This window comes from Thamnophis sirtalis, unplaced genomic scaffold, assembly GCF_051295495.1.
Source record: "Thamnophis sirtalis isolate CommonGarterSnake01/CBP01778 unplaced genomic scaffold, rThaSir2_p1.2 scaffold_5, whole genome shotgun sequence".
Lineage (NCBI taxonomy): Eukaryota > Metazoa > Chordata > Lepidosauria > Squamata > Natricidae > Thamnophis > Thamnophis sirtalis.
The window spans coordinates 133,344,807-133,921,522 of NW_028261385.1; the positions used below are offsets into that span (position 1 = coordinate 133,344,807).

At 39.3% G+C, this 576,716-nt stretch overlaps 1 protein-coding gene across 2 annotated transcripts; it reads right to left on the reverse strand.

Moving 5' to 3' along the window:
* Nucleotides 1-13,611: 13,611 nt before the first annotated feature.
* Nucleotides 13,612-458,899, reverse strand: KLHL29 (kelch like family member 29). 2 transcript variants are annotated; one of them, XM_087716962.1, is made up of 14 exons: nucleotides 458,479-458,899; nucleotides 377,019-377,121; nucleotides 299,816-300,129; nucleotides 179,986-180,127; nucleotides 178,684-179,226; nucleotides 119,257-119,395; nucleotides 100,911-101,110; nucleotides 95,963-96,222; nucleotides 72,186-72,384; nucleotides 65,142-65,324; nucleotides 63,324-63,504; nucleotides 48,715-48,908; nucleotides 32,430-32,574; nucleotides 13,612-15,172 (listed from the first exon to the last, which is right to left on the reverse strand). In XM_087716962.1, exons 3-14 carry the CDS (start codon nucleotides 300,077-300,079, stop codon nucleotides 14,989-14,991), a joined length of 2,634 nt encoding a protein of 877 aa, XP_087573088.1. In that variant the 5' UTR covers nucleotides 300,080-300,129; nucleotides 377,019-377,121; nucleotides 458,479-458,899; the 3' UTR covers nucleotides 13,612-14,988. The 2 variants fall into 2 exon arrangements, with proteins under 2 accessions (XP_087573088.1, XP_087573089.1); XM_087716963.1 differs by lacking the exon at nucleotides 377,019-377,121.
* Between the last annotated feature and the right edge of the window lie 117,817 nt (nucleotides 458,900-576,716).

Genomic DNA, 576,716 nt, shown 5'->3' on the forward strand with positions numbered 1-576,716 from the left:
AAGGAAGCTGGACACGGGAGGAGGGAAGGGGCACAGGTGGCATTGAATTTTAATTAGTCACCACGTCAAGTCTTGAGGCTCTTTCGAAACATCAGGAGGGTAGCAACCAATCTCACCTCAGGGCGTAAGAGGTTCCAGTAGGCAGGAACCATAAAAGAGAAGGTTCTGGATCCTGCCAGTCGAAATTCCTTGGCTGACAGGATCCAGAATTTGCCCCCTCTGCAGATGGGGCAGACCAGTCCCATCAGGATTAGATGGTTCCACAAGTAGACTAGACTTAAGCCATATAAATGATGACAAACACCTTGAATTGCACCGGGAAGTAGACCGGCACCCAGTACAGTTCATGAAGCAGTGATGTAACATGAGCCACTTCATGGGCCCTAAGAACTCCCTGCGCTGCTGCCTTCTGTGCTAGCTGTAGCTTCTGAATCCTCTTCACTTCTTACAGCAGTAGAAAGCATAGTCCCTTAGTGTGCAGGCAGCCCTGTTCTGTTAAATTTGGCTGTCTGCTCTACGGTGCTTCTGCCTCTTCCCTTCAGGGGGTATTCTGAACCACGGGGCTCTGGTGAACCTAACATTTGGAGTCAGAATATGCTGAAATAGCTGCTTGCAAGTAGAGGAGGACTCTCTTAGAAAGGTTTATGGAGTTCAGTTAAAGAGGATCTTGCTGTAGAAGCTGAAGAAGCTTCTTTAATGAGAAGCGAAACATCTTCAAAGAAAAACCAGAAAGTCCGGTTGCCTCTTGAAAAAAAGCACCTTTGGGACAATCATAACCTGGCTGACTCAGAATCTCCATAGACATCTTGTTACAGATTACTTAGTTATGCAAATGCGTAAACTTATTTTTTTTTTGTAGGAAGCCGAATCAGTAAGCTGTCAACTTGCAGGGCTAAATTCAGTCAGTACAGGAGCAACGACAGGATCAGCTTGTCCTTGCTCTACAGCAGGGCTGTCAAGCTGGCGGCCTGCGATCCAGATGTGTCACACGCTGGCCACGCGCACACCCAGTTTAGCAAAGGGAATAAACGTCCCGATATGTCACATGGCGCCACATGTTTTTTTTTGTAGTTAGACTTATATACCACTTCATAGGGCTTTCAGCCCTCTCTAAGCGGTTTACAGAGTCAGCATATCGCCCCCACAGTCTGGGTCCTCATTTCACCCACCTCGGAAGGATGGAAGGCTGAGTCAACCTTGAGCCGGTGAGATTAGAACCGCCGAACTGCAGATAGCAGTCAGCTGAAGTGGCCTGCAGTACTGCACTCTAACCACTGCGCCACCTTGGCTCCCTGCTTTGACACCCCTGCTCTAGGGCATGCACCCCTCCTCAAAGCAGTGGTAGTTCTTTTGCCCGATTTGCTCGGTTAAGAAAATAGGTAACTACAGGTTTTTGTGGCAAATCCTGCACTGCCTTCTATATTGAATGGCCCTTCTGTAGCTGCCAAAAACCAAGAAAGCAGTAATTTTTGCTTTGTGGGCTGCTATCAGCCACAGCTTTCCTTTTCTTTCACAAGAGGAATGACAACTCTAATATCTCTTCATCTTTTAAACTGGCTCAGAGTAACCTTATTTGTTGCTAATAGTGGGGAAAGGAGCTGTGAAAAGGTTTGGCCCAATGCACTGTTTCTCAACCTTGGCAACTTGAAGATGTCTGGACTTCAACTCCCAGAATTCCCCAGCCAGCGAATGCTGGCTGGGGAATTCTGGAAGTTGAAGTCCGGACATCTTCAAGTTGCCAAGGTTGAGAAACACTGGCCCAATGGTTTCATTCAAAGAAGAGCAAGGAGAAAGGAAGTTCCATATGCCTGAATAAAGTTCATTCCACCCAGAGACCCAAAGTAAAGAACACAATCACTTAGAATCATTATTTAACCTTTACTATTACATCTCTTGTAATAAAGGGGGCCATAGTTCCCCACTTCTGATACACAAATATACAAATTTCATATAACACATATGCTATATGTTTATGAATGTCTATTTTAAGCAGGGGGGAATAATCACTTGGTTCAACCCACCGATGACAATGACATCACATGGAGAAATTTTCTGACAGAACAGTTAACCAGTGGAACAATTTGCCACCAGAGTAGGTGCTCCATCACTGGAGGCTTTCAAGAAGAGACTGGACAGCCATCTGTCAGAAATGGTGCAAGGCTTCCTGCTTGAGCAGGGGGTTGGACTAGATGACCTACAAGGTCCCTTCCAACTCTATTATTCTATTCTGTTTCAAAGTACCGAATTCCATATCTGCCACAATCACGCTCCCTGATGACTGCCGGTATCGCAAGGCCGAACCAGCCAGATCGAAGGGCAACATGTGAGTGTAGGCGAATGTTAGGGAAATCACTGAGGCCAGAATGAGCTCAGAAAAGAAACGAGTGGAAAGGGGAAAGGAAAGCAAATATTCCTAACTTATATGGGCTATTCTGGGCTTGCTTCTTCGTCTTTCACCCCTTTTTTATTGACTTGGCCCACAAAACATGGCAGAATAGCACAGCCCTTCTTAAATCAACGGACAATGCCTTTTAATGCACACCTAAAATAACCCTGTTAAAGGTAGAAGAGAGCAATAGCAATAGCAGTTAGACTTATATACCGCTTCATAGGGCTTTCAGCCCTCTCTAAGTGGTTTACAGAGTCAGCATATTGCCCCCAACAACAATCCAGGTCCTCATTTTACTCACCTCGGAAGGATGGAAGGCTGAGTCAACCCTGGGGCGGTGAGATTTGAACAGCCGAACTGCAGAACTGCAGTCAGCTGAAATAGCCTGCAGTGCTGCATTTAACCAATGCGCCACCTCGGCAGAGGCAGCATTTTCTCCCTCAAAGCAATAGAGGACCCAGAAACAATTAGCTACTATCCCTCTTAGGTTTTGCATCCCCAAATTTAAGGAAAAGCAGACCTTGTACTCTGGAAAAGAGAGAATGATGGGAGATGGCTTTTAGGAAATATATAAACCAAACTAAAACCAAGAAATCCCATTGACAGTGGTGACAATAAGCTGTGAACTTAATTGCTTTGTAACATTTGACATTGTCATATCATATTTTTTGGTATCCCTGAACTGGTCTGGAAGTGAGTGAGAGAGAGGAAAGCTGCTGCTATGTCAAAGCTATAACGGCAGAAATTTGGGGGAAATGTTCTTTATTCTCATATCTCAATTATGGTTCTGTATGAATGGGAAAGTGCACAGAGTAACTTGTTTCATTAGTAATAATGTTGAATGTGATCCAACAGATATAAGTTAATAATGTCCAAAGTAGGATTAAAGTATACAAGTCACAATTAGTGGTTCCACCACAAAACCACGGAGGACAAAATCGCGCTCGACGAAAGCGCGCATTTGACGTCATCACAGCGCGACGAAAACATTGCGCTGTGATCAAAAAATGTAAAAAAAAGCGAAAACCTTACCCTAACCCCCCCAAACCTAACCCTAAACCTAACCCTTAACCTAACCCTAAATGTAACCCTAAACCTAACCGTTAACATAACGCTAAACCTAACGCTAACCCTTAACCTAACGCTAAACGTAACCCTAACCCTTAACCTAACCCTAACCCTAAACCTAACCCTTACCTTTATGTGAATCGGCTTGCTTTAATTTTAATTTTATTTCAATTTTTAATTTTTTTTGTCGCGCTGTGATGACGTCACATGCACGCTTTCGTCGAGCGCGATTTTGTCCTCCGTGGTTTTGATGGGTCACGCAATTAGTAGCAGGGGGGAAAGGGGGTTTGGGAAAAGGGAAAGTTGTTTCTAGAATGCTCTTTTTATTTTATCTTAAATTTCTTTTTTGTTTTGCTTTTTTAATTTTGTTAGGTTCTTTAGATATATCCATATAATTCTTTTTTTTTGCTTTGCTTGCATGCCTTAATAATAATAGATTTTTTAAAAAACCAACAGTCTGAATTTTTAAGATTACAGCCTTTTTCAATAACAAATGATGCTTTGAAATTATTTTTTTTGGTTATTGGAAATGCAAGTGAAATTAACACTTTATTTTTTTTATTTTTGACAAAGAAAATAGACGTAGAATCAAAAGACTTATTGTTCAGCACCAAAAATTCAAACATGACCCCCCAAAAAATTGATTACTATAGATCAGCTATGGATGTCTGCAACGAACTATAGCATCAATTTATTGTCTGTAAATGTACATCTTGTATGTTTATTTCTTCTTTTTTTACCTTTTTTAATTTTTTAATTTGTGTATTTTCCTTTGTTTTTTTGCATTCAGTTAATAATAATTTTTTAAAAAACAGTTCAGGCTATTACTCATCCAGCCTTCCCTAATTTGGTGTGGGATGGTCACAATGAATAGGTACCAGTATCACATTTGTCCCACAAACTAGCTAATAAACACAAGTTCTAGATTGTTGCATAAACCCACCCTCTGAAATTAAGATTCAGTGTGTTGTATGGATTAAATAATGACATCATCATCATAACTCAGCTTATCATAGGAATGCTTTCTGCTTAAATGTTCAATACACAGATGCACCCTGAACATAATAGATTTTCTGTCACTTATTCTGATCATCAAAAAGGCTCTACTGTGGACAGAAAAACAGGAAGAAAAGTGCACTATATCACAGTAATAATGGCCTTGCAACATATTGGAGTTTGTATATCAACAGCTCAGACAGAAAATAAAGGGCTGTTGCTGAATTCAGTTTGATTATTGTGTTTGTCTAGAAGGTTTTTCCCCACAAGAGTAAAAAGGCAAGTGTAGGAGCCCTACTGTAGTTTACAGAAATCTCTCCAATTCTCTCCTCTGCACCGTTTTTCCTTCTAAATTGTGCATATTTCTCCAGAGATCTCCCTGCTTTCTTCAGTGGCACTAATTTTTCTATGGCAATTTTTTTGTTAGCTAATTTTCTGATTCAGTGTTGAGTTTCCATTATTTTTACTACCAGTTCGCTGGTGCACATGCGCTCACTCGCGCGTGACACTTCTGTGCATGTGCAGAAGTGGCTGGATGGGTGGGCGGAGCGGCTCCGGAGCCTCCCACTATCCCCACTACCAGTTTGCCCAATCCAGGCTGAACCAGGAGCAACCCACCTCTGCTTTGATTCCACCAAACACATCAACAGCATTTTGTACTGACATTTGACCAATATTGAAAAATATTGAAATATTAAAGGAAAAGTAAATAAAATCTTTGAGTGGGCTGAGTGAAAGTTGCTCCCTGATGAGTTTTACTCTGTGTGCACATTGACTATTAGTAGCTTAGATCAGATATTGGCTTTCTTTAACTTTTTAGTATTAACCTTATTTAATTTACTTTTTTACTTAGATTACACATAATATTTATTTATTATATTTACTTCTTATATTTATCTATATTTACTATATTTAGCTTTATTTTTTCACTATTTATTTCTTTGCTTATTTCCTTATTTATCTTAATCTAATTGTTTACTTAGATTAGTTTACACACAATGTTTGTTTGTTTATTTATTTATTTATTTATTATGGTTATATATTATGTATATTTAATATAGTTAGTTTTATTTAATTTTCTTGCACATATTTGTTTATTTATTATATTTACTTATATTTATTTATTATATTTATATGCATTTAGTTTAGGATTACTTAACTTTAGCTTAGGGCGTTAGGGATGGAGACATTCCTATATTACATGGGAAAACTTCTCCTTGAGACAAGAGATCCTTTGTTTTGTTTATTTCTTTACTCGCCAACCTGAATGTGTAACTCTAGGATTAGTTTAGGGTTCAAAATTCTATCTGCTTCTTTAGCAATTTAGGGAAATCGATGAAAAAGTGGTAGGGCTCAAGACTTGGGCAGAAACAGCATCGGTTGCCCCTGGTGGGTGACCGGCTCTGGACCTGGTTGGGGAAGTGCACCTTCCTTGGGTCTTTTACATTTCTAGGGTCTTCAGTATTATTCACCAAAACGTCCTGGATGCTTACAAGGGTAGGAAGTTGGTACCAGTTATTGGAAATAAGGGAGGAGAGAAGTTATCCAGTGGCTGCTCACTTGAGTACATGAAGCTACTGAGGGGAAGTCATCCCTCAGTTTTGGATGTAGAATCATTGATATTCTGAGGCAAACTAAGTGCCCTGGGATGTGCCAGGGCTATGGTGAAAGTCTTGACCGAGGGTTTAGGGCTGTTAGACTCTAAATGAAGAAGCTGAGATTGAATCTTATGTTGTTTGTCAATCTAACTTCACTATACACAACAGTGGAACCAGAACAGTAGATGTAGCAATGTCTTTTCTGATAACTGCATTGGAGGAAAGATGGATAGAAGCTGGCTCAGGCTGACTGATTTAATAGAACTTTTATACTGCTGGCTCCATAGGAAGCCTTGACAATTTGCAAACAGCTGCATAACATCCATACAACTAATAGTCACAAGGCCCAGACTCATCTTACACTAAACTAGAGATGGGAGGATCCCAGCTTAGGACCATGTTGTCATCAACAATATCTTGGAGGCCCTGTCAATTGTTTGTACATCAAGGTTTATCTTGGAAAAAGAGTGCCATTAAAACATCACTTTAACAGCAGAGCAACTAAAGGCAGCTTCAGCTGTCCCCGCAGCTGGCTAGAGGTGAAACTTAACAACATTTAATAGTTTTAATTCTAAAAAGAAAAGTGATTTATTTCATCTTAAGTTTGACTGTAGAAGTTCTAGTTCTTTTGTTATTTTTTTGCCAGGAGATGCTGACAGAGATAAGTAAAGGGAATACGAGGTGCTAAAGGACAAATATGAAAGTACCAGAAAGCCATCAGCAGAGTGAAAACTGTAAGTGTCGTACACGATAGTAAGAAATTAGAATAAGCTCTTTAAGCGAGATTTTATAATGAATTAAAAGTTAAGTTTGATTGTACTTCATCAATTTCTTTTTACAGGAGGTCTCAAAAGAAGCTGAGAAAAAGAAAGAACTGGTAAGGGCTTGAGAGAAGGCAATTGTTGACATCTGCTCCCATCTCATATCTCTAACCCAGTGGTTCCCAAACTTGGCAACTTTAAGACTTGTGGACTTCAACTTCCAGAATTCTCCAGCAGAGCTGGCTGGAGAATTCTGGGAGTTGAAGTCCACAAGTCTTAAAGTTGCCAAGTTTGGGAACCATCTGGGAAAGACCAAGATAGTAAAATGTGTCCTTCCGTTTCTTGGAGAGAAATAGATGTTTCAATTGATGACTCTCTCCTTTGTTCTAAAATATTTGTTTAACATTTTTCAGTCCCTGCCAGAGAAGAATCTACAGAAACACCTGATTGCATACAAAAGGTAAATGATACAGGTTTTTAAGACATTACGTATTTTTTATTCTGTAGTAAAATTATCATGAAACATTCGATAGTAAAAATGAAATCAAATTTGCAACACAAAACTATTCTTTTACAGTATTAGGTGTCAAGTGCAACAAGGTCACTTTTTATTGCAATCAAAATGACAACTCCCAACCACGGATAGTAGTGGAGACGGAGTAAGTATTTGGATACATATCTTTGCATCATTCTGCATATGATCAATATTTCTGTGATTCTGAATGTTAAAGTAATGCTTAGACTTTTTAAGCTTAAATTAATCAAACAATGCAGAAAATAATACTATACCATTGCCCTTTTAAAATAAACTCATCAGGACTTGCAGTTATCTTGGCAGAAAGATTTTCATACTCCAAGTGTTTAATATTTGCTGCTGTTAAAACAAGGGGACTAAAGTATGAGTCCCAATATTTCTTTGCCATTTTAAAATAGTGATTGATTTCGGCATGCGTAGGCCTCAGCAGTCATGAGATTAGATTTGCACTACACACAAAGAGTTTTCTTTGCAGTTTGAGGGATGGGGGGTGGGGGAATCCATTCGACTGACAGCTATATTGTAAATGGACGGACCCCAAATTTCAGAAAGCTTTAAAAATTAAATCAAAGAGCACCACTGAAATTCATGTTTAAAGTCCAAGAGGAGATCTAGTGAATTAAACGGAAAAACTTCTAGAAATATTGCTAAATTAAGACCATATTGGAATGTTTCATGGTTAACTTACCTTTTTGTTACTAGCTGCATTCCTGCTACAACAGCGAAATCTTCCACGTTCGTGAAGAGAGAGAAAGACGAGAGCAATTAGAGTCTAAGAATATTCCCAGGATTTTTCAGGTATACCCATTCAAAAAATGTTTAACTAAATCAGAGGTGGGTTCCTACCAGTTCGCACCTATTCGGTAGAACCGGTTCGTCAAATCTACCGAACCGGTTAGAAGAGGTTCCACCAGTGGACCTGGAAAGCAGGCCACACCTACAGAAGAGGTTCCAAAATTTTTTGAAACCCACCACTCACACACACACACACACACAAAAACACACAGAGAGAGAGAAAGAGAAAGAAAGGAAGAAATAAATAAATAAATAAAGAAAAAAGAAAGAAAAAGTGAGAGAGAGATGAAAGAAAAAAAGGAAAAAGGGACAGATACAAAAGGAAGGAAAGAAAGAGAGATAGAGATAGAGATAGAGAGAGAGAGAGAGAGAGAGAGAGAAAACACATGGTCGACAAGCCACTCCCACCAGGTCACATGGCTGGCAAGCCACTCCCACAAAGGAGGTCACACCCACAGAGTAGGTTCGAATTTTTTTTTGAAACCCACCACTGAACTAAATACAACATAGACAAAGATGAAATGCCATGTTCATTTTGTCATGAAGACAAAATTTCCCTCTTAATTTTTCCATGAATTTTTCCAAGATATTCAAATTCTTCAGAATTCCATACCAGGGATACGGAGGAGCCGAGGATGGCCCATAATTAAGCTATAAAATTCAGCCACGAAATAAGAGATTTTAGATAGAATGCGCTCTCAGCAGAGAAGGTCAGCCAGGCGACTCATGAGGACAAAGTCTCACCCTTCTTGATGGGCTGCACTGGAAGCCTACTATTTAGCACAGCAGACAGATGGAGGCGATGCTGGGAACGTGTTTATTTCCTAGCTGCGTGTTTTCTGTTTGTGAGCCCTGCCTTGCTTTGGATTAACAGTGTCTTGACTTGGGTCATGCCCTGCTTTTCTTTCTCATGAACTCTTGTGTTGTGGATTTAATTTTAATTTCTAGTGACCAACTATATTAGGTCACTAGAATTAAAATTGCATAACTTTTCTCTGCAATTGGCCTGCAAAGAGCTGAATTCAAAATCTTCAGCTGTTGCTGACACTTGATAACCTGATTATTTTTTTATGTTATCTTTTAGAACACACACATACACACACACTATAATAAAAGCACATTATAGAACTGGATGATATGCTAACTATGATAAAAGTAAAAAGTAAAAGTAACTGTTAGGTGTTCTTTTATCAAAGTAAAAAGCTATATAAATTGCTTTGGAGCTAGATTTAAATTTAACAATCAGGGCTATGCACCACAGGGCTGAAGTATAAACTTTTATGCCTGATATCTCCCTGTACATCACCTTTTTATTCAATCCCTTGACATTATACCTGGTTTTAAAGCTAAGAGATATATATGTATATATTTCATCTGCATCAAATCTGTGAAAAGTTACATTAAACCAGAAAGTCAGCAGCTGTACATTGAATTGATATATATTCTCTCATTGTCCTTCTTCTCCCTCTCCTTCGCTGTGTACGTCTGTCTTCTGCTTCAAAATGAACACCAAGATAAATTTGCTTCCAAAACCGCAGGCCAGTTTATGCCCTCAGAAGATTTAGATATTGGCTTCTAGAACATCTGAGACTAAATGAGCCTTAACTCTGCTGGCCATTTGGAAAGAGCTGAAGACCTGTTTACCCTGGTATAAGGATCAAGAAGTTGGTGACATCCATATGGTATACCGTATATACTCGAGTATAGGCCGACCCGAATATAAGCCGAGGCACCTAATTTTACCACAAAAAACTGGAAAAGTTATTGACTCGAGTATAAGCCTAGGGTGGGAAATGCAGCAGCTACCGGTAAATTTCAAAAATAAAAATAGATACCAATAATGTTTTTGAATATTTATTTCAAAGAAAAACAGTAAACTAGCGGTGTATTCAATGAAATACTTCACTCACCTCATGATGCTGATGTCCCGCTGTGATGATGATGTCCCGTGCAGCCGCGGGAGCGATGTCCCGCCTCCTATGACACACGGCACAGTGATTCCTATCATTGGATCACTGTACCAGAGGAGGTGGGACATCGCTATGTGGCTGCTTGCCATAACAAGGAGGAGGTGGGACATCGTTGCAGAGCGGCAGGAGGGGGAGGAAGGGGAATCGTAAGACAGCCCTGCATTACATTAGAACGTGAGGAGGGGGGATGGTGCGGTGCGCGCTGCGCGGCAAACTGACACAGAGGGAGGGGAAACTCACAGGGGCACCGGGCCATTCACGAGTGTCACCCAGCGGCATGGCCCCGCCCCTTTTTCTCCTCCATTTCGGGCAAATTTTTCACTGACTCGAGTATAAGCCGAGGCGGCTTTTTTCAGCCCAAAAAGTGGGCTGAAAAACTAGGCTTATACTCGAGTATATACAGTAATTATTATAGATCAACTATGGATGTCTGCGATGAATTACGGCATCAATTTATTGAAATAGGCAGGCCTCTAAATATGCATCTTATGTTTTTGTTTCTTATCATTTTTTCTCCCTTTTATAATTTGTTGTTGTTGTTACATACTTTATTCATGAAACATGAAACTCAGTCAACTGAATATTTAAAAATGTGTGACAAACACCATTGACTGGTGCTAATGGTTGATACGGGTTGCTGCCAGTGTCCTAGGTACCAACCAAGTACCTTCTTAAAATATACGATGTTCCTAGAAGGAAGGAGAGGAGGAAGGAAGAAGCTAGAGAAGGGAAGTTAAGAAGATGGAAGGAGAAAGGTGTTGCAAAACAAGGTGGAGGCACGGGGTGGCAAGAAAGTGACTGTATTATATGTACGTGTGTAAAAATGAATATAAACACTATGATGAATAGACAAATGTTAAATAGCAATTATAAGATTGTATATCTAAGAATGAATTTAAAAGGGAAAAATAACTTTTTACAATGTGTAAAAAGTTATTTATTTATATATATGTTATATTTCTGCTGATAAATAAGTAAAGGGAGACTAGTATAGATCTATTTCAAGCTATTTAGCTCTCATCAGCTAGCCATACCCTTACTGGGAATCGAGCCTGTGCTGTATTGCCTGTGCTGTATTGGCTAGCTGATGAGAGCTAAATAGCTTGAAATAGATCTATACTAGTCTCCCTTTATTTATTTATCAGCACAAATATAACAAATGTAACAAAAGGCAACAGTAAAAAATATTGGGTTTCTGTCTGGATGGTCTCTTGTGACGAGCCGAAGGACAGAGAATGGAAGTAGTGATCTTCCTCCCATATTTGGGCATACCGGGGGTTGTAAAATCTATCTATCTATATCTATATCTATATCTATATCTAGTTATTCGGGTTTTCTCCCGTGTAAAATTGGAGATGTCTTGGCGATGTTTCGACGAAGTCTCATTCGTCATCTTCAGGCTCGGTGCTTCCAGGAGTGCTTGGAGTGCTCGGTGCTTCAGGCAAACAAGACATCTCCAATTTTACGCGGGAGAAAACCCGAATAACTAGAGACCTACATACTAACACCCGCGAAAACCTCAGAAAACACACACACACACACACACACACACATTCATTCTGAGGTTTTCGCGGGTGTTAGTATGTAGGTCTTTGTTTATTCGGGTTTTCTCCCGTGTAAAATTGGAAGTGTCTTGGCAATGTTTCGACGGAGTCTCATTCGTCATCTTCAGGCTTGTTTGCTCAGCTTTGTGCTTCCAGCTTGCTCCTGGAAGCACGAAGTACTTTGTGGATTGCTCAAGAACTGAGTTATAACAAAACTGATTTCCTTTGTCCAGACTGAGCTAATGTGGAGAAATAAAAATGTTTCATTGATTGCTGATTGAGATCTCAAAGCATGTCCAGACATCTGTTAAAATGGATAAATCAGAGTTAGTCTGTGAGAATCAATTGCTGGGATATAGTAAACTGACTAAAAACTAGCTAAGGCCAACTGAATGTGTTTTATTTCTAACTAGTGCTCTTGGTTCACTCTTGGTGTTCTTTCATTTGCGGGGGCCTTGTCTGAGATTAAAGTATTTTACTAAAAGTCACAAGTGGTTTCAAAGTGATTGCACAAATAAATATAATATGCTGACATGAAAGGATGGTTAAACGTATCTTACATATTTGATGAAATATCAATTATTCGGATTAATCTCCCCTAACTATCAACATTTGGCTTCCGCAGCTAAAAGCTAACTTGACTTAAAACATAATGCCACTTGACTTCAAAAAAATCCACTTAATGCTCAATCTAGATCTAGAAATAGATTTATTTTAACAAGAATTGAACAGTAAACATATATACAATATAATTACAGACAACCCTGTTTTTAGTATGCACGGAAATAGCCAGTTTTGCTCCAGTGTGAGGAAAAAAAAAAAAGGTAAATTCGGAGATGTTAAATGCTTAGCAAGGCTTACACGCTAGCACCTCCTTTGGAGGTAGAAAAGACACCAATATCATAAAACTCAGCCTGCCCCAGGCAGTGAGGAATTTTTGTGCCAATTTTTCAAATTTACACTTTCATCATGGTTGACAAAAAGGGAAAAAAAGCTTTGCGTGACTTCGTTCCTTTAAAGAATTAGTTACAACTGCATAATAAGTTCGAATGCTATCCTCTATGCCATGGGAGAGATGCCATTTTGCTGCCTATGTGAGCAATTACTTTGAAGATACGGCAAGGTACAAATTTAATAGTAATATCTGCTTTCTAAAAATTGATATTTACCAAAATAATTTTAGTGTGTGATTGGCCAGCCATCTGTAAATAGAGTTATCCAAAATGTCCCAATTTAAAAAGAAAACGCATTTGGTATCAAAATCATGAAGGCATTGGCTGCAATTCTCCGACTTCCTACTAGTCAGAGTAAGGCTGGTAAGGCCCACTTGGAAGAGGCAGACTGAAACCGGTGGAATTGGCTTCCAAGTGGATGTGCTCAGGTATAAAGGTGACAGCCCGTGTTACCCCTGCTCTAGGGATGCTTCTGGAAACCATTTATCACCCTAATAGTGTTTTGATGTCCCTGTCATGGTGACCAATTACCTGGAACAGGGAAATGTTTAAAAAAAGAAAGGAAGGAAGAAAGAGGAGTGTCACCATGGGAGCATCTGAAAAGTTGAAAAAATAGGCTGTTCATGGCCAGTTGCCCCCCCACCCCGAACCCGCTCCATTCGGTTTCTAGTGACTTAACAGATCACATCCCCCTTATGGATCAAATTGATGTCTGCTATGGGGGGAAAAAAGAGCTCGAGGTTTCCCTTTCACCCTATAGTATCTGGCATTCGGTACTTCACTTGGGGGGGAAAATGGTAATAATGGCCGTGAAGAAGTTCAGCAAAGAAACAGTGACCGTTGTTTCCTCCCCAGCTGCCGCAAAGAAAATCAACCATAATCTCCCTCGCACAGGATTAATCATATATATATATATATATATATATATATATATATATATATATATATATATATATATATATATATATATATATATATATATATATATATATATATATATATATATATATATATTTGTTGTTACGATTGCAACCCTGTTGTCCCAGCTGTCAGCCATCCGATCTGCTCCATTTACAATTTTATAAAGAATTTTTTTCACATCACAACGCTTCTCTGAATGTACAATATTTTAATATACATATAAAAATATAGCCCTGCTGTGTATATACTTACAACTCTACAGAGGAACCATTTTCCCCAGACCGCCTTGCTAAAAGAAGGATTTAATAAACTGCATTCTCAATTATTATTGTGAAACCCTTGCGAGAAGCTGCAAAAACCATTTCTTCTTCTTTCAAATGCAGCCGCTGAAGCCCCTTGAGCAGAGAGGACTTTTCTTAAGACTCTTTAACGTACATTTGGCAAAGGAAAGGGGCGGAGGAGAATTTGAAAAAATAGGACTTATCTTTGTTTTTTTTAAGATTCATTTGACAAAAATATAGACAGTGACCTATATGTTCTGGCTAGTGGATTAGCACTCAGTGACAATCACAACACCCACCCACCCCCCGGCCGCCCCAAAGGCCTTGCCTCAAATCACTGGCTCAAAATTGGAAACCCAACGGAGAACTCTTCGGTCTAATCTCTGAACAGAGAAATACAAGTTGAATAAAAAGCTCCTGGACGTCTCTTGTTTTACAGATAGGTAGCTGCGATTTTTGTTCATACAGTAGGAAAAAAAACCAAAACAGCCGTAGGGCAGAAGCAGGGCCCTCCCGTGACCAGACCTTTGACATTGGGGTACAGTTTCAGAAAACCTTTTCATTCAAAGGACGTGGAATGCTAGGAGACGGACAGGCACACCTCTATGCTTTGTTAGCTTTGCTCTCTGGGGCTGTAATAAACATTGGCTTTGATGGAAGACTGACCTCAGTCGGTGTGTTCGGCGAGGGATCTTGATCACTGTTTGAAAAGTGTACGTTGGTTTAAAAACAAAAAGGTAGCCATCAAAGTGATAAGGACACTTTGCCCTTCATTTCATGTAGTTCCCCCCAATGCGTAATATGTAGCAGCAAAGCCAAATCGGCACAGTAACTTCAACAACTGAATTTGCTCTCAGCATAGTAGAACGCACACGGTTCATTTCATTCCCCTCTTTGAAACAACAACGCTATTGCAGCTGGGTGGACCAAAAGCCCGTGTCTGTAGCCAACACCACGGTGACACCTAGTGGCGCACGTGTGTTAAATCTTGTTCTTGTCCACCGTATGCTGTCTCTGCTCATTGTTCATCAAAAAGTGAGGATGATTTTCTACATTCAGTGTAGAGATTAGTCATAACTTTAGACAAGATGTCCTTTTGTTGTATCTCCTGTTTTCTCTCTGCAGGATCGTTCGCTCGGCTTGCTTTCAGCAGGCAGAAGCCAAGTTTCCGATGGAGTCAACTGCTCTGAATGTACTTTTTAATGACTACGCAGCCGTGCCGGAACACCGGACATGGCATATTGGGAAGCAGCGTCCACGTGTTGGTGTTGGGGTCGTAAGCTTCCATATTTCCTAGAGCGGGGCCTTCGCTGCTGACAATTCCACCAGTGGCGTAAATTTTTCCATCAAGAACCACAGCGCTGTGGACAGAGAGGGTGGGGGGAGAGAGAGAAAGGAGAGGAATGCCGTTAGTAACAGTCCACTAAGCACTTGCTCTATTTAGTAATTGATCCTGCTGTTTGAAAGAACAGCTTCTGCATTAGCGTCGTAACTGCCACAAACCAATGACTATAATAACCAGCACATCCAGCCTTTGCCCATCTTAATTAATTTTCAGTTTTCTCCCGTGGGTGGAAAGGCAATCACAAATGTCAATGGACAGGAATTGGTCCTGATGACCCCGCAGCAAGGAGGGCACCATAGCCAATCTCTCCCTTGCTAGGATCATTTAGATCTCCATATACACGAATGGAAAGAGAAAATTCACGATAGCTTTCTACAGTCTATGTAAAGACAACCATAAAGACAGAATGGAGGAATGAAAGATAGCTTGTGTTTTGGTCCGCTTCCCTCTAGATCCAGAGGCTGCATAGAAAGCAGTGAGAATCTAATGGGGGGGGGGGTTTGCTTCTTGTGACAGGAGGTCCCCAAGCTGCTCAGAGGGGCCAATCAAATGAGCAGCAGCATTTCGGTCCCAAATTGGAGGAGGGATTGGAGTGGGGTCAAAAGGAAGAAGTGAAGAGATCTGCTCCATGCAATTGACCCGACATGGTTCCTTCCCCTTGACAATTATCATTAAGAGGGAACAAGCACATTCCCAACCAGAGGGGGAAAATATTATTTTATTTTATTTTTATCCCACCTCTATTAGTAACTGAAAGCAGCGAACTGTTCTGTGTTGTGTGGCTTCTAGAAGAGAAAGCATGAGACCTCCCCTCTTCCATCCTATGGGTTTAGGTGTTGCAACAGGGTTGGGGGTGTTTTTTTGCATTTTGCATGCCCGAAAGCAGCCTTCAAAACCAGAAGGCAGAACTGAAAACGTCTTGGTTTAGGAAAGTTATTATTTAATAGTACGTTCTTGAGGACAGAGCTTGGTACTTATGCCACTGGCAATGTAAATAGAAAACGCCATTTTGTTCCTTCTCCCCAAAGGGTATGTTGCGCGAGCATGAAAAAAGGTGGTTCTTTGCATTGGATTCTCTTTTTTTTAATTCACCATTTTAACATCCTTTACAACAGGGGTGTCAAACTCAAGGCCCAGAGGCGGTATCCGGCCTGTGGGGTACTTAGATCTGGCCTGCGAGGCCGTTCTGGAAACAGCGAAGGACTGGCCCACGGTGCTTCTGCCAGTGAAAATGGAGCTCGGGAGCAGGGGTGGGTTTCTCGCCCCGTTCCAACCGGTTCGGTTGGAACGGGGCCAGCGGTGTCCTCGTGCACGCGCGCGGTGCACGCATGCATACTAGTGTTTGCGCGACGCTCCAGCTGCTCCTGGATGATCGCGCAGGCGCTGTATGCATCCTGCGCATGCGTGGAAGCGCAGAACTCGTCAAAACCAGGTAAGGACCGCGGGCGGGCAGGTGCGCCCTTCGCCGTTCCCGGAAGTTACTTACTTCCGGGTTCGGCGACCAACCGGTTCGCAGGGACAGCCGTGAACCGGTTGAAACCCACCCCTGCTCGGGAGCCACCACAGGTGCCCCGACAGGAATTACTTGGAGCTGGCCACGCCCCCCCCCCCCATGATCAAACACATCCCTGATGCAGCCCACAACAAAATTGAGTTTGACACCCCTGCTTTACAACAATGCTGAATAATCATTCTGAATGTATGATGAGAATGGTATCAAAGGAATTTCTCAGTTAAAAGCATTTAACTGAAAACCACTAAAACTACGTATTGTGTTACCATGCCCTTTTTATTGGAGAAACGTTTGGCATATTGGGTGCTTTCATACTTCAAAACCACACTTCTTTTTACACTCAAGCGGTATGAAAGCTTTCTCTGTGCCGGTGCTGTTGGAATCTCAGCTCAACCTATGGACCTGGTTCCCCAATGAGGAAATTTCAGCATCTGGCCTGAACAATGGATAACTCAAATGGCAGTGGCAGAGGAAGCAAAATATGAGAATTTCATTAGGCAGGTAATAAATTACTAGATGACAGCTGTGCTTGGGCACTCAGTTTTTAGGGCGTTCTCTCCAGCTCTTCCATCATTGATCCCTGAAAGCGATTGTTTTCGGGCCAGACGTGATTAAGTGAGCATTTCTGACGGCAGAAGAATTCCTCATTAACATCTGGAGGTATTTTGCCTGATGCTGAATCATCAATATCAATTTCTTCCAGAGTTGTTGCTGAGAGTTTTTTTGTGATCCAAACCTGTTTACCCTCCATTCTTTTTATCCGGGGACTGTCAAGGAGAGGCATTTCACAATCTCGGTTTGACCGGCTTGTGAACATTAATCCCTGTCCAGAAATAACAGGGGAATGAAGAAATAACCTCTCTAGTAGCCCTTGAGGTTATAAAAGAACATTTAAATGACTGAATTAGCATGTTCACATGCGTCACAGTCTTTCTAATTCTTGCTGCCAATTTTAGTAACTGAAAAACGGGAACAGAGCCACACTTAATTTAGCTGGAACTGCTCCAAACAGACTTTTTTTTTTAAAAAAAATTCCCTTTTATGGTGTTTAGGAAATATTTTTTCTTTTTTCTTTAAAAAAAAAAAGCGCCAATCAAAAAAATATCATCCCAGTGAAATTTGGTTATATAGGAAGAAGCTATTCCAGCTTCAAATTCTTGAATTGTCTCCCCCTTTTCATTTTGGGAACAGAAACACCACTATTTTTTTTAAAACTGAAGATTAATATTCGGCAAACATCCCAAATGAAGATCCCAAAATAGCATTGCTATGAAAATACCAGTGTATCAAGCCTAGCCATCTTTAACACTTGAACACTACTTGAAAAAAACAAACACCAGAAGCTATTACTCAGCCTATGTCAGTGATGGGGATCCTTTTCGGCACCAAGTGCGCAAACTGGGAATATGCATTTGCGCATGTGCGCCAGAAATCCGAAGACCAGCTGGCCGGTGCATGCATGCCAGCTGGTTTTCAGGTTTCTGGCGCTATGGCCCATGCAAAGACCAGCTGGCTAGAAGATCAGCTGGTGACGGTGCGCGTGCCCACAGAGAGGGCTCTGTGTGCCACCTCTGCCATGCATGTTATAGGTTCGCCATCATGGGCCTATGTCATCCAATCACATTTAGTGGTAGTGAACCAATGGTGGGTTTCAAAAATTTTCTAGAACCTCTTCTGTAGGTGTGGCCTGCTTTGCGGGAGTGGCTTGCCGGCCATGTGACCAAGTGGGAGTGGCTTGCCAGCCATGTGACCGAGTGGGAATGGCTTGGCAGTCATGTGACTGGGTGGGCTTGGCCAACTTGTAAAATGTGGTGAAACTCACTTAACAACGCTCTTGCTTAGCAACCAAAATGTTGCCTCAGGAACTCTGGCATTGAAACACGCAAGTCTTAAAGCTGTCAAGTTACAAGACCCTTGCACCCCTAACCCTTTAGAAAAAAAAAACCCCAGGGGTGTTCCAACCTGACACCTTTAAGACTTGTGGACTTCAACTCCCAGAATTCCTCCTCTCTCTCTTCATCTTGATGATGTGCAGATGGGCAGGGGGAGGGAGCTGGACCCGGTTCTAAACGGCACTGTAGATTTGTGGAACCTCTTCTATAGAAAGGTGGGAACTGGCAGGAACCCACCCCTGTAGTGAACAGATGTGCTAAGGGGGAGGTTCTGTGGTAATACACTTGCCAATAAGGGGAGAAAGCAACAATAACTCGTTAAGCGACTGGCAAGTTTAGGCTGAGCCAGGTCTTCTCGTCCACAGTGGCACAGCCCATTTCCTTCCTACAGGCCAGGTATGGGTGCCAGGGTACATGAACCTCTGACTCCTGTGCGACTAAGGCATCTGAAAGGGGAACAAGGTTAGAGCAGGTGGGGATAAGAAAAAGGTGCAGGACAGCATCAGGAACAGAGGGAGGGTCAGGCTTGCTTCCTACTTTCACTTTGGAAAAAGATTTAAGAAGTTTTGTTTTCCAAAATGCTTTGATGCTTATTAGGATTTGCACTGTAATCTCATGCATCATATCTCAAAATAATGGAATCCATTCCATTTCAGTCAGTTTCTGACAATGCACCTTATGAAAATTGTCAGAGTAGGAAGACAGAATCGTGCCTCAGCATTTCTCTTTAAGAAACCAAGAAAGGGTAAATGCTTTGGTGCATATGCAGTTCTACAGTCATAAGGTACCCGCCTCTATCCTGTTTTATACTTTCAGCAAAATATTTAGCCTAACAAATGGGAAAATTCTATCCAGCAAACCAATAATGCTTGTTTACTTTGGACACAATTCAGTATCCGCCTTGATCACTCTGTTCCAGTGGGACACAAAATCAATGTCTAACTTTCATCCTTCTGATGGACAGGCAAGGGAAGACCTGGGATTCAGCAAAATCAGGGGATCCAAGCCAATGATCCACTCGGGCAAGCAAGTGTTCCATCTCTCAGCTACAGCTTCTCTGGTTCCTGGCGTTTCTCATGAGCTTTGGTGCTGCTTTCCCTTCTTCCAGATGCTCCAATCTGTTCAGTAACTGAAGCTCTTTTTTCTCTCACTCTACTGTGATCCTACTAAATCCGTATGCCTCTAGGCAGGTTCCTCTGCTCCTTCCTTATCCTCCTATACTCCATTCATCACCTGACCAAGCCACCTACCAAATCCAGTCCCTCACAAGGAAGACTAAGCACAATAAGGAGACTCTACTGACAGGACTGCCATCCTTCTTGGCATCTTGCAAGGTTCTGAGGAGGCACCACCAAGGTCATTTGGAGAAGTGACTTGGCCTCTGTTGAAGTAGTACAAATTCAGAAGACCTGGCTCATAGAATTGCCAAGAATTGGACACAAATGAATGGTAACATCGTCGTCAATCTGACTATTTGCGGGCTATGGCCTGGCCACACAACAGTTTTTGCTGGCTTTTTTAATTGTTACGGCAATGCCTTCACTTCACCAAAATCAAAAGTTTAGTTTAGTTTTATTGGTTTTGTATGCCGCCCACTCCCGAAGGACTCCGGGCGGCTTACAATAAAAGGGAAGGGGGATAAATAAGACAATACAAAATTTAAAATATAACAACATTCACAATTAAAGTGGGGCTGGATAATTCAAGAGCCCCAGGCCTGCCGGAACAGCCAGAACTTAGTAGCTTTACGGAAGGCCGGGAGGGTAGTAAGGGTCCGGATCTCAACGGGGAGGTCGTTCCAGAGGGCCGGAGCTGCAACAGAGAAGGCTCTCCCCCGGGGGGTCGCCAGCCGGCAATGGCTGGCAGATGGAATTCGGAGAAGGCCAAGTCTGTGCGATCGAATCGGTCTTTAGGAGGTAAGACAGAATCTTATAACGTGTAACAATGGCAAGTCAGCACATAACAATTGTTATCTCAACTTCCTGCCTGGTAGGATGGAGTCTAAGGACTTCAGTGAGGAAAATGAAATATTCTAGGGAAATATTAAAAAAGGCAGAATATTATATTTTCCCTAAAGGAGAAACACATTTCTAATGACAAACTCAGAGCCTCAGCTCCCTGCCCCCCACCCCCCAGCGGATATTTTGGTGCCAACTTATCTGTAAGACAAAGGCTGGGCCAGTTTATTTACCACACAAAAGACATGGCCCTATTGAAACGATGGGATTAGGTTTCTACCCATCTAGCAACAGAACTCACCACATGGCACCTGGGGAGATTACATCACCCAGCAAGATTCAACCAAGCTTGGGACTCAAGACACTACAAAGTTACCCCTGCATGGCTCCATAGGAGTCTGACAACCAATCAGAATATATTTCTTTCACAGGAACAGGAAGCTCCAAGAGAGGGTATAAATCTGTCTCTCCCATGTGCTTTTTTTTTGTGTCCAGGACTGTCCACCATTAACCCATCTTTCCAAGCAGCCTCCATGTTTCCAGTGTCTTTCTTCCCACTTGGAACTCAACCCAGATGGACATTTCTTCCAACCATAGAGTGTGCCCATACCAGTGTTTCTCAACCTTGATAACTTTAAATTTATGTAGACTTCAATTCCCAGATTCCCAAATGTTGGGAGTTGAAGTCTACCCATCTTAAGAGTTGGTAAAGTTGAGAAACATTGGTCCCTACCATCAGACATACCATGTCTGGGCATCAAAACCATGGATGACTAGTAGATACAGAAGGTCATAACTCTCAGCAACCATCTAGCGATTGTCCAGGTGTTTGTAGCTCTGATCTTGTTTGCCTAATATTATTCCACCCTCTTGGCCAAGCATAGTCCCACTGTTGGGTAGCCGTGGCCAAATGCTTATATTATGGCACAGAATCTCATGATCCATCCTGTTAAACTGATCATTAAAAACAATGGAAACCCTAATTAAATTGAAATTCAAGTGGATGAAACTCTAATACTAAATTCATATTATGGCGCTTTTACATTCCCGTTCCACCTCCGTTTGGATATGTCATTGTGTAATTTTGAGTGGTATTAACTGTTGAGTGATTTGAGCGTTTTGGAAAAGAGGAATTAAAATAGTAGAAAATAGGCCATATGCTGAAAATCAATCTTAAGTTGCTTTGGTTTTATATTGATCAGGAATACCAAGCCTCTCCTTTCTCTGATTACCTATTTAGGGCCAAAGAGAGACAAAGGAACATAGGTCTCATCTATGGACATCATTGTTATTTATAAAAAGGGTACTTCTAGTGCATGGAGCCACGGTAGATATGAGCCACAGTGGCGCAGTGGTTAGAGTGAAGTACTGCAGGCTACTTCTGATGACTGCCAGCTGCCTGCAATTTGGCAGTTCGTATCCCACCAGGCTCAAAGTTGACTCAGCCTTCCTTCCTTCCGAGGTGGGTAGAATGAGGACCCAGATTGTTGGGGGCAATAGGCTGACTCTGTAAATCGCTTAGAGAGGGCTGTAAAGCATTGTAAAGCAGTATATAAGTCTAAGTGCTATACGTATGGAAAAGATGGGCAAATCCTTACTCAGAAGCACAAAGCAAGGAGGAGTATACATTTCCTGCTTGCTGGGAGGCACAGAAAAAAGCAGAATCAATTGAAATGAGTTATTTGATCACGCACTATTAAAGGAGGAAGACAAGCATGAAATAAATGAAATCCAACTTAAAAAGTATGAATATTAGATTATGCAGTGTACTTTTCTTCTCACGATACACACATACTTAAAATCACAACGTGTTTTTCTTTCTGTTCACAGGTAGTCCTCTACTTACAACCAATCATTTACTTACTGTTCAAAGTTACAAAGGGGCTGAAAAAGGTCACTTACAAATGGTTCTCACTACTTACAACTATTGCAACAGCCCACACAACAGGCATGTATTCATGATGGTTGCGGTCTCCTGTCCCTGCACATCAGTGGCGGATTAAGGCTTACTGGCACCCTAAGCACTGACAAATCTTGGCGCCCCCTCCTTTGTACATACTGTACAAATCTTCACTGGTTTTTTTCTTTCTTTCTCAACTTGGTGGTGCCCCCTTTGGGCCTGGTGCTCAAAGCAGGTGCTTAGTCTGCTTAATGCAGACTATACACCACTGCTGCATGTGAACATTTACAACTTTCCCAGCCAGCTTCCAACAAGCAAAGTTAAGGGAGGGGTTGTGGCCCAGCAGGAGCCTCTTGTGGCCCAGCAGGAGCCGTTGGAGCTGCCACCAGACTCTGACAGCGAGGGGCCCAATGAGTCGGCTCTGGAGGATGTGGAGGACCCTGGACAGGGTTCCGACTCCGAGCAGGGTGCAGAGAGGCTGGTTGGCCACCAGGAGGCGCCTAAGCCTTGGATCAGTGGTGAGGAGACAAGGGAGAGTGAGCCGGAAGCCAGTAGTGAGTTGTTCCTGGATGCCCGGCACTGAAGAGCTAATAGGCGTAAGGAACAGGAGGTAACTGCACTCAGCTGGTGGTCACTAGGCTCCTCTCCAAACTATAAAAAGACTACTTGTACACATGCCCCTCTTGCAGAAGTCAACACAGGAATAAATGTCGGAGAACATTGTTATGAGCTTGGCAGGCTGGATTGCTGCCAAGCCTTATCTGTCTTTATTGCTGCCCAAGCTTGTCTGTGCCGGTTTGCTGCCTAGGACCTGTCTGTCTGGTAATTAAATGCCGTAATTTATCTTTGGCTCGGAGTGTGCTTTGGTGTTGGACGAGGGGGGTCAGTACAGGGAGCCAGATTTGCTTAACAACCAAGTGATTCACTTAATGACCACAGCAAAAAAAGGTGATAAAATTGGACATGATTAACTTCATAATCACCTCATTTAGGAACAGGCGTTCTGGTTCCATTCGAGGTTGTAAATTGAGGACTACCTGTTTTTCCTCTCCGTCCTTCTAAGGATGAAGATTACAGTTGTATAAAGACGGCTTTCAGGTTTGTAAGCTTTTGAGCAAGAAGCAGTCAAGAAATACCAGTGCTTCCTTTGTGCCATTCATCTAAAGAATCTTTTTCATCCCTAACGAGCCATTTCTTTTAATCTGTGAAAGCACCTCAAACTTCTCCTCACCTAGTAATAATGGATCGGTCACCACGCTTTGCTGCTTAAGAACAAAAGATGATTTTAAAAAAGGAAGCAAACCCCCAACCTTACTCTTGGTGTCGCTCAGTACAACCTGAATCTTGGCTCTGCTAAAGGTTTTCATGAGGACAACAAACCTTATTTGCCTAAAAGTCACAGGAAAAAGACCGATGATATTTCTACAGGCTGGTTCACTGAACATTCTGGGGAAAGTGAAGTTAAATGGGCCATAAAAATATTGCTTAAAAGAAAGCGGCGGGAGTGAATGAAATACAGCAGAATTATTTGAAATTGTACAAGATGAGGCAGTTAAGGTAACACATGTGGTTTGTCAGCAGGTACCAAAAACACAGCCGTGGCCATGGGCCTGGAACAGATCAATTTCATCCCACTATCCAAAAAGGAGGCACTAAAAATCTGAACGATACCACTTATTTCATGTGATAAGTAAGATAACGATCAAGATTTTGCACTCCGGACGTCTACAATACACAGTGCCAGTTGGATTCCACAGAGATAGTCCTGCAAACCTGAGATAACTTTGCTAATGTCGGATGGATAACAGAAAAGACAAGGGAATCCCCCCCCCAAAAAAAAATTACAGCTTGTTACTAGGCAGACTCTTACAAGTTGTGGATAGACTTTCAAAACCTTCTTAATAGCAGTAGCAGTTAGACTTATATACCGCTTCATAGGGCTTTCAGACCTCTCTAAGCGGTTTACAGAGTCAGCATATCGCCCCCACAGTCTGGGTCCTCATTTCACCCACCTCGGAAGGATGGAAGGCTGAGTCAACCTTGAGCCGGTGAGATTTGAACCGCTGAACTGCAGATAACAGTCAGTTGAAGTGGCCTGCAGTACTGCACCCTAACCACTGCGCCACCTCGGCTCTTATCTGTCTACTGAGGACTTTGTATGATCACCAGGTTCAGACCTGGGAAAGGAATGTAAAAAAGCTCTAGGTGGCTTCAGGCTATCAGTGATGACACAGCATGAGCTCAAAGAAGCAATTATTGGCAGATGGTCCTAGAGATATGATGTCCAGTGTTTCACCAAAAGTGACGAAGGACTGTACAACAAGCCTTGTCCTGGATCTTTAGAGTCCAGATTTGGTAGCCTTATCAGAGTAGAATACCAAAAGGCAGAATAGGGGGAAAATATCATTATGCATGTACAACAAAGCTAATATGAAGCCTATTTCAGAAAAAATTTCAGGAGTATCCAAATCGAAAAAGAGAAAATTGTGTTAAGGAGAAAGAAAGAAGGAATAAAGGAAAGAAAGAAAGAAAGAAGAAAAAGAAAAGACATCCCCATTATACCTGCAAACCCCATTATAATCTTTAGCAATTTAACATGAGGCAGTTTTTTTAGCTTATCAATGCCTTTAACTTTGCCTCAGCCGTAAATCACTGCAGTGTGTGATTCACCTGTAGCATAAAGCTTCCCTCTGTTCAGTTCCACTGATTTTCAGTAATTCACTATTTTTTTTTTAAAAAACAAGACCCATAAATAGGTATTTTAGAAGCATCAACGTATTCAATTTTGAAATTAAAATTTATTTTAATTTATAAAGTATTTCTTAAAACAGGTAAAACCTGAATACTGCTATGTAGAATTTTTTACTTCATCACTAGGAAGGATTCGTCTCCTCCATCTTGGATGCAAAAAAAAAAAGAATTATTCTGAACAGCAGAATGGCTTAACTGTTCTACTTTTGTGGGTTTTCAAAGGGATGTAAATGTAAAATTATCTCCTATCTTGGATAAACTCTCAAGTCTTCAGATTATTAGAGAAGTCCTACTCTGTCAAGAGATCTTGGTGAAAAGCATGACTGCATTAAAGTCATTCACATCCAAGTAATTTTAATATCACTGAAGAACATCCCTCATTTAAAAAAAGGCTTCACATAATTAATGGAATGCATTACCAAGGGAAGTTATGTCAGTTGTACCACACTGTTTGCTTCTGGTTTACAATCTTGAGAGAAAAAATATAATTAACTACTGCACGGACACAGTGGGGTTCTCCTACATTCAATTTCACTCTTGTTAACTCAGAGGAACAATGAAAATCTGTAATTAGCACAGAAGCAGCAGGAAGACAGTGGCTTTGGCTGGGATTTGGACGGTAATATTTTCTGCATATAATGTTAGCTTCAGGACAGCATTCTCTTTACAACCAAGAGAGGGCACTCTTTAAATAAAAACAGGGGAAACAGCCCAAAAATAGGAAAATGTGTTTCTGTTGTAAGGGATATGGTGCTTTCCTTTCTTCCAATCCCAATATTGAGAATGGAAACAACTATATGTCATTTTAAAAGCCAAAATCTAAATATAATCTATATATTTACTGGACTTTATTTAAGAGCAATTAGAACCAGTGCAAGCTAAATTGGAACAGAGACAACAACAACAAAAAGACACAAATAACAGGGAAAGCAAAAATTGCAATAAAAAAAGGAGAAAAAAAAAGAAAAAGACATAAAGAAGGATATATAAATACACAAAAGTACCGTGTTTTCCCAAAAATAAGACAGGGTCTTATTTTCTTTTGACCCCCGAAATAAGCGCTTGGCCTTATTTTTGGGAAGGTCTTATTATTTTTGAGGTGCAGGAGGCCCTCTAACCTCGATCCGCAGATCAGCTGATCCAGAGTGGGCCCGACGTTCTGTCCCTGTTTCTGGCACATTCTTGCCAGCCCTAATGTCACTCGGCCTGCCACTCTTTTTGCAGCCGCTACTAAGAGAAGGGGCGCAGTAGCTAGGATTTGCATGAGCGGCCTCCGTGAGGTTGTTCCGTGTGGATGGCAGGTGCATGTGGGGCACGTGGGGCATGTTCCCCCCATCCCCCCAGGAAATGGTGGGGACCAGCTGCACATGCTGTTTAATATTTTAGGAGAGGGCTTATTTTAGCGCATGAGCTCAAAAGCTCAATTGGGCTTATTATCCAGAAAGGTCTTATTTTCAGGGAAACAGGATAGCTTCCAATATTCTTCACAGCAGTTACAGTTAACACACTTTAATATCTCTCTAAAGTAGTATTGTGACTCTCTTCTTTCTACAATCTATCCTGTGTAATCATCAAAGCCATCATTCTTTTTATTTTTATGCAAAAAATCCATAATCCAGGTTTTCAGTCACCAATAAATGTAGCTATTGACCAAGCTCAAATCAAAGAAATCAGTTTGTCTGTACATACAAGACTTAGGAAAGGGTACTATAAAATAAAAAGCCAAACCTTTTAATAATAAGAATAGGCTACTGCAGGGGTGTTAAACTTGTGTCGTCACATGACGTATCACAACTTTTTCCCCCTACGCTAAAATGGGGGTAGGCATGGCCAGTGTGTGACGCATCTGGCCCGCAGCCTGTGAGTTTGACACCCCTGGGGTACTGGGATCCTCTGTACTAATAAACTATTATGGAAAATGATTATGCAGATGGTCCTCATTTAACAACCCTAATTTGGACTATTACTAATGAAGGAGTCACCAAGTGGAGAATTGCATAAGCAAAAATGTCCTTTCTTTCTGAAAGGATACCAGACTATTCAGTTTCACATCTTCTGCTTTCGCTTGTCTCCTAACCTCTTTCTCACCCTCTGGAATGCTTGAATGCCCACTTACTGTCTTCTGCACATCAAGAGCAATGCGGCGGCACCAGCAGACGGATCGGGAACTCCAGGTGTGCTTAGAGTACTTTCTTGACATCTCTTCTCTAATCTTTCTGCTCTCTGGGGAGAGAGGTTGGTGGGAGAACAAAAGTGATATCTGTAGGTACTCTCTCCTTTCTTTGGTCCTTTCCCGCTGCCAGTGCTGTTGCATTGCTTTCGATGAGCCAACGGCTTAGTCTCTTAAAATGCCTGTCCAGTCCCTCCACTCTGCATTGAAGGTTTGCAATTTTTTTTTATAGCAAAGGATGTCTGATTATGTTGGACCTATTTTCAGGCCTCATTGCAATACAACATTTATGTATTTGTATCTTGCCTTTATTATTTTTATAAATAACTCAAACATACCTACAAATAACTGGCAAACATACCTAATGACCCTTCTCCCCCCCCCCCAACAACCACCCTGTGATGTGAGTTGGGCTGAGAGTGAGTGACTTATGCCACAGCTCCATTTTCTGTACTCCACCATTCCTTCATTGGGCATTTGGGGAGGAACTTCTTGGAACAGTTTGAAAGCTGAGCAAGCTATTACACAAAAATTGTGTTTTACACAAGTCATAATTAATTAACAAGACTATCTATTTGATGGTATTGCTACCAGTGTTATCACAATTTGCAAGCTATACAAATATTAATTAACTTGTTATTATATATGCAATCCAAACTGGGAACTGCAGATTTACTGCAAAACAAACTTTTCAAGCCACCTCACAGAGTTGCTGTTATGGAGAAAACAGGACGAGGAAGGAGCATGAGGTACTTTTGCTGCCTTGAGTTATTTACAAAAATAACAAAGATAGGGAATGAATGAATGAATGAATGAATGAATAAATTGGTGTTCCTTGTCATTCAAAATTGGCAAAGAGAGATCAGCCGGAGATAGCAGCACATTTGACCAGTTACGTATAGAGAATGCCAGATTGGAGATGGGAGGCTAAATATTGTTTTGGCATCTGGCTTCAGAGATGTTTATTTTCTCTCTCTAATAATTGAGTCAATACTTGGGATTCAGTACACGTTTAGCTTTCGTTTACAATTCCACACCAAGGTTCAAAAAATTAACGCCATTAGTTTTGGACTATGATCTGTTTTAATAACCAATTAGCAATGAAGTTTAAACTGGTATGCACACACACACAAACGTTTGTGTCTTAGGTACAAAGATATATTTCAATCAGATAGATAAAGTGTTTACAGGTGAAGGTGAAAGGTAAAGACAGTGGAAATAGTGAAAACTCTGCTTCGGCCATACTCCAACCTGTACACATTTCATACCATGAAGCTCTTGTAATAACATTGCACGTGGGGCTTTAAGTCATACATTTAAGCATGGACAAAGCCTGGGTACCATTTTGTTCTTTCTTTTTGACATTGAAGATGACACTGCAATACTGTCATGAGATGTCAATTAAATCTCAATCAGTCCCCTCCCCCCAATCAAATACTTTTAAAATGGCCATTTCTTTTCTGGTCACAAACATTCAAGCTACATCACGAATTCTAAAGTGCAGTTAGTATGGCTTTGCTTATCCAATTTTAATATTTGTTTCTATTTTTAATCATGCGACCAAAACACATTGATTAAAAACTGCGTTGTTGATTTTGTTAAGTGGGACATTCATGATGCAGTGGATTTATTGCACCGGTTTGCATGTAGGAATATATTATAAATATAGAATAGAATAGAATTCTCCATTGGCCAAGTGTGATTGGACACACAAGGAATTTGTCCTTGGTGCATATGCTCTCAGTGTGCATAAAAAGTCCAGATAAATTCGTCAAGAATCATAAGGTACAGCACTTAATGATAGTCATAGGGTACAAATATAAATATAATATGAAAAGTCAACTGAATTAAAAAGCGGGATGAGGCTTTTGCATTGCCTTCATTCTGCTTCCCACAGGTCTCTCCCCTGGTTATTCGGGGCAAAATTCAGGAGTGTTAAGATATGCCATGAAACTTTCACTGATGGCTTACCTGTGACCACGACACTTCTCTGTTGCACATTCCCAATGCAGTGCTTTTCATGCTAAACATCTTCAGTACCGTGTTTTCCCGAAAATAAGACAGGGTCTTATTTTCTTTTGACCCTCCAAATAAGGGGTTGGCCTTATTTTCGGGGAGGTCTTATTATTTTTCAGGTGCAGGAAGCAGCAAGCCCACCAGCCCCTCCCTCTCCGTCTCACCACCTGCTTGCGCTCTTGCTTGGATCCCACAATGGCCCAAGTTCTCCTTGCATCCTGGCCTTCGACTGCCCTGTTTGCTGGCCGCGGAACAGCTGACTGTGCTGCTCTGGCCTCGCGGGGGGGGGGGCGCTCTTCCTGGCAGAACGAACGAAAACACACACACACACACACACACACACACACACACACACACACACACACACACACTCTCCAAGGCAGCCACATCCCTTCACTAACTTGCTTTCCAGCTCCATTCTCTGCTCCACGTGCAGGATAAGAAAAGTACACTATGTGCCTATGGTAAAAAAAATACCAGAAAATACCTTCCAAATTCTCGCAAAAAGAAAAGAAAAGAAAAAGATCTCGCGAAGTTGGAAGTAGTCCCACAAACTACTTTTCTTGCCCTGCACGTGGCAGTGGAGAATGGAGCAGGAAAGCAGGTTAGTGGAGGGATGTGCTGCCTTTGGGGCGGGGGGGGGGTAGGGATAACTCTCTCTCACACACACCCACACACCAGTGGTGGGTTTCAAAAATTTTTGGAACCTCTTCTGTAGGTGTGGCCTGCTTTCCGGGTCCACTGGTGGAACCTCTTCTAACCGATTCGGTAGATTTGACGAACCGGTTCTACCGAATAGGTGCGAACTGGTAGGAACCCACCTCTGCCACACACCATCCTTTCTTTGGGAACTCTGCACAGACACAGAGAAGGCTTTGCGTAGAGTATTTGGGGGATGTGCATCTGTGCTGAGATCCCAAGGAAAGAACGATTGCCAGGAAAAAAAGGGGGGCCTTCAGAACAGGATAAGAAAAAGTAAAATCTCCCCTCCACATTTTCAAGCCGTTCGCAAAAATGCCCCATTCTGATCCTTTAATGCTGCTATCCTGGAATATGCTGAAGGCTTGAAATGGGGCATTTTTGCGAACGGCTTGAAAATGTGGAGGGGGATATTCCTTCCTCCCCCCCTGTTCTGAAGGTCAGCACAGACTGAAAACAGGATAAGAGACAAAAATCCCCCCTTCCCATTTTCAAGCGGTTAGCAAAAATGCCCCATTCCATGCCTTCAATCCTGCAATCCTGGATAATATGAAGGATTGGAATGGGGCGTTTTTGCAAACCGCTTGAAAATGGGGAACGGGGTATTTTGTCTCTTATCCTGTTTTCGGTCTGTGCTGACCTTCAGAACAGGGGGAGAGGCAGGAATATCCCCCTCCACATTTTCAAGCCGTTCGCAAAAACGCCCCATTTCGAGCCTTCAATGTGAATATGCAGGTGAGAAGCGACCTCTTATAGGCATGAATATCCATACACTTGGGACATCGGAAGAAGCCCTGTGAGGAGACCCGGCTGCAGAAGTGCAGGAAATCTCCCCACCCACCCAACCTGCAGATCGTCCTTTCAAAGAGGAGTTTCACCAGGACGAAATGGTGGATGAAGGCGGCGTTTGTGTCACCTTCATCCGGTGAAACTCCTCTTTAAAAGGACGATCTGCAGGTCGGGAGGATTTCCTGCACATCAGCAGCGGCATCTTCTCACAGCGCTTCTTCCGATGTCCCAGGTGTATTGATTTCCATGCCTTCTTTTCCTGTTCCGTGGATGGAATTGCGAGCTGTGACTGTCACCATTATGTAAGGAGGGCATTTGGGTTGTGTTGCTTGGTCTCCGGCTTTTTTTGCAACCGCAATTGGCTGCAAAAGCAACCGGCGTTTGCTGGAGGCCTGAGTGGCACCCGCGAATCTGCTGTTTTGTGAATGGAGCGGCCCAGCTGATCCGATTAAGGGGCCAAGAAACCCTGAGGTGACCGGGGAAGGGAAGGACTGCCCCCTGTTCTGGCTAAACCCACCCCTTCACTAGGACTTATTTTCAGGGGAGGGTTTATATTTTTGCCCACCGCAAAAATCTGGCATGGCCTTAGTTTCAGGACATGTTGTATTTTCGGGGAAACACGGTAGCTTTTGGAAAAATTCATCCTACCTGAATTTTTATGAAATGAGTACACATTTAATTGAGATCAGGACAAAACTGAGGCATCCTCCATTTTAGTTCACTCAATCTACCCAAGAGAATAGCACTTAGACTTATATACCGCTTCATAGTGCTTTACAGCCCTCTCTAAGTGGTTTACAGAGTCAGCCTATTCCCCCCAACAAACTGGGTCCTCATTTTAGCCACCTCGGAAGGATGGAAGGCTGAGTCAACCTTGAGCCTGGTGAGATTTGAACTGCCAAAGTGCATAGCCTCAGTTTTCCTGGCTATGATCTCGAGAATGCCCCTTGTCCTTAAAAGAACGACCAAGAAGCAATCTGAATGCAACTTCATTCCAGCTGTGTTGCTCACTCGTAACTTATAAAGCCCTTCATGGTATTGGATCTGGGTACTTGAGAGACTGCTTGCTGCCAATTACCTCCCACAGACCCATTAGATCTCACAGGGTTGGCCTCCTCCGGGTGCCATCTACCAGCCAATGCCACCTGGCTACTACCCGGGGGAGGGCCTTCTCTGTGGCAGCTCCAGCCCTCTGGAATGAACTCCCCGCAGGGATTCGGACCCTCACCTCTCTCCAGGCCTTCCGAAAAGCCGTCAAAACCTGGCTTTGCCGGCAGGCCTGGGGGTGATGAGTTCCCTCCCCTCTCGACATGTATGGTTGTGCGACTGTTGTCTACTTTTATTGTTTGTATTTTGTCTTTTATGTTCCCCCTTTTTCCCCCCTTAAATTGTTCGCTGCCCTGAGTCCTCCCGGAGAAGGGCGGCATACAAATAATAAAATACAAAATACAAATACATACATACATACACCATCACTTTCTCCAGCAAGGAAATACACACACACACACACACAGACACAGACACACACACACGCACAAGCACACACCCGGTAGCAATTCAACCATCCTGTGGTTGTTTGGCTCACCTGCAAAACTGCCTGGAGTGGTTCATGTTGGGGCCTGCTTTAATATTGCCTTTTTCTGGGTCGTAGATGGTGGTTGCTCGTGCGTAAGCTCCTCCGAGGATGAAGATGAAACCATTGAGAGTGACCGCAGGAGCGTATTTGTTATCTGTCAGTGGGGAAAAAAAGCAACGTAGAGTTTGGTTACCAGGGTTGGTACTAGAACCAAGCTTCTCATTTATGCATCCCCCCCCCTCATTTATAGATCAGTCACGTTTCTTGAAATCTCCAAGGCCAGCAAAAGAAAAATGAGGAAATACTTTTGCTGCTGCTCTTATTGCCGATTGTCTTCTTCACCCCTAAACCTCTGAAAGGCACTTTTAAAAGTTCGTGGGTCTCCCCCCACTCTTAGTACACAGTGGCTGCAATCCAACAGCACTGTCACTTCCCATATCGGCACGCATCCTTGCGCCTGCAAAAAAAAACAACGGATGGCCCTGGTAAAACTGAAATGATCTGCCAAATTATTTCAGACATGGAATCGCAGCCCCTTTTTGAGACAATAAGATTAGTTTCTAAGCAGCATAATCAGATGGTGGCTCTGATGTTAGATATTCCATATTGAAGCTTTGAGGTGAATCGATATTCTAGCCTAACCTCTTTTGATCCCTCTCTCTTCTTTTTAGCCAAATATACACAGCAGGGAACCAGAAACTGCAGGGCAACTTTTCTGAACCTCCCTGACCAGCGTTTCTCAACCTTGGCAACTTGAAGATGTCCAGATTTCAACTCCCAGAATTCCCCAGCCAGCAAGTGCTGGCTGGGGAATTCTGGCAGTTGAAGTCCGGACAGCTTTAAGTCGCCAAGGTTGAGAAACAATGTCCCTGACCCTGGATATACAATGGGTTACAATTCTGATCATCTGCACTAGCCTCTTAATGGGATTTAAGGAAATATGGAAAATATTGCAATGGGGCAAATGAAAAAATAATAATGAAGATAGATTAAATAATGCCAAAGAGAGCGTTCCGCAACCCTTTGCCCTCTGGTAGTATCCGAGTACAGCTTCTGCTGTTCGTAGCGGACGTGCAGGGCTAGCTGCCCATTTTTAAGACCTAACCTGGTCCTCCATGATCGTTGGAGCCTTAACACAAGATTTCTGCAATCCAACAGATCCTGTACAATCTACTTGTTTTCACACTTAACCTGGCATGTTATGTTGCACAATGTACACTTTTTTTTTAGATCTCACTTCTAAGTGAGGTTCAGGTTAGCAAAATAGAGGCAGCTCTGTTTATTATGCAGGTTAGCATCCATTCTTTTCCATGTTGTTTGCGTACTTCCTCATGAGAATAATTGAAAAAGCTTAAGAAAGCATTCCCCCCTGATTGCTGTTCACCTTAGACTTTTGTTTGTTTGCTTGCTTGTATAAAGTATGAATAATGGAACTGACTTGGAACCAGCTAGGATTCAGCTGACCTCTTACAATCAGGTTACATGTTAGAATTTTGTATAAACGATATACGCCTGTGCTTTAATAATAGCCATATGCTTTGTGGAAGACAGATGTAAGCACATCACCTTTTCATATTTAGTTCCCAGTGCACAGTAGATTTATATGGGGGCATGAAAGGATTTGCCCTCCACCCATCCACAAAAATCTCTGCCTAAAATTCATTTTTTTTTAAAATCTCCTTCTCCTGCTCACCTATGTATCATTAACTTTAGGTGTTAATTCTCCCAAAGCAGAGAAAGAAAAAGTTAAAATGATAATACCCAAACTAGATCATGTACTCTGCATCAATAATGCCATTCTTTAATACAGTCTTTTGAAATCTGGTATTCTTTGACAATGTTTATCTTCTTCTCCTATCACTCCTATCACTTGAGAGACCGCCTCCTGCCAATTACCCCCCTACGACCAATTAGATCCCACAGATTAGGCCTCCTCCGGGTTCCATCAGCTAGCCAGTGTTGACTGTCGACCCCCTGGGGGAGGGCCTTCTCTGTGGCTGCTCCGGCCCTCTGGAACGATCTCCCCATGGAGATTCGGATCCTCACCACCCTTCAGGCTTTCCGCAAAGCCGTTAAGACCTGGCTGTCCCGGCAGGCCTGGGGCTGATGAGTTCCCAGCCCCACTCGAATTGTTGCGGCTGTTGAGGAGTTTTAAATTTGTTTTTTGTAATTGTTTTGTCTTGTTTGTTTTGTGTACTACCCCCTTTCCCTATGAGTTTGTTAGCCGCCCTGAGTCCCCTTGGGAATAGGGCAGCATACAAGTTTAATAAACCATAAACCAACCAACCACTCCTAGCCAGGACTGGAGTCTAACACCTCTGTAGAAGTACTAGGTCAGGGGTGTCAAACTCAAGGCCTGCGGGCCGGATTCGGTCCATGGGATGTTTAGATCTGGGCCGTGGGCCGTGCACAGAAATAGCAAAGGACCAGCCTGAGTTGCCTCTGCTAATAAAAACAGGGTGCAGCCCCCCCCCCCCCACGAGGGCTGCACCGTGCCCCATTTTCAGCCTGGAGGGCCTCCTGCAGCACCTTGCCAGTGAAAACATTTGGGCCGGTAGGGTGCTGCAGGAGATGTCCATCCTCTCTGCTGTCCGTCCTGTGTCCCACTGGCCTGCAGAGGACAATTACAATGCTGATCCGGCCCTTGAAGAAATCCAGTTTGACACCCCTGTACTAGGTGGAGAAATCCTACTTTTAACTACCCTTTTAGGTATGGGGAAGCCAATTGTCCAAACAGATAAAAAGCAAGTCATTTGTCCGCCTTTTCTTGAAGGCAACATTCCTTCGGGTAGATACCACCAAGTATTGTGACTTCTGTTACTTGGAAAATTAAAATGTGGTTATTGCTACTGACGCAACATATTATTTGGAAGTGTCCTTCCCATACACGCTGATCACATTTCCTTGGCTCCTTGCATGGGACTATTACTTTGCAAAATATGTATTAATCTAATAAAGAAACATTAACTCAAAAGCCCAGAGGTTGTATTAAGGCAGAAATATAAGCTCCCCAGGAGGCTAATGCCCTGCTGTGGATATCACCTTGTGGTATAAATGAATGTCCTACTTTGAGGTTTTAATAGCAGAGTTCTGCTTTTGTTTCTTCTGAAGAGTCAGCAGTTTCTCAGATCTCCTGCAGAAGAATCAGCATTATATTATTGTGTGCTTTCTTACCCCCACCCCTAGAGTATACGTTTATTGTATTTTTAATGACCCATCAAATATAGCTACAATTGCTTATTATTTTTTTGAACCAAGCTCTGTTTTGAAATTTCGGAAGGAGTGAGAAGGAATCAAGCCTCACTTACTGGTTTTAGGGAGAGGAAGATTGTGTAAGTGGTCACTGATCTAGGTTTTCAGATTGTCCTATTGAGCTGTGGGTGCCTGTCAACACTTCAGTGATCACTTTATCTTAAAAAGGGGAAGGGACCAGAGGTGGTATTCAGGAGGTTCTGACCAGTTCTGGAGAACCGGTAGCGGAAATTTTGAGTAGTTCGGAGAACCGGTAAATACCACCTCTGACTGGCCCCGCCCCTATCTATTCCCTGCCTCCTGAGTCCCAGCTGATCGGGAGGAAATGGGGATTTTTCAGTAACGTTCCCCTAGAGTGGGGTGGGAATGGAGATTTTACAGTATCCTTCCCCTGTCCACCCACCAAGCCATGCCCACAGAACTGGTAGTAAAAAATTTTGAATCCCACCACTGGAAGGGATGAACATTTTAAATCAGTAGATCACTCACCTGGCCCTCTCAATAATTTTATAATAAAATCAGAATCAGAACAGATCACATCTCCAAAGGTCAAGCCTTTGTCAACCAAGCGGTTGATGGATCAAGAGGCAGTGTTCGAGATTACACCATTAATAATAAAAACTAATATTTTAAAAATATTGAAAAAATAGTATGTGAAAAAGGGTAGTGACTATAAATTGAATTAGAAGATACGTCTCTGCATAAAGACAGAATGACATTGGATAATCAATACTGTCTTTCACAAGATACTACCTGTCAATCATGTTGCTGCAGTTCTTCAGGTTGACTATTTGTGAATCTGAACATATGGAGTCTGTCTTGCACAACAGTTTTGAAGTCCACTCTATTAAGTATATTGACTACATTGAATACGGAATAAAGCGAGCAGAGTTTTCATCATGTCCCTCAATTGCACCTACCTCCATACACCAAGTTACCTCTTTGCAGTACAAGTGGGAGGAAGGCTGGGTTGTATAAATTCACAGGTGACCATTTGGAGAACTATAATCACAGGCAAATGATTAGTTCTTCTTCTTTGGGGTATTCTTTGGGGTATTCTTTGGGGTTCAGGCATGTGGATCATGATAGGATAGAAGATAGTCCTGCCAAAAGCTGAGACCATCTTGGATCAAAGATCTAGATTAGACTGATCCCTGAAGGCCAGTCTTTGGGACCAAACCATAATTCAAGATAAGCAAAGAGAATATACTGTATTTCTCATTAAAAAGTTGCCACAGAAGTCGCTGCTGGTCAAAATTCAGGTCTGACACCGGAGGGTGTTTGCTAGAATTTGATAGTGAACTAACACTGAAGAATTCGGATATTCTGTACCTATATCTATATCTATATCTATATCTATATCTATATCTATATCTATATCTATATCTATATCTATATCTATAATCTATCTATCTATCTATCTATCTATCTATCTATCTATCTATCTATCTATCTATCTATCTATCTATCTATCTATCTATCCATCCATCCATCCATCCATCCATCCATCCATCCCTATCCCTATCCCTATCCCTATCCCTATCCCTATCCCTATCCCTATCCCTATCCCTATCCCTATCCCTATCCCTATCCCTATCCCTATACCCAGTGACGTGAGGTGAGGATTATGGCTGGTGAGGCAAAAAGAAAGAAAGCAGCTTTTGGCCACCCTGCTGCCCCAGTGCTATCTCCGACATAGAGGCTATATCTATATCTATATCTATATCTATATCTATATCCATCCATCCATCCATCCATCCGCAAATGCACACACATACTATAAACCCACGCAGAAATCTCCAGATTATTTCAAAGTATATGAAGAAGCATTGGCAAAACCAATTCTTGACAGAGGCACAAATTGGAAACGTCCCTTGGTAAAAAGAAAACATCCAAATGAGCACTTATCCTAATGAAAGAGAAGGTAAGGATAGTAGGGAGCAAAGATAATTGTTCAGTTACACTTGTCTAAGAAATTGACAAGAAAAGCTACCTTAGAGAAAACTACTCAAGGGACTCAAAGCGCATCATGGAAAGAACAACAGACTCCCCAAAGTGGAAAGAGGATGAAGCATTAAAAAAATATGAGTCTTTGAAATGGAAATGCAGGTCCATATTCCAAACAGAGAGTTTGTGCACCATTACGTTCTGATGGTTACCAGTGCCATGATATATGCTGAATAGAGTTAGTTGCTTTAGGAGCTGGATGCATTCTTCATGACCCCATCAGAGAATGGAACCAAAGTTAGTCCCCCTGTGGCTTTCAAGGTGCAACAAGAATGCAATTCAGACTGACTTGTGGAATCCTAGGATTGGAAGCTGCAGCAGGATTATCCTGCACTTCTGCAACTGAAAGGCATCATTAGAGAGTTGCAACTTATAAAGGGATAAGGAGCAAATGTAACAACTATTTGCTTAAACATTTACTACATACTTTGGGTGCCTTTATCAAGATGCCCCTAAACCAGGAGTGTCAAATTCGATTTCATTGAGGACCGCATCAGGGTTGTGTTTAACCTTTTGGTGCCTGGGGTGGCCGGGCGTAGACAGGTTGGGCATGGTCACCTTGACATCACTTGTTTTGGGGGTGCCTGTGGTGGCCCAAGTGCTATGCCAGCAAAAACAGGCTTCCGAGCTCTGTTTTTGGCTGGGATGACCTCCTGCAACCCTCTGCCAGTGAAAATGGAGTTTCGTTTTCGTTGGCAGAGGCATTGTGGGCTGATCCTTCGCTGTTTCTAGGGCGGCATCATGGGCCAGATGTAAGCATCCCACCGGCCGGATCTGGCCCGCAGGCCTTGAGTTTGACATCCCTTCCCTAAACTGATTACAGGGACAAGGAATCCAATGGTGGGCAGTCACCAGAGGTGGTATTCAGCCCGTTCTGACAGGTTCTGGAGAACCGGTAGCATAAATTTTGAGTAGTTTGGAGAACCGGCAAATAGGATGGCCCCACACCTGCTTTTTCCCCAGCTGATCTTTTGTTGCCCTTAATAGGAGAACGGAGCTAGAAAGCAGGGATGGGAAGGGACTGGGGATTTTGCAGTAACCTTCCCCCAGGAGTGGGGGGGGGAATGGGGATTTTGCATTATCCTTCCCCTGCCCTGCCCACAGAACCAGTAGTAAACATTTTTGAATCCCACCATTGGCAGTCACCCTATGAAAATAAGCTTCCATCAAACCTATGAAAGGAAATGTATGTTCCTAAGTAAGAAAGTTAAGGATTATAGTGAGGAAAAGCATACAAAATCTCAGTATCTGAAGGTAAGCAGTGATATTTCTTGGCATTACTTCCCACAACAGCACCCAGCTGGGAAAACTAGGGCGGGGGAGGGCTGCCTAAGAGATGAGGGTAAAATAACAGCAATAAAGCATTCCTGAGAGACAACAGAGAGATCACACAAAGAATCCCAGGCATGAAAGAAATAGGAAAGGCTTACAAATCTATAACAAAGAAGAATCTTATGACCGAGTATTCCTATCCCTGATAATCTGCACGGCAAAGTGAGACCTGAGCAGTGAATCAAATTATCAGTGGCTGTTTCTAGAGTTCAGACAATTGTCAAGAACTCCTGCTGTTCCTTGAAGCCGTTAGTCTACGATCCAGGCACACTGGGTGCCTACGGTGACTGAATTAGTGACATGTTCTAGCAAAGCTAACATGCACAATCCCCAAAACAATGCATGCAAGAGGTGAGGAAGAGGAGGGAAAAATTAATATCCAACAAAACCCCAAAGGAACAGGGCAGCCTGTGCAAACTAGCACTTGTATATTTCCTTTATTCTTCCCTATTCAACGGGAGAGAGACGACTACCCAATTTGCTATCCTACAATTTCAGGTAATAGGAAGTTACCCATATGTTTCTACTGCATGCTTTCCAATTTATTACCAATCCAACCTATGCTGTGTCGGTGTAAGTTTCATCACTTGGAATTTTGCTTTTGTTACTGTAAGTTCTACCAGGAATATTTTGATCACCGAACCGCACTATCTCCTCCTCCTCCCCCAATTTATATAGAAAACAGGCAAAAAAATAAAAATAAAAATAAAATAAAGAGCATTCACTAGAGAGCAACAAATAAAAATAAGCAGACTGTAGAAAAGAACATTTTGTAAAGAAATTGAATTTTTGGGAGTAGCAGTGTTTGTAATGAAAGTCAGGTACAATTCATGGAATCGTTTTTTAAAAAAAATACACAGCAACAATGATATTTTTCTGAAAACTCTGCTTGCTTAGATAAAGGATATTCTACTGCTAAGACAGATTCGGCAAATGCTTGCTGTATTTCTGTTTATCTGTATCCAGGGGTGGGTTCCGGCTGCTGCTACTGGCGGTTTGCTCAGGGCCGCGCTGTGCATGTGCAGCACTAAAAAAGATGCTTCTGCGCATTTTCAGAAGCAAAACACAAGATGGCGGCGCCTATTGCACCGCCGAGAGAACTGGTTCGGGGGCGTGGCAGGCCAAGTTACTACATATTTGGCCGAACCAGTAGGAACCCATCTCTGGATGTATCCCCTCTTCAACAGAAGTGCAAATAAAGCCTGACAGAATCTGGAATTCCCCACCTCTTTTTATTTTTTATTTTGAAGAAACAAGAAGAACATGCTTCTGTCTATAAAACATATCCAGCTTCTAACATATGTAAAGAACGCAGGCGGGAATTTTGTATTATTCAAAGTGCACATCTATTCAAAAAAGAGGAAGGATCTCTTTGTGTATTTTGTAGTAATGAATCTCGGGTTGGAAGCTTACCCCTGAGTCGGAAAGGCTAAATAGGTTACAGAAATAGTAATTATTGCTCATGGGGAATTCCAGTGAGATCAAACCTTCATAATGAAAAAAGTGCAAGATCTATTAGAAGAACAAATAGCTAAATTTAGAGTTTAATTCGGAACTCATCCTTGCCTATGAAGTATGGACGATCTCTCAAAGCTGAACTAAGGCAGTGTTATTATTTCAAAGCCTGGTAATCCCACATTAAAATATTAGATTTTTTTAAAATATAACTTTATTTTATAACTTTATTATAAGTTTTGTTATTAGTGCCCCCCCCCCCCACCAATGCTACAGAACAGAAGAATAAAGATTTAGGGTGTTCATAGATTGAAGTATAAAATAAAAAAGTATTAAGTGAAATTAAAGATAAAACACGAAGTGCAATAACTTTAATTTGCATTCCAATTGCAGATTAGGAAACTATCCAGGCAAAGTTGCTATACATTTTAATTTTTCTATGTCTGCATGTTGAGATAGTAACTCTTTGTATTAACATTTTAATTTTATTCACAATGTTAAAATACAAACTCCAAAAAAAGGGAAAAATGCAAAAACAAAGCAAAGCTAAATAAGACCTTTAAAAAGTGCATTAAAAACACATACAGATTGTTTCCCTTAGTTGAATATTGATAAATATATTTGAAGAATAATAGTTCCCCACCTCTTGAAACAGGACCACAAATTACGAACTTCTATAAATCTGTTTATGCAACCAATTTGATCTGGTATTTATCTAGTTTATTAAAAAATGTTAGTTAATTGGTAAAACCAACAATAAACTTAAACTTGTATTTAACCAAGTCCAAAACGGCTTCTGATCTACTATAAACCACCACAATGGTTATCTTTAGTCTCTCAATTATCCTTGATTGATTCTTAATGATAAAACTTTAACTTAACACCTAACGAGGATCTTCCCCAACAATTGCACCTCATCCTCCAAGATCATCAATCTCTGTTGTAAATATCTCTGCAGCGTTTGTTATTCAAAGAATTCTCCTACAAGTTGTAAAGCAGTGTCTCTTGACAATTGTTTTGTGATTAGATATAATATGCCCATTTCCCACTCCCCATCGATCTTCTTGAGAAAGTCCAGTCCAATTCTGTCATTTCTAAGTCTTTAAATTCCTTGCCCCTTTCAGCCTTCTCCGGCAAGCCTGCAGGTTTCAAAGCGGGCTTCTTTTCCTTCAAATCCGCCAGCAACAAACTAGACTCCAATTCATCTGGTTGCAAATGTGGTTTAACTGCTGATGCTTGTACCTGAGTGTCATCTTTGGGTTGATTTAAAACTGTAGTTATGTTATCAAACTTTTAATCTAAGTTTTCAATTTCGGTATGTTTTTCAAAGGCTTCCCAAAGGGCTTTATCATTAAGTTGATGCATTATTTACAATCTTAATACCACCCGAAACTTTCCTGTAGCTGAGCTTTCCCACCCAGACATAAATACCTAGTTCCCCTCAATGACAGGAGAAGTAAATATACCATAACAAAATAACCACAGAAAAAATTCAGCTAATATTTTCCACAATGAAAAGTAAATAGAAAAAAGGCAGATTCCCATCAAAGGTTAAAAGAAAGAAGACCAGAGCTTTTAAAAATTAATAGCATACAAAATCCTTATAGTGAAATTCTGATGTAAACGTAAATCAAATTCGATTGCTTTCACTCCCTAAAAAAGTCGCCATCAACTTGTGTATGGGGAAAGCAAAAGTAATTCACAACTCTGAAATAAAGCAATAAAAAATGCAAAGAAATCACATTAAAATTCAGCAAGGAGTTAAGAGTAAATCAGCATTCAACCAGTTGATTAACTGTTAAAAATGAGAATGAAACTGGAAAAAAAAAGAAACTACTTTTTGCAATTAAAACTTGAGGCAAACTTAAAAAGAATAAACAATTGAAAGGAAAAGATGGAGACCATATGATGCTACGGCTAATCCTACTGAAAATTGCACTCATTGAGATTCGTCTTCCCAGGTATGCCCACAATCATCTAAGGGTGTTCCTGAATCATTCATAGTTTCTCCTATTTGAATCTGGGTAGCGTGACATCAAAGACGTAGCTTTGGCAGCAAAATAAGCTATTTGGTGGCAGGAGGAAAAAAATCACTCTGCCGTACAGCATGCCACATTTAGACTTTCACCAAGATACTATCGCTTTTGTCCACCGTGCACAAGCATGTTAACGATGGCCCCAACGTTTCCAAAGACAACCACAACAATCATTTATTTATAAGGTGATTTAGGGATATAAATTAGACCTGGGAAATGCGCATGTTGATACATTAGGTCCTTTTTGTTATAGCCCAGCAACAGCCTGTGCTGCGTTCTAATTGGTCGGGCGAAGCACAGCCTGTGATTGGTGGTTGTAATGACAGTTAAATGACAGTTGGTACCTGAGAATATAAATACTGTGACAGTTGTAACACATTCTGAATCGCTTGTCACCTACTAATAAACATCTTACTCTCTGATCCATGGCTCTTGCTTCGATCCCTCACAACACACAATATACAAAACTTTTCTTAGTGCAATCGCGACTGTGCTTATGACCTTACTTCAGCTTCCCTTTTCTTTACAGATCAACAAAAGTGTAAATGTGAGAACTGTTGCAAAGTTAGTTTTCAGCACTGTTGTAACTGTGAATGGTTGCCTAAAGAGACAGCCATTAAGGACTATCTGTAGTAGGTTCATATTGCCTGGATGAACTGCACAACGTAAGCCTGCAGAATAAAGAGATATACAAGGTAAAGGTTCCCCTTGCACATGTGTACCAGTTGTTCCCGATGCTAAGGGGTGTGTGTGTGTGCTCATCTCTGTTTCAAAGCCAAAGAGCCAGCAAAATCCAAAGCTGTCTCCTTGGTTATGTGGCCAGCATGACTAAACGTCAAAGGCACATGGAACACTGTTCCCTTCCCACCAAAGGTGGTTCCCATTTTTCTACTTGCATTTTTACATGCTTTCAAACTGTTAGGTTGGCAGAAGCTGGGACAAGTAATGGGAGCTCACTCCATTATGCAGCGCTAAGGATTCAAACTGCCGAACTGCTGACCTTTCTGATCGACAAGCTCAGTGTCTTAGCCACTGAGTAACACTCCACCAATTCTGAAGGAAGGAAAGATGAAAACCTCAGGAAAGCTGGTGTCACAGTTTCCCTCTAGAAATCTGCATTGCTATTTACAAAGCACTTGTACATTTTCACATGCAACAATCTCCAACACGTGAATAAAAAATGCCACATGTATGCAACCATGCTTGGACTTGTTGCTTTTCTGCCCTTTTCAAGGCGGGAGTAAAATTCCAAACCCTCCATCCATCATAGGCTTCAGAAGCCTCAGAGGCCAGAAAGAATTGCAGTACAAAAATGCCATCTACCTGATAATGCTTCCTCAGGTATTGATAATGATTAAATGCATCGAGCAACAGGCTTGTGATATGTACATGATACTGCAGTGGGAATGGAGAACTGTGAATTCTGATTAATTTTAATTTCTATTCCCACCCCTTCTCCTCCATTCTTATTCTTATTTTGTCTTTTTTTCCACATCAGGTTTGAGATGTTAAAAAAGTGTGTGCATGAAAGTTTTCGTGACTTTTCCCTCACCTTCTCTAAATATGCAGGAACACAACTGTTAAAACATCTTCCCTTTAATAAATGTGCACTTTGGAAATTCTGAAGAGAACCAAATGTGTCCCTTTCTTTAGAAGACTCGTCATGGAATGGCTTTTGGCCCAATCAACCATCTTATTGAACTCTACTCTATTTTATGAACGTCTGCTTCAGACATTCAGGCTATTTAATATCTATGCGCAATGAAGAATGGTGCTTGGCCTTTTTTTGCACGTTGGACTGTGTATGGATAATTGGCACATTTCGTGACCCGTCAAAACCGCGCTCGACTAAGCTGCGCCCGATTAAACTGCGTCGCTGACGTCATCAACAGGGCGACAACAGCCAGCGTGGAGAAAGAAGGGCGCTTTAAATAGCGCTTTGAAAGCAAGCCGATTCAACTTAAGGTAAGGGTTAAGTTTAGGGTTAGCTTTAGGGTTAGGTTTAGGGTTAGGGTTAGGTTTAGGGTTAGGTTAAGGTTTAGGGTTAGGTTAAGGGTTAGGGTTAGGGTAAGGGTTAGGTTAAGGGTTAGGGTTAGGTTAAAGGTTAGGGTTAGGTTAAGGGTTAGGATTAGGTTTAGGGTTAGGTTAAGGGTTAGGTTAAGGGTTAGGTTTAGGATTAGGTTTAGGGTTAGGTTTAGGATTAGGTTTAGGGGGTTTGGGTTTAGGTTTAGGTTTAGGGGTTAATTTTAGGTTTAGGGTTTACAGCGTGCTTCTGTCTCCGCGCTGTTGTCGCCCTGTTGATGACGTCAGCGACGCAGTTTAGTCGTGCGCGGTTTAGTCGAGCGCGGTTTTGTGGTGGAACCGGCACATTTATAGCTTGCATGTCCAGTGATTAAATACTTAGGGGAATTATACCCACAATAATATACACTAAAACCACTTTCTACATCCTCCCCTTTTCCTTCATTATTTATTAGGGATGTCTTTTTTTAATTAAAAAAAAACAATCTTTAATTGTGCCCCAATCACCTGTAATTCATCTCTAGAATGAAGTCTTTTGCTATTCAGGCTCAATTTTGTCATGGCAGAAATAGCTGGGGAGAGTTTGGATTTATTAGAAAGACTAATCCCAAAAATTAGACATGTAAACTTTATTTACAAATGTTGGCAGACCATTAATTTTTTTTCTAAATGGTTGCTTTGAGGCTAGCTCAGCTGTCATTATGAAAATTAATATTTTAGAGAGGTTCACGTAAGCATGCCAATGTTTCCAAGTTAAGGCAAGACAGCTAGAGATTACCAGGTCAGGGAAAGTTGTCCATGAGAGAATATATTGCGTGAAATGGAACAGCTTAGTAGTCAGATCTATTTCAATCCTACGCTTTATCTGCTCTATTCTATATTTGTGCTTGCAACTACTAATAAAGTTTGCAGATTCAGCTATTTGTTTATTTACTCATGTTGCATTTTGCAATTCTAATTATTTGCATTTTGTCTTAAAGTGATATGTTTGTTTTATATGTATGGGACACTATAAACATATGCAAAAGTCAGATGAAATATTTTGAAATGCAAACGACTACTTAATATGGCTAATCTTTCTGCCGAAATAGGTTATGACCTTCATCATGCTAATACCTCACACTATTAATTCTTACACAGACCATGCTTATGGTCACTATAATTCATTCTAAGTAATAACTGAATCTGTATCTGTGATGTTTCATATATAGATGTTTAAGTCCTCTGCTGGTTTGATGGATCTGTGCTTCAGGAATTGCGTTAAAGAATCATAGAATTGGACGTGGTCTAAGAGGTCATCGGGTGCAATCCTACTTGGTGCAAGATTGTTCAAGCATTTCAAGTTTTGTTTAAAGAGTTCTCATGGGGAACATATCACTTCACGAGATAATCTATTCCACAGGAGATTGATTATTCATTAGACTGCTAAAGAGAATTAAGTACGCATTTTCTTCTAGCAACAACTGAGCCACAAGAGTGGCTTGCTACTGATCCATTTGCAGGCCTGTATGATATACACTAGTTCAATGCAGGAAATCCTTGTTCAGCGACCACAGTTAGGATCAGTAACTTGGTTGTTAAATGAAGCAGTTTGTCAAACCTGGCTGAAGCCATCTTGGAGCGTCAATGTTACCAAACTGGAGCGAAGTTTAGTTTAGTTTAGTTTTATTGCACTTGTATGCCGCCCTATTCCCCGAGGGGACTCAGGGTGGCTAACAAACTAAATAGGGGAAAGGGGAAATACAAAAAACGAAAAGACAGACAAATACAAACAGATTAAAAACTCCTCAACAGCCGCAACAATTCGAGTGGGGCTGGGAACTCATCAGCCCCAGGCCTGCCGGAACAGCCAGGTTTTAATGGCTTTGCGGAAAGCCTGAAGGGTGGCAAGGGTCCAGATCTCCACGGGGAGATCGTTCCAGAGGGCTGGAGCAGCCACAGAGAAGGCCCTCCCCCGGGGGGGTGTCGACAAACGACACTGGCTAGTTGATGGAGGATAGAGAGCGGGGTTTAGAGATAGCTGGGACTGTGTAGTCAAAATAAAATACTTTCCCCTGGGAACCAAGGACGTTCTCACTCCTGGCTAGAGTAAGGAGGAGTGATGTCACCAGACCTTCAGAGGCTGCCATGATTGGACCATGTGACTGATTGTTTGGGTAATAAATTTACTTTTTCACCATTGTTTAACCATGAACACTAAATGAGGCAGTTGCTAAACATGGACCACCTGCATAGTAAAAAAGCTTTCCTATCCCGTGCAATCAGTCTAGGTTAGTCCCAAAATTTCTCATCATTATTATACTACCATGAGTAGCAACCAGAAAAATGCACTTCAACTTTGCATTTGTGAAATATTTTAGCCCTTCCAAACAAAAGTAGTGTATACTAATCAATAATTATCTTAACTATGATTTTGCAAACCTATTATTTTCTTAAAATCTTTAAAAGACTTGATCAGCTCTTACAAAGAACAATTTGCAGGGTGTGTATGTGTGAAGGATTCCTATTGATATTCTATGGACTGTTATTGAGATAAGACTTAAACATTGCTTCCTTCTTGCCCCCAAATAAAAATCTAAAGCTTAATAGGACATAAGAACTACTTTGAATAATGAAGTTCTCACTTGTGTTTTAGCAACAATGACTGGCTGCATTGTCAAAAGGATTCTAAAAATAAACTAAGAAAGAGCACTCCAGTTGTCTTTTTACCAGATTGCCATTTAGTGAAGTCAACTTGGGCTGACCTCATATCACATCAGGACAATGATCCAGAAGAAATCTCAAGACCAAAACAGAGCAGACAACCAGGATTACTTTACTATCTTGTTTTGGCTGCAGAATAGGAATTCGCTGAAGCAAAAAGGGGAAACTGAACCTATTAACAATATAAACTCTTGAGGATGCAAAAAACAACAACAACACCCCACCTGTATGTATTTCAAACGACAATTGAATATAAAACACTTTTCATGCACAGTAACTTTAGGAAAAAGGCAGCAAGGCAGATGGATAATCTCTAAAGCACGTTTAAAAGCACTATGGAAAATTTGTGACTGAACCCCTCCTTTCAGAAGATTTTCCTTTTCCCTCAAATACTGTCATGGTTTTAGACTCAATTGTAAATGGTAACAAATGTTGAGTAAGGGAATTTGTCTTATCCATACAAGTATCTGCTCAATTATCTCTACAAGTATCTACTCCAATTTTTTTTTAACATCATAATGAAATCTATACTCTCCATTTCTTTAAAAACTGTCACTCAAACATTCTATTTTTAGACCAAATCAAAATAACAACAGCTTCAATTAATATTCCTCCTTGGTGATTATGTAGACATGTGTCAATTAGCTACTTTTATTTGAGGAAGCATAGAAGTCCTTTCCTAATATTTTTGATACTTTTCTGAGGGCACTATTTGCAAATGCACAGAGTACAAGTGTGTCCCCCCCCCCCCGAATGCATGGATTGGCACTGTAATAGATCTAGGTCAGGGGTGTCAAACTGGTGGCTCGTCGCCCAAATGCATCACATGCAGGCCACGCCTGCCCAAGCTCTGTGAACAGAAAAAAAAAGTCACTAAACGTCACATGACGGCAACATGAAGCCGCAAGATTGACACCTCTGGTCTCTAAGGTATTAATTACTTTTGTAGGGGGTGGAGTTTTCTTTGCATAATGTATTAAGTTTCGCCATTTTGTTAAGAGTACAGGAAAACCTCATAACATCGTTCAGCAGATTCTAGGAATAGAAAGAGTTAGGGAATGAGATGGCTTGCCCTGCTCTAATGCACCAACTTGATTACCAGTGGTTAATGTCTTCCTGCTGGGTATTTCATGGTACATCATATGCATGTCATGTCATGTTTTGTTGAACACTAACAGCAGCGAAGGAACAGCGGCAATGTTACACCCATAAATCAGTGCTACAAGCAAATCCTGAATTATTTCTTCTACAATGGCCAAGGGAAACATAACAATATGTTTATTGTTTAAGGTGGAGGGAGGGTTTTCAGCGTGCTAACCAGCTCCATTAGCCTAACTAATGAGAAGTTTCGTAAACGTAGAAAATGATACTTTCTTAATTATTTGCTATAAATACATTAAAATTTGAATTCATTGTCAATAAATCAACAGCATGCGCATCGCTCCTTCCCCATCTTCAAGTTAAAACTGGAAGCATGTTACTTTTACCTATCATTGGTGACTCTATAAAACTCCACGCATTCGTCTGTGGAATATATGACTGCAGGACTCCAGCAGCTCGACCAGCTTCATTCACGCCTCCAAAAACATAGATCTTTCCACCGCAAACAGTTGCAGCTGCAGAATGCACCGCCTTTGGCAAAGGAGCCACTGTCTCCCACTGATTGGTGATGGTGTCATACCTAGAACGAAGACAGATGAATAAACCTAGATGCTAGAGAGATGAATCTTCACCTGTCAAGAACACAACTTCATAAGTGTATTTTCTAGTCTCATTAATAATGCATCCAGTTGACAATTACTGTATTTTTCCAAAACAAAGCTGATTCTATCTATCAACAAAAAAGGGAAATGTGTGTGTGTGTGTGTGTGTGTGTGTGTGTGTGTGTGTATATATATATTTGTTATATTTATGCTGATAAATAAATAAAGGGAGACTAGTATAGATCTATTTCAAGCTATTTAGCTCTCATCAGCTAGCCATACCCAAGTTTTTGGGAATCGAACCTGTGCTCTATTGCCTCCCAGGCAGGGAGTTAACCATTTGAGCTACAGAGAATGACTCCATTATCACACATATACATACATATACACACACACACACACACACACACCCACACACACCCACACACACACACACTCACCCTGGCTGGCTGATAAGGAGTCAAGCTCTGTAGCTCAATGGTTAACACATCTGCCTAAGAGGCAATAGAGCACAGGTTCGATTCCCAACATGGGTATGGCTAGCTGATGAGAGCTAAATAGCTTGAAATAGATCTATACTAGTCTCCCTTTATTTATTTATCAGCATAAATATAACATACATACATACATACATACATACATACATACATACATACATACATATATATGAATGATAGATAGATTGATAGATAAAGAGATAGAGAGAGAGAGATAGAAAGATAGATAGATGTTAGATAGATAGATGATAGATAGATGATAGATAGATAGATGATAGAATTCTTGTTCATTGCCCAACTATCTGATTCTTCAACTTAACATTTTTAATGTCAGCTGAATCTAATTCTTGAGATTAGAGTCTTCCAATCCCAAAATAAATGTCTGCACTTGACACCAATAAATAAACATATAAAAGGATAAAACCACCCATAACTGAATTAAGAAGTACAAATTGCCTATAAAGTAACCATTTCGTAAAATTAACTATTCCCCATCACATATATCAATAATTTTCTTCCTGATGGACAATTCTCTCTCATATATAATAGCAAAATAAAAGCACACATTCCGTTCCCTCTTTCTAGCAGAAACTAAAAAATAAAATAAAATAAAATCCTGGAATCCTTTGCCATTGGGGAAAAAAAAAAGAAGTTAAGTAAAGAGAGATAAGCTCTGTTTAGGTCTATTAAAAAGAGTTAAATTCACTAGGCAGACACAAACAACAGACAATCATCCAATGGATCCCGGCTATGCGACAGGAAGGCCCATATTCATTTCCATCTCATATCAATTCCTTTCTTTTCAATAGCTTCTTCTGTTCTTATCAAGAAGCCCTTCTACCATTTTAAGGCAGGCAGTGATAGCAACAGCTAGCGAATGAGCAGAAGAGAAAACGAAAGTTATTCTCTCTATATGCCTCTCAAATCTAATTATATCTTTCGACTAAAATAATCCAGGACTCCTTTGTCAAGATGTCTCCTATTAATTAACTTCAGTTAATTAGAACAGAAGAGATAATCCTTGCAAATCAGTGCAGTGATATCTAACAGCAACTAGAGGAAAGCAAATGGCACACTTCAATTGTTTAGCTTGAAGATCATCTGCTTTTCAGACATAACATAGTATGATAACTCTTGGCCTCCGTTATTGAATGTTAAATTTATTAAATATTTTGGGGACATGGAAGTTGTCTCGGTTTAATGTTCACTGTGTAAACAAAGGTGCCCCATTTTATCGTAACACACTGAAAATCTAGGATGTTACCACTCCAGCCTTCTTCCCTTATCTCAAAGCAGATTAAGTATATGCATCAGAGTGCTAAATTAGTTCTAAGGTCATTGGTATAAATTTAATCAAGCTGCTGACCATAAAGATGTACAGTTAATACACCATAGATGAAGATTCATTTTGAACAGTATCACCAGTTCAGACACCTATTTTTAAAGCTAAAATGGTAGCAATCAAAATAAACTGGCAGATAAAAAAAAGAGTTATCGTGGTTATACACTGCCACGGAATGCAACCTAGCCAGTTCAGTATCAAATTTTTGACTCTAATAATGGGAGACACAAACTGTATCAGCATTATTATTTTTTTCCAGCTTTAACACACATATACACCTAATGCTATCTAGACCCCTTCCAGTCAGGCTTCAGACACCTATCTAGACCCCTTCCAGTCAGGCTTCAGACCCGGTTACAGCACAGAAACCGCTTTGGTTGCATTGATCGATGATCTCTGGAGAGCCAGAGATGGAGGACACTCCTCCATCCTGGTCCTCCTTGACCTCTCAGCGGCTTTCGATACCATCGACCATGGTATCCTTCTGCGACGACTGCGGGAGGTGGGAGTGGGAGGCACCGTGTTGCGGTGGTTCTCCTCCTACCTCTCGGACAGGTCGCAGTCGGTGTTAGTGGGGGGGGCAGAGATCGTCCCCTAGGCCCCTAACTTATGGGGTGCCTCAGGGCTCGGTCTTATCCCCCCTACTATTCAACATCTACATGAAACCACTGGGAGAGATCATTCGCAGGCACGGGATTAGATACCATCAATATGCGGACGATACTCAATTGTATCTGTCCGCCCCGTGCCAACTCAATGAAGCGGTAGACGTGATGAGCCGAGGCCTTGAAGCCGTTATGGACTGGATGAGGGTTAACAAGCTTGTGCTCAACCCAGAAAAGACCGAGTGGCTGTTGTGTTTCCCTCCCAAAGATTCGACCAATATTCCATCACTCAGGCTGGGGGGTCAAATTCTATACCCCTCAGAGAGGGTTCGCAACTTGGGAGTCCTCCTGGATCCACAGCTATCGTTTGACCACCACTTAATGGCTGTGACCAGGGGGGCATTCGCCCAGGTTCGCCTGGTGCGCCAGTTGCGACCCTACCTGAATCGGGAGGCTCTCACAACAGTCACCCGGGCCCTTGTGACCTCTAGGCTGGAATACTGCAATGTGCTCTACATGGGGCTGCCCTTGAAGAGCATCCGGCGACTTCAGCTAGTACAGAACGCGGCCGCGCGAGTGATTGTGGGTGCACCTCGGTTCACCCGCATAACACCTATCCTCCGCGAGCTGCGCTGGCTACCTGTCGATCTCCGGATGCGCTTCAAGGTGCTATTAGTCACCCATAAAGCCCTACATGGCAGTGGATCTGGATACTTGAGAGACCGCCTTCTGCCAATTACATCCCTGCGACCAATAAGATCACATAGATTAGGCCTCCTCCGTATTCCATCGGCCAGCCAGTGTCAGCTGGCAACTACAAGGAGGAGGGCCTTCTCAGTAGTAGCCCCGACCCTTTGGAACGAGCTCCCCGTGGAGATTCGCACCCTCTCCACCGTCCAGGCCTTCCGCATAGCCCTTAAGAACTGGCTCGCCCGTCAGGCCTGGGGACAAGGATAGTTACCCCTCCCGAATGATGAATGTATGTTGTTTACTATTTTATTATATGTCTCTATCTTAACGTCTGTATTCCCCCTCCCCGATTTTATGTGAGCCGCCCTGAGTCCCCTCAGGGAAAAGGGCGGCCTACAAATATTAATAAAATCTCAAAAAAAATATATCTCAAAATGCTACTGGCAACATTGCAGTTAATAAACATGTGCATTGTTGGAACTCGTGATTCTTCACTCATTTTCTTTCTTTTGTGAAATGTACATTCATATTGCTAATGACCTTTTAGTGATGTCTCCGAATATCCTAGTTAAAAACTGCAGGAGTAAGTTGAGGGACCAATAATATTTTATCAATAAAATACAAGAAAGGAACTGAAGAAAAATTAAAGACAAAGCAAACTTAACCTGTTGTGAAAACACACACATGATTTTAATTTCAAAAGCTGTGGGAAATACAAATGGCTATCATAGAAGCAGACCTTAAATAAAGGGAGAGATTCATCAGCAATGCAAAATATATTTTCAATATTCTAAGTACTTCGTAGGGAAAAAAAAGTTGAAGTAAAAAAGCAAAATGTTTAACTCGCATATTCCTAGGGTAGGTTTCATTTTTCAATGTTTATTTCCAAAAACATGGCTTTGGGAATTGCGTTTGGATATTTCAATCACATACATGCAATTTTATGCCTATACATAGGCCAGATTATACAAGATAAGAAGACGGCTAAAATGTTCTGAATGTTTGCTCTTTCTCCAAATATAAATCAGTGTTTCCTTTGGTGGAAGGAGAATTACATTTTGCCTGTCAGTCTCCTACCTTTATTCTGTCAGAGTGAAAGAGATTATTAAAAAAAAAAAACAACCACTATTGGATATAGCTCTGGAAGGTCTCGACATTCTAGCATTATATATTTGAGATAGCGAGCTTTGTATTTTTCAAATCAGAACAGAAACTATGTTATGGAACACAATATGTTTTCTATGTATCTGCTACTTCTGTTTCGCAAAAAAGTAAACAGATTAATTGTGCTTGCTCCTTTATATGTTCTGCTTGTTTCAGACATATATATATATATATATATATATATATATATATATATATATATATGTATGTATGTATGTATGTATGTATGTATGTATGTATGTATGTATGTATGTATGTTATATTTATGCTGATAAATAAATAAAGGGAGACTAGTATAGATTTATTTCAAGCTATTTAGATCTATACTAGTCTCCCTTTATTTATTTATCAGCATAAATATAACAAATGTAACAAAAAGACAACAGTAAAAAATATTGGGTTTCTGTCTGGATGGTCTCTTGTGACGAGCCGAAGACAGAGAGTGGAAGTGTGACCTTCCTCCCATATTTGGCCATACCAGGGGTTGTGACTTTAAATATATATGTATATATATGTATATATATGTGTATGTATGTATGTATGTATGTATGTATGTTATATATATATACACACACAAACACACACACATACACACACATATACACACACACACATATATATACACACACTGTCTAATACTTTTTCTGTTTACTCAGCAATTTCATTCAACTGCTGTGACAAAAGCAGGATTACTTGTACATCAAAGAGGATAGAACTTCCTTAAAAGTTTTGTTGAAGACCTCCTGCTATTCTACAGTGCAAGATGGGGGGAAAATCAATTGCTAAATGATGGTCTACTGTATAGCTCACAATCAGAAAGAGCTTCTTCAAAAGGTACGTCTAACTGGAACGAAATCTTCTAGATAAAGAAAGATGCACTTTTCTCCCTAAGTGATGCTTTCGGGAATAAGAAGAATTTTGTCTTAAATTTCTCACTGTAAATAATACTAGTAAGATGGCACACTGGTATAAAAGGTACAATTCACCTCCTTGTAACCATGTTGCGTCCATTTGCCATGCTTCAAACTACATTTTAATTTTTATGTCTGCTACTATTCTGATTCCATTACTTTGGAAGCCTTTCTGGAAGCAGATTCATATTACTTCTTTATTGATCCTTCTCCAAAGCAGAGGAATAAGTTTTAAATGGAGATTAAGCTGCCACAAATAATTCCTTTCTAGGCCAAAGTGTTTCTGACCTCTACTTTCTTTGTTCTGTCCAAGTGATTCTTTCAAAGTCTGGACACAAAAATAGCTGTTTCAGACCAAAAGGTTGCCTACTATTCCAGGAGAGAGGAAATGAATAACCTGAGCACTTTGGATCAAGTGCCAGAACTTAAATCTGATATTTTGGGGGGATGGAGAAACTTTCTTCCATGACTTCACATAATGATAAACCAGCTGGCAGCTGCTAATGTGAGAGGATTCACAGCTTCAACTCCAATGTAATCATGACAAGGAGCTATCATATGACTTCTATTATTGCTCTCATTGTTTGGACACTAGGTTTTAATGCTCTTAGGCAGAAAAACAAAATTATAGCTAGATGGAAGAAAAGGGTGAGGCAAGGGCTCTAATCTCAGCCTTCAAAATCACCCAGAATAAGAAACACTACAGGTAGTTCTTAACTTACAACAGATCATTTAGTTACCACTGTAACTGGGTAAAATTTACATTGTAAAAAGCGACATGACCATTTTTCAGTTACGACCTTTGCAGAATCCCCATGATCATGTGATCAAAATTTAGATGCTTGGCAACTGGTTCATATTTATGAACATTGCTGTGTCCCCAGGTCATGTGTGATCACCTTTTGTGACCTTCTGACAAAGAAAGTCAACGAGGAAGCCGGATTCATTTAACTAATTTATCCACTGCGGTGATTTACTTAACAATTGTGGCAGGAAAAGTCGTAAAATCGGGCAAAACTCACTTAACAAATGCCTCACTTAACAACATAAATTTTGGGTTCAATTGTGATCATAAGTTGAGGACAATCTGTACTGAGAGAACTGGTAAACACTATTCTGAGCTATCCCCCATTTAAAGCATATCTTGGTCTCAAGCCCAAACCCTTTACAGTATCTGTGTATGGAGATGAAATTCACTTATCACACATGGATGTTTGATAAAGGAGAGACATTTCTACTTGGGGTACTGGAAATGCGCTATATTGTCATCATGAAGTAATATTAATAATAAATGGAATGGGTAACAAAATACCACAGGCACAGATGCCTATGTTTGGTAACTCTTTCTGGATTTCAAATTGGATCTTTCCCTAATGTCAATAAACATTATTGGGATGTTTTGGGGATTCCTCATTCTTAAACTATTCTAATTTTGTTAAATTTCTCCAAAATTTGGTGCTCTGTTTACTATGAAGATCTCCCTTCATAACTGATGACATTTTGATTAGATAAAGAAGATTAAAAATAAAAGTATGAATAGATAGATGTGCTATGTGCTACAATATGGTATGATATATCCAAAATATTACCGTGAAACAACAATTATTATTTAAACTTACAAAGCACTGAAGTCTTTAAAACATGTAAAAAATAAAAATAAATAATAGTTATCATGACAAGTTGGACATCTTTCCCCAATTCCAGCTATGTCATGTTATTCTCATTCCATGTTTTCAGTTGTTACAGATTTTAATATTTGTTACTCTGTACTTATATTGAATGGAGAAAGCTCTTTGGATTATACTGTAAATTACTCTTTTTCTGAATTATGTTTGAATACACATATGCATTGTCCTCTTAATTCTTTTCTGTCTTGGTTAGCAACTTTATGAATGAATGCTTTAATTTATTTCTCTTATAAAGCTTCTGTACCATCATTACTTGAAATTTATGTACCATACCTTCACTATCTTATACATTATTCAGAGGATACTTTGCAGCAACATAGTTACAGAAAAATAACACTGTACTGTATTATGAAAGTCTGTTTTCTATGCCTCCCATAAATATGTCCTTCCTGTATAACTCCTTTTCTTCTTCCAGCTGAAATATGACTGGCCAAAGCTGCAGGCACAATTTTTTTTCTGTGGGCACATCAAGAATTCCAAACTGTTGTGCTACTTGAATCTTACAAGCATATGAACATCATGGATCTGTTTAAAATTCTTTTGTCTCATTGCATAGAGCAAAGGGAAAAAAATCCATTTGAAAAGGAATGTGATAGAATAGATGGCCTAGCTTCAATGCATATTCTTATTTCTCAAAAGGGAATTTATAGAAAAGCAATACAAAAAACTATTGCAGAGCATTAAAAAAAACTCCATTAGAATAATGTTCCTGCCTCTACAGTGGGGAAGCAGGGTTGGAGAAATTATATGATGAAATTTTGGAAAAACCTTATTTTCATGATGGATAAGCACATGCAGCTAATTTTCACTGAACTAATATCTACATATTGTTTGATACTGAAATATTTGTATATAAAATCAGGCATGAAATATCTTCATTAATGAAAGCTGATGATGTACCTTAGCAACTAAGAGAATAGCTATAAATTATAATTGCCAATATTATTTATTATATTTATATCCCATCCTTCTTTGAATAACTGAGTTAAACTTACCTAATGAAAATTTAACCCTAAACCTGCTGTTAGTCTGAAATCTAACTATTACAATTCCTTGTATAACATATCTAACTCAAATTGCAGTTTTGGCAATAAATTCAGTAGATTGTTGGCAACAAAATGAGGTCTTCTCGCTTCCTGGGGGAGGAGCCTGTCGCCGAGGAGGGCTCATCCGAGCTCCTCTCAGAGATCTGGTTTGTATATCTAAGTAAGATCATAGATATCACCCCTTTTTGGCTATAAAGGGGCAGGGAGCAGCTCTGTGTGCTAGGGTCTATTCGTAATTCACAGCCTTTCTCTTTTTTTTTGGCTGTGGACAGAGATTAGATCCAGCGTAAGCGGAGCCTTTATCTCCAGCCAGTTCTTCTCAGCTGCCTTTTTTTTGCAGCCCTAGACAGGCGACCCCCCCCCCCAGGACAAAGCAAAGTTGTTTGAAGCTAGGATTAATACGGGCGGGTCCCACCCCTGTGAGATTTATGCTTTTATTACTATCTTAAATACCAGCCTCTTCGTCCTAGAGGCTTCTTTGTTTAAACGGACTTCAAAATGGCGATTTCTCTCCGTTGGTGACTGATAGGGGATGTACTTAGCCCGCTTTACCTTCCTGCAGACCGCTCCTTAACAAAATAATCTTCTTTTTGGAAACAGAGGGGAGCGAAAGCGCTGTTTATTTGTTTATTTATAATGGCACCCAGGTCAAAATCGAAGCGTCTCTCTACGAATGTGCCTAAAGAATCTATGAATCAACTTAAAGAATCTACTAAGGAACCGCAGCCCTTGTCTCCTACGCCCTCTACTGGAGAATTCTTAACACAGGAATTTTTCTTTCAAATACTTAATGATTTTAAACAAGAAATTAAAGAATTTGTATTGGAGCTATATGGTAATTTAAAGTCTAAAATTGCCCAAATGAAGGCGAATACGTTTGTAGCCGTGTCTGCCCTGTCGGATTATACCGCTGAAATAGAGAATAAATTGGAAAGTTTGGAGGAGGCTAATTCTAATTTGACAACTAATATTCAAACTTTACAACAAAAAATTAGAGATACTCAAGAACAGCTCGTTATGATAGATTTTAACAAGAAGGCATTTGCAATAAGAGTCAGAGGATTCCGCAAAAAGGAGCGAGAGAATCTGAAACAGACCTTTGTTGAAGCCTTCAGCCATGCGGTGGGAAGCCCGGGACTTAATTTTGATTGGCAGATTCGGAAAATCTATCGCCAGAATTCGTTGGTAGCGGAACAGCGACAGCTCCCGAGGGACATAATTATATATTTCTCCACAAAAGAATCCAGAAACGCGATCATGCAAAAGTTTTACAATAATAGTTTGCGAGTTGATGGCCAGAATTTGATTGTCTTCAAAGAGGTGCCATTCCAGATGTTAAAGGCAAGAAGTGACTATACTTTTTTAACTAAAGAGCTTAGAAATCATCAGATTCAATATAAATGGGAGGCCCCAGCCGGCATTACGGTCACATTTGAGAATCAAAGACTTCGTCTCAATTCTGTTTCGGAGGCTCGAGATTTCTATTGCAAGACTTTGAAGGCGGGACTTCCTGACTCACTTGGAAAAGAGGAAAGACAAGCCGAAGGAGAAGGCAAGCAGCAGATCACATGGCTGCAAGATGGAGGGTGTAGCTCTCCCCCTTCCGGAGAAGCAGAAGAGCGGAGATCGAGGATTTAGCTATGTCTTCAAAATATTTGTCTGGTTTAACTTTGTCTAGATCCAACAATTTGCAAGGCACTCAGTCTTTAGACTACGATCTTTTCCTATTAGACATTCCATTGCAAGATGGAGGGGGTAGCTCTCCCTCCCTCGGAGAAGCAGAAAAGCGGAGATCGAGGACTTAGACATTCTAAAATATTCGTCAAAGTTGTGGATTGAATGGGGGTTTGCGACTTCTCTCCGGTAGAAAAAGCGGAATCGGATATTGGTGGTGTGATGCTGAATGTATATTTGTAAAATGTATGCAGAATGATTTACGCTGTTTAAACCCTGTTAGAAGGGAAAGTTTGATGAGATTATTTCAAAATAGAAGGTAAACTGATTCTTGTTGAAAGTATTATTTGAATATGTGGAATGATCCATGCTACTTAATTTTTATTAGAAGGGAAAGCTTGGTGAAATTATTTTGAGCTAGATTGTAAATTAATGTCTGCATAAATTTGATAGTGGTAAATATCAGAGAAGTAAGGGATGAGGGTAAAATGCATGCGGAATCTGGAGAGTCTACAGGAGGCTGGGGTAAATAACAAAGAAGCAAGAGACGAGAATAAAATACATATAGAATGATTTACACTATTTAAACATAAACAAAGATGATGCTGAATGTATATTTGTAAAATGTATGCAGAATGATTTACGCTGTTTAAACCCTGCTAGAAGAGAAAGTTTGTTGAGATTATTTTAAAATAGAAGGTAAACTGATTCTTGTTGAAAGTATTATTTGAATATGTGGAATGATTCATGTTACTTAATTTTTATTAGAAGGCAAAGCTTGGTGAAATTATTTTGAGCTAGATTGTAAACTACATTTGATAGTGGTAAATATCAGAGAAGCAAGGGATGAGGGTAAAATGCATGCGGAATCTGGAGAGTCTACAGGAGGTTGGGGTAAATAACAAAGAAGCAAGAGACGAGAATAAAATACATATAGAATGATTTACACTATTTAAACATAAATAAAGATGGGGGGCTGAGCTTAATACAAAGAGTTCTTTTTTTTTCTTTTTTTCTTTTCTTTTTCTTTTCCTTTCTTTTCCTTTATATAATTTGTATTTTCTTTTTATCTATTTTTTTTAAATATATTACTTTTATTTTTAATCCATACGATCATAAGATACTTTAGACAGAGGGCAGTGCCAGGTGTGGGCCCTGGGAAGTCGGGAGGATTAGGGATGGGGATTTAGGGTGGGTGGGTGGGTGGGTGTTAATATAGTCTCAATAAGAAAAAGAATGCACTTGTATACGGTTGTTCTTTTTTTTCTTTCTTTCTTTTCTTTTCTTTCTTTATATTTTTTTCCCCTTGGTTTATTTTATTTTTTATTATACTATATTAATAAACAACAGTTGAATAAAGGAATACACCAAGGGGGAGGTAGAGGGAAAGAAGAGGGAGGAGTAAGGAAGGAGTAAGGGGAATGTAAGGAGGGCGTGTTGGGAGTAAGGGGAGAAGGAAGGTTTGAGGGGAAAGGGAAGTAGGAGGGGAGTGTTAGAGGGAGGAAAGGAAAGTTGGAGGGGGAAGATGGGGTGTATGGAGGATGGAAGTGTCAGGTGGGGTTGTGAATGATGAGTTGTGTTTTCTTTTTTATCTTGTTCTATTTCTTTTCTTATAGCAAATATCCAGTATATAAGTGACTGTAAAATGGAATGTGAAAATGAATAAAATATATTTGAAAAAAAAAATGAAAAAAAATGAGGTCTTCTCTTGGATATTATAGTACATCTTAATTTTAAAGAATTCTGGCTTATTGGTCACCAAAAATGTCCTCCTCAGCTTCATATGGGGCTGTGAATCTACATTCATAAGCTATGATCTTCATACCAATGCTGCACAAGCCAGAGAATAAACTGTATGGGTTAGCAAGAAAACTTGGTAAGTAGCCATCATGCTGATTTACGAGTAGACTAGAAGTATCTAATGAAATTTTGGCTTACTGTGATTTCCAAATATCGCTGATGTATATCAACAGCTTTGAATAACTTACAGTAGCCTTCCCCAATATAAAGTGCCCAGTGTAAGTGAGGATTTGAATTGAAAACTCAGGGAGTTAAAAATCCACATGTTCTAATTGTAGAAGGCTGTTTTACAGGTCAGTACATCATCCATCCATCTATCTGTCTGTCTGTCTGTCTGTCTGTCTGTCTGTCTGTCTGTCTATCTATCTATCTATCTATCTATCTATCTATCTATCTATCTATCTATCTATCAATCATCTATCTATCTATCTATCTATCTATCTATCTATCTATCTATCTATCTATCTATCTATCTATCTATCATCTCTCTCTCTCTCTCTCTCTCTCTCTCATCTATCTATCTATCTATCTATCTCTCTATCTATCTATCTATCTATCTATCTATCATCTATCTATCACTAGTTATCACTCTGACTGAACTAATTTTGCTGGAGGAAATGTATATTTTCAGTAGATTTTATTGTAAAATTTATTTTGATGACATAGTGTACATACTTGATTCACATATACCTATGAATCACTGAGTGAATGTACACAGATCTTTGTGGGACTGAAGTATCTTCTTCTGTGAGATTTATGCACTGTGCAAAATAACAGTTTTGAAATGGAAATAGCTAAAACAATCATTCAAGTTAAAAATTGAAAACTTCTGTGAAGTCACTTTACAAAACAGCTGAATGGTTTAGTTATTTGCCTAGAATCTGAAATATAGTATTTGTAACACCCTTTACAGAAATAGTAAAAATAAAAAGAATCCAGAGATTGGAAAACATAGCTTGATCTAAAAGAAAAGGACTAACATGAGGTGCCAATGTATTGTTTGCTGTATGCCAGCAAAAAAATTCAAGTAGATGGCATAGCAAAAACCAGTAGATGGCATAGCAGAATCAAAAGGAATAGATTTGGTGAGGGGATGAAGAAAAGAATAAAGTGCCAATTATTATAAACATTAATCTCATAATAAGAGAAATACAAGTGACCATTTTAGTCTGGCTATAGGTAGCTACAAAAAATACTGTACTGTGGGCACAGTCCACTTTTACTCCTTTCAGCTTCTGATAATGGTTTTAGAATGAGACAAAATCAGCATGCCACTTTAGCAATCTCATGAACAATGCTGCACTTTGACGATACTGTAGATTGAGAAACTATTTGGACAATAAGTGCTTTCAGCATTGATAAGGATCCACAGAAACCTAAATAACTTAGGTTCCTGTTGTGGCCCGGCAGGAGCCGTTGGAGCTGCTGCCAGACTCCGACAGCGAGGGGTCTTATGAGTCGGCCCTGGAGGAGGTGGAGGACCCTGGACAGGGTGCCGACTCCAAGCAGGGCAAGGAGAGACTGGTTGGCCACCAGGTGGTGGTGGAGCCTTGGATCAGAGGGAGTGTTTAGGAAAACACTTGTGAGTTGTTTCGGGATGCACGCCGTCGAAGGGCTACTCGGCGGAAGGAAGAACTGCGTAATTGTAGGAGATGATTGTGCTTAGCTGATGCTGATTAAGATCCTCTCCTGATTATAAAAGAGACTGTTTGTGCCACGCCCTGTTTGCAGGAGTCAACGTTCACGATTCAGAGAAACCAACTTAGAGAATTGGTTTGCTGTGAGAGCTTGTTTGCATTGGCCTAGGTTTGTAGTACTTGCTGCCAGAGTGCTTATCTCTTTGTTTATTTTGGGCTTGCAGCCAACGAGAGTCTGGACTGATTAAAAAACATTCTCTTTTATGTTTGTTTTGGCTTTCGTTCCTGGATGGAGGAGGGGGGGTCAGAACAGGTTCCCCATTGTTTTGTATAAAAGATATGAGTGGTTGCTTTGGGTCTTAAGAGATTCAGTTGACGTTTAATGAAAAAAACTAAATTTCTTACTCCGTAATCCATACAAATCACTGTCCTCAACATTTACAACACAGACGTAGGATGGGTCTCTCCTGTAACTATTGGGAAAGCTGATAGACTTTTGCTAATTCTACAAATGAATTAGGGTTTTTTTTTTAGTATTAGTTTTTAATAGTTAAAAAACACACTGAAGAGGCATTTGGATAATACATCTCTCTCCAGGCAGTTTGAGAAACAATTGTGCCCTTGTACTCAAAGTTTAGGCACCAGAATAAAATACTATTGAGAAAGAACCACGAAAAATGGTCTTCGTGATCATTTTATTATGCTGTGCAGAAGCAATAGGATCATGCTCACATGATACAGACCCCAAACAATTAACCTCCACTAGGAATGGAGATATTTCAGAAATGCCTCAGATATGCTGAGTTGGCCAATTTCGAGACGCCCTTGTGTGTTGGTTGGTGGGCCACTGAGTTCTGAGGTGGGCCTGTTGGGGCGCAGATCTCTGGAAGCAGTTCCCTTTAATATAATCAGTCGCAGAAGGATGGTTCTCTAAATTTATAAAAGCTAAAGTCACAGGAATAAAAAAGTGCTAACCTCCCTGCTGGTTTTAGAGATATTATTCTTGCCCTGCATGTCTGTTAAACTGATTTGTTGGGTTTCCTCGAATAATAGTATACCAGGATAACTCCAATGGGAAAGTAAACAGAGATCTGGTACATCTTAGCTCCTCTTTAATGACTTTTGTGTTGCTTACCGAGACTCCTTATTCTCAGTCACACTTTTACAAAGACCTGGTTCAGAAGGAACTAAAATAACAAAAACAGAACAAAACTCAAACCCAACCTTATCTTATTAAAAAAAATATCCAATCTACTAAAGAATCTGAAAAAAAAAATGTTATTTTCACCAAATTTCTGAGTAGTTTCAGAACTATTTTCTGTACACAAAATAAATTTACCTCTCCACATGATCAACGTTGCCCGCTACACCAAGGCCTCCTATGGTATATATTTTGCCATCGTAAACCAAACTGTTGTGTCGACATCGTGGCACTGTCATTCGGGAAACGAGATTCCAGTTATCAAGGAGCGACATGTAGCACCAGACATCAGCCAGTGTGACTCCAGCTTCCATACCACCTGTCCTCAGTAAGGAGAAGGGGGAAAAAGACCACAGTGACTTGATATATATTGCAAGGCAAGTCAACTGCAATACAAGATCTTCAAAATGACGCATGACTAATTAAAATAAATCATCGTCGATTGCAAGCATCTGTTCCGATGATGCAGATTGCTGTCACTTATTTATGCATCCCAAAGGGTTTTTTTTTTTAAAGGCTGTCATGATGTCAGGCCAGGCAGGACATTTGCATATGTGAGCATAATTAGGCAGCATTCATAAATATCCTACAGGCTATTCAGTTGCATATGCAACTGTATGAAGCAACTAAGCAGCTTACTCAACATTTTCAGATTAGAAATTATCCATAACACATAGCCTAGGCAATGGATGCTACAATCAGGGTGGCTGTTCTCAGAATCCCTGTGCCATCCGTGGATGCAAAATGTAATACAGTAATACAGGATTTCGAAGAGTCACTACACATTATAGTCTATAGGTATCACTAAAATAGTAATAAGCCAAGGTGGCGCAGTGGTTAGAGTGCAGCACTGCAGGCTACTTCAGCTGACTGCAGTTCTGCAGTTCGGCTGTTCAAATCTCACCGGCTCAAGGTTGACTCAGCCTTCCATCCTTCCGAGGTGGGTAAAATGAGGACCTGGATTGTTGGGGGCAATATGCTGACTCTGTAAACCGCTTAGAGAGGGCTGAAAGCCCTATGAAGCGGTATATAAGTCTAACTGCTATTACTATTGCTATTGCTATAATGAAAAAAGTATTAAGATACTCCCATGTGGCAAACAGCTTTTGCAATTGATTCTTCTCTCACCTTTTATCTACCTGCAATCTTTCATACCTTGTACTTCCTTCCTTCCTCCCTTCCTAATTCCCATGCAGTCCCCAAGGTTGAATATGTAAGTTTTCTTCCACAAGTGAAATGTTGGTATAGTATGATTATAACAATAGCAATAGCAGTTAGACTTATATACTGCTTTCCAGTCCTTTCCAGCCTTCTCTAAGCGGTTTACAGAGTCAGCCTATTGCCCCCAACAATCTGGGTCCTCATTTTACCCACCTCAGAAGGATGGAAGGCTGAGTCAACCTTGAGCCTGGTGTGATTTGAATTGCCAAATTGCAGGCAGCCAGCAGTCAGCAGAAGAAGCCTGCAGTACCGCACTCTAACCACTGTGCCACCATGAATAATGAAGCTGTGGTGGCAGTTTAAAAATTGTGGTTCTCCAGTTGAACATGTGAGAGAAGAGCTTGTTCCCTTTCACTCAAAGTAGGAAGAGGTTTCAAGGACAGATTTTTTAAAAAAATGAGTAGGGATTACATGTCTTTTAAGTAAACATGGTCATACAGATCAACAACTTGAGCAAACTGGCTTCAGATACAGAAACATAATCATTTTGATTCAGATCCAGATGCTTCATACTGTGTCACAATTGCAAGGAAAAACTCTTCACAGTTTAACCAAGATCCATAATGCATCTTTTTGCACATTACACGGGGAAAATGTCCTAGGGAGAAAATCTGAGCTTAAATGAAATGGAAAATGCTCGAAGGAACTCTCTTCTTCCCAGCCAAATGATTATGCATCCATTCTGATTAGTTTGCCTTATACGTTTGCAAAGAATCCACTGTATTTGTTGCTCACCTGAGAGGTAAACATTGTCTCCAGCGCTCACCACACTAAAAAACTCCCGATCATAGAAGGGCAGGGTGGCTAGTGGGTACCACTTATTGTTCTGAGGATTGAAGCATGTGACTGCTGTCAAAGCCCGTTGATTCATTCCAATCATCTGACGTCCTCCAACTAGGACTATGACTTCTGCTACACCTAGAATGGTAATTGACCCAAACATAGATTACTTTTTATAGATACAAATACATATTATCAGATCATAATCTCTGAAGGATCATAATCTCCAATTTCCCTTACCTTGTTATTCTTTGCATAAGCCTAATTCTTTTCTGCTGTTTCATTACATTTGATTATATGCTTAGTGCACCCTGAACAGGATAAGCAGAGTAACATGTTTGTAAAATATTCCTCTTGCTGCTTAAGCAGCACACAGTGCATGGTTTTTTTCAAGATCTAATTTATGTAGACTAAATTTGGAGTATGTTTCTATCAAGTGGAAAGACATTTCCTTTTCAATATACCTTTCCTGCTAATATTTATACAATACAATACAATAGCAGAGTTGGAAGGGACCTTGGAGGTCTTCTAGTCCAACTCCCTGCAGAAAACCCTATACTGTTTCAGACAAATGGCTATCCAACATCTTCTTAAAGACTTCCAGTGTTGGGGCATTCACAACTTCTGGAGGCAAGCTGTTCCACTGATTAATTGTTCTAACTGTCAGGAAATTTTTCCTCAGTTCTAAGTTGCTTCTCTCCTTGATTAGTTTCCACCCATTGCTTCTTGTTTTACCCTCAGGTGCCTTGGAGAATAGTTTGACTCCCTCTTCTTTGTGGCAACCCCTGAGATATTGGAACACTGCTATAATCTCTCCCCTAGTCTTTCTTTTCATTAAACTAGACATGCCCAGTTCCTGCAACCGTTCTTTATATGTTTTAGTCTCCAGTCCCCTAATCATCTTTGTTGCTCTTCTCTGCACTCTGCACTCTTTCTAGAGTCTCCACATATGTTTATCTTTATTTTCAAAACAACATTAATATTCATCCAATGTCAAAGGGGTCACACTCTTTAACTCAAATGAATTAATATTAATCCAGGGGAAAACGTTACACTTCACCTGCTAATATGGATTTGAATACTCACTCCTTTAAAGATCTTTGTGTAAAGAACTTATTTGAAGAACTCAAAAATATTTTTCAAAAACTGGAGTTTTCTTTAAATGATGGATGTGTATTCTAAAATAATCTATTGAGCATTGCCAGCATGACATCAAATAAGGTGTTTATGTTTCTGTCCCTATGTTTTGGAAATTTTGACTGAAGCGTTTCTTTTCCCCTTGGAGAGAGGAAAATAAACACAACTACTGTACATTTTTATGTCTCATGATAACATAAAAAAGAATAGGAACATTTTCAAATGTTTAGCTACCATGAGAATCAGCTTGGTGTAAGGTACTGGCCCAGTGGTGGGCTGCAACCAGTTTAACCACCAGTTCAGTGATCATGTATTTCGTACGTGCCTAATGAGCTTGCGTGCAGCATTTAAATTACAGCAATTTGAAGCTCAGCTGCCTACCTTCTAAGGCAGCCCCGCTAAGTAGAACAGCGGAGGCCCAGAAATCAGCTGTGCTACGTGAATCAGCTGAGCCAGAAAGAAGGAAATATAGGATAGGATAGGGTGGGTGCGGGTAGGCAGGGCCAGCTGATTGTCGGAACTACTGGTTGGCCCGAATTGGACCGAACCGACATCAGTCCATCACTGAACTGGTCTAGAAACAAGGACATTGGAGAGTTCTAGTTTAGAAAGCTAGCTAGGTGAGAGTGGCCAGTCACTCTCTTTCAGTCCAGCAATCCTTGCTGTGGGGAAATATGAAATAGAAGTATTACATGTCTTGCCATCTTGAATTGACCCTCTCTGTCTCAAAAAAAAAAGGGGGTGGAGGGAGGGACAGAATAAAAATCTAATAATAATTCTCTGCTTTGGAATGAACTATTTATTGCTTTATAGATATACAGAGATAGTATCAACAAGTGACAGATTATAAAACTTGGGAGTAAATTCAGCTGGCACTAAGATGATTGTTTCCAGAACAATGGCAAGAAAACTCATCACCTGTTTAGAACTAATGTGATTATAATAAATAGTCTCATGAGGATATTGTAGATATTGTGATTTTTCACAAAGGATTGAAACACTCTTAATGAATAGTTAAACTAATTGGACTTTGACTTACAGAAATAATCACTCTTCTTATTCTTGGGAAATTACTTTTTCTTAATTAATAATTTTCTGAAAATAGTTTGCATTACCCCTACAATTTTTTTTGTAGACAGATACTTTGATAAACTGCTGGTCACCTCCAATTTGCATCTCTTCGGGAGGGGTGCTTCCCCACCGAGCTTAAGGCAGCGGTGGTGAGACCCCTTCTGAAGAAACCGTCTTTGGATCCAGCTGTTCTTAACAACTACCGTCCAGTCTCCAACCTTCCCTTTGTGGGGAAGGTTGTTGAGAAAGTGGTTGCCCTCCAGCTTCAGCGTACCTTGGAGGAAGCAAACTATCTTGACCCCTTCCAGTCCGGCTTCAGACCAGGTTACAGCACAGAAACCGCTTTGGTCGCATTGACCGATGATCTCTGGAGAGCTAGGGATGGAGGCTTTGCGTCCATCCTAGTTCTCCTCGACCTCTCAGCGGCTTTCGATACCATCGACCATGGTATCCTTCTGCGACGACTGCGGGAGGTGGGAGTGGGCGGCACTGTTCTGCAGTGGTTCTCCTCCTACCTCTCGGACAGGTCGCAGTCGGTGTTGGTGGGTGGGCAGAGATCGTCCCCGAGGCCCCTAACATATGGGGTGCCACAGGGGTCGGTCTTGTCCCCCCTCCTATTTAACATATACATGAAACCGCTGGGCGAGATCATTCGGAGGCACGGGATAAAGTATCACCAATATGCGGACGATACACAATTGTATCTGTCCGCCCCGTGCCAACTCAATGAAGCGGTGGACGTGATGAACCAGGGTCTGGAAGCTGTTAAAGACTGGATGAGAGCAAACAAACTGGTGCTCAACCCAGACAAGACCGAGTGGCTGTTGTGTTTTCCTCCCAATAATTTGACCACCGTACCATCAATCAGGCTGGGGGGACAAAACTTATACCCCTCAGATAGGGTCCGCAACTTGGGAGTCCTCCTGGATCCACAGCTGAGTTTTGATCACCATCTATCAGCTGTGACCAGGGGGGCATTTGCCCAGGTTCACCTGGTGCGCCAGTTGCGGCCCTACCTGAATCGGGAGGCTCTCACGACAGTCACTCGAGCCCTTGTGATCTCTAAGCTGGAATACTGCAATGTGCTCTACATGGGGCTGCCCTTGAAGAGCACCCGGAGACTTCAGCTAGTACAGAACGCGGCCGCGCGAGTGATTGTGGGCGCACCTCGGTTCGCCCACATAACACCTATCCTCCGCGAGCTGCGCTGGCTGCCTGTAGATCTCCGGGTGCAATTCAAGGTCTTACTTACTACCCATAAAGCGCTCCATGGTAGTGGATCTGACTATCTGAGAGACCGCCTTCTGCCAATAACCTCCCTGCGTCCCATCAGATCGCATAGAGCGGGCCTCCTCCGTATTCCATCCGCCAGTCAGTGCCGACTGGCGACCACCCGGAGGAGAGCCTTCTCAGTTGCTGCTCCGACGCTATGGAACAATCTCCCCGTGGAGATTCGTACCCTGACCACAGTCCAGGCCTTCCGTACAGCCCTCAAGATCTGGCTAGCCCGTCAGGCCTGGGGATAAATTTTCTTGCCCCTCCCGAATGCTGAGTGAATGTTGTGTTTTAGTACTTTTTAGTTATTTCACATTTTCTTTTGTATTTTGTCTTTCACTCCCCTTCCCTTACTATTGTAAGCCGCCCTGAGTCCCCTCAGGGAAAAGGGCGGCCTATAAATGCTAAATAAAATCAAATCAAATCAAAAATCAAAATCAAGAGTAAGAGAAGGGCTGTGCCTGAAAGTATTTCATCTTTCTGATAAATTATCTAATCAGATAACATTTCTGCAAAAAATGCAGGCTGACATGCAGTTTTATATAATAATAACGTCTTGGCTTTTTGAATTTTCCTGCTGTCTTGAAGCACCTTTGAAAGGCAATTAGTATGCCTTCCACATGTAAAATATGCCTAAATTTCACCTGAGATGTCATGCTATCTTTCAACAGAATGGGTATGTTCAAACGTTTTTAACATTACTATAATAAAAGCAGATCAGGATCTCTTTATGTTTCCTAGATAATAAATAAAATCTGGGAACTGAATCTGTTTACTGATTTAGTTACTCATTCACAGTATTGCTCATCTTTCTTTTCATATATGATGTATATACAAGGATATAAAAGGAGACCTATAAAAAACCATCCCATATTATGTTTTTTAAGGTATCATTTTAACCAAGAATGTCAAATAAAATATAAGACTTAGTTATTTCCCAAACAAAGGCACTTTAGTTATGACTTTCCACAGTCTGAAGAGGTCAATTTATGTAAACTATTATATTCAGGATAAAAAAGGATAGTGCTCAAAATTGAAGACGAAGTAATTATCTATAAAATGGCACCCCATTTTAAAAATCAGTGATGGCTAACCTTTTTGTCGTCGCATGCTGAAAGGGCTCGTGTGTGCGTGATAGTGTTCGTGCCTGCACCCATAATGCAATGAATGTGCGACACCCCCCCTTATCTTCTGCGATGTGTGTGCAACCCCCCCATTGGGCTTAGTAGGCCTCCCTGCAGCCTCCTGGAATTAAAAATGGGCCATGGGCGGGGCGTTCCGCTTCCCCCACCTCATGCATGTGCATGGCCCCCCGTGCTTGCGGCCCCCTCCCTGTGCATGCGCACACATTTCCCATATATGCCCCCCCCCATACATGCACAGCAGAGACCTGAAAATCAGCTGGCCGGTGGGAGGTGCTCACGCATGTGCGGTAGAGCTGAGCTGGGGCAATGGCTCATGTGCCTGCAGAGAGGGCTCTATGTGCTACTTGTGGCACGCGTGCCATAGGTTCACCATCATGGGTATAGATCCTCCAACTATACATCTATGCCAAACAATTTTCGCTGAAAGACTCTTACAAATACAGGAAGTCCTTATTTATAACCAACTGTTTAGTAACTTAGCAGTTAGAACGATACTGAAAAAAGTGACTTATGAAAGTTTTCACACTTAACACCATTGCAGCATCCCCATGGTCCTGTGATCAAAATTGAGGCATGTGGCAACTAGCATTTATGGCAGTTGCACTGTCCTGGAGTCATGTGATCACCACGTGTGACCTTCCAAGCCAACTTCTGACTAGTAAGGTCAATGTGGGAAGTCAGATTTGATTAATGATTGAATGATTCCCTTAACAACTGCAGTGATTCACTTAAAAACTATGACAAGAAAGGTCGTAAAATGGGGCAAAGCTAATTCAATAAGTGTCTTATTTAACAACAGAAATTTTGGTCTCAATTGTCATTGTAAGTCGAGGGCTACCTGTACTTCTTCCTGTCCCTTCAATGCAAATAGCAAAAAAGGAAGAAAATCATTAGGGATGGAAAGAAATTGAAAGAACAGGATTGCTGGACCGGAAAGGGAAGGGGTTGATGAAGTAAGGGGAAAAGATAAACGGGATTGGTCAGAAGAACTGTCAAGGCTATAGGTTTAAAAGAAGAACTCTCAAGGTTATAGGCAGAGGTGAGCTGCACTTACCTTAACAATTGGTTCGCTGGTTATGAGTACGCGACCTTCCACGCATGCGCTTTGCTCGTGCGCCTTGCATGCATGCGTGCGGCATAAAAAACAAGGCTAAATAGGACAGCATTGCGCCGGGGCGGGTGGGCGGGTTTCAACTACCGGTTCGCCTGAACCGGTCTGAACCGGCAGCAGCCCACCACTAGTTATAGGTTTACAATAGGACAGGATAGAGGCCACTGTGATCCCTTGAAGAGCCGAGGTGGCACAGTGGTTAAATGCAGCACTGCAGGCTACTTCAGCTGACTGCAGTTCTGCAGTTCGGCTGTTCAAATCTCACCGGCTCAGGGTTGACTCAGCCTTCCATCCTTCCGAGGTGGGTAAAATGAGAACCCGGATTGTTGTTGGGGGCAATATGTTGACTCTGTAACCCGCTTAGAGAGGGCTGAAAGCCCTATGAAGCGGTATATAAGTCTAACTGCTATTGCTATTCTGTCTCACAATGTGAAGACTATGGATGGAGGAGCACTCTCCATTCATGGACTCCAATGTGTATTTTTGGGAGTCTTCACTTTTGCCAAGGCAGAAATACCTTCTCCCCTGCAGGAGTCTGCCCCTTATTTTATGAAAACGAGTCTTCATTTCAAAGGAGCAACTGAGATCCTCTGTAGACTTATCTAGAAGTCACATTATGTTTAATGGCTTTTCTGCTTAATAAATCTGCTTGCAGCCAGCCAGGCATTTCATAAACGATACAAAAGGTGTGTATGGCTGTGATACCTCAGGGTCATGCAGAGATTTAGATATGTTATTGTAAAAACTTTAAAAAGAAACTATTATTGTCATCATTAAATGGCAAAAAAAGAGAGAGATTATTTTCTGGAAGGCAATCTAACATATTCAAGGATGTCTATAATTTTAAAGATGTTTGGGGAAAAAAGTCAAGTTGGATTAAAGAAATATAAATTACCTGCATGTCCAGAATTCTATCTCCAGACTGTGCTAGGCTGTTAAATAAATATGGCCAAACCATGACAGAAAACCATCTGCCAGGGAATTAGCACCTGGTCTGGGATGATGAATGCCCTCTTGCCGGTCCCCCCCGCTCTCAATAACTTTTGCCACAAGGAGAATCAGTGGGAAAAATCTGAAGGACTGCAGGATGCCCAATTGCCCAGTTCGCAATGCCCAATTGCCCAGTTTGATATCTGCCTGCATCTTGGACGCTTTACAGAAAAACTGAGGGGAAGCCTTTTAATCTTGGTTCCTTACTTGCAGCCTGCAAATACCATTAGCCATTTCAGAAATACGATCTTTTCAAGGCTCCACCATTACCTGCTGATAACCTGGGCCGGGTTCTTGGAGTTTGCATCTCTTGCCTGGCGTGTGGCAACATGTGATAACGTTTTGCTTCGTTCACCAGATCCCGGCAGGCCTCTGAAGATTTTATCAATTCCTCATTGTCAATGACGTTTAGCAGGTAACTGGGATGGATGAAGGGCAGACGGACCACTGCCAACAGCTCAGCAGAATACTGTAAAAAAAAAAAAAGACACTGTGACTTCTTAGTGCAACTGGTTTCTCAACAGCCTTGCCTTTCTTTCTTTCTTTTTTTTGGATCTATTTGGGACAGTGGAACATTTGTGTTTGGCCTATTTTCATGATAATAATTCTATCTAGGCTTTTCTAATCGTGGGTTTCCTCTTCTCAAAAAATACCATATTTTTGGGAATATAAGACGTACCTTAACCCCTTAAAAGAGCGTGGAAATGTTGGTGCGTCTAATACACCGAATACAGCCATTTTTGGTCTCCCGAAACTAAGCCCCCACATCCAATTTTTGCAAAAAATGGGCCCTTTTTTTTTGCAAAAATGGAGGGGTTTTTTGCCTTCCCTCAGCCCCCAACAGCACTCTGCAGGCTTCAGCAGGGCTGGGGAAAGGCAAAAATGCCCGTTTTTGCCTTGCCCCAGCCCTGCTGAAGCCTGCAGAGGGCTGCTGGAGGCTGAGAGAAGGCAAAACCTTTTTTTCTTACTTACCTCTTCGAAATCTTGGTGTGTCTTATACACCGGTGCGTCTTATAGTTCAAAAAATACAGTTGTTATGACCCTGATGAAGGTAAAACATTCTTCTGGGGAAAAAGGTAAGCCTTCTTACTCACAGAATGGAAGAAATAATGTCAAAAGATATCAGCTTTCATTTTATAGCATGTAAACCAACATTTCAAACTTAAAATTGATGGTGGAACCTATGCCAAATTTATATATCTTGAACAGAGGAGGTCTGCTGTGATTTTTGCAAGTTCTTCAGTTAACTTTGAAAGTTAAGGCTGGCTGCTTTATTTCAAACCAACAGTTATTCTGGCAGCATTTCAAATGTCAAAAAAGTTCTATGTTTATAGAACATCTAAAGTGAATGTAGTGAATAATAGCAGTAGTTGTGATAAAGCCATGGGCTTTTTTTTTCACTGACAAAACAAATACGTTCTTTCAGGTTCTGCTAGAAGTCAAACTCAAGGAGCCAATAATCAAATGCATGTGGCATATCTCCATCCTTCTGCATCAATAAAATAAACTTTGCGGTACAAAGGATATTTAAAATAGCTGAAAACATCTATCATCAGTCAAGGCTTAATCAAAACAAAAAGTCCAAGTGAGAGAAAAAGGTATATTATAAAACAGAGAATCCATTTGTTTCTTTGCAAGTGTTCATCTCTGCTAAATATCACAAACTGCCTCAGGCAATAAAAACACAACAGGTAGAAAACAGGCAAAAAGAGCAGATTTGTAAAAGTGGGAAAAGGTAATTAAGGACAGTCAAAGATATTGCTAGGGCAATGCTGTGAAACACTGGAAAGGAAGATGGAAACCTTTACGAACTTCAAAGCACCTGAGATCTTCAGGCAACCAGGATTACTCCGAATACTTTTCTTGGTTAACTTTTCAACCTTGGGGACACTGTGTGCCACGGAGAATGAAGACAGCCAGTTAAGAATAGAAGAAAATGAGGTTTTGGAAGGAGTGCAAATTATACTCTACTTAATGTTCTAAACACACCTAATTCTAACTTTCTAGAAAGTGGTTATCAATTCAGACCTATTAGAGACTAAAGTTTGGTAACTATGTTAGTTATGAGCAGGGCATCTCACCAGGACATCAATCACATTTATTGAAAACGTTTTATTTGAAACGTTTTTTAGGACACTAAACTCTCTAGATCTCCCACAATTTGATCAAAAGTGAAGTTAAAAAAAAGCTTCTTTTATAATGGACAGAGAGAAGATAGCTGTTGCTTTTATTTAAAAAGAAAAAAAAACTAGCAGAGATGAAATATTAGGGGACTCATAAGAGACCACTTTTCAATCTTTGGGAGAAAACTACCATCTGTCAGTTCTACATTATTAAAATGACATTTATTGAGGCTCTTATTTGCTTAACCAACAATGGAATTATAAGAACAAAAAGACAGAGAGAGCTGTAAGAAAAGCAAACTTGTATTTGCTGTTTTACCATATCAGCTGCAGTAACCATCTAAATGTAGAATTAATACAAATGTTCATCTCTTCAGAGCAGGAAATATCACAGCAAAAAGATCAAATTAATGTTCCGTATGTGTGCATTAGATTATCCTGAATAATCAATAAAGGCTGGGTTTGAATAATATCATATCTTTAGACAATACCTATCCTTCAAAGCTTTGACAATTGCAGTATTATTGCAAACATATCCAATTTATTTTGACTGGTTATCTAATTGAGAACATAGTACAAAATGATTGAAACATCAAACTTCTGCCTATGACAGCTTATGCCCTTGGCCCAGTTGTTAACGTTAATAACACTAAAGTATATAGTTAAAAAACACTACTGTTGTTACTGGCTTTATTTACATGCTGTCTTGATTTGTTTCATATTTGTGTTGAATAATATAAAGCTGGTATCAAAATGCTAATGCTAATGGACATTGTTGAAGAAATGCTCCTGAAGTGTGGTATGACTGGCACATCTCTGATTTCCAAGATGGCAATTACTTTAGAGGAGAAAAGTTGACGAAATATTAGCCAGGAAATTGTCAGTATCTTAAAAAGCAAAAAAGATAACACAAGCATTCAGACCAAACTCCAAAAGAGGAAGCTGGTAAGTTGAGAGCCAGCAATTCCTGGACTAGAGAGTTCTGTTATGACAACATAGTTTAGGTGCCTTCAAATTTATCAGAAGAACAGCCAAGTGTCTGTTGACAAGGGAGGGCAGGAGGAAAAAAACCTTAGAATCTATTCTCTGAAGCCCAAACCTATTTAAGGGTTTTGATTTCAACGGGCTGCGTAGAATAAATCTTCGGAGTGGATATTGCTTTATTCTCGGCTATAATAGAAAGTGAAATTAAACCAAATCATAGAAAAGCCTTCTGACAAGGATAGCTGTTCAGTGGTGGGATTCAATTTTTTTTTACTACTGGTTCTGTGGGCTTTCAGCCCTCTCTAAGCGGTTTACAGAGTCAGCATATTGCCCCCAACAACAATCCGGGTCCTCATTTTACCCACCTCGGAAGGATGGAAGGCTGAGTCAACCCCGAGCCGGTCAGATTTGAACAGCCGAACTGCAGAACTGCAGTCTGCAAGTAGCCTGCAGTGCTGCATTTAACCACTGCGCCACTTCGGCTCTCTATGGTTATGGTTTTGGAACAACACAATTTGTATGAATGTAACTTCCATTTATTATTCAACCCACACTATTGCCAATTTCAGAATGTTATTTAAAATAACAATCAAGATTTTTGGGAAAGAGAACAGTGGTATTTTTTTTTAAAGGCGGGGTACTGTTGGTAATTCATTCCAAAGCCTTTAGCACTTTCCCTCAATAATAGTTTTTTTTGTTTTAAAGATATTAAAAATCACAGGGAATAGAGCAGACATTTACAGGATTACTGAAGAGTGTTTCTTCAGAGAAGAAGGAAAAGTTCTCTATAAACTTTTTGGACTTATCCCTTGAGACGACAAACCTGCTACTAGATACCATAGTCCTTCAAATTAGAAGAAGATGAGAGATCAAAGAAAATCAATGGGGTCAAAACTCTATGCATCTTCTAGCAAAGGTAGGTTTAGTCACAAACTCTATCTTATAATAGACTAATATTGAACTAGACAATAGGTCAATCGAAAATGATTTGGGAAAGGTATTTTGGAACAGGCAAGAGTGCTGGCATAGCGCTGCTTTAAAACTGTGGGGTTTTTTCAGGTTACCACACAAGAAGATGTGACTGTTTTATCAGGTGACTCTTTAAAATAACTACATCTATAACACGATTCCTTTAATCAGCCACCTCTACTTTTTCATGCCACCGTTTTGGAGAAGGATTGTACTTCCTCTCCCACCCATCTGGAAGCACGTCTTATGAATTATTATTTTTGAAGCATTTTCAAATCTGTTTCCTCAAAGAGCACTGGTGCTACTCAATCAGTGGTGGGTTCCGGATCCCGTTCCAACTGGTACGGTTAGAACGGGCCCAGCATCGTTCACATGGATGTGCGCAGTGCAGCCGCACATGCGTCGTACCTGCCAGCGACGCCTCCGCAAGCCTCCGTGACGCTCCAGCTGCTCGGCGGAGCGGCACACAGGTGCTGTATGTGCCATGCATGTGCGCAGAAGCCCTGAAGGCTTTAAAGGACAGGTAAGGAGCTTGGGTGGGCGGGCCCTCCGGAGCACTATACCACAACGGTGTGAACCGACAAAAGCGCAAACGTCATAAGCGCGCCGACAACACCGCGGCGCTAAAACCGCGATGTCAAAAGTGCGCTGACAACAGCGCGATTTAATTTAAGGTAAGATTTACAGTTAGGTTTAGGGTTAGGTTTAGGGTTAGGTTTAGGGTTAGGTTTAGGGTTACGTTACAGCGCGCTTCTGTCGGCGCGCTTTTGTCGGCGCGCTTTAGGGCTAATTAGTTGCTCATTCGTCACGCGGTTTTGTCACCGCGCTTTAGACACCATGGTTTAGTCAGGCGCGCTTTTGTTGTGCGCGCATTTGTGGTGGAACCCCACAACGGTACCCGATGCTCCGGGCAGGCTCCGGTATGCTATACCGGGGCATACCGCCTGCAACCCACCACTGTACTCGACCATAGTTTACTTGACCATCTTAGCTATAAGAGATGAGATACACACTGTGTTTCCTTAAATTTCCTTGTTTTAGTAATGGGTTTTTTTTAGAAAAGCAATACCCTTCCTCCAACTTCTTCTAGACTAGATTGAACAGTACCATCACTAGTCAATCCATGCTGCATAAAGCTTACAAAGCAGGTCCTAAAACCTAATGCAGTAATGAAGTAAATGTTTAATTAAATCATATATTATTTTAAAAAACCATTGTCTTCTCATTTTAAGAACTCCTCACTGTGAAAAGAAATCAAAGCAGGTTGTCCTGTCTCAACAACAAAACACTGATATTCTTTTAACCATTCTCTCAGATGCCGTCTAATGCCAATTAATCATTACTAGCATTGAGTGATGTAGAGTCTCATTAACACTGCACCAAGATCTTTGAGAATATGGGTTTGTTTGCACACATACACATGAAAACAAGCACACAGAACTAATCTCCCTGTCCCTGGATAAATGAGAGGAACTTTGTTTGAAGCAATGTATGTATTATACTGCAACTCTTTTTTATATTTTTATATGAGTTCATTAATTTTTATACACATTCTAGTAATCAAGGCAATCCATAAGATCTTCAGTTGTGACATCTTTTTACTTTTGTCAACTGAGATTGTGATAATTACCTTATCCATTTTCTTTTTACGGATATAAGGAATACCTATTATTTAATGCAGTATTTAATACATATTATTTAATCCAGCATTCCTGCTATTTGCTATTATTCCTTCCTTCTCTTTTAAATTCCCCTATTACAATTTACTTTAACATGTATCCTATTTCTTTATTTTAAAACAACTCATCCAGTTTTGCAGAATTCCAGTAGCATAGAATTTCCAAAATGTCTCAGTATATATATCATGTGTGTATACCCCTCCAGAAGTCACAGCATATATTGCATTAGTTACCTATATGCAAGCAAAGATGGGAATTTTGGTGCATGCAAACTTTAATATTTGTGCTTCCTGTTCATCCTGAGTTTCAAAAGAACTAACTCTCAGCTCCTGAAAAAGTCTGCCTTAATTGTGCAGACCTAATCTTGTCTCAGAAAATTTAACTACTCACTTGAAAGAAATGAATATCATTTCAGAGGTTCTACAGATAAAGCTTTGACAAATCAATCAGCATTGCTCCATTTTAATCAATGTGGAATAATCCTTGGTTTTTTTTTTTACTTAGCCAAAAGCCTTTCTTTAAGAATGCAGTTCAGCCAATAGCAATAACTCTTCAGAACTTTTGACATCTTTCACAAGAAGCCTAATTAACCACTGCTCAATGCAGGATCCTCAATCCTGGAAGTAACTATATTATTCCTTAAAAATGGCAGCCCAACTCCTTCCTGCTCTAATCTAAAACAACATTATCATTATTAACACTCTTATTTAAAGTTCCACCAATGGTGCTAGTGCTCCTTTTCATTTTACATGACAATTCTTTAGATATTTGATGACCATTCTCATAGTGCAATACTCTCAAGATATGGGGAAATGTGACCTACTGTATAACGCGGGTTCTAAACTGAAGTGGAGTTCTTAGAGACAATTCAATTCAGATATGACACACAATACTATGGGTAAATGCACAGGGACAAGCACCTCCCACAATATAGACATCATGCTAATGTTATCACTTGTGCTGAGTGTATTAGCCTAATGCTCATCTCCATCACTCCTTTCTTAATTTCCTATCTTTTATTTATTTTTAACTAAACGCAGAACTGTACTTTTATCATTGTTGAATTTTACTTTATAGGTTTTAGTCAAAAATGCCAGTCTGTCAGGATATTTTTGAACTTGATTCTATTTTCATATCACATCTGCAGACTGGAGAAACATCCTCTGTAATTTCATTCAAGTCAGTTATAAAAAACATTTCTCACAACTGTCTAGAACGAAGCAAAGCCATTAACGAAGACTTGTTGGGGACAATTCTTTAATCAACAATGTGTTCATAAGATATTCCCATTTTTGTGAAGAAAAAAAAATGAGTAATTTTCTCAGGGTGCCTCTAGAGAACATGCCCGAGGAATGGGATGTGGATCTAGTTCTCCCAAACTGTATGCACTTTCCATTATATAGTTCTCATTTTCAAATCCTTAATGTGTATTCAAAACAAAAGGCATGCAGTTAATTCTACCATTGTTTTATTTTTCTTTAAACTGAGCTCATAAGCACCCACTTAACTGTACAATATGAGCGAAACCCCATTTGTAATAGGAAGACTACAACTCAATTTTTGGGGGTAAAAAGGTTGATGTTTAATAATGTCTTGCTAATTACTGTACTTTTTGGACTATAAGATACACCTAAATTTACAGGAGGAAAACAAGAAAAAAAGTTTTGGGTCTCTGTGCATTGCTTTTTCTCCCTCCCCGGCCCCCAGAAGTAATCTGTAGTGTTCCAGAAAGCCCATTTTAGCCAAAAACGGGCCCTTTTTAGCCAAAAACGGCTGAACCAGTGCGAACTGGCTGAATCCCACCACTGATTTTATCTCTTTTAATTAAAGCACTAGGTTGAGAATAATTTGAGAATAGAGCCAGTTTAGTATAGTGGTTAAGACACCGGGCTAAAAACCAGGAGAGGTGAGTTCTAGTCCTGTTTGAGGCACAAAGCCAGAGAGGATTTTGACCCAGTCAACCTCTCTGAGCCCTAGGGAGCAGGCAATCTCTTCCTAGGGATATTTATTGGGGATTTCTGAACATCGGAACCTATTGACTGGCAAAGAATTCCTATCTACAACAATACCAAGTCAAAGTCTTTATTAATATCAAATGCTAATAGAGTCACTCAAACTTTAGTATAATTGAAATGATGAATAAATTCAAAATTTTCTTACCCGAGACCAAATTTTAGGGTAGGAGGAATGAAATTAGCCTAAACTGGAGTAAGAAATCTAGAAAAAATATTTGAAGTTTTCTGACAAATAGTACTATGATTTCTAGAACTGTTTATAAAACTTACTCTGAAATCTATCCTGACCTTGTATTTTGCCATTCTTCAATTCTGCAGTAACTTTTGTAATTTGTCCCTGGAGTTCTTTTGTGATGATGTTTCTGACCATAATTTTGCTTTGGTATCAGAGGAAAGATGAATCATGGTGACTTATAATGCTCCAGGAAGATAAACCATACAACAACCTCTTCTCTTTAACCGTGCAACTATACCCTTTAAATTGTTGTGAATCCTTCTAGTTTGTCACATTTTGTCATCTTATTCTGATGAGCTGTCAGTGGAAGTAGCAATTTTATCTCTGCTTGACTTCCTTTGTCTACTATACTATTTTGATCTGCCGGGGGAATCCAATCTATCTTTTTGACGCAGTTGGCAATCCCTCAGAACTCCAAGTGAAGTTTCTTCAGGTGATGCTCCCATGTAATCTGAAGCGCAGAAGAGCCTGCCTTTCATATTAATTAGCAGTCTGAATGGAAAAACCTCATTAGTACATTTGTTTTGCATAATTAGTGAAAGCCCTCAACTTCTGAAGTAACCAAACTTAAATTTTGAAAGTGTTTGATTTGTTCCTTGAATTTAAAATGCGTATGGTTTGTGAGACCCTGTTAAAACGAATTCCTTAAATTGAAATTGTGAATGTGCACGAGATTATCTGAACAGACTCCCATTTGGAAGCTATTTTCCTGACACTTGGTATCCTCCTTGAGTATCGTTTTCTGAGGCAGTATTAGGCATTTCTGATACATAAGAACAAAGGTACAGCTGGCATCCTCTTATCTTTCTAGTTTTCAATCCTGATTTGGGACACTGCAAAAAAAAAAAAGCCTGATGTGTGATTTGCATTTGCCAAATTTATTATTTATTAAATTTATTTATTTATTAAATTTATAGGCCGCCCAATCTCGCAGGACATTTCTGCAACTTTTGAAGAAAGGTATATGATTCTTTCTCTATGGGTTGGTCTGGACCTTTGCTTAAGCTAAGGGTCTTAAGTCTTGGGCCAAGATGGTGGCTTGATTTCGCATTAGCATCTCACTTCTTCACTTTTTAGTACTTCTTTTTTTACCATCACATATATTTCTTTAAAGCACACAAGCTGAGGGTTTAGATTTGGGAATGGGTTGTGACATTCTTTCTCTGTTATTTTATCTGACTTCTTTATAGAGTTGTTATATATTTGGCTAATAAATATCTTACTGATATTTCAATAAAATTATTTCAAATGCCGAGGTGGCGCAGTGGTTAAAGGCAGCACTGCAGGCTACTTCAGCTGACTGCAGTTCTGCAGTTCGGCTGTTCAAATCTCACCGGCTCAAGGTTGACTCAGCCTTCCATCCTTCCGAGGTGGTTAAATGAGGACCTGGATTATTGGGGGCAATATGCTGGCTCTGTAAACCGCTTAGAGAGGGCTGAAAGCCCTATGAAGCGGTATATAAGTCTAACTACTATTGCTATTGCTAAATGCACCAATTTTCTTTGGCTGTTCATGCTTGTCATCGGCCCTCTCCTTTTCTGCGTTTTCTAACTGATATAAAGAAGAAGCAGCCATTGTGTAATTTTTCTCCTCCTCCTGGTTTATTGGACTGGGAATATTTTGGACTTCTTTCTAGTCTACTAATCCATTTTGAGCTCACGCTTTCTCTTCATCTTTTCCTTCTCTTCACTTTTAGATTTCAAAATTAAAATTTTCTAATCTTTAGCTATTTAGTTCTGTTCAAGCCCTCCTTCCCCCCCTCTCCCCCGATCCTCTATCAAGGTACATTTTGGTCCCAGTTTTATTTAAAAAGGAAATCTTTGCTTCATGAAATTACCTATGGGTTAAATATTACAAGGGAAAGTTATTACTTTTTTGACAATTCCAGCTGCAGTGCCTAGAAAGGTCAAACATTTCCCAGTCGTCTTAAATATCATCTCTTTTTCTATAGTTACCATTATTTCATATAAAATTACATTTGCATGGTATTGAAATAAGTAAATGTTATCCAAAAGGTAAAGATAGCCTCAAGTTCAGCTTGGCTCCAGGAGATTACATGAACACATCTAAGTACATTACTTTGCAATAATACAAAAGTGGCATTGCCTTCTTCAGGGATGTTTTTCAATTTCTCAGTCCAGCTGCAGTTGGGAATTCTCTGATGGTTTCTCTTTCAAGTATTAACCAAACTCACTCTTGCTCAGCTTCCATGTTTGGCCAAATATTGTCCCTGATAAATGTTAACTACCTTATGGAGAAAAGTAATATTATAAAAATGAATATTACTTCAAGGCTCATATATATTTACTTAGAGGCGCTCAATTCTATTACTTTGAAATTAGCATTAAAGGAGACTGATTAAGAATTGTTTCATGGAAAAGACAAACCCCTAGATTATCTTTATCTAAATGATGGTTATCATATGGTGAAAAGGGATTTAAAATTTCTGATTTTAAGTTTCTTGCTGGTCATATATTTTGATTTTAATTTCTCTGAGAACATAAATGAATGAAACGACTATGGGCTTCATTGCAAAAATGATTATTTGATCCCTCTAATATTGTGGCAGAAACTTAAATCTGTTTCTAGCAAGAAATTAAGTGTATTTTCTATATAAAAATTTGCAAAGCCTAGTCAGAAAATGTTGAAAGAGAAGCATTATTTCTATCTTTTCCTCATTATACTTTTAAAGATAATCCATGAAAATTTCAGGTATTTTTAAAAATTGTGCTGGAAATGTAAAATTGTTGATTGTAGCCTTGTTTTCTTGCCTATTATTTTAACTGCATGCACATAGGTATTGAGAGCCTATTTGGTATAGTGGTTAAGGCATTAGGCTGGAAACTGCGAGACTACGAATTTGAGTCCCACCTTAGGCACAAAGCCAGCGGAGTGACCAGTTGTCAGACATTTTCTGTCAGTCCTAGGAAGGAGGTAATAGCAAGCCACTTTTGAAAAACCTTGCCAGGAAAACTGTAAGGGCTTGCACAGGCAGGCTCCAGGAATTGGACATGAATGAATGGGGGGGACGGACACATAGATTTTGTGCTTGTCATGGACTCACTGCAGGCAATCCATAACAATGAATCTGGCCATGGAAAATACAAAGTTGGTCTAGGCCAGGGGTTTCAAACTCAATTTCATTGAGGGCATATCAGGGCTGTGGTTGACCTCTGGGGAGGGAGGTTGGCCGACTGGGTGGGTATGGCCAGCTTGACACCACTCCCCAAATTGCTGACATGTTTCCTCTTCTCACTGGGTAGACTCGGCCAAAGCCACGCTGGCCTGATATTTCCTCTTCGCATTGGGGAGACCGGGTTGAAGCTATGCTGGCCAGATGTTTCCTCTTCACATTGAGGAGACCAGGCTCAAGTGACGTGGGCCGGCCCCTCCAGGATGGTCCTGCGGGCCGGATCCGACCACATCACGGGCCACATTGGCTCACGGGCCTTGAGTTTGACATCCCTGGTCTAGGCTATTTTCCCTGATTTGAGAATTCTGAGATTTGTTGGAATTATGATCTCAGAGTTTCCAGCCAGTAGCAAACTGGCTTTAACTGCAGTTCCCCCAAATCTGCAGAACATCAGACCGAGGAAGGATGTTCGAAACACGGGTTGCTTCCTTGAGATCTTCTTTTCAATCATCTTGGGTCCACAGCTTAGAAGGATCTTGTTATGATTTTTAATCAGGTACTAAATATTGACTGGGGTCCTTATTTCACTGAATCCAATCATTGCTATATATTTATTAGGATATATCAAATTGAACACGTTTATACATATTTATAAATAGTCCTCATTTAGCAACTGCATTGCTGAGCAATTCTTCACATTTTGACAGCTATGAAAAAGTATCATCCTTGCATTTATGAGCCGTAGTGGCACAGTGGTTAGAATGCAGTATCGTAGGCTAATTCTGTTGACTACCAGCAGTTTGATTCTCACCAGCTCAAGGTTGACTCAGCCTTCCATTCTTCTGAGGTTGATAAAATGAGGATCCAGATTGTTGGGGACAAAAGGCTGACTCTGTAAACCACTTAGAGAGGGCTGTAAAGCACTGTGAAGTGGTATATAATATACTGTAAATCTATACCTTATGCTATAAGTGCTATGACCTTCCGATGTTTGTAAGGCAAAGGAAAGGTGAGGATAGTAAGCACAGTACAGTTTCACTTAGTGCCCACATTGTTTAATGACTAAGTTGCTGGTGCCAATTGTGATTGTTAAATGAGGACTACCTGTACTGGCCTCCAGAGAAACTTGTCAAAATACAGGAATTACGTCATATAAATAATAGTATGAAACCTTATAATATGATTTAAAGAGTTGGCATCAAGTTTATTAGTGTGCTATTTTAGGTATAGCTACCATATTTTGCTATAATGAAGTTAGTTTGACATCTTCAAAGTTACTCAGTTGATTCAAAGTGTTACTTATATAAGAATTACTCTACTGCAATTCAGTCCTCCAGATTCTGCTCCCCACATATTTCTGGAGGTAACCCAATGAGCAAAAAATTATATTCATATTGTGTTGTTATATAAAAATGAAGTGTTAAATTAACTGCACTGAGGTTTCTCAAGTTGAAAGAGCTTTTTTTTTAAAAAAAAGAACCTTGCTTTACCTTTCTTATGTACCTATCCTAAGATTAAGTTTTGCTCTGTTGCTGTGTTAAAAGGAGAGAACTGACACACGAGGCAAAACTACTTGTACAAGTTAGTCCTGAGTAATCGATCAATGTAATTGAAATAACTCAGCAACTTTATTTGCTTGCCTGCTAGAAGGCTATCATGTCACATTTTGTACAAGTGTGTGCACACACATGTAATATATACATACACACACATTTACAGTACATACCATATTTTTTGGACTATAAGACACACCGGACTATAAGACGAACCTAGATTTACAGGAGGAAAACAAGAAAAAAAGTTATTGGTCTCCATGCATTACATTTTTGCCCTCCCTGGCCTCCAGAAGCACTTTGCAATGCTCTGCATGTCCTCCCGCTTTTGCCAAAAACGCACCCGTTTTTGGCCTGGAGAGTACTTCTGGGAGCCCTGGACAGCAAAACATGATGTGCAGAGGGTTTGGGAACCCGAAAATGGGCCTGGTTTTGGCAAAAATGGGATATGTGAAGCACTGCAGAGTGCTTCTGGGGGCTGGGGAGAGCAAAAATGTGACACGCGGAGGCCGTGTTCAGGGGCCAAAAAATGAACCTGTTGTGAAAACGGCCCCGTTTTTGGTGAAAATGGGACGTCCGGAGCATTGCAGATTGCCTCTGGGGGCTGGGGAGGGCAGAAACATGACATATGAAGGTTTCAGGAGGCCAAAAACAGGCCCATATTCAGTCCATAAGACGCACTGAAATTTTTACCCACTTTTAGGGGGGAAAGTGTGTCTTATACACCAAAAAATACGGTATATAACTATATGTTATATGTATGTATGTATGTATGTATATACATGTATATATACACATGTATGTGTGTTTGTGTATAGAACTTTTATTAAGTTAAAACACATCTTTTTTACCTAGCGATTGACTGAAGAAAGCTAAAATGCTATGACATCAGAACATTACACAGGCAATATTCAAGGCCTGTTTAAAATTATTAAAACATATCTGCAACACTGTTTTTGCTTCATTTCTGTAGTACTTCTTTTCTTTCTAACACAATCAAGTTCAAATCCTTTTCATTTATGTGTTGTACTGCTAAGTCACAGTATGTTCAGCTCTTGGAATCCTTTTCAAATTAGCTCCTTTAATCAATTACTGTGCTATTCTGTAAATTCTTCCAATTTCTCTGCAAACCTTTGTCTCTCAGGTACCATTAAGTTACTGTTGAGATAGTATTTTCAGGGACGTAGGAAGTTTTACAGGTGGTTCATTAATTTTTTTTTAAAAAAAATAGGCATTCTGTTTTAAAACTGGGTTTTTGATCGTTTGCAGTATTTTTAAAAGGTCATCATGGGTGTGGTACAAATGAAACAGTCGAGAGAATTTTTTATATATATATACATTTTATATATATCTTATAACAATATATATATCTTACCAAGCAAGCAAAGCCTGAGAACAGATAATAGATAAAACAGGTTAAAAAAACAAGTACTTGAAAAGAATTCAAATCAAGAAGAAGTTATATTATTCCAGAGGAAATACAAAAAAAAAAGTACTTGCTACCTAAATCGGGGGTCCCCAACTCCTGAGTTGCAATCCAGTACTGGGCTGTGACCTGTTCCGAGTCGGGTCTTAGAAGCGGTGGGTGCACATGCATGCAGCTCCATTTGTGCAAGCAGAGTGCGTGCATGCTCACTACTTGTGCAAATGGAGCTGCGCCCGCTCACCTGCCACTCGCGCAGAACCATCCCCTCTTCCCCACCAGTCCGCAAAGCTGGAAAGGTTGGGGAACGCTGACCTCAATGACACAGGCAAGTGCCAGATGAGGCCATTCTATAACCAAACCTTTCTCCTGTAGCCTCCCATTGGTGGATTCAGCAATTGAAGATCTTAAAAGTCCAGATAAGCAGTCATCTCTTTCAACTGGGACTAAAAACAGACTATAAACCAAAGAGTCAAAGCTCAGCAACATCAGTCTGGAGGGGGTTGCTTGTCCTGTGATCTTGTAGCTGTATTCTGGTAAGTGATGATCTCGGGCCAGTTTCAGGTATGACCTGGGGTGGTTTCCGGCTGCTGCTACTACCGGTTTGCTCAGGAATGCACTTTGCAAGTTACACACCCATGCACAGTACTAAAAAAAAAAGGTTCACCGACAAATGCGTGCTCGACAAAAGCGCGCCGACAAAACCGCGGGGACAAAAGCGTGAGTTCAAAAGCGTGCTGAAGAATGAGGACAGAAGCGCGTTGACAACAGTGCGCCGACAGAAGCACGCTCTTAACCTAACCCTAAAGGTAACCCTAAAGGTAACCCTAACCCTAACCCTAACCTAACCCTAACCCTGAACCTAACCCTAACCCTGAACCTAACCCTGAACCTAACCCTAACCCTTACCTTAACCGTAATGGCGCTTCTGTCGGCGCTCTTTTGTCGGCGCGCCTTTGTGGGCGCGCTATCGATGTTGCAGTTTTATCGACACGGTTTTGTCGGTGCGCTGTTGTCGAGTCACAAAAAAACCCAAGATGGCGGTGGCTATGGAGCCGCTGAGAGATCCAGTTCAGGGGCATGGCAGGCTGAGTTACTACTTACTCGGCTGAACTGAACCGGTAGGAACCCACCTCTGGGTATGTCCAAAGAAGAGATCTAGTCACCTCCGAGGTCAAGCTATTTTTGAAAATCCACAGTGAAAGTGGATTTTGAGCAAGTTATTATCTATGCTGCCCCCCTCCCAGGAGACAAATTATGATGGATTCCCAAACCAGACTATGCAGCCATAGTTTTGGAGTACCGGGATAGTATAAGGCTGACTGAAAACAGCATTAATTCTTGCTTTAAGATTCCACAATGATTTTCCGTTTTCCTAGCTCAAGCTACCGAAGAGAAGAGAGCGGTGTGCGACAGATGGATTTTCTGAGCTCTTCTCACCTCCTCTTCTCTCACCTATACCACATTGCACATTGACTTAAGATGGTAACTCCTAACAACCACCCAGGGCATTCTATAGCCCGAGCAGAGTGTGGGTGTAGAGAGGAAGTGATTTTTGAGGGGGAGCCCTGAGAAGTCTTACACTTTCCTACTACAGCACTGACCTCTCTGCAAAGCTCCCTTCATGCAGGAATGAGGCTTTATAATAGGCTCCTCTGATCTCAGTGGAGGCTAATTTAAAGCCTCATTGCACACAGAGAGATGAGGTTGTTTTAAATGAGCTTTTTTATTATACTTTTAAAAAAAACTCAACTCCAGAAAATTCCAGTGTGGGCATACTACTTATGTATAGGATATAACCTACGGCCAAAATCTATTTCCATAGGAAATGGTATTTCAAGGAACAAGATTTTATTCCTGGGAAGAAATTTCTCACATAGCAGAAATGGAAAACTCAAGTGCTTAAGTCACAAATTGTAGATAAGAGCCAAGAAGGGATGTTCCTTACTTTGGGGCTTTCAATCCATCTGCTTTGTAATTTGAAAGTTCCACCTGATGAAAAGTATTTGGTGTCTTAGTTTTTCATTTTGTGATCTTAAAAATGTAGTATAACAGCTGAGGGATTTTTGGGGATACTTCATTCAGCTCCAGGCTTTCCATTGTCAAGTAATTAAAAGGCAAGTCTCTAGCCAACAATCTGTTCTCACTGCCACATGATACAGCCTAATTATTCAAGAAGAGAGCATCTAAGCTGGTTGCTTTCTCTAATTTTTTATTTTATTTTTAAACATAAAACCAGATGATTAGTGGCGCTCCAATAATTCCAGAAATGTTATTGCCTGCAGTTGGCATTCAATTCCAAAGCACTGGGATATAGTTATTTACAAAGCATTAGCTTAATAAATATTGAGTTCTTCTTTCTTCTTCTGCAAGAATATTGAATGACCTTTGGAAAAAAATAAGCATTTGCTCTTCCAACATGTCTCAGCTGCTTAGAGCTCTCTTAAAATAGTCCGATGCAATCCATGTAAACAGGATTCTTAAGACATTTTAAAGTAGAGATATGAAACGTACAAACTGTGGATCAGAACAGGTCATAAGGGAGCCCACGATGGCTGCAACATACATTCTGCCTGACATATGATAGTTACCTCGGTGTGGGAACCACTCATCTTCATGTCTCCCCTCTGCAAACACTTCCCACACTGATTTTCCTTTTGAGAATTTTCTGTAAATGTTTTGGGGAAAATTCTAGAACATGTACAGCTATAGCAGAACTGTTTAGCTTTGTTATTTCCCAAAGGCATCCAAAATGGCCTAAAACACTTGTTAGTGACTTCAGAGAAAGATGGCTAATGGCGGATAAATTGCCATTCCAGACAGCTTGCCACCTCATACTGATCTCATTGAACAATCCTCAGGCATCTCCCATTTGAACACAGAGCAGTCTCAAAGACATCGGTATAGGGCTGTTGGGAAATCTGACCTCACACTGAGGCAAATGTTCAAATAACTCAGCAGGAAGATTCTTCAGGCTTTGAGAATGATTCAGAAGAAGTCAGTCTGGCCTCACATGACCATAAAATCTCTCCCTGATTCTTTGAGCTTCTATGTGAAGGTTCTACAGCTTTAAGGCTTATGTACCTTTAACAAACAAATTTCTAATAGCAGCAGTCAGTTGGAAAATAATGACCCAAAGCATCCCTAAGAATTCCAGGATACCCCCACTGCTACTTAATACATACTTAACTGTTGGGAGAGAGTGACTAGTGTTTTGAAGAGCAGCATCACCAACTATAGTAATAGCACTTAAGACTTCCATATTGTTTCACAGTGCTTTACGGCCCTCTCTAAGTGGTTTACAGAGTCAGCCTATTGCTCCCAACAATCTGGGTCCTCATTTTACCCACCTCAGAAGGATGGAAGGCTGAGTCAACCTTGAGCCTGGTGAGATTTGAACTGCCAAATTGCTGGCAGCTGGTAGTCAGCAGAAGTAGCTTGCAGTACTGCATTCTAACCACTGCACCACCATGGCTCTTACGCTGATGAACCCTACTCTACCTCTCCTTCTCCATTTAAATCCAAATAAACGATTCAAGTTCTAAAGTCACCACTTTATGTTGTCAATAGGGTAATGAGGGTAAATAAATTAAAGCTTAATCCCAAACAAAACTCGGGTTCTTAAAGGCAAACTGAGACTAGAAATTAAAACCTCGGCTCGATAGAAAGACATCCTGTAAACTCTGTGGGTATTCCTTGGTCATCATGACCTTTGGTTGCATTTGGCACAATGTCAATGCTGAAATGAGTAAATGAATATTTGCACAGCTAAGGTTGATGGGCCAACTGTGTACAATTCTAGAGATGCCAGGTTTGATGTATGCATTAATTATAATTTGTTTGGACCATTTTAATGAGTTCTATATCAGGTTGCCTTTGAAAAATATTTAGAAACTTCAGCTGCTACAGAATGTTGCATCCAAAAATAAGCCAGGACCAGTTAAATGAGGCGTGTTACAAACCCAACTACCACAGAGATTTTGAACACAATGCAAAGTACTGCTTCAGACACACAAGTTCTTGTATGACTAAGAGACAGACAATTTTCTCATTTGAATCTGCTCAGGTTTTAGGATCTATGGGTGAGGTATCCTAGTCTGCAAGAGATCATTAGGAGTGATAGAAAATGACACTAAGGCAACATCTCCTCAGAGGTTGCTTGCAGCCTCTGAAACTCCCTGCAAAAGGAGATCAAATGAACATTGTTTCCATTGTTCTTTTATCAGCAGGAAAAAAATAAATAGTTGATCAGACAAACTTTGGGAATCTGAGGTGACTTTCTGTTGAAATCATTTGAACGTACAAATGCTAGTACTACTGATATAGTTGTGATTATTCTTACATGATGGCTTTTAATATTTTAATTAAAATGTGCTATTTGTAGCTTATTCTTAGCCATTTTCAGGATTAATTCTGATGTCAATCCCATCTGAAAGAGCTGTTCTGACCACAGAGCCTAATCCCTTGCTGAATGTCAAAATCCAAATTAATGGATTTTGACAGGTGGTTGTCTTAGCTTCTGCTTACACCTTTCTAGTGAAAATGGGCCATCACCTCCCTGGGAAATTGGTCCCACTGTCAACTGCTCCTACAGTTAGAAAGGTCATTTCTGCCCCAAAAAACACTGAATTGGAATCTGCCCTCCTATAACCTAATCTGTGTCCTGTACTCTGAGATAAACAAAGAAGTTTTAATCTTCTGTTTGACATCCTTCAGGTAATTCAAGAAGATTTCATATCATCATCCCACTATCCTTTAGCTTACCAAAACTAAATATAGCCAGCTCCATCCAGCTCTCTTTATACAACTTAATGTCTAGTCGGTGTAAAATCTTGCATTATATTTCCTGACCATGGGAAGTGCCATTTATATATCTACAGCTATTTTTAAACACACATTTTCAAGGCTATTGAGCTTGACTTTCTATACCGCCTCCAGTGTAATCTCTTCCTGAGTTCCAGAACCTGAAGATGCCATTATGAAATTTTAAAACAGGATTTTTATGAAAGCATCCTAAGAGAAAAAAAAAATCTTCTATGTGACTATCTTCAGATACAGGTAATACTTGACTTACAACCAAAATTGAGCTGAATTGGCGCAGTGGTTAGAATGCAGTACTCCAGGCTACTTCAGCTAACTGCTAGCTGCAATTCAAATCTCACCAGGCTCAAGGTTGACTCAGCCTTCCATCCTTCTGAGGTAGGTAAAATGGGGACCCTGGTTGTTGGGGGCAATTTGATGACTCTGTAAACCTCTTAGAGAGGGCTGTAAAAGCACTATGAAGCGGTATATAAGTGTAAGCGCTATTGCTAAAATTGGGACTGGAATTTTGGTTATAGAATGAAGCAGTTGAACAAATGACTGATTCGTTCAATGATTCAATCCCCTGTTGCAGTTGCTAAACAATCTCCGAGGTCGTTAAGTGAATGGAGTAAAAGAGCTGCATGCTGAAGTATTTTTGCTCCCCTCCATGCACAGAAGGGAACTCCTCCAACTCACTCCATGCTGTGTGGAGTTCTGGTTCTGAGGCCATTGGGAGGGTTCCACCACAAAATCGCGCTCGACTAAACTGCGCCCAACTAAACCGCATCGCTGATGTCATCAACAGGGCGACAACAGCGCGGAGACAGATGCATGCTGTAAACCCTAAACCTAAAATTAACCCCTAATCCTAAACCTAACCCTAAACCTAACCCTTAACCTAACCCTAACCCTAACCCTAACCCTTAACCTAACCCTAAACCTAAAGCTAACCCTAAAGCTAACCCTTACCTTAAGTTGAATCGGCTTGTTTTCAAAGCGCTATTTAAAGCGCCCTTCTTTCTCCACGCTGGCTGTTGTCGCCCTGTTGATGATGTCAGTGACGTGGTTTAATTGGGCGCGGTTTAGTCGAGCACGGTTTTGACGGGTCACGCTTGGGAGGAGTTCCCCTCCTCTCTCTGTATGGGAGGGAATTCCTCTAAAGGGCTGAACAAATGGATCAGACTTCTGGATCAGACCTTCTGGATTTGATCTCTGTTTCTGTGTGTGAAGGGATGGGAAACCCCTCCCAAGGGCTGCAGAAATGAAGCTCAGATCTTTGTGATCTGCAATCTGGAGAAGAGAATGCCTCCGCTAGGCTACAGAAATGGAGTTCGGATCTCCACAAACCAAGCTCCGTTTCCACAGCCTGGCAGAGACGTTCAGCACCATTTGGCAGGCCGCTCTTTCAGCCAGCCCCATTGACTTTCGGGCAGTGGTGGGATTCAAAGCCGCCCGGAGTCCTCCGGGATTGGGCGGCATAGAAATTCAATAAATGAATGAATGAAATAATTTAACAACCGGTTCTCTGCCCTAATGACCATCTGGGTAGGTGGGGCTCAGTGGTCATGTGACTGGATGGGCGTGGCCAACTCAAGGTCACTCAGGTCGATGGGCGCTTCGCCTTAGCTGTTACAATGTAATAAGGGTTAACCGGAGAGGCAGTTTCTGTAAGCAGGTCAATAAAGATTAGGCTAGAAAGAACACCTGAATGTTTCCTTCCTGCCTTCCTTACAGGATTAGCCCTGTAAAGTGGGAAAAAACAAAAGGCAATTTCTTCCAACAATCGGTTCTCTGAACTACTTAGAAAGTTACCAACTGGGTCTTCCGAATAGGTGCGAACTGGCTGAATCCCACCACTGCTTTCGGGGAAGCCAGCAGAGAAGATGGCAAATGGTAATCACATGGGGCTCCTGGTAACAAGTTGTTAAGTGCGAACAGATTGCCCAGCATCCAAAATGTAGCTATGTGATCACAAGGGGAGGGGGAGGCACAATGTTTCACAACAGTCAGAAGTGCTTTGTGAGCCCTAAATCACTCTTTCTAAGGCCATGGTAACTTTGAACAGCCATTAAGCGACCTGTCATAAGTCAAAGACTACCTGTAATATCGGATACTGAGGGAGAAAACAGGTTATGGCAATCATCTTGAAAACTGATTTATCCATACCATATGACAAGAACTAGTCATCAGTACCTGAGCAATAATTTAACTGCAAACATATTCACAGAAACATACATAAACATTTAAAATAAGAAATGAGAAACTCCCAGGCAAAAATAAAAATAAAAATAGAATAGCACCATAAACCAAAAAGGCACGTCGGAAGAGAAGTATGATGAGAAGAAAATGCCGGCCAGTGTTGAAAAATTGTCTGAACAGCAGGAATTGGAGAACAGGAAAAGCAACAGTAGCAATGGCAAAAGGGGGAAAAAATGAAACCACCTCTTACAACTTAAATGTGTGAATTTTAATTAGCAGGGAAGAAAAAGAAAGCAGCAGCACAAAACGAATAACATTTTCTGTGCAATATCTTTTGGCCTCAGTATATTTGCTATTCCAAGTATTTGGTTCAGAAGATGCTACTGATGCTGAATGGCCCATGGAGCAAAATAAATAAACTAATCAGAATTATAAACCATGATTTCTTGACGACAAGCAGTGGTCAGCTCCATCGCCAACGGAGCCCGAGAATGAACAAAAGCTTCATCCCTGGTTATGACCTTCTGCTTTCATTTTTCCAGAAACATACCTTTGATAGGATTTTCATTCAATTTACCATCACAGCATGTAAAGCAAGATTCATAGATTATAGCCAAGTCCTGCTTATTTTTTCTTTATCCAGGTCAGCTTCAAAATATGAAATGTTAATCTAGGTCAGTGATGGCTAATCTTTTTCTAAAGTGTGCCAAAATTGTGTGTGTGCACACTATTGCGTGCGTAGACATGCCCACCCACCTGCACACATAATCCCACCTGTGCATGTGCGTGCAAAATCCCCCGCACCCCCCCATGTATGGGGGAGTTTTCGCCCTCCCCAAGCTACAGAGACTTTCCTGAAGCCTGGGGAGGGCGAAAAACGGCCCAACGGAAAGTTCGGTAATGAACTTTTGGTTGGCCCATTGGGCCTCTTTTTTGCCCTCCTCAGGCTCCTGAGGCTTTCCTGAATCTTGGGGAAGGCGAAAATGGCCTCCCCCGGCCCTCAGGAAGGCCGAAAATCAGCTGGTCGACGCATGCATGAATGCGCGAGCTGAGGGATGCCGTGCCGGCAAATATGGTTCCACGTGTCACCTGTGGCACACGTGCCATAGGTTCACCATCATGGATCTAGGTTAATAAACCTGAGATTTAGTAATTAGTGGAAACAAAAGCAAGAACTGGTCTCCTTTAGGCCATTCAGAAACAGAGAATAATACACAAGATTGGAATTTGTTTCACATTATTACTAAGGCAGGAGAACACTACTAGTTGGGTAGCACAGTACTCTTTCTTTGAATATTGTTGACGCAAAATTAACCATATGCTGAAGTCTTGCCTCATGCAGGACACTCTTCATTTTAGGTCCATCCTCTTTCCATTTTTTATCCAGATTTCTGACCTGTTGCCCTTTGTATTGAGCGTAATTTAATGTCTTTCAGTATTCCTTTGGCAGTACAACAACTTCTGAAATGTATCGGACTATTTTAGATTGCCAGTAATTTCAAATGTACTTCCTGTATACTTTCCATTTTATACCAGTGCCCAGAACATTTTGAATAATGGGATGACCTTGTTAAGTCTTTTGGGTATTTTAATTAGCCTACATCTACATTTTGCTGATCTCCACTCTAAGAAAGTTTGGGAGGCTATAAAACCAGTTTTGGTTGCAATGGATATCGTAGTATTTATGGGGATTATTTGATTAAATCCTGGAGTAAAAAAAAGTTTAGGAGATATTGGACAAAACATATATGTTTGTTCAGCAAAAATAGATAATTACTTCCCACCCTGCCGAGAGTTAAATCTTATTTAAAAACACTGGCATAAATCCAAACATATAAATACCCTGCAATATCTTTGGAATAATTTCAGTTATTCCAGATTCTCCATTGTTTTGGACTCTATTAAATTATTGTACAAAATTAATCCTTTCCTTCTGACCTGAGAGTTTAATTTAACAATATTTGTATTGTTAAACTCCTGAAACCCATAAGCAGAAACTAAGCCCCATTGGGAGGGGTGACTTATTGCAAACTCTTTTTGTGCTTCTGATATTAAATCTTTGTCCATATTAAATAGACAACCAATTTTGAAACTGACTTATAAAATATATTTGTTTATGTGAGTGAAGTAAGAATGGTTGAGCACCGTAATTTATAGGGTGAAGCTATGGAATAAGGTATTTGCTTAGTTTGATTGTAATTCCAAAATACTATGATTCTACTTTATCATAGTGCTTCTAAGTGTTAAAATTTGCTAAATTCTAAAAAGTGTAATTTTGCCCTGATGAAATATTATGAGACAACAAGGAATACAAACCAGTTATGTATAAGGAACATGCCATAGAGACATCTTATAAATGTCAGACACAATAACAATATCACCTCGGCCACAACTTAATTGAGCTGAACTTATAGGAAAAGCAAATGAAGAGATTACTTGATCACTGAGTCAATTCTTATACCTTAGATAGATAATGTATGAAGTTAGTTCAGTATAAATCTTAATCAGTTAAGATAACTGGTAAATTTATGTGCTGCTCTTGTAATTCTTCTAGCCCAACGACCACATTTTATTATTAGGATTCTCAGAACCAGGGCAGAATTTATAACCTTTTATCTGAATTTTTATCTCAATTAAGATCAACTGCTAGCAAAGTAACTATCCCGAGAAAATTGCCCTAATAAATATTTACTGACATTTGCACATCTATTTTTTGTGTTGTTCTGGCAACAAATATGAGTCTTTAATTTTAATCAGATACAGCAATCAGATGATGAAACCGAATACTTGTTACACCCATTTGCATTTTTCTTTGCTCTCATCTAGCAACCTTTAGATTTGAAAAGGAAGCAAGTAACATTTGATGTAAAAGTACTTTATTGAAAAATAAAAGGAAGAGCAGGAATCTCATAAACTCTGCTATATCCTTACCTGTGCTCTGATGGAGGGATCTTTTTTAATCCACTTTATCATTGTTTCGTAAACCAGTTCTTCTGTTTTTGTGTTTAGGCTGTCATTTGACATATAGGAAATGACGTCATCCTTTGAGATATTAAGTATCTCCTCTTGATTTGCCACTTCTGGGAAAATCTGCAGGGCGTAGGCCTTCGCCATATTGTAGAGTTCACTGCACTGCATTGCTTCAGCCATGGCTAATATTCCTAAGCAATTGCTAGCAGTCAACTGTTTTTCTAAAAAGAACATAAGAAACAAAAGGTATAGGACAGGTCTTCCATTTTCTTGACCAATATTATTACATGCTACAGGTCACAAATGTATACCATGATGATGATTTTTATTCATTGTACATCAGAGGTGGGTTGCCAATTACTTTACTACTGATTCAGGTATGCAATGCTTCTGCGCATGCGCAGAAGCGTCCGGGGGGGGGGGCGGAGCCTCCCAACGCCGCTACTACCAATTTGGCCGATCTGGGCTGAACCGGCAGCAACCCACCTCTGTTATACATGTAGCCTGTCTGTCATTTCTTGTTCTGATTGTCATAAATAACAATAACACTTAGACTTATATACCGCTTCACAGCACTTTCTAAGCAGTTTACAGAGTCATCATATTGCCCCCAACAATCTGGGTCTTCATTTTACCAGCCTCAAAAGGATGGAAGGCTGAGTCAACCTTGAGCGGGTGAGGATTGAATTCCTGGCAGTGAGCTGAATTAGCCTGCAATACAGCATTCTAACCACTGCGCCACCATGGCTCATGCCATTTGAATGCCATCTGGAATCTCAAAGGGTGATTGGAGATGAAGGATAAATACCAGCCTCTAACAAATATGCAGAATAAGGGTAATAATATAAATTCAAAATGAGCCCAGCATATCTTAAATATTATGGTCCAAGAAATCAGAGAAGTTGGTGCAGTTAAGGATATTACTTCCTCCACCTACCCAGCTTGCACTGCAGTAGTGACTTTGCAGTTGTTTCCCAATTAAAACTCAAGATTTTGGGATTAAACAATTCTTGAAATTAATTGCATAAATAATTGTAAATCCTCAGAAAAAGATTAAAATAAGTAAATCCTCAAGAAAGAAACCTCAAAAAAGATTAAGATAAACTCTTAGTAAAAGATCCTCCGGGAGCCTTAAGAGTGTCACCCCAGAGGAAATTTTTTTTGAAAGTAAAGATATTTCAAAGGGAAGTCAAAATAATCTGAATCCTATATTGATCAGGGTAAAGATCTACTTTTATTTGGGGGGAAAAAAATCCTATTTGGTGATGGTATGTGTGGGGAATCTCTTATGAGAAAGGCATTTTTCAGTGGAAAGGCATTTTTCAGTGGAAAGGCATTTTTCAGTGGAAAGGCATTTTTCAGTGGAAAGGCATTTTTCAGTGGAAAGGCATTTTTCAGTGGAAAGGCATTTTTCAGTGGAAAGGCATTTTTCAGTGGAAAATCAAAAATATTTACTTTTACATCAAGGATTTATCTTTATTTATGTAGTTCCTTGGGTCAATTAGAAATCACCAAACATGCAGTTTCCTGTAATTTAAGGTAAAATGTGCCCTCAAAACTACTTGGTAGGAGACTAACCAAGTGTATCCAAGGTGAGGTGATTAAATGACTGACAGCTGCAGTTATGTTCTCCAGAAAGCTTGGTCCTTAACCAGTTGGGCAAAGTTGTCTAAGGATATCACAGCCACAAAATCTGAATAAATGAATAACTATGTTTTTGTACAATGTACATCAGTGGTAGTCAACCTGGTCCCTACCGCCCACTAGTGGGCATTCCAGCTTTCATGGTGGGTGGTAGGGGTTTGCTGGAACTCTGCTTTGTAAATTTTATAAAGTAGAGTTACTGCCCTACTTTATAAATCACCATTACTGTGGAACCGGTGGGCGGTTAGAAAATTTTACTACTAACAGAGATACAAAAGTGGGCAGTAGGTATAAAAAGGTTGACTACCCCTGATGTACATTGATGACTTTTGAACTAGTCTTGCTTGACACATGTACTACTAAAATTCTCCTGTTGGTTGTAACCTTCAACTAATCCAAATGGTGCATCATAGCGTTCCAACATTTCTGAATCAAGGTACCTCATATTTGCTAACTTAAAGAACATGTACATCTGTGACCCTTTACTCCTGTGTAAATGAAATTTAAAGGATCTTCACACCAGTTGCATTGCTAAATTTGTGGCTGCCGCAGCACTGCCACATTCCCATAGCCAGCCTGTGATTATAATTTTGGATCCTCCCTGCCAGCTTCTCACAGGCAAAATCAACAGAGAAGGAAGTCAGAAACCATTCCCACTGTTTGTTAGGGGTTTTTTTTTTTTGGCCTGGCTGTGATCATTCTGTTGATCTGTTGAGATAAGTAAATATATCTGAAGCCGTGACTCAACAGGTCATGGGGTTGTCTAGTTTGTCTCTAATACTTATGCTATCATATTAGCAAAATAAGTTTCATTTGGAGCTTTTTGTGCACACAGCACTGAGAAAGATTTTTGGGATGGTAATTCAGGCATAACATTTAGAAAGTAACTTAATAGTCTTCATGTTTGCTAATGATTTTTAAGGGTTAAAATTATTTTGAAATCTATATCAGTCTTATAATAACAGGACTCAGTTCTCTTGAATAATTCTTACTATCAAAGGATAAAGGGGACATATAATGCTTCCAATTTCTGAAGCATTGGCTTTAGAACAATATAAAAACTCACTCTTAAGTTTCTTTTGTTTTACTACTTCTTTAACCTGTCTGCTTACTAATGATTAAGCTTTATATCAGCATTGTTCATTCTGATTAATGATAGTCCAGGTATAGATTTTAAAAACATCCCATCACCCAGGATTTAAAATTAACAGGTTGTTTAAACTGAAATGTTTTAGTCTTTATGGCAGCCAATGCTAGTGCCAATATATATAATGCTTCATCATGTTCAGACAGGTGGAAGGAATACATATAGACAGGTTGAGACTTCATCACTCACTAACAATCTGCTAACCATGATTAAGGTATCTCAAAAACCACATCTTCACTAATCCAAAAATATGCAAATGAAAGGGCACATGGTGCCAAGTCAGGATTCGGGCATGGCTTAACATCATGAGCTAATCCAGCTCTAAAGATTTGTTAAGCATGGCTTATAACATATGGCACCCTGCAAATCCATCCAACTATGCTTTATTCAGAGCATTTTGATAAAAAATGTAGCGTAACATGATATGAAACTCAAGATTCTCCAATCTGAATGGCTGACAAGCAGAGGTATAATTGCAGCTGTGATAGTCCACAAGCAGCAATATAATTTCATCATTCTTCTTCCTTCTTCATCAATGAAGACAGTAGATAGAATTATAAATTCTGCTGCATTCATTGATTCCTATTCAGATCATGTTCTTTCTTACCCCTTCAAAACCTTGAGGTGCTGTATTCAGCTGTCCAATATTGCAAGTTTTCATGGGAAAGCACTGTATTTAGAAATCATATTACATTTCCCCCCCCTGTGTATCTGTTTATTTTATTTCCAAAATAATAATAATAAAAACACATTAAAAATCACCCACAAGACAGCAAGGAAAATAGAGAACTGCTCTAAATATTCTCTTCAATCTTTAGGTTACTTAAAGCCATCTAAAAGAAAATGGAAGAGGAGAGGAAGAGGAATACAAATTCAAATAGAAAATTAATCCCTAAGCCAATTTGCTTCTGTAACATAGTGAGGAGACCTAACTAGTTTTTCCATTAGTGTCTCTCAGAAGAACACTGGAAATAGTGCTTTAAAGTGATGCAATGCTTATAATAAAATGAAAAATGACTCCAGCTAAAATGCTTTTCTCTAAACTTTTCATAGAGCAAATATTCTACGACCTGTTTCTGCAACTCAATCCAGCAAGGGCTATAAATCAAAACAAGCAATTATATTTTATGAATTCTCCAAATGAGAATGCAAGCCTCTAAGTTCCTCATATATAATGAAACTTGCAGCCAAGTCTCCCAATTGCATAACTATAACACAGTTCACTGAATTCAAATATTAAGCATTGGAAAAGAAAAGTTTCACATTGATTTAGTGGAAATAAATATATTGTGTTATAATAGCTGAATCTTTAGAGATAATGTGTACAGATATATTTGTGGGCTATTATAAAATCTATAGAATCTATTAGAACATGCTGGAGCACAGTTATTAAATCTGCACTAGGGCGGCAAATACCATGAGATATCCATCTTTAAACTCTATGAATAAAATCTGGACCAAACAAATGCAATGAAATCAGAAAGCACAAATGCCTTAAGGTGGGCATTAGCAAACCGAAGTCTCACCTCATGAGACTTCCAGATCAGCCTTTTGGCAACTAGGGTGGCTGTAATGATGTAATGGGCTGTTGGGTCGTTTTTCGCCCTCCCCAGGCTTCAGGAAAGCCTCTGGAGTCTAGGTAGGGCGAAAGCTCCCCCCACGCGGGGTGGGGTGCAGGGGAGATTTCACATACGTAGGTGGAGCAGAACTGGGAAATGATTAAAGCCCCCAAAACGAAGAGCAAGCTTTCTTGCCTTTGCCATAACCTTGGCAAGTAAATTGGGAAAGGATGTGACAGGAGTGTTGGATTCCATTTTGTTTGTCCTTTTTTTTCTTTTTTCTTTTACTTTTTGCCCCCCCCCCCCCCCCCAAGTTCAAGTGGGTGGAGTGAGGAATCACAGTTTCAAAGCTCTTTTTAAATCCAGAGTTATTCTGAATTAAGATAAAAAGTTTGCCGGAATATATGAATGGTTTCCATTTGCCTTCCATTTGAAGGCATTTCTAAGGGCAATTCTAGAGCTCTATGCTTCTTGGATAGCCAGCTACAGAATGTAAAATGCTACAGTTCATATATATAAGCTGAAAGGCAAAACAGAAGGAAATAGCATCGATACTTACCTAGAAAAGAGACACAGACTTTGCAGAATGTATGAAACTGGAATTTGCTGGCAGCCTCGAGAAGAGTTTTGGCGTTGGCGGAATCTATTACTAAGGAACCTGTATAAACAAATTCCAGCAGCAGTTCCAGAACATCCGCTGTGAGATTTGATAATTCCAGCTCCAGCTTCTCGCTGCTTCGGCTACTGTCCCGGGGTGACCTAGCAACAGCAGACAACGAAATTCTTACAGGACATTAACTTTCCCCCAACGGTTGTCACTTACTGATGCCCAGAAAATCATATTATAAATTCACTGACATAGACTCTTCTTGTTTTTGTTTAAGAATAAAAAAAATACTGTATCTTAAAGAACAGATGAACTCAAAAGGGTTTTTATTACTGGATCTGAAAGAGAAAAAACTGCACACTCAAAAAAAAATCAGTTTATTGCTACTCTGCATATTCATGCAAAAAAATCGCAAACCAACGAAATGAACAAAAATTAAGAACAAAATCAGCCAACATTAATGAAAATATGGAATAGGATTAAATTTCAAAGGGAAGCAATACATTTTTATGTTTACAGTTCGCATCTCTCCATCATTGAATAACAAAACCAAGCAGGAGAAAAATAAACCCTGCTTTGTAAATGAACACCTTATCTCTTTTTTTTGTTCCCAGGAGCTGCATCCTTCATAAAATACATGGAATTATATCTCCAAATAGAAAGTAAATGGCAAAATGGAGCTTAAAAATTCTTCGTATTCTCAAGGCTGCAGGCAATTTGAAAATAATCTGCACATTTGGTATCGACACATTGGTTGACCCTAAAAATATATTGTTCCCTTTAAGGCGCTTAAAAAAAAATAGAGGAAGGAAGGAGACCCCTCATGGTATTGCTTTGAAAACTAAATACAAGACGAGATAGACAGACAAAATGGTTAGAGCAAAGGAGGGACGGGGGTAGAACAACGACCAGCTCTGCCACAGCCAGCCAGCAGCCATCCTCTCGAAGTCTCATGACTGTGGCCTACCGCTTTTTCCTGCGTAAAGTGCTGAACAATTGGGTGATCAAAATAGCGCCTGCATTTCAAGTGTGCATTAGTGCTTGTGAACTTATCAGACAAAAAATAGATACACGGGGAGGGTGTTGGGGTGTTGGGGGGGGGGGAAAGGGCCCAGTTCCTAACGGCTGGCACATGGATATAGCTGCTGCAAAATGCTAAAGTTGGGTTATACCTGAAAGACAAAACAAAATAAAAAGCATTTGGTAATATCGAGAAAAGGGGAGGAAAGTCTGTTAGCGTAGGAAAGCAAATGCCTTTTAAATGGTTAGCGCCATCAGCACCTTCTCACAGAAACCTTAATTGGTTTTAATGTGGGTTCAAGTCCGGGTACTCTGCCATTGAAACCTGTGTCGGAATTAACACCAACATTTGTATCAGCTTTCAGCAGCTGTCACATCTTCCAATGATTACAACGTTATTTATTTTATTATTTTTATAAATAATTCAAGACGGCGAACATACCTAATATTCCTTCCTCCTCCTATTTTCTCCCACAACAACAACCTTGTGAGGCGAATTCGTGTGTGAGAGAGAATGGCTGGGTCAGAGGTGGGTTGCAAATCCCGGCGCTACCGGTTAGCTCGTTCAGGCAGGTGGGCGGAGCCTTTCACTGCCGCCACTACCGGTTTGCCCGATCTGGGCCGAACCGGGAGCAACCCACCTCTTGGCTGGCCCAAATCACCTAGCTGGCTTCCATGCCTAAGGCAGGACTAGAACTTGTAATTGGTTGGTATTTAGCCTGGTGCCTTAACTAATAGATCTGAAGCACATTACTATGATTCCTATTTAAGACAACTCTGCTCTGATGCTACCAAATTTTTTAATACCTCAACTTGAGAATATAGTGTATGCCTCAGCAATTTTGGTATCTTTACAGTATGGTTGCATTTTACCTGGGTAAAAGTTTACAAATTTTCCTATGAAATATTGTAAGTTTTATACAGAAAACAAAAAAGAGAATGGTACACTTGGGCACTGCACGTAGCTCACAACTGCCTTAAATGCCTCAATTATTTTGTTGTTTCAGTTTGTACAAAAGACTCTTTCATCTCCCTATGTGCCTTTTTCTCACTAATACCACATTGTTATTGATGAGGATGTGCTTACTCATTCCATCATCCATTGCATCTATGCTGATGAAAACAGCAACAAGGACAATAGCTAGTAGTTAAATATGTTAAGGTAAGGCAGCATTTTTTCTACTTGCTTAACGGGAAAATCATGGATGGAAAAAAACCTCACTTTTTGCAAAAGCCAGAGAAAATGCAAGGTAGAATGTGAATCTGGGCGAGAGTATTTCTGTCCATGCTTTTGTCACAAGTTGCTAACGTTTATATGTTAATTGTATCAATAGTTCTGCAAGTGATTAATTATACTCAGTTCTCTCTGGTGACAAAGGAAGGTAAATGCATCCAGAAACCTGTGAATAGCTTTTACCACTATTAGATTTTTTTTTTTTAAAAAACAAACCCAATATTTGAGACAACTCCAAATTGTTATTTCTCTCTGGAATAATTTTGCGATGATGTCGTCTCTTCATAATATACCAAGCAATAAATGGCTGTTCCAATTGATTAAGCACCAAAACAAAGCTAAGGTGTTTAATCAATCACAAAAGCTGCTCATGGAGAGCATAATACCCAGCAGAGATTTATTGATCTAACATGACTTGCCAGAAATGGAAAAGAAAATTATATCATTTTCTTCTTCTGGTGACAGCTTAATATTGGCAAGACGAGGCAACAGAACTGCTGTGTGGCCCACAGATCAGGGTATATTGCATGACAAGAAAGTTCTTGACCCAATCAACAAAACAAATTACATTAAAACAAGCACATTCAAAAAAACGAGCAAACACACAGAGAACAAATATGGCTTCCATGAAGATGGACAGCCTTGGATAAAGTTAAGAGGATCACGGTTTCTATGAGAGAAGCAAAAGGATATGAACCCACCCAAAACAATGGACTGAGTAGATTAACTTCTATAAGTAGACAAACACCATCTCCCAATCCCACTAAAACGTATCAATAAAGGAAGGTATTTGTAGAAATGAGGCGTCCTTGGTACCCTCTGAGCGTGGCTGTTTTCTTGAAGATGTTTCAGTACCCAGACTTGGTAACACTATCAGTGCTCTCTCAACAACTTTAGCACTGATGACGCTACTTCATTTGAGTAATGAAACATCTGTGACAAGACAACCAAGCTCAGAAATCACCAAGGACCCCCCACTAAAACCTATCTGGTAAACTGCAACAAGCAAGGACTGATTAATTAGAATCAACGGCTGTTCCCTCTCTCATGCCAAGGCAAGAGATCTGTTCTTCCAAGGCTGCTCATATTATTTTGGGAACAAAGGCAAAAAAGCAAAAACAAAACCCTCGCAAGGGTTTCCCTTTTCCATCCACTGCACAAGAAGCTGTTTCATTCTGCTTAATGGAAGGATCTATCCTGAAAGTAAAAAAAAAAAAAATGAGGACAAAATAAACATTGGATACAATAGGGCAGTGTTTCTCAACCTTGGCAACTTGAAGATGTCCGGACTTCAACTCCCAGAATTCCCCAGCCAGCATTCGCTGGCTGGGGAATTCTGGGAATTGAAGTCCGGACATCTTCAAGTTGCCAAGGTTGAGAAACACTGCAATAGGGACATTGAAATGGCCTCCAACTTCCCTCAGATAGGTGTGAGATCTTGCTGGACGGCTCAGGAAGCTCAGCTTCCCTTCTTTGGGTGAATTGAGGCAAATATATAAATTTTCATGATCTGCATTGCATTTAATTGTTGTAGGATCTTCCAACAGTTCCCTAACCCACTTTAGTGCATATAATGGATAGCAATAGATGGAGTTTTCACTAAATAACACACTGGGTTCAAGGAGAATATATGTTTCCCCCACGTTGAAAACATCACTTTCTGGCCACAATTTTTGAATCAATTTAGCCAGCTTTTGCCTAAACACTTTCTCTCTCACATACATATACAACCCAACAGTCTTTGTTAGAAACAAACAAAGATGACATTTCTTATTGCTTAAAAGGGCTTCTGTCCCTATAAATCAGGGTTCTCCAAACTTGGCAACTTTAAGACTTGTGGACTTCAAGCCCGCAAGTCGTAAAGTTGCCAAGTTTGGAGATGCCTGCCATAAAACAAGAATGTGCAATGTATTTCAGACTGAAATCTGCACCCGAATAGCATACCAAGACCCATGTTGCTTACAGTAATGGTATTGGATCTGGGTACTTGAGAGACCGCCTGCTGCCAATTACCTCCCAAAGACCCATTAGATCTCAAAGGGTTGGCCTCCTCCGGGTGCCATCTACCAGCCAATGCCACCTGGCTATTACCCGGGGGAGGGCCTTCTCTGTGGCAGCTCCGGCCCTCTGGAATGAACTCCCCGCAGGGATTTGGACCCTCACCTCTCTCCAGGCCTTCCGAAAAGTTGTCAAAACCTGGCTTTGCTGGCAGGCCTGGGGGTGATGAGTTCCCTCCCCTCTCAACATGTATGGTTGTGCGACTGTTGTTTACTTTTACTATTTGTATTTTGTTTTTTTATGTTCCCCTTTTCCCCCCTTGAATTGTTCGCCGCCCTGAGTCTTCCCAGAGAAGGGCGGCATACAAATAATAAAATTCGATTAGATTCGACAGTAGCAACTGACCAAGGCAGGACACCTTTATGAAGCTAGGGAAGAAAATAAACATATAACATGGTTTCATTTTATTTGAGTTAAATAAAATAGAAGTTATGTAGGTCAGGGTGGAATTGTGGAGTCTCCAGTACCCTCAGAGAGCACCGCTGATCCCACAATTAAATGCAGTTAATATAATTGTTCCCCATGTCCTTTAATGATGCTCTCCTTCTGCCAAATTAAAACTACAGTTTGGCGACAAATTCTGGTGCAAAAGGGACTAGGTTAGGGTTATAGCTGTCTTTCCTTGACTCTCTGCGATTGCCTCTGAGACTGCAGCAGGAAAATACTGCTGAAACAACCAAAGGCTGCAGTTGCTGAGATTACAGGTAGTCCTCGACTTACAACAGTTCACTTAGTGACCATTTGAAGTTACATCACTGAAAAAAAGTGATTTATGGCCATTTTTCACACTTATGACCCCAGCCCCAGCCCCATGGTCCCGTGATCAAAATTCAGATGCTTGGCAACTGACTCATATTTATGACGGTTGCAGTGTCCCGGGGGGGTCATGTGATCAATCACATTTTGCGACCTTCTGACAAGCAAAGTCAATGGGGAAACGGGATTCACTTAACAACCGTGTCACCAACTTAACAGCTGCGGTGACAATGCCAGCTGACGACCCCCCCTGGGGAAGGGCCTTCTCTGTAGCTGCTCCAGCCCTGTGGAACGATCTACCCGCAGAGATCCGGACCCTTCCCACTCTCTCAGCCTTCCGAAAAGCCACTAAAACCTGGCTGTTCCGGCAGGCCTGGGGCTGTTGACCCCATGAACGAGGTCCAGCCCCACCTAGGTTGAGTGTATGGTGTGTTGCTTTTAAATCTGTTTCCTCTTTCCCTATATTTTAACTTTTTATTTTTACTCTTGTACTTTGTAAGCCGCCCGGAGTCCTACGGGATTGGGCGGCATATAAATTTATTAAATTACAATTACAATTCACTTAACAAATGTGGTCAAGAAAAGTCGTAAAATGGGGCAAAACTCACTTAGCAACAGAAATTTTGGGTTCAGTTGTGGTTGTAAGTTGAGGACTACCTGTAATCATATTTAAAGAGGGGAAAGTTGCCTTAGCAACTAAGTATTTCTATGGAAAGGAGTAAATTGGGTTGTGCACTTTGTGTATACAGTAAATTGGAAAACCCAAAAAAGAGAGAAGGGAATTAAAACTTTCTGGTGGTATATATGAGACTACACCTGAAATGCTTTGTGTAGGACAAAGTGTCAAAATGTGCACTTGTACAATTTTATGTATTACTGGAGGTTGGCTAGAATTCATTTTAGAAATCAGTAAATACTTAAAATTGTATGGTATATTAGTTTTTTCCCCCCTTCTCCCTGAAAGTTTAAATAGAATGATGTCATTTATTGGCCCGGTAATCACTGCTCACATTATAAAGGTCAAACATTTCACACTATGGCAGGAAATCAATAACTTCCCCCAACAATTCAAGGGGGGATTTTTTTTGTTGCTTTCAAAGAATAATGTCTAATAATTAATGATTTTTGTCCTTTTTTTTATCAGCCTGGCATTGGAGAATGGATGCACTGAAGAGTTGGTCAGGCCTTATAAAGATATTAGGGAGTCAATCAGAACTGCACTCGACGTATAGCAGGGGACAACCAATTTGCTCAAATTAGTATTAAAGGAGGAAGTGAGCTTTTTAACATCTAGCTTTTATGAGGTTTATCAGTGAATTATTCAAGAATTAAGACATATAGAGCTTATAAGGGCCAAACCAGCAAGAACCTGTCAGAACCTGCTGAATTTCACCCGTGGTCTATTTCTACACACAGTATGCACACGCGCACACCTCCTCATCAAAACATTTCACTGAAATTGTTTAGTTAAGGCATTATTTTATGGTATTAGGGCATAAGGTTCCTTCAAACTCAATGCTGCTTCTAGAAATTTTAGTTTATTGACAGGATTTGTACACAGCCTCCATCTACCCCCACAGGGCTAAGCTTCATAGATCTCATTACACCTGCTAACCATATTTATTTTGGCTGATTAACCATCTGATTGTATTTTGAAGGCTGGCAATATTCTTTTTTCAACTCACATTACATATGGAAAGCTATCTATACATATTATAGACAGCTGTCTGCTCTCTAGTTACTTTCCTGAGTTACATTAACAAGTCAAAACAAACTCAGGTTTGTTTGAAGCCATATGCCAGAAGAAGTGGTATGACTACAGTAATGAGAGATACAGTAATGAGAGATTCAGAACAATTGTTTCAGCTTTTTTCTATCTGAGGAATGTAACAGCACTCCCTCCAGAGGCTGTTTCAAACTTATTGTTAAAATTATTGTTTTGTTGCTAGCAAATTCTTTTGACTGAAAGTTCCATGAAGCTTTGTTTGTCTTGGAAATTATTAGCTGGAGTCTATTATCTATATCTGTTATCTATTAAAATCTGTTTACAGTGGGTGAGAACACTATTTTAAATATCCCAACCTGTTTTATTTCAAGTTGGTTAACAAGCCAGCTCTGACAAGAATTAAGCACTGAACCGAATCAATTTTAATAGGAGTGAAATAGTAAAAATTCTTCTGAGATTGGTTTGATTGGTCTGGCATTTACACCAGACAAGCTATATTTATAAAAAGCTGAGGATAATTACAAGAATTTGGGTTGGGTTATTTACTATTGCTTTTAAAGACAATAGTTCCAATTCTATGCCTCAGGAGTTGGCTTCAAACACTGCCAGAAGCCATTGTTCGTTTAACTTTAGTAAATGATTGTGGCTCACTGGAGACTTTAAAAAAAAGACTGGACAGCCACTTATCTGGAATGGTATAGGACTGTCATGGCGAACCTATTGCATGCGACCCCGAAGTCGCATGTGGAGCTATGTCACCTGGCAAGCGTGCATTGCCCGTTCCTCTTCTGGGTTTCTGCTGCGTATGCGCGTGTGACGATCAGCTGGACTTTGTGTATGAGACAATGGAAGAAACTGGAAGAACTGGTCTTCTATTTTCCAGTGTGAGCATGCACACCAGCCAGCTGATTGGTGTGTGCGCATGCATGGCAGTAACTGAAAGACTTTCTAGGCTGCGCAACGGAAACCAGCAGCTCATTTTCCAGCACGTACATGGCCCTTGGGAAGCTCCTTTTCCTGGCTGCGGCCCAGGCGCCGGCACGTTCACGAAATGCTCCCTTTTTGGCACTCAGTGCCAAAAAGGTTCGCCATCACTGGTATAGGATCTCCTGCTTGAGCAGAGGGTTGGAAAACAAGACCTCCAAGGTCCCTTCCAACTCTGTTATTCTGGGTAGGTTCGTATAACATATTAAGTCAGAATCAAGTAAGCAGATAATGGTTCAGTGTACTGTGGAAACTCAATCCATCTCAGTGGTGGGTTCCAGATTCCGTTCCAACTGGTATGGTTGGAACGGCCATGGAGTTACCCACATGTACGCGCTTACAGTCTAGCGTCAAATGACGCTTCCGCAAGCCTCCATGTTGCTCCAGCTGTTCTGCAAAGCGTTGCGCAGGAGCTGTATGGGCCATGCGCGTGCATGTAAGCACCAGCAGCATAAAGCACTGGTAAGTAGTGCAGGCGGGTGGGCCCTCTGGAGCACCGTACTGGAACGGTATCCGGCGCTCCAGGCAGGATCCGGTACGCCCCTACCGGGGCGTACCGCTGCAACCCACTATTGCAAAGGACTCTACATTGTTTACTGTTGTGGAAAAATCAAAGTCCCCTCATTAAAAAAAAAATCTTACACAAAAGTTAGTATCCACACTGCAATTCCCCTTAAGTTTTCTATTTTTGGGCTGCCAAAGAGTCCATTTTTCACAACTACCAAAAATGTCTCTGCTTAACTGAAATAAATCCCATAATTTAGGATTATAGCAAGTGAGCTAATCAGAAATGTTTTTGGATTTCTACCAGGTATTAAGACATTCTGATTTTAGCACAAAAATCACCCATCCAAGCTTTGATGGCATTTGCTATTACTTCCGAGTCAAAGGCCTCTGAATAAGACTCTTGCTAATTCCATTGCTTTTGCTGCAAGCGCCATTAACAGGCTCCATTTTGTTCCTGAAATATGCCCGAGGGTGGTTGTGATATACCTATTAAAATTTTCTATTTATTCAATTACATGTTATAGAAGTATAACGGTCCTTTCAGTATTTATGACTGTTTTATAATAGTTTCAGAAACTTATCTTGTAAACTTTACACATCTTTTTAGTTATTTTCAATTCTGCAGATGGATGCATTTACTGCCTCAGGATATGAGGATTTACCAGATCTATTTCAGCTTACTGGAAGGATGAATCTTTTGGCCTATGTTTACATTTGCTCGGTTTTGAGAAAATATCTTTCATTGGTGCAAATCCATGGATTCTGCGTCAGTAAATTACTCACCATAGTCACTGTCACTCTGTGGAGCCAAATCTGGCTTGATGAGAAATGCTGTGAGATAAACTTAAGCAAATTTAATGCTATAGTTGCTGAGCAAGTATGCTGAACTACAGATCTGCTATTCGGCTGTAACTTTTGGGTTGGGTGGAGGGGGGGGGGATACAATCTTAAAAGCACAGCTTAAAATAAGAGTGAGCCAGTTGTCCTTGGAACAAAATGTTCCTTAACAGGCTTGCCTTTCTTGGAAAACTTACTGATTAGGCTTCTTTAGAATCTGTTTCTAGAGGAACAAAGACAATGGACCGAAGAATAATTGTTGGCCCAAATACATCTGAAAGCATCACCAGAGCCAGCCTGTCTACTACACTACATAATAGCTCAGTTGGTTACTGAATTAAACAAAAAAATATACAACTAAAATGCTCCTGAAGCCTCAAGGACAGCCAAGGACAGAATATAAAACATAGTAGGAAAGAACAGAGTTTCCATTGTAGGCATAAAGCATTTTCTCTGACCCCTTTTAATCATATTTATTACGCAACACTAAAAGAAGGTAAGAAACACTGGTGTTTAACAATTTTCACTCAAAAGTATCGAAGTATTTCCCACTCTAAATTATGCAAAATTCCAGATACTGCAGTATAGTTAAACATTTGTTCAGTTCAGGCTGAATTTTATGAACATTTAATTGTTCTTATATGTTGAGTAAGTTCCATGTGAAATAAGAATTTATCAAGTGTCTAATTTAGTGAGATCAAACAACTCTAATATTTTTATCCAGTTGCTCCAATTAGACAGAACGGTTGAGCAAGCTAGGAAATCTGCATCTTGCTTAAGGATTTTGGATTTGTTCCATTAAAATTTTATGTGAGAGCTTAATTCATGTATTGTTGTTGTTAATTCATATACTGTTGTTGCTGCTCTTCATGATCTGATAGATATTATTTCACTTGTCAGAAACTGTGTTTATGGCTTCATTGAATTAGGTGACTCTGTTGCTTTTGCCATTATCTAATAGATGTTAGACCTTAAATGCCTCTGCCTCCTATGCATCTGTAGAACACATTAGCATTTTTTACAGAGTTCTGATTCCATGCATTGTTGAAATCAAGATTGCAAAATCTTGACCATTACCTTATTAACATATGAGTTAAGTGCAACTATTCAGTACTTTGAGTATTGTTCAGCACTGCCTTTTTAACATATCAATTGATCTTTTTCCCCATAATTACTTACAAACAGCATAATGTTTAGCTGCAACATCTTGCAATATTTTAAACTGTGGTATAAACCACTAATTAAACATAGCTGCCTAAAGATCCCATTATTGGAATGTAGAAAAGCCTGCTATGAATCATTAATGTCTCCAGGTGGGGCTAAACAGACCACAGGTGAGATTTAATGGATTCATAGATCTGACTGCATCTTAATATTTGTTTTTTCATCAGTGAAATAAGTAAATCCAGCTATTTTGCTGTAGTTTCTGACTTTGTATATAACTTTCTCTCCTTATGAGAGAGACCATATGAGACAACCATATCCTCCAGAGATGTTGAAAGAGTTGTTTTGAAGTCTTTCCCAAGCCATCTCCATATCATTACATCTTCTGCACTTAGGGATTGTTATAATTGATAAATAATCAGGGGGCTTTAGGAAACAATTCATTATATTCAGATTAGAATAACTCAAAACCAGTGGCACATCCAGTTGGTGATCCGTATCAGTTGTGTTTTAATACTCAATCTGGTGTTTTCTGACAGTAGCAGAGAAAAATTACAGTTGGAGTTTAGACTCTAAAAAACAACTATACAAATCTTGTTGGAATTCTATTACTATTTTAAGGGTACAAAACTTAAGGAGTTAAGTTCAGTGTTAAAAAAATATTAAAACACAATCTGGATTCTCATTTTGCCACAAAAGTCCAGTTTTGATTTTAAAAATTGTTGGGAATAGTATTAGGAAGTGAAAGACTGCCCTTAAGAGTTGATATTGAACTTTCAAAGGTGTAAATTGGGGGTATGACCCAAATTGAAAAATATGTAGAAATTGCTGACGACTTTTGCCTCAAAAAGCTTTAAATGAGCATAGCTTGAACAAAACTAAACTAAACTAAACTAAAAGCTTCAGTAAATACACTAACACTATGTTGAATGCTTTGGGCTATGAATTTCTGATGTTTTTTGCAGGACCCAGTAAAGTGGAAAATAACTTCGTTCTGTTCAGTCTTGACTATTAATGGTTCAACAATGTTTTAAAACTGTTTTTGCAAAATTCTCAATCTCAGATTGTTGCATCATCCACATAAAGTAACCCATTAGATGTCTGTCTGTTATTGTCTGCTCTTTCAGGTATATGAAACTCCTGGCAGTTAATTGACTATGTTGTTCAAAACTTGGGATGTAAATATTCCCTATAGAGATCATGATTTCCCTTTGACTTTTATCTAGGTCCCCAAACAACCAGGATCAGAAGGGCGTGAGACTCAAGTAAATATATGGTTATTGGTTAAGTAATGAAATCACCTTGTGCACCACTGTAACACTGCAGCATGCCTCACTGCCTATTTATCCACAGCAAAAGCAAGCATAGTGATTAATTTGACATTGCTTGGACAAGATTTGCAGTTATGTTTTGACTGAATAGAAAACCCTAGGAGTAAGCACTAAACTTTCAAAGGACGCTGAGTGATCCACAGCTTTAATATTAATGAAATAGGTGTCTAATTAAGTTGGGGTGAAAATAAATTTCAAGAATAGTTTTCTTGATTTTGAGATGCCAGATTCTGTTTATTCAACAGGTTAATAAGGTCCTCTCTGACTCTTCGGAGTAAATATATTGTATAAATCTTACAAATCTAGTAATTGTTGTCAGGAAGGTCAACCAACGAAAAAACTATATTTCATTAACTTTTTAAAGGGGATGAATGTTTAACAAATTTAAATGACACAATATCATCTCAGCGCAATGCACTGTTGCAAAGATACTATTAAGTTTTTAGGAGAGCAAGGCAATTTTGCTGCTGGTGGTAAAAGGAGCAAAACAACAATAAATAAACATTTGAATGCACTGTTTGATTCATGACATTTACATTCTGTGTGCAGGTTCCTAATCTCTAAAGGACCACAGCATATCTAATAAGTGAGAATTTCACAATTCATTAAAAAACCCAAACCCTAAAGGATACATGCATTGTAGCACATTCAACCTTTTAAACTGGAATCATGTTTTTTTAATTATTACTGGCTCCAGATAAATTTTGCGGATATTCAGTTCTGACTGCAGTTAGGTTTAAAGTCTTATCTCCAATTGATACTTTCAGTCCTGCAGGCTCAGTGCAAGACCAATCACCTTCCATGGAAGAACTGACATAGTTAGAACTCTCAATGAATTTCTATATAGAAACTCATGAATGTGCAGTCTGAATTTTCCAGAGGTTTGGCAGCTGTAAAGCATCAAACCTAAAAGCCACCTGAAATGTTAAGAATATGTTCCACTGCTTAACAAATAGGCCATAAAGCAGGCCTCTTATCCCAAACTATCTAAAAGGAGATTGCACTATTTTTCTATAATACTATTTAAATGAGCTAGGTTTAAAAAAATATATGACATTCCTAGCATTCTCTGGGTACCCACCCAGCAGTAAAAGGAAGAGTACACTTTGTTCTTTCCACCAAGCCATCTCTCAGATTTTATAACTGGATTAACAGAAGTTGCTGACGTTCCTTTGGCTTTAATTCATAACTCAATGCCATTTAACCTAATGGCTCTTTTCTTTTTAAATAAGGTAGTGCATTTTTAAATAAAGTAGTGCGAGCGATTGTGGGCGTACCTAGGTACACCCACGTTACACCTGTCCTCCGCGAGCTGCACTGGCTTCCTATTGGTCTCCGGACACATTTCAAGGTGCTAGTCGTTACTTTTAAAGCCCTTCATGGTTTAGGATCTGGCTACCTGAGAGACCGCCTCCTGCCATTTACCTCCCAGAGACCTATAAGATCGCACAGATTAGGCCTCCTCTGGATTCCATCTGCCGGCCAATGTTGCTGGCGACTCCCCGGGGGAGGGCCTTCTCTGAGGCTGCTCCGGCCCTATGGAACGATCTCCCCGTGGAGATCCGGACCCTTACTACTCTCCCAGCCTTCCGCAAAGCGATTAAGACCTGGCTCTTCCAGCAGGCCTGGGGCTGTTGATTCATCCAGCCCCATTTTATGTTATGAATGTTGTGCGATTTTAATGTCTGTACTTTTTAATTTTTATATGTTCCCCTTCCCTGCTTTATCTGTAAGCCGCCCTGAGTCTCTCGAGAGTGAGCGGCATACAAGTCCTAATAAACGTATAAACATATCCCTCTTTAATATTCTGTCTTCTGGAAGTGCTGGACTAATCTCCACACTGGCTGGGAAACCACAGGAGTATGTACCTAAGGCCAGGACAGTGGAAGTTAGAATAAGGCAAGCCATCTAAACTAGCAGACTTTTAGCATCATGAAAAGGAGTACAGTGTTAATTTGTCATTCATATACTTTTATTGCCAGGTAAGGGGAGAAGCGTTTGTGGGTTTTTCTGATTTGCTTCCAAAATGACTAGGATGGCTTTGGATAGTCTCCAAAGTTTTGACAGTATTTGTTACCCCTCGCCTCAGATGGCCGAGTGTCTTGGTTAATTGTGTTGTGCTCAATGGCTGTTAATTTCACTGCTAATTTTGTTGTGTACCAACAGGCATTTAGCAGATTTAGTATTTACTCAGTTTTAGATACTCTCACTAAAAGTGCAAATTGAAAACAGATGAAAACTAGGACTTGGCTAAACAAGTACATAATTATTTCTAGCTTTGTTTTCCCAAGTGCGCTGAATCTTAATAAAGGAGGCCTAAAGTATGGCTTCACGTGGTTTTATAAAGAAAATCATTACAGGATGCAGCAACCTTCTGCAGAAATTAATAGGACTTATATACGTTCAGTTTTGGAAGTCACCAGGAGTCAGGCGGCATATAAATGTAATACATAAAGAACCAATCTGTTTGAATACATGGAATAAGCTTAAACAAACATCTGGGATATAATTAAAGAATTATCATTAACAGGACAGACCAAACACAAACAAGTTGCTGCTTTTGTGTTGGAAGCACTGAGGCGCTTCTGAGTTGGAAGGATTAAATGGTGAGGATCTATAGAGATTCTCAGTCAACCAGATCATGGATGTCCCGAAGGATTTTTTTGTTTGAAGACGCTTTACTTCTCATCCAAGAAGCTAAAGAAGCTTCTTGGATGAGAAGTGAAATGTCTTCAAGGAAAAAATAATAAAGTCCAGTTGCCCCTTGAAAAAGCACCTCTGGTGATTAAATGATGATATCACTGTTGCCCAGGGGATGCCCATTTCATGTCCCCATTAAAACACACATGTTACTATTTAATTAGTTATTGATTCATTTCAGCAAATTCTCTTGACCCACTTCTACCATGCCTGAACCAATATTAGATTTTGCTAGTATTTTTTGGCTTGTGACCTAAAAAGTGTGAACACTTTCACAAGATGCTGACACCAATATAATAAGAAAGTTAGATTTGAAACTTCAATGCTGACACCAATATAATAAGAAAGTTAGATTTGAAACTTCAATAAACTTTCCATGTAGACGAGTAGGAAGTTCTTGTAAGTTTCAAAAGCAGCAAATAATTTAAAAAAAAAACCACACCATCAATATTTAGAACTTGAAATTAATTTCAAGTTATTTTCTACCAGTGTGTATAAAGGGAAATATTTCAATCTGAAGCTACAATTTATGGGGACTATAGCTGATAACTAAATACACAAAGACATACACATATGTGTTGTATCTGTGTGTGCAGAGTTGTCTTATTGACCTACCTACAGATGGATAATAGTTATTCATATCTCTTATGACATAAATACCTCTTATGATATAACCATAGTTAAAATGTAACCCACCCACAAACACCCCCCCCCCAACAATTGGAAGAACTGCAGTTCTGGCATCTCTGTTCATACACAATGCAATGCCCAAAGTAATTGAAGGAGAAATGGATACAGGAACATTCGAATTGTATATGCCTGGAAGGATGTAAAAACCTGCCTGAAAGGAAGTGGAATGAAATTCCAGCCAATTTCCAATTCTGTTCACATAAATTTACAATATACATCTGAGAATACTGCAGTGTTGAAAATTGGCTAAGAAATTTATTAAATATAGGGTGTACAGCAAACACAGGTTCCCAAAACTATACACATAGTTTCAAAGGAGTCTTTCCCAACATTCTTCTCCAGAATTGTATTTCCTACACAAACATGTTGGTATTCAGCTGACATTTATTTGGGACACTGTGTTTGCTGTACAGCACTGTAACATAGAGTTCTAGCTCAAAATCAATGGCTGAAACAGTGCTAATGGTTGATCTTCTCTTTCACCATAAGAATGGTTTCCACCCATAATGCTCCAACATATAATATTCCATATTTGGAAGCCTGTGATAAAGCCTTTGATAAAGACTGCAATTTTGAGCATATCTATGGGGATCTCTCCTCCAACCATTCGCTGCTTCTTCATTCTAAAACACATCTTTGTGTATTTCAGTGGTGGGTTCCGGATCCCAGTGCAACTGGTACGGTGCAACGGGGCCCAGCATCCACCACATGAACGCGTGCAACATGCGCGCACATACGTTCATGCGTCCTTATCTCCTGTGATGCTCTGTGACGCCTCTGCGACGCTCCAGCTGCTTGACGTAAGCGCCAAAGAGGTCAAATACTGGTAAGGAGTGTGGGTGGGCGGGTGAGCCCTCTGGAACATCATACCGGAATGGTACCTGGTGCTCCCAGCAGGCACCGGTACGCCCATACTGGGGCGTACCAGTCATAACCCACCAATGGTGTATTGCTCTACAAGTTTTTTAAAAAAACTATTTGGGTGTAATTACACCCATTATTTCTTCCTAACTAAAAGCCCCATTTTAACAGAGAACTCATGCTTATCCTTGTTAAGCCATTTTGGTTTTTCATCTTTAAGTTTTACTCTGTTTGCATCTCTTGCTGTTTGTATTTATATATTTATATATGAGAGAATGCAGGAGTCAGAAAAAGTCTTATGAAGGTTTGACTGTGGACGTTTTAGTTCTAACTAGAGTAATGGAAAATACGATCTCTAACCATATGTATCCAGTCTCACTTATATATACAAGTATATCTGTCAGGAGATGTTAATTTAGTGATAGTTCTTTTCCTTTAGCTACCAAGTCCCATTGTTCATCCATCTTTAGTTATGAAGAATTGTGAGTCTCTTCTCGTTAATTTTATCTTCACATTCATATTGATACATATGAAAATGTTATTGTCCTGGAAGGACAATTTCTGAAAGGTTAGTGTGAAACGAAGGGTGGGTTAGGTACAAAGTGGATGCACCTATGTTATATACAGGGACATGGTCAGGACTGTCCTAACATATTTGTGTTCAGGGCATCTGGGGTTTTCTTAATAGGCGAAATGTGATTGATAGCAAATAATGTTAACCAATAGAAAGTGGCAGGCACTACATTATCAGGTCCTGGCAAAAATAGGGAAGAATTTTGTAAGTTATAAAAAAAAGTCCCAGAAGTATCATCCAGATGCATTCATTGAATTGCTTAATTCAAGCATTTCATCTCATCTTTTGTTGAATTGTTTAAAGGAGGCTCACAAAAGTTGAAGATGCTAAAATTGCAAGAAAAACCATTAGGAGGTTATCAGTGATTTGTCTTAAAGTATTCTACAATTATTACTGAATTCAGACCTGATTTTCTCCAGAAACAGATGGTATCTGACAACCTGAGTAGCAAGGAAGAGCAATTAAATTAGTGATACTACAAGGCTAGTCAATTACATGATTTTTTTATCAATGGAGCCAAAGACTTTCCCTGCAGAATATATATCTCATCTTGGCAAGAGGCATATAATGTAACCTTCACTAGTAAGTGATAATGAGCAGGCAGGAATATAGAATCCAAGAGCAACTAAAGCTAGCTATAATTTGGTTTATGGAAGGGGAAAAGTATGATACTAGCTCAACTCTTTCTGAATAATTGATAAGGCAGTTAGTTCAGCTATACAACAATAGTATAGTGTCACCACAATTATTTAAAAACAAACAAAAAAACACGCTTTAATGAAAGGACATTTTTCTGTTTCTCAGAAAAAGAAGATACAGCAAAAATGCAACCCTGGAATAAAATATAGCCACTACTGTGTTAGTGACAATGTTTAAAAGCTCAATTTGAAAGCCAACTCAATGTTTTGCAATCCCCATTTTTTTCTCTTTTTGTACAATCCAGGTTCAGTATCTGTTCTGGAAAATACAGCGAGGTGGAAATCAGGATCCAGATTAATTTGCTGATGACTGTAGAAATATGAACATTATTGCATTCTTCTGGGTTCCCCCAATCTTGCTATGTTGATTTGCTAATACTGTAAAAATATCATGAATTTATGATGGAAACACATTCTAAAATAATCCATGTAATGGTAAATAAACTGTTATCATGCAATGTTACAATCAGATGGAGGGAGAAAATTGCAAAGATGGAAATTTAGACAAAGACACTATGGCAGGCCTGACACACTACTTGGTCAAGGAGGGGAACAATTACTCTATCAAGTAGAAAGAATTCAGGATTTTTTTTTTTAAAGTTAAAATTCTCTCTCTTTTTTCATAAAATCATGCTAAAAAGGTGTGACTTCAATATTTGATTCACCTTTTTCAATTCCACAAGCATCAGATGTCCCAAACGCCAACGTCCAAAGGTTTAAATGTCTATTATACAACACAATCTTTGTTAGTATGAATACTTGGCAATTTTAAAATAATATTGGTTATTGCAGCCTGGAGGAAGAGTTAGTAGTATCCCTTTTTTTAAGTATTAACCTAATAAGTTGTGTTTTGTGATCAACACTGTTTTTCAGTTGTTTGAGTTTGATTTTAAAATGCTCCATGACAGAGCATCTCTCTTCAGCCAAAATGTGCAAATAATGAGATCTGGAATTGTGCAGATCAGCTTATGTGTAAGAAATGAATCTGAGTCTTTTGTTTGAAAAAAATACATTCAGAGTAAGTGGAAAGAATGGCTACTGGCTCTGTGACAGGAGAGTCAAATCTTCATAAACCTGAAAGAGAGGGGAGGAAAAAAAAGCGACACAAATGCGTCCTACAAAAGAACAGACCAGATCACAGCTGGAAGGAAGGCAAACCTTTTAATCAGGTCCTTGAAATACAAGCTGCAGGAAGCTAGAACATTTTGGTGGACTTCAAACTCTTTGCCTTCAACAATAATTTTCAGGTCTGTAAACTCTTTCGCTCTGCGTTGCTGGTTCAACTCCTTCAACATTTCTGCAGAACAGAGAAGACAGACAGTGCCAGGTTTCCCATTAAGAGATTTTTTTTTTCAAAAGTGTATTATTTAAAAAGTAAAAATTAAAAACAAGAAGAGTAGAGAAATAGGAAATGTTTGATGGTTTTGTTGGCAAGACTGGTTCAACGTTGGATAGTCAAAGAAATCACAAACATCATACTATGTAAATAAATATATGCATATAAAAGTCAGAAACAATATGTTTAGGCAACAAATCCTACATTTCGAAGAGAAAAATAAGTTTTCCTGCATCAGTCAAAATTGGAAATGCAACAACCCATCATCATAGAACAGTTAACAATACATTTTGAAACAGAATGCAAGAAGAACTTGCTTGACTTCTAAATATACTGGAATTAATACTGAATAAACTGACATTTATGAAGCAATATGAAAAAGTGCAACATTTGCAAAAATCCTTAACTTAGTATGTTGTAAGTTCTTTTAAACCAGGAAGTTTTTGCTAACAGCAGGTTTATCAATGACAATTTGAAAATTATAAAAACAGCAGGAAAACTTTCTGACATATTTCATATTTAATTTAAAAAAAAAGAGAGAATTAAAGGCAGTCTTACTATTTCTTCCATTTCTTCCAACCTGAATTTTCATTGTATTCAGTTTTTAGAGGAGCTTTTACAATTGAGTTTCTGGTACCAATTAATTTCAACCCAAGGCAATACAGGATGACTTTGGAGAACATTTCCCTCCTGCAATAATTCACTTACCATGCATAAAGCGGGGAGAGAAAATCAGCAACATGCCTTAATCCACTTAAAGCAGATTGGGAAACAAGAGATTATTTTCTAAACTAAAGTACCAGAATGGCTATAAAGCAGATGGAACACACATATTTTGGTAAACAGGCAAAGTTTGAAATTACTAATTAAGCTGTGCTGATATTCCATCTGTGGCATTACATTTGCAATAGGTCAAGAACTTCATTTTCTTCAGCCTCACAGCTACAATACTGTACTTCTTGAAGCTTAAATCCATTTGCACTAATAGGAATAAAAGATGACCTTTAAGTGTGTCTGGCCCTCACATACTAAACATGCTTCCTAATAACGGTCACTCCCCCAACGTACCTTGCCAAACTAATTCATTGTGGGGAAAATAGCAGCAATTAGAAACAGCATCAACCGTAGTTTGCAAATACTGACATTATATATTGATAATGTGCAATTATACCCAGAACTAAGCAACAAAGATATAAAAACACCCTGCATACATTTTTTCTTTAAAAAAAAAAAAGAATCACAATGAAGTCTGAAAAGCTAATTAGTCTGCGCAGAAAAGGGTCAGAATTCTCAAGACAGCTAGGTAATCATTAGAGGGGCATAGAAGTCAACAGCAGGCTGCTTCAAATCTGCTGTAGAGGAAAGTGCATTACTGTCTGGGGTCCTTCAAGAAGTCACTTGAACAGAATCCAACTGAGCAAAAATGCAGTAGCATGATTCAGAAACATCCATGCTTCAAAGTGGGTCAGACAGGATCAAGGTTTGCAAACTACGAAAACCAAGGATGCCGTCCTTAACAAAATGTACAAGTTTCATCTACAACTTCCTAAAATAAGGCACATGAACTGGTGCATGCAAAGGATTAGAGTAGATCATCTTTAAGAAGTAGAGTTTACCGACACACCCAGCAAATGAGACTTTGCAAAACTGATAAGGGGAGTCAGAATATTTTTTTAGAGCACAAAAGCAAACCAAGGTTTTGAGTGTTTCAAAGGAATGTGTGTAGGTACGCAAGAGTGATTTGTAAGGGTGGGGCTCTGAAGAACATGGCTCACTCCAAAACAGAATAGAGTAATAAGACAGGATAAAGAAATACAGACATTTCTTCCTTCCTTCCCTCTCCCCCCACACATGATCATGTGATCAACATTCAGATGCTTGGCAACTGGTTCATATTTATGACCTTTGCTGTGTCCCAGGGTCATGTGATCACCTTTGCTCTGACGAGCAAAGTCAATGGGGAAGCCAGTTTCACTTAACAACCAAGTTACTAACTTATCAATAGCAGTGATTTACTTAACAACTATGGCAAGGAAAGTTGTAAAATGGGGCAAAATTCACTTAACAAATGTCTCGCTTAACAATTGAAAGTTTGGGATCTATTGTGGTTGTACGTCGAGGAGTACCTGCACTGACCAGAGAGAACACAGCACAAAAAGCAGAAAAAAAGAGAATTAATTAATACCTTCACCAACATTTCTCTTCCACAAACAGCTCTTTGACTCTTTTACGCGCACATTCTGAGTAATTATTTGTGGAAAGAAAGATTCAAGAAGCGAAACCCTAGTATGTTTTTATTTGTGTACATGTGCGTATACAAACACACATCAGGGGTGAGTTTCAACCGGTACGGCCATACTGGATGGTGAAATTTAGCATGCCTTCCCATACCCGTTGGTCAGAAGGCCCCGTACCGGAATGCTCCCTCTCCTCGTTCGCTCTTTCACTCACCCCGCCCATCCACACCATGCTGCCAAAAAGTTCTCAGAAGAAGAAACAGAAAAAGAAAGAACTGGTGAGTGGCTGAGGTGGGGTGGGGGAGGATGCTGGAGAAGAGGGAAGAGGCAGAGGGGCTGCTAGAAGAGTGTGTGCTGTGCACAGGCTGTGAGTTTTAAAGACATCTGAGTGAATCCAGGAAGAGGGAAGGGGCAGAGGGACTCGAAGTGTGTATGTAAGGTGGTCAATAATGTTGAAGACGGTCAAGGACAGCCATATTTCCTCTGTAAATAGCTGTTTTATGGTTTTGTGTATTTATTTTATTCTTATTTAAGTAGTAAGTGCACAAATTAATAAATTTCCTTTTTTTATATCTTCTTTTTGTAGGTTATTCTTTGGGGCAAAGAATTCAGTGACATTGACTTGGCCACTCCCACCCAGTCACATGACTGCCAAGCTACTCCCACGTGGTCACATGATCACCAAGCCACTCCCACAAAACAGGCCACACCTACAGAATATTTTCTAAAAAAATTTGAAACCCACCACTGAAACACATTCAGGTCTATGTATATATACATAATGTGAATGAGTGTTCAGACAGACAGACAGACAGACAGACACACACACACACACACACACACACGTATATAGCATTGCTGTATTGGGGATGAAAGTACTCAGGCAAAGTTCCCAATAGTTGGAAGCAATTATTGGAAATTTGACAAAACACCTCCCATTTCAAAGGTATTTGGGAGGAAAAAAAATGGTTGGCAAAACTGAAAGGTGTATGAAAACTCCATTTATAACTGTTGTTTACCAAAACCAGATGGCATTCACAGTATTGCAACCTCCCTGCCACTTCAATTGCTGGTTGTGTTTAAATGCAAAACTTCTCTCAAGCATGAGCTGAGAGAAGGGGAAAGCTGACATCATTACCTTTGGCCACAGATTATAATTGGAAAGTTCCAGAAAAACAAAAAGGTAGAACAAGTAACTTGAAGTCAGAAGAAAAATCTGATTAACCTGGTACTTGGGTAGACAAGACTATTTTAATCTTCATTTTCGGTGTGGTGTTGGCACTCATTGTTTTCTCTGCATACTTTCAGGATTTTGTATTTTCTGTCAGTTTGGCTTCTTCCTTATTGGTGGTAGATCACCGTAATTTTTTGGTCTGCTGGAGTTTTAAGGATATTGGAGCTTATTCTTGCATATGCGGGATCCCTGGTAATTTATGTCTTCTAGCACTGATTACCTGAATTCCAATATCTAAAGCTATAAAGGGTTTCTCTACAATTTTAACTTTTATTTTTAATGGTGCTGAGTTTTTTCTCCCCCCTCCCATACTTTGTGAAATTTATTATTTATTTAGAGGCTGACACCTCTTAGTCATAGGTTATGGTGCTACTTGACCAGGAGGTGATATAAAATAGCTATACAGATTGTTTCAAGGTTTTATATGTCACAAGCAAGCTCAATCCACAGCTCATTCCACAAACCTTTACTTGGTCTTCAAATAAATCAAGACACGGATTAAATATAAGGTTTAAGGTTTATTGCATTTATATGCCGCCCTATTCCCAGAAGGACTCAGGGCGGCTAACAAACCCAGAAGGGGGGGGGTAGAACAAACAAGGTAACACAACAAACAAGATACAGAGAGAATTTAAAAACAATCAACAGTCACACAATTCGAGGGGGGGAAGGGAACTCGTCAACCCCAGGCCTGCCGGCACAGCCAGGTTTTAAGGGCTTTACGGAAAGCCTGGAGGGAGGTGAGGGTCCGAATCTCCACGGGGAGTTCGTTCCAGAGGGCCGGAGCAGCCACAGAGAAGGCCCTCCTCCGGGTAGTAGCCAGGCGACATTGGCCAGTAGATGGAATCCGGGGGAGGCCTAATCTGTGGGATCTAATTGGTCTTTGGGAGGTAATTGGCTGCAGGCGGTCTCTCAAATATAACAATATAACAATTATTGTACTGTACTTCTTTTACTTAGAAGTTTTCAGAAATGATGCAGTGTTTTTTTGGGGGGGGGTATTTCTGTCCCACAATGGAGAGGAAAGAGGAAGAGTAGGTCTTCTTAGGTGATGACAATGACAACTACAATAGGGTAAGAGATGGAGCTAGGCTGCAAGTCCTAGTGGTTTTCAAGGAGAAGTGCATTGAACTTCTATTATTCCACACTATGGACTCTGTTGTGCCTCTATAGGGCCAAGGTGGCGCAGTGGTTAAAAGCAGCACTGCAGGCTACTGCTAGATCAGCAGGTCAGCGGTTCAAATCTCACCAGCTCAGGGTTGACTCAGCCTTCCATCCTTCCGAGGTGGGTAAAATGAGGACCCAGATTGTTGGGGGCAATATGCTGACTCTCTGTAAACCGCTTAGAGAGGCCTGAAAGGCCTATGAAGCGGTATATAAGTCTACTGCTATTGCTATTGCTATTGCTATTGCTATATTAAACCTTTTAAGTATAAAGACCAAAATTAGCTGTAGTAATAATAAGCAATAACACCAGTAATGGTTTCCTCTTATCTTCGCTACTGGTTCGGAACTGGGAACACATTGCTCACGCATGCTTCACTCATGTGTGGTGCTTCTGTGCATGGTTTCCGTGGTAACATCTGGGTGGGGCCTTTCGCTGCCACCGGTTCACCTGAATTGGCAGAATATCACCTCTGAATAACACTAAGCTTTAGATCTTAAGGATACTAATGATTTCAAAAATTAAATGTATGAATACTTATCAGAGTTGCCAAATGCCATACTGTGAAGTGCTGAGCAGATTGTATTCAGCAAGTGAACTAGAAATTAAATAGAATGTGTCGCTATCATTTCGACTAAGATAGAACCGCATACTGAGAAGCATATGTGGTATTCTCAACCTACAGCTACTATAAATGGAGAAAACTTTCTTCTCTTTCGCTAGTTTTCACCCATCAAATATGGACTTCAGAAAATAGAAGGAAGCAGATAGGTAGAAGAATAGCACTAATATGAAAATAATGTTGTGTCTACTACATTCTCATCAGACTGTGGAAGCTGGGAATTAATATTCACTGTTGAATGTGTCATTCTTCTAGTAGCCACAATGTTAATTCAGATGTCACTAATGCTCCAACTGAGATGACCTTTTGGCTGCCTTCAAAAAGACAAAGTAACGTCTAATGCAGCATATCCACAAATATTTGTATATCCTTTGGGATGGCAAGTATTTTGGTTATGTTTCTGGGCACCTCTGAAGCCCAAATTATTGGAAGAAGCAGATCTGAACATAGGACATCAGATATTATGTACTGTATATGCACATGCAAATCATTGTACATGACTACAACTGACTTCAATCTAAGCACGAATCATACTAATATAGAAAGCTACTACCTGGAAACATCACGTCTATCAGCCTGCTCACAATCTCTTTCCTCATTTGTAGGAATAGAAGTTAATGTTAACACTGAAAATAAATATTTGCTTAATAAAAATATTGCCAGATCTTATAACTACTGGTAATATATGCCAAAGAATCTTACTGTGTATAACTACAAGAAGCAGTTGTGTAAAATTATTGGAAAGATTCAAAAACTAATGCCAATATTACAAAAACTAAGCAGCAATTCAGGTCTAGGTCAAAGAAGCCATTCCAGAATCTATTAACTAGAACTTTCACACTAGAACCAGATGAAACATTTCTTGAAAGATGTCAAATGGCACATGGGGGAAAGAGAGGTGGAAGATTTCCCTCTTCTCTACGGAGAAGAATATCTCAGGGGCTTCACAGCTACTTTTTGAGGAAAGAGTGAATGTGCCTCCACAATTATATTAAGCACAAATTGTTCAAGGTTTTATGTTGCATGCCCAATCCACGCCCATTCTTCAAACCTTCACTTGGCCTTCAAACAGATCAAGACACAAATTAAATTTGGCTTAATACAATAAACCCAGTTCACTCTTTCATATTAAAAATGGCAAGGTTGTGGCAACTTAAACTATATTCAAACCACAGACTTTACAGAAAGTTATTCTGTCTGCCACATACCAGCAAGAGGTAATAAAATAAATATTAGGATAGTTTTCTGGGACAAACCCAGGTAGAACATATCATAGCAACATCGGAGAGAATGTTTGTTCAGATTTTTTTTTAACATTAATCTCCAAATCTTCACGGCTCATTTTATATATCTTCAGCCTAAGAGGCTGTGAACTATCACCAGGACCATAAGGAAAACCCGCTTAATGAAAGCAAGTAATTAGTTTGCCCAGCACTCAGCTCCCATTTTAGCCATTCAACTCTCACTGGGAACCTCACCAGCAGAACATATGTACAGATTAGGTCTCCAGTTCAATTTCAAATTTTTATAGATCTCAATATTGAAATTTATGCAGAGTCATCATGATTAGTACTCAACATTTGAAAGGTCAAGGAGCAGTATCATGGCTATTTTTCATAGCAATTTTTAATAAACATGGAATCAAGTATCTACTGTATTTTTCAGAGTATAAGACACACTGAGTATAAGATGCACCAAGGTTTTGAAGAGGTTATTTTTTTTTAAAAGTAGGTAGGTAGATAGAGAGGGATAGAGAGAGAGAGAAATACAGTAGGCAGGGAGGGAGAGAGAGAGAGAAGGTAGGTAGGTAGATGTTTCCAGGTGTATTTATCCATGTGCTGGAGAAGGAAATAGCTGACAATCTGCAGCACCTAAGGCTCTGTTTCTGCTGGCACAGCCCTTGATCAATGTAATTCTCATCAATCAGTTAAAGAGCTTAAAGGGAAAAAAAGTTTTTGCACTCTGCAAAACTCCCCAAAACAGCCCATTTTTCACGAAAATGGGCCCGTTTTTTTAAAAAAAGACATGAATAGCCTGGGGGGGGGGCTTGCAGAATGCTCCTGGGAGGGGTGGGGGCAAAAATGAACAAAAAACAGCCCGCTTTTCGTGAGAATGGGCCCATTTTTCATAAAAAAAATTGCTTGCATAGCCTTATGGAGGCTTATAGAGTGCTGTTGGGGGCTCGGGGGGGGGAAACGGGCCATTTTTTGGTAATTTCTGCCCTCCCCACCCCCCAGGATCTCCCCGAAAGCCTCCATAAGGGTATGCACGGCCATTTTGGTGAAGGGGCGGGGGCTTTGGGAGGCAAAAAATACTGTATTTGGTGTATAAGACACACCCAGATTTTCAGCCTCTTTTTTGAGGAAAAAAAGATGCGTCTTATACTCCGAAAAATACGGGTAATTCACTTCAATCAACCAAATGTTTTGATTCAGTCAGGCCTTCAAAGCTATATGAAAATATATTTTGCTTTACTATCAAATCAACTAATTTTGCTCATTAATTCATAAGGATGCTGCCCTTATGTCTTGAATTGTGAGAAAGTGCCACCCTCTCCACATTTAAATAAAATCTGGCAAAACACTTTAAAACTATAGTATGTTACAAGGCTGTAATTCACAGTGACTGAGGAAAATCGTAGGTGAGATACAATTTAAAAGCAGAAACAAAGGGCCACCGGGTGTGAAAAAATAATAAGCCTCAATGTCAGATGAACCTCTTTGTGAAAATTATTCCACCAAAGGGTGAGAAGGCTCTTTCCAAACCTGATACATACTCTTTTGCATTTCAATGGTAGAATAGAATTAATGGACATTTGATGAGGATCACTGGGAGACATCAGCCTTCCAGAAGTTTATGTAACGACTCATATACTTGAGTCGTGTACTTGAGAGACCGCCTGCTGCCAATTACCTCCAATAGACCGATCAGATAGCAATAGCAATAGCAGTTAGATTTATATACCGCTTCATAGGGCTTTCAGCCCTCTCTAAGCGGTTTACAGCGTCAGCATATTGCCCCCACAGTCTGGGTCCTCATTTTACCCACCTCGGAAGGATGGAAGGCTGAGTCAATTCCATCCGCCGGCCAATGCCGACTGGTGACTACCCGGAGGAGGGCCTTCTCTGTGGCTGCTCCGACCCTCTGGAACGAGCTCCCTGTGGAGATTCGAACCCTCACCACCCTCCAGGCCTTCCGCAAAGCCCTTAAAACCTGGCTGTTCCGACAGGTCTGGGGCTAAAGAGCTTTTGCCCCCCTTCTCGAATGGTATGGTTGTTGTGTGTTTTTAAATTTTGTATTGTTATATTCGTTTTTTATCCCCCTGTCTGTACCCCCTTCCCTGACTGAATTGTGAGCCGCCCTGAATCCCCTTCGGGGAAAAGGGCATATAAATGTAATAATAAATCCAATCCAATATAAAGCCTTATGGGTAGAAGGGTATTCTGAACTGAGTGTAGAAACAGAATACTAATGTAGTTAAACTGTGACCCGTCAAAACCGCATTCCACAAAGCGCAGAGAACGAAATCGCGTATGTGACGTCATCACAACGCGATGAAAAAGATCTAAAAATTGAAATAAAAATTAAATTACAGCAAGCCGATTCACATAAAGGTAAGGGTTAGGTTAAGGGTTAGGGTTAGGGTTAGGTTAAGGGTTAGGGTTACGTTTAGAGTGTTAGCGTTACGTTTAGCGTTAGGTTAAGGGTTAGTGTTAGGTTTTTCGTTAGGTTAAGGGTTAGGTTTAGGGTTAGGTTTAGGGTTAGGTTAAGGGTTAGGTTTAGGGTTAGGTTTGGGGGGGTTAGGGTAAGGTTTTCGCTTTATTTTTACATTTTTCGATCTTTTTTGTCGCGCTGTTATGACGTCACATACGCGCTTTCGTCGACCGCGATTTTGTCGTCCGCGGTTTTGTGGTGGAACCAGTTAAACAACCACAAAGAACTGGCATATAACTAATGAAATTAGTTCTAGTCAATAACCTATCCACCACAAATGGACAAGTTTGGTCATGCATAACGTATTATTTTATTATAAATAGGGTGGTGCCCTTTCATGGAAAACTAGGGATATTTGCTAAAGGAGGAGAATTAAGTGCAATAGAAGGAAATTCCTTCAATAAATGTCACATCCAAAATCAAGGCTAAATTCTAATCAAACAAATTTGAATCTTTTAAGGAGTGAAATTCTGTCTAAAACAGATTATTAAACTGACTTCAAGAGACAACCTTTTCATCAGCAACACTTCTATTTTATGTGAATAAAATGCCTTGGCTTTCGTTCAGTTTCTTAATGATATTCAGTGGTCATTTCACACTTTTAGGATCTAACCAGAATTTTAAAAAAATAAAATAAAACCACTTTGGGTTATTGACAACATATCAACACCATCTGTCCTCAGATCTTCACATGATCTCAAATGATCTGCGTAGATCTGCTGTATTGTAAATATACAAATTCAAAAAGAAAAAAGAAAAGCAGAACACCATCAAGGCATAGCTAAATAGGGCAATAAATGAATTGCCATCAGCTTGTTTATTTATATTTCCTTTCCTGCAGCAAGGAAAGTTGTTTTACAGACAACTAAACACGAGATGGCATAATTCCAACAGAAGCTGAAAAACAGAGGCCTGATTTTATTCAGTCTTAGGAGAAATTCATAAGCTTTAAAGCCATTAACAAGCCATGTAAATTTCAGAAGTAGAGACGCAAGAGAATCATTGTAATATTGCAAATATGCTACCTTTAGTACCTTTTTAAATCTATGCTTTACATAATTAAAACTAAGAAAACACTGGGACCCATACACATATTTTTGGAAATAATTTAGTTTAAATTAAATGAATGGAGGCCCGTCCCCAATCATAGCTGCTAGATTCAGAGTAAGAGGGAGCTCTCCCTAAAAAAACTATTTTAAAAGTTGGACGTGAAGCTCAAAAAAATTTCATATATTCTTGGAATGGAACAGGGAGGTAATCTATACATGCAGGGTCTCTAGGAAATAAGGTCTCTAACTGCCTTTCAAATATTCACAAAAATCCCTTCCATTCTTTTTATAGTAATTTTATTAAAAATTAGTTAAAAAGACTAAAATATGAACTGAAAAAGACAAAATAGAAAGTACAGAAAATAACAAATGAAAAAAAGAACATAGCAAGGAAAAAAATTTAAACAAATGACTTCCCCTTTTGTCACAAGTTTAAACAGTTTTACTAACATATCACCTTCTCCTTAAAAAATGCAGTAAAAGAATACTTCTTCCCATACCTCATCATATCTATAAATAAATCCTCAATACGTCATTGTTCAACAAAAGTGCATTAAGGGTTACCAAAGATGCCAATGTATCTATTTTAACCTTGATCAAATAAACCACCTTTGTATTACTTTTACTTTTAACAATCTTGATAATTTCTCCCTTCAGATAATATCGTAGAACTTGATTTCATTTTTTTCTTTGTCTCTTCTCACAAAATTCTTCAAAAGTCCAACAAGCCTCTTTTGTAAACCCAACACAGGAAAATTATCCAGGCCACTCTTCATCTGTTATTTATACATCTTTTAATTATCAAAGCATCAGCTATATATTCAGCATAGCATCTCAATCCATATCATTATTGCAGCCTGTCACTTTCAAATCTACTTTCAGGTTAGCCACAGTCCCATCCAGCAAAACTTGCTCCTCTTCCAGAACAAGTTTAGCAATAGCAATTAGCAGTTAGACTTATATACCGCTTCATAGGGCTTTCAGCCCTCTCTAAGCGGTTTACGGAGTCAGCATATCGCCCCCACAGTCTGGGTCCTCATTTCACCCACCTCGGAAGGATGGAAGGCTGAGTCAACCTTGAGCCGGTGAGATTAGAACCGCTGAACTGCAGATAACAGTCAGCTGAAGTGGCCTGCAGTACTGCACCCTAACCACTGCGCCACCTCGCTCTATTGTTTAAACACACTTTCTATCTACAGAGGCAGACACTCTTAAAATTAATATTCATTTGACTCCCAAACCTCTAAACCCACTTGAGACTGACAAGGAGCAACTGTCTGGATAGCAATCTCAAGTCCTCTCCTTCTCTGGAGAAAAATTATGAAGAAAAATAGCTACTTGCTGGCTATTCATTCCGCCATAGTAGTCAGCTCTGTTTTCAGTGGCACCATTTTGAGCTTGCTATGTCTTCCCTGCAAGTCCCTTGAAAAATCCTTTCCACTCTCTAACATATTTTCTTTGTAACTCTCTTCCTCTATGAAGGGTTGTTGAGGAGGAGGAGGAGGCAGAGGAAGAGAATGGGATGATAATCTCAGTCCATTGGAATGCGCCCCACAGAATGCAATGAAATAAAGAGATAATGGCACCTATGTACATTAAATGAAAGTAACTTTAGTCAGGCACACTAGTAAGGAAGAATTTTCTCCTCCTTAGCCAATGCCTTCACTGTTCTGTACAGATACATCTTAATTTCATTTTCCAAAGGGCTTCATCTTCCCAAAATATTCATGAAAACACCTCTTTAAGTATCACCTTGGGGAAAAAAAAATCTATGTATCCATAGAGTAAGACATGCCTTAAGAATCGACTACATTTAAAAAACTTCACTGCAGCATATGCTAATAATGTATTTATGTAAAAATGCACAAAACAGGGACTCATTATAATGAATAGTGATGAAATGAATGGCTCTATTTTATTTCGGATAGCATCCAGAATAATTTATTTCTTGGTTGCTTGAAAGTAGTACAAATGCTATAAGGACTCAAAGCAAATCCTATTCCCCCAACCTAATATAAAGAATGTCCCCACTGCCAAAAAAACCACAGTGCCTAGGGACCTTATTCTCAACTTTGAGCAGTCCCCAAAGAAGGAACCAATAGCCCTATTTTGTATAATTTACTGAACAAAGGGGGGGGAGATTACTTCACCAAATATTGTTGCAGAGACTGAAGTCTTGGGGACTGCCATACATACTGACTGTATGGTCGAAAAATGCTTGGAAACACGAGGAATTACTTCATTGCTAAAAGTGAAAATGAATGCAGAAAGCTGCTCTTTATTGATGGAATGATTTTTCAGGTAATGCTGTGTGAGAATAGATATGTGTTCAAATCAGTAGTATACATTCATTGTCTTCCAGGACATTTCACCAGTTTCATTCTAATAATGACAGAATCATCTATCTTATAAGTATAATCTTCATTGCACTTAAATACAACAAAATTGGTTGTATCATATTCCTCCCAATAAATTTTAAGAAGTGTAAATATATACAATATGCAGATGGCAACTTAGCTCCAAGAGCTAAGAGAGAGAACCAGTTGATGATCTGGATAGTGGACAGAAACTGTATAGATGTGGGTTCCTACCAGTTCGCACCAGTTCGGTAGAACCGGTTCGTCAAATCTACCAAACTGATTAGAAGAGGTTTCACCAGTGGACCTGGAAAGCAGGCCACACCTAAAGAGGTTCCAAAATTTTTTGAAACCCACCACTGGTATAGACTCTACTGAGTTCCAAGATGAAACAAAAATGGGATAGTAAAGCATTTCATAAAGAAAAATCCTATCTGGGCCACAGGGACATATCCATATTCTCTACCATAGGTATAAAAAGACCGCTAACAATATTTTATTTGAGCTTTGGCCTAGGAGATTCATAACACTTTGTTGATTAAAATGTGTTTGGTAGTAAGTAAAAATAAGATGGTTTTGTTAAATAAGATATTTCTGCTATGAGTTTAATAGGATTGTTCCATGCGTTCCAAGAGATAATTTATGGAGCGAAGAAGCTGAGATGAGGTTACCTTTGGAATGTGGGAAATGCAATGATTAATGTCTTTGTCATATAAGAAAAGAGGTGTTTAGAAACAATATTGAGAGGACTTCTTAAATGACAGATACATATAGGGATTTTTTTTTTAGTTCCTTTGGAATTTCCTCAAAGAGACTAGTTATTCCCATTAAAAACAACAGGAAGATCGCAGAATAGTAAATATGCAACCACGGCAGATGTTATTGTATGAATATTTATATATTGGGAGGCCTGGAGGACATTGTGGGCTACCCCACTAGGCATGTTAATATTTGAACAGATCAATCAAAGCTCTGGGTTCATGAAGCAATGACAGGCATACCTCCTCCCTTCCCTTCTATTCCAAGCAGACTGATTAGTTTTAATGTGCTTGTATCTCCTAGGTCTTCCAAGATGTATCATTGTGTGCATGGTAGATAAACACAGCATAGATTTTTGTTTAAAAAACAACCCCAATTCCCCTGCACACACCTACAAACATACACTCAATGTTATTGCCAATTTAAGTAAAATATTTTTATGTCTTTCTAGAAACAAGAAACATATTCATATAGTATACTATTCTTAATAATATTTAAATGGAGAATGAACAGACAACTATTGCCCATGTATTTTTTGCATTTTTTGTATTTGAAGTTTATTTATATGCCGCCCTTTTCCCTGGGGGGACTCAGGGCGGCTTACAACTCGAAAAAATGGGGGGGAACAAACATTTAACACATAGGACAATACGTCATTAAAACACACAACATTCGTACCATTTGGGTGGGTTACAGTCTTTAGCCCCAGGCCTGGCGGGATAGCCAGATTTTGAGGGCTGTGCGGAAGGTCTGGAGGGTGGTGAGGGTACGAATCTCCATGGGGAGATCGTTCCATAGAGTCGGAGCTGCCACCGAGAAGGCTCTCCTCCGCGTGGTTGCCAGTCGACATTGACCGGCAGATGGAACTCGGAGGAGGCCTAGTCTATGGGATCTAATAGGTCGAGTGGAGGTGATTGGCAGTAGGCGGTCTCTCATGTTACATGAGGAGAGGAAGAATATATCTCAGAAGACCCTTAATCTGGAAGTTCAGTAATAATTTGGAGAATATGAATACTGTAAGATGACAAGGCAAGTAAGCAGTGTTCACCATACATAGCTAAGACAAGCATCTTAAAATTTAGTTTATTAAAGATAAGATTTTAAACACACTTCTATTGGAATAACTATGCATCTTCTCATTAACTTCTTAAAAAGGACAGGGTAACACAGAGACTGCGCCCTGCATTGTATTACACAGAATAGTAGAAATTGGATCTAGCATCTTCATGATAAGAGAATTCTACACAATCTTTGTTGATCGTAGGTAGGTGTATCAGCTTTCCCATGCAAAGGAAGAGGAAGAATTTAAATGTGAAAAACAGCAGAGGACATTTTATCAAGCGTGATGGACTTGTGACAAAACTAAGAACTTTTTTTCTTTTCAAATAATTTTATTGTGAATGTTACACTATGCAAATAAACAATTAAAATAACAAATAATAAAGAAATAAATAAAAAATGCAGGAAAGAAAAAGCAAAGAAAAAAAGAATACAAAAGAAAAATACAAATGTATATACAAGAAAAAATAATGTATTTTGTTCCATTCTGTATTAACAAGTCAAACAGATGTTTTTCTCCTTTAACTGAAACCTTACTTTTTTTTTCTTTTTAGTTCCCTCTACTTCCAATCTTCAAAGTTCCCATTTTAGCCTGTTATGTTTTTCATAATTCAAAACACGTTTTCCTACCAGGAGGATTCATTCAATTAATTTTAAAATCCCATTTCAAGTCCATCTAGACCCTTAATCCATTTATAGCTTTAAGAAGAACCCACACTCTAATCACCCTTTTTTCTGTTTATTTCCCAAAATCCTTAAAGTTACACTTGAAATTTCTTTTGTTTAGGATTGAAGGAAACTCACCCAGGGAACGCCATCAAATGTGCTATTTGGAAGGTTTCTAACATTTACAAAAACAGTAAAGGTAAGTCCTTAAAGATCACAATTGAGCCTAAAATTTATGTTCCTAAGTGAGAAATTTGTTAAGTGGCTTTTATCCCATTTTACGACTTTTCTTGCCACATTTGTTAAATAAATCACTGCAGTTATTAAATTAGTAACACGATTGTTAAGTGAATCTGGTTTCCCCACTGACTTTGCTTGTCAGAAGGTCGCAAAAGGTGATCATATGAGCTTGGGACACTGCAACCCTCATAAACGTGAATCAGTAGTAGAACAACTCCAATGGTGATTAATAAATGAGACTCGGACGCTGGTTTTTGCAGTTTACTCATGAGTAGTACCTCACTAGAGTACACGAGAGTGGCCCCTGGCCACCGATTTCAACCATAATGTTGTCCCTGCTCCTTCAGGGATATCTAGCTCATCACCTTCATGTCTTCAATTAAAGACAGTAAAAGATGAGACATTTTGGACACAAATTAATACAATGGTGCAAAGGATTTTAAAGCTAAATATTGTGAAAAAGAACAGAATCTTTTAAATTGGGACTTATGTACAACGAACTAGAAAAGTCTTGAGTTTACTGAGAAATATATTGATTTTGTACATGGTAATTGCAATGATTTCGTTGTATTTATTTTGTATAATGACAATAAAGGCTATACTATAATAAGATTATTGAATGTTCGAGAAGGAAAAGTATTTGCATAACATCTAAGAGGGAGGATTATAAAATTGTGACTGTTTAAGGTTGGAAATCATTATATTTCACAACTTTAGTTTTCTTTGTTTCTTTTTTCCTTGTAAGTTTTCTTTTTTTCTTTTCTTTCTTTTTTCTTTTCTTTCTTTTTTTCTTTTCTTTCCTTTTCTTTAGATTTGTCTTATTTTATTCAAAATTCGTAATAAATATAAAATTTTGAAGGAGGATCTGATACTACACATAAGGGTTAATATTGAGTCTTCGCAATTTTAGTGTGTTTCTCTAATTTCTAGAAACTGTTAAAAGATTGGCATCTGTATAATTTTTACACTACTGTAGTAATTGCTTTAAAAAAAGCCCACACATTTATCTTTTATTGAGATGTAGTTTCAAAACAAGGTATTAAGGAGTATTTTAGATGTGAAATATGTTTTACAAAATTGGAATCCGCTGCTGAAACATTCTTATGAATAGTCTGGATGTATATAGGCTTTCATACCTTTTAGCTTTTATCATCTTACACATTAACAGGATGATTGGCATTCAGAGTTGTTAATTCAGGGAACTATCTGGTTATGTTTGACAGTTAATACCACTTTATAATGCCTTGGTAAGGCCACATTTGGAATACTGCATTCAGTTTTGGTCACCATGATGTAGAAAAGATGTGGAGACTCTAGAAAGAGTGCCGAGAAGAGCAACAAAGATGATTAGGGGACTGGAGACTAACGGTTGCAGGAACTGGGTATGTCTAGTTTAATGAAGGACTAGGGGAGACATGATAGCAGTGTTCCAATATCTCAAGGATTGCCGCAAAGAAGAGAGAGTCAAACTATTCTCCAAGGCACATGAGTGTAAAACAAGAAACAATGAGTGGAAACTAATCAAGGAGAGAAGCAACTTAGATCTGAGGAGAAATTTCCTGCCAGTCAGAACAATTAATCAGTGGAACGATTTGCCTCCAGAAGTTGTGAATGCCCCAGCACTGGAAGTCTTTAAGAAGATGTTGGATATTTGTCATTTGTCTGAAACGGTATAGGGTTTCCTGCCTAGGCAGGGGGTTGGACTAGAAGATCTCCAAGGTCCCTTTCAACTCTGCTATTGTATTGTATTGTATAATTAATGACAAAAATCTTAGTCCTAATATAAGCTCTTGGTATATAAATAATCAGGCCTGCCCTGTAGGCCTCATAACAGTATTGTCTTATGTATATTTAATATATAAACATATCTATTGATTCATTATGTTGATAACCTGCTTTTGTTCTGAGGAGAAAGCAATGTGCCTTTCCCATTCTATTTTAACTTTACAAGAACCCCATGAGGAAAAGGAGGTTGAGCAAAAATGTGCGCCTGAAGGTTATTTCCTAACTGACTTGTTTGTAAATGTTTGCCCAGCTAAAAGATCTGTAGGAAAAAGCCCCCCCCAACAAATATTCTTCTGTGATGTCTAATTAAGTCTTATTTAGTTTGCAACTGCTAATGTTTTTAAAGAATTGCATCCTGCCTTTAATATTTTTTTATAAATAACTCAAGGTGGCGAACATACCAAATCCTCTTTCTTCCTCCTTTTTTTTTACCCATAGCAACAACCTTATGAGATGAGTTGGGCTGAGTGAGAGGGACGGCCCAAAGTCACTTAGCCGGCTTTTATTTCTGCGGCAGGACAGTCTCCTGGTTTTTATCCTGGTGCCTTAATCCCTGGATTAGGTAGTGGAAATTGTTGGGCTAATTCTACATGCCAGTGACTGAGCTCTGTGTGTGTGTGTGTGTGTGTGTGTGTGTGTGTGTGTGTGTGTGTGTGTGTGTGTGTGTATGGAGGGGAGGGCAACATATTGTCTTGAAAATGATTGTTATACAATCAGGAATTAATTTTATCTCCTCATCCTCTTGCAGCAACAATGGTAATTTTAATTCACTAGCAGAAAGGCAATATAAAGCTGTTGTGTAAATGTATATCAGTAGTTGCTTTTCAAGATCCTAAAGTGACCAGGCTGGTGGTATCTGTTCATCAGGAAGAGTGTGACTGCCCATGGGAAAAACCTATAGCTTAAACTTTAGAGATAAGATACATAAAATCTCTGACTTCTTGGCATGGCAGTGAGCTATCAACTCTTGTGCTAAAGGCTGCTTGCCTACAATAAAGATTCTAATCTATGGGACTCTTCTGCTAATCCTAGCCAAGGGCTGAATTAAGAGTTGACTATGTGGAAATCAGTTATTTATCCCAGAATCTGGGTGTCAAAAAAAAAACCAAAAATACAGGCAGGAAGATTTCCTGTGGAAGGAATCTGCCAGGTGCTATGAAACATCTGGATCTCTATTTCACAGGGAACGATCAAGAAATATATAAAAACAATTATATTAAATTAGGAAATAAATTAAGAGAGATCTTGGAAGATGGAAAGATTTGTTGCTTAAGAATTATGATTATTAGGACGAATTGGCTTACTCCAAATACACTATTTATTTCAAATGATGCCAATTCCAATCCAAGAAAATGAATGGCAAAAAATAAAAATAAAAATCCTGCTCATAAATTTATATGGAGTGAGAAAAAGAAACCTAGAGTAAAATTTAACATTTTACAAGACTCAAAAGGCAGAAATAGTCTTGCTCTTCAAAACTTCCAAACCTATATTACAGAGCAAGCTGTCTGCCACAGCAAACATAATGAATAAAATCCCTAAATAGTAGTACATCAATATTGGAAGGAGTTGGCCTAGTTAGTGGGCTTCACAGATATTTCTATTACAGCAAAATGAAAGAGGATGAACATTTTAAAGGATGTATTATAAAACAAAGCTTGCTAAAAATATGGAACGCTATAAAGAAAAGCCCAACAATTCCACTGCCAGAACTTTTTATAAACACAGTTAGCCCTCGACTTACAACAGTGACTGTTCAAAGTTAAAACGGCACTGAAAAATGTGACTTAGGATCATTTTTCACAGTTACGACTTTTGTAGCATCCCAATGATCTTGTGATCAAAATTCAGATGCTTGGCAACTGGTTCATATTGATAAACATTGCTGTGGCCCAAGGTCATGTGATCACCTTTTGCAAACTTTTGACAAGCAAAGTCAATGGGGAAGCCAGATCCACTTAATAACTGGGTTACTAACTTATCAACTGCAGTGATTCACTGACCAACTGTGGCAAGAAAGGTCGTAAAATGGGGCAAAACTCGCTTAACAAATGTCTCACTTAACAACGGAAAATTTGGACTCAATTATGGCCACCTGTATTTTTTATGCTGGAGACAACTGCAGTAAGATACTGTAAGTACAATTGCAAACTTTGTTAGTTTCAGACTCCATTAATGGACTAAAGACACAGCAAGAATTACTTGGCAATCGCCATCAGTAATTACCAAGATAGACAAATTATTTAGTAATAAATGCTGCAAATGTCATGAGAAATAAGGAACATATGTGTTACTATACATGTTACTACATGAGTTAGAAATGTAAAAAAATCTCAAAAGCACCCAGAAAATACACAGCATTATCCAGATAATTTTACAAATCAAATTTGGAATGACACCATATATTTTTTTTGCTGTGGGTATCAGCAAAAGCAGCACAATTTATTAAGATAATCCTAAAGGCGAGTCCTAGCTCTGTCCTAAAGACAGTCAGTTGAACAGTAAAAAGCTTTGCAAGGACCCAGCTTCTGTCCAGTGTGCATGCGTTGTCCTCTGGTCTAAACTTTATGAACTGATTTTCTTCTGCAGTTTCTCAAGACAAAAAGCTGCAGAAAGATTTTCTTTGCTTGCTTCCTTTCCTCTGAATTTTGGATTAGATTTGACTTTTCTTCTGTGTGTCCCCACTGAAAGCGAAACTACCCACGCAAGCTTTGTTTCCCTGAGACCGTTTCGATTTACATATCTTTTCTTGTCTGCTGTTATCTACTCAGCTTGGAGTAAATTGCTATTTTCCCTTAGCAACTGAGTGTGTGTGAGTTTGAAATCCGAAACAGGACACCTATTGAAAAAAAAGGGACCTCTTCATAGTAATAATAAAGTTTTTTTAAGCAAATTGCCATTTTTATTTATTTTTAAAAAGCCCACATTTTTCTAATTATTGTATGGTTTGCCTTGCTACCTGTGCTGTGGAAGCAACACTGAAAAGGGGCTGGAACAGTATCGATAGCAGCAGTTGGAGAGTGGCAGTGTCGGTGGACCAGTGACACCAGACGTGACAGAAAAACAATACAGGTAGTTCTTGACTTAGAATCATGTGTTTAGTGAGTCTGTTTGAAGATACAATGGCATTGAAAAAGCGAACTCTGACTATTTTTCACACTTACAACAGTTGAAGGAACTCCATGATCATGTGATCAAAATTCAAATGCTTGGCAAATGACTCATATTTATGATGACTACAGTGTCCTGGGGCCACATGACCTTCTCACAAGAAGCAAAGTCAATGGGGAAACCAGATTCACCTAACAAGTGCCGCCAAGGAAGGTTGTACAATGGGGCAAAACTCACTTAACAACAGTCTCGCTTAGCAACAGAATTTTTGGGCTCAGTTGTGGTCATAAGTCGAGGATTACCTGCAGCAGGAAAGAACTTGGGAGATGTCTGCTGCATAGCAAGTCAGTCCAGAATTCTGGCAATGTCAGAACATAGGCAATAGGTCAGTGGTGGGATTCAGGCGGTTTGGGCCAGTTCATGCGGGCTCAGACAAACCAGTTGTTAAATTGCTGGCTGGCCCCACCCCTTCCTGCCCCATCCCTTCCAGGAGTCCCCCTCATGCTCTGTTTTGGCTCCCAGGTAAGTGCAGGGAAGCCTATTAGGCCCAAAATGGGGCACGGGGTGGTGTCCCCCCCGCAGCCTGTTTTTGCTCCCGGGGGGATGCAGGAAGCAGGATGGTAATTCCCAACATGGCCACGCCCACCCAGGCAGTCATTAGGGCAGATAACTGGTTGTTAAATTATTTAAATCCTGCCACTGTAATAGATCAAGTTCTGGGAACTGCACAGAGCAAGCATAGAGAATAGCCCTATCACTGGGGTCTTTAGCCTGGGAGGACTAGAGTGACACGCAGATACCTGCTACTGAAGATAATAACTGAAGAGTGGCTTGAAGATCCAGCACAAGAGATAAGATAGGAAATACAATGATCAGGAGAAAGCTTTGTTTTATAGGCATAAGTATAGACAGGAGCTAAATACCTGAACAAAATAGACTGGAATCTCAGTTTTGAGGTAAAAAGTTTCTTCTGATGAACCTTTTGTAATAAAAAGACCCCTGATTACAGGAATTGTCTCACTTCTGCCTTGGATTTATTGCCATCCCCAAATCAAACAGAATTACAGTCACGAAGGACACATTGAAAATATCCACATAATTTGTTCTCCACAACTAAATACATATGTGCCATTTTTGCACATATACTTATTGCAAACACATTTATTTTTTACTCCAAAAAAATGGGGGCAGTAGAGTCAGCTGTGTCAGCTTATTTAATATCGCAAAACGTGCATGTAGAAAAAACGCCGAGCTTTGTTTTGAGGCTAGGCTCTTCCGTATCACTTTTAGAATGCAGGATTGTGTTTCATGAAATGAGATTTAAACATATGAAGTTAAATATAGGATTATAGGCTAATCCAATTCAGCATTACAACCAGGTATTCCTTTTCTTTTTAAATTCATACGTAACATAATAAAAACCACTAATGTCTGACTATTAAAGGCTGGAACTGTCCATTTGTTCTTCAAAAAATGCTTTCCTTTTTCAAGCCAAGTAACGTTTATGGATTCTTTCTGAGAAAGCTACTGTATTTTTATACTATTGTATGTTACCCAAAACTTTGCTTTCTGGGTCCCATACCCTTTTATAGCAATAGCGCTTAGACTTATATACTGCTTCTTAGTGCTTTTACAGCCCTCTCTAAGCGGTTTACATAGTCAGCCTATTGCCCCCAACAATCTGGGTCCTCATTTTACCCACCTCAGAAGGATGAAAGGCTGAGTCAATCTTGTGCCGGTGAGATTTGAACTGCAGCTAACTGAAGTAGCCTGCAGTACTGCATTCTAACCACTGTGTCACCTTGGCTCTTTCTGCACATATATAGATATTAGACATCAATTTGTTTCAGGATTAAGTTTTTTGGACTAAGTGGAATGTTTTGAGATTCTGATTAGAAAATATACCTTGTAAAAAAAGATTTTTTTTAAAAAAAAATAGTGATGCTTCCTAACATCACAATTGGAAAGAGGGAGCTTGGAGAACCTTTATAGGAGTGTGTGGAAGTATTTGTTCAGTATTTGTATATTTGTTTGTAGTTGGATGCTGGTCTTGTTGCAGGTCTGGAGAAGATAACTGGGAAAGAATCTTGCCCGGTTATCTGGGAACGGTTGGTATCTGTTGGGGCTTAGGAAATAGATGGGCCCTTCAGACGGTGAACTCAGTCACCTGCTTTTAAATCCACGTCCCTCCTCCCTTTAGTAAAGCAACTCAGGGGTTGCTGTGTGAATGTATTCTAACAGTGGTTAATTATTTGAGTGGGAGGATTGTTTTTTTTTAACCTCTTAAGGACGTCCGAGTTCAGCCCCTATTCACGGAGCTATCGCTGGACTCCACTACAATGGGCAATCTATATCCATTTTTCTAACCTCCCCCTTTGAGTGAAGATGGTTGAGAAGATAGTTGTGCAACAGCTTCAGAGGACATTGGATGAAGTGGATTACCTGAATCTATTTCAGTCAGGATTCAGATCTAGGGATGGGATGTAAAAAACGAGATTAGTCATGCTTTTCAATGATCTCTGGTGAGGGTGGGATGGGGATCATTTGACCTCTTTGAGGCTTTCAATACCATCAACCATGATATCCCTTCAGATCAGATCAGAGTATTGGAGGTATGTGGCACCATATTGTGCTGTTTCACCTTTCTCCGGGGTCGATTCCAGTTGGTGATTGAAGAGGAAAGATATCTCCTTAGGCCCTACTTTGTGGGGTTCTGCAGGGTTTGGTGCTCTCTCTGCTCCTATTTAACATCTACATCTATGCCTGGTGAATTATGTGGAGGTAGAGGCTATGAGGGTCTAGATGGGGAACAAAAGACTTCAGTTGAACCCTGGAAAGATTGAATGGCTTTGGACTTTGGGGTCTGCCTGTTCTAGGACTATGCCTCTTTAGTGCTGAAAGGGTTTCACTGCCCCAAAAGGAAACCATGCGCAACCTGAGGGTCCTCCTGGATTCATGGCTCCTGCTTGAAGAGCAAGTGGCAGTCATGGCTAAGAGGCCTCTGCACAGCTTCAAACTGTGCTCTAGACACAAGGTTGGGGGGCTCTGCTCACTCTAGATGTCCTAGTCATTTCTAGATTGGACTACTGTAATATGCTCTACATTGGGCTCCCCTTGAATATCTGGAAATTTTAGCTGATGCAAAACACAGTGGCATTGTCAGTTATGTGCATTCCTAGAACGGCATGTTGCAACTCTGCTACATGAGTTGCATCTCTGCTTCAGGAGTTGCACTGATTGCCAATCTGCTTCTGGGTCCAAGTCAAAGCTCTCTCTGGTATGAGGCCAGGTTATTTGAGGGACTGCCTCTCCCAAGTTGTATCTGACCATCCCATCAGATCAGCAGAAGGGACTCAGGTCCTTTCTGCTAGGGAACTACACTAGGTGGGTTCCAGGAGGTGGACCTTCTCCCTCCCTGTTGGCTTTCCAGAGGTCCTTCAAAACCTGCTCATACCATCAGCCCTGGAGTCCTAGGGAACTGGTGAGGTACTGATGTGGCTCCATTTTTTTTTAACATTTGCTATCCTTGCTTATTTTTAAAAATAATAATTATTTTTTTAGATGTTAACTCTTTTATAGTCTTTCTGTATGCCATCCAGAGTCACGTTTTGGTGAGCCAGGCAGCTGTATAGATTTGATGGATCAACGAACGGAAAAGGCAGTCTATTCATTTATATAGATGCTCCTTTACTGATGTTATCATTTTCTTGGTTGCTTCTTAATAATCTATTCTAGAACACTCCTGCTTTCATAGGTAAATACAATATAGTGAAATTGTGCTCCAAGCTGGTCTTTCCTTGCCAAGTACCCTCCACATACAGATACCTGGCACTCTCATTCTAATAACACTGAAGTTGTTGCTGTATCTCAACAATTGCAAATGCTTTTTGAGTCATGTAAAAACAAGCAACTTCTTATGCTAGCAGGAGAACAATGCTTAAAAGTGCCACTTCATAATAACTAGAGTTTGGAAGACTGGAAGCACAAGGGAAAGGATGTGGATGACTCTCTGGCTTGAAGTATTATCCAGAGGGTGAGGAGAAGACTTCCAGAGACCGCAATTCTTTCTGTCTCTTTCAACTGTGTTTCTTGGCTACGAGCAGTACCAGGAGGAATGGTGACATTAAGTATGCCTTCCAAATCCATGGGCCCAACACACCTGTCATAACAAAGGGATTGCTTGTCATGCTCTTCTACTTATCATAATTGAAGTGGCATGAAAATTAGAAAAGTGGATGGAAGGAAGATAGCAGCAGGGTAAAGCAGATGGCAGACCCCTAGAATGTGAACCTAGCTGCTCTTTTCCACAGAGAAAAGACAGCTGGGCCTCTCTTTCCCCTCCATTCCAACTAAATGAAAGTTAGTTTTAGTTAAGTGAAAATTATCCTAGATACATCTCTGCATTGATGTCTCCTGTTCTCACAATTCTACACAAAGCGGAAATATGAGGAAAAAGAAAATGCTATTTGTTGCTTATATAAAGGAACGAAACCCCCATTTCTTTCTTCATCCTAAAAAGAAAGAAATACTGCACTTTTAATTTTTTTTAAAAAAAGGTATTTCCCGCCTTTATTATTTTTATAAATGTCAGGCAAAGGAAATCAAGAATGACACATGTAAATGCTCACAACAGTTTCTTTACAGTTTGCTGAACAGACAAAATCTTGCCAGACTAAAGCACATTCTGCAAAACTATCTGAAAAATGCTTTGAAGAATCAGGGAGGATCCTTTTTCCCTCACTTCCTGCATAGCAACCATTCAGGGCTGCTGTTTCACCTACTCCGCCCTCCAGTAACCCAGTGGCAGATTCCACCACAACAAAATAACTTGAGACAGCTAACATGCTGAATACTCCTTTCTCCTCCTATTTTCCCAACAACAACCCTGTGAGGCAGAGGTGGGTTGCAAATCCTGGTGCTACCGTTTCGCTTATGCTCATGCAAGGCTCCGGGCGGGTGGACGGAGCCTCCCACCACCACCACTATTGGTTTGCCCGATTTGGGCTGAATCGGGAACAACCCATTTCTGTTGTGAGGTTGGTTGGGGTGAGACAGAGTGACTGGCCTCAAGTCACCCAATCGGCTTTTATGCCTAAAGTGGAACTTGAACCCTGGTTTCTAGCTTGGTGCGGTTAATCGCTACAACAAATTGGTTTCTTCATACATTCTTAAAAGCAACAACAGCTATTATAAACCAATGATCAAACAAAAAATCAAATTAAAGGCAGCTTTATACATTTATTCCTTGGATCTGGAAATAGCCAGGAAAGATAGGCATGACAGTATGGATCCCACTGCTGAAGGATACTCAAGAGTGCAACCCATTTTTACTAATTTAAGAGCCATACTGGTGCTAAAAATCTGTGTATGCTAAATCTCCACCCATATGGGTGCTTGGGAGCAATGATGTGTCCCTTTGGTTTGGAGCAGGAAGGAGCTTGAGAGGAAAAGCGCAATAAAGCACACTCCCTCTTTCTCCATTAATGATTGTTTCATTCAATGGCCATGATTCCAATTCCAATTGTGGTCATAATTTGAGAACTAATAGATATTGCTACCACCTTTGATTAATATAAAATATTTCCTTTTCCAAAACCGACAGATCATCTATTTCCAACAACCATTCTTTAAGATCTGGAATAATATCACATTTCCAATTTCTCAATATGATTCCCCCCCCCTTGTACCTTGCTCAATACAATAACTGATAAACACTTGGATTCCAAAGCTTTGCTATATAGTTCAACCTCATGTTAGCATTTTAAAAGATTGTCCCATAAATCTATTCACATACATTAATACACTATTCCCAAAATATATCCAATGGCCAACTATATCATAGCATTCATAATACCCATTTACTTAAGATACATTCTAGAGCGCTGTCCCAATTTGATTTGCAACTCTTGAAATAGCTATATAGTATTTTATGCATTATACAAGAATTATTTTTTTTCTTTTATTTACAGTATTTACTAATCTTTTCACAACATCAACTGTAATTGAACCACCAGGAAGAAACTGTTACAGAGTTACAAATTAGTCATTCTTGATAATATTTTCATTTTGCATCCCCATAATATTCTATCCATAAATTCAAATATTTTAAAAATGCAAATAACATTTTATTCCTTTTTCCCTGCAAATCCTTTTTGTCTCTTTCTCTCTCTCTCCTGCTATAGTTTAGTATTCTCTGCTTTATTATTCTCACAAAGACAGCACAACTCAGGCTGGATATTTTCAGTATAATTTATTAACTATGGTATTAGATGATTTTCTCTAGTGCCATAAGTAGCAGCCAGGGACAGTGTCTTCTCTACAGAGAAGACCCTCTGCCTGCAAAATATTCAACCCAGAAGGACTCACCTGATGATCTCATTATTATTCTTTTAATACTGAGAAAAAACCTTGTGGGATTCCCAGGTTTTCAAAAGAAAAAAAAATCTTATTCCTCCTTTTTCTTTCTAAATTTCAATGTATCTTTCAGATTCTATCATTTAATTTTGTTAAATGATTGCATTGAAATCATGTAGTATTGCACTCCAAATACAATCCTCATTTAGCAACTGCTTTTTTTTGCAACTGTTTGCAGTTATCATAGTCATTAAAAAGTAACTTTGCAACCAGTCTTCACATTTATGACCTTCTCAAATTTTAAAGCAAAGGAGAGTTGAAGTAAGATCATTAGCACGGTTGCAGTTTCACTTAGTGAATGCCTTGCTTAATGACTGAGCTGCTGGAACCAATAGTGGCTGCACAAACACCTCTTCAATGGGTTTTGAAAAATAATTCAAATTTTCAATGCACATCTGAAATCAGTGTCAATATCTATCTTCAACTTGATTTTTTCACATTACTAATTTATTGGCTCTAGAGAATTGTTACAAGTTGGAATGTTCCTCACATGATGTATGGAAAAATGCAAATTAATCCAGGGATCAACAAGAAATTTTGATCTTCATGCTTGAGATAAATTTTGCCTTTTTTTTTTGTAGAGTAGAGAACTCGGTTAAAATATGTGCAATTTTATCCCATATTGCCTGGTTACTGTGGGAATGGCAATAAAGAAATAGCAGTCTTATAGAGAATACCTATTGCTACTAGTATACAAAGTATTGTAAAACAAGGTGTTATTACAGGTAGTCCTCAACTTACGACCACAATTGAGTCCAAAATTTATGTTGCCAAGTGAAACATTTGTTAATTGAGTTTTGCCTAATTTTGCGACCTTTGTTAAGTGAATCACTGCAGTTGTTAAGTTAGTAACATCGTTATTAAATGAGTACAGCTTTCCCATTGACCTTGCTTGTCAAAAGTTTGGAAAAGGTGATCACATGAACCAGGGACACTGCAACCATCATAAATATGAACTAGTTCCCAGGATCCAAATTTCGATCACATGATCATAGGGATGCTGCAACAGTCATAAGTGAGAAAAAGGGTCATAAGTCACTTTTTTTTCAGTGCCGTGGTAACTTGTTGTAATAAGCGAACTGTTGTAAATCGAGGACTACCTGACCACTATGAGATTTTTATTCCTCATCTAAGATGCAAGGAGCTTGTGTAGTATTTAGTCAAAGAACACAGTTGTAGGATTCAGTGCATACTGAAGCATCTATGTGAAATGCTATTAATGGGTTTTTGTGCATATATGCAGATTTTTACATCATTAGATGTATAAGCCACATAGCTGCGTCATTGGGGAGGATTTCTTTATGAAGTACAGTATATTCAAATAATATACCCCTTGATTGCAATTATTTATTTGGGTTTCTCACTTAGAATAATAAAGCACTTTAAGTGATCTACAATGCTATTTAATTTAAATGTCATGTTGAATTAATGATGAATAGCTCAAGAAATACAACTGTTAAATTTTTGGTCTAATTTAGCTGTTGTACAGTAAGTGCTTTATTACATGCATAATGATGCCTTATGTGCAATACTAAGTATATGTTGATGTTTCATTTCCTCTCTGATATATGCACTACATTCCCTGGCCACTGTGAGAAGAAAGCTATAGATCTTAATAATTTATAAGTTTTTAGCCAGAATTGTCAATGGCAGGCTTTGAGCTTTTTCTTTTAGTAATATATCATGGTAAAAATGCACAGACAAGCGATGTGTCAGTCTGATTTTTTCCACCTGATTCAGCAACCCAAAATTCAAACGCAGCAATTTAAGCCAAGTTGCACATTGAAGAATTTAAGTCTAAGCATTTAATCTGTTCTTTCCATAAATTTCTGCTACTTGTGCTATTGTAAGAATGGTTCCAGTAGATGTTTATTTATATATCATGGAATTCCAGCATCAGCACATTGGGGGGACAACACCCATCATTCAAACAATAGTTAAGAACAATGAAATAGTATAAATGACACTAAAAGGACCCATATTTAGACAAAGGGTAACTAAAATAAGCCCGTTAACCACAGAAGAAATATAGTTGCTGCACACCTACATAAAAGTTTTATGGTGTCAATTTAACAAGATATTTTAAGCAAATCACAGGTAAATAAAGCAAAACGTTAATTTTGATTATGATATGATAGGACATGAGCATTTTACAACCCTCAGACCATATCTGGCCCTTTGGCTGTCCCTGTCCATCGGGAGGGGGGGAGGCAAGTGGGGCAGAAGCAGGAGGGGAGCAGCAGGCAGTGGCCCTCCATAATAGCTGAGTTTCTCTTGTGGTCTCTGGTGAAAATTAATTGCTCAACCCTGTTGTAGATGATTCTTCTATTGCACAATGTCCTTGTCCTATTTATCAAATTATATATGGGCTTCAGATCTCGCCAATCCTTTGCCTCATGTTTCCCCATCATGTTTTTAATTTTAGTTCTTCCTGCATATACAAAATTGTTAGGGGACATAATACATTATATTGAAACCATTCACAATAACTCAACAGCAGCATTCATGTAGAACCTGCTTCCCTCACAAGAGAAATCAGTTGCAGTTTGCTAAATACCATATAAGTAAGCTGACATTATTAATTAATTAAGCAGTATAATTATTTAGGAATTCATATTTGGAAACTTTAAAATGGTTTACTCCCAAGCTGAGTGCTTCCTGGTTGTTTTTTTTTGAAGGGGGGACTGGGAAAAGTGTACCATGCCCTAAAGATGCATTTGAAACTGTTTAATGTTATACCAAAAGCATTGACTCTGAGGTGGCATCATTATTTTTAAGCTTAACGAATTAACGCGGCAGGTTTATTTATAATTTTGTTTGCAGCAAATGTTTACAGTTACAGAGTCTGTACTGCATTCATGATGGAAGAAGGCAGCCAAAGATAGCAACAAGAGCAAGAGGTAGCTTACCAAGTAAATAACTTTTAATGAATGTGCCTATTTCCAGTACTACCAGGATTAAATTATTTTGTGACTGCCATTTGTGAACATCTATTAAAAGAGCACCTGTTCTAGCCTGATGGATAGCATAGGCACTTCCATTATCTCCTAAAACCAGGAAATCTGCTTCCTTTGTTTAAAATATTATTTGGGGGAGCAAACTGATTCCCCCTTTTAGGGTCTCTAAAGGAATAATAAAAATACAAACATCCGTGAAAGATAAACATTTCTAAGCCTATTTATTTCCAAATGACCGCCAGTAAATGTTATTGGAATTAATGGAACTTGCAATGGCAATCTTTGTGCATTTACTTGGGAGTAAAGTGAGCAAATCAAGTTGTGACCAGTTACGTACTGGATTTTATAGAAGGGTTTATTTTTGGCTTCACAGCACCCAGAACGTTTGCCCAGCATTAAGCAAATAAGAGATTAGATGAGCTATGAAAATGAGTCCGCTTATACAAACTTGCTCGGAAGCTGAATTACCTTTCCAGAAAGTCCAGTGCTTGTTAACCAAATAGAAATATCCTGCGATAAACAAATTATAATGCTTTTAGCCAAAGCTGACATTTACATATATGTATTTGAATCATGCAACATTTCAGAACTAGATAAGCCCCAACTGGAGATGGGGATTGGGAGCAGAAAATCAGATTGCGGATTGCATACCTTTTTTTCACAACCATGAATTTATTTTTATTAATATATTAACCTAGCAGCACACGTACAACTAAACTCCCAATTTCACAGGGTGCCTATTCTACACAGATACTGTAATATGGTGATTCAAGGAAGTAGGTTCAGAGATGCTAGGCCCTGAGTATTTTATAATGCCCCTTTTAGAATAACCACAAGATGCAACAATAAATTATAACTGATTGAAGCATCCTTTCCATATCGCATTGTCTCACAGACTTTTCAAGATTTGATTGAATGATTCAATCTGTATACTCATAGCTTTGCCTCCTCTCGCTCCAAAAAACAAAAATATCCTTTGATGAACCTTTTCAATCGGAAAATCTGGTGCTTTCCTGTTTAGTTAGGAATACATTCATAGAATACTATCTTCACAATTGTATTGATGTTGCGGTCACATCATGTATAGTCCACATGATTCAGTGGGCTCGCTTCAACCAAATGCATCAGGTGCTGCAAGTAATTTAATTATCTCAGGCTGTGTAGTTTCATGCAAATGCATGTCAGACTCTTAAAATGGGTTTAATAGCATTTAGAGAGTACCTATTTAAATAAATAAAGTTCACAGGCAGAGCTAGACTTACAGAAGGCATTACTGCTCCAGTGGAACTTAAAGAAAGGAATATGGTATTGACTGGAAACACTGAAAAGTTATGGGAGAAAAAAAAAGGGGGGGGCAGTAATTTCCCGGCCACCTCTAAACAGTAGCTCAATCTGAAAGCAAATATATCATTTCAGGTGGAAAATCCTAAGGAGAGGTTCAAATGGAATACTGTAGGAAGGAAAATTGAAAACTCTGGACAGATAGTTAGCTGCTTATTATGCATTTTCCTCTGGCACTTTTCAATCAAGAATGCACAACTTACAAGTTAGAAGTAATATTACAAAATTTTGTTGGATTATATGATGCAAGTATTAATCTTGCATTGGGAATAAATTATTTAAAATGCAGACAGCTGTGCTGAAGGGTATACTGTAGTTGGATATTTCCATAGGAAGACACATGTCTAAAATGAAATGAGCAGCTAGCCCTCAGAGCAGCACTAGCTGAAGACAAAGCCTATCTAATAAACCAGCTGTAAATATTAAATAAGAATAGACAATATGCAGAGGCAGTATGAAATTAGCTTAATAAAACCAAATGAAGGCTGGGTGGGTGCCAGTTTGAAAATTGTCTTGGGAAGTGAGAAAAAAAAAGTTCAGTCTACATGTATTGTTGAATTATGGCTTTGTATTGATAGTAAAACTCAAAATAATAACAGAAAACTGCATTACATTTAATTTCAAGACCAGATATTGTACGATAAAACAGACAAATGCATAGAGTACTATGATAAGAAGGCTGCAAATATAATAAAATTACTAAAGCCAAAGATTGTATTTTATCTTAACCATATTAGCTGAAACAAGCCATGTTCATAAGCTATAGTTTAACGATAACAGAAGTTAATTGAAATAACTCTTTTTTTATGACAGATGACACAGCGGGCAGAAGTTTTTTTCAATGGATGCTTACGCTAATGCACTTTCATTTTTCAAAATACCACCATTTTAAATTAAGTGCAAAGCCTTTGTTCCGATCTAAAAATTGTCTGAAACTATTTAAACAGTAAGGACCGTACATCTACAGTTGCCATGTAATTCTGAAAAGAAATGTCACCACTTTAAAGAGATATAGATAGGTATTGTCTTTGTGCTCCTGAACGCTCTAAAGTGTCCTTATAAATATGATTCCAAAATGCTGTACAAGGAAGTCAAGTCAGAATTTGTTCAGGTGAGATAATAGGAAACATCTTTTCATGCAAGGAGTAGGTTTGATAAAATTGGTAAGAGCTCAATGGAAATGAAATATCGAATGCTACAAATCTCAACCTCTCCTCCCATTGCTAACCATTCCCAGTTTGTAGTTTAAGTCAGTGTTTTTCAACCTTTTTTGTGCAAAGGCACACTTTTTTCATGGAAAAAATCACGAGGCACACCACCATTAGAAAATGTTAAAAAAATTTAACTCTGTGCCTATATTGACTATATATAAAGTAATTCTCCCACGGCACACCTTACACTAGGTCACGGCACACTAGTGTGCCACGGCACAGTGGTTGAAAAACACTGGTTTAAGTGGTACAAGAAATGATTACTACCACCAAAAATTATATCCGAGTTGCAAAAATCAGACAGATAGGAGTACAGGCTTAGAGCTTTCTATTTGTGTGCTGTCAACTAGTGACCATCTGAATTTTGGACAGTGTTGTTCAGTCATTCAATTGTGCTGTTGCTGTTGTTCAATTGTTAAATAGCTTTTGACATTTTGTGACCTGATAGACAACATTAGTTCAGCAGGATTGTCTTTCAGTAGCTGCCTCTTCAAGTGTTTGTAAGATCATGTGCGTGTCATCAGTGAAAGAATCTAGTCATTTTGTCCATTGTCGGCTTTTTTTTTTTTGATTGCCTTCGATTTTTCCAAGCATCAGGGTCTTCTCCGATGACTCTTGTCCTCACAATATTTGTCCAAAATATCTAAGCTTTAGCTTCATTATTGACATTTCCAGTGAGCAGTCTATTTTTACTTCATACAGTATAGGATGATTGGTTCTTCTTGCAGTCAAAGATAGTTTCATCAATTTTTTTCCAGCAACCCAATTCAAAAGCCTCAATTCCTTTTCGTTCAGTCTGATGTGGCAGCCCTGCTAAAACTCTAAAAAAAACAAGTCATACGAAAAAGGAGAGAAAGCACAACTTATTTCCAGTCCTAAAACTGGAGATGGAATTAATGTCCGGATTTTGATACATTAACAAAGCAACATCAACTATTCTCAACTAGTTGCCGCTTCCAAGACCTAATTGCCACAGACTGGACCGGGAAATCAGCTCTCTTGGACAGCTAAAACTACTTTTTTTGTTTTGTTATAAAAACAAAATCAAGTCTGATTGTGCTGTACCTTCTCCCAATTTTTATATTTCAGTAAATTAGAGAGACATCTTCCTGATTTACAGTGCTACATATGAGTCTAGGACCAACACGCTACACCAACTCACGGCTGCAAGCTCACCATCGTCAAATCAACTCTGCCAACTCACAGCCAGCAAGTCACCACAGAACAAACTGCCATGGGGACAATCTGCCATGGGTGGCTGGAGGAAGAGCTGGGCAGATGAGCAAGCGAGCGAGTGGGTGGGCAGAATGCTTGAAGCTCCGTGTGGCGGTGTCAGCATTGGGTGTGAAAATGGGAAGCCCCTATCCTCCACCACTGATGCTGTCGCCTGCTCCGACGCTCTGCCCACCTGCTTGTTTGCCTTTCCAGCTCTCCCTCCAGCGGTGGGTTATCCTTGCATTGAGTTGGTTGTGTGGAGTTGTCCTGTGGCAACTTGGCAGTTGTGAGTTGGCAGAGGCGACTTGGTGGAAGTGAGCTGGCCGTGCTGAACTGTCCTTGGCGAGTTGTCCCATTTCACTTCCTATTGCTCATTGTTCTGAACTTTAAAAGTGCTCCATTCCGGTTTGCTTGGTAACAATTCATGAATATTTCCATCAAGGTTATATTCTTTATTCTATCCACTAATGAAATGCATTCTCCATACTCGAGACTTCTATATTCAGCTAGAATTTCTGAGTGCCTCATAATTCAACTCCCAGGTTAATAATAATAATAAAAAGAGACAGCTGTGATGATGAAAAGGAAATCCCTATGGAGCAAAAATACTATATGTAATGACTGTTGTGATTTACTTTGGGTTTTTTAAAATTAATTTTTATTGAAGAACTTTTTAACAAAATAAGAGAAACTGAAGGTAATAAAGAAAAAAAAAGAACATTTGAAAAAGAAGAAAATAAATTAAAAAATGTCTTCAAATTTTCTTGACAACAGTTATAGATTCTCTTATATTTTGTCCTTTCTCTCTAAAGTTACATCATAATTTTCTTATTTCTGTAAGTTACCCTTTCTAATCTCCAACCCATAAATCACAAGCTCATTTTTCTCTTTTTTCAGCAAAAAGTCCAAAAGGGCTTTCAGTCACTAATAAATGCAATTGATCTTTCTCTGACCAAAACAGCTAACTTTGTAATCTCTGCTTGTTCTGTCATTTTCAACAATCAACAGCCCATGTGGGTATTTCCATTTTTGTGCTTATGTCTTGCAGTAGTAATCATATATAAAAATAATCTTCCATGGCTCTTTTCTAATTTGACTTATTCATTAATTCCAGCAAAAAAAATTCTGGTTTTAGCTGAATGTTAATCTTTCAATTTCTTTGCGCCATTATATGTATCTAAACTCAAAAATTTCTGGTTTTTTTTTTACAAGGCATTGTAAAATGAACCATTGTGTGGTCCATATTTCCAATTTGAAGTATCTTCATACTTTCTAGACATTTTTTGTAGAGCCCTGCACCTATGATACATAATTTTACAAAAAAATATTTTAAGTTATAACATAATGTAACTTTTAATACTTTTAACCATAGTTTTCTACTGCTCCTTCAGCATGTTAGGCCACTTTATTATAGTCTTTCACTTATTCTTCCGTTTCAAATTTCAATAAAAGTTTATATATTTTAGCAATTACATGTTCATCATTTGTACATAGTTCAGTTTCTGACTTCCGCTGCTCAATTCCAAATGTCCTATTACCTACCTTAAATCTTCTCTTAACTGTGCACATGAAAACTACTGAAAACTAAATCTCTCTGTAGCCAGTAGCTCTCTTGATTTATATTTTATATTCCCCATGTTCCTGTTCTAACAATTCTCTATAAGTTTTTCTTTATTTTCTCTTTCTTTCTTTCCTGTAAAATGCTTCTTGTGCTGAGACCCATAAAGGCATTTTGGGCACAGTCTAGGTTTATATATAAACAGTATATTTCATTTTTTTTCCAAATGGCGCTTCTAATATAATGATTCTTAAAATCTACATTACTTTTAACTTTATCATACCATAAAAAACCATGCCATCTGAACCTCAGATCATGTCCTTGTATTTCGGTGGACTACTTTGTTTTACAATTGTTCTGTCGTGAGAAAATACTGGTTCTCTTTATATCTCTAAGGTAATATTAATGGACAACTAAACCAAATTTTATTTACTCTTATTTCAAAAGAAGATAGAAAATTAGACCGTGAGCAAGCATAAGACATAATATGCTTTAAACCTTGTAATGGAGAAGGCATTCCAAGAATGAAAATAAACCAAATGGTTTGCTGTAGCAATTACATTAAAAGATGAGCCTACATACAACATCGCTAACTCTATGTAAAAGGGTAAACCTATTGTGCCATAACACAGAGATCTTGTTACCAAAAACAGTACAGGATTTTCAGTCACAGCTAAAGCATTTGTAGTGAAGTTGGAAATGTATAAAGCAACTTTCTCTAAGGTTCATTGTGTATTGTTCACTGGCTGTTATACATCAACTTTCAAAATGAAAAGCATACACAAATGAGCAATATGCATGCTTATCGAGAAGAGCAACAGGTGTATTTGTGTAGGGTTGAGCCAAAGAAAGAAAGACATCCACATTACACCCACTAGCACTCTTCAATTTATAATTTTTTAACCTTTAATTCTCCCAAAAGACAGATGACATACCATTTTGGAATGTATTTGTCCTTCTAAAATAGGTGGTGTTGAACCAGTAAATCATGTACAGGTAGTTCTCGACTTAAGGTCACCATTGAGCCAAATTTCTGTTGCTAAGCGAGACATTTGTTAAGTGAGTTTTGTCCCATTTTACAATTTTTCTTGCCATAGTTGTTAAGTGAATCATTGCAGTTCTTAAGTTAGTTAACACGTGAATCTGGCTTCCCCATTGACTTTGCTTGTCAGAAGGTGACAAAAGGGGATCACATACCCCAGGGCACTGCAACCGTCATAAATATGAGTTGGTTGCCAAGCATCTGAATTTTGATCATGGCACCGCGGGGATGCTGCAACAATCGTGTGAAAAACAATCATAAGGCACTTATATCAGTGCCATTGTAACTTTGAACGGTCACTACATGAACTGTTGTAAGTCGAGGGCCACCTGTAGTTGTATATTATTCCTACTATCTCTAGTCTTCTTTAAGCAACTGCCTTGTTTAGTGACTGTTCACAGTTACAGTGGTGATGAAAAAAGAACTGTATGACCAGTCCTTGAAATTATGACCTTTGCAGGTCTGAAAAGCAGAAGGAAATGTTAAATGACATGTATTTCTTTCACTGAATCGGTACTCAATTATTTCTCAGGAAGTGAAAATGTTGTATGTAATTATCACTGCATGCAACAACTAATAAAAATTATTTATCTTTCTAAACAATGAGAACTGTATTTCTCATTGGTTCTTTCATTTCCACCTCTTCCTTAGTTCAATAGAAGTAGATAGTATGAGCATATACCACATTCACATTTGGATTTAAACATTTTAAATACCTAACACTTACATATGTGGATTTATAGTGTGCCTTGATTTGTGTACTTTGTGTAACAATTTGCTTTCTGATGAATTATCTTCCAGTTCAAACATTAGCTTTTAAAGGTTGCACCAATGATACAAATCGTTTCGGTACCTATACTTTATTTCAGTATAAAAATCATAACCAATCACTATGCTAAAACAGAAAAATGAATATAGTTGGCATATACATGGAATTTATACCTCAGTATGATTTTCTTTCTGAAAATAAATAATTGCTTATTCTAACAGTTTGCTTTCATGTATAACTCTGAAGAAAAGTGTTATAATTTGAGTATATAGACCAGGGGTGGGTTTCTCGCCCCGTTCCAACCGGTTCGGTTGGAACGGGGCCAGTGGCGTCCTCGTGCACACGCGTGGCGCACGCATGCGTACTAGCATCTGTGTGATGCTCCAGCTGCTCCTGGAGGATCGCGCTGGCGCTGTATGCATCCTGCGCATGCATGGAAGCGCAGAACTTGTCAAAACCGGGTAAGGAGTGCGGGCGGGCGGGCCAGTCGCCATTCCCAGAAGTTACTTACTTCCGGGTTCGCCGACCAACCGGTTCGCAGGGACCGCCGCGAACCGGTTGAAACCCACCCCTGATATAGACCTAGAAATAGTTAATAATACGTATCTCAAACACAAATAGACACAGAATGATTCTCTTCAGTGTAAAAAGCACTGTTTTTAAACAACAAAACACTCACCCAGATTACATTTTAATACATTTGAAGTCTTTCCTCCTAAATAGCAAAAGGAAAGTTCATCTCTTAAACATATTTTCCTCTAGAATTCATAACTGTGAAGTCAATCATCGATATCATTCAAGTTGGTCATATCCCAAACAAGAAGCATGAAATATTTTCAAAGATTCAGAGACCATTGTTGCACTCTGTTTTAAGTTTACCAAATTTTTAATCAGACTTGACAATGCCTATTGTATTTCTAGATAAAATTAGCCACTTTCTTTGTAGTCAATTGATGCGGTATTCAATCCAGTTTCATTCATCATCTATTGATTCTTGTCCCGATCTCTTATATTATCAGACTTCTTCAATATCCCACTCTTGCCGTACTCAACCTATGTAACAACGTATATACCAACTATACATTACTCACAAAAACGTAAAAACATTAATACATATTGTCAATCTTTGAGAGATAGCTTGACAAACAGGTTTTTCTACACTATATCTTTAAAAAAAAGAAGATACTTAAAAGTTCCAGCAGTGACAAATACTGACAAGAGCTTGACAGAAATCTCTATAAAAACACTAACAAGAACCTCAGACTGACCCATATATTATAACATTTCCCATAAACCCTTATTTTTCAGAATCTTTTCAGAGGATTCTGAAGAACACCATGACCTTAACACCTAAATTAGAGGAACTTGGTAACACTGTGGAAAATATATTGGAATTACTGTTTATTGAAAATATAGATATATTTTAGAGTAGAATATTTTAAGAGGAAGCACAAATAAAATCTAGCCTGACCTATCTTATTGTTTACAGAGAAAGGTGAGAAAGCAGAGTTCTCAATCCTTGCTGATTATAATTCTTATCTGGAACATTACATAAATCTGATCAATAAAAGGTAAAGCAACCAACTCATTGAAGACTAGACTTTCCCTTGGAACCAATGTTAAGAATCAACTATGTTGAGATTTAAAACCTTAATTAGGGATAGGGAGTAAACAAACTGCCAGTTTCCTTTATAAGAAGAGAAGCCAGGCCTGATGAAATGATGTCTACCTCTAAAATGCTTGGATCAACATATGTAATTGCTCTGATTTTGGAGACCTGGCCAGTTATGAGAAAACTGAAATTAAACAATTTGGTAAAGTCTGCAAATGAAAACATTCTGAAATCTACAACATGGCATTTGTGTACGTGATCATTTATAAAGCACATATAACTGGACCATGATTCTACCTGAAATAGAATTGAGGGAATGAGAGCAGAGCACAACAGCCGGACCTTTGCAGCTGAATTGGAAGTTAAAGCACAACTGTTCAGTTGTACATGAGTTATTGTAGTGTGCCACTCTCTGGGAGAGCACAATAGCAATAGCAATAGCAATAGCAGTAGACTTATATACCGCTTCATAGGCCTTTCAGGCCTCTCTAAGCGGTTTACAGAGAGTCAGCATATTGCCCCCAACAATCTGGGTCCTCATTTTACCCACCTCGGAAGGATGGAAGGCTGAGTCAACCCTGAGCCGGTGAGATTTGAACCGCTGACCTGCTGATCTAGCAGTAGCCTGCAGTGCTGCATTTAACCACTGCGCCACCTTGAATGAAGAATGCAAGCACTAAGACTGCTTCTCAGCTTTTCCTATTAGTGTTTATCTGATCATTTTTCTATTATGTCTCTGTACAACAATATTTCTATATTGTATCATTCAAGAGTATCAGGCCAGAGAATAATTATGGAAAGGCAAAAATAACGAAGGATAATATGTATAAAGCTTAAGCTAAGATGGATATATGAAGAATATATAGGATGTCTTCTTTGCTTAATGCTGTCAGATGTGTTGGGACCATAAGTTCCAGAATTCCTAGCTGTCTTACTCAAAGTGAAGGTTGGGTGTATCAGGGGAGACATAAAAGTAAGCTGAATACAGTGGGAATGGGTTAGACTTACTGTCAAAAATTGTGAAAGTAGATTGATTGTAAAACTGATCAATATGGAGGAAATATGCTGAGATGATTTGGTCATATGGAGCAAATGAACAAGGATCAAATAGCAAAACACGAATGTGAATGGATTGAGAGGAAGAGAAGGCGCAGGAAAAAACTGGGTAGAGTTAATGGAATTCTCAGGGGAAAAAACACGAAACTACAAGTTTAATAATAAAAAGAAAATGCATGAATTGATATACAGGTATGATGGAAACAAAGATGGTTTGTAAGAAGATAAAGGTATCAGGAGGTATAATAAATGGTGTTGTTTGAAACTAGATTTAGTTAGATTTCTTTTTGTTCTCTTATCTCCTGCTGTTAAAATTTCTTTTGCCTACTACTTCTTACTCTTCACTTTGTATTACAATGCTTACTCCAGAAAAAGAATAACCATGTAAGTATCTATATAATGAAAGTTTTCTAAGTTCTCAAATCTCTTTGTATATATAACCCACATGTGGCGTCTAAGGCAAGGAAGTAATTGTACAGTTTTTCACAGCTTTCCACAATTCAGGTTTCTTTTTTAGAAGACGACGAAGTTGCATTTCTCAGCTGTTTATGCGAGATGCACCTTCCACTGTGTCTCAGATTTCCTTTGATACTATTAAATGGTAATGTGAGAATGTATGATAAAGATGTCACTGAAATGCTATGCTGTTCTGCATCTGCCAAGGACAGTTTCAACCCATGAGTTATTGGACAACATAATGGCTTCATTAGTCTGCACTTCAGAGCCCTTAATACATCCATTAGTGACAAGTTCTGGAGTAGACACGGCATTATATGTCATTTCTTACTGAATAATGTTTAAACCAATGGCCTCCAAAATATACAAAGCTGTCAGTTAAAGCCCCTCATGACCCCATGATGGGATAAAATAAAACAATGGGGAGAACACAAAAATACTTCAGAAGTTCCTAACTCTAGAAATTTTAAGGCTGCCCTTCTCTGCTGCCTTATTATAGACATGGCAAGCTTTTAGTTAAACAAAATAATTACTACCCTTGACCTTCCCATCTATAGGAAATGCTCTCACATACCCTATTACCACGTCTAAATTCTACTGGGGTAGAGAAAAAGAGCCTGATATTATTTTCAAATTGGTTGTTTATTTACATATTTCCATACCATCCGTTCTTGTTCCTTTGTTACATATTTTCCAGCAGAACTCTCCAAACGAAGTATACTTGTCTTTAGTTAGAGATTTCTATTGTTCAGAATTCAGAAGGCTACATCTGTTCATTTATAGGAATTTCTTGTTGTTTCCTTCCCATCTTCTACTGCTGCCCTCTATGTGTCATGGTTCAGAGAGTTCCCCAATTAAGTGGCGAAGCTTGGGGAATGCACACTGGGGAGGAAAAGCTCATTCTGCCACTAGAAAACATCTTGTAAAGACACAATCACTACAATCCAGTAATACTTAAATACATGTTATTAATTGATAAGTGGCTATCAAGGTGATATTATCCTTAGAGACAGCATTACACGTGTTTCTGATGATTAGGAGGAATGTTGGTTTAAAAAAGTTACATTCTTTTCTAGTCCCCCCCCCCAATTCTATTTGAAAATATTACAATATTATTAAAGAGCCAAGGTGGCGCAGTGGTTAAATGCAGCACTGCAGGCTACTTCAGCTGACTGCAGTTCTGCAGTTCGGCTGTTCAAATCTCACCGGCTCAGGGTTGACTCAGCCTTCCATCCTTCCGAGGTGGGTAAAATGAGGACCCGGATTGTTGTTGGGGCCAATATGCTGACTCTGTAAACCGCTTAGAGAGGGCTGAAAGCCCTATGAAGCGGTATATAAGTCTAACTGCTATTGCTATTGCTATTACAACCCTACCTTGTAAATATATAGCAGTGGTGGGATATGACTGGTACGACCTGATACGGGTGTACCGGTGCCTGCTGGGAGCACCAGGTACCGTTCTGGTACGGTGCTGTGGAAGGCCCACTCACTCACCCGTCCTCCTTACCTGTACTTGAGCCGATTGGGGCTTTCACGCACACGCATGGAGCATACAGCGCCTGCGTGACACTCCACCGAGCAGCTGGAGCATCGTGGGCGGTAATACGCATGTGCGCACTGCGCGCTTGCTGTGCACGTGGATGAGGTGGATGCCGGTTGCAACAGGATCCGGAACCCACCACTGATATATAGGCCTTGGATCAACTCCACCCAATATTACTGAGATATTCAAGCAGACTTATCACTAAAGATGCAGCAAATGTGGAAGAAGTTGCCAAGGAGGGCTCATTTCTGCCAGAGAATTTCTTTCTATTTCTATGTCGGCCTGCATTGTCTTGCACCCCGTAGCTGCCAAAATCTCCAAAACTAACATTGATAGCCAGTTTGGATAGTGCCTACCCACTAAAAAAAAACCCTGACTTTAAAACAATGAACATGATCCTGTACAACATGTACATAAAGGTCTCCACCAGGCTTAGCTGAAGCTTCACGCCACCAGCCTGCAAACATTAAGATTGGGAATTTAATTTAGTTACATAAACTTACAGTCTTCATCTTTTCTGAAGTTGCTCAGAGTTGAAGGAGCTGAAAGCTGTGGCATAGCTAAGCAGCAAAATAATTTCCCCCTGGATTTGAGAAACTCAGATAGGACTGGTGCTATGAGATATTCATGAGTTTTCTACAGCTAAACATGTTTGCCAAAGCATGCAACATTTTTATTAATACATAAAAATAAACACCAGCAGTACTTTATAATATATAATTTATTTCCTCAATTATCCTAATTTTCTTGCAAGAAGAACTCCATTAGCTTTATTATATTTGTTAACTGTTAATGTATAAACATATCAAATTATTGTAGCAATTGAAAGAATGATGGCTGGTCTGAGCCTGTATAATAATCGTATTCCTCCAAAAAATTTATTTAGTCATTTACACTAAAGCAAGTGGCAACAACCTCAAATCTTGTATTTTGTTGAAGAAACAGCCAAGTAAAACTGGTTTTTTTTAAAATCAAAATGACTAGGTGCAAAAGAAAAGAAAATTATATGAGGAATAGCAGACTTGTAAAATCTCTCAGAAATACAGGGCCTTTTTTTAAACTGATGCATCAGTTTAGTTGCCCTCTCCAATTATTATTTTTTATTGAATATATCATCTCTGTTTAAAATTTAAGATGCACATCGTTTTTCTGTTCGTACTTTTATTGTATTTTAATAACTCTAAATGCATTTAATTGTTTTTATTAGATTTCTGGAGGTCTTTTTATATGGAAAAAAAGGCATATAAATCTCTGCAAAGAAGGCAGCAGTAGCTTCACGATGTCTCTCAGCTGCAGCAAAAGTCCCCCCCTCCCCCGGCACTTCTTAGTATTGATTGATTGATTGATTGAAGTTTATTTGTATGCCGCCCTTTTCCCTGGGGGACTCAGGGCGGCTCACAATCCAAAGGGGAGGGGGGAGACAAACTTTTAACATATAAGACAATACATAATTAAAAACACAACATTCATACCATTCGGGCGGCTTACAATCTTAGCCCCAGGCCTGACGGGATAGCCAGATTCTGAGGGCTGTGCGGAAGGTCTGGAGGGTGGTGAGGGTACGAATCCCCACGGGGAGATCGTTCCATAGGGTCGGAGCTACCACCGAGAAGGCTCTCCTCCGCGTAGTTTCCAGTCGGCATTGACCGGCAGATGGAACTCGGAGGAGGCCTAATCGATGAGATCTAATAGGTCGCGTGGAGGTAATTGGCAGTAGGCGGTCTCTCAAGTACCCATACTCTCAAGTATGTTTCCTTCCACATAACATCCGACATTCTAACCATAGATTCCAGAGTGGGCATTTGAAAACCTTTGCCTACCATGACAAACCATCTCTTGCAATATGCAGAGAGGGCACAAAACGACTTGAGTAGGTCAAGCCATGATCTGCTTAGCTGTGATTTATTGAATAACCAAGAACTGGCTGGATTCACGCAACATACTAGGTGTACCTCATATCATCCACACTGTAGCTTATTGAAAAGTATGAGTAATTACCCTGTTTCCCTGAAAATAAGCCCTCCCCAGATAATAACCCCAATCGGGCTTTTGAGTGCATGTGCTACAATAAGGCCTCCCCGAAAATATTGCAACACTGTAGCAGCCATGAGGTGACCACGCTCGTCACCTCCTGCACCTCAAAAACAATAAGACCTCCCCGAAAATAAGGCGAAGTGCTTATTTCAGAGGTCAAAAGAAAATAAGACCCTGTCTTATTTTTGGAGAAACACAGTATTGAAAGTTAGTCTGCAATTACTGGGCGAATGATAATGGGTTCCCAAACTTTATACCCCACAGATGTTTCTCAATATGCAGGTCAATATGAAGAAACAACGGAAGTTCTTAAGTGCTTAAGAAAACTACTGCTATAATGAAAAAAGAAAAAAAGAAGGAACACATTACTATTTTCAGACTTCGTCAATGTACTGAACACATTAAAATAAAACATAAAACCCTTGATGTTCTCGTGTCAATAGGAAGTTATTTCTGATATCATGTAGGCTGAAAGGTACACCTCACATATACAACACTTTCATTATTTCCAAATCAGAAATGATACTAATTATATCATCTGTCTTCATTATAAAATCCAAACAAAACTTCACAGAGAACTGCCATTTAGTCAATTAACAGGTAATGACCCATAATACAAAGAAGATTGAAATTTGGAATTACATTCCTGTTCGTCTGCTTCCCTGGCTCCCCTCAATTTTGTTCCTTCAGTGAGTGGGAAGAACAGTCTCGTCACTAATTCTTTTTCATTAATGGCTTCTCACAACCCTCGGGAGCTGATCCAAAAACCAGGAAAACTCAAATGAGAACAAAATTGACTTTTAAAACGATCATTCAGTCCAGTGATGTAAACAGCTTCCTAAATCAATCTGCCACACTGGCAGGAATTAACTTGGCAACAGAACAAAAATTGCACATGGAAAAGATTGGCATTTCGAGCCGCATACTGTATTTGATGCCCACGCGTACAGCACCATACTTATTTACATGCTTAGAGTCTGCATACTCAATTTAGGTTTATCCCCCTATGACAGTGAAACTAACAGCAAATATCTTGTACTGAAATCTGACTTTTGTGCAAGCTGTTTTCTCACTAATCCTGGAGCAATTAAAATAAATTACTTCAATGAACAGAACCAAAGCCAAGGACATATTTAAAGTAACTCCAAATCTCCATGGAAAAATTGTTAGACATCCTTCATTCCTGCTCTTTCTTCTGTCACAGACTCAAAAGAGAATTAATTCCTAGGGAGATAAGCACTTAGGCATGCACATGTGCTTTTAGGTGCTTGCACCTACACTAGTGGTGAAATTCCATTTTTTTTACTACCAGTGCTGTGGGCGTGGCTTGGTGGGCGTGGCTTGGTGGGTGTGGCATGGAAAGGATATTGCAAAATCTCCATTCCCACCCCACTCTGAGGCCAGCCAGAGGTGGTATTTGCCAGTTCTCTGAACTACTCTAAATTTCTGCTACCGGTTCTCCAGAACCTGCTTAATTTCACTCCTGATCTACACAATCTTTCAGTCAAGGTCAGGAGAAATTTGGAAAGCATTAATGGCAAACCTGGTATTGTTTTAAGTCAAAACAGCCTAATCTTGCACATAGTTCCCCCGGTCTTCATTAAATCAACATATTACTTCTTATCCTTTTATTTGAAAGTGCATTTAAAAGAAATCCTATGGATTTAAATGTGATTTCCTTCAAATGGTGTCTTGGCCCTGTTGTGATGTTAAACCCATTTCAATGCAATAGCTCCACTGACTCCTCATTAAAGATGACATATTTAAAACGAAGAGTAGCAGAGATGAAAGCTGCAGCCAGAATGTTTCTCCCAAGTACACAGCTAGACAGGCAGTCTAAATATGCTTACAGTTGCGGCTTTTGATATGTCTTTTTAAAAAAAAATATTTCCAAGATTCTGTGTGTCTGTTTTACTATGATTGTAATAGTAACTCAAACTCATAATATGAAAATAACTGTGTTGTGTTATTGACCTACTTTTTATTAATGTTTGAAGAATTATAATTTCATTAAAATAAGTAAGATCAAGAAAAAAATCAACCTCACTTGAGGCACAAAGAACCAGATTGAAATTATTCTACTTTGGACACATCATATGAAGAACTAATTCTCTTGAGAAGACTCTAATGCTGGGAAAGGTAGGAGGAAAGAGAAGAAGACAGCCAGCAACAAGGTGGATGGACTCAGAGTGAGAATTTTGATTTGATTTGATTTTTTAAAAAATATTTATATGCTGCCCTTTCCCCCCGAAGGGGACTCAGGGCGGCTCACAATTCAAATCAGGGAAGGGGGGTACAGACAAAAAATAAAAGACGAAACATAACAATACATAATTTAAAAACACACAACAGTCATACCATTCGAGACGGGGGCAACAGCTCTTTAGCCCCAGGCCTGTCGGAACAGCCAGGTTTTAACAGCTTTGCGGAAGGCCTGGAGGGTGGTGAGGGTTCGAATCTCCACGGGGAGGGTCGGAGGGTCGGAGCAGCCACAGAGAAGGCTCTCCTCCGGGTAGTCGCCAGTCGGCACTGGCCGGCGGATGGAATTCAGAGGAGGCCTAATCTGTGGGATCTAATCGGTCTAGTGGAGGTGATTGGCAGCAGGTGGTCTCTCAAGTACCCACGTCCAATAACATGAAGGGCTTTATAAGTGACGACTAGCGCCTTGAAGCGTATCCGAAGACCAATAGGCAGCCAGTGCAGCTCGCGGAGGATAGGTGTTACGTGGGTGAACTGAGGTGCACCCACGATCACTCGCGCGGCTGCATTCTGGACAAGCTGAAGTCTCCGAATGCTCTTCAAGGGCTGCCCTTGAATTAGTGCACTGCTGAAAGACCTGAAAAATCAAGTTTAAAAACAGGTTGTCGTGGAGAAAATCTATGTGGTCTCTATGAGTTGACACCAACTTGATGGCACATAATCAACCAATCATCAATCAAATAAATAAATACTTCCCCAAAACTATTAAGAACTGTCAGGTATAACAAAATTGAAGGTCAAGCAGAGCACACTTTGCTCAGATGGTCAGTTGCAGCCACATAGCTATTTTCTTTTTATTTTCACCAATAAATTATACTACTTGCTATGATCTTTATATTAGTGGCCCCAAGTTCCACAATTTAATACATCTTATCAGTAAAACGAAATATACTGATAATGCATGCTACCAATTTCATCTCCTTTCCACACACATTGAACAAAAGAATTCTGTTTCTGTTCTTTTCTTGAAGTTTTGTTTCAAGGCATAAAACAGATGCCTTTAGGAATAATTATTTTGTTTTGCAAGATATCCCTTTTATTGCAGATGCACCTGTGGAATATTAAAAGAGATTGTTTTTCTTAAATAATATAGCTAAAAGGCTTTTGTGTGTGTGTGTGTGTCTGTGTGTGTGTGTATAACGGATAACAGATAAGAACCTGTGGCCTAATGGCTAAGATGTCTGCCTAGTATGTAATATAGCCCAGGTTCAAATCCCAGTAAGGGTATGGCTAGCTGATGAGAGCTAAATAGCTTGAAATAGATCTATACTAGTCTCCCTTTATTTATTTATCAGCACAAATACAACAATATATACATACATACATACATACATACATACATACATACATGGATTTCTGTGCTTATTTCAAATGCTTGGGCTAAAGAAAAAAAGAGGTAAATGATTTTTTTTAGTTTTGATAAAACTTTTAAATGTCTTTATCTTTCAAAAAGCATTTTCTTTACCACTTCACCACTATAAAAGTGAATTAAAGAAACCCCTAATGGAGAAGGGCAAGAGTTCACTTCTTACTCTACACAGTATAATAAAAAAAGAAAATAATGATTTTGTACAGAGGACTAAAATGTTTTTCTGTTAAGAATCTCATGATTGCCTCTATATAATCATATATTGGTTGTTTGAGGGAAAATGCTATAAACCTCAGCAACACACAAATGCATAATGTTACTAGATCAATTGTAAGAACATATGTGAAATACATATCCATATGTTTTGTATCAGTGTGGCACTCTCAGAAGTGGCTGAACTACTGCTCCCAGCATTCTTCAGCATGTTGACTTTGGACTGCTGGGAATTGTAGTTCAGCAATATCTGAAAAACTAGAGGTTCCTAATCTCTCTTTTATATGAACTTCTCAACTTCAGCTTTTGAAATTCTTCCTGCTAACCTTTCCATCTCTTATTACGCTTTCCTCATAACTCCATTTTAAAAGACATGTAGTCAATTTAAATTGTTGCAAGTTCCAATGTACTTCTCAGTAAGTGTGATACCCTCAAATACGGTATCCTTCTGGGATGCCTGGCGGAAAAAGGGTTAGAATATTTTAAGATGCTTCCCCAATCCTTCCTTAGATTGGTTACAAAAGGCAAAGCTTGCAGAATCATGTTCAGCCCCATGATATTAGACTGTAGCATTTCTCAGTTTGTCCTCATCTTATTTAAAATTTACCTGAAAGATAATGTCTATCTTTTTCAGCTGCTATTATTAGGGAAGGCATGGATGGGCAGAAATGGGCCTGATGAGGCTTAAAATAAAATAATGCTTAAATCTGGACAAACTATGAATGTTTCTCAATAGTACACTAACTTTGAAAGTAATTCCCAACATTTGTCCATGGGGTGGAGGAGGGATAATGCCCTCAAAACAAGCTCGTAGTCTAAGGGTGCTTTGGAGGTTATATGGCAGCTGTAGCCAAGAAGTGCCTTTCACAGCTTAACCTTTATGCATTAATTCCAAATCAGACCTAGCTATGCTGATCCTTAGCTTTGTTGCCTTTTTTCTTGAATTAATGTCAGATGCTCTGCTTAGGGCCATCTTAGAAGGGACGCAGAAATTGTAGCAGTGAAAATGGTAATAGCAGTTTTTATGCATGACTGTATTCTGGTTGTTTTGAGCAAAACTCAAGAAGTATTAATCCGTTTTGCACCAACTGAAGTTTCTGAGTGTTTTTGCTTTCTGGGAGGCGACCTCATGTAGAGCCTCTTATCCAGTTGTGTAGTGGGAAGGGTTTATTTACCATGGTGAATTCCTTCTGCTCCTGGCAATATCCTAACTGTCACACTAGTCAAACCCAGGCAAAGGTTGCACTGTCCATGGCATCTACCTGCTTATCGAATATCAGCTGTGAGTCCAAGCCCTCAAGTCCCAGACTTGTTCCTTCTTCAAAGTGGTATCTCTTCATTCAGAGTTAATATTGGAATTGGCAGGAAACCTCAGCGAAGAAACAGTACGAATGCTACTTTAAAAAAACAAAACATTATAAATAGAAATTGTAAATTTGTTTCAGAGACAGAAAGGCAAAAGATTATATCTCTGTTGACACTAATATGGGTTATGTAAGTGCAGTATTTTTCTAACAAGATGCATCAGTGTACTTAAATCAAGGATCAAAAAATAGAGTTAGGTCTGGGATAGCATGATAGAATAAATTCCTTGATGATAGATGGAAGAAATTAGTTTCATGGCTACCATTCAGAGGTGGGTTCCTGCCAGTTCGTACCTATTCGGTAGAACCGGTTCGTCAAATCTACCAAACCGGTTAGAAGTGGTTCCACCAGTGGACCCAGAAAGCAGGCTACACCTACAGAAGAGGTTCCAAATTTTTTTGAAACGCACCACTGGCAAGGATCTTGTAACTTGACAGCTTTAAGACTTGCATGCTTCAATGCCAGAGTTTCTGAATAGCTACGTGGACCGACCTAAGTACTAATTCATAATTTCATATCCGGTCACATGGGCGGCAAGCCACTCCCATCCGGTCACATGGGTGGCAAGCCACTCCCACAAAGGAGGCCACACCCACAGAGTAGGTTTCAACAATTTTTGAAACCCACCACTGCTACCATTGCTCTCATATGTACTGTGTCTTTTATAATTACTTATTTAGCAAAGCAACAGCAGTTGGAGTGTATTACTTTTCCTTCCCAAAGAAGAATAAAAGGCTACCATTTAATTACTGAAGAGAAACAATACTGTTTTTCTTCCTTTTAAAAAATGTATCCTCCCAAGACTAATTATAAATCACAAGAGGATGATCTATGTAAACAACTATTTTTTAAAAAAAAAATCCTAATGTTGCCTTTGATGTATCAAATTATTTTTCTTTTTCTACATAAGGAAATTTCTGAGATATGACCTGAAATATAATTCCGCTTGCATGAGTGACTTATGATATGAAGCAAAGAACAAGCAAAAATACTAATCAACAGGCACCGTTGGACAATCAGAAAGACCAGATTGGGGCATCTTCTGGAGAAAATTTATCTCCTTGGTTGCTAAGAAGCAGCACTGACTTGATGGTGCATAATCAATCACTAAGCAATAGGAAACAAAGGATGTTGCAAGAGAAAATCATGGCAAAATCAGAATTTAAGAACAGGATTAAGTAGCTAAAAATGTGCAAGTAGCAATGCTCACAAAAATGCTTATGATGCAAAAAGCAACAAAAAGCATACACATGCATTTTGTTACCCTTCTCAGGATACTGAAGAATTACAGAAAGAAGACCTTGGCATGTGATCTTTTACGCTAATCTTTTATTTTATTTATTTTTATTTATTTAGTTTGTTGAACATGTTCAAGATAACAGGTATAAGTATCAACATGGACATGAACAAGGAAATGAGTACAAATAAATGGGGACAGTAGGGCAGAGATGGTGGGCACACTGGTGCGCTTATGCACGCCCCCTTTATGGACCTCTTAGGAATGGGGATGAGGTCCACGGTAGACAGTTTAAGGTTGAAGCTGTGAGGGTTTGAGGATGTAACAACAGAGCCAGATAGAGCATGTCAAGTGTTGACCACTCTGTTGCTGAATGTCATATTTTCTGCAATTGAGTTTGGAGTGGTTTACTTTGAGTTTGTATCTATTGTTTGCCAGTGTATTATTGGGGTTGAAGCTGAAGTAGTTGTTGACACATAGGACGTTGTAGCAGATAATTTTGTGTACTATGCTTAGGTCAGACCGTAAGCAGCATAGTTCCAGGTTGTCCAAGCCCAAAATTTCGAACCTGGTGGCACAAGGGGTTCTATTGTGGGCAGAGGAATAGAGTACTCTTCTTGTGAAATACTTCTGGATCCGCTCAATTGTATTAATGTCTGATATACAGTGTGGATTCCAGGCAGACGAGCTGTATTCGAGAATTGGTCTGGCAAAGGTTTTTTTATGCCCAAATTTGCAGTACAATGTTACAGAAGAATCTTCACAAGATTAGGTTGACAACTCTTAATGCTTTTTTGGCAATGCTGTCATTTAAATATAAACCAATTACTCCACAGCCTATACTTATTATGTGCCATCAAGTTGTTTTTGACTACTAGCCACCACATAGATATTATCTAAGATGATCTATCCCTAACCTATACGTTCAAATGTCCTTTGCTACTGTTGAGTCCATTCAACTTGCTGCGCCTTTTTCTCTTTGAGAATAAGGTGGAGGCCCTTTGAGAGCTGCATGCAATGAAATTTCATTTTAATGTTTGCCAATTAGTGTACATTCAAAGTGACAATACAATTATTCTGAGTTCTAAGTTTTTCTCTTCTAGCATGGCTGCTAGTCTATGATATATTTCCTCTCCACAGCTATATAGTAATTTTAATTCTGTTAAGTGATGGATAGAATGCATAAAATGCTCTATTTCAAAGGACTCTATAAACGGTGTAAAAAGGCAAAAAGTGACACAAGACAATGTAGATCAAATTCAAACTGTACTTGATCATAAAATTCCTTATAAAATATCTTCTTATTAACACTTGGAGCATAAAATGCTGACCATCCCATGAAAGGGTTGTCTGGGACAACTAATTGATATAATTTAGTCACTGATCTGCACTGAAGTTCTTGATATATACTGTATGTGTGTGTGTGTATGTTTTCGTAGATTTTCACGGGTGTATACTGGTCTTGTTGTATTCGGGTCTTTTCTCATGTAAGATTGAGATTGTCTTGGCAACGTTACGGCGAGATCTCACTCGCCATCCTCAGGCTGGTGTTTTTGGCTTAAAGCGGGGATGGAGCTGCCGTCTTTCTATAAATCTTGGTGGGGATGTGTGGAGTGCTGGATATGCTACAGGATATAAAGTTAATTTTGAAGGAACCAGGTTAATCTCCAAAACTGAATACTTCAACAAGAGAATAATTATGGAAGCTATCGAAATAGAGGAACACCCCCATAACATGAATAAGCATGATGATACCTCCCGCCTACCAGACATCTGTAAACCAGCCCTGGTAAACAAACGAGCCCCATCCACCACCCAGGCCGTTACAACACGAAACAACAACGGACCCACAGCCAGCACCAATCACCACCAATCTACCAATCATGATACAGCCACATATCCACTCACTGAAACAACGCCAGCACTCCACACACACACACACACACACACACGCAGCTCTGGCCACGCTTTAAGCCAAAAACACCAGCCTTTCAGATTTTCTTTTCCTACAGATGCATAGGATTCCTAGAGATTCCTTCTTTTCCTTTTCCTACAGATACATTAGTATCTGTCTCCAGTATTTTCCTACATTGCTTTTGTCCAACACAGACGCCTGCTTGCTTTAACTGGGCAACTGGAATGACCTTCACAGCTTGGATGACCCTACCGAAGTTATATATTTCTGGTATGCATTCCCAGCATTCTCTGCTTATCCAGACTTTCTCCCCTGCCAAGATGAGGCAGCACAGCAGGGTGTTGGATGGTAGCGTGTGTGGAGAGAATAAAGTAGAATACAATAAAAACCTAACACATAATAACAATCACACATTTCAGCACTTGGATTCCAAAGGCATTTTGGAAAAGCCAAGTTTTTGTTGGTTGCCAGAAGAGGAGTGAAATTGGGAGCCACTCTCACTTCAGGGAGCAAGTTTTTCCAAAGGAGAAAATATCCCAGACAGGGATATCCACTTTTGATCTTTTCTTATTGTACATATTGATAAATGAATCTTCAACTAATACTTTCTTTTTTGGAATTTGGGACAGCAGAATGTTTCTGAGATAGCTAGTCTTGTAAACTTTCAGGCTTTAAGACTTACAGAGCATTATGGCTAATAGCCAATACTTTCCCCACAGCAGCAGTGTTGTATGGCATTAGAAATTGTCCAATAAATGCAAGGACTTTTGTATTTTGCTTCAATTGAAGGACAACCTCTTGTGAAGTGAATTACGGTAGAGGAAGAGAGGGCTTTTAGGAGATCAGCAGGGTCAATGACATCTCTATCTAACTTGAATTCTCTGAGCAATTTTCTATCCATTCATAAAATGACAAATCAATGGTCAGGATAATACTACATCTTTCATTAGATTCAAATAAGAAATACAGTTAAGGAGATGAGTTTAAGGGAAGTTAGAATGGCACTGGATGAGCAAACCTATGGCCAGTCCTCAAAGCTGGGGTCACCATAACATCTGCGAGGTCACATGATTTATGATTCGGGTGCTTGGCACAATTACGAAGGTTGAAGACCTGCAAGTCATGTGATTGGCATTTGCAACCTTCCCTGCCAGCTTCCAACAAACAAAGTTGCAAGGCCCAGACATGTGATGTTGCGCATAATGACCATGTGTGATTTGCTTAATGACTACAACCAGAACTGCTGTTGTCAGAGTAATCATGGGCTCTGCCAACACCTTTGTAAAGGTGTTGAACAGGACACGGTAGAGGACTAAACCTTGATTTCTCCTATAATGCACTGCCTTGATCTCTTGCCCCTGTAATTAGTGACTGGATTTCCCCATTCAGGAAGGAGTAGAACCATTGTAATATCATGTCTCCCAACCTTCACAAACAGCCCCAGAAGGTAATATGATCAAGAGCTGCCAAAAGATGGATGAGGAGATCTGTTGTCAGGGTTCCAAGTAATACACCCCGTAGCAAACAAGTCTCCACCAGAATTCTGCCAGAGGTCATTCATGAGGATGACCAACAGAATTTCTATTCCATGCCTTCCATGTATATTTCATTCCACCTACACTGTCATGTGCATATATAATCTTTTAGAGTTGTTTGTAAGTGATGCCCCACCACGTTTCCTTCAACCAAAAGCAATGAATCTGATAAGAAGATAAACGGGCATCTCCTTCATGGTTTCTGTTCCTACTCCCTCCTCAATTGCTGCGGTGCTGACTGTAACTTGTGTGTAACATCGGATTTCCTTCCTGACACTTTAACCAGCCAAGACGACAAAGGTCAGGTCCACAAGTGGCAAAGCTAAAAACCTTGTCTACTTCTTCTAGATGCACAGGATCAAAAACATCACAGGATGCTACCTCTGACAACTCAGTGGACCTTGTCTATCCAGCTGCCAAAGTGACTGCAAAAAATTTGATCCATAAAAGGATCAGCCAGTTAATCACCACTTGCCATCCAGACTACCTCTTCCAAGTGGGGTGTGCACCTCTAAATGGTGCCGTTGGTTGGCTTTCCTCAGCTGCAATAGCAAAGAAGTAATTTTGCTTTGCTGCCACAAAGTTGGCTTCAATTTGAGCTTATGCTCATATCTAATCATGCATGCTTCTTATCCTCTACCAACAATGCTCCAGGCATCTCTTTACCCTTTGATCACCCAGAACTCCTCAGAGATTTGGCAGAAACAGAGAGGATGCTCAGGAGCAATCTTCTCTAGTGCTACCTTTGCTTCTTATTCCAGAAGCTAACAAAGCATTCAACTGAACCGCTATTTGTTGGCAGCCTGTCAATTACCTACCGTCAGTTCCAGTTATTTAAATTAATCCCCACCTCTGGAGATTTTATGACACACACACACACACACACACACACACACACACACACACACACACTATAGTGAGCTAATAATATAGCAAGATCCTGCAATTCGTTGGGTCAGAAATGTGAATGTGAATGTAGCCAGCTTGTTGTGCTTCAAGATGAGGAATCAAACAAAATGTTTGTGATTGAAATGTTGGAATTTTAAATATGAATATGCATATAGGACTGGTTTGCAGGTAATATGGATACTGGAGTGTCTGTTTAACAAGGGATTTTTAATTTAAGAAATACATTTAAATTATTTCAGTTGCTGAAATAGGTAAGAAGCCAAGAGGTTCTAATCTCTGACCTTGTTGGCCAAGCTCTGGAGAGCCATCTGTGTTCCTCTTTTTGTGTCCTCTCTATATACATTTATTATTTATTTATATAAAAGCGGATGTGTGTGTGTGTGTGTATGTTCCAGCATAACTCTGGAACGCCTCCAGCAATTTCAACCAAACTTGGTACACAGATGACTTACTCTCTGGAGAAAAATATTGTGGGGGTAAGACTCCCCTAAAACCTCTTGGGGTGTGTGTTCTGTTAAGATACAGCCTGTTGTGCCTTAAAATGGCCTCTACTGTACTGCTGTAAAATGGATTCTACTGGGCAGTGCAGTGGAGTTGCCATGGTAATGGCTTAACAGCACTCCACAAGGGGGCTCCCTCTGGTAAAGGAGAAAATCCAACGTTAGAAATTACGTTTGGTCGGGACATTTCCCTCCTATAAATAAATACCCAGGCAACGCCGGGTTATCAGCTAGTTACTTATAATAAACAGTTTACATGCATTAAACAATCACTTGGTCTAGCACAGTGCTTTCCTTTCCATTTATGCAAAAATATGTGAATTTAGATAACTACTTATTTTAAAAAAAGGCAAATAAACTTTACCATCTTCACTATCTATATTCAACAGATAAAGTTGTTCCTATCATAGAGGGGATCCCATGTAGTTGAATACAGCTGAAACTACTGAATGGAGCGACTGAAAACAAAAAGAAGGAAAAGGGAATACTTCTGCTCTACTTTATTTCTACTGTTTTATTTGATAGATTCTCCATCTTTCCACATCAGTGAATATTCAGGGCAGCTCATATAAGTTAAAGAAATTACCCAAAGTATTAAAAACATTGATAAAATTTTACAATTACAGGAGTAACAAAAATATTTAGCAAAAGAGTTTCTAAGTCTGTTCCAACTGTTGTAAATGTACGCTGATTGTGAAACACCAAAATGGTGATAGTATAACCATGAGACACCACAACAGTCATGAAGGGAAGGATTGATCACAAAGCTGCTTTTTTTTACACTGCTGTAACTTTGAATGGTTGCTAAACAAGGCAGTTGGTAAGCAAGGACTACTTGTACACCACTCAACTCAGAGGGTTCTTGAAGAGGATTATATATGTATCCAAAAATTCTTCCAAACAAACAACACTAGCAATAGCACTAGCACTTAAGACTTATATACTGCTTTACAGTGCTTTAACAGCCCTCTCCAAATAGTTTAGAGTCAGCATATTGCCCCCAACAATTTTACCCATTTTACCTACCTCGGAAGGATGGAAGGCTGAGTCAACCTTGAGCCTGGTGAGATTTGAACAACCAAATTGCAGGCAGCCGGCAGTCAGAGAAGTAGCCTGCAGTACTGCACTATAAACACTGTGCCACTGAAATATTTTCCTTTAGAAAATATCTAAAGGATATTTTCATGGTTGGTAAAATGAAACGTGGGTTTTCTGGGTTTTTGGGAGGAGAAACTTACAGAATTACTGGGAATATATTGTGTATCAAATATTAACCACTGGTCTGTTGGAAAAATGAGTTATACTATTTGCGACAGATATTTAATGTAATGGGAAAGAATTGTGTCCCGAAGGATGATGCTCATCAAGGCAAAATAGACACACAGTCCAACATATTTGAAGGAACCACCAGTTTGATTTTAGCATTTCATACAAGTGTTTGATTAATAATTTCTAAGCATACTGTCTGTGAACTACTGCATTTCCTCCAAGTTTTTATAAAATGCTTTAAGTAATGTCCTTAAAATTATTCAGCTGATTAAATAATTCCTTAGAGCACCGATTAGTCTAATTTCAGTGGGAATTAAAACATAATTTTATCTAATGTTGTTATCTAATTCTGGGATAAATTAAACTTAAAATAGAGATTCAAAATGATAGAAAGTTAAAAATCTATCTCTACGGCACCTGAAAGATTTTGTGACACCATATTCTACAGGCTCCAGTGACACTAAGCCCAATGTTATTCTCAGTCTCTCTAGATGTCAGGCAACTGCAGAAAACGATGAACACTGGGCTTAATTTTCCATGTAGTAATGAAGGCGGAATTTGTTTTTAGGAGCATAATTTTTATTTCAACTCACCTGCACTTGTTTTTACTTTACCTACAGCATTTTCTAATGTTGGTGGTATAGAAATACTGATCATAACTGAGAAATAACTTTTAAGCATTTCATAAAGAAGAGAAATAGTTCACAAATATTCCAATAATTGCATCAATACAATTCCAATTTCTTAATACATGTAACAGGAAAATAATATTAAAATAATGTAGCAAGGCTAAACATTTAAATACCTAACATATCTAAAGATACTCTGCCCCATCACTACCAACTATAAGGTACCAATTAAATTTTCAACTGACATATATTCTGATAATAAAGAATATTTAAAGCAAATCAGAAAAAATATTTAAAGGAAATTAGATGAATCAAAAAGGCTTAATTTCCACTTTTCCATGGAAAAACATTGACCTATTGCAAATGGGATATCCAGTTTTGTTTTGTGCTGAAAGAAATAATTCTACCATATTATAAAATAGAAATGGCTTAGGACAAAAATATTTGAGTGCATTCTAGTGGAGATCCTAAAGGAATACAACTCATCTGATCGAAACATAATTAGGAAAAACAAAATGTGCAATTTTAAACCAGTTCCCTAATAATGTATAAAACATCAGTATCCTACATTTTGACTGGCAAGAAATATTATTTTATTTGAGAAATTGCAAACCAGTTTTATTATCCTGAAGAAGACTGTCAAATGGTAAAATAGGGAAGCTTGCTTTTCTATATGAGATGGGGGAATAATAAATGAAAGACTATGAAAAACAATTAAGAAACATTTGTAGCCAAACTTCCTTATAATGCATACCGGGATTCACCCCAAATAAGGGAGAAAATTTCTAAAAATTAGCTGAAATATTTTTGTTTCTTTACTTAAAGCATAACTGTCCCCTTTTGTTGAGTACATGCAGCCAGCCACATACAAATCTGAAATTAATCAGATCTGAAAAATGCAAAACATCTAGGTGGGATATTATACTACTTTCTTTATGAACACAAGATAATTTATATTAAGGTTTTCATTCTAAACATCGCTTAAGTATAGAGCCAGTTGTGAAATTGAAGATTTCTTATTTAACCAGATTATAAACCTACTTGTTTGATGTTAGATCTGACAAGTGCAATTATAGCTTCAAAGTACATGCTTTTAAGAAGGAAAGGAAATGAATCCTTCAATAAATAAATAAATATATCAATTATGATTGCTTTTCAGGCATTAGTATATGAATTGTTCAATCTCTCCTTACTTATAAAGGAGGGAGAATAAATCAGATGGGGATGACTATAAACTGGGAACTTAGTAAAATTTAACTCACGAGAAAACAGTTGCCTGCCATACAATTTATGACCATTGATAAAGCTAAGACTATCATCGGTAAATGTGAATATTGGCTCCATTTCACTGCATGGGATACACACCTTCTAAGAAAACAGTTCCTCTTCAATTCTAGGTATGAATTGGAAGGATGAAAACATCTGTGTTAGGCCGTCCTACCGAAAGGGCTCATCTTATTATTTTGATAAGCTTAGCTCAGGACACACTGGAGAGGAACATTAGCTTAAAATGGTTCCAGAACATGGATATTAAATATTAGTATTTTTGTCAATTTTTAAAGAACCATCTCCAGAAAAAAACAGAATCATTCTGATGCTCAGGAATAGTTTTCATTAATTATATATTAGCATTTTAATTTTGTCAGCAAGGCATTTTAATATTTGAAAGATCCTCTCTTATGAACTGTTGAGATAGTACTAATTTTCCTGCTTTTTTTTTTTACTTAGACAAAAATAATCTTTAAAACCTTTAGAAATACAAGGAAGAGCTTGGCAGTAAATCCAATATTTTCATGTATCCATAAAAACCCTCAACATAAGGGTCTAAAATTTTAAAAACTAATTTAAATATCTGACTCTTTATATTTTTTAAAAAGGAGAAACTACTTGTCTTTCACATTGCTAAGATATTATTTTAATTATGTCTAGTACTATACACACACATAATATTGTACGTACACACACACACACACACACTGATCTCACATATACATGAACACACACAACATGACCTCAGTTTTCATGTCCAAATAGTGTGTTGGCACCTGTATGCTTTTCCCCATTACAGATTTAAAACTGGCCTACACCTAGAATGTTGATCCATCTGGGACAGAGCAAAGGGTGACCACACACACACACACAGCAGAGCATACAGATCTGATGCACACCTAATTCCTTGCACCAGGGGACTTTCCCATCGTGCTGATAATTTCACATAGGTTCATTTCAACTATGCTATGTAATCTCTTTGAATGGCAAAACCCATGGGATGTCCATATTATCTTTTTTCAGGCTGATTAATCTCTCCAGTACCCAGAGCTTCCTGGAACATCAACCTAATTCTTCTAAATGTTAAAAGAAGAAAAATTCTGACACTTCATATGGAACAGCATAACTTAAAAAGCACAACAAAAGTCAGAAAGATGGTGGTGTGACTTATAAGAAAGTGCTTCTCAAGAGAAATAAAATCCATGGCAAGGAACAACAGCAGTCAGTCTCATGTGCCTTAATATATGGATCTCTACTGTACTTATTTGAGATTCTTTGGAAAGGGTATTCAGTTCCAAAACAAGCATATTTCCCCCCTCTTTCCTTCTTGGAAGACCCAGTTTATCATCTTTAATTCATGAAAAGCTACCTCAGATACAAGGCAGGAAGATGCCGGGAGTGCTGATGCAAGACTGTCAACATGATAGACGCTTTAATTGGCAGGACGTCCTCTTGTTCCGGCTGCTGGAAGAACTTCAATATTACTATCTTATTACCCTCCACAAAGTGGACATATCCTTGAAGGTACCGGTTACCAAAATTACCAAATTTATGAAGAGTTTGGGCCGACTTACCTTTTGGATGCCATGGATCTGTAAACTCGTATTTCCCCACACCAACAGTTCGTAGCATCTGCACCCCATTTGTGTTGTCCTGATTGCCCGTCGAGTTAGGAGGAAGCTGAGGAGCAGCCTGCCCATTGGTGGCTGGAACACTATTAGGTAGGGCAGCTGAAGGCAAAGCAGGTGGTGGTGGAGGCAGGATAGGACAAGTCATGTGACCATTCCCTACTGCCCCATGGCCTGGGTGAGTCACCTGACCAACCCCAGTCATAGAAGACATAGTAATGGGTTGACTGTTTGTGTACAAAGGCTGGCTTTGCAGATTCACAACCATGTTACTGAGAGGCCGTGAAGGCTGCTGCGGAAGCTGGTAATGAGCTGGCATTAATGGAAGCTGGGGGGTAACATGTGGAGGGAGTGAGGGTGTGACTCCAATGACAGGGGCTTGGACGTTGACTGCTGGGCTGAAGGTCGGTGGCTGATTCATCCCATAAGAATGAGTTATGAGAGTTGGTTGGCTACCTGCTGCAACTGTTGTAACCCATGGAGCTGTACCTGGAAAAAGGAAAGCTAGCAATAAGAACAATTTTTGCAAAAGGTCACCCCCCCAAAATAGCTCCCTCTGCAAATGTGATTCTGTTGAATCTGTCCCCTTCTCTCTTATAACGAGAGGGATGGACTGACATCAGTCCAAAATGGTAAGTGCAAAGCAGTAAATGCTATAATACGGCAGGAAAGCATCAGCGTTAAAAATCCTGATCAACGTGTAAGACACTATGTTTACAGTTTTCTGTAATTTTCTGCTTCCAAGAAAATTAACCTCTTTCTCCAATGTGTTTTTGTGTCTCCCTGACAATCACTCAGTGTGCATAATAGCCATGTTCCAGCCACTACAAAAAGATTATAATTAGGTGCCTGGCGAAGCTGGATGTGTCAGGAAGCTGGAAAATATTTCAGGTGGCTCTGGACACAAAGAGAGACTTTATGTATTAAACACATCTAGATAACACCACAACCACAGGACCTAAACCTAAAAGCCAGGGGGATTTTATTATTATTCTGGCACAGGATAAACAGGAACAGAACGGGCAGAAGAAAGAACTTTTAACAAATTTGCAGCATTTTAATTTGTTTGAATTAGCCATGGCATAGGAATAACCTGAAGAGGTTTTGTATCTAGAAAGCAAAGCCAGCTGCGATATTAAAAAAAGGACTCACGATAAAGCCTTATTTAGAGTGGAATTGGAAAGAGCATATTGAATTTGCTTTGAACAATTTTCTCCAGCAGAATTGCAAATAAGGCTGAAAGTATACCTGGGTTTTCGGTCTCCCTCATTTGTTTAGATGGTGGCTCATCTGTATCCCAGGGAGTAGACTGATTGATGGGTGTCTGTCCCCACCTTACACTGGTTGCTAATCCTTGTGGTTGATTATCTGTCTTGGAAATGGAAAGTGTCTGCCAGAGAATGAAAGAAAACATATCGAAATTAGACATATACACCCAGAATCCTTATGGTGCGTTTCATGTTTTTGTATAAAGTTTTATATTGCATTTAACTAGGGCACGGGTGTCAAACACAATCACGTCATGGGCCAGATCATGATGCATCACAACGTTTTTTGTCTTTGGGTAACCAGGGTGAGTGTGGTCTGTGCATGACCCATCTGTCCTGTGGGCTGCCAGTTTGACACCCCTGAACTAGGTCAACATTAGACAGAGCAAGCTAAATATATATTTTTATTGTTTGGAAGGTATTATGATTAATCCAACAATTGTTATCTTAAGGCAGCTGTGAAAAGAACACTTCCACTCCCAATGTAATTACTTGCCAGGACACTCAGTATGTCCCACTAAAGAATTTCTGCACTGTTACTATCAATGTGCAAAGTATTAGATAATTCACCCCGAATAGCATTTCTTACTCATCAGAGTTATCTGACTTTGCCCAAATAAATTTTTTAGCTATCTAGGGGCCATAATTTCATGCTGGGATTTTTTTCTGCATTGTCCCTATTCCAATAATGAAAAAGCAAATGCCATTTTTCAAGAAATAGGCATTCTCCAAAAGTCAATTGAGATGTTAACGAGGCTTTATTGCATAAGAATCTTTAAAATTGAACTAATAATACATGAAGACAATAGAAGTTGCACCAATTTCATACTGGCTATTTTTATGAGCGGAAAAGAGTAAGGTTCTATGATACAAGCAAAAAGACAGCTTTATATAAATATCCAAAGAAAAATAAATATTTAATAGGATAACCAAGGTGCTTCTCAGTTTCTCCTTATGTCTTTGCCAGAGAAGCGAATTAGGCTTTCAGTATTATATTCCTCCCTGCACAAATACAATAACAATATAGACCAGCGATGGCAAACCTTTTTTGGCTTACGTGCCATAAACGGGGGGGGGGGAGCACAGGGGGGAGGTCGTGCATGGGCATGCTGCATCTATAATGCAATGCGCGACCCCCCAGTGTGCATGCGCGCATGACAGGTGTGACCCCCCATTTTTTGCATGCTTTTTTCATCCTGCCCAGGCTCCAGAGACTTTATAGGAGCCTGGGGAGGGCGAAAACAGCCTCCCCCCCCCGGAGGCCCTCCAGAGCTTTCAGGGACCTTCAGGAGGCTTCCCTGAAGGCTCCGGAGGACTTAAACCGATCCTACGAGCAAACTGGAAGTCCGTTCCTGAACTTCCGGTTTGCCCATAGGGCTGTTTTTTGTGCTCCGGAGGCTTTAGGGAATCTCCTGAAGCCTCCGGAGGGTCTCATGGGGGGGCAGGAGAGGCTGTTTTCGCCCTCCCCAGGCTCCTACAAAGCCTCTCGGCTGGCCAGCGTGTGCATGCGTGCCCTGACAAATGGCTCTGCGAGTCACCTGTGGCAAGCCATCCTGGATATAGACCTTCTTTATCACCACATGGATATCTAGATAGGTTCCAACAGAAAAAGTAGTTGTCCAAAATATGTGTGTTCTAATTTATATGTATTTGGGGAGGAAATACCATGTTTAAACAAAATATCCACTCTCAGTCAAAAATATCTTTTATTCTGCCTCCTATCAAAACACAATTCTAGGTTCTCAATCACAATTCTAGGTTCTCAATCACAATTCTAGGTTCTCAATGAGTAGATTAACCCTGTCAGAAGGCAAACACAGTCCCAAACTAGTATTGATTCAGTCAGAAAGAAGCTACAAATTTTGAATTTACAGTTCCTAATAATCTTGGGGTACAATGAAGGGAAGCAAAAATAAAGAAGAAATAGCCTAATAAAATTCATGATTAATTATTAAATGTTTAATGTTATATGAATAAATATGCCCAATTAACAGGCTTAATTATCTGTTATTTTTGAATGTTGAATTTTGGTGGTCTGGAAGATATAAATTATTGCTTTGGAAATTCAGAGCCATTGTAAAAGGAATGTTGTGCCTTTGGTAGAACACAGGAGCATTTATTTTAGCTTTAATTATCTGATATGTCCACTGGCCACTGTAAAGAGATGGGCTTTCTAAAAAGTTCTGTAGACATCACAGGAACTAATTGCATTATGGCGTACTTTGCTTTTTAGCTTTCATGTCCCACGCTTATTTGGATTAAATAAGGAACACATGAAAGAGGTAAATTGCTTGAAACACACTTTCAGGTGTGCATTTCAAAAGGAAAGAAAAGAGAGGCCAAATGTCTACTTGCTTGAATAGATAACCTCTGAAAGGCTTTGTGGCTGTGATACTTCAAAAGCACATACTTCAGGAAGAGACAGAAAAGAAAGGTATTAAATATCAAGATGCCCAATGGCATTATTTTGTTTATTTACTTATAATATTGCTAATCCCGCCTTTCAGTCAATAGATGCACACCTTTCAGGAAAAAATAATAATGTTTTAACAATACACACATACACACTCCTTTGAATCCGTCATAAAAAACAGCAAACTACAGAATTCTTCAGGCAAAAGAACAGAAGAAGATAAAAGAAGCTGGTCTGTTCTTTCAGAGAAGAGAGTTTTACCACTGAAGGTCATCACCAAGAAAGCATCCAAACCTTGGCCCTTGAGAAAAATGACTTATAAACTGAAATAAGGAACTGGTTCACTTTTGATAGTGGGACCTAGACAATTTCTTCATGTGATGAATGCTGTATTCACCGCTGTGGGTGCCCTGAGTTATATCATTACTTTAAAAACAATCGAAAGTCCTACATAAACCTATATGAAAGAAATGACTCTGAAATCTTTTGCTTAGATTTGTAAATGTTTTCAACCTACTTAATGAGAGTTTGTTTCCATTTCAATGGAATCTGAATCAGACACACTGATTTTGAATGCTTAGGCATCACGGTGCTCCATCCTATGACAATATGTAAAAAGAGAGATAAAATGCTTAGGACAGTGAAAAATAACAGTAGAAAAATTAACATCTGAAAGAATTGAGGGAATAGTAACTCAACCCTTACCTAAAACCAAGAAGTAATTGAGGAATTTTTTAGGATTGACTGGATATTGTAAGCTGTGAATGGATAATTATGCTATTTTGAATAAAGACTGGTATGCAGAGAGCCTAGTGTTACATGGACAAGAAAATAACTTTGAGGGTTTTAACCCGGAAGTGGGGAGGAAATAGAGAGTCAGTGGCATTTTTGTCTAAAATGTTAGATCCTGTCTGTTAAGGATTGTCAGACTGTGTTTAAGCAATGGTGGCTACCACAGTGTTAGTGAAGGAAAGGAGAAAAGTGACTTTTGGAGGAGCTAAAGTGCTCCTCCTCAAGCGAGAGTGATCTTGAACCAAAAAGTCAGTTGATGGCTGACAGATTCAAGGATTTTGAAATATGAGAATCTGCTTATGGAACAAAATGATTTAATACTAACCACTGATATTCACTTGAGTTTGAGTTTGAGTTTCATTTAATTTATATGCCTCCCTATTCCCGGGGGGACTCAGGGCGGCGCACAAACCCAAGGAGGGGAAGGGAAAGACACAAAAACTACAAAAGTACAGGGCATTTAAAAACAACCAACAGCCACACGATTCGAGAGGGGAAGGGAACTCATCGACCCCAGGCCTGCCGACACAGCCAGGTTTTAACGGCTTTTCGGAAGGCCTGGAGAGAGGTAAGGGTCCGAATCTCCACGGGGAGATCGTTCCAAAGGGCCGGAGCCGTACCCTACTCCCCTGGGTAGTGGCCAGATGACATTGGCTGGTAGACGGAACCCGGAGGAGGCCTACTCTGTGAGATCTAATGGGTCTTTGGGAGGTAATTGGCAGCAGGCGGTCTCTCAAGTACAGATCAGTTTTAAGAGGAGATTTAGAAGGACAATTGGATATTGGTGCTGAGAAGGGGTTAATTTGTTTATAGATGGGACGAGAAAGTGGTAGAAGGTAAGAGAAGGAGTTTTGGTAGAAACTAGAAAGTTATGTTGGTCTGCACAGACTTGTAAATTGTATGCCTTAAATCAAGCTTTGAATTACTTTGAAGCCCGAGGCAATAATTTAGCTGACTTGGAAGCCAGGATGGCAACAGCAGAAGGAACTGAATGTTTAATGTTAGGTGAGAAGGAGTTAGAGAAAGTGTGAGCAGTAGAAAGTGGAGGAGATAAACGGATAGTACCCGATGGAAGGCAAATGTTGATTTTGGATTTAGTACATCAGGGTAGTCATTGGGGGACTAAGGTATGATGTGACTTGTTTGTAGAAGCTTATGGATGCTGTGGATTGTGACAAATATGTGAAAAATGTAAAACAGTTAGTAAACAAATTCTACACATAAAGAAAAGGGAGAACCACTTTAGTGTGAGACCATTTCAATACATTCGAGTTGATTGTATTAAACTACCTCTTATCTTACCTCAGAAACACAGGACTACTAGCTCAAACCCTACCTCTCAAATTTGCTGTCCGTAAGTTCTAGCCTGGCGATTAGGTCCTGATAAAAGCTGACATGAGGAAAAAACTAGCCAAGTTTGGGACAGGTCCTACCAACTCCTGTTGACCACTGAAACAGCAGTCCAAACTAAAGACAAAGGATGGACCAATACACACATGTAAAAGGACCAGTGGAAGAACTTAAAGAGTGGCAAGTTATTCCTGGAGAAAACCCACTGAGAATAAACATTCCCCCCAAAAACTGATGTGGTCATTGTGGCCTGAATGGGTTTTGTTTGTGATTTTTCTCATTGCAGAAGTAGCAACTTTTTGGTCTTTCCAGCCTGAGTGGTAGCCTCTCTCATTCCAGCTGAAGATCCCAAAAGCAGCTGTGCAACTTTGCACTCTAAAGATTGTGTTGGTTCTGTGATTGTAACGGTATCACTCAATGTTGTTGTGATTGTGAACTGATACATGCCTATGGGGAATAGTGGGATACTGTGATTGTGGAAATGATTGCACCCCATATAAACTCTATATATCGGGGCCTTGAATCAGATCAACCTGACTTGAACACAGTAGTCTTAGGAGTTAGTGATGTCATAATTCCTGAAGATATAGAATGGATGGATTTAATGCAATGGTTCAATATTTGGGAATAATTTTCTTATGTTTAGGACTAACAGGAGGAGAATATAATGCAATGATAAGTGTGAAAAATTACATATTACAAGCAAGGTGTTTTTTTCGCTTACTGTCACCTTTCAGTCTGCAATTAACCTGACACAATCTATTTGAAAATATAACTAGACTGAGTGGGTTATGGACGGATGTAGTAACTCTTAATTGGCATGCTCCAGATGGCTTATATTGGATAGGTAGGAAGTTTGTCTATGTGCAATTGCCTGGCCAATGGTATGGATTATGTGTATTTGGAATTGCGAAACCTAGTTTTTTCTACTGCCCATACAACAAGGGAGTACCTGTTTCTGAGGAAGTAGACCACAGAAAGATGACTGGCCTTTAGACAGAATAATTCCGGTATATGGACCAGCCACCTGGGAAGAAGCTGGAATGTATGGTTATAGAACTCCCATTTATATACTGAATAGGATTTATAAAGTTACAGGCAATGCTTGCAACGTGTGGAAAATTTAATCTCACAAACTATTGTTTGCAAATAGATGATCAAGGACAAGCTTTGGAGGAGATAACTGCCAAAGTATGGAAAGTTGCCCACGTCCCAGTGCACACTTGGACTGGGGCAATTGACTTCACCTGGTTTGGCAATATCTCCTCTGACTGGTCAAGGATAGGGGTTTCTAGTGTTGTTAACCTTTCAAGGTCTCCTTCTCCTCCCCCCTTTCCCTTTTAATCCAACACATAGTTTCTTCTACCCCTCCCGATAAACTGGCAAATATCATGGTCCTCCAGACCGTCCCCATTAAATATACACCCCTAGTCCACCATTGACAGGACGCATCCTGTCCTAAAAGAAAAGGGAGGAATGAAGGGACAGAATAATAGTGGAATACAGAGAATTACTGGGACATAATAATAACTTGCTATTTCAGTTCTTCTGTAAGGATTGCTTTGCTCCTGTAAGAATTAGAATTGCCTCTGCCATTTGCTTCTGCCAGTCATCTAACTCCTGTGATCTTGTTTTTGTGTACAACTCAGTGCCTGGTGCAGGGCATCGGGCAAATACCTCTGCTGCTAAGCACTCAACCCCCCTTGTTCCTTGCTGCATGGCCAATGCAGGGCTGGAAGGAAGGCATGGGCCAGGGGGCCAGAACTGAATACCAAGATGATGTCTCTGAAGGTATAAACACCATACCTTCCCCAAGGTGTGGCCTTCCTTACATGCACCTTGTCTGTATGTTCATAGAATGGTCTACCCAGCTCTTTGCTTTGATCAAAAATAAATGCTGTTTCTTTTTCAAGTCTCCACTTCAGCTCTTCTTTTAGCCTATTGTTGACCTAAGCGAATTGCCAAAACTTACAATATCCCAACACTATTTTGGTTGATGTAATCTGCCAAATCTATCATTTCGACCTGCTTTCCAATAAGAGCCCCATGTAGCCTATTTTAATCACCTAGTTCAGAGATTATGTAGGTATGATGAAGAGGTGGGTTGCTGCCGGTTTGGCCTGGATCAGCTGAACTGGTAGTAGTGGCAGTGGGAGGCTCCACCCACCCACCTGGACGCTTCTGCGCATGCGTAGTTTCACACATGCATGTGAGTGTGCGCGCAAGCATGCTCAAACCAGTAGTAAAAAAATTAGCAACCCACCTCTGGTATGATGGTCACTTATTTGTTTACATGCTGCTTATCCATGGTAGCCACACTCAAAGTATTTTGCTAGATATCTTTTAACACACTTTACAATAATTCATTTGAAAACCAGTAATTGTCACACACTTATCCATAAGTATGCTACTCTTCTCAATACCAAGCACGAATTGAACACTAAAAGCATGGGGAAAGAGGCTGTGAAAAAGAAAAGAATAACTTGCTAAGCAAAATGTTCTAAAGGTTTGCAAGTTCAAGTTGTAGAAAAATATGGCTGGAATGTAAATAATATTCACATGCAGCCAGTGTAAAACCTATGTAAGTAATGCTAAACTTGCCACTTTCAATAAACATGAGGCATCTCCACAGTTACAATAGCAGATTATATTGATAGTGAAAAAAACATGTCTCTCAATAAATTACATTCATTTCACATCAAATATATAGGGTAGAGAAGATCTCAACAATTAAATAACCGTGATGAGTCTCTCTTATTGTACAGGCAGTCCTCAACTTACAACCATAATTGAGCCCAAAATTCTCATTGCTAAGCAAGACAATTGTTAAACGAGTTTTGTTCCCTTTTATAAGTTTTCTTGCCACAGTTGTTAAGTCACTGCAGTTAAGTTAGTAACACAGTTATAAAGTAAATCTGGCTTCCCCATTGATTTTGCTTGTTAGATGCTGCAACCGTCATATATACATGCCAGTTGCCAAGCATCTGAATTTTGATCATGTGATCACGAGTATGCTGCAACAATCATATGAAAAATGGTCAAAGTGGTCACTTTTTTCAGTGTCTTATATTTAAGTGGTCATTAAATAAATGGTTGTAGGTCGAGGACTACCAGCCTTAATAAATAATTTCTGTTTTGCTTGTAGCAAAATAAATGAAAACCTTCTCAATGAAATGATCAAATTCTAACACTTTTTTCAGTTTTTCAAACTAAAGGCATATGTACAAATAAAAACTAAGATCTACACAGATGTATACATTCAGGGAACAAATGCTGTTAAGTTTCTTGCATTCCTCTGATGTCTTTACAGCTGTGTTAAACTCATAATTCAAGAAATTTAATGAAAATATTCTGTAACAGCAAAACAGCTGTTTCTTATGTTTTACTTCAGTTTATTTTTAGGTTTTTGTTTTGCAATTTTCTATCCTTGATTGCAAATAAACAAAAATACGTACTTAACTCTCAAAGCTGTTCTATCACTCTAGTCTACATTAACTCATGGCAAAAAAATGTAAAGGATGCTGCCTCTGAAAGAGCAGAGGTGTCAAACTCATGGCCCGCGGCCTGGATGCATCAAGTGCTGGCCACTCCCATGCTTGCTTTAGTGAAGGTGGGGGGACAAGTCAAGATATGTCACATAATGCTGTGATGATGTGAGTTTGACACCCCTGGTCTAGAGGAATGTAGGGTTACATCGTGAATTGTTACACCAGGTTAGTTGTGTGTAGATTATATAATGTAAATTTAAAACATCTGTTTATATCCCAAACTTTGTGATGTCACAACCTCTAATTCGTTTGTGCTAAGCCAGTGGTATGATGGCTATTGTTGAAAACAGTGATGAAAAATGCAGCACTGTTTCCTGGCACCTAATTTGGAGTTTATATTGTATAATCCCTGAATGGTCTTAATCTTTTCTCCCTGTGCAGTCCTTAATATGGGCCAAATGATCATATAGACAACTGAGAAGTTACCATTTGAATGATCTTTCGAAATATTTTGTGCTTTAGAAACAAATCTTCTATCTCAGATGATTGAAAGCAACAGGTTTTTTTATGACTGGTGGCATGTAGCCATTAGTGCTTTGAATGCTTTGTTCATTGTTGGGCAAGGGCACAGCTAATGCCCAAAAACATTGTTAGGTGCAGTGTTTTTCCAAATTGTGTCACAGATCTTTTAGTACTGGGGCTTCAAACTCACATTGTCATGTGATGTATTGTGATTCCACCCCCCTTCGCTAACCCAGTGGTGGGAGTGGCTAGCATGTAATGCATCCGCCCCGCAGGCTGCGAGTTTTCCACTCCTTATAATATAATCCTGCCCATGAAAGCTAAATCACCAATCCTATGTCAGCTTGAATATGGTTTGTATGTAACATCTCCTTGGAATAATTTTGTTAGTTCCTTCCTGTCATTGTCCGTTGTACAAATGTAACAATCTGAAAGGAGAGGAGGAAGGAAGGAAGGAGAGAAGAAAGAGAAGAAAGGGGGGGAGGAAGGAGGGAAGGAAGGAGAGAAGAAAGGGGGAAGGAAGGAGGAAAGGAAGGAGAGAAGGAGAGAAGAAAGGAGGGAAGGAAGGAGGGAAGGAGAGAAGAAAGGAGGGAAGGAAGGAGGGAATGAAGGAGAGAAGAAAGGGGGGAAGGAAGGAGGAAAGGAAGGAGAGAAGGAGAGAAGAAAGGAGGGAAGGAAGGAGGGAAGGAGAGTAGGAGAAAAGAAAGGAGGGAGGGAAGGGGGAAGGAGGGAGGGAAGGAAGGAAGGAGAGAAGGAGAGAAGAAAGGAGGGAAGGAAGGAGGGAAGGAAGGAAGAAGAAGTAGGATTGTTGTAAAATAAGATGGGTTTATGGGATGGTAAGAAAGCAACTTCAATTATGTTGTCAACTGTGGGGGAGAGGAATTGTTACAAATACATATTATTAATAACAGTTGTGAGATCATATAATTGTGAATGTATATATGAGAAATAAAAATTTATTAAAAAAATGTAACAATCTACACGCACACTTCTTCATGCTTAATTATCAATTACACTGAAAGTTATACCATTAAATAATAGTCCCCAGAATAGAATATCTGTATTGCATAAAGAAGACACAAAATGATGATTCATATAGATTTCTTTTTGGAAAGGTCAATATATAAATTTCAGATTCTTTTTTTTAACCTAGCCATCGATTTCTTACATCCTTGCCCTTCAATGGTGAGATGGTATCTATCCAACTGCTTGACCCCAACTGCTTAGCTATATCTAGATGATACTTTTCATTTCATTCTCCTTAAGAAATTTGCTTTTCACAAAGAATATATTGATGGTATTGGGGAAAAAAGACTTTGATCAGTTATCAAAAAGACTTTGATAACTGGTAAAATTCTAATACTTTCTTAGGCCCTAGGTAACACTTCTAACTCATCCAATCTAAGCATCTAGAATAGAGCAGTATAAAACCAGCCCAATTGAAATGCTTTGAGCAAAATGGAGAGGAAGGAAGGAAGATCATAAAGATAGATAGAATGAAAGGAGCCACAGCCTGAAGGAGGAGGTGCTTTAGAGTTACAATATGCTAGTTGATTTATTCTTAGCATAGACTGTGCAAAATATCTGCTAGGACAGAAGCAGCTACTGAACAAAACAACTAAAGTGAATGAAACCCAATTACCTCTGCTTCAGAATACATACTTATAAAGACAAAGTATTATCAGAACACTATTCTGGGGCTGTTACAGCTCCATTATCTAGTGGCAAATAGAGTTCTGTGCTCATTTTGGGTTTACATATGGAAAATATTTCAAGTGAAAGAAGCTTTTTCTCTTTGAAGAAGTATCGTGGTATCACTAGAGATAAGTTAGAAAACAAATAGGAGCAATGCAGTAAGACTGCAACAATCTGCAGGATGTAGTTTTTACAACTATCAAGTAGCAATAGGGATAATTCTTCAGCTATGTTTCTTAATTTCTCAGGAAGCCAATATTTCTGGAAAAACAGTGCTCCAACAGTAATGATGATGTATGCCAAAGCCATAGTTCCCTTTAGAAAAAGGTTGGAATGACTGACAGTCATAACAGCAATTATTTTCATTATAAAATGAAATGCATCTAACAATAGGGAGCCAAGTGATATCATCAACATGCAGGCCTTTTGGATACTTGAAATGTGGGAAGAGATGGTGGGAACTAGGTAGTTACATAAGGATGTACTAGAAAATCAAGATCAGTGGATAGAGCATCAAAGATTATGGTCCTCATCATCTGACAAGCTCATATCTTAATTCCTGCTCCTGAACTTTTTTTCTTTTTTTAATGTTGTGCAACAATCAATACCCAATAAATGAAGCTTGGGTTCCTCAATTACCATTTCCAGTACTTTCAGCAATCTCATTGTTGCGGCAGATTGAGGTTTGTAATCTACTTACGAAAGGCCAGGACTCGATACCACGAAGGTGAGAGAAACAGGTTTATTTGATGCATCGAGTTCAGCGTGTTCACACACCAAAATCTGAACTGCCTGGGCTCTGCCCAGGATGCTACTTTTATGCCGTGTTCCACACTGTGCATTCTCAAGGCGTTTCCATACACGAGACAAGCATGACATTTCGAAAAGGAGAAGTTCATTTGGAATGTTACAGCGAAGTACATAGGAAAAATACAAAAAAGAGAAGTTCCTATAATGTCTTAAGCTGTCAGCAGTTTTTACCTCTGTTCTATCTCTCACCCACGCCTGGCTTCCTGTGCCCCCATTTTACAGGGTCTTGCCACACTGTTCAGCCCTATTTTTAATACTTATGAGGAAGTTGGAGAGAAAGTTCACTCCAGCTAAAAGTCAACTTTGGAACTCCAGGGCACTAGAATGAAAAGCCAAGCTAATATGAATTTATAAGGTCCATTCTATTAAGACCACCTAACCTGGCCAGCCACTGGTGGGTTTACCTGTGCACCCCCTCCTGCATCATCATAAATAACTGTAATCCAGACTTCCCTAATTTGGATTCTTCAGATATATTCAGGATTCAAATTCCAGAAAGTATCTAGCCATCTGGGAGTTACCTATAATACATTCCATTTTTCTACCTCCCCCTCCCCTTTCTTTTTTTTACAAGACAGAAAGTAACAATATATCCGAAAGGCTGCTCCCCCATGTGCCTTACAGGCTAAACCTAATGTATGTTTATTCAAATAATAAAGAAATTTAGAAGTGTTTCCTCCCTACCTTTAAAATTGGGCTAGCAGATTTGCTATGACACATAGTTACTCCCCACATCAGGTTTCAAGTTTTGCAGCATTGTTTCCCAAGGTTATCTCTGTTGTTTTGATGTTTCAGCACTACAGCAAACAATGTATTGTGTTTGCACCGTATGAAATTTATAAACCAAATATACTAAATCACATTCTTCTGATTGCATTTGAGCACTTTCATGGAAGAGACATTTATAAATGTTTTCACTTGGCCTTGCGATCCTTCATTCCTTCCTTCCACATGATCAAATATCCCGTGATCATATCTTTATGTCACAATATCAAACATGAATCAGTCAGAAATTCAATCCATTTGCTCGTAACCCCACATTTTTTTTAAATATTTGGGAGATTCTACAGCCTTTCACATATAACTTTACTGCAGTAATTTCTACATTTTTTACAGTAGGGTGGCTTTTCTTTCGGAAAATCATTAGGATTCTTGGATAAGTAGAAGTAATCCTTGCCGGGGATAACATGCATGGCTGCTTCTTGGAAGAAGATAAAATGACCGAGATCCAGTAGCCCTTGTAGACTCTCTGTAAAGATTGGTAGATCTATTTCAGTCATCCTACTTCTACTGATTAAGCCCTCAAAGGGTCAAAGATGCATAGTAATGAACAGCAGCCTATTTATTCTTGCAAGATTGTATTATAAATTGTTTGACATCCTTATTTAGAATGGCCCAAAACCTTTTAATCTCTGTTTTAGACAGGGGTGGGCTGCTGGGGGTTGGCAGGGGTTCGGGAGAACCTCTAGCTAAGATTCTGTGCAGTTTGGGGAACCCCCTAATCCCACTCCTGGCTGGCCCTGCCCACCCCATTCCTCCCAGGAGTCCCCAAATGGCCTGTTTTAGATGCAGTTAAGTGCAGGGTGTGTGCGGAGGCTCGGGGAGGGCGAAAAATGGGCCTACTGGAAGTTGGGAAGGCTGGAAACGGGCCTGTCTCCGGCCTCCAGAGGGCCTCTGGAGCCTGGGGAGGCTGTTTTCACCCTCCCGGAGGCTTGAGGAAAGCCTCCAGAGCCCGGGGAGGGCAAAGACGCCTCCCCTGCTGTGGTGCAGGAACCCGACTAGGCCACACCCACCATTGCCATGTCCACCCAGCAACTGGGCAGAGAACCCCTTGATAAATTTTTTGAAGCCCACCCCTGGTATTAGATAGACAGACAATTCCAGACTATTTAAAAGTGCGTGCACGCACACACACACACATTTTATAACGCAATATAAAACTGAAGTTACATTTAAAAGAAGAAAAACTGAAAAAATAAAAGAACTCCACCCCCACCCACCCCGGAAAATTATATAAACAAAGTAATACCCCAAACTTTAACCAGGTTGCTCTAAAGTTTTTTTCCCTGTTACATTCAGAGACAAAATAAATAAAAGCTATCAAAAGCTGATAAATAATAAACCACACACCAACAATTCCATATAAATTTATCAAATATCTAAAGAAAGCAAGGCACTGTATAATAATCTTTTAGGGCAGTGGCCCCTTGCCCAGTGTGCAAGTCTCAGTGTGTTGATAAATTATTGAGGTTTTCACTGCCTGGGCCAGGTGAAGCAAGCTGGTTGTTTTCAAATACTGTTAGGTCACAGTGCATATTTTCATAACTGGAAGAGATGTCATGGGACTGTGTGATATTTGTGGAAAGAAAGAAACAGTTGATCTTGTCTCTTGGGACTATTTGTGTTATGATAATGCCAGATGCCTTCTGTTGTAGGCGTTGTCTGACTTGGATGTTCAATTTTTTTATTTAAGAATAACTAGAAACATGTTCTTGTGGATATTTTTTACAGGACCTTTCATTACCTGGTGCTTAATAAATCTGTGGAATCACTTAGGCCAAGAGGGAGGGTTCTGATGCCATCTCACCACTGTTGCCAAGGCTGGGAGTCTGTGTGTAACTCCTGATGGCCCAATCTTAGTTTTCATTTACAGCCGTGATGTGAAGCCCCATTAAAATTCTGGCAAACAGAATAACAAAGCTGGAAGGAATCTTGGGAGGTCATCTAGTCTAACTTCCTACTCAAGCAGAAACTCCCCCCCCCCCCCACAACAATACATTGTTGTCCAATCTCTTCTTAAAAATCTTCAGTGTTGGAGCATCCACGACTTCTGGAGGCAAGTTGTTCAACTCTGGCTTGTTTGTTTAAGAATCATAAAATCATCATGTAAAAAAGATGCTGAGACTCTAGAAAGAGTGCAGAGAAGTACAACAAAGATGATTAGAAGACTGGAGGCTAAAACATATGAAGAACAGTTGCAGGAACTAGCAATCTTCGGGATCACGGTTGATGTAGTTCTTTCGTTCTCAACGGTTGATAGACTGGATCGATGTCAATATGTCTGTTTATTGATTTATTGGTAGAAACCAAACAAGTATGTATGTATTTTGTAGTATGCATTTTGTATTTTTATTTGTTTATTGTAAATTACCTAGAGTCATGTAAAAGTGAAATGGGCAGCTATGTAATTTATTAAATAATAAACAAACATACAAATATGCCAGAAACTGACATTTTCATGTAAGACATGTCTTACTATTTCTCCAATTTAGGTTGAAATTCATAGAATTGGTAACATGGTTTTAAATGAATTATTGCTACTTAATAATGCATAAGCTCTGCTTAGCGCCATCTCCAAAATGGGAATCTATCAAGGCACCAATAAATATACATTTTTCATGCATTAGGAATAGCCAAAAGTTTTACTCTTGGAAAGTTAGATCTCTATCAGAGTTGTAGAAAGGGATTTCTGATACGAATGATCTAACAATGTTTGCATTGGATTTGAGGTTTTATAATAAGGGAAGAAAATGGCCATCTTTGCTTTCTTTGAGACATACTCCTCTCAAGAAATCACATTACCCACCACTTTTCTATCAGCATTTGCACATCTTAAAATGCATTCATCCCAGTACCATTCTTTAGTAAACATTCTGCCATTGTAGACAAATTAATTTACATCTTCTGATTTGGGGGCATTTTTGTCTAACCTATAGTTCTCCACATCATTTTTACTGTCAAGCAAAGCAATTGTAATCTTCAATCCATTAATTTTCAGATCCATATTTTGTTACATAATGCATCAAAACATCTACTACTGATCATTTAGATTCTCTGTACTACTCTTTGACCGTAATCAACGGAAACAAACATTTAGGTTCTCAGCCAAAAATATCATATTATCTAAAACTTAAATGACATGCAACATTTATGTTCCTGACCAACATATTTTTAGTGTTACCAGAAGCATTCCTTATATTCCCCCCCCCTCCATTAATATGTGGAAGTTAATTCAAATGTTCATTTTTAACTGTAGAAGTTAGCTTAGATATCTAAGAGGCATGTAGCCCAGTGACCTTGGAATGGGTACAGAAACCAGAATAGCTGCCCGTCCTCCAGTGTAAATGGAATGGTGTGAAAAGATGCACATACATTAAACACTACTGTTTATTGAACATGATGGTAATATCTAACAGGATAGAATCCTAACAGTGTAACAAGTAATAGGCAGGTTAATTTTGGTAGTTTATCAAAAGCATTCCAGCTGTAAAGATCATATTGTGATAAAATAGTAATATTTTTTATCATTCCTAAGCAACACACCAAAAGCATATAATCTGTACTCAGAGCTTTGCAGAAAATCAATACATACTATAAGTTTTATTTCTTACAATCCTACATTCTTCACATTCCTGACATCACAGTCCTATGTCCTGCTGAAGATTAAAAAAATCCCCTGCTTGTTACCAAGCTGCACTGTACTTCCCAAATTTTGTTTATTGGCTTGTAATTTTTTCAGTCAGAATTCTGGCTCACCCCTTTCTAGGCATACAGTACTTATTTATTAATCATATTATTATAGCTTCCCATCTCCATACAGTCTAGGGGGCTCAAAAAGGATTAAAAGAACAATATTAAAAACAACAAGCTAAGTAAGAACAGAATAAAATCATAAAACAAAATTCACAGGTGAGGTACCGTATTTTTCGGAGTATAAGATGCATCGGAGTATAAGACGCGCCAAGATTTTGAAGAGGCAATTTTTAAAAAAAACGTTTTTGCACTCTGCAGACCTCCCCGCCCAAAAGCATTAATAGCCTTTAGGAGGCTTGTAGAGTGCTCCTGGGGGCTTGGCTCCCCTCAAAACGAGCAAAGAATGGACCATTTTCACAAAAATGGGCCTGTTTCTTGTTTTTTTTAAAAAGAGCACACATAGCCTTTAGGAGGCTTATAGAATGCTCCTGAAAAAGTGGGGGGGGGAATTGAGCAAATACGGTCAGTTTTTTGCTTATTTCTGCCCTCCCCAGCTCCCATGAGCACACTGAAAGTCTCCTAAAGGCTATGCATGGCCATTTTGGTGAAGGGGGCAGGGTTTCGGGAGGCAAAAAATGCTGTATTCAGTGTATAAGATGCACCCAGATTTTCAGCCTTATACTCCGAAAAATATGGTAATTGTCTCCATACTTAACAACTAAGTTCTAGTTGCACCAGTTCTAGCATAATCTAGTGCCCATTCGCACAACCATGTTTTTAAGGCTTAAAAAAGACCAGCAGGGTCAGGGATAATCTGATATCCAGGGGAATGCTGTACCACAGGATAGGAGCCATGTCATAATCATTTCTGTATCTCACCAGATAACAGTCCTGGGCAGATGGGACTCAGAACATGCCCCTCCTACCTGATCTGATGGGATGGTTAGGTGTGATTGGCAAGAGATAGTCTTTCAAATAATCCATTCCCTCACCATAAGCGGCTTTATAAGTCATCACCACTACCGTGAATTACACTGGGAAGAGGAATGGTAATCAATCTATCCCATAGAACAGGGAAGTAAGTGCACCAATCAAGGATGACACGTAACTGCTTACCCAACTGCATACTGCACCAGCTGAAGTTTCTGAATATTCTTCAAGGCTAGTCTCATATAAACCACATTGCAGTAATCCATACGAGAAGTGACCAAGCCATGAGGGGCTGTCAGAAAGCCCTTCTAATCTAGGAACAGGCACAATTGACTCAGCTGCGCTATCAGATAACACCCTGAGTGGCTTCATGTAGATATTAAACTGGAGTGAAGAAGGCACCGAATCTTGATATCCTTGACTGATTGAATATTCTTGATAATAAATAATCAAATAAATCATATTTTACATTAATTCCTTTGTTGTGTATGCACACAAATAAATGTATACTTAAACCGCATAAATGAAATCTTAATTTAATGGAACTCACATAGAATTCACAACAACAACTACTACTACTCTTTCTGGTTTAAGCAATATCTGTTCTTAATTACTTCATTGGTTGGAGAATAATAAAACAAGAATAATTTCTGTATATCTGACTAGTGAACGAGAGAGAAGTAAATATGCATCTTTTTGGGGTAGACTGAGTAAAGAAACTGGAACCAATCAAGCCAAGGAGGCGTGTCCAAACAATGTAAACTCAGTCTCTGGGCAGATAGACAGATATTATACTCATGCATGGAGTCTCCAAGCAGCGCACAGGAGAAAGGAGCAATATACACAAGCAACAGGACAATATACTTTTGCATCAGTTCTGAAGATGGAAAAACAGGCTTCCAACTATTCTTCTACAGTTATGAAGCACCTGCATAAGCTTATTGTGGGGTCAACGAATTAACCGAATCCCCAAGGTCACATGGTTCCTCCAGAAACTTCACATGATGTGTTTAATGTCAATAGCACAGAATGTATGGTTAAGGATCTTGATTTCCCATAGCTGTTAATTTTACTGACAGCTTGCATAGACAGAATTGCTTTGTGCTAAAGAATTTCGAATCTTTTATATGGAAAGTCAAAATGGAGCACAAGATCTTGCAGGAAGCAATAAATAAACTGGTTAGCTGACAAGCACTTAAGAGGTCTATGCAACAAAACTTGTAGTCCTTCCTTGTCAAAGGTTGTCTGTAAAGTAGGAATGTTAGCATTATTTTATAGAGTTTATGAAACTTCTGGTATGAATTATGCTCTGACAACAAAGAACTCTACAATGCATACATGAAATTCTTTGAAAGTAATTTCGGTTTTTCATTCTGAAACTTTTTCTTTGTGTGATATATATTGAATGTTGTTTTTATTTACAAAAAGTGATTATTAGTTTTACTAATTCCATATGTAAAATCATTAATATAGATTAGAATTCTGACTTCATAGAATGTACTAAAAGTGATTTCCAGGGAAACATGGTGAATTGAAGATTTCACAAGCATGGCAGAAGGAGGAGCTTGGGAATGTATCAGTTCTCCCAACTCCTCTCCAGATAAGGAGAGGACCCGGGATCGCCCATAACAGATGCTTCCCACAATGAAAGTGTCAACCCTGGAGCCATCTTTGAGCGTCTTCAGGGTTGCCACAGTGAGGCTGGATGGAACTGTGGGAAAGGGAGGAGAGAGTAGGGATAGCTGGGGGACTATGTAGCCAAAATAACATTCTTCTGGGAACCAAGGACACTCTCACCAGCACCTAGAGGGCGTTGATGGGAGGCATCCGGGATGGAGACAGAGACCTGATTAGGGCATGGGATAGTTGTGTGTGATGGGGAGAAGAACTTTGGATTTTGAACTGGGTGGGGAAAACCCGGGGGAATTCAGGTTCAGATATCACCAGCTGTGCCAACATGACACATGCCTAATAAATCTATACTTTGAGGAACCTTGCCTTGGAGTCTTGATTTCGTATGTCTTGTTACTTGGAACCCTGATTGAAACCATAAAACAGTGTTGTCTAGCGGGATTTTACGACCTAGGAGGTGGAATATAGAACTTTACCAAAGCCACCATTCAGAGCCGTCAAAGAAACACTGGGTTCACTCACTTCCTTTCTTAATCATTTTCACTGGAAATAGGATATAAATTGGATATTCAGAACCATTAGAAGGAACATTAGACATTAGGTAGTTTTATTTTACTGGATGATTTTCCTTCAATCCTCAGAAAAGTTTTGTCTTCAATCCTCAGCAATAGGAGGCTTCTGTAAATTTAAGACCTAATTTTGATTTAGAAATTAAAAGCAAAGGGGTGATTGGGATGTTGATTTTGGAATGTTTACAAAGAATAAAGGGTCAGATTGACTGAAAATAAAATATAATGCAAGAAGACAATTGTAAAAAATCTTTCCCTGGGAAAATGTGGATTAGAGAAAAAAAATGACAAGAGGAAATCTTGAAGGCTGGTTACTAGAGGCAATCAGAAAGAACTAAAGATTATAATTAAAGGAGAAGATCTAGTACAGTGTTTCTCAACCTTGGAGACTTGAAGTCCTGTGAATTCTGGGAGTTGAAGTCCACAGGACATCAAGTCTCCAAGGTTGAGAAACACTGATCTAGTAAATACAGAATGCAGGAAAGCATTTTACCTCTGGAATTTCAAGGACATTGGTAACAATATACTCAAAAGCTTTTTTTCAGATTATCAGTTACTATAAAAATGGTTGCAAAAGAGGAGATAGAAGATACAACTGAGAATCAGGCTCTTTTGGATACGGATTTAAAATTGACAGCATACAAGAATGATATTGACAAAGATGCTAAATGGAATTTACAAATAAAACTGCTGTATGTTTTAATAGCTAAAAGGGACACACAAATAATGAGTCAAAACAATGACTTGGATGTCTACTCAGAAAAGTCACTTGAACAATTTTCCTTTTTGCACGTACAAATAAGATGTGTTATACCTATGAAGGGAATTCCTGAGAAAAGATAGAGAGAATGAAAAGAAATCATCTTCTGGGACATTACTTAAAAGGAATAGACATCAAAACTTTTTAAAAGAAAAAAGATTTATAATGTTCTCTTATTCAACCAAAGTTAAAGTGGATGTGGGTTTTTTTTCTTAGCAGATTTTAGTATTGTTTTTTTTTTTTACCAGAACTGAATGATGAGGCTTTAGAGATTTGTTTATGGATAAGATATGAGAAGAAGATATTATTTTTTGTTGTATTTTAGAGAAAGTGATAAGCTATGGTATTAAAATTGAAAGAAAGTGCTGCAATTGCAAAGATTGAAGGATATAGTTTATTATTTGCTAATAGATAGACAATAAGATATGGTATCTTACAGATTTAGGCAGAAATTAGAAAAGCTGATAAGTTTGTTCTTGTCTTGATGAAGGTGGAAGAGATTTCTATATATTTTCCATTTTTTTTAACATTCTGAACCCTTTTTTCTTCCTTCCTTCCTTCATTTTTTCTTCTTTGTACTTTTTTTTTGCATTTGTCTTACTTTGTATTAGATTTTTATCTTTGTATTTTTAAACTTCAACAAATTATTAAAAAAATACAATATATTGAAAGTAAATAGCTTTACATACTTCCCCATCAAGATTTACCATGCAGAAAAAGAGTAAATGACAAGAAAGAGTTGCATAAAATACTGTGCTAACTTACAAAATAAATGTAAATTTAGTAACTATTACAATAACCTAAATAGAAACTGCAATACATGTCATTATTTTAGAGCAGTGTTTCCCAAACTTTTGACATATGTGTACCCCTTCTATAATTTTTGTAACGCTGAGTACCCCTCATAAAAAACATATGCTTTAATAAAAATCAAAATATATTTATTTTTTATTTTTTTGGTACATACGCAAAATAAACGAAAGTTATATTATAAAGAACATTTATTTGATTCAATGAGAAGGATGAAATTGTTTATGTTGAGATGACAGATCATCATAATTTGGTTCCCTGGTTGTTAATTTTAATCTGAGATGCCGAACTCCGGTGCAACGCGTACCCCCACCAAACTCTTCCCGTACCCCTGGGGGTACGCGTACCACACTTTGGGAAACACTGTTTTAGAGAAATCAGGTATGTCTCCTGTTCAGATTTGAACTTTTTAGAAAATGTTATATTTTTTACAGGCTTGAAAATCTTTTGGAAAGAGTACACTTTCAACAATCTAACTGAAAACCTGGGGGGAAATCCAATTTTCTGCAAATGTAATTCTAAGTTGAAATTGGCACCTATGGGAAATTATTATGAGTTGAATGATATACCTAAAAGATTAAAGAAATCCAAAAATTACCTGAGACACACTACTTGGCAATAATATGGAGACATTACTGATAAAAAAGATGAAGTGTTTCTGTTATTCAAGCATGTTAACCCATAGCAATAGCTCTTAGACATATACCACTTCACAGTGCTTTGCAGCCCTCTCTAAGCAGTTTACAGAGTCAGCCTATTGTTCCCAACAATCTGGGTCCTCATTTTACTGACCTCAGAAGGATGGAAGGCTGAGTCAATCTTGAGCCGGCCAGAATCAAACTACTGGCATTGGGCAAAGTTAGCCTGAATACTGCATTCTAACCACTGTGCCACCAGGGCTCATGCTTGGTGTGCAAATGATATTTATTTCAAATCTGCTGACAGGATGACCAACCACCCTTAATTTGACCTCTTTATATTATAGCAGTAGTACTTAAACTTATATACTGCTTCATAGTGCTTTTACAGCTCTCTCTAAGTGGTTTACAGAGTCAGCCTATTACCCACAACAATCTGGGCCCCCATTTTACCCATCTTGGAGGGATGGAAGGCTGAGTCAACCTATTTAAATGTGTTAGTTGTTTTTTTTCAATTGAAATACTTATATATTTTCAAAATAGGAAGATCTGGTTTCACTATATGCTTCAGGCACGGTAAATCCAAGTTATAAAATCCTTGTGTGTCACTCAAAAGTTCCTTCAAAAATGACGCTGAATTGTAATAATTAGTGATCAATATTGTACACAGGTGAAACAACACACAATAGTATTAAAATAATTTAATTGTATTAAAAACAAATTATTTTTCATGTTAGAGCCATCTATTCTTATTTATTCTTGGTAGTGCTCTTTTGGTAGATCAGTGTTTTTCTTGCCATAAGTAAACCTCTTCTACTAGTGCAAGGACTCCTTTCGAAAGCCTTTCTTTTAAGAAGGCAAAAAGTGTTTGCTGTAACAGTACTACACCATGATTGACCAAAACTGTAATAAAAGAAAATCCAGAAAGTGACTGAGGGAATAAACTAATAAACTGTAAAGGGGCACATTTAATTTTCTGTTAAAATTCAGTCCACTCCAAGCTGGTGATGGAAACAATCTGCAAAAGGACAAAACTGACTTCTTTTTTTGTAATGATGTAAGTGCATTAAAAGCAACCTAAATGGCATGTTAAGAATTGCTTCCATGGTAGATGTCTAGCACAGGATTTTCCTTGACAGGCTAACAGCAACTGAATTACTGAAGAACGAATCAACCCATCTGGTTACACTATTATTGCTAAGACTTTGTCTGCCTAAGTGCAAAGGTCCAAGGCATGGTATTCAGAACGAGCAATTCCGTTTCATTCAATTGCCATTTCAACTACTGAATAGGTATTTCTAGAATTAAGAGTGACATTGTTGGCCGAAACTGATCAAATATTGAAAAGTTTTTACAGAGTAACCTTACACGTATATACGTATACGAGACTCTGATTAGTAAAAAGTAGGCGGTTTACCTAATTAAATGCATATGGTAGTGATTTTTGAAAACATTTCTATTCACTTAGATTATGTCAGTTTTAAATGATAAATAGTTTACTTTATAACAACTTTTCTTAAGGAACAGATATTTCTTTAAAGCGATAGCATTTGTTTGTTTTGTAACACCAGTTGGTAAAGTAAATTTTTAGATACGGAGATTTGTCTTAATGCTTGAAGAATACATTTTTCTATTATTTGTTTCATTTACTTATTTATTTACTGTTATTTTTTTTATTGCAGGTAGTCCTTGACTTACAACTGCACTTGAGCCCAAAATTTCTGTTGCTAAGCAAGTCAGTTATTAAGTGAATGTTGTCCCATTTTATGATCCCTTTTGCCTTTGTTGTTAAGTGAATCTGGCGTTCCCCATTGACTTCGCTTATCGGAAGGCGGCTGGGAAGTTTACATATGGTGATCACATTACCCTGAGATAGTGTGACTGTCATAAATACATGCCAGTTGCTAAGCACATAAATTTTGATGACGTGACCATGAGGATGTTGCAATGGTTATATGAAAACGGGTCATGTCCCTTTTTTTTAATAAGTGTTGTTGTAACTTCAAACGTTTGTAAATTGAAGACTTCCTATATATTATTTTTCCCTATTCTTCCCCAGCTCATGATATTTCCAAATTGAGAATCATCATTTAATGGTATGAGTAGGCTCAAATACATAACGTTAATCTGGCTGCATGCATTAATCTGTAGCTGGTGATAAACAATGCACTGAAATTAAAATAATCCATTAAATTTGGACCAGTCAGTATAATTACATTACATACAAAGGTGTGAGGATAGTTGTTTTATTGTAACACCTTTTCTATTTCACCCCCACTACAATCCTATTAAATGGCTGGGGGGAAAAGTGATTACCCAATTAATTTTCATGGATGAAAGTAGATTAGAATCTGGTTCTTCCTAGTCCTAATTCAATATTTTAAGCTTTACCCCACGCTGGCAATACACTTTGTCAGGCCATGCCATGCAATGGACATATGAATAGTAGTTTATGGCCATGTAGATTCTATAATTAATTCTCAGATTGAAAATGAAGGGAATATGAGTTGTACTCTGATTTGTTACTATCTGGCATTATTAGTCATATATTAATTATAAAAAGTTTAAGATTGTTTGCAATTAATAAAAACACAATTGCCAATAAAGCAGTTTATATATTGAAAGAATACATAAAGAGAAAATACATTTTAAAAAATTGAATAACTTCTTTTAGATTACATTTGATTTGTTTAAAATATGGACTGCATGTAGCAACAGCTAAAGCTGTTCAATTGTGAGTCTAATACTAATTTATAATTATTTGCACAATCTAGGAACAGTATTTTTTTTAAAATTACATTTTATTTACATACGTTATATATAATACACATAAAGAAAATAGAATAATGGTAATGGAGAAATTACATTGCAAACTATTCAGGTTTGCATGTCAATAGGGGTTTGCTCTACACACACACACACACACACACACACACACACACGAATGAAAAAGATGTGTACTTTGAGGATAAAATGAGAATTTTATTTAGGTGAAAATGAAATATTCTGTAAAAGTTTTACAATTTCCTAAGATCCTGCATTCATTTTTTTTCTGATGTGGTTATTTCTTAAGCATGCTTCCCCAATAATTGTGGAACTTGTAATCTTGTAATCACTCATTTCATAGCAAAAATCAATTGCTAGAAGAGAAAATCTCTGGAGATAAAGATAATTTAAGTTGGTATATTCTGTATTTCAGCTTGGTGTACTCAGGCTAGCTATCAAATGCAAAAAATTCAAATGAAAACAAGAAAAATAGAAGCCAGCTATATACTCAATTTAAAAATCGCAATACAGAAGTTGAACCCCGGGGAAATATAACTCAGCATACAAACTGACAACCAAATCCCTTCCCCACATCAGATCTTCAAATAAAAGCAGCTCCTATCATTTCCAGAACTTTCTCCCTGCCTCTCTGTATTTATTCTCAAAACTAGAGCATCTCTCCAAATTTATTTCTATTCTTTTTTAAAATAAATTTAAGCTGAGCTTGCAATTTTCTTGTTTTGGTTGAAATGAGAATGGGAAGAAAATATGTTCTCCAACTATCCCCTAGATCAGTGATGGTAAATCTATTTCTTATGGCGTGCCAAAATTGCGCGCTATCGTTTGTGTGTGCCCATTCAGTCCTCCCCGCCCACCTGCCCATGCGCATCCCTGCATGCACACACAACCTTTCCCCAGGCTCCAGAGGCTTTCCTGAACCCTGCGGCGGGTAAAAATGGCCTCCACTGGAGGCCCTCCAGAAGCCAGAAACGGATCGTTTCCAAACTTCCGATTGGCCTATTGGGGCCATTTTTCTCCCTCTCCAGGCTTCAGGAAAGCCACCAGAGGCTGGGGAGGGCGAAAAACAGCAACAATGGCCCAACTGGAAGTTTGTTCCTGAACTTCGGGTTGGGCCGTTGGAGCCGTTTTTTGCCCTCCCCAGCCTCTGGAGGGTTTCCTAAAGCCTCTGAAAGGGCAAAAAAATCAGCTGGCTTAGTGCACACATGTGCCGGAGGGTTCACCGACAAAACCGCAAAGCCCTTATCCGCGCCGACATAAGCGTGGAGGGCAAATCCACGCCATCTGAAGCGCTAAGGAAAAAGGCGACCCTAGCACGACGACATAACTGTGGAGGGCAAATCCGCGCCTTCCGAAGTGCTCAGCACCCTAACCCTAACCTAACCCTAAACCTAACTCTAAAACTAACCCTAACCTAACCCTAACCCTAACCTAACCCTAAACCTAACCCTAAACCTAACCTTAAACCAAACCCCTAAACCTAATCCTAATCCTTACCTAATTTAAATCGGCTTTCTGTCGCCGCGCTGTTTTAAAGCGCCCTTCTGTCGCTGCGCTGTTGTCTCCGCGGTGATGACGTCGCGGTGATGACGTCGCGGTTTTAGCGACACAGTTTTGTCGCCGCTATTTTGACGAGCGCGGTTTTGTCGGGCCACGGTCACGGAGCTGAAGGCTGGCATGCCACCAAATCTGGCTCCTCGTGCCACCTGTGGCACGCGTGCCATAAATTCACCATCACGGTCCTAGATCTTTGGGAGCTATTCATCCTCAATTTCTTCAAATAAAAATTGACTGGAAACATAATGTTATTTAGGAATCTTTACTTAACTTCACATACTATTAACTTTTCCAGCTCCTGCTCTCAAACTCATAATATCTAAGTGTAGCATACCCTGTTTTCCTGAAAATGAGACCTCCCCAGATAATAAGCCCAATCTGGCTTTTGAGCGCATGTGCTAAAATAAGCCCTCCCCTGAAAATAATTCCTCCCCTAAAATATTTAAATGCATGTGCACCTACTATGCTGGGTGAGGGGGCGAACAAAGGGAGCCATGGGCTGTGAGGAAAATTGCATTCTCATTCCCCATCCTGGGATGTCTTCAAGGCCCCCTTCCTTCTAGGGAGGAAGAGGGCTCATCCATTGACTGCTGTGCCCTTCAGGCTGCCCTAACTTGCAAGCAGGTATCCAAGAGAGTGTGAATACATATAATCCCATCTTCCTTTGTGTCACACAATCTACAGGTTTCTAAGAAGCGTAATTGGAAGGCTCAGTGGTGCTGAAGAGGCCCACAAATTTCAATCCCATGAGAATAATGAGTCTCAGATTTTGGACACATTGTGCAAGTTAGACCATTTAAGGTAATTTGGTTGAAAATTGTTGTCCTATGATACACTATTTTGCTCAACTGAAGGTTAAAAATAAACAGACATGAAAGTTTTAGTAGTCTATAGTTAATAATAATACGATTATTAAATAACCCAGCTATATTTTCTAGACTTTTATTGTAGATGTTTTTTTTTTGATTGTGAGATTGACTATTAGTCAAATCAGACTCAGGTGCAAATTTTCTTGGACTACAGGTAGTCCTCGACTTACGACCACAATCAAGCCCAAAATTTATGTTGCTCAGTGAAACACTTGTTAAGTGAGTTTTACGACTTTCCTTGCCACAGTTGTTAAGTGAATCAGTGCAGTTAAGTTAATAACCCGGTTGTTAAGTGAATCTGGCTTCCCCATTGACTTTGCTTGTCATAAAGTCGCCAAAGGTGACCACATGATTTGGGGACACTGCAACCATCAAAAATATGTCAGTTGGCAAGCATCCAAAGCTTGGTCCCATGACTAGGAGGATGCTGCAATAGTTAAGTGTGAAAAATGGTCATAAGTCACTTTTTTCAGTGATGTTGTCACTGAATTAACTGTTGTAAGTCGAGGGCTACCTTTATAACCTCTCCAGTGGCTGGCAAATGAGACTCTATGTTTCATCCTTGAAAAAAACTCCCTAACATGAGGATATATTGTGATATACATGTTCTAAACTGCTTTTCTTCCAACACACTAAGCTATTACCTTGCAGGGATTGGTTTCCGTCAATTTCCCTAATGATTCATGGTATTCATATATCATAGAGATTTATATCTACATTTTTTATTGCCAACGAATGGAGTTGATTTTTATATGCGAATACATTCTTAAGGTTGATCCATTGAAAGCATGCATATGAATGCAGGGCTACAAATTTTGTCTTTTTTACATTTGCAAGATTTACAAACACATAATGTAAATCTACAGCACTGACTGTATGCATTTCAAAACACAATACGAAAGGCTTAACATAGGATTTATTATTGTAACCTTTTATCTAACAAAGGCGTTCATTATTTGCTCTTGATTTCTGTTTCTTTGCTGATACACTATTGTAAAGTAACATTATGAACGCATTTCGAATGCACGATAGAAGTTCATGAAGAAATACAAACTAGGAATTGAAAAGGTGCCAAATACAGTAACTCAATTATTTTATGGTACTGTAGTATTTTTTTTTTCACGATGCGTTTTGCTCAGATAGACAACTCAACTTGGTTTTGCACAAAAACTATTTCCCTTTAGAAGCTATTAATGGTTACTGTTATTGTCCTCAGTGTCACCTCCTCAATTTCATTAATGAAATGTTAATGTATTAACATTTATATGCAAACTTTTATTCATGCTTTCATTTTATTATTGCAACTTTTCTGGGGTCTACGTAAATTGCATTTTATACGTTAATTTAGAAACCAAGCTATTCTTTTAAGCCCCAAAGAATTTGTTATGTGCAGTTCTGTATGGAAATTACAGGTACTCCTTGGCGGACTACAGTAATTGGGAACAGAGTTTTCATTGCTAAGCAATGCAGCAGTAAAATGGTGTTATGTGACCCCATCGAATAGAGATGGAAATCCCAGCAGACCTTGTTGCCATAGAGAACTGAATCTGATTGGTCATTAGGTAAGGACCCATCCTGGGGGGATTCAAGTCATTCCCAGTTTGGCCTCTCCCTGCTTTGAGCCTTGGAAATTTAAGATGACTGCCTCCTCTTGAACTCCACCTAAGCTGCCTCTCTCCCCATCCACCACCTCTGCCCTTTGGCTACCTTTCACAGAGGAAGGTAGTGGCTATGGTGAGGCTGAAGTAGAAGGCCGGGGTCTTCAGCGCACTCTACCGCTAGGCTCACATGATGCCTTCTCATGATCCTTCTAGAAGGTTACTGAAGCCTTCCATAATTCCACCAGAAGATGATGTACAGTTTGGAGACAGATGAGCACAATTTGGAGAGGAGTAGGCATGAGAAGCTTTTAGAAGGCTTCAGAAGTCTTCCAAACCATTGTGAGAAGGCAGAGCACTATTTGGAGAGGGATGAATGTGATTTAATTTGGAGAAGGGTGGTGCGCAGCCTTAGGAAACAGTCCCTTTCATAGAGCCAGGATGTGTGCACCTCACCAGCAACAGAAGTAAAATGGCAAAATTCAATTTAGCGTGGCAGAGCCTGTGGAACACAAAGAAGAAGAGGCAGCTAGGGCTTTGCGCTGATGTACTGGGATGGCTGGCCATGGGGATTCAGGTGGCACTCCACTTCGGCAGCAGTATTGGTGATGCTGATGTTGGATTAAAGGCCTGGGGGAAACAGTGGTATGCTGAGATTGCTGAAGACCCCAGGCTATACCTCAGCCCCAGCAGCGCTGCCATCACTTCTGAGAAGTGCTACTGTGCGGAGTAGCCAAAAGGGTAGACATGGGGAGACGATTTTGCTTTGCACTATTAGAGTTTCCTAGAATGCAGGGGCCAGGCACTTTAGACAAACAATAATGTCTAAATAAAATAATAAAACAGTTGGAAGGGACCTTGAGGGCCTTTTAGTCCAACCCCCTGCTCAAGGAGAAAACCCTACATCTTTTCAGTCAAAAGCCTTAAGGCTTCCAGGGCCAGCAGTGATTTTGTGCTGTGGGGTTCATCAGGGGCTTCTTACAGCCCCAGAGTTGTAACACATCAAGAAGTTTAGTGTGTGTGTGTGTGTGTGTCTGTGTCTGTGAGAGAGAGAGAGAGAGAGAGAGAGAGAGAGAGAGAGAGAGAGAGAGAGAGAGAGAGAGAGAGAGAGAGAGAGAGAGAGAGAGAGAGAGAGAGAGAGAGAGAGAGAGAGAGAGAGAGAGAGAGAGAGAGAGAGAGAGAGAGAGAGAATGCATGTATGTATGTATGATTATGGAAAAAGAACAGAGTGGTAAAAAAGTTTAGAAAGAATTTAAATCTTCTCTTTAAAACAAAAAAAAATGGATGAAAGTTTGACATCAATACCCACTTAATTTTCATAAGATTGATGACTGTAATGGAGTACCAGTAATCATTCAAATGTTCAAGAGGCGCTTGTGCCTCTGGTTTATTTCATACTTCACAGAGAACCTCTAAATCTTTAAGTCATGTTTTAATTGTACTAATTGGCACTTTAATATAGGAAAATAAATTTAATGGCATGAGTCTCATTTCCCCTTTGAATGATTTTTTTAAAAAAAACTGCTATTCTGTATGAATTTTATCTAAATATACTGAAAATAATCTAGCTGAAGAAATATCAAAGCTCCATTTTTAGGTTTCTCAAAGGAACCAGATACAAAACCATCATCAGTTCCTTTCTTCACACTTCAACCTCTAAAATAATAATAAAAAAAGAAATTGCTGTTCTACAGTATTTCTATAACACATACATTTATGTCTTTTCCCTCTGTTTTATTTCTTGAACAATACTTGGCATAATTTCTTAATATATTAACTTTCCCTCCAGAATAGTTTGTTTTTAATCTATTAGCAGATAACTTTTAACTCACTTTCTCACTGTCAATTGACACTATTCTGGAAAATCAGAAAGAATGCACGGCTCTTGAAGATGCTGAAGAACTTTATTTAAAAAACATGACTGATTACTATCTGCAATTGTATTTCTTTAAGTTCAATGTAAATTTTAAACCTATAAATTCAGTGTAAATTTTGCTCCTGCATTGATTCACACCAGAATGTTCCAATGTTCAAGATTTTTAAAGGAAGCAGAAATATGCTGCATGAGAAAATAAGACTCCCTCCTTTAACAGACCAGGCCTGTTATTCTTCCTGATTCTGAGCAGGAAGCATGCATAAATTCTGACACAGCCAGTCAACAAAGCACACAATAATTACTTAATTAGCTCTTCTTTTTTAAGACTGAGATACTTGGATCATTATCATCAATCTTATCTGAAATTGGGAATTACAAAAAAACACTGAGGACAATACCCCTGAAATAGTGAGTAATAAAAGCAGTCATTGCAACCAGGTTGCGTCATGGCAAGTACAACAATGAGGTATATCTTATAGGAATGCTTTAATGGAATGTCTCAACACTGGTAGTCCTTACTTCACGACCCTAATTGGGACTAGAGTTTCCATCACTAAATGAAGCAGTCGTTAAGCAAAACATCATGTGACTGCACTACTTAGCAATGGCTGTTCTGGTAGTCTAGGTTGCAGTACTTAGGTGAGGACTATACCATCAGAAGGCCAAGATCCCCTGTTTCTCCCATCGGGTGAAAACAGGTGGGTCTGTCCTGCTGGATTGCCCAATGAACTCCCTTTGGCAGATGAGACTCTACCTTCTCACCTCCACTTCAACATCCAACACCCACCTATGTCTCTCCATCTCTGCCTTCTGACCACCCTACTTTCTACTGTCTCCGTTTAGCTTACTACCCGTCTCCAATGTCCCCAGCTGACTTTTACTACCTTCTTCCTCCTTCTGCTGGCAAAGCATGCACAGCTGGTCCTTTTGGCTAGACTTTTGTGATGCTCCTGTGACGCGGCTGAGCTGCTAAGTGCCAGAATTTTTATTGCCTGATGCAGAGAAGCTATAACGGCAGTGGTGGGATTCAGCCAGTTCGCACCTATTCGGGAGAACCGGTTGGTAACTTTCTAAGTAGTTCAGAGAACCGATTGTTGGAAGAAATCTTTTGTTTTTTTCCCACTTTACAGGGCTAATCCTGTAAGGAAGGCAGGAAGGAAACATTCTGGTGTTGTTTCTAGCCTAATTTTGATTGCCCTGCTTACAGAAACTGCCTCTCCGGTTAACCCTTATTACATTGTAACAGCTAAGGTCAAGCGCCCATCAACATGAGTGACTTTGTGTTGGCCAAGCCCATTCAGTCACATGACCACCGAGCCACGCCTCCCCAATTGGTCATTAGGGCAGAGAACTGGTTGTTAAATTATTTGAATCCCACCACTGTATAAGGGCCATAACTTCGTGGACCAGTTTGCCATGGCCCCAGAGCCAGGCTTCAAGATGTGGCCAGCACCGATCCTTCTTTGGAGAATATGGGTGCCAAGGAGCTGCCATGCACATACTTTCTCTTACTTTTCCTCCTGCCTGTTTCTACCCTCTCTGCAGATAAGCCTTCCTGACATTTTACAAGACTTTTTGCAAACAATTTTCTCCTAAATACTCTAGCCCTTCTGGCAGGGGTATGTATTCTCACCCAGCACCTCTGCAAGCTTCACCCTCAAGTGTTTGCACGTGCCTGAACTTTACCTTGTCATCTGCATGGGAATTTTTTTCCCTTGGCTGAAGCCAGGCCACAACATGGTGGTAATTACCATCTGTTCAGCAACATTGTAGTTGAGCAAATGACCTCACTCCGTTAATTTCTGATAAAGACATCTGCTGATTTGAACTGAGGTTGCCTGTAATGTTTAGCACAATAGGTAAAGGTAAAGGTTCCCCTTGCACATATGTGCTAGTCGTTCCTGACCCTAGGGGGCAATACACATCTCCATTTCTAAGCTGAAGAGCCAGCGCTGTCTGATGATGATTCTGTGGTCCTGTGGCCAGCATGACTAAACGCCAAAGGCGCACTGAGCGCTGTTACCTTCCCACCGAAGTGGTCCCTATTTTTCTACTTGCATTTTTACATGCTTTTGAACTGCTAGGTTGGCAGAAGCTGGGGTAAGTAATGGGAGCTCACTCTGTTATGCAGCGCTAGGGATTCGAACCGCCGAACTGCTGACCGGTGAGCCACTGCATCCCCGTCACAATAGGTAATTCATCTCATTTTATTATAATGTAGCAAAAGATCCTTGCATTGTAATACAGGTAATCCTCACTTAATTTGCTCAACTACTCTTCGAAGTTACAATGGTGCTGAACAGATGGTAGTTACGACCATGTTGTGGCCTGGCTTCAGCCAAGGGAGAAAATTCCCATGCAGATGACAAGGTAAAGTTCAGGCATGTGCAAACGGTGCTACGTGGTGTTAGATCGGCTGTATGAAGAATCAGAGGCGTCTGAGGTAACAGTAACCGTTTATTGTAACAAGAACGTATTGCAACAGTAACTAACAGTATACCGAATAGCCTGTGGAGTTGTGTGTGGTAGATCGGATAGCCTCCGGAGTTGTGCAGCCTTTTATACTCGGCTGTCAAACCGTTTAGCCAATCGCCTCGCGTATGACAGCCCGGCAACTAGCAGGCGCGTCTGATTGGCTAAGACGCGCCTGGCTGCTGCTGAGCTGTCATTCGTAAGTGTGAGGACTTGCGAGGCTATTCAACAGTGGCACTAGGGATTCAAACAGCTGAATTGCCGACCTTTCTGATCGACAAGCTCAGTGTCTTAGCCATTGAGCCACCACGTCCCTTTAATATACATAGTTCTCAATATTCTGCAGATATGGCCCCCAAATTTACAGCTTCTTATAAGTGTTAGAATTGTGTTTATGATCGAAAACATCGGGATTTTCAGATGTCAAACACATTGCGTAATAAACAAATAGAATACACACACCATGAATAATTAAAATATATTATTCAATGGATACCTTTCAACCATCTATAAAAATAAACTTACTGAATAATTTATTTGATGGGTGACAGCAGTACTACATTTATCAACAATATTATTCAGCCAAAAGTATTCAGCCAGCACTGATTAAAAAGCATTAAAAGTAAATATAGATATTTCCGACGGCGGTTTCTGCTTCTGGAAGAACAGAGAAATACCTAAGGTCACTCTGATATTAGAAAAGGTATTTCTGAATTCTGGTACACCTTTTACCTTTATTTACTAAACTGATATTCTGCTTTTCATTCAGCAACTTCTTTCTCCTATATTTTTCCCTCACAACTAAACTTTGCCAAGAAGAATGGCCTGACAGCAGGGTTCAAAATCATCCAGTCAGTTTCCAAGGCTCTGGGCCTCCCAATTCTAGGCAGCTTACAGATTATGAAACAAATAGAAAAATAATTAAAACATTAAAACTACAGATTAAGATTTTAAAAACTATACTGAAACCAGAACTAAAAGACCAACAGGACAGGGATGAGGCCCTCTTACCCTATCAATCACCTCTCCTCAAGGCCCCGAGTCAACTGTCAAAGCCACGTCTAACACCTTTCCAGGAGGCCAAAAGGTAGGAGCAGTTTCCCACCTCCAGTGGTAGAGTGTCCTATAGGAATGGAGCCACCTCAGAAAAGGCTCTTCTCATTGAACCTACTTGTTGGAATTCCTTAGCAGATGGAATCCATAGGCCTCTTCTGCTGGTGCAAGTGAGGTGGGCTAGTCCCACTGGAGACAGATGACTCCTCAGATATCCTGGACTCATGCCATATAGGGCTTTAAAGGTAACAACCAATATCTTGAATTGGATCCAGAAGCAAACTGGTAACCAAAGTAAAATTAACTCAGTTGTATTTCCTATTTGGTTTACCTGGGAGGGCTGATAGGATAAGATAAGAACCAATGGGTAACAGATAGAGATCCTAGCTTGAAATAAGGAGGAATTTCTTGCCTGTGAACACCATTAAGCAGTGGAACATCTGGCTTCCTAGAGTTGTTGGTACCCCATCAGTAGATGTTTTAAAGAAAAGATTGGGCAATCATGTGTCTGGGATAGTATGAGAATTCCTGCATTGGGCAGGAAATTGGACGACATGAGCACCTTCCAGCCCTATGATTCTAAATTATGAATGGCCTTGGTGGTTAGATAAACATTATTTTACTATTACTATATGAAGTGCTTTGTACTGTTTATAAAGACATTTCTGAATGGGGTGTAGCTAACTGACATCCATGATGCAGTGACGTGCAGTGAGGTTTATGGCTGGTGAGGCACCGACGTCATCACAATCTTTTTATTAAGATGCCTTTCCATCACCAAACTATCTGTTTCCTGTACAAATTTTATTGTGCTTTGCCGGGCAAAGAAAATGGTTAAATAATCATATTCAATAATAGTATAAATTAACTTTGGATGTACTCAAAGCCTAGTTGAAAGATAATAGTCCCTTTTGAACCAAGGGGGAACCAGTTGATAAATTATGGAGACAAAAGTCTATCATATTAACTACAACAGAAATGTTATACACTGCGTTGTGCTTTTCTGTTCTTGCCTAGGACAGATCTATGTGAAAGATAAGCATGACAAAGTTGGTTCCTCCTGTTATCCATCTACATTATGTTCTTCTGTAGAAGATATGGGTAAACATTAGAAGTAACAAATTGCAGTATGGAGTATAACTGTACACTCCATCAGTAATAGAGTAACATGCCTTTGAAATTGTGGGGCTCTCCTTCACTGACATGTAAGTCAACTGTAATGTATTCTTGAAATGTGTCCAAGTGACTTAGCTCTTTTTTTGTTTGCAATATCAGTTGCTTTGAGGCAGCCCAATGACAGAAGAAATGATGAGAAAGGACTGCAGCAAACCATGCAGAGCTGGGTGGAACTACAGATCTGTATCACTCCCCTTGGTTTCATATTTTCTGAAATAAAAATACCTACTTCCAATAAATAAAGTGGAGCCCCCACTAAATCTGCATTTAAAAAAAAGTCTTCATTCCACACGTTCTACAGCTTCAGTTTACCCCAAAGTCAGTAAGGAACTTCTCTTATTTTATTTTCTTTTACATTTTGCAGCTTTGAGGATGCACCATGTCTGATATGTAAGATTTCATTATGATGATTTAATTTTATTGACTATGTAATGCAAAAGAAAGAGAGGGAGAGAATTAATGCTCTTCTACCAAACTTACTGGAGAAGCTGATAAGGATAATCAAATTTAAGAATCTGCAGAACTATCCCTTACAAGGATTACTTAGGAATCTGGGCTTCATATATATTATATGCTGGATTTCAATTGTTTCTAGGATTAACTACAAGGACTATCTCATAAATCATTTAACTGCATGGCATGACATGAATATATAGGTAGTCCTCGCCTTATGACAGTTTGTTTAGTGACCAGTTACAACAAGTTAAATGAGCTTACAAAAACATTAGTATAAGAAAAGAGGATAACAGTACGATAGGATGCTTGAGGAATGGAAGGTTCTTAGGGGTATCTAGGAAAAGCGTGTGAAAGAGCCTATTGTGAATGGGCAAAATGCCCAAAATGCCCTCCAAATAGAGCCAGTTAAGTCTTGGCTTTCCAGACACTCAACTCCTTATTTAGGAAGAGACTTCCCCTGGCAGAAGACTCTCAGAAATGACTTGGCTAGATAAAATCCTTCAAGAAGGAAGCCATAGTCACCCAGAATATTTGCTCCCTGCAATGCGAAAAAGGCAAAGCTTTTGTTTTAGATCTAGCTTCTTTGAACCCGGTGCATTTTCCTTCTGTCTTTTGAAGCCTTCCTTCCTTCCTTCCTTCCTTCCTTCCTTCCTTCCTTCCTTCCTTCCTTCCTTCCTTCCTTCCTTCCTCCCTCCCTCCCTCCCTCCCTCCCTCCCTCCCTCCCCTTCCAGCAGCCCATCTCAATCAATGACTCTCAGTGGCTTACAATCCCAAAAAATATATTACAATTAAGATGCTAAAACATTTTAAAACAATAAAAGCATCCAGAATAAATATATATAGCAGCCAAAATACTTGGTCTGTTAGCAGGAAGTGGGGCCCTTAGCACATTCAGTACGAAGACTTGGGAACAAAGCCAGGTTTTTAGTGCCTTACGAAACATGGTTGTGACCATTCTAATCTCCAAAGGGAGGATGTTCCATAGAGCAGGGGCCACTGAAGAAAAAGCCTGTTTTCTAATTCCCCCACTCTTTGGTGGATGAGATCTGTAGTATGCTCATTCTATTAGATTGGGTTGGATAGATAGAGACTCTTGGAAAAAAGTGGTCTCTCAGGTAACAGTGAGTTAATAAACACACAGTGATTCGCTTGGGGAATGAATGGGAAAAACAGTGGGATGAATGCTAAAATAAATATAACGAAGGGCCAATAATTTTGCGCTTGTCTGAAAGTGTATCTCGGAATATTCTTCATTGTTTTCCTCTTGCCATCTCACCAACTTTCCTTTTTTTATAGGAAGTAACAAGAGAAAAAAACACAGTATAGCTCTGTGGGTTTCAGCAGAATTTGTAAAACAGTTGGCTCTATCAAAGCGGTGCACTTTTGAACAGATTTCCAAGTTGCAAGAAATATCAGTTTTCACTTCTGAACAATGTAGGGATTTTAACTTCAATGTCAGATTAAATGCAAACTACTTAAGATCATTTAACTGAATGCGCTCCAATGGATTCCAACCTTAATTTGTGTATTAAGTGACTTATAAAAGTTACTATTAAATGTTCTGATCCCATTGTTTTTCCCTTATCAGTTTTCACCAAGCTTCCTCTGTGAAGCCCAACTATCATTTTCAGACTCTATTTGGGTATGGGTTAGTCTGTGCACTCATAATTTCTCTGCTGAGCCAACCCCAAATTAAAAATGTTACGGTAAGATAGGTAAAGAATATAAATTCAGAAATACAAATGCAAAGTGGCATTCTGCTGTTAAAGTGCTAAACAGCATTTCAAATGTTTTATCTCTCCTTCCCCATGGCTATTTTGTTGATGAGCACCGTTAGTCTCCATTGGTTTGACATCCCTGATTGCTCAAGTCTGGAAGCACAAGAGATTTCTGCGCTAAACTATTCCATGCTTCTGCGGAAGGAAGACTGTAAATATCAAGACAGTCTTGCAACACAGAAATAAGATGAGCAATGCAAATGCAAGGGCTTAAAAAATAAAGAGATTTTAAAATTGGTCCTGTGATTACTCTTCTGTTTAAGCTTAAGAGTTTTCAGCCGATCAAAATGCACAAAGCTCATTAATTCTATTTTTGTAATATTTGTGGTTTAGAAGCCATAGACACTAAATAATTTGAGTCCTGCTGCAAACAAACAAATAAACAAACCAAAAATCTGAGCAGCTGAAGATAAATTAATCCCTGCTGGGCATGCACTGAAGTCCCAAACTGCTACACATCTTGATGGCTCTCCAAGATTTAATATTGGTGAGTGAGCGGTATTGAAAGGCTAGATGGGTTATAAAGAAGGTACTGCAGACATTTCTAGGGATAAAAACAGAGGTGGGTTCCTACCAGTTCGCACCCATTCGGTAGAACCAGTTCGTCAAATCTACCGAACCGGTTAGAAGAGGTTCCACCAGTGGACCCGGAAAGCAGGCCACTCCTACAGAAGAGGTTCCAAAAATTTTTGAAACCCACCACTGGTCCTTGGATATGATTATTTTACACTATCATGGTCATATTTATAAAACTCAGTGCCTCTGTGAAAGGTAAGGATGACTACTGCGTTTGTGGTGCAATCAGAACATTGTGTGTGTTGAAGTTGTTTTAACGCAAACCAAATATGCCTTTTAAAAAACAAGTTTACATCATATTCTTATGCATGCTAATTTAAGGTGGTTCTGACAAGTGTCGTCGGCATCTTCATATCCGGTCACATGGGCGGCAAGCCACTCCCATCCGGTCACATGGGTGGCAAGCCACTTCCACAAAGGAGACCACACCCACAGAGTAGGTTCGAACAATTTTTGAAACCTACCACTGGATAAAAACAACCATAACCACATTATGTATGAGTGGCATAAATCCTATACATTCTACAGATTTCAGTCTGTTTTCTGCACAAAGAAATATGAACCCATGTTCTTTAAAATTCCTCTACTTTATAATTTAACTAAAAGGCTATTAACACACACGACTCTGACCAGGAAAACTGAGGTTTAATGATATACAGACATTAAACTTCCTACATAATTTGAGATCAGTATCACTCGGCTTTACTAAATCTCATTTTATATGCAGTCGTAATTTCCATGGAGAAAAGCTACTGCTATAAGATATATAAATAAACCTAAGAATTGTAACATCTGAATCTCTAACTGCAAAAACCGTGAAGCACATGTTTAGGTCATGTGCTTAGCCATTGTGTCAGCACAATGTCATGTCTTAAGAGTGTTTCTTACAACTTATAAGGTTAACCAAGGTTTTTGTGCTGTGCAGTATTGCAGACAGAATGTATTACACGGGAAACAGCTATTTCCCCCCACATACACTTAATAGCATTGTGTAAAGCATCACGAGGCATAAGGTTCATTTTAGATGAGAAGGCACAGATAATAAGTTTTGCACAACTTTTTCAAAGAAGAAAACTTACACAGTACAATAAACACTGCAGATGATATTGCTCTAATGATCTTCCCAAACATTTCTAATTTGGATCTCTATAACACACTCTATAACATCTCTACAACATACATCACAGCTCTAGCGTGTAAGTCAACAACACATCAGGATTTATCCAGAGAAATAGGTTGCACAGAACAAGTTTTCTTTTGTTGCAACCTTATAATTTTTAGGCTAAAGCTTACAAGCTACTGGCTATAATCTAGTAAATTGGAATTTCAGTGATGTCCAGCTTGCTGTGAACAAACCAGTGTAGCGTGCGTGGTATAATTGCTCCTGCATGGCTTCTCCTGTCAGGAGGAGCAAATAAACAGATCATGAGAGTGTTCTTTGCAGTTTGTTTATCATGTCATCTTGACACATTTTGATAGCCTGTCTCATAGAACAAAAACCAAAAAGAAACCATGATTTCTGACTCGTTAGTGAATAACTAGTCCAGGATCCTGGTTAGGGTGTTCTGAAGCACAAACTGTACAAGACGTTCTTATAATCTATTGCAATTGAATAGTTATTGTAATGTTTATATCTATACTGTGTCTATATTAGCACTCAAGTTTCTTTTTTTGACCGGGAATTCAGTCTAGGGTGTTTCAAGATAAAGGGTATTGTGATAAAAATCACAGTGATAATCAGAATTGCTACAACTGCCATCATGAATCAGCAGTCATGATGTCATATTGTACAATTGCATCCTTTAGTAACAGAGTTTCTGGTTGTAATTATTAAGCAAATACTACCTGTACCAACACCTTACTTCTTCTGAGGATGAACTGCAGGCAAGGGTGTGATACCAATTTGCATATATAGTTTAGGGGCTGCAGTTTGGTCTAGTGCAGGGTTGTCAAACTCCGGAAAAAAAGTCCCGATATGTCATGTGACCCTGCCGTGACGCCGTGAGTTTGACACCCCTGGTCTAGTGGATCATACTACTAAAAGAAATGATCAAGCAACTATTTTAAAATATACCTGAAAGTGTATATGAGCTGCGGTGGCACAGTGGTTAGAGTGCAGTACTACAGGCTACTTCTGCTGACTGCCGGCTTCCTGCAATTTGGCAATTCAAATCTCACCTGGCTCAAGGTTGATTCAGCCTTCCATCCTTCCGAGGTGGGTAAAATGAGGACTCAAACTGTTGGGGGCGATATGCTGACTCTGTAAACTGCTTAGAGAGGGCTGTAAAGCACTGTGAAGTATAAGTCTAAGTGCTATTGCTATATACCCTTTCCCTTAAACAATTTTAATCTATTTAAACATGCATCATTGATTTCAACCTGCTACCGGTAGTTCCAATATACATTTTTGCTGATTGTACAGTATTTACTATTCTAATAATCTCTTCAGAAATGCAGTGTAGAAAACAGGAATAATTAGAATTCACAACAAATCATTTATCAGCTTTGGTTAATACTTAAAAAAAAAAACTCCTCAATTTTATTTCCAATGAAGTTTTCTTATATCACAAAATATTAAATTTTCAAAGTGGCTTTGAAATCATACCTATTCAATAGTAAAATATAACCTGAACTTTGATTTTTTTTTAAAAAAAAGGAGTCCATTTTTATAGGTTCTTTTCACACATCCGTTCTTCTGAAATTGGCTCATGAACACAATGGCTTCCGTTTGCTGCGAAACCTTGATGTAGAAAGAGAGACGGACTTTCAATCTTAAACAAAGGAAACTTGTGAAATTCCTTTGAAGGCCCATCATGCCACTTCTTTCAAAAGCAACCCCCTTCTTGAAAATCTGACAAACAATCTTTCAGCACTTCTTGAAAGTGATGAAGAAACCAATGGTCAATCGGAAATCTGTCTCTTATCCATATACTTAAAGAACTCTCTATCAAGATTAGTTGCTATTTTTAAATTAATGGAAGGGTACGTGGAAGGAAAGGCATTTTTTTAAATTCCTTTCTTTAAAGATTCCTATAAAAAGAATGATCACTGTTCCTTTGAACTGACAATTTTGAGCAGGACTAAATATAAATTCTGCCCCTTCACCCCCTCATGTCAAAACTGTTTGCAGTCATATCAGAGCCTAAAACCAAGATTCTATCAATCAGCTGAACCAACTCCAAGTCATATTGGGTTTGGTTGCTCAAACAGTGTTTTCTTTAGCCTCTTCAGTTGTAAGGCTATCCTTTGGGCCATTTTGTATTACCTTCATGACCAGAGGTCATTGAAAATAGTTCTAAATAGTAAGCATTATTGTGCGATGAACTGTTCATCATAGTTGTCATCATAGCATTTTACATGATGTGGCATATAAGGAAAAAAAACGTTTTCCCTAAAATAGAACAGGGGCATGAAACATTATCCCTCCACTGTCACGACTGTTTTAGCCTGGATGCCACTGACTTAAAGTGAGAGTTAGTCATTTTACACTTTATTCCTAATTTAAATAGGCCAACTAGAGCTGAAAGGTTTTAGATTTTGTTTCAAATTAGCCAGCCAATTGCATCAGATAAAAAACATTGTTGTTTCCAGTATCATTTGGATGTCAAAACATGGAACGCTGATTAGAAACAATTAAGGAATAACAGAATGGGGGGGGGGGGGGACTCTTAGGCAGCATTGGCTTTAATAAATACATTTTGACTACTGTGTTTGCCATTAAATGCTAAAATGCAAGAAATGAGGCAGTAACTTTTGATTCTGCAATTCTGTAGAACCTACTGACTGTTTTACACACACACACACACACACACACACACAAAATGACAAATGCACAAATAGCTCCAGAGCATGAATAGCTGGCTTTTGTGTGATATAATGAAACTCAAAGATACTTCAAAGCACAATTCCAAATGCTTTTTTATGTTCATCATAAATAGAAAACTGATTTTATTTCTGCATCAGAGAAAATTATTTAATCATAAAACAAAAGCTAGCTTGATAAAAATTAAGTAAAATTACTTCTTCCACCAATCCAGGCATAAGCTGTTACTATAATGCTCTTAAACATTAAGAAGTGAGGATGATATAACTGAATTGGAGAAAACATGACTGTGCCAGAAAATACAAGCAGATGAAGGAAAAATAAGTTTACTGTAAGAATCCAATGCTTTTGAAGTGCAATCCAAAAGCTTCATTCCAAAATATATTTTTAAAGATTCTATGACATGTAATACACAAAGAAAAAAAAATGAAATTAAATTTCTCTAAGGTGCCTTTCCAATTATTCCAAGAGGACAATATGGTCAAATACATTATGAGAATATTTTAGTTTAATAAATCAGGGATTAATTCAGACAGATGTTTCAGTAATTATGAATCACTTAACTAATTATGCCAAATATCTTTCTAGCTATCACTGACTGGTATGATAAACACCTGAAGCCAAATTATGCTAAGCAAAGAACACTGAAATTGTACAAATTCTTGGCTTTGGGAAAAGATAGGCTAGTATTTAGGGTCTAACAATTACTTTAATCAGCATTATAATGGTTCTGCTGGAGTATATATAATTTTTGTTGCTGACGTTACATTATTAGATAATTAAAGTAATTTAAGTAATTACTTGCTAAAAAGACTAATTTTGCTCATCATCATAAAAGGTCTTGGAGCACAGTAATAGAAAGAAATTAAGACTTCAATATGGCAATTTTGGGAGAATTAAAATCTCTGAAATGGAAGCTGAAAGAGTCTATTTAAAAAAAACAAAACAGAAAACGATTCCTTGGTTAAACTGGAATAAATCCCACACCCATGGTACATGCTTTGCATTCTTCCTTATTATTTAAAATATTTCTTTTTATAAAGAAAACTCATATACAGATAGTTTATAGAACAAAACGGAACTGGATTCCCAAAGGTTAATTTCACTTGTTCAAATACTATGAGGCTGAGATGGACTCTTTCTCCCTCCCTCCCTCCCATTCATCCATCCATCCAGTGGTGGGATTCAAGAATTTTTTTTACTACCGGTTCTGTGGGCATGGCTTGGTGGGCGTGGCATGGTAAGGATACTGTAAAATCTCCATTCCCTCCTCACTCCAAGGGAAGGTTACTGCAAAATCCCCATTCCCTTCCAATCAGCTGGGACTTGGGAAACAGAGAATAGATGGGGGCGGGACCAATCAGATGTAGTATTGTACTGGTTCTTTGAACTACTCAAAATTTCCGCTACCGGTTCTCCAGAACTGGTCAGAACCTGCTGAATACCACCTCTGCATCCATCCATCTATCTAATTTATGAACCACCCATCTCCCTCCATCTCATGGCCTCACTCAAGAGACCATGAAATATGACCAAACTAGCTAATTGGAGATACCAGTGGTGGCTGTATTATCTATAGCTATATCTTGTGAGCTTTGTGTTAGAGGATTTCAGGGGTGGGTTTCAACCGGTTCGCGGCAGTCCCCGCGAACCGGTTGGTTGGCGAACCCAGAAGTAAGTAACTTCCGGGAACGGCGAAGGGCCCACCTGCCCGCCCGCGCTCCTTACCGGTCTTTGAAGGCTTCTGCACTTCCACGCAGGTGCATGGCACATACAGCGCCTGCGCGATTCTCCGCGAGCAGCTGGATGGCACATACAGCGCCTGCGCGAGTCTCCGCGAGCAGCTGGAGCATCGCGCAGGGGCTAAGACACATGCATGAACTGCACGCGTGCACGAGGACGCCGCTGGCCCCGTTCCAACCGAACCGGTTGGAACAGGATTAGCAACCCACCCCTGGAGGATTTCCACTTTTCTTGTGTGTGTGTGTGTGTGTGTGTGTGTGTGTGTGTGTGTGTGTGTGTGTTTTGTCCTGATTTAATATGGCTCCCATACCAATCCTGCCATGTATGCATCTTTTGGGAGGAAGGTGAGCACCTTCAGGAAGCTGTGCATGAAGCTATAACCTTTGACTGTTGTTCTAGGGATTCTCATTTTGCCTTCTGGACTTTGTTGTATGACTCCAGAAAGGGGAGGCATGGCATTCCTGGACATCTTTGCGGCCTATGGATCCATCAGTGAATACATTGGGATGGGTGGTTCTAGCCACTTTGGAATGTCCTGCTCAATAGGCATTGGCCTTGTGTATCTCTGAACATGCTTCTGCCAGTAGTGTTTCAGTCAGAGGACAGATGCAGCAATTATAAATCTCCTTCTACAACCATTTACTGTAACACTGTGAATTCCTGGGGATTCGCCATCTCTCTGGAGCAAATTTTCAGGGATTGCAATTGGCTATAGAAAGAAAAAAAGATCTGAAAAAGCTAAATTGCCCCGCTGCTACCAGGGCCTTTTAATGGCAAAATCTGTATTTAAGCTGTTGTATTTAGGAATCCATATAAGGAATCCATCTAAAGTTCTGAAATGATTATAAGTTATTTTTAATTAACTTGAAATAGTTACTAGAAAACAACAGAAGAAGAAGGATATCTTTAAAAATCAGGAAACTGTTTGTAACTTCAGTTAACCCAGCTTATCTGAAGCTCTGACACTGGTCTGCAAATCTTCACATGCCATCATCATTTATCAGAAATAACTGGGATACTCTGCTGAATTAGTTGGAATATTACACACTTCTCAGAAAAATAAAGCAGAGCCCAAATTATATTCTGAGAAATATGTGGACTCTCAAGGAATGCATAAATTACATATCTTATTACCTTTATTTTTAGAAAGAACAAAAAATATCTAAAAATATCCAAGAAAGGCAGAACTGCACACCTTGATAAACCATCTGTCTGTGACTGCAAACACAAGGTGGTTGTCATACTCTTAGCAAAATACAATAAAAAAAACTCATACTGTATTCTCAGTTTGGTGTGCCACATATTGTGCAGGCTTGGGAGTTTAAAAGAAATTTTATATAATTGCAAAATTATTTCCAGCTAAACACTACTGTCACAGTGATGCGATAAAGAGCATCTATTCTTTTTATACATATCATCTTTTATGCTTCCAAAATGAATAAAATATTCTATATAGTACTGTTTCCATAGTATGTAAGAACTGTAAAGACATATTTATCCTGTTAGTGCTATTTCCCACTCTCTGGCAAACCCCACATGGTTTTAGATTGCCAGTCAGGTCCCTGCCATATTTAGATGAGCAAAAAATGTTGCCTTTCCTTAGTTCCATCCACCCCAGGTTTCCATTTCAATGAGTCTGGGACCAAATTTGAGATGTGCTTACAAAAATTCCCGGGCACAATTAACTGCCTCCGAAATCTCCCTGTGTCCTTGTGGGTGAAACCTCCCTTTGTTTCTCTTAATGAAGCTGGAATTCTGAAGTTAGCTGAAGTGAGGGAAACATTTTCCACCTCCTCCCGGATCTTGCGTAAGTTATGATCCTTCTCTTACACTTCCTTGAACTTATCTGCTTCATTTTGGAGCACTGCCCCTGACATTTCTATCAGTTCTGTTTCCTCCGGAAAGTTTCCTTTTTCAGACGTCTGTAAAGAGTTCGGGTCAGTTTAGATGGCTGCCTACTCTATTGATATCTGCTTTTCCACTTCACTGTATATCACTAAGTGTCCTCAAATTACAGTGGATAATAAATCCAATAAGTAAAGTAGCAGGATATTTAGGTTACAGCAAATTGCTGCAGTCTTTGGTATTTTACTCTCTCACCTCTTAATTGGACAACCTCTTTATATTCAGTGACTAATGAGGTACCACCTTTAGCATATTTCTTAGGTGTTTTATAACAAATAGGTAGGTATCTTACACAGATCTATCACTAACTGAAATAAATGGCTAATAGCCAGCACTCATTTCAGAACTACGATTCTTTTTACCTTGCTCGCTATGGTGCCCTGTCTATCCAATTTACAGCTGAAAAGCAAAAGGTGATGTGCTGAGCTTTTTCCTCTAAACTTATCATTGCTATTTCAACCAGATTTATGTTTTCTACATCAAAGAAAGAAACAATGCTACAAATAATTAGCTTCAACCCTTCCCTGCTACTTCTACAGTACAAACAAGGAAGATGCCATCACTCTGAACTGGGAGGAATTCTGAGAAGGATTTTGCCTGCTTTATTTTTTTACCTTGTTAACCAAATTCGCGTAAGCCTGTTTCATTTTTCTCCAACCATAAAGTTTATGCTATTAGCCTCCCTTATGATAAATATCTTGCACTGACGTGGTTGTATTTGTGTAATTATTAGCAAGGATTTTTTTTTTACTAATACTTTACCACCAGTAAAAAATAGTAAGATTTTTAAAAATTGAACATATTGTCCTACAATTACGCACAGAATCCTGCTAATGCTTTGAATTGTTAACTGCAATTTTTATTAGCCTGACTGCTTGTCTTTGTAAGGCAAGAAGAATTTGTCCCTGTCCATAGCCATCCTATGTATCCTTTTGAGCATTCCATGTGGAATACATTATATGATTCCTTCAGAATTTTGTTGCGGTTAAAGCTTTATTTGCTCTCCTCACAATTCTTCCTTGTTAAGAAGATCAAGTGATATAAGTATCACTTGAATTATCCGCCTTGATATAAAACAGTTGATGAAAGTTAAGTATTTTCTTTTCAAAGTTGATGGCATCTAGTGATTGGATGTCAATTTGAAGTGCCCTGTTTCAAGAAGTGGCGTCTTCAGGTTGTGGATTAGAGGTGGCAGTAGGTTATATTTGGAGCTTTACCCTGAAACCAAGAAGCCTATTTCAAGGAGAAATAAAGTATCCCATTTACATACAAGGGGACCTTTGGTAAAAGCATGTCTGCCAACCAGGAGAAATATTCTTATTGTTCACTTGATCATTTATAAAGATAAAAATCAGAACGCTCCTTTTCTCCATGTTCCTTTCAACTTCTCTGTATAACCAGTGAATGCATAACAAATGGGAGATCTAAGAGAATTAAGCAGCTGTTGCCCTTGTGTTAACCCTCAAAGTTTTGATTCTAATGATAATTCAATTACTATTCTATTTAATGTTTTACAGATAGAATTTGTATTGATCTTCAAACCAACGGACTTGCTTAGACATCAGAGTGGACAGAAGCTATGTCTAACATTCAGATAAAATTTTGATTTATCCTTTCTGTATTGTACTTAATAAAAAATTATTAGTAAACTCCCAGCATCCTAATAAAATTAGTTCATAAACTAATATTAAGCTAAGGTGTATCAAGTATTTTTCTTCACTAGTTCTTTGCTCACATTTCTGAAATGTTTATATTTCAGCAATTTGGGACTATTTTGTCACTCTGCGGTTCTGTTTGATTGCTATATTTTTGGTTTTATCCAATGAATGTTGATGTGATATACACAATGATTTAACTATTTGACAGGAAGATGATTTATTTATTTACTTATTTATTGAATTTATATTGCCACCTATTCACCCATGGAGACTCAAGACAGCTGACAGAATATAAAACCACATTTAAAACAATAAAACTACTAAAAAGAATCAACTAAAATTAATATAATATTATAAAATCACCCCCACCCCCACCCTCCCAGTGACAGATCACAGGAGCCATTTAATGGGCTCCATCCTGCTCTGGGTTCCCCAGGCTTGCTGGCAGAATCAGGTCTTCAGCGCCTTCCAGAAGAGTATTAGAGTGTGGGCTATTCTAATATCTGGGGAAATGTTGTTCCAGAGAGAGGGAGCCACCATGGAGAAGGCCCTTCTTCTGGGTCCCACCAGGTGTATCTCCCTTGGGGTTGGGACCCATAGCATTCCCTGCTTCCCCGCTCTGATGGCTTGGGTAGATGTGACTGGCAAGAGACGGTCCCTCAGATAACCTGGTCCCAAGCCATGAAGGTCTTTAAAGTGACAACTAGCACCTTGAATTGTACCTGGAAATAAATCTGCAGCCAATGCAGCTCCCGCAGGAGAAGTGACACATGTGTACACTGAGGTCTGCACAATACCATGGTGGCTGCTGCATTTTGTACTAACTGGAGTTTTCGGATGCTCTTCAAGAGTGTCTCCATGTAGAGTCAAGATGGGAAGAGCATGAGTGACTTTGAGTAGGGATTGTTGGTCCAGGAAAGGGCGTAACTGACTCACAACCCACAATTGTCCAAAGGCCCTCCTGGCCACAACAGTCACCTTTGAGCAGGAGTCGTGAATCAAGGAGAACCCCAGATTACGCACAGGTTTTGGGATAGTGTCATCCCATCCAAGACCAAAGACTGCAATTCTCCCTGAGCCAACAAACCCCAAACCCAGAGCCACTTGGTGATGATGGTGATAGCCTTTCAATCCTGTCTGATTCCCAGCGGTTCTACGAAATCTCTCTCTCTCCACCTTTTCTGATCTTGCACAGCTTCCTTCAGTTGTTTTTATGCTCTGGCTGGTGTTAACTTTGAAGATCTCTAATTATTAAGTTTTCTGACAGCCTAATTTCCTTTTACAGCTGACCATATCAAGCATAACTGTTTGTCACCATTTTTTAAAAAAATATATATTTTTATTTTTAATTTTCAAAACAAACACAACACAAAGAATCTTCCTTCTTTACATCCCGTAGAAAGTGTATCAGTTGGTTACAAAAGACTTTTGTGCATCTCTTCCACAGTCATCAACCATAATTCATATTAACTCAAGTATTTTAACTCAGATATTTATACATGTTATCATCATCATACCTCCATTTTCATTTGGCTATAATTATTTAAACATCCTTCATCATAAAATCTACCAAGATTTAATACATAACCACATACTGGCATTTCATTTACTATTTCTAAAATCCTCCAATGACACTGAATCCTTATGACCTATTCTAGCTAAACATTCATAATATTTAGTAACAAAATTTTCTAATCCTCCTTTCCAAATCACTGTTTACAATTTACATCCAGTTTCCTTATGTTGTACACACACACACACACACACACACACACACACACACACACACACGTTGTTATCATTAGCCCTCCTTTATTTGACTATATCCTGTATCATAACTTTCCCCCCCTAATAATCAAGACTTAACTGACTCTAACTTAGTTCTTTTTATTAACCTTTATATATAATCAAAAAGATTTCTAATCTTCCTTTCATGGGTACCATTCAATATTCATATCCAATTATTACTTATCATAACACTACACATGTATACATTATTATCATTATCAATTATTTATTTGACTATATCTATTGTCACTAAATTTCACTGTTTAACTAGTTTTAAATTATACACTTCCATCTATCAACCTGTATCATTCCAGTAGCAAAACAGTCTCATGTCTTCTGCCATTTGTGGTATCAGTCCCCTAATCATCTCATCAAATTTGTATAGACTCCTCTTAGCAATTCATTGCTTATAAAATCTCTCATGTAATTTCGATGTCCTTCTGTTTCCTTAATCAGCTTATATTTAATTGTCAGTAGTGTTATCAATGATGTTGCTAATAAAATTTCTCTCTTTAAATCCACAAATTCTTTTGTTTTTTCTTCTGTGTCTTGCCATCTGGGGTAGAGTTCCCCTCCATTTAATTCCTCTTTCAGTATTCCACTATTTCCATCACCAGACACAAACCAATTACCAAAAATATCTCCAGATTTAATTTCTTTATGGTCATTTTCCTCTTCAGTTTTTAGGATTCTAACCTCCACTTTTTCCACTTGATAAAAATCTCCAACTTCTTCATCATATCTGTTAGATGCTCTAAGTCTTCCAACTTCTCCGTCCTCTCAAATGTGTTTGATAATTTCTGAATTTCTAAGAATATCTTTTGCAGGCTTAAAGTTTCTTTCTGCTGTTGAAACTGTGCCATTATCTCCAGCTAACAAACACTGCTGCTCTGGCTTGGAAGGTTTTTACAAGATTAAGCATAAATTCACAATAAAGTTTTATTTTCACTTTTCTCTGGTTAAAGATATACTTCAAAGGGACATATGTATACTTTTCTTCTTATCACTCTCTATAAACAAGCACTGAGACCTTGGAGTGCCAAGCCAGGATAATCAGTAAAGAAAGTAAAAGTGTTTTGTTTCCAATACACAAACCTCCAGCCTCTGAGTAGCAGTGTTATTGTTACAATTTTCTTTGTTTCTTTTTGTATCTTTTTTATATTCCAAGTTAAAAAAAAGTCTGATTCTTGAATGAGTTAGAAAAACACCCACAGTAATGAAAGAGGAAAATTTTTAGTCCATAGGTTACAAAGAATAATAAAAGAAAAAAATAGAAGAAGAAAACAATCCATTTGCTTTAAAAGGTTTGCATAAATTCCATCCATGAACATAGCATTTAAAAAGTAAGATAACCCACTGTCCAAAACCATTCAAAGCTTAATTCTGCCGCTTATTTCTTCTGTTCTCCAATTTAAATTAATTGTAAGTTTTTTATAGACAGTCTCTTTTAAAACGGTAAAAATTCCTCACCAACTGGAAACACTTTCTCTTTCCGTATCCTTCCATTTTGGAGCCACCCCAACTTCATCAGCCTTGGCTGGATTTTTTGTCGCCGGCTTGAAGAACTTCTCTTGCATCGATCAGGGACTTAGCAATGTCCCTGAGATCAGCAAGACGTATTCTTCCTGTTCACCGTCTCTGAGGGACGGTTTAGGTCCGATTAGCAAAAGTATCAGCTTTTGCTGGCCACATCCACCCAACTCACTAGAGCGGAGAGACAATGAATGCTGTGGGTCCCGATCCCTAAGGAGGTACATCTGATGGGACCCAGAAGGGGGGGGGTGTTCCTCCCTGTTGGCTCCCTACCTTTGAAACATCATCCCTACAGAATTAGGCTGCCCCCCACTTTGACAATCTTTCGGAAGGCCCTGAGGATGTGGTTATGTAAGTGGGCCTGGGGAAGCCAGAGTGCAATGGAACCCATCAAAAGGCTTATTTAATCAAGTGCTGTCACCAGGGAGATGGGTGATGGGTTATTATTTTTTATTTTTATGTTTTTTTCTATTTTGTGTTTTTATTGTTTGTAAGCCACCTAGAGTCACTGTGAGCAAGTTGGCAGTATATAAATTTTCATAAATAAATAAATAAATAAATAAATCTTGAGTGAGTTTGATGTTGTGACATGGCTGAAACAAACAAGAACAAACTTTGTGATTTTGCCTTCCAGTAATATGTCTGGCTTTATATACTCCAGTATATGCTTGTTTGTCACCTTTGCTGTCCAAGGAATATGCCTTCTCTCACACGACAGCTCAAATGAATATATTGTCCTGTCTACTTTTTCCATAGTCCAACTTTATAACTGTAGGTAGCTATGGGAAACACGATAGTATGAACTAATGTGCATTTAGTTGCGAAGTTGATGTTGTTGCCTTTTCATACTTGATTCATGCAGAGGTCATAAGCTTACCCTTTTTGACATTCAGCAAGAGGCCACCTTCTTCTTTAATTCTTCTGATCAGATGTTTTAGGCTTTCTTTGGTTTCAAAGAGCAGTTGTGTTCTCAGGATTTTGAAGATTGTTGACGGTCCCTCTTCCAACCTTTATTCTGATTTTTGATTCTTCAAGTTTTAGCTTCTTCATGATTACTTAAGCATACAAGTTGAATTTTAAAAAATGAAAGAATGCAACCTTACAATACTCCTTTCTCTATCTTAAACCCATCAGTTCTCCACATGGTGCTCCTGATTTGGGGCTTCCTCGTTTGTATTCAGTGACTGCACCAACTTGATCACCTGTGTTGGCACCCCAAGGTCTTCTAGGACATTCCACAGCTTGACATGATCAACACAATTGAAGGATTACTTGTAGTTAATAAAGTAGATGTAGATATTCTTTTGATATTTTTCCATGATATAATAAAGTAAGATACAGTAAAACAAATAAAATACACTGCTTGGAAAAGTGTCTCTCATTCTGTTTATTGAAGATATATTTGTATGAGAAACTATTCCTTTAAATAAGGAATGGAGAGCAAACAGGCTTCCATCTGATCATCCTGTCTCTCTAGAATCATTCTTCTTGTAATGGCAACTGCACAAGAACTGAATGTTCTTTTAGGGCTGCAGCTTCCTTCCCAAATCACAAGGCCAGATTGTAAAGTTTGCCCCCATTGTTGCTGTCACTTCAAAAGAACTAAACTGTAGTGCTGTCAGCTAAAGATAAGATGAGGTCCATTCCAATCAGCACCTGTCAGTAACAGAGAAATCTGTTTTTATCTTTGTCCATCACTGTGACCTATCTCAGTGCTAGCTTCAGAGCTCCCAATATGATTCCATCTAAACCAATAGATTCAACCTTTGGCCCCGTGGAATCATGTATGACAGCATTCCAGTGCAGTATAAACAATCATCAACTCTCCTATCACATCACACACAACTCTCTTCTCACATCACACACACACAAAATATTGTAAAAATCTTTATCAAGAAGTCCACTACGAAAACAGCCACAAGCAGGCATGAGCTTAAAAAATAACAACTTTGTCGTAAGTGTAATAAAATCATTATGGGGATGTATTTTGTAGGCCAAAAATATTTGTAAAGTGCACAACACATGTGGTGTGCTGCCATAGTTATTTGTGACCCTGCAAAAAGGAATTCTGTACTTTTCTGCTTAAATAATCAATCAAACAAAATTTGATTGAAATAATTTAAAAGACAAAAATTTGAGCAGATAACACAAAGACAAAAATATATAACCATTTTTATAATTCAAACATAAAGACCAGCACTCTAGATATACCAATATCACTTGGGTTATACTAGACATGTGCCATAAATACTCATGTTTTAGATCAGCAGCTGTGTAATTTTTGTATTTGCTACAAAGGTTTTTTTCCACCTCATCACTTGAACAAACCAACATATGAGATTACGATCAAGTCAGCCATTCATTGTACTATGACAAAATAAATAGGTATATCAACTTTTGAAGGATCACATGTTATTTATTTGTCAGGAAAATCTGGCAATGAAAAGCTCTCGGTATCTTTCAGTTTATCTGCAATGTCTGGATGATAGTTCTAAACAGTTTGGAAAGAATAAGATAGAAAAAAATTGCGTTGAAGAGATCTAGCTACTTCATTTTACTAAATCAGTGGTAGTCAACCTTCTTATACCTACCGCCCACTTTTGCATCTCTGTTAGTAGTAAAATTTTCTAACCGCCCACCGGTTCCACAGTAATGGTGATTTATAAAGTAGGAAAGTAACTTTACTTTATAAAATTTATAAAGCAAGAGTTACAGCAAACCCCTACCGCCCATCATGAAAGCTGGAACGCCCACTAGTGGGCGGTAGGGACCAGGTTGACTACCCCTGTACTAAATGGTAAAGTAATGCATAGATAGGAAAGGAAATGAGAGAATATAGAAACAATGAATGAGAGAGGTGAATCAACAAACATTTATCACTTAGCTGCCAACAGCTAGGAACTTCTTCAACTGGGACTCAGTGATGAACCCTTCTGATATCAAAGATTAAGAAACTTTCCATTTTCTACCTTTGAAACTTTGTAAATGGTGAAAGGACTATTGCAAAAGAGTTTGGGTATTTTTTTTTGTCCACAGCAAACAAAAGGTGAAAAACGCAATATAAGGAAAAGTAATTTTTTGTTGGGTGTAGAAAATAAACTTTGCAAAACTTTTTCTGAAATGTCTACCAAGACTAAATTTCTCTTGCTGTGTGTTCTTTATTCCAGTTATATTTTTCTATCTCCACAGCAGTTCAGCTTTGGAGATAGCACACAATAGATCACATACTGTAGGGAAAAAAAAGATTTTTGTACCATTTCAGATTACAAATTGGGGATGCGTGTTTCTCAGTATATGGGGAAAAACCTATTTCAGAGATAAAACTTAAACTCTTGTACTTAACAAATACTGTGTATAACATCTCCCTTCACCCTCTCCTAGAGTAAACTAAGATTTCCCAGAAACTGTTTTATCTATTTGCATAGTCTAGACCCTAGCCTGTTTTTGGTGACCTATTTTGTTGTATTTTCAACTTTATTTCTAGGTGCTTTAAAGAAATTGTTTAAGAAGAGCATGACATGAAAACTTGACACGGAAAAAAAAATCAAAGAAACAACGTTTTCTAAAGGAATATCCCTAGAGAATCAGGTCAAAGCTCTCCCCTTGTGTTTTAACATGTGAAAAACTTGAAAGCAGCTTTGTTTTAGAAAATTTAGAGGTTGTACACAATATTGATAATTATTTTCTTCTGTTGTAGCTTTTGCATTGATTTTAATCCAAGATCTGTTATGCATCAAAAGAGAGGTTTTGTACAAGTTCCTTTAAAGGAAAGGTTTGGACTTTTTCTTTTTAAGACTCAAAAACTGCCTGGAGGAACAGCTTCCCAAAAGAAAGCCAACAACTGTTGAGTATAAAACAGGAGGACACAGAATGGCAGGAGAAAAAAAAAAGAGCTTTCTTCTTAGGTACGTTTAGTTTAGGAACTTGGTAAATAGGAATTAGTAGAACGAAGTATTTTGCTAGCAGATTAATTAGTTTATGTTATGTACCTTTGTAAATTGTCCAAATAATTAAGACTCCGGGAGACAAAGAAAAACAAAGCAAGAATAAAATAAAGCAGGAGTGTCAAACTGGTGGCCTGTTGGCCCGACGCGTCATACGCAGGCCAAGCCCACCCCCGTGAATGGAAAAAACATTGCAAAACATCACTTGACAGCAACATGATGTTGGGAGTTTAACACCCATGTAATAGAGCAACAATATCCATGAGAGAGATGTGGGGGGGGGGGGGAGAGAACAAAAGAATAATCAATAATGTTTACATCATGCATACATAGATGAACTCCAATTTGATATGGAGCCGTGATGGCGAACCTATGGCACGTGTGCCACAGATGGCACATGAGGCATTTCTTAGGGCACGTGAGGCATTGCCCTGTCAGCTCCAGCGGGCATGCCCGTGCTGGCCAACTGTTTTCCGCCTTTATTTCTGGAGGTTTCTAGCCTCGGGGGGGGGGGAGGGAGGCCGTTTTCATCCTTCCCAGGCTCCTAGAAAGCCTGCTTGGGAGGGGTTACACACGGATGTGCAGAGGGAGGGTGCATGGAATTATGGGTGTGGGCATGCGCACGTAAGATTCCCTCGTGTTCCCCCTGCTTTTGGCACACAATGGTAAAAAGGTTAGCCATCACTCACTGCTGACGTCAGGATCACACTCCCTTGTCTCCTCCCCACTGGTCCAAGGCTCAGGCGCCTCCTGGTGGCCAACCAGCCTCTCTGCGCCCTGCTCAGAGTCGGAACCCTATCCACGGTCCTCCACATCCTCCAGAGCCGACTCATAGGGCCCCTCGCTGTCGGAGTCTGGTGGCAGCTCCAACGGCTCCTGCTGGGCCACAACATATATCCATATCTATATATAAAATAATCTAACTTCTTTGTTACTTTGAGCTTGCCAGCTTTCAATAGTGACTATAGGTAAACATAAAAACATTTCATGTCAGGATTTCCTCTGTATGTGCCCCTGATACCAAGGTGCACATATAATCAGACTGCTTCATATAACATATCTGCATATTGAACACACTGAATCACGTAGTAAGTCTTCCAATCTACCACAACCAGTTATTATAGATCAACTGTTGCAAGACCATCATAGTCAGCCCCTAGTCTCAAATAGTGAAATCCAACTTGAGTCCAATCCTTTGTTTGCTTACACCTAACCGACAGAATCTTGCTAAACTAAAGCTACAACTCTCTACCCTAATAAATATATCCCAAAAGATTCTAAAATGTCTACTCAGAATCTCTTCCTCTGTCTCCCTCCAGCTTGGGACTGCACGCTATATTAATTTAGACTTCTTTCTTTCTTTCTTTTTTTTTTAAAAAACACCTTTTTATTGTTATAAAATATTATAAGATACAAAATACAAAAGTAAATGGAAAAGCAGTGGGGAGGAAGAGAAGTGAGGAAGGATAAGAAAAGAAAAAGAAGCATTGACTTCCAAATCTCTCTGTTGCAGTAAAATAAGGCATTAGGATCACCTTTTTGCTTTTTCATAATAATATGAACAAGCCATTTCTATAAAGATCTATCAATTTATTCAGTAAAACAATTTAGACTTCTTTTTGATGAAATGTACTGCCTCCTCTTGGGAAAGTTCTCTGCTGCCAAGATTTCCCTCCACTGCTTCTCCAGGTACACATTCCATCACAATGCTCACAAAAAGGGATAGGTTCGCTTTACAGATCTTTGCTCTATAGATAGCTATATCTGCATTTAGTTTTATATTCCACTCACTTTTGTATCTGTTGCCTGCTCTGCTCCAATATCTTCTATTTATCTGTGGATAAAGGATGGCTACCCATGTTTTCAGTCTCTTTTGAGTTTAATTTATATAATGTGAGGCCAATATGATGTGAATTTATATAATTCACATCATATTGGCCCTTGTTGTATACTAAACACTGTTAACTTCCTTGTTTTTACCTTCAATTATTGTACAACTTGACTGAAGTTGATTCTTTTGATCTACGGCCGTTTAGCAAGTAATACACGAACAATAAGGAACATCATTGTTACATTCTGTTGGTAGGCTTCAAAATGACAATGTGAAAGACAAGATACTGGACTATAGAAGTTTATGGTCTGATGAAGTGGGACTTCAAAGAATAAAGAATAATTTCCAAGAGGACAATTCTCATTTTCATGGTCCATGCACATCTGCACCATGTCTCTTTGACAAAATAAACAACCAATTAAAAAGACTCTTAAAAACAAATGTAATTAATTTAAATGTATGTAAATGTTATTTTTTTCCTGTATGTTTACATCATGAGCAAAAAAATGTAAAATGTTTTACAATGATGGCTAACCACAAATTTTCTTTCTCAGTAACTAAGAGTAAGAGCAAGAAATGTATGAAAAGGTTTGACAATCAGTCTGGATAACGTCAAACCCCCAACCCAAACATAATAATTAACTGATGGGATTACAAAATAGACAAAGTAATATAAAATGAAGACGCTAAGGGGTTCTGAGATTTTAGAATTCAGAAAAGTATCTCCCATAACACATGCTGCACTTAACAACTGGTGATAAGAAAGACAAAAAAGTTTAGACATTGGACACTGTCCTACCTGTAGACAATAGAGGAGAAGAGAAAGAATTGGAGAAAATCACAAAATAAAATCCCAAAAGAAAGATCTGGAGTACTACTTGAATACCATCGGCATTGACAAAATCCCTTCATTCAATTGCAAAATGCAGCTTTAGTTGGAATAGCTTATATCCTGCAACAATACCTTTAACACCATCAAACACAATATCTGCCTACTTCAGTTTTTGGGGAAGTACTTGATAGGTATCTAAAAATGCCAAATCTAGTCTAAACATCTGGCTAATTATGTGACTAACCATAATAATAATAATAATCACAGCTGATATACTTTATACTAATGATAAAGAAAAAAACAATTAAATGTGATTTTTGGATTTCAAAAACTCCCTAAGTTTTAGCAAAGCAATAATTTAGAAAAAAATAGAATATTTCTAATGAAACAAATATGTATAAATAAAAATACAAACTCGTTTCCCAGAACTAATCCTAATGTTGTCCATGTCAAATTTATTATTCAACTTGGTTAATTTGAAATCAGGATTTGATTCGCAAAGGTATTAAAAATCAATAGTAGTATTTGACCTATCATCATTTTTTGCCATACTTTTAAGTGACTGTCACTCTAATTTTGTCAAAGATGTGAACGTTGAAAGGAAAATAAATAATCAATGGAGGAAATCTGACTACTTAAAACACTTGACTTGCTAAAAGGAGAATCTTGCTTTTCAAGACAAAACTGCAATTATTGTCATTCCTGAAGTTCAAAGTGAACTGGTACTATATGTTTATGAGTTTTGCTGATCATTGGCAGCTTGTATCAAGCAAAGCTTAAAAGCTACTTTGCCCACCACTGAGAAATGTTCCAAGAGGAATAGAATCCATATGTTTTCTGTAGGTGATGTAAGACAGTGTAATGAGAGTTAAAAACTCAGCACCCTGCAAATACAAATTAGAGCAATTTAACAATTTGATTGATTTAGCAGTACCCAGTGAAATCCAGTATCTGCTCTATGATATTATTGAGTGTAAGTAATAATTTTCCTTGTGCATATGGTAGAAATTCCTAATTTTTCAGCTTGGCTACTCCTTTCTTATCCAGCATCCAAATTCAGCCCTCCTTTCCCAGAACTAAACATAATGATGACATTCACATCAAATTTAATACTCACCTTCGTTAGTTTGAAACCGGAATTTGATTTCATACTCTGCTCAAAGTTAATCACATTTAGCATTACCCGAAAAGAAAGTAGCGATGTTGCTACACAATGTTCAGAAGGTTGATGTGAAGAAAAGGGCTACTTCCAAAGGAACCTGGTAAATGTCACATTACCACTCACCAAAGATAAGTGTGAGGAATATATAGCTCTGGACTTTATGTGACTCTTCGGAGCTCATTTGCAACTCCCTCATCCCACCCTCACTGCTGAATCCTAACATTCTTCTTGCCAAAATATTCCTCTCCTGGCTTTTGAATTTTGATACTCTAATTCTAATCCATGTAAATGACAATTGCATCAGTTGTATTCTTAAAAAACACTGAGACATCCCCTTTGCTATTTCCCAAGGGGGGGGGAGGAGAAGCTAAGGTGCAAAATGTCAAATGTCTCTGCAAAATTTCTCCAAGCATCTAGGCCAAGATTTTAATTCCAGCTACTCAGATAATACAATGAATACCAAAGATCCCCATGCCCGAAAATCCATTCTTTAAAACACCCCACCCAAATAAAGAATCAATGGTGCAATGTTAACTATGCCCTCACTTAGGTCCCTGCTTATATCTAGCCATGTAACCTTCATCCAGAAAAGCCCAGGCCCCTAGATTCTTATTTAAATTAGCCTTCTGCCAATTCCTTGAATCAAAAGTTCCTTCCAGATTCAATTCTACATTGGCCTTGCCTTTATTTATTTATTTATTTTGGGAAATGCTGAGCTTTACTCTGAGACTAGGGAAGCTCACTCTTTCCAGCCTCATTTCCAGCAACAACTGCACCTTCCTTTTAAAACGGGTGGCAATAAGAATGATTTTCTAGAACAAGGCCCCATTACCTATTAATATGAATCAGATATATTTTGCACTGGAGCTTTGCAAGCTGTGGGCATGCAAAGAAAATGGGAGAGAGCTGGTTCTTCCACAAAATACCTACTGCGCTCACAAAACATCAGTGTGATGGACTCTCCAGCTAGAGTGGAGGCAGATGTTAAGAGGGGACCAAGTTTGGAGTCCGTGCACTGCAGAAAGTAGCACAGGACTGACCTCCCCCAGAATCCCTGAAGCCTAATCTGACCGTTTGCCAAGCAATTTCAGTCAGTCTGTCAAGATTCCTGTAACACAGGTGACTAACAATAAAGTGCTTGAGATTATTCATGAGTGGTTCTGGTTGCTTACATCTAACATTGGTTCACCAGAAGAACCATCTTGCGTGCCCTTTAAAGGCCCATCTCCACCTGGATATGTCAACCTCAAGCATGCCTTTGCTTGTTGTTCTTGTCAGATCTATCAACCAAGTAGGGGTCTGCAGTCAACATCTTATTTATTTTGAACAAATGGGGCCTGTGGAAATACAAGGGCATTCTTGAAAATAGACATATTTTAAACATTGAAAAAGTGGAACAGGGAAAGGTGTAGCAAAGGAAGCGGGTTGTGGGCACAATGACACCCACAGACTTCAGGTTGGGCACCCCAGACCTAGGTAGTCTCTGCGAACTGCTTAATGATATGATACAACGCAGCACTTACTTTCCTTTAAAATTTATTTCTTTGTACAGGACATGAATCAAATCCTATATCATCCTCTCTTCTCTGTAAGGGAACTACAAAATCATATAATATCAAGTCGATGGAGTGTGTATCGAGTGATGCAGAAAGGAAAGGATAACATAAGTGGAATTTCTAAAGTGGTAAAAAGCACTTTCTGCACTTGAGATAAAATAATAAAGAAATGAGCTATATAGCTAACTTTAAGGGAATCCTTAATATGAAATATTCCCACTGAACAAGGGGAAAGATGGTGATGATGGGGCAGAATAAGTTTCTCTTTCCATTTCCCTCTTACATATTGATATGAGGAGTTAATGAAAGCAATATATTGGCTGACTAACATGTATTTTGAATGCAGTTTCTGTAGAGAGCTGAGATGCATATTTTATATACCATCCGATTATCAGAAGAGCATTACTGCTTTTCTCTGTATATGTCTGTTGAAAAGAAGATTTCATTAATCTACTGATTTTTGCCTCTAGGCCAGTTTAAACTGTGTAGAAATTAGAATGCTAATTTCTACAAACTACTTAATTAAACGTTTTATAGAGAAACACCCTTGTTTGGAATTTTCAAACCTGACTTGCTTTTAAACAATCTAGACTAGAACAACTAAACCCACTGTGGCAACCACCATCCCTTTCTAAGGTATTTCTAATACCTTTCTATCAATGTACTCCAGTGACGTGCGGTGAGGTTTATGGCTGGTGAAGCAGCGTTTTTTTTTAGACTTGTGGACTTCAACTCCCAGAATTCCACAGCCAGGCATGCTCAATTCCGATTTAAAGCAACAGCATTTGTTTTTCTAAACTTATTTGCTAAATATGTTTCCTTCTTTCTCCCTTCCCCTACTTCCTCCTTCTCTCCCTCCCTCCCCCCTCTCTCAAACACACACACATAATCACACACACAAAGTTGCACCAGGATTCAGAAAAAATTAGGTTTTCCTCCTCAGCCCATGTTAGCAATACCACTAGCAGCATTTTGGCTGGCAGGTGTAAGTAGAAGTGGAAATTCATTCTACTGAAAACGTTGTTTTTGCTTATGATTGGATAATTAAAATTTCAGAAGTCCCAAAGGCATAGTATTAGAGTGTTACATAGTGCATAAACTAAAGAACTGTCTCAATATGCTCCCTCCCCCCTCTCTCAAACACACACACACACACACACACACACACACACACACACACAAAGTTGCACCAGGAGGGTGAAGTTTGAATTCATCCCCCTCCCTCTGACCCACACGTACCTTTTCAAGCTGTTTCAGAGAGGATTTCAACTCTGCTCTTGCCTGCCATCATGAAAAGAAAAAAAAATGTAAAAGGAAAAAGGCAAGAGCTGAAGTCAGGCTGAGCTAGTTGCTGCCAGAGTCACCGTGGATGACTCTGCTTAGTGCTTAACTGTTTAAAAAAGCCTCTAAAAAGCACCCTCTACAGGAGGAGGCAGGAGAACGACGTGCCTCATCTACATCAAGAATTTTTCAGCTTTTAACCCTTGCTTAGCTCTGCTCGAGTGATCATAAAGTCAGACTAGATGAGGCACCTCGTTCTCCTGCCGCCTCCTGTAGAGGGCACTTTTTTAGAGGCTTTTTTTAAACAGTTAAGCACTAAGCAGAATCATCCATGGTGACTGACAGCAACTTGCTCAGCCTTTTTCCTTTTACATTTTTTTTCTTTTCATGATGACAGTGGTGAGGCTCTGCCTCCCCTGACTGAATCTCCCTGATGTACTCAACACTAAACTTTATTTCTCCAGGACACATGCATGATTATTTTGCCTCTCTGGTTGATGCTCTATAGCACAGGTGTCAAACTCGCCGCGTCACATTGCCATCACAGGATGTATTATGACAGTTTTTTTCCCTTTGCGGAGCTGGGGTGGTCGTAGACTGTGTGTGATGCATCTGGCCTGCAGGCCGCCAGTTTGACACCACTGCTCTATAGCAATATTGCTTAAACCTTTTTTGTTGTTGGGACCCTTTTTAATTTTTAAAAATTATGACGGACCCTGAAAGAACTTCTGTTGCAGATGTTATATTTTCAATATTTACTGTATTCAAAATTTAAATTGATGTATTTATAGAATGTTTATTTCTTGAATAGTGCAAAAATAATATTAAACCCAGTAGATATATAACATTTTAATGAAAATAACCTTATGTTTTTTTTTAAATTAAAGCTAATCAAAAGAGTGACCTTGTTTTGCAAATACCTCCAGTATCTGACAAATAATTTTGATTTCATGGCCCCTGAGAAGGTCTCAAAGGACCCCTCCTCCAATGGGTCTAAAAGCAACATTTTAGGAAATACTGATCTACACAATGTAATTTAAAAAGCTGAATGGAATGTGGTTAGGACAGTGCATTTACTGAACTGGTAAACTGCACTCTGATCCCAAATATTACAACAGTCTTTTTTTGTGTGTGAAATAAATATTTACTAATCAGATTATCTACTCATAGCAGTAATCTTTTGTTGTTCTGTTGCCATTTACTGCATGTTTGAGGAAACCCCTCCAGCTTCTAAATTCCTATTTAATATAGCACTGTTGTTTTCAACAGAGCACAAAGCCCCTTTGTAGAAATGTAAATGCTGAACAGTACACAGAAGCCTGCCAGCCATACCATAGAGCCAGTTACAATTTTTATACTAACTCCCTTTTGTAAGGAGGATGAGCAAATGCACGATGGCACTACCCCTGGCCCAACTTTGGTCTAAAACTGAACAGAGGGCTTCTGTTCAAAGGTCAAGTCATCCTACTAAGAACATTTTCAGCAAAATCTGTCATGCTGTTAAAGACAAAGCTGACAGGAAAAAACAGCAGCCATTAACTCTATTTTTCATATTAAACAGCAGGATATACTGACAGAACATTTTAAAAATACATATCCAAAACTGTTATGGTGAAATGTTTTCACTTAATTTTTAAAAAATAAAAAAAAAGATTACATATTTTATCTGGATGCTTAAACCTTATACTGGGTGATCCAAAAATGCCACAGGAGGTCAACGGCAATCTATAACAGCATATGTTTTGCAAAATATTTCTGTCTTTCAAACTCTATATTTATAAAGGACAATTCAATTGTCTGGAAACATGAATGAAGCATTTGGCTGAACTATTCCAACAAGAATGCATTAACAGTTATAATACTCTTTTTGTAGCAAATGTCTATTAGTTTGAAATAAATGATTTTGCATTAAACTTGCAGTTCACAATGGAATGGTAGAATAATTTTATGAACGTTTATGCTGTTTTTCGAGTTCAATTATGGTAAATATTAGTTGAATTTGTTTTTTAATTCAACAACCTCCAAAAACAAATCGAAATAATATTTACCATAACTGAACCCAGAAAACAACATAAACTTTTATAAAATTATTATTAAATAAACTAGATCATCAATATAAGCTTTAACTTCACATATCATTAACATGGACTAGAATACCAGGGAAATTTATCCTACAGCTCTGAAATATTTAAAAGGTTTTCTATTAACTATTGCTCCCCCCTCACAGACTATTAATATTTAATAATAATAGATTATAGAAATAATGATGATGATGATGATGATGATGATGATGATGATGATGATGATGATGATGATGATGGTCGACAAGAAGGAATATGAAAAAAACGCAAAATACCAGGACTTAAAAATCGAAATTCAACGATTATTGCACAAACCAGCAGTGGTAATTCCAGTGGTAATTGGCATTGGCTGCTATTCCAAAAGCACTGGAATTACATTTAAAACAGTTAAAAATTGACAAAATCACCATCAGTCAAATGCAAAAAGCCACACTGCTTGGATCCGCACGCATGTTACTAAAATACGTTACGACGTCTTAGGCCCCTAGGTGGGGCCCGGCTAGTAATCAATGCCAACTGGCCGCTGTGATACAATTCTGTTGTTGCGAATAATAATAATAGATTATCAGAGTTATGATGCTGTGAACTTATCTAAAGATAATTTCATACTAAAAAGAATCTTCAGCAAATGACAAGTATAATTACTTGAATAATCCCAAAGTTCCTGTTCCTTAATGCTAAGTAAATTATTTCATTTTTTCATTTATTCTAATTAGGAATTTTGGGCAATACTTGTAAATCCATGAATAATGTTTTCTGTCTGCCCTCTTATATACTGGCTGCAATTTGAGAAAAAACATTTCACTACCTTGTATGCCCAGATAAAGACCCACTTTCTAGATTTGGAGATAAATTTGATCTCTTTAACCACATGACCTCCAGTTTAATGTTCTTAAATCAAATAAGCAGGCAATCAGATTATATTATGTATGAAATTATGAACTGGTGCAACTAGCTTCCTTAATCACGTTCAGAGATAATTTCACCAACATTGTGAAGGATTGGGACTTGACTATCACAATTCTATCTATAAGGAGGGCAAAAGGGATGACCTTGCCAATTTCTACCCTATTAGATCAGTCATACGCATATTAAATATCTGCAGATTAAATTCCTACATTGGTTAAATCTGAATTCCCCCTAAGAGACAAACAGATAGAGTTCTGGACAAGTAGGTTTCCTTTAAACTAGACCATATCACTTCAGATGTGGTTCAAATCTATTTATGTCTTTCACTGATTTAAAAATAGGCGCATTGGCTCAACAGGGAGATGGCCTCTGATCCAGCAGTTCAAGTTCTAGTACTGTGTAGCGGAGTGAGCTCCTGTCATTTGCCACAATTTCTGTCCACCTAGCAGTTCAAAAGCAAGTTCTATGTGAATAAATAGGTACCACTTCAGTCGGGAGACGAGCTGGCTGTACAATAGTTGAAATCCTGCCAGCACAGAACCTTCTCTGTTGCTGCGTCGGCCCTCTGGAATGAGCTCCCCGTGGAGATCCGGACCCTTACTACCCTCCCGGCCTTCTGTAAAGCTACCAAGTCCTGGCTGTTCCGACAGGCCGGGGGCTGTTGAAATATCCAGCCCCGTCTCAATTGTGAATGTTGTGCATTTTTAAATTCTTTGTATTGTCTTATTTATTTCCCTTTCCCTGTTTATTGTGAGCCGCCCGGAGTCCTTCGGGAGTGGGCGGCATACAAAACTAATAAACAACAACAACAATGCCCATTTGCAAGGCAACTTTGGAGGGAGAGAGGGAGGGAGGAGAGGACCTTGGATGATGCTGTAATAAAAAGCAACTCACCTTTATTTCTGGTGCGAAGCCAGCGTGCGCGATTATAGTATATCCTGGGAAAGTACTACTCTGCATTAGTATTGTAGTCTTCCGGCTAATGTAACGTCATATGCTAAATAAATAAACTGATTTAAACTTTGCATTTGATTGATCTACAGCACCAAATTGTGGCACAAATTTAATGATTCCATAAATGACAAAAGTTTGTTCCTACTAATATTTAAAGTGTACGGGGACATTCCAGTAAAAGTCAGATGTAATGCGTAAGGACATCTAGCCAAGGTAATACCAATGAATAAAGGGGTAAGACACGGTACTATTACTATTTAACTTTTATATAAATTCAATTTAAGCAGACTGGGATCTCTACCTTCCTAAAATACCCTATCAATTCACTCAGTTGCTGAGGATATGTTAGTAGTGTCCTTGACTTCTTTTGGTCTTAAAAGAGCTTTGCATATTTTTTTAATTTCTTTGAAAAAATGAGGACTTAAAGCTATTAAAATCCCAAATAACAGAACTGGCAAAGCAAGTTTAAACCTTTAAATGTTTATTGATGGCTTCTATGGCCTGAATTGGCTACCAAAATGCTGCTGTTAAGCTATTTACATTCAATATGTTCTAGCTGTCTTGTTGTATTACAAATACAGTGCTTCAGTAAAGAAGCAGGAATCACTAGAGTTGAATTGGCCTTTGGATTCTAATCTTTAATGTTGGGGTTGAAATTATTACATAGTTTAGTTGGATTGGCCTCTTTATCTATAAAAGATCGTTTTGACTCCTAGAAAAAAAGGCTATTTTTAAGAAACTGCATTTCAATGGCTTTTTTGGGGGGACATTCACTGGAGTTAAAGCAGGCCAACTTAATTTTGAAGCAAAGGATTCTAGATGTAGATGGCCAATTGGATTATGCAGCATGTCAGTTTGCAAATTTTAAATCACCTTCTTACCTGAACAGGATCACTGTTGCAAACCTCAGAAGAGGCTTATCCCTGGTCTATTTTAATGCAGAAGAAAATCCCCATTGCTAAACGACAGTGTCCTTTTGATGTAGGTATGATAGAAAATACATTCCATGTTTTATTACGCTGCCAGTTCCATGGGGACCCTTGTTTGCAGTTGATCTCCTTTCTAAATTCCCAGAGCATTTTCTATAGTCTGCAAGCAAACAACCAAGCTCAGAGAGCACCGAGGACTCCGGATGGCATTTTTATTTATTTCACTTACATTATTACTTAGTGGACAACAAAGACAAACAAAATTCTGTTGTTATACTTCGCATAAGCTCTGCTCTACTATAGCGATCTCCGAATTGTTAATAGCTTACATTTTATTTACTTATTTTCTTTGGGTCTCTGACTATAAGAAATGTACTTATCTACTTGTAATTAAAGGGATTATTTGTACTCAAAGAGTAAATTGAATAAGTAAGATCTGTTTTTCTCCACAGTTCCATTTTGTCATTTCTGGACCAAACTAAACATAGCAACTAAACCTGAACTAAGAAATCTCATTCATATTTTAGAGTAGGGTAATGAATGAATATAGCCTCCTCCTGACAATAAAAGCTTATATTTGGACCAAGCCATGTCAAAAATAGTAAACTGCATTGCTGTTTTTGGTCAATCAGATTAACTATGATACAAATCAAACTCATTGCATTATACAAGATTGGGCAAATGTCAATTGGACCCATTCATAAATACAATTTTAATGGCTCCAGGAAAATGGCATAGGTTATATATGCACCACACCTTCATAGATTTCTTTTACAATTTAGTCTAATCGAACCAATAAAAAAAAACATTCATGGATTAATTCATCTCCTAACCAAAATACTAAATCATTCATCTACGTCAGGGGCGTCAAACTCAAGCCCATGGGCTAGATCCCGCACACAATGTGGCTGGATCCAGCCCAAGGGCTGTCCTGCTCTGCCCAGTGCGAAGAGGCCAGTGTAGCTTCAGCCTGGTCTACTCAATGCAAAGAAAAAAGATCAGACCAGCGTGGCTTCAGCCCGCCTACCCAGTGCGAAGAGGGAAGATCAGGTCAGCTGTTTGGGAGTGGTGTTAAGATGGCCATGCCCACTCAGTCGGCCATGCCCCCCCACCCCAAGGTCAACCACAGCCCTGATGTGGCCCTCAATGAAATTGAGTTTGACATCCCTGATCTAAGTAGTTGTCTTTCATTAACTTTAAATTAGATTACACTGGACAACAAAGAGTTTCTTCCCTGAACATCTTTTGGGTGTATGTTACAGACTTTTGGTTACTAATCACAAAATAACCTGTAATTTAACCTATCACCAGGGGTGGGTTTCAACCGGTTCACGGCGGTCCCTGCAAACTGGTTGGTCGGTGAACCCGGAAGTAAGTAACTTCCGGGAACGGCGAAGGGCCCACCTGCTCGCCCGCGCTCCTTACCGGTCTTTGAAGGTTTCTGCGCTTCCACGCAGGCACATGGCACATACAGCGCCTGTGCGATTCTCCACGAGCAGCTGGATGGCACATACAGTGCCTGCGTGAGTCTCCACGAGCAGCTGGAGCATCGCGCAGGCGCTAAGACACATGCGTGAACTGCGCGCCTGCACAAGGATGCCGCCGGCCCCGTTCCAAACGAACCGGTTGGAACGGGATTAGCAACCCACCCTTGCCTATCACATACCATTTTACAGACATCTTGCTTTTACATAACGGTGATATGCACCCTTCAGAACCTGCTGGCTATGGTGCAAATATGAAAGAAACATATAACAAATGGAACTGTTGCTGGAACACATGCAGTACACCAAATACAGCTGGGATTTCTTTGGAGATCTAAAAGTAGTGGCTCTGCTGCTTGGAACGCAGCTCAGCAATACCAAGCACTGTTGTTGTACATGCAAATGGGACAGCCATTCAAGAGAATTGCATTAGATTAAAAAGAAATGGTCACTTCAGGATAGAAAAAAAAGTGACGCATGAACCACTTGCTAATCCAACGAAAATATTTTTTGCTTCAACTTCACGTAAGACTAAAGAGAAATTGTGTGAAAGTGTTGAACGAGGAAGGTAAAGTTTTCATTATTTGAGATAGACGTTTCCAGAATAAGTGATGCCAAGAATAAGGAGGCAAGTTTTGTTGTTCCCCAGATCAGATATGTCATCAATGACAAGAGATTTGAAAATCTGGGGTTTGAAAATCTGCAGGGGTTCTCAATCCCTGGTCCAAGGCCCGTTGGGAATTGGATTGTGTAAGTGGCAGGCAAGCGTGCGAAGCTCCGTTTGCACAAGGTAGAGGATGCACATGCAAAACCATCTTTTCTCTCCCTGCCACCGATCCTCAGAGCTGGAAAGATTGGGAATGGCTATGTTGAAAAAAAATCACCTGGAGAGAGACAATCACCTGGAAAGCATTCAAGAATGTGGCGGAGAATTTTCTTGGAAACTAAAGAGCACCAAACTATATTCAGCTGGTTGACAAACTTTTTACAGTATATAAGACCATGAAGTTCAACATGTCATTTAAGTTTCATTTTCTGCATTCACCCTTCGATTCCTTTTCTGAAAATCTAGGCATTGCCATAATGGAAAAATGGTATCAGAACAATTGGAATCCATCAATGTTGGCTGACTATTGTTGGTACAAAAAAAAAATAATCATAGCAAAATACTTATATAGCTCTGTAGAACTCATGTAGCATGTTGGAAACATTATGCAATTAAATAGAACACGGAACACAGAACGCAGAAATATAGGACTGGAAGGAACCTTAGAGGTCTCCTAGTTCAACAGCTGCTCATGAAAGGTGCTTATATCACTTTGGTCAAATGGTTGTCCAGTCTAATTTTGAAATCCTCCAATTATGGAGCACCCATAAATCTGGGAGGCAAGCTATTCATTCTGGGAGGAATTAAAATTAATTCCATATTTATCAAGCTTCCTATGTGATATAATCATTCTCAAATTATATTTGTGTTCAGTTTGAGGGGGTCTATCATAATCACTGGAAGTTTTTCAGGGGGCAAAACTGTTGCAAAAATTTGTTGTCCGCTGGCTACCGTGTGTGTGTGTGTGTGTGTGTGTGTATGTGTGTTTGTGTGTGTGCGCGCGCTTACATATGTATGCACACCCAGCATTTATGCTGGGTCTGAGCATGAATGCATAGACACACTGAACTTAGTTATTTTTTTGCTTCAAATAAAGATACTTCATTCACATTAACATGCTTTCAAACAATCTTCAGATCTAGTTCCCACTGCTCACCATGGCATTAATAAAAAAATAAAATAAAAAATACAAACATAAAAAATACAAAAGCAAATGGTGCTAACACTTTCACTTTAAATGTTTTTTTTTCCTGCAGAAAAGCAACCAACATACCAGTACCTGCTGAATTTCTTGAACCAATTCAGAATAGGCCTCTACTCTTCTTGCCTTTCCAAAAAACACTAAAGACCTGGTTCTCTCCTACCCACAAGGTTTGGGAAAGTGAGGTAGACAAAAGAGGATTTAATAAGAACTTTAACAAAGCATATGGAAGCTTAACTGTGGTGCCAGGTCTTTAATATTTGTGATTTTAATAGATATATGTATTATTTTATTTTATTATTGATGTTTTAATTGTTAATTGGACGCCACCCAGAGTTTGATATAAGATGCTATATAAATGTTTTGAATAAAATAATTAAAATAAACAAATAAATGTGGGAAGAAATAAATAGCCTGATTACAATACAGGAAAGCAAATAGTGATTTGTGAATAACATGTCTAACAACAAAAATTTATGACTGAAAACTGTACTGTTAGGGATACTGCATTTTAAAGCCCATAACATTTTCTTTCCCCTTCTCCAGATTACATTATTAAAACTTCATTAAAAAGTTATTTAACGCAAGTCAGTATGAGTAATTTCATTGTTCCTTCTAATTTGCTTTTATCAAGAAGCGTGCATTAACAAGCCTGCCTATAATTCAATGAGCCAAATTCCCTCTGTCTGGTAGAAGTGTTCAGTTATTGAAAAATTGTCCCTATAAAATATTGTTACCACAACTCTTTATGAACCAACCTATACGTCAAGCGTGGGAAATCATAAATCCAGGCAGTACAAAAGGAATATAAAGATTTATGCTCTCTACAAGAATCTGAACTACTGAACTACTGAATGTTCAAAGCAAATTGGCGGTAGATAAGAGCCAATGGAATTCAAGGTGGGCTGGATGTCTTGTGGGCGCGAAGGGACTCGAAACCAATGATGCATTTCAGCCCTCTCTCAGGCTCAACCTGGTCATCTCCTACATTATATTTTCACATCAAATGCTTTTCATCAGTCCCTGGGGACTTATTTCCAGTCACCTTTTATATAACCAAATACTGAGCATTGCCAGAATTTAGATACATTTCTTATGGTCCTTTGTTGACCTAGTATGCAAACCCTTGCGATAGTGATTCTCAACCAGTGGTTCATGTTTGAGATTGGGCTCAGCAATAATCTTAAAATCACCAGAACTTAAAGTCCAACTTAAAGTCTGATTTAAGGTCCAATAAATATAAGCACATCGTAGTAGGGACTTCAAGTGAAGATGGCTGATTGACCAATCTGGAAAACTCTCCTTTGAACTGAAGCTTTTTCAATGTACAAACAGGGTACTAGGTTCCATGACTTTTCCTAGTTTAGGAAGAGCCCCAGATTCATCTCACAACATTTCTTGCAGTGGTGATTGCAAGAAAACTCTTGAGCGATGCTCCTCAGTAGCCATGGGAGTCACTTATAAACTGGGAAGCAGGTGACTTCATTGTTGAAATATGCAGCCATTTCGGAATTTATTTTTCAAACAGACAATAAGTCTCACCTTTCACGTCTTAAATACTGATGCTTACCTTTATTAAGCTAAAAGTCACTTTTCAGTGATATTCTGTTAATCCTTTTTTTGAAAATCTGCACCACTTCGCGGACATTGATTTTGCTGGAAGTAACCTAAGTGTAATATTTTTTTCTTTCTATTTTTGGTGAAGAAACATAAGGAGTTTTATTTTGTTGTTTCCTTTAATTAGCCACTTTTATTTGACATTGGGAATTATAATTTGCAATTTTGGATTGTTTGTTGTGAGAGGCTGAAATCTTCCAATTTTAATGGATTCTGGTTGACCAGCTGATCTACCAAAAAACCTTTTTTTTCGAAAGAGTTTTATTCTTTGACCATTAGAGGGAGCTAAAGGAACAGAAGAAGATGAAGCAACGCAGAAGGAACCTAAACCAGATAGAAATTGCAAACATTATTTTGAAAGTATTTAAACCAGACAATTCACTCTATAGATTAACTGTTCCAAAGATGTCGTGAAAGAGGAGCAAGAGGAACAAATTAGTTAAATAACTGGAAGAAGGATGTTTAACCCAGTGTTGTAACCAAGTGCAGAAAGTTATCAAACTACTGTGGCTACTGAACAAGTAGTTGACAATGCAAAGGACTTACTTATAATTTTCGAATATAAATCCAACACTAACAGGCCCTACTATGAAGATGGTTTCATTACAAGCCCCGTGGTGCAACTGAAAGAAGAAGAGTTACAAGTAAATCTACAATTCCCAAGAAACAAGTCTGGAAACTCCATTTCAAAATCAACATGAAAACTGACGACGTTAGCATACTTGTTTTAAAAGTCGTATTTCATATTTCTGTTGAGAAAAAGAGAAAATGGTATCTGTTTAATAGAATTTCAAACGAAGAAAAAGATTTTATTTTATGAGGACAAGCTGCAATGTGTGACTTAAATTTAAGTTAATTGGAGTTAGGATGGATTTAATTGCATATGTAATTAAAAATAGTTCCAGTGCATTCTTTTGTGCTAATAAAAGTGGGTTTGAAAATGGAAATTCTTTTTTGACTTTTCATTTTTTTCTTTTTTATATATAACACTTGAGCAAATTCTAAACTTTGCAAAGTATTATTGAAAGTGAATTTGAAAGTATGTATGTTAAATTTTAAAAGATGCATTAGAACGAATTGATTTTAGTTATAAAGATGATTTTTTGAAAGAAAGACTTAAGAGTCCTAAGATGAATATAAAAGAGTGTTTCCTTTAAGGTTAGAATAGTTAATGTAGATGATGATAGTTTAGAAAGATTAAGAAGTGTAAATAGAAATATATATCATTTTCCACAACAGGGGGGGGGGAGAAGGGGGGGAAGAATTTGATCAAGATGTTAAATTGTTTTCAACAAAGATTTTATTTGGTCTTGTTTCTATTTGGATATGGATTCTGGTTTATATGCTTGAAATAGGAAAAAAAAGAAATTTAGAATTTAGTTTGAAGGTTTAATAACTGTAGTTGCAGAACAGGCTTGTAATAATTATAGGTAATGTACAAAGTTGAGGTCATAATTATGTTAGTATTTTACAGTGTTGGAAACAGTCGGAAGTCAACACCTTTTTTTCCTCTTCTCTGGGATCCTGTACTCCCCCATTTAATCTTTATTTTCATTGTATTTTATGTTATAATAAACATTAATGAAACTTTAAAAAGAAAAACACCATGGTAATAAACCTGTACATTTTCCTATTTGAAATAGAAGTGCGCTTTTAAATCATAATAGGGCCTAAGAAAATCTAACCACCACTATCCCTCCCTCCCTGCCTGTTGCTAATTTTCTATATTTCATTACTAAATACATACATATCTCTATCTCGTTCATTTTTAATATTCTTTATTTGATCTAAAGTATTAATCATTCTGCCCAGTGTTATGTCATCTGCAGATATGATAAATGTCCCCTTATCATTGATGAAGCTCATGATGCATTTTGCTTCAATGAAACTGCTGCTTAGCCTGTTTGCTGCTGCTTACCACTATTATCCCTTTAGAATTTCAAAAGTTTTAAAATAAGATTATTATTTTATTTTTGCTAAGCACAGGGTATGGCATGCTATATTGTAATTAGGATGTAAATACAGGCAGGCTCTCTTTTTTCGAGTGGAGTGGATAGTACCAATACTCTCCTGCTGCTTTTGCTAATATACTCATTCCATAAATATTTCATAGGAAGCAAGTTTCTTTCATAGTTTCTTCGGCTGTTTTCTTTATGGTATGTATACGTTTTTTAGAATCCTGTTCCTGATTGTGAACATCATGAATAGGAGTCTAAAAACACCCCACACTGTCTTAGACATTAAAAATATTCCCTAACCTGCTTAAAAACCAAGTTTTTGAAAACACCTTATTATGAGGTTAAGACAAGGCACAATTTTAGAATGTAGGAACAAGTGAAATATGGATTGTATTGTATTGTATTGTATTATTTGTATGCCGCCCTTCTCCGGGAGGACTCAGGGCGGCGAACAATTCAAGGGGGGAAAAAGGGGGAACATAAAAGACAAAATACAAATAATAAAAGTAGACAACAGTCACACAACCATGCATGTCGAGAGGGGAGGGAACTCATCACCCCCAGGCCTGCCGGCAAAGCCAGGTTTTGATGGCTTTTCGGAAGGCCTGGAGAGAGGTGAAGGTCCGAATCCCTGCGGGGAGTTCATTCCAGAGGGCCGGAGCTGCCACAGAGAAGGCCCTCCCCCGGGTAATAGCCAGGTGGCATTGGCTGGTAGATGGCACCCGGAAGAGGCCAACCCTGTGAGATCTAATGGGTCTGTGGGAGGTAATTGGCAGCAGGCGGTCTCTCAAGTACGTTAAGTTGTTCCCATCAGAAAATTAAAAGGAACAGCAATGGAACATTTTTTATTTAAGAACAAAACAAAGGGAAATTTAAACAGGACAAATGAGAATCATTCCTGGAAAAAAAATCATTTAGGCTATGGAAGAACAATGATTAATGAAAAAGACAAATTCCTTATGTGTCCAGTCACACTTTGCCAATAACAATTCTATTCTATTCTATATATTGACCTTAAAGAATTTAGAGTTCGCTTATAATTTTATTTTTATCAGTGTCCTAGCACTAATATATGATCACAATACTAAAATCAGCTTTTTTTATAATATAGTGTATCTGAATTAATTTTTTAAAGAATAGTATGAATATGCTTGAGGTAAACATTTGTAGCTTATTGAGCAAAATGTGGCAAAACTGATCTGTTAGGAGGGACAATAAGTATTATTAAGTGCTGCAGATATTAAGAATGAAATGGAATTTTCTGAAAAACACGTATGTCTATGGAAGAGTAGGATAGAACAGTTCTGAATGAAAATGATTTGATTTTGTGGTATGGAATTGATAATGCATCCAGGAAATTGAAGGTGTAGGTTTAGTTGCAAATGAAAGGGGTAAAATGTGTGCAAGAAAGTATGAATTTGTATTATTTCGGTTGTGGTGGGTGCAAATGAAAATAAATGTATAGGTGGGTGATAGTTGAATGTTAGGCTCCAGTGAACACGGAAGAGGGAAACATGGGAAAAACTGAAAAACCTTCTGAATGAATGTCAGGTAAGAGAGAATGAATGGGGGGTAAGAGAGAAAGACAATCTGCCAGGTGACATGAAGAGATGGATAGGAACAAGATGATAGAATATACAAAACATCATCGAGAATTTAGAGAACAGAGATTGCTGATATGTCTTTAAAAAATAGATTTCTTCTGCATATGTGGTAAAAAAACCCACTTTTGTAGGGCAATGGAATAGTGGTGCGAACTATATTTTTCTCAGGAAAATCATTGATAGCTCAAAAGAGTTGGCTTCAAAATAACAATAGTGTTAATGGACATCACCACCCATCTGATAAGAGACAGCACTAAAATAAGGAATATGATAAAGCAAAGAGGCTTGAATTATAAAATGTTTTTGTGCAAATATGAAGTTAAAAGTTGATTTCTGGATGTATTATGAGCAGTAGATATAGGCATAAAGCATGAGTCAGAATAAATGAAATGCTTAGTTCAACCATTGGATGTGATGAAAGCAAGGATGACTATCAAAGATTAAAAAAAGTACGGACAAGTGTAGCGAATAGGAATTTCATAAAGTTCAGTTGTTCTTCCTTTTCTTTTTCTTATCCTATGCTTTTAGCTTACTTCTCCTTATTCCTTTTCTGTTGTCAGTGTAACATTGCTTTCCCCCCAAGGTAATAGGTATGTATGTATGAATTCTTATTATGCGCTTGCAATGTGAACTGAATTTCTCAAAAAATATAGCAGGTCTAAAACAAGTGGAGCTAAATTGTAATTCAATAGCACAAAGCAAGTGCCAACTGTCACGTTCCGGCGTTCACGTTGCATACAAACAGAGATTCAGTTTGTTTGGTGAAAAACTTTTATCTCTATCTAAGAAACTACGTCATAACCCACTCACTGCTTCCATTCTCTGTCCATCGGCTCGTCACAAGAGACCATCCAGACAGAAACCCAATATTTTTTAATGTTGCCTTTTGTTACATTTGTGTTGTATACACAAATGGAAGCAGTGAGCTACCTCCCATATTTGGGCATACCAGGGGGTTGTGACACTAATTACATACCTATTCCCCTGGCTGAGCTGATAAAAGGAGAAGAGCCTGTGGCCTAGTGGTTAACACATCTGCCTAATATGTAATACAGCCCAGGTTCGAATCCCAGTAAGGGTATGGCTAGCTGATGAGAGCTAAATAGCTTGAAATAGATCTATACTAGTCTCCCTTTATTTATTTATCAGCACAAATACAACATATGTGTGTGTATGTATGTATGTATGTATGTATGTATGTATGTATGTATGTATGTATGTATGTATGTATGTATACACATTACCCTACCCGGCTCCACCCAGAAGACACCCACCCACCATTACCAATCACCATGACCCACACCCTCAGCCGCACCCACACTTAGTGTCATCATAGCCTCTTTCCTGGTTAGCCGCATCCGGGCAAAAGAGTTACATCAGAGTAGACAGTTGCACCCAAGTAGAAGAGTTACTTCAGAGTAGGCAGTTGCACCTGAGTAGAAGAGCCACATGCAGTTACACGCTCACTCGACATCAGAGAGGCAACATCAACGTGGCAGCGTTAGTGGCGTGTAAGCATGGCCGAGCGGGCATGGCGATGGACAGGTTCCCCCTGGATGGCAGCCTGAGGGCTGAACACCAACATTTTAAAGAGCATTGCCACACGAGAGCTTGTTTGATATAATATATATAATAACCTACCCAATAGCATAATTAATATGGGCTGCATTTTATGCAGTGCATCTGATGAGAAATAAATGTACTTCTGGAAATAGCAGTGCTGTCTTGTTTCATAAGATAGACTGAATTGACTATGGAGGAGTAACTGAGCAAATGATATTTTTGAGATCACAAGGACTTTTGATAGTCTTACTGGGGGACTACTATTTTCAGCAGAATACAATATAATCCTGCCTTATTCCATTCTTCAGCAAATCAATCTAATTTTAAAACACCAATCCACAAATGCTGTGAACCCAACAATCCCCTTCCAGTTTGTTTAGGGACCGATACTGGCATCATTCCAAGTGTGTACGATTATACCCCAAGCGATTTGACTTACAGGATTCTTTTAAAGCAATGCTCCTTAGCTAAACACATCTTCAGAGTGTTCAAATCATAAGCGCAGGTTTCCTGCAATGTTTACCCAGTTGTCTTACTCCCACAGGGTGTTGTTAGACTATTGCTGCAGGCAACAAAAAGCTATCTTTAAGCTATCTTTTAAAAAGTAAATTAATGCTTCAAAGTCTCATAGGTTTTCTCAGTACTTCATAGACACTGAGATTCTTTCATAAGGTATAATGCACAAAGAAGTCTAAAATCTATTCCATGACTGCCAATATATCAAATGGCACTATAGAAAGGGGAGGGGGGGAAAATATAAAGATAAGATGAAGAATAAACAGTGACTTTACACTTCATTTAATGATAGGTAAGTTAAAGCAAATGTTATCTACAGTTAATTCTACTAAAAAGAAATATAAACGCCAGTGTTACCTGAGAGACCGCCTCCTGCTGATTACCTCCCTAGACCGATCAGATCTCACAGGTTAGGTCTCCTCCGGATTCTATCTGCCAGCCAATGTCGGCTGGCGACCCCCAGGGGAGAGCCTTCTCTGTTGCAGCTCCAGCCCTCTGGAATGACCTCCCCATGGAGATCCGGACCCTTACTACCCTCCCGGCCTTCCGCAAAGCCACCAAGTCCTGGCTGCTCCAGCAGGCCGGGGGGCTTGTGAAACATCCAGCCCCACTGAAATTGTGAATGTTGTGTTTTTAAAGTGTTGTCTCTGTCTTTGTCTATTTATCCCCTTTCCCTTGTCTATTGTGAGCCGCCCGGAGTCCTTCGGGAGTGGGCGGCATACAAGACAAATAAATAAATAAATAAATAAATAAATAAATAAATAAAATAAATAAATGATTTTGGGGCCACAAAACCCAAACTGTGCATTCTAAATTTAGGAAAGGGGAATTACAAAACAAACACATTTTAGGAAAGAAAAAAGTTTCCTAAAATGCTTGATTGTAGCCAATGGCATTATATACTGCTTGGTACTTTGATTTGACACAAGAGTGAGGCTTGCATATATTTACCCATTTACTTTTCAGAATATTACAAAGCAGGCAGGCATATTTCTTTATTTCACCTGACATCCTATATATTCTTGTAATAATCACATACTTGCTCCACTTAAAATAACGAATAATAGTTAACAAAGGAAAAATAGTACAAAGCAGAGTAAGTTATATTTGGCACAATAAAAGCTTACCACTGGGAAGAGGCTTTTTAGATAATGCTGTAAAACAAATGTCAAATTGCCTGTTTCTCGTTGAAATAAAATACCAACCTCAAAGTGATCAGATGGTTGTCATCAATAAAGTCGCCACTTTAAACTTGCTTCAAAATGCAAGTTTGCCTTTGCCATATACTGTTTAAAAAGATGCATTTAATTACCAGCATAATCATGTCTTGAGTATAGTTGTGTTTATGTTCTCCAGTAATTGGAGTCCTCGATTGCAAATATTGCCGTATTTGGCATTCCTGCTAGCAACCATATTAGCTGAGAATTATTCATAACTGTCCTACAGCAGGGATGTCAAACTCGTTTCCATTGAGGGCCGCATCAGCGTTGTGTTTGACCTCGGGAGACAGGGTGGGGGTGGCCAGCTATACATCACTCATGTCAGGAGTGCCTCTGGTGGCCTGAGAGTTCTGCCAGCGAAAATGCGCTGTTTTCAGGGGGCCCTGTGGGTCAGATCTAAGTACCCCGTGGGCCAGATCTGGCCCTGGGTCTTGAGTTTGACACCCCTGCCCTACAGTCTAATCCACGGGTGTCAAATTCGCCGTGTCACATTGCAGTCATGTGATGTTTCCCCATTTGTGGCGCTGAGATGGGAGTGGCCTGTGCATGATGCATCCAGCCCATGGGCCGCCAGTTTGACACCCCTGATCTAATCCCTTCCCCCTCTGATAAATGTATGAGATCATCTTGGCTAAATCTCTAAACAGGAAAAACTTATTTCCCTAGGTGAAACTTAAATGAAGGATTTTGCTGCTGGAGGATTACAGTTCTTTTGAAACCCCCTGAGAAAAACCACACAGGACTGAACAACCCAATACCCCAGCCAGTTGTCCATTTCAAGCATAGACTAAGGACTTGACTGAACTATTCACTAAATTCTCAGGGAAAACCTCATGCTTAATCTGCTTCCCTCTGCCGGCCAATGTCGGCTGGCGACTCCTCGGGGGAGGGCCTTCTCTGTGGCTGCTCCGGCCCTCTGGAACGATCTCCCTGTGGAGATCCGGACCCTTACTACCCTTCCAGCCTTCCGCAAAGCGGTTAAGACCTGGCTGTTCCGGCAGGCCTGGGGCTGTTGAACTATCCAGCCCCATTCGAGGTTATGGCTGTTGTAGAATTTTAAATTGTCCTCCATTGGCAGATCACATCTCAACTGATAAAAATTATCAGAATAAAGATTATGTTTTATGCAAAACAATGATAGTTCTAGGTTTGTGGATATTTGTAGATTTCCAATAAGGAGTATCAGAAACCTTATTCCTCCCATCACCAGATTGTGTTGTCAGCAGAAACTCATGGGCTGATGTCTATCACACTGCAACGCTACCTCTATACAAAACTAAACAGTGTACAAGAGTTTACATTTTCCTAAAAAGTAAGTGGTTGAAGAAGAGCAACTGAAGTTCACATTTTCTTCAAATTGTCAGTCAAAGCTACTCACTCCAGTCCCTATTACCCTATTGAACTACTACATGCTTTTGAGGCATCAGCTCTGACAACGAGAACACTGAGAAGTCCAAAAGATGTCAAAAACACTAGGAAAGTGTAAGAACATTCTGTATCAAGCCTTTATCAGTAACAATAGCAATTACATTGCACCTTCTGGAGACACCCTTTTACTTCCTGGGTGATTTAAAACAAGAGGTGCTGCATGTCAAAACAAACTAGCAGACCACAAGAGAACAGCTTGAAAGTATAACTTTGGAAAGTTCAGGAAAACTTCTACATTTATAAATTAATTTTGTTTAATTTTCTCAGTTTAACTAGTGTGAATCTTTATAGATTTTAAACAATGCTCATTAATAACAAACAAAGGCATAATAGTTGAAGGAACATGGAATTCACAAGTAGTACAAATGTAATTAAAGCCATCTGTTTTGAGATAAATTTCTATTGCTACTCATAGGTAAAATTGTTTTAAAATTGTAACTTAGCGCAAATAATACCAACAAGTTACTAAAACAAAGCATGGAATACAGAGGTGAAAAGTACCAGCTACAAAATCAATAACAGGGGGGGGGGGGAATCAAATAATTAGTTTTTTGCTTCACCTTCATTGGGAATCAATTCCCAATGAAGATTTGAAAGAAATAAAAATTTAAAAAATAATATTTTTGAGCCATGGTGTAAGTGAAACCAAAGGAACCAAAAAGAACAAAAATTGAAACTGGAATATATCCCAAAAGACATTTTATTCAAAATCTGCTAGTGTTATAAACACAATTTCAGTTTATTTCAAGAACTAATGAAGCAATGCAGAAATACTCTAGAGAAATTTAGAAGTAAAAAAAAAAATCTCTAGGACCAGTTGGATATTATTACAGGGTATTTATAGCTAAAATATTCTTGGCTCATAACAGAAATTATGATAAAATTCAGTTGAAATAAATACCTTACTATAAAATTAGCAATAGTTTTGCTTTATGTGAAAGGTAATACAAATATATATATATTTGAATATAGTAATAGCAATAACATTAATATACTGCTTCACAGTGCTTTACAGTGCTCTCTAAGCAGTTTACAAAGTCAGCATATTGCCCCCAACAATTTGGGTCCTCATTTTACCCACCTCGGAAGGATGTAAGGCTGAGTCAACCTTGAATATATTGAATACCTATCAAATATGAACCATTTAATATTTTTCACATTCATTTCAAAGATTCAATTCAATGTGGGTTAAATTCAGAAGTAAGTCTTGCTGAGTTATACACTGAGTTTAGCTTAAATAAAAGGATAAATGCTGACTCAAATGCGAATAATTCAGTAACAAATGTTTCATATTATTGTCATTATTAATGCCTGTAGAATTGGCTTGCCTGCAATTTATCCTGCATATTTCTGAATTAGTGTTATATGAAAGAAGAATCATTGAAAGAAATCAGATAATTTGAGACTTAATTCCTAATAAATAACAATCCTCATTAAATATAACTACCTTTCATCTACCCATTCAATCAACCACATATTTTATTAAATTTCTGACTTTTATGCAAGATTCATAAAGTCTTCTTTGCATAAATCATTATTTCAGTATTTTCATTAATGTAGCTTTCTCTTTAACTTTCATTCAAGTGTATATTGTTTTTCCCAACAAATGAATTATTTTACATTTATGAGAGTTTGCACTAGTAAAAAAGTAAATGTATATAGTGTACACTGGGCACAGTATTATTTTCTGATGTAAATGTCTTTTTATTTTTTCCATTTTCATTTCGTACAGTCACATATATACTGTGCATAACCGGGGCCATATAACATTAAACAATAAACACAGCATTCCTCTTGTCAACAATACCCCCAAAAATACAAACCCAATGTACCACTTCGACCCTCCATACACCCTTTCTTTCACCCCCCTCCAACTTTCGTTCTTCCCTCCAACATTCCCCTCTACCCTACTTCCCCTCCCCCTCTATCACTCCTATCTCCCAGTACACTCCCTCCCTTCCTTCTCACCCTCCCTCCCGTCCTCTCTCCCACCCTCTCTACCCCTCTTTCTTCTAACCCTCTACTCCTCCCAGCACAGTATTATTTTCTGACTTAGCAGTAATACAATAACCTTTCCTTTGGCTGGGAAAGTATTAGAGAAAGAAGCAACATTTTAACCTAATGCTTTGAAGCACCTAATGCCTTGAACATGCATGCAGAGAAAGCCCAGAGTATCTTCCTTCTGAAACTTGAACCAAAAAAAAGAGACAAGGCTGCTTTAATGAATTATGGAGATATCTGTATATCCTGTGATGCATTTTAAAACAACACTGTTAAAAAGATTTGCAGAACTTTAGACTTCATGATTCTCTGTAGGTCTGTTAGAAAAGCTGACTGAGTCAGAGGTTTAAGGAAATTGATATATATGGGACTGCAATAACCAAACTAACCACATCAATTCACTAAATGGCAAGGCTATATTGGTAGTCCTCGGCTTATGACCACAAATGAGCCTAAAATTTCTGTTTTTGAATGAAACATTTGTTAAGTGAATTTTGCCCCGTTTTACGACTTTTCTTGCCACAGTTGTTGAGTGAATCACTGCAGCTGATAAGTTAGTAACCTGGTTGTTAAGTGAATCTGGCTTCCCCATTAACTTTGCTTGTCTAACTGTTGCAAAATGACCTCGGGACACTGCAACTCTCATAAGTATGAACCAGTTACCAAGCATCTGAATTATGATCACATGATCATAGGGATGCTACAACGATTACAACTGTGAAAAATGGTCATGTCACTTTTTTCAGTGCCATTGTAACTTTGAACAGTCATTAAATGCACTGTTGTAAATCAAAGACTGTTGTGGCCCAGCAGGAGCTGTTGGAGCTGCCACCAGACTACGACAGCGAGGGGCCTTATGAGTCGGCTCTGGAGGATGTGGAGGACCCTGGACAGGGTTCTGACTCCGAGCAGGGCGCAGAGAGGCTGGTTCGCCACCAGGAGGCACCTGAGCCTTGGACCAGTAGGGAGGAGACAAGGGAGTGTGAGCTTGTCAGCAGTGAGTTGTTCCTGGATGCCCGGCACCGAAGAGCTAATAGGCGTCAGGAACAGTTGCGCAGTTACAGCAGGTAATTGCACTCAGCTGGTGGTCATTAGGCTCCTCTCCAGACTATAAAAGGACTGCTTGTGCACACGCCCCTCTTGCAGAAGTCAACACAGGAACTAATGTCGGAGAACATTATTGTGAGCTTGGCAGACTGGATTGTTGCCAAGCCTTATCTGTGTTGGATTGCTGCCCAAGCTTGTCTGTGCCGGTTTGCTACCAAGGACCTGTCTGTCTATTAATTAAATGCCGTAACCTATCTTTGGCTCGGAGTGTGTGTTGGTGTAAGATGAGTGGAGTCAGAACAAAGGACTATCTATAGGCTCAAAAACTACATACAGAATTAATGCTTTTTCAGAGGGCAGGTGTATACAAGTTACTTGCAGGAGTGCCTGCTTTTTTTAAGTGCCTGCTTTTTTTAACTGCTTTTTTGCCAGTTGTATGGGACTCAGTGTAGCATTCTGCATTCTTAATGGAAATCTTAAATCTATTTGGCCCCATCCTTAGAGGTAGATAAACAGTTTCCTTGGGAAGATTTTTCAGAAGTGGTTTGCTCCTGCCTCCTTCCTAGGACTGAGGGAAAGTGACCGGGCCAAGATCACTCAACTGGCTTTGTGCTTAAGGTGGGACCAGAGCTCACAGTTTCCTGGTTTCTAGTCTGATGCCTTAACCACTATATCAAACTGGATCTCAATGTAGTTATACCTGAAACCAAAATCAATCTGGGAACTGAAGGATTCAACATTCAATAACAAAATGACCAGGAAATGTGAAAGCACATACAATAAAGGTGAAAAAAGGTTCACCAAATCTATCTGACTTCTTGTGGATAGAGAGTATTTAAATGACATGTGTAAATATAGAAAGTAAGCATGCGAACAATATTCTTAAGTCTCCCCAGAGAGACTGGAATTTATTTTAAGATACTTAAACCTACGCGCTGAGTTTCATCATGTCAGATTTCACTGCAATGGATATCTAAAAAAAATAAAACCCTAACAAGAATGTAGGAGATAAAATTCTTAAATAGGTAAAAGCTTAATACAATACAATCTGATGCTAAATAATATTATTAACAATTGATTAGTTTCTATAAGAAAGACATTATAATTATAATTACCAAGAACGTCCCTCTTTTTTACCAGTAAATTTTATACCTGTGGCTGAATTACATAGAAAGTTACATTGGCACACAAAAGAATAGAGGTTGAAAGTCCTTTTGATATTTGCGACCCAAACATTTGAAACTTTCAGGGATGAACCAACTAGCTACAGCTTGATTTAAAAGGCAGCCATCATCTCTGTTCCCTTTGCTGGAAAAAATGTCTGACCCTTGACTCTTGTTCTGTTTGCATAAGAAACCTTGAAAATCTGACCTTCTGACTGGCTGACAACTCAGACATGGCTCTCAGAACTTTGGACTGTTTTTGGACTATTCTTTTGCAGGGCTCTTTTAAAAGCAAATCATTCAGGCCAGCCAGTCAGAGATTGTGTTTTGATTTGCATGCTTTGACTGTGATTATCTTTTTGATCTTGAATAAACTATGAGCTACCATAGCAACTCTGTGTGATGGGTTTCAGTATTTGAAACCTGAAGCAGGACATGATGAAGCTGGCAAACTTAAAAAACAAGTACTACTTGGAATTCTGGAAAGATCTTTATTGCTTTTGTAACAATCTCAAAAGCCTGTCAAAGCAATTCTTCTGTTCTAGTTATACTTTCAGTTATTAAGGTAGATTACTCTGGGTCTCTTTCTCATAATTCTAACCTCCCCTGGGCTGAGAAATCTCTTTAGTAACAGTCCTTTTTCTTCTTCTACTTTCCAGAGTCTCACACTAGAGACTCTTAGAATTCTATCACACTAAGAAACTCCAGAAAGTTGAGAAATTAGTTTCTCAGAAGGACAAGAGGTCCCACTGGTTCATCTAATGCATTCAACAATGGCTTTGAAGATTTTGTTAGGCATATTTTGTTTATTCCTCAGATGTTTAAGCCAACTTCCTCCCTGGCTGACCTACATCTGTTTGGCTCAGTAAAAATGTTTAAAGTTGTGCCTAGCTTACATACATCTTTGGCTGACAGCTCTGTTGTATACAGTAGCTCTAACTGTCAGCTCTGAAGCATCCATCTTTTCCATTCTACAGAAAAGATGAAAAACTTAATACTAATATTGTGGTTCTTTTTAAGTTTTCTTGTTAAATGTGTAACTTCTCTCTTATTTACTCCAGGAATCACACTGACACTCAAAACAATTCTCTATAACTGATCTAGACTATACAGTATTTTAGGAATTAATTAGATTGCTATATATAATCTGATAAATGTGCTCCAAACAAATATCTAGCATGTTTTAAATGAAAGAAAGTACTTATTGCTACTTACATACTCAGAACCATAAAATATAAATGCTTTTATATATTAAAAATGTGAAAAAGGCAATTTTATTTGATAGTTAAATAAAATGAAATTCAGACAGGTATGTTTGATTTCTTTAAAGGGTAAGCTGAACTCAGAAACAACCTTGGAGAATTCAAATACAGTGTTGAGGAACTAATGGTTGAAACAGGCTCTTGAGTTGTAACAGAACCTAGAGAAGCCCATAGAACTGAAGACTGAAACTCTCACTTGTCCAATTCTTATTTGGATTGGAGACTTGCTAGTTCATTCTACCAACAACTACCTTTCAGGAGGTTCTTCCGTTAATGTTCTCCCCATGTCTTGCATGGCTACTAGAGAGTTGGAGCTCTCACAAATCCAATCAATTCTACAGGACCTCTTCTTGGCCATGAAGAATACAGGAGTGGAATCAGCACCTCTCTCCCCCTATATTGGGAGAGACCAATCTCACAAGAGATAATTAAAATATAGCGGTTACAATGCCCATTTAACTTGAAATATTACAATATGAAACATTTAAGAGTGAAAAAGAATTTCTCAAAAGAATAAAATTCAGAAGATAACGTGATACTCCAAATATAGACAAGATATTGGTCTATTATAAAAAGGATTTCCTCACTTTAGTCCCAGTAAAGGGACAAGGGATGTTCAAGAATCATTAGTATTATTACGAGATTCTGAGTAGAGAAATAAATTACTGGATATTCTGGAATTTGTTATGAAACTGAAAAAAGTCTGAGATAAAACACATTTACTAAGCTTATAAACATAAAGATGAGACTTCAGCATAACACACAGAAACAAAACAGATCAACAAAACCTTTCAGTTCATGGCTCAAATGAATTTGCCTAATTGTACAGAAATAGGATTTTTTCCCCTTGAAATAGAAACACTCACTTCCTTTTATCTGGACTTCATTTGCCCCTAGAAATACCAACATATAATCTGAAGGTTAATCCTCTCTTTTATCAGCCTCCATTCAGCAACCTCTTTCCCCTTTTCCATCCCTGCTTTGTTTTAGAAACAAAGTTTTTTTAAATCTAGGCAAGGGAAAAATGGTGTGTGCTTACATAACAGAGACAGCATCTTTCTCTTGAGATATTCATTTTATGTACTGAACATTGTGACAAAGAGGGTAGACAAATTACAAGATCCAAGTCTCCTGCACAATAAACAGCACAGGATATCCCCTCAAGGACAAAGGAGATGCATTGAATTAACACTAAGACACATTGAAGCATCCTGTTGCACCCTGGTGGAATCTGCTTAAGCGAAGCATGCATTTTTTTCTAGGATTTATATGAACTACTTTGCAACCCTAGCAAAAGAAACAACTTTTTAAAGGAGGCATGCACATCCATGCTTGCTCTGAAGAATCCTTCTTGCTCTGGATCCAAAGAACTGATCCCTAAACTGAATTCTGCAAAATGCTGAGTTACATGAACATCACATCAATATTAAAAATAGCTTCTGAACATGTGCTTTATTAGACCTATCAGCTCATTAAGCATTCTGCTTGCCAGAGAGAAGGATCAAGGATGTAAGAGAACAAATTCTAAGACTTATCAGGTGAGACAAATTATACTATTACAAAGAGTGACAACTATCAGCGATATAAGGAGAAAAGTCAAAACTTGGGGATCTATAGGTTGCTCCCATCTATCCTTCTGGTGCAAGAAAAGAATCAAGAAGGTAGAAGAAGAATCAGTTAAGACTCTTTAAACAAAAAGTGCTGATAGGAGGTATTGCTGTCTGGGATTTGGTGCGAACGATCTGGATGATGCACTGGAAACATGAGATAGGTTGCACTGCAAGGATTGATAAAAATGCATTTGGCTGAGGTGGCTTTAAAACTTCAGGATGCTGAAGTCACAGAAAAAAATTCTTGAACAGTCTTAGATGCAGACTTTTGCTTCAAAGAGGTCTATAAAACCTCTCAAAAGATAGGAAAAGTAATACTTTTTGATTGTTATGGCCTTTGTAATCCCTATGTTAGTACTTTAAGAAATGGAGTTTATTTTTTAAAACTCTCCTTCAGTTCTGAATGCGGGACATCAAATTTATTTAGGCAACTAAAGGATAGAGTTTGCTTAAAGTTCAAGTAAAGGAACTTGGTGATGCTCTGCAGGAGGTATTTAGATTACAATGAAATAAATAAATATAATAGTAATTCTAGCAAGGGAAAGTGGGATGATGCTTTCCAAAAGCAAAGTGCAGGTTTTTTTTTCCAGAGGCATAAAGTAGGAGTGATAAATATCTGCTGGAAGAGAAACTCTTCCAAACTTTTAGGAAATTCCTCACTTGTCTTTCTGATATCTTCTTTCCTTAGGTGGAAAGAAATGGTGGAATCAATTGCTGACCTGATGCAAACTTGGCAGAAATAGCAGGAACTCAGGAGGAAAATTAATTCTTGATTTTAAGGGATGTTAAAAGGTGCTTTTTTTCAGAAGGCAATTGGACTTTCTGATTTTTCTTTAAAGAAAAGAAAATCAGGGCTCAAAAAGCTTCTGGGATGAGAAGCAAAACGTCTTTAAAGAAAAATCAAAAAGTCCAGTTGCTTCTTGAAAAAAAAAGCACCTTTGGGGCAACCAATAGCAATAGCAATAGCAGTAGACTTATATACCGCTTCATAGGCCTTTCAGGCCTCTCTAAGCGGTTTACAGAGAGTCAGCATATTGCCCCCAACAATCTGGGTCCTCATTTTACCCACCTCGGAAGGATGGAAGGCTGAGTCAACCCTGAGCCGGTGAGATTTGAACCGCTGACCTGCTGATCTAGCAGTAGCCTGCATGACCTGGTTGACTGAGAATCTACATAGACATTAAAAGCTTTCCGTAATTAAATGTGGATTTATAGAAAATGAATTTTAATAACCATAGAGCAATGATAAGTAGGATTCCATAGCAAAATAAAGTAATGTGAAGAGGAGTTCAAAATGTCTACAGTTCCTTAAAATGTACTAGAGGGCATATTCAAGCCCTATATTAAATAGGGATATTTTTAAAAATGTTGACTTCAAAGTCCTTATTTCTTTGTTCTTTTGTTGAAGATAAATTATAAAAGCTTGCGGTGATTCAAGGATTTGTCTCCCATTTCACTGTCAAGAGTTCCAGTGATCCATCAGTGATGCCTGAGAAAACTTTAAAACTTTGAACCTTGATTTTGGAAAGAATTAAGGATCCCATTGTAAATTTCAGATTAGAACCCACAAAGCAAAACCTAACTCAGAATAAAAGGAAGTGATACTAACATAGTGAAGGGCATGAATAAAGGATTAGTAATCTCAAATGATTATTTGAATCTAAATCTAGGTACATACATGCCCGTTAATTTTGTTAGAGATGGTAATATGTGTAATCCATTGTTATAAAATGGAGAATGAATATATTCCAGTAGTTTTATCGGCCATAATACAGAAGTGCCTTTTCTGCAATGTTTTCCATTTCCTCCATTTGGCTTTTTATATCCTATTTTGTTTTCCTAAGATTAGCTAATTTAATATTCATATTTTTTTTCAAATGAACATACCCACATCTAAGCATTCTTTATGTGTATGTGAACCCACGTTTAGGGTCATATCCATTACACATTTAAAATATTTCAATCTAGAACCATAATATGAACGTTTGAGGGGAAAAAATCACATATATCATATAGATAACAAAATTCTGGTATAGTTCCGTGATAAGTATATATTCACTAATAATGGTGTAGTTTATACTATGCCCCCAAATTCAGTAAAATTAGCCAGCTCTTGCAAATAATTTTCTGAGGCTTACAAAGGGCAGGCTTAAGGTGGGGGAAAGGTTATTATTTTGACAACAAAGCCATTAGAAACCAAACAAGAGGAATTTGAGTGTTTCTTTCTTTCTGCAGAGCAGAAAAAAAATCAATCACACAACACTACAAATCATGTGGGTACATTAATTATGAAATTTCACCTCTTGGGTTTTTTCCCCTCAAGCATTCTGAAAACAGTTTGATGAAATAACCTATTGTGAGTAATCAACAATAATAACATTACTCTTGACAAGCCATAAATAATAATGAAATGAACATCTCAAGAATAATATTTGCAACCATACAGAGAAAAACAAAATAAGCAGAAAACCAGCCCGTATCCTAATAAGCATATGGAGAGTAGAATCAAGTCTCTTTCAAGCTGAGATAAATTCCTGGTGGTTTCAAATTATGGTAAATTTCTAAAAAAGAAATCACTATACAAACATATCAACGTTTGTATAGTGATTTCTTTTTTTTAGAAATTTACCATAATTTCTTCCTGTTTTTTTTTTTTAAACTTCTCAGTCTAGGCTTTATCTTTGGAAGTTCCCCATCCAAATATTATCCCTGTCCAGCCCTGCTTAGCTTCCAAGTAAGTTAGGCATCCTAGATTTTGTGCCTTACTGGTTTAAAAGAAGACAAATTAAAGTTCTGCTTCCTGCTCTTGCTTTTAATGGTAATAAACTGTAATTCACATTTAAATGGAATTAATGGAAGATTACACAAAGGGGAGCTTTACCAACTCCGATATATTAAAATATCCTATCATTCATAAGCCTTTTTTCCTCTTCCCAAGTATCTCTTGGTTTCTTGCTGATATTTGGAGACATTTATCAGTACATAAAAGTCACAGAAGAAAAAAAAAACCAGAAAAGAATTTAAAACAACAACATAGTCTCATTATTAAAGATAACGTATTTATTATGGAATAAGACTTTATGATTCTGGATTACAAAAGTTTAGCCTACAATTGATCTGTTTGTCTTTAAAGATCCATAACAGATTATATTTTGTAGACTTCATAACAGAAGTTGATTCCCTGTTAAACTGTTAAAGAAGAGAAAATATCGCAGGAGAATAATAGCAAGTATAGATTTTTGCTCCAAAGTAAATTTCTACAGATGACACACTTCAGAAATTGTATTTCAAATTCCTGCCTCTGGCTGTCCTGGCAAGATGGTGCTGAGCAATTGCTGATACAGAAATGTCATTTTGCAGTTTCAATTATAATATAAGGTTCATGTGTGGGAATGTAATATAGGGAATCTGCACACATTCTGCCAACCAGTAATTCAAACTATATATGAAACACAGGAGTAGCTTTGGAAACAGGGTTAAGCAATATACACTAGTGGAGTGATAAGCATCAAATTCAGTGAAGACCAAAAATGCAAAACACAAATCTATTCATTTAACACATTTTCTGTGCTCCTGCAACCAACATCAACTAACCAAATAATATATTCCCAGGGCATGATCTGAGGGGTATGATATAATGCAGCTAAACAGGTATAGATTTGGCGGTGTCTGATTAGGAGACATCTGGGAATTGAACATATGGCACTTCATAACTTTCGATGAAAGGAAGAAAACATATAAAATATGCTAAATAAAAGTATGCAGAAAATAATACTTCCAACATTGGATAAGAAAGTCAGTTCGGTGTAGTGGCTAAGATGCCAGGCTGGAAAACAGGAGACCATGAGTTCTAGGCAAGAAGCCAACTGGGTAATCTTGGACCAGTCCCACTCTCTCATCCCTAGGAAGGAGACAATGACAAGCCTTCTTTGTGGCTGCCCCGGCCCTTTGGAACGAGCTCCCCGTGGAGATTCGGACCCTCTCCGCCCTTCAGGCCTTCCGGACGGCTGTGAGGATCTGGCTGTCCCAGCAAGCCTGGGGTTGAGTTCCCCACCCCTACTCGAATTTGCTGTGTCTGTTGTGCTTGTTGTATTGTCTGATTGTCTTTGTCTTACTTTTTGTAATTTCCCCTCCCTTGGCTTTGTTCAGCCGCCCTGAGTCCCTTCGGGGAATAGGGCGGCCTACAAATTGAATAAAATCCAAATCCAAAATCCAAATCCAAATCCACCTCTGAAAATTGTGCCAGAAAAACTGCAGGAACTTGCCCAGGCAGTTGCCAGGAGTCAAAAACAGACATGTAGGCACTCAAAACGAGATAAAATGGGAACCCAACCACGGGTTAAACATCAGTTAAAGGACGGCTTTAAATAAGGATATCATAAGAAGTAAGTCATTTTCTTATAACCATCTATTTTCATACAGAAATATACAGTACTTTGTAAGGTTAAGAAGTGAAAGATGTGAGTAAGGACAATGATAAACCAAATGAATGGCAGTGATGAATATCTAGGTAACAATAAAGGGGAACATTTCTGGATCAGGGTTGAATGTTACCTAGTTTGGGTAATTAAATGTCTGCAACAAAACAACCAGTCTCAAAGAGCACCAAATACTTTTTATCTAGGTAACATGATTGAGGAATACTTACAGAAATTAAATACACTTCTAGCTGTGTGAAAAGAAAACTAGGAGGGACAGGGAATTCACATATGTTTGCAACTTCATATTCTAGTAAGATACAATCAAGTAAGATATTTAATAAATCTTTATTCTCAAGCTTTTCGATTTTATTTCTGGACAAATTCTTTCAAACAAAAATTTATTTACACAGATGCTTAATAAGGTGCTTTTCTTAAGAGGTGAAGAAATATTTTTGTTGGGATGAATGCTATACAGCAATGCAGCAATTAAATGTAAAGCCGAAATGACATTTAATTGGAGAGGGAGAAAGTTAGTATTTTTTTAAAAGGATCATATGTACAAACCATAAGTGACTGTAGTCCATTACTCTTTCTTTCTCTCAGGGGCATCTCATGGAAGTTAACTTATTGCAACCTATGAATCTGAGATTGGGTTAAAACCAGAGGAGGTAAATAAACCAACTGAACAATGCATGATTTGAGAATTTGGCATGTTTAAAGGTGACCAGTTTCTTTTAAACGTATTCCTAGTTTCTCTATAAGAAAAAGCCAATCTCTTGGAAAGTGTATCAAACTTTTTTTTTTCTTCAAAATTGTTTTCTCAGCTATGTATGAAAGCACAGGAAAGAATGAGAAATTTCCTAATTTAAGGCTCTGGTCAGTCTTATTCCAACCTGTGCATGAAGTGCTAAAATAGGTTAGCACTGCATGTAAACCAACACAGTAAAAGTCAACCATTTTTTAAAAACCTTTCAAAATATTTCAAAAACCAAGGGGGATAACCAACTGAACTGTTTTCACTGATGACATACTAATTTAAAATGTAAATGATAATTCCTGGTCTGAATCTGATTACACATATTGTGCTTCAGATGTTATTTTATTAAATCTACTCCCAGCAAATTGCTATTATTCACAAATCTGATTTCAGTTCCATGCTGAGTTGAAGCATCCTTATTTTTTTTTTGAAAAAGTTAAGATTCAATTAATTTAAAAGATAAGTAGAGGATGAGTAGGAAAATGGGAATCCCAGGGTGGAAAGAAATATTCAACTGTATAGGCAGAAGCTTAGACCCGAAAAATTGAAGTTTCACAGTATGCGAATATCACTTGCCTGTGAAGCATTTTTATTTTTAGAGAATGAAAATCCTTGACAACTTTCAGCCTATATAAATCTGTACCTAAAATATGCACCGTGGCTAGCTCCTTTATAATAAAATAATTGTTTAAGAAAGTCTTAATAGAACCATGATATTAAATAATGGATAGCAACTAACTCATAATTTCTAACAATACAAAACAATAAGAATCTAAGTGGACATTACCATTTTAAGATGATTATACTAATATTAATCATCCCTTGAGGTTTTTTCATCTTCCAACAAATTCTAGTTCTTTAAAGAAAACAAACAAATGGATCATAAAATAAATCAATTCAAAGTTCCCACTTGAGGCATAAATGACCAAGTTGAAAGTATCATAGTTAGACATATTGTGCTCAGACTCAGCTCCCTTGGGTAGTCCATAATGCTTGGAAAGATGAAAAGAAAGGTACATCAATTCAGAAGATTTTAAAAGTTAAAGTACAACTGAAACCAGAAACTTTTAATGGATAGAAAAAAGTCATGAGACTTAGTTTTTATATATGATAATTGTAACAAGACTATGGCGTGCTCAAAACTGGGCAGGTATGAATTTCTAAAAAAAAAAAGGAAAGGTTGGTGGAGAAGATGGAACTTGCAGAGGTGACTGAATTAACTTCTGTGATTAGATAAAAAAAATCACATTGAAGTTTGACTGGAAAGCCTTTGTAGACTTGTTGCACAAAATAGAAATGTGAATTTATGATTTGTGGTTTTGGTGATAATAGAAAAGGATGGACTTTTTTGTAATCATTGAGTAAGAGATAATTTTGTAATTGTAGGTACTTATATTTGCTTTAGAGGAAATCAAAAGCTTTTTCTTTCTTTTTATTCTTTCTATGTTTTCCTATTTTGCTTTCTTTTTCCTTTCTTTACTGCTTTTACTCTTTATTAGTTTGTGATTCATGCTATTTGTAAAACATTTAATAAAGATATAAAGAAAAAGAAAGATGAAAAGAAAGAGAAGAGAACGATTAGAACTATTAGGGAAAGGATTTGATTATATAGTGACACCAGATACACTCCTAGAAGGCTTGAAAGGTGGGTGTTAGATCATCCTGGAGAAGATCCTTTTAAGATCTGTCAATCCTGGCCTGGTAAATAATAGTAAATAATGAATCAAAATTCATATCACCCAGTTAGTCAGAAGGAAGAATTTTCTTTTATGATTATTTCATGTTCAAGTGTTTTTACTCATTAAACAGTGGATAGCTTAGGATCATCCTCCTCCCTCCTTGCATGTGTACTTATTAATCACAACAGACACACAGTAACCACAGAAGTGAATATACTGCCTCACATTTTGTCAATATTTAAGTATATCTTTGTGTGATGGCTATGTGTTGCATTATTTTGAGGGGACAGCACATTTACATTGTTATACAAGCTGTATACTCACTGCTTTACATTGTAGTCAAGTGTCATTTCTTCAGTGTTGTCACATGAAAAGATATACTTAAATATTGACAAAATGTGAGGGGGTGTACTCACTTCTGTGATATACTGTATATTTCTCATCTGCAACTGTTCCGACCCCCCTTCTGACCTGCAAATCACCCAGACACAGGCTTGGCTGTTTGCCACTCTTTAATCACGGATTTATCGACTCCTTTGGCTGAAGGCCCAGACAAGACTCACATGCAAGAATAGTTGGCAGCAACCCAAAATCCAACAGGCACAGATACAAGACAGACAGAGTATTCCAATACTGTTTCAAACGGTTGTGTCCTGCAAATGACCCCTCCCAACTTCTTCACTTATATACTCTCTTGGGAGGGGCCAAGCCACAACCACCTGGGCTTAATTATCATCTCTGAGTCTGCCTCCGGAGCTGCTGCTTCCGTTTCTCCGCCCGTCTTAATCTTGCATCAGGAACAAACTGCCTTGAATCCTCCCGACTGCTCCATGCCTCAGGCGCCTCCTGGTGGCCTCTCTGGTCCTTGCTCTGAGTCTGAACCCTGCCCAGGGTGCTCCACATCTTCCCTGGCAGACTCAGATGGTTCCTTGCTATATGAGTCCATCGGTAGCTCAACCAGATCCTGCTGGGCCACAACATGCAACTATCCATTTTATCTAGAAATAAAGAGGTCCGAGAACATTTTATCCATGCTATTTAAAATTGCCCATTATTGCAATACAGTATTGTCTGTCCTTCCTTCCTTCCTTCCTTCCTTCCTTCCTTCCTTCCTTCCTTCCTTCCTTCCTTCCTTCCTTCCTTCCTTTTGAATATATGTTTTATTGATACATTTTTTCATTAAAAACCTAAAAACTTCCATGTCTATCTGAACATCGTGTTGTCTCAGCATAATTAATATTAAGTAAAGAAAGGTACATCAATAATTATAATCATACTAGTGATCTTAATAAACGTATCAATATTAATCTTAAAACAATAAAACAATTAGTTTGTCCATCTTGCAATATTTTCAGTGCAAATTTTTATTATCTCTTTGAGTTCTTTTTAAATTCTAACCTCTGTTTTTGTTAGTTAGTTAGTTAGTCTTTCTTTGTTTCTTATGGTGGTGCAGAGCTTTGGATTTGAAGGCAAAAAGACATGAGGGACATGACGATGCAAAAGTGGCCTCTGTCTGTAATGCTTAAGGCAGCTGCATCTTTTCCTACTAAGTGGGCATGTGATCCTTGGAAAATATTTCCCTGGTTTAAGAAACTGGAGAAAGGAGCCACATTCGTGCCTATAAGTAATCTGAAGTACCATTCCCCCCCCCTTTGAATCTAGTGCCGCTATTTTTCACTTTCTCAAATTCATCCGCAGAATTTGGATATTTAATCTATTCATGTTTCTGAATCTAGGGAGGGAGGTGTAGGAATGAAAGGGAGAAAGCATATACTTAGGGTTCAATTATTAAATGTTATTGGGAGCTATCAGTTGGGGAAGCATTTGTGTATTATTGCCAAGAAAACAGGAAGGTTGTATCTATGTTGCCACCAAGAGTCAAACTTAAGTTGAAGGGTTCTTACCTATTTCCGTCTGTGAATCTGCAAAATAATGTATTCCTCTTATTTAGATTTCTACTTCAACAACGACGCAGCATAGCATGTGTCAAGGATGATAAGAGAAGTAGAAAACACAAACTAGACAAATGCATTTATGCATTTACTAGGCTTTCACTTGCCTGCAATTCCAGCTTTTAAGAGGTGCCCTGCCTCAATTCTTTTACACAAGCAAAATTATAGCCAACTCCAACAATTATTTCTTTGGATTAATGACAACTGTTTTAAAGCTGTCGCTTGACCAATGTTCACACAACTGCATTTTAGGGCTAACTCACAGAACGTCACTGTGTGAAAGAGAGAAATCCACAGAAAGTACATATTTTAGGTAAAACCTTTGCCTTTGGATGTTCTGACGAGCACAAAGTAACCAGAAGGGTCCCCCCCTTTTTTTACTAGCCCCTAGATAGGAAACATCATCTGTTCTCCACAGACTGCTAGATAAAATTAAAGCAGAGTGTGAACTGCACTACAGGTGCTTATTGCCCGCCAATTACAAGTTGGGAACACTGTGATTTAAATAGTAGGAGAGACCTATTATTGGACTGAAGCAGTGTGTTATAGCAAATCCTGTCAAACAAGCTAATGACAGGGCAGGACTGAAACAATGGTGCTCTGAAAGGGTTGTCATCTAGAGAGACAACAGACAGTTGCATTGCAGAGTGATGTCTCTCCTGCTCATTCAGCTGCTCTACAGCCTTGCTGGCTGCTGCAGCCAAGGCTACTTCTGACCAAAAGGCCCTGAGCATTGGAGATCCTAGAGCTATTTTTGACAGATTCATACCTTCTGCACAATATTCATGCCTTTGTAATTTCAAGGCTAGCCTGAAGTAAGGCACTATGTGGCCAGCTGCTCTTGATGGATATTTAGACTGCTGGCTAATGCACAATATAACAGCCCATTTATTTGGCGGGTTAATTGAGAAAATAACATATTATTTTATTGCTTCAGTATTTGCCCTAATTCTTTGGATAGTTCAAACAGAAAGGATGGATTTTTGAAAACCCTAAATGACATTATGGCATGTGGTCTCAATTTCTTCAAAGAAAATAACATCACCACCACCATTGTCAAAAGGTCAGAATCAAGATCACCCCATTCTTGTTACTTATACCACAATGGACATTCCATCATCCAAATATAAAACACTATTATTTAATTGTTACCTATATTTATATATATATATAAAAGTGTTGTAAGACTCATGTGATTTCTTTGTTATTCTGCTTAGGTATTTCCTCAAGGAACATATCTGATATATATGTATATATACATGTGTGTGTGTGTGTGTGTGTGTGTGTGTGTATGTATTTGTATGTGTGTGTGTGTGTGTGTGTGTGTGTGTGTATAATAGATAATAGATAGATAATAGACAGATAATAGACAGACAGACACATAGACAATAGATTAAAGCAGTTTATAGGTTTAAATTGTTTCCATATGGAACCTTAGCATTAGGAAGAAAGCAATATAACAGATCAAACGTGTCAAACTCGCAGCATCACATTCTCATCATGTGATGTATCATTTTTCCTCTTCGCTAAAATGGGGGTGGGCATGGCCAGCGTATGACAGATCCGGCCCACGGGCCGTGACACCCCTGTAATAGGTTAACTAAAATAAGCTTTCAGAAGTTATATGATGTTTGGTAAATCAAAATGTCCCAAAATATCCCAAAACAAAATAAAAGTATCAATTATAAAGTGACATAAAAGCATTTACCCTTGCTCTGAAAAATATATTTTTATTAAAGAATGAAAGAAAATATTATAATTATTAAACCTCACAAGACCTCATTTTACTTTGAAGGCAATGCTTTCTCAAAATACTTCAGTGTTTCAAAACACAGACTTAATATGTTGATTAAATTAGGAAACCATGGCATTTATAAAATCTATAAATTAAATCAGTGTGGCACAATAAGCTCCAAAGGATAATTTGCTGGATATTTACAAATGGATTTTTCCAAACATATCAAGGCCCAGCTTTGCTATAAATTACTTATAAAGAAAAGGACTGTAAGAATTGAATTTGTAATGCTTCCAAAGGCTTTTAGCACTCCCTTCTAATTTTCATAAAAATAACACATTACTGTACTGAATCTTTTGTTAATACAAACTAAAATCACACCAGGTTAAAAACTAATTGTCAATCTGTATCAGTTATTCAGTTTATGAGTATTACTGATAGTTGACCTTAACTTCATGTATGATTTTGTTAAATAAAAGATAGTAAGCTACAGCTATGCCCAGTATCATTGTACATTAGTATTTACTAGCCTTGCCACAGAATGACATTTGAAGTATTGTGGTAATTTCCCATTCAATAAAGCAATGAACTGCCTATTTTAAGAAACCTGGCTTTTTGTTAGCCCTGCTGGAAATTTATACACTTTTAAAAATGTTAAATGTAGGCACATGTCTGGAAGAAACATTATAACTCAGACAGGGGTCTTCTATCAAGCCATTAAAAATTAGAATTCTGAAAATGATTACAAGAATGGTGAAATCACTGAAGTTTAAAATAGTGTTTTCACTTATTCATTGTGAAATACAATATTTTTTATATTTATTTATTTATTATTGGACATGTTGAAGATGATGTAACAAAGTATTATAATATAAATGAAACCATATTTAGAATACCTTGTTTAAAATGAAGAAATAATATTGACAGTCAAACAAATGAAGTACTATAATAATAATGTATACAAATACACTTGACTGACAATATGTGACTTTATATAAAAGGGGATGATTACGGAAAGGATGCACAAAAACCTTGTAACCAATCGACACACTGTACGGAATTGAAGATGTTTTTACATTACATGTTTTGTTTGTTTATGTTTGTTTAAAACAATAAAAAAACATATATATATATTTAAAAAAAGATGTCTTGTGGTGTCACTAAAGCCAATATTTTAAAAGGCTTCCTGCATTGCTGAGGCCTCCATCTCTACCATCTTCACCAAGATGCATCGCTAAGCCGGCTCTAGTTATGTACTAATATGCTGCACTAAAAAAAAATCCAGGCTGGCTTTTCTTTTTGTTCACTGTGCGAATGGTCAAGAAATATAGTTCAAGCCACACTTTCAGTATTTAAATATCCACATTTCGCTCCACAATTGTATTGACTCTGATGTAGTTTCATATTGAATTACAGTTCCAAGAGAGCTTCAGACTTCAAAATTCTACTTTTGTCGACTGATGACAGCTTTGTTCAGACATACAAATACTTAAAAAAAAAAAAAAATCTGGGCTAAGAAGAGAATGTTATAAATCTATGTGTAAAGAGCTTAGAGTAATAGTTTGTTCATTATATGAACACAAATTCATCTTCTTAATACTTTCATTAAAGACACCCCTGCACTTTATTCCCTCTTTGCTAAATTCACTGTTAACATCTGCTGCTTCTCTTGAGAAAGAGAGGTAAACCAAACACATACATGTTTTGCACTCAAAGCAGTTTGGAGGCAGGCAAGCAACAATGATATAAAGGCTATAAGCCTTTCAACTAAAGACCGAATGCACCACCTTACAGCAAACCAGCTAGCCAGAATGCATCCCTCAATTTCCAAGTGTGAATTCAAATTACCTAATTACAGGGCTATTCAATATGCTTGTTTGAATGCTTACCAAGCAGAAACGTTAAATAAAATGAAGGAAACTGTATTTTAAATCTAACTCCCCTGCCCTCAATCCTTTGGAACACCTACATCTGCTTCATTTGAAGAAAGTTAATCTTTCCCCTGAACCAAAAAGTAATGTTAAGACCCTCCATAAATTTATTACCATGAACTAAATACACCAACTTGTATGACAAAAATCTTAAGGAAGACAGGATTAAACTAGCTCTACATAAGAAATTCTTTTGGACAATTTTAAAAATGAAATGCCCTCTGAATATACTTTTTTGATACAATAGCCCCCAAACCAAAATAAAACATACAGCCGAAATAAATTTTATGCCATGTTAGTTATTACAGAATAGGAGCCATACATTTAATATTTTTTATTATTAAAACTGAGCAGAAGAAGTAGAGTTACCATGTATCAGGGGTGGGTTTCAACTGGTTCGTTGCGGTCCCCACGAACCGGTTGGTCAGCGAACCTGGAAGTAAGTAACTTCCGGGAACGGTGAAGGGCCCACCCGCCCGCCCGTGCTCCTTACCGGTCTTTGAAGGCTTCTGCGCTTCCACGCAGGCGCATGGCACATACAGCGCCTGCGCGATTCTCCGCGAGCAGTTGGATGGCACATACAGTGCCTGCGCTAGTCTCCGCGAGCAGCTGGAGCATCGCGCAGGCGCTAAGACGCATGCATGAAATGCGCGCGTGCACGAGGACGCCACCGGCCCCGTTCCAACTGAACCGATTGGAACGGGATTAGCAACCCACCCCTGCCATGTATGAATATTTCATCAAGAATATGACATTAAGTAACATATGTAAGAAAAATCCCCATATTTTGTATTTCAAAGTAAGAGATTGCCAGGTAGGTGATTTTGAACTGTATTAAACTAGTGTGTGCATTGTCCAAATGGGAACCAAGGAACCATAATGAACTATATTGTATGTAGGTGATGTAATAATGATCCTCAATATCAAAAAACAATGGAATACACAATGATACATGGGAATCCACTAACTTCCTAGCTACTTCATGAAGACCACAAGTAAGCTAGACCAGGGACGTCAAACTTGATTTCATTGAGGGCTGCATCAGGGTTGTGTTTGATCTCCGGGTGGGGTGGGCATGCCAGTGTGGGCGTGGCCAGTTCTAGGTCACTCATGGTGGGGGCGCCTGTGGTGGCCCAAGCGCTCTGCCAGTGAAAACGGGCTCCCGAGCTCCCTTTTTGGCTGTGACAGCCTCCTGCAACCCTCTGCCAGCGAAAACAGAGCTCAGGAGGGCACACTCAGGAGCCCATTTTCACTGGCAGAGTGGACAAAGATACCAAAAACCAGTCTGAACATCTATCTGACTGCGCGACCAACCATAATAAAAAGTAAGTATTAATTTGCCTTAAAGGCAGCATACTGAAATGGAGGCTGTGTTAAAGCCTAACAACTACACAAATGAATTTAGGGAGAAGGTTACTACAGGAAGGGAAGAATAATGTCTTCCTGAAGTCTGTGATCTCCACTAAAAAAAACACCACCAAACAGTTAGACTTCATATTAGTTCATACTAATGGGGGGGGGGGGTATTTTGGATGCTGTATATATATGTATGAGAAAGAGGAATTTTTGGGAACAGAATATCTGCTGTGAGGTGGTTTCATATGCTGTGGACCCACTATAGGTTTGCTCTGAATAAATTCAATCTTTGGACAACCCCTCTTTAATAGAAAAAAGCCCAATAGATGTATTTACAAAATCACAGCATATAAAGTATGTCAATATTTGCAAATGCAGGTATTGTGAATCATGTCTAAAACCGGAAAAATGAGGAATTTCAGAAGGAATACAGTGGGGCTAAGGAAAGGTTTATAGGAAGGAAGCACTCCCCCCCCCCCACTTCACTATAGCAGAAGACAGTGAATAGACAATCTGCTAAGTGAAAAATCAATTGTGCAGGTACTGAGAGACAGTTCCTTTTCAACACTTAGCGGATAACATGTTAGGGAAGTGTCACCATTTATTTAATAGCTGACTTTCTCCTTCATTTCCAGTGCCACAGATTTCGTTTCCCGGACAAGAAAAATCTATAATGACCCATGTGCTACTTTAACTCTAAATTGAGAAAGGTGAAACCAGCTAGAATGTGCATTTCCATGAAATTTACTGGCCAAATGCCATGGCAGAGGGCTTTTCTCAAGTAGTTTCTGCAATATGGCGTATTAGAGTACATATATTTAAGAAAGAAATTACTTCTTTGCTTAATCAACAATATAAAAACACTGTAAGTAGAGAATTCTTTATATCAAGGATAGGAAGTTTGTATTTGTAAGATCTGCCACCCTACCCTTTATTAAATCATGTTGCCAGTGAAATTATGGTCGTGTTGGGCCTGAAGTTCTTGAACGCCCGGTGAACATCTACAAGGAGCAAAAAGCTGATTTTAAAATGGAACAACAAATTTACATTCAAAATTACAGTGGCACGGAGCAAAGAGGTTATGACCCATGCTTGAAGTTATGAACACTGCAATGCCCCTGCAGCCACATGATAAACAAAATTGGGCACTTGGCTAGCGCACCCATCCTTACTACTACAGGGGTGCTGCAAGACTTCTCTCACCTAGGCTGCCTTGCACAGCGGCACTCAGACGGAGCACCGGGTCTGGGCCTGAAGTAATGGCCTTCAGCAGTCTCAGTCAGCTGCCATTGGCCCAAACTTCAATGTCAGTCTTAGCACTAGGACTGTCACTCAGAAATCCTATTTTGCGTTATTCTCCAAGGTGCATGAGCCTTGGGGAATTGCATGATTGCCTCCCACAATCCAGAGCTGTTATAGACCACTTACCTTCAGACATTTTTCTCTTGTTATATTGTACTGCAGTGTGACTCCCAGTTCTCACAGCCTGCACTCCCAGCCCCCCCACCCTTACTCCCTGAGGGAGCTCTATGCTCTGCAGCTCTATGCTCTGCTCTGCTAGAAGAGCCGAGGTGGCGCAGTGGTTAAATGCAGCACTGCAGGCTACTTCAGCTAACTGCAGTTCTGCAGTTCGGCTGTTCAAATCTCACCGGCTCAGGGTTGACTCAGCCTTCCATCCTTCTGAGGTGGGTAAAATGAGGACCCGGATTGTTGTTGAGGGCAATATGCTGACTCTGTAAACTGCTTAGATAGGCTGAAAGCCCTATGAAGCGGTATATAAGTCTAACTGCTATTGCTATTGCTATTGGTTAATATGGGTGCCTTGATGAAGTGAAGCAGTTTATGTGGGTATCTCGCTTAATGACCATAATACGCCTGAAGTTCCGGTCTCGAATGTCATAATAAATTTAGGACTATTTGTACTGAAACAGGGACACGATCTCATATGCCTGCAGGCCTCCCTCCCTCCCTTTTCCTCAAGGCTTGTGGCATGGAAAACTGAGTCCTGCAGGGGAGCAATCTCACACCCCTTCAGGTCTCCGTTCTCCGCATTGAAAGCCTTTTTGCAAAGAAGACAGAAAGGTGTATAAGAAAACGGCTGCTTTTATCTTACATGGCCCTGACTACAGATCTTCAAAAGGTAAGTGAGCGATTGGTGATGGGATTGGGGGGGGGGGAGAGGAAATAGGCAGGAGGAATGTTGCAGCATCTCTGCTTTCAGTCATAAGGGTGAATGACTGTTGTGGTGCTGCAACATTTGTAACTTCAAGACTGTGTTGTAAGTACTTTTTTTTGGGGGGGGGTGCCTGCAACATCTTTTTTTGACTGTTCCTTGTCTTTATCTGGTTCACAGCTTATGGATGACATACTTAACTATTCTTAGCGATATAGTATTATTATTCTGCCACCATCCATGAGAAGTCTTTTGCTAACATTACTATGACAGAAAGTCAGAGGTAATGGAGGGAGGATAGGGGTGAACAACAGAGATAGCAAATCTCATGTTAGTATGTTTTTTTTTTGCTGATTTAAGGATGGATCAAACACATTTCAACAGCAGTGGGGAAAAGTCAGAGGTGGGTTCCTACCAGTTCGCACCAGTTTGGTAGAAACGGTTCGTCAAATCTACCGAACCGGTTAGAAGAGGTTCCACCAGAAAGCAGGCCACACCTACAGAAGGGGTTCCAAAATTTTTTGAAACCCATCACTGACACACACACACACAGACAGACTCACACAGAGAGAGAAAGAGGAAGAAAAAAAGAAAGAAAAAAAGAAAAAAGAAAGAAAAAGTGAGAGAGAGATGAAAGAAAAAAAGGAAAAAGGGACAGAGAGACAAAAGGAGAAAGAGAGAGAGAGAGGGGGGGGAAACATATGATTGGCAAGCCACTCCCACCAGGTCACATGGCCGGCAAGCCACTCCCACAAAGGAGGCCACACCCACAGAGTAGGTTCAAAATTTTTTTGAAACCCACCACTGGGAAAAGTCCACATTCATAACAGGCAAACTAAGACAGACTTCAGGCTTCTGTGAGGCAAATTAATAGTATAAACAAAGCCACACACCTATGGGGGGAAAAAACATTATTTGAGTTGATCGCTTATTGCAAAAGAGGATCCATAGAATTTCAGGGGTTGGGATGGAGATTTAACCTTTTAATGAATGCTGTTTGCTTTTTGCAGGATCCAATCTGGGTTGGTCACCAGGACTGGAGTTTTAGTCTTCTGAGCTTTCAGACTCCTGTTGGAGCCCATCCTCAGGGAACTTCTCTCTAGCAGGAGAGAGAAAGCTTTTCATGTATGAAGGAAAATAAAAGTTTCCAATTTCTCTGAAATCAGACAAATGGGGGTGACAGCAGTGCCTTTTATATCTAAAGAATTCTTGTTTCATTTGAATCTACAAATAGATTCAAGTAAAGTTAAAAGAAAGAAAGAGAAGATACATGCAGAGAAGAAAATGAACAAGATGATTAAAAAAAGGAAAGAACTCCCAGCAAATACATTGACTAGACTGCAATTACTAGAAAGTCTTTCTCCTTTTTTTAAAATAAATTTCCAAGTATAAGGTCTAGAAACACCACCTTAGAAACATCTTACATGGGGTGCAGATATAATTTTCTAAGTGCTTGGTGATGTAAATTATAGTTCTTACACTACAGGACTTCCATCTTCAAGACACTTAGGATTAGAATTTGGCCAGAGCTCTTAGGTTTCTTGATATACACTAAACACTCAGGAAATCAATAAAACAAGCATTGTAACAACTTATTATACTGATGAAGATTTTGATTTGTTGAAATAATTATCAGATGTGATGGAAATTTAATTTATTAAACACAGAAACACACTTTTGGCTATGTGCTGTTGAAAAGAGACTGTAAGCTTTCTGTCTTTAAAGTAAAATACATCTATTACAAATTATGCAATCGAAATGAAGTTCAAATGTCCCTAAGGAACATGTAGGGGTCATGGTATTTGCATACAATTCAAGGAAGATAAGTGAATAATAACTGACCTAACAAAAAAGGGGGTAAAATGAAGCATTTTTCCCCTGAATGTGAAAAACATCACATCAAGCTTAACTAAAAATGTAAAAGACAATCATAAAGTCTTTTGTGTGTTTGCCTCTTGGAAATAGTTGGTTTCATTTTATAGCAATCCCAAATTGGAGAGGGAAAACACTATTCTAGAGCAATTAAGCATAATTGTGCAATCTTTGCTGTCTTCTTGATGCCAAGCAATACATTTTATTCTCTCAAGTCTTTTAATAATGTGTTAATGCTGCCATAATTTTTAGTTTTTTAATCGCTGCTTTCACGTTCTGTTAATTTGAATGTTTATCCTGTTGATGTAATTTTGTATTGTCTTTTATAAAACATCTTAATGCATATTGCTATTAACATATTGTTTTAACTGTACTTTTTAATATTATAGCCTTTTGAGATTTCCTTTAATAGGAAACATATAGAAACGTTAAATCTTGATTTGGGAACAATTGTATATGGTTCAGAATGAATGAGCATGTAAGAAACAATGATTGCAGTTGCAGAGATAATAACATCCTACAGCAAAACAAACAAACAAACAAAAAATTATGATTCCTCAACAATTAAATCCCATTTGTATTTATTGTTTAACTACTCTAAATAATCAATTTCCAGATGTAGGATTTCAACTTGGGGAATTTTCAGCAATGGTCATACTGCCTGGGGAATTCAGAGAGCCGAGGTGGCACAGTGGTTAAATGCAGCACTGCAGGCTACTTCAGCTGACTGCAGTTCAGCAGTTCAGCTGTTCAAATCTCACCGGCTCAGGGTTGACTCAGCCTTCCATCCTTCCGAGGTGGGTAAAATGAGAACCCAGATTGTTGTTGGGGGCAATATGCTGACTCTGTAAACCGCTTAGAGAGGGCTGAAAGCCCTATGAAGCGGTATATAAGTCTAACTGCTATTGCTACATCATGAAACACTGTTATATCCCTATTTATGGAAAGGCTGAAATACATCAAGATCCCTTCAATAGAATGGATGGGAAATAAATAAGTGTTCAGGTTGTGTTATTTCTTTAGGGCTGTAAACATTTAGAAGACCATTAGATGTCAAGAAAGAGTCTGATAGTCCTTCTCTGCCATCTAGCTTTTTTTCAGCCTAGGTATGGCAACTCTAACTAATTCATTGTGATTTTATTAACACATATTACTACAATGACTTTGCCAGGTAAGTTTTTATTGTTATGTTTATATCTTTTACCTTTCCTTAGGAAGCTAAAGATAGCGTGAACAGAAAAACTATTTCACTGACTCTGACAGTGGTACAAGGAAAATTGAAGCGGGGGGGATATGTCCTAACCAAGGGAAATAAAAAGAAGATAAAAGATTCCACTGGGCTTGACTGTGGCTTAGGGAAAATTGAAAAGGGTAGACTTATCCCAACAAAGAAAAGGGAGACGACAGGAGTACAGAATTGGGACAAAAGACTTGTTAGGGAAAAATCTGATATTTAGAAATTGTTATGGGGAGAATATAAAGTTAGGCATGTGGTTTACATCTTAACATGATAATTAAACTGAGTTGCTAGCTGATTGAATAGGATAATGGAAAGATAATTAAATATAGTTTAAAATACAAGAAATATGAATGCATATAGAATTCTTAAGAAGATGAACAAAGTGAAGTGTGTATTGCTTGTTGTTTTACGTAGCAGATCAATGGAATTGTAATGAACACTGAGAAGCAGGGATTGTTATTTAAAGATAATCAAATATAAGCTAAGTTAAGGTATGGAAAAATGGAGGGGAACATGAAATATACTTATAATGAGATTATAAAGAAAGATTAAAATTTGGGGCAGGTAATGATATATAACTATACAATATTATGATGAGAATATCTGGGTATTGTAATCAGGTCCACATTCCAGACTAAAATAAGTTTTTTTTTGGGGGGGGGTGTTAAATATAATTGCTATATATGTACACATTTTTTTCTTCATTGCTTAAAAAAAGATGTTAAAATGAAAGAGGTTTATTGAAATGAAATCATAAATACAATAAACATAAAATGGAGCTTGCTCAGAAGATAAGAGGGAAAGTGTGGCAGAGAGGGGAGAGGTAAGGGAAGAAGAGGGGTAAGGAGAGAGGGTAGGGGGGGAAGAGGTGGAGAGAAAGAAGGAGTGGAAAGGGGAGAGGAGAAGAAGAGAGGAAGGGGAAGTAGAGAAGAATGACAGAGGGTAGAAAGGAGGTAGGGAGGAGGCAGAGACAGGGAGAAGGAAGTGATGGACAGGGTAATATGGTATATGGAGAGCAGAGAAATCAATAATCATTTTTGGGGAGTTGATGGTAAGACGAATTGTTGTTAATATTTAATAATATAAAATGTTGGTTATGTAACAGTATACATGCGGTTATGTGTTATGAAAATGAAAAAATAAAAAACTTCAATTAAAAAAAAAGAGTGAACACCATGGATGAGTGGGGATTGAACCTGGGTCTCATTAGTCTCAATTGAGCATTGCAATACCACATCATGCTGCCTCTCCAGTTTGGAGAATGACTATATAGCCATGATGGTGAACTTATGGCACACATGCCAGAGGTGGCACACAGAGCCCCCTCTGTGGACATGCATGCTGTCTTCTGGTTTCTCGCATGCAAATGTGCACCAGCCAGGCTATCTTTGTGCATGCTGGAGCCCCGGAAACCCAGAGACCAGCTGGCCGCTGTGCATGCACGAACCAGAAACCAGAAGACCAGGTGGCTGACATGTGAATGCGCACTGGTCAGCTGGTCTTTGAGTTTCTGTTCTGATAAAGGTACGCTAAAGATAGATTGCTGTTGTGACTCAGCAGATGTCTGCTGTGAGTCTTTTCGGTATACAAGATTCATTATGCAGCTGGGGCTTGTTAGGGGCAGGTTTGGAGATAAAAGGACGGATGCTGCCATGCCCTAGTCGCAGGAGTCAACGTTCCTTCGTGCGTACAACATGGCTTGATACACTTGGATAAGTGCTTTGGTGTTTCCTGTAACCCTGATTCAAGGCTACACTGGAGAAGTGCATTGCTTGTAAGAGTTGTTTTGGTTTTCATTCCGTTATCGAGTCAGAGACTGTATTTATGTTATTTTTGGGCTCGAAGCCAGTTTGAACTGAGAACTGATAAAGAAAGTTCCTTTTAAGTTTATTTGTCTTGCCATTTGTTAAGAGCCGTGAAGGGGGGGGGGAGAACAGAACAGGTTCCTATATAGGGATGGTCCCTACAGTGCCCTTCTTAGCAAACTTAAATAGTTTAATGTCACAAAAGATTTCTAAATCTGTGTGTTTGTCTTTCAAAGCAGGAGGATTTTAGGCAAGCTCTGTTTTTATTCTGCAGAAGGAGATACAACAGAGGAGAAAGGACAAAAGAAGGATGAGGAGGAAATTGAAAGAGTGTGGGAGAAAAATTTACAAGCACTGAGCTGGAAGGGAAAGAGCAGGTGGGCTGTTAATAGTTATCTCAATCCATTTCGGTTTCTGCCCAAAAGCAAGCTGTAGCATTGGAAGAGGTGTGTAAGAGAAGCTGATTTAAGGCAAGGAAGCACTCTTTTATTTTTCTCCTTCATTTTAATGAGTGCAATTGGCAGTCTTGAGAATAAAAGTTGTATTTCAGGAAATATTCAAAGGCAAGCAAGCTCATCCTTCCATTTAAAATGTGCATTTATTTGTTTTCCAATGAAAAAAAATCACATTTCATACATTTATAGGTTTCACAATTGTTTTATTTGATACAATAGCTTAAACTGAATTATTGCAATGGTATATCCATTACTAGTCCTATTTGAATTGCAAAAAAAAAATGGTTGTACAAAATATTGTTCTTTCTATAAATGGCTATTTTTAAGTAAAATGTTCAAAAGAATCTTTTCTAAGGGCTTCTACTATCAAAGCTTCATGCTGTCTAGCACACCAAAGAGCTTCTTGATGGAATCCCTCAAATGACTAGTATTATTTTCAACTAAATCCTTATGGCATTTCCTTTTGTTTCATGCTCATCTTCTGGACTACTCCTGCTTTTGTCTTTCTGTTTTGTTGATTTTTCTTTTATAACCTAAGGATTTGATTTAAAATATGACTCAGGAACAAATAAAAACCAAAGTCCATAAAATACTTTCCCAAATCAAGGTATGTGCCACTTACTACTTTGACTGAATAGAATGAAAGGATGCACTTTTTCTCACCTGAGTAACATACATATCTTTAGCAGCATAATCTTCAGTAGTACATCCTACAGAACAACCAAATGAAAGTCCTGCTTGTAACCACAGAGTAAGGCATAAATCAGTGGTGGGTTCTGGAATGGTATCCGGTGCTCCGGTACACATGTACCGGGGCATACCCCCTGTAACCCACCACTGGCATAAACATATACTTACAACTGCTGTCAAGAAAATCAGAAGTTACTTCTTTAAATTTTCTTTATTTTTCTTTCCTACTCTTTTGGCTTTCTTTCTTTCTTTCTTTCTTTCTTTCTTTCTTTCTTTCTCTTCTTCTTCTTCTTCTTCTTCTTTTCCTTCTTTCCTTTATTCTAAATATCAGTTTCTATTAGTTTTTATCTTTATTAAACTATTACTAAAGAGATAACAGAGCAAAAGGGTTTTAATAAATGTTACAGCTAAAGAATGCACCTCTTTTTCTGATTATTTTATTATGTTATTTTTTTATTTTTAAATAACTTTTATTGTTTTATCAATGTATAAAAAATGGCGGTGAAAAGATGGCCAATTGTTTATAAAACAGTTATGCTCCAAGGATGTTAAAAAGACAACTAATTCAGAGATGCAAATATGTGTAGAAAGTCATCAAACCACTGAGGCAATTTCACAAATAGCTGACAATGCAGAGGAGTCAACTGTAATTTTGGAATATAAACCTGACACTAATTTTTATTATGATGGCTTAAATAGAAGCCTCCTAATATAATTGAAAGAAAAACTGCAAGAAAATTTGCAATATTTAAAAAGACAAGTTGGGGCTTTTTTTTCCTCATGGATATTAACAAAGTTGAGAAATCCTTAAGAAAAAGAGAAGCTTATAACCACTTGACGAACATTCCCGAGGAGAAAAAGATTTTATTCCATGAAAACAAATTGGAAGTAGTGACTTAAATTTAATGACTCAATTGGAATTAGGATGGATTTTCATTGGTTTGATATTTGTAACTGAAAGAAAGTCTTAATCTAAACTCTGAAAATGTATTTTTTTTCTTTATACATAATGCTTAAGTAATTCCTACAGTTTGTAAAATATTATTGAAAACGTATTTGAAAATACCTATGTTAAGAGAAAGTTAAAGAAAACTATGTATTAGCTTAAAGAAAAATCTAGAGCTTTAAAAAGGATATATACAACAAGAAGAAAAAATATTCTATAAAGTTAACTTGGAGGGAGTGATCGAAATTTAGCAATAGCACTTAGATTTATATACCACTTCATAGTGCTTTACAGTGCTCTCTAAGCGGTTTACAGTGTCAGCATATTGCCCTCAACAATCTGGGTCCTCATTTTATCAACCTCGGAAGGACTGAAGACTGAATCAACCTTGAGCCAGTGAGACTCAAACTGCCAGCAGTCAGCAGAAGTAGCCTGCAGGTCTGCATTCTAACCACTGCGCTACCACGACTCTAAATTTAATGAGTTAATTGGAGTTAGTTAGAATTGTATAGGTCTGAGAGTGAACTTTAACATATGTATGCTAAGAGAAAATTAAAAAGATGTATTAGAATGTTTTAATTTTAAAATGTTTTGTAAATAAAAGGTTCGTATTTTAAAATGGACGAAAAAATATTTTTCCCTTTAAGGTTAAAGAATCTGAAAGAATACAGTGAACTTTGTTAATATAAATGGTGGTAATTTATAAAGATTAAAGGTAAAGGTTCCACTCGCACATATGTGCTAGTCATTCCTGATTCAAGGGGGTGGTACTCATCTCTGTTTCAAAGCCGAAGAGCCAGTGCTGTCTGAAGACGTCTCCTTGGTCATGTGGCTGGCATGATTAAACACCAAAGGCGCACGGAACGCTGCTACCTTCCCACCAAAGGTGGTCCCTATTTTTCTACCTGCATTTTTACATGCTTTCGAACTGCTAGGTTGGCAGAAGCTGGAACAAGTAATGGGAGCTCACTCCATTACACAGCGCTAGGGATTCGAACCGCCAAAGTGCCGACCTTTCTGATCGACAAGCTCAGCGTCTTTGCCACTGAGCCACTGCGACCCTGTTTATAAAGATTATCAAGTGCAAATAGAAATATACACTATTTCAACAGCAAGAAGATAATGCAGTAATGATTAAACTGATTGTTCTATTCAAAGAGGAGAATATGAAAGTCTTACTTTAGTTTTGTTGTTTAGATAGACTTCTTGTTACAGAAATGGCTGGTTATATACGAATGTGTAAAAGCAAAAAGTTGAGGTTATAATGTTGTTATCTTTTAGTGCTCTAAAAAGAGTCGGAAGTCAACACCTTTTTCTTTCCTCCCTTGTATCTCATATTTTCTTTTCCCCTTTCTTTTTATTTCCCTTAATTTTTAAAAAAATATTTTACACAAGATGCATCTTAAAGTATATAAATAACATAAGAACCAAACAGGGCCCTAAATTGCCCTAACTTGGAATGTATTCTGATTTTGGCCAATTGATGCTGTAATGTTTGGAAAACACATGATAAATGATATCATAGATAACAATCAATGTCTGTTTGGACAGTATGGTGCAATGTCATCATGGAAATGGACTGAGTCATTTAAACCTCTGCAAGCAAATTAAAATATTCATGACGCATGAATTCAAGAGGGAAAGAAGGAACAACCAAGGCTGGGTAGATAGCCTCTGATTAGGAACAAGGCCTTTTCATTTTTAACAAACTCCATCCTGTACTTGTGTTCTTTGGAACTTTAAACACTTCTCAGCCAATCATTACTGAAGTCCTTCTTTCATGCCATGGAGTTTTAAATAATACATTGGGGTTTGAGGCTTATTGTAGCCTACAGAGAGGAAAGTCAGGAAACCTCTGGCTAATAACTAGCTAGCGAGCTAATTTATTTATTTGATTTATAACCTACTTTTTCTTCAGGAACTCAAACTCGAAGGTGTTTTTATGTTATCTGCTAGAACACAGCTATATTTGTCTTCTAGCTGCTATGTTTTGAAGACGGGAGGGTGAGAACTGTGGGTGAAAGATGAAGACAAGACAAGAAGAGAAATAGCCTGGAACTTTTTGCCTCCTAAATTGTCTAGGCAATCCAATAGCTTTGGCTGAAAAACAGCATCTAAATCAAAGGAAGCCTAGAGTGAGTTTTCCAAAACAGGCTACAGAAGGATGGTCAAGTTTTGTAGAATATGAAAAACAGGGGACCTAAATGTAAAGCACACACACATATATAGTCACAATGCCTTAGTCAGTATATATAATTTTTATTTATATATATACTTTTAAAATAAAAGGCTAAAGGCTAACGTAGACTAATACAAAGTAAGAAAGAAAAAAGCAAAAGAAAAGAAAAACAAAAGTTCAAGAAAAGAAAAAAAAAAACCAGAAGAAAAATGCTGTGGTGGAAATCTGTCCTGATTCATTCAATATTTACCGTATATACTCGAGTATAGGTCGGCCCGAATATCAGCCAAGGCACCTAATTTTACCACAAAAAACTGGAAAAGTTATTGACTCGAGTATAAGCCTAGGGTGGGAAATGCAGCAGCTACCGGTAAATTTCAAAAATAAAAATAGATACCAATAATGTTTTTGAATATTTATTTCAAAGAAAAACAGTAAACTAGCTCTGGGACATCGTTATGTGCCTGCTTGCCATAACAAGGAGGAGGTGGGACATCGTTGTAGAGCGGCAGGAGGGGGAGGAAGGGGAATCGTAAGACAGCCCTGTATTACATTAGAACGTGAGGAGGGGGGATGGTGCGGTGTGCGCTGCACGGCAAACTGACACAGAGGGAGGGGAAACTCACAGGGGCACCGGGCCATTCACGAGCGTTACCCAGCGGCATGGCCCCGCCCCTTTTCCTCCTCCATTTCGGGCAAATTTTTCACTGACTCGAGTATAAGCCGAGGCGGCTTTTTTCAGCCCAAAAAGTGGGCTGAAAAACTCGGCTTATACTTGAGTATATACGGTAATCCTTCCTCTTCCATTTTGAGCCATAGAAATTTACCCACCAGCCATGCAGAGTCAGGAGTTCCATGATGAGAGGTAATTTTATCTGAATTTTATTATGGTGGTACAGTAGCTTTTTCATTCTAGGTCACATGAGTGAAAGTGAGAAAAATAACCTACACAGAAGACATTGCATTCTTTGAAAAGAGGACTAGGCAGGCCAAAGGTAGATATTTCATCTCAAAATGCTTGGTAGTGTTAAAGCAGCAACCCTGGCCTTTATGTGGGAGAAGGCCACTTTCTGTGACATCCGACAACTCAACTCTGCTGGGATCCTGCTGGCCAATTTAATCTCCATTGACAGGGAGAACATGAATATCCCAGAGGAGCAAAAAAAGGGAAAATCTTAACAATAATTGATTCAAGTGACAACTTCTATCAGTTGCTTTCCTTCCTCCCCCCCCTCGTTTCTTGGTGCTACTTGAAAATCCCGACTCTCTCTCAAAGGAATTTTAAAATATGTTAATTTTGTTAACAAAAGAAGCCTTGGTTTTAAACATTGTCATATAAAATTATATCACCAAATCCCTTTGCTAAAGTAATGCCAAGGGGAAAAAAAATCCCATCTCCTCTCAAACTTGGGGCTTGAATAACTTTAATTAAATATTATTAGAAATATAAAATTTTAAAAATATATCCCGCAGTTTAAATGTTCCAGATAAAGGATTTTTCCAATGGTGTGAAACCAAAGAAAGGATTGTATAGATCCTTATATGAGAGAAAAACAGCATATCAAGAAGACTCTCAAGATAAGTAATATTAAAAATTGCTTGTCATATTGTGTACACAAACATTACTCTGAGCTGTTTGTCCTTTCATACAAGCAATGTAATCATGAAGTTTGATCAACATATCTAGGATTGATTTGTGTAACTATTGGTCTGAAATACATGATCAGCTATCCCTTTTAAACATTTTCATTTCATTTTTTATATGAACATTTAATCACAATATAGTGATGACTTAATCTGCTGTGGAAAGCTGTCTTAAAAATTAGTTACAGTAAAACTTCAATTTAACAGACCCTCAGGATGAAAGGGTTTTCATTAAAGCCAAAAATCCACTAAATCAGAATCATATAACTCATATAATTTATATCATCTGCACAACTGACATTTGCCATCTTATCTGCACTAATTTGCATCATTTACATAATGATCTAAATGACATAAATATCAATTGATGAAATGATGTAAAAATATCAAATAAAATAAAAACAAATAAAAAGTGTATTATCTGGGTAGATTCAGAAATGGCCTTGTTTCTGCTGCTTGGATGCTAAGACCAAAAGAAAATGTCCTGAAGAATCTAGGTTTCACGATATTATCCACATAAATAATGTCTTCAGAATAATTATTTGATGAATATTTTCCTTTTGAAAACAAAGGCTGCTTAGTAAGTCTCAAACATCTGGAGCAACGATAGATTAACAGCAGCCAACAAATGGGTTCCATAATATTCAGGAGTTGAGGTCAAGACAAATGAATCCATTGTGCTGGCTTCAGAAGCTTGCCTTCTACTCTTCTCCAATCAAAACACAGTTAAACAGCAATTTCAAAAAAAAGCAGCTTAGTGAAATATTATTTCTCTGTTTCTTTGTTAACAAATGGAAATTGGCTTCCTGTGGGCGTGGCCTGTTGCCGAGGAGGGCTCCACCGAGCTCCTCAGAGATCTGGTCTGTATATCTAAATAAGATCATAGATAGCACCCCTTTTTGGCTAAGAAAGGGGCAGGGAGGATAGCTCCGTAGGTTAGGGTCTATTCGTAAGCCACAGCCTTTTTCTTTTTTTGGCTGTGGAAGAGATTAGATCCAGCCGAAGCGGAGCCTTTATCTCCGGCCAGTTCTTCTCAGCTGCCTTTTTTTTCTGGCAGCCCCAGACAGGCTAGCCCCCCCCAGGACAAAACAAAGTTTTTTTCAAGCTAGATTTGATACGGGAGGGTACCACCCCTGTGAGATTTATGCTTTTATTACTATCTTAAATACCAGCACCATTCGTCTTAAAGACTTCTTTGTTTAAATAGACTTCAAAATGGCGATTCCTCTCCGTGGATGATTACTGGATGTACTTAGCCGGGCTTATCTTCCTGCAGACCGCTCCTCAACAAAATAAACTCTTTTTCTTTGGAAATAGAGGGGAGCGAAGTGCTGCTTACTTGTTTATTTATTATGGCACCCAGATCAAAGAAACGTCTTGCTACAAATGTGTCTAAGGAATTTAAAGAATCTTTTTTGGAAACACAGCCTTTGTCTCCTACGCCCTCTACTGGAGAAGTTTTAACACAGGAATATCTTTTTAAAATATTTAATGCCTTTAAGCAAGAACTTAAGGAATTTGTATTGCAACTTTATGCTGATCTAAAATCTAAAGTTAATCAAATGAAGGCGAATACGTTTGCAGCCGTGTCTGCCCTGTCAGATTACTCTGCTGAAATAGAGAACAAATTGGAAAGTCTGGAGAAGGCTAATTTTAATTTGACTACCAATATTCAAATTTTACAAGAAAAAATTAGAAATAACGAAGAACAGCTTATGATGATAAATTTTAATAGGAAGGCATCTGCGATAAGGGTCAGAGGATTCCGTGAAAAGGAGCAAGAGGATTTGAAACAGACCTTTGCTGAAGCCTTCAGCCATGCGCTGGGAAGCCCGGGACTTAACTTTGATTGGCAGATTCGGAAAATCTATCGCCAGAACTCATTGATAGCGGAACAGCGACAGCTCCCGAGGGACATAATTATACATTTCTCTACAAAAGAATCTAGAAACGCGATTGTGCAAAAGTTTCATAATAACAGTCTCCGAGTTGATGACCAGGACGTGATTGTCTTCAAAGATATACCTTTCCAGATGTTGAGAGAAAGAAGGGACTACACTTTTTTAACCAAAGAGCTTAGGAGTCAACAGATTCGATACAGATGGGAGGCCCCTGCCGGCATCACGGTTACATTTGAGAATCAAAGATTTCGTCTTAACTCTGTTTCGGAGGCTCAAGATTTCTATTGTAGGATTCTGAAGGCGGGACCTCCTGACGCGCTTGGAAGAGAGGACAGACAAGCGGAAGGAGAAAGCAAACGGCTGGCCATGCGGCTGCAAGATGGAGGGGGCAGCCCCTCCTCCCCCGGAGAAGCAGAAGAACGCAGATCGAGAATTTAGATACTTCAAAAGACTTCCTAAAGTTGAGGACTGAATGGGGGTTTGAGACCTCTCTCCGGTAGAAAAAGTGGACTAATTTTTATCAGAAGGGAAAGCTGGGTGAAACTACTTTGAGCTAGATTCTAAAGTAATGTTAGCATAAATTTGATAGTGGTTAAAAGAATGCGGAATGATTTATGTTGTTTAAACTTTGTTAGATGGGACTATTTTAAAATAGAAGGTTAACTGACTCTTGCTGAAAGTATTATTTGAATATGATCCATGCTATTTAACTTTTATTTGAAGGGAAAGTTGGTTGTAATAGTTCTGAGTTACTTTTTAAATGAACGCTAGTATAAATTTGATAGTGGTAAATATTAGACAAGCAAGAGATGAGGGTAAAATGCATGTGGAATGAACTACGTTATTTGTGGTAAATATCAGACAAGCAAGGGAAGAGGGCAAAATTTACGTTGTTTAAAGCTTATTAGAACAGGAAGCCGCCTGGGATTATCTTAAGATAACTGTAAAAAGAATGCGGAATGATTTATGTTGTTTAAACTTTGTTAGAAGGGACTACCTTAAAATAGAAGGTTAACTGACTCTTGCTGAAAGTATTATTGGAATATGTGGAATGATTCATGCTACAAATTGTTCTGAGTTATATTTTAAACAAATGTTAGTATAAATTTGATAGTGGTAAATATCAGACAAGTGGGGGATGAGGGTAAAATGCATGTGGAATGAACTAAGTTATTTAAATCCTATTAGAAGGGGAAGTCGGTTGGAATTATCTTAAGATAGAAATTGATTCCTGTGTAAAGTAATATCTGATCTACGCTGCTTAACTTTACTAAGAAGGGGAAATCTGGTTAGATTATTTTGAATTACTGTTTGAAAAAGGGGTAAAGAAAGATCATTTACGTTGTTTAAATTTTACTAGAAGGGAAAGTTTGATTACTTGTCTGTAAAGTTATATTTGAATATATGGCATGAACCATGCTGCTTAAATCTTATTGGAAGGGATCATGAGGTTTAGGATGGGAACGGGAGAGTCTACAGAAGATCGGGGTAAATAGCAAAGAAGTAAGAGACGAGAATAAAATATAGATAGAATGATTTATACTATTTAAGCATAGATAAAGATGGGGGGCTGAGATCAACACAAAGAGTGGTTTCTTTTTTTCTTTTTTCTCTTTTCTCTTTTCTTTCTTTCCTTTTTTTTTTCTTTCTCTGCTTTTCTTTTTCTTTTGATATATTACTTTTATTTTTTAATCCATATGTATACAAGATATTTTAGATAGAAGGTAGTGCCAGGTGTGGGCCCTGGGAAGCCGGGAGGATTAGGGATGGGGATTGTGGGGGGTGGGGTGGGGGGGTGTTAACATAGTCTTAATAAGAACAAGAATGTATTTATATACGGTGGTTCTTTTTTTTTTTATTATTATTATTATTATTATTATTATTTTTTCCTTGGTTCACTTTACTTTTATTAGATTAAACAACACTCGAATAAAGGCATACACCAAGGAGGGAGGTAGAGGGAAGGAAGAGGGAGGAGTAAGGAAGGAGTAAGGGGAATGTAAGGAGTATGTAAGGAGGGTGTCTGGGGAGTAAGGGGAGAAGGAAGGTTTGAGGGGAAAGGGAAGTAGGAGCGGAGTGTTAGAGGGAGAAAGGAAAGTTGGAGGGGGTAGATGGGGTGTATGGAGGATGCAAGGGTTAGGTGGGGTTGTGAATGATGAGTTGTGTTTCCTTTTTATTTGTTCGTTTTATTCCTTTTTTTTTCCTTCTTTTCTTATAGTAAATACCCTGTGTATAAATGATTGCAAATGGAATGTGAAAATTGAAAAATTGAATAAAATATTTTATTTAAAAAAAACAAAAAAAAAAAACAAATGGAAATTGTTGCATTATACTGAAGTATTTTTTTTAAAGGACACTACTCTTATAAATCATTGTTGAAGTGTTTTCCTCTTCTTTTGCATCAATGTATTTATTTAATATGTGTGGTAGAAACAATGTGGTATGGAAACATAGTTAAAACAATCAAGCTTGGCTTCCTTTAAATAAATGTATTGTCGCCACCCCCTTACACATCTGTTTTATTTGGCACTTGCAATCATTAAAAAGGCTCTAGGAAAGCTTTTTTGTCTATTATAAAGTGAAAACCAGAAATGCATGTATTCCCATTCAACTATCACAAACGTTTCCACAAAATCTGCTGGTTTGCGGTTTACTCTATATATTTTAAACATCTTAGCTATTCTTTAAATTTGACATGAAGAAAAAAAAAAGAACATTAAATATATTTATTTGTTTGTCCTGCACATCCCGTCAGTGTTGGAGCTTAGTATTTTCTGCAAAAGGGGATTGAATTGAACAGCTGCCTCCATATAGCTTATTACTTACTTATCAGTGTCCTAACTAAAGAGGACTCAGATGATACTATTTCCCCCCAAAAACAAGACAGGGTCTTATTTTCTTTTGACCCCCAAAACAAGCCCTTGACCTTATTTTCGGGGAAGTCTTATTATTTTTGAGGGGCAGGAGGCAGCAAACGTGGTCACCTCATGGTTGCTGCTGCATTGCAATATTTTTGAGGACGGTTTATTTTCGGAGGAGGGCTTATTTTAGCACATGCGCTCAAAAGCCCGATTGGGCCTATTACCCAGGGAGATCTTATTTTGGGGGAAACAGGGAAAAGAGTAAAGATTAGAGAATAACTATTCCAAATAAAATATCAGTATAAATATTTATATCATCTGCCTATCCTAGATCCTTGGGAAGAACTTGATAGGCTGAAAAAATTGCCAAATCCAGCCTGAAGATCTGACTGACTGTATGACAAACTTTTATATCAAAAGGGTGTGATATTTAGATTGATGTTGATGATAGTGTAATCATCTGTGTGTGGGGTTTTTTTTTTGGGGGGGGGAGGGAATTCTCCAAAATATAGTTATACCTTAAGACACGTTTCTTTATATTGTTGCTTAGCTAGCTGGTAACACTGAATTATGTCTGCTACCCTCTTCCAGGAGGAACTTCTGTGAGGCAACACAGAACATTGGGAAAATTGACTTCAGAGTATTCCTTAATCCCATCCAGATAGAAAGAATTCCACAACATGTAAAATGTTATAGGCACGAGGGTTTTGGTGAGAAAACTGGAATGTTTATCGTAGAGCAGGGGTGTCAAGGGTGATCTGGCTGGCGTGTCTGGCCTGGAAATAGCAAAGGACTGGCCCGTGGTGCCTCTGCCAGTGAAAATGGAGCTCATTGGGGGGGGGGGGCGTTGAGCTCTGTTTTCGCTAGTAGAGGCACCATGAGCCAGTCCTTTGCTATTTCCAGGCAAGATACGCCAGTCAGATCTAAGACATATTTCCCCTTTTGCATTTAAGCATGCAAGAAGGGACAGGAAAGAAGAAAGGGAAAGAGGAAAGACAAAGAAAAAGAAGGAAAGATGGGAAGATTGCAAGGAAGGAAAAATAAGGAAAGGGGAAATAAGAAGAAAGAGAATAAAGAGGAAAGAAAAAAGAAAGGAAGGAAGGAAGAAAGGAAATTATAATGAGAGTGTGGGAGGGTCTCAGGAACGCCTTAGTACTTGGCCACCACAGGTAAGAAGATAAGAAGGTCCATAATTGTGGAATATCTATCATCACACAACAATTGCAGGTTAGTGTTTGGTACCTGTTAAAACCTGTGATTTTTTAAATTAATCCAGTTAAAATCCAGTTTTACTAAGTGATTGATTTAATAGACTGCACTTTACTTTCCATAACAAAAAAGATGTTAGAGTGTTCCAGTTTAATATGTCTTTCTCAGCTTTTCCTTCCTACGATATTAACCTATTTTGTATTGTAATTGATACATTGCCCTGGTGTTATTTTGTGATGAAATATAGAGTGATAAAGACAGGGATAGTCATGCACACATGAACAAACAACTCTACAGTGTCTACTGAAAAACTGAATTATGTAAGTGGAAACGGGAGGAGTTTTGAAATCTCAAGTGGGAAATATCCTAAAAAGGCTAATGAAAAATAAAAGCAATCTCCAACTGCCAAATAACCCAAAAAAGATATCTCATAATAAACCGTTTTTATGGTTAAATATATCATAGACAACATTATTTTGACAAGAATCCTCAGTTGAGCTTAGCTGGCCATGCCCACACCAGTCCTCTGAGGTCAAACACAACCTAATGTGGCCCCCATAGACATTATAAGCCAAGATCATCTTTTATTCCTTCATTTTTTTTTTATTCCTCACCAGGCAAAGAACTTTCATTGTTAGTATACAGTAGAGACATCTGTAAAAAGTTGCAATGACATTAAATTATGTGTACTGTTCATAAAAATGTTATCCCACAAATGGCACAATAATGTACTCATGATGTTTGACCTAAATAAGTAAATTACCAAGGTATCTGAGAAAAGCTCTTATTTACAAGCCACAAACAGTGGCAATTTGAACTGAATGAAGATACGCAGTACATTGTTTAAGTAAAAAGAGAAGTCAAGAAGGGAATGCTTAGAACAGATGACAGTGTCTTACTATAGTGAGAAAAAAATAAATAAAAGGTAGGGAAATATGCTGGGTGAATAAAGATGATGAAAAGTTGAATTTTTAAAAAACATGAGAGATAACAGAATCTCTGACAGCAACTGAATGCTAAAAATATTCTGGATGTTAATTTCCAAGAGAAGCTGTGTTGCTTCTGGAAGAGAAGTCAGTAACTTCTACTTATGAGAAATATACTGGGCTTCTCTAAGAATATTTAGTAAGTCTTAATTATAAACTAAAATAGATAATTGTCTGCCTTGTGTATCATGTTACTTCATACAAAAAAGCAAGCCATCAACCATGATTCACAAACCACAAAAGTTAAACCAAGCAACTGCATTGTTGTTTAGTGTTACGAGAGACCCCAGCTACAATGTGTTACACATATAACAGGACTAAGAAGATCACCATTACCAGTACTTTAAATAATTCTATAATACAATAGTATACATATAGTAAACTATTAAAAAAGGTCATACAGATACCAAGAGGCAATGGTAAGCATTTTCTAGTGCTGCTCCAGGCAACTGCAATCAAAAATTACCAACATTATGGTAATATGTTCAAAATTTCATAGTAGAGTTGATTTGGGCTGATTTTGAGTGTCTTCACAATACAAACCACACAGTGTAAGAGTTGTCTACGGACTTCTAGGCAATTGAGCACCATAAACTAATATGAGAGCAGAATCCCAGTGCAGACTGCCATCAACAGGCAAGTCAACCGAAAGCAAAAATTCATACCCTCTAAAAAGTTTTTAACTCATTATCAATTTTAAAAAAAGATACACAAAAAAAGCTGCTTCTTACTTTGGTTGTTGAGGCTGCAGAATTACTGGCTGCAAGGGTAGTTATCACATCGCTGTTCACAGTAGTGCAAACCCCTGTGGCCGGTGCATGCAATCTGGATTGGACAATTGGTACAGGCAGAAGACCTGGCCTATTGTTGCTATTGCTGTTCACTGTGCTGTTACAGTTACTGTTGCTGTTCACATGATTCCCATTGGCATTCCACTCCCGGCGATCCCATCCTGTGCGATAATCTCTTTCAAACCGGCTGTGGTGCCGTGACATCTCGGCAAAACCAGCAATTGCCGTTTCTCACCGGGATTTTATCAGATTGCCTATCGAGAACCAAAGCAAAAAAACAAAGAGAAGTTAATAATTTAAACCTCAGGAGAAAACACACACACACAAACACACACATACACACACAGACCACAAACATGCCACTAGAGGTAATTTCCTTGTTTTAATTCTTTGATTGGCAAATGAAGTTAACCCGTGCTTGGACACTCCAAGCAGCACCTAGGAGAATGGCCTCTAACACATAGAGGAGGTACCACAATAACCCGGGGAGAGAAACCAGAGACAGGCTACAATGAAACACCAGATCACATAAATTGCCATTTCAGCTCTCAGTGACAGATTAGTTTATGAAAGCAGGATTATGTTTCACTTTCCCTCCCCAAATACCCGTTTTGGGTCCTGTATCACACAACCCCTCCGCTCCATGTTATATGGTTCTTTGACAACACTGCATAGGAAAGATGAGTAGAAAGTGGATTTGCTATAGAAAATTATTTAGTTTTAACATATAAAAGGAGTAAGGTGCACAAAGAACAGTGCCATAGAGTTTTAGAGTATGACAGGATTTCTAAAGGCAGATAAATGCTTTTGATTTAATTACTATTTTTCTATATAAATTGCTTCCAATTATAATATTTTTTGGGGGGGATTTAGGTATTATGAAGACAAGGCACTCTATGTTAAATGTCAACATCCTTGAGAAAAGTATTTAAGTTTTTTTTTATTTTTAAAAAAGAGCTTCCTAGAATGTCCAACAAACATAATTTGATACAGAATCCCAAACTGGAAATACATCCAGTATAATGATTTGCCCTTCAAAATTCCTAAAGGTCAACTCCTTTACTTGGAGAATCAATTTCTTATCTGCCAAACTCCTAAACTCCCCTATTAATTTCTCTGTTCTATTTTGTAAAGTAATAATATTGTTTTTACAATCTGCTAATTCAAATTTGTAGGAGGATGTTGTTCGTGCCTACAGATTAAACAGAACACTCAAAGTCAACAACAACAAAAATCTTATTTTTAATGCATTTTTTAAAGAAACAAAAAAAAACCCTGCAGTAATTCCCTCCTCTTTAATACAAAGAATGCCAGTCAGAAAATGGGGAAATGTATTTATAAATTTGTAGGACATATGATTCCACTGTGAATCTGGACAGCATATAATATCAATTTAAAACAATGCAATACAGAACAATATAAAAAAAAATCAAACTTGAGAGAAAAATGCCATAACCTCTAAACATCGCACACTCCATTCTAGCCCAAAGACTGGGGATAGAGTCACATTTTAAGGGGTTATTTCAATAAAGCCAGAGTGAGGGCTGAATAGATCTATGGGGGAAGCTGTTTCAGAAGGGAGATGCTACAATATTCAAGGTCTAGTTATTGAATCCCATGAAGTGATACTGCTTAATCCACAGAACTTTGGTGCCATTTGGACAGTGATGGCTAACCTTTTCCAGACCGAATGCTCAAAGCGCGCACATGCCCGAACCCCCAAAATCCAGTGCGTGCCTCAACCCCCAAAATCCAATGCCCACGTGACCCACATGCATGTGGTCCACCCCCTGCATGCGTCCTCCCCCAGTGCATGCTTACGTGTCCCCTGCACATGTGCCACCCATGCATTCATGTGCAGGGACTCAATGACCAGCTGGCCAGCAGGAGAGGCTCGTGCTTGTGTGGTGGAGCTGAACTGCGGCGACGGCTTGTGTGACTACAGAGAAGGCGCTGTGTGCCACCTATGGCCCGTGTGCCATAGTTTCGCCATCACGGACATAGGACATATATGCCATACAGTACAGGTAGATACAGACAGTTCCTTAAGAAAGAAAGACCCTGACATAACCAGGCTCTTTGCCATGAAGGAGAAAACAATAGGGGAAAACAATACACAGCTCACTGTGAACCAGAGCAACTCATGCAGAAGTGTTTTTACATACTGTTGTTGCTGTCTTCAAAATCTAATGAGAATGCTTTAATTTCTACAATACAGAACATTTATTCCGTGGTTTCTACATACAGATAAAATGTTATAGTAAAACATACAATCACAGTTGCTATAAAAATAGCTACCATAGCTTGTTATTAGAAGAGAAAAGAAAACACACACACACACACACAAACACACACACACAGATCTGTGCATTTACAGATAAGCATCTAGACTGCACTAAAAGTTGCCAAACTAGATATTTTGAAAGGCCTACTTTGTTTCCCATTCCCCGTGCAATGGCTGCAGAAAGATTGAGAGCTTTTCTGTAATCAGATCTGATGACAAGGACTGCATCTGCTAAGTGTGAAATACTCTACATCTTCATAGTAAAGCCAGAACCGTTTCAGGGAGACATTCAAAAGCGGAAGCATTTTATCTGAAAACATAAAATAAGACCATGGTACTAAATTCAAACAAAATGTGCTAATGTTAACAGATTTATGGGAATACTTTCATTCTTGCACCACAACAGCATATTAAAAACAAAGCACCGTGTTTTTTCTCTTGTCAAAAACATGAAAAGGATGCACTACGTGCCAAATGCTTCTCTGCGTGCTAAATTATTGATTTTATCTGGATTAACAGAATATCACTTTTAACAAGGAACCTTTTAAGCTACATACTGCCAACTGCAGAACCAAAGAAAATATTGTAAAGGTGGTATAGGTTTCCTCCCTCCCCACCCCCCTCCATTCTTTCTAGGCCTGGGCAGTTGGTTTTTCCTCTCTTTGTTCCTGCTCTTAGTCCAGAATTGTATCACCGAAGCCATTCAGGAGCTTCTACCCTATTTCAATGTTTTGTTCATTGATTTCCTCTTCAAACCAGAACCAGTTCAAAGCTTGGGTTCTGAGCCCTCTGATCTCCCCTCCTCCAAAAAAACATATTGATTTGCCCTTATTTCACCATATGCTCTTTTAGTTTCTTATGTTCCTTTGACTTTTCTTTCTGTTTCCAATTACAAGATCCTAGGGTTCTGTCTCCATAAATCTGAAATCTGTTCCCACCTACCCCTTCCTCTGTGAAAGTTTAAATACTTTTTTATTTGACTAACAGGTTAATGTTTGTGGGCTGCTCATATCACACTACTCGCAGTAAGATCTGTTGTTTTCAGGTTAGAATTGTTTTATATTCATTAAAGACAGAAAGTAGTGTTGTATAGTTCTTTTAAATAGCAGAATAACAGAGATGGAAGGGACCTTGAAGATCTTCTAGCTCAACTCTGCTCAAGCAGGAAACCCCGTAACAGGGGTCGGCAACCTTAAACACTCAAAGAGCCACAAAGGTTCTAAATGGAAGCCCCCTGACAGGAAGTCCAGTTCCTCACCATAGAGTCTCCTCCTAGCGCGGCATCCTTTTTCCTCTACCTGTCCTAACCGAAAGCCCTATCAATTGTGGAGCTGACCGGCGACAGGGAGCCGCAGCAGAGGGATGAAGGAGCCACATGCGGCTCCGGAGCCATGGGTTGCTGACCTCTGCCCTATAACATTTCAGAAAAATGCTTGTTTAATCTCTTTTTAAAAACTTTAAAACACCTCCAGTGTTGGAGTACCCACAAAATATGAATGGTTAGGTTTGATCGATTTTTGTTCTAAATCTTGGTTTTACTGCTTGGTTATTAAGATATGAACTCAGTCTCTTGGGTGAAATTTTCTATTTTGTTTTTCTTTTGATCTGTATTGTCCCCTTTCAGCAACGTAGCCAGGAGCCATACACCAAAACACCAAACTGAAAAACTATATTTGGTTTTGGTTTAGCACAGGGGCGTCACGTGACATATCTGGACTTCCCCCCTCCTTCGCTATACTGGGCGTGGGTGTGGCCAGCGTGTGATGCATCTGGCCCGTAGGCCGTGAGTTTGACAGCCCTGGTTTAGCACATGTAGGAATCCAGCCATTCTGGTTTATTCAAGAAATCATGATTAAAACAAGCCATAACTTTCTGGAAAGAGTTTAAACTACAGAAGACTAGATAATGGGCACAGGGCCATCTAGGCAACAGTAGTGCATGGGGTTTTTTTCTGCTAAGTATTTCAGTAATACAACTTTAAGAGGATTTGGGGAAGATGAGTGAAATACAATAGCATGGGTGAAACTGGTAATATCTACTCAAAGGCAGATGAGATTTTTTTAGCAGTCAACATCCGGTCTTCTGAGAGTTTCCCCAGAAGCATTTGAAAGGTCTGGTTATATATCTACCAAGGCCTTGAGAGAGAAGGGGATCTAAAGAAGACCCTGGTATTTCTCTGGTGGGCTCAACACTATCCTGTACTTAAGGTGAAAGGAACTGCTCATGGCATCAGCAAATCTATCCAGACAGCATTTTCTTTAACCACATTGACCAGTAGAATTTAGAATTTAGAATTTATTTATTATTTATAGGCCGCCCTTTTCCCTGAGGGGACTCAGGGCGGCTTACAGTTCATGGGAAGGGGGGTGCAAGATAAAACATAAGACAGTGCGTAAATAAAAATAAAACAATAAAACACAACTTTCATTCAGCATTCGGGTGGGGCGGATTAGAATCTTATCCCCAGGCCTGACGGGATAACCAGTTCTTAAGGGCCGTGCGGAAGGTCTGGACGGTGGTGAGGGTGCGAATCTCCACGGGGAGATCGTTCTAAAGGGTCGGAACTGCTACTGAGAAGGCTCTCCTTCGCGTAGTCGCCAGTCGGCACTGACTGGTGGATGGAACTCGGAGGAGGCCTAATCTGTGCGATCTAATCGGTCGAAGGGAGGTAATCGGCAGGAGGCGGTCTCTCAAGTACTCAGATCCACTACCATGGAGAGATTTATGGATGGTAAGCATCTTGAAGCGCACCCGGAGATCAACAGGTATGTTGTAACCTCCACCCAAAAAGCATGGTCAGGAAGTATTTCCTTGGTATTTCTACGCATCTGTAAGTATCATTGTTATATTGATTGATAAATTAAGCCCTATCTGCCCATGGCAATTTGGCGAAGATTTCAGATGTACTGAGGATGTTTCTGAGTATTAAGCCAATACCACAAACCCACAGACAGATTGGTTCGTTTGCTTTCACTTTGTAGCCTTTTAGTGGATTACAATATTTTTATCCAGTTTTCTGATTATTATTTTTTTAAGAACCAAAATCTCTCATTTCAGCTTCTGCCTTGATCTCCACCCTCCGTTACGTTCCTCAAAAAAGGAAAGCCATGCACTCCTTTTCTTCTAAAGATTTGTCAGACCATAAATGTATCCTTGCTGGATCAGATCTAAAGTTTATCTGGTCAGCCAGAGGTTTTCAGGAAACTCACAACCAGACATGAAGAAAATGCCTACAGCCTTTTGTTCTGCCCAAACAATAGGAGGTACGCTTTTGTTTTCAGAGATATGCTGCTTTTTGAACACTGGTGCCCAGTAGCCTCAGTAGGCTAAAAAAACAGAGAAAAATCTCGCCAAAGCAGGACGTAGTTTGGGCTGTACATTATTTTTAATAATTAAATTTCAGTTGCAGAAAAAATATTTTTTTTCTTATGTACAGGCGTTATTTTAGGACGATCATGACAAAAGACACTTATTATTTTTTTCTCTGCAAAAAAATTCTGTAGAACCAAGGAAAAACATTTTTTTTCCAATGTTTAACATTTTAAAGCAGTTCCATTCTCTGGATAGCAAACAAAATTCTGAAACACAACAGTAGGGAAAATAAAGGAAAGCTGCCTAGTCCCCATTTTAAATATATATTTTGCGACACTTTAAGACAGTGGTTCCCAAACTTGGCAACTTTAAGACCTGTGGACTTCAACTCCCAGAATTCTCCAGCCAGCTGGCTGGAGAATTCTGGGAGTTGAAGTCCACAAGTCTTAAAGTTGCCAAGTTTGGGAACCACTGCTTTAAGAGGACAATAAAAGTACGAAAGCAAGGTAACATCTACAGTAACGTATCATCGAACCGAAGTGAAGAAAGATGCTTTAGGAAAACACACAATCCTTAAGAGACCCACCACTTTCCTGAGAACTGTACAAGATTGTGCTGTTGTGATTTCATGGTGAATCTGTGGTCAACAACTAAAACAAAATTAAGAAGCAAGGAGGAACAAAAATTAAAAAGTACGATTTTTCCTTTGAGCTTGACTCTTGGTGACTTCATGGACCCATTCCTGTAGTTCTTTTGGCATCACTACAGAAGAGTTTTACCACTGCTACAGAGGTGGTATTCAGCAGGTTCTGACCAATTCTCTAACTGGGCCCGCCCCCATCTATTCTCTGCCTCCTGAGTCCCAGCTGATCGGGAGGAAATGGGGATTTTGTGGCAATGTTCCTCTGGAGTGGGGTGGGAATGGAGATTTTACAGTATCCTTCCCCCGCCATGCCCACCAAGCCAAGCCATGCCACGCCAATCAAGCCACGCCCACAGAACCAGTAGTAAAAAATCTGCTTAGTTTCAGAGACCACCCAAGGCCAGCCAGATGCTGACATCTGAGGAGATATAAGGGAGATAGATGGGATAATTCCTGGACTTGACCTTTTATTTATCCCTCTCCAAATCCCCCTAAAGTGTGTGTGTGGGTATGTGTGTGTGTGACAGCCTGACATTCCTGTCTGGCTGTTCTCCATATCTTTGGTATGTAATTTCTCCATCAGTTATAAATGCATACAAATTGAAACAGATTTCCATAAACATTTTTTTCCCCTAATGTACCTGATTTCCTAATATGAAATTGTCAGCTCAGTTTTGACAAATACAGGGAGTCTTTGAAAGCACTTTAACCTATTTTAATGCATTTGCAGCATATAATTTCCCCCAATATATAAAAAACATGGTTTTGCCTTTTCATAACGTGTACATTTTAACACCACCTGATTGGTTAATTATATTGCAACATTAAGAAAAGTGCAAGTATTGGAATATATCTATTTTCCCTTCATATTTTAGCCATGGAGTGCAAGTTGAACATTTTCCCATTAAAATGGAACAAAACTCCCCCAATCAAATGGAGCAGTTCAGTGGCACTTTAGTGGTACTTCATCCAATCCACTGTCATGTCCAAGCATTGTTTTCTCAAGTGTCTTATCCATATTAAATGGACATGCTAATTTGGGTTCTATTTGTGCTCTGAATCAGACTTCACATTGAATGTATATCACTGTACAGCTGGTCCTTGAGTTATCACCACAACTGAGCCCAGCATTCCTGTTGCTTAGCAAGGCATGATGAGCCATACATGTTAAACTAACAAGCTTCGATAAATAAAAAACAATTCTGCATGTACATCCAGTTGCCATATATAAGTGAGCTGTGCCTCATTTTATTACCTTTTTTGTCACAGTTAAACAAATCAGTGTAGTTGTTAAGTCAGTGTTTCTCAACCTTGGCAACTTGAAGATGTCCGGACTTCAACTCACAGAATTCCCCAGCTAGCTGGCTGGGGAATTCTGGGAGTTGAAGTCCGGACATCTTCAAGTTGCCAAGGTTGAGAAACACTGTGTTAAGTGAATCATGTGGTCGTTACGTAAATCTGGCTTCCTCCATTGACTCGGCCTGTTACAAATCACCTGGGAAGGCTACAAATGGTGATTACATGACCTCACGACAGTGCAACAGTCATAAATAGAATATAAATATAAACATATAAATAATAGGAATAGGAGTAGAATAGAAATAGAATAGAATAGAATAGAATAACAGAGTTGGAAAGGACCTAGAAGGTCCTTTAGTCCAACTCCTTCCTCAGGCAGAAGACCCTCTACCAATTCAGACAAATGGTGTCTATTCTCTTCTTAAAAAGTTCCAGTATTGGAGCATTCCCAACTTCTAAGGAGCCGAGGTGGCGCAGTGGTTAGGGTGCAGTACTGCAGCCACTTCAGCTGACTGCTAGTTCTGCAGTTCGGCGGTTCAAATCTCACCGGCTCAAGGTTGACTCAGCCTTCCATCCTTCCGAGGTGGGTAAAATGAGGACCCGGATTGTGGGGGCGATATGCTGACTCTGTAAACCGCTTAGAGAGGGCTGAAAGCCCTATGAAGCGGTATATAAGTCTAACTGCTATTGCTATTGCTATTCTGGAGGCAAGTCATTCCACTGATTAATTGTTCTGTCAGAAAATATATTCTTAGTTCTAGATTGCTTCTCTCCTTGATTAGTTTCCAAGTTGCCAAGCACCTGAATTTGCAATATCATGGGGATGCTGCAGGGGTCATTTTATCAATACAATACAATAGCAGAGTTGGAAGGGACCTTGGAGCTCTTCTAGTCCAACCCCCTGCTTAGGCAGGAAACCCTATACCGCTCCAGACAAATGGCTATCCAACATCTGTTGGGGCATTCACAACTTCTGGAGGCAAGCTGTTCCACTGATTAATTGTTCTAACTGTCAGGAAATTTCTCCTCAGTTCTAAGTTGCTTCTCTCCTTGATTAGTTTTCACCCGTTGCTTCTTGTCCTGCCTTCGGGTGCCTTGGAGAATAGTTTGACTCCCTCTTCTTTGTGGCAACCCCTGAGATATTGGAACACTGCTCTCATGTCTCCCCTAGTCCTTCTTTTCATTAAACTACCCACATACCCAGTTCCTGTAACCGTTCTTCATATGTTTTAGTCTCCAGTCCCCTAATCATCTTTGTTGCTCTTCTCTGCACTCTAGTCCCCACATCTTTTCTACATCGTGACGACCAAAACTGAATGCAGTATTCCAAGTGTGGCCTTACCAAGGCATTATAAAGTGGTATTAACACTTCACGTGATCTTGATTCTATCCCTCTGTTTATGTAGCCTAGAAGTGTGTTGGCTTTTTTGGCAGCTGCTGCACACTGCTGGCTCATATTTAAAAGGTTGTCCAGTATAAATCTTAATAAAATACTCAAAAAAAAAATACTAGGACTCCAAGATCCCTCTCACAGTTTTCAGTGCCATTCTAGTTTCAAACAGGTTGTACATCGAGAACTACCTTTGTACAATGAGTGTAGGATACCTCTCCTATATTGGTGAAAGGGGGCAAAGGCAAAACAAGCTGTCCCTGATTCAAATGTCAGAACGCAAATGGGTAATGGAGGCATTTGCATGACAACACGCATTGTTATATTAGCCTCCCTGCAGTTTGCTGTCCTAGGAGCTGTTGTAATATGGGTCCCCTTAGGCAGACATATCTGGAGGAACCAATGTTTCCCTCAAAATGATAAAAGCAGCTGTCTACTGTTGTGATGCAAGCTCCACTTCTTGCTTGTGTTGCCATGGTGTGACATTGTGTTTGTCATTTTCCCTACTTTATCCCCCCTGCTGTTCCCCCCACATCCCGCCATTAGGTAAACCCTTCAGAAACTTAGCCACCAAATTCTGTACTAATAGGAACTTCCACCTCATTTTAAAGGCCTTTACAGAATTTCAGCCAGGAGGTTAGGAGAGAGAAATCTTTTAATGAGTCTGCTTTCCCCTAATGCCATGCTCTGCAGTTTCTTAGCCCTGTGGTATTCTGTTTGCTTTATTAATAAGAGAAGACCCAACTTTCTTTGAGAATATATGCATCTACGACAAAGGCGGGGGAATAAATGAAGCATTTAAAAATAAAGATAATTTTTGGCTTGAGGGGATATTCGAATAACAGCAGCGAAGGCAGTTTAGTTTTACATATTAGTTATATACAACAACTGGATGTACAAGCAGAATTGCTTTTTTATTTATTGAAGCTTGTCAGTTTAACATGCATGCTCATCATGCTTATTCCCAGAGTATATCAATGTGCCTTTTGCTGTTAACTGTACAGATCCAACCACAGATCATTACCTTTTTATCAATCTTGTTATCTGTTCTGACCCCCTCCTCCACCCAGTAACGAATGCCGAGACAAGCTTAAATGAGAATGTCCTTTAATAACAAGTTCAGACTCTCAGTGGGCTGAAAGCCAAGTAAACAAACAGATAAGGACCTTGGCAGCAATTCAGACAAACTCTGGCAGCAATCCAGCCTGCCAAGTTTGTTTCTCTTTAGTCAAAGCGTTGACTTCTGCAAGAAGGGCGTGGCACAAGCAGTCTCTTTTATAGTCTGGAAAGGAGCCTAATGACCATCAGCTGAGCGTAATTACATCCTGTAATTATGTAGTTGTTCTTGATGCTGAGTAGCCCTTCGATGGTGTGCATCCCGGAACAACTCACAGTTGGTTTCTGGATCACTCTCCCTTGTCTCCTCCCCACTGATCCAAGGCTCAGGCGCCACCTGGTGGCCAACCAGTCTCTCTGCGCCCTGCTCGGAGTCAGAACCCTGTCCAGGGTCCTCCACATCCTCCAGGGCTGACTCATAGGGCCCCTTGCTGTCGGACTCTGGTGGCAGCTCCAACGGCTCCTGCTGGGCCACAACATTATCCTCTTATTTTTATTAAAATATGGAAGGAAAAATGGTATTGATTTCATCTGCTAGTTATTTCTGTTTTGACATTAAAGACAATGCCTGAAGAGCAACGGGGCCAATGCCAGCTCCCCTAACAAAAAAAAAGTACCAGTAGTTTAATTGCAAAATTAAGCATTTCTCATCCAAAGCACTCCTCTTCTCTTTGCTGAAAACCATCTCACATGTCTGCTATGCAATTTCTTTAGCACTATTAGGTCAATACCGGTTTAGTTCAACACAGAGTTCAGCATGGCTAATAATCAAGACCTTTCATTGTATCTCCGACAGTTTCCCTGGATGCTGCGTATGGACACAAATTAAATACAAACCAAACTGATATTTTGCTTTATTTATGCTTTATTTTTTGAATTATTCTTGGGGCTGTATTCCCTTGTTTCTCAGGCTGCTTTTCAGAGCGGGTTAGAGTCCCTGATTCCGGAGTCACCTCCTTTTGACTTTCCAACACTACTTTATCCTTTCTGTTTGCATATATGTACATCAAGACAGTGTAATATATTATGAATTTATGAAATCCTTCCAATGAAGAAAGAATTCTTCTTATCTGAGCTTCATTAAAGGTAAAGGTTCCCCTCGCACATATGTGCTAGTCGTTCCCAACTCTAGGGAATGGTGCTCATCTCCGTTTCAAAGCCGAAGCCAGCGCTGCCTGAAGACGTCTCCATGGTCACGTGGCCAGCATGACTAAATGCCGAAGGCTCATGGAACGTTGTTCCCTTCTCACCAAAGGTGCTTCCTATTTTTCTACTTGCATTTTTACATGCTTTCGAACTGCTAGGTTGGCAGAAGCTGGGACAAGTAACGGGAGCTCACTCAGTTACGAGGCAAAAAGAATTTGAACCACCAAACTGCTGATCTTTCTGGTTGACAAGCTCAGTGTCTTAGCCGCTGAGCCACCGTGTCCATCTGAGCTTCATTACAGCATTGCAACTACAATACGACTGGGGTTGGTACCTCTCTCTCTCCCTTTTTCCTTTTGAAATCTCAAACAACATCTCAACTGTCTGCACATTTCCTCTCTGGGAAATAAGAAGAAAAGCAGAAGAAAAGTACTGTCACTGAACACTAGCCTGCAGCACCAAGACATATAAACTATATTTATTGCATATTTTACATCCTACCATTATGATGTTTCCATATTTCAAATCCCAAGCCTGCAGCATAGGACTGAACGAGGCAGAGTGCCTAGCATTTCTATAAAACCATCTTGGCTTATTGTAAATCAATTTAACGTAGATACACCACCATTTTCTTTCGTCTTCCTTAAACTCTTTTTCCCCCCTTGAAGTTCAACTGTGGTTAAGCCTGTTTAATGACTGCGTGATTCACTTAACAAAGGCAATGATTTGCTTAACCACTGCAGCAAAAGTATCGGAAAATGGGGCATGCCTTCTTTGCTGATTTCTAATGACTGTACCCGCTTCTTCAAGCTCTTAGTAAAGCCCCTTCCCATCTCTCCAAGTTTTCTCTCAAATCTCTCAGCTTCTGCCACATTTGCACCTGCTTATCTCCATTCCCCACTCTCTGCCCCTGGTTGGTCTCACAAATTCCTATTGTCTCCCTCTCTTCTTTCCCATCTTTCTTTCATTACTTGCACCTTCCTCACATTCTTTACTTCCCAACATTTTCGGCAGCTTTCCTTGCTTCTCTCAGTTCTGCTTCCGAAGTAGCTAAATCTTAATGGGCAAATTTCATCCAATCCAAGATAATTCAGGGTGATGTGTCCACTCAGCACCCCCTTTGAAGACTGACTGCATGATGTCATATAATTAAAAATAATACCAAAACTTTATTGGATAAATTATATATACTTGCTCTTTTAACACACATACAAACTCACCCACTATTACCCACAGATAGTTCCATGTGCTCTGAACTAATTTCTTTTGTCTGGCTTCAGGTGTTCCTGTTTTCTTAATGACTTAGTTCTTTCTTAATTACTTCCCCTAAGGCAGGGGTGTCAAACTCAAGGCCCACGGGCCAGATCCGACCCACAGGCTGCTTAAATCTGGCCAGCCAGCCGGCCTGAGATATCAAAGGACTGGTCCATGATGCCTCTGTCAGCCAAAACAGGCCATGGGTGTGTGTGCAACCCATTTTCTGCCTCCACAGCCGCCTGGAGCACTTTTCCAACCAAAAATTGGTCACGGGGGGCCACGCGAGCCACCCCGCGGCCCATTTTCAGCTGGCAGAGTGCTACAGGAGGCGATGGAGGCCAAAAACAGGCCACACAGGCTCCTTCATGGCCCGTTTTCAGTCAGTAGAGTACCCCTATGGCCCATTTTGGCTGGCAGAGTGCTGCAGAGGGCAGACCTTCTTCACCTTCTCTTTAGCAGCATCTGCCAACCAGAACTTGATACCTTCCAAGATCTGGATGGCTGTTGTTCAGAAGAGCCAAAAAGATCTGGCTCTTCACCCAGGTCTTTGATGAGAGAGAGAGAACCCCCTCTTATCACTGAGTTTGTCATCTTTTATCTTAATCTTTTACCTGTGATTGATTTAATTGTAATTTTTTTTTATTGTTGTGAGCTACCCAAGGTCATTGAGAATTGGGTGGTATATCAATTTTGTAAATTATTACTAATATTAAATCCTCATCTAGGGCTGTATCAAAGGTAGCAACAAAGATTGATAGACTGTTGGACAGACAATTTTTAGAGACATCTGGAGAAATTGTCAGTTCATTTATGCTCTACTCCTATACAAAAGAGTCAAGCCCCATAGCAGCTGGGGACTCTGTATGTCTTTAATCTCTACATTACGGAATTGAGATTATTTGTGTCAGAAAATAAATCTCGCTTTGTCTGGAATAGCTTTTTGAATGTAAAGGGAAATCTTAAGCCTGTGTCAAATGCCCATCCTGGCCACGACACTGGCCACGCGCCCCCCCCAGGTCCTCTGAGATCAAACACAACCGTGATGTGGTCCTCAATGGAATCGAGTTTGACACCCCTTCCCTAAGGGATCTTTTAGACAAAATTCCTGATTTTGGCCCACCCTGCATCAGCTTTAGGCAGGGCAGCTTCTGCCTAGTCTCACAGGTTAACAGTCTTCATGTGTAACCTTCAAAGGAATATTTCTTACAATTAAGAAACTATTAATTTTTCCAAGTATGAATCGGTATTATAAAGACAAGTTTAGAAATGAAAATAATAACAATTTATTGAATCACAGTAATTATACACTTTACAGTATAGAAATGATATTACTTTGCGGATGCAATTTCAGCCAAGAAGCAATTTACCAAGCCTTGCTTCTGTGCTTCATACCATTCAATAAACATATACTAAGTGGATATAGAGTTCCAGTTTAACACATACGGTAAAAGCTTTGTATAATTTTCTCTTGCATATGTACACATTCTTTCTAATTTTCTTGTTTACATTTTTTTTATTTTTTGTCCATAAAGCAGAAGGCATAATATAACTATAAATATATTACAACATCATCCCACACAACAATTACAATTGAGTATCTATTAATTTAGAAAAAAAAATCTTCTGAAATTTTTTTAAATTCTTTTTTTAAAAAATGTGAATCATTTAATAATGATGTATTGAAGAACAATCCTGAAAAAATAGGACTTTTTTTTTTCTTGTAGTAATTGATAGTGTTACTGGAGCATGACAGGATGTTTCAGCGGGATCTATATTATAGTTATCTACTCAACCAAGGATCAAAATGGTAAGAAATGACTGAGTCAGAATAAATCTGAAGTGTGTGTGTATGTGTGTGTGTGTGTGTGTGTACACATCCTATTAAGAATTTTAAAATTGCCATATACTCTGAAAATTAAACACCTACATAGAAGCTTATAGCACCTTTCCTGTATGAGAATTAAATACCGTTGGAACAGAATTACTGGTAAGCCTTGACTTACCATGACATTTTAGGATTGGATTTCCAGTTGTAAGTTGTTATAAGTAAAGGCACTCAGGTGACCAGAATCAATTTTCATGGTGGTCACTAAGCAAATCTGTGATCATTAAGCAAACACTACAAACTTACCGTATTTTTTCAAATGAATGCTTTTTGCTAGAAACTGATAAAAAACTTACAAATCATGGTCATGTAACCACAGGATGCTGCAACAAGTGATAAAGATTTGCTGTTTGCCAAGCACCCTAAATGCAGTCACATGACTCTGTGTGTGTGTGTGTGTGTGTGTGTGTGTGTGCGCGAGGGGGGAGAGAAAATATTTTGCCATATAAGTTGTAAGTCCGTTTCAGGCTGTCATAATTTCAAATGGTCATTAAGTTGAGGACTATCTGTATGATCTAACACAGGATCTAAATCTTGATTAAAATCTCTATCTGTAATTATTTGATCCACAGTTAAACCAAAATGTTAATTTAAAATTCTAATATAAAACACCTGAATATTCCTTATGAATGAGTGCAATAACATTTATTAAAATATTTAACCCACAATATTTTTAAAAAAATCCTTCTGGGTCATTTATTTCTTTTTTCTCTACACAGTTTGAAGACGTGATAATGAAGAACTGGGTAGTGATAAAACGTGAGGTAAAAGGATAGATATAAGACAGAATAAAAGTACTTGCTTACATCAAGATACATTTAAATACAGAAATGCCAAATTTCATGTTACCTCATTTTAATATAGGGGAAAAAATTAACATTAGAATGTCACAATAATTTCTAGGGGCCAAATGTAATATGGAGAGATATGTGTAGCACAGCTCTACCTCCATTTACAGCCTTCTCAATCTACAAACTCCCTTAAGGGTACAAAGTAATTTAAAGCTAACTTCATGGGTTTTGCTCCTGATCGGTCAATTATTCCAAATCAGGCAGAATTAAATGTGGCATTTTGGGGATGTGGAATGATATTAGTCAGTGACCAAAGTGAAACCAATAAACCCAATTTCTTTTACAGCCTTTGGCAGTTTTCAAAAATTGAAGTCTCCGAGAAAGCTGTTTTATTTGTTTGTTGCCCAAACTCTTTTGCAATTTATCATTTTAATACAATTTTTTTTCAAACTTCTGTGAATAATTCTGGTTATGGCTCCAATGAGAATAAAAATGATGCCAGAGTACATAGCATTCTGTATTGTTGGAAGCTACAGGAAAAAAAAAATCCTGAGAGGGAAAGTGGAGCTACGGTAGTTCTTTTTCACTATTAAATATACAGCCTTTGTCTTGCCGGCTGCAAAATTTATCTATGTCAATGTCACTAAAAAAAATAAAAATCAACCTTAAATATCCACAGAAGCCACTTCAATTTAAAGGGGTATCAATAATTTAAAGCCTACAATTATATTTCAGTCACTTTGTGCTTCCTAAAGAAAGGTCCCTTTAATTTACTATGTACATTATTTAGGATATAGGAAGGAACGATATCATTTGAAGTTATCTAATTGAAAAAAAAAACTACATCTGGTGATCTTAAACTGAAGTCACTGTTTGTTTGTTTTTAACATTTGAAAGGATCAAGACTATGATTCCTTCCACCCAAGCCTCTTCATATCAGCTCACAATAAATTACCTGAGATTCTTGGGTCAAGAGATATTTGTCCATATGTGGGGAGGAGGCCTTTCACGTTGCCCTACTGATTAGAAACCTTTTGATTCAGTTTGAAACCTTTTTCTGTTATTATCCTTCTCACAGCACTAATTCTGCTGCCAAGCTTTAAACGTGCAAAACAAGGGCATTCCAGTTGATACAGTCTGCGTTCTAGCATTGTGCCTGGCTGTTTGAACAGCTTGTGTGGGGAAAATTAAGCTTAGATTTCTGTTTCCTTTTTGTTTATTTTTAGCTAAGCCATGTATTTCTATTCATTAGTGTTTGTATTTCCTTTGAGAATGCAGGTGTCACATCCTTTATACAAATTGTTCAAAGGATTTGCATCATTATTACCTTCTAGACTTACCTCTCCCCACGGAAAAAGCTATTAAGCATCTTCCTGTTTAATTTGTTCCTGCTCCTATCCCTTATTATGCTTTACCAACTACTTCTGCACAAGGCAATGGGACCCACTGACAAAACGGCAATCAGTATTTTTGCCCCAGCTGAAAAAGTCTTTTGTTTCATTTTGAAGTTGTCAACTCGGAACAAAGAAAGAAGGAAGACACTTTCCTTGATGAAGTGTGACCTCTGATAGACTGACCCAGATCAGCTGAAGGTAAAATAAACAGAGCACCAAGTTGGCTAAGTGACAAGCTCTTCTCATTCTCGAACTCCGAAAAATAGCATCTGTTAAGGCTTAGGTTCCATGACGGATATGCTCTCAACCTGTTAGTGATTCAGAAATGGCAAAATCTAAGATTCAATAAACCAACCAATCAATCAATTTATATGCTACCCATCTCACTATTGAAGCAACATCGGGCACTTATACAATGATGAAAAAAATAATACAGAAAAAATTAACAAGAATTAAATAGAAACGAAAAACCAAAGAGGATTGATAGCACAGGGATAGGAACTTCTCTCTATCCCGTCAGCCACCCAGCATTAAGCACCATCTTCGGGGGCCCAGGCCAGCTGGCAGAGCAAGGTTTTAAGGTCCTTCTAGAACCAACCTACGGGCTGGATGGGTCACGCGCTGGCCACTCCCACACCTGGTTTAGCAAAGAGGAAAAAGTAGCGGTAGTCATGTGACGCTGATGTGACGAGTTTGACACCCCTGTTTTAGAAGCCCTATAGCAGGAGTATCAAACTCAAGGCCCGCAAGCCAAAATGGGGCACAGGAGGTGCGTGCAGCTCCCCCGCCCCGTTTTAAGCCTGGACAGTCTCCTGCAGCATTCTGCCAGCCAAAATGGTGGGTGGAGGGGGGGCGCATGTGCCTCCCCCTGTGCTGCATTTTGGCCAGCAAAGTGTTGTAGGAGGCATCCATCCCATCTCCTCACCCAGGCTGGCCTGTGGAGAACTACAGTGCTGATCCTGTCCTCGAAGAAATCCAGTTTGACACCCCTGGTTTATAGAGATGGGATGTATCTTATGTCTGGTGTCAGATTATTCCAAACGGACCGGGGGGGGGGGGACACAGCAGAAAAGGCTCTTTTGGACCCTGCCAGCTGAATTTCCTTGGCAGAAAGGGTCCATAGCTATCTGCTTCTGCCGGAGTGGGATGTGACAATCTCAATGGGGTGTCACATCTTCTCAGATACCATTTATACCATGCCATAAAGGGCTTTAAAGTAATAACCGGTGTAATGAATTGGACCCGGAACCAAAAGAGCAACCAGTATACCTTGTGCAATAGGGGCACTTATTGCTCCCAATGCATAACATATTCTGGCTTGATTTCTACAGAGTTTAATAGCATGCCACACATTTTGTAAACAAAATACTTCATGATCAACCCATAGCTTCTCCAAGTAGGGATGGATTTTTATCCTGATAAATTTTTTTGAAGGTCCTTACAGTCAGTCGATCCGAGTTGACTTAATAACACCATTCCAGTATTTGAGGGGCTGCCATAAGGAAGAGAGGGTCAATTTATTTTCCAAAGCACCAGAAGGCAAGGCAAGAAATGATGGATGGAAACTAAACCAGGAGAGAAGAAGCCACCTGGGGTTAAGGAGAAACTTCCTAACAGTAAGTACAATTAACCAGTGGAACAGCTTTGCTTTCAGAAGTTGTGGATGTTTCATCACTGGAGGTTTTTAACAGCCACTTGTCTGGAATGGCATAGGGCCGTGATGGCAAACCTATGGCACGTACCGTGACCCGTCAAAACCGCGGTCCACTAAAGCGCGCCCGATTAAAGCGCGTACGTGACATCATCAGCAGCGCGACAAATAAAATTAAAAATAAATTAAATTAAAATTAAAATTAAATTAAAGCAAGCCGATTCACATAAAGGTAAGGGTTAGGTTTAGGTTTAGGTTTAGGTTAAGGGTTAGGGTTAGGTTTAGGATTACGTTAAGCGTTAGGGTTAGGTTTAGGGTTAGCTTAAGGGTTAGCGTTAGGTTTAGCGTTAGGTTAAGGGTTAGGTTTAGAGTTAGGTTAAGGGTTAGGTTTAGAGTTAGGTTAAGGGTTAGGCTTAGGGTTAGGTTTGGTGGGGTTACATTTAGATTTATGCATTAATTTTAAGTTTACCGCTCACAGCGTGCTGTTTTCGTCGCACAGTGATGACGTCACGTACGCGCTTTCGTCGAGCGCGCTTTAGTCTACCGCGGTTTTGTGGTGGAACCGCACGTACACCAGAGGTGGCACGCACTTCTTTCTGTGAGTTCCTGCGCTGTCACCAGCTGCTCTTCTGGTTTCCAGCCAGCTGCTCTGCATGGGCTCCGGGGTGCCGGAAAATGGCCAAAAAACAGGCAAAAAACAAACTACTTGCAGATACATAATTATATCCCAGAAGAGCTAGAAATGTTCAAAACAAACTGAGTAATGCTTTGCAGAAACAAAAAAGGAGCAGCATAACAAACAAAAAGAAGCAGAATAAACTCTGCTCGTTATATGGACAAAAACATGGTTTCTTTTACCCAAGTGTAAATACACTAAGAAAGCTGGAGTCTTAAAGCAAGAATCTGAATACACCAGGACTTTAAACCTTCTTGCTTATCAAAGCATTCACATTTGGGGCTTCTGCACAGGGGTTTTGAGTGAAAAACTTAAGAATAAAAAAAAAAAGTACACAAATTTGCATTTCAAATAGTAACCTGCATCACATCGGTCATATGAGGGGTTTCACTTCAGCTCGATATTTAATTGAAGTAAAAATTGTATTTGCAGTTCTTCTACCAGAGACTGCTAATGTTGCTTCAAGTCTCTATTATATTTTTCAACAGGATCACAGTATTATTTACAGCATGCTGCAGTTATGGCAAAACAGTGATAGGGTAAAGGTTCCTCTCGCACATATATGCTAGTTGTTCCCGACTCTAGGGGGCGGTGCTCATCACTGTTTGAAAGCCAAAGAGCCAGCGCTGTCTGAAGACGTCTCCATGGCCATGTGGCCTGCATGACTAAACACCAAAGGCACCCTATTTTTCTATTTGCATTTTTACCTGCTTTCGAACTGCTAGGTTGGCAGAAGCTGGGAGAAGTAACGGGAGCTCACTCCATTACTCGGTGCTAAGGATTCGAACCACGGAGCTTTCTGATTGACAAGCTCAGCGTCTTAGCCACTGAGTCACCGCATCCCACAAAACAGTGGTGTTGATGCCATATAATCTTATGTAGTTTAATGAATATCTTATGAAGATGTGAAGAAATGAATTTAGCAATACATAGGCACCTTAATTAGTACCCTTATTCTATTTAACTTTAAATAAATGTTAAGAGAGCCAGTTTGTTATAGTGGTTAACGTCCTGGCCTAGAAACTGATATAGTGTGTTGAGTTCTAGTCCCATCTTTTTTTTATATATAATTTTTATTTTATTTTTATTACATAGACAACACATACACCCAGCAATAAAAAAAAACCACACACACACACACACACAAACCCATCATCACATACACCATGTCATTTGGTTACAGGTATTTTAACATTTATCATTCTTATACATTTATTATTTCATTTAATAGGTTATAATATACAGTTTGGGTTGCTTTGTTTACCATCCCTTCCTCCTGTTGTAACACCACCTTATTTTCCCTTTCTTTTCTCCCTCCCTCCCTTCGCTACTTTCTTCCTTCCTCCTCTCCTTTCCCTTCCTTCTTCATGTAGCTTTCTCCTACTCCTGCTCTTCCTCTTCCCCTTCCTACCCTCTCTCCTTCCTTTTCTCTCCCTTCCATCCTCCTTTCCTCTCCCTTTCCTTTCTCCCTCCCTCCCTTCTCTACTTTAGTCCCATCTTAAGCAGGAAAGCCAGCTGGGTGATCTTGGGCTAGTCACCACCTCTCAGAACTGTTGTTGTGGGAAAAATAGGACATGGAAGGACTATTGTGTGTGTTGATCGCCTTGATTTAGTTATAGAAATAAAAAGGCAGGAAATAAATAATAATGCACAAGCAAAAAGAGTTATAGAATTCCTTTCCTTTGTAATAAACATTAAATGTGTCTTGCTGTTTCTTTTATATGATTTTTTCCATGATACAACATTATTAAGCTAAGAACTATAGCAAGACAGACAGTAAACAAAAAAGTGTAAGACTCTCTTGATAAGTATAAAAGTCATGATTTATTATGGGTGGCACATTAGATTAATGGTATGTTCTATTGTTGTTTTAATCATATGATTTTGCTTCTTGTAAACTAGCTGCTCATGCAATCTCTATCATTTAATTTTCCAAGACAATTGATTAAACTTCATTTTACATAATCAAGACCCCCCAAAATGGTGCTATTCTTGCTAAGAGAGATTTAAAAGAGGAAAAAATTCAGCAGGCTTTTCAGCAATACAGCCAAGCTGTGATGTAACAGCTCTAACTATAGATTTATTAAAATGCAAAAAGTAAAAAAAAATGATGGGAAGAAAGAAAAGAAAAGAAAGCAGCTCATCAAGAGATATTAACAGCTTTGTAGAACCAATCATTTTGAAGCATTTTGAAACTATCTAGACCCCTTCCAGTCAGGCTTCAGACCCGGTTACAGCACAGAAACCGCTTTGGTCGCATTGATGGATGATCTTTGGAGAGCCAGAGATGAAGGACATCCCTCCATCCTGGTCCTCCTTGACCTCTCAGCGGCTTTCGATACCATCGACCATGGTATCCTTCTGCGACGACTGCGGGAGGTGGGAGTGGGAGGCACCGTGCTACGGTGGTTCTCCTCCTACCTCTCGGACAGGTCGCAGTCGGTGTTAGTGGGAGGGGAGAGATCGTCCCCAAGGCCCCTAAATTATGGGGTGCCGCAGGGTTCGGTCTTATCCCCCCTACTATTCAACATCTACATGAAACCGCTGGGAGAGATCATCCGCAGGCACGGGATTAGATACCATCAATATGCGGACGATACTCAACTGTATCTGTCCGCCCCGTGCCAAATCAATGAAGCGGTTGACGTGATGGGCCGGGGTCTTGAAGCCGTTATGGACTGGATGAGGGTTAACAAGCTTGTGCTCAACCCAGAAAAGACCGAGTGGCTGTTGTGTTTCCCTCCCAAAGATTTGGCCAATATTCCAACACTCAGGCTGGGGGGTCAAATTCTACACCCCTCAGAGAGGGTCCGCAACTTGGGAGTCCTCCTGGATCCACAGCTGTCATTCGACCACCATTTAACGGCTGTGACCAGGGGGGCATTCGCCCAGGTACGCCTGGTGCGCCAGTTGCGACCCTACCTGAACCGGGAGGCCCTCACAACAGTCACTCGGGCCCTTGTGATCTCTAGGCTGGAATACTGCAATGTGCTCTACATGGGGCTGCCCTTGAGGAGCATCCGGCGACTTCAGCTAGTGCAGAACGCAGCCGCGCGAGTGATTGCGGGTGCACCCAGATTCACCCGCATAACACCTATCCTCCGCGAGCTGCGCTGGCTACCTGTCGATCTCCGGATGCGCTTCAAGGTGCTATTAATCACCCATAAAGCCCTACATGGCAGTGGATCTGGATACTTGAGAGACCGCCTTCTGCCAATTACCTCCCTACGACCTATAAGATCTCATAGATTAGGCCTCCTCCGCATTCCATCGGCCAGCCAGTGTCGGCTGGCAACTACAAGGAGGAGGGCCTTCTCAGCAGTAGCCCCGACCCTTTGGAACGAGCTCCCCGTGGAGATTCGTACCCTCTCCACCGTCCAGGCCTTCCGCATAGCCTTGAAGAACTGGCTCGCCCGTCAGGCCTGGGGATAAGAATCGCTACCCCGCCCGAATGATGAATGGATGTTGCTTACTATTTTATTATATGTTGTTGTCTTAATGTTGTATTCCCCTCTCCCTGGTTTTCTGTGAGCCGCCCTGAGTCCCCTCAGGGAAAAGGGCGGCCTACAAATGCTAATAAACCTAAACCTAAACCTAAGCACAAAATGTAGCTCTTGAAAGTTTTGGAAACCTATATATTTTTATTGTTAGAAGATTCTTTCTTATAAGCAACCGAAAACAGCAGTCATGTAAAACTAACTGCCTAGTGCAGAAAATGTACAATTTAAAAACAATCCATAATAACATGTCGGTCATGTTCAACCGATAAATATTTCATGGACTGTAATACGCATTTATTATAAGTAGACTTTTGCTTGTATTAAAAATTAAAAGTAAGCCTATAAAACAACTGAACCGTCTGCTTCGCCCCAATAGCATCCTTATCATCAACTCCAACTCTGCCCCCAAACTCTAGAGGATCGATTTACTTTAAATGCCATTTAAGTTATAAACCCTGTGATCACAGTACTTGCATGATGGTACTTGAATTATGGATGATCTAACAGCTTTGAACTCTGAATGATCTCTGCAAACACTTTTGGGTCAGTTTCACATTGCCATTTCGCAAGGTTTAAAGCAACCATTTTCAAACCTGTAAAACTCTCGGCAACAAGCATCTCAATTTGCAATGCACAAGGGGAAACGGAAAAAACGCTAAGTCACAGCTTTTCAAAATGTGGGTCATGACCTTCCCGGGAGTTCTGAGTTTCTTAGAGGGGGGTCTTTTTTTTTAAAGCTGATCAGGTATGCACAGACCACTTGAGAGTGCTAACAACCTTCTTCTTGCTTTGCCTTAGCAAGACTTTTGCAGCTACAGCAGGGAGAAAGTCTAGAGAAAAAAATGGAAAGATATCTGGCTCAAATCATCGTCCAATCACAGCGCTCTGGACCTGTAAAAATGTCTCATCTTTCAAAATGCAGACGTTTTATTGGTGGCAAGAAGAAAGCTAATTTATCATTGTTACTGATAAAAGTCTAAATCAAGAAAATGTGATGAACCTTAATACCTTCGATAACTGTTATGTTTAATTTTTTTGCCTAACCTAAACTCAATAAATTTTATTCATTTGAATTTGAGTTTTTGAATTTACTTTATTTGTATGCCGCCCTTTTCCCTGAGGGGACTCAGGGGGGCTCACAATTCAAGGGAAGGGAACAAAACAAACAAAATTACAAAACATAAAGACCATACACAGCTAAAAAACACAACAATCATACCATTCGGAGTGGGGCTGTAAGTCTTTAGCCCCAGGCCTGTCAGAACAGCCAGGTTTTAAGGGCTATGCGGAAGGCCTGGAGGGTGGTGAGGGTACGAATCTCCACGGGGAGTTCGTTCCACAGGGTCGGAGCAGCCACAGAGAAGGCCCTCCTCCGGGTAGTCGCCAGTCGACACTGGCCGGCTGATGGAATTTGGAGGAGGCCTAGTCTGTGGGATCTTATTGGTCTAGTGGAGGTAATTGGCAGTAGGCAGTCTCTCAAGTACCCAGATCCAATACCATGAAGGGCTTTGTAGGTGACAACTAGCACCTTGAAGCGAATCCGGAGATCAACAGGCAGCCAGTGCAGCTCGCGGAGGATAGGTGTTACGTGGGTGAATCGAGGCGCACCCACGATCGCTCGCGCGGCTGCATTCTGGACAAGCTGAAGTCGCCGAATACTCTTCAAGGGCAGCCCCATGTAGAGCACGTTGCAGTACTCCAGTCTAGAGGTCACAAGGGCACGAGTGACTGTTGTGAGAGTAAGTCATGCCCATTCACTTATCATGAACAGCCTAATAAGCAATAAATATATTATTTTATCACCCAAAATTCTATACAGACATTACAAAGTGGGGTATTATCACTTAATCAGCAAAGTACAGAAAAACAATCAGGGAATTCAATATATAGGGCAAAGCAGTATAACTTTTGCAACTCAAAAATGCAACTCTTGAGTCAATACTCTACAGGAGTAATTGGAGTCCGTAAATCTGATGCTGCAAAAGAAAAATTGTTTGTATTCTTTTCAGTTTAACTATTCTAGGTTTCTATAGGGGAGGAAATATTGGGCTGCTAAATTAGAAAACTGTGAGAGATTAGCACAGAATTTCCTAGCAGTCATGGGAACAAAAAACCTCCCTCAAACTGTAAAATATTTGTTTCCATTAATGTGCTTCAGAATATGGAGAGAACCAAATGTAGTGACTGTCCACAACTCCTTACAGCAACCGTGTCTTTTGCTGGATTGACAGGGCAGGTATAGTGAACAGTTACAAAATCCTGGGAAAATACAGAATTGCTTTAAGGAGGTACAGATACACATAATCACACACCTGTACACTGCAAAGCACCTCCCTCAAATAAAAACCGAAGCACTGTGTAGTCAGCCCTAATATACATAGCAATTATTTATTATACTCCCCAATGCAAATTGCTACAGAAATGGATTACATAACCACAACATTCTAACACACTGAAGTCCATTTAAAAAACGCTTAAAATGGTTTGCATTCAATATTGAAACCACTTGATTGGATTAAATTTATTTGCAGAGAACAGGATTTTTTTTTTTTTAAACATTCTAATTTTGAGCCATACAAATAGGTAGCCTTGAGGATTAAGAGATTGTAGGCATGGAATATGCCAGAGGGACTGCAAATTATGATAAGAGTTGGCAGTCGATAAGTGCTTTTCATACACACTAGTTTCCTTTGGTGTCAAACAAACTAGGATTGAGGATTCAGGACACAGTGATTTAATAAAAGCAAGTACTGTAGCCAATCACTATTAACTTCATATAGTAAGTTATATATAAGAAAATGAAAAATAGAAAGTTCACAATTAACATTTTTTAAAAATAGATGTGGGTATAGATAATTATGTGTCAAGGAATTAGCAGGTGTATTTAAAAATGTCAGCTATGAAAATATGCAGAAAATTAAGAGGCAAATTAGATATCTGGCATAAAGTAACATATAAACCTGATCTGAGGAGGAGGAAAAAAAACAGGGGGAGGTGATGAACCTGTGTTTCCTTATCAGCAGCTTCCTTCCTTCAGTCTTGAAAGAATAGCAGCCAGATTCTGCTCTTGGGAGGGAATCAAAGCAAGAGAAAAACTGCCTGGTTTGGGCAAAGACAACAGTGGATAAGATAAGCCAGAGGTTCAAGGTGGTTTCATTAGCTCACACATTCTTGAGCATTATACATGACTGGGTCAGACTCATTTAAAACAAAAGATCTTCCTTCACCATATCCGAAGGACTCACAGTACACACACACACAAAAATCTGAGATGCTGTGAAAAGTGCCTGGAACAGGCTCATACTTCTTACAAGGAACAAAAGCAAGATAGATTGTCTTTAGGAGAAAACTGTTGCTTTATATTTTTTAAAACAGTAAAAGATTATTGTATCCAGTATTTATTTATTTATTATTATTATTACCACAGATCTAACTCCGTGTCTTTTTTTTTTGCAAGTGCAATAAAATAATTTACTGAACAAGAACTAGGCGTAAGCTTTTTTTTTTTTTTTAAACAAAGCAGTATCTGTAATAAACTTTACTTGGAAAAGCTTACATCTTGCAACTATACCCCTTTAAAATCACCAAACCACATCATTGGACTCTCCCAGGTCCTTGAGAAAGACTTGATAAGTGGATAAAAACGCCCAACCCAATCTAAATATCTGATTGACTGCAGAATGGACCATTGTCACTCTCTCTCAGCACAACCTACCTCACAGGGTTGTGATTGTGGGGAAAATAAGAGGAGTGAGATGTGTTGGATAGGTTTGTCGCCTTGTTTTATTTGTAAAAATAATAAAAGCAAAACACGAATATCTTGCCAGGGGCTTGCGATGCTCTGATGGAGTCCAGAGCTATGTGACAGTTATTTGTTTTACCGGATGAGTCACTCATGCAGACAAGTCTTAAAAGAAGTGCCAGACTAAGGGTAACTACCAACCCAGTGGTGGGATTCAATTTTTTTTACTAGCGGTTCTGTGGGTGTGGCTTTGTGGGTGTGGCTTTGTGGGCATGGCAGGGAAAGGTTACTGCAAAATCCCCATTCCCTCCCCACCCACCCCTAACCTACTTTCCAGCTCCGTTTTCCTGTTCAGGGCAACAAAAGATCAACTGGGAGGCTGGGAGTCAGCGGGGGCGAGGCCAGCCTATTTGCCGGTTCTCCGAACTACTCAAAATTTCCACTACCAGTTCTTCAGGACCTGTCAGAACTGGCTGAATACCACTTCTGCACCAACCCATTTAATATAGTGAGAAAACAGAAAAGGAATCCTGTAACCAGATCAGTCGTTGCCCAGCTCAACAAGGAACATGTCAGATGTGAGAGTATCTGGACATCTTTTGACATGTGGGCAACGGGACTCAGGAATTAGGTTTGGGCAACCGGGAGCTATAGGATTAGTGAAAGAACAATCACCACAGGCAAGACAAAACTATACTGTGTTTGAAAAACTGCACCTGCTATTATTATATTATAAATTGTTCTATATTATAAATATTTTATAAATTTACTATATACTATTATAAATTGTAAACAGCAAACTGTGGATATTTAAAATGAATGTTTAAACATTGGAAAAGAATTTACCCGGACTCAAATTCACTGAACAACAATTGACAAACCAAAAGGAGCTCCATTACCAAAAATTAAATATTCAGGGAAATATTTAAATATCCAATCTTCTCCTGGCGCTTGGAGGAAAGGCTAGGTCTTCAAAGCTTTTCTGAAGGCTAAGTGGATGCTCTTCAGGAGGAAGAGAGTTCCATAGGGCAGTGGCTGCCATGGAAAACGCACGCTTTGGTAGGTCCCATAAGGTGGCAATATTTAGGGGACTAGGAGTGTGCCCACTCCTGGTCCCCTAAATATTGGTAGGTTGTATAAATATCCTTAGATAAAGGCACTGAAATAACAGGAGAAATGTTCAAAAATGAAGAGGATTAAAAACTGGACAACTCCTAACAGAAGACAAGGTAACAGAATAACAGAGTTGGAAGGGACCTTGGAGGTCTTCTAGTCCAACCCTCTGCTTAAGCAGGAAACCCCATACCAATCCAGACAAGTGGTTGTCCAGTTTCTTAAAAGCCTCCAGGTTGTCCAGTCTCCTAAAACCTTCCAACAATTACAGGGTAATTTTTCTTTACTGTTAGGAAATTTCTCCTTAGTGCTAGGTTGCTTCTCTCCTTGATTAGTTTCCATCCAATGTTTTTGTCCTGCCTTCTAGTGATTTGAAAAATAGGGTGACCCCCCTCTTTGTGGCAGCCCTTTAAATGTTGGAACACTTCTATTATGTCACCCCTAGTCCTTCTTTTTCACTAGACTGGACAAATCCAATTCCTGCAACCATTTTTCATTTGTTTTAGCCTCCAGCCCCTAATCATCTTTGAAATGATCAATTGTATGGCTTTTGGCTCAGATATGTAAGTAGCTTACATCCAATTATAGCTAAATAGCTTCATGAAATACTGCATAAAGGAGACATCTGTGACTGGTTAATAACTGGCAAAATGTATCTGATTCAAAAAGAGCATCAGGAAACTATACACTGATAATATGCTTGCCTAGAACGCTTATATTACTCAGGTAATTCTGGATGGCTCACAACAGTCAAACAAAGAAATTATAGTAAAATCAATAAAAGATAAAAGGTAAGATAAAAGATGAAGCTTGGGATTTCACTCTCAAGAGAAGTAATAATAATGTTAGCTTTTTAAAAATGGAAATATGTAGGTGATCTATTTGATTAAGACATTGATATCAAAATCCAGTGATGAGAAAAGTGTTGATATCATTCTATCGACATAAAATTCCTGGCAGTTTTGTGGATGGAACACACAGATTTTGTAGAGATTTATAATATAATACAGAGATCTGCACTTGTTAACTGCCTTTAGATTGAATTATTTGCTTCTTTAGCCATAGATAAAGTAGCCTTTTATATTCTCCTACTATAAATACAATCCTAGCATATGTGAAAGTGACAAGCTGGCTTTTCTGCATGCTATCAAAAATGAATCACACTCTGCATCTCACACAGCAGGCAAGCAGCTTTTCAAATTTTGTCTGATGTTTTCACATTTGGGGTATATTTGAATTTTCCACATACTACACTGATTTAAGATCCCAAACATATGTCAATCCAGCAGCACAACCCAAATGTCTTCATGTATAAATCAGACAGCTAACGTTTGAATGTCTGTTTCAGGTCCAGAAGGACATTTTGAAATGCTGGCTTACTCAAAGGTGGTCAGGAATGAAGAAGAAAACCTGAAATTTTTGAAGTTTACATCTATTTCTTTCAACATGCATTTTTTAAAACTTAGCCATCACAAACCAGAATTTGAGGGGTTCCACCACAAATCTGTGGTAGACTAAAGCGCGCTCGACAAAAGCGCGTACGTGACGTCATCACAGCGCGATGAAAACGGCACGCTGTGAGCGGTAAACTTAAAATTAACACGTAAATCTAAACCTAACCCCCCCAAACGTAACCCTAAACCTAACCCTAACCCTTAACCTAACCCTAACCCTAACCCTTAACCTAACACTAAACCTAACGCTAACCTTTAACCTAACCCTAACCCTAACCCTAACCCTTAATCTAACCCTAACCCTAACCCTAACCCTTACCTTTATGTGAATTGGCTTGCTTTAATTTAATTGTAATTTTAATTTAATTTATTTTTAATTTTATTTGTCGCGCTGCTGATGACGTCACATACGTGCTTTGATCGGGCGCGCTTTAGTGGACCGCGGTTTTGACGGGTCACGAATTAAATGTGCATGAGGGGAGTCATCCAATTCATAATATTCCAACATATATCTTTGATACATTTCCTAGCTTAGATGTTGGGATCTCTTATCTCATAGTTTCTTAATGTTGGAGAAAAGACCAAGACTACTTTATACCAATTATAGCAACATTAATCATTCATCTATTGCTATTCTTGAGTGTATAAGTACAAAATGGTAGTGGCCATTATTATAGACCAAGGATTTTCAGTAAGTCTTAACTGCTTATCAAGGTGTCATTCCTCATTTATTTCTTCTAAACATATACATACAGTATTAAACAACTCATGACATGTTGGGTCATCATTTCAGAGATATTCCATTATCTAAACGAACAGAATGATCCCAGGCTAGCAACCCCTCTCCCCTTCCAAAACAACAGTTGGAGCGGAAGCAATTTCCATTTTCTTTATTTGTTCAATTTATATGGCGTCTATCTTGCCTGGAGGCAACTCTAGACAGCACACAATCATTAAAACCAATAAAACATTAAAAACATAAATAGTAACATTAAAATAGTATAAATTGACAATGATGGGAAGGAAGGGAGCAAAATGCACACAGAGGAGGTGGAGTCTTATATTAGTTCACTAGCCACTTCCAAATGATATATCCCTTCTTGCTTTCCCCCCCACTGATTTTCCTTGGAGAAAGCGGGCAGGAAGCATTAGAAATGATTTTCATGTGGTTGTGGATGATTGCAGAAGTCTGACAATGGAGCAATACTGAAACAGCCAAATTTCAATTCCATGGGAATCATGGATTCTGAATCCATACTACAAGTTAACCCATTTGAGGTACACTGATTCAAAGCTCATGGCTCTAAGAGGGACTGCTGCATCCGACTGAAGGTTATAAACAATGAAACAGATATGAGAGTTTTAGTACATGTAAGTATTCATATAAACAAAAACACACACTGTATATCTACACTGTAGCTGCCGGATAGTGTACTGATTAGAACACAAGTGCAAAGTGGCTGTAGGACCTGAGAGCAGACTACAGCAATTTTCCCGAAGAGGAACCAGTCACAATCACAGTAGCAGACATCCAACAACATCTCAAGAACATGAAAAGCTGGATGGCAACTGGTTTGGACATTATCACTTACTGGTTAAAGAAACTAACAGAAGCACAGATGAACCACCTGTAGCAGCAGGCTCTCACCGAGATTTTGACTAACTCAAGGAAGGACAATGCTGATCATGAAAGAGCTCCACAAGAGAATAGCATCTGTCACCATCTCCCCGTAACACAGAAAGTCATGTCAGAAATCATAGGGGCCAACGCATAGGACATATGGACCAGTATATGAGCAGAGTTCAGAAGGGAACTGGGAACAACTCTAGATGCTTAAAACACCAGTTGCTCAGAACAGTCATCCAAGACTCAAGGTCTAGCCACACCAATAATCATTAAATCCACACATGGATCTGTGAATGTCTTGTACTATACAATGTCAACAGGACGCTTCCTAAAGAACTCAGTGGAACTATGAAAGATTATGTTGGAAATCAAGTCAAGACAGCTCACACTAGTGGCTATCAAGTGCAGCTGACATCAAGATGAGGCACTGACCTCATTGCTGTTCTGTAAAGGCTTGAACCCTCATCTAGGTAATCACAAGGACTGGATAAGGATACAGGTTCAAAAGTGAAACTACCATGTTCTATATAGGTAACATCGGCTCTCAATCAGTTGAAGTTTTGGAGAGTCCAGTATTTTGGAATAATTTGGAAAATTTCAATCAGAATAAAGAGTCAATTTTTTCCTGTCTCTATAGGGCAAAGATTGAGTTGGAACTGGGGCCAAGCAAGAGAGGACTGGAGGTGTGGCTTCAATTATGACTCAGTCTCTGGGCAGAAAAGGATGTAACAATCCAATCCTTAACCCTCTTGTAACCTCAACTGGAGAACAAAACATCTACTCACTGATCACTAATATAGAGTGAGAACATCAGGATGTCATTTGGACGGGATGGTAGTCATGAGGGGGAAGGTAGTTAAGACTGATGAGGCAGTGCACCAGTGGACCAAATAGCAGACATATAGACTGGTTACCAGCACCTTGGTATGCCATAGTCACATGGAAGAGGCAAGAAGGATAGCAACATTCATGTACCACCAAAGGGCAAGACAGGTCCTGAAGAATCAGCTCAGTGGGAAGAACATGATCCACACCATCAACATGTATGCCCTGCTGATAAAGTAAGTTAGCTGAAGGAGGACATGGTGGTTGTCAATGTGAAGACCTGGAAGCTCCTCATAATGTTCAGAGATTTCTACCTGAGGTTCAACACCCAGAGACTCTATACTGGCTAGAAAGAGTATGGGCAGAGTCTAGAAATTGCCAAAGCCACTATTGTTTGAATAAAACGAAAGCATCTAGAAATAGATCAGTAAGGGGGCACCCAAAGATGAACTGCTGAGAATGCTGAGGCAGTAGGAGACATGGGTACAAGATCAAGTGGAGGACACATGACAATACAAGATTCTTACATGGGATGTAACACTGATGATAAATTAAGTGTCTGATGTTGGCAATCCCTATCTGTGTACGGAAAGGTCTGCATTAAAAGAAAGAACAGGCAAATCTATTATAGGGTTATACATCATTATTTGCTTGTTTGAAACTATCCAGACTAAAGGAAGGCCTCTATATCTGTATAATGTACCATATGATTACAATTTTGTATTAGAGATCTATAGCTGATATAGCTTATATTGCTAAGAGAACTTCATTGACTTGACTCCCCGCACCCATCCCGTTCTGTCACACCAAAAGAAATAAAACGGTGAAAGGGTTTTCTGATTTTTAAATCTAGGTGATATCATTTTGTAAAAATTAAAATGATAGGTACTGATCAAGGAATGTATGATTGAATCATTAAAAGAAATATACCGTTTGAATGTACTCCTGCAATTCTCTCTTAAAGAATACATTTTGAAAATTGTGATAAGACTTTGCACTTTCCAAAATTATCCCCCCTCTGTCAAGCCGGCCTCCCTCAGCAATCAAGAAAGAAACCACTTAACTCCATTTTGCAGAATTAAGAGTACTTTTATTGGTTATGAAAAGATTGCTAAGTAAAGCAAGGTCTAAGACAAAAGCGTGCAAAATCATGCATATTAATATTTGCCCAACCCCCTCCCCTTGGTAATCCCCATCCCATTGTCCAATCTGCAAATCCCTCAGGTGTCATGTGGGTTTCATCTCCAAGGAGCATCATCAGGTTGGTATGTAGGATGGTTGGCCTTGACCAACTCTAAACACCAGTCTTGAGCATGCACAGTAGATGGTGAGAACAAAACTCCCTTTTAACACTCTCTCCTGTATCAAATCTTCCCCTCCCAAATACCAGCCCCCCAATCCCCATTTCAATGGCAGCCAAAAACAAATAGCGAAGCAGAGACTGACATCCTCCTTTATTTATTTTTTACTACAGAATGGTGGGGGTCTAATTAAATAATTCCTGGTTGATTAAGCAAAATTTCTCCATCCAGTCTTTCTCAAGCTTTTTTGCTTAAGGCCAAAAAAAGGTCAATATCCCGGAAATTCAGATTTAGACACAGTGAATAATTAAGGCTGTAATCGTAAACTCTAACCTTTATTAGGATTATTAATAAACGCTGCACAATAGCACCTGTACCTTTAATGTTATATTTCAGTGTCTTGCCTTTAACATCCCTTCCTATCAAGGGAAACTGTATTATGAAAATGTAAGAATAGGCATGCTTGATCAGAACAAATTTCCCATTTAGTCCAGCGTCCTTGTGTCCACATTGCTCAATTACTGCCATGGACAGACCACATGCAGAATGTGTCATATTTAGGACATGTTCATGTTTCTTAGTCCTTGATTTGTATCACTTATATTCTATGAATATAAGGGAAACCTGCAAGGAGGGGGGGAAGTTACTTTAGATATAGCGCACATTACTCAGAAAATTTACCCTGCAAGTTCCAATCAAGAACTCAAAGCTTTCATCCTACCTATCTCAACGTTCAGAGAGCTGCAATCATAAGCGCAGGTGTTTCGTCCATCCAATCTGTCTCCCTTCACACCCAGTAATATCCCCGCACAGATGAAACAACTCCCAAAGTTAATTGCAAATTGCATAGCAATTAATACCTGGCTGCCTGCAATCCCATTAGCCTTTTACTCCTAGCCAAAATTCATTTTTGACTATTAGCATGGTCTGTCTAGATTCCCTCTATTTCCGAGCGCCCGTGGCATTTAAATAAGGCCATTCAGCTGTTGTTGCGTAGTCCTGAGAATGCTTGCTTTGCACTTCTTCCATTTCTGCAGTGGTTCAGGCCAGGGGAAATTTCTCTCAAGTGCTTTATATGAAATACTAAGATGCAGAAGCCTGGAGTTTGTAATTTAAATGGATTTCCCAAGGAGCCTCTTCAGAATGCATTTCCTCTTAATTTTGAAGACAGGCTACCGCTCTGCAAATCTCCAAGACATACGAGCAGAGACTGGGCATTGGACAGAAATAAGGCTCAGCATGGAATTATGTATACACTGATAACATAAAACAACAACCTGAATGGCATAATGCCTCTGTAACACAGAACTGATGTTTGGAGGGAATTACATGCCACAGATTTCTCGAATGAAATGCCTATGCTGAAAATTCATCTCTGTTTACTGTTAAATATAACAGAGATTGGCTCTTATTTTCCAAATAAATACTCCTATTCCACCGAATAACGCTTAACGAACGAGAAGCAACAACAACATTTATTACAAGGTTGTTTTACAACAGTGACAGAATTAAGAATTAAACTCTAGGCCATTCATATGGGCAATTAATACCCATCAGGTCTTAAATAATCTGGTCTCTTAGAGGCTGCTTTAGTAGGCAGCATGGCGACTATTAAATGGATGACTATGTCTGGGCTCTGAAGCTAAGCAGGGGTAGATCTGGTTAGTAACAAGGAAAGCCCAGCACTGTAGAGTAATCCACAAAGTCAGGGAACACTCCCAACATTTCTGCCAAGAAATTATAGGTCCTAACTGGGATCAGAATGTCCATCATTAAGCAATGTGGTCATTAAGAGAAACATCGCATGACTGCACTGCTTAGCAATGGCAGTTTCGGTAGTACTTATTACGGTTGTTAGACCGAGACTATGCCATTGTTAGGCAAGGACCTAATGCTTCTCCTGTCCTGCTTTGCTGCACTTGCCTTCAGTTCAACTCTCTGACTATCTCTTCCCATCTCTGCCCTTTTGGCCACCCTACACTCTACCACTCTTCATGCCATTGTTCCTGCCAACTCTGCCAACATGCACTCTGCTACCAGGTGTGTCTTGTCAGCACAGGGGAAGAGATGGTGAAGATCAGCTGGTGGGACAGGAGGGCAACAGTGGGTTGTTTTCTGGATAAAAGGACAGAGATGGGAGAGAGCTAGAGATTGGGGAGATGAAATGTACTCTGTGCAAACGGGCTGCCAAGTGCTTGAATTTTTAACATGTGGCCACAGGGGAATTGCAACAGCTGTAATTTCAAGGACCAGTCATTCATTCAGCAGCATCACACAAATGGTCATAAAGCAAGGACTATCCGTATATGAATGCATCCATGAAGTCAGCAGAGCAAAGTTTAATTTGAAGACAGCTTCATTAATGATTTGCCTCCTGTTTTAAAAGCTAAACTATAATAGGGCTTTTTTTTTAGCCATTACTAAACCTATTGCATTCCTCAAAGCCCCAAACCAACATGGCCAATAATTGTTGACTCCACAGCTTCCCCACTCTGCTTTTAAAAGAACCATTGGCTTATGAAACTGCAGCATTAGCAGGGGGTGAATAAGGAAAATATAATTTAAAAAAATACAAAGCACACTTACCAATAAACACTGACAATTACACATAGGCATACAAATTAAAGAGAGTATTATTCAAAGAACAGATTACTTTACAGGAATGCTAATTAGTATATTTATTGGAGGGGATGATCATGGTCCTACAACAAGCTTAATCTGGTCATATCTTCTAACCAGTGACAGGAAGTAAGTGATTACACAGAGTATTTTAGGAACATTGAGTCTTTGTCTGGGTACACAACTACCCAGTAAGACTGTAAGGAAGATCAGGAACACTGTGGAAGAGTTAAATAATAGAAGTAGCCTTCAACTTACCACCATTTGTTTAGTGACCATCCAAAGTTGCAATGTCACTGAAAAAAGTGGCTTACGATTGTTTTCCACACTTACAACCATTGCAGCATCCCTTTTGTCACATGATCAAAATTTGGAGGCTTGGTAACTGGCATGTACTTATGGTGGTTGCAGTGTCCCAGGATCATATGGTCATCTTTTGTAACCTTCTGACAAGCAAAGTCAACGGGGAAGTCAGAATCAGTTAACAAGTGTGTTACTAACTTAACAACTGCAGTGGTTCACTTAACAATTGTGGTAAGAAAGGTTGTAAAATGGAGCAAAACTCACTTAAGAACTGTCTCACTTAGGAACAGAAATGTTAGGTTCAATTGTGATGGTAAGTCGAGAACTACCTGTAGTGTTTTCAGGACCTACTTCCTAAATCTTATACAACTATACTAAGAAATTGGTGAAGGAAGGGTTCAGATAATTAATGGAAGATATTCTCACAACAAGGGTTGTGACCCCCATAGAAATAGGAGAAATTATGCCACCTACATGTACACTAGAGCCAGACTTTTTTTGTTTTTCTTTTGTTTTGGGGAGGAGGGTCAAGGTTTTCTTAAAATTTTCCACTCTAAATACATGAGATTATGATGAATGGAAAGGAGTTTCAGCCTCTTTGTAAATATGTGTTTTGCTCAACAGACACAAAATCACATGGGATGGCAGCTATTGAATACACATGGTAGCCATAGTAGAGAACTTAATGTTTTCCAAGTTGTGGAAGCTCTCAAGTTGTGGTTTCTATTTGTGATACACTTGTAAATGCACCTGTAATAGCTAAGTACCTTAAAGCCACAGGCCTGAACAAGTTTTAATCTTGAAAGCTATGCTCCTTTGTTAAAGAGTAAAAGGCTAAAAGAAGAATTGAGATTACTGTAAAAGAAAACGAAGTTTTAGCATAGATTCAAGCATGACTTTACCCAAACCATCTGACCCAAGGTACATCTGTGCTGCACTGTTGAGTAGGATACTAAGCAATGATCCTTGCTTAACTTTTCTTAAGGTTTTTGCAAACAAAAAGTGTGAGAATCAAAGCTACCTACACATTTATAGTTTAGCCATCATGCCCTGAACTGCCTGTTTTGCAAACTGCAAGGCACCCCAGCCTCTGTTGGCACACAAACAGAAGATATAGGAAAAGATTATTTGCTGATACATCAACCACCATCTGAAGAGTATCCCATCTTGCATAATATTCAATGCACAGAATACAGAATGTAACTCACAGAAATGGAAGCCTCTCAATCACATGTTTAAAACCGTGACCCGTCAAAACCGCGTTCCACAAAAGCGCGGTCGACGAAAGCGCGTATGTGACATCATCACAGCGTGACGAAAAAGATCGAAAAATTGAAATAAAAATTAAATTACAGCAAGCCGATTCACATAAAGGTAAGGGTTAGGGTTAGGGTTAGGGTTAGGTTAAGGGTTAGGTTTAGAGCGTTAGCGTTACGTTTAGCGTTAGGTTAAGGGTTAGCGTTAGGTTTTTCGTTAGGTTAAGGGTTAGGTTTAGGGTTAGGTTTGGGGGGGTTAGGGTAAGGTTTTCGCTTTATTTTTACATTTTTCGATCTTTTTCGTCGCGCTGTGATGACGTCACATACGCGCTTTCATCGACCGCGCTTTTGTCTACCGCGGTTTTGTGGTGGAACCGTTTAAAACAGCAACACAAATCATAAGGATACCTACTGTTTTTCTCTCTAGTGTCAGAGTAATATTTTCTTAGGAATTGGTACTTGGTCAGCCATAATTAGCTTGGGGAAAGAAAGAGAAGGCAATGAGATAGCACTAGTAATAGTACTTAGACTTATATACTGCTTTACAGTGGTAAAGCGGTATCTAAGAGGTTTACAGAGTCAGTTTATTGGGTTCTCATTTTACTGACCTCGGAAGGATGGAAGCCTGAGTCAACCTTGAACCTGGTAAGATATGAACTGCCAAATTGTAGTCAGCCGGCAGTCAGCAGAGGTAGCCTGCAGTACAGCATTCTAATCACTGTGCCACCACGGCTCTTGTAGCAGATAAGGCTACATTTCCACCCATTTTCCATGTTTCGGAGAACAAAGCAAGAACCATCAGAAAGGAGTCAGATGCTGCTCCACTGGCCCAGCCCTGCCATGTCAACTGTTGTTTCTCTGATTCACCAGCCAGAAGAACAGCGCTTGCCAACCAGTTAATTGCAGAATTATATATTTAGCCATATAACATGCTCAGGGTATTGCAGAAGACCTCAGCTGGAATCCAGCTAGCTGTTGTCACTTGAGGACAGCCTGCAGCTTGAGTCACACAGTCTCGTGTGTTTAGCATCACTGGCCCAACTCCCTGGAGTGATGAGCAAGATGGCAGCTGTCTCAACCGTGTAAGCAAATGCACATGAAAGAGAGCTGCTGTTAACTCAAATCATCTGAAAACCTGGGCATGCTTGTGGCAAACGTGAGCAACATTTCTAATTGCACCCTTCCTTATTTATTGTTTCAGGGCTGCCAATATATGCACAAAGTGACAGCGCTATTAAAAAGAGGAGTGCTATCATAAAGGCCTCTGGAAGCAATTGCGAGCAAGTGAGAGAAAGGCTTCCCGCCTTACCACTCCCCCCTCCCTATTCCCTGAAGACTTTTCCATTTATATTCTGTCACTTTTAAACACTTTCACCATTTTAAAAATACTCAACACTTTGGTGGGGAAAAAAAAATATTTCCCAGAACAAAAATGTTAACATTCATTAGAGAAGTTTGCAGTGTGAACAATTCAATCTTGTTAAGTACCATATGGCTGCCCGTAGGAAAACGCCAACAAGTTTCAACTCTACAGCTGGGCCATAGTTCCTTCCATTCATTGTGCAGATGGCTGTAATTGACACCACTGCTAAAACAGGTCTCCAGGATGTCTATAGGATCATTAGAGTAATTAGTTATTAAATACAGCTACTAGCTTTAGGAAGCAGTTTGCAATTCTTATAATACTTGGCAAGTGAAATACAAATTTTGGCTACAGAGGAAAACAATAGCTAAAGCTAAAAATCCTACTGAATGCATCAGGAGGTATCATTCACTAGAAAATCAATCATGCTGGGAGTGATCAGCAAAACAGAAGAAGAGGCCACCGTAGTACCTGTTGGCTGGATACTAAAAAGGACACTAGGATGACCATGGCAGATTTGGAGGAGACAGTATGAGAAAGGGCATGGACAGCACTGATCTATACAACGGCTGATGGTCGGGCATAGCTGAATGGCTGACGACAATGCACCTAGAGCAGGGGTATCAAACTCGTGGCGTCACATTGTCATCCTGGGACGTATTGTCACTTTTCTCCCCTTTGCTAAAATGGGGGTCGGCATGGCCAGTGTGTGATGCTTCCGGCCCATGGGCCGCAAGTGTGACACCTCTGACCTAGAGGCTTATCCAAAGAAGAAGGGAAGGGAAGGGATGGGGATATCACCTTGGAGCAACATTGTCATTGCTAGCTCATTCCTGTACTCAGATGCTGCCTTATGAGGTCAAGAGCCATGGTGGCGCGGTGGTTAAAATGCAATATTGCAGGCTAACTCTGCCCACTGCCAGGAGTTTGATCCTGAATAGCTCAAGGTTGACTCAGCCTTCCATCATTCTGTGGACGGTAAAATGAGGACCCAGATTGTTGGGGGACAATATGCTGACTCTGTAAACTGCTTATAGAGGGCTGTAAAGCACTATGAAGTAATATATAAGATTAAATGCTATTGCTATATGGAGAGTGACCAAGCTTTCAGGCCTTTCCCCACTTCAGAAGCTTCACTTTTTCTCTTTAGGAATCAACTACAACCAACAGGAACATTCACATTGGCCTTTTTATTAGATTTCCTTCTCCCCCCCCCCCCACCATCTAAGAAGCTACATGCCATGTTTAGTGGACCATATTCCAAACTTGCATGGATTAATCCTATAGCCTTTCTCATAAGCAACTTCCATCCAAACTCATCCATACTTTCCTCCTGGTCATGGAATATCCTAGCACACATCTCCACTACCATTCACTCAGTGTGCTGGGAAAGAGGCGGGGGGATGAATTAGAATAGAAAAAAAATGTATACTCCTTAAGGAATTTATTCATTAAAATTAAATTCCTAAAACAGCCATAGCTTTTTCCTCAGGGTCAGTGGAAGAAGAGGTCCTTAAATGAATAGCATAGAAGTGCTCTACTGATATAAAGACTAAACTTTTATTCAAATGATTTTTGAAACATCAACAATCAAACTAAATATGTTTATTCAGAAATGGGGTCAGGCTGCATTCAATGGCTCTTTCTGTAGCTTCAATCTTTCACACTTGCCACAATGACAACGGAAAGCTTTTCAGTCAAGAGCCAAGTCTATTTTCTTTTCTCTTTAGAATGTATGCTCTTCTAAATAATAACAAAATAATTATTAGTAATAATTCATGAAATAATAAATAATAAAACTTAATAATAATATTAAATGAGTAATTAGATAATGGAAGAATATATTTTAATATAAGCATGAATATTAAAAGTAGAATTACATGGATTGGATGAATGGAAGGAATATGAATAGCTCTACCCTATAGGTTCAAATGATATTGTGATTGATTTTAGAATTGTATATTGAAACCCTGAATAATGAAAGAATGAAGGATGAAACTTTAATATATACAGATGTGAAGAGTTAAATAAGGGAACTATGGAGCAGGTGAAAGATGAAAGAAAGAAAAGTCTTTGAATACAACAGTGACATGAATGAAAGTTAGAATAGAACTAGAAATAAGAGGGGAACAATTATATATATATATATATATATATATATATATATATATATATATATATATATATATATATATATATATATATATATATATATATATATATATATATATATATAACAAGATATATGTAATAATAAGGGGGAAGTTCAGAAATTGAATGGTGGTAGTATTAGATATGTTTAAACAATATGAAATGAAAATGAAATGTAATAACTATAAGTAATAATATTATGTTTATAAGTACTAAAATGTACTTATAAGTATCACACTATTCATGCATTGATATGTATAAGCAATATAAAATAAAGCACTTGACAAAAAAAGAATGTATGCTCTTCTTATTATGCACATATTAAACCAGTAAATTATTATTTACTTGGTTTATACATGTAAGAACTCTGCTGTGAAAATTAAATGCATCACACAAATACGTGCCCGCAAGCAAGTATCTAATGATATACACTGCAGTGGGGATCATGGAACAATGGCCGATCAGCAAAATCCTGTAAGGACAGTCCCCAAGCTTATTAATATTGGCGTTCCTGCCACAATGCATAATGAAATCATTTTCTTCATTCTGACTGTTACTGATTATGCTTTACACTGAGAATATACTCTTCAGGTAAGTATAAAGGTTTAAAGCTGCCACTTAACTACTATTCATACTTAAAAATGCAATGTCATGGGTATTTGTCAAGTGTATTTGTCACCCACTATGTGGAATTCATAATACCCTCTTCTTTGATATTATATTCTTATTTAGGCAGAGGGTTTTTTTTTTTATATTCAGATTTTTTTTTCTTTCCTGCTAATGTTATTCCTTGTGATAATTTTAATCGCTTACTGCTATGCTGTCTTTAAATACATTCTCACTCTGCTTGAATGCTTCTATCTTCCACTAAGAGAAGTTTAATTGTTCTTAGTAAAATAAAAAGAAAGTCATCAGACATTTTCTTTTTCTCAACAGTTGTTATTAGTTTATAATATAGCATAAAAAGAAAATACGAACTAAATAGGGAAAATAGGGAAGAGAAAAGGGAAGGGAAAAGTGAGGGAAAAGAAAGGAGAAAAGGAAAAGACATTGACTTCTGACTCCCTCTGGTGCAGTAAAATAAGATAATAACATAAAACCTCAACTTTTTACTTTTACATAATAGTATAAACTAGCCATATCTATAGCAACAAATCTATCTAATTGGTAAAAAAAGCAAAATTAAAGTTTCATTTTTTGTCATCATTCTTTTTGTTTCATTTTTATCATCAGACATTCTCAATTAAATATTCATAGTATATTGTATTCTATAATTGTTTTTCAACAGATTATATTGTCTTAAAAGTTTTTATAGAATACTTTGATAGCATCTTTATGCATAATACCATGTTTCCTTGCTTATTTTCTTTTGACCCCCGAAATAAGTGCTTGGCCTTATTTCCAGGGAGGTCTTATTATTTTTGAGGTGCAGGAGGCAGTGAGCGTTGTCACCTCATGGCTGCTGCTGTGTTGCAATATTTTTGGGGAGGGCTTATTTTTGGGGGAGGCTTATTTTAGCACATGCGCGCAAAAGCCTGATTGGGCTTATTATCTGGGAAGGTCTTATTTTCAGGGAAATAGAATATACAGGAGTAGTCACTTATTTGGGGGACTTTATTGTTTTGGAACAGGGGGGAGTCAAACTGACGACGTCACCTTGTCATCATGTGATGTATTGCAACTTTCCCCTGTTTGGGAACATTACACTTAAAAAAAAAGTTCTGAATTATTTGAATACTTCACATGGAACAAAAATCTAATAAATAATTGTACATTAACAGTAAGTAATTACAGTATAAGATCTCACCTATTTGTATGAAGAGAAGCAGACAAATATTGTCTGTCTGTCCATCTATCTGGTCTGAATCATAAATTTACAGCTAGCTTTTGAAACACTAAAGAAAAGATATTAAAATGTGAGAATGTATGCAAAACTATGTGTTGCTTTCAAAACTATTCAGGATGAGTTAATAGTTTGTAATGTTGAAACATGAGTAGAAGAAAGAAGTTTTTATGCAGGACAGAAGTTTCTAGATGAAAAGATCATGGGTGTGAATTTACTTTATGATTTTGGCCATGTAAAAATGGGCATAATCAAACCGATAAGATTGTTTTAAGAACTTCTGTGAAGATGCCTATAAAATATATGGAATACAAGTGTTATATGAATGAATGTTACCTTGTTTTCTTTTTGATGGTAAAATGTTACCATCATTTTCTTATTTAGGGTATATACTAAACAAAAAGATATTTTTAAATGCACACAAACGTATATCTATTCTTTGTCCTCCAGCAATATAAATATTGCACTGAATTATAGAAAGGTAGTAGGTAATCCTCAAGTTACGAATGCAGTGTAACATTTGTAACCCAAGGATTCATAACAGTAAAACATGTCAAATGTGATCAATCAATTTCGCCCACACGTTCACTAATCGAATGTGCAAGTTGTTAAGTGCACATGAGGTATCTCAGAGGGGAAGGCCATGTTGGGCCTAGCGACGGGACGGGCCACCTGCTTCAGACCACACAAGGCATCCCTCAACGGAGACAACTCACGGTCACTCCCTTGAGGTCCCCACAACTGCTCTCCCTCCCATCCTGTCACACCCGGTCATTTACCTTGGGGAGATCTAGCGAATGTCTCCTCTCCAGCCTCTTTGCCTGCCTGCAGTCTTGGCGCGAAAAGCGTTTGCAAGCCGAGACTTTGGGTCAGTAAAACCGCATTGCTTTAAGCATCCCATCAACTTGCAAACGTTTTTCGTGCCATTCCAGTCTTGCCACGAAAAGTATTTGCAAGCTGATGGGAGGCTTGAAGCAACGCAATTTTGCTGCCCCAAAGTCTCGTCAACTTGCAAGCGCTCAGCCGGATCTGGTGCAGACCTTGGTTTGCTGAGAACAGATGCCTAAAGTACTATAGTATGATACCTTACATAACTTTAGATCTCTATTTCATTTCATTTCATTTCATTTTCCTTTATTTGTATGCCGCCCTTTTCCCTGGGGGGACTCAGGGCGGCTCACAATTCAAAAAGGGAGGGGGGGGAAAGACAAACAGTATTCAAATATGGAAACAATACAACATATTAAAAGAGAGCACAACAGTCACACAATTCGGGTGGGGTTGGAATCTTAACCCCAGGCCAGCCGGGACAGCCAGATCTTCAAAGCGGCGCGGAAGGATTGGAGGGTGGTGAGGGTCCGAATCTCCACGGGGAGTTCGTTCCAGAGGGTCGGAGCATTCTCTACGAATGCACTGAAGCAGGCAAAGGAACCAATGGCTGACTAGATCATCACAAAGTAAGTGAATCTCCACAAGTCCAGTTCCTTTGGAGACCTGGCAGGGGGAATATGCAAGGTAAATATTGCAGTGCCTCTGCCATCATTCATTAAGTGTGAACGATTGCCATGGCTCTGCAAATTTGTAACTTCAGGACTGTGTCACAAGTACTTGTGGGGGGATATTATGTCATAACTTTCAACAGTTGCTAAGTGAACTGTCATAACGGAAAAATTACCTGTACGTAAGAAAAGGAAGAAAATCAAAGAAGAAATTAGAAAAAAAGTGAAACTGTTTTTTTAAAAAAAAGCTATAATCAGTTTGCACACACACACACACACACACACACACACACACACACACAAACACACAAATGTACAGTTCTATTTCAGGTCATGATGTCTGCCTCCAGTCAACCAAGGTTTAGCACTTGTAATTTTAAAATTCAATTCCCCTGTGGCTTTTGCAACATTTTGTTAGCTAAACTAGTTGAAAATCTGTACATAAACTAAAAAATATCCTTGCATGCTATTACATTTAAAAAAACAAAACCAGTAGGAGGTTGCCAGGTTGTCATTCCCAAAATGTTCAAATGCATACACAGAAGATTGTAAGCAAATCCCACAGGAAACTTAACTTCATGTGCGGCATACAAAAAGATATGGGTGGAAAAGCACACCGGGGCTTTTATATATTATATCTACTCTTACATGTATACACATGCAAAGAAAATAAAACTTGCCAAGAAAATACAGAGTAGCTTAACAAAAGCATTGTGCTCCAGAAAGTATATGGAGAGAACTACACTGGAATTAGGGACACAGCACCTTAACTTTGGGGCGGTAATTATTTCTAAACACGACAGGTCTGCCAAATCTCTTTTGTTCGCTAGGTTTTTCTTTGTCTTTAAAGGGAACAGAAGCAATTTCATACTATAATTTTTCTTCTCCTTTCACCAATAGCCAAAAATGTTCTTAATTTACATGCAAAGACAAAACTCCAAATTTAGACAGCCTAACTCTATCTGGTGTCCTTCAGATGTGCTGGGAGTTGCAAGTTGTGGGAATTGCAATTCCAACCTATCTTGAGAATGCAAGATTAGAACATCTGGGACAACCAGCAGCATATCTCAGTCACATTAAAGACAACACAAAAGTTCATTCTCCTAGAAAGCCTAAAGCAAAACATATCTAATTCATCCCATTTTCACACACGAGATCTTCCTTACACTTGGGGTGGAAAGGGGGGGGGGAGAGAAAGAGTCCCACCGGTTGCATTCTGGTTTCCTTCCTTTAGGACAGTTAAGTTCTGATTAATAAAATGTAATTGCTTTTTTTTTTTATTTAAAAAAGAACTCTCTCGATGGGGGCCTTTTAATTAAAAAGCAACTATACAAAGATAAGATTCCCAAATGTTTCTCATACAAAATGCCAATTCCTTGATGAGTTAAGTTGAAACGGAAAGAATTATAAAACCGCTGAAGTCTGTTCCACCAGCACCCCAGATCACTGAACACTGTAAGAGATTTGTTGAGACGGATGTACAATAAAAACAGAGAGAACTGTCAGAACAAAGCCGTTCAATACATATTACAGGGACTCTCACTTCCACGTTGCATTTTGTAGCTTCAGAAGCATATCACTCACTCAAAATTTTGCAGTTACAGACTTATTGGAGTGGGACAAACAACAACTGTCATTGTTGGATAGCATTTCAGTGATGAAGATGAATGTTTTATCTGGGATGTTATTTCTGTTTCAGACACTGCCAATATTGACGCATGCACCATTTAAACAATGGCAAAAAAGATGTTTTTAAAGTTTGTATGGCAATTTTTTTTAAAAAACAACCACCACCAAGAATTAAATATAAATGATTGCAAGATGCCAAAGAAAGAGGCAGGCTAGGATTACCTAATTTAAAATTGTACTTTGCTGCTCGTTGTCTGGTATGGATGAGAGATTGAGTGTCTCAGGAATAGGTGGTTACTGGGACTAGAAGGACATGATCTGAGATTGGGGTGACATGGCTATTTATGATATTAAGTTAAGGTGATTATGGAGCTTCAAAAAACATTTTGTTAGATGTGTCATAATGAGGGTTTAAAATAGAAACAAAACACGCCTGACCTCTAAAATTCCTTTATTACTGACCTCCCAATGAGGTTTAGAAGAAAAATAATAATTAAACAAACTTGGTTAAACTATGTTCCGCCTTAGCCATGAAAGCCAGCTGGGTGACCTTGCACTGGTCTATCTCTCTGTCTGAGTCCAACTCACCTCCCAGGATTGTTGGGAAAAACACGAGGTGTGTTAGATATGTTTGCCTCCTTGGGTTATTTGTAAAAATAATGAAGGTGGGATACAAACAAACAAACAAATATATAAAAAGGGGAGTTTCAGGGAGGATTTTGGATCAGGAATAATGCAGGTTAGAGACACACATTTTGGTTAAAAGTCAATCCAAACTGCTTCATTCCACTTTGAATTTAGGAACTGTATTATCATGGTGGACTTTCCTATTGATTAAAATTAAAAAAATATACACACACACCCCTTAACATGAAATCAGATTTTGGTGAGTTAGAGTGACAGATTCATGATTATTTTTTTCAACTTCACAATCTAGCTTACAGTTTTGGCATTTCCTGGTGGATTCCCATCCAAACATTCACTAGGTAATCAAAAAACAAAACAAAAACAAAAACCCTCAGCATTGAGGGCAACAAACCTGCCAGCCTCAACAACAACCTTCTTGAGATCTTTTGAGCATCAAGTCAACTGGCAATCACCTGTAAACATTGTATACTTAGATTCCTTTGGCAACATTTCTGATCAAGGCTAATGATTAAACTTGGTTGTCATGACACAAAAGGAACTGCCTTCTAGTGGGATAGCCAGCTGGTTACAAGCAGAAAAGGAAAGGGTACTGTAGGAATAAATGGACAATTTTACCAATAGAAGGAAATAAAAAAGAAATCCCTTAACAATTGTGGCGATAGGGTTTTGGAGAGGCATGGCAAGAGGTTCCTAAAATACTTTAAATTGTGCAATATCTTCAAAATGCAATAATTGAGCGATATAGCCTACTAAAAATAGCCTATGTCATACAAATATACTGGGCTGGCTGATTGCAAGATTGAAGGAAGCAAAACAGCAAACTCTTCAACCTTGATAATCTATGACAGCCAAAAATCAGGACGAGTATGATTTCATCAAAAGCCATAAGACAATCACCCTCCTCTCTTTCCCCCCATCTCTTCCCAATTTAGCTCCCATGTCTGCTTAGTTACTACATGAAAAAATATTTAGACTGAAGAAATCAAGAACATAGATGATAAAAAATATAATCCCTACAGTTGTTTGTAATTATAATTCAATACAATATCCTAATTCTGTTCCAAATAGATTTTAGTTTAATTAATTCCAAACATCCAAGATTTTTCTATTCAAGTTTTATAATTAAAGATATATGTTCTTAACTACACAAACAAAAATGATTGTTTTGCAATAAAGACCAAGATGCTATAGTCTCAATTCTTCCCTCTTTTTTTCCTTGAAAAAATATGTGATAGATGTTTACCATTCCTGTAAATGTTGAGGTGTGGGCTGCTTATAAATATTTAAATTACTATGAACGACAGCTTCAGAAAAACATCCCTTTGTGTATTTTTACTAACAAATTGATAGGCATATTATCATATTAGAAAATTCCTCAGTGAAAAACTCTTGATCTTTGATGAAGGTAAACTAGCATTTGTTTAGGGTGTGAGAAGAGAAGAATTCTCATGTACTGTTTCATATACAGAAAGCTGTTGTGCTACCCTCAGGCACTAAAACATAGGAGACAGGGATAGCAATTTAACACTATTATCTCATCTACATCAGTCAATCTTCTTTTCTTTTTACAAAGTGTCATTGTTTTTTAAGTGGATATTATCAGTTGTATTACTAGTCTCAGTAAAACTATTGATGGAGAGAGAGAGAAAGAGAGAGAGGGGAGGGGAGAGCTTTGTTTACAAATGTAACATCAACAATGTAATGTCAGTCTAACACAGATAGTCCTTAGACTTAGGACTACTATTGCAATTGTCAGGTCATTGAGTGAAGCAGTTGTTAAGTAAAATCCAAGCAGCTCCTTAGTGGAGAGATATTCGCTAGGCCTGCCCATACTTCCTCCACCCAAGACATCTTGCACACCTTAATTTACCACACTGACTCTTCACTCTGGTGCTGAAAATGTTCTTTAAGGGACCAACTGCAGTGTCTCTCGGTTCCACCACAAAAGCGCGTAGGACAAAATCGCGCTCGACAAAAGCGCGCTGTGACGTCATCACAGCGCGACGAAAAAGTTCAAAAAATGTAAAAATAAAGCGAAAACCTTACCCTAAGCCCCCCAAACCTAACCCTAAACCTAACCCTAAACCTAACTCTTAACCTAAACCTAAACCTAACCCTAAACCTAACCGTTAAAGTAACGAAAAACCTAACGCTAACCCTTAACCTAACCCTAACGCTAACGCTAACGCTCTAAAGCTAACCCTAACCCTTAACCTAACCCTAACCCTAACCCTAAACCTAACCCTTACCTTTATGTGAATCGGCTTGCTTTAATTTAATTTTTATTAATTTTTATTTGAATTTTTCGATCTTTTTCGTCGCGCTGTGATGACGTCAAAGGCGCGATTTTGTCGATCGCGCTTTTGCCGTCCGCGCGTTTGACGGGTCACGGTGTCTCTCTGCTGTGGCACTGGAAATTTCCCCTAGTGAAATTCAAGGAGGATTTTCAGCACCAGGCAGCAGGATAAGGATGGTGATGCATCTCAAGGGAGTGAGGGAGGCCCTAGAAGGCCAGGAGCAGACTGTGTACAAATGTTGTAACCGGAGGACTGTATTAATTCCATCCCCTGTACTAATGTGTGGCAGAGTCCTAAGGCTGAAGGATTTTTTTCTAGCACCACCAATACTTCCTGAATGTGCCGCTTGCTTTCTTAGATTTCATACCACTACTAACAACCTTCCCGAGTCCCGCCGGGAACAGGGCAGCATATAAATAAAATGAACCTTGAACCTATTTTTTGTATAGATATTTGGATCCAAATTTGCACCACTATGAACTGGAGGATTCTTCTCTGGGAAAAACCCAGGATATGGTGCTGTGGCGAGGGAACGTGCAGCAATATTCACCCATGTTTTTCTACCTCTAGACGTTATTCTCTGTGAGACTCTGAGGGCTTTCCATGCCTTCTGGAGATAAACCAGAATGAAAAATGAAACAGAGTGGGGACAATTCCTCTGTCTTTTCCTCCACAGAGTACAAGCCTATGGGCTTCCATTCACTGTACACAAACACGGATTCAATCCAGTTACTCGGATCCAATCCAGTTATTTGTATTAAACAATTGCATTAGCAGACCTGTAAAGTAAATGAATGGAATATGAGCAGAAAGCATGGCTTGTTGCTGTTTTTTTTGGGGGGGGGGGAATGTAACAGCATGGCTTTAAATAAGTACAATAGGAACAAGGTTGCATGCACACATGCACGCACACACACAAACTGGTTCGTAGCTTCACAATGCCTCACAGAACAAGACAAAAGTATTTCTGTGCAACAGAAGTAGGAAACACAGGACTGGCAGACAGACAGGCATGGTTTATTCAAATAATACTATATTTAACTGCAAGTGAACTATTTCATAACAATAATAATACAGGTAGTTCTTGACTTATGACCACAATTGAAACCAGGACATCCCATCGCTGAGCAAGGCAATCATTAAGGAAGGCGTGCCCAATTTTACATTTTTTTTTTTGCCAGGGTCATGAAGTGAATCGCCATAAATGTATCAGGAGTTCTTCTCTGACTTTGCTTCTTGGAAATCCCCTGAGAAAATCATAAATGGCAGTCGTGACTTGGATGCTAAAACCCATCATGAATACATGCCAGTTGCCAAGCACCCAAATTTTGATGCTGTGACTGTGTGGATGCTGTGGCAATCGTAAGTGCGAGGACCAGTCTTAAGTCACTTTTTTCAGGGCCATCGTAAGTTCAAACAGTTGTTAAATGAATGATCATAAGTCCAGGACTACCTATATAGTACATCAAACAAGAATATGAATACTGCCGCTCCACTAACTCCACCGCCCCAAGTTAGGAAATGCAACCCTCCAATGACAAAACAATAATGAAAAATTGTGATAGAAAACTGGGTAATAAAAGCTAAGGTTCCTGATCGAATGGTTGGCTCTTGCTATTGTGTTTTCTCATCACACTCGATGCTCCACGAGAGGTGAGGATGACATACTTAAATCTTAATCTCTAAAGCACTCCCTCCTGTGCTCTAGAGATCAGGATCTTAGCCAGCTTCACTTGAATTATATTACTGCTACAGCACAAGCAGTGTGAAAAGCCTACATATATCATGTTTCAGAAAGACAAGACATACTTTCTAGCAAGTCGGAAAGCAGGCTAAAGGAACCAATGAAAATGAAAGGTAATTTTACAGGAAAACAGCTTTCATTTTCTTAGTACCACAATGCCATAATAGCCTAAAGAGAGCCACATATTCTTTTTTAATTTTAATAATTTTTATTAAAGTTTATACAAACATAAAAAAATACAAACTAAGAAGAATATAAAAAGAAGAAAGTAAAATAAAAACATCTATAAACGACTCTTCCCTCCAGACAAGTGATAAATAACTTCAATAGCTTATCCCCTTCTCTGGTATTTCAATAAAAGATCTGTTCTTCTCATATCTCATCTGTGATCAGATGGAATGAGTGGATGACCTTGGAGCAGTGGTGTTATTCAGCCGGTTCTATCCAGTTAGGGCGAACTGATAGCGGTGGCGGAGGGAGGCTCCGCCCACCCGCCCGGATGTTATCACATTCCCTTTTTGACGCTCCGCGAGTGTATGGAAATCCAGCATGGCATCTTTTGCCATATCATTTTTGCACTCTGGCATTTTTAAATCCACTTTTAGATCCACATTCGAAGTCTCAATCTCTCTTTTATCTAGAAAAATCTATTCCTTTTCTGCAGCCTCTTTCAAATCCATTCTCATAGTACCAGACAATCTTAAGAATAATTTGTGAGTGAATTCACTGTTCCCAAATATCATGGAATTCTTCTACAAATAATATTGCTCCATTTTATTAATGGATCTCTTCTACAATTGTAATCTTTAGTTCTCTCTGGTTCCCCTTATTCAATTTTCAAATTCCTCTCTTATCTTCTTTTGTCTTTTAATTAACAATACTTTCACATAGTAGGATTTTTTACAATAAGTTTCTCTGTGTGTGTGTATGTATGTATGTATATATATATGTATGTAATATTTTAAACAATCCATTGGAAACATTCTTTCAAATCCATCTGTCTCCTTAATCCATCTATAATTTTCCAAAACCCAAAATAAAAATAAAATAAAAAAGTCACCCTTTTGCTGTTTATTACAAAATATTTTGGGTTTTTTTAACTCCTTAAATTTGCACCAAATATCTTTCATCAAGGGTAAAATGGATCTCACCTAGTGTAATGAAAATTCTGGATGTTCTTAGTGTGCAATCCTGGAAACACACGCACCCCCTTGCTTCAGAGAAAAATTCTGAGAAACTGATCCATTCACTGTCAGGCTGTTACCTCTGTTCTCTGCAGAGCTGTTTTCAGTCTGTTATTGCTTCCCTACAAGACATTCTCTTTTTCTTTTTAGAGAGAAAAATGTATAGACATAGCAACATTTCCCAATTATTATTAAGAAGAGCTTTGGCTCTAACAAGCCTGGGTAATACTAAAGAGAATCATGTTAAGTAAATTGAGGGACACTCGTTCTTCTGATTTCAAAGAATGGATTCAGAATATGAATCTGCTACTTTTTGTAGTTGTTGTTTAACTGGCTTTTTGTAATGTTCATTACTGATAATTTTTGTTAACCATGTTCTAAAAGTGATAGATGATATTTCTATGTGGTCTACATTTAATGATAATGATAAGCAAGTAGGACAACTGAAGACATCTGCGCAAAAGAATTAGTAGATAAAGATATAAGATAAGGAGAGGATGCCCCAGTTTCATGAGGAGCCTGCTGGACCACATTTATCTCTAGGTTTCAGTGCCAGTTGGTTCACAACTACAATGCAACTTTTAAAGGGCACCAAGTATAGAAATTTCACTTTTTAATTACTTTTGAAAATTGCCTGTTAACCATTTTACAGCTATTAGAGATTTCAAAATGAAAAGTGTAAACTGTCTTCATTACCTCAAATGTGGATGAAAGAAAAATGTATTACAGGCTTAATAAGAATTTGAAATTAAAAAACAAACAAAAATAAATATGATATTGATCTAAGAAGGTTGCAGTTACATTTGGAATACTGACTTTTACTGTAAGATTTTGGAATTGACTAACTATACAAGATATAAATTGCTTCTTGTGTGGGAACCGGAGTTATTTTGGCTATCTTGGTCCATAACTAAAATAAGGGACTTTATGGTTTTAGAAACTGGACACTAATGGGAACTAAAAATTGTAAGTTGAAAAAAATTATAAGCTATCTTTTGGTGTCAGTTAAAATAATGCAAAGTGTCATAATATTGGAAATATTAAAGGAGATCTTTGAAGAATGGAGCCAGATGAGATGTGAATAGTATCCATAATTATGTCTGAATCTACAGATAGATTATGTCCAAAAGACAAGGATATGACAGATGTGGATAAATTTTGTCTGACAAGATGCCGAAAGTATTAAAAATGGAACCAAATGACCAGCCAAGAGAATGATAAGGAAAAAGATGGATATAAAAAGGTTGGATATAAAAAAAACAACTGGCTGAAGTTTTAAAAATGAAAGCTTGTTAAACCTTTGAAGATGGTTACAAATAGGTCTCCCATCCACCTTCTTATTTTATGTGGAATCAAAAATATTTGTAGGACAGAGATAAAACATTGAGAAAAAGCTGATACATAACTGAGAAATTGAGAGTACATGGACGACTATCTTGTAAATGTAGTCTTCAATAAATACTAATATCATTTACACAGACAGCCTGATTTTGAAACATATTATTACATACACAGATAATATTCATTTTAAAACAAGTAATATATTATAGAAATCATAACTACAATTAAGTAGAAATAGACAGAATTGTAATATATTGCAGTGTCAAAATATGGCTCTCAACATAGAGATTCATCTTAGATTTGAATAAATAGACAAATCCCACTGTGAAATTAAATATGATTCATGAGCATTTATACCAATACATTGGTACAATAATTTTTTATCCCTATATTTGTAAGCTAAGGGAAACTGAATTGACAAATATAAAATATAATATATGAAAAAGTCAAGAAACTGAAAAAATATAATTTTGCTGGCAAAATATTGCTGGCAAAAACAGCATTTCTAGCGATTTTGATATTAATATTTTTGGGATCCAATTAAGTCCCTCTCCTGGTAGAACTGCTTTTATCAGAAGAATGGATAAAGACGATTTCTGTCTTATCCTCCAACCTTTATTCATTCTCAGAATTTGCTCCAAGAAGTTAACCTGGGTACTATCCAAGATACACTTGGAAGACTTGGAGGAAGGAGGATTGGAGGAGAAGGAAAATCTTTTGACATGATCAGATGTCTCTCTTAATAAATCCCCAACATTCAGATCCCATTTCTTCCTAGGGTTTCAAGAACTGTTGAGGACTCTATCCTAAGTACGTTCACAATGATGCTTCTCATACAAAATAGATGATTTCAAATGCAACCATATTTCCCCAAAGAAAAACTCCAAATTGTGCATTTGAGTTAATTTAACATCACAAGAAAACAAAGAGAACTCATACATTTCGCATGCTACTCTGACCTTTCTGTTGACCTAATAAAGGTCATATTTGGAAACTTTTTTATTTAAGACGGAACATCAAGTGAATCAATCAGATTTGGAGAGAGTATTTCCTATTCTCAAGATGGCTAAAACAGAATATTGATGAGAATACATGGTTGCCCTTGAACTCTCTAGTCCCAACATCTTCTCTTCAACTATGATTTAGAACAAAAAAGAAATTCATTGATATAGCAATAGCAGTAGACTTATATACCGCTTCATAGGGCTTTCAGCCCTCTCTAAGCGGTTTACAGAGAGTCAGCATATTGCCCCCAACAATCTGGGTCCTCATTTTACCCACCTCGGAAGGATGGAAGGCTGAGTCAACCCTGAGCCGGTGGGATTTGAACCGCTGAACTGCTGATCTAGCAGTAGCCTGCAGTGCTGCATTTAACCACTGCGCCACCTTGGCTCTTGCTATCATGCTCCAACTTCTCCCATCCCTACAAGCAGAATCGCGGAAGGGAAAACTGAAGCACTAGAACACTGTATCCAAAATATGAAATTATTATTGGGAAGATGCAGTTACTATAATCAATCTACATTAAAATATAGTATGAAAACTAGCCAGAAATTGACAATATGGAAGTCGCTAGGTATTTCAGATGGCAGTTCACAGGGTCCTCTGTCACTGGCTACATTTAGGAAACCAAAGTCCAAAATACTTGGAAAGCAATATCCTAGTTCTGCAATAACTTACCTTGACAAATAATTCCTCTGAAGTTCTGGTATCTACAGATAAACTAAAATAAAGGATTTGTACTATTTTAAAAAGGGATTGTGTGACACCTTCTTTCTAATTATTTTTTGCACTGCTTTCAGTTTCATTTTAAGAGAGAATTCAAAACAAATGTTGGATTGAAAATTGTTAAAAGCTATCAAGTGTAACAGAGAAAGTGACAAATTCCTCTTTGTTTTGTACATCTGTGTGTGAGAAAAGGATACTAACTCTTCTCAACCTTAAAAATGAATTATGAAATACTTTTCATAATTTATTTTCCACAAGCATGTTAGTGTATTGGTTTAATAGATTTACAGTCCACTTTTCAAAAACTGGTTTACAGCTTACTTTAAAATAAAAATAAGCAAGTCATATTTTCAAGTTATATGAAAAAGGTGAGGCACAATAAGTGTGTTCGCACACACAAACACAGACACTCACATACACACCCAGGGGTGTCAAACTCGCGTCGTCACGGCATCATCACATGACGTATCGTGACTCCCCCCCCTTTGCTACAGCAGGCGTGGGCGTAGCCAGCATGTGACACATCCGCCCCGTGGGCTGAGAGTTTGACACTCCTGTACTACAAAAACTACTGGCTATAGAGTGAGACAAAAGTTTTTTTTTTATACAATTCTACAGACAATTTCAATTTAGAATCACTTACCATGCCTATAAAATATCAAAATTCCATAAAGGCAAAATATGAGGCCAATTAAATTTTTTACAGAATTATCCCAAGTTCTCAAAAACACCTCTTCAGGCAAAAGAACATTTAGCTGATTGTGGAGGCATGTGTGTGCCAGACTGTTTAGTTGGAGTAATAATCTTTAGATATGCAAATTGGCTTTTTTTAACGTAAAAATTATTATCCTTGAACTTGGAATCTCTCAGTACAAAACGAAGAAGAGCAACACCAAATATTTGCAAGTTCCCTTTCTTTCAAATAGGCACACCAACTATTGAGAGTCATAATTGTTTCTCTTTCTGAGATCCACAGATCCTTTGGATGGTGAGAGAAAAGAGTGTATGAAACAAATTCAGTAACATATGAATTCAAGACAGCTTGTTTCCCAATACTAAAAAAAAATGTTTTGGGGTGCTTTTCAATCTCTCTACAAATAGCATGCCAAATCCAAAAGACAAATTTCTATAAGACTGAGAGAGTAAGGGTAGAATATGATGAAATTGGGAATGGTTTTATAGCAAGCATAGGTAGATGCACTAAGTTTTTGCTTTTTAGTTTTTATTATTGGGGGGTTGTTTTGTTTTGATTTTGGTTTTTATTGCTGTGGTAATCTGCCCACAACAGGCTTCTTAACACAGGTATACACAGATGTCCAATAAATAAATATGTTTTTTTTTAAAATGTTTCCATATCAACATAGCATGAAGCAATCTTGTTTGTAGAACAAAATTTGAATTTTATTTCTCTAGATAAAAATGACCATTGTAATACTTAATGTTTAATAAATTTCTTTTGGACCATTTAAAAGATAGGTACCATGGGCGCAATAATCTAATAGAACATGAATTACTATTATCTTGCAAAAGAAGTAATCCTTAAGAATGTGCAAAAACCTTTCGAACTGGAAACTTTTTGAGTCTGAAATGCCTTGTTTTTATCTTAAAGCCATTGCTTTCAGCTTGAAGGAAACTGTTCCTTAGAATATGTCTAATGTCGTTCTGGTCATTTCAGAAGTACGTTGAGCTCAGGACAGTTTCCAGTTCAACTATAACATCTCCCTCTCAAAACAAAAACAAGGTATTATGAACTCAATATATTTTAACCTTTAAATTGAGTTCTTTGTGCCAAATTATTTAGAGTCAATAAAATGATAACTATCAAGCCCTGTGGTGGCATGGCGACTCAGTGGTTAAGATTCCGGGTTTGTCGACTGGAAAAGCCAGCAGCCCAGGTTCACAACCTGAATGCCACATGATGGGGTGAGCTCCTGCCCTTGCCCCAGCTACTGCCAACCTAGCAGTTTCAAAGCATGCAAATGCGAGTAGATAAATAGGTACCACTTTGATGGGGAAAGAGCAGCACTCTGTGGCATCATGCTGTCCACGCGACAGCAGGAATGTCTTTGGACAACGGCTCAATGGCCTTGAAACAGAGATGAATCAAGCCCTGTGAGGTTGGCAAGTTCAGTTGGTATCACTTGGATTTCCCGAAAGATCTTTATTGCTAATACGTAGGATAAAGTATTCAAATCTGCAAAGCCTACCAAGTTGTGTTCTGCACAACTTGTACTCTGCGTAATTAAGGCAGACTCTGCCTTCATCTGACTTCAGCATGTTTTACGTTAACAGCCTTGTTCCTGCCTTACTGCCTTCTCTCTCAGGGTCTGTTAGGCATTTCATCCCAGCAATGTTACTCACTATTAAGACTTGCACCTAATGCTCTGTACAAGCATGATTTATTGCATTCAATGCAATAGGGACAAGGGAAAGTATAGAATTAATGTTTTCAAACTTTAATTCTTCCTTATGAGCAAACAGTGCATTGAGTAATGATCTGGAAAATCTTTTGAGAAATTATATTGTAAGCCTTAATTTGAAAAGAGAAGAAGTAGTGGAGGTTATTGCTTTGTATTTGTAGGGCAACCGTGTGGGGTATATCCCGACCCTCTTGATCTGAATCTGGAGATAATCTAAAACCCTTCTGAGGACATTCCAGTGATCCTTTTCTTTCTGCCTACCCACCTTATCTGTTGTTTTTCCGTTCTACTTCTCCAATCTTACAAAGCACAGTTGTTGTTTTATTAGTTCCTTATCTGCTCATATCACATATCCAAACCTTAAGAGTTTCTGGTTGATAATCATGATCTCAAAGCAGAAGTTATTCAATATTTGGTGCAGGATAGATCCTACTTTCAGAGCCGTGATGGTGAACCTCTGGCATGTGTGCAACAGGTGGCATGCGGAGCCCTTTCTACGGGCACATGAGCCGTCGCCCAGCTCAGCTCCACTGGCATGTGCACATGCCTCCCACCAGCCAGCTGATTTTCAGGTCTCTGCCATGCATGCAGGAGACATGTGCACATGTGTGTGTGGGGGCCCTGCACATGCGTGGGGTATGAGGGGAGCCCCCCATTTTTTGCACACAGGAGGCTTCAGGGAGGCCTGCTAGGCCCAAAATGGGCCACAAGGGGGATGCGGTGCTCCCTGGCAGCTGGTTTTTGGTTCAAAGAGGCTGCAGAGAGACCTGCTATGTCCAAAACAAGGTGCAGGGGGTTGTGTGAGAATGTGCAGAGGGGTGCACATATGCACAGGGGACAGGATGCACGAGGACAAAAAGGTTAGCCATCATTATTTTAGACCATGGTACTTTGCATACAGAAACTGTAGGTGAATCCATAGTTCAAAGCCTGGTTCTCTTTTTCCCCCTCTCTCCCTGACATACTTTATTATTCTAGGAAAAACATTGCTTCAACAATGCTGATCTTTACTGTCATAGAACTAACTTTATCCCCCATAATCTTGCCTTCTTCGCTAAGATTAATCCCCTGTTTACTTCTCTAGCACACTTTATCTACTTATAGTCAACCTGAAACCCATATTATATTCATTTTTCATCTTTACTTTTAGAAATAGTTCTTTTAAGACTTCGTTATTTTCAGCTAACAAAATGATGTTATCTATCCATCTCAATTTGCTAGTGTTTCAATCTCCAGTTTTGAATCCAGATGTCATCTCTTGCCATTTTTATAATATATTTGTTCTACAAGTCCAACAGACACTGTATGCAGTGATATCCAGCTCTACCTTATCCCTTTTCTGGTGGCACGGACCAAACTAGCAGGTTTAGAGATCATTATATACTAAGTATGAAGAAGGGAGATGCAAGAGAATGCAGAATTTATTGGAACATTATATAAATTCCTCACAAGAACTATTTCCCAATTAAGATAACAGAAGAATGTAACCATAGATAAAGAAATGCTAGATTAGTAATGGCAAACCTATGGCACGCTTGCCACAGGTGGCAAGCGGAGCCATTTGTAAGGGCATGCGAGGCTCTGCCCTGTCAGCTGGCCAGCGCACATGCGCGTGCTGGCCAGCTGAGTTCACCCTTTTTTAAAGCCATTTTTCACCCTCCCTAGGCTCCAGAGGCTTTATAGGAGCCTGGGAAGGGCGAAAAGAGCCTCCCTCCCCCCTCCCCCAGGGGCCCTCTGGAGGCTTCATGAACTTTCCTGAAGCCTCCAGAGCGCAAAAAACCAGCCCTACGGGCAAACCGGAGCTTCAGGAACGGTTTGCTCAGAGGGTCATTTTGACAGCTCCAGAGGCTTCAGGGAAGCCTCCTGAAGGGGCAGGGGAGGCTGTTTTCACCCTCCCCAGGCTCCTATAAGGCCTCTGGAGCCTGGGGAGGGCAAAAAAAGCATGGAAAAAATGGGGGTCATGCCTGTAGTGTGCGCATGCGCACCGGGGGGTCGCGCATTGCATTATGGGTTTGGCACGTCCGCACATGACCTCCCTGTGCTCCCCCCCACTTATGGCATGCGAGCCAAAAAAGGTTGATGAACGGACAATTTCAAAACAGCAGGAGAGACAGTATATTAGATTGCTAACATTAGGTAGATAATAGAGAAAGAGTCTTTAAAAAGTGGTTTATTCTTGCTTTATAGATTACAACAAGGTTTTTGAGTCAGTGCCAAAGTTAGGAATATATTAACACTTAATCAGTGTGACACTTATTATATGCAAGAATAAAGTGTGTTAGCCTTTTAAGGGGTCACTGGAGTTTGCTACATATTTTAATTTAGATGCTTAATAGCTGGCAATGAATATATAATATATAAAAAAGAGGCATGATGTTTTACTTCATTGGGTTTCACATCTGCTAGCAGAGCTGTTACTGAAAAGGTCTGTTGTTCAGCTTATCATATACACTGAATCCTTGAATATTAATCTGCTTGGATGTCTCTGAATTATAGTACTTAAACTCCTCCAATTAGTTGCCAGAATAATGTTATTTCTTGAAAATATGCAAATAAATTTATTCCAGGTGATGAGAGCCTGTCTTTGTAAGAAATTTTTTGCACTATAAATATCATCACAAATTCAAATATGGAATGTAACTCAGCACACTGAATTAGTAAATTCTCATAGTTGTAGTCAGATACTCTATTTCTTGTGTCATTCCAACTTGTGTATATATATTATATGTGTGTGTGTGTGTGTGTGTGTGTGTACATATATTTTTTTATTTGTGCTGATAAATAAATAAAGGGAGACTAGTATAGATCTATTTTTAGCTCTCATCAGCTAGCCATACCCTTACTGGGATTTGAACCTGGGCTATATTACATACTAGGCAGACTTCTTAGCCATTAGGCCACAGGCTCTTATCCGTTATCAGCAAAGCCAGGGTGAAAGGTATCTATTAGATTTTCCCGGTAAGGGTATGGCTAGCTGATGAGAGCTAAATAGCTTGAAATAGATCTATACTAGTCTCCCTTTATTTATTTATCAGCACAAATTAAAAAAAACACAAATATAACAAAGGCAACAGTAAAAAACATTGGGTTTCTGTCGTGATGGACTCTTGTGACAAGCCGATTGACAGATGATGGAAGCTGTTAGCTTCCTCCCATAATTGGGGCTTACCAGGGGTTGTAAAAATCATATATATATATATATATATATATATATATATATATATATATATATATATATATATATATATATATATATATATATATATATATATATATGTAATAAAAGCAAAAACAAGCAAAAGGACTACAAATGAGCTGGAACACCAATGGTACTGGAAAATTAGAAAATATACATAAAGCACTATGGCAGATGTAAGAAAAAATGAATTATAAATAGGAAAAAAGATATATTATTGAACCACTGGTACAAAACAATAGCTTATACCAGGTGCAAAGCAATTATATAAAATGCATCGCCCAAAATGTTGACTTTTGGAAAACAACTTAAAATGAATGCAGATATTATTTAAATATATACTTATCTTACATAACCCACCCAGAGCTGATTATAAAGTGGTTAAAATAGAATTAAAATAATTGATTATACATCTTTGAGAAAGACATAATGGACCATAGTCCACAAAATAAATTAAAATCCCAAATATTCTAATATGATCAATAAGAAAAATGCATGTATGTTATCCTCAGACAAGGTTCTTTATAAGAACTCAGATGGATGATGCTATACTCCCATTTTACTCAATTTAAATTCTAATTTCCTAATTTATACCAACTAAACCTCAAAGGTATCTTTTTTCTCTTACAGAAAACCAGCATCCTCCTCAGATAGCATTTAGAAGCCGCTACTGACCAGTTGGGTGAACAAGCCAACAAAACAAGCAGGGAATAATTTTTCCAATATTCTGCAGAGGTTGGTAGGCTTCCTATTTCTTGGACTAGAAGTGTGAACATATTTATTTTTTTAATTTTAATAAACATATTTATATGCATACAAACATATACACAGTGTACCAAAAACCAGCCCCCCTGTAACAATCTAGTATGTAGCCTACATTAAATGTTCAAATTGGTTGCCATTTCTTTCTAAACATTTCCTTACTCTTTTGACACATGATCTCTGAATGTGCCTACAACATTTTCTCTGGAAGGAAAAAAAAATTAATTAGTAAAACATTGCGATCTATGCGGGCCCTGAGTCCTGTACATATTGCTGTGGTAGAGCTAGAGGATGATGGAATAATGAAAGATAGGTATGTCATTAGACATTTTATAGTTCAAAGAGAGGTTAAAATGTGTACAGCTGCTCCTCTCAATATTGCCTATGAGTCTTCCCTAGTTGAAGCATCCTACAGAGGTGGGACTGACACAAGCCTCATTATAGTTACTTTTGCTGAGGAGCTCTAAGAGTTGAAATTCATACATCTAGAATGTGTGTAGATTTCACATGCTGTTTTCCTGCCAACTTTTTTTTTCGGGGGGGGGGGGAATACATCTATCTGATGTGTGCAGTCTGTTCTGATGAGGTATGCCTGTTCTTGAATTGTGACTTGTCAACCTAAGTTATGATCTGGCTGAATGTATGGAAGGGACAGAACATAGTGTAATGGGTATGTGTTACCTTAATTTGTATACATACATGCATACATACATACATACATACATACATACATACATACATACATACATACCATATACCTTAATGTGTGTTACTATGTGGCCATTCCAGGACAGGTAGGGCTGAAAGAGTAGGGATAATTTTCAGTTAAAAAGAAGATGCTGCTCTCCTGTAACTGTGAGTATTTCCTCCCAAAAGTGGATGAACTTTTGGGGGTGGGGTCAGGGGAGGAGACAAGATATGGCAAATCCATATGACTTAACTGAGATAATTTAAAAGAAAGAGACAATATCTTTCTAAGTAAAACTAAAAATACTAAAATGTCTGTTATTTTGTATTAGATACCTAAAGTTTGAATAGAAGGAAATTCAGTCTTAATATCAATACTTTTTTTCTGTTACACACATAAGCATAATTGTTCCACCATTTTACAATTGGAACTGTATGCACATTAACTGAAGGGAAAATTAAGAATCATGAAAAATTATTTTAGAACAGAGATTAAAAAACTCAAGAGTTTTGGTCTATACAATTATGTCATCAAATATCAAACATAAAAATTATAAAAAGAAAATTAAAGCATAAATCTATGGCTGACAATTTGTGTTGTTCAGGGGTGGGTTCCGGCAGGCACTACTGTCGGTTCACTCGTAGCCACACTGCGTGTATGTGTGCACTTGATGTGCACTGTGCGCGCAGTGCAATAAAAATGGTTCTGTACATGCGCAGAAGCAAAAAAACAAGATGGCAGTGCTATGGCGGCAGCTGGAGAAATGGTTCAGGGGCGTGGCAGGCCTGGGTCGCTGTTGGTTCCAGCGACCTAGGCTGCCAAACCACTACCGGTTCGGCCAAACCAGTAGGAACCCACCACTAGTGTTGTTGCAAAAAATAAGTAACCAAGAATAACAGTTGGAGCAGCTAAAGCAAATGCAAGTCTCAGAAAGAGAACTGTTTCTTTAGAAAAATTACAAACAAAAAGATTCTACTCTCATTACAACTATGTAAACATCAGCAGATGAAAAACAAAAATGAGGATTAGCTTTTTACAGTGAAACTTTTCCACTTCTATCAGAGCAACTACCTTAGTTATTACTTTTAATGTTCCTACATTTATGATCTATAGTTTATTGTATTCACAAAATGAATTATTACTATTATTACACTGTCAAGCAGAACGGCTAATAACAGCAGTTTGGTAGTAATCAAGTGAATGCCATACTCCATCTCCTCCTTGAAGCTGAAACACTCAATAGAGAAGGTAGTAAAAATTAATGTTGTACAACAATTGTTGTTGCAGACCGAATATTTTTCTTCCTTTTTCATACAGTTATTGAATTGTATTTTGCTTTCATGTTTCAAAATGCTAGAAAAAGCAGCCTAACAGCATTCCAATAACATAACGCAAGGAGGTCAATTAGAGAATTGGTATTTACTATCAAGATGGTTAAAGACACAAATCCTTTGTTTATGTGCATTTTATCCCTAGGACAAGGTAGAGCATTTCTTCCCTCTTGTCAGTTTTAGAAAGCGGTTAGAAAGCTTGGAAATGCTAAGATCTTCCTTCAGTGAAAAGCAAAATATTTTGTAGTTCCAAAGTCTTGTCCGCAATTTCAAGTGTTTAAGTATTTGGGGACCTGAATACATAAGAGTTCTCTTCTTGGTACCTAAATCTAATTGGGCATTTCAATCATTCCAAAAATGAACAGATCTGTCAAATAAAAAATGCCCACAGGGAGGAAATTTTCCAGACAGTTCAGAGCTTAGGGTAAAAGTAGAAGCAAAATTGTATTTTATATGGGTTATAATATTAGTTATAGAGGTTTGGGGTAAGGGAAACCTATATTATGAATGGGGACAGCAAATCGCTTTTTAATAGACATTCTGTCAATAGTTATAAAAAGTGCATCCTAGGTTTTTGTTATCTACAGAATGTTTTTCTGTATAGCAAATGATTGGAGATAATTTATGACCTGCAATATAGTATTTTAAATTTAGACCCATATTGCAGTCTCCGTTTTATTATAATGCACAAGCCAGACATGATTCTGAAAGTGTTTGCATGGATTAACATTACAAAACCCGTTTCCCCTATTTCTGATGTGTTCTGCAAGGAAAATAGAAACTTACTCTTGTTTTTTTTGTTTTTGTTTTTGTTTTTAAAAACCCGTCTTTTTTAAAATTTAGTGAGGAAGATGTTCAAACCATATACTTCAGTGATCATGATATAAATAATCTGGAAGTAGTTTGGCAGATTCAATTTCTTTTTCCCCAAGGTAGATATAAGCATGAATGAACTTCACATGAGAAAATAAACCCTACAATGAAATGGCATTCCCATCTATTCTTTACATATGGTTACCCCTCGCACATATGTGCTAGTTGTTCCCGACTCTAGGGGATGGTGCTCATCTCCGTTTCAAAACTGAAGAGCCAGCGCTGTCCGAAGATGTCTCTGTGGTCATGCGGCCAACATAACTAAATGCCGAAGGCACACGGAACGCTGTTACCTTCCCACCAAAGGTGGTTTCTATTTTTCTACTTGCAATTTTTACATGCTTTCAAAATGCTAGGTTGGCAGAAACTGGGACAAGTAACGGGAGCTCACCCCGTTACGCGGCACTAGGGTTTCGAACCACTGAACTGCTGACCTTTTGATCGACAAGCTCAGCATCCTAGCCACTAAGCTACCGCATCCCACCCTACATATGAAGTTGCAACAAGGGAATAAGGGAAGCTGCTTCCCTTATCTAGATCTTAAATACAATTCTTCTGACGTGAAATTTATAACTGCCATCTACCTATCCGCTCCCATCCCTCCATTCTGTTCCAAGCAGCGTATAAACCAGTCTTCTCAAAATATAAAATTAGCACCAGGATTATCATCTCCAGAGTTTCTCTAGATCAAATCTCATTTCATCCGCCTCTCCCAAAGTAAAGATGTTTGAATTCAGAGTAGCAAGACTCCCTGCTGGAGTTGCACAGACAGCTTAACAGGTGTGCAAGCTTTTCTCAGCAGGCATCAAGCTATGCAGTCTGATCTGCTAGAATGCAAATCTCTCAATCTCTGAAGAAAAGACAGTGTAGGAAGAAGTGCAAAGGAGAAATGTGCAGTGAGAGACTATGGAAAACACAAGCTGCTACTACTGTTACTGAAACATCTTTTTCTTTTGAACAAAAAAAAAAAGCTAAACTCACTCATCAACTTTGCTTGTACTTATTTTTCTATAAAAAGTATTAGCAAGTTTGTGTCACTTTTGTTCCTTAGTATCATGTTAATAAATATTTGACTTCTTTAATGTGCAGAATGCTCATCAACATGCTCATTTTACTAACTTCTGGATAAATACTTTTTTCCCATGTCAGAGGGCAGCAAATGAGTAGTGGGGAGGTTTTGATCCCCCCCCAAAAAATGTTAATGTATTGATTTTATTTGCATTTATTAACCACTCCAAAGCAACTGAAATAAACATTTCAGAATGAAATTGCAAAGTACCTCTGATTTTAGGTCAATTCTGTTTTCTGTCTGCAGTCCTATCAATGGGCATATACGAAAACTTGTTGTTGCAAATAACAAAAGCAGAATAGCATTATTGCCCTACAAGTTCTTGGTCACTAATACGGAAATAATTTAGCAATAGCAATAGCAGTAGACTTATATACCGCTTCATAGGGCTTTCAGCCCTCTCTAAGCGGTTTACAGAGTCAGCATATTGCCCCCAACAACAATCTGGGTCTCATTTTACCCACCTCGGAAGGATGGAAGGCTGAGTCAACTAATTTGCCATTAGTTTCTTCTGGAGTGTTTTTCAACTTCCTAAGTCATTTCTGGAACCTGGTAGTTTCTAAATAGTCTCCTATCCAGATAATAAAACATGTTCAATTCTGCTTAATCCTTTGAGATTAACTTTTGATTATTAACTAAGATTGGTTAGATGCTGCCTTCTAACTAGGTTGTCAATTAAAAATTTAAGAAAACTCCCAAACAATCAAATGTAAATCTGTATACACCTATTTTTTGCATAATGAAAGTTAATTGCAAACAGTAGCCTATTCACAATTCAACAGAAATGACAAAAGATTTCAAGTAAGTAGGTACCTTCTACAAAATCTACACGAAAAGATGCCGCCCAAATAATCAATGTTGACAACATAACTAACAAAGATGTCAATGCTCGGGATCAGATATCTTCCAGTGCAAAGTTTATGCTGAGTCTCTCCAAACTGTCCATCTATCAAGGCACATTTATTTAAATCAAGGAGATTTAAAGCCAGTGATTAATATTACCAAGAGAAAACTCATATTAAAGCCAAAGTGCTTTATGGGTAGTTCTTCACATGTTTATTAAAACAAGGCAACCCGATGCTCCAATACATTAGCTTATAACTGAACGTTACACAGAGAGGAACACTTTCTGTAGTGGTTTGGTAACCTTGGAATTAATTGCGTCAAACTGCAGATGTTGCAATAATGCATACGGAAGGTCCATACTGTTTAGCTATTTAGCTGGTAGTAGCTATTTCTTGGTAAGTGCGGATAAAGGCCTGTCCATTCATAATTCCCTCAGATGTTTCATATATCCCCTCTAATTAGGTCTGCTATTGTAACAGCATTCCATCAATTCTAGGTTCTCTTGTCTTGTTCATGTATGGTTTGTTCCAGTAGCCACCTATTATCAGACTATCTTGGTTCCTGAACATCTGGTGTGGACCTTGTTAATCCAGCCATTGTCAGAATCAGTGTGACTCTCTTAGTTCATGTCACTCTCATATCCAAGAAGAAAGGTGAAATATTAGCGAGTCTTTGGCCAAGGATCCCTAGATCCCTAAATCTAATCTAATCTAATCTAATCTAATCTAATCTAATCTAATCTAGATATCTTAAAAACAGTACACACACACACACACACACACGAATACATCGCCTGCATCAAAGAGCTGCATTCTAACCAGTACACTATCTAGGTGTTGTGTGTGTGTGTGTGTGTTGTTTTTAAGCATTGTTTTTAATAACTGCATTTACAAAAACAAAAACGATTTTCTTTAAAATAGTTTTATAGCTTTGTGCTATGCTCTCTGAGTGATACAACCTAGACACTACTATATCTCAAAGACAGGCATCATATTTTTTTAGCCATGTGTATTAGGTTACCTTGCCATTGCTCTGTGCAAAATTATAATGCAGTTCCAAAAGATTTCTATACTGAAATATTTTCTTTGAGCTGAAATGGTTCCCCACCCATGTTCTGCTTACAGGTAAAGAGGTTAAGGGACAAAAATTTATATCTTTATTTTCAATGATCTTAAATGGAAAATGGGAGATTTCGAAGTATACATTTTTTCCCCCATGGGCAACATTCCTCCAGGCCCCCTCCTGTCCTCTATCATCCTCTGGAGTCCATTTAAGCTCATGCCACTGCTTCGGTGACTCTATCCAGCCACTTCATTCTCTCTCATCCCTTTCCTCTTTTTCCCTCAGTCTTTCCAAGCATCAGGCTCTTCTCCAGTGACTCCTTCCTTCTCATTAGGTGGCCAAAGTACTTGAGTTTCGCCTTCAGGATCTAGCCTTCTAAAGAGCAGTCATGGTTGATCTCCTCTAGGACTGACTGGTTTGATCGCCTTGCAGCCCAAGGGACTCTCAGGAGTCTTCTCCAGCACCATAGTTCAAAGACCTCAATTCTTTGGTGTTCAGCCTTTCTTATGGTCCACCTTTCACAGCCATACATTGAAATCCAAAATATATGGAAGGCACTAAATTGCCCATTCTCCTATATAGTGATAAAGTAATTATTTTAAAAAATATATGTTTCATGTAGTTAATATATATACATATAATTAAGTGTGACACAAAACCTGAACCCTTGTGGTCCCTAACAGTGAAATCCTCATTTGATAAATTGCTGTGAGATTATCCATTTTGCACAATCAAACAAGGTTTGTCTCCTCCAAGCCTCTAAATCCAAAGAGCTCTTGGCATGCAGACAAAAATGTATTGGTTTTCTCACAGCCTGTCGAAGTCCTTCACCAGAGCAAGCCTCTACAAAGTCAACAAATCTTCTTGAAGTGTTCCAGAAGGACTACACTTTTAATATACTCGACTGAGCCTAAATAAATCAACCAACTTTTACATGGCTAGAATTCCAATGAGGAGGAGAGAAGCTAATCTACTGTTACTACACTTGATAATTAAGGAGTTTGTGGCTTTGCGCTTCCAAAACTGAGAGAATCAATCACTGGCATGCCCAAATTTCTAGCAGACAAACCTGAAAAGATCCCTAGGAAGAACCTAACAAACTTCATTAATGTTCTCTCCATTTTTATTTTGAGATTATGCTTGTCAAACCAGAGGCTATAATATTTATGCAACATGCAACTGATCTGTTCATTTAAATTAGTCTAAGGGAATCACACTGATGTCAAATCTGGATTAGGACTGTGCTGTAGCCTCCTTCTCAGGGCAGGACAATTAAGATATTTTTTTTCAATAAAAGGGGTTTGATTTTTAACTCACATACCCTTAGCCTTCCTTGGTCTGTGAATAGCACTTTCATTTCAGACTGGTTCATACAATAATTGTAATGGTTATGATCATATATAAAATAAACCCAAAATCATGATTTCTTGATTTCTTTATGCCAGGGATAGTCAACCTTTTTATACCTACCGCCAACTTTAGTATCTCTGTTAGTAGTAAAATTTTCTAACCGCCCACCGGTTCCACAGTAATGGTGATTTATAAAGTAGGGAAGTAAGTTTGCTTTATAAAATTTATAAAGCAGAGTTACTCTACCGCCCACCATGAAAGCTGGAACGCCTACTAGTGGGCGGTAGGGACCAGGTTGACTACCACTGCTTTATGCAGTTAATTGCCACGTTTCTTATCTATCATTTAAATATTTTGTTAATGCTCAAAAGCTTTTCAATAATATATCCTTTGAGTTATTCTGAACATCTGGATGCTCCTTATCTGTAAAGAGAGAGGGGGGAGGGAGGGGGAGAGGGAGAGAGAGAGAGAGAGAGAGAAAGAGAGAGAGAGAGAGAGAGAGAGAGAGAGAGAGAGAGAGAGAGAGAGAGAGAGAGAGAGAGAGAGAGAGATTGCAGTAGCCAATGTACAGTTATGAAATACTACAATACTGGTTTCAGATAAACAGAAGTATTAGAATAAACTAAACTCCCTATCCAAAAGTTTACTGTGCTTGATTTGTTATTAGGCTTATTAGCTACTAGTGAGCACAAGTGAAAAAAATCTGGCAGACTATAGTACTCTTGTAATTCTTTTCTTATATGAGTCTGTCCTCCCTTATCCCCAGGTTCTCTCGTGTGTGTGTGTGCGTGTGTGTGTGTGTGTGTGTGTGTTTCTACTAAATGCTTTTCCGCAAATGTAGATCTGCTGGGGGTTTCCCCCCTCAGATCAACCAAGAGTTGATAAATTAGCTGCAAGAGAAATTGACTAACTGGCTTGTCACCGGAGACTGATGTCTGGACTAAGAGAGAGCAACTGGTCCAAAGCCATGCAGCCATCTTTCTAGATAATGTATGAAAATATGATATACCTTGGAGACCTCCAAGGTTATTTTCAGCAAGCTGTCTCTGTGTATTTATGTTGAATCTGAAACCCATGCCATGTTTTCCACTCTCAGCAATTACTAATTACTGGGGATCAACTGTCTCAATAGAAAAACTGTGCTATGCTTTACTTTCATCCGCATGTCACCAGATTGTTCCATTTGGACCCCCTACTTAAATTAAGTAATATCCATGCTTTTATTAAATAGTGATGTTAAATTGGTCGACTAATGAATACAATGTTTTAGAAACCAGAGCTTTCAATAACTAGCATTAAAAGAGTAGCAAACCCACTTTTACAGTTTTACCCCAGACAAAGTTTCTCCAAAGTTTGCATAACCCACCAGGGGTGGGTTCCTGCCAGTTCTAACCTCTTCTATAGAAGAGGTTCTACAAATCTATTGTGCTGTTTAGAACCGGTTCCAGCTCCCTCCCGCTACCCGTTCGCACCACGCTTACCCCGCCCGCCGCTCACTGATTGGCTGGCTCACCAATCGCCCCACCCACCTCTAAGAGTCCTATCTAAACCTTAAAGTCTTTTAAGCTGTCAAGTTTGAACATCCCTGGGGGTTTTTTTCTGAAGGGTTAGGGGTGCAAGAGTCTTGTAACTTGACAGCTTTAAGGCTTGCATGCTTCAAATGGCAGAGTTTCTGAGCCAACATTTTGGTTGCTAAGCAAGAGCGTTGTTAAGTGAGTTTCACCACATTTTACAAGTTGGCCATGCCCACCCAGTCACATGACTGCCAAGCCACTCCCACCTGGTCACATGGCTGGCAAGCCACTCCTACCCAGTCACATGACCGGCAAGCCACTCCCACAAAGCAGGCCACATCTACAGAAGAGGTTCTAAAAATTTTTGAAACCCACCACTGTAACCCACCCACCCCCAATTGTATGGACTTTAATGCTGAGAATTTCCCAATCACCATAGGCATTAAAATTCTGCAAATTAAAATTTACACAATGAAGAATACTAAGATTGATTAAAACTATCCCAGATTAAATAGATGATAGACATCTTTCCTTTCTTCAAACTTCTAATCCAAACCTCCCAGATTTAGTGCTTGAATGTTATAATTCCCTCTAGCTACAGCAAATTTCACCTCCAATCAGCTAATAGAGGCTGTAATCCAAACTATTCAAATCAGGTTGAGGAAGCCTTTTCTAGTTATTGCTCAACTTGTCAGCTTGACAAACACGTGTGTGTACGTGTGTGTGTGTGTGTGTGTGTGTGTGTACGTGTGTCTGTGTGTTTGTTTCTGACAGAATTCCTTTACATCTTGACCCAAAATAATTACAGCATGGCAATTTTATTACCTGTATCCATATATTTTTAATTTATCATAAAATATACCTTGTTTAAATGGAAAATAAGGCCAGAAAACATTATTTTAATTTAAAAATATTAATTTTATTGATTTTAAATACTATGTCTGATGTACATTAAGAACAGAACATCTAATTACAGCCAAGATGAAAGATGTTATATATATTTTAAAAAAGACAAACCAACAATATAAACAATCACAGGGTCAGTCTATTTGTTCTGGAAAACAGTATCAGAGAGCTGGTGGTAATTACCACTTGTTATAATTAATAGATAACTACTGCATACAAACAGGCACAGTAAAACAAATCAGGAAAATATAGCATTCCAATTAAGTTTAAAACCTAAACTGGATGTCTCTTCTACCCTAGTTTTTTTCCTCTCAAAACATGCCCGAGAAAATGAATATTTAAACAAGCATAGACAACATCCCAGTTTAAACAATCAGAATTGTCCTGAATCCAGAGGCCATCAGCTACAGCAGGGGTCGTCAAACTATGGCCCGTGAGCCGGATATAGCCTGCCAAAGCCATTAATCCACCCCGCGTGGGATGAGGTTACCCTGCTCACATTGTCCCACTTACCCGTCAGCCCCCACATGGCTTCTGGGGGCCAAAAACGGAACACGCAGAGGCCTCAAGAGGCGAAAAATGGGACCATCTCTCCAGCCTCCAGAGAGAGAGGGAGGGAGACATACACATGCACAAAGTCCCTCACCCACCCACCCCGGCAGCTACATCCGTTCACTCACCTGAGGAGAAATAAAAATTAAACACACCTTTCTCTGCATTTCTTGGTAGCTTTTGGCTAAAACAAAGGCAGCACCATGAGACAAGTTAGAAAGGAAAAAGCTGCGATATTTGGTAGAAGAAAATAAAGGAATATAAGGTATGGCCTAATCGAGAGGAAAAAAACAGGTGAGAAATATGGATCTTTAGGAAAATACACATTCAGTCAGATGAGAGACCAGATGAAAGTGGCTGATCAACCATTTATTTATTTTATTATATCGCTGTTTTGTTAGCTTGACAGTTACATGAAGCTTGAAAAAAACTAGAACTTTGCAGGGGGAAAGTTAGGATGGTATATATTTTATAAAACAAAACAACTGACTCAATTATTTTTTTGAAAAAATAGTGTTCCAAATTTTTATCTGAAAAAAATTAAGGACAGATGGCACATACAGCTTTTCATAAAATGTTTGGGTTGCAAATAAGAATTTTGGAAGGAAACGTTTAGCATAAAAAAGATGATGTCAAATATGCCTACCTTCCAACTGGGAAATCTGCTTTATAATTCCCAATATTATGAGTCACTACTCAGCATTACTGGATAACATGATACATCATCTTTCTCCCTTGGACTCTTCTGCATTTATAGCCTGCTATCCAAGACTCAGGGAGATAAGATTTCCTGAGAGGCTAGGCACAAATTATTTCTATGCCAGAGACAGAAAATCAGCACCAAGACAAATACTTGTTTGAAACTGTGATCGAGAATCTTCAAAGGACTATTTCAGATCTTTGAATACAAATGAAAATACCCATTTCACAAAAGCAGTTGTAACATTCAAAAGTCCAATTTAAAAACATGTATGGCATATGTTGCAGCTGCTGCACAGGAAACGCAAAAAAATATTTCCTGGAAATATAAGAAATTATTTCCTGGGAACATTAAGTGATAACCTAAGGCTATAAAGTTTGGATTTGTTTTTCTTCCTTAGTAAGCCTGCTATCGCATGCTTTTAAAAACACTGAGTATCAAGTATACAGGCATAGCTTGGTTTCATTACTATGTTGTTAATGTTTGATTTCAAGCACATATTGTAAGTTTGATTCATTTTGTTTATTTTTATCTTTGCAAGTACTGGGGTACTGTTTTTTTTATAGATTTACTACTTGACATAGCAGGAGAAGAACAAGGAACAAGTAAGGTGTCTAAGTGAGAATCAGCATAAAAATGCTTTCATATAACAAGTAGGTGTTTTGAGAAACGTTTAAAAATATTCTCAAGCCACAACTGAATGGACACTTTAGAATGGCTTTATTCAGAAAACAACCATACAAAACGCTTATATATTGATTTATCTAAACACATACATTATCCCCTCCCCAAATTATTCCAAAACACAAAAACAACACAAACAAAAATACCATGTGCCTGCAATCCCACCTTCCAACCAAAGTCCACCCTCATCCTGGCAAAGAGAGAAGATGTGATTTTGATTGGATGGCAATTCCAAAAAGTTAAGGGCTGCCACCAGGAATGTGACAATTCTGGAGGGATGAGAGCTGGAGGACACTGAACCTATTTCATTTAAGCTGAATGGGCAGATGAATACAGGAGGAGATGTTCCCTAAGATCACCTGGTTCAAAGTCACATAGGCAATCAACAACTGCTGGCAATTTGTAGGGGGTGGGGGGGGGACCCAAACCAACTCCCTACCATTGAAGATAGGATGATGAGGGGCCTTTCTGAACACCTACTTAAAATAATTTACTACATTAAATACGTTAATATTATGCCTACCTCTTAACATATTTTCTTTTTAAAAAAAAATGATTCCAGACAGAGGTACCACATAAATACCAGTATTAGTGGAGAGAGAACTACATTTTGAATGCATGTTAAATTTGTGTGAATTAAGCCAAAACAAGAAAAAAAGAAAACTTAAAGACATTCAGGGGAATAATAGGGTATTTGATAATGTGTATAAAGTAAATATAATGTATAATATAATTTCTGAGTCCTATCTCTAGGCACTTCTCTTAGATATGTCAAAGTGATTCATGCTTTGCTATTAATCTCAGTTTGTTTTATTTGTATTAAAAGTTATTCCGGTAATATGGGAAAAGCCTGCCACTATTTGAAATAAAGCATGCAGGCATTCTGTCTTTTAAAACTATATTATAGTCTCCATTACACTTTATCTCTGGTTGCCAGAAAATCAACTCTAAATTCAGGGCTGAGGAAAGAGGGAAATGTATTCCCTTATAATAAAATTAAAAAAGACACTGAGCAATAATGTTTCCTTTAATATATATTTAATTGAAATCATTTATCATTGGGAGTTTTTCAGCATAAATAAAAAATCTCTGCCAAATAAGATACATAAAGTATTTCTATGATAGAATGATGCATCTTTCTGAAATTGGTTTAATACAGTTCCATGTGTGTATATCAAGCAGCTCACAAAAAAGAAGAAAAAACAATTAAGTCATCAACATTTATCTGACCACGAAAAGTCTGTGAGATGTGAGTGATTACCTGGAGTCTTCTCCAACCAGGTAAGCCAAAAGGAAGCAACTACATAAACTCTCAGGACTTGGATCTTAACTTAAATTTATACAGGTTCAGTTTGTGTTCGAAGAAGTGTTCAATTAAAAACCTTTAGTATCCAAATTTATGCAAAACCAAAATTTGGTTGTAGCTTGTACAAGAGTGCTATACACATAGTCCATAGACCTGGATATCTTCGGGACCGTCTTCTGCCACATACCTCCCAGCGTCTGATAAGATCTCACAGGATGGGCCTTCTCCGGGTGCCGTCAACTAGACAATGTCGTTTGGCGGCTCCTCGGGGGAGGGCCTTCTCTGTAGCTGCTCCGGCCCTATGGAACGATCTACCCCCAGAGATCCGGACCCTCCCCACTCTCGCGGCCTTCCGAAAGTCTATTAAGACCCGGCTTTTCCGGCAGGCCTGGGGCTGTTGACCTCTTGAATGAGGTCCAGCCCCACTAAGGTTGAGTGCATGTTGTGTTTTTTAACTTGCCTTGTTTTCTACTTTTTAAACTTTTTAGTGTTCTTTTAAATTGTTTTTTATGTAAGCCGCCCGGAGTCCTTCGGGATTGGGCGGCATATAAATTTATTAAACATTAAACATTAAAACATAGTCAAACCATACCTGGCTTAGAAACTTGGGTACCCACATTTGCCTTTTTTGGATGTTTCTTCCCATCCAGTAAACTCTAGCAGGGTTGGCTTACTCTTAATCTTTAATAAACCACTCTTCCTGGAAGAGCCACATAAATGATCATTTTTTGGGACTGTCCCTGCTCCTCTTTAGCAGCATTTCCCCAAAGGGTACATAATTGTAAATGGGCAGCTCCTTTGCAAAGTGTTGAAAACCTGTGATCTTTCTGAGAAACTCTCCAGGTACCTCATGTCCACGTACAGGTAGTCCTCGATTTGCAGCCATTTGTTTACCACCTGTTTCAAAGTTATAATAGCACTGAAAAAAGTGACTTACAACCAGTGCTCAACTTGCAACTGTTGCATTATCCCCACGGTCAGATGATCAAAATTTGAGTGTGGCAACTAGCATATATTTACGATGGTTGCAATGTCCGCCGGTCATGTGGTTACCTTTTGTGATCTTCCCTGCCAGCTTCTGATAAGCAAAGTCAAGGGGGAAAACCAGATTCGCTTAACAACCAAGTGATTCACTTAAAAATTAAAGTGATGTACTTAAACAGGTCACAGCAAAACAGGTCATAAAATCAGGCATGATTCAATTAGCAACCACCTTGATTAGCAACCAAAATTCTGGTCCTAATTGTGTTTTTAAGTCAAGGATCACCTTTAATGGGTTTATTGTTTCCCCATTGTTGGTTTTTGTAAATTATATTGTTTTGCTACTATTTCTGAGCTAGAAAAAGACAGTTTGGTTTCATAAGCAGCTCAATCCTAGTCCAAGATTATTTTTAGGATTCTTTTTCAAATATCAACAATATAAAACAGAAAAAATGAAAAAAAAACACCCTCATTCAAGCAGCTAACTAATCAGATATTTTTACACTGAGAACAGAGGTTAAATGAAAAAAAATGCAAACTCCTCTGAAAGTAAGAAATGAAACTCACTCTTATTTTCTACAAAACAATTATGTATCAGAATAAATGGCTATATAGGAAAAAAGGGGAAAAAACTTTACGATTCAATTTTTAAACATTTAAAATCTGAAAGTAAGAAAATGAAACTCACTCTTATTTTCTACAAAACAATTATGTATCAGAATAAATGCCTATATAGGAAAAAAAAGGAAAGAAGCTTTACGATTCAATTTTTAAATATTTAAAATCATAGTAATTCTATGTTCTTGAATGACTATGCTATATTCATTACTAGCTGGATACCCGTGCTTCGCAACAGAACTATGATCAGGAAATGCAGGAGAAATTCGGTTCACAATCCGTTGGTTCAGTGGTGGTCGGTGATTGAAAGACATAAGGGAATATCGCTCCTGCCTCCTTGAGTCCAGAAGCAGTTCCATACAGTAGGTGGAAGGCGTAGACATTTTGGTGAGATACCCACGTTTAGTACTGTAAGGAGCCCCAGACCGCTCCTGAGTGAAGGAGTGGAATGTCTACCAGTTTGAACTGAGGTAATGGAATGTGAGGCAACTGGCAGTTGGAACAGAGTTCTTTTCAGGTGGGGAGGGGGAGTAGGACTCCTTAGCATCTGAGCATGTTAATACTTTATAAGGAATACTAATGATCTGATGGTCATTTCAAAAAATCCTTTATTAGCAAGCACCTAGAAGTCAAGAGGAACATACGTGCCAATTTTGTGATGATGCGTGAGTGGTATTTCGCTTTTATATATATATAGATGATTTTTTTTGTGTTTTTGTATGCAGTTTTTGTGAATGATGTTGGCTTGTAAACAGTACTGTGCTCCTAACATCTGTTAAATTCCAGAACTTAACTCTATGAGATCAAGGCATCCACGGAACCTTAAGAAACTCACTTTTAATTTTAAAACAACATTTTAGACTTTTAAAAATAAAGGACCTAATTTTGTTGTAAGAAACTAAGAGCTTTTAAAAAATATATGAATTTGAATCACAACCAAGTAAGAACCCCACACACATCCAGAAGTGGAAAAATAAATTCCGACACTGTTATTTTCAAAGTTAGGGGTCTTGATATAACTTTTTTTTTAAAAAAAAAATTCTGATGCATTTTGCTTGCTAAATTGAGTAGCCAATGAAGGGATTCACTGTTGGGGCTCTCCTGCAATAAGCTTTTAATAACCTCATTAATTCAATTTAACAGTGTGCAAGCCTGTAATACTGCAACGGAAGTTTCACTTCTAGCTTATTCCCTGCCCCATATAACCTTCCTGAGGTAATAGGCTAAAGTTATTAAAAACAACAGCATCATAGCTTAACTTCTAATACTTGTTTCTATTACAGTCCATAGATATCGAAAAAGAAATGAGGGACACATTTCTGCTCCCTATCAAAAGTTATTTTGATCATCCTTTACATTTTATTAAGACTGTTTCTCTGTGCTGTAGTATCTATACGGTGTCTCTGAATGTTAAAACAAAAATATTCACCCCGCTAGAGAGCGCAAAGACATTTAGAAATAACCACCAGGATTAAAAATCATAGCAGGCAAATGTTATCAATCCAAAGCAAATTCCAAGTCAACTGCTGAAAAAGTGGGCAGTACAGTTTAAATCAGTTTTTATACAGTACAAGACATCAACATTAATGCAAGCGTGGGTTTTTCTCTCTTTTTTTCTGAGCCTCAAAGGACATCGGAATCAGCTATCAGAAAAACAAAAACGCAACAGACAAAACAGGGGAGATTTGCCCTATCAGCACAAGTTGTTCTTTATTACGATGCTGTGAGAACATGACTTTCAGAACAGCTAATCTGAACTCTGAGAAATCTCAGACTTGGTTCTAACTGCTGAAATATGACAAAATTTAAAACCCAGGACCAAAAACGAATTGAGAATTTAGTTTTGTATTTTTTTTAAACATTAGAGAGGCAGGCTATTGCTATATACCAGGTTCCATGTCTATTAAATAGTTCCTAAAGACTACTCCACAGAAAAAGCACAATGAACAAAAAGTTTGGAATTGGTAATAATCTCTGGGCATTGTTTTAAAGTGTTTCAATAAAAAACTGACCTTGGTATCACCATGCAGTAACCCATTCAACTGCAGCAGCTTGACAAAAAAAATTAGCAGTATATGTGCCTGTATGTTTCTCCATTCTACCAGATATTGCAGGTCACTCCCAAAATAGCTTCACATGTAATAACCTCGAGAGAGGCTGGTAAACTAATACAGATTATAAACAGTCACAAATTAGGAAACTGACACCAGTTCACAGGCTCACGTACAACAGCACATAGTACACGGGCATGTTTAAAGTGCACTAAAAGCTTACCTTATACTTTCCAGAATCTGTTTTTAATTCAGTATCTTGTAAATGAATGTAGCCCCAAGACTCTTGTCATTTAAAGAAGATGCTATTTGTGAAACCAGATCACCTGAAAATGAAGAAAGAAATCAGCTAAATGGTTTTCTGAAGTTAAGAATTTTACTTAGACCTAAATCCATCCAAAGTACTGTATAAATGAATCAGTGGTGGGTTCCTGATCCTGTTGCAACCGATACGGTGCACACTCGCAGCACATGCGCGCATGAGTACTTATCCCCCGCGACGCTCCAGCTGCTCGGTGGAGTATCGCGCAGGCACCGTACGCTCCGTACACGTGCACGGAAGCCCTGATCGGCTCAAATACAGGTAAGGAGGGCAAGTGGGCCCTCCGGAGCACCATACCGGAATGGTACTTGATGCTCCCAGCAGGCACTGGTACACCCGTACCAGGGCGTACCAGTCATATCCCATCACTGAAATGAATGCTGGCTTTTTACAAATCATAAATAAAAATCATGCAAAGAACTTTGGTTGCTTCCTGGATGGTTTGAAAAATCCATCATATCAATATAAATCTATTGTATGGAAAAACTTAACATGTCGTTGAAAAATAGCCCAGTCTTCTCATATAGTATTTGTTGCAATTTTTATTTAATGATTCCTTTAAATTTAGATATTTGATATCAGATAGGACAAAATGTATTTTAAAAAATCAATTAATTCTGTTAAATAGATAAATAAGTCTTTTTCTATGTCTCGGTAAGAAGTATTTGCAGTATTATAAACAATGGGGAGATTCTAGGCAATTGCTGAGGATTGTATGATTTTGTTTTTTTTTAAAATAAAAAACACACAAAATGAGTGCGCTTGTGTTTGTGTACCTATGGCTATCTAATTATCTAACACTTTATCAGGGTTGGTACTCACAGAAGAAAGTTGAAATGGACAGTTTCTATCCTTGGCCTATCTTGGATGTAATAAATGTGAAAATAATCCTTATCGCAACTATGACATGTAATTCTACAAAATGAACTGCTGGCAATGCCTAGGAATCTATTTTTTTATCTTTTAAAGTGATTGTAACGCTATATATTGATTTTGCATTTTTACTACAACACACTTTGGTTCTGTATAACAAAGATTTTAGGGAAGCAAAGAATAGTGTCTAGGAAACAATTGGTTCATTGCTGGGAGAAAGTGGCAAGAAGGTGACAAGCAACAGGGAGAAAGCAGAACTATTTAACTCATTATTTGCATCTGTCTTTACACAAAGGGATAAAACAGTCCAACCTATCAAAAACAGCACCACAAAAATCAGATTAGGAAGGCAAGTTGAAATAGGGAAGAAAATGGTAAGTGAGCACCTGTCTACCCTAGACGAGGTCAAATCACCAGGACCGGATGGATTATACCCCAGGGTTCTGAAGGAACTGGCAGATGAGATCTCAGAACCACTGAACTACCGTATTTTTCGGAGTATAAGATGCACGGGAGTATAAGACGCACCAAGGTTTTGAAGAGGCAATTTAAAAAAAAAAAGTAGGTAGGTGGGTAGAAGGATACTGAGGGAGAGAAAGAGAGAGAAATACAGTAAGTAGGTAGGGAGAGAGAGTAGGTAGGTAGGTAGGTAGATAAAGGGATAGAGAGAGAGAGATAAATAGAGTGAGATAGAGAGAGAGAGAAATACAGTAGGTAGGTAGGGAGAGAGAATGTAGGTAGGTAGGTAAAGGGATAGAGAGAGAAATAGAAAGGGATAGAGAGAAATACAGTAGGTAGATAGGGAGAGAGAGAGTGTGTGTAGGTAAGTAGGTAGGTAGAGGGATAGATAGAAATAGAGAGAGAGAAATGCAGTAGATAGGTAGGGAGAGAGAGAGAGTAGTTAGGTAGGTAGGTAAGTAGATAAAGGGAGAGAGAGAGAGAGAGAGAGAGAGAGAGAGAGAGAGAGAGAGAGAGAGAGAGAGAGAGAAATACAGAAGGTAGGTAGGGAGAGAGAGAGTGTGTAGGTAGGTAGGAAGGTAGAGGGATAGAGTGAGAGAAATAGAGATAGAGAGAAATACAGTAGATAGGTAGGCGTTTCTGCTGGCACAGCACTTGATCAATGTAATTCTCATCAATCAGTTAAAGAGCTTTCCAAAAGGAAAAAAAGTTTTTGCACTCTGCAAACCTCCCATTTTTTAAAGGCATGAATAGCCTTGGGGAGCTTGCAGAGTGCTCCTGGGGGGGGGAGACAAAAACGAGCAAAACAGGCCCATTTTTCACGAAAACAGGCCCATTTTTTGTCAAAAAAAATTGCATGCATAGCCTTATGGAAGCTTATAGAGTGCTGCTGGGGGCTGGGGAGGGGGCAAAAACAGGCCCATTTTTTGCTCATTTCTGCCCTCCCCAGCCCCCAGGAACTCTCTGAAAGCCTCCATAAGAATATGCACGGCCATTTTGGTGAAGGGGCGGAGCTTCGGGAGGAATAAAATGCTGTATTCGGTGTATAAGACGCACCCAGATTTTCAGCCTCTTTTTTGAGGAAAAAGGGTGCGTCTTATACTCCGAATAATACGATATATCTTTCAGATATCCTGAAGCACCGGGAAACTGCTAGAGGACTGGAAAAGAGCTGATGTGGTTCCCATCTTCAAAAAAGGGGAAAAAATAGATCCAGGAAACTACAGACCTATCAGCCTGATCTCAATACCAGGAAATATTTTGGAAAAGATAACCAAGCAACAAATTAGCAAACACCTAGAAGTAAACAAAGTAATAGCCAAAAGCCAACATGGGTTTGTCAAAAACAGATCATGCCAGACTAATTTTATTGCATTCTTTGACAAAGTGACAAAATTAGTGGACCAGAGGAATGCCGTCGATATAGTTTACTTGGACTTCAGTAAGGCATTTGATAAGATACACCATAACCTACTACTAGATAAAGTAGAAGAATGTGGGTTGGACAGCATCACCACCAGATGGATTCGTAACTGGCTGACCAACCACACTCAACGTGTAGTCCTCAATGGAACTGCATTTACATGGAGGGAAATATGCAGTGGAGTACCCCAAGGCTCTGTTTTAGGCCCAGCACTCTTCAACATCTTCATCAACGATTTGGATGAGGGAATAAATGGGGAACTCGTCAAATTTGCAGATGACACCAAACTGGCAGGAATAGCCAACACTCCAGAAGATAGGCTCAAGGTACAGAAGGATCTTGACAAACTTGAACATTGGGCACTATCTAATAAAATGAAATTCAATGGTGAAAAGAGTAAGGTTCTACATTTAGGCAAGAAAAACGAAATGCACAGGTACAGTATAGGTGGTACCTTGCTCAATACTAGTAACTGTGTGAGGGATCTTGGACTCCTGGTGGACAACCATTTAAATATGAGCCAGCAGTGTGAAGCAGCTGCCAAAAAAGCCAACACAGTTCTAGGCTACATAAACAGAGGGTTAGAATCAAGATCACATGAAGTGTTAATACCACTTATAATGCCTTGGTAAGGCCACACTTGGAATACTGTATTCCGTTTTGGTCGCCAAGATGTAGAAAAGATGTGGAGACTCTAGAAAGAGTCCAGAGAAGGGCAACAAAGATCATTAGGGGACTGGAGCCTAAAACATGAAGAACGGTTGCAGGAACTGGGTATGTCTAGTTTAATGAAAAGAAGGACCAGGGGAGACATGATAGCAGTGTTCCAATATCTCAGAGGTTGCCACAAAGAAGAGGGAGTCAAACTATTCTCCAAGGCACCTGAGGGTAGAAAAAGAAGCAATGGGTGGAAACTAATCAAGGAGAGAAGCAACTTAGAACTAAGGAGAAATTTCCTGACAGTTAGAACAATTAATCAGTGGAACAGAAATTGCCTCCAGAAGTTGTGAATGCCTCAACATTGGAAATCTTTAAGAAGATGTTGGATAGCCATTTGTCTGAAACGGTATAGCGTTTCCTGACTAGGCAGGGGTTGGACTAGAAGACCTCCAAGTTCCCTTCCAATTCTGCTATTGTATTCTATTGTATTGTCAAATTAAATGAGTTACAGCTATTTAATTCTAGAAACTTTGAGATGTGTCACGGTTTATCTTCTTCCTGTAAGAACAGATGAAGAAAACAAAATCCACATGTTGTTTGGCACAAACACAAACTCCCTCCGCTCCAATAAGTAATGTGGGAGACTGTTCCATCTTGTTATGTGTTCAAGTAACTTTTTCTACAAAAACAGTATGCTGTATATGCCTAAAGTCACACACAACACTGTTACATTTGACAATGTAGAAAGCCAGTCTCGCTGTCTTTGTACTTTGCGTAGAAAGCAAATTTCACTACCATATTATAAAAATAGTGCTTTGTTCTTTAATTCCATCAGACTCACACACATATTAATATTTCATAAAATACAATACCATGCAACCGTTTAAATAGCCATTAAAGACAACACTTGCACAGTAAGAAAGTAATTCAAGCAGATTCTGGGTGAGAAGCAAATCAAAATTATTTAGAGCCATTAAGTCATTTTTTTAGAGGTGTAGATGTTAACCTCTTCTAAGAGAGTCCTGTGACACTTTACTGTGACTTTATAGTGACTTTATTGTAGTAGATGCTTTTGTTTGCTGGAGTCTTCTTTGTCAGAAAGAGCAGCCAGAAAATAAGGCATCAGAAAAACACCTAACAATAAAAGTGGTTTTACCTCACAATCTGCTTATAGCACTGTTTTTCCAAGGCCCAACTTGGAAAATAATTTAGTCACTTTTCAGCATTTTACTACAATTTCCCCATGCAGCATCCTAAGGCTAAAAACTAAAAACTAAAATAAATAACGGTTATATTGGTAATTGCTCATTCTCGTGCAATACTTCTTCTATAGCATTTTTAAAATTATAACTTTGCTACATGTTTCTTGTACATTGTTCGACAAGTAATCAAATGTCAATTTAAGAATAAGACACGCAGACATCTTAAATCCTTATTCTTTTTAGGATTTAGTAAGAAAAAATATTCTTATGGGAAAAGGAACACCTGAACTATTTTGTGAATTGTACAACTACAATTGGGACCAGAATTTATGTTGCTAAGCAAGACAGTTGTTAGTGAGTCACACCTGATTTTATAACTTTTTTTGCCATGGTTCAGGAAATCACTACAATTTAGGTTGCATATGGAGTCATTAAGTGAATCCAACTTCCCCTACTGAGTTTGGCTGTCAGAACCCCAGTTGGGAAGGTCATAAATGAAGTTCACCAAACCCTGGAACAAAGCCACTGAGGTAAATACATGCTGGTTTGCCAAGCACCAGAATTTTGATCACGTGGGGATGCTACAATGGTTATAAGTGTGAGTAGCAGTTGTTCATTTCTTTTTTCACTGCTGTTGTAACATCAAACTGTCACTAAATGAATGGTTGTAAGTTGAGAACTACCTGTACTATCCTGAACAAGTAGAGACTGAAATTAAAAGTATCCGATATTACTACTTCCATCACAATATTCAATACTAGCAATAGCAATAGCAATAGCAGTTAGACTTATATACCGCTTCATAGGGCTTTCAGCCCTCTCTAAGCGGTTTACAGAGTCAGCATATCGCCCCCAACAACAATCTGGGTCCTCATTTTACCCACCTCGGAAGGATGGAAGGCTGAGTCAACCCTGAGCCAGTGAGATTTGAACAGCCGAACTGCAGAACTGCAGTCAGCTGAAGTAGCCTGCAGTGCTGCATTTAACCACTGTGCCACCTCGGCTCTCTATTGTTCAAGTAATATGGAAATGTCACGCTGTAGTACTTTCTGCTCTAATCAAGAGTTATTTTACATCTTACAAAGGAGTAGGGTAAAAAACCAAATACATGTAATATGTACATGAAGCATAATAAGAGCCTCTAACACAGGGGTCTCCAACCCCATGGGCCGTGGCCCACTACAAGGCCGTGGCCTATTCGGAACCAGGCTGTAAGAGAGGCAGGTCAATGTGCATACGTACACAGTTCAACTTGCATGAGTGGCGGGCCAGCACACACAATCATGCGCAACTCCACTTGCAGTCGAGCTGCATAGCATATGGGTGCGCAATGGCCCGCCACTGGCCTGGTGTGGTTCCCCTCTCACCCCCCAGCTGGGTCGCCAAGCCACAAAGATTGGAGGCAGCTGCTCTAATACAATAATGCTTATTGTACCAACATGCAATTTTTTTTTCACTAACAGTTTTTTTTTTCATTCAAAGTGCTTTGGATCAAGCTCCTATTGTTTAAAAAATTAGAATGTATACCCAAGAATATAGATCAATTTTATATTTAGTTCATGTAGGTCTATTAAACTAATATCAGAAAAGATCGTTTAATATTTATGTATCAAGAGTTTAAAGATTCTACTTACTTAAAGAAAAAAGGTTTTATTTTTTAAAAAAGTCTTTACTTTTTAAAAGAAGCCCACAGGAAATACTCTTAAGTTTTAATTATAAATGATGCAGTGATCTCATTACACAATTAATTATGTCAGGCACCTTTTCAATGAAACAGTATCATTTTTGAAAATAATTTTGATTAAATAAGAGTGCTGTTAATATTTCACTTAATATAACCCAATGTATTGATCAAATTTGTATAGCTGCTCATCTCACTAAAAATTGACAGATAACTATCGGAGAAAAAACATAAATATAAAAGATATTAAAAAAATAAAGGAATTGCATTAAGAAATAAATAGTATAAAAAACAAATATACAAACCCCAGACAAAAAGAGGATAAAAATAGCCAGCTCAACAATGGAGTCATGTAAGCAAATCTCCGATTCCTTGGCGTGATAACATAAACCAAGTCTTAAGAGCTTTGCAAAATAACAAAAGGATGGAGCTAATGTAATTTTCTTCTGCCAACCTAGCAGTTTGAAAGCATGTAAAAATGCAAATACAAAAATGGGAACCATCTTTGGTGGGAAGGTTAACAGCATTCTGTGCGCCTTCAACATTTAGTCATGCTGGCCACATGACCACAGAGACATCTTTTAATAGTGCTGGCTCTTCGGCTTTGAAATGCAGATGAGCACCGCCCCCTAGAGTCGGGAACAACTAGCACATATATGCGAGGGAAACCTTTACCTTTACTTTAATCTAATTTTGGGAGGAAAAGTGTTCTATAAGGAGGGTGCCACAGCAGAGAAGGCCTGTTTCTTGGGACTCACCAATTGTAGATCCCAGCTGATGGTATTTGCAACATGGTTCCTCTGCCAGCTTTAACGGAGTGGGCTGATATAACTGGGGAGACCCGTCTCATGCAATGAAGGCTTTTTAAGTGTTAAATGTGTTATGTGTTAAGTGTTATGTGTTTTTTTTTCTTATATTTTTTGTAAGCCGCCCGGAGTCCTTCGGGATTGGGCAGCATATAAATATATTTAATAATAATAATATTTAATATATAAATAAATCTAGCACTTGGATCAAGAAGCAAACTGGCAACTAGTACATCTCACAGAGCAGAGGTATAATACAGAGGCAGACTGTACCTTCTGGATATTCTTCAAGGGCAACCTTATGCAGAGTGTATTGCAGTAGTCCAATTTGGTTGTATTCTGCTGCATCTATCTATCTATCAATGATGCAAACCTAGGTAGCACATTAGCCACATCTATTCTCAAAACCAAAGAGATTACACTATGGGAGGCAAACAGAGGCAGAGGAGAGAAAGGCAGCCTCAAGTCCCATTCACATGATATTGAACACCACCCACTGAGCTCTTGTTTGTCGAATACTTTTACCTCCTACACAGGCTAAAGTCAGCTGAGAAATATTTTCAAGTGGAGAATTATAATTATTGTCCAAAAATGTTCTTGTTTCTAAAAGCAGTATGTGACAAATCCCTTTCTATGGATCATTCAGAGAAAACAATGTATGGATTATGTGCATGACCATAAATTCTAATACATACAGAAAATTTGTATGATAGCGGGGTTACTTTATCACCCAGCACTCAGTTCATAATTCATTACGCGTTTCCTAAAGCTGTGCTAAAGATATTTTTAGATGACTGACTTAAAATGAGAGAAAACAGTTAATTGCTTTTTTTTCATTTTTTTTTAAAAATCCAAAACACACCATCGAGAGAAAATTTACAGCAATAAATCAAAAGCATAGAAACATAGGTCTAAATGAAATAGCTGGATGAAAAATTAAATATTAGGAAATGTGGTTGTTTTCAGACACAGAGCCGCCAGCACTTCACATTATTGCACATTATCTATTTATGAGTAGCTTTACGTTTATTGAGCCTAGAGAAAACCCAGGACATATATATATATATTGCTGGTAGGAGTTGGAGGTATAGAGGTTTGCAAACCACTGAATACAGACATAGCTGCCAATATCTTTGTTAATGTAGGAGTTTGTTTCAGGTTCAACAGGCAGAGATCTGGAAATGCTATTTCATTCAAGCTGTTACGTTTTGGAAATACGGTTGTGAACTGGCAAAGAAAAGCAAGGATTTCAAATGCTGAAGGTCTGGCATGAAGGGAAAAACCATCACCTGCACAAGTTCACACTGTCCTAGTCGCCTATTTAATCAACCTGTGACATCAGACTATAAATAAGTGTTCATCTGACTACATCTTCCTCTACATTAAACATTTCTTCTACACGAAGGGCATAATCTCCCTGCACAATTCTATCAGGTCAATGTCAATATTTTTAAGTCATACACATCAAAAGATATTTGCTTTCTAGCAAGAACCAGGCAATGGATACTACAATTTTTGCCCATCTCTTAACTCTCCCAAATAATACTAAAGCATTTGTAGCACCTATGATTTCAGGCAACATTTTCCTGAACAGTACAATTTAGATGCACTGAACACCCAGTTTCAACAACCACAGCTGAATATTGCTGAATACAAGCATGCAAGCCAAGGGCAAAGTGTGGAAATCCAGTGGAAATACTGTGATAGGACAGAAATTGATTTATTAGGATATTTTCATTCCCCCAATAATCAGAATATCAGAGTTGGAAGGGACCGTGGAGGTCTTCTAGTCCAACTCCCAGCTTGAGCAGGAGACCTTACCATCTAGACAAATGGCTGTCCAAAGCCTCCAGGGATGAAACATCCACACCTTCTGAAGGCAAGCCGTTCCACTGGTTAATTGTTCTCACTGTTAGGAAGTTTTTCCTTAGTTCTGGGTTGCTGCTCTTCTTCCAACTACTGTTTCTTGTCGTGCCTTCTGATGCTCTGGAATTTGCATTTGGTGCTTTGCATTTCACTTAGTAGGAAATGCAGCCACAGGCCCAGGAGAAACAAGCCAACAGTAAATTATATTTTCCAAGTATTTGTTATTGCCCTTATGCTTTGCATAGTTTCCAGTGATATAGTTCAGCATTTTTCATCTACGTGGGAGAGCAATATTGGTAGTCCTCGCTTACTGACTGCTCGTTCAGTGAGCATTCAAAGTTATCGCGCGAGCGATTGTGGGTGCACCTCGCTTCACCCACGTAACACCTATCCTCCGCGAGCTGCGCTGGCTACCTGTCGATCTCCGGATACGCTTCAAGGTGCTACTTGCCACCTATAAAGCCCTTCATAGTAGTGGATCTGGGTACTTGAGAGACCGCCTACTGCCGATCACCTCCACACGACCCATTAGATCTCATCGTTTAGGCCTCCTCCGAGTTCCATCTGCTGGCCAATGCCGACTGGCCACCACGTGGAGGAGAGCCTTCTCGGTGGGAGCCCCGACCCAATGGAACGATCTCCCCGTGGAGCTTCGTACCCTCACCACCCTCCAGACCTTCCGCACAGCCCTTAGAACCTGGCTATCCCGTCAGGCCTGGGGCTAAAGATTGTAACCCGCCTGAATGGTATGAATGTTGCGTTTTAATCATGTACTGTCTTATATGTAAAAGTCTGTCCCCCCCCTTCCTTTGATTGTGAGCCGCCCTGAGTCCCCCCAGGGAAAAGGGCGGCATACAAATAAATAAACTATAAACTATAAACTATTATGACGGCACTGAAAAAAAGGAGATTTATGACCAGTCTTCGAACTTGCAGCCATCACAACATGCCCCCAGTCATGTGATTGCAATTGCAATTGACAACCAGTGTGCGTTTACAATGGCTGCAGCATCCCATACTCATTTAATCATCATTTGTGGCTTTCAACAGGCCAAGTCAATGGGGACACCAGAAGAAAGTTGTAAGTCACAATTATGTGACATTGCTCTTAACAATTGTGGGTGGTTTGCTAAATGATCTCAGTGGAACTAACACCGTTATCCAACATGGTCACAACGTTGCTTAGAGACAGAGTTGCTGGATCCAATTGAATTCAGTAAGTGAGGAATATCTGAAGCATTTTTTGAAGTTTGCACTTATTTCAGTGTTGTTACAGAACCTAAAAATAGCTAAGAGAGTGTTTGCCACTTAGCCAATAACATAAATTGGACAAATGAGTTATTTTCCCCTTATTCTACTCTACTGCACAACTATATAAAAATAATTCTCCACATTAATCTCTGGGACTTTCACACTGTCAGTAGAAACTTGTCTATCTGTCTTAATGCTTCTTGGGATATTTCAAGAAAGCTGCAAACTAATAAGAAGATAACTTAAAGATGATGAAAAGATTTGTGCTGCAAACCTAGTTATTTCATGCTCTCTCCAGATGCTTCTATGCCATTATAAAGGTTTTAGGATATTCTTTTTTGTTGATTGTTGTTAGCTACCCAGAGTTCATAAGTTAAAATGGCAGCCATTCACGGTGCATTTTGAAAAATAAATCAATAAGCAAAGAAAAGTTCAGTGTATTCCAGCTAGAAGGTCAGTTTAGAGGAAAGCAAGAAGTTGATAGGTTTTTCTATGCACTCCATAAGAAAACATAGGTAGTAAAAAGTGTACATTTTCTAGAACTTAGATCAGGGCTGGGCAATTAATTTTCCCAAGGGGCCACACACAAAACTGGGAACTCTGTTTTGCAGAGCTGAATTAATAGTATCATAAAGCACAAACGTTTCACTTAGCAATGGCAATCTCTGCAATCCCAATTGCCGTTGTTAACCAAATCCGATGGTCATTAGGCAAGAAAACTTCCTGCTGGTTTCCCATAAATCAAGTCAGTGGGGAAACCAGCAAAATGTAGCTTGCAAAACAAGCTGGAAGATAGATGATTGCTGACAGGTAGGGGAGGGCATGAACTAATACGCAGGGAAGTGAGGGAGACACATCAAAGCTTGGGGAGGGTGCACAGTGAGGCAGGCGGGCACAAGAGGCATGGGGAGCTTTGGAAAGGTGTTTGCATGAGAGTGCAGGGGAGGCACAGAAAGGATCAGGGAGGGTGTGTAAGAGTTCAAGGGAGGCTGAGCAAGGATCAGGCAGAGTGCAGAGAAGGGAAGCTTGACAAAGAGGATGCACAGGGCTGTTGGTATAATAGGATCTAAGGCAGAATATACAAAATACTAGGAAATAGTTTGGCCACTTAAAAACAATTATCTTTGTAGCCTCGATGCTTCTCTTACTTACAAATGATTCCTTTATGTGAAAATTGGAAAAGCCATGGTGTTTCAAGCTTAATTTAGATTTCTACGTCAATTCCTAAGGAACGGACCATATCCACAACAATGTACTTCATTCATTTATAAACCTCGTGGTATACGTACAATTTGCCTTTTTGTAAAAAGAGAGAGAAAAGACAGAAATACAAAATTTAATCAAAACTGTTCCCATTTGTAGCTGGGTAGGCAGTCAACTATCAAGAGCACAAAACAAATGAGGGAGTTCATGCTTTATTAGCCTACACACTGAAATTGGGGGACAGGGGACCTAAGGGCTAAAATAGTGTAGGGAGAGGAGACATTCACTTTGGGTCCCACCAGAACAAAGGGCCCCGAACTCATTTTCATGATCCCATACCTTCAACCTTTAAAAAAGTACTTTCTCCGGAGGACTCTGGTGAGACCCATAGTGGAGGAGTGATAAAGGAAGGAGAAAAGGAGTTACTACTACCGGCTCTGAGTCAGCCTGTCAGCCTCTGTTTTGCTGCTTGCTTTCAGCTGCCATTGAAATGGGGAGGGGGGGCATGGTATTTGGGTGGGAAAGTGTCAGTACAGGAGTGATTGTAAAAAGGGAGTTGTTCTCACCATCTACTGCGCATGCTGCAGATAGAGGATTTGCCGCCAAGGCCAACTGTCCGGCATACCAACCTGATGATGCTTTTTGAAGATGTCTCCCACATGACACCTGTGGGGTGTTTGGATTGGACTATGGGTTGGGGTTACCAAGGGGAGGGGGTTGGGTCACATTGATATCAATGATTACGCGCGCTTTTGCCTCAGATCTTGCTTTGCTTAGCTGCTATCTACTCATGACCAGTAAAAGTACTCTTAATTCTGCAAAATGGAGTTGAGTGGTTTCTTTCTTGGTTACTGAGGGAGGCCGCCGTGACACAGCCATCCTGGTCAGTGTCTGAGCTCCCTCATATTACAGGGGCAAATTGAGATGTTTGCCTTAATTCTCACAAATCACTACCAACTTTACTGCAAAGGACCATCTTCACATTAACACCATAATTCAAAAAATAGATGAAACAAAGAGAAAGAAATATAGGTTTTCATGAAGCCCAATGAAATTCCATTTCCAAGGACGGACACATGTTATTGAATGTCACATCACAGGAAAAAAATCATGCCACAAGAACATTTGATGAAGCACAAATTCAACCTAAGCTATCTTCAGATGGCTCTATATGGGTCTGATGCAGTATATTAACCCCAGTAACAGCCAGCCCAGTGTTTTTAGAAATCTGGCTTGCTTTATTTCCACTGCAACTTCTTCCACTTCATTTAAGCAAGTGAACACACATTTTAAATCATGATGAGAGACTTCAATTTTCACATCTTCAGGGATGCAGTGTCAAATATATTTGTAATGGCTTCATCTATTATCTGTCACTGCTGAGCAAACTAGGTGAGAAAATAATGGTTAGTGGTACATTAGGTAGAATCCGAGCCTGATGAAAAGGAACTGTGCTAATGGAGTTGTTAACAAATTTTGTTTGTTTGTTCAATCCATGCAGGCCACAACAAGTTCATAACCGATTCCCATGCATGAACGTGAGTTTAATGAGCAACATAACTCTTTAAATCAAGAAAAGGGAATGTAATAAAGGAGTTCAAATGACTATACAGTAGCGGCTGCGCTAACACAAAATATTAGTTTATAAAATCTGCCAAAGACATTACAACTGCAAAAGAAGCTGCCATATAAAACCAAAGAGCAACCTTGATGCTAAACAAAGAGCTAAAACATAGGTGGATGGATGGGTGGGTGGATGGATAATATAGCAATAGCAATAGCAGTAGACTTATGTACCGCTTCATAGGCCTTTCAGGCCTCTCTAAGCGGTTTACAGAGTCAGCATATTGCCCCCAACAACAAGCTGGGTCCTCATTTTACCCACCACGGAAGGATGGAAGGCTGAGTCAACCCTGAGCCGGTGAGATTTGAACCACTGAACTGCTGAACTAGCAGTCAGCTGAAGTGGCCTGCAGTATTGCACTCTACCCACTGCGCCACCTCGGCTCTTAAGATAAGATTACAGATTGATAGATTTTGGTGTTTGAAAAGTGTTTGTTTCTAATTATATGTAAAGACCAGAGCAGAGCTTTGAAATTATATGTAGAACTAACATTTAACTAAACTTGGCATTTTTACTTGGCCTTTAGAGACTCATAGTTAGAGTTTAAAAAATATTACGTAGGAGCAATGATTCCAAATTGACATAGAATATTGCAGGTTCTATATGAAAACATGTATAAGATGAGACTGTGAAGCATTCAATATGAAAGACGTAACTGTTTACCCAATATTGGATCAAATGCATGCTAAATAAGATACAGCTAGACTTATTTTATTCTGTATAGAAAGAATGTCTTGGATCCAATGGAGACATGTGGAGTGCGTGTGTGTGTGTGTTTGTGTACGTGCACATACACACACACACACACACACACACACACACACAGCACATTTCCATGGGGAGAAGAGGAAATCCTTGGTACACAATCTTATTACCAAAAAAGGGAGAGGGGAAGAGGGAGGGAGGACCTCCACAAAAGTTCATAGTAAAATTAGATTTATGAATCAGCTATACAGGTTCCAAGTCCTACAGCACCGTTTTACTGAAGATGAGCCGGCTATCCAACTAAAAATGCCGAGGCTGCCTTCAGAATTATATTAAGCTTCCCTACTAATCACTGCCAATGTAACAGGATGAAATGCAACAAAAACAGGGATATATATTTAATGCATCTAATTGCTGATGGATGAAAAGAGGGCCTAAAGTTTTCTTTTTCAAATTAACATAAATGTTTAATATTCTGGAGAGCGGTGCCTTACGAAGATTTACATTATTCAGTAACTTTAGCAATTATAAAAGTATTTTGCACATTATCACTGTTGAAGGCTGTCCATTGTCTGATATAATATGCTGTTCAAAAAGCGGTGCTTTGCAGCAGGGATAGAGAACCTTAGCTATTACTAAACCGTAACCCCTGTCATTCCTCTTCCTGGATCATGGTGGGCTACAGCTACTGGGATGAAGTACAATATCTGAAAAAGGCAACGCTTATATATGGAAAAACAGAACACTATCTAGATGGAGATATCCATCACCAGTCACAGTGATGTAAAAATGACATGTGTATCATTAAGGCAGTGTTTCTCAACCTTGGCAACTTGAAGATGACTGGACTTCAACTCCCAGAATTCCCCAGCCAGGCTGGGGAATTCTGGGAGTTGAAGTCCAGACATCTTCAAGTTGCCAAGGTTGAGAAACACTGCATTAAGGCATTGTGCAAATATCCTAATTACACACTTGTGTAACATGCACCAAAACATACATGTGACGTGTCCCCCCCCACCCCCACCCCACCGCAATACCTCACAGAGAGTAAGGAAAGTGGCCATGATGGAAATATGCAGAAACTGTTCTCTAAGTCAGAGGTCTCCAACTTTGGCAACTTTAAGCCTGGTGAATTTCTGGGAGTTGACATCCGCCAGGTTTAAAGTTGCTAAGGTTGGAGATTCCTGGTCTAAGCAAAAGGGACTAAAACATTTCATAAGTCCGAAAAAATGACAAAATATTTGGAAGTGGTTCAGGAAAGTACCTAATTCAAGTTATAAGGAGGAGAAGGAAGAACCCCACAAACAGGCTTGCATGATTTAGTTATTATTACCAATCTCAATAAAAGTAGTTTTAGCTTTCCTATGGCATTTATTCTTACCAAGTGTGGCTTTCATGCCTCCGAGTTTAAATGCGTTGTTATTCAACTTCCATGACCCACAAAACCATCACCTTGGGTTAGAGGCATGAAATTCTTCTGAAAGCCAGCAAGAAAGCGCCTTCCACCTCCTCCCTCTCCCCCCCCCCCACCCCAAGTAAGTAGGCAATAATACACAAATTATCTGAGATGACCTCAGCTTAATTTATAGCACATCTGTGTCCTAAACCAATTATCAGCATTTGACATCATCAGCAGTTGCTAGTTTCCAAAAGTAATTAAACATTCCAAGCTGACTCCTGTAATAAAAACACAATCAGAAACAGAATGGCTAAAGAAGTTGCGATGCTCACCCTTCATTCCAATTCTGCCTCCATCAATCATGTCAGCTTCGGTGAAAAATACCAGAGGCAGATGAAAAGCAATACTGATCATCTGCAGCTGGTGGTACTTACCATTAATAGCAGAAAAATAGTCAATTGAATTAACATTCTTCATTCCTTTGCTACCATTTGTGGTTTGACAGACATATCTGGATCCCATATATATATGACTTAAATCAAGAAACTTCACTAGCTCTGTGACATGAAATTAGCAGCCCTGTGGGATCCCTGTTGTAATTAAACTCTGGAAACAGAGAGGGTTATACTATTAGAAATATTCAGTAGAGGCACTGTGACCTACTTTGAATGTTAATACTCATCAACACAAAAAGTGTGTGCTTCTCTTTTAGGCAGGCTAAAACTGCATAGTGTTGTGCCTATTTTTATCCCTAATTTCTCTTGATAGGCCAAGGATGTTTGGGTGGAATCTCTTCCAAACACTCCAGAAAATTTGTATTTACCCCAAACTTTGCTTGTTCATAAGTTTTATTTGGTGGTGAAATCAGAATAACAGAAATTGAAACAGCCAGCTCATTATTTTTTTTACAAATTGTTTAGCATCATTTATACTCATGGATCAGCAGAAGTTAATTTAGTCAACTGAACCCTGCAACTGTTAAGACTCAACAAACCATGAGGTTTCAGATATTAGAAAGCATAAAAACAGTCATTTAGAACCAAACCCAGACACATAAAAACTCAAGAGTGAAGGACAGAAATATTTCAGACTTCAAGCCAGATTCTGATCAGAATAACATTTTTTGCACTAGAGACATCAAGAGAATGAAAATAATATGGAAAAAGGCTGTTTCTATTGTGAACTGACATTCAAATGAAATATGTTAAAAATTATAGTTACATAGTTATTTATCAAGCACATGTAAATTATACTAAAGCAGGGGTGTCAAACTTGCATCACCACTGCATTGTCACATGACATATCACGACATTTTTCCCTTTCGCTAAACCAGGCATGGCAGGCTGCAAGTTTGACACCCCTGTATTAAAGTAACCAAAATATTTTTAGAATCCCCAAGGCGTGTCACAAATTTTGAGCACCCCTAATGTTTGGAAATTGAAAGTTGAAAAATTTGACACACCCTAATAGTCAACTTGCCTATAAAACTATACAATTGCACTCACACTGGAGTGGACTCAAACTTACTCCAGCTTTAAGACAAAAATAAGCAGACATTGAACAATGCCCATCTTTTTAGAGCATGTGGGTGTGTAGCTAAAGGTAAAGGTTTCCCTCGCACATATGTGCTAGTCATTCCTGACTCTAGGGGGTGGTGTTCATCTCCATTTCAAAGCCTGTCTGAAGATATCTCCCTGGTCATGTGGCTGTCATGACTAAATGCCAAAGGTGCACGGAACGCTGTTACCTTCCCACCAAAGTGGTCCCTATTTTTCTACCTGCATTTTTACCTGCGTTCAAATTGCTAGGTTGGCAGAAGCTGGGACAAGTAACTGGAGCTCACTCCGTTACGCAGCACTAGAGATTTAAACCACCGAACATTCTGATCAACAAGCTCAGTGGCGTCTTAGCCACTGAGCCACCGTGTCCTACGTAGATACCATTAGACAAAAGAAGTCCCAAAGTAACTGGATCCTGTGCTACATAGGATATTAGTTACTGATATGAAAAAAAGTATGCTTGAAAAATAATCAAAATATTACCGCTGGACATATTCCCCTCAGCACTCAAAATCTTCTGAAGAAAAGAAGTTGCCCTAGCTTTGTATGGTTGACAAGCTTGCATGTAAGATTTTTCCCTTTTAGAAAATATCCAGGGGGGGATTTTTTTTTTTTTTAGATCGATTTTATATACCAAATGCAGCCCTCCAGTTAGAGGCTGGCTTCATCTCCCTGATGTTGAAAGCCAAGCAAATCAATATCAACTATTGTCTGAAACTTGTTTGATTTTGGAGGGTTTGGTTTCCCTTTCACTTGCAAGCAATTTTAAGACAACCAGTATAAAATTGCTAGAAAGTAAACTCTTGACATTCGGTTCCTCTTCCCTATTTTAATAGCTCTGGGATCACAAATAGTTAGATGTTGACAAACAGATCTCGGATACAAAAAAAAATATTAGCAGAACATACAGAAGATATCTCTCCATCAAAAATTTTAACCCAACAGATTAAATATTTTGAAGGTTCCAAAATACAGAGTAGTCACTCTTTCAATGTTGTCTATGGAAGATAGAGAAAGACCCCTTCGGCTGAGCATTTAGTGTGTAATTAATTGACCATGTTTCACTATATTGTTCATTACACAAGGGCATTCATCGCAGACATATCACATTGCATCACATCACAAGATCATATAATATGTTATTTCCCCGAATAAACCGGGCTCTTTTTATAGTTGGCAGACTTAAATTGTCTGTATTTTTTTAATAAAAAAGTCAGGTTTATAGAGATCAAGCTTATGTATGTATGTGTAGGTGTGTATATGTATATGTGTGTGTATACATATATGTATGTATGTATACACACACACACACACACACACACACTGACAAGCTCAGTATCTTAAACCACTGAGCCATTGCCCCCCCCTCCATAAATGTATGGGTATAACATATATATATATATATATATATATATATATATATATATATATATATATATATATATATATATATATATATATATATATATATATATATATATATATATATATATATATATATATATATATATATATATATATATATAGTTGTTCGGGTTTTCTCCCGCGTAGAATTGGAGATGTCTTGGCGACGTTTCGACGAAGTCACATTCGTCATCTTCAGGCTGCTGCTGACTACTTCAGGTTTGGTGTTTCCAGGAGTAGTTCACTACTCCTGGAAACACCAAACCTGAAGTAGTCAGCAGCAGCCTGAAGATGACGAATGTGACTTCGTCGAAACGTCGCCAAGCCATCTCCAATTCTACGCGGGAGAAAACCCGAACAACTAGAGACCTACATACTAACACCCGCGAAAACCTCAGAAAACATATATATATATATATATATATATATATATATGTATGTATGTATGTATGTATGTATGTATGTATATGTATGTATATGTATGTATATGTATGTATATATATGTGTATATGTGTATATGTGTATATGTGTATATGTATATGTATATGTATATGTATATGTATATGTATATGTATATGTATATATATATATATATATATATATATATATATATATATATATATATATATATATATATATATATATATATATATATAATGTTATACCTATACCTATACCTACACACATACACACATACATATATTTATATATATAATGCGAGTTCCAGGTGTAGTTATAAAAGAAACAGGCTTTGTGATCTCCAGAACTTTAAAATATATTGCTCACTAAGCTTTCGTTAGCCACTGCTAACATTGTCAGAGTGTAAAAGCCATTAAAGTGATGCACCCAAAAGATGAATTACCCAAAAAAGAGGCATCCTCAGTGGTTTACTGTATTAACTGCAACAGTTGTGCAAGTAACTATATAGGGGAAACAGCTAAGGGCTACAGAGTAGAGTGCATGAACATGAACCGGCTGTCCGCTGTAAAGAACAGCGCTCTCAGATCTGGACGCATATGAAAGAGCACAATCATGCATTCAACTTTCAAGAGGCAGAGGTTGTTGCCCATAATGTAACAAAAGGGGGATGCCTATTGAAAGAAGCCTGGTTTTCCGACAAAAACTCCATCAATAGACACATCGACCTGCTACCCGCTTACCAAGCATTGAGGCACCAAGAAAGATCCGGCAGAATGAGCAAAGACCAACCTCTATCAGGGAGTAGAGATCGACAGCACACACACACAGACCTTTGGACATGCAGATGTGCACTACGAAGACATAGCCAGCCCAGATCGAATGCCAAGGAACCCGGCAGAATTACCTCAAGCTATAATAGATATGAACATTGAGGAACGAGCCGGGTCAGTTACAAGATCTCAGGCAAAACAACAAATGAAGCTGGTTAATATATCAGATGTGCCTGTGAGACAGAAGAAGAGGAAGGAGATGTGGGAGGAAACCGAGAGAATGCTGTTAAATCAACATCAGACAGCTCACCGTTATTTCCTGGGGAGGAACAGCCCAAGCTGTGTTCGATAAGGGAGGAAGGAATAGGAGCATCGATTAACATGCCTGATGTAAAAACAACAAAACTAATGAGGTGGGAGGCGGGTGAATGGGCCTATCACGCACGCAATGGCCAAATTGATTAACATTGTATAAAGGCAGGTACCTCTTTAATGGCTTTTACACTCTTGATGATGTTAGCAGTGGCTAACGAAAGCTTAGTGAGCAATATATTTTAAAGTTCCAGAGATCACAATGTCTGTTTCTTTTATAACTACACCTGGAACTCGCATTTTTAGGATATATATATTATACCCATACATTTATATGGTGGTGGTGGTGGTGGTGGGGCAATGGCTCAGTGGTTTAAGATACTGAGCTTGTCAGCTGGAAAGCTTGACAGCTCGGATTCGAGGCCCGAGACTGAGCAACAGGGTGAGTTCCCATTCCTCACCCCAGCTCCTGTCCACCTGGGCGTCCCTTCGCTGTTTGCAGCCTCTGTGCCAGTCCGAAAGCCTCAAATCAGCCTCTGAGCTGTAGCTCGTGAGCTGAAAGTCAGTGCCACGCTGAATAGTGCTTGCTTGCGTCTGGAGCTAACTCGTGGTCGCAAGGCTGCTGCAGGGAGCTGGAAGCAAGTTTGAATCTCCCGCCCTAAAGGGGCTAGAGAAAAAGGGAAAAATAATCCACAATCCAATTTAAAAGTTAGCCAAATTGGTAGAAAAATTTAGAAAAAAATTTAGAAAAAAAAAGCCAATAAATGAAATAGCTCAATTTAATAGCTTGTCCAGGTTGGACTGAGTCTAAACTGGGAGGAGTCACCAGAGCTCGATGACATCACAAGTGTAGACTCAGTCCAATTGGTTACTGGACAGAGCAATCCAGTCTGGCTGCTGTCTCCACGATCATAGGAGAATAATAGGTACCCCTTCAGTGGGAAGGGAACAGCATTCTGTGCTCCTTTGGCCTATAGCCATGCTGGCTACATGATCATGGAATATGTTTTCGGACAACACCCTAACTCTCTTGGCCAAGAAACGGACATAAGCACCATGCCCTAGAGTCGGACAAAACTAGTACAGGGAAACCTTTACCTTTACTCATATACTTACCCATTTGTTTGGTCTACGACTAAAACTTTTAAGGACCTATACACCATACACATAACTGACAGTAAAAATGGATAGAGGAAATGCAGAATAGTCAAGATGATATTCATTGTTCAGTTACTATTTTTCCCCACTGTACTGGAGAATATTTTATGATGTCAAATTTATGAAAGTGACCTAGAAAAGATCCTATTTTCTTCCACTGACAGGTTAAGCAAAGGTCATTTTCTCTAAAGTTCCATTTAGCTCATACAAGTGAGCATATCCTCTGCTGCCTTTAGCCCTGGCTGATTCTCTACAGCATATTTTATTTCATACTTCCTCTTTTAGGAAGTCTTAGGAGAACACCGGCTCACTGAAGACAAGGAAAAAGACAGCAGGCTCCAGGCAACTTCCACTTGCCAAGAAAACTAGAAAATCTCAGAGGAAGATGTCAAACGGAAGAAAGAATAAAAAGTGACCACTGGAACTATTTCGTATCATTCACAAAGCATCACTCCAACAGCCTCCCCCCCCCCCAACTCGGCAGATCTGCTCCAGACTACCCAGCAGGAGGAGGAATAAAAATAGCTCTTCACTTTTAACCCCCCACCAACCTGATACTTTCTTATAAATTAGAACCCTTCATTAATCGCTATATCCTGGCCCTCGGAGTCTATTAAAAAGTTTTCACATCAATCAATGCAGAATTCAGATGGACAGAAGCATACATCCTAGCTTGCAATTAACATTTAAACGCTTTGACTAAAGTGGTAATTTTTTTTTTAGTCTTTGGGGAAAGAGGAGGATTCCTTGACTGATACTGAGCATAAATTCATAATGGACTGAAATATGCAGCTATCAATTGGGTATGAAGACCACAATATCAGCTTTCAAGGCTCTGCACCAGGTTTGGAGATATAAGGAGCAAAGAGGCTGTTTTTTTCCCCCAGGGAATACATATTTTGGTTTGGATGATTACTTTATATTCAAGTGTTTGATACTTAACAATGTTCATAACAGACAAGCACTGCCATAGCTTTATTCCAAAATGCATTTAGAATATAATTAGCAATAAAGGTATCAAGGAACAAACTGTTTTGCATCAGTCTTTTACACATATTCACTGGAATAAAGCAATTATGTTTGGAAGAGTTAGAAGTAAAGCGGGGGGGGGGGGGGGGAGGCCATCAAAGGACACAGTGGCTGAACATAATCAAAGCTGACAGCAGCCAGAGCATAGAAAAACTCAAAGTAGTAGTCCAAGATCAGAAGATGTGGAGAAATCTGGTCCACAGAATTGCCAAGAGTCAGACACTACTGAATGGATAATATCAGGGTGACAAACTTGATTTCATTGAGGGCTGCATCAGGGTTGCGTTTGACCTTGGGGGAGACATGGCGTGGGTGGATGTGGCCAGCTCAACTTCACTCGTGTTGGGGCCACCTGTGGCCAAGTGCTAAAGTAGGACTTCCCTCAGACCCTCCCTCCCTCTCATAATAATCTCTCTCCTTCCTTCCTTCCTTCCTTCCTTCCTTCCTTCCTTCCTTCCTTCCTTCCTTCCTTCCTTCCTTCCTTCCCTTTCATTCTCCTTTCTTTTTCCTTCCCCTCTTTCCTTCTTTTTACTTTCTTGCTCTCTTCCCATTTCCCCTTTTTCTTTTTCTTTCCTCTTTCCCTTTCTCATTTCGTGTCCCTTCTTGGATGTTCAAATGTAAAAGGGGAAACATTTCTCCTTTTTTTTTACTTTTAGTTTCTTTTGCTAGTCTTCTGCCAGCGAAAATGGAGCTCGGGGGGGGACCCCGACAGCTCTCCCGGGCTCAGTTTTTGCTGGCAGGTACCACGGACTGGTCCTTCCCTGTTTCCAGGACAAGCCCATGGGCCAAATCTAAATATTCCCATGGGCCAGGGACAACCCACAGGTCTTGAGTTTGACACCCCTGGATAACATCATCATTTACACATAACACAATTAACTTAATATAGCTACATATGTCATGCAAACACAGAAGAGAAATACATTGATTTATTATATTTATGTACCATCATAATCATTTATTCTCAGTCTAACAAAATATTTCATATATAATCCTTTCTTCATGCTGCTGGATCAAAGTCTTAGAGCAGTCCCACAATATGGGGCTTTCTAAAGATTCGATCTCCCTTCCCGTTTTACTTATCACTTCTATAATAAACTATACCACCAAAATAATAAGAACAATGTCTCAGCTAATACATCTATTTACAATCACCTCCTCACCTTCCAGGTCTGATTCATTTGCTATGAAAAATGCTGTACTTCAATACCATTGTGGCATTACCTACCAAACCAAATGCCCATAATTACAATGTTGGAGCAATCCCTCTCTTAAGAACTCTTCTGCTTATACATGTTTGGTAGAAAATGCCATTCTAAAAAAGAGAAACAGAAGCCATGAAGCAAATTTGGCTCAGCAGCATTGCACGGAACCACAAAAGGAGCATTGTAACTTCTATTATTTATATCAGCCACCAAAATTAAAACACACTGAAGAAATGCAGTGATTCTTTTGCTATTTATAGACATCTGCCTCCTGAAACCATTTCCAAAACAATTCTCCTTTATACCATGATTCCAAGCCTTGTGCAATTTGTAAGGAATCGTGATCTTCAACAGGATCTGCTACAAGCTCTGAAGAAATCTGTTTTTTTTTTTAAGTGATGGAATGACAATAGGAAAAACCAGCTGAAGTTTTGCTAATTAGTATTTTTTAAAAATCATGCATAATTCATCTTACAACAGGAATATTTTTGCTTCTTTATAACATACTGGAGGTACTAATATTATTGCATTGCTACTGCTGGCTAGGTTTTTCAGTATACTGGTATCACATTCTTTAATGAATTGAGTTTGGAAATATGAAGAGATCATGTTTTTCATTACCATTACTTAATTTTGTCACCATCTTCATTTCATGGAAGGTTTTAATGGTAATTTCAACTTAGAAAAATGTATCAAAGTTATATTTTGCAGAACTTATCAGAAATTTTCACTTTTCCCCCAAATATTTACTGACAAATTTGTCCTGTTAAACGTGTTAGCAAACATTGACCAAGCTTAATGACCCTGCAACTACAACAATTTCTAGAATGAGCAATTAATTTATATAGTTCCTAGGGCAAGTAGATGGAATGACAGCCTGATTTGGTTGTTAAAATTAGTTTTACAAATTCCATTCTCTTTTACCACTTTTTAGCAATCTCCTGCAACAACTTCTAAAATAACTCAGTCAATAACTCAATTCAATCTCTTGATGTAGAAATGAAATTATTTAATTGCAGCCATTTATCACCCACTTGACATTAGTAATCAGTTTATGGAGGAATAAACTTCACTGAATCAGATCTTCCTCTGGTGATCTTAGGAGAATTTAGTAGCACAGATAAATCTTCCATTTTTGGTAGAAGAGCATGTTCAGTGTTACCATCTTAAGATATAGCACAGTTAGGAACTCCATATGCCCCATTACCTGAGCTAAGCTGTCAATTTAGTCTGGACTTTCTGCATCCAGCAGTATCTTTATGTATTACCTGATCCAGTGGTGGGTTCCGGATCCCGTTGCAACTGGTAGGGTACAACAGGGCCGGGAACCCACCATGTGCACGCGGGCAGCAAGTTTGAAGTTTAATAACATTTGTATGCCGCCCAATCCCGTAGGACTCCGGGCGGCTAGGGCACATGCATACCCACTGTCCGCGATGCTCCAGCTGCTCGGTGGAGCGTCGGACAGGTGTTAAACGCTCCGTGCGCATGCACAAATGCCCCGATCGGCTCAAATAGCGATAAGGAGAGCAGGTGGGCTCTCCAGAGCACCGCACTGGAACAGTACCTGGTGCTCCCAGCAGGCACCAGTATGCCTGTACTGGTCATATCCCACCACTGGCCTGATCAATACATTGTCAATTTTGCTAAACCTCCTTTTTCTCCAAACCTGGCCAATCTTATCGAACTGTCAACTCCTCTCCTTCTACCAGCAATTTTCCAGATTTGAATTTAATGGAATTAAAATGTTTAATGAATTCATGACCTAAATATAACCCTCAATTATAGAACTCGAAGAACTTGTCAGGTAGAGCTATTTAGATAGTTCTATTGGTAACTAAGTTGAGAAAAAATATTAAAATATAACTGAAGGAAAACCTTAGTGAAAATTGTAAACTAATTGCAAGCCACCACATTTCTTAGAATTCTTTTTTTGGACAAGATACGCAAAAACTAGAAAAGAGGGAAAGACATAACTACTATTTAAGTCGTATCCATATCAACTTAAGAGCACTCTACAAAATCTATATTCCGTGTGAACATCAAATTTCTGCAGCTATATCCCCAGTGCAGCTATGATGCGGGGGACAAATGCTGCAAGAACAGGTCTCAAATATTAACACTTGAACCTCAAGGTGGTTCATTTTGCTTTCCATCTCCTCAGTTTCCCTATCCTTGCCGAAGCTAATGTACCATTATAGTTGGCATCATTTCACTGTCTTTTTAAATCAAGTGACATTCATGTTTTATTTGCCGTGAAAATAAAATACTGATGAAGATCAGGAGCATTGAAGGACCACCCACCCTGGTACTTTCTATCTGGTTTATATCTAGCATGTTTCAGGTCCTATCAATCAAACATTTGTCACCTGGTACAACTCAGGAACTTGTCCTGCTCTGTCATGGTAGCGGCCTCTGGCAAGTCATATAGTTCCAATCCTGGCTTTAAACAACAACAACAACAACTTGGCTCTTTCCCATGGCCTTGGGCTGGAGTGGAAGAGAAACTCCTTGTGCTTAGATTCGATGGTGTCTGTTTTTCATAACTTTCTTCTTTGGTCTAAGCATGTCTTACTCTGTAAAGCACGCAGAGTTATGATAGGTTGTGGCAGTCTATAAGTTAGCTAGCTAACTAGATGATAGATAGATAGATAGGTAGGTAGGTAGGTAGGTAGGTAGGTAGGTAGGTAGGTAGGTAGGTAGGTAGGTAGGTAGGTAGGTAGGTAGATAGATAGATAGATAGATAGATAGATAGATAGATAGATAATTAGTAATCTATCCTATCTATCTATCTATCTATCTATCTATCTATCTATCTATCTATCTAACTAACTAACTAACTAACTAACTAACTAACTAACTAACTAACTAACTAAAGCAAGCTTAAAGCCAATTTGTGCAGATACCCGCCGGGCAGCAAGAGGAAATTAGAGGGCAGTGATGGTGAACCTTTTCAGCAACGAGTGCCCAAACCTGAACACACGTGCGTACGCATGCATGTGTGCGTGCTGGAGCACTGGAAACCCGAAGACCAGCTGGCAGGAATACATGGCAGTTTTTTTGGCCATTTTGGGGGCTGTTTTCAGGTCATTTTTGGGCTGTTTTCAGGCTGTTTTTCGGGCCATTTCCCAGTGTTCCGGCGCCCGCAAAGTATAGCTGGCAATGTCGCATGTGCCCACAGAGAGGGTGTGCCACATCTGGCACGTATGCCACATAGGTTCACCATCACTGGTATAGGATATCCTGCCTGAAGAGGGGCTTGGACTAGAAGACCTCCAAGACCCCTTCCAACTGTGTTATTCTGTTCTGTTATAAATGTTGATCACCTTGGGATTACTCAGCACATTTATGAACACATCCATGGCGATGCCCTTGTAAAATGAAGCAAAAATATTTCTGAAGATTTGGAAATAGGTACATTGGAAGAGTGATGGACGGCCTCCAATTAGGCACCCTAAGCCTTTTCAGATATTAGATGGTATTACATTGGAACGGGCTTGTTCAAAAGATTAATCAAAGGAAGAAACAAGTCAATGACTTTGTTCTCCATATTTCAGATAGCTCACCTTCTTCCTCAAAGTTGTCACTAGTCCTATCTGTGTCAATTTCTGTAGTCTTTAGATCAGGATATCTTCCTGATGTTTCCATCTATTTCACACCAACAGCCTTTCACCATTAAAATGTTCAACAAATGTTTGTAGAGAGAGAGAGAGACAAAAGAGGTAAAAACAAAACAAAGTTTCAGTGCTGTTCTTTTGCCTGTGTTTGAAGGAAAATGCAGAAAGGTTCCTTTAATGGATCATTTGTATCGTTGTGAGTAGAAACTACTGAACATGATACAATTCACTGTACCTATAAGTGTTTACAGCAGACATTACTTAAGAATACCATTCCCATGGATGATTTCTGGATACCAAGTCTTCCATTATTTACAATAGGTTTTGTGCATCACATACAGCATACAGAGATTAAATACATGTAAACTGGCTAGAAACATTCAATATTTTGATTTTGATTTTGGTTAAGTTGGAACATTTTACAGACCTTAAATCAATTAACTTACCTATTTAAGGGTTTTTTTTGTTTTATAGATTTAATTTTATAAGTATTTTATAGGGCATTATAAATTTAATAAATAGTTTATAGGATTTAGATGTATATAGGCTATTTGCTTGAAGGAATTTTTTTTTGTTTATGGATCTTAATCTCATGGGTATTTTATAGTAAATGCATTTTATGTTATATGCTTGTAGTAATTGGTTTATAGATCTTATTCTCATAGGTATTTTATGTCATTAACATTTAATATTATTCAGTGCCTTCATGTTGTAAAATATTTCATAAAGTTGTGATTAATTTTGTTTTGTTCTATAATTTATGCTAGTGAAAGACCAAAATAAAATTGATTGATTGACTGATTGAAGTTTGGTCTATTTTTATCTACCAGTCTAAATATAGATTGTTTCCTATGGAGAAAACAATAGGCTGGTTAGAGGCATGATGAAATCTGCAGTTATATAAAAAGCTAATGTTGAGCTAATTTTTTGCTAACAAAAAATATAGACTTGCTAATTCTGGGAGTTTTAATTGACAATTAATGGAACTTTCAAAGAGCTTAGAGTTGCCTAATGGAAAAAAAATAACAGGAGCCAATTTGGTGTAGTGGTTAAAACACCAAACTAGAAACCAAGAAACTGAGTTCTAATCCAGCCTTAGGCATTAAACCAGAGCAGTGTTTCTCAACCTTGGCAACTTGAAGATGTCCGGACTTCAACTCCCAGAATTCCCCAGCCAGCATTCGCTGGCTGGGGAATTCTGGGAGTTGAAGTCCGGACATCTTCAAGTTGCCAAGGTTGAGAAACACTGAACCAGAGGGTGGCCTTAGGCCAGACATTCTCTCTTAGCCCTGAGTAGGTGGTAATAGCAAACAACTTCTGAAAATCTCTGCCAAAAAAACCCTGCAGGGACTAATCCAAGCAGTCATCAGGAATCAACACTGACATGAAGATACATGTACCAATACACACAAATTTAAAAAACACATTTTGTCCTGTTTTCTTATGCAACACACATAGAGCTGAAGTGAGCTATTGTATACAAAAAGGCTTTCTGTGTAATAAACAAATATCTATTGTTTCTTGTTACACGTACTTTACATTAAGATCCTCCACTGTACTGAGCTTTAGACTGATCCATATGGTTTCAAAAGATAGAAGACGTAGAAGACTAATTCCAGATGTTCAGAGAAATCAAGGAAATGCAGTAAAAAGGGACAATAATGAGATGGTGTTAAAGATAGGCATTTGATGAAGTCCACGCTGATGTGCCCAGAAATATTTCATTCAACAGGTACAAACTATGAAAACAACAACAATAAAAACAACAACAACAAGAAAGAATCTTGTACAGTTTTGATCAGCTCTTGGGAGCAATTAAAAATGACCTGGTATTGCTTGTTGCAAATGAATGACAGATGAAGAGGTTCAAATCAATTTGGAAGAACAGCACTGTAAATGAAGTCGCTCTGCACAAATTCAGTTCCGCCACCAACAGATCCTTATATTATGACTTCAGCTAAATCTCTGAAGACTAAAAAAGAACCATGAAGCACACTGTAACAAATCATGTAGAATTTGAACAAACAGTGAAGCAAGTACATAATCCCATACAACTATCCCTGCGCTTGTGACACTGCCAGGGTCACTGCTGATGAAGAAGCAACACGCAAATCTACTTCTGGGTGCAGAAGGAGAAGGACATAGGAAAAGAACAATATTTTCTTCTTTTTTTTTACATAGGATATTGGAACAAGATAACAAACTAGAGTTCCTTGAACAACTAACAAGAATTCAGATGGCAAGGCAGGAGAAATGTGAGAGGACGACCGTTGTCTTACCTGAATGGTAGTTCTCTGTGCGCTGCGGGAGAATCCAAGCATGGGGTTCAACTTCAGTTTGTCTGCCTGGTGACTGAGTTAATTTTAGAGTGTTTTAGCCACGCTTCCCAGCTTGACTTCAGTTTTTATCAATGAAGATGTGGACCATTTGAAGGCTTTGACGACCCGTTTCATGTGTCAACTTGTTCATCTTCAACTTGATCTGGATGTGGACCCGGATCTTCGGGTGGAGTTGGATTCTCCCGCCATGCACAGAGAACTACCGTTCAGGTAAAACAATGTTCCTTCTCCTGTGCGCTGCTTGGAGAATCCAAGCATGGGATATACCCAAGCTTAAGTCCTATGGGCAGGATGATTAATTGTCCGGGTCCCTGTCAGCCTCCTGGACCGCCTGTAGGACCCTGTGCCCAAACGAAGCCTCAGCAAGTACAAATGAGTCAAGTTTATAATTTTTGATGAACGGTGATGGAGAGGCCCCCGTGGCGGCCCTACATATTTCCTCCATCGAAGCTTGAGTCACCAAGTAAGGAAAACCCCTGTTATCTGTTTTCTTGTGCTGGACCAGCAAGACCTTTTTCTTGTCCTTTGTTTTTACCAAAACAGGATCAAGAGCCTCTCCAAAGAGTTTATCCCCTTTGAATGGAGCAGAAGCAAGGCTCCATTTGGAGCACATGTCCGCCTGCCAATGGCAAAGCCAAGATAGATGCCTTGAAGCCACATTAGCTGCCATAACTCATGAGGCGAACTTGGTGGCATTGAAAGTAGCGTCTGCCGAGTATTCTGTGGCTGTCGCCAGTTTGTTTAAATCCTGGTGGAGCCTGGAATCATCTGTGGGAATTTTGTCCAAGAGTTGCCCCAGCCATATAAGTGTGGCTCTATTGAAAAATGAGGCCAAAGCCGATGCCCTGATGACCTAGGACATGACTTGATGAACCTTTTTGGAAGAGGATTCCACTCTCTTGTCCTCCGCCTTCAGCCCCTTCATGAGATCAGAGGAAATGAGCACAGAGGACGTAAAAGCGGCCACAGGGGTGTCTACCTTGGGCCACTGTGAAAGGTTTTCCAATTCAGGAGCTACAGAATATAAGCACTTGTCACAGCCACAGATCCAGGCTGAGACCATTGGCATTGTACAACATCTAAGAAGAGCTGAGGGGCAGGAACCTCCTCATGCTAGGCAGGAGATTCAGAAAATAAATTACTGCACTTGGTCTTCTTGACAGGTTGTTCCTTGGCTGCATCAGCTGAGATACTGGCCATCTCAGAACTAGTGACTGCCTTTGCCTTGTGAAGAAGGGACTTGAAAAGAGCAGGGTTAAACACTCCAATGAAGTCAGGTTTGTCAGGGGTCATATCCTCCTCATCCGAGAGGATTTGTTCCATGCCCACCTCCTCAGCTGCTAGTGAGAAGGTTTTGGAGAAGGAGGATCCTGAATGGGGGGAGGAATGTCCCTACTCTGGCCCTGGTGAGCTGGGACCTAAGTACCCTGTTTAGTGGAGGTGGGTCTGTGCTGGAAAGCTAACTCCATGGCTTGCATTATTGCCTGCGAAATAAATTCCTGCTGTTCTGCAGAAAGACATGCTGAGGTTGGTCTAGGGTCTGGTGAGACCTGCTCCTCCCTGGGGTTATCAGGAGATTCCTCCTCAGTTGCTTTTCCAAGGCTTTCATTTGTCTAGTGACATCTCTTGTCAGTTGAAGAGGACTTATGAGAACATGTCTTGGCCCTGCCTGACTTGTCAGAGCTCTTGGATGACCCCTTAGCTGCTTTCCTCCTTGGGGCGGGCTGCAGGATGGAGGATGGGCCTGGGCAGGGTTCTTCCTCCTCATGACCCTGATCAGCCATAATTGCAGGTAATTAGGCTGGCAATGTGACCTCCCCATTTACCACCTTTGGACCAGGTTTCTATGGTTCACTTCGTTGACAGGTATCTGCCACAGCCTCACCGGGTTTGACCGAGTACTCAGACAGGGAATGGCCCAGGGCTGGATTGTGAATAGCGCTTGGGCAGCCTCGTTCGAAGCCTCTGGCGCTGGCACCATTACAGCTGCACAAGCGATGGTATGCCCAAATAGGAGCTGCTGTGGTAGACTGGAGTTTTCAGCCAGGAATAAAGTCTGTCCAAACTGCTCAAGTTACTGCAGGGAAATCCTGAGAAGGCGGCTGCAAAGCGGAAGAAGCAATAGCCCAGTGCTGATGTCCCAAGCGTCAACTAAAGTTCACTACGCTGTGAAGGCTATTTCTGCCACTAAAATGCTGTCCGCTTGCAATTTTATGGCTGAAATGATGGGCACGACAAAAAACACAATCCAAAATGGCGGCCACCTCAACCTAGTGTCCAAGATGGTGGCTGCACTCTTCTCTGCCAGCAATCCTTGTCAGGAAACCATTTGGGAGCACTGCTGATGCCGCAAGCAACGCTTACCTAGTCCAAAACCACGCTAGCCAATCTGCTAGCTGCTGTAGACATCTATAAAACTGGTTCCAGTAAACTCACTGACAAAATATAGATTTAAGTTTCATATTTGAACAAGAGGGGCTAGAAAATTTATCATAGCAATGTAAACCAAATTAACAAAGAACGTTAAATTAAAGTAAATGAAAACATGTTACCCTACAGCAAATGCTTTCTTAACATAGGACTTTCATCATACTGAGCCTGCATGTTAATGGTCAGGAATAAAGAGAGTTGTAGCCAAAAACATCTGGTATATCTTAGACTAAGGCAAGGTATTTTATAAAATCCATTACACAAAAAAGGAGTGAAATGACCCAAGATTAGAATTTACATTAAAACAGATCATTAACTTTGTTTCCCCAGCTCGGTCACTATGTTCACATTTCACCTCTTACTTAGCACTTCAACAGAATATTAAAGAGAAGGAAATTCTATCACAAGACTACACTCATTAGTAACAATCTAATCGTTTCCTATTATCTGTATTTTCAAAACTGTTACACCATAAAGAGCCGAGGTGGCGCAGTGGTTAGGGTGCAGTACTGCAGGCCACTTTAACTGACTGTGATCTGCAGCTCAGCAGTTCAAATCTCACCAGGCTCAAGGTCGACTCAGCCTTCCATCCTTCCGAGGTGGGTGAAATGAGGACCCGGACTGTGGGGGCAAGTTGCTAACTCAACTTGCTAAAAAAAATTGTAAACCGCTTAGAGAGGGCTGAAAGCTCTATGAGGCGGTATATAAGTCTAATTAATAATAAATAAAATAAATACATACTGTATTTTTTGGAGTATAAGACACTCCAAAATATAAGACGCACCTAGCTTTTGGGGAAGAAAATAAGGGGAAAATATCTGCTTCTGCCTCCCAGCAATTTGCCTCCTTGCAGCAAACAATATAGACAATATACACTTTGTAGGGTTATATTTCAGATTATACTTGTGCAGATGCTATTAAAATTGATGTGCTTTATGGAAGTATAATTATTCTCTGCTATTTAAAAGAAGATACAATAGCACTGGGCCTCTTCAGATCAAGCATTTATTTTTAAAAGCTTCTTCATTTTGTTAACCTGTCTAGAACAATAATAAAGCAGTCTTTAAAAAATAAGTCTAATAATTTGAACATTGTATAGCATTTATAGTTATTGACTTACCTCTTTGCAGCAAACAGCCTGATTAGGACAAGAAAAAAAAAATCTCCCAAGGAGCAAACAGCAAGTTTCACTTTCAATTACTCCTGATCATCAGCTGTTTGAGGCTGCAGGGATTACTATAGCCTATTGCAGCCTTCGCCTGTTTGCTGCAAGGAGGTAAATTGCTGGGAGGCAGAGGCAAAAGTGTTGGAGCTGGTGGGTGCGTGGGACTACATTCAGTATATAAGACGCATTCAAATTTTTACCCTTTTTAAGCGGGTGAAGGTTTGTCTTATACTCTGAAAAATACGGTAGGTTTACAAATTCAATTATTCAAACCCTGCATACGTTTTGAAGTGACAATGGAATTTTACTGAGGCTTGAACAGACACAAATACTACTACAACAACATAAACACATTACTTTTTAACATACCACATTAGTTATAATTAAAGTAAAAGGGTATTGTTAAAGTTATTTCAAAAGGAAATAACGAGAAGATATAGCACCAAATATATTATCTCCAAATATATGAAAAGAATTGGCTTTGCAGTAGTCATTTTCAAAAGGAGAAAAATGTTTTTATGCTTTGTAATTACTTTTTTTAAAAAAAAAATGCTTAATTTTATTATAAGATGCAAGTAATGCCTTTCATTATTTGGGAGCAATGCAAAGGGAAATGTACATAAACATTTAAGCTGTTAGCTCCTATTTTGGAAAACAAACATCCCTATGTGGAAAAGGAGTGGGGGAAAAATTTAGAGAAGCAAATTGATAAATAAAAGGATTTGGGGCCCTTCGTATATTCTTATTATACAATTTTAATTTTCAAGAACGCTAATATAAACCTCGGGGCAGAAGGCAATGATTATGGATATGATTATATATTTGCTATTTGTGGACTAAAATCAGTCCCCCAAATGAAAAGGAATTTGGGATATGTCTAGTTTGAAAATCTGCTGGAAACTAGCCAAAAGGGGGGAAATAATATTGAATGTTATATGGCTAAAATGAGAAGGGTCTTATGCCTAAAACATTTTTGTAAACAAGTACCTCTATTATTTTACAGTAACTATTATTGTTAGCAAATGAATAGTAATAATTATTAATGTAAATAACTTGTTATATCAGACTTAAATTAGACCACAAAGGAAGAGTTTCAACTACTCAGAAGCCAGAACAGAACATGCATGCTATTACCAATACAACATTTTTTTCAGATTTTCTTGTCTTTCAAGCACTTCACAGTCACATGATAATAATTTGGACACTGGGCAAACAGCTTATCCTTATAACTCTTGCAATATCTCATAGTCACCATTTGTGGCCCTCACCACTAGTTTTCCATAAGCAAAATCAATGGGAAGGTCACAAGTCCCTCCGGTAATTTGCGCACATGCTTTCTGAGATTGTGGCACACTGCCTACTGGGAGGTTGTGGCACATGCCCCTCTGTGCCATCCATTCTCTGATGTTCCTAGGCCCTCAGGCAGACTGCACCAAGCCTTTTCCTGCCCCGCCTGTCCCAAATTCACAGATGGTCTTCTCTGGCGCTCCCAAGCCCTCCAGTACCTCCCTGTAATACCCTCCTGTATTCATTACTTGGGAAGTTTCTCCTCACCTGGAATTATAAAAATCACACTCAGACATATATAACAGAAGTATTTAGAGAAGCGAGATGTTTTAATGCCAAGGTTTTAATTGTATCGTACTGAATTTTAATAAAATTCACTACAAGGGAAATAACAGGTTATACATTGCATGAATTATTTTACAGCATAATGTCATAAACCATACTTAGTTTTGCGTAAAGTCTCCCTTAATATGTGCATGATTTTGCCATTATGGGTAAGAACTAATTAATGGAGGAAACTAGGTGATGAATCAAAAAAGAGCATACAGCTGGCTTTGCCTTCCTCATATAGAAAATGATCTAATTAGATAGTGTTATAGCTTTCATATGCTGCTCTAGTATAGGTTTTTCACTGAGCATATGTGATGGAGTGGCAATTTGCTTTGATTATTGAAATATTCAGCATCAGTAACCATACTATTCTGGAAAATCTCCAGAACAACATTTTCAACAGGAGGGAGGAAGGAATCATCAGAATAACAGAGTTAGAAGGGACCTTCTAATCCAACTCCCTGCTCAAACAGGAAACTATAACAGCGATGACGAACCTTTTTTGGCTCGCGTGCCATAAGGGGAGGGAGCGCAGGGGGGGTGTGTGCGGGCGTGCCGCACCCATAATGCAACACGCATGTGAGGCGCTCCCCCCCAATTTTTGCATGCTTTTTTCACCCTCCCCAGGCTCCAGAGGTTTCATAGGAGCCTGGGGAGGGCGAAAACAGCCTTCCCTGCCCCCCGGAGGCTTCAGGGACCTTCAGAAGGCTTCCCCGAAGCCTCCGGAGGGCTTAAACTGACCCTACAAGCAAACAAGATTCCTAGTTTGCTCGTAGGGTCATTTTTAGTCTTCCAGAGGCTTCAGGGAAGCTTCCTGAAGGTCCCTGAAGCCTCCAGAGGGCTTAAACGGACCCTACGAGCAAACCGGAAGTCAGTTCCCTAACTTCCCATAGGGGAGGGATTTTGTACTCTGGAGGCTTCAGGGAAGCTCCTGAAGCCTCCGGAAGGCCTCAGGGGGGGGGGCGGGAAAGGCTCTTTTCACCCTCCCCAGGCTCCTATAAAGCCTCTGGAGCCCGGGGAGGGCAAAAAATAGCTTTAAAAAAGGCTGAAGTGAGCTGGCCAGTGCGCATGCGTGCGCTGGCCAGCTGACAGGGCAACGCCTCGTGTGCCTTGACAAATGGCTCCGCATGCCACCTGTGACACGTGTGCCATAGGTTCACCATCCCGGTCCTATAACATTTTAGACAAATGGCTGTCCAATCTCTTCTTTAAAACCTCCAGTGTTGGGAGGACCCCCACCTCTGGAGGCAAGTTGTTCCATTGATTAATTGTTCTAATTGTCAGGAAATTTATACTTAGTTCTGGGTTGGTTCTCTCCTTGATTAGTTTCCATCCATTGCTTCTTGTCATGCCTTCAAGTGCTTTGTAGAATAAGTTGATTCCCTCTTTTTTGTGGCAGCCACTTAGATATTGGAACACTGCTATCAACCTGGCACATTCCTCTAGCAAGGGTTTTAAAAACTTTTTCAGTTGCAGAAGCTATTAGTTTTAAAACAAATGTGGTACCATGGCATTTTTTCACAGGCCTCACCCTTTCTTCTGCATTAAGAGCCGTGGTGGTGCAGTGTTTGGAATGCAGTACTGCAAACTAACTCTGCTCACAGTCAGCCGTTCGATCCTGCAGGGGTTCAAGGTTGACTCAGCCTTCCATCCTTCCAAAGTTGGTAAAATGAGGACCCAGATTGTCGGGGGAGCAATATGCTGACTCTCTAAACCACTTAGTGCTGTAAAGACTATGAAGTGGTATATAAGTCTAAATTCTATTGCTATTGTTCTTAAAAATATGATTAACTAATTGAGCTAATTTCCCTTTTGGTTTAAGTCTCTCGTGAAATGGAGCTTAGTTATGTAGCATGAGGTTGTATATTGCGCAATATTTACATTTTTGGTAAACTCATTCAATGAATCCAAGCTCTGCAAGCTGAGATAACATGCATTGATGCATTCACACAATTTCACAGTAACCATGAGATAAATCATAAAACAAAATTCAGGAATATTCCTTTATCCCATTGTTTTGCAACTCTATGTATACTATAAACTGTATGATTGTTTGAAGAGAAATGCATCTGTACCACCAGTCTCTTGTGAGGAGGACTGGCAAGCAGTAAAAATAAAAGTGAAACCTTCTAAGCAGCTTATAAATATAATATTAAAGAGCACCTGTCATTTCAGATCCATCATGGCAGCGCCTGTTAGCGGGCATCCACTCACCTGCTGCCTACCACATCCCTCATCTTGTTGTGTCACTACCGCATCAACAGCTGTCTCATTAAAGTGAATGGGACTGTTGGCGAGTCAATAGTGGGTCAGAGGAAGCGCCACTGCGAGACAGAGATGGCAGTTGCTCTTTAAAAATTCTAATTTAAATCGAGTTGATTTAAATCAAGCCTTTTTACTAGTGATTTAAATCATGATTTAAATCAACTTGATTTAAATCAAATCCACCCTGGCCCACAATCTAAAATATTTTCCATATTTTAATTTCTATATTTTATTAATTATCTATTATCAACTTTACTTAATTTACCACTTGATTTGCATGCTAATGCTTCATTTATTTCATCTAACAACTTAGCTAAGCCTCTACCCTTTTACTCATTTTAAAGCTCGCTATAAAGTTCACAGCACAAATAAATGAAGCCTATAACCACATTCTTTATGTGACCTAAATATTCTTTCTAACAAAAAAAAAAAAAACGCTAGTAACTGATTCACTAAGAATAATTATAATTATGGAGAAAAAAATATTTTTCCAACTACAGTAGAAGACAAAAATCCAAACATTAAATTAAAAAAGTTGCTGATACCGTGCGGGAAGCACACTTCAAATTCCTAAGTAAGAAATTAAATGTTTCAAAACAGAGTAGTATTTTATTCCCAGTTATAAAATTAAAAAACAGATATTGCCAATTATTACTAAATCCTATATGGGTTTTCCAGCCTAGGTGACCCATCTTTTATAACCAAGATACTCCCTTACGGTCAGAAAGGTGGCAAAATCTCTTCTAATTTGAATTTTGATGAGTTCATCTATGTGCACATCCACATAATTTTCTTGGCAGCACTGCAGAACTGATTTGACACTAATGTCTTACAGACTACAGATTTATTTATTTATTAAATTTATATTCTACCCACCTCAGTGTAAAAGTGAAACTCAGTACAATATATGCTGTATATATGGAAGACTCTCATATTAAGCTGCAACATTTCCAATATTAAAATGATTAAGATGATGAGAAAGAAAATAGGTAAAGGTTAAAGGTTCTCCTTGCACATATGTGCTTGTCGTTCCCGACTCTAGGGTTCAGGGTTCCTCTCCATTTCAAAGCCAAGGAGCCAGCACTGTCCGAAGAAGTCTCCGTGGTCATGTGGCTGCCATGACTAAATACCAAAGGCGCACGGAATACTGTTACCTTCTACCCCCAAAGCTGGTCCCTATTTTCCTACTTGCATTTTTACATGCTTTCGAACTGCTAGGTTGGCAGAAGCTGGAACAAGTAGCGGGAGCTCACACCATTATGCAGCACGAGGGATTTGAACTGCTGAACTGCTGAACTTTCTGATCGACCTATATAGCCACCTGAGTCGCTATAAGAAAATAAGTGGGCCCAAATGTGCTACCACTGCTGGTTTTCCTAGCACACCTGTAAATATCCCCCTCTTCAAAAAATGTAAATGCAAATATCAATTCCCTTCAGGCTAATTATCCCAACTTCTGGCTAAACAGAGAAAAAAGAAATCTGAAGTAAACTATAAGATCGTAAGCACACCTGCAGTCATGTGGTTTTCTATTTAACAACCACAATACTTAGTGACTGAGTTTCCAGTCCTAATTGTGGCCACTAAATGAGAACTAACTGTATTTTAGGAAACATGTTCCTATACAATGCTGCCTGCCTGCCTGCCTATCTATCATGTGTCTGTCTGTCTGTCTGTCTTTCTATCTATCATCTATCTATCTATCTATCTATCTATCTATCTATCTATCTATCATCTATCTATCTATCTATCCATCCATCCATATCTAATCTCATCTCATCTAATCTCTCATCTATAACTATCATGAAAGGTCTTCCCCTTTTCTCTCAAATTAAACTTTTTAAAATTAATTTGAGAATTATGAACAAACCACTAGCATTTTAACCTGCAGGCTTTAAGAAAAGTAAGACAATTTCCTTCATTTTCATTCCAGATTATGTCATTGACACTCAAATATTTCTATTTAACACAGTATGTTACTAATCTAATCTAACACTGTTCTGAGGACACTGCTGAGCTACGGATATATTTTACAATGCAAACATGATTAGCCAAACAGAAGTGAGACTCTGTATGCAAGCCACTGTGGGGTAGCTTTAAAAGTTTATCACACAGGCCTCCCAAGTCAAATCTATTCCATTAACACTTGCAGCATACTATTCACTTCAGGTTATTCAGCCTGAATAAGTGCTGCTTCTGTTCTTCCTATAGGAATATGAAATCTCACAATAGACAAAAGACACAACGCCCTAGTACAATACATGCTGTATATATGGAAGACTCTCATATTAAGCTCCAGCATTTCCAATATTAAAATGATCAAGATGATGAGAAAGACTTGAAAATTTACAATCAATCAATGTATACGGTGTAGGACAAACAGCATGAGGAAAGCCACTTCTGTTCTTATAATTCCAGCAGGTTGAATAAAGAACTAGCAAGTTGCAACTTGAGAAAGATACCGCATACAAAACACTTTTGTTTCAGGTGCGAGTTAAAGTGGAAGCTTTCATGCCCAGGTGTTTTAGTCTGTACAATGATCAAAAAGGGTGTTTTGTTCCAGGTAGAATTGGCAGCAATGGTGGGAGCTGGACAGGAGGAAAAATGTTAGGAAAGTGGTGGGGCCAGAGGGTTGTGCCATCCTGGGACAATAGACAGGAGGAGGAAGTGAAGGCGGTGAAAAGAAGAGGGGAAGGGAGGCTGATGGAAGCCTTTTCTCATCTGTTAACGCAGTTTTTGTTTCTAGGCTTGGGTTGGGCTCAACTATGGCTGATCCAAAACAGTTTGGTAAAACCTTCATAATGTGATTTGTTCTGTTTCCTCCTCATTTTAGACGATCCTTCCAGACAGATAGATGGATGGATGCAGAGGTGGGTTTCTACCAGTTCGCTCCAGTTCGGTAGAACCGGTTCGTCAAATCTACTGAACCAGTTAGAAGAGGTTCCACCAGAAAGCAGGCCACACCTACAGAAGAGGTTCCACAATTTTTTGAAACCCACCACTGACACACACACACACACACACACACACACAGACTCACACATAGAGAGAAAGAGAAAGGAAGGAAGAAAGAAAAAAAGAAAAAAGAAAGAAAAAGTGAGAGATGAAAGAAAAAAAGGAAAAAGGGACTGAGAGACAAAAGGAAGGAAAGAGAGAGAGAGAGAGAGAGAGAGAGAGAGAGAGAGAGAGAGAGAGAGAAACACATGGCCAGCAAGCCACTCCCACCAGGTCACATGGCCGGCAAGCCACTCCCACAAAGGAGGCCACACCCACAGAGTAGGTTCGAAATTTTTTTGAAACCCACCACTGGATGGATGGAGGGATGGATGGATGGATGGATGGATGGACGGACGGACAGATACAGATACCTAGATACACATGCATCCACAATTTAAGCAGAATATTAGTTTGAGTTGACAGAAAGCTATTGAAAATATAAATCAATGTTATAGAAATGTTTTAGGTTCCACATAATCAAAGGTTTAGAAATGATGGATTTTATGAATAGGTCCACATGATTTTCTGGGCAATAATACATAGTAAATTATTTGACACTGTTTTTGGCTCTCTTTTTTTTAAATTACAACCTAGCCTTAAATCCAACTATTTTCCGGTGATCTTCCATTTAAGTACTAACCTTTATTAGATAACTGCTATTAGAAACCACTTCATCAACATATTTGAAATGGTTGCTTTGCCACCTAAATCACATAACAAGAAATCTATAAAGAAAATAAGCGAATACATGAACTGTGAAATGTAAACAATTTGTGCATAATAGAGGAAAACAGTATTCTATTTTCTGATTAGAAAATGTCCTGTAAAACTGTACATTATAGATTTTTGATGTTCACGTATAGTGACTGACCATATTAAGGCTATAAATTAAAAAAGGAAGTCAAAATACATCCCAGAAGGTACAGGCAGTCCTTGCTCAATGACTGCCCTGCTTAGTGACCATTCAAAGGTGCTAGTCGTCACTTATAAAGCCCTACATGGTATCGGACCTGGGAACTTGAGAGACCGCCTCCTGCCAATTACCTCCCAAAGACCTATTAGATCCCACAGATTAGGCCTCCTCCGAATTCTATCCGCCGGCCAATGTCGACTGTCGACTACTCGGGAAAAAGAGCTTCTCCTGGATCAATAAGAGACTTTGCTGTGTCCCTGAGATCAGCAGGACGTACTCTTCTCTATCACCATCTCTTCAGGATGGTTTAGGTCCAAAAGGACCGCCCAGTGGCAGAAATATCGACTGCGATCTTGGAGCTTCAAGATTGCACGTCGTATTGTCACGACGTCGGCTCTTTTCTCCTGGAATGGGCTTTCGAATGAACATAATGTATTTTATTCTGACAAGATTATGCTTAAAATCATAGCCAGCCTGAAACAAATGCAAAACACACCAGATAGCCATAGTTTCTCTAAGGGAGAATTTGAAAATATAAAGTTTTGTCTATATCGAACCATATTCTGTACATTATCATAACAGCCTTGATGGAATTATAGTGCTAAATCTCAGCATGTAAACTACTATTTTTTTTGGGGGGGGGGAAACATTTAAAGAGGATCACTTACTACAAAAAGCTAGGAGTTATTCTGTTGTGGTTGAGCCCCTGAAATTCTTGCAAAGTGTGTTTTGCGAGCAGCTTCAATTTGGAACAAAATGAGCTAAAGGGCCCAAAGACATTCCATTTCCCGTTCCTCACGGTAAAAATATTTTATTTCAAAATAAAAAGAAGTGCCTTAATCACTATACCAAACTGGCCTTCTTCATATATATGCAAAGCCATTATTAGCTTTTTCTAAGCTTCCGATGGAAGGTTTGTGGATGATTTGGGGCCAGTGACTCCATCCCAACCAAGCTAACTGCCCAAGGTTGTGGAGGGGTAAAATTTTCGAAAGAAAATGCTAGCAAATATATACATATGAAAAAAAAGTGTCGTATGATCATTTTTCACACTTATGACTGTTGCGGCCTCCCCATGCTCGCTGGATCAAAGTCCAGGCGCTTGGCAAGTGACTCATATTTATGACGGTTGCAGTATCCCAGCGTCATGTGATCACCTTTTGTGACTTTCTGATAAGCAAAGTCAATGGGGAAGTCATATTCATTTAACAACTTACTACCCTGTTCCCTGAAAATAAGACTCCCCGAATAATAAGCCCAATTGGGCTTTTGAGTGCATGCGCTAAAATAAGCCCTCCCCAAAAATATTGCAACACAGCAGCAGCCATGAGATGACCACGCTCACCGCCTCCTGCACCTCAAAAATAATAAGACCTCCCCGAAAATAAGGCCAAGCGCTTATTTGGGGGGACAAAAGAAAATAAGACCCTTTCGGGAAAACACGGTAACTTAACAAATGTGGCAAGAAAGATTGTAAAATGAGGCAAATCTCACTTAACAAAAGTCTCCCTTAGCAACAGAAATTTTGGGCTCAATTGTGATCATAAGTGAAGGACTACCTATATCATAAGGACAGTGCAGAATATTGATGGGGAGTTTTTCCTCCAGTTTTAAAATCACACTAATCTTCTTCCAATCCAGCTCATTTTAATATATACTCCGATATAGCTCAGATTTAATATATACTTTAGTATATACTCAGATACAGCTTGAACACGTAAGGAAAGATTAGACAGCCTTGTCACAATCCTTTGCCAGCTCGACCAACCTGCTTTACCATTTTGTGGCTTCCTGACTTGTATGTAGATTTTGCATGGGAACAAAGATGTTCTGGAATTCCCGTTTTTCTCAACATATTCCAAGCTTGACCCAACTGATACAATGAATTCTATAACCTTCATTCTATAATCTGTGAAGCATGTGATTATCGTATTTTTCAGAGCATAAGACGCACTGGAGTATAAGAAGAGTACAAGATTTTGAAGAGGCAAATTTAAAAAAAAAAGTTTTTGCACTCTGCAGACCTCCCAAAAATAGCCAGTTTTTTGCGAATATGGGCCTGTTTTTTGTCCAAAAAGGGCATGCATAGCCTTTAGGAGGCTTGTAGAATGCTCATTTTTGCCCTCCCCAGCCCCCAGGAACACTCTGGAAGCCTCCTAAAGGCTATGCACGGCCATTTTTGCAAAGGGGGTGGGATTTCAGAAGGCCAAAAATGCTGTATTCAGTGTATAAGATGCACCCAGATTTTCAGCCTTTTTTTGAGGGGGGAAAAGGTGCATCTTATACTCTGAAAAATATGGTATTTCTTTTTGATATTCTTTGGCTTTCTCACTTATCTAGCATATATCAGGAATAATGTTGTGTGTTCCTTAGCCTTTTCTAAAGTTAGCTTGAAGATCTGGTATCCCATTTTCTATGTAGAGCTCTAATCTGCATTAGATGACCTTAACAATTTTTTTTCCTGCTAACATGTGAAATTAAGGGTATTGTACAATAGTTTGCACACTCTTGTTAAATCTCCTTTTTTTGCTGTTGAAATGTAAATCGATCTCTTCCAATTAGTTAGCCACCATTGATATCCTTTAGCACACAATGTCAAGGTTGGAACCTCCATCTGAGTACAGAGATCTTTTAGAAGGCTTTTGTTTTTCCATGTCTGTTTCTTGACAGATTTTGCAACACTGCTTCTGGTTTCTTCCAAAAGCTCTCTGAAACTCTGTTAAATTCCTTCTTGGGATTTTTGTCTTCCTTTGCTTTGGCTTCTTTTCTCTTCTAGGCAATTTCCATGTTTGTTCAGACGTCTGGTTTGCTTTTGTATGCTTCTTCATTTTTTGGCAATTCCCTTGTCATATTCTTTAAATTCATTCCACATTTCCTCTAGTTCTCTTATCAATGAGATTCTCCTTGAAAATGCTGGGTATAGACTCAAGGACATATACCGTACTTCCCTGAAAAAAAAAATTACCCCCAAAATATGGCTCTGGCCTTAATATCTGGGGAGGGGGCTTATTGTTTTGGGGTTTCCGGGCAGCTGCTCTCTTGCGAGCGGCCTCCCAAAGAGCCTGGCGCGGGGATGAGAGGATGAGGGCGCAGCCTCAGGGGCAAACAGCTGTGTTGCACTGTCGCAGTAGCGCAACACAGCAGCCATGAGATGACCATGCTCATGAGCAGCTCCCCTCTCCAGCCGGGCGGAAAGCCACTCACCAACCTAGCGGTATCCTGAAGACGCCAAGCCATGGGAGCCAGGGGGAGAAGAGGTATATGCATCATCCGTATCATCATGTGATCAAAATTCAGATGCTTGGCAACTGGTTCATATTTACAATCTTTGCTGTGTCCCAGGGTCATGTGATCATCTTTTATGGCCTTCTGACAAGCAAAGTCAATGGGAAAGTCAGATTCACTTAACAATTAGGTTACTAACTTATCAACTGCACTGAATAACTTAATAACTATGGCAAGAAAAATCATAAAATGGGGCAAAGCTCACTTAACAAATGTCTCACTTACAGCAGAAATGTTGGACTCAATTGTGGTTGTACGTTGATGACTACCTGCATTCTTGGCATACTCTTGGCATACCTCGGTACACCCACGTTACACCTATCCTCCGCAAGCTGCACTTGTTACCGATCAGTCTCCGGATATGCTTCAAGGTGCTAGTCGTAACTTCATGGTATTGGATCTGGGTACTTGAGAGACCGCCTGTTGCCAATTACCTCCCACAGACCCATTAGATCTCACAGGGTTGGCCTCCTCTGGGTGCCATCTACCAGCCAATGCCACCTGGCTATTACCCGGGGGAGGGCCTTCTCTGTGGCAGCTCCGGCCCTCTGGAATGAGCTCCCCGCAAGGATTTGGACCCTCACCTCTCTCCAGGCCTTCCGAAAAGCGGTCAAAACCTGGCTTTGCCGGCAGGCCTGGGAGTGATGAGTTCCCTCCCCTCTCGACATGTATGGTTGTGCGACTGTTGTTTACTTTTATTATTTGTATTTTGTTTTTTATGTTCCCCTTTTTCCCCCTTGAATTGTTCGCCGCCCTGAGTCCTCCCGGAGAAGGGCGGCATACAAATAATAAAATTCGATTCGATTCAATTCTATTCTATTCTATACTCTCCCATCTTTCCTCACTTATCCCTTCTAGAAAGGCCCTATCCACCCTATGATAAAGCATGGCAACATGGTAGACAAGGAGAAAAATTGTTAATCAAATTGAACAGAGTTCCTACTCAGAACTGTCTAAATTAAGAAATTTATTCAGTCAAAAGCAGCTACTGGCATAACTTGATAACAAAAGAGACATTAAGAACACTTCTTTCAAGCGCTCCCCCCAAATTAAATAAAGCTAGCATACTGATATCCCTTTCATTTCATCCCCCTCACAACAATAGGTATCATTAGTAATGACATGAACAAATCTTAAGTTTAGACCCGATAATCACTACTACATTTTCAGAACAGAAGTATAAGTACAAATATTTCATTTCAAGACCACGGGAATAAGGAGGCTGTGGCAATAAGTAGGCCAAGGGCATCCTGCATTTATCTATTATCTTAAATTTAGAAGTAGGCTACCTGCAAGGTTTTTCCACATCGCATATGAAATTAAACATTAAAGGAACAGAGAAACAGGTAGATAAGTAATAAATGTGATAGACCCAAAACAGTTACTTTTATGAAGAACTAATAACTGCAACATCCAATTTAAAATATTGGGTTTTGTATACACTTTAAAGTTTATTTAGAGCCTATATATTTGGAAAAATGCTCAAGTAGGGGAGGAAAAGCCCTGATTCTGCAAAACAGAACTGTTTTTGTAACAGAAAACAAGAAGACCAGAGTCAATGGTTTGTCACCGAAGCACCCAAAAGTTCCAGATGGCTTTTTCCTGATGCTCCATATAGTTCCCCAATGAATACCGCTGATGTTTTCTTGAGTGTTGTCTGCCAGCAAATTCTGTCTACTGCTGAGGAAGAAAAAGAACGTTGGTCTTACCTGAATTGGTCACCTCAATACAAAAAAAGATGTTGAGACTCTAGAAAGAGTGCAGAGAAAAATAACAAAGATGATTAGGGGGCTGGAGGCTAAAACACATGATCAATGGTTGTAGGAACTGAGAATGTCTAATCTAACAAAGAGAAGAACTAGCGGTGACATGATAGCAGTCTTCCAATATTTGAGGGGCTGTCAAAGAGAAGAGTGACTCAACCTATTCTACAAAACACCTGAGGGCAGGACAACAAGTCATGGATGGAAACTGGAGCTCCAAAATAAAACTAAAGAGAAATTTCCTGACAGTGAAAACAGTTAATCAGTGGAACAACTTATCTCCAGAAGTTGTTGGAGCTCCATCACTGGAGATTTTTAAGAAGAGATTGGACAGCATTGGTCTGGAATGGTATAGTCTCCTGTTTGAGCAGGGGTTGGACTAGAAGACCTCCAACGCCCCTTCCAACTCTGTTATTCTGTATTCTGTACAAGTGAATACATCATGAGAGTGATGAATTCACTCTCTTAAAGTCCGAACTCGGTGGAAGAAATACCATCAAGGCAATTAAGACCTGGGAAACTCCAGTCATTAGATATATGAGGACCCAGATTGTTGGGGGCAATATGCTGACTCTCTGTAAACCGCTTAGAGAGGCCTGAAAGGCCTATGAAGCGGTATATAAGTCTACTGCTATTGCTATATATCTGGAACTCAAACAAAACTAAAAGCCTTGGGTAGGAAGACCAGAAAAATAATGACAATGAATCATGCCCTTCATCCACACAGTGATGTTGACAGACATCTCCCTGATCTGCTGGAATATACGACATCAAGAAGACACAACTCAACCAAATTTGCCAGATTTGGTTATTAATTCTCAATAAATTACCTTCTCAATAAATTAGTTTTAGTCTTTCTGTTGAGTTGATTTCCTGGTCTCATCTACCTAGTGGGGCTCGCAAGGAATGGATGATCTGGGAAATACTGCAGGGAGCAAGCAAAAGAATCAGATCAGCTTATACAAAATCATTTGAAAGAATGTTTGAAATTCTGTGCTTAGGACAAAACCGTTTCCGTACAGGTAGTCCTTGATTTACGACAACTGAGCCCCAAATTTATGTTGCTAAATGAAACATTTGAGTTTTGCCCCAATTTAGAACTTTTCTTGCCACTAAGTGAATCACTGCATTTCTTAAGTTAGTAACATGGTTAAGCGAATCTGGCTTCCCCATTGGCTTTGTCAGAAGAGCTAAAAAGCTGATCGCATGATCTCAGGATACTGCAACCATCATAAATATGAACTAGTTGCCAAGCATCTGAATTTTGATCATCTGACCATGGAGTGCTGCATGGTCATAAATGTGAAAAAAAGTCATAAGTCACTTTTTTCAGTAACTTTGTAAAGTCACTAAATGAAGAATTTTAAGTCAAGGACTGCCTATATTTCGTACTTCTAGAAATCTGTATGTCCCTTGTAGTATTAAATATGCATTCAGATTTTATGAAGTAAGCTGAATACATTTTTACTAGACATTATCTTAGAATCTTCCAGATTTGTGGGTAAATCATGATTAAAATAATTAACTGACTCTTCTGTATTGGTATCATTAAATATATGATGAGTTAATCGTTAGTTTAATAACTCTTACATAAAAATGTACATTAAATCAAGGCAGGACTTTACTCTAGTGCTGCCCACTACTGGGTGTCCTCATAATAACAGATGAAAATATTGATCCAAAATGAACTGTATATCCCAGGATAGACCACAGAGGTCAACAAATGTGTCTGCAAAATTTTGAAATGTGCTCTGATCCTTGGGGAAAAAAACAGATTTTCTCCTTTCTGAAAAAAAAGGTGCAACTTTCATGTCAAGATCCAAAACTCTACTTTTACAATTTGCTTAAAATAAACTTTGTAATTGCTTATCTACCTATTTTGCATTATTACGTTATGTTATTATGAACAAGGAGCCTGTATCAAAAGATGGAGTAGGAGACTTGAAAATGATAAAGAAGTATAAGTAAGTCATGGGAATCAGCCACTAGAGGGAGCATGGTTACATAAACTAGTTCATTCTGTCTACAATTAATTGGAATTAGTTTTACAATGTCTTCAGCTATGAGACCTGCAGATATTTATACTGGAGTAATCAAGAATCGGTATGCAGCGAAACTGGATTGTATTTCTATGAGACAGCAACGTTGAGAAATGAATGGCTTCTCTTATAAATAGAAATCCTGTCCTGTCATCTCCAACACCCTAAAGTTTTGACAGATTGCAGAAAAGGAAGGAAAAGTAGATACCAATTCAAAGAGAGGAATGCAACCAAACTAGCTATCAATTCATATCTGCTGCTGCCAAGAGAACAACAGACAGCTGAGTAAAAAGTGCACTGAGCGTGACTCCTAGTGATTTAATAGTCCTGTCTATGCTGCCACCCACTTTGTTTAAGCGTCCTAATCTAGGCTTTAGTTCTTGTATTTAGAAGAGTACTCACCTAAGCGGAGTTTCTTTTTCTTAGGTTACAAAATTAGCTAAGATCAGCTAGGTGCTGCAACCTATCTGAGCAACATACAAATTATAATCTAAATACAAAGACTGGTTACATAAACTAGTTCATTCTGTCTACAATTAATTGGAATTAGTTTTATAATGTCTTCAGCTATGAGACCCGATTAGTTATGGTTATGAAATGCAAATATTATCCAAACAAACGAAACCCAGAGATTATTCTATCACCATTAGAAAATGTAACCATTTAACCAGCAATAATTTAATCAATGTAAATATATTTACATATGGCATCGGACCTGGGTACCTGAGAGACCGCCTCCTGCCGATTACCTCTCTCAGACCAATTAGATCGCACAGGTTAGGTCTCCTCTGGATCCCATCTGCCAGCCAATGTCGGCTGGCGACTCCCCAGAGGAGAGCCTTCTCTGTTGCAGCTCCGGCCCTCTGGAACGAGCTCCCTGTTGAGATCCGGACCCTTACTACCCTCCCGGCCTTCCGCAAAGCCACCAAGTCCTGGCTGTTCCAGCAGGCTGGGGGGAGCTGAGAAGCATCTACCTCCATGGAAATTGTGAATGTTGGTTTTGTTTTTAATATGTTGTCTTTGTCTCGTTTCCCCCTTTCCCTTGTCTTTTGTGAGCCACCCGGAGTCCTCCGGGAGTGGGAGGCAAACAAGATAGATAGATAGATAGATAAATAAATAAATAAATAAATAATCAATTTAGAGTGCTCTAGGGTGTGATGAGTAAAACTTACCTCTAGACTTCTAACAAATTACATGTAAAAGACAAGCATTTTTTTTTTCATGCGCCCAAAACCTAACCATTATAACATTTCCTAAAAGACAGTCGAAGGGGACGTGGGGATGCAGTGGCTAAGATGCTGAGCTTGTCGATCAGAAGGCTGGCAGTTTGAATCCCTAGTGCTGCGTAACTGAGTGAGCTCCCATTACTTGTCCCAGCTTCTGCCAACCTAGCAGTTCAAACGCATGTAAAAATGCAAGTAGAAAAATAGGGACCACCTTTGGGGGGGGGGGAGGTAACAGTGTTCCGTGCATATTCGACTCTTCAGCATTTTAGTCATGCCAGCTACATGACCGCAGAGACGTCTTCGGACAGTGCTGGCTCTTCGGCTCTGAAACGGAGATGAGCACCGCCCCCTAGAGTTGGGAACAACTAGCACATATGTGCAAGGGGAACCTTTACCTTTACAAGACAGCCAGGGATGTCTAGTGAGAATGTTTAAAAAAAAGGAGACAGAGAAAAGAATCAAGATAATAGTTGCAATGGTGAAATTGAGCTTGCAATGTTTTCTTCATGCAAAACCTGTGCGGCACGCAGATGAAGCTTTAATCATACTAACAAGGTTACCTTCTTCACTGTATCACACCCTGCAACATTCCTGAAAACAGTGTCTCCCCAGTAATTGATTCCAAATAATCTTTTGTTAAATATCATAAAATAGGGGTCATCAACCCCCGGTCCGTGAACTGAAACTGGGCTCCGGCATGCCAGAAACCGGGCTGCACAAATAAACTAAGCCCATCTGCAGAATGCAGGCAGCAAGTGAAATCACGCCCCCTCCAATCTGCGGAAAATCCTCTCTACATGGAACCCTGGTGCCTAAAAGTTTGGGAGCTGGTGTAATAAGAAAACTGCCTCTTTTTGTCCTGCTTTTATGCACTGATCCGTACTGATCTATGCTTTTTGTAATTAATGCTCTTCATTGGATATTCGGTGTATAGCTAAACCTTATGACTCGTCACCTAGCGATTGTTCAAAGTTTTGATGGATGGACCTACCTCGGGGTATTTACAACCTGGATTCCAAAGTCCCAACAATTGGGAACCCTCCACAGTCATGTGACTAACTTTCAAATACTCCGCATTGGTATTTGCACTGTCCCATAGTCGCGTGACTCCGTTTACAATAGTTTTTAACATCAACTGGACTTTACTTCCAGTTTTCGGCAAAACCTTCCCTTAATGAGTCACTGATTCGCTTAACAGCAATGGGGTTCACTTAAGTTAACTTTAAAAATAAGTCAGAAAATCAGGTTGGTCATGTGACTGATCCACTTTACAGTGATCATGAGTTACAACCATGATGGCCATTTGCCATTACGATCATAACTCAAGGAGTACCTGTAGTTTGTCTTGCAGTTATAAACATTATCTTGCAAAAAAGATATGGAATACTCTATCTTCATATATATCAGCTATAGAAAATCAACCTACGTGTTTATATAAAAACTATGTGTTTCTATGCATGTATGTGCATGTGTGTGTGTACGTGTGTATACATATATATATATATATGGATGTGTGTAAAAATATTGCACCAGTTCCTTAGCTATTTTCTTAGCTAAATAAGTTTTATTTTGTTGCAAGAGTAAGATTAAATTCCATTGTCTATTCAACAAAGTTTCAACAACACCGCTTTAGGGGATTCCCCAGGATGAGAAGCTTTCTGCTTGTCTCAGTACCTCAACAAGAACTTGCTGTCTTCAGGAGAGCGGCTTCTAAATTAAATGTTTCCCTGTTTTCCTCCAATTTGTAGATATATCATTGATTCTACTTTTAAAAGTTATTGGTATATGGGAAGGTTACGGATAGCAATTTATCCTTCATTTTAATTAATCCAGTGATATTTTAGGAATGGAGTGTAACCATTCCTTGCTATAGATTCTGTAAAGTTTAGCTTCTAAAACCATCTCTCCCCTTTTAAGCCCTTTGGTGTAGGCCAGGGGTAGTCAACCTTTTTATACCTACCGCCCACTTTTGTATTTCTGGTAGTATTAAAATTTTCTAACCGCCCACCGGTTCCACAGTAATGGTGATTTATAAAGTAGGGAAGTAACTTTACTTTATAAAATTTATAAAGCAGAGTTCCAGCAAACCCCTACCGCCCACCATGAAAGCTGGAACACCCACTAGTGGGTGGTAGGGATCAGGTTGACTACCACTGGTGTAGGCCAACAAATTGGCATTTAACTCAACCAGAATTGTTTGTATTTGGTGTTCGATTTCAAATGGGAGAGACTTATGTAGCATATTAGGAAGGCTGTCGTATTATTCCATTCGTTCCAAGAGTTGGGCTAACAATAATTTATATTTAACCATTCTGACTTCAGTTCTCTTTTAAACTCCCATTTGCTCTCAAATGTCTATAAAAATATCTCATCTCTCCTTAACTAATATTTAGTATGTGCAGGGCAAATTTTCTCTTGTTTTTGAACAGAAACTTTTTTTCCTTTTCCCTTTTCTTTTGCTATACGAACTACCTTCTCCCACAACATTATTTGTATTCCTCTCTCAGAAGAATAAGCAGATTATATTATTGGTAACAATAATTTAAGCACATCAGGAAATGAGATTAAGAAAATCCAATTTTAGCTTGTTCAAGAATGTGTATATTCTTCCTCTGAGGATACTCTGCAGCACAAATACTGTACATCAGTATGTACATACTGTGCATGTTTCAAGTGACAGACAGAACCTTTATTAAGTCAAAATGCTCAAAGTTCTACACAAAACCTAACCTGAGATTAAGGTTCAAGGGGTTCTTATGATCAAACCACTCATTAGTACAGGAAGACAAATATTTCTTGCAATTCAGTAAACTTTATTGGAAACTGCATTCTTCTAGAGCAGTGGTGGCGAAACTGTCGCATGCTCCCTCTCTCATCGGGGCCGCACTCTGGAAAAGCTGAACTTCCGGATTCTAGCACACATGCACGCCCAACGATCAGCTGGCCGATGCGCATGCGCAGATCGATTTTCAGCACTGCTGTGCACGTGAAGGAATCGCGCTTTGGAAAAGCTGAACTTCCCGATTCTGGTGCACTTGCGCACCTGACAATCAATTGGCCAGTGCACATGCGTACACTGGTTTTTGGCACTCCCATGTGCGTGAAGGACAGCTGATCGTTGCACATGCAGGCATGCCAGAAACCTGGAAGACATGCAAGCAATGCCATGCATGCCAGGAGACATGGCTTCACATTCCCCTTTGGGCAGGCGTGCCATAAGTTCACCATCACAGTTCTAGAGTAACTAATACTATCAAGCTGGATAATTGCAATATAAATAAGGAGAGCTTCCTAAAGTGGGCAAAAGGTCAGCATTACAAAAATGTCAGCACTACAAAATAACATAAATGTAAAAAATATCCTGTAATGCAGTGGTAGTCAACCTGGTCCCTACCGCCCACTAGTGGGCATTCCAGCTTTCATGGTGGGCAGTAGGGGTTTGCTGTAACTCTGCTTTATAAATTTTATAAAGTAAAGTTACTTCCCTACTTTATAAGTCACCATTACTGTGGAACTTTTTAAATTCCCTTATACCTTTTCTATTGTAGTTTCTTTGTGTTTACCTTCCCCCCCCCCTTGGGTTTGTGAGCCGCCCTGAGTCCCTCCGGGAATAGGGCGGCATATAAATAAAATGAACCTCAAAAAAATAAAATAAAATGAACCTCGAACCGGTGGGCAATTAGAAAATTTTACTACTAACAGAGATACAAAAGTGGGCGGTAGGTATAAAAAGGTTGACTACCCCTGCTGTAATGGATACTAGAAAGGGTCAACCCCCCCTTTAATAATCCCATAAACCAACTAAACAGAACCACTTAGCCAACAATGTATAATAGAAAGTTCACAAAAATTAGCTGTGTTACATAATTGTTAAAAAAAAAAACAAAAAAAACAACGAGGCATGAAAGCCATAATGGATCCATCAGCCCAATCCATCTTACAGAGTTGTTTTGGGGAAAATATCAGAAGGAAGGAATATAAGGTATGCTTGCCATCTTGGGATAAAAATCAAATAAATACATAAGTATCATTCCAGATGAATAATAGAACACTGATTATGTCATTACACTGATGTATAATTTTGGTGTTCATCGCCCATTGCAAGGAATACATGGAAGCTGGTAAATGGTGAATACCGATACGTACATTATTTTCCCAACAAAGTTATGATTGGATTAGGAGGCGAGGAACACCTCAAATAATGCAGGGCGATTTTGCTTTTTTAAAACAGAGAAATAAATTATATTTCTCCTTGTACCTCCAAACTACAAAACAATGATTTAAAATACTATAATCCTGAAGGCATCCTCAATTTCTGAAGTCATGCCACTACATAGAGATTTCATTGTTTGATTCCTTTTGGAAATAAATTATAGTCTCTGAATTATTAAAAAGAAAACCTCAAGAGCATATAAATGATCCTGATTTTCACATATTAACAAGCTTTAAACTCAACATCTTCCAACAATGTACTGATTATTCCCAAGAGGAAAAGATGGAATGAAGAGGCATAAAGATTTCCAGAAAACAATTTTTAAAAAAGACAACTGAACTTGCGTTTGATTTGTTAAGAAACAATCAGATTTATTATTTTAATTTAGACTGAAATGAAGTACAGCACTTTACAAAAGCGATGAGCAGTTAATGGTATTAAAGGCTTTTACTAGAACAACCTGGAGAAGACATTATTATCTACAATGAATCTTAGGCAGAGTGCTGGTGTTTCCAATGTAATTAAAGATTACTTTGAGGTTAATGCTTCGCAGTGTTAATTTCCCAAAACAAGGCTTTCAAATAAACATTCTCAAGTTCATGCCATAACTCTACACTTCGATTTCTGAAACATTAGGCCATGCACATTTCAAATAGAAATTTAAAAAGAACAGGCCCAAAGAAACTTTGAAAAATTATTTGCAGTTCTTTGGATCCCAGCCTACAAATGCCAAAGACATGAAAATAAAGAGGGTTGGTTTTTTTTTTTAAAAGTGTGATAATATTCTATTCTATTTAATCCCTTAGGATTATCTTCACTCGATTAAAGAACATTACATTTATATGGGAAATCTATGCTCCCTGACTGCCAACTGTTTATTTAAACAGTAACTATCTTAGTTGGATGCTTTTTAATTTGCAGGTTCTAGAATCCTATAAACCAAGCCCCTAAATTGGTACTTTCTTTTTAAAATGCTGAAGAGTAAGACTGTGGAGAGTATTGAGAAGAGAGGATTTGCAAAATGTTGGAGTGCATACAAAGTACCTCTCTTTGAATTGCAAAAGCGACATATTTTGCAAGGCTCACGTAACTGCTTCAGAAGTTGCACCTGGCTGTCTCTCTGTGTACCAGGTCAAAGTACCTCCTTTGGATGCTTTTCAGGTCTTACTAAAGAGTCCTAATACTCACTTTTGCATTTATTTCACACAGCCACTCACAGAGTTTTTCTTGAAAAATGCTTCCATCATATTCAGGTTCATAATGGCTTACAGTTACATTGGCTTTGGAAAAAATTCTGCTTCTCTCCGTTTAGCATAAATTTTCCATGAAAAGAAGGGGAAATGCATTTTAAAATGCCTGGTCTTTTGCACAGCAAAAATGAGAAGAAAATAAACTGATAGGACTGATTAAAAGCTTAATCTTCTCCACTGGGTTGAGCGTATCCTTTACATTTAATCTTCTTTACAAAATTATGAATTTTGTAAAGAACAGGAAATTTACATTTGCGATTCTAATTAAGGACCTTTGAATTGGAATCCGAATTGCCCCTTCTATTCCAATAGCTATCTTTAGCATAGTATGAAAGTAAAAAGGGGGAAACATTACTAGCTAGCTCGCTCATAGTATGCAAAACCCAATATCCCAAGATAGAAATTCTAGCAGTTTAATATTTTTCAGACGAAATGGGTAAAGGGAAGTCACCAAAAGAATTCAATACAAGTTCCTAAAGTTATGGGGGAAAAAAACGTTTTCCAGAACTGATGGAAGTATTACAAGGTTTAGAAAAATATCACAACTTAAGATAGGCTTTTCCTGCCTTGCTTGGAGGCTCTGCCATCACAGTCCATCAGATTGGCTGGCACTACAGACATAACCTTTTCAAGTGGTAACCTAAAGGAAGTAATTTATGGCTTCATCTTTGGCTAGTCTTAAATGTAGCTGAAAATTGGTTTGATTTAGTGATTTACTGAAGAAGTTTTAGTGGACTTTTAGACCACTGCTTTCAGTTTTTCAACTAGATTGTTTTATATTAACTATCTGAATCACACTGGGGGAGCTTTATGGAGAAACAATATTCATAATTAAGATGTTATCATTATATTTTAGAAACAGATTAAAAGAAAAAAGAACAAAAGTCAACTTATTATTTGTACAAAGCGCTGAGTGTAAGAATAGTAATCTAGAAACTTTTATATCCAACAATAGTCACAAATACTAAAAAACTAAATCAGAAGTATTTGTTCTGTATTGGTTTACTAACCAAGGAGAGAAACAATCTAGGACTAAGGAGAAATTTCCTACTGGTAAGAGCAATCAACCAATGGAAACATTTGCCTTTGTGCTCCATCACTGGAGGCTTTCAAAAAGAGACTGGACAATAATTTATCTAAAATGGTACAGGGTCTCCTGCTCAAGCTGAGGGTTGGACTAGAAGACCTCTGAAGTTCCTTTCAACTCTATGGTCTATGTTCTATGCCCATGATGGTGAACCTATGGCAACCGTGGCATACGTGGCACACAGAGCCATATCTGCTGGCAAACAAGCGGTCAGTTCCAGCGTGCATACGTGCACCGGTCAGCTGATTTTTGGTCTTCTGGAAGGCCGGGGGAGGCTTCAGGAAAGCCTCCAGAGCCTGGGGAAGGTGAAAACAGCCTCCCCCGCCCGCCTGGAGGCCCTACAGAAGCCGGAATTGGATCATTTCCAAACTTCGTTGGGCCTGTTTTTCGCTCCCCCCAGGCTCCGGAGGCCTTCGTGGAGCTTGGGGAGAACGAAAACGGCCTCCCTTGCCCCCCCGAAGGAAATACCAAGGTCAGCTTGGAGGCAAGTAGTACGGTGCGCGTGATGGGTGTGTGTGCGTGCACACGCGCATGTGGGGAGCACTTTGCATTATGGATGCCGGCACACATGCATGCAAATGCACACGCACCCTTGCATTTTTGGCACCCAACAACAAAAAGGTTAGCCATCACTGTTCTATGCTATTACCCTACCTATCAGCTGAACACTGTTAGAAAAGATAACACCCCTCATCATTCATGGGAACAAAAAAAGGAAATTAAAGGTAGTCCTCCACTTATAGCAAAATTGGAATCTGAATTTCCATTGCTAAGCAAGGTGATTCACGCGATCTTGGGGGTGCTGCAATACTTGTAAATGCAAGGACTTCTTGTGAGTTTCTTTTTTCATTATCATTTTAACTACAAATGGTCACTAAACAAGTGGCTGTTCAGTCAAGAACTATCTGTAACTCTCCACTTCCTGTTTATCAGACTCACGTTGGTCCTTGTGAGAAACAAAATGTTAGACCAAGATAAGACATAATCTGATCCAAGTCTTTGTTCTTATAGGCAAGCTAAAAAGAGATAAGAGGTTATATTTATGGAACCTAATATATTGTGAAGAAGACTCTATAGACATCTGTTGTGGCCCAGGAGCCATTGGAGCTGCCGCCAGACTCCGACAGCGAGGGGCACTATGAGTCGGCTCTGGAGGATGTGGAGGACCCTGGACAGGGTTCCGACTCCGAGCAGAGCGCAGAGAGGCTGGTTGGCTGCCAGGAGGCGCCTGAGCCTTGGACCAGTGGGGAGGAGACAAGGGAGTGTGATCCTGAAGTCATGCATTGGAGCAGTGGGGAGGAGCCAAGGGAGTTGTTTCTGGATGCCCGGCAACGCTGGGAAGATCAATGTAGAGAGCAGCTACGCAGTTACCAAAGATAATTGGACCCAGGTGATTGTAATTAGGCTCCTCTCAAGATAGTATTTAAAGAGAGACTGGGAGGAGCCTGGTTTTGAAGGATTCAACGTCATTCCTAACGCTGGAGAAGCTGTTATCTGTCGAAGTCTGAGTTGCTGCCAAGGTTCTTATCTGTTTGTTATGCTTGGCTTTCAGCCACCGAGGTTTTGGTTTCTTGCTAATAAAGTGCTGTGGCATTCCAGTTAAGCTTGTCTCGGCATTTGTTACTGGATGGAGAAGGGGGTCAGAACAGACATCCAAACAAAGTGAGAAACTTTAAAAGGGGAAGACTTCTCATTTGACTGTGAGTCAAGAACTATGATCTGTCCACTTCACCTGGCTGCTCAAGTCCTCTAGAAGAAATTGATTGATTTCTTAATTTTTGTTGGGCTTTTTACTCAATGGAAAATGAGCTAGGCTCAGTCTCCCAAAGGGACATACAGCAAACTCATAATGAAAAAGGATCATCAGTAACTATAAATCATAGCCAAAATTATATGACACTAACAGGCAAAATATGTGTGTGTTTGTATATGTATATCACTGATAATTTATAATTCAGTCTATAATAATCAAATTAATATATAATTTTCAATGATTAATTAGTGCAGAGCTAGTCAAATGTGTATTCCAACAACACTGTAAGCTGCATTTTTAGACTTCATGAATTCCAGAAGATATTGCTGGCAATAGAGTTGGGAAATACAACTCCCACACTGTAACAATATCCTAAAAAGGCCACATATTAACATTTAAGACATTTGGCATCAACCAATACTTGCTACTGCTCCCAAATGGGGACACCTAATAAAATTTCAAATGCTGCACAGTGTTGCCTTATAGGAATCTTATTATGTGTAAATGACAATGTCATCTACAAATTATTTGAAAAAGCTCTCTGGCACTTTCCTGGAGATTTTTCAGCAGAATCTACAGATTATTCTTGAAAACTTTAGACTTTCCCATATCCTAAGTTTGTGTGTGTGTGTGCGCGCATACGTGTGTGCTGGTGCGTGTATTCATTCGTTCATTCTTTCATAATATTTTAGATACTCTGTTGTGTTATCCATATCTAGTATTAATCTGATACAAGAATTAATGTGTACATAAAAGTTCAAGATGATGATTTGAATCAATTTTGTAGACCAGGGGTACCTGGCCTACAAAATTGGCACACACACGGCCTCATTCGCTCGTCCACATGTAAAGATGCCTGTTCCTCCCCCACAAGCCACAAACCCAGAAAGATCGAGGGAACTCTGCTGTAGACTGAAAAATTAGAATCTCAATGTTTCTACAGTATTGGGAAATCGTACCAGAATATCTGAGCAAAGGCGCTAGATGCTTCACACAGCTTACTCCTAAATGAATTACTGGATTCAATGGGACAGTCTTCAAAATGTTGACTTCCATTGAATGTGCCATAGTAGACAGTGGTGGGTTTCCATTTTTTTTACTATCGGTTTGCTCGTGCGCATGCTTGCTCGCAGGCGCTTGCAACGTCCGGGCAGGTGGGTGGAGCTTCCCACCTCCGCCACTCCCGATTTGCCCGATCCAGGCCGAACCGGCAGAAACCAACCTCTGATAGTAGACCTGTCTAGATAGCTTCAAGACCTAATAGCCATGTAGTTTTACTAGCACATTCCATGCTGTCCCCAAGAAAATTGCATGGGTGTATCCATGTGGTGATCAAATGCCAAACTGTACCTCGGAGTACTTTTTAACACACATAGCAATAAAATAATGTCTTCTGCATTGTAGGGAAGAAAATCGACCCCCGTGATATTCTGCTGTTTGGAAATGAAGTACAATATTTGTCCAAGTTAAACTGCTGAATCTTAGAGATTCAGACTAAATCAGCAAATAACTGTATTTCTTCCACTATAAAACTAAAACTGTAGATACTTTACACTTGCTCCCATTAAGTCATATTGTATACATTTATGAAATAACATACAGTTTAGGGATATGCTTGGTAGTTCGATTTGAACATTTTGTTTATAGCTAGTTATCTTGTTCAACTATGGATGTAATTGATTTAATTTCTAACATTTCCTTTTACATTTCCCTTGGTTGTTTGGGAACCAAGGGATTAGTATCCCTTGATATTAATCATTACTGAAAATAGCTGGATTGCAAGCAGGGATTCAACCTTAATAGAGTAAGATTTTTCTTTCATATCAAGGAATTACCATATAGGCAAAATAAAAAGAGGTTATTTAAGCCTTCCCATTCCAATAGACTCTGAGCCACTGGCTATCTAACTAAGCACATTAGATATAACAAGTTTGCTGTGGCAAATATAAAGCAAGAAAAGATTGAGGCTTGCATATTACTTATTTCCTTGTTCTATTGGTTTGTTCAAAATATCACAATTTCTAGTCGTATCACATTTTATTTTTATAATCTGATTTGTTAGCTGTGTTTTAAGCAAACCACAATTTCAACATTCAAATAAATGGAACACTGCAACTTAAATAAGCAACCAATGGATATGTCATCAGATTAAAAGAGGAAAAAAGAAAACAACATTGTAGAAAACCACTACAAGTACTCTAAAAACACACAACTTTCCAAAACACAATTTGCAGTTGGCAAGTAAATAAAGAAAAGCTGAAACTTAATGAAATTAAATATATTGATTTGACAAAGGAAAATAAAATCTTCATTTTTATATTAGTTCCACATAATGCTCAGTAATTCAAGACAATGAGTATTTTATTATATTTATTTTGAAATCTGTTATCTATAAACATTAATCAAATCTTTAGAATAATATACATATTTTAATATTGGATTTACTCTATTACTGTTTTGTTATTATCCAATTATCTCATTAAAATAATGTGTAAAATTGACTAATTTATTATCCCTCAGCTTCATGCAGCTCTATTTTTCTTGATGCTTCTTTTTTTTTTGGGGGGGGTGTCATTTTAAACAAGCTTTCTTAATAGCTCGTTTTAACTACAAGTATAAATTGTGGTGCTTAGTATAGAACTTTGAATCTCTTCTCCATGTTTTATTCCAGGTTCACTTATATTGCGTAGGGAATTTCATGATACTTTAAGAAAAGCAAGAACAGCTATTCTTGTAAACTATTAATTATCCAAACTTTAACTGCCGAGGTGGCGCAGTGGTTAGGGTGCAGTACTGCAGGCCACTTCAGCTGACTGCAGTTCGGCGGTTCAAATCTCACCGGCTCAAGGTTGACTCAGCCTTCCATCCTTCCGAGGTGGGTGAAATGAGGACACGGATTGTTGTTGGGGGCGATATGCTGACTCTGTAAACCACTTAGAGAGGGCTGAAAGCCCTATGAAGCGGTATATAAGTCTAACTGCTATTGCTATTGCTACTGTTCCCAAAACTTCAGGATTTCCTTATCTTCCCTCTTCCATGTATAAAAATTATCTTTCATAGCAATTCCAATAGTTTCTCTTTTTTATTAAATACAGCAGTTTTTAAATCTAGAATAGGTTAACTTTTTGACACATTGAGGTGTGTACTGCTTTAATAGCTGAAATAATTCTACATTTTACATATTTCAAGAAACAATTTTCTTTTCTTCACATACCGATAATTATGACCATAAAATAATTTTTCAAGTAATCTTTCACACACTGTAGCTTCTATTTCAATTTGGGTCACTGAATGATAAGATTCAAGATCTCTGACTACCTACAACTAATTTAATGGTACACTCACATTTTCAAAAGCAAGAAATGTTAAGGAAAATAACAGCTTTTGAAATGTGATAAATAATTTGGCTTTCTAAGATTATCAAATACAATTATGTATACTACATAACATCTTGAGAGTCTATTTATTTCAGTAGATTTCATATGAGAAGGTATTTAGACAAATGTAAAAACAAAAACATAGGATTAGTAAATTCTTATGTCTTCAACCGCAGTAACCCCAGGAGTGTTATGAAAATTATCAGCAATTACCGAAAAAGGAAAGAAGATGTGAAAATCTATTAACCATAAAAAGTGTTTCTATCATATTAGGAAAAGAAGGGCATAGATATATTACAAGTACCGTGTTTCCCCGAAAATACAACCTGTCCTGAAACTAAAGCCTTGACACATTTTTCGTGTGGGCAAAAAATATAACCCCACCCCCAAAATAAACCTCCTTGAGTAAACCATTGAGTAAAAAGCCCACTCCCCCCGCCTCCGCCCAGGCAGAACACCGCTCCGACATAGCGGTATTCTGAAGGCACCAAGCCGCAGGAGCTGGGGCGAGAAAGGCGCTCACATTGCTTGCTGCCTTTGGGATACCGCTAGGTTGGGGAGTGGTGTTCTGCCTGGCCAGAGGGGGGAGTTGCCCAGCTCTTTCTGCATCAGCCGCCGCCGCGCTCCGAGCATAACGTCTTCTCTGGTTCCAAACTCCAAAACTTGGCTGCCGAGTCTTCCAGCAGCTGCCACTCTAGGAGTGCACTCGATGGTTGTGGGCTAGCTGCTGGAAGACTCTGTAAGAGAGTCTTTTGGACAGAGATTCTTCCAGCAGCCAGCCCACAACAATAGAGCACACTCCTAGAGCGGCCGCTGCTGGAAGACTCGGCAGCCGAGTTTGGGAGTTTGGAACTGGAGAAGACGTTATGCTCGGAACGCGGCGGCGGCTGATGCAGGGAGAGCTGGGCCCGGACATGTTGAGGCTAGGAGGCATGCCTGCTGGGGGCGGAACAGGCGCTCATGCAACCCCCTTCTCCAGCCGGGCAGAGCTCCATGCACTGACCTAGGAGGTATCACTAATTTGCCAAGCCACAGGAGCTGGGGAGTGGGCAGAGCGCCACATGGCTTGGCGCCTTAGGGATACCCCCTTCGTCAGTGAATGGCGCTCTGCCCAGCTGGAGAAGGGGTTTGCCAGGCGGTTGCTGGTGAGCTTGGTCACCTCATGGTTGCTTCATCCCTGCGGCTGTTCTTGGCTCTTCGGGAGCCAGTTCGCAAGGGAGCAGCCACCCGGCAACCCCAAAACAATAAGCCCTCCCCTATAATAAGCCCAAGGCCATATTTTGTAAGTAAAAAGAAAATAAGACCCTGTCGTATTTTCGGGGAAACGTGGTATTCCTCAACTTACGACCCTTTTTTATCAGTCCTTCAAAATTATCATGGTGCTGAAAAATGTCACTTACAACCAGACATTGCATTTAAGATCATCACAGTCACATGATCAAAATTTGGACAGTTGGCAACTGAACATTTATTTACAATTATTGTTGTACAGGGGTGGTATGTGGTGTGTGTCACATGAGCACCATATGCAACCTTCTTATTGGACCTCCAACAAGCAAAGTCAATGCAGAAAGCCAAATTCATTTAATGCCCACATGATTTACTTAACAACTGCGACAATTCACTTAATGGCCATAGCAATAAAATTGAGTGTGACTGACTTAGTGATCATTTAATGACAGAAATTCCAGTCCCAATTATGGATGTAAGTCGAGGACTACCTGCAGTTAAAATTACAATCATTTTGGTCTTCTATAAACACCAAGAGAGCTTTGTGCTCCAAATTTATTGATAAGGAAAAGGCACCATAATTTAATACATTGTTCTATTTCAGCTCCTGTGTGGCTAGTCTTTCACAGGCAAAAGGCTTCCCATCTTAAAGGAACCTTATATACTCTGGTACAACAACCCTAACCTGTAACATATAAAGCCATCTTTAAACCACCTGTGGCTGATTTAAAATGCTTTAATGTCAAATACTACTCTCAGTAGTGTTAAAATACCTCAAGATGAGGTTATGGTTAAGAAAGAAGAAAATTTCTCTGAAGGGTTACTTTTCATTTTTATTATTTTACAAAGAAGTAGTTCTGCTAATACTGTATTGGGGCCCTGGGAAATTCTATCCTACCAATGCGCAGCCTTACAGATTACATTCTGGGTACCATAGTCTGATTAATTCCCTACAACATGGCACCAGCAACATTTGAAGACAACTAACAGTCCAATCTACATAGTTATATTAAAGTTCATTAACTGTGAAAAGAGTGAGGCTGCATCTGCCTATTTCTCTTTTTGGGGAATAACTCACTCGCTTAATGATAAATACATTTTTAAACTGGTTTGAATACCTATTGGTGACCTTATTTGATGTTTTAAGACAACTAGTGTGGGTTAAACAATCTTTAGTTCCAAATATAGTACAATCCAATCGTTATTTGAAAGTCATATTAAATCAATCTGCATCAGATTGCAACCAAATTAACCTCCCAAAAATAATTGTTCTTTAGCTTCCATTATCCCCCGCTAGTATCATTCTTGCCTGTGATTGCTACAATCCTATACAGGCAGTCCCCAGATCAAAAATATGGACTACCTGTACTTACAACAGGCTGTCTTTTACTAAAAATAGCTTTGTAAGAATAATAGAATAGAATAACAGAGTTGGAAGGTACTTTGGAGGAAATCCTACACCGGTTCACCGACAAAACCGCGCTCGACTAAACCGCGCCCAACTAAACCGCGCCGCTGACGTCATCAACAGGGCGACAACAGCGCGGAGACAGAAGCACGCTGTAAACCCTAAACCTAAAATTAACCCCTAAACCTAAACCTAACCCCCCTAAACCTAATCCTAAACCTAACCCTTAACCTAACCCTAAACCTAACCCTTAACCTAACCCTAAACCTAATCCTAACCCTTAACCTAACCCTAACCCTAAACCTAACCCTAACCCTTAACCTAACCATAAACCTAACCCTAACCCTTAACCTAACCCTAAACCTAACCCTAAACCTAACCCTTACCTTAAGTTGAATCGGCTTGTTTTCAAAGCGCTATTTAAAGCGCCCTTCTTTCTCCGCGCTGGCTGTTGTCGCCCTGTTGATGACGTCAGCAACACGGTTTAATCGGGAGTGGTTTAGTCGAGCATGGTTTTGACGGGTCACGTCCTACACCATTTCAGACAAATAGTTATCTAATCTCTTCTTTAAAACTTCCAGGGTTGGAGCATTTACAACTTCTGGAGGCAAGTTGTTCCACTGATTAATTGTTCTAACTGTCAGACAGTATTGTCCTTCCTTGAGCTGATGAAACTGTGCAATGTTTTTATAACCTGCTGAATTGTATACTTGTAACATGCAGGCTGTTGTAAGTACAGGCAAGGCAGTCCATAAATGTTGTCAAAAGTTCATGAAAATATTCCATGGTTTCTGAGGTTCACTGTTCAAGAACATCTGCCATTTTTTGGACAGGTAGTTTTCAACTTACGGCCATAACGGAGCCTGCCCTTCATGGTCATTACTATGATAGTCATCAATTGGGTCACTCACATGACCAATCCAATTTTATGACCATTTCTGTGGCGGTCATTAAGCAAACACTATCGTTATAATGTGATTGTCGTGGCCATTAAGCAAATGCTGCAGTCATTAGGTCAACCAATGGTTCATTATGGGCCAGTTATGCTAAAGCACAGAATCAAATGTCTTCTTGTGTGACCACAGGATATAGCAAATGGTTGTAAATGCAGCCCAGCTGCCTAGTACCTGAAGTCTGATCATATGACCGCACAGGGGCCAACTGTGGGAACTTTGAATCCAGCTCATAAATATTCTCAGGGAAGTCCACTGTAACAATGGCTAAGTAACCAATCATATGAAGAAGGCTATATGTAAATAGACAGTCCATTCGTAAGTGCAAGTTCCGACTTATATACAAATTCAACTTAAGAAGCCAACTTGTTCTTCACCCGGGGACTGCTTGTACAAAATTCTCTGGAGAATCTTAGGAAACAAGAGTTAATTCCTACTCCTAAATAAACATACCGTAATGTGCTCAGGAATTTTGTGACAATTTCTCCTCACAAATGAAGGTGAATATTATCCCAGGATAATGATGCAGGATCCAATCTGGGCCGTTCACTGGGACCAGAGGTTTTGTCTTCCAAGTTTTCATACTAGGGCCTGCAGAGCCACGCTGAATCACACAGGAGAAAACAAACTCCTAGAAAGCCATAACATCCTGATAGTGAATAACATAACATTCTGAGATGTGCCCTACCATTGACGTCCAGGATTTGACCATATATAGAAAGAACTTTCCTGAAGCAGTAGATTAGAAATTGTACTTTTACAGGCTGTTTGTAAGCACATGCGATTGCTCCTCCTGCCTTTGTCCTATCTCAATAAAAGGGGCTCTCAGACTCTCATCTGGGTCGCTCCATCTCGAGAAAGTTCGTGTCCTGTCTTTTCTCAAACACTGGCCTCATGGTCGACCCACGGGAACATCACATTTGGTAGCAGAGGATGGTCCCTGCCCATCACCCACATTCCATCATATGGGCCAATCAAGTACCGTCCCAACTGGAAATGCCTCCTAATCACACCACTCCAGGTGCAGGGCAAGATGACCTTGACTCTCTGAGAAAGGAATTTTATTTAGACTATATATCACCCATACTCCATATAATCCCCCCTCCCATTTCCCCACAGTAGAAAATGTGGCAGGCCTGAAGGCCCAATGTAAAAGTTGGCTTCCAGGCAAGACAGTTCCCTGAAGATGGACTCCAGCATGAATCTGAAAGATCGGAAGACAAAACCTCTGGTGACCGACCCAGATTAGATATTTCTCCTCATTTTGAAGCATCTTGTAGATAAAGAATGGAATATATGCGCATATATATATATATATATATATATATATATATATATATATATATATATATATATATATATATATATATATATATATATTTATATTATTTATATTTATATTTATATTATTATTTATATTATTATTTATATTATTATTTATATTATTATTTATATTATTATTTATATTATTTATATTTATATTTATATTATTTATATTTATATTTATATACTTTTTCTGGTCGATAGCTTTTTTTGAATGCACAGAGAGGAGGAGGAGAGGGTCGGAAACAGCGTTGAAGGACAAATTGTAGCTCCCTTTAGGATAAGCAAGCCTGACTTGTGCTGATGCATATATCTCATCCTCTCCCTCCTTGCTGTGTAAATATATTCCTATGATATTTACACCATAGTTTTGAAAATATATAAGGCCAGCAAATGCAGTAAACTGGGATTTAATATCACCTCCTTTGTCATTTTATCATGTAAAATAACAGTTAAGTAGAGTTGATAAGTCAAAGCTGTGTTCCCTAGGAGAGAAACCTAGTGAACATTGGAATATTTTTTTTAAACCCTCCACTCCTACAAGGACAGAAGAAGAGTTGAACTCATAGGGGGAAATCTAATTTCAAAACCGATCTCTAGATCTCTAGATCTCAAAGTGATTTATTTGGGATTTTCCTATCTACATTATTTCCAGCAGCAGTTGTTAACTGTAAAAAAAAAATAGTTTGGGTAGATTTAAGGTCACTTCCATAGGCAATTCTTCCATCACAAAAAATTAATATGGAAAACAAAGCACTCATATAATTCTTTATAACATCTGCCTTTTTATTACATACAGCAAAAGGTTTTTTTTTTCCTATTTTACACTGGACAGCAATGTTTTCTTCTACATAAAATATAAAAAAGGGTGTATGTCAAAGGAATCTGCAGTTCCAAGACTTACAGTACACATTGCTATCCATTTTGATAAATGTAAATAACACCTATCATTCTATGCAACTTTACCTATGTGTCAGTTATTTCTTTTTTTTTTTTTTTTTTGTGTTTTTTTTTTTTTTAAATATATTTTATTCAATTTTCACATTCCATTTGCAATCATTTATATACAGGGTATTCACTATAAGAAAAGAAAAAAAAAGAAAAAAAAGGAATAAAACGAACAGATAAAAAGGAAACACAACTCATCATTCACAACCCCACCTAACCCTTCCATCCTCCATACACCCCATCTACCCCCTCCAACTTTCCTTTCTCCCTCTAGCACTCCCCTCCTACTTCCCTTTCCCCTCAAACCTTCCTTCTCCCCTTACTCCCCAGACACCCTCCTTACATTCCCCTTACTCCTTACATTCCCCTTACTCCTCCCTTACTCCTCCCTCTTCCTTCCCTCTACCTCCCTCCTTGGTGTATGCCTTTATTCGAGTGTTGTTTGATCTGATAAAGGTAAAATGAACCAAGGAAAAAAGAAGAAAAGAAAAAAAGAAAAAAAAAAAGAACCACCGTATATAAATACATTCTTATTCTTATTAAGGCTATGTTAACACCCCCCCACCCCACCCCCCACAAATCCCCATCCCTAATCCTCCCGACTTCCCAGGGCCCACACCTGGCACTACCTTCTGTCTAAAATATCTTGTATACATATGAATTAAAAAATAAAAGTATATATCAAAAAAAAAGAAAAGCAGAGAAAGAAAAAAAAAAGAAAAAAAAGGAAAAAAAGAAAATAGAAAAGAGAAAAAAGAAAAAAAAAAGAAACCACTCTTGTGTTGATCTCAGCCCCCCATCTTTATCTATGCTTAAATAGTATAAATCATTCTATCTATATTTTATTCTCGTCTCTTACTTCTTTGCTATTTACCCCAACCTTCTGTAGACTCTCCCGTTCCCTTCCTAAACCTCATGATCCCTTCCAATAAAATTTAAGCAGCGTGGTTCATGCCATATATTCAAATATAACTTTACAGACAAGTAATCAAACTTTCCCTTCTAGTAAAATTTAAACAACGTAAATGATCTTTCTTTACCCCTTCTTCAAACAGTAATTCAAAATAATAAATAACTTAGTTCATTCCACATGCATTTTACCCTCATCCCTCACTTGTCTGATATTTACCACTATCAAATTTATACTAGCATTTGTTTAAAATATAACTCAGAGTGATTTGTAGCATGAATCATTCCACATATTCCAATAATACTTTCAGCAAGAGTCAGTTAACCTTCTATTTTAAGATAGTCCCTTCTAACAGAGTTTAAACAACATAAATCATTCTGCATTCTTTTTACAGTTATCTTCCCAAGCGGCTTCCTGTTCTAATAAGCTTTAAACAACGGGGCGTGGCCTGTTGCCGAGGAGGGCTCCACCGAGCTCCTCAGAGATCTGGTCTGTATATCTAAATAAGATCATAGATAGCACCCCTTTTTGGCTAAGAAAGGGGCAGGGAGGATAGCTCCGTAGACTAGGGTCTATTCGTAAGCCACAGCCTTTTTTTTTTTTTTTTTGGCTGTGGAAGAGATTAGATCCAGCCGAAGCGGAGCTTTTATCTCCGGCCAGTTCTTCTCAGCTGCCTTTTTTTTTTGGCAGCCCCAGACAGGCTAGCCCCCCCCCCAGGACAAAACAAAGTTTTTTCAAGCTAGAATTGATACGGGAGGGTACCACCCCTGTGAGATTTATGCTTTTATTACTATCTTAAATACCAGCACCATTCGTCTTAAAGACTTCTTTGTTTAAATAGACTTCAAAATGGCGATTTCTCTCCGTGGATGATTACTGGATGTACTTAGCCGGGTTTATCTTCCTGCAGACCGCTCCTTAACAAAATAAACTCTTCTTCTTTGGAAATAGAGGGGAGTGAAGCGCTGCTTACTTGTTTATTTATTATGGCACCCAGATCAAAGAAGCGTCTTGCTACAAATGTGTCTAAGGAATTTAAAGAATCTTTTCTGGGAACACAGCCTTTGTCTCCTACGCCCTCTACTGGAGAAGCTTTAACACAGGAATATCTCTTTAAAATGTTTAATGCCTTTAAACAAGAAATTCAGGAATTTGTATTGCAACTTTATGATGATCTAAAATCTAAAGTTAATCAAATGAAGGCGAATACGTTTGCAGCCGTGTCTGCCCTGTCAGATTACTCTGCTGAAATAGAGAACAAATTGGAAAGTCTGGAGAAGGCTAATTTTAATTTGACTACCAATATTCAAATTTTACAAGAAAAAATTAGAAATAACGAAGAACAGCTTATGATGTTAAATTTTAATAGGAAGGCATTTGCAATTAGAGTCAGAGGATTCCGTGAAAAGGAGCAAGAGAATTTAAAACAGACCTTTGCTGAAGCCTTCAGCCATGAGCTGGGAAGCCCGGGACTTAACTTTGATTGGCAGATTCGGAAAATCTATCGCCAGAACTCATTGATAGCGGAACAGCGACAACTCCCGAGGGACATAATTATACATTTTTCCACAAAAGAATCTAGAAATGCGATTGTGCAAAAGTTTCATAATAACAGTTTTCGAGTTGAAGGCCAGGACCTGATTGTTTTCAAAGATATTCCTTTTCAGATGTTGAAGGCAAGAAGGGATTACACCTTTTTAACTAAGGAGCTTAGGAGTCAACAGATTCGATACAGATGGGAGGCCCCTGCCGGTATTACAGTTACATTTGAGAATCAAAGATATCGTCTTAACTCTGTTTCGGAGGCTCAAGATTTCTATTGTAGGATTCTGAAGGCGGGACTTCCTGACGCGCTTGGAAGAGAGGAGAGACAAGCGGAAGGAGAAAGCAAACGGCTGGCCATGCGGCTGCAAGATGGAGGGGGCAGCCCCTCCTTCCTCTGAGAAGCAGAAGAACGCAGATCGAGAATTTAGATACTTCAAAAGACTTCCTAAAGTTGAGGACTGAATGGGGGTTTGAGACCTCTCTCCGGTAGAAAAAGTGGACTAATTCCTATCAGAAGGGAAAGCTGGGTGAAACTACTTTGAGCTAGATTCTAAAGTAACGTTAGCATAAATTTGATAGTGGTTAAAAGAATGCGGAATGATTTATGTTGTTTAAACTTTGTTAGATGGGACTATTTTAAAATAGAAGGTTAACTGACTCTTGCTGAAAGTATTATTTGATTATGATCCATGCTACTTAACTTTTATTTGAAGGGAAAGTTGGTTGTAATAGTTCTGAGTTACTTTTTAAATAAACGCTAGTATAAATTTGATAGTGGTAAATATCAGACAAGCAAGAGATGAGGGTAAAATGCATGTGGAATGAACTACGTTATTTGTGGTAAACATCAGACAAGCAAGGGAAGAGGGCAAAATCTACGTTGTGTCAGTTATTTCTGAACGTGACCCGTCAAAACCGCGCTCGACTAGGCCACGCCCGATTAAACCGCGTCACTGACGTCATCAACAGGGCGACAACAGCCAGCGTGGAGAAAGAAGGGCACTTTAAATAGCGCTTTGAAAGCAAGCCGATTCAACTTAAGGTAAGGGTTAGCTTTAGGGTTAGCTTTAGGGTTAGGTTAAGGGTTAGGGTTAGGGTTAGGTTAAGGGTTAGGATTAGGTTTAGGGTTAGGTTAAGGGTTAGGTTTAGGGTTAGGTTTAGGGTTAGGTTTAGGGGGGTTAGGTTTAGGTTTAGGGGTTAATTTTAGGTTTAGGGTTTACAGCGTGCTTCTGTCTCCACACTGTTGTTGCCCTGTTGATGACGTCAGCGACGCAGTTTAGTCGGGCGCGGTTTAGTCGGGCGCGGTTTTGTGGTGGAACCATTTTTGAAAACAGTGAAACCTGTGAATAATTCTATGTAAAAACAACTTTACTGGATCAGGCTAAGGTCTAACTTTGGTAGCATTTTGTTTTCCCAAATAGGCATTCAGATGCCCCTGGGATATATAGAAGGACAAAATGGAGACATAATCCCTCTGCCATTGCAGCTACCCTACAACTAGTATTGGAACCATACTGCCCATAATCTGAAGATGACAATGAGTCATCAAGAACTTGCCCAACATTGCAGTGGAATTTTGGGCTGGATAAATGGCTATCCCCACCATTAATAGGGAAAAAATAATGAAAACTGAAGGAATTGAGGTGCCCTACATTATGGGAATAAAGTAGTCTGATTAAAGACGATAACTACAAATACTTGGGCATCCTTCAAACTGACAGCATTGAGCACACCAGTGGTGAGTTCCGGATCCCACTGCAACTGGTACAGTTGCAACGGGGCCGGCGTCCTCCACATGAACACATGCAGCCCGCATGCATCTTACCCTCTAGCCACGCCTCTGCGACACTCCAGCTGCTCAGCAGAGCATCGCGCAGGCACTATACGCAGCATGCGCGGAAGCACCAAAGAGTTTAAAGACAGGTAAGGAGTTCGGGCGGGTGGGTGGGACCTCTAGAGCACCCTACCGGAATGGTACCCGGTGCTCCGGGCAGGCACCAGTACGCCTATACCAGGGCGTACTGCCTGCAACCCACCACTGGAGCACACTAAAGTCAAGATAAATGTTCGGAGCAAATACATCATGAGAGTGACAATATCTTAATTCAGTAGAGGAAATGTCATAAATGCTAAAATTAACACCTGGGCAATTCCAGTCATTAGATACACAGCTGGAATAGTGGACTGGACTCAAGCAGAACTAAAAGCCCTGGATAGGAAGACCAAAAAAAAAAAAAAAGAGAGACAATGAATTATGTCTTTATCCATGCAGTGATGTTGACAGACTTTACTTAAAGCCCGTGAGTATGTAATGTTGCAACTAGACCAAAAAGTTGAAGAAGAAAAAGGGGCATTGGAAAAATATCGGAAGGACAGTAAAGACGAAGAATGGAAAAGAGACAAAGTAATATATGGCCAGTACATGAAAAAGTAGCAGGCAAAATAAATGACAATGGCAATGGTTAAGAGCAGAAAAATTGAAGAAAAAAAACAGAGGGGCTAATTCTGACTGCACAAGACCAAGCCTTAAAAAACAAATGCATACAAAGCACTTCAAAGAATCGAGAAGAAAACAACAAACAGCAAACACTGCCTCTGGAAAGAAACTGAAGAAGATGGTACAGACCAGAGGTGGGTTCCTACCAGTTCGCACCTATTCGGTAGAACCGGTTCGTCAAATCTACTGAACCGGTTAGAAGAGGTTCTACCAGTGGACCAGGAAAGCAGGCCACACCTACAGAAGAGGTTCCAAAATTTTTTGAAACCCACCACTGGTCCTTGGATATGATTATTCCACACTATCATGCTCATATTTATAAAACTCAGTGCCTCTGTGAAAGGTAAGGATGACTACTGCGTTTGTGGTGCAATCAGAACATTGTGTGTGTGTTGAAGTTGTTTTAACACAAACCAAAGATGCCTTGTAAAAAAACAAGTTTACATCATATTCTTATGCATGCCAGTGCTGTCTGTGAGGTAATTTAAGGTGGTTCTGACAAGTGTCGTCGGCATCTTCATATCCGGTCACATGAGCGGCAAGCAACTCCCACCCAGTCACATGGGCGGCAGGCCACTCCCACAAAGGAGGCCACACCCACAGAGTAGGTTCAAACAATTTTTGAAACCCACCACTGGTACAGACTGACTAGAAACAACGGCATGACAAAGTAGCAACCATGTGCGTTGAAAGATCTTCAAGAAATACAATTTAGCTACAAGCAAAAGCTGGTGAGACCATAAAATAAAATAAAAAGTAATAGAAAATGATGACGTTAAAGTGCTTTGGGGTTTTAGAATTCAAACAGCCAAGGACCTACCACATAACACCCCAGGCTGAATAACAGTTGATAAGAAAGACAAAAAAAGTATGACTAGTGGAGAGAAAGAACTGGAGAAAAATCACAAAATACAAATACCTGCAAATAGAAGTAGAACGACTATGGCAAAAGAAAGACAAGGTAAGACCAATAGCGACAGGCATCTCAGGAGCAATCCCAAAACATCTGGAGCACCACTTGGACTCCATCAGCATTCACAAAATTATCATCGGTCAATTTGCAAAAGGTAGCGTTACTTGAAGCAGACTCAAGAAGTACTGCCAAATCTAGTCTGAACATCTGACTGTCAGACCAACTATAACAATAATGAAACAAAAAAGCAACAAAGCAGAAAATAAAATACCTCAGCTTAGTAAAATGTATGTGGTCGCTAGGAATCAAAAATTACTTCATGGCATATAATCAATTGATTATGATATAGCATCCAGAATTCAAGGAAAAAGTATGTTTATGTACTTCCACCAGAAAGAGGCAAATATTAATTTGAAAGTCTTTCTATATTTTAAGCAGCTCCATGCAATTTAGAGTAACAAATGTCTGGTGTGTGTAATGGAAAGAGAAATAAAAGAAAAACTTACTTTCTGGAAGTCTCTTAAAAACTGGTTTTATTGTCAGGTTTGGGGTTCTCAGCAAACAGGTGAGATCTCCTCATTAATCTAATCTCTACTGTGCCATATATTTTTTCTAACTTTTTAATAATGATGGGGGTTTTGTTTATTGTTTTATAACTTTGTGTATGCCACTCAGATGCACTTTCATTTGAGATAGGCAGCTATATAAATTTGATAAATGATATATAAATAAAAAGAAAAAGCTAAAAATTCAATAAGAACAAAAGTAGAAGTAAATATAAAAAAAAGAGATAAAATATATAAAGATGTGGCTTCTATTCTTCACAGCAGTTAAAACTACAATTATATTTTAACCTCTCTCTCTCTCTCTAATGTACTTCAACAAGCTTTGAGATTCTCACAAACCTATGGGTAGATCTCCCTCTTGTGTACAGATGGGACTGTTTTGGTTACATAAAGATTTTATTTTTATTTTTTGGAAAAATTGCTATTAGGAGAAAAAGGGACCACATCAAAACATGTTGGTTTTAGCTACAGTTCCATCATGTGCATTTCTATCCCAGTGTGACAGATCTGCAAAGAAGTAGGACGGAGAAGAGCAGCCTAGTCTATTTAGTCAGATACTCAGACTGAGGCTGAGAATATGTTCAACGTTGATATTCTCTCCTAAGTGATTATTTTAAATTTGTGGATTTGAAAAACAAGTGTTATTTCTATTACACTGTTCAAAGCAGTTACGCTATGCTTCTAAACAGCCTCCCTTCAAAACCAAGATCTCCTTAGCCTTCTTAATACTCTTCAACCACTACAGCTCAGAGTCTAAAGCTATCTTTCCCCAGTCCCTAATTAGACAACCATAATGAAATCTGTTTTCCAATTTAGCACTTTAATATATTCCAAAGCACAATGCTCTCGTAATGGATTTTAACACATTCTTACAGCTCAGAGAAAATAATAGATATGGATGACCATGAAACACAACTGAACAAGCTGATGTCTTCTCAGAAACATTTACAATCAGCCCATGCTTCAAACCAACTCTTTAGCAGGACAATTTTAATATTTATATATATCTATTAATGCACGAGTAGACGTCAGCCCCCATAGTTTTATTTTAAATAAAATGCATTTTGAAAGCATTTCAAAGCAAATCACAGTATCTTAGGCAGGTTTTTTAAGGTACGAAACCAGGCGAAACCAGTAAGCTGTTAACTCATTTTTCAGCTGCCCTATTATTTAGAAAATGAATCATATGTTTTTTTTAATAATCACTTATAAACGTATACCATATTCATCTTAATTTCTGTGATACATTGCAATCATGACAGGTATCAATTTGTTCTTATAATTAACATTATATACTAAAATAAAATCTAAGTAACAGGAAGTAGGAAGAAAAAATAGTCAGTTTTAATTCAGAAAAATGAAGAATAGTTAATGCTACATACAGCAATGCCATTGAGGAACTGGATATTGTATTCCACTATATCTTCTTCCCCAAGTTATGTACCCTGAAAGCTAAAAGTTGACTGCTGTCATAAGACATACAAATCATATCCTATCAAAGATCTCAATTTTTTTTTTAAATGACACAGTGGTAGCATAAGCTAACCAAGGAAACCAAAGGATAACAGCAAAATCAAAAAAGTAGGAAGCCATGATAAGCTCTTGTTATATTATTTGATCACTTTCCCACATGTTCTTATTCCAGCAATGTCAAACTGAAGATCTGAATTACAAGTTAATTATGATCCCTATAACATCCCCCCCTCCCAAATGCAGGCTATTATTATTAAAGAAAAAAAATGATAGGTGGTAATACAGGAACTATTTCTTGTTGGGTTTTATACCGACTTCCCCACAAAAGAATAGTTTGGGGATACTGATGTTTTCACAGTGTCTCTCACATTTTTGTCAACACAAATGATATTAAATGTTGGAAGCTCCAAACAAGATTAAGAGAAAGAGAAATTAGGTAGGTTGTAAGTGGTTGTGGAAATGGGCTGGAGTATACATTACTAGCATTTCATAAAATATTGTGGTATAATACTGCAACAGCAGTGGTCTTTATTTTCTGTTGAGAAAGAAGGGAGGGAGGGAGGGAGGAAGAAAGGCTTTTGGATTCCATCTGAGGGCTACAGATTAGAAAATAAAATTGGAATTTGGATTTTTTTTGTTGGAAATGCCTGTCTTCTAATATAATCATATAAGAATTGATATGAGCAAATTCAGTTTTATCTATCCTGATTTGTTAAAAGATATATGACAAAATTTAATGTTAAGTTAACTTGGTTAACTTAACCAAGATAACAAAATGCAGAATATCAATGCATCAGCAGTTATTCAGTCAGCCCTTGAACTACCAGCCAAATTCCAAGATGAATCACACAGGAAATACCAGCAATCTTCTGGTGAAGAGCCTTGAAACTTTCTGCACCAATGCCCCCCAAAAATAGAATAAACTGCCGCAATGACTTGGGTTGGCTATTTTCCTAAAAACCAACATCTCCTACTTTCAACATTGTTGTGACCAATAGGATAGATGCTATGGCAACAGTTGGGCTATTTTATAACACTGCTCACCTAGTTCTATTGTTCTTGAACTAGGGAAATATTCATCCATGGCAGGGGTGGGTTTCAAAAATTGTTCGAACCTACTCTGTGGGTGTGGCCTCCTTTGTGGGAGTGGCTTGCCGCCCATGTGACCGGATGGGAGTGGCTTGCCGTCCATGTGACCCGATATGAAGATGCCGACGACACTTGTCAGAACCACCTTAAATGACCTCACACACAGCACTGGCATGCATAAGAATATGATGTAAACTTGTTTTTTAAAAGGCATCTTTGGTTTGCATTAAAACAACTTCAACACACGCAATGTTCTGATTGCACCACAAATGCAGTAGTCATCCTTACCTTTCACAGAGGCACTGAGTTTTATAAATATGAGCATGACAGTGTAGAATAATCATATCCAAGGACCAGTGGTGGGTTTCAAAAAAATTTGGAACCTCTTCTGTAGGTGTGGCCTGCTTTCCGGGTCCACTGGTGGAACCTCTTCTAACCGGTTCGGTAGATTTGACGAACCGGTTCTACCGAATAGGTGCGAACTGGTAGGAACCCACCTCTGATCCATGGATAACATTCCATGAGCTCTCCAAATATCTCCTGGAAATCCACTAGACAAGATGGATTTAAAGCAATAACTCCCAAAGTTACTATCTTCTTTGTCACACATTTTCATCTAAACTAGCCTATTCATATATAATGATTAAGTGAATAAATAAATCCAGATTAAAGTTGCTACCATCAATCAAGCTTGTGGACACAGCTCTGCCTTTCCTATTCTTACCACTGCCTTTTCCAGTCATTCCAAAGATCTTTACTTTTAAGGGCTCTTTTGACTTAAAAGCCAGCCCACCCAGTCATCAGTCATAGTTTTCACTATGTTGATCTTGCAACTTCTGAATCCACACCAATTGACAAGCATATTATTTCTGCATTAGGTATATATCATGTTGAACTCACAACAAACTAGATGGAAATTATTTAAGCTAACATTGAGGAAGACTGTTTTACTATGGTTTGAAAATAGGGTTCAGGGCTATCCAAGTTGATTCCATAAGCATCCTTGCAAAATTTGAAAAGACTATTTAAGCTTTGACATATTTATATCCATATTTCCCATATGTGCATATTAAAAGCTTTTTCACCATAAAAAAATCAAATAAAAAGGAACTTTGGAAAGCGGTGGACCAAGTGATAAAATTAAGTTATATTTAACTGATGGACCAATTTACGGTGCTTTAGTGGTGAACATGCTAGCCTAGAAACCAGGAGGCTGTGAGTTCTAGTCCTCCCTTTGACATGAAAGCCAACTAGGTGACTTTGGGTCAGAATTCTCTCTCAGCCCAACCCACCTCACAGGGTTGTTCTTATGGGGAAGAAAGGAGACAGAAATATTAGATATGTTTGATGCTTTGAATTATATATTAAAAAATATGGGATAGAATCATATTATTCTAAGAACAAATTAGAAGTAAAGTTTAAAAAATACTTTACACTAACTCTGTGTCATGCAAATTATCCATCTGCTCTTCATTCTTCCAAAATGGCTACTTTCTTTTCAGCATCCTTTAAAACACTCCTCTTAAGTGCATAAGCCTCGATATCTGGAAGGAAAAGCCAATCTTATTGTGAGGGTTTCATTATGTCATGCCTTTTGGATGCCCGGTAAAACAGCCAATCATTTCTCATCCAATAATCTTAAATTTAAATGTAATGTTCATTTCTTGGCGGTACAAATCTGATCAATACATGTTAATTTATAACTCAACATTTTACAACATCAAGAAGGGCACGTTAATTTCGTACTTTAGAAAAGATTCCATAATTCTTCATGATTGATATTCTATTGCTGCCTCTGTAGATTGACAGTAGGAATGTCCATTGCTCCTTTATATTCTGCCCCCAACTGGCCTTTGCTATATTATCTCTCTGACTTAATTAACTACTCTGCCTGACTTGACTCATCTCCGTCACTGCATAAGGACAGAACAATCCTGCCTAAGCTATGTATTCATTCAGGGAAACAGATTTTGAAAGCTCAAAGTTTCTAACAACATCACTTGGCACTTAGCCTGGACAAATCTATTTTGATAAAATGAAAAATGTAAATCAGTGCTCATGTTGTGCAGGGTGCTCATTGATAACACCATAGCATTGTTTCCCCCAAAACTATTAATATTGGTTTAAATCTATGTTAATAAATTATAATTATTTTTTAAACAGAAGTAAATTTTTTTTTAAGAAAAATAGAGGAGGGGGGACTCATTTCCTATGGTGTTAACGTTTCTACATATTTGGCACCAACATTTGCAACTATTATAAAAAAAAATATTTCACACAGTTGTATTTTTATCTCTTCATTTTAAAAAAAGTTTTAAAGAAATATGCAATAAATTATTTCTTTCATATTCGGATCAAGATATCATAATTCAAATTCAGAGCATTTTACATTATCACCCATTAATAAGTCAGATATAGACCTTTACAGAGTTGCATTCTTTTGCATTGTAAGTAGATCACGAGAGCAGGTCATTTCCAATATTCTTGCTTCCTTTAAATAGTAAAGTTGCAGCAGAATCCAACAGGCTATTCTTCCTCCATAAAAATATTGTCTAAGTACAGAGATTATTTTGATATTTAGATTTTAAAGATCCTTTATGAAACACCAATAAAACTGAAACCAGATTTTGGGCACCTTAATAAAAGTGAAAGTTAGTTCCTGATAAATTGTTTACCTGGAACTATATTACATTTTAAAATATATGCAATTAGTGTATCTTTTAAAAAGTTTTGTGTACCATTATACATTAACTTGGGAAAGAAAAAAAACCATGGCCTTAATTTCAAGAATATTTGTCTTAAAATACTTAAATATAAAGGGCATAGGGAAATGGAAAGAATACAGTAAACAAGGCTGAAATGAAAACGATCATACAGAAGCAAAAAGCAAAGATATGTGCCACAGATCAAGGTGCAAGGAAATTATAGCTAAGTAACATGAATAATTACAATACATAATACAAAATTAGGGAACCACTGCCCTGTAAACAGGTGTCCGTGAATAGATAACAATAATGCTCTTGAGCTGAACATAGCAGGGAACTTTCTCTCCCTATGATTTCTTCAATATATACTTGAAAAAACAGGGTGAGATAGCACCATTAGCATTTTCATGTTGCTAAACACACAAAAACAATGTGATTCTTAATTTTTAAAAGGATAAAAAATGGCTCAGTAACCATTTCCCTGTAGCATACAACTAGACTCACTTTCAGTTTTTTTCCATTAACATTACTTTCATGTGTGTATTATTTACTTGGAAATGCCATTGCCTGGATTATGCAGGAAACCTTGGGGTAGGGGGCTGGACTAGATGACCTTTTTTCCTTCAATCCTTCTGTACTACATTTGAAGAAGAATTCAGCAACAGGAGAAAGCTCTTTATTCTAAGCAAGGTTTTTTCCATAAAATCAATTTTACATGCATTGAACATCTAAAGTTTGGATACCATACATTAGAAACACAGTTCAAAGAAACAAAGAATTTGAATTCTACCCCCCTTACCACTACTTGTTCAGGTGAAAACCAGCTAACATTGCTCTAATTGTAGTCATGACAACCATAAAATATTCTTTTCCGGCAATAATTCCAATTGAACATTTGTTCATGGCTTCTATTGTCAAGAGAAAGCTTTAAAAACTATGAATGTGGCTCTTGAACTATACTACGCTAGATGGTCCTGGAAATTTTAGCTCATCTAAAACTTTCAAATGCACTTGGTTCTTCCGAAGTACATATGTTCAGAATCATCCAAGTAGCTATCATATAGAATGCCGAATTTATCTAAAATTATATCAAATGATAATGCAGCTGACAAAACTTCATTTTTTTAAAAAAAAAAAGTTATAGTAAAATTGCCATATTTTAAATTTATTATGTTCGTTTCAATACTTAACTACTACATCTTTTAAAGGTATTCATTCCAAAGAAACACACTGCTTATAATGGACGGGGACCTTTTCACAAAACATTGTTCTAACTACTGTACTGATTATTAATTTTCTTTTATAGAAGCCAATATATTAATGCCATACTTCATTGCAAGCTGGGAAAAACTCTCCCAGAGACAACCACAATGAGGGGGAGGCTCTTTATAAAACCTTGCTTCTCATGCAAATAAGAGCAGGTAACCCACTGTGCATAACTAAAGTTTCAAACAGCAGAATATCAATAAAATATGATTATATATCACTTTATAAAGTAAACGCTATTGCTAGTTTAATCCCATCATAATACAGAGCTACTGCTGATTTATTAAAAGGGATTCAAAGAGCACTGCATTTTTTTTAATAAAATAAAAAGTCATGCTACTGAAGGGGACTCAAAACTTTCAGCTCTTTGCTTAATTTGAAGAGACAGCTATGTGATACCTGCAGTCTTAAAGGCATACAGTAAGAGCCTGTTTTAGTAAACTCTCAAAAATAAACTCTCTGGCGAGCAATAAGTCAAAGGAGGATAGAATAAATTAGCTTAAATGCCATGTAGTAATAGAATAACATTTACAGTATTAAATATTGCACAATTTCACAAGTTCATCTATACATTAAATATGTCAGTAAGGATTGTTTGCATTTGTTTAGATTACAATACATATTTTTAATCAAAGAAGAGAACAAGAGGGTTATGCTTTCATAATACACTGGTGGGATAACACAGAAAATAGATAAGAACCATACCAGACCCTGATTTCTTTAAACAGTAAAATGTTAATGGCTCCCCATGAAGAGAACAAGAACACACGTAGTCTTAACACTATTAACAAAGCTCCATAAAAGAAGGTGCCTATGTGAGATGGAGAGAGCTGATCCATAGATACAACTTCTGCCAACAGAGACACAGTACCTCTGAGTCCAGACCTATCTACTTTCAAGTGAGACTCCTCAAATTTGACAGAATTTATTGAAAAGCATATCAAAGACACCACACTTTGGGATTCGTTTTCAACAGTAAGAAGTGGGTTTCAAGTGTTGCAAATACATAAAGAATCGCCTCAAGCCATTTCTGGACACACCTTCAACCTGGCACTGTGTACATGCTGGCAGACACCAAATACAACAAAAGGAATTCAGTCCCTGCCCTAAGACACTTTAAGGAAGTAGGATTTGAGGAGGAGCGGATAAGATTAAGACCATGGGAGGGAAGCCATGTCAAAAGGGAGATAGGCAACTAAGGCTAATAGCTGGAAGTTACCAGACTGGGGTTTCATTATTTTATTTTTTTGAGTGCATTTAAACAAAACCCATCTTTTAAAAGATCCACGGAAAGTGACCGATGGGCACCAAGAGACTTGCTCCAGAATCAATTCTGAGGTGGGAGCTTGTCATTTTTTATTCCTTTCAAGATAGCTTTAATTAAAGATAGCCTCTGCCTTGTGGTGATGATGGATGATTTTGCAGTGGTTATGTGGTGTGCGTTTCTCTTTCTCTCCCCCCCCCCCGCTTCTCTTTTAATAAGCCATCTACAAAAACGGGAGCCTTTTAAAAACACAGACGTAGGGCCGACCAACAAGATGACAGCCCCTGGTGTCATTTACCTCCTCGATGCAGAGGAGAAAGTCAACCACCTTTTTATACATCGCGCGGGGTGAGACGGCGTCTCCAACCCGCACCGGGAGGGAAGTTAAAAAGGTCTGGTACACAGAGAGAGAGAGAGAGCATGGCAAAGAAGGTGGCCGGGAAGAGAGACGAGGGTGGCCGCCTCGGGGAAGGAGAGCTTGATGTCGCCTCCCGAGCAGATTTCCCTTCTTCTCCTACATCCCGCCACCCACCCACCCCGCGTCAACTTAGCCCGAAACCCTACCTCAGAGCACCCCCACGCTACCGCTCCTGGTCTTGCACATCACCCAAAACACCCAAGCAGGAAGTTTTCCCATGCAGGCAGCGAGCGCAGGCGCGAGGGGATTCATGAGCCCAGGCGTTCGATCCACTGGAGGCGACTTGACTCTTGGCGAAGCGGCCAGCCTCGGCTACAACAAGCGAGCCACCCCAACGGGGCGCGCAAAAAGTGTGGCAGGGAAGAGGCGCCTCCGGGCCAGCCAAGCCAAGCCAAGCCAAGCCGGCAGCCTCCTCGGGCTCTTCTTCCGCGGGGCCGCCACCAGCCCTCCTCCCCAACACCTTTGGCGACTCTCTCCCATCCACCCGCCGCGCACCTTCCGTCCTTACCTTTCGCCCACCGGGCGGGCGAGCAGCGGCGCGGGAAGGGGGCGACACACTCGCGCAAGTGTGCGTGTCCTTGTCGGGCGAAAAGCGGCTTCCTTTCCCCCCCTCCCCACCTTCTTCAGGCTGGCGGAGAAGGAGGATGCACAGAAACAGCAGGGGGAGGAGGAGGAGGAGGAGGAGGCGAAGGAGGCGGCGGCTTAGGCATTGCAGCCTCTCTTCCCTCCGCCGCCGCCGCCACCCCGCCGCCGCCAAACCCCACCACGCAGCTGGGGCTGCTTTCTCTCAACTCCGCGTCGCGACGAGAAAGAGGCCGAGGCGGCGGAGCTGCAGGGCGCGGAGCGAGAGGAGCCGCCGCCGCCGCCGCGGGGGCACTTGGGCAGACGGAGGCAGCTGGCGCAGAGTCGATTGCATGCTGCTCCCTTCTGGCTCCGTCCTATTCACATACTGGCCGCTTTAGCTGGGGAGGGAGGCGGCCTCCGCGGCCGGGCGAGGGGCGGGCGAAACCAATCACGGGCGGTGGGAGGGTGGGACGAAGAGGATGGAGGGCGGGACAGGCGGAGAGCTCGGCCCACCCGCCGCTGCCTGTTCTCCGCCGGGCACCCCACCCGCGCGAGGCTCGCCTGGGCCCACCCAGCCCAGCCTTCCCTCTCCCCCCCAACCCGTTCCCCACCAGGGAGGGCTTGGAGCCGACAGTTTGCACCCGAGTGCGAGCAGCGCCGGTGGTTTTCCCGGGGTTGCTGCAAGCAGCTTGCGCTCCTTTTCTCTCTCTCTCTCCGTCTCCCTTCCCGCTCTCTCCTCGGCCTGACTGGCGGCCGAGCTGTGCCATCCTTCAGGCGGCAGAGCCTGCGGGCAAAGAGCATGTTCTCGCCCCCCCGCAGAGGGTGCGAGGCGAGAGGGGAAAGAGATCGGAGGCAGCGCTTCTGCCGATAAAGTTACCCCGGTGCAGAGACCGCAATTGGCATGAGGAAAGGGAGCCGCCGGCACTGCCGCCCGCGGGCTCCACTCCAGCCCAGCGCTTGCTCCACCACGAGCGCGGTGGTTCCCCGGTATTTATTATTATTATTATCATCCAACCGCGCTCACGCTCTCCTCCTTTCCCCGACGTTTCGGGGGGGAGAGAGGAGCCGCTGTTGTGGCGTTTCCTTACGTTTCCGAGGATTCAAAACCAGGGGTTGTAATATTTACCTTTATCATTGCGAGTACCGCCTGTATCGTATATCATGCGCGGGCGGTGGAACAGAGGAGCCCTCTATGCGATGCTGCCTTGGATCCTCGCTACTTTGGGATCGGCTTAAAACCAACCACTGAAATAACCCAGAATTCGATGTACGGTAGTCGGGTTTCCCGAGCTAAGGACTGGCAACCCGATCCTACGCGTCTTTGCTTAACATTCACTCTTCCCACTGGGTTTATTAGTTTACGTCTTCGGAAGGAGCAGCCTAAGTTCCTTTCGACCGCTAAATAGGTATTTCCCCATGGACCTGACCAGACTGCCACTGAAATTAGTGAGCGGTTTTCTCTTAATAAGCCAGTTATAAACATTTTTTACCAGGTATCTAGCTACTGTAATACCAAAACATTCGATATGAAATATTAGACTTGAAACGTGCGTTCACTGGCAACAACCCCAAGCTGAAATTTAAACTCGCTTAGAAGCGTCTGCATTTTAGACGTTCCAACTCACTTAATTCTTTGCATTTTAGACGTTCCAACTCACTTAATTCTTTGGGCTGGGAACTTTGGGCATCTCTCTTTTTTTTCCCCCTTTTAACGTGTGTCAATCCCTTTGACATAAGTAGCATTAAAAATATTTTCAAGTTGGAAGCTTGTACGTGAGGCAATTTGTTGGCAGCGACAGACCTTCTTCGGAGTAAGTGATTTGTAGATTGTAGCTCTTGATTTATCAAATCATACGTTGTAGGCGGAGGACAGGAAGCAACCAGCACACTTGAATGCCTGTTAGAGACAGATGTGCTCTTCCATTCTGAAAATAAGAGTCATGCTAAATAACAGTCATAATAGCAATCAGAGTTGTGATGAGCAGGGGAAGGAAAGTATGGAAATCAGTGGTTTGTGGAACGATGGAAAGTGAAAAGTATGCTTTAAAATAAAGGACCAATAATGGCTGAAAGAAAACAAACTGGCTTTGGAAAGGTGCCATCAATATTTACAGGCACAAAATGTTTTATTAAGCATTATTAATGAGATTGTTTTAGTTATTATTTAGTTATTTTATCATGTAGCCTGAAATGAAAAGCTTGATAAATTGCTGGGTAGATTACTTGTCTTAACGCTGAACTTCTAATACTTCAAGGTGAGGGGTGAGAATCAAAAATACAGATGTGAATTATTCAAAGAAATCAAACATGGTTCATTAGTCTAAGTCTTATTTACCTTTGACAAATACTTGAACTGGAACCTGATGGGAAAACTCAGTCGGTAGCTGACTTGATATATAACATGGTAATCTCTGAGCAATATTCAGATCTTCAAACTTATACAAGTGTGAATCAAAAACCTTCAGCAACATCAAAGCCTGGGTGGTCTTAGAAAACTAATTTGGTGTATTATGAGATTATTACACGTGGTCTTTAAGATGCAGCCTAAGGGTTTCAAGCCGTTAACCTGGTGGCAAATTAAAGTTGACATACAGTATTACATAGACGGGGAAGGAAAACCAGTTGCTTTTGAAGTGAGAGATAATGGTGACATATGAATTTTCCCTCTTACACTTTCTTTTGGATATGGGAGAGTCATCTAAGAATCTTAAGTTGTCTTGTTTTTCAGTAAATACTTTATTTTTCCAAGAGATTAATTTTAAACTTTTGCCTCTGTTGGGATAATGTTTCTATCCTGTGAAAGGGGACTGTGTTCCCTTCTGATTTGATTTTTCCAACACATACTTTGGAGTCCTGGCAATTCTGAAATGCTGTGACGATGCAAAATTTGCAGAGGGTTAACGGTCTATGACACGCAGATGAGAACAGTACAGCACATTTGAAGATGGAAAGATTAGATAATTGTATAATGCATTCTATTGGAAAGAACCATGGCTTAGTAGAACATATTATGTATGGCATGTACATTATTTCAGCGTCAGAGCTAGGCAACTTCTGTTTAAGAAAACAAACAAATGAAGCAGGTTGCTAGTTGCAGAGACAGAAAATTTGCCCTCTGAGACTCATGGAAGCTTTAGCCTATCACAGTGACCCCTGGGATAGAGGGATTAATTCAGCATTATGCAAGTAGATCTCTCTGTGCAGCCGAAGTTTCTTTCTTCATTCTTGCAGCCCTTCGACACGGCCCTCTCACATCTCTCTGCTTGGAGGTTAATTATTTTGTGGTGTAAGAACATTACTGGGGTAGCCTATGAAAGGATTGTGTCTTTCTTTTCCCTTCCTCCTGTATGTCTCCATGTGTCTCACTGAAGATATTTTTTTATTCAAAGGGCAGCCGAAGACACTCTTTAATTTCAACAGCTTTTTATTTTAAGAGTTTACAGAGAAATATAAGAAAGTAAGTCACGAATGCTAAAGGTGTTGATCAACAGGTTGCATCTAATTGATAGAATTACAGCACACAGGTTGCCTACTCAGTCTGTTCCCACTATGATTACATGTTTCTATTTAAATTTTCTTTTATATGTGTAACATAAGAACATTAGCATTGCCTTATACATCAAATGTACCATCTTCCTTATAAGATGTAAAAGGCTACTACATAATCTTGGTCTACATCAGTGGTAGTCAACCTGGTCCCTACCACCCACTAGTGGGCGTTCCAGCTTTCATGGTGGGCGGTAGGGGTTTTGGCCGATACTGAAGCACTTTCCTTTTTTCTGGATTTAATTAACTTTTTAAAAAATGTCATAGCATTATTTAAAAACATTTTCATTAGGTTTTCATAAAATCATCATTACTGTGGGACCGGTGGGCAGTTAGAAAATTTTACTACTAACAGAGATACAAAAGTGGGCGGTAGGTATAAAAAAGTTGACTACCCCATGGTCTACATGGTGATTTACATATCACTACTTGTACAGCAAGTTGTTGGGTAACAAAGGGGTAGGCAGGGGTTGTTCAGTATTATTTGAAAAAGTTTTTATTGTGATACTGAAAAAGAAAGGTCAATTTTAATGTTTTGCTTTCTCTTAAGTTTTTACTATGTAAACCATCTTGAGATGTTCTTGAAAAGTGCTTAGGATGTTGAAATTGCCTTCAAAAATATTAGGGTTACTGGTCTTGTTGCTAAAGAAGATTAAGAATTTTTAATGTTAGCAACGTCTGAAAATGTAAATATTTTTCAACTGCTTTTCTTTCATATCGATGCCAAGATAATTGACAAAGGCATTTGCACCAATATAATGCAGCGAAGTTTCTATAATAATTAAAATAAACATGTGACAGATATCAAATTGAAAAGTACAACATCAGCAGGGACAACATTACCATTTAAAATTACTTTGCCAATAAACAAAGTTCCAACAGGTTGTAAAGTATTGGGATGCTGGATGTTATGTAATATAAATTGACCTCATTATTTAAATATAAATGCTCGGTATTAAGTGACAAGTTAATGATCATGTTACTAGGAATCTTTTAAATTATAATCCAATACCATCCTAAAGCAATGTGAACTTTTTGACTGTATAAGAACCCTGAGAATACAACAGCTTTTTATGAAATAGGATACAAAATGGCTAGGAATTATTTGTGGAAATATCATTACCTATCAAATTCTGGGAGAGGAGATAGAGCATATTTCTTACTCAGATAAAGGAATCAAAAGTTTCCAGCAAAATATTTTTTTATTGTACTTCAAATAATTTAGTGCAACATCAGGTTTCTTTAGTATTTTATGGTACCACAATTGGGTAATAGCTGATATTTTTGGATAATTCAGAACACATTAAATATTTGGGATGAAGCTTTTGACTATCATCCTGCTTTTTCGTTGTAACAATTTCCAGGTATGAGGCATTCAGTATTATGTAAACAAATGATGCACATATGGATAAATCTAGTCATGATTCCTAGGGAAATTGTATTATAAAATAGAGGAATTATATAAAAAATGCAAATTAAGTACATTTTCAGTAAAATCAGTAAAATTAAAGAAGAAGCCAAAATCCAGTACCAATGGCTGTTGCAAATTTCGATTTCAACAAATATATCCAGTATGTTTAAGAGGAGAAAACATTTCAAGAACAATTAAACTTGTCAGTTCTAAACATTATAACCTATGTCCTAAACATATCAAAAGATCTGATTATTGCTTGTTATTTCAGTTACATAAAATTGCAGGTACTCTTCAATTTACAACCACAATTGAGCCCAAAACCTCTGTTGCTAAGCAAGACAGTTGTTAAGTGAGTTTTCCCTCTTTTATGACCTTTCTTGCCACAATTGTTAAGTAAATCACTGCAGTTGTTAACTTAGTAACACAGTTATTAAACGAATCTGGCTTCCCCATTGGCTTTGCTTGTCAGAAGAGCTAAAAATGAACCCAGGACATTGCAACTGTCATAAATGCATGTCAGTAACCAAGCGGCCAAATTTTGATCATGTGACCACGTGGCAGTAAGTGTGAAAATGGTCATAAATAACTTTATTCCACGCTGCTGTAACTATGAACAGTCGCTAAGTGAATGGTTATAAGTTGAAGACTACCTGTACACTCTGTGTGTGTGTACGCGCCCATGTGTGCGTGCCCCCTCACCTTATACCTCTGTTCAACCTCCATCTAAACTTAGCAGAGTATTTTACACTTATAATCACTGCCAGGAAAGTTCTACTTAGATTATTGATCTGGTTTGGTTTAGTGGTTAAGACACCAGGTTAGAAAGCAGAAGACCATGAGTTCAAATCCTGACTTAGCCATAAAAGCCAGCTGGGTGACTTTGGGCCAGTCATACTCTTTCTCTCTCAGCTTACTGCACCCCACAAGATTACTGTTGTGAGCAAAATAGGAAAAGGAAGGTCTGTGGGATATGTTCACCTCCTTAAGTTATTGGTAAAAATAAAGGCAGGATACAAATAAATTAAAAAAAAATATTGTTGACAAGATCCCTTCTCTACCATAAATCTTTGGTGATATCCCCATAACCATTCTCTTTCAGTGCAACACCTTAGAAAGTCATTCGAATGGCGAAGATATGATCTCTTCTGCCTTTGGTTGGAAACAGTAAAAAAAGAAATACACTGCAGATAATCTTGTTCATAGAAAATAATAACACAGGTATGCTGTAGTCAGTTAAGGAATAGAACTATTTGTCCTCAAAATCTGGATGGTCGCTGCAAAATATCAATTCTTGGCTATCACCTAGTTGTCACCTGGAATTTGCAGTTCACAAATATCGAGCATAACCCTATTATAGGGAAGTGCAGCATTAGACTTCTTTTTCGTAAAATACCAGATGATCATGGTCAGTGCTAACTCCTTATTTTGTGTATGTTTCATTCAAGCCTTCAAAACAGCTGATATCTCTGTAGGCAGATGCGCTATTGGCAGTGCAACGGAAATTTTAGTAGAGCAACAAACAATGGTATTTTAGAAAGGTTCTCTCAAATGGTTGCCATATGCCATGTGATAAAAAGCCCTTGGCTTAGTGTGCAAGTGGAATTCCACTCTCCCTTCCTTCCCAGCATACATGTCCATGGAACTGACCCACTTTTGAATAAGGTGGGTGCTATATTTCTATAAGATGCTATATTTCCAGTACTGTTTATATTTTGATGGACGGGTGTTTTTGGATAAACACCCCTCCTCCTAGGATATCTCTTCAGAAAAAAAGAATACATGGAATAATACTTCGAATATTATTCAAATATGAATCTTGCTTAGACTTTGGAAATTATTCCTAAGAAATAGTGCATTCCTGTCTATATGTATGCTCCCAATCATAACTGAATATAATTGATCTTATTCAAAGATAAGTAAATGTAGAATTGCCTATGGTTTGTTACATATGAACTAAACTATGCTTTATTTAACAATGGTTTGGCCATATTTCAGTTGCCTGGGTCTGCAGGATATAGTAAGCATAAGCCAAGTTAAGACAAAACTAAAATCACAATATGGCTTACTATAGTTTGTGAATCTGGACATTCAATCTTACATCTTAGAGCAAGCCCCACTGAAATCAGGACTTGGTTGAAGGAAGAGTAAATGACAGTGAATGAGAGTCAGAATACACCCCCCCCCCACACACACACACACCCCTAGGCAGCACATGGAGGCAAATAAATATACTAACTGTATAGTATAAGGAAATAAAGAGAAGAGAACACAAACTTTTATCAGATAAAGAAGGCGGAACTTCCCCAAAGAATCGGAAACAGTCTATAAAGACATACCTCACATGATCCATCTTATTATAATAATTACAGAATTAGCACTTGCAATAGTACTTAGATTTATATACTGCTTCCCAGTGCTTTACATCCCTTTAAGAGGTTTACAGAGTCAGCCTATTGCCCCCAACAATCTGGCTCCTCATTTTACTGACCTCGGAAGGATGGTCAACTTTGAGCCGGTAACAATCGAACTGCTGGCAGTGGGCAGTCAGCAGAATTATCTTGCAATACTGCATTTTAACCCACAGTGCCACCACGGCTCTTATTGCCATAATTACTGTCATGGGTGAATAAATGAGAGCTTACCAGTAAGTCCTATTAATAATTACTAGCCATTGTGACTGGAAAAATCTCATTTAGACCCATTTCTGGTCATAGCAGAATAGCAATAAAGAGCACATAACTTGAAAACTTTTAGATGAAGGAAAAGAGGAGCAGCAGCATAGAATCAAAAGATTGAAAGGTTGGAGATCGTGCAGGGCCATCTTAATAGCATTATGGGCCCCGTGCAAAGCAGTGTACTGGGGCCCCTATGACAATTCCCAGGAATAAAAATGTAAATGGTCAATAAATTTAAGCATATGTTGATTTATTGGCACTTCCAACAAAATCGGTGCTGAAACATTAAAAACATGCTGTGCAGCAGGAAATAATTAACACGATAAACATTTGAACAATACACGAGGCTCGGTGGGTTTCAAAAATTGTTCGAACCTACTCTGTGGGTGTGGTCTCCTTTGTGGGAGTGGCTTGCCGCCCATGTGACCAGATATGAAGATGCCGATGACACTTGTCAGAACCACCTTAAATTACCTCACACACAGCATTGGCATGCATAAGAATAGAATGTAAACTTGTTTTTTAAAAGGCATCTTTGGTTTGCATTAAAACAACTTCAACACACGCAATGTTCTGATTGCACCACAAACGCAGCAGTCATCCTTACCTTTCACAGAGGCACTGAGTTTTATAAATATGAGCATGATAGTGTAGAATAATCATATCCAAGGACCAGCGGTGGATTTCCAAAAATTTTGGAACCTCTTCTGTAGGTGTGGCCTGCTTTCCGGGTCCACTGGTGGAACCTCTTCTAACCGGTTCGTTAGATTTGACGAATCGGTTCTACCGAATAGGTGCGAACTGGTAGGAACCCACCTCTGACGAGGCTTGAAAAACAATAATACTCAGTAAGCCATACAGTTGCTGTATTTAAAATACAAGACAGGAATGGCTTTCTTTAACCTTCGCTACCAGTTTGGATTGGGAGTGTGCGCACACACAGAATCTTATGCACGTGCGCAGAGTGTCCGTGATGAGATCTGGGCAGGTGGGTGGAGCCTCCCACCGCCGCCACTACCGGTTTGCCCGAATCAGGGCAAACTGGCAGAATACCACCGTTGATACAAATTACATTGAAGGGTTAACATTCGCAAATTAGTAGGGTGTGGGGCACAGGCAAGTACCCATTAGGCCCATGAGTTAAGACAGCCCTGAGATCATGTAGACAAATCACCTGTCTGACATAAACAACACAAAATCGGGGAAAAAATCGGCTAAAAACTAAATTAAAGGTGACCATTCAATCCTCCTGCAAAAATAATTTCCTATTAATTCAGTTTGAGATTAAGATATGAAGCTTACACATAAAATGTAGATTTCTCTGCTCTTCCTCTAAGGTTCTGTTCCTGAAAATCTGGTCTTTTTTAAAAAAAAATTAAATTTGTGTGCCAGCTTTCAAAATGGAGTTTTGCTGGGGCAGCTTATTACACAGTTCAGGACTGACCCACAATATCTTCCAGCCATTCCTTTGCCAGTCAGGATTCCAGCTCACATAGGAACAACTATGTAAAATCTCCTTCAATACAATGCCCATCCTCAGGGTGCAGACATAGCGAGTAGGGTAAAGAGTTGTGTGAAATCTTTAATTTTCATCTACAAAATGGGTTTATGAGGTGGAGCTAGGGTGAGGAACTCTGTCCTGCCAGAAGAACATGCTTCCTATACAGTGGTGGGTTTCAAAAAAAATTCGAACCTACTCTGTGGGTGTGGCCTCCTTTGTGGGAGTGGCTTGCCGACCATGTGTTTTCTCTCTCTCTCTCTCTCTCTCTCTCTCTCTCTCTCTCTCCTTCCTTTAGTCTCTGTGTCCCTTTTTCCTTTTTTCTTTCATCTCTCTCTCACACTTTTTCTTTCTTTTTTCTTTTTTTCTTTCTTCCTTTTTTCCTCTCTTTCTCTTTCTCTCTCTCTCTCTCTCTCTCTCTCTCTCTCTCTGTGTGTGTGTGTGTGTGTGTGTGAGTGGTGGGTTTCAAAAAATTTCGGAACCTCTTCTGTAGGTGTGGCCTGCTTTCTGGTGGAACCACTTCTAACCGGTTCGGTAGATTTGACGAACCGGTTCTACCGAACTGGTGCGAACTGGTAGGAACCCACCTCTGTTCCTATAGATCAGTGTTTCTCAACCTTAGCAACTTGAAGATGTCTGGACTTCAACTCCCAGAATTCCCCAGCCAGCGAATGCTGGCTGGGGAATTTTGGGAGTTGAAGTCCGGACATCTTCAAGTTGCCAAGGTTGAGAAACACTGCTATAGATGCAGTCCTCATGCCCACAATATCCTTTTGCTTTTCATACTTAGTAAGGGCTACCCAAATGATGCTGGCCTACAGCAAAAAGATCTACAGACCACGTCAGGAAGGCCAGAAAATTTGGCAGCTATAATGCTGCAGAATCAGGCCACAGTTCTCCAACCCTCTGTTTGAGATTCCAACAAATAAATTATCCAATTCTTTTTTTTTTGTTTTTTTGCCGGCAGTATCATAATTATATACTGCCATGTGTTGGTTACAAATATGAGCCAGGATGAAAGCGTTGGTTAGGAATATGAGCCAGGATGAAAACCAGTGACATGTGGAATTGAAGCAAATCCTTTCTCTAGATGATGTCAGGTTAAATTATCACCCTTGTCCTTTCTGGAGGTACAGAAAGAAAGCAGCTCATCTGAACATAGCCTATAATATAATAATGCAGGTTGCTACCCTCCAATTATTTATACAAATTGTTTCTCTCACAAAGCCGATTTGAACGACACTTCATTTGAGGATTACAGCCTTAACTACAATAGTAAGCATATTGTTTGCGGTGTGTCATTTGAAGTCCTCCTTCTCCTTCTCCTCGCTCTAGGCATGCCATATTTATAACCTTTTCATTCTTTTAATGAAAAAAAAAAGAAACAAAACTCCAGTAATATTGTCTGTGGGAAGCTAGCAGTTTAAACATGGCTGAATGAAACTGAATAGAGTAGAAAAATAACGTTTTCGTGTTGCTCTTCTGCTATGCGCACAGATAGCACAGGGTTGGTTCGGCATCCAGAATGTGTGCCTGTGTGGGGTACACTTTGGCTGCATGCAACTAGCACTTCCCACATTCCCCAGCCATCCCTGCCAATGTGAATCTTGCATAACCAGGAATAGATCTGTGGGTCAAGGCTAAGGGAGTTCAGGTTACAAGAACTAGAATACAGCAGAAGACAGATTAATTCAGGAACAGCTAAGATTCAACTGAGCAGTTTTAGATTATATTGCTATTGCTGCCCGTTCCACTCTTTGGTCTCTTCATCCAGGGAAACAATTCACAAATTCTATGGTACATTGCCGGATAGGTTAGACCTGTAACAGTATGTGGGGATAACCTTGGGACAGGTAGACGAAGCCTGCAGTACTTTCAAACTTGCAAGATTTGGTTAATGTAACCTTAAAATAAGTTAGAGCTATTCCTTCTACATAATTGATAGAAGAGAATATTTGTAACTCAGGCTTCAACTATGGGGGTCCTTGGTGCTCTCTGAACTTGGTGGTTTTCTTGCAGACATTTCATTAGCAAACTAAGTAGCTAATGCATTGATGATGTTACCTAGTTTGGTAATGAAATTTCTGCAAGAAAACCACTAAGCTCAGAAGTACCAAGGGCCACACTTCTAATTATGCTCCTTGTCTGGTCTATCTTGCAAGTCTTATATCAATCTTGCAAGTCTGAAAGTACATTCCCCCCACCTTGTGTATACAGTCCAAGAAACTAGGGAAGGTCCCTTCTGACAAGCTTGCCATGTTATGCACACTCCCAGTTTTGGCTTATGGTCAGTAATTAATATACATAGGATAAAAAGCTGGACACTGTTATTTATTTCAAGATACTTTATTTAGGCTCATTTTTCTGTTCTGTTCTGTTCCATTCTGTTCTGTTCCGTTCCGTTCTAGTCTGCTCTTCTCCATTACACTCCACTCCGCTCTGCTCTGTTCTGCTCTACTCTATTCTAATCCACGCTTCTCCACTCCACTCCATTCTATTCTTTCTCCAATATATAGTATATTCCTATAATGTGTTCCTGAGCAGGCTGGTGCCATTCTTCCTGTTTCTTGTCATTCAGGTACTTGGGTACAGTATATCATGTTCACATTGTATATAGAAACCTATAAAGAGCACAAGCTACATACATAAAATAAGAATTAGAATCTGTTCATAAATCTAAAAAGATCACTCTTGTATTTCAAAAACAATCCATTAACTCGGACAGTAGAAACCTGACAGTTCCGGGACACTGTCAAAATGACAAAGATTCTTTTGTACCACTGAAAATAAATTAGTTTCTCTTCTGCCAAAAATAATTTTGATCTTAGGTTTAGCTACACAACCCCCTGATACACTGAAGGAGAGAGCAGGGCTTTACATGATCAATTTAAAGTCTTGATTACACAATTACGTTGCACCAGGAACAAGCAAACTATGAAAATGGCAACAGAAGAAATGTTCAGAAAACAGCCTTTCAGCCTGGATTCCATTAGTTCTCCAGGTCATGAAAGATCTTGCCTAATAGAGCCAAGGTGGCGCAGTGGTTAAATGCAGCACTGCAGGCTACTGCTAGATCAGCAGGTCAGCGGTTCAAATCTCACCGGCTCAGGGTTGACTCAGCCTTCCATCCTTCCGAGGTGGGTAAAATGAGGACCCAGATTGTTGTTGGGGGCAATATGCTGACTCTCTGTAAACCGCTTAGAGAGGCCTGAAAGGCCTATGAAGCGGTATATAAGTCTACTGCTATTGCTATTGCTATAATGGCTGGATGTAGTTTCTTTGCTGGAAAAAGTTACAATTTTCCATTCTCTAGTCCTAAAAACTTTCACTGAAGTTGATTTTGGGTTTCATGATCAACTCAAGTCAGGTTTCAGGAACTGAAACAGGTCTCGGCAGAACAATACAGGCAAGGAGAAAACGGCAGCAGTTAAGGGAAAACATTTTTTTTTCTAATCCAGAGTTTATTGAATACACTGTGCATTAACTTCAAACAAAACAAGCCATGATAGGCCTGAAGCAACATATGAATTTGTCTTGTTCCTACAGAGGAATCATCGTGCTTGGCAGACAGACAGAACCTTTTGAGTAACAATCAGCCAGAAGTGAAACAAAAAGATCTGAGAATTGTTGGATTCCAGAGGGAGCTTGGAGTTTTTCCCTATCATATACTTTGGTCAAGGCTTTGACTAAGCCTGGAATAGGCATGTGTAGGAATAGGAAGGTAGCACCCACCCAACTCCTCGAAAAATGAAATATTTTAGGAAATATTAAAAGGGCAGAATATTTCCTCTAAAAGGGAGGCAGAAACTCCTCTTCCCCACCTTTGTCAATGGGCCATTAAGGCCTGGGCCAGTCTAGTCTACATAACAAAGATTTACCTCCTTCAGGCACAGCCATAATCGGAATCCCAAAGCCTTTTCATTACATCATCACCCAGCAAAAGTCAACCAAGCTTGGGACTCAGGACAGCCTACAGTTGCCCCATGGGAGTCTGACAACCAATCAGAATGCAAGCTCAAATTCAAAGCCCAACAGAGGGTATAAATCTCTCCCACACACACCTATGTGCCCTTTTTGCCCAGGACCTCAAACCTGTCCACCATTAAAACCATCTTTCCAAACAGCCACCATTGTTTCCAGTGTCTTTCTCCCTAATTGGAACTGAACCCAGATGGATATTTCTTTCAACACATGTGATACAGGTCCTCGATTGCATTGCTCATATGTGGTTGCTTTCTGGGTGCTGATTCTTTATTTTCTGAGGAGCTCTGGGAGCTGGACACAATTTATGAAGACCACTGAAGAAAGACAAAGAATGAATCTGGCTGAATGTCAGCAAGAGCCCCGATTTGGTCCTGCCAAAGTAGAGATACATTGCTATTTCTCCATCTTGTTTTTGTCTGTAATTGTAGCTCCCCACCAGCCGTGTTTAGAGTGACATGCGGAGGTTTGGATCACAGAATTATCTACACGGCTTTGGTGAGGTTTATTCATGCTATCTGACAGACAAAGTCACTCAGATTCAGTTGGAGTTAGATCCCATATCTTGTGGTTGAAAGGTGGTAGAATGGTAGACTCTCCAATAAAACTAAAGTTCTGTTGGTGGGAGAGAATTGATATATGTAATCTCCAAAACTATCCCAGATCCATCAAAACTGAAAGAGAGAGACAGAGACAGAGAGAGCTGTAAAATAGTGAAGAAAGATGCTCTCAGATCAAATCTTCTAAGATCAAATCAAATTTTCTACTTCGGGAGGGAGAGATCATTCCTAACACCATAGAATTATAACTGGTTTCCCCTTTCTTGTGCCTTCCAGATGTGCTTAGATACTTCCATAGTTTATTTAAATTGCAGATGTAGATTAAGTGATTTATGGTGAAGCACTTGGCTAGCTACCATATTGGGGAGGCTGTATTACAGCTGAAGTGTCTTTAGGACAGCACAGCAGCTAAATGAATATATTGATTAAAATTTATCTTGGGTCTCTCTCTCTCTCAGGAAAAGCCTGTAAAAAGAAAGTGGGGCCGTTAATAGTTATCCTTCTTCTCTTTTATATGCCAGATAAAAGTTAACAGACTGGAAACAGTCTTAGGTATATTGAAGATTAGTCTTCTCCACTTCCTTAGAAATTGAGTTTGCTTGTTTTAGATGCATAGTTTCCTAATAGGAGAGATTTATAATCTGGGAATGTCAAGTCAATCCTTGGAGAGTGGTTCTGTCAGGTAAGTTTTAGTGCCCAGAATTTATTTTGCATGTTATTAGTGTTCCAATGTTAATAGCCCTTCGCAGGAACTGTAATCCTGCCCAATAGGACAGCATTGGTATCATATTTAGGACTGTGAGTGGCAGGAAACACCTTCCAAATTTCCCAAGCCAGATGTCTTATATAGTGTGAATATCAATTCCCAGCATTCTTGTCTGTGACGATCAAAGCCAGGGAATTTTGGGAATTGAAGTCCATATTTTAGAGTCCATATTTAGAGTAGACCAAAGTGGGGAAACTTGAGGCTGAACCTGAGGTTTAATATCCCTTATCTTCTACTCAGTACAAGTTTTATCACTAGCATGTAATTTACTGGTTGCAAGAGACTAAGACTCTGGTTACTGTCAAGAGGACTTTAATAATGTCTTGGCTTGATTTTTATAGAGTGCTTAATACAAGCTCTCCTTGGACTTCAAAAGAAAATATATTTACTATCCCTGTTCACAGAGCATAAAATCAAAAATTCAGGAATACACTCATATTTAACAATATATTCAGATCCAAAACTACTTGACCTCAATATTTGTAATGTACCAGCAACAACAGCATAAAAAAGACCACAAAATAGCAATAACAGAGACTCATATATCGTTTAATAGTACTTTTACAGCCCTCCCTAAGCGGATTACAGTGTCAGCATATTGCCCCCAACAATGTAGGTCGGTGATGGCAAACCTTTTTTGGCTGCCGTGCCAAAAGCGGGGGAAGCTTAGGGGGGTCATACGCCAGCGTTCCACACCCATAATGCTATGTGCGCGACTCCCCCAGTACGTGCGCATGCACGCGATCAGCAACCGCCCACACTTTTGCCACAGTTTTTTCACCCTCCCCAGGCTCCAGAGGCTTTCTAAGAGCCTGGAGAGGGCAAAAACAGCCTCCCCCCCCAAATGCCCTCCGGAGGCCTCAGGAGCTTCCCTGAAGCCTCCAGAGGGTGAAAAATGGACCCGGAACCCAGAAGTTCGGGAATGGTGACTTCTGGTTTGTCCATAGGGCCGATTTTTGACCTCCGGAGCCTTCAGGAAGGTTCCCTGAAGGCTCTGAAGGTCAAAAATCGGTCCTATGGGAAACCCGAAAGTCAATTTTGGTTTGCTCATATATATATACAGCCTTTTGGTTCCACTCTGCAGGTTAGTGTCTTCGCTTATATTTAAATAGTCATTTTGGATGACTGCCGCAGCACAATGGTTTGGATTTGTTTATACTCTGTATTTTATTCCAGAAGAGGTTCGGCTTGACACTGCATGAAGAGCAAACATATACTCTAAAGAAATTGTTTTAAGTAAAATCGAAGCAAGATCAGCTTAGTATTTGGAGGGGCAGATTCAGAGGTGGGCTGCTGCCGGTTTGGACCAATTCAGGCAAACCGGTAGTTCTGACTAGCGGCTGGGGCCGCCCACCTGCCCTGACGCTATCCCATCCTATATAATCACCAGTTTCTTGATGCTGCAAACGGGCTTGTATTTTCGGTTCTGGGCGAACCGGTTGTTACAATATATGTGATGCTCACCTCTGGACACATTCAAGGAATTTGATGACTGTAGGTTGAAAAGGTGCTTTATCCATTTCCTGGTATTTTATTCCAGGAAAGATTAGACTGGATGCTGCATGAAGAGCAAATGTTCAGTAAAAGAAATAGTTTTATGTAATACAAGCAACTAAGCTATTGAGACATGGTGAATGTTTATCTTGCGAACAAAGAACTTGAAAGAAATATAGCATCCCTGTGTGTGCACCACAATACTCTATACATTAAATCCAGTTATTCTTCTAGAGAATATTTAAGTACTCCATTGCTGCTTGTAATTTTTGGAGGTTCAATGGTATTTTTATGCCTACAACAATTTATTCTAGAAAATGGTTTTCTGTCACTTGATCTTTTTCAGAGACAATATATGTAGAACCAGCAGAAAGGACTGGTTTTGAACCAACAGTTCAGCTCAGGGTTGAACTGTGGAGCCCTTGGTGATCTCTAAGCTTGGTTGTTTGCTTCCAGATGTTTCATTACTTGACAATGTAACGAATGCCTTCAGTGCTAGAAGTGTGTGTGATTTGCTTTCTGTTTATACACACAGCATTTTGGTGTATGTGTTGGTGGTAGTGATGGATGTTTTCTCCATGGTAGCTCTTTGATTAGGCTGTTATTTATTGCCTAGGGGTAATCTTGGTATTAATCGCTAGTTGTCTAGGAATTGAGTGCTGGCTTATATATGGATCTAGGCCACACCTTTGTCATAATAGAAAAAAGAACAATTAAGAAGACACATGAAGAAATCAATATCTTCAGAGGAATAAGATTCTCTTTGGGAAGGAGAAAAAGCAGAACACTACCCTTCCTAGATATCCCTATCGGCAGAGAAAATGAGCCAAGGTGGCGCAGTGGTTAAATGCAGCACTGCAGGCTACTGCTAGATCAGCAGTTCAGCGGTTCAAATCTCACCGGCTCAGGGTTGACTCAGCCTTCCATCCTTCCGAGGTGGGTAAAATGAGGACCCAGATTGTTGGGGGCAATATGCTGACTCTCTGTAAACCGCTTAGAGAGGCCTGAAAGGCCTATGAAGCGGTATATAAGTCTACTGCTATTGCTATTGCTATTGCTATTGCTGGTAGCAGATTAGAAACTCAAATGTACTGAAAAACTACCCACACTAAAAAAAGTGCTCCACCACCAAAGTAACAACCCAAACTCCCACAAGAAGAGCTGTGTAAGAACATTATACAACTATGAAAAAGATAACACTGCCAAACATCAAAAATATCTCAGAACCAAATAACAGAATATTACAAGCACATAGCAATAGCAATAGCAGTTAGACTTATATACCGCTTCATAGGGCTTTCAGCCCTCTCTAAGCGGTTTACAGAGCCAGCATATTGCTCCCAACAACAATCCGGGTCCTCATTTTACCCACCTCGGAAGGATGAGTCAACCCTGAGCTGGTGAGATTTGAACAGCCGAACTGCAGAACTGCAGTCAGCTGAAGTAGCCTGCAGTGCTGCATTTAACCACTGCGCCACCTCGGCTCTTGGCATCATCATAGCTCATAAACTAAAGCAATCAAAGCCTTCTGAAATATTTTAAGTAAACTAAAAGACCCAATAGCCCAAGAAGAAAAAAAAACAGTAGTTATCTAAAATATACAGTGTAAGGTCTGTAACAGCCACTATGTAAGACAATAGGCAGAAGACTAGCAGGAGCGCATCCATGAACACCAACTAGCAGTCAGAAGACACAATAAAAATGTCTTAATTTCACAACACATGGACAGAATTAACCATAGTTTCAATTGGGAAACTGTAAGTTTCCTAGAGCAAGTTAAATCCAAATACGTTAGGGAGTTCCTAGAAGCAGACAAGTCAGCCATCAACAGGCACATAGAGGTAAACAGCATTTATATGCGACTCAAAAGAGATAATTTATATAGCTAAAAAAGAAACCAAAACACCACAATGCTTCCTCACCAGACAACACCCAGACAAGCAGGGATTAACACCAGGATTAGTACTAGTCAAGCAGTAAACCACACCTCAGTCAAGGAACTACCAACTCAGACAAACAAGCAGTACACAACAGGTTAATCGAGGAATTACCAAGAACACTCCCACCAACACTGACACGGCAAGCTACTGCATATAACCAATAAGTAAACCCACTCCCTTCTAGCACTGAAACTGTTACCTAGTCTGATAACAAACTGCCTGCAAGCAGCCAACCAAACTCAGAGACCACCAAGGGCTCTACCTGATGTTTAGTGTCATATTTTTTCATATCATTAATATGACAATTTTCTAAGAGGATATTAAAAAAAAAAACAAGCAAACCCCGAACTTGTATGTTTGTGTGTTTCTCTCTGTGTCTGTATTTCTGCAGGAAATATTAATTTATAAACTCTCATCTTTATTTCATATACCAAACTCAGATTAATCTTCAGAAGATGTCAGCCAAGTAATGTCTGGAATGGAGTATGCTTATCATTTTCAAAGCTTGCTCCTTTCTTGTGCGGAATAAATATCTTATCGCTATATTTTAAATATTGAATATACAAACAGAAAAAGAAATTTCATATTGGGCCAGCAGCTGGGCTCAAGACTACTTAGACTCAAGTTTCATCACCAGGTAAATATGAGTTAAGCCATGTCCCTCTTCTGAGAATATATCAGGTTTCCCAAAAAATAAGACAGGGTCTTATTTTCTTTTGACCCCTGAAATAAGGCCTTATTTTCAGGGAGGTCTTATTATTTTTGAGGCGCAAGAGGAGGTCTTACTATTTTTGAGGTGCAAGAGGCGCCGAGTGTGATCACCTCATGGCGGCTGCTGTGTTGCAATATTTTCGGGGCAGGGTTTATTTTAGCGCATGCGCTCAAAAGCCCAATTGAGCTTATTATCCAGGGATGTCTTATTTTCGGAGAAACAGGGTATTCATACACACTGGAAAAGTAAATAAATAGGGCAGCATTTCCGTTTGCCTTGTATTTTTCCTCCACATTGTAGTAGAAATCCAGAGAAGGAAAGGCTAAGCAAAAGAGAGATTATTATTGTTAAGTTTTCTGAAAAGTGGTTCAAAAAACTTCCAGAAACTTGATGCTAATTTTAAGTTTATACTTTGTTTTTCAACACACACACACACACATGCACATATGCACATCAGCATTCTAAATGTGGCCACTATTGTTCCCTATAATTGAAATGTCTTGCAGCTTCTGCTTCATTTTATTGAAAAAAAGAAAGATCAGGAGAAGATTAAAAAGACATGGTAAATTTAACAGATGTCTCATCTTACGGGGTGAGGATTTGATATTTCCATTTAAAGAAAATGATAAATTATATTGAAGATACAACCCTTCATCTTTGGACAATGTGGCTCATCACTGTAGGCTTCATACCTTAAGCTTGGTTTAAACCTGTCAACAACTGTGTGTAAGTGTCAATGCATACCTACACTGCAAAGGGGTTGATGGGTAAATGTAGGTTGCAGACAGGCCAGTGTACAAACCTCCCAAATCTCAACTATGCATTGTGTGGAGTTGTGTGTCCTGCATGCTAATTGGTTGATCTGGCTTCCTGGGATTCAGCAACTATTCAGGAGAACCGGTTGTTAATTTTCTAAGCAGTTTGGAGAACCGGTTGTTGGAAGAAATCTCCTTTTGTTTTTTCCACTTTACAGGGCTAATCCTGTAAGGAAGACGGCAAGGAAACGTTCTGGTGTTGTTTCTAGCCTAATCTTTATTGCCCTGCTTACAGAAACTGCCTCTCTGGTTAACCCTTATTACCTTGTAACAGCTAAGGTGAAGCACCCATCGATGAGAGTGACGTTGAGTTGGCCACACCCACATGGTCACATGATCCCCGAGCCAAGCCTACCCAATTGGTCATTAGGGCAGAGAACCAGTTGTTAAATTATTTGAATCTCACCACTGGTAGAAGGCCAGGCATATTCAAATGACTTTATCATTTGCAGAAGTATAAATGAAACAGCTGGGCAACCATCTCCAAATGATAGACACATACGTTATCTGACATGAAGTGATGCAGAAATATAACTCAAGCCTTAGACTGGGGGATCTTTTAGGAAGCATGGAAATCAAGAACTCCTTGTGAGCAGCAGGCAAAATCCTAGGTGACTCCAAAGAAGAGATACAAGGGAAGATCTTGCAGGAAAAAAAAATATGACAATTTAAGGGAGGACAGGTGGTTCATATGCATACACACACATATCTTCAAAAATGACTAGTGTTTGCCAGAGAGGGTAGGTTATGAACATATTGTATACAGAGAACAGATTGCTGGGATTGGTGAGGGCAGGAAAGAGAGCAAAACCTCTGATACCATCTGGTCCTCTGAAAAACTTACACGCCTCTCTATAAATTGAAATGTTGTAGAGGACAAAAGCCAAAATGCTCTTTTTGGTCAATCTGACACGAAGCAACTCACACCTAGCACGCGCACAGTACTTCTGAGCTTTTTAACATATTAGCAGATACTAGCCTACAATCCATAGCACAGCCACATAAAGCCCATGTGTATTATTATTTCTCCCAGATTGTATATCGGCTGAGGCTGAGAACTAAAATCTAGCCTAAGGTTTCCTAGTGAACTGATGACAGAACCAGAGGCAAAATTTGGGGAGAAGATGAATCTGAGCTCTTAGCTGCTGTACTATATAGTCAGCTGTATAACAACTGTACTCTATGTGTGATCTCCCCCCCCCCCATTCTTCCATAACACTGAAGTGGGCTTACATGTCAGTCACCTTTCTGATTTGATTTTGTGGTTAGTGACACAGACAACATCATCTTCTCATCAAAGGCTCATAGACAAGAAAAGATGGAGCTTCGTTGTATAAGTTGAACTTTTCTCCTCTTTCTTTGTGAAGGAGACCAGTCTTGCCCTGATCACTGGTGCATTAGCAATGTCTGCAAAGCGTATTGTGTGATTTACTAGACCTCTGATTGTAAATCCCTCACATTCAGGATCTTTCGTTTCAAATTATATCTGGAGAGGGCGTTGTTTGTTTTCTTTCTGTAAAATAAAGAAAACCCACTTTCATATGCATATTTTACCATTTCCATTTGGAAACTGTATTCTCTGCAACATACCTTGAAAAGAGCTATGATGGCGCAGTAGTCAGAATGCAGTATTGCAGGCTAATTCTGCCGGCTGCCAGGAGTTCGATCCTGACTGGCTCAAGGTTGACTCAGCCTTCTATCCTTCCGAGGTTGGTAAAATAAGGACCCTGTTTGTTGGGGGCAAAATGCTGACTCTTTAAATCAGTTAGAGAGAGCTGCAGATCACTGTGAAATGGTATATATTGTAAGTCTAAATGCTACTGCTATTGATGGCAGCCACATGGTAGTATGTCCAACTCAAAGGGACATAGTAAGGGCAGCCCCCCCCCCAAAAGGAATAAAAATGCTAATATGCCAATTGTGTCCTGTGTAGAATTTTCATCTATATTTGTATCTTTTTCACACTACCACCAGATCATGGCATATGTTAGACCTTAAATGCTTTAAAGGTGGACATTAGCAGAGATAGGATGGTGGCTCTAAACCAGGGGTGGGTTTCTCGCCCTGTTCCAACCGGTTTGGTTGGAACGGGGCCGGCGGCATCCTCGTGCACGCGTGCGGCGCACGCACGCGTACTAGCGTCTGTGCGATGCTCCAGCTGCTCCTGGAGGATCGCGCAGGCACTGTATGCGTCCTGCGCATGCGTGGAAGCGCAGAACTCGTCAAAACCGGGTAAGGAGCGCGGGCGGGCGGGTGGGCCCTTCACCGTTCCCGGAAGTTACTTACTTCCGGGTTCGCCGACCAACCGGTTCGCCGGGACCACCGCGAACCGGTTGAAACCCACCCCTGCTCTAAACTCATAATGCAAGATATGATTGTCCTACTGCAGTTCTGGATTTATTGAGCTCAGACTTTCTTAACTTGGCATTGTTCAGATGAGACAAGTTACAACTCCAGCCAGCCCGATCATTTTATCCCCGGTGGGTCTTGCAACATAATGGTCTTGTGTCACAGAATGTTGCCTATGAGTATTCTTTCATAGGTTTCCTATCTCCCATAGTCCCAAAGTTGGTGGTAGTTGGCCTTGGGGAGAGGGGGAGGGAGGCAGCTCAGCCTGGTTGTTTATTATCTGTTAATGAAGAACATATGCATCTAAGAGGCATCCTGTACTCTGTCTTTGCATTGCAGCATGTTCCTCTGCCAAAAACACCTTGTTGTTGTATCCATTTCAATGTTAGATACCAATCAGCACAGCTGGATATTTTGCCCAAAGTAATAATGACATGGATATTCTAGCACAAACTGTCAAAATTCTCAATCATTATCCTGCACCTTTGCTTTTCTTAAATGTATAAATAACATGATGAAAGGCAGAAGTGGGATCAGTTGTGCAGTTAATTGTGGTTCCTACTGATGGTTACCAAACTCCATCTGTTTCAGTATACCTTTGCCTTATCCTTAAGATTTATTAACTTCATAAGCAATTATAAACACAGTGATCTCAACTATTTGAACATCATGCTTAGCTGGAAAAAAAAACCTTGAGGTCAGTCAACAATATTCTGGAATTTCAGAATAGCGCCTTCCTAGAATAATCTCTTCCCCAAATGAGTGTAATTGTTTATTTTTAACTTGCTAAACTATTAACATAATTGTCATTATTTAGTCTGATTGGGATCAATCGACCAACTAATTCCAACCAATTGGGATTCCCTACTTATTTGATGACCATGCTGGCCAGAACTTAAACCAACTGAAGGACCACCAATTCTTCTGACCCAATCTAAGATGTTCAGGCAGAAGAATTGAAGTATCCACAGATCTTATAAGCATCTAGTGGCTCTACCTCTTATATCTGCTCTTACATTTACTCCCTCTCATGCTTTAGTTCAGGAAATGTACCAAGTGCATATGCACTAGATCAGTTTTCTCAAACGCAATATCCTGCAAATTTCACTCTGCTATTATATCTTGACCATGGAATATTCTACTTCTTAGGATGTCTAACTGCAATGAAAAATTTCCAGATGGAAATTTTCCAGTAGGAAAATTGAAGATTTTTCATTCAAATATGGGAATTTACACCGTATGATCCAGGGATGAAATGCTACCAGTTTGGATCGGTTCACTCGAACTGGTAGTAAAAAAATGCTACCAGTTCAGGCGAACGGTACACCGACAAAAGGGCGAATGACAAAACTGTGCCCGACTAAACCGCGGTGACAAAACCGCGTGTTCTAAAGCGCTCTGACGAATGAGCGCTGAATCGCACCGACAACAGCGCGGCGACAGAAGCGTGCTGTAAAACTAAATCTAACCCTAAACCTAAACCTAACCCTAAACGTAACGCTAACCCTAACGCTAAACGTAACGCTAAACCTAACCCTAAACGTAACCCTAAACGTAACCCTAAACCTAACCCTAAACCTAACCCTAAACCTAACCCTAAACCTAACCCTAAACCTAACCCTTACCTTAACTTAAATGGCCCTTCTGCCGACGCGCTGTTGTAAATCGCCCTTCTGTCGATGCGTTGTGGTTGACGCGCTGTTGTCGGCACGTTGATGACATCACGGTTTTAGCGACATGGTTTAGTCGGGCGCGGTTTTGTCGTTCGCCCTTTTGTCGGGTCACGCAGGCGAACCGGTATTCCCGACGATCAGCTGTGACACACAATTTATATTATCTAGAATCATCACAATTCCTGCTTTCCAGCTAATCTAAATCGTGTGGCACAGCGGATTCCCCCCTCCTGACTGTTCTACTTACATTTGCAGACTTAGAAGGCTTCAAAATATTCCTTTTTAGTGCTGTGTGGGCGTGCCTCAGGCACGCATGCGCACAAAGTGAGCACTTGGTAGCAGACTCACTGAACTGGTAACAGACTTCAGAGGATTTCACTACTGGTATGATCCCATGTTTGGCAGCTGAGCCTATTTATTTTGAGATTTATCATGGTTTAATGAGACATGCATAGCCGCCAATTTTCCAGTACACATAGAACCCTCTATTGCAGTGTTTCTCAACCTTGGCAACTTGAAGATGTCCGGACTTCAACTCTGGGAATTCTGGGAGTTGAAGTCCGGACATCTTCAAGTTGCTAAGGTTGAGAAACACTGCTCTATTGGGTTGTTTTTACACTGGTCAGAATTATTGCCTAATTCTGCCTCTTCCCAATTTCCATAGACATTCAGTTGCTATTGCTTTATGTTATCATTTCTCTACTGAGCAGGAGAACACAGCCTCAGTTGCATGGTGTCTCCACAGTTTTGCAGTTTTCCTTACTGTGAATGGGCAGATGTTTTAAATGCTAAATGGAACTGTTCAGAGAATGGGAGGAAACTGTATAGATGTCATTTTTTTGTATGTCCTATTGCTCAACTGCATGTGGTGTTGATTGCCTCATGGCAGTAAGGAAAGGAATGGATTGGATTGAAACAGGATGTGGTACAGGTAGTCCTCCACTTACAACCATTTCAGTTATAAGTCATGACAGTCACTAAGCAGGTCACCAAGTGAGTTTGCCTGATTTTGTTACCCATTTTTTAGCAGTCATTAAAAAAAATTCCACAGTCATTAAGCAAACACTATGATTGTTAAGCAAGCCCATTGTTCATTTTGGGGGTATTTTTTTTTTGCCAGAAAACAGAAATAAACACTGGTTTTTGGTTTAAAAAAGGGCATAAATTCTGGTCATCTTTCTGTGGGGTGTTGCAATGGTGGGCCGGTTGCTGAGTGGCCAAAATGTCATGTGACCATGGGTGGTAGTCAGAGGTGGTATTCATTTACTTCCCCTACCGGTTCTCAAATGTGAGCGCATGCTCCCTGTCCGCGCGTGCGCTCAGATTTCTGTGCATGCACTTTGGCTTTAAAAAGGGTCTAAATAGGACAGCATAGAGCCGGGGCGGGTAGGCGGGTGGTGATTTCCACTCCCGGTTTGAGTGAACCGCTCTGAATTGGCAGAATACCATCTCTGGTGGTAGTGGTAAATATCAGAACTTCGAATCTAAATTGTAAATAACTTTTTGGGAGTCTGTTGTAATTTCAGACAGTTATTAAATGGTCATAAGTCAAGGACTACCTGTAGTTTGGAAGAGACCTATGTCAAATTGGTTGGGTCCTAATTCTGAAAAGAGGGAATCGGATGAATCTCACAGAACTCTTCTGTACTTCTGGTGGCAAAGAGCTCATAATTAGTCCTTTCGTTAAAAAAAGAACAAAGCAAACTACTAATTAAGAAAACAAAAAGTATCTTAGAGGCAACTCAAAAAAAGGGCTGATTTGTCTGTTCTTAACACTCGGCTGACATTACGATAAAAGAAACCTCCGCCATCTACATGACTTGAAGGGTACACATAATAATAATAGTTGTTTCAATGATGGCCACATACTAAGATAATTCAATTGCAAATTTACATTCTATTTTCTTTATAACTTACTGTAAGTTTCCTTTTATAGGATTTGCCTAAGTTGAAAAGCAGCTAGTGCAGTGGTAGTCAACGTGGTCCCTACCGCCCACTAGTGGGCGTTCCAGCTTTCATGGTGGGCGGTAGGGGTTTTGTCCGATACTGAAGCACTTTCCTTTTTTTAAATTTAATTGACTTAAAAAAATTCATAGAATTATTTAAAATTTTTCATTAGGTTTTCCTAATGAAATCACCATTAGATCATCGGTAGATTTGATGAACCGGTTCTACCGAACTGGTGCGAACTGGTAGGAACCCACCTCTGGCAGTAGGAGTTTTGTCTGATACTGAAGCATTTCCACTTTTTAAATTTAATTGACTTCCCTACTTTATAAATCACCATTACTGTGGAACCGATGGGTGGTTAGAAAATTTTATTACTAACAGAGATACAAAAGTGGGCGGTAGGTATAAAAAGGTTGACTACCCCTGTCGTAGAGCAACTCTTGGTGGCCAACAAATAGACATGAAGACATAAAACTTGTTTATAAATATTATAATAAAAAACAAGAATACATTGATTAAAGAGTGCTAGCCAGCCCCATAGCTGCATGATCATCTATAAGCCCCAAGTGAGTCATCAGAGCGGGCAGTGAGCAGTTAGAAAATTTTACTACTAACAGAGATACAAAAGTGGGCGGTAGGTATAAAAAGCTTGACTACCCCTGAGCTAGAGCGTCAGCCCCGGAAGCCATCTTTTTCCTTGGAGCTTTCGGCTTGCCACGTGTAGTGCCTGGGAAAACGGGAGGGGGAATAACAAGGTGTAGTGGAGGATTAGCCATAACAACATTCCTTTCTTTGCCTTTTGTAAGTGCTTGAAGACCTCGCTCTGATGACTCACCTGGGGCTTATAGATGATCATGCAGCTATGGGGCTGGCTAGCACTCTTTAATCAATGTATTCTTGTTTTTTATTATAATATTTATAAACAAGTTTTATGTCTTCATGTCTATTTGTTGGCCACCAAGAGTTGCTCTACGACAGGGGTAGTCAACCTTTTTATACCTACCGCCCACTTTTGTAAATAATAAAATTTTCTAACCACCCATCGGTTCCACAGTAATGGTGATTTATAAAGTAGGAAAGTCAATTAAATTTAAAAAATGGAAATGCTTCAGTATCAGACAAAACCCCTACTGCCAGAGGTGGGTTCCTACCAGTTCACACCAGTTCAGTAGAACCGGTTCATCAAATCTACTGAACCGGTTAGAAGAGATTCCACCAGTGGACCCAGAAAGCAGGCCACACCTACAGAAGAGGTTCCAAAATTTTTTGAAACCCACCACTCACTCACACACACACACACACACACACACACACACTCAAACACGCAGACAGACTCACACAGAGAGAGAAAGAGAAAGAAAGGAAGAAAGAAAGAAATAAAAAAAATAAAAAAGAAAGAAAAGTGAGAGAGAGATGAAAGAAAAAAAGGAAAAAGGGACAGAGAGACAAAAGGAAGGAAAGAGAGAGAGAGGGAGGGAGAGAGAGAGAGAGAACACATGGCTGTCAAGCCACTCCCACCAGGTCACATGGCCGTCAAGCCACTCCCACAAAGGAGACCACACCCACAGAGTAGGTTCAAATTTTTTTTGAAACCCACCACTGCCTACCGCCCACCATGAAAGCTGGAACACCCACAAGTGGGCAGTAGGGACCAGGTTGACTACCACTGCTGTATGAGGAAGATGGGTGGCTTCCAAATATAATAAATAAATAAATAAATAAATAAATAAATAATTTAAATTTTTTGGGGGGAACTTTAGGAACTCATATAACCACCTGGCTAGAAAGAAAGATTTTTTTTTTTTGAGGAGGCTAGATCCCAAAATGAAATCTGGTTATGGTAGTCTGGAGTGTGAACACTTAAAAGATATCTGGGATCTATTAACATTGTGACAAACATGGTGGAGAATTTCTGAAATCTATTTCAGGCTGCCTTATCGGGTTCTTATTGCTGAATAACTTTCCTGACTTTCCTGATCAGGTTGGCAATTAGTTTGGCCCAGATGAAGAGGAATATATAGAGACTTCTTATCTTAAAAAAAAAAAAAAAGGTTGTGACAGACAATTTCTACCGCAGCTCTTGGATTTTGTATGTTTCAAGGTTCACTTTTCAGTCCTGATTCCCTTTGGGTTTGATTTGTATAAATACAGGTAGTCCTCAGCTTACAACACTTCATTCAGTGACCATTCAAAGCTACAATGGCAGTGAAAAAAGTGACTTATGACCGTTTTTCACACTTACCACCAATGGTCACATGATCCAAATTCAGACGCTTGGCAATTGGTTCATATTTATGATGGTTGCAGTGTCCTGGGGGGTCATTCCTTTTGCGAACTTCTAACAAACAAAGCCAATGGGAAAGCCAGATTCACTTAATAACCGCATTACTATTTTAGCAACTGCAGTGATTCACTTAACAACTGTGCTAAGAAAAGTCATGAAATGGGACGAAACTCAGGTAACAAATGTCTCAATTAGCAACAGACATTTTGGGCTTAATTGTGGTTGTACGTTGAGGAGTACCTGTACTGTAGATATCGATTATCCATTTCTGGTAGTTACCCAAATCATTCCCCTTGGACACAAAAGGAGGATAGAATATCACAAATGCATTTATGAGAATAGAAGCAAATGTAGTTGTTATGGAATTAATATTTGATTAGTTGGCCCAACAACAACAACAAAAGTAGAGGAAAGAAACAATTCTGATTCTTAACCACCACGAGATGAACAGTGGATCTGAATTGTCCCTCAACTTACAAAAGACACCTTTCCCTTTCCTCTTTATCCAAAATTATTTGCTAAAATTTAATTTGAATTGAAATGGGATAGAAAAAAAACCTCGAGCAACAATATACAGATTTTATATATATTGCAATTAAGTAAATATAATTTATTTCCAAAGGAAAAGGATGTTCCCTTGCTTCCCTGCCCTTCATTTTTAATAGAAACAGCTTAAATTTTTCACAAAAGCTGCAATAAAATCTTTTCTTTTTATTAATAAATTCATATTTCGTTTTTGGAAGCCACTCTGTTTCATTGCCATACGATTCCTATTCACGCTTATCAGGTTACAGTTATGCAAAGTTAAAATATTATTATTAGTATTATCAGCATTCAATCTAAATGGGAAAGTAATTGAATTTAAACAGGAAATGCCCTCAATTTAAAGCCACAGGGGGAAATGATTAAATTTAATAAAAGGCAAAGTTGCTAAACACAGGCAGGCAGGAGTTTGTGCCGAGGTCTAAAATGAAAACTAACATTATGCTTATCCATGCTGTGGCTTAGTAATGCTGTGTGGAAAGTTTATCCTATTAGGCAGTCTTCTCTATCCTGGTGGCTTCTGTGTCAGCTGGAAATTGCATGAGTGGAAGCCCAGCACATCTTGAGAATTCCCCAGGCCATAAGAGTAAAATGCAAAAACTCTGATCTAAATCTCTTTCCCTCTTTCTTACTCTTTGTCACAATAATATCAAGTTAATTTCCATCCAGAGGTGGGTTTCACACAGGGGTGGGTTTCAACCGGTTCGCGGCAGTCCCTGCGAACCGGTTGGTTGCCGAACCCGGAAGTAAGTAACTTCTGGGAACGGCGAAGGGCGCGCCCACCCGCGGTCCTTACCCGGTTTTGACGAGTTCTGCGCTTCCACACATGCGCAGGATGCATACAGCGCCTGCGCGATCGTCCAGGAGCAGCTGGAGTGTCACGCAGACGCTAGTACGCATGCGTGCACCGCGCGCGTGCATGAGGACGCCGCCGGCCCCGTTCCAACCGAACCGGTTGGAACGGGGCGAGAAACCCACCCCTGGTTTCACATAATTTTACCACTGGTTCACCGTGCACTGAAAATGTGAGCGTGTGCCTTCCATGAATGTGCTTTGCTCATATGTGTGGCTTGCATGCATGCCCATGGCTAAATAGGACAGCATAGCACTAGGGTGGTTGGGCTGGCCCATCTGCAGGTCACCACTACTGGTTTGCTCGAACTGGTCCTAACTGGCTTAATACCACCACTGTTTCCATCCCTATAGTCTCTGTCCTCCTCCTCCTCCACCACCACCATCACCATCAACACCCCCTCCCTCTCCTCCTCCTGACAAATAATTACATCTATTTGCACTTCTGAATTCAGAAGTTTGCTGAATCAAGGCATTGTTATTTGCAGTCTCTTAGATCTTCCATTTTGTGGTTTTTTCATAGCTATTTATTGAATGCTGTATTAATTAACTTCTCTTTTTTCTTCATTTTCTTTGATTCTGCAATTGCCATTCCCCCACCTCTCTTTTGATTGCTGAGACTCTTCTATATGTAAAAGGACTAAATCATAAAATGTGCAAAAAATAATAAATTTAATTCCAGTCACAAGGGAGGATGGATGGATGGATGGATGGATATTGGAGAATATTCATATTAGCTGGATGGTTTTTTTTTTATAGAAACAGGACAACTGTTTTTATATTTTGAATCTCGGTGGGAATATATTAAGAGACTTATAATTTCTAATGTCTACAACATACTGGTTACATTATTTGCAAGCAATAGCTTTTGCAGTTGGAAAAAATAGAAGCTATTTCATAATCATTCATAATAAATAAGAAATCATAGCTAACTTCTAGTTAAAGCCAAAGTAGAAATCCAGAGATAAGTTCTGACTATTCAAGGCCAATCAATTAGAGAAATAGAACAACAGCAAAAGATAAAAACAAAGTTAATGTGGACAAGAGCAGCAAAGTAAAAAAAATACAATGCAACAGCTCGATACTAGAAGCACTTTTCTGCTTTAAAAGGAAGGGGAAAAATTGCCTTTCACTGAACCAAATGAGAATCACGTAATTAAAAGTGATGTATTAGGCTGGAAGGGTAGAGATGTTATTTGGAATTTGACTTTTTCCCTGTAAATTGGAATTTATCAGTAGGTCAAAAGGTCACCTCATCTGTTTATAAAGTTGGCCACCAGAGGGAGACATATTTTACTGTTGGCTGACACAAAACAGATTCTATAAAACACTTTCAATGAACTCCAGGATTTTAGATAGTGAGAAACCATTCGGTATTGATGATCTATCTTAAATGTCCACCCTAAACAAAAAAATGAGACTGCCTCTAAAACAAGTTTTTAAGTACGAGGATGAGGTGTGAGGTAAAATGCAGAACGTTTATTTAACAGGTATGGAACAACTAACAGTTCAGAACGCGTGCGCTGGACAGCGCCGCCTGACAGCTATTTATACGGATAGCTGTCAGGCGGCCAGCCAATGGGAGAGCCGCGATTCTCCCGCCAGCAGCCAGCTGCGCCTGGACCAATCAGGTTATTGCGAGGCGTGGCTTGGCTGCCGGCTGCGTCAGGAGGACGCAACACAAGTATTTTCTTCCTTCCCCTACTTCTTGTGCAATGAGATCTTGCCAGAAACGCTAATCCTTTTCATTCCATGTAACTGGCTGTCTGGGGGCTTGAGTGCCAAACTGGTAGGGGAAACAAGTGAGCATCCCCCACCCTTAAAGAAAGAAAGCTATTTTAGATTTAGGAAGAGGAGATGCTTCACAATGCCATATAATGTCACACTGAGCCAAGGTTGGAGTCCTTTTTTTTTTTACTACTGGTTCTATGGGCGTGGCTTTGTGGGCGTGGTGTGGCTTTGTGGGCGTGGCAGAGGAAAGATACTGCAAAATCCCCATTCTCTTCCCACTCTACTAACCTGCTTTCCAGTTCCATTCTCCTGTTCAGGGCAACAAAAGAAGATCGGCTGAGAGGCAGCGCGGGGCGGGGGGTGGCCAGCCTATTTGCCAGTTCTCCAAACTGCTCAAAATTTCTGCTACCGGTTCTCCAGAACCTATCAGAACTGGCTGAATACCGCCTCTGGTCCTAAGACAATTGCCCCAAATTGGTCTGTTCATTCCATAGGCAAGGCTGAGTTACAACTCTGATTTTCCCCTTTTGGTCCCTTCACGATAGCCAGATCTGTAGCTTTTATCGTTTTGAGGGATGTTGTATATATTTTTCTGCTAATGGGACGATATACTCTTATAAAATGGCTGCTAATGGGAACAAGGCAGGGTTCTTTTAATAAGAAGCAGCCTGGTGAGGTAATTTCTTGCCACTTCCTATAGCTTACCAAGAGGTTCTCTGTTGCTTAGCTTAGCCTTTTTTTAAAAAACAACAACAACCCCCACCTTTACTATTTTTATAAATATCTCAAGACAGTGAATATATAGTAGTACCTAATACTACTTTCTCCTCCTATTTTTTGTTGCTCTCAACAGCAACCCTGTCATGTGAATTGGGCTGAGACAGAGTGACTGGCCCAAAGTCAACTACCTGCCTTTCATCCCTAAGGCAAGGTTAGAACTCACTGTCTCCCTGTTTGTGGTTGATGCCTTAACCGCACACCAAACTCTTAGCTTAGTTATTCTTCTGGGAAGGTTTTTCCGAACAAAATTTTGAGTTCCAGTCACCTACCATTTTTATTTTTTAACTAGCTGATAACTTGGTGTTGCCTGGGTATTTATTTATAGGGGGGAAATGTCCAGACCAAACGTAATTTCTAATGTTGGATTTTCCCCCTTATCAGAGGGAGCCTCCTTGTGGAGTACTGTGAAGCAGTTACCATGATAACTCCACTGCACTGTACAGTAGAAGCCAATATGGCAGTACGGCACAACAGGCTGTATCGTAACAGAGCACACACCCCAAGGTGTATTAGGAGTGTCTTACTCCCACAGTATTTTTTTCCAGAGAGTAAGCCATCTGTGTACCAAGTTTGGTTGAAATTGCTTGAAGCATTCCAGAGTTATGCTGGAACATACACACTGTATATATCTATATATCTATATATCTATCTGTATCTGTATCTGTATCTGTATCTGTATCTGTATCTGTATCTGTATCTGTATCTGTATCTGTATCTGTATCTGTATCTGTATCTGTATCTGTATCTGTATCTAGATAGATAGATAGATAGATAGATAGATAGATAGATATAGATGTTGTGTTTGTGCTGATAAATAAATAAAGGGAGACTAGTATAGATCTATTTCAAGCTATTTAGCTCTCATCAGCTAGCCATACCCTTACTGGGATTCGAACCTGGGCTGTATTGCATATTAGGCAGATGTATTAACCACTAAGCCACAGGCTGTGCTCCGTTATCAGCTGAGCCAGGGAGAAAGGTATATATTTAAAGTCACAACCCCTGGTATGCCCAAATATGGGAGGAAGGTCACTACTTCCATTCTCTGTCCATCGGCTCGTCATAAGAGACCATCCAGACAGAAACCCAATATTTTTACTGTTGCCTTTGTTACATTTGTGTTGTGTTTGTGCTGATAAATAGATATAGATAGAGATCGAGATAGAGATAGAGATCGATAGAGATATAGATAGATATATAAAGATATAGAAGAAGATTGTCTGCAGGCAGTAGCAAAAATCAGATTGAGCAGATGGAGCTTAATGAATGCAAAGGGAACCTCAGAAGACACAGGGATGCTTATGGGTACCAACTTACTTACCTCTATATGTGTACAAATCTCTCCCAGTTTCATACCCATATATAGTAGGCATGTAGCACACACATTTATTGCACAGGATTTTAATTTTCTCTCTCTATCTGTTCTTAATCATGGACTGTGTATTAATTCAAATTCAGGATCATATACATTTTGGATAGCTAGAGTATAGATCATCTTTCTTCAGTTAGGGAAGTGGACCCTATTTGTAAAGAAGGGGAAGGTAATATTTAGCCAGTTGGTCTAGTAGTTAAGGCACCAGACGGTGAGTTCAAGTCCCACCTTAACCAAGAAAGGCCGTTTGGTGACTATGGGCCAGTCTCTGCCCAATTGGAACAATTTCAGCCCAATACACCTCACAGGGTGGGGGGGGGGGAATAGAAGAAGGAAGGAATATTATGTACTTTATGTTTACAGCCTTGAGTTGTTTGTAAAACTAATAGAGGCAGGATACAAACAAACAAACAAATAAATGTTAACCTACTCCTTTTTTTCCTTTCAACTCTCTTCTACAGGATCTGTAAACATCTGCAGTGGTGGGATTCAGCCAGATCACACCTATTTGGGAGAACCAATTGGTAACTTTCTAAGTAGTTCAGAGAACCGATTGTTGGAAGAAATCTCCTTTTGTTTTTTTCCACTTTACAGGGCTAATCCTGTAAGGAAGGCAGGAAGGAAACATTCTGGTGTTGTTTCTAGCCTAATCTTTATTGACCTGCTTACAAAAACTGCCTCTCCGATTAACCCTTATTACATTGTAACAGCTAAGGCGAAGTGTCCATCGACCTGAGTGACCTTGAGTTGGCCACGCCCATTCAGTCACTCTCTAGGTGTCTTTTCCAGCGTTTCATCTCCTGGAGCTCCTTGGTAAACTGGGGAGCTACCTGGGATCGGCACTGGGTCAGAGGTCGCAAAGGCACAACACGGTCCAAGGCCCCAGTCACATGACCACCGAGCCCCACCTACCCAGATGGTTATTAGGGCAGAGAACCAGTTGTTAAATTATTTGAATCCCACCACTGCATCTGGAGCAGGCCTCTGGAGAATGTAAAGGAAAGGAGACATTGGTAAAATTATCCTATATCAAAGGAAGCCCTCTGCAATGAAATTGTACTCAAGGCCATTCTGACTATCAAGAAGATCTTCAGTATCCAATATCCACGAGTTCTATTAGCCTAAAGAGTTTTTCCTTATGACAGATTGACTTTAGGCCTGTATATTTGCCATGCTGCATTCAAGAAATTATTAGACTTGACACTTCACCAACAGTTAAAAGAGGCCATTAGATCTAAGTGGAGAATAAAGTAAGTATTTCCAAATATCATGCAAGCTTGAGATTATGTCATTACAGAATTCTAATTGGGATCTTGCATAGACTTGAACTTTCTGCTCCATAAAATTATGTAGTAGAGTTGTAGCTTGCACATTGGAACATGGAAATCTTGTACCCTGTGAAATTCTATTGACATTTTCTATATAATTCAGATTTAATATGGACTTCACTCACCAAAACTTTGACTTGGAGCAGGGCTGATTTCTTACCTCAAAGATCATTCTATTGTACTACAATATAGTACAATATTCTGTAGTGCAAATATTCTGCCTTTGTATTGACCCTTCATGACAGCTTTTTCCTCCAGTATTTTCATGTTATTCATCAATTAGCTGCCCTTCAGGTATCTTATGACTGGAGCCCCCAAATTGTTGGCTTGTGTTGATTGTGAGTTCTAGTTGCAATGCACCTGGAAACCAAGTTGGGGAAGAAGGAGTTAGAACATAATGTTCTGCCAAATCTTTTGACTACACACACACACCAGTGGTGGGTTTCAAAAATTGTTTGAACCTACTCTGTGGGTGTGGACTCCTTTGTGGGAGTGGCTTGCCGCCCATGTGACGTGATGGGAGTGGCTTGCCGCCCCTGTGACCGGATGAGAAGATGCCAAGGACACTTGTCAGAACCACCTTAAATTACCTCACACACAGCACTGGAATGCATAAGAATAAGATGTAAACTTGTTTTTTAAAAGGCATCTTTGGTTTGCGTTAAAACAACTTCAACACACGCAATGTTCTGATTGCACCACAAACGCAGTAGTCATCCTTACCTTTTACAGAGGCACTGAGTTTTATAAATATGAGCATGACAGTGTAGAATAATCATATCCAAGGACCAGTGGTGGATTTCAAAATTTTTTGGAACCTCTTCTGTAGGTGTGGCCTGCTTTCCGGGTCCACTGGTGGAACCTCTTCTAACCGGTTCAGTAGATTTGACGAACCGGTTCTACCGAATAGGTGCGAACTGGTAGGAACCCACCTCTGACACACACACACAAACACACAGAGAGAGAGAGAGAGAGGGAGGGAGGGAGGGAGGGAGGGAGGGAGGGAGAGAGATCTAATGCCATATCCATTCTTGAGGCAAAACAAAGAGTGCTTTAAGATAAAAGTAGAAAAAGGAAGTTAAGTAGCCTTGAATTTTTAGATTTTTTTCCCCCATAGCCAGGCCGTTTAATTTCAAATGAAAGCCACTGAAGCCTCCCTGAGGGTGTCTAACAGTGTATCCCAAAAATACTTATGTGACATCAACTTCTATTACTTCAATGGGACTTGCCTCCAAGAACTAGTTCTGCAATTAGGCAGAAAAGGAAAAAAAAATAGTCAAGGCTTATTCAAGGGTTTGTCTTCTTTTGTGAAGTCCTTGCAGATACACTGTCATTTAAAATTGTTAATACAGCTGATTACCATGGTTACCACACAGATGTATTATTCACCTTGTTTGTAACTTTAACTGCACACTTAGGAAGGGAAAAGAGAAAAAGTCAGAAAGCCCACTTCAGAACCCCAGGTTGTACTTACTCACTGACCTTTTAGGAGACTGCTGGGGTTAAAATAGCTGATACTTTTGTGATGCTTTAGAGATTCCAAGCATCATTTAAGTGACATGTATTAACGTTCCTATAGCTACTGGGAGGAAGAAACACACCATTTTGAAACCGTCTGATTTCTCAAAAATATTACATTCGGTAACGTTGACCAGAAATGTTTTGTGGCTTCTTATTCATAGAGGATTAGGAGGTTAAAACTTTAAACCTGCATGCTTGTCAGCTGAACTTAGTCTGATTTAATTCTGGGCAAACAGATATAGTAAGTAGTGGGATTCAAATAATTTAACAACAGGTTTATGTGGGTGTGGTTATGTGGCATGGTTGGGTGATCATGTGACTGGATGGGCATGGCTGGGTGGACATGTGATTGGGTGGGTGTGGCTGGGTGGGCATGTGGCTGGCTGGGCATGGCTGGGCATAGCTAGGCAGTCATGTGACTGGGTGGGCGTAGCCAACAATGTCACTCACATCGAGGGGCGCCTCGTTTGGCCCCTCCTCGCCCCTCTCCTCCCAGCCAGTCCTCGCCTTGTCTTGCATGTTATGGTGAGAGAAGCTTTTTCAAAGTAACCTTCCCCTTGATATTAAGATGAGATTTTGCTATCAGAAGATCTGATGTACATTTCCAAGTATTGTTGATCACAATTCTCTTGGTAAGACTGAATGGAGAGATTTATGAAGGATAATAGAGTTGGAAGGGACTTTGGAAGTTTTCTAGGCCAACCCCTGCCAAAGCATGGGACCCTATACTATTATGGACAAATTTCTTCTTAAAAACCTCCAGTGATGGTATATCCCCAACTTCTGAAGGCATCCAATTCCTCTGATTAATTGTTCTCACTGTCAGGAATTTTTTTTTCTTATTTCTACATTGGATCTGTTTGACAAGTTTCCATCTCACAGATCCATCCCACAGTTTCTTCCAGTTGAGCCAGGCACCACCTATTCTTTACCTATGCATTTGGTTTTTTTCTTGCCTAAGTGTAAAATCTTACTTTACTCTCCATTAAATTGCATTTTTGGTGAGAGTGGCATTCTACAGTGACATTCAAAATGATTTTTGCAAAATGCACTAAAGCTTGAAGAATACATCTCTGCTTATACTGATAAAGAGTATTCTTTTTGAACATTAAAGCATATAGCCAAGCAAATATTTCCAATCCATTGTAAATGAAAACAAAATTGAAAGGCATTTTCAAAGCAGTCTGTGGATGTTTTACCATTCTTTCTCTTCTCTTTTAACTAAATCTTTCTGCTTTATTTTTTTTTGGGGGGGGGGGCTTATTGCAATATTCCAAAACTTTCACAGATCCTTCACAAAGAACCACTTCTGATTTAACCGGAATACATTGCTTTCATTCTCAGTTTTTCTGGTTACAGAACTTCATTTCTCCTTCACTCATCATTTCACCCTTTAATGATGTTTATACATACTTGCAAGAAAAGGAAGCATTTAATTTTGGGGCTGTCCAGGCGAGTGTAACATGCCGTAGCCAGGCCTGGCTTCTGGGCCACTGGACCGGTGTTGGGATCGTCACTCAGGATGAAGTCTGGCCTAGATACGGCGGGTTGCAGGGTGAGGTGATCCGACAGGGGTAGGCAGCCACCACCCAGGGGGGAGGCGGATGCAGGCCTATGGGACCAGCTGCAGGGCGAGGTGATCCGACGGGGTGGGGGGGTGGGGTAGGCTTGCAAGGCCAATAGTGGCTGGATGGGGCGGGGAGGGGCAGGGCGGGGTCAGACAGCAATTTAACAACTGGTTCACTCGAACTGGCTGAATCCCACCACTGGATGTAGTTGCCCTATGCTGATGCCCTTGCAGCAAATTCAATATTTGTTTGATAGATGGGTAGCCATATAAATTGTATGTATGTATGTGTGTGGGTGGGTGGGTGGGAGGGAGGGAGGGAGGAAGGAAGGACGGAAAGAAGGAAAACAGTCTTACCTGAGATACTAGAGAACTTCTGGCAGTTGGGATACAGTCAGGGGTGGGTTTCAACCGGTTCGCGGCGGTCCCTGTGAACCGGTTGGTCGGCAAACCCAGAAGTAAGTAACTTCCGGGAACGGCGAAGGGCCCACCCACGCGCCCGCGCTCCTTACCCGGTTTTGACGAGTTCTGCACTTCCACGCATGCGCAGGACGCATACAGCGCCTGCGCGATCCTCCAGGAGCAGCTGGAGCATCGCACAGATGCTAATACGCATGCGTGTGCCACGCGCGTGCACGCACGCACCGCACGCTTGCACAAGGACGCCGCCGGCCCCGTTCCAATCGAATCGGTTGGAACGGGGCGAGAACCCCACCCCTGGATACAGTATATAATATTCTACTAAAATAGATTGATATGATCTTGGTTTCTGCTTCCATTTTAACCCCCGCCCCAGATATGTACAACTTTTGCTAGTTGGTAATTCATATTTTTGTAATATACCACCTAAAAGCAAGCCATTTATTTTGCCTGCTGGCTTTCATGAAATTTCATATACCCGTCAGTAGGGGCTTATTTTTTGCATGTCCCTTTGTTGGGACTGAATTATATATGCCACATCTATTTAAATTATAGTACAAGTGACTATTATATAAATATAATAAACAAATAAAGTCTCCGTAATTAGATCTTGAATGCAATACATACAAAGTTGTAAACTGAGTACTACGTGCTCCTTTTCTTTTGCCCTTTAGAGAGGAGAAAGTGTGAACTAAGCATTAGATACTGGAATTCGGGGTTGATGCTTAGCATGGCACTTACTGAAATGGCTCTCATTCTCTGTTTTCAGAAAAGAAAATAGGGAACTGAAAGAAAACAAAGACCTTCAGCATTAGGAATTTATTTATTTACTGTTTGAAGCCTGCTTCACTAATTGTCATTGCCCAGAGACATAAACACAGATTTAGGTTCCTTAAAATAGTATTTTTCCTTGTCGCAAACTCTACAATGTACTTGGTTGCAACCAATAATTATTACTCAGGAGATAAGTCATCTTCCCCCTGGTGTCCAGATACATGAAAGCCTTCCTTCCTTCCTTCCTTCCTTCCTTCCTTCCTTCCTTCCTTCCTTCCTTCCTTCCTTCCTTCCTTCCTTCCTTCCTCCCTCCCTCCCTCCCTCCCTCCCTCCCTCCCTCCCTTCCTGTATGCATTCTAGGTTGTTAAATAGAGATTGCTATTCATAAACATTCATCTCACTTTCTCCTTTAATAAACACATAGTATTTTTCCTTGTCGCAAACTCTACAATGTACTTGGTTGCAATCAATAATTATTACTCAGGTGGTATGCCATCTTCTCCCTGGTGTCCAGAAATACATGAAAGCCTTCCTTCCTTCCTTCCTTCCTTCCTTCCTTCCTTCCTTCCTTCCTTCCTTCCTTCCTTCCTTCCTTCCTTCCTTCCTTCCTTCCTTCCCTCCAAAGAGCAATACTGGCCCATTATGAATTTCTGTAAGTTCACTGTTCCACATCTAGGTAGTGAGACAACAAGCATACGAAAATGCAATTAACTTTCTGTCAGGGAATTGTGCATCAGGTGTCCAAATGAAATCAGAAATACTGACACAAACTTGTAGTTTTATTAAAATGAATATATTTTACATCTATATATACACCAAACAAGATACAAGCACATCATGAGGTAAATTACAGGGGACACAGAAGAAAAAGGAGGGGAAAAAGGGAAACTCCCCCTCCGCACCCACAGTGACCAATCACAGAGCAGATTGCCTCATGCAGGAGCCAGCACTCTTCAACCAATCAACTCTAACCATGTGCACAATTCCACTGCTCCAGCTACTAAATTTAAATATCTAAACACTTCCCAAGTTTGAACCCAGTTCTTTCTATCTCGTTTTGTTATACAGTTAGTCAAAGTTACACTGGACCCCCCTCCCCCCCAAAGTTATGACAGACTATTCAAAAGATACTTATAACTCAGTTCCAAAGTTTTGATGTCTGGGCTCCTCTGTATGGTCATGTGACTGCATTTTGGGCACTCAGGAATCAGCCCACAATTATGGCTGTTTTCAGTGTCCCCTGATTACCTGACCACAATTTACAATATTTTTGTCAAAACCCAGTGTTTACTACTGGTTTTTGGCAAAAGTGCCCAATAGTAAATGGGACAGTTGACATGATGAGTGCAGATTCACTTAATGGCCAGGGCGATTCACTTAACAACCAATGCAAAAAAGGTCATACCATTGAGTTGGTCACAGGATGACTTGCATTGCGACTATCAAGACATACAGCCATGTTGATTGAGGAATTCTAAGAATTAAATTCTATACATCTCAAAATTGCCAAGGTTAAGAAACATGCACTGCATATTTATAACAATCATTAAGAACAATCAGAAAATTAATGTTCAACCTTCATGTTTTTTAATCGTTCCACTGCAAACAATAACTCTCTTTTCAGTCAGAGGAACTGAAAAAAGCAGAAATCAAAACATTTTTCTTGAAAGAGGGGAAGGTGTGTGGGATAAGCCATTGCAGGATTCTGAAAAAAAATAGCATGAATGATAAAAAAAAATGTTTTAAATAAGCAGAATAAATATTCAGGAGTGGGTTTCACTGAATTTGATGGGATTTATGGAAAAGGGTTTCAGCTTTACTAGATTATAGAGACAGTGTTTGTAAGACTAGCTTGTATGAATTCTTGCAATTTATTTATGTTATTCAGGATTTAAACTTTAAGTATATTGAACAACATCGTTTCCAATATGTTACCAATATTATGCCTCAAATCCTACATTCCATTCTGCAAAAGTAATATATTTGTCTTCGTTGAACTAATTATTATATATGCTTCTAATATTTTATATATAACTCAAAACTTTTCCCAAGGCTTGGTGAAGATGGTGCCTTGACATCTATATTACATCAGACCCAGCAATAAATATCTTTACCAACAGTAAACAGTTATAAAAGTCCCAACCAAAATCAGGAGAATATGCCTCAGAGAAAAGGATGAATTAGCTTTAGAAAGGACAAAAGAGCAGAGATATTTATATTGGTCTTTCCTACTGCTCCAAACAAAACAATTATGAGATAAGCGATAAGGCAAAAATGGGAGTAAGTTCATTCATTTTTCATACTGGAAGCTAGTATGAGCCAACAGCCGGCTTATAAAGAACAATAAAGATGATGCATGCATTTGTTCAATGGCTTGTTTATGAATATATGAGCCATTCTGAAAGACCAAGGATTGGGAATCAGGACAGATCAATGGATTTCTTTTGTGAGTGGAACTGTGCCAGCTGCAGAGTTGAGGATTATTTTCCTCCCCACTCCCCAGTCCAAGTTCCATTGCCAGAAAGAGTGATTTTTATGTTCATTTTCAAAACACAATCAAAATGAAGCAGATGGGAACCTGAATTAAATGGAGCTTAAATAAGGTAGAAGAATATCAGTTACTTTTTAAACAAAACAGTCTCCAATAAGCAAACAATCTGAATCTCCACCTCCTGGTTAGGTAGTTGGAAGCTATAGAAAGGGGAGGCTAAAGTGGAGGAGGAGAAGAATACTGTTACAAGTAAAGGCTGCCATTTTGGTATTCTGCTCGGTGTTATTAAATGTAACAGAGACCACTGATTTTAAGTCTATATTCAATTCAGTGCTATGTAATTGAATGAGGAGAAAGTATGTATGTACGTACGTACGTACGTATGTATGTATGTATGTATGTATGTATGTATGTATGTATGTATGTATATCCAAGCTTGTTGACCAGAAGGTTGGCAGTTCGGCAGTTCGAATCCCTAGCACCGCATAACGGAGTGAGCTCCTGTTATTCCTTCAGCATATAAGTCATGCCGGCCACATGACCACGGAGACGCCTGCAGACAGAGCTGGCTCTTTGGCTTAGAAACGGAGATGAGCACCATCCCCTAGAGCTGGAAACGACTAGCACATGTGTGCGGGGGAACCTTTACACACACACACACACACACACACACACACACACACACACACACACACATGTACAGGGAGGGAGGGAGGGGGAGAGAGGGGGGATCCTGGCATAGATACACAATATGGCATGTACCCTGTTTCCTCGAAAATAAGATCTCCCCGGATAATAAGCCCAGTCAGGCTTTTGGGCACGTGTGTTAAAATAAGCCCTCCCCCCAAAATAAGCCCTTCTCCAAAATATTGCAACACAATAGCAGCCATGAGGTAACCATGCTCACCACCTCCTGCACCTCAAAAATAACAAGACCTCCCCGAAAATAAGACCAAGCGCTTATTTCGGGGGTCAAAAGAAAATAAGACCCTGTCTTATTTTCAGGGGGAGAAACGGTAGTACAACCTTTTTCCTGGATAGAATTTAGAAATCAGGAGTGCTTATTATAAGAATGTAGAATGAAGTATGAATGAAGCAATGAATAACATTATCTCCATTTTTTTCATTAGTGAATTATAAATAGGGAGAGAATCCGTTGGCAAGGGCAGATCTTTCTTTTCAGGTAAGAAGAGAGTCTGAACTGATGGGATCATGGGCCAGAACAGAGGCAATCACATCTCCTTTCCACTGGCTCTCGCACCCCCTGATCTTCTCAAAATATTCAGCAATCCCAGAGATCCACATCAGATAATTTGCTGTGAGTGGTTTAGCATATATGATACCAGCAAATCCCTCAGACCTTATTTTAGTTCAGCAACATGCCAGTTTTCTTTTGCACATATTAATCCAGTTCCTTGACATACCAAGTGTTATATTAATGTTGGTTACTTTATGTTTTTCATAGAAGAAAACTAATAAGGAAACAAAATCACTTTCCCCACTCCCTGCCCTATGTGCTTTCCATATAGTTCCAGAGAGTCTCCCAATTCTCCAGAAAAATCATTTTAGGCAAATCAGTGAATCAGTGAAAATTGCTAGCTTTTCTCCAATGAATATGTCCCTTGAGCCGACTTCTATGGATTTCAGAGCAATGGGTTTCTTTAAATTATGTAATTATTATTATTATTTATATTTATGATTTACCTATGAGTACTTTTGAATATCTCCATGTGATATTATTCTAGGAATCCATCCCCATGTGATGTGATTCTTGGAATCAGTAGTCATTTCTCCTTAGTCTGCTATGAATTTTTAAAGGCTTCCACATTTAGAGAGGTTCCATCTACTGTAGATGTATCAACCGTAGCATGTAATTGGGCTTAAAATGTGCAGTACACCAAGGAACATCATTTTTTTTTTGCTCAAAGTTATGTCTCTTTTGAATAAAAGTTCTAGAAAAGATAAAACATGGTATGTGTACAAGCCATCTAAATTTCTTTTACTCCAGAACTCAAATCATTCCATACATTCTGTGCATTTTTTGGATTTCCTGTTCTTTGCTCTTATCAGCCAATGTAAAAAAAAAAACTAGAAACTGAAAGAGCAGAAGAACATTGCTCTTTTAAAAAAAAATCTGATTGCAGAAAAAGAAGATATCTAAGGGACATCTTTCTTGAAAGAGGGTTTATTCTGCCAGAGTCTTCTCTGTGGACGAACGAGGCATGTTAAAAAAAGAGAGAAGTCTTTTCTTTCCCATTTTTTAAGATGATCTTTCTAACAATTCTTCTTGTGAAAGGTATGAGAACTCAGTTGTTTAATAGGAGAACAAAATGTATGGAAATATATGTTTATTATTGAATTTAAACATAATTTGTATGGCTGTTTAATTCTGAGAAAAATACAAAAATATAGGACAGAAACATAGGATAGGAACCAGGGATGTGTTCCGGCAGGCACTACTGCTGGTTCTCTCGTGGGTGCACTCCACGCATGCATCCATGATGCGCGTTTATGTGCTGTGCAATGAAAATTCTTCTGCACATTCACAGAAGTGAAAAACAAGATGGCAGCATCTATGGTGCCACCTGGAGAACTGATTCAGGGGTATGGCAGGCCTGGGTCACTGATGGTTCCAGCGACCCAGGCCGCCAAACCATTACTGGGTTGGCCGAACTGGTCCAAACCGGTAGGAACCCACTGGTAGGAACTATGTTACTACCCTATCCTTTGAGTTACTCCATAAGAAAGGCAGAAAGCAATCGATCTATATTCTCTTCCTCAAAAGTCTGCATAAAATAGGGTGTGATCAAGGCAGAGTAAACATTTTTGTACTTCTTCAGACTGTTTCTCAAACATGCCATTGGGGAAATCCTTTGTTAGCATTGCAGAAGAAGGAACAAAGTTTGGAGTTTCCCTAAGCACTTCATCCATCAGGAGCAATGGGTTTTGTATGTTTGTGTTTGTGTCTCTGTCTGTGTGTGGCAGGAGGGGGAGAACCTGGTGGAATTTGCAACACGGAGTTCTCTGTCTTAGAGAGTCACAATCTTCTTTAACTCATGCCAGCCCTTCTTGGTACTGGTAGTCCTCGTCTTACAACCACAATGGAGCCCAACATTTCTGTTGCTAAGTGAGACATTTGTTAAGTGAGTTCTGCCCCCATTTTATTTTCTTGCCAAAGTTGTTAAATGAATCACTACAGTTATTAAGCTAGTCACTGTTAAGTGAATCTGGATTCCCCATTGACTTTGCTTGTCAGAAGATTGCAACGGGGGATCACATGATCCCAGGACACTGCAACTTTCATAAATATGAATCAGTTACCAAGCATCTGAATTTTTATCACGGGGGTGCTGCTATGGTCGTATGTGTGAAAAATGGCCATCAGTCACCTTTTTCCATGTCATTGTAACTTCATATGGCCACTAAATGAACTGTTGTAAATTGAGGACTACTTGTATATAGTAGGCCGATGCAGTGCATCAGGTTTGTAGACAATCAGACAGTTCTGAGTGTGTGGCATATCATCTTTCTGCCACTTCTTAAACCAAATGCATGGTTGGTCCTTTAAGGCAGAGGAAAACAGAGACCACAAAGAATACTACATCTCTACTTTATTGATAGGGACGCGATGGCTCGGTGGCTAAGACGCTGAGTTTGTCGATCAGAAAGGTCGACAGCTCGGCAGTTCGAATCCCTAGCACCGCGTAATGCAGTGAGCTCCCATTACTTGTCCCAGCTTCTGCCTACCTAGCAGTTCGAAAGCACATAAAAATGCAAGTAGAAAAATAGGAACCACCTTTTGGTAGGAAGGTGGCAGCGTTCCGTGCGCCTTCAGCATTTAGTCATGCTGGCCACATGACCACAGAGATGTCTTCAGACAGCGCTGGCTCCCCTAGAGTCAGGAACAACTAGCACATATGTGGGAGAGGAACCTTTACCTTTATAATAATACAATATTGAAAGTCTGATCGTATTTCCCCTTATTGTAAATAGAGAGAAGGCGGGATAACGTTCTTTTTCTTCCTCATGTTTTCTGGTTTTCCCAGATCAAACTCATATTTTACGAATGAATCTCCTGAGGAGGGAAGCAGCGCCATCCCAAGGAAGGGCAATTATGCACACTTTCCAGCTTTCTCAGTGTTGTACTCATCTCACTGCTTATGCTTGAACACACACAGAGAGGCACATGCATGCACACGTACAAACACCCAGACATCCTACAAATAAGGTGGATGCTCATGACAGGTTTTGTGTCACCTTTCGCCAAAGCCTGAGATTGTACTAAGGTATGTATATATGTATGTATGTTGGCCATGCTAAGATAATATCACTAGATGTGTTGCATTTGCACTGAAGAAGGAACACTTTGTGAAAATATAATGCTGTGTAAAGAGGAGACCAAATGACAGCAGAGGAGTGACTGCTCCCTCTAGGGCCCTTTTTCTCTCACAGTGAATGACAAAATAATTTTCTTCTTGTTTTTAATAAAAATGTATACATTACATAACTGAGCCAATTATGCATCACACGGCTTATCTTGTCACAGTTCTCGCTATCCAAACAGTACATTAAAAGCCATCCCGATTGGCGTATGAGGGTGGAATTTTTTTCCTCAGTTTCTTAACTAGATCATTTTTGAACAAGGAACATTTGATGATATAATTTCAAAGCTTTTAAGGACCTGCTGCTGACATTAAATCATGAGTAGGTAAAGCAGAACATTTTGTCTCTTGGCCTTCCAGCATGAACTTACATGTTTGCACACGGGCAAAGGCACACAAACACACACACACAAACACACACACATACACCACGCTACCTACCGAACCACCCATTGGATCTATGCAGCTAAAGGGTGTGCTTACAATGCCCTGTTCATATATCTACTAAACAGAACAGCAACAGAACAAAACAGAATTGAACAGTACTGTAGTAACGTTAGAGGCATCTCCATTTAACCTTCTACAATGCTGTTGTTGTGCAGAGCTCATTCCCCTATAGATGAACATTTTTGGCCCACATTAACTTCTAGACCTATTGCTATTATTTCAAAAGCCCTTTAAAAAGAGTGAATGGTTTGTGGCTTTACAGCATGGTGCCTCCACAGATTTTTCCCCCCCATAAAATCAGACAGATGCATGCAATATGATTTAAGAAAGGGAATGAGAGTGGAGAGTAAATGGATCTCTTGTCCTTTTACATGGAGTGGGTGTGTGTGTGGAGCTGTTTTTGTTATCATAGGTTCATCAGTAGCTTGGGTCAAAACTAGCGGTAGGTTCCTATGGGTTTGGACCAGTTCGGCAAAACTGGTAGTGGTTTGCTGGCCTGGGTTGCCGGAACAGGCAGCGATGCAGGGCTGCCACATCTCTGAACTGGTTCCCTGGTTGACGCAAAAATTTTCCCCCCATTTTTTAATGTTCTGCACATGCACGGACCTATTTATGGACACCTGCGCATCTGGTGCACATGAGAATTTAGTGCACTCATGCAAAATTGCGCGTGCACCAAAGCGGCCATAATGCCGGCAGCAACTCATGCCTGGACAGAACTATGGTCAAATAATTCTTCTCGGCACTCTTGGTTAACATCTCAGTGTCAAGTGGAAGTAAAGACACCTGTGACTTGGCTTCAAGGAATTTTTGAGGGATTGGTGGTGATATATGGAACTGTCTGCTTTGGAATTTTTGGACAAATCAGAACAGATGAGATATTTCTGAACCAATCATATGTCTCACTCGTGTATTTAATCTGTGGGAAATTTAAATTGGAACTGTCAGAGTATGGAACTAACGTGGTTAAAAAAAAAAACCCACACATAGTCCTCAACCTACAACAATTTATTTAGTGATTGTTCACAGTTATACTGAAAAAAAGTGACTTATGACCATTTTTACACATACAACAGTTGCGGCATCCTCATAGCCACATGACCAAAATTTAGATGCTTGGAACTGGTTCATATTTATGAATGTTGCCGGGTCCGAGGGCTGTATGATCTCCTTTTGCAACCTTCTAACAAGTAAACTCAATGGAAGCTAGATTCACTTAACTAACATAACAACTGCAGTGATTCACTTAGCAAAAAAGGTCATAAAATGGGGCAAAATTCACTTAACAACTGTCTAACTTAGCAATAGAAATGTTGGGCTCAGTTGAGGTCATAAGTCGAAGACTACCTGCATATAAACCTCTGTACTGATTTCTGTGAAATCTTCATGCTGAATTTCATAATAGTTTAAACTTCCTATAAATTTTGTCCTGATTGGAGATATATGAGAGGGCAGGGAAATAAAAATCAGTGAAAATATGTAGATGAACTAAAGAAACATACCTAATATTTGATTGTCTATGTATATTCTGGGAAAAAAATACATGTTCCCTTTATACATCTGCATAAAAGAAATAGATAACAGTTATTTGAAAGTGATAAAAGGTCCATAATTCTGATGAATTTTGAATCTGTTGCGATAAATTCTAGAATTCTTAAAACACAAACATTGGAAGACATGTACAGCATACAATCCTTATGCTTGGCAAAAATAATGTATCGTTGTACATCATATAAGCCCTGAAAGATTTATGCTTATTGGCCATTGATTTTCTTACTTTTAAGCACTTGACTTTGTAAAATGATAATATAATGGAAAACTATACTGCACACCACTTAGCAACTTCAGTGCATTTTTACAGTACAATCTTGGGTATTTTTGCAGGAATGGTAGTGGCTACCATGCAGTTACATATGGTGATGGTGATTGAAAACAGAAATCAAGTTCATATTTCCCTAGGAGCTTCAGAACTAATATTGGAAAAGCTATTAAAATAAATGCTGTGCTTGATTACAAGCAATGAATCATCTCGGTATATTTGCAATGTCTGTGATCAATGAGGGAACAATTGGAACAGGTAAATATATCACCCAACAACTTTATTCAGGTCGATTTGGTATTTTATACAATTCCTACACGATAATCACTTTTGAATAGCAATTAACACAAAATCAAATGCTTTTTGTAACATGTGACCATCTTCCATTCTGGAAAGGCCTGGGGAATCACTATGGCATATTGTAAAATCGGGTTGTTTCCATCTGCCTGTCAAAACCTGGACTGTTAAGAGATTCTCTGGAGAATATCTGATGGTACTGGAACTATTGAGAGGAGCATACTAATTGGACCTAAACATGCATAACAATGTATTGCTGCTATAGTAATGAAATTCCATTTTTCCAAGCCCAAAGCATATATGCAGCTTTTATGCAAGTAGACTTGCTCATTAATTTCAATGAATGTAATATCTCCTTGTTTTTCCCTTTGTACATGGGTAGATGCAACTGAAAAATGAGGATCTCTCTATGTGTCAGGTGCTGCTTCATTTAATAATCAGGAAAGAAACCACTCAATTCCATTTGTTTCGAAATTAAGTGTACTTTTACTAATTACAAACAAATAGTAGCGAAGCTAAGCTGAATCTGGTTAATTAGGCGTGAAAGCAAAGAATATCATGTATAGTTCAATCCCCTCTCTTTGGCACCCCAGTCCATAGTCCAATTATAATTCACCCAACTGTCAGGTGGGAGATATCTTCAAAAAACATCACCAGGGTGGAATGCTGGACAGTTAACCTTGGCGGGAAACTCCCTTCCTCCACATGCGCAATGAGATGGTCAGGCCAGCGTCTAGAATCTTCCTCCAGCACATAATGATTCCCCTCCCAAATACCATGCCCCCCCTCCCCGTTTCAATGGCAGCCGAAGCAGCAGCAAAGCAGAGGCTGACACTATGGGTATATATTGGAGTCCCAACTAGACAAAAATTAATAACTCATCCAGATATCTATGGTTATCTATATACTCATATTCCAGTTGGTATGGCTTCTCTCTAACTTTTGTGCTTTAGTGTTTAGAAGTCAGATAAAATTGTTATTATTTAACTAATTTTCCAAGCTGGCTATAAAATAGATTTTAAAATTCACCTTATGGTTAACGATTGCTGGTTAAACAAAAATAAGATATATCTTTTCATATTCTGCATTTGACATTTATGACCATACATCTTTAACATTTTTAATTTCTTCAGTCAAGGAAAACAAAACGCCAAGTTGAGGTAGATTGCAATTATTCATGATTCATATAGTTCATTTAAGAAAAATGTTCAAGAGAGGAAGTATAGTACACTTACACTATCTGTTAAACAGAAAGGAGGTGGATGAAATAATCCACTTTATGAACAATTAATTATTACATAAATTTATCTTTCCATTGAAACTACTGTATAGCAAGATAAGAAAAGTAAATGCTGAAAATTCTATACATTGAATTGTACTTCAACTCTACATTTCTATAAATCTTAAGGTTAACTAGAGGATTTCTAGATGGACCCAATGAACATTTGATTTTGAATGTGTGCAGAGATCTAGATGAAGTGACACTATAATGAAAACACAGAGGAATCATGTAACAGATCCAGAGAAGTCCTATTCTTTACTAGTGATGCAGCAATTTCACCTCAGTCTCAGTCAGGTTGGCCTTTAAAAAATGCACATCAATGATAACTTTCCTAAGTGACAATTTACTATTAAAAGGAGAAGAAGTTGTTCCTTCTATTACAAATTTGTTTTGCAGTCAAGACGGTAGTGCAACCTCATCATGCAGTTCAGCTAGAACCTTATTCCAATCACACTAGTAAAAAGAGTACAACCCCAATTTTTGAGGACAATGATGCTGAAAACATCTGGACATCTGTCTGGTAGTGCAGCCCTGTTTGTGGAGTGTGGCCCACTTAGGGTGGTGAATCAGGTTTGAATTTTTGTAGCTTCTGATTAAAACTGAACTTTTAACCATTAGGCTTGGTACATTCAACAGTCCTGGATAAGCCACCACTCAGCCTTAAAAGACAAATTGTAAATCTACTGGCTTTCCAGTAGTATTCCTTTTGCTATTAATAGCATATGAAAAAGCAAGAGAGACTCAGGTCTATAGACGGAGCTAACACTAGTTTCAGAGAGAAATTGGATTTTAATATGATTAGTTAACCATCTAACTAGATTGAAACTGCCTAGATAGCCTGAGTTTTTTTTTTCTTTTCTTGAGCCCACTTTAATATCTCATCATTTGGCATGTTGGAGGACTGGCTTAATAAAGAACAGATTGGTTCTGTTCTTTTTTGGTTATGCACAATCAAAATACTTATCCCTGCGATGCAAACAAGTTTGATAAGGGCATGTGACTTTTTCAAGATTTTCAGATGAATTCTAGGTTTCCTTATAATATCAGATACACATTTAAACATTAATGTTTTTCTTTAGCATTTATCCCACTTGGTTGTAGGACCAATGGTTATCTATTAGAATTGCCTAGTTCCGGCAGTGAAACTCTCAGTTTTGAGAATGACTGGCCCAGTGGTGGGTTTCAAAAATTTTCGAACCTACTCTGTGGGTGTGGCCTCCTTTGTGGGAGTGGCTTGCCAGCCATGTGACCTGGTGGGAGTGGCTTGTCGGCCATGTGTTTTCTTTCTTTCTTTCTCTCTCTCTCTCTTTCCTGCCTTTTGCCTCTGTTTCCCTTTTTCCTTTTTTTCTTTCATCTCTCTCTCACTTTTTCTTTCTTTTTCTTTTTTCTTTATTTCTTCCTTCCTTTCTCATTCTCTTTCTCTCTCTCTGTGTGAGTCTTTGTGTGTGTGTGTGTGTGTGTGTGTGTCAGTGGTGGGTTTCAAAAGTTTTTGGAACCTCTTCTGTAGATGTGGCCTGCTTTCCGGCTCCACTAGTGGAACCTCTTCTAACCGGTTTGGTAGATTTGATAAACCGGTTCTACCGAACTGGTGCGAACTGGTAGGAACCCACCTCTGGACTGGCCCAAGATCACCCAGCGAGCTGCAGTCCCTAAGGAGGTCTTATAAGCTACCTCTCCCCATTCAGTTCAGCATCTTAAGCAATATATTGCAGTGGCTCTCAGTTATCCATTACTCATAATGTGGTCCATATGTGAAACTTGCCACGAAATAATAGAAATTTATCTGTAACACCATTAATATATCACTTTCATATTGTTTTGTGTAATATAGTTTTGTGATGAATGTCATGGCACTTTGCTATAATAGTTTTTACTCAGTGTGTGACACTCAAACTCAGATCTGGAATAGATTAACTTTAATAGACTTCAGTAGGTTAACTATAAACCTGGCTCCAGGCTAATCTAGCCTTATCTGTTATCCAGATGTAATTTAGGAGACTTTGCCAGTTCTCTGAACAAATCCAACTTTTGACAAACCCAGTTAAAATAATGCATTTAGCTAGTTAACGTGTTTGACCATCCATCCAGATATGTTATAAATTTTCCCCCCTATTCAGCTGAAGTTTTAAATTAACAGAAGACTTCATCCCCCCCCCCTCCCTCACATTTATTGTCATAGGTTTCACAGACCCCAGTTGGGGTCATTTTAAAAGATATTATCTAGACACCAAGGGTCAGAAATTAATGTCACTAAGGTTTCTATGAGAGTAAAGCCTTTGCTATTTGCATAAAAATAATCATATTAAGTAGGAGATTAAAAAACAAAGTTCAGAAGCTGGGATTCTCATTTCAGGAAAATTATACATGTGCACAGAAAAAGAAAAGAATAGGTAATTGAGCAGCCTGCCAAAAGTCATTCAAAGGAAACACATTTTGAAAAAGCCTGCATGCCAATGGCAGTAGATTCTCATTTGTTAGGCCTTCATGAAGAGAAGTGTATGACCCATGCTGAGATGAGTGCCCTTGCTCGCTGATCACTTTTAATCAATATCCTTCAAGTTACCTGTTTTGAAACCATTTAGACATTGATTAAATAAATCTTAAACATTGATTAAATAGAACAGTGCAGGGACGTGCAGTCACTAGAGGCAAGGGAGGTGGAGCCTCCCCAGTCTCCTGAGAGAAAGGAAAGAGTTTTAGATTTTTTTTTAATGAATTAAAGCCAGGATAGTTGCTACCAGATTTCAAGTCACAGTGGCTTGGTGTCTGCTCTCAGTGTTAACTAGGAGGAGGCCAGAGAACTCGGGGCCTCTTTTGCTTAAGGAATTTTTCGCCTTTTAAAAGTTAAGGCGGAGTTAAAAAGCAAAAGATTTAATATGCAAAAGAGGCACTGATTCTCCCGCCTCCTGATCTGGGAGCAGCGAATCATGTCTTGCACTTTAGCGACTGCGCAAGTGCAAGGGTGATTCTGGAGAGGTTTTTCTTTCACCAGCCGCCATTTCTTCTGCAGCCAGCCCAGCACCGAGCGGGGAGGAGGAGGAGGAGGAGGAGGAGGAGGAGGAGGAGGAGGAGGAGGAGGAGGAGGAGGAGGAGGAGAAGAAGAGCGGTGAGCCCTTGTGGCTGGCTGGGGAGGGACTCACCGCTCTTCTCCCAGCCAGCCAGCCACTCACCCCCACCCGACCTGCCTCCTGCTTGGCCGGCCGGCTGGCCGGCACAAAGACTCACCGCTCTTCTCCTCCCAGCCAGCCAGCCACCCGCTCCCAAGAATGTCAGCGGGGACGGAGGAGGCGGGGGGGGGGAGGCAGCAGAGCGCGGCAGCGGCAAGAAGCAACACCCCCGCCGCTGTGTCCAACAGGCATCTTGCGTTTATGTCCATCATAAACGAGAGACACCTGTCGGACACAGCGGCGGGGACGTTGCTTCTCGCCGCTGCCGCGCTCTTGCCTCACCAACGGTATCCCTCACCGCACGTCACTGGAACAGTGGTTCCCAAACTTGGCAACTTTAAGACTTGTGGACTTCAACTCCCAGAATCACTGAAATAGAAGATAAACCAATCCAGGCAAAGCTAAGTTCTCAGTCAACTCAAAACGTAATGGGGAATTTCATCAACACTCTGCTTATGTAACACTGCAGTTGCCCTGTGGCCAAATTAAGATGGTTAATGAAGGCAATTAGCATGCCTTTATCCAGATGAGGTTGTCTCCAGGCGGAGTGGACAGCTGTGGATTTCAAACATCATGTGATGCGTGTTGCTTTATTTTCCCTGTTGAATTTGCTGATGATACCAAGGCCCATATTATGTGTCATGAGGAGACACATGGGTGCTGTCCGTCTGCAATTTGTCTGGTAACCCTTGGATGAAATGAGCTACGTTCAGACATAGCCAACATAATAATTGAAACTAAAAACAAACAAATGAGCAGTCAATAATACTGCCAATATGATACCAGAAACAGATTTTGGATGGCAACTAGTGTTTATATATAACATCATTCAGATTATGGCTGACAGATTTCCTTTTAGAGAAAGCTACTTAGGGTTGTACTCTAAATGGCTCAGCAAAGCTATCAGCAAGCTTAAGAGCCTTAGGTGGCAAAAACATACTATATTAAAAATCCATAGGTCCTATACATTTTTTGAATGTAAATGCAGCTGAACTTTATTTAATACATGAGTAAAGCACATTTTAGGACCTTTACTGTAGGAAGAGATTTAGGGTTGTAACAATAAATATATGAATAATGGTTGCAAAGTACTTTAATTAAGATTACAGTTGATGTGATTAATAATGAGGTTGCTGTGCTAATTTCAAAATAGCTTTCAATGGAGTGTTTGTCCAGATTTTTTTTTTATGCTGGTGTGTGTATGTGTTTTCTTAAATAAGTGCTTTGGAAAACCATACTATTTTGTTTTAGATCAGGGGTGTCGAACTCATGTCATCATGGCGGTGTTCAGTGATGTGCGGTGAGGTTTATGGCTGGTGAGGCAAAAAGAAAGGGACGCCTCTATGTCGGACATGGCGGCAGGGCTTTTGGCGTCTCACCACTATGTCAGACATAGCGGCAGGGCTTTTGGCGTCCCACCTCTATGGCGGACATAGGGGCAGGGCTTTTGGTATCCCACCTCTATGTCGGACATAGTGCCGGGGCATCCAAAAGCCCTGCCGCTATGTCCAAACACTTGCCGCTATGTCCAAAAGCCCTCCTGCTATGTCCGACATAAAAAAAGTGCCAGCCCACGCGCCAGCAGAGGTGGGTAAAACAGCTGTTTCACAGAGGATTTCAACTCTGCTCTTGTCTGCCATGATGAAAATGTAAAAATATAAAAGGAAAAAGGCAAGAGCTGCTGAAGTCAGGCTGGGTTAGCTGCTGCAGGAGTCCCCAATGGATGATTCTGCTTAAATGTTTAAAAAAGCCTCTAAAAAAAAGCGCCTCTATAGGAGGAGGCAAGAGAACCAAGTGCCTCATCTACATAAGGAATTTTTGGGCTTTTAACCCTTGCTTAACTTTGCTCGAGTGATCATAAAGATAGACTAAATGAGGCACGTGGTTCTCCTGCCTCCTCCTGTAGAGGCACTTTTTTAGAAGCTTTTTTAAACAGTTAAGCTGTGACTCTGGCAGCACCTACCTCAGCCTTTTTCCTTTTAATTTTTTTTCTCTTTTCATGATGACAGTGGTGAGGCCCTGCCTCCCCTGACTGCACGTCACTGGCGGTGTCATATGATGTATTGGGACTCCCCCCCCTTTGCTTAAACTTGGCGTGGGCACGGCCTGCGTGTGACACACCCAGTGGCGAATTAAGGCTCACTGGTGCCCTAAGCACTGACAAATCTTGATGCCCCCCCTCCTTTGTACATACTGTTCAAATCTTCATTGGTTTTTTTTTTTCTTTCTCAACTTTGTGATGCCCCCTTTGGGCCTAGTGCCTAAGCACATGCTTAGTCTGCTTAATGGTTAATACATCACTGGACATACCCAGCCCACGGGCCTGGAGTTTGACAGCTCCGTTTTACATGAAGCAGATATAAAGTCTTTAGCAGCGTTGAAACTCCCAATCCATTCTCAACAACACTGAAATATTTTAACTCCCCCTTTTTCCCCTTTTGGCAATGCAAAAATTCAGGGAATAAATATTTTCTCTCTCTGCTCTTTCTGACTCTTGCATGGAGAGCATGAAACAGATATAACAAGATTCCCACTGCTAGCTAGTGAAAAATGTCATATTTCATACCTTTCACATAATAGCCATCTGTTCTGAAAATGAAACACAATGTCCAAATGTCAGCATACTGCAGGTATCTTCAAATCTCTTTCCTGTTTTGTGTGTATACGTTTGCCTGGGCCTGTCTGGTTGTTGAAGGTCTTTTTTTTTTTGTTTCCACGTGCTGTGTTATTGTGGCATAAGATTTTTGTTCTTGCCAAGAGGCCAAGGATCTCAATTCACTCCTACAGGTCTCTAGCGATGCTGTTAAGACCCTGTTGGTCATTAATATAGCCCAGCATTGGACCCTGCATGAATAATAAGGCATCACCTCCATTAGGAATTCATGTTCTGGCTGGCTTGGGGCCAGAAGCAGAAATCTGTTCTCATGCTGATGTCGTGGGCCTGTTTGGCCCTCAGGCTTTAGTAGAGCATTTTATTAACTTCATTCTCTCATAGTTTAATGCCATTAATGTGCCCTTCCATTCTACCAATTTTCATATATTTTTCTCATGATTCTGCTAAATTAAATATGTATTCATTTGTGCAATACCAAGGGTAGGGTTCCCCCCCCCCACCCGCCACCACTCTGCAAGTCTTGCCTGGATGCTGCCCTGATAGAGAACAGCATTCCTCTATCAAGCTATCTTGCCTTCTTGTCTCTTTTTCTAATGGAAAAGTACATGCTTCTCCTCCCCTTTAGCTGATATATGACTCCAGAGCATTATAAAGATGTGAATCTGATGGAATCCCTAAATTATGAAGAAGGAGCTTCCCCCCCCCCCCCATTTTCTATTACTGTGAATAACAATTGCATAGCTGTTTCTTAACAGTGAGTTATTTATTCTCCATTTTGAGGGTTTTCTCCTCACTCCAGGTGGTGGCCATGTATATTTCAACAGGTGCCGCCACAGAAGCAGCTGGGCTGTTCTCACACTGCATTAGATTGTATCCAGTGGAAAGAAATGGAATTGAAAGCAAGACGTGCAGAGTGATGGGGAAGGTGGTTTTTTTTGTGTATGTGAAGTCTTTTCTTGTTGAGATTCCCTCTTTGTTCCATATCTGATATCAGCATTGTCATCATGTAAATGCATATTTATGATTTAGTGCACAGCATGCAGACAATATGTCACAAAGAGAGAGGGACGAAGAAAGAGATGGGAATAATAGAATAAAATACATTGTGTCTGGACACTATTTCTTTTTTTTAATAAAAAAGCTTTCCCAGTATCTTTTGAAAATAATAATAAGAAAGAGGATAAAGTCAGTGTTTGTAATCAAGCTTAAACTTTTTAAGGATGCTATAGCTGGCCAGTGCTCACCAAATGTTTGGATGAGGATGCTCACCAACTCTGCTGGCTAGGATGAATAGATCTTCAGGGTACCCAACAGAGGTGGGTTCCTGCCAGTTCGCACCAGTTTGGTAGAACCGGTTCGTCAAATCTACTGAACCGATTAGAAGAGGTTCCACCAGTGGACCCGGAAAAAAAGTGAGAGAGAGATGAAAGAAAAAAAGGAAAAAGGATCAGAGAGACAAAAGGAAAGAGAGAGAGAGAGAGAGAGAGAGAGAGAGAGAGAGAGAGAGAGAGAGAGAGAGAGAGAGAGAGAACACATGGCCAGCAAGCCACTCCCACCAAGTCACATGGCTGGCAAGCCACTCCCACAAAGGAGGCCACACCCACAGAATAGGTTCGAAAATTTTCTGAAACCCACCACTGGTACCCAGGTGTGGGAAATCTGATCCACATCAATTTAACATGGTGTCTTCTATTCATTCCCTTTAGGAACCAAGGAAAGATGAGAAAAGAAAATTGAAATAAAAACCACTTGAAAGGTCTTCACTGAAAACATTCTATCAGTACAAAGCTCCGATTAAATTAGAAAAAGAAGTTCAGAATTTCCTCCCAATTCTCTTTATATTAATGTGAATGATACTCTTACAAGTGGCATTCAAGTCTAAAGCAGAGGTTACCTTAAAAGCTTATTTAGTCCAATTCTTCCCAGTGCAGCTAATCTCATAAAACAGATTTCAGTTTCCACACAAAAATATCTAAAAAGGAAGATTCTTCTACCTTCTAAGGCAAACTGTATGTATCATATTTTTATGATTTGCCATTGCCAAATCATAAAAGATTTTGCTATTCCCACTTAAAGTTTTGACATTTGCCAAAATTTGAAGTAAGAACATTCATATAAGACTTGGTGGGTTTCTTAAGATTTTAGACGCAGAACTTTAATCAGGATTATCTGTGTTTCTGCAAATGATCAATGGTACGTAGATACCAGGTTGGGAGCTAATGGTATGAGTGATACAGCTGCTAAGATATCTTTCTTCTTCATTTTTCCATGAAGCCATGAAATCATTTTTATACCCAAAGAATTAGGCTTTTCTATGCTGCTTCCATCTATTGCATTTATTTGAGAAAAACGGGCACAAAAGTTAGTATCCTTGCAAAATATGTGATCAGGGTGACTAACTGTAAGATAGAAGCCCCAAGTAAGGGTGTATTAGACTGTACTGTTCCCATAGAGCAGGAGTGTCAAAATCACATCATCACGTCATTGTCCCGTGACATCTCGGGACTTTTCCCCCCTTCGCTAAACTGGGTGTAGGCATGGCCAGTGCAGACGAGGAGTTTGATAGTCATGCCATAGAGAAATAATAAAGAGGAGCCAATGGCTGCACTCACAGATAGCATTAAACTGTGATTTCTTTAACAAGCTAGAGAACAATAATTCTTGATGATTTCATTCATGCAACATGGTAAAACAAAATCAAACAAACCATATTATCATTCAACACCACGTGAGAATTTGCCAGTGCTCAGGCATGTTGCCTTATAAGTATACTATAGGCGAAAGATAGAAAAGTTAGTGCGATCCTTTGCTAGAGAAAGGGTCCAGAGAAGGGAAAAGGGGATGAGTAATTCCTTTGATGTTATTTTTGCCTCTGTCCCACTGCTAAGTGAGAAAGGAAGGCTAGTAGTATTTGCCAAAGGCAGACCTAGGCAATATGGAAGCCATTAGATATTTTGAACTTCATCTCCTATTAAGACCAGTACTAAAAGATAGCAGGAACTGTATCCCAAGTCATCAAGAAGGCAGTATGATGCCTATTTATCATCTAAAGATGGGTAAAGAAAGAGAGTGTATAAAAATAGGTGTCAGGCCTGCAATTATCTTCCTTTTAGAATTTTGGCCTGCCACACTTTCTCTTATTTCATTATGCTGTTTAATTAGTATAGTCGGTGGGAGGGGGGAATAGAAGGAGTAGGATTGCGGAATGTATTATTTTCATTCTTTACTAGAAGCCAAGGTCATCCTTTGACTCCGCACTTTCACACCTGACCGGAAGCAGCTGGGTGGAGATGCCAGCGTGGAAGAAGAAGATTGGACCATGTGATGGATTGTGGGTGTGGGGACAAGATCATGAACTTTTAACTGGGTGGAATTCTGATGTTATTTCCAGTATTAGAATTCCATAGCACGATGCCAACATGCCTGTCTCATTAAATTGGAATTTTAAGGATAGTTCTGCCTTTGACTCTTATTTAATTCTGCATGGTATTTGGAACGCTGACAATAGGGTGGAAACTTGGGCATGTCAAACAGCATTTGCACATATTAATAGTGCATTCAAATGTGCATACACATATACGCATTACTACATAGGTATTGGAGCCAGTTTGGTGTTGTGGTTGAGACCATGAGTTCTAGTTTCACCTTAGGCATGAAGCCAGCTGGGTGAGCTTGGGCCAGTCATTTTCCCTCAGCCCTCAGAAGGAGGCAATGGCAAACCACTTCTGAAAGGCCTTGTCAAGAAAACTGCAGGGATGAGTCCAGGCAAGATGTGGGTTGCTACGGGTTTGGCCCGGTTCGGCTGAACCAGTAGTGGAATTTAGGCCTGGGTTGCAGAACCAGCAGCGACCCAGGCCTGCCATGCCCCTGAACCGGTTCCCTTGCCGCTGCTGGGCTGCCGCCATTTGGTTTTTTAGTGACTGCACGCGCGCAGTTCACTGTAAATTGTTCTGCGCATCCGTGAAGAACAATTTACATTGAACGGCACACGTGTGCGTTGCGCACATCTGGAGCAGGTTGCGAACCAGTAGTAAAACCGGCAGCAACCCACCCCTGGTCCAGGCAGTTTCTGAGCATCGACCACAATTGAATGGAGGGGGTGGGGGATGCAGAAAAGTTAACAATGTAGAAAAAATATCATTTAGACTGCAGGTAATTTAGAATGCTGGCTTACAGATGCTCTATTGTAAAGTTGAAGGGGGAAAATGCTAACAAAGAACATAGCAAAGAAATACTGTACTGCATGGAAATAAGAGTCAGGTATAACTATGGCAAACATACAATTATGAAAATAATTGTCTCATAAATTCTATAGTGGAGACCTTGGTGCCCTTTGAGCTTGGTATTTGCTTGTGGATGTTTTGTTACCACATTAAGTGTACAGTATATCGTCTCCCACAGGAAGCCATTGTCCTTGACTGCAATATGGTTGTCTGAGGGAAATACTAAACTCTTTTAATCTGCTGCCATAGGCCAGAAACCTGCTTTGCCTATCACTAATTGTTCAGCAACCTGAACTGGTCACATGGATACAGATGAATTCAAATCTTGATTAAAATAGCCTTCAGAAATGCTTTCTTGTCAGGCTTCATCATTCTCAACCAGCATAAAGCTGTGAATTATGGGAGAGAGAAGTCTAACACACCTGGAGAATTGGAAAAGGGGCATTAAGAAATATACTATTCTTGTGCAGGCGATTCAAGATGCAATCCTATCCCCATTTTCCCACCGAATACAATGAGACTACCATAGAATTAGATCCCTTGGCTACCACCATTTGGAAAAGGGGGCTCATACCACTTTCTGTTCAGAAGGAAAAGGATAGTTTATGTCTATACCATACAAAGCAAAGTCAGCATAGAAATTTGTTTTTCTGTGTAGAAAAATTAAAAGGGAAAGGGAAAGCTATAGTCCTGCAATGCTAGAATAGGTTTACTATTTATGAGGTCCTAAAAGGTTTTTATTTGCTTTATAGTCTGACGTATGAGGAGACAATAGTTCTATTTACTATATTCACAATTAATGTAGTTTCTACCCAGTGGTGGGTTTCAAAAATTGTTCGAACCTACTCTGTGGGTGTGGCCTCCTTTGTGGGAGTGGCTTGCCATCCATGTGACCAGATGGGAGTGGCTTGCTGCCCGTGTGACCAGATATGAAGATGCCGATGACACTTGTCAGAACCACCTTAAATTACCTCACACACAGCACTGGCATGCATAAGAATATGATGTAAAGTTGTTTTTTAAAAGGCATCTTTGGTTTGCGTTAAAACAACTTCAACACACGCAATGTTCTGATTGCACCACAAACGCAGTAGTCATCCTTACCTTTCACAGAGGCACTGAGTTTTATAAATAAGAGCATGAGAGTGTAGAATAATCATATCCAAGGACTAGTGGTGGGTTTCAAAAAAATTTGGAACCTCTTCTGTAGGTGTGGCCTGCTTTCTGGGTCCACTGGTGGAACCTTTTCTAACCGGTTTGGTAGATTTGACGAACTGGTTCTACCGAATAGGTGCGAACTGGTAGGAACCCACCTCTGTTTCTACCTCATTTTAAACTTCAGAATTTCCCTGGGCAGCTTCTTAATGACTTTAAACCAACACTGTAAAGATCAGTCCTGTATTTATTTACTGACTGAGTCTCTGCTTTGCTTGCTAGTTTCAGACCCAGCTTCTTTCAACTGAATTGCTTAGACAGCGGGTAACACACAAGCTTCAGCCAGGAGAGTTTGGATAGTCCAGGGCCCGGCAATCAACCTGCTGTGAAATGATGCAAATTATCAATCCACAATACCTCACAATCTACACATATGTGGATTCCCACAATCTCTGCCCCCCCAAATAATTTTGTTAACAATTATATTGAACAAAGAAGAATATAAAAACTTAATACAGAAATCCATTTGTTTATATGTTTGTGTGTGTGTTGACTTTGCTTGCCGGTGGGTTGTAAAAGGGGATCACATGACCCCAGGACACTGCAATCCTGGACACTGCAACCGTCATAAATGTGAGTCAATTGTCAAGCATCCAAATGTAAATCACATGACCCTGTGAATGCTGCAACAGTGATTAAGTGTGAAAAATAGTCGTAAGTCACTTTTTTCAGTGCAGCTGTAATTTTCAACAGTAAGCAAGGACTACAGTATATCTATAGGGAGAGGGAGAAAGTAATTGCAGAAACACCCCCCCTTCGGCAAACACACACACACAAATACACACAAAAAGAAAAAAAAATTAAAAGAAACTTCTCCCTTCATCCCCAGCAAGTATTCAACGTTAACATTTTATCATTGTCTCTTAAAACACGTTTAAATACCTCGTCATTCCACACCTCTTTCCAATTTCTAAAAACCCACTCATTTAACAGTGCTAAGAAGAATGTGGAAAACACAATTGGGCAAAACCTTAATGAGTTACTATCTACAGACTTATCTGTGACTTGGAAAGGAACGGAGGTATACATTAAGAAATAGTTTAATGAATAATATGAAAACAAAAAAAGACAGTGTAAGTCTAGGATAAAGGGAAAGTGTAGAACTGAATGCAGTAGAGGTGATTAACATAGGCAGAGGAGTGATTGGAAGGCGAGGCTATTATTTGCCAATAGAGAAAAAATAGGAACTATGCGTTGAAGAGATTTTGGTTGACATATTAGAGAAGTTGTTAATGAAAATGCTTGTACTTGTCTTGTTGAAGGAGAAAGTTGTTTATTTCTATATTTCGTTTCTTTCATTTTTATATATATTTCCTCCCTTTTCCCTCCTCTTTTTTCTTTTTCTCTTTCCACTAATTTTTCTCTGATAGTTTGCATTAGTTTTTTTAAATCTTTGTATTTTTTTTACACTTTAATTAAAAGTTATTAAAGTGCATCCAAAGAAGTAAAGATTTGAGTTTAATTATGAATAAGAAGGTTAAAATTTACTCCATAACGTATAAAGTTATGTCCTTTGGCTGCTCAAGTGAAGTATAAAAATAGGAATTCATAGATAGGTGTTAGTTACATGTTACGCTCAAGTGAATGGTGATAATGGAAGAACCTGGATGAGTTTTGGGAAAAATTGTGCAAGACTTTAAATGAGATGCAGAGGGGAAAAAATTCTATTAGATGGCATGAATGGATGGGTGAGAAAAGATGATAGAGTGCAAAAAAAGTGATTGGGCCATTAGGAGACAAGAATGAATAAAAATGGGGATTATTTGCTTAGAAGAAGAGTTGTTTATTTTGAATACGTAGGCATAAGTCTATTCGTAGATACACTAGCAAAGGGCTTGTCTCTAAAAGCATGATTGATTTGAATGCTTATGATGAAAGACTGAGAGAATTAATGAAGGCTCTTTAGGTGGCACAGACCATTATTCGATTGTGTCAAGAGTGGCTCTTGGGAACATAGATATTGAAGAAAAGGGAAGGAAGAAAAGAAATCTGAGTGAACATAGAATGATTGCAGGAAGAGAAAGTTAGCATTCTATATGAAAAAAAATTAGATAACAGATCAATCTCTTCGCTGAATGAATGGAATGTTGATGCATACATAGAAAGAGGAGAATAGAGTGAAAAGAATTATGTTACAAAGTGCCATAAAAAGTGAATCATGCTAATGAGAAGTATGCAAGAAGATACTTGAAAGATGAAGATGAAGAGAAAGGTGGAAAGATGAAGTGGAAGAGAGAAAAAAAAGAAAACAGGTAAAAGAATGATTGCTTAAAATGAGAAGGGGAAAGGTTATTGCACGATGTGTATGTATAGAAAAATATAGTTGCGAAGAATGTAGTTAAATAGAATAAGGAGCCAGTAAGATTTTAAAAGACAGAGAAAGGGAAGAACAATTGTTACAGAAATACAAATTAATTTGGAAGTAGATAAAAAGGGCTAAACAAGGAACCTCCAGCTGAGTGAATGAACATGTAAGTGATGAAAACATTTGGTACTATGAAAGCAAAGTGAAGAAATGCTGGGAGGATATTTTAGAGATCTATTTGAGAATGTGAATTATATGTTGAAGAGTGCAATTGAACTAAATGTTATCAATGTTAGCATCCACCCCTTCAAAAAACCCAAGATGATGGAATTCATAAATGCCATGAGAATGTTGAACACACTGCATGGCTACAGCTGTAAACAAGTTAATTTCAGAAAGGTTGATGTCTATGGAGATTTTCAGTCATCCATATCATGGTTGCCCCAAAGATGATTTTTGCAAAAGGCAACTGGAAGCAACTGGAGAAAGATTGAAATATTGATCTGATCTGCTGATGGAGTGGGTGGGCAATTTGCTTAAGTTATCTGTGAAATTGCATTTATACCTGACATTTTATACCTTTATATTGACAATTTATACCTGACAATTTGAAGTGCATTTATACCTGACAATTTGAAGAGTGCCAGATTTGCTTCTTATACAGAGGGAATGGTAGCAAGATAGAATGCAAAATCCACAGGAGAATTGGTTTATTAAATGTTCCAGGGAATATTTTTAGTGGGATTGTGATTGAAAGATTATGAGATGACAATGAGCAAAATTTGAAAACTACATGTAATTTTAATTCCCATTTTGAAGTGTGCAGACTTCTTCAGCAGACCACTGAGAAATGTAAACAAGTGATGAAGAAAGTGTTTTGTATGTTGATTTAGGTGACTGTGATCAAGTGAACACCCTAATGGCTTAATGTGTTTATGGGGAAAAAAAACCTTTAATAATGTTTATGGTGATATTAGGGTTGTATTGATTGGGGGGGGGGTAGGATTATGCATGTAGAACTTGAGTGAATTGCAGCAAATATTATTCAGATGGTGTGATGCAATAATTAATACAAACCTCAAAATTAATATATCAAAGGCCATAGTTATAATTACTAGTGAATGGTTACAAATTATACTCAAATAATTTGCCTACCTAATGAGAAGAGGGGATGCATTGGAAAAGACCCTGATGTTGGGAAAGTTTGAAAGTTGAAATGGAGAAGAAGATAATAGAGGATGAGACAGATAGTGTCATTGACACAGTGGATTTCAGTTTGGGAAAATTCCAGAAAACAGTGGAGAAAGAGGGAGGCAAGCATTCCATGGGGTTGCAGAGTCGGACATGACATGGTGACTAAACAACAACAGATGAAAACTAGGCAAAGGAATGCATGTACCTTGGAAGAATATTAAATATGAAAAAATTGATGGGTAAATATTAAGGGATGCAAAAGCTGGTAGACAAGCAGTGGGTAATATATGGGCTGTTGTCAGGAATTTAGTACATATTGCCAGAAATAAAAATGGCTGTTTATAACAGTGTATGTCCACCCACTTTGTTATGTAAAATGAAAAGTTATGTCAGCGGAAGCATAAAATAAATTGAATGTAGGGCAATTGATAAAAGAATAATATATGGCAAATCAAGCAGAGAAGAATGGATGGCTACTGAATTAAGGTGGATTGAATAAAAATGAGTATCCAATATTAGTATGTTGAGGTGATGTGGTCTTTTGGAGATAATGAGGATCAAACTGCAAAATATTATTTATCCTATTTATGGAAACAATTGGATGGCATATATTAAAATAAAAACTAAGGGAACAACAACGAAAGAACCTCTATGATAGAAAAATAAATTATGTAAACAAACATATAAATAGAATATCCCATAGAATAGCCCAAAGCATGCATTCTGTTAGAGAGAAATTCCCTGAGGATAGGCTCCAGCATGAGTCTGAAAGCTGGGGAGGCTGCACTTCTGGGATACACATCTATTTGCCTTCATTCGTTACATAAACAAATGCTTAAGTACATAAAGGCACAAATGTCCAGATGAGCACCCACAGCTAATCAAGTAGAGCTGAATGCATGAGCAAATAAAGTTTGAACAGTTTTCCAAACAAAGGAGATGAGAAGGTGCCATTTGTGCTCCTGAGGAAGCAGTCTTTGTAAAACAGTGACCTATGGAGCCAACGTGGCACAGTGGTTAGGGCGCAGTACTGCAGGCCACTTCAGCTGACTGTTATCTGCAGTTCAGCGGTTCAAATCTCACTGGCTCAGGGTTGACTTAGCCTTCCATCCTTCTGAGGTGGGTGAAATGAGGACCCAGACTGTGGGGGCGATATGCTGATGCTGTAAACCGCTTAGAGAGGTATATAAGTCTAACTGCTATTGCTATTGCTAATGCCTAGTTCAATTCCGTGAAACTTATAGTGGAAGGACATACTAGTTGGCTTACTCAAGATCAGGGCTGTCAAACTCATGGGATGTGGGCCAGATGCATCACGTGCTGGTGCCACCCTGCCCCAGTTTAGTGAAGGGGGTGGGGAAGTCCTGATACGTCACATGACGACACTCGGATGACGCGAGTTTGACACCCCTGCTCAAGATGTTCCAATGAGTGAATAGGTTGAGAGGAAGGGAAAGGTTATGGTGTCATAGTGGGATGGACCTGATAAATTCTTCCAGAGTAAAGAGACAAGCAGTTTAAAGAATAAATCCCAGCATTTGAAACTACATAGGGTCACAGTGGAAGCAAAAGCAGAAAGTATGAAAAGATGTAGGGAATATTAGATTCAGCCATAGAAATAGTATCAGCTGAGAAATCACTATTGGGACTGGCAATTCCATCACTAAGCACCAGAGGTGGGTTCCTACCAGTTCGCACCAGTTCGGTAGAACCAGTTCGTCAAATCTAACGAACCAGTTAGAAGAGGTTCCACCAGTGGACTTGGAAAGCAGGCCACACTTACAGAAGTGGTTCCAAACTTTTTTTGAAACCCACCACTGACACACACACACACACTCACACACACACACTCACACACACACACACACACACTCACACACACACTCACACAGAGGGAGAAAGAGAAAGGAAGAAATGAAGAAAGAAAGAAAGAAAGAAAAAAGAAAGAAAAAGTGAGAGATGAAAGAAAAAAAGGAAAAAGGGACAGAGAGACAAAAGGAAGGAAGGAAAGAGAGAGAGAGAGAGAGAGAGAGAACACATGGCCGGCAAGCCACTCCCACCAGGTCACATGGCCGGCAAGCCACTCCCACAAAGGAGGCCACACCCACAGAGTAGGTTCGAAATTTTTTTGAAACCCACCACTGCTAAGCACCATGGTTGCAAAGTGTAAAACCACATGACCATGCTGAGCTTATGACATCACTTCTCATTTGGTTGCTAAGTGATTCACTACAGTCGTTAATCAAGTCATCCCGTGTCTGTGATTTGCAATTTTATTTCTGTACTCTCCACTAGCTCTGCTTGTTGGAAGCTGGTTGTAAAGCACTTAACTGACAAGCATATGGAAGCAGGATGCTGCCACAACCATAAATGTAAGATTGGTGACAAAGCTGTTCATCTTTTACATGTCATAACTTTGATCAGTTGCTAAATGAGGCACTCAGTAAGCAAGAACTATCTGCATTGCCTTTTCTTTTTCAATCCCATGTCTTTACCATTACTTATATTTTCTCCGCACTGTGTATAATGGGGCTTGCCCTGAAAAGAAAAAACATGATGGGTATGTATGTAGGCATACATGTATGTACCATTTGCAATTTGTTTGAAGTATTAGACTTTATCCTATATAAGAGATTCAATTAAGGATCTAATCTGCCACACAGCCAGCGATAATCCTGCTCTGGCTGAAGTTTGGTGCTAATTTCAAAAGGACACTTAATGGAATGGTGGAGGGGAAATGATGGCACTCCTGGGATATCAAAGGCAAGGATAAAGTACATTTCTGTGGCTATTAAAAGCCCTGCTCATCTTTTTCATATCTTTTTTTCTGATCAATTTCTTTGAAATGTGCTTTCCTGTATCAAATTGAGCTTCCCAGGTATGGTTGCATGGGAGACTGTGCTAAAAGCCAGATTCATCTACTTGTGGTGTGATTGCAGGTTAATCACCTGTCAAGAAAAAAAATCCAGCTGTGGCATCCAGAGGTTGGAGAGGCTTAAAATAAGAGCTAATAGATTACAGAGCTGCAGTATTGAAGCACATTAGGATGGCTAATGGCACACTTGGGGGAAAGGCAAATAAGTTACAATTGCCTGTATGTCTTAATGTGCAAATAGAAAAGTACAGGTGAAACCAAGGGACAGCTTATTTGGCAGCGAGAAGCAGGATAGAGCCTGTTAACAGGCAAATGTTGGAGATAGGAGGGCAGAGGACTTCTGACTAATCCCAGCCAGGCAAACAATTGCATGAAAAACCATTCCTATTAAAGCAGCCCTCGCTGGGCATTTTAGCCTATAACCTTCCAATTTCTTCCCATCCTGGGGCCTGGAAAGACTACAAGAATTGAAGCTCCTAGGATTCTAATGCATTATGGCTTTGAGCTGTGTGGAAATTCTAAGAATTGCAGGCTGGGAGCATCTAGGAGCTCTGGTTGCACAGTGTGTTAGAGTGCGGCATTGCAGGCAAACTCTGTTCACTGCCAGGAGTTTGATCCTGACCGGTTCCAGGTTGATTCAGACTGCCATCCTTCTGAGGACCTAGATGAGGGGTGTCTAACTTGAGTCATCCTGGCGTCATCACGTAACATGTTGTGACTTCCTTTCCTTCACTAAACTGGGTGTGGGCATAGCCAGTTCATGATGTATCTGGCCTGAGGCCACGGGTTTGATACCCTGAACTAGATTGGGGGCAATATGCTGACTTTGCAAACCACTTAGAGAGGGCTGTAAAGCACTATATAAGTCTAAGTGCTATTGCTATCTAGAGAGGGTTTAGTTGGAAAGGCAGGCCCTACACGGATGCAAATGAAGGAAAGAAGCTTTTTATAGCAGTAGACTTATATACCGCTTCATAGGCCTTTCAGGCCTCTCTAAGCGGTTTACAGAGAGTCAGCATATTGCCCCCAACAATCTGGGTCCTCATTTTACCCACCTCGGAAGGATGGAAGGCTGAGTCAACCCTGAGCCGGTGAGATTTGAACCGCTGAACTGCTGATCTAGCAGTAGCCTGCAGTGCTGCATTTAACCACTGTGCCACCTTTCTTAATGTTTTTCCTACGGATTGCAAAATCCACATTTTTTATGCCCTGTGCTTGCCTAGTTCCTATAGCAAAAGTAGCACCAGATGATGCAGTCTAATTTTTTTAGTGAGATTGATGAGGGCTGAGAGTGTATGACTAGCTCGGGGTCATTCAACCAGTTTTCTTGCCTAAGAGACGATTAGTACCTGGATGGCTCTGCACCAGAGGTGGTATTCAGCAGGTTCTGACCAGTTCCGGGGAACCAGTAGCGGAACTTTTGAGTAGTTTGGAGAACCTGTAAATACCACCTCATTTCATTTATTTCATTTCATTTATTAAATTTATAGGCTGCCCAATCCCGGGGGACTCCGGGCGGCTTACAACGAAGGAAGAAAAAAAGAAAAAGAAAATAAAGAAAGAAATAATTAAAAATTCACAACATACATACACTCTAATCGGGGCTGGACCTTAACACTAAGGTCAACAGCCCCAGGCCTGCCGGAACAGCCAGGTTTTAACAGCTTTCCTGAAGGCCATGAGAGTGGGTAAGGTCCAGACCTCTGGAGGTAGCTGATTCCACAGGGTCGGAGCAGCCACAGAGAAGGCCCTCCTCCGGGGGCCCGAGAGCCGACATTGTCCAGCTGACGGTAACTGAAAGAGGCCCACCCTGTGGGATCTTATCAGTCATAGGGAGGTGTGTGGCAGTAGGCGGTCTCCCACCTCTGACTGGCCCCACCCCCATCTATTCTCTGCCTCCCGAGTCCCAGCTGATCGGGAGGGAATGGGGATTTTGCAGTAACCTTCCCCTGGAGTGGGGAGGGAGTGGAGACTTTACAGTATCCTTCCCCTGCCACGCCCACGAAGCCACACTAAGCCACGCCCACAGAACCGGTAGTAAAAACTTTTGAATTCCACCACTGCCCTGCACCTAATCCAGCACCCTCACCACTATGTCACATTGGCTCCCCAGGAGGAAAGATATTAACAGAAGTGCATCTTTCCAACAATGTATCAATCTCCTGTTTTAAATCCAACCCGTTGACATATTATGACCCCCTATGCACCCACTATTGGCTTGCTGGCCATCAGCAAATCCAAGTGGGGTCCTGTCCATACCCTTCTCTGGTTGCCTACCAGAAGCTTTCCCCAAACAGGGACAGGTCTGTGCCTAAAATCCTGCTTCCTTGCCTCGTTTGTGCAAGCTGCTTGTATAAATCACTGCTTCGCTTTTCAGCCCTGCCTTCCTCCATGCGGCTCTGTTTCTCCCCAAAATGTAGGCATGTGCTTGATTTATTCTGCCAGCAAAGGCTTTTATAGCTGCAACTGTGCTTGCCGTCTCTTGTGTCCCAATCAAAGGCTAATAGCTCGTTCCCTTCTGCTGGATGGGAATGGTCCTCGCTAATGGTAAGACCCCTCCTGAAGAAGCCGTCTCTGGATCCAGCTGTTCTTAATAACTATCGTCCAGTCTCCAACCTCCCCTTTGTAGGGAAGGTTGTTGAGAAGGTGGTGGCTCTCCAGCTTCAGCGTACCTTGGAGGAAGCTAACTATCTTGACCCCTTCCAGTCTGGCTTCAGACCCGGTTACAGCACAGAAACCGCTTTGGTCGCATTGACTGATGATCTCTGGAGAGCTAGGGATGGAGGCCATGCTTCCATCCTAGTTCTCCTGGACCTCTCAGCGGCTTTCGATACCATCGACCATGGTATCCTTCTGCGACGACTGCGGGAGATAGGGGTGGGCGGCACTGTCTTGCAGTGGTTCTCCTCCTATCTCTCGGACAGGTCGCAGTCGGTGTTAGTGGGGGGGCAGAGATCGTCCCTGAGGCCCCTAACCTATGGGGTGCCGCAAGGGTCGGTCCTATCCCCCCTACTATTTAACATTTACATGAAACCGCTGGGCGAGATCATCCGAAGGCACGGGATAAAATACCACCAATATGCGGACGATACACAGTTGTATCTGTCCGCCCCGTGCCAACTCAATGAAGCGGTGGACGTGATGAACCGGGGACTGGAAGCCGTTAAAGACTGGATGAGAGCAAACAAGCTGATACTCAACCCAGACAAGACCGAGTGGCTGTTGTGTTTCCCTCCCAAAAATTTGACCAACATACCATCACTCAGGCTGGGGGGGCAAAATTTATACCCCTCAGAAAGGGCCCGCAACTTGGGAGTCCTCCTGGATTCACAGCTAACTTTTGACCACCATCTCTCAGCTGTGACCAGGGGGGCATTTGCCCAGGTTCGCCTGGTGCGCCAGTTGCGGCCCTACCTGAATCGGGAGGCCCTCACAACAGTCACTCGAGCCCTTGTGATCTCTAGGCTGGAATACTGTAATGTGTTCTACATGGGGCTGCCCTTGAAGAGCATCCGAAGACTTCAGCTAGTCCAGAATGCGGCCGCGCGAGTGATCGTGGGCGCACCACGGTTCGCCCACATAACACCGATCCTCCGTGAGCTGCACTGGCTACCTGTTGGTCTCCGGGTGCACTTCAAGGTCTTACTCACCACCTATAAAGCGCTCCATGGTAGTGGATCTGGCTATTTGAGAGACCGCCTTCTGCCAATTACCTCCCTGCGTCCCATCAGATCGCATAGAGTTGGCCTCCTCCGTATCCCATCCGCCAGTCAGTGCCGACTGGCGACTACTCGGAGGAGAGCCTTCTCTGTTGCGGCTCCGACACTATGGAACAATCTCCCCGTGGAGATTCGTACCCTCACCACCGTCCAGGCCTTCCGCACAGCCCTCAAGAACTGGCTAGCCCGTCAGGCCTGGGGATAATCTTATTTTCGCCCCTCCCGAATGCTGAGTGAATGTTGAGTTTTACTGTCTAATTGACTTTGTGCACATCTCTTTTTGGTATTGTCCTACACTCCCCTTCCCTTTTTTGATTGTAAGCCGCCCTGAGTCCCCTCAGGGAAAAGGGCGGCCTATAAATAAACAAATCAAATCAAATCAAATCAAATCAAATCAAATCCCCCATAGATGCCTGGAAATATATATATATATATATATATATATATATATATATATATATATATATATATATATATATATATATATATATATATATATATATATATATATATATATATATATATATATATATATATATATATAGTCTCCCTTTATTTATTTATCAGCACAAATTAAAAAAAACACGTGTATATATATATATATATATATATATATATATATATGTATGTATGTATGTATGTATGTATGTATGTATGTATATATGTATATATGTATATATGTATATATATGTATATATATATATATATATATATATATGTATGTATGTATGTATGTATATATATATATATGTATGTGTATGTACACACACACACACACACACACACACACACACACACACACACACACAATCTTTTGCCTTTTTCAGCATGCTGTCTGTCTCCTATTATTCCCGTGGTTTAAATTGTTGGGGTCTCTCAACATCATGGCACAACCTGAGGTGCTTACAGAGCTTTCAGCGGTGCCATTAAGTGCCTTAAATCCCTTTTCTCCCTGTCTGGACTTAGTTTATCTCATTAGACAATTCTTGCTCTGAGCTCCAGGAGAGAAACAGTAGCAAACTCACAGAGCTTCGTAATGGCTTTCAGATTCCGGATTTATGCATTGCAACCCGGGGCTCACAGAGCTGAATATATAAAACTCAACCACCGCCGCCACCGCCTCCTCCTCCTCCTCTTCTCCTTTACAATCAGATACTATATATTATGCCATATCTTCACGGTTGTTTGGATATATTATATACATGACATCTGAGGTTTGCTCTTTGAGGAGCTGAATATAGCTCTGAGCACACAAAGGATACAAATCCGGCTAATTGACAAAAAGGAAAAAAAAATATCCAGTCTGTCAGCTATTTCTTTAATTTTAATGGTACCTTAGTCAGTCACTTTAATCATAAGGTAGACCTTGCCTCACCCTGCTCCCAACTTGATAGCACTTTACTCTCTATAAGAAATCAAAGCACTTCACAAAAGCACTCTAGCATAATATAATCCACCTTCCTTCTCACCATGGAATGGCAATATAAATGGTGATGAAAGGGAAATAGCGATTTAGTCTGCACCACAGTTTCAACCAGAGAGAGGAGAATAATAAATTACACTATTTGCATTCATTATTGATTGAGTTGTGTGACAAAATTATTCCCAGATTAAGCAATCTGCTGATCCTGCCAGTCTGATTCAGCCACAAATAATTCTGTATTTTAACTTTTGGACAGGTTCAGCAAAATAACTAGCTCTCCGATATCGTAATATTACTTCATGGGTCAGATTGTTGCATTTTATCAATGCGTGGGAATAGGCAAGCAACAGCAACGCTGTTAACTGAGACCCAATGGGATGAATCAGTGAAGTCGTTCTGATTGGCATAAAGCTTTTCTTTAGGCAGTAAACTAACTTAATTAACTGTGAAACTAGACATAAACATGGTTTTTTAAAAAACATTTATGTTGCACATTGAAAAAAATGGAAAAAGCAGTTTTAGAGTAGTAATTAATAGCCACATGATTTCAAAGACAGGAATAAGAGAAATTTAATCCTTTTCGCATTAGTATAAATGTGATGAAAATCATTCCTCAGAAGTTGCATTTGCAGAAATAGACATGGAAGATGTATTCATTTCAGGGGAAGAGCATGGAAGGAAATGGTTACTATTATCCAGGCCCACTTAGTTCTTCCTATTCAGAAGAACTCTCAAAGAATAAAGGAAAGGTGTCATTGACCTATCTATGTGTGGCAATTATGGCAACCTTGGCTCAGCGCTGCATCCATGTGATCATGCATTGTCTGCATCAGTGCAACTCTATGTTCCTTGCATTGAATGTAGACTCAATGATTTCACTTGAAAAGACATTGCAAAGATATGCAAAGTTGTGTAACCTTCATGCAAGAGTTTTGGAGTGGATGATTTCCTGTTGAAATCAAGAACTCTTGTAACGTCCTATCTCCTTCTTAGAGCACCATATAGACGTGTGATGGCTCAGTGGCTTAATGATTCTGGATATAGTCTCTGCTCCTGCAGTTCGAGTCCTAACATTGTATAGCAGGATAGCTCCTGTCACTCACCTCAGCTTCTGTTCACTTAGCAGTTCAAAAGTATGTTCTGTGCAGATAAATGAATAGGTACCACTTTGATGGGGAGATGAGTTGGTGCTCTGTGCAGGCAGTCAGATTTCTGATGGCTCTGAACCTTCCTGGTTGCTGTGGCCATTTATGAGGCGGCTCTGGGGAAGGATGCTGCCAGAAGACCTGCTACTCTTTCTTGCTGGTGCGAAGCCAGGTTGCCCTCCTGTAGCACACCTTGGGAGTGCATGAGTGTGTCCTACAACAGAGCTGGTAAATTGGCAGCCCTACTCCTTCTCTGCAATAGCATTGTGGTCTCCTGGTTAATATAACACCACCATACCCTAGTAATAATAATAAGCTCCATAGTATCTACTCTTCCTTTAAAAAGGAGTAGAGGGATGGATCTGAAGCCTCCCCTCACAGGTAGTCCTTGACTTACAACCATTCATTTAATGTTCAAAGTTACAATGGCATTGAAAAAAGTGACTTAAGACTGGTCCTCACGCTTAAGACAGTTTTATCAATGCGTGGGCAGTATCCTCAGAGTCACTGCTAAAAATGTTGGTGCTTGGCAACCAGCTTGTATTTATGAAAGCTGCATAGTCCCTGGGTCATGTGATCACCATTTGCAAACTTCTCAATTGGCTTCAGATAAGCAAAGCCAAATAGGGAAGCCAAATTCACTTAATGACCATGATGAAAAAGGTCATAAAACTTTGTTGTTAGACTCCCTGAACATTGTCTTGTTAGCAATAGGAATTCTGGTCCCTATTTTGGTGCCTATTGTGGTCATAAGTGGAGGACTACTTATATTCTGAAATTGCTGAGGAAACCAATTGAGGATGATGGCAGCGGAAAAGGATGCTGGTTGGCTGGTGATTTGTGTGTTCCATCCCTGGAGAGCTGGAGGGAGATTTGGTCAGCTTATTTGTAAGTTTCATCTGGAGATCTCATCTGATAGTTAGCAGAGTGGACACTTTTGAGGTGCTTTGAAAATATTTTATTATGTTGGTTAGCAAAAATAGTGACACCCACTGTTTTTTTTCCTCATTTGATTGATCATACTTATACTCTGTTTTTCCTTAAGAAGCAAAAAGAAGTGGGAATGATTCTTTCTATTCACTTGACTCAGAGAAAGATGAGTTAGCCAAACCTACTTCAAATATATTGTGGTCAATATTTCTGCTTATAAAGCTGAAATAAGTAAAGACAAGGAAGCTATTTGAGGGTATTAAATAGAAGTTTTGATTGTTTGATTGATTATGTGCCATCAAGTCATTGTTGATTCTTAGTGACCATACATATATATTTTCTCCGGGATGATCTCTTTGTAATCTAGTCTTTCAACAGTGTCCTCATCATCACAGTATCTGAGTCATCCACCTTGCTACTGGTTGTCCCCTTCTTCTTTTCTTTCAAACTTTCCCAATATTACAACCTTCTCCAGAGAGTAGATACAATGGTCTTATTACAAACACATTGCATAATGTGTCCCAAGTAGGGTAATTTGATTTTGGTCATTTGTGCCTCAAATGAAAACTCTGGATTGATTTCTTCAATGATGTAAACAACTAAATAACCATTTTGTTTGTTTTTATGGCTGTCCATAGTACTCTCAGGAGTCTTTGCCAACATCAAAGTTCAAAAGCATCATGGCTCTTCCTATCCTATTTTTTTGAAGCCCAGCTTTTTCTTCTACAGAATGTCACAGGGAGTTTTCTTGGCTGGTACAATTCTGATCTTCAGATATATTAATAATCAAATTAACCCAGAGACACCGGCGATCATAAGTTCTATATTCAGAATGTTGATTATGTCTTTGGTGACCAATTCTAAATAATCTGATGCTTTAACAAACTGTTATTGTGAAATGAAGTTCCAACAGCCTTTTGAAGGTATTATTTGCAATTACATAAAAGAACTAAGATAGGGTAATATATCACACTAAGCTAAAACATGGTTTACTTGTTTGTGGCCTATTAAAGTGGTGAATTTAATGGACAGGTGGCTTAATAAATGAATCCATTCATAATTTATGGATTATATGGCTCATTTTATTGATAAAATTGGACAATTAGACTTCATTCATTAAATCATGGTCAAGCAGCCCATACGGCCAAAGAAGTAGGCACTTTTTTGCAACTACGATATCTACTTGTCATTTCTCTGTCTTTCCTTCATCTCTCTCTCTCTCTCTCCCTCCCTCTCTCTCTCTCTCTCTCCATATATATATATATGGGAGGAAGCTAACTGCTTCCATCATCTGTCAATCGGCTTGTCACAAGAGTCCATCACGACAGAAACCCAATATTTTTACTGTTGCCTTTGTTATATTTGTGTGTGTTTTTTTTTTATAGCCCAGGTTCAAATCCCAGTAAGGGTATGGCTAGCTGATGAGAGCTAAATAGCTTGAAATAGATCTATACTAGTCTCCCTTATTTATTTATCAGCACAAATAAAAAAAAACCACAAATATAACAAAGGCAACAGTAAAAATATTGGGTTTCTGTCGTGATGGACTCTTGTGACGAGCCGATTGACAGATGATGGAAGCAGTTAGCTTCCTCCCATAATTGGGGCTTACCAGGGGTTGTGACTCTAAATATATACCTTCTTCCCTGGCTTCGCTGATAACGGATAAGAGCCTGTGGCCTAATGGCTAAGATGTCTGCCTAGTATGTAACATAGCCCAGGTTCAAATCCCAGTAAGGGTATGGCTAGCTGATGAGAGCTAAATAGCTTGAAATAGATCTATACTACTCTCCCTTTATTTATTTATCAGCACAAATACAGCACAAATGTAACAAAGGCAACAGTAAAAATATTGGGTTTCTGTCTGGATGGTCTCTTGTGACGAGCCGATGGACAGAGAATGGAAGCAGTGAACTTCCTCCCATATTTGGGCATACCAGGGGTTGTGACTTTATATAGATATAGATTAGATATAGATAGCAATAGCAGTAGACTTATATACCGCTTCATAGGGCTTTCAGACCTCTCTAAGCGGTTTACAGAGAGTCAGCATATTGCCCCCAACAATCTGGGTCCTCATTTTACCCACCTCGGAAGGATGGAAGGCTGAGTCAACCCTGAGCCGGTGAGATTTGAACCGCTGAACTGCTGATCTAGCAGTAGCCTGCAGTGCTGCATTTAACCACTGCGCCACCTTGGCTCTATAGATATAGATATAGATATAGATATAGATATAGATATAGATATAGATATAGATAGATATAGATATAGATATAGATATAGATATAGATATAGATATAGATATAGATATAGATATAGATATAGATATAGATATAGATATAGATATAGATTAGATATAGATATAGATATAGATATAGATATAGATGATATAGATATAGATATAGATATAGATATAGATATAGATATAGATATAGATATAGATAGAGATAGAGATAGATATAGATATAGATATAGATATGTGTGTGTGTGTGTGTACGTATGTATGTATGTATGTATGTATGTATGTATGTATGTATGTATGTATGTATGTATGTATGTATATATTCTGTCTGGCTATCTACATCTATCTATCTATCTATCTATCTATCTATCTATCTATCTATCTATCTATCTATCTATCTATCTATCTATCTATCTATCTATGCAATAAAGATATCAGAATGGCAGGATTAACTCTTAGGTTTTTTTTTCAAAGGGATTTTTAATTTTTATTTATTTACTTAAGAAAATTTATATAGCTGCACAATTCACTCTCAGTGACTTCAGGAAGCTTACAACAATAAAAACCCAATATATAAACAATAAAAAATAATACCTCCCTTCACCCTCCCCGGTGACAATAATTAAATGAGCCATTTGATGGGCTCCCTCTCTCTCAACAGATCTCCAGGCCTGTTGGAAAACCTGGGCCTTGCAAAAGAATGTCAAAGTGGGGGCCAATCTTCTATCTATGGGGATAATGTTGCACAGGGAGGAAGCCACTACGGAGAAGGCCCTTCTTCTTGGTCTCACTAGACGGACCTCCTTAGGAAAGGGGACTTGTAGCCTTCCCTGCCTCCCCACTCTGGTGGGTTGGTCAGATGTGACTGGGAAAAGATGGTCCTTTGGATACATTGGCCCCAAGCCATGTAGGCTAAGTCACCTACTATGTCTTTGGATAATGAGACTAGTAGCCTATAAATGTTATAATAAAATCTGGATTCAGATCTTAAATTTCATCATTTACATAGTACACTGGGAGGTCTCACAAAATAACTGTTTGAAAAGTTCTTTCTAAATAATTTCATCATGATTTTTCTTTGACATTATGAGACAAACTACTGTACTTTCATGTGATTTAAACATGTGTTTCTCAAAAGCTCTTGCACCTCATTTTGGAGACATAACGTTTTAATTAGTTTTAGATTAAAATTCTTCTCGTGGAATCCATAAAATCTGCTTATTAAACACAGCCTGTTTACTGGGAGAATGGTAAGTGAATTTGTCAAGGTGGAGGTGGTAACGATAATGCTATTTTACAAAAAAAAAAAATCCTTATAGTGCTATAAAAAAGGCTATAAAGATTTACCATAAGGTAAAGAAAGCAGTAAGAAAGCAGCATAAAAAAGCAAGAAGGGTTCAAAATGAACAAAGGAGGTATTAATATCAGCAACAAGTTACTTACATACATGTTTAGCTTGTCACTTAATAAGGCTATAATTAGCCTATCTGAAAAATGTTAACAACATGACAGGTAATGACTATGAATCTTAATTGCAAGAATAATGTATTTAATAAAGAAGACAATTTTGCCTTACTCTGTGCTCATTTTACTGACAGTGACAGACACAGTTAAAGCTGCTGAAGTTGGGGAACATCTGTATTGTCAGTTGTAGTAGATATCTGGAAAGACTTCTTACTGCTTCTTTGATCTGTGTTTATTATCTCTAATATTATGTATATACTCACAGAAAGATCAACAGGTGAATACAAATAGACACACACAAACATACACACACACGTGCAACGCAGAAAAAAATCTGAAGCTTCTGAGCAAATGCTAGAATATGTATGTATGTATGTATGTATGTATGTATGTATGTATGTATGTATGTATGTATGTATTTAGTGTCACAACCCCCGGAATGCCCAAATATGGGAGGAAGCTCACTGCTTCCATTCTCTGTCCATTGGCTCGTCACAAGAGACCATCCAGACAGAAACCCAATATTTTTACTGTTGCCTTTGTTACATTTGTATTGTATTTGTGCTAATAAATAAATAAAGGGAGATTAGTATAGATCTATTTCAAGCTATTTAGCTCTCATCAGCTAGCCATACCCTTACTGGGATTAGAACCTGTGCTGTATTACATCTTAGGCAGATGTGTTAACCATTAAGCCACAAAGTCCTCCTCCTTTATCAGCTATATAACACACATACACACACACACACACACACAAACACATACATACAAACACATGTGTGTGTATATATATATATATATATATATATATATATATATATATATATATATATATATACATACATACATACATACATACATACATACATACATACATACACATACCCACACACACATATGTATGTGTATGTATGTATGTATGTGTGTGTGTGTGTGTATGTATGTATGTATGTATGTATGTATATGTATATATATATATATATGTTATATTTATGCTGATAAATAAATAAAGGGATTTATTTATTTATCAGCATAAATATAACAAATGTAACAAAAAAGGCAACAGTAAAAAATATTGGGTTTCTGTCTGGATGGTCTCTTGTGACGAGCCTAATGACAGAGAGTGGAAGTGTGACCTTCCTCCCATACTTGGGCATACCAGGGGTTGTGACTTTAAGTATATATATATATATATATATATATATATATATATATATATATATATATATATATATATATATATATATATATATATATATATATATATATATAGTTGTTCGGGTTTTCTCCCGCGTAGAATTGGAGATGTCTTGGCGACGTTTCGACGAAGTCTCATTCGTCATCTTCAGGCTGCTTCAGACTACTTCAGGCTTGGTGTTTCCCCCCAAACAATCAGAACAGAACACACCTCCACCAAATAAGGACACACCTCCACCCAATCAAGACACAGCCAAGCCCCCACCCAATCAGTTTAAACCCCCACTGGCAGTTAAAAGGAAGAAACAGCCGAGATCTCACACTACTCCTGGAAACACCAAGCCTGACATCTCCAATTCTACGCGGGAGAAAACCCGAACAACTAGAGACCTACATACTAACACCCGCGAAAACCTCAGAAAACATATATATATATTACCAATCAGAACACACCTCCACCTAATCAGGACACACCTCCACCCAATCAGGACATAGCCAAGCTCCCACCCAATCAGTTCAAATCCCCACTGGCAGTTAAAAGGAAGAAACAGCCGAGATCTCACATTGCTCCTGGAAGCTCCAAGTCTGAAGATGATGAATGAGACTTCATCGAAACGTCACCAAGACATCTCCAATTTTACGCGGGAGAAAACCGAATAACTAGAGACCTACATATATGTGTGTGTGTGTGTGTGTGTGTATGTATGTATGTATATATATATACATATATATATACCTCCCACCCTGGCTGGCTGATAAAAGGAGTCGTTCTCTGTAGCTCAAATGGTTAACTCCCTGCCTGGGAGGCAATAGAGCACAGGTTCGAATCCCAGTAAGGATATGGCTAGCTGATGAGAGCTAAATAGCTTGAAATAGATCTATACTAGTCTTCCTTTATTTATTTATCAGCACAAATAAAAAACACAAATATAACAAAGGCAACAGTAAAAATATTGGGTTTCTGTCTGGATGGACTCTTGTGACGAGCCTAATGACAGAGAGTGGAAGTGTGACCTTCCTCCCACACTTGGGCATACCAGGGGTTGTGACTTTAAGTATATATATATATATATATATATATATATATATATATATATATATATATATATATATATATATATATATATATAGAGAGAGAGAGAGAGAGAGAGAGAGAGAGAGAGAGAGAGAGAGAGAGAGAGAGAGAGAGAGAGAGAGAGAGAGAGAGAGAGAGAGAGAGAGAGAGAGAGAGAGAGAGAGAGAGAGAGAGAGAGAGAGAGAGAGAGAGAGAGAGAGAATGTATTTTCAGATATACCAATCCATATTAAAAGTGGAAACTTTGTGCTTCAGATCTGGTCCTAAGATACCAGAAAATGGTACCTTCACTTTCTTTAAAGAAAATATGAATAAGAAGTTGAAACTGAACATTATCTTTAACTTGATCAAGGACATAAATGTAAATTTTTTTGCTGAAGGTGAGAATTCATATCAACAAACACTCACAGTGAGAAAAGCATTGAAGAGATAAATAGAATTTATCTGACAGTGCAAGTTCCAGCTGAAATCTAAAATGATGCAGCGAACAATGTTAAACAAGATTTCTGTGACTCCTGTTGCCTTTATAATCTGTCTAGTCTTTTGAAAAGGTCCCCCATATAAATGTTTAGCCCAGCTGTCTAGCAAGATTAAGAGCTTTCTGCCATGTTCCCGTGACAGACCCAGAGAGGCTTTTCACAGAGCAAACCTCATGGGTTGCCATGAAATTGTAAGAGCAACTAAGCCACTTCCCAACAGCCACTGAGAACACTTTTTGCCATCACTTTAAAGAGAGCAAAGAAGAGGTAGAAGCTGAGCTTTCCAGATATATTCCATTGAATTCCATCAAGGTTATGCAATAGCAGTCTTGCCCAACTTAATACCAAAGGTAAAATCAACTTACCTTCGCTACAAATGTGGGTATGCACATTTTCTTTGCTCGCACAGGCCACCTCCACGCATGAGCAGGACCTTTCGCGCATGCGGAGAGCGTCAAAAATGGGACGTGATGATGTCTGGGTGGGTGGACGGAGCCTCCCACTGCCACTGCTACCGGTTGTCCTGAGCCAGATAGAATTGGCTGAATTGCACCACTGCCTTCCATAATTCACAGTTCAGCATGGCCTTGAAGTCTAACCCTTCTGGAGTCTACTAGGATGTGGGAAAGCAGCAGTAGTGGGTTTCCAAAATTGTTCGAACCTACTCTGTGGGTGTGGCCTCCTTTGTGGGAGTGGCTTGCTGCCCATGTGACCGGATATGAAGATGCCGACGACACTTGTCAGAACCACCTTAAATTACCTCACACACAGCACTGGCATGCATAAGAATATGATGTAAACTTGTTTTTTAAAAGGCATCTTTGGTTTGCATTAAAACAACTTCAACACACGCAATGCTCTGATTGCACCACAAACGCAGTAGTCATTCTTACCTTTCACAGAAGCACCGAGTTTTATAAATATGAGCATGATAGTGTAGACTAATCATATCCAAGGACCAGTGGTGGGTTTCAAAAAAAAATTGGAAGCTCTTCTGTAGGTGTGGCCTGCTTTCCGGGTCCACTGGTGGAACCTCTTCTAACCGGTTCGGTAGATTTGACGAACCGGTTCTACCGAATAGGTTGGAACTGGTAGGAACTCACCTCTGGAAAGCACACCCAGGATGTCACAATTCTGTGGCCCTGTTGACAAACTACCGTATTACAAATTACCACTTATATTTTGAAAGTCCACATTTTAATTTTCAGAAGAGTGAGATCTTAAAGTATTCATTTTTTTTATCATACATTGAGCTAGTTTGCATAGCCAGCAAAATTGAACGTCGAGCAATTTTTATGCAAATTGTGTTAGAACCAAATTAAATGGCGAATGATATATACATATATGACTTTTAAGGTAATTTAATTAAACCATTCACATGCTGGCATAAAGTTGTAGATGGACATTTAGAATAAGTCTTTGTTCCAGTCTACCCTGCAGTGAAGCTCTTTGAAAGACATTAGCCTTTAATTTTGTTATTTACTGGATTGCTGTGAGGATGAAATAGGATAATGGGATGTATGATGCTCTAAATCCCTTAGAACAGGGATTTCTTTATTTATTTCTTTATTAATTAGACTTATATACAGCTTCATAGGGCTTTCAGCCCTCTCTAAGCAGTTTACAATTTTTTTAGCAAATTGAGTCAACAACTTGCCCCCACAGTCTGGGTCCTCATTTCACCCACCTCGGAAGGATGGAAGGCTGAGTCGACCTTGAGCCGATGTCAAACTCAAGGCCTGGGGGCCCGATCCAGCCCTCAGGGTGCTTAGATTTGGCCTCTGGGGCCATCCTGGAAACAGTAAAAGACCAGCCCACAGTGCCTCTGTCAGTGAAAATGAAGTTCAGGAGGGCTGCATGTGGCCCTCTCGTGCTCAATTTTCACTGTCAGAGGGTTGCAGGAGGCCGTCACATTCGAAATGGAGCTTGGGAGAGTCCTTGGGCCACCATAGGCGCCCCTGACACAAATGATGTTGTGCTGGCCATACTCACCCTGGCCACGCCCACCCCAGCCTCCAAAGATCAAACACAACCCTGATGTGGTGCTCAATGAAATTGAATTTGACATCCCTGCCTTAGAAGGATGGTATAGAAATGTCATAAATAAATAAATAACAAAATATTCATGTACAAGATTTACTACAGAGCACCCACTTGTTTCATTTATTTATGGCATGTCTAAGGTAGACTGTGTCAAGTTTGAGTTCAGAGTTGAGTAACAGTACAGAGGTAACTTTGAAAATCTCCAAATCCATGGCTTTTCCTCTTTTTCCTTAACAATTGCTTTGCTGCCGTTGGAAGTTCATTTCTTTCTGTCTTGCTTCTAATGCTACCAGTAAAACTGACTAAACAGTCTCTTCTGTCCTCATATGAACATTAATTGGAAAGGCTATCTTGATTTCCTGTAATCTCCTCTCACTCCCGATCTTAAAGTAATTATATAGGTGTCAGACATTGCTAGATTCTTATTTGACCATTCACTGCAAAGCATTTAATTCTTAGAATATCTTTCTTATTTTTGAAAATTGAGAGATAAGTGTAAGGTATGTGTGTGTGTGTGTGTGTGTGTCATATGGATATGTGTGTGTGTGTGTGTGTGTATGACACACACATACACACGAGAGAGAGAGAGAGAGAGAGAGAGAGAGAGAGAGAGAGAGAGAGAGAGAGAGAGAAATAGATAGATAGATAGATAGATAGATAGATAGATAGATAGATAGATAGATAGATAGATAGATAGATGGGGGAGTATAGTAGAAAGTTGCAGCTGATATTTTCTTCTCCCCTGTTTTGAGTGACTGCTTGTGCTTTTCTTTTAATAAGTTGTAGAAAGTCTACACAAAGCTACATTTCTGAACTGTAGCCATGAAAACGGCAAATGTTCAGACACCATCAAGCTTGACTGAAGAGTGTCTTTGCCTTTAGAACCTGATCAGACTTCTCATTTCACAGTCCGTAACAAGGAAATCAGGTTAGTATATTGTACTGCTGTTTCATCGATATGTTCTCTGAATTGGAAAATGTGGTATACTGTAACTCTCTGTCCGTAGAAGGAATTGATGTCTGTTTTCTTTGGCTCAATGCATATTTTCAAACATCAAGAACATGTCTATTTTCCAGTTGCTTCCATGCTTATTGTCCGTATGTAATGCTGCTGGAAGTGTCGCTCACCTTGTACTGCTGGAAAAAAAAGGCTTAAACTAAATGCTAAAATGATACAATAATTATAAGAAAAATCTCCTTTAATTTACCTTATTAGATCCAGTTATTATGGTTTCATTGCATAGCGTGTTTTGTATGTGGAAAAGCAGATAACAAACTATGAAATATCTAGGTACCCTGTCAAGTATGAATGGTATAATTGTATTTCAAACACATTGCCCCCTGTCTAAAATTGAAATCAGTGCAGCTAATCATATCATAGTAGTAATCAGTAATTATAACCTCCAATTTGCATTTATTTCATACCTGATTGTAATCTTACCTTGAGGTAAGGACACCCCATACATTTTATAATAAATAAATAAATAAATAAATAAATAAATAAATAAATAAATAAATAAATAAATAAATAAATAAATAAATAAATAAATAAATAAATAAATAAATAATAAATACATGCATACACACGTAAAATAAATCTGATTTATAAAATTTCTTGGAGGTAATCTTCAGTTTTGTACACAGTAACGTTATTCACATATCATGCTAATCCATAATATAGCATGCTTTATTTTGGCATAAGATATTATGTAAAGCCAGTCATTGTGGGTTGTAAACAATTGTTTATAGTTAGGTGTAATGCATAAATGCAGGGATTATGGATTATTTAACAAATCATGGCTAAAACAAACTATGTACTCAATGCAATATGTTTGGACAAAGCCAACCTGTTTTTAAAACTAGTTTTCCAGCTTTGAATTTGAAGAGGGAGGTGCAGAAGGGGAAAAAGGCAATAAGAACATCAACTGTAGCCTAGTGAAGACCCTGTAGAAGATTATGGAACATCTGTTTGTGCAAATCTTTTATGGCATCCGCATTACTCTGAATACATATGAACCGATCATTCTTAATTTCACACTGTGAAACTCTACAAAAACACGGAGATGTGTTTGAAAGCTTGGAAGTCAAGGGAATTTGTGAAAGAACACTGGCCCCAATGTCGGTGGCATTTCTGGGGTTAATGTCTCTCAAATATACGATTTCCAATAAATTACTGTTCCTGTATACTGTTCACACTCAATTTCGTTCTTTCAAGGTTTCAGTAATAGAATCAGCCAGGCAATTGCTGCACTGAAGTTTCCTTTGAATCTGAAATTGTATAATTGAACTATTGAACTGATGTCCACCTCTTGGTTTTCTTGCTGGTCAGAATCCAGGAGAGTTGTTTTGATGACTTTTATTTTGTAAAGCTTTCCCTGCTACCTCTTTAATTTTATGTGTTGATCTGTATTATATGTGTTCTCTTCCTGCCCAGAAATACTTTGGAACCACAAAGGAGCTGATTTCCTTTTGAGGGTAGCATTTCTCATTTACAGAGCTGTTTTCATTGAAACTTTTCTAAAGGTTTGATATAACCAGCAAATCTCACATTATCACCTCTTTGTAGCTACAGTTTCTTTGGAGGTGATGGCAGGAAGGAGCTTTAATTTTCCTCTGTGTCTTTATTATTGTGCCTTCACTAAGCAAAGAGAAGCCCGTGGGTTCAGTGGTGGGATTCAATTTTTTTTATTACCGGTTCTGTGGGCATGGCTTTGTGGTATGGCATGGCTTTGTGGGCATGGCTTTGTGGGCATGACAGGGGAAGGATACTGCAAAATCTCCATTCCCCCCCACTCCAGGGGAAGGATGCTGCAAAATCTCCATTCCCTCCCCACTCCAGGGGAAGAATACTGTAAAATTTCCATTCCTTCCCCACTTCAGGGGAAAGTTACTGCGAAATTCCCATTCCCTCCCAATCAGCTGGGACTTGGGAAGCAGAGAATAGATGGGGGTGGGGTCAGTCAGATATGGTATTTATCGATTCTCTGCATTACCATATTTTTCGGACTATAAGACGCACCAGAGTATAAGATGCACCAAGGTTTTGAAGAGGCAAATTAAAAAAAAAGTTTTTGCACTCTGTAGACCTCCCCAAAACAGGCTGTTTTTCGTAAAAATGGGCCCGTTTTTTCCAAAAAAGGGGCATGAACAGCCTTTAGGAGGCTTGTAGAGTGCTCCTGGGGGGTGCCCCCCCAAAACAAGCAAAAAATGCCCCATTTTTCTGCAAAAACTGGCCTGTTTTTTGCGTAAACTGGCCCATTTTTTGTCCAAAAAAGGGCATACATAGCCTTTAGAAGGCTTATATAGAGCTCCTAGGGACTGTAGGGGCAAAATTGAGCAAACAACAGTCCATTTTCTTTTCACTTCTGCCTTCTCCAGCCCCCAGGAGACCCTGCAAGGCTCCTAAAGGCTCTGTACGACCATTTTGGTGAAGGGGGCAAGGTTTCGGGAGGAAAAAATGCTGTATTCAGTGTATAAGACACACCCAGATTTTCAGTCTCTTTTTTGAGGGAAAAAAGTACGTCTTATACTCCAAAAAATGAGGTACTCAAAATTTCTGCTACCAGTTCTCCAGAACTGGTCAGAATCTGCTGAATATCACTTCTGCATGGGATGGATTAAAAATACGAATTGTAATAGTTGTGATTTTTCAGATGGTATATATAGCATCTTAACATTATCAAGTTAACTACTGAAGGATGACTAGAAGTCACAGCTCAAGTGGCATTGTGTTGGTAAATAGCAATAGCAATAGCAATTAGACTTATATACTGCTTCATAGGGCTTTCAGCTCTCTCTAAGCAGTTTACAGAGTCAGCATATCGCTCCCACAGTCTGAGTCCTCATTTCACCCACCTCGGAAAGATGGAAGGCTGAGTCAACCTTGAGCCGGTGAGATTAGAACCGCTGAACTGCAGATAACAATCAGCTGAAGTGGCCTGCAGTACTGCACCCTAACCACTGCGCCACCTCGACTCTTCATAAATTTTATGAACCATTCAGTCAAGAACTTATTCAAGCCACCTGCTTCTATCATGTCAACATTTGAGGACAATAGATCTCAGGTTTATGTACAGTATACTGGTGTATCTGAGTATCCATATCTATGGTTGTATGTACATAGGTCCATTAGAACATCCATTTACGGTGAAGGTAGAACTGCAAGCATCTTTGTTCTTTTTCTTCCTATACTTTTAGTAACTTAATTGGTCATAGCATTTACATGGGAAACCTCCAGGAAATACAGTACTATCTGCTAGACTGGGAAGTCAAGAAAAGTTACTAGAATTGAATTTGGTTCAAGAAAGAGTTTACCTCAGTAAAGATACTGTAGAGACACACCCAGATTTTCAGCCTCTTTTTTGAGGGGAAAAAGTATGTCTTATACTCCAAAAAATGCGGTACATTCTGCCTGCCTCAGAATGTGAGCTATAAACAATTGAACTTTAGATTTTTAGTCTTCAAAAAGTGGAAATCACATATCTTTCTTTTACTGGAACTCTTGAAATCTGGCTAACCGATAGGAAAACATTTGGTTGGATTTGAACAACCCACAAGGGTAAAATTGAGTTCTTTGTTTAAGGCTCAATTTTGTGAACGCAACCTCTGTAGCTATTTTATACTTCAGTGGGTTGTACAAATCTTGACAATTAAGTTAATTCTATAAATCATGATTCAGGTCATGGTGTTACGTGGGGCAAACATAGCCTCCCAATGACAGACTGCTCTTTTCTAATCTGGATTATGAAGGCTCTAAAACAGAGGTGTCACTCATCTCATTGATGCCGACAGCTGTCATTTGTTCTGTCCTTCCTAATTTTCAGCCTCTTCTAAAGGTTACAGATCTCACCGACTGATGTTCTAGTAAGGCCTAGTTTTTTTATTTAGTGCAAAACCAGAATGCAGAATTCTCTGTTTTTCATGACAAGTGGCTGAGACCTGACTCTCAGCATCTTTCAGTGAACAGCTAGGGAGCCTAGAAACCAATAAATCAGCAAGAACAAAAAAGCACCTCAGCTGTATTGAGATTGCTGAAGGGGAAATACAGGAGCACAGGCCTTCATGTATGACCGATACGTATGTATATCAACGTGTTTCGGTGTATGAGTGTGGACATGCTTATGTGAGTGTGTCAATTACTGTATTTTTCAGAGTATAAGACGCACCAGAATATAAGAGGCACCAAGATTTTGAAGAGGCAAATAAAAAAAAAAGGTTTTGCACTCTGCAGACCTCCCAAAAATGACCCGCTTTTCGCAAAAACAAGCCCATTTTTTTTTAAAAAAAGGCATGAATAGCCTTTAGGAGGCTTATTAGAGTGCTCCTGGGGGCTGGGAGGGGGGGGGAAATTGAGCAAACAATGGCCCATTGTTTGCTCATTTCTGCCTTCCCCAGCCCCCAGGAACACTCTGAAAACCCCCAAAAGGCTCTGCACAGCCATTTTGGTGAAGGGGCGGGGTTTCAGGAGGCAAAAAATGCTGTATGCAGTGTATAAGATGCACCCATTAGCCTCATTTTTGAGGGAAAAAGGTGCGTCTTATATGCCGAAAAATACGGTAGACAAAAAGTATATAAGGTAGTCCTCAACTTGTGACCAAAGTTGAGCGCAAAATTCCTGCGGCTAAGTGAGTCAGTTGTTAAGTAAATTTTGCCCCATTTTATGACTTTCTTGCCATTTTTATTAAGTGAATCACTGCAGTTGTTAAGTTAGTAACCTGGTTGTTAAGTGAATCCGGCTTCTCCATTGACTTTGCTTGTCAGAAGGTCGCAAAAAGAAGGTCACATGACCCTGGGACACCGCAACCATCATAAATGTGAGTCAGTTGCCAAGGATTCAAATTTTGATCACGTTATCATGGGGATGCTGCCACGGTCATAAGTGTGAAAAACGGTCATAAGTCATTTTCACATTGAACAGTGACTAAATGAACTTTTGTAAGTTGAGAACTACTTGCACTTGTTCACTTGGGTTAGGACTGAAGAGACTCGGGCCTCACTTCATTTACTGCCTGTTTTTCATGGACGTGAATAAGTGAGGTAATTATAACCATAATGTTTGACTGTTTTCTTAATATCACAACACACATTTTTTTAGTGGGGGAAGTTTTTCTAGATTGGAGATAATAAAATAGGGTTTCATATTCTAAAACAGCAAGCCAGGTTGCTATTTCAGGCCCAGAAAAGAACCAAGAGAAAGAGAAGAATCATTGGAGAAGTACTTGTTCTAAGCTTTTCATTTTTTTTGAAAGGGTGATGGGTTAACAATTGATTCAATAATATACGCATTTGATTTTCCAGTCTATTTTGCTTTGTTTGTTTCTTCATTTCTCTGCATGCCAATTCTTTGCTAAAGGGAGTTTGCTGCAGGCAAGAACAACAACATTTAAAAACATGTAATTTATTCATTTTATTACATTTTTAAAAGCATAGCCAAAGGCCACAGAAGGTGCATAATCCCTAAACCAGAAAACTGTGCTGCTCTCATTCCACTGCTTGCTCTGGGATTGTGGGATCCATGTAGTTCATGAGTTGTCCACCCCTGCTCTATAGGATTGGTACTATTTATACTTTGAAATATTTGCTTATTTATTAGTTGTAAATCCTGCTTTTCTTGAGAACTCAATGCAATGTTAGTCTGATCTAGTGGTTAAGGAAGTAGGCTAGAAAGTGGGAGGCCATGAGTTTTAGTTCCACCTTAGGCATGAAAGGGTCAGGCCCTCTTTCTCTTTCTTGGAGCAACCCGATTCACTTCATGGGGGTTGCTGTTGTGAGGAAAATAGGAGGAGGAAGGTGTGTTGGATATTGCTTTATTTTATCCACCATACCAGCAGAAATAACTATGTTAGGTCTATTTGGCCAATAGTTTTAGTTAGATTTGAACCTGTGTTTTCTTGATCTCAACCCATTACCATAATCTTTACACCATAGAACCAGAGAGGTGGATTGCTCCCAGTTCGATCCAGTTTGGCTGAACCGGTAGGGCTGCAGAACCGGCAGCGACCCAGGCCTGCCATGCCCTTGAACCAGTTCCCTCACCGCCGCTGGGCTGCCACCATTTTGGTTTTTAGTGACTGTGCATGTGCAGTTCACTCTAAATTGTTCTACGCATGCACAAAGAACAATTTCCATTGAACAGCGCGCACATGCGCATTGCATGTGGGTTGCAAACCGGTAGTAAAACTGGCAGCAACCCATCCCTGTGTAGAACCTTGTTTAAAGTGTTGTCCTAAACATTTTGAAAGCTGAGACTGAAAAGGCACACAAGGCTGATTTCATCCCATAACCTTTTATATATATAAAACCCTGCCTTCTTAGATATCTGAATTCGCTGTTTCAAATGGCAAGTTCTGAAGGTAAGTTCTAGATGCACTAATTAGAGTTCACTTCATCAGAGTAGAGCCCAGAGACTCGGAGAACCTTGGTAGTGTCAAGGATCTGAGAAAACTATAGGCTCAGAGCAATAAGGAGCAAGTTCAGTATATGCAACCCTATCCTTAGCTTGAGCACTCATGCATTTATTAAAGCTACAACAGTGGTGTGATCCGAGTTCTGGCATCTGGATAGGTTCAGGGTCTCTTCAAAATGTTTTACAGGCTTTCTCTCTGCTTTCTGCTGTACCATGACCAAAGCAAGCAAAGGTGAAGTACTCTGCACTCCTAGTGGGAATATTTTAAATTGGAACATGTTGTTCCATCAAGGATTGAAGCTCTTGGCTTTCCTCCACCTCCTGGGGCACATACATTATTGACTTAAGTATGAGAAAGTCCAGATAAGTTTCAACTGTTGCTGCCCTTTTCTTTGACGCCTTAAGGCTACTCCTCTGTGCGTGGTCATTCCACACATAGAAGTAGAACAAGAATGTCAACAACATGTCTCTGAAGCAAGAGCACAGAGTGCTCTTTGCAGAGCTATTAAACCTAACACCAAATGACCAGGGGCTGGTGCAAAATGTTAAATTCCTTCCTGTCATTGTGGGTGGCCCAGAGACATGACACGGACAGCAGTAAAGCTGTACAACAGGACACCAATCCCTGAAATGGGTTCTGTTTATAGAACTGCATGGACTGTTTGAGAAGGGAAAGTGACCCTACATCTAAAATGGGTACAAAACACAAGGTCCTCCGGTGTCCAGTTTCAATCCTAACTAGTTGATACAAGTAATTTCAATTATTTTTAAATTGTCAAAGAAAAAAGCTCATCAGCATCATGATTATTAAAATCGTGACCCAACAAAAGCGCGAACGTCATAAGCGCGCCGACAAAATCGCGGCGCTAAAACCGCGATGTCAAAAGCGTGCCGACAACAGCGCGCCGACAACAGCGCGCCGACAACAGCGCGCTGACAGAAGCGCGATTTAAGTTAAGGTAAGGTTTAGGGTTAGGTTTAGGGTTAGGTTTAGGGTTAGGTTTAGGGTTAGGTTTAGGGTTAGGTTTAGGGTTAGGTTTAGGGTTAGGTTTAGGGTTAGGTTTAGGGTTAGGTTTAGGGTTAGGTTTAGGGTTACGTTACAGCGCGCTTCTGTCGGCGCGCTTTTGTGGGCGTGCTTTTGGGCTAATTCGTCGCTCATTCATCACGCGGTTTTGTCACCGCGCTTTAGTCACCGCGGTTTAGTCAGGCGCGCTTTTGTTGTGCACGCATTTGTGGTGGAACCTATTAAAATATCCTAGAATGGTTTGAGGGAATAGTCCTCTATATCAAACTCATCACCTTTCCGGCATTCTATCTCTCAAAGGGCAAAGTGACAAGTTAACTATCTGGTCTGAGAATTTCCATTGGAAGCCCTTGTCTCCATATTTCTGCGCGTGTATGAATAAATGCTTGAGAAAAATCTGGGTCAGTAGTGTTTGAAGTGCTTTTCACTTGAATCTTTAATTGACTAAACTTTAAACAAGCTCCTTTGTGAACCTGAATAGGCTGTGTTAACAGTAATTTCATTTGAAGAAAATGTCAGATATCCGGTTTTCAAGAGGAAAGCCATAACACATCTTGAACTTTATCAGTATCCTATTTTTTTTTCAAATTCACATTTGTTTTCTGATCTCCAAAATGTCAAAAGTTTAAAGCTATTGGAGCAACTACTACTTTTTTGTACTGTAGACAAGTTATTTGTATAATGATTATTTTTCCATCCACCTTGTCCCTCATTTTAGAGATGGTTTGTGTTTGAAAAATAGCATATATTACTAATAGCCAATTCCTGTACCCAGGTTTTATGTTGAAAATGATGCCTCGGTAATTATCAGTAGAAGGAAGTCCAAAGTTTACAAAGATCTGAAATGTATTGCTTAAAACATCAGGAATAGCTGAAAAGGATCACCTGTATTTATTCTTCAGTTGGTTCTGTAAATAAAAGTAATAGAAGCTTCACTGGAAAATAAATAATGTCTTCAGAGATACAAATGTTCATACTTTATTCTTCTTGAGAAAAATCCAGTTTTGTTTTTATTTAAGAAAGAATATATTTTGGTTTGGGGGAGTAGTTCAAAATGGATGCTTTTAAACTAGTCCAATGTTTAATGCATTTATTTATATGCCTAATTTGTTTTAAAAAGAATCCATTGCATCACTGAATTTTAACATTCCAGTCTTGTTGGGTGTGAAAAATGAGTGGGGATTGTTTTACACTCTAGGCTACATCTGCTCATTTCTGCTTAGTGTATTTCTGTTAAGTGAAATTTGAAGGAATGGTGTTAAAGGAGTCTTGTTCATGCCTCACCAGGCATTTCCACACTGCCAGGTTGCCCCAACCCAAGTAGCATCTTACTTGTGAAAGGCAGGGATGAACATCATGCCTATTACTCCCAGCAAATGCAACTTCTACCTATCTTTTTCAGTTCTGGATCTACAGGTCCCTGAGTGACGCAATTCATTAGAGCCACATTATACCTCTCACTGAAGCTTTGCTTTGGCTATCTCTTCCCTTTGATGCTTCACACCCAACCTATTCATTGTGTTCATTGAAGGAGAACATTCTCTGGTTCAATGCAAGGCTCCAAAAAAAACCCCAAGAAAGACACGTGATTCTTTCAATTAGATTTCTTTATTGTTCCTTACCTGCAGACAGAATCTTGCCAAAGTAAGACAACAACCAGCCACATAAAGTATATAATCTGGTTTAGGTTTAGGTTTAGGTTTAGGTTTCATTTTATTTATATGCCGCCCTATTCCCAATGGGACTCAGGGCGGCTCACAAACCCAAGGGGGGAAGGGAAACACAAGAACTACAAATACAAGCCTTTAAAATAACCAACAGACACACAATTGAGAGGGGAAGGGAACTCATCAACCCCAGGAAACTATTAAGAAGGAATTGTCTTCACCCTCTTTCTCTTATGCAAACTATCTGAACTGAGTTGTCTCTTGCTTCTCTGGAATGCGTCCTCCTCCTGCTGAGAATCCAGACTACATCCCAGCATCTCCAATGAGCAATGCTTGGATAATATGGCACCTTTTCTGCAGCAGCATCAGTGGAAAATTCTCTAAACTGCTGAATGTATCACGTCATTGGATTTACTTTAATCCTATAGCTCTTGCAAAAGGTTTTTCTTGCATTTCCTGCTGTATCTTTGTTGCTGTACACCAGGGGTAGTCAACCTTTTTATACCTACCACCCACTTTTGTATCTCTTGTTAGTAATAAAATTTTCTAACTGCCCACCGGTTCCATATTAATGGTGATTTATAAAGTAGGGAAGTAACTTTACGTTATAAAATTGATAAAGCAGAGTTATAGCAAACCCCTACCGCCCACCATGAAAGCTGGAACGCCCACTAGTGGGCGGTAGGGACCAGGTTGACTACCACTGCTGTACACAGTTGTCTGGTCACCAGATGAAGAGTTCTGTACAGATTAATTAATTAAACAAACCTATATAGCTGCCCATCTATCAAAAGAAACATTGAGCGGTAAACAAAATAAAAAAGCACAATACAATCAAATGAACACTTAAACCAATGAACAATATCGATGCTCCAATGAGCTTCCATCTATACATGCTGTTATGCAGGCTTAAAAACAACAACCATATTTGTAAACACTATGAGTGAGGCAGGGTAGTTGCAGTGTAACAGCCTCATCTGGAAGAATTATTTTAATTTTAAATATTCAGAAAATAGTGATGCAGCTTGAGTGGATGTCTTGACAGAGGGCAGTCTTGATAAGCAGCGACTAATGATTAGAACCTGTATAGTATCAGCCATTAAAGGGCTGGAAATGTTTTCATTCTGCCTTGTGCTTCTGTGCTACTGAGGACCTCGGAAGGCCAGCCTTTCCTCCAAGCAAAATATCTTGTAGCATTAATTTCCTCTGAAGGCTTGAGGTCTGAAAGGATACAGGTAATCCTCCACTTACAACAGTTCATTTAGTGACTATTCAAAGTTACAACGGCACTGAAAAAAGTAACTTATGACCATTTTTCACACTTGTGACCGTTCGCAGCATCCCCGTGGTCATGAGATCAACATTCAGATGATTGGCAACTGGTTCACATTTATGACGGTCCCGGTGTCATGTGATCATGTGACTTCAGCTAGTCCAGAATGCGGCCGCGCGAGTGATCGTGGGTGCACCTCGGTTCGCCCACATAACACCTATCCTCCGCGAGCTGCGCTGGCTACCTGTTGATCTCCGGGTGCGCTTCAAGGTGCTACTTACCACCCATAAAGCCCTTCATGGTAGTGGATCTGCGTACTTGAGAGACCGCCTCCTGCCAATTACCTCCTTGCGACCTATTAGATCGCACAGATTAGGCCTCCTCCGAGTTCCATCCGCCAGTCAGTGTCGACTGGCAACTACACGGAGGAGAGCCTTTTCAGTAGTAGCTCCGACCCTTTGGAACGATCTCCCCGTGGAGATTCGTACCCTCACCACCGTCCAGACCTTCCGCACAGCCCTCAAGACCTGGCTATCCCGTCAGGCCTGGGGATAAAGATCGTAATCCGTCCCCACCCGAATGATGAATGTTGTGTACTATTTTTACTATGTATTGTTTTATGTCTTACTGTCTTGTACTCCCCTCCCTATATATTGTAAGCCGCCCTGAGTCCCCTCAGGGAAAAGGGCTGCCTATAAATAATAAAACCAAACCAAACCAAAACAATCACCTTTTCCGATCTTCTGAAAAGCATGGGGAAGACAGATTCACTTAACAACCAGGTTACTAACTTAACAACTGCAGTGATTCCTTTAACAACTGTGGCAAGAAAGGTCGTAAAATGGGGCAAGACTCACTTAACCAATGTCTCACTTAAATGAAAGAAATTTTGAGCTTAGTTTTGGTCATAAGTGGAGGACTACCCCAGATGTAGAGGTCACCAAAAGCTGCTTCTGCATAGCAGAGTTTGTCCAAACTCTGTCCAGAGTTTCTTCATACCTCTGGATGGAAGATTTTCTTCATGCCAGGCCATGTTGTTTGTTAAGAAGCTTTACAAATATTATAACCTGCTCTGGGGCCGCCAGCTGAAGGCTATAACATTTTGAATAGGCTTTTAAATTCCTTGTCTTAACAACATTTTTATAAGCTCCTTGATTTAGCATATGTATTATAAACCTGGAAGGAACACTCTGGACAATGCCTCATTGATGGAATTCCTGTCATTTCTACTTCATTGTGTTTGTTAAGCCTGGATGTCTGTCAGTATATTACTTTGGCATAATATAGATCTGTATCTAACCTCCTTTTAAAAAAAAAAACCTGAAACCATCCCGCAAACATCACAACTCTCCAGATTTATCAGTTTTCTGACTGAAATAATTGTTTCATGCGCTTCTTCTTCAGATATGGCAAGTATAATAAAGCAGTTCTTCAAATTTATATGCTGGACAGGCAGAGAGTTGCTTTATCTACTGCTTCAGTTAAATTCTTCTGCTTTCTATCAGATGGTATATTAAAAACTGGGTTTATTAAATACCATTGGCTTAAAAGGTAACAGGCAGAAATGTTTTTAAAAGTAAAGAATTGATACCCAGCATTTTGGAACAATCTGTTGCAGAGCTGGCAGCAGAGTCGGACAGAGAGGAGGTTGGGGAGAAACATGGGCCAGTCCTGGAGCCTGGGGAAGGCTGAGACGAGGGCTCTGCGTTGAAGGCAGAGAGGAGGCCAAGGCCACCTGGTAGTTATGTGCTGCCTCCAGAGCCTCTGGGGTCTGACATCAGCAAGGCAGAAGAACAGTGTGAGTTGGTTCCCAGTGTGCGCATGCACAGAGCTGCCAGAAGGCAAGAACAATTAAGAAAAAAGGGGTGGCTTGGAGATGATTGGCCTCTCCCATAAGACATAAAAGAGGAGCAAACGGAGGTGAACCTTTGCAGGAAGCAATTAGTTCATCTAGTTGGTTGAAGCTCTGAGAAGTTCCATTTGACTCTGTGCTAGGTTTGGCCTTGCAAAATTAATTGGCAATTAGGTCTCTGGCAGCATTTCAAGGGCAATAAAGGTGGGCGCTTATCAACATTTCCCTGAAAGATTGTGGCAACTCGAGCAGACATTTGTCGGAATCTTCATAGGTTTTGTGTATTGAGGGAAGACGCAGGAGCCAGGATGTTCAAGAACAAGATGTTTATTGAATACAGAGATGACAGCGATTCAAAACGCCCGGTAACGCGCCAGGGTATTTATACTAGCAACTGTAACTGTCAGAATTGTCAAAACCAATCAGGTGTTAGAACTGTCAGAACCAATCAGGGGCTGGTAGCTGGCTAGCAACAGGCTATGCTGCGTCCCAGCCAATCAGGGCGCAGCATAGGCTGTTGCTGGCCTTTTAAGAATATCCTGGATATTCAACAATAGGCTTTTGGGGAAGCCATGCGGGTTGTGAATGACCATAATTCACAGCCGTATAAGTAAAAAAAAAGGGGGGGTTGGGACTAAGATTGTGATTTATGCTTTCTCAGAAAGCCTAGGTCACAACACAACCCTCATTTTAGCAACTGCCTAGGAATAGCAACAAAAATAGCACTTAGACTTAAATATTGCTCCACGGTGCTTTACAGCACTCTCTAATGGTTTACAGTGTCAACGTATTGCCCTCAACAATCTGGGTCCTCATTTTACCAACCTCAGGCTGAGTCAACCTTAAGCCAGGCAGAATCGAATACCAGGCTGGGAGCAGAGTTAGCCTGCAATACTGCATTCTAACAACTGTGGCAACAAGGCTCCAAGACCACTGGCAGGTAAATCTTGGAATAATAACTAATAGCTCATATTTTGACTATTTTTAAGCCAAAGCATAATCCAGACAAAGTTAGGAGTTTAAGGACATAAATGCACGATCATATTCTTCTGGTAGAGATCAAGAGCACTTATAAGAATGACTGCTCAGTTTAAGTAAGGACTAAAGCCAGGCTGGAAATGAGCCGAGGTGGCGCAGTGGTTAGGGTGCAGTACTTCAGGCCACTTTAGCTGACTGTGATCTGCAGTTCAGCGGTTCAAATCTCACCGGCTCAAGGTCGACTCAGCCTTCCATCCTTCCGAGGTGGGTGAAATGAGGACCCGGACTGTGGGGGCAAGTTGCTGACTCAATTTGCTAAAAAAAATTGTAAACCGCTTAGAGAGGGCTGAAAGCCCTATGAGGCAGTATATAAGTCTAATAAATAAATAATAAATAAATAAACTGTCTCTTGAACTTTGGATACAACTTAATTCCAGGCTAGTGCAACTGCACATACATGCAAAGAGTGGTTGTTAAGCTGGCAGCATCACACCACTGCTTTTAATGCCTGATATCTATGATCCCATAGATGTAGATACCTTTTTCTTTTTGAGCTGAAATAGGAAGAGGGATTCTCTCCTTCTCCAAGCCTCCTTGGAGCTTTAAAAAAAACATTTATTTCCTGCTTTCTAGTTCATCTCAATCACATGGCACAGCTGATCCCCACCCAACTGTTTTACCTACTGTTGCTGACTTGGAATATAAGTAGCTGAGCTTCTAAATGCTCCATTTTCAGCGCTGTGTGCGTGCCAGTGGTGGGATACGACCCAGGTACTGTTCTGGTATGGGGCTCCGGAGGACTCACCCACCCGCCCACACTCCTTATTGGTATTTGAGCTGTTCGGGGCTTCTGCGCACATGCATGGAGCGTAAGGCGCCTGCGCAATGCTCTGCCGAGCAACTGGAGCATTGCAGGTAGTAAGTATGCATGCACATGGTGCGCACATGTGTGCACATGCTGTGCGCATTCATATGGTGGACGTCCAACTTCATTACACCGTACCAGTTGAAACGGGATCCGGAACCCAACACTGGTGTGCGCAAAACACACATACATGCAAAGTGTGGTTGTTAAGCTGGCAGCATCCCACCACTGCTTTTAATGCCTGATATCTGTTCTGACCCCTCTCTCCGCTCGTTCACAAATGACAGTCAGACAGAACTTCAAAGGAAATATCTTTATCAGTCTTGGCTCAAGTTGGCTGTGAGCCCAAAAATAAATGTAGATAAAGTCTCTGGCAAAACGTTACACAGCAAAAGCAAAAACAAAAAGCTCTTACAGCAAACCAGAAAGCAAAATCACTTATCCAAGTGACTCTTTAAATCAGGTTTACAGAAAGCAAATCACTTATCCAAGTGCCTCTTTGAATCTCGAAACGATGAACCACACACGACGAACGACGAACCACGAACGTTGGCTTCTGCCACTAAGGCGTGGCACCATCCGTCTTTTATCTGCAGAAGACGACCCTAACGAGCAACAGCTGCTCATTATTCCTGCATCCCGACTCAACTCACAGCAAGCTTCTGCTGAGTCACAACAGATATCTATGGGATAAATGTAGATACCTTTTTCTTTTTGAGCTGAAATAGGAAGTGGGATTCTCTCCTTCTCCAAGCCTCCTTGGAGCTTTAAAAATATATTTTAAGATGGTGCTGTCTGCATTGTGTGTTAGTCTGGAAAGACCAAGGCATTTGTGAGACACTTGGCATGGTACACCGTGCATGGCTGGTGTATGTTTAGGACAGAGGTTGGTGAAATTTTGTAGAGTGTTTGGTTGTATGCCCTTCTGTCATGAGAGGTGTAGCCTCCATTATGGGTTACCTGTGAAATAGTCCTGTTCTACTCCAAAGTTGCGGTATAATGAGCAGTATTTAAATGGGCAGTCCCTTCTAAACTTCCTTGAGAATGAGTTCCAATGGAGCCTATTTTTGAATTGACACATGTATAGCATTGCTTTGTTAGCATTTGTTCGTCTGACATTGTGTGATTTTTCTGCAGGGTAAAAAAAAAATCCATCCTTGTTCTGTTTATATAGTTCTTGACACAATGAGGTTCTGATCTTTGGCCTTTTTGTTGCTGAAATACTAATAATCATGATATGTCTTTTTTAAAACCTGTATTTATGGTAGGAGGGAAGCTATTCAGTCTGGTAGACTAACAAAGGAAACAACCTTTTCAAAATCTTAGGAAATTAATTATTGCCTTCACTTTTATTGAACTAGAGGGCTGTTTTACAGCATGCTGTTATAAACAGCTGCACATACTTTTTAGGCATATATGAAGTTTTCCTACTACTTACTAATTTTTCTTACTACTTATAAGCAAAGTCACTGCAGCACATTGTAAAAGCTTAATTTAAACTTTTGCATATTTTTTTTCTAAAATAATGGCATTCGTGAAAGAGGTCACTATGAAAAAAAATGTTTGTAAAATGTTTGTACAGTTTAGACATGTCTCTTTAAAAGCAAATGTATTAAATGTAAGAGATCTTCTCCTTAACTTTTTGCACTGAAGGGCAGGGATCAGTCATGAGTTTCACATTTTGTTACCCCCAGTTTGCCATGCGCATGCATGCTTGCTTCGTGCACATGCCAGCTTTGCAGGCACACTCGCCCCTTCTGTGCATGCACCCCGCCTTCCATGCATGTACTTTGCTCGTGTGCAGGTCTTCTGCGCTTGCGCCCAGCCGAAAAACCGTGCCTAAATAGGACGGCTTAGAGCGGGGGCATGTGAGCAGGCCCACCTGTGATTTTTTGCTACCGGTTCAGTCGAACCAGTCCGAACTGGCTAAATATCAACTCTGGCATGGATATAATGTCCCTTCAGATGTTGCTGATCTATAACTCTCAACAGCCTTAGCTTTAATTGTCTTTATTGAGGCTTCTGGAAATTGTAGTCCAGAGCAATCTTAGCAGGATTAGTGCAGTGAAAGGGCAGATCTTGTATCATTCTCAAAGTTGTCCAATTTTAAGATAGACTTGAGATATTCAGTCCTGCATGGTTCTTTCCTCTATTAGGTATGGGAATCAGGTTAGTGTAAATAAATTACAAATCTTGTGGTCTCTCAACTGAAATCAGGAAGGTTTTATATAAAACTTTTTCTCTCCTCGTCCCTGGCCACATTTCCCAACTGCCTTATTTGGGGAGTTGTACCATTTTGATGCATTGTCAATATATTGTTCTACAAGTTCCACAGACATATTGGAGAAATTTATATGATGTTCCTTTTCCACCCTACCCATAGATCTACATTGGATCTACCAAGAAATCTAGGATTGGACAATCCATGACATCTCCTCCTCCTCCTCCTCCTCCTCCTCCTCCTCCTCCTCCTCCTCCTCCTCCTCCTCCTCCTCCTCCTCCTTCCCCCCCAATTGGGAATTGAAATCCAGAAGTCTTAAAATTGCCAGGTTTGGAGACTCCTGCATTTATTCATAAATAAAACAGAATCCTACCATCTACCCACCCACTCACACATCACTTATGAATCCTAGGATGCACAACCAGAACATTGAAGACACTGTTAGCCTTTGAAGTGACACATTATCAATAGTTGGTGAGATTGTGCATTGCCTTTATTAGAATTAAATCTTTAGAATTTGGCATACTCATTCAGCTTATAATTCCAGCTGACTGCGACCTCCGGTATTTCAAAGCAATGCCAAAGTTTAGTTCTCACCCAATTGCATGCAAAGCAGCCTGCTCAACGACTTCCTTAACCCAGAATGAATATGGGTCTGTCCCGCTAGCTCACCATGCCTCAGTGGGAAAGAAAACCCAAACAGAGGAGGAAATAGAAAGAGCATCAGTCTTCAATTTATTCAATTTTGTTTGTGTCACTCCCAAAACATTAGTTAATTGCAGCTTTCTGTTTTTGCAAGTGTGGCTTTTTAGCTTTGGGCAACAGCTAAAAAAGCAGCTCTAGCAGGATGTTTTTCATCCCTTCGGAGATGGGAACAGAAGTTGATAGATGTACTTGAGAATGATGGTGTACATCCTATGGGCACCTCCCTCCCTTACTGCCTGCCACCAGTAACATTTTTGTAATAAAAATTATAACAAATGGGAAGCTGTTCTGCCTCCAAAGCAAAGCATCAGCTTCTAATATTATCCTTGTTTCTCAAATGGCTTTATGACCACATAAAGGCCTTGCTTTGTAGGCACTTTTAGAAAATAGAAAATGGGCGACTGCAACCCTTGCTTGGAGCTCGGCCAATCCTGTCTTCAAAGGGCAACTTGGAAGAAAAGGGAGCAGCCCAAGAGGTTCGTGGGGTGGTCGGACAACAATCTTGCCTTTTTACCTTGTTAGCAAATTGTTTCTAGTTTGCTAATAGTCCTGCAAAATTGACTTAAACCCCTGCATGATCTCAGTGGTGAGATTCACTTACCTTCCCTACCGGTTTGAAAATGTGAGCGCATGTGTGCATCTGCACATGCCCACCCCCTTCTCCACATGTGCAGTGCTCACACATTACGTCAGGGCAGCCTCCCGCACCCACTGCTACCGGTTCACCCGAATTGGAGAGAACCCGCTGAATACCACCTCTGCATGACCCCCCCATAAAACAGTGTTTCCTAAAGGGCAGGACCTCTGGGAGTCCCTCAAGACACTTTTAGAGTTCTGTGGAATCAAAATGATTTGCCAACAAAGGTTGTTCTAATGTAGAATATCCAAATCATATCCAACATGACCTACTGACATCATACAACGCTGAAGTTGGTATCCTGTTGCAGAGGACAGGTGAGCTAAGGTGACAGATAGCCATTTGACTTTTTAGAGGACCTGAACTGTCCGTCAATGTGAATAGTCTCCAGAATTGCAGAAAATTTCTTTCTTTCTTTCTTTCTTTCTTTCTTTCTTTCTTTCTTTCTTTCTTTCTTTCTTTCTTTCTTTCCTTCCTTCCTTCTTTCTCTTTCTTTCTTTTCTTTCTTTTCTTTCCTTCCTTCCCTCCTTCCCATTCTTCTTTCTCTCCTCTCTTCTTCTTCTTCCTCCTCCTCCTCCTCCTCTTCTTCTCCTGTTCCTGCTCCTTTTCCTTCTCCTTCTTCCTTTCCCCCCTCTTCTTCTTTTGATTTATGTAGTCACCTATTTATAATTACAACTCTGAGAAGGGGACATAGGATTTTAAACAACAACCATATGAGACAGAATAAATGATAATACTAATACATGCACAATAATAGCACAGTGCTATATGTGGACAATCAAATGTTATCCATGTGACCATATGGACCATAATGAAGTTGGCTCTCCTAAGCTCTAGACTTGAGATGAAAGAACATTCTTTAAGGAGGATTGAAATCGCCACAAAATGTAGGCCAAACAAATCTCAGGGGTTATAGTGTTCTTGGGCCTCATTACAAGTTTAATGGAAGGAACCTGGACCAGGCTGGTCTCCTAAATCTAGTGGGATGGGCAAAAACAAGCAAGAAGGATGGTCTGGCATAGCCTGGTTCCATGCCATGAAGGGCTTTATTGGTAATTAACCAGTATCTACAGTTCTACTTGGAAGTCTGCTGGGAATCTCTGTAGGTCTTATACTGCACATACTGTACTGAGATGAGTCTATAATTGCCTTTAATACTACATTCTGGATCAGATGCAGCTTTCAGGTGGTCTTGAAGAGCAGCCTGATGTAGAATGTAATAATCCATTGGCAGGTCACCAAGGTGTGAGTGACTGTAAAAAATGCTTCCCTAGGAGAGAAGGGAAAGGAGAGGAGGAAGGAAGGAAGGAGAGAAGAAAGAGAAGAAAGGGGGGTAGGAAGGAGGGAGGGAAGGAGGGAGGGAAGCAAGGAGGGAAGGAAGGAGGGAAGGAAGGAGAGAAGAAGGAGGGAAGGAAGGAGGGAAGGAAGGAGAGAAGGAGAGAAGAAAGGAGGGAAGGAAGGAATGTAGGAGAGAAGGAAGGGGGGAAGGAAGGAGGAAAGGAAGGGGGGAAGGAAGGAGAGAAGGAGAAAAGAAAAGAGGGAAGGAAGGAGGGAAGGAAGGAGGGAAGGAGAGAAGGAGGGAAGGGGAAGGAGGGAGGGAAGGAAGGAGGGAAGGAAGGGGAGCAGGAGAGAAGAAACGAGGGAAGGAAAGAGGGAGGGAGGGAAGAAGAAGTAGGACCGTTGTAAGATAAGATGGATCTATGGGATGATAAAAAAGCAATTTTCAAGTATATTGTCAACAGTAGGGAAAAATTGTTATAAATACATATTATTAATAACAGTTATGAGATCATATAATTGTGAATGTATATATGAAATTGATAAAAAATAAATAAAAAAAATGCTTCCCAATCCAGGAAGGGATGCAGTTGGTGGCAAGATGAATTGGTGTCAAGACCCTTCAGCCACAACTGCCACTCATTCATTAAACAGCACCCATGAATCCAAGAGAATCTCTCCTGAATTATATGCTACTTGTCATGGGGAAAGCACAATTCCAACATGAACCCCCAGATCCTGGGCCCTTAAAACCCAGAGCTGCTCTTGGTCTTGTCGGGGTCGACTCCAAGCATGTTTTGTCTCACAGTCTCCATTTGTCATGGTCTCACAGAAATAATCACACACAAATAGCCTTAGCCAGGCAAGGGTTTATCATAATCTTATGCCCAGCCAATTAGAATGTGCAAAGTAGTTTGATCCTTTAAGTGACAGGTTAGTCTGGATGACACAGTACTTAAAACTATATTACACTTTCCAGTTAAGTGGAAATTATTTCTCTCTCGCTTTTTTTTTTTGCAATGTTCTCAGAAGTATCATAATTTATTTACTTTGGTAGTTCTTCATTGAGAAGAAGGTCAAATGGTTCTGTCTATCAATAGATCTTAATAAGCGTACAAAAAGTGCATTCTTTAGATCCAAGCCAGTATGCATTCTGAAGCAAATACGCCTCTCAGGGAAATATGCTTTGAATATTAATTTACTGCAACATCTTATGCAACACTGGTGTGAAAGATGAATTCAGAGCATTGCAATCACTTAGTGGGACCTGGTTTCTATTTTTTCTCAGGTTTGAAAAGAATACCTAGCACCTCTTTATCATCCTTCTCAAGGGGCAAATACCATCAATTCTACAGTTTCATGATCTAATTGTTGAAATGGAACAGAGAGAGACTTTTGCAATTTCTGTCCATTCTCCCAATTGTTTTTTTTTTACTTCAGGACTTTCCCCCAATGTATGTATACCAAATATTGATTCAGAGGTTCCACCACAAAACCGCGGTAGACTAAAGCGCGCTCGACAAAAGCGCGTACGTGACGTCATCACAGCGCGACGAAAACAGCACGCTTTGAGCGGGAAACTTAAAAATAACACGAAAACCTTACCCTAACCCCCCAAACCTAACCCTAAACCTAACCCTAAGCCTAACCCTTAACCTAACCCTAAACCTAACCCTATACCTAACCCTTAACCTAACGCTAAACCTAACGCTAACGCTAACCCTTAACCTAACCCTAACCCTAACCCTAACGCTAAACCTAACCCTAACCCTTAACCTAACCCTAACCCTAACCCTAAACCTAACTCTTACCTTTATGTGAATCGGCTTGCTTTAAAAGCGCTTTTTAAAGCGCCCTTTTTTTCCACGGTCGTATTTGTCGCGCTGCTGATGACATCAGGTACGCGCTGTTATCGGGCGCGCTTTAGTGGACCGCGGTTTTGATGGGTCATGGATTCAGAGAATCTGCTGTGCACATTTTTGGCACCTACATTTTTATTTACTTACCCAAATCCTCTCTGCATTCCTGTTTCCTGTGTTTTTTGCAACCCACCATTCTCAGCAAATATTCCTGGCAATTTCCTATCTTTCCCATGTAGATAAATAGTACACATTCTAATTCACAGGGTGTAGGCACCTATAGATTGGTTTGAAAGATGGGATTTAAATTAGAGATCCTAACTTGCATAGAATAGTATTAGCATGACTAAGTTTTGTTTTAAAAGGGACGCGATGGCTCAGTGGCTAAGATTCTGAGCTTGTCGATCAGAAAAGTTGGCTGTTCGACAGTTCAAATCTCTGGTGCCGTGTAACAGAGTGAGCTCCCATTACTTGTCCCAGCTTCTGCCAGCCTAGCAGTTTGAAAGCATGTAAAAATGCAAATAGAAAAATAGGAACCACTTTTGTGAGAAGGTAATAGCGTTCTGTGCCTTCGGTGTTTAGTCATGCTGGCCACATGACCATGAAGACGTCGCCGGACAGTGCTGGCTCTTCAGCTTTGAAACGGAAATGAACATTGTCCCCTAGATTCGGGAACGACTAGCACATATGTGTGAGGGGAACCTTTATCTTTAGGTTTTATTTGTGCTTGTGGCCTGCTGGCCAAAATGCAGTTCATGGAATCACAAAGTGAAAGTGGCTGGGGAAAACAAATATAAGATAATAATTGTTGCAATACATGAGGGGAAGATAATGCATAAGGGGTGTAATGAAGAGAATGAAGGCTAGCAAGCAATGGTTAAAAGAGGCAGAACGGACAATCTGGGTAGCATGACAACTATTTCGGAAGAGAGTGAAAAGAGCTAACCAAGGAGCCTCCAGCATAGTGAATACGATTAAAAGAATTGGAATTGAAGTAAGGAAAAATGAAATGAATATTGAAGAAACCTACATGGGCAAGAAAATCATGAAACTGTACCTCAATTCTTTGTCATGTCATGTTGATGAATTCATTGTAGAAAGCAATTATGTTTGGAAGAATTAGCAGTAAATGAAAACCAGGCTGCCAAAGAACATGGTGGTTGGATACCATCAAAGCTGGCACCAGCCAGGTCATAGAAAAATATATATCAAAGTAGTAATGCAAGATCAGAAGATGTGGAGAGCCTGACCCTTAGAACTGCCAAAAGTTGGACATGACCAAATGGATAACTTTGTCATCGTATGAGCATGATTGTGATCATGTTGCAAAGTCAAACTGGGGGGGGGGGGGGAAATGCCATAAATGTTAATATCCAAGACAGAACTTGAAAGATTTGCAGAACGATAGACTGTATGATGCCCCAAGGAATATAGACGGGAACAAATATTATAAATCAAGGTGGCTATTTTGACAAGCAAAAGAGAAGTGGATGCAATTTACAAATAAATTACAGTAAATGATTAATTTTGAACCTTGACTCTTTAGAATACCAAAGGAGGGAAAATGGAAAAATTATAAGACGCCCGTAGAAAGGAGTGGGGAATACACAGTCTATCATTTTTTTAAAAAATGAAGGCTTATCAAAAGAACTTAAAAATGAATATGTTCAAGGGCGTGCTTCTGCCCACTTCTGTTACCCAGAGCTGCTTATAATAGAAAATAATATTAATATTAATATTAATATTAATAATAATAACAACATATATGTAAGTTGAATACAATGGAATGGGTAATTTAAATGTGCGAGCAGCAGAGGTGGGTTCCTACCAGTTCGCACCTATTCAGTAGAACCGGTTCGTCAAATCTACCGAACCGGTTAGAAGAGGTTCCACCAGTGGACCCGGAAAGCAGGCCACACCTACAGAAGAGGTTCCAAATTCTTTTGAAACCCACCACTGGTCCTTGGATATGATTATTCTACACTATCATGCTCTTATTTATAAAACTCAGTGCCTCTGTGAAAGGTAAGGGTGACTACTGCGTTTGTGGTGCAATCAGAACATTGCGTGTGTTGAAGTTGTTTTAACGCAAACCAAAGATGCCTTTTAAAAAATAAGTTTACATCATATTCTTATGCATGCCAGTGCTGTGTGTGAGGTAATTTAAGGTGGTTCTGACAAGTGTCGTCGGCATCTTCATATCCGGTCACATGGGCGGCAAGCCACTCCCATCAGATCACATGGGTGGCAAGCCACTCCCACAAAGGAGGCCACACCCACAGAGTAGGTTCAAACAATTTTTGAAACCCACCACTGGCGAGCAGTAAAACAAAGAAATCTAAGTTCAAGAATGTATGAATGCTGAATGAATATGAAGTGGATGATAGGAATGACAGGTATGGAAGCTTGGGACAAGTTGCTCTGATATCCCACTCCACCTCAATTGATTGTGGTTCCATGAAAGTCTTTCATTGACTGTAGTATGTACAATAGTCAAACATTTTTGCTCTGCTTTTTGTTCATAACAATTTTTTAAAAGAACAGCTCTTGATTTCACAACCCCCCCCCTTTTTTTAAAAAAAGCATTTGTTACCAGGTGGCTTCCTATTTGTTCTGACTTAATTCCAAACTTATTTGTGCTTTTACGTGTTACATGCCTATCCAATGTAGGATTACTGAATGGAACTGATGCCTAGATAAAGCGGCACCGAGAAATGAATGTATGGTTATTTATTACCTTGCTCAAGGTGAGAGCTTTTTATACTTGATATTGCGGGTAAATATAAATGCCTATTTGCCTAGTGGCAATGTATCTTAACAAGCTTAAAGCCACAGGGACCGTTAATAATTTGTAGCATCCTGCTGTATGGTCAGGGGAATCGGCCGCACATCTGTACAAGCAGAGATTTGCACGTCCTTTTTAAAATTCCATCTCCTCCTACCCCTATTTGATTGTTTTAAAGATTACAATTTTATATACTAACGGCAAACTCATTATCCGAGTGTCATTCTGTACGCACCAAAAATGATACCATCCCAACCCAACCTATCATAGAGATATTAGCATGCTGGTGGGAATCCCAAGCTTTACAGATATAGAAAAAATTAAAATAAAATAAGAGGAAAAGTAAAAGCAGAAACAAGGTGGGTGGGGAGGCGGGAGAGAGAGCAATCGAGCTTACTCAATGGCCAGAGAATGTTGCATCTGTGATGAGAAAGAGAGAGAGAGAGAATAAAAATAGAGAAGGTGAGGAAAGAATACAGGGGTGAAATCTATCAGGTTCTGATAGGTAGCTGAAATTTTCGGAGAACCGGCACATGCCACATCTGGCTGGCCCCAGGGTGCAGTATCCTTCCCCTGGAGTGGGGTGGGAATGGGGATTTTGCAGTATCCTTCCACTACCATGCCCACCAAGCCACACCACACCCACAAGCCACACCCACCGAGCCGGTAGTAAGAACATTGAATTTCACCACTGAAAGAATATTGTAATTTAGAAGACACATGGTAGACTGGTGGGATTTCTAAATAGGAACATCAAATTCTGCAATATTTTCTGGCAAATCATACCTGTGCGCCTCCTTGCCACTTGTGATGTGGTCTCCCTTCTTGCATGAAGCCTACATGAAAAAGATGAGGAAAATACCCTGACATCTTCCTTCCAAGCATCTAAGTGAAGACCTGTGCATTTATCTCATGCAGATGAGGCAGGTGTCTGAAGATCATCTAAAACTGACAGACCTCATTGCGGGGCCTGTAGGCTGATCCTGTAAAATGGAGAGATGCAAACAACTTTTAGATATTTTCAGCACTGCTATCTTTAGCTAAAGTGTAGAAAACCATCCGGATAAAATTGAAACATTAGTGGCAGTCTCTCTCTCTCCCCCTCTCCCCCTCCCTCCCTCCCTCCCTCCCTCCCTCCCTCTCTTTCTCTCAATCTCTCTCTCAATCTCTCTCTCTCTTTCTCTTTCTCTCTCTCTCACACATACACAGAATCTTAGACATTACATTTTTGCTGTCTAGTCAATTTTCTTTTTTTCAGTTTCCTCTTCTGCTTACTTTATACATTCCAGCTTCAGCCTTGATCTCTTTTTCAGCTGTGAATTCATTGTACTTCAAAACATATCAGCTGTTATTATTTTCCTTGTTTCCTTGTTTGTGCTCGTACTTTTAAAATCTGCTTTGCTTATACACAACGGTATAAGCCATTACTTAGGAAACAATGGCAATGTAATACATAAATAAAATCATTTGTGGTTGTTAAGGGGGTTAGGTTGCTCCCGTTTTGGAATATAACAGTGTGATAGCAATTACCCTATAAAAATGTTCTGCATAAAAGAAAACCTTCCTTAGCTTCTCGAGGAATGATCCCTGTTAGATCCTTTGTAGAAGTCTTGCTTGAATATTTTGATATCATATCTACAATCCTTGCCACACAGCCAGTCACAGCATATGAAGTGAGAGCAACATTTAAAGTGGTGTTTACATATCCCAAAGGTGATTCTTCAGGAGGCAACTGGAGTTTCTTGTTTTTTCTTTGAAGATATTTTGCTTCTCAACCAAGAAACTTCTTCAGCTCTGGAGAAGGGAGCATGAACAAATAAAAGAATTGGAGTCTCTTCCATATCAGGAGTAGTTAAAGAATTTGACTTCAAAGATGGCCTTATTATGGTTGTTATTACTGTTATTGTCATCATTGATCATCATATTGAGCCTCAATGATAAGTAAAAGACAAAAATATTGATTATAACCTTAAATCAAGGCCTAGGAGGACAGTGATACTTTTCACCTTTCCCTGATACTCTGCTTTAGTCTTTCTTACAATAGGAGGAAACATTTTCTTTCTCTCTAACAAGAGAGAAGGATGGGGATCATGCGTCAGAAGATATATTGACCAAGAATGAGCCAAGGTGGCGCAGTGGTTAAAAATGCAGCACTGCAGGCTACTGCTAGATCAGCAGTTCAGCGGTTCAAATCTCACCGGCTCAGGGTTGACTCAGCCTTCCATCCTTCCGAGGTGGGTAAAATGAGGACCCAGATTGTTGGGGGCAATATGCTGACTCTCTGTAAACCGTTTAGAGAGGGCTGAAAGCCCTATGAAGCAGTATATAAGTCTACTGCTATTGCTATTGCTATTTCCATCTGCTTGTTGTCCAGCTGATTGTCTTGACTGTATTACAACAGCTGGAATCTTTGTCGGTCTTGTTAGAGCTCCTGACACATATGCCATCTCATGTTGTCTTGCCCTAAGAAGCCCATTTTATTGTCACAGACACTGCCAGTTACAGTTCAAAGGAAAGAACAGAGATCCAGTGATAGAAAACTGTGTTCCCCAGGTTGATATGTTAGCTCAGAGCATGAATCAGTACTGACAAGACAACACCTTAGTGCTAGATTCTAAAATATGTTAGTAAAGCCCACAGATGCAACTTATTTCCAAGTCAATGCGCTTCATGATTCTGTCCACTATTTGTATACAGATGGTAGTTATAGCAATGATATTACTAAGCTATTTTCCACACTACACTAATAATTAATATAGATGTCAAGATCAGGAACCTCTTCCCACAGCCCTTGACCTGAAGATGAGAAGGTATTCCATTATTAATAAGTTTTCTGCCAAGGCAAATATTATGATCACAATAAATATAGTTGATGAAATAGCTACATAGTTTAATCAGGGCTTGGAGGTCTTCATTTTAACTGCTCAGCTACTTAAGAACTATGATTTATGAGACATTTAATGTTAAACCTATGTTGTTGTAACAAATTTATAACTCAATATACTCAGGTTATAGTCTATTTGTTTCATATAAGTGTTGTGGCAAACAATGGTAAGTTTGCTTGTACACAGATGAAGTAAGACCCTAATCATTTTCATACATTAACATTTAACACCAGATACTTGTAAAGATGAGCTGGATGTGTTAAGTTTGCAACTCCATGTTAGCAATGATTTATTCTTAGCTTTGGGCATATTCCCTGGATTGCTTCCATTTGAATTGTATTTTCATAAGCAAGTTGTGTATAAAATATATGATCCAACTTGGCAATATGGGACAAAAACAAAACAAAACAAAACAATTCAGTGGTTCCTTTAAAAAAATGCTTGAAATAAATAATGATAATTTTATTGGAAGGAAACTGTTCAAATATTTCCATCCCTGCCACATTTCACAGTTCAAAGCAATTGGTTATACAGCCTGAACTTGCAACCAACTTCATATAACAAGACAAATATTTGTTTCTGCATCCACATATTAAGAAGCTGAGAAGCAAACACCTTAGAGGGAAGATGAACCAGCTTCTTTATAAGATTTAGAGGTGAAAGTCAGAAGATAAAATCTTTCTACCACTCATTTATGTGTTTATTTTCAGCATTCTCTTTAAATTGATTTTGGGAAATGATACAATGAAGGGAGTAGAACAAAACATGAAAATGGTTAAATATTTCAGAAAAAAAAGGCAAGCTTTTGTTAAAAAAATAAAAATTCCTAACAAAGGAACTCTGGGATGTGGTAGCTCAGTGGCTAAGATGCTGAACTTGTCGATCAGAAAGGTCGGCAGTTCGCCAGTTCGAATCCCTAGAGCCGTGCCAACAGAGTGAGCTCCTGTTACTTGTCCCAGCTTCTGCCAACCCAGCAGTTTGAAAGTACGTAAAAATGCAAGTAGAAAAATAGGGACCACCTTTGGTGGGAAGTTAACAATATTCCGTGAACCTTTGGTCATGCCGGCCACATGACCATAGAGATGTCTTTGTGTAAATGTGTTTTTATTTTTCATTTTCATACAGTCACATATATGCTGTGCATAACTGGGGCCATATAACATTAAGCAATAAACACAGCCCTTCCTCTTGTCAACAATGCCCCCCAAAATAGAAACCCAATGTACCTCTTCGACCCTCCATACACCCTTTCTTTCGCCCCCCTCCAACTTTCCATCTTCCCTCCATCATTCCCCTCTACCCTACTTCCCCTCCCCCTCTACCACTCCTCTCTCCCGGTACACTCCCTCCCTTCCTTCTCACCCTCCCTCCAATCCTCCATAGAGATGTCTTTGGACAGCGCTGGCTCTTTGGCTTGAAATGGAGATGAGCATCGCTCCCTAGAGTCGGGAACGGCTAGCACGTATGTGCGAGGGGAAACCTTTACTTTTTACTTTTAACAAAGGAATAAGCTACCCTCCTTGCCCTTTCTGTTTCTGTAAGTTGATTAAGAATACAAATGTGATGGGCAGTGTATCTGCACATGTACAATACCTTGTCTTAGGTTTAAAAGAATAATTCATCGAGTTTCATTTGCAGATTATGTACACACACACACACACACACACACTTATATAAACAACAACATATCTGAACAGTTTCCACATTGGATCAAATTGAGGATTGGGCTAATTTAATAAAACTGTCTCCATCAAATTCACGCTTCAAGCTGCTAGTCGTCACCTACAAAGCCCTTCATGGTATTGGATCTGGGTACTTGAGAGACCGCCTACTGCCAATTACCTCCACTAGACCAATCAGATCCCACAGACTAGGCCTCCTCCGAATTCCATCAGCCGGCCAGTGTCGACTGGCGACTACCCGGAGGAGGGCCTTCTCTGTGGCTGCTCCGACCCTCTGGAATGAACTCCCCGTGGAGATTCGTACCCTCACCACCCTCCAGGCCTTCCGCATAGCCCTTAAAACCTGGCTGTTCCGACAGGCCTGGGGCTAAAGACTTGTAGCCCCCACTTCGAATGGTATGATTGTTGTGCTTTTTAATTGTGTATGGTCTTCATGTTTTGTAACTTGTTTGTTTTTTCCCCTCCCTTTGAGTTGTGAGCCGCCCTGAGTCCCTTCAGGGAAAAGGGCAGCATACAAATAAAGTAAAATGAAATGAAAAAATGAAACATGCTTGCTGATAGGTGGAAGATAGCCTGATTTCTAGGCAGAACAGCAAGAGCAGTTCATGACAGCAATGGTAACTCATAGATTCATCTCTTTTTGCTTTCCACATCTGAGTAGTTAATTGTAGCAGTGTGGAAAATCATTGAGGTAGTTAGTAACAGTTGGATATTTGAAGCAAAAGTGATACAATATCCAAAGCTTGTTTATAAATACAAGCAGTCCTCATTTAGCAACTTCCTGTTTAGCGACCCCTTGCGCCTATGATGGTGATGGAAAACTAATTTTGAGATTAATCCTCACATGGACAGCCTTTGCAGATCTGCAAAGCAAGGCAAAGTTGAAGTGAGATGGTTAAGTAGAGTCATTTAGCAACCGCTTTGCTTAATGACCACATTGCCAGTCCCGATTGTGGTTGCTAAACAAAGACTTCAAGGTGTGTCTGGCACATGGACACTTATTTTAGCTGTTTGTGCATCTGATGGCTCACTTATACTGGTGGATAAAGCTGGTTGTAGGTTTAAAGGCAAGTTTTTTTTTTTAGCAACTCCAGCCTTTATTCTGAATATAATGCTGGACAGTTTTAATCACCCATTTGAACTTTTATTATGATTCCAAACAGCAATGATTATTAGTGATTTAGATGTCAGGGTTCCAAGTAACAACCCCAATGAAAGAAGACTCTGAGACTTGAGTTTCCTCAAAGTTCCATTTTATTAGAGATGTTATATTGGCACATCTGGGAAAACCCGAATCTGAAAGTTTCCAGGTTTTCCCCACCCAAAAAAAGTTCAAGTCCCTGCCCAGCACCCACATATCCATCACATGACCCAATCAGGCACCATCCAAAACTGGAGATGCCTCCCAGTCACCTCATTGCAGCTGCAGCGCCAGATGACCTTGACTTTCTGAGAAAGAATGTTATTATGGCTATAAATCATCCACACTCTGTATAATCCTCCCTCTCATATTCCCACAGTAGAAAATGTGACAGGCAGGAAGGCCCAAATGTAAAATATAGCTTTCAGTTCCAACACTAGGGAGCTAAAGAATGTGCAGACCATATGAAATACCAGACCAGAAAAAAAAGTATGGATATCCCGGTTTCACCACAAAATCGCGGTAGACTAAAGCGTGCTCGATGAAAGCGCGTACGTGATGTCATCACAGTGCGACGAAAACAGCACGCTGTGAGCGGTAAACTTAAAATTAATGTGTAAATCTAAACCTAACCCCCCCAAACCTAACCCTAAACCTAACCCTAAACCTAACCCTTAACCTAACGCTAAACCTAACGCTAAACCTAACGCTAACGCTAACGCTAACGCTAACCCTTAACCTAACCCTAAACCTAACCCTAACCCTTAACCTAACCCTAAACCTAACCCTAAACCTAACCCTTACCTTTATGTGAATCGGCTTGCTTTAATTTAATTTTAATTTTAATTTAATTTATTTTTAATTTTTTTTGTCGCGCTGCTGATGACGTCACGTACGCGCTTTCGTCGGGCGCGCTGTAGTCTACCGCGGTTTTGGCGTGCCACAGGATATCCCAATGAAAACTAGATCCCACTCTGGTGCTTGAAGCTTGGTAGGTTCCCAAAACAAGCAGGGCAGTGACCTTGGTTTGTTGGCAGCCATGGATGATGAACCAGATAACCAGCCACCCAAACTAGCAGTTCAGTGTGGAATATTAAGCAAGGAAGTAAGGGGTGTAGCTTTGTACAACATCTGCGGTATGTACAACATCTGCTGTACTTTAGCATCCTTGGCGTTTGCAATCAAACGGGTTTTGGAATAGACGGTGAAAGACTTCTGCCTCAGACTTGGGAGAGTAATTCTGCAGACAGTTCTGAGCTGGATGGATAAAGAGTGTGACCCGTATAAAGCAAACTCTGCTTTTCCTGGAAAGTGTGATAAAAAGAGGCACAATGCTTCCCACAGAAAGCACTGCTGCTTCAGCTTCAAATGTAGCCTCAAAGGCCAAAAGGTCGGCTGCTTTTGACAAGCCGCTTCAAGGCTTGCCCTTCTTCTCAGGATAAACTGCCTTTGCATCCACCATCCATTTTGTATCAGTAACCGTAGCGAACAACTTCTGATGGTGTGCATTTCCCATGAATAGATTGCTCTGAGTTTATTTATGGTGTTTATTCCAACAATGTGGTCCTCCCCCCTCCATTGGTAGAGAACATAAAACCCACCATCCTGCCCCTCTCTGGGCTGCACGTATGCATTTAACATGAACTCACCCCTCCCTTAAAAAATGCTAGTCAGTCCATACCCTGTAGTGGTTCAAGAAATAATCTAAATGCCAGTTTCATATGTGCTTGCTGGTGGTTATGAATGATTCCTTTGTTGCATTTCCTCTCTGTGTTGCACAGATACGACAGAAAATTGATCTAGGCAAGTATTTATCGATTTACTTTCAGGCAAGCAAAAATATACATTAACCTGAGCTCACTCGGGTTCTCTTCTTCTGTCTCTTTATTTTGTCCCCCTTCTGATATTACAGTTCCAATGAAGCCGGCATTAATTCCATTCCTATAGATTCACAAGCAGAAGCTGTCAGGAAAAAAATGCAATTGGTGCTGGATAGTTGAGGTCTCTCCATTCACACAGTCGTTCTGCCCCCACCCGCCTTTCCTCTAATTTTAGTTTTCTCCCCCTTTCTCTTTTCCCCGCCTCCTCTTTCTCTCCCTCCCCGTTCTTTCTCTTCTCCTTCTCTCAAGAAAATGGTATTTGCTCTTTTTATTTTTCAGTACTTTAGATTTTCTTTAAAAAAAAAAAAGAAAGCTAATAATTTTGAATCATATTAACATCACTCTGTTGAACTCTGCATTGAAATAATACAACACATCAGGATTTATAACATTACAATAAAAAGAGAAAAAGAAATGTTAATGACAAAAGCTAATATACAGTTTTTAATGTGGGTTGACTTTAAACTAGGTTAAAGAGCTAGGAGAGTGTATGGATTAGCGCTTTAAAATTATGATCAAATAATTCTAGATAATAAAATTAAAATTTCTAATCCTAATAGTACAGTTTACACACTGTATCATAGTTTGAATTAAGTACTTAAGTACCTGGAAATAAATCATTTAGACAAATACGAAAAGAAAAAAAAGAGAGGGAAAATGGTATTTGAAACGGACACTTATATTTTAGAGAATCCTGGATGCTAAAGTGTATGTTCATAATGAGGCAGGGATGAAAGTCTCAAAGCTCCCCAGAGGTCACTAAACTTGTGTGTTCAAATATTCCTTCCCATCCTAGCTGAAGTTGCACTTCAGTGACATCTGGAAGAAAACAGGTTCTTTAGCCCTATTCTATGGTTTCTAGACCATGAAGTTTAAGGCCAGTACAAGGCATTTGACAGATTGAAGTAGGACAGTAGATTTTATGCCTTCAACCCAGCCAGTGCAAAAATATATAGTATCCAAAGCCAGCCAAATGAGTTAGGCATATGAAGTATAGCTCTTCCATCTGGCAGAAATGGGGATTAAATTAAAAAGGCAACAGTTTTCTACCCTCCATGTCCTCAGATTGGCTGCCTAAAGAACTAAATATTAGTTCCCTATGTGATATGGATGGCAATGGCTTATGTTAAGCACCAAAACAAAAAAACTAAATCATTACGGAAGGCTTAGTGTGTTCCCCAGGGCTGATTCAAATAATTTTGATGTGCCTCCATGTTGATCACACAAAAGGACCATTTTACAGAGTTGTGTGATAGATTGTTGACAAGATGGCTTAGAAAGAAGTCCTCAATTTATTCCCACTTAATGTATGCCTCCCTTGGTCTTTTCTCTCAATCATGAGAAGTGCTGCCCAAATAGAAATAATTGATTCAGATTCTGAACCAGGAAGAGGAAGTAAATGTCGGATGTTTCTTAGTTAAAAGCTAGTGTCTTCTCCCAAAGTGAATTACAGGCAACTGATTAAAAAAAAGTTATGATGGCTAATGGATCAACACATAAAAGCACAACTTAAAAGCACAGCATTTTATTCGGGAGCAGTTGAAGGCACAATCTTTAAGAACCTCGCAGTTTTTCAAGAGATGATTAAGTTAAGTGATTGCCAAGTGTATTGTAAGTTTAACAAAGCTCACATCATATTTCCTCCTTTACATGCCATGCAGTAATTGTGCAAAATGCATGATTTACTTTGGCAGCGTTATTCAAACTTAATTACAGTGCTAAGAAGCAACCACAACTGAAAGAGAAAAAAGCTACATTACTCCAGATATCAGCATGACACTTCTGGTTATATACATATAACTCTCCCACTCCCCCAAACAAGTCCTTTGTCTGTGAAATAAACTGTATGAAAAAACTTTTTGGTGTATAAAAAGCATGTTTGAAACAAACTACACTGATGTCTGAATAGCTTTAAACAGCTATTTGGTCGGTGACTGTTGAGATAACCTTTTGTTCTTTTATTTGTGTTTTCTGTATACACAATAAACTAACATTTTAACGAGGTAGATTTACTTTGTAATAAAGCAGATGTTAAAATTCAAAAGGCAATGCATTCGCACTGGGATGATTCACAAGACAAAGCAATAATAGCATGGGGAAAAAATTTGGCTTAGATTTCATCTGCATACATACTCCTGATTGCGATAGAAAAGTTTTCCACATGTGTGGCAAAAGCACTGTAGATTATACACTCTACTTGTAGTAAAACAGAACAGTTAATTTACCCAAAACAATTCATATTAATGCTTGCATATTATATTGCATTATAAATATTTAGAGAAAGGATTGACTAGAATACAGTCCTTAATATTTACTGTGGAGAGTAGATATGATATATTGTAGTAACTGTAGGTAGAAGTTGGGCAATACAATTTATTGAATAAGGAGAAAAATATTTTGTTGCTAAATTCAAGGACATCTAATGGGGGTCAAATTACAGTAGAACAGAGTCACTTGATTGAAAAATATGCTTGGAAAGTCAAATTTATTTTATATATTAAAATATTGAAATTATGTTTGATCTTACTGCTTTAAAAAAGTTTGCAACAAGCTCAAGCTTTCTCGGTTGGCTGCTGTCTATTTACTGCTATTTTTCAGTAGTGCAGTCAGACTGGTTTGACAAAAACATTATGATAGGCCATTTAACTATGGCAATTTCTACTTGGATGGAGGTTAAAAAAAGATGTACCTTGTTCCACTTCTCAATTTTTATGGAAACTCTCTAGTGGCACATTTAAACGATTTGGAACACCGTGTCTTCCACACTTGCAAAGAAACAAGGGGATGACATGGTACTCTCATTGCTTTCAACAATTGGATTAAGGAGAGTTTGAAGACAATTGCTTTTTTGTAGAGTGAGGTCTCTGCAAATAAATTAGAATAAAGCCAAGATGATAGTCTTTGCAAAACGAAAAACAAAAGCCCAGGAAACAGAAGTGGAATATCAGTGGATGCAAGGTCACACAAGTGTTGTTCTTTAAATATTTGGGAGTTTTGTCAAGCTGAGGTAGGCAAACCACACATCATGATATAACTCAGAATCCCGAGAGATATAGCAATGATTATGCCTGGTTCTTTACAAGGGAAGCAGAGTATAAATATGAGTCATAAAGCTTTTCAAATCTAAATAGAAATCCCAGCTTTTATATGGGATTCCCCTTATATTCTACTTCAGTTTTGGTGTAGTGGGAATAATTCCAACGGCATAGTACAGTTTTTCATCTGGAAGTACAGGAAACTAGATTGTTACTTTTAATTCCTAGTTTACTTCCTGAACTCCTTCTGTAGGAATTGGCTTGTCTGATGCCTTATAATTTCTCATTCATTTGTTCGGGGTTTATACATGTAGGGTTATATATTGCTACCTTTTGGATGTTATCCTGTTCAGATTGTCTTACACAAAGAATTCCCCTTGATGTGGAAAGCCAGAAAGAAGAAATCCACATGCCTACCAGAGTGATCTTTTGCAATCC

Coding starts and splice junctions, on each gene's coding strand:
- KLHL29 (XM_087716963.1), bottom strand. CDS start 300,079: ATGTCACGGCACCACAGCCGGTTTGAAAGAGATTATCGCACAGGATGG. Junction 119,396..178,683: donor AGATCCATGGCATCCAAAAG/GTAAGTCGGCCC, acceptor TCTGTTCTGCAG/AAATGTTGAAGGAGTTGAAC. Junction 48,909..63,323: donor AACGTTGATCATGTGGAGAG/GTAAATTTATTT, acceptor TCTTCGTTCTAG/GTATGACACCATCACCAATC.